Source organism: Rhinopithecus roxellana, chromosome 5 (genome assembly GCF_007565055.1).
Source record: "Rhinopithecus roxellana isolate Shanxi Qingling chromosome 5, ASM756505v1, whole genome shotgun sequence".
Lineage (NCBI taxonomy): Eukaryota > Metazoa > Chordata > Mammalia > Primates > Cercopithecidae > Rhinopithecus > Rhinopithecus roxellana.
The window spans coordinates 146,798,543-147,375,258 of NC_044553.1; the positions used below are offsets into that span (position 1 = coordinate 146,798,543).

At 39.2% G+C, this 576,716-nt stretch overlaps 6 protein-coding genes, 1 non-coding gene and 1 pseudogene across 26 annotated transcripts; 6 read left to right on the forward strand and 2 right to left on the reverse strand.

Annotated features, from left to right (window-relative positions):
- Positions 1–527: 527 nt before the first annotated feature.
- Positions 528–66,797, forward strand: SPATA7 (spermatogenesis associated 7). 4 transcript variants are annotated; one of them, XM_030931303.1, is made up of 12 exons: positions 532–719; positions 6,223–6,297; positions 8,187–8,282; positions 10,918–10,965; positions 38,248–38,381; positions 48,169–48,641; positions 49,578–49,644; positions 51,301–51,416; positions 53,106–53,159; positions 55,072–55,149; positions 65,882–65,936; positions 66,175–66,797. In XM_030931303.1, exons 1-12 carry the CDS (start codon positions 701–703, stop codon positions 66,757–66,759), a joined length of 1,800 nt encoding a protein of 599 aa, XP_030787163.1. In that variant the 5' UTR covers positions 532–700; the 3' UTR covers positions 66,760–66,797. The 4 variants fall into 4 exon arrangements, with proteins under 4 accessions (XP_030787165.1, XP_030787163.1, XP_030787164.1 ...); XM_030931305.1 differs by lacking the exon at positions 8,187–8,282 and having other exon boundaries at positions 528–719; XM_030931304.1 differs by lacking the exon at positions 53,106–53,159.
- A 26,035-nt stretch (positions 66,798–92,832) lies between these two features.
- On the reverse strand, positions 92,833–181,419 carry PTPN21 (protein tyrosine phosphatase non-receptor type 21). Of its 2 annotated transcripts, XM_030931307.1 has the most exons (19): positions 181,288–181,419; positions 176,868–177,249; positions 144,486–144,655; positions 135,343–135,440; positions 132,499–132,566; positions 131,596–131,666; positions 128,456–128,543; positions 127,956–128,044; positions 124,356–124,443; positions 123,568–123,647; positions 112,968–113,028; positions 112,258–112,342; positions 106,093–107,525; positions 100,702–100,839; positions 99,288–99,509; positions 96,973–97,101; positions 96,550–96,784; positions 95,965–96,125; positions 95,007–95,318 (listed from the first exon to the last, which is right to left on the reverse strand). In XM_030931307.1, exons 2-19 carry the CDS (start codon positions 177,045–177,047, stop codon positions 95,190–95,192), a joined length of 3,525 nt encoding a protein of 1,174 aa, XP_030787167.1. In that variant the 5' UTR covers positions 177,048–177,249; positions 181,288–181,419; the 3' UTR covers positions 95,007–95,189. The 2 variants fall into 2 exon arrangements, with proteins under 2 accessions (XP_010382415.2, XP_030787167.1); XM_010384113.2 differs by lacking the exon at positions 181,288–181,419 and having other exon boundaries at positions 92,833–95,318; positions 176,868–177,047.
- A 7,873-nt stretch (positions 181,420–189,292) lies between these two features.
- On the forward strand, positions 189,293–239,707 carry ZC3H14 (zinc finger CCCH-type containing 14). 14 transcript variants are annotated; one of them, XM_030930329.1, is made up of 17 exons: positions 189,293–189,500; positions 189,978–190,020; positions 194,553–194,667; positions 198,285–198,325; positions 199,204–199,399; positions 199,752–200,181; positions 201,351–201,511; positions 202,494–202,594; positions 204,630–204,785; positions 223,825–223,899; positions 229,049–229,208; positions 229,950–230,167; positions 234,418–234,538; positions 235,466–235,602; positions 235,915–236,006; positions 237,052–237,158; positions 237,989–239,707. In XM_030930329.1, the coding sequence occupies exons 1-17, from the start codon at positions 189,465–189,467 to the stop codon at positions 237,993–237,995; spliced, it is 2,196 nt and encodes a 731-aa protein (XP_030786189.1). In that variant the 5' UTR covers positions 189,293–189,464; the 3' UTR covers positions 237,996–239,707. The 14 variants fall into 14 exon arrangements, with proteins under 14 accessions (XP_030786189.1, XP_010382421.1, XP_010382422.1 ...); XM_010384119.2 differs by having other exon boundaries at positions 229,950–230,182; positions 237,989–239,224; XM_010384120.2 differs by having other exon boundaries at positions 229,950–230,182; positions 235,918–236,006; positions 237,989–239,224.
- Positions 239,129–444,677, reverse strand: EML5 (EMAP like 5). The gene is made up of 42 exons (XM_010384118.2): positions 444,146–444,677; positions 398,596–398,755; positions 389,642–389,740; positions 387,468–387,536; positions 383,762–383,947; positions 382,223–382,358; positions 379,608–379,809; positions 370,937–371,074; positions 357,315–357,571; positions 354,732–354,944; positions 347,526–347,693; positions 346,749–346,855; positions 346,129–346,247; positions 343,780–343,966; positions 338,709–338,814; positions 336,921–337,014; positions 335,871–335,971; positions 329,854–330,056; positions 328,812–328,923; positions 326,705–326,832; positions 318,471–318,612; positions 297,989–298,141; positions 297,143–297,274; positions 295,709–295,797; positions 294,339–294,515; positions 290,756–290,957; positions 289,945–290,071; positions 277,420–277,498; positions 275,866–275,995; positions 264,947–265,045; positions 260,689–260,709; positions 253,826–253,999; positions 253,011–253,219; positions 251,126–251,283; positions 248,770–248,884; positions 247,286–247,474; positions 246,938–247,110; positions 244,826–244,988; positions 244,410–244,513; positions 242,928–243,081; positions 242,340–242,440; positions 239,129–242,041 (listed from the first exon to the last, which is right to left on the reverse strand). The coding sequence occupies exons 1-42, from the start codon at positions 444,340–444,342 to the stop codon at positions 242,005–242,007; spliced, it is 5,910 nt and encodes a 1,969-aa protein (XP_010382420.2). The 5' UTR covers positions 444,343–444,677; the 3' UTR covers positions 239,129–242,004.
- Positions 363,608–364,792, forward strand: LOC104678767 (L-lactate dehydrogenase B chain-like). Of its 2 annotated transcripts, XM_030930337.1 has the most exons (2): positions 363,608–364,297; positions 364,567–364,792. In XM_030930337.1, exons 1-2 carry the CDS (start codon positions 363,608–363,610, stop codon positions 364,639–364,641), a joined length of 765 nt encoding a protein of 254 aa, XP_030786197.1. In that variant the 3' UTR covers positions 364,642–364,792. The 2 variants fall into 2 exon arrangements, with proteins under 2 accessions (XP_030786197.1, XP_010382416.1); XM_010384114.2 differs by having other exon boundaries at positions 363,608–364,792.
- Positions 444,678–471,299: 26,622 nt separating the features above from the next.
- Positions 471,300–471,435, forward strand: LOC115897753. The gene has a single exon (XR_004057549.1). It is a non-coding gene; the product is annotated as a U4 spliceosomal RNA (small nuclear RNA).
- Positions 471,436–475,584: 4,149 nt separating this feature from the next.
- Positions 475,585–529,608, forward strand: TTC8 (tetratricopeptide repeat domain 8). Its single transcript, XM_010384126.2, has 14 exons — positions 475,585–475,833; positions 490,598–490,718; positions 492,016–492,079; positions 492,192–492,351; positions 492,581–492,670; positions 494,981–495,025; positions 504,125–504,210; positions 508,263–508,350; positions 512,359–512,469; positions 521,711–521,850; positions 523,213–523,387; positions 523,983–524,105; positions 526,633–526,716; positions 528,911–529,608. The coding sequence occupies exons 1-14, from the start codon at positions 475,720–475,722 to the stop codon at positions 529,025–529,027; spliced, it is 1,518 nt and encodes a 505-aa protein (XP_010382428.1). The 5' UTR covers positions 475,585–475,719; the 3' UTR covers positions 529,028–529,608.
- Positions 529,609–571,426: 41,818 nt separating this feature from the next.
- Positions 571,427–571,948, forward strand: LOC104678774 (annotated as a pseudogene). Its single transcript, XR_750239.2, has one exon. The product of XR_750239.2 is annotated as a 40S ribosomal protein S13 pseudogene (transcript).
- Positions 571,949–576,716: the final 4,768 nt, after the last annotated feature.

The window sequence follows — 576,716 nt, forward strand, 5'->3', positions numbered from 1 at the left end:
TTCCATTATAAAGAAAAATGGATTGAAACTTACGATAAAAGGGAGGCAGGGTCAGGAGGAGGGAAGCTTGGTGAGCAGAAAGGAAATTCAAACTTATTATTAAGGTTAAGAATTAAGATGTAAATATGTAGATTTTTTCACTCCTAGGATTTTCACTAATCCAAAGGTTCACGGACTGCTTTGAAATTTAATTATTTGGAACTGGTTAAATGTTACCCTGACCTCAACTAACATTTGTGTTTGACTTTTCTCCAGGACCCAGGGGACGTGGATGCCAGATGAGTCCACCTCCTCTCCCTGCTCTTCCCGCAGGAACAGAGCCTGCCAGGTGCTGGTGACTTGGATCCTGACAGGAGGTCGCTCTGCGGAAGACTGGCAGGATCCCAGAGCAACAGACTGGGGCTCGATGCACCTTCCCCGCCAGGTCTCTCCGTCCGCAACTGTCCTCCTAATACCGGGCACCCTCGGAGCGGGGCTGCAGAACGCGCGGGGCTGCAGAACGCACGTCTCCTGCGCCGTGACGTCATAATCGCGACTCACTGGACTCGGCCCTTAGCAACGGCCTGGGAACGATTTCCCTGCCGCTGCCGCCCCTGCAGACTCTTACTTTCCAGTCCTCCACTGCCGGGGCTGGGCCCGGCCAGGGGAAGGACCGAAGGGGATCTCCCGTGCCCCTACGGCGGCTGCAAGAGGACTAAGCATGGATGGCAGCCGGAGAGGTAAAGGGCAGTTGTCACGGGCTACCGCCGCCTCGCCCCTTGCTCCAGCCGGCGCTCCCAGCCTCGGGTCCGGGCAGCCGAGTGCAAGGCCGCTCTTGAGCGCTTCCTACCCCTGGCTGAATCGCCAGTGTTGCCCGGAGCAGCCCGGGCCCGCGCAAAGGAAAAGGGAGAGACTGCTTGCTAGCCTCGCAGGTCCGCTTCTTTGCCCTGAATTTGTCGCCCTGACACCAGGGGCCCCTGTCTCCTGAACTCAGGGTTGTGCAGCCGTTAAAACCTCGGTAGCTCCCAGGCAGAGGAACCAGGTTTGGTCTTTGGAGTCAGACCTCCCCGGGCCCCAAATCAAACCCCTCTGCTCTCCATGGAGACGACCCTCAGTTTTCTCATCTCTTGAACATGAGGGTCAAATACTCAAGCCATGAAGTTCTTGGAGATTAAATGCAGATAATGTAGAGAAGATCCTGGCACATTTTAAGTGGTCAGTAAATACGAAATCTCCCATTCAGTAACTACCTCCCCCAAAGCTATTGAGTAACCCAGGGCTTCTGTAACTTTATGTAAATAGGAATCCCCTCAGAATCATGTTAAAATGCAGATTATGATTCAGTAGGTCCCTTCGGGGTGGCTGAGATTTTGCATTTATAATAAATTTCCAGGTAATGCAGTGTTATTGGTCAGCGGACTGCAGTTTTAGCAGCAATCCATAATCACTATATACACCTGCTCTCTACTGATTTCTTAAGTCAGGTGGACATCATGGGGTGAGGTTAGGGGGTGGGGAAATATAACCTTAAATCTCTACAAATCGGCCCAAACGAAATAATTTGCATTTTCACACTTTCTGAACCAGTAGCATTCCTTCCTCGAGTCAAATGAGGCAATCTTTAGACTCCCCGCCCCTCCTAATACAGTGTTTTTATCTATTTAAAAGACTGCCTTTAAACCAAGCTGCTAAATGATTCCTGGATGTCTTTTTTTGAATGAGTCTGCCTTTATTATGTAGTCATTGATCAAAATAAGTGCTACTCTGATTGTAGGAGATAACTATTCATTGATCGGCAAACAGTATATTCTGACACTTTACCAACCTAGGTTTCAGAAAAAAAAAAATCAAAACGCTTTATGATCTTAAGAATTTTGCACATCAACTAAAATTAAACCCTTACTATGTACTAGGAACTATTTCCAAATTATCTCATTTAATGTACAAAAATATCTTGTTAGATAGGCATTAGCCTTATTTCATAGTGAAGAAACTAAAGCAAAAGATCACAAATGACTTGCCAAGGTCACAGTGGCAGAACAGGATTTGAATCTAGGTGAAAAATATAAAATCTGAAGCCAATGCATTTACTTACTATTCCATGGTAGGGATGAGCAGGGGGAAAGGATATATGTAAAATTTAGAGTATAGTAGATTTAGTAAGTTGTCAGTATTTGTTTTTTGAATTATTTTAAAAATTGGGTTCATGCCAAATGTAAAAGTTAATATTTTTACAACTTGCACAATTTAGTTAGCTTCATTTTTAGGATATAATATATGATAATATCAAATATTGTTATTAATTTTGAATTTTTAAAATAAATGTAATCAGCAAATGACTGGGGCAGTCAGCTTTCATATACTGTAAATTATTATTAATAGGAAACCATAAATAATTTTAGACAAAGCTAAAATACTTAATTGAAAATAAATTTCTTAGATTTCATTAGGAGGTGCTTTTAGTTATTTCAGAGCATAAAATATTAAAATATCTAAAGAAAAATTATCTTTTGTCATGCTCTTACTGTAATCACGTTTTAGACATTCTTTTGCAAGACAAACCTTCTAAATAGTGGTATAATAGAGCAACAGACTGAAAAACTGGTTAGTCTTGTTTGTAATCTTTGTTTCCTATTAACTAGGTCATCTTCACCTCACTCTACATCCCTGGGCCTCAGTTATTTATAAAATGGGGGCTTGGACTAGGTAACATATAAGGCGTTGCTTCCAGCTTCCTATGGGGGAAGATGAAGAAAAGATTGGTAATAACAAACTGCCTTTCACTCTAATATCAATAACCTTTGGGGAGGAGAGGAGGCAACCTATTAGTATAGGTAACTGAAAGTAACTTGAAAAAAATTTTTTTCCCAGCACTCTGGGAGTTTCAGGTCTGGAGTTCGAGACCAGCCTGGGCAACATAATTAAACCCCGTCTCTACCAAAAAATACAAAAATTAGCCAGGCATGGTGGCATGTGCCTGTAGTCCCAGCTACTGGGGAGGCTAGGCAGGAGAATCACTTGAACCTGGGAGGAGGAGGTTGCGGTGAGCCAAGATCATGCCACTGCACTCCAGCCTGGGCAACAGAGCAAGACTCCATCTCAAAAAAATATATATATATATTTTGATCTATTGGTCTCATAGAGACACTTATCAATGGTAGATTCCGAAACCTTTGGTTTTCCGGAGAAACCCTGCCACAAGAAACACTTTCATCATTCTTCACTGGACTTTCTTCTGGCTATTTTAATCAAATTGTGTAGGAAAATGGGCTGCTCTCATATACCCATGAATTTCCACACTAAGATCTTCGATCTCATTGACAGGATTTTAGTCCTAATAGTTAGAGAATGATGTTCTTTTCCTTGGCATTTGGTTTTTAGGCTACTTCTTCATGCCCCTTTGGCTCATTCTGGGTCCAATCTGGAGATAGAAACCATACATTGGTTTATACAAGGAAAAGTTAAAGAATTGTTATACTTTCATAAAAGAGTATAAGATGTAACAGGCTGGGTATGTCAGCTCATGCCTGTAATCTCAGCATTTTAGGAGGCTGAGGCAGGAGCATCACTTGAGGCCAGGAGTTTGTAAACAGCCTGGGTAACATAGCAACACCCTGTCTCTAGTATTTAAAAAATTTAATGAATTAATTAAAAAGATATAAGAAAACTGTATTTGGTACCTAGAATTAAGGGAAAGTACTCAAGGAAGGACAATTTGAAAGAGACTTTCTCCCGAAGACTGGGGTTCAGACCTCATTAGAGAAGGCGTGATTGTGCACGTGCACAAAGCTTCATCGCTGAGGAGTGATATCAGAGGCTTCACATTCCATGGGAAATAGACTGATGAATTGCTTAGCCAAGTCACTAAACAAACAAGTGAACAACAATGGAAACAAGCTTAGGAGAGGATTCTGTATCTAGAGTTGCTACAATATATTACCTAAAATGTTAACTTTTCAACAAAAAGAAATTACAAGTCATGCAAAAAAACAAAAACAGGACAATGTGACCTATACACAGGACACAAAGCAGGACCCAGAAACTGTGAGAGGGTAGATGAATTAAGTTGTCTATGTCTCCCTTCAATTCTGTTAGGTTTTATTTATTTTTTTCTTTTTTTGAGACAGGGTCTTATTCTGTTACCCAGATTGGAGTGCAGTGCAGCCTCCTGGGCTCAATCATCCTCCCACCTCAGCCTCCTGTGTAGCTGGGACTACAGGCGCACACCACCACACCCAGCTAATTTTGTATTTTTTTTGTACAGTTAGAGTTTCACCATGTTGTCCAAGCTGGTCTTGAACTCCTGAGCTTAGGTAATCTGCCTGCCTTGGTCTCCCAAAGTGCTGGGATTACAAGCATGAGCCATTGTGCCCAGCCCTAATTCTGTCACTTTTAATATGACATTTATCTGTAGGAATAGCAGAAACCAATGAGTATATGCCTTGGTGTACATCTGATGGTAAATAGACAAGGGAACATAGACATCAAGGAACATCTAAATTCCATGTTTGTTCTTATCACCATCTTACGCTAAAGAGAAGCTGGTTTGATTCCTGGGGCCAAATATTAACCACCCTGTTCACAGCTGTCACCTACAGATGGGTGGGGAAGCATTTCTATCCAAGGCAGTATCACTAGGTTCCAACCATTTTTCATTCTCTTCATCCTTTCACACTTCTCTGGGTATACCTGTTTTTCCTTTTTCTGTGATCTATAGTGAAACATACATATAATAGAATGGAATTTGAAGGGAATAAACTACATACAGTTGAGATATCTTCTTGATCTGTTTCACATGATCTTTTTACATGATGTAGTAGCTTAGAGCATGGTTCAAGTACTGAGCAGTTTATATTGGTCAAGATAGTGTAATAGATCCAGGAACCAGACTGCTTGGGCTCAGATCCCAAATCTGTCACAATCTTGTGTAATCTTTGGCAAATTATGAGTTTAACCTCTGTGCTTCAATTACCCTCATCTATCAAGTAGGGAGAATTGTAGTATTGTAAGGATTAAATGAATTTATACCAGTAAAGTGCTTGGAGCACTGCCTGGCAGGGTTACTACTAAATAGCATTTTGACTACAAATGAAGAAATCAACTCATACTAGTTTAAGCTAAAATGTGATTTTTTTTTTTTTTTTTTTTTTTGGCTAATATAAAGAAAACTCTAGGTAAGGTAGACCTTCAAACATGGTTGGCCTCAGGTACTCAAATGATGTCACCAAGGAAAGGAATCTCTTTCTATCTTGGTTCCACTTGACTGTGTAGGCTTCTTTCTCAGACAGGTTCCTTTATATGGTTCAGGATGGCCACCAGCAATACAGGGCTTGCTTAGACCCTTCACTGGATTTAGCAAGCCCAGTGAAATGAAAGTACCTTTCCTAATAGTTCCAGTCAAAGGCCCAGGATTGTGTATCTCATGGCGGGACTTGGATCACATAGCATTGCTGACGCTGTCAATGCAGCTGTCCAGACAGTGGGGTCAGCTCTCTTTGAAGCACCTGGGCTAAGAGTAAAGGAATAGCAGTCACCCAAAAGAAAGTTGAGTTGTCATTTCCAGGTGAAGAGGCATTAAATTCTGGACAAGAAAAAAGTCACAGTTCTATCTGGAGAAATGAGGTTTTTCTGAGAGTTTGTTGGTATTTTTTCTTATGTTTAGGTCTTACCCTCCTTCTTTCTTGGTAGAAGCTATGCTCATTTCATGACTATCTTTTTTCCCAGTTCAGATGGCATTGCCTTGGCTTGTATTGTCCTAAGTATTTTTTTTTCCATCCTGCACTCTGACCCGTGACATAGAAAGAGCTTCATAGGTATTCTGACCTCAGTTTGTTTTTCTGTTTTAATCTATTCTGACAAGCTTTGTTCTCTGGTCCTAGATTTTAGTTCTTCTATCTTGATACTTCTTTTTTCTACATTTAGTCATCCATATATCTTCTAGACTTTGTATGTGTCCTCCTTGTTATAGCTTTTAACAGCCCACCTGATAGTGAACTAGTCATCTTACCCTCTTAAAATGTCTCTGTTTGGGGGATATAGCATTTATATTTTACATATTAAGTTACGTTTAATGCCATAACTCAGACTTCCTGTTTTGGAGATTACCACTAAAAACACAATCACCTTTTGGGAAAGAAATTATTTTGTGATAAATTTATAATTTAAAAAATACTGAATATTGTTGTTTTTGTAAAAGTTGTGTTTCATTTATCCTAATTTATTATTTTTTTTTCTTGTTAAAAGTCAGAGCAGCCTCTGTCCTTCCCAGATATGGTCCACCATGCCTATTTAAAGGACACTTGAGCACCAAAAGTAATGGTAAGTGAGGTGCCTAAAATGGTAACTTTGTTCAAAGATTGTCTGAGTGTTTCCTTTACTGGCAAATTATATGACGTGATGGAAAAATTATTTCATTTGACGAATATTTGAACTTCATGTTATTAATTTTAATGAAATATAGGCGTTCTTGAGATTAGAGAATTTTGGAGTCTATGATTTCAAACTATTATTGTGCCCTGGATATGGACTTGGCTGTCTCCTGCTCCCAGCTGCTACAGCAGCCCAGCTCTACTTTTGCCAGGAAACTACCCTGATTTAAGGCATACCTGCCTTGTTAAAATGGTAAGTAGCAGGTATTAAAGACATAAGCACTGAAAAGGAAAAGCTATGCCAAGAAAAAGTGCACTTGAATAATACATTTCATATTAGGAGCAAAAGCCTATGGGCCTCTTTATCCAACTGGATTTCTAGGTGCTGTGATATTTTTATATTTTAAAGCTTTCAAGGTAAATTTTTAAGATAGGTTTTAAAATAAATTTTTGTAATTATAGCTTAGAAGTATAAGTGTATGTCCTTAGGCAAAATAATTGAAAGCCTTATTTTCCCTATTTACATGAAAAATCTTGGATACTGTTACCTCCAAATGTGTTGGGAGGATCTTATTTTCAGTTGCCTCACTTATTTGTCTTACAGTGTGATACATACATACATATACAGCCATAATCATAAACTTTAAAAAAATAAATTTTAAATAAAAAGTTGAAACTAGATTTAAAATATACGTACATAGAAATCAGGATAAAGAACAATATGTAAAGTTTGCTAACTTTCTTTTAAAGGATATATGTATAGAGCTGGAATAGGTATGGTGGTTGTAAGTATGAGGCTGCCTTGGGTCACATGGAAGCTGCATCCCTTATCAACAGTGTAACCTTGAAGATGTAACTCATATCTCTGTGCCTCAGTTTTCACTTCGAATAAATGATAATAATAATGATGAGATAAGTTTATACTTATGAAGAGTTTAGAACAATGCATGGTAAATGGCGTTTATTCAGTAAATATTTTTAGTAGTAGCATCAAGCTCGTAATTATTGCACAGGCTTATATTATGCACAGAGCCTCTGGAAGGATGCATTTAAACAGTAACATAGTGTATTTCTGGGAAGGGAGACTAAAGGTCAGGGTAGAGAAGTCACTTATTTTTCAATCTCCATATGCCGTTTTATCTGCTGAATTTTTTTAACCATATTGCATGTATTCTCAAAAACTTTTTAATGTTTAAAAAAGTTTTGCCTACATTTACATTTTATACTTGTATGTAAGTGCTTAACTCTTTCTAAGATTTCTTTTAAATGGTTTGAATGAGGACCAAGGAGTTTCATGTCATGGAATTTCTTTGCGATTACACTTGTTATAAGATAGTTTTAGTACTTCAAAAAGAATGTAGTAAACTGATACGTAGATCTTGTTTTCAGGTTTAAGTTAGAAATTTGCTTCTCGGAATATAATTTTTGTATGTAGAGATTTGGGATTGGATATTCATTGAATTTCTGAAACTCCGTTGATTGTTTAAGTATTAACAGTCGTAACTAATTAAGCAAGCAGCTAAACATTCTTAGTTAAAAGATTGAGAGCTGCCAAAAAGAAAGAGTTTTCTAAATGCAATAATAGGTCATATCCTAGAATCTCTTCCTCAGATTCTCAGGCTTGTAAAATTTTATTCTCAGGAAGGTTTGAACCCAAATGGTCAATAGCTCATTGGCATTATCAGTGCAAGATTAAAGATTCACATCACAATGTCATATCAATATCTCTGATTGAATTTCAGAACATTTTATAAGAATAAGTTAAATAATCAGTACCTTGTTTATCTCATGATTTTTATATTAGTTTTAAATATATAATGATTATGTTTTAATTTTTAGCTTTTTGCACTGACTCCTCTTCTCTCAGACTAAGCACTCTCCAGCTGGTCAAGAATCACATGGCTGTTCACTATAATAAAATCCATTCAGCCAAAGGTAAAAATGTGCAAATGTGAACTCTCTGTACTCAATTTAAACCTCCAGCTTCACTTCTCATTAAAATACATCTATAGCAAAAATGAAAACGTTATATATATATAAGAGGATTTGTGTTTGTTTGGTTTAGTGTGATACAAATTATTGACTCTAGGTACTTAGCAAATTCACACCCATTTTTGTTAACTATATTTGAAATCTATATAATGCCTGTTTTATTTCATTTTATCTCTATTGCTAATAATATTTTGTTAGATATTGCTTTTAATATAAAAATTTGTAATCTGCTTTTTTGTTTACACATCTATGGAAGTTGCACAAAGAAGATGCTAGCTATTTTTCTGTTTAATTTTTTTTCTTTTATCAGCTGTATTGAGATAAAACTTACATTATAAAATGCATTGATTATAATGTGTACAGATAAATATTTTGAAAAATGAACACATTTGTATAAATACTACTACAACCATGCTGTAAAACAGGAATCAGCTAACTACACCGTTCAGGCCAAACCCTCTACCACCTGTTTCTGTACAGCCCATGAACTAAGAATGGTGTTCATATTTTTAAATGGTAGCAATACATAAAAACAATATTTTGTGACATGAAATTCAAATTTAGTTATCCGTAGACAAACAGTCATTTTCAATCTTTTACATATTGTCTGTGGCAGGTTTTAAACTAAAAAGCAGAGTTGACCAGTTGCGACAGACTGTATCACCCTGCAGAGCCCGAAGCATTTACTACCTGGCCCATTGTAGAAAAAATTTGCCAACCCTTGATATAGAAAAAAATCCATTACCTCAAAGAGTACCCCGTAGTCCTTTGCAGTCAGTCCCCTCCTGACAAATCCCTGGCAACCACTGATCTGGTCTCTCTCCTGTAGTTTTACCTTTTCTGTAAGTTCATAGAAATGGAATCGTGTATTGTTTTGGGTCTGCCTTTTTTCAGGTAGCTTAATGATCTTGAGACTAATCATGCTGTTCTGTGTACCACCATTTATTCTTTTGTATTGTTAAGGAGTATTTCATTTAATGAATAGACCACAATTTGTTTATGATTCACGATTTGTTAAACATTTGGATTGTATTGACTCACTTTTGGCCATTAGGAGTAAAGCTGCTATAAACATTCACATACAATTTTGGAAGATGTGTTTACATTTCACTCGGGTAAAGTTATGTGTCAGGAGTAGAACTGTGAGGTAATATATTAAGTATAAGTTTACTTTTATAAGAAACTACAGTTTTCCAGAGGGAATATACCATTTCCATTTCCATTACTTCTGCACCCTTACCAACCCTTGGTGTTGACGGTCCTTTTTTAACCATTCTAGGGAATATGAAATAGTATAACTTCACAGTTTTAGTTTGCATTTCCCTGATTTCTAGTGATGCTACGTTATTATTTCCCACCTGTATATCTTCTTTGGTGAAATGGCTATTCAAATCTTTTACCCATTATTAAAAATGAGTTGTCTCTTTAGTATTAAGTTGTGAAAGTTTCTTTATATACAGATTCTGTATTAGATATATGTTTTGCAGATTTTTTTTTCGCAATCTGTAGCTGGTGTTTTCATTTTCTTGTTTAAATCTGTATTCTGAAAAAATTTTTAGACTGACAGAAACATTTAAAAATGGTATAGAGAGTTACCATATACCCTTTACCCTGCTCTTCTGCTAATGTTAAAAATCTTAAAAACCGTAGTATAGTTATCAAAACCAGGAAATCAATATTGATGCAATCCCATTAACTACAGACCTTATTTGAATTTCACCAATTTTTGACTGTCTTTTAAATTTTTATTATCTTTTCATTTAAATAGCTAAAGTTTTTAAATTTTAGTTTGTATTTTATGATGCTTATGTTTTTAAATGGCTAAAAAAAATCAAAAGAAAAATATTTTGTGATGTGAAAATTATGAAATCTTTAGTTTTTTATACTTGTTTTCATAATCTGTTCAAGAAATATTTACCTAACCTTAGGTCACTCAGATTTTCTTAATATGTTTTCTTCTAGAAGTTTTAAAGTTTTAGCCCTTACATTTAAATTTGTGATCCATTTTGAGTTAGTTTTTGTATATGGTATAAGGATTTTGATGTTTTTTGTTTGTTTTGTTTTTTTACCTCTTCATATCCAAATTTCCCAGTACCATTTGTTGAAGAGGTTATCTTTTCTCTATTTAATTGTCCTAGTACTTTTTGAAAGTCAGTTGACCATATATGTGGACTTAACCCCTTGGTTCTGTTGATCTATATGTCTGTCTTTAAGCCCCATACCACACTGCCTTAATTATTGTAGCATTACAGTAAGTCTTGAAATCAGGCCGTGTAAGTCTTCCATTTTGCTTTTTTTCCCCCAAGCTTGTTTTGGGACTACATTATAAGTATGTTAAGTCTGTTTCATTCTGAATAGTTTATATTGCTGTGTTTTCAAGTTCACTAGTATTTTCTTCTGCAGTATTGAATGATTTATTAATCCCAACAGTGTATTTTTAATCAAGGGTATTGTGTTTTCCATCTCTAGAAGTACAATAAACAACTGCAAGGTCTGGAACAATTTGTGATTTCCACATTTGGTATTTGTCATTTATAAATACTGAGAATATTATTGAACTATTAGCTTTCTCTTTCAGCTGCAGTAGACTGCTCAGTTCCAGTAAGCATGAATACCAGTGTAAAGTGTAAGTAATTTTTTAACATTATTTTAATTTAAAAAAAAATTAAGATAAAATATACATAACATAAAATTTACTGTCTTAACCATTTTTAAGTGTCCAGTTCAATATTAAGTACATGAATATTGTGGTACAATGATAACCACTACCTCCAGAACTCTATACTGCAAAACTGAAATTCCTGTGCCACATAAACATTAATTTCCTCCCATAGGCCCTGAAAACCAACATTCTTTTTATCTCTGTGAATTTGACTACTGTCACCATTGTACTTACAATCTCTATGAATCTATTTTAGGTACCTTATATAAGTGGAATCATATAATGTTTGTTCTGTTGTGACTGGCTTATTTCACCTAGCATGATGTCCTCAAGGTTCACCCACATCGTAATGAGTCAGAATCTCCTTTTAAAGGCTGAATAAAATTCCATTCTATATATATACCACATTTTATTTATGCATTCGTCAGTTGATGGACACTTGGGTTACATTCACCTTTTGGCTGTGGTGAATAAACTATACTGCTATGGACATGAGTATACAAATACCTCTTCAAGACCCTCCTTTTAAAGATTTTGGGAGTATATTCAGAAGTGGAATTGCTAAATCATATATTCTATTTTTAATTTTTTGAGAAAGCATACTATTTCCTTTTTTCTTTTCTTTTTTTTTTCTTTTTTTGACACAGGGTCTCATTCTATTGTCCTGGGGCTAAAATGCAGTGGAGTGATCTCACCTCACTGCAAGTAATCCTCCTGGGCTCAAGCAATCCTCCCACCTCAGCCTTCCAAGTAAGTGGGATTACAGGTGCAAGCCACCACGCCCAGCTAATTTTGTCACAGCCTGTAATTGTCTTTTTATGTAGAGACAGGGTTTTACCATGTTGCCCAGGCTTGTCTCAAACTCCTGAGCTTAAGTGATCCATCTGCCTCAGTCCCCCAAAGTGCTGGGATTATAGGCGTGAGCCACTGCACCCAGCGACCACATTGTTTTCTGTAGCAGCTGCACCATTTTACATTACAACTAATGATGCTCAAGTATTCAGATTTCCCCATGTCTTCCCCAACACTTGCTTTTTTCTATTTGTTTAATAGTAGCCATACTAAAAGGTGTTGACACATTACCTTTTGAGAAAGCATTTCTAACTTAAAAATTATCCAGAAATACCCAGGCACAGTGGCTCACACCTATAATCAACACTTTGGGAGACAGAGGCACGTGGATCACTTGAGTTCAGGCATTTTAGAGTAGCCTAGAAAATACAAAAATTAGCTGGATGTGGTGGCATGCAACTCTGGTCCCAGCTACTCAGGAGGCTAAGGTGGGAGGATTACTTGAGCCAGGGAGGTCAAGGCTGCAGTAAGCCATGATCATGCCACCGCACTCCAGCCTAGGTGACAGAATGAGACCCTGTCTCAAGAAAAAAATAAAAAGGAAAAAGAAAACCCATAATATTGACACAGTATATGTAGAATCCTTATATATCTACCCTTTGACCAAGTATCTTCATTTTTAGAAATATTTACTAAGCAAATCATCCGACTGAAAATTTGAAAACCCTGTTTAAAAACTTCTGAAGAATACCATTTGAAGGCTTTGTTTGATTTCAGTTAAGAAATGTATACTTTAAAAATAGGATACTTTAAAAGTGTATACTTTAAAAACATGGCTGTCACAGCCTATGATTGTCTTATTAATCATATAAAAATCAGTGTTATAAATTTTAAGTTCAGTGTTTTCTAAGTTTCTAAGTTTTCTAAGTTAATATTTGAATTTATATAGAGTTTGAGAACATTTCTACATTAAAAAGTAAATATTCACCTAAGGTTAGTTCATGGTAAATGATAAATGAATAAAAGCATAGATAGGGAAATGCCTTTTGGGTGCAATCTAGGAAAGATCACAAACAGTAGGAATGGTTAACTCATCTCTTCTTGTATATCTTCTTAGTTGAAGAGATAGAAGGTAGGGGAGACAGTAGCTACCAGCTATAGTTCATAGGTACAAACACAGTGTCTTTCTCAGGCCTTGTGCTTGACACTTTGTATTCTCCCTTTTCTATTCTTTTTATGTTTGCAACAAACCTTCATGTAGGCTGTCATTTTTTATGGAAAATTAGATTCAAATAATTTTAAAGGAGGAAAAAAGGCATGTTAGGCAAGAGTAGAGACTTCTTGGTACATATTTTTAAAGACCAGTTTGGTCACTACATACAAGTTATATGGGCAAGTCATTTTACCTCTGACCTTCTTTTTTTGTAAAATGAAAGGTAATTAGATGATTTCTAAGGACCCTTCCAGATTTTTAATTTTTGTGCTTTATATTTTTTTCTTCTGTATCATATTAGTAACTTTTTTCTAGCACAAAACTGGTTCAGTGTTTACATGCTTTAAATATCTGGATCATTTGAATTAAGTTGGTTTTACCTAATTTTCATGAGACCAAATAATTCTCCTTAACTGTGTGTCAACTTTAATTAGGAAAGCTTTGCAAAATTTTCATACTGGTATTAATTTTCTTAAAAAAATAGATATGTAAAATAAAATTATCCCCTTTTTAAAAAAAACCTTGAAGATATATATTAATCCTCTTATTCAGCCACACTTTTGGGTTTAAAATTCAAATTTACCCTTCACATTCCCAGCTTAGACTGGCACCACCACACACACCTACTCGGACCCAGCACCCCTACGTATCTTCAGACCTGACACTGATGCACACCCCACTAAGCTGGTGGGCTCACACCCACCACAGGTAATATGATGGATAATTTCCCTATTGAAGCCAGTACGTAAAGTCTGGAAGAGGTGAGTACTTCTTCAAATGCAGAGACAGAAATGCAGGTCTACATGGAACACAGAAAAATATAGGAAACATGACACTACCAAAGGAACACAATAAATTTCTAGTAACAAATCCCAAGAAATAGAGATCTATGAATTGCCTGACAAAAATTCAAAATAATTGTTTTGAAGAAGCTTGGCAAGAGAACACTGATAGACAACTCAAAGAGATCAAGGAAACAATACATGAACAAACTGATAAGTTCAACAAAGAAAATTTTTAAAGAAGCAAATAGAAATTCTAAAGCTGAAGGAAATGAAAAATACAATAGAGGGTTTTAACTGCAGACATGTTAAGGTAGAATAATCGGAAAACTTGAAGACAGGTAATTGGAAATTATTCAGTCAGAGAAGAAAAACAATTGAAAAAGAGTGAAAAATACCTAGGGATATAGGGTATATCATTAAGCAAACCATGCATACTCTGGGAGTTTCCAAAGGAGAGACTGGCAGAAAGTTTATTTAAAGAAATAACGACTGGAGAACTTCCCAACTCTAGGGAAGGAAATGGATTAGATTCAGAAAGCCCAAAGGATCCCAAATAGATTGAACATGAAGAGGTCTATTCCAAGACACATTGTAATTAAATTGTCAGAAATCAAAGACAAAGGGAGAATTTTGAATGTAGCATGAGAAAGGCAACTTATCACATACAGAATCCTATGTAGCTGCCTGCTATAGTTCATAGCTACAAACACAGTGTCTTTCTCAGGCCTTGTGCTTGACACTTTGTATTCTCCCTTTTCTATTCTTTTTATGTTTGCAACAAACCTTCGTGTAGGCTGTCATTTTTTATGGAAAATTAGATTCAAATAATTTTAAAGGAGGAAAAAAGGCATGTTAGGCAAGAGTAGAGACTTCTTGGTACATATTTTTAAAGACCAGTTTGGTCACTACATACAAGTTATATGGGCAAGTCATTTTACCTGTGACCTTCCTTTTTTATCACATACAGAATCCTATGCAAGATCATCAGCTAATTTCTCACAGCAACCTTGCAAACCAAGAGAAATTTGGTTATAAAAAAAGTTTCTGATATCTAGGTAAATCCCTAGAAACATACAACCTACAAAAACTGAATCAAGAAGAAATATCCTGAATAGACCAATAGAAAAAAGGAGATTGAATCAGTAACCAAAAACCTCCCAACAGAGGCCAGATGTGGTGGCTTATGCCTGTAATCCCAGCACTTTGGGAGGCCAAGGCAGGCAGATCACTTTAGGTCAGGAGTTCGAGACCTTCTGGCCAACATGGTGAATCCCCGACTCTATGAAAAAATACAAAAAAATTAGCCAGGCATGGTGTTGTGCACCTATAATCCCAGCTATTCAGGAGGCTGAGGCAGAAGAATCACTTGAATCCAGGAGGTGGAGGTTGCAGTGAGCCAAGATCATGCCACTGCACTCCAGCCTGGGCGACAGAATGAGATAAAATCTCAAGAAAATAAAATTAAAAATTAAAAAAAAAAAAACTTCCCAACAAAGAATAACCCAGGACCAGGTATCTTCATAGGTAAATCTACCAAACATTCAAAGAAAGGTTAGTACCAGTCCTTCTTAAACTCTTATAAAAATAGAAGTGGGAATACTTCCAAACTTATGAGGCTAACACCACTCTGAAGCCAAAACCAGACAAAGACACCACAAGAAAAGAAAGCTACAGGCCAATATATCTGATTAATTTAAGTGCAGAAATCTTCAGTAAAATACCAGCAAACTGAATTCAACTGCATGTTAAAAGAATCAAACACCATGACCAAGTCAGATTTATCCCTGGGATACAAAGGTGGTTCAACATATGCAAATCAACCCGTATGATATAGCACAGTAACATAGTGAAAGATTAAAAACTACACAATCATCTCAATACATGCAGAAAAACCATTTGACAAAAATCAGCATCCATTCGTGATAAACTCTCCCAACAAAATAGGAATAGAAGGAACTTACCTCAACAGCATGAAACCGATATATGAAAATCCCACAGGTAACATGATGCTTAATGAAGAAAAAGCTTTTCCTCTAAGATCTGGTATAAGGCAAAGAGTCCCCATTTTTGCCACTTCTATATAACATAGTACTGGAAGTCCTAGCCAGAGCAATTAGACAAGAAAAATAAAAGGCATACCACTTAGAAAGAAAGAAGTAAAACTGAGTGTGGTGGCTCACACCTGTAATCACACTTTGGGGGACCAAGGTGGGGAGATCACTTGAGGCCAGGAGTGGCCAGCCTGGGCAACATAGTGAGACCATGTATCTACAAAATAAAAAAACTAAAAATTAACCAGGCATGGTGACACATACCTGTAGTCCTAGCTACATTGGAAGCTGAGACAGGAGGATCACTTGAGCCCAGGAAGTCAAGGTCACAGTGAACTTTGTGCCACTGAACCCCAGCATGGGCAACAGAGAAAGACCCTGTCTCAAAAAAAAAAAAAAAAAAGTAATTTCTGTTTGTGATGACATGGTAATATATGTAGAATACCCTAATGCCCAATAAAAAAGAACTGTTGCAATAAAGAAATTCAATATAGTTTCAGGATACAAAATTAAAGTACAAAAACCAGTGGCATTTCTGTACACAAACAACTGTCTGAAAAGGAAATTAATGAAACAATGCCATTTGCAACAGCAACAGAAAGGATAAAATGCTTAGGAATAACCTTAAACAAAAAGGTTGAAAACTTGTACACTGAAAACTATTAAACATCAATAAAGGAAATTTTAAAAGACACAGATAAATGGAAGACATCCATGTTTATGAATTGGAATAATTAATATTGTTATAATTTTTGTACTACCCAAAGTGTTCTATAAATTTACTGCAGTCCCTATAGAAATCTTAAAGACATTCTTTACAGAAATAGAACAAACAATCCTAAAATTCATGTGGGACCACAGGAGACCACAAACAATCAAAACCATCTTGAGCAAGAAAAATAAAGTTGGAGAAATCACACTCTCCAAATTTCAAAATATATTTCAAAGCTATAGTAATAAAAACATCATGGAACTGGCATAAAAACACTTATCAGACCAATGGAAAAGAATGGAGAACCCAGAAATAAATCCATGTATTTATAGTAAACTGATCTTCAAAAGGGTACCAAACACACACAATGGGGAAAGGATAGTGTCATCAATAAGTGACTCTGGGAAAACTGGATAGGCCCACGGAGAAGGATGAAAATGGACTCTTAAGCCATAACCAAAAATCAACTCATACAAAAATCAACTCATACAAAAATCAGCTCAAAATGGATTAAAAAACTTAAATATAAGGCCCTAATCCATAAAACTACTAGAAGGGAACATAGAAAAAAAGCTTCTTGGCATTAGTCTGGGCAATAATGTTTTTGGATAAGACTCCAAAAGCCAGGCAACAAGAGTGAAAATAGACAAATGGAATTCACCAAACTCAAAAGCTTTTGTACAGCAAAGGAAACAATTGACAGAGTAGAATGCATAGGCAACTTACAGAATGGGAGGAAATATTTGCAAACCATGTATCTGATAAGAGGTTAATATCCCAACTATGTAAGTAATAAGTACAACTCAATAGCAAAAAAACAAAAACAAAAACCTTGCTATAAAAATGCATGAAGGACCTGAGTAGGCATTCTCAAAGGAAGACATACAAGTGGCCAACAAGTATATGAAAAGATGCTTAACATGACTAATTATCAGGGAAAATGCAAATCAAAACCCTAATGAGATATCACTCACACCTGTGAGAATGGCTATCAAAAAGACGACGTATAAAAAGTGTTGGCAGGGATGTGGAGAGAAGGGAACCCTTGTGCGCTGTTGCTAGGAATGTAAGTTGGTACAGCCATTAGGCAAATCAATATAGAGCCTCCTCAAAAAGTTGAAAATAGAACTACCATATGATTAAGCAATCCCACTTCTGAATATATATCCAAAGGAAATGAAGTCAGTATGTCAAGAAGATATCTGTTCTCCCACGTTTGTTGCAGCATTATATTAAGTAGTCAAGATATAGAAACAAACTGTCTGTTGACAGATGAATGGATAAAGAAAATGTGGTATGTGTGTAAAGAAATATTACATGCACATATACACAACCCACACCACATTTATAACATAGACACAAAACCCACACCACATAGTCAGCTTTTAAAAAGAAGGAAATCCTGTTTTTTCTGTCATTTGTGACAACACAGATGAACCTGAAGGTTCATTTTAGATTCCAGATGTAAGTAAGGTAATGTGGTACTTGCCTGTATCTGGATTATTAAACATGTATATGTGCAATCTAAAGTGGGCAACCTCAAAGAGGCAGAGAGTAAAATGGAAATTTCCAGGGGCTACAGGAAGGAGGAAAGGGGGAGATGTTGGTCAAAGAGTATAAAGTTTTAGTTATGCAAGTTGAGTAAGTTCTGGAGATCTAGTGTACAGTATTAATTAGAGTTAACAGTACTGTATAATATACTTGAAATTTGCTAAGACGGTACATCTGTGTTTTCACAAAAAAAGAAAAAGTGGTGACTATATTAGGTGATATATTAATTATCTTGATTATGATGATTATTCACAATATATATCAGAATATCAGATTAAATGCCTGAAACATATATAATTTGTCCGCTATACCTTAACAAAGCTGAAAAAATTATTACCTAAGCAATCTAATATATACAAACTTAAACAGAATGACTACCGGTCATGACTGGAAATAATATATTAACCAGATAAATTTGGTTAATGTATTGACTGGACCAAAAGAAAGGGCATATCTTGTTATAAGATAAAAAGATTCTATATAATGCAAATATATTATATTGATACATACTTTTTAAAGTATTGATCCTTTTTAAAGTAATTTCTAAATTCAATGTGAGCTCAATTAAGATGCCAAAAATGAATATTGTTCATATACTACTTGACAAAATGTTCCAAAAGTAACCTACATATATATGAGAAAATAGCCATAAATAATCTGAACATGAATAGAAAAGAGTAGTAGAGTAGCCCTACTAAGTATTTAAAAGTATTTTAGGTCAGGCATAGTGGCTCACGCCTGTAATTCCAGCACTTTGGGAGGCTGAGGCGGGAGAATCACCTGAGGTCAGGAGTTCGAGACCAGCCTGTAGAGAAACATGGTGAAACCCCCTTCTCTACTAAAAATACAGAAATTAGCCAGGTGTGGTGGCATGCACCTGTAGTCCCAGCTACTTGGGAGGCTGAGGCACGAGAATCACTTGAACCTGGGAGGCGGAGGTTGCAGTGAGCCAAGATCACGCCATTGCACTCCAGCCTGGGCAGCAAGAGTGAAACTCTATCTCAAAAAAAAAAAAAAAAAAAAAAGTAAAATCGAAATCACAAATTTAATCATTCTGAATAACATTTAATTTAGTTTGCTAGAGTTTGTTCATTGATTTATTCAGCATATGTTTAATTGGGCCCCTGCTATGTGCTAGACACTATTCTAAGGGCTGGGACTAAAGAGGTGAACAAGACAAATTTCCTGCTTTTGTAGAGTTTACATTGTAGTTGGAGGAGACAAACAATAAGCGAATATAAATAAATAGATAAAGAATATGTCATATGGTAATAAATGCAATGGAAACAAAATGACTAAGAGTCCCTTGGAGGGGAAGGCCTTGCCGATAAGGTGACAGTTGAGCAGAGACCTGAAAGAATTAAGGAAGAGGCATGTAGCTGTCTGGTGAAAAAGCAGTCCAGACAGGAAACAGCAAGTATAAAAGCCTTGAAATGGTGTCATGATTGGTGTTTTCAAAAAACAGCAAGGAGGGCTGTATAGCTAGTATGAAATAAGCCAACTGAAGAGTAATAGATGAAGTCACTGAGATGGGACAGAGGGATGCAGATGATAAAAGGCAGTGGCCATTGCACAGACTTTGGCCTTCACTCTGAATGACATTGCAAGCCATTGGAGGGTCTTGAAGAGAGGAGTAGCAGGGCCACTTTTACTTTTAAAAGCATCCCTTTGGCTTCATAGTTGAGAATAGTCTATAAGAGGCAATTACAGAAGCAGAATGACTAGTTAGAAGACAAAAAATAATCCAGATGAGAAATAATAGTGACTGGGACCAGAGTGGTTGCAGGGGAGAGAGATTGAAATAATTGGATTCTGGAAACATTTCAAATGTATGTCAATAGTATTTACTGATGGGTTGGATGTAGATGTACTATGAGGGAAAAAAGAGGAATGAGTCAGAAATGACTTCCAAGACTTAGAACCTGTCAGCCAAAAGGATGGAGTTATGATTTACTGAAGTGAGCAATATCATAGGAAAAGATTGAGAGGAGAAAGCAAATCAGTAGTTCAGTGTTGGTCATTACATTTGAAATAAGTGCCTATTACGTAGCCAGTTAGCAACCCTGAGGAGGGAGTTGGAGTGCAAGTCTGGAATTCAAGAGACAATTTCAGGATAGAGCTAAAAATTTGGGATTCGACAGCATATAAGGGGTATTTAAAGAATTGCTTACATTTTTTGTTTTTAAAATTTAGATATAGGTAGTCTTATTTATCCATGCTATTTTCTGCTTTTAGTCAGTTAAGGAAGGAGTTTCTCCTTTTTGCTATTTAAACCAAATTGTGATGGCTTAGAGTAATTGCAAATATTATAATCACCAAATTAAGTGTAATTAATAATCATTCTTCATTATATATGATTTTTCATTATAATGAATTTGGCTTAGAAACAGGCTTTCTAGACACATAAAAGAGAACTCTGGATTTGAGCCATCTCTGTTTTTATAAGCTACTCTGTACTTTTCTGCCATAGCAGACTACCAACTTGATCAGTACCTAACCTGGAATGTAGTTTGTTGAATTATTTAAATATTTTCATTTTTATAGAAGTTTTATTGAAAAATAATTTACATACTATAAGATTCACTGATTTTTACTAAATTTATAGAATTGTGTAACCACAAAGTAATCTTAGAACATTTTCATCAGTTTATGAAGATCCCTTGCACCCATTTGCAGCCACGCTGCAAATTCCTACCCCTAGCCTCAGTTAACCACTAATTTACTTTTTTTTTTTTTTTTTTAGTATTCTATCTTTTGTTATCGGAAAAAGAAGAAATTCTATTAAATAAATATATTTACAAATCAAAATGATCTTTAATCTATTTGTAAGTAGTTTCCACAATTGCATTCGTATATATAGAGAAGAAAAATATTGACTAAAAAATATCCAGGTGTTATTTCTTTTTCCTTTTTCTTTTTTATTATTATACTTTAATGTCTGGGATACGTGTGCAGAAGATGCAGGTTTGTTACACGGGTATACATGTGCCATGGTGGTTTGCTGCACCCATCAACCTGTCATCTAAATTAGGTATTTCTCCTAATGCTGTCCCTCCTCGAGTCCCCCAACAGGCTCCAGTGTGTGATGTTCCCCTCCCTGTGTCCATGTGTTCTCATTGTTCAACTCCCACTTATGAGTGAAAACATGCAGTGTTTGGTTTTCTGTTCCTGTGTTAGTTTGCTGAGAATGATAGTTTCCAGCTTCATCCATGTCCCTACAAAGGACATGAACTCATCCTTTTTTATGGTTGCATAGTATTCTATGGTGTATATGTGCCACATTTTCTTTATCCAGTCTGTCATTGATGGGCATTTGGGTTGGTTCCAAGTCTTTGCTATTGTGAATAGTGCTCCAATAAACAAACATGTGCATGTGTCTTTATAGTAGAATGATTTGTCATCCTTTGGGTATATACCCAGTAATGGGATTGCTGGGTCAAATGGTATTTCTGGTTCTAGATCCTTGAGGAATTGCCACAGTGTCTTCCATAATGGTTGAACTAATTTACATTCCCACTAACAGTGTAAAAGCATGCCTATTTCTCCACATCATCTCTAGCATCTGTGGTTTCCTGGCTTTTTAATGATTGCCATTCTAACAGGCATGAGATGGTATCTCACTGTGGTTTTGATTTGTATTTCTCTAATGGCCAGTGATGAAGAGCTTTTTTTCATGTTTGTTGGCTGCATAAATGTCTTCTTTTGAAAAGTGTCTGTTCATATCCTTTGCCCACTTTTTGATGGGGTTGTTTTTTTCTTGTAAATTTGTTTAAGTTCCTTGTGGATTCTGGATATTAGCTCTTTGTCAGATGGATAGATTGCAAAATTTTTCTCCCAATCTGTAGGTTGCCTGTTGACTCTGATGATGGTTTATTTTGCTGTACAGATGCTCTTTAGTAGATCCTCTTTGTTAGTTTTGGCTTTTGTTGCCATTGCTTTTGGTGTTTTAGCCATGAAATCTTTGCCCATGCCTATGTCCTGAACGGTATTGCCTAGGTTTTCTTCTAGGGTTTTTACGGTTTTAGGTCTTACATTTAAGTCTTTAATCCATCTTGAGTTAATTTTTGCGTAAGATGTAAGGAAGGGGCCCAGTTTCAGTTTCCTGCATATGGCTAGCCAGTTTTTCCAACACCATTTATTAAATAGGAAATTTTTTCCCCATTGCTTATTTTTCTCAGGTTTGTCAAAGATCAGATGGTTGTATATGTGTGGTGTTATTTCTGAGGCCTCTGTTCTGTTCCATTGGTCTATATATCTGTTTTGGTACCAGTACCATGCTGTTTTGGTTACTGTAGCCTTGTAGTATAGTTTGAAGTCAGGTAGCGTGATGCCTCCAGCTTTGTTCTTTTTGCTTGGGATTGTCTTGGCTATACCAGCTCTTTTTTTGGTTCCATATGAAATTTAAAATACTTTTTTCTAATTCTGTGAAGAAAGTCAATGGTAGTTTGATGGGGATAGCACTGAATCTATAAATTACTTTGGGCAGTATGTCCATTTTCACAATATTGATTCTTCCTATCCATGAGCATGGAATGTTTTTCCGTTTGTTTGTGTCCTCTCCTATTTCCTTGAGCAGTGGTTTGTAGTTCTCTTTGAAGAGGTCCTTCACATCCCTTGTGAGTTGTATTCCTAGGTATTTTATTACTCTTTGTAGCAATTGTGAATGGGCGTTCACTCATGATTTGGCTCTCTGTTTGTCTGTTTTTGGTATATAGGAATGCTTGTGATTTTTTGCACATTGATTTTGTATCCTGAGACTTTACTTAAGTTACTTATCAGCTTAAGGAGATTTTGGGCTGAGATGATGGGGGTTTCTAAATATACAATCATGTCATCTGCAAACAGAGACAATTTGACTTCCTCTCCTCCTATGTGAATACCCTTTATTTATTTCTCTTGCCTGATTGCCCTGGCCTGAAATTCCATTACTATGTTGAATAGGAGTGATGAGAGAGGGCATCCTTGTGCCAGTTTTCAAAGGGAATGCTTCCAGCTTTTGCCCATTCGGTATGATATTGGCTGTTGTTTTGTCATAAATAGCTCTTATTATTTTGAGATACATTCCATCAACATGTAGTTTATTGAGAGTTTTTAGCATGAAGCGCTGTTGAATTTTGTCAGAGGCCTTTTCTGCATCTATTGAGATAATCCTGTGGTTTTTGTCATTGGGTCTGTTTATGTGATGGATTACATTTATTGGTTTGTGTATGTTGAAGCAGCCTTGCATCCCAGGGATGAAGCCGACTTGATCGTGGTGGATAAGCTTTTTGATGTGCTGCTGGATTCGATTTGCCAGTATTTTATTGAGGATTTTCACATCAATGTTAGTCAGGAATATTGGCCTGAAATTTTCTTTTTTTCTTGTATCTGTGCCAGGGTTTGGTATCAGGATGATGCAAAATGAGTTAGAGAGGAGTCTGTCTTTGTTGTTTGGAATAGCTTCAAAAGGAATGGTACCAGCTCCTCTTTGTACCTCTGGTAGAATTCGACTGTGAATCTGTCTGGTTTTGAGCTTTTTTTGGTTGGTAGGCTATTAATTACTGCCTCAATTTTAGAACTTGTTATGGGTATACTCAAGGATTGAACTTCTTGTTTAGTCTTGGGAGGGTGTATGTGTCCAGGAAATTATCCATTTCTTCTAGATTTTCTAGTTTATTTGCGTAGAGGTGTTTATGGTATTCTCGGATGGTAGTTTGTATTTCTGTGGGATCGGTGGTGATGTCCCCTGTATCATTTTTTATTGTGCCTTTTTGATTCTTCTCTATTTTCTTCTTTATTAGTCTGGCTAGTGGTCTATTTTGTTTATCTTTTCAAAAAACCAGCTCCTGGATTTATTGATTTTTTGAAGGATTTTTCACATCTCTATCTCCTTCATTTCTGCTCTGATCTTAGTTATTTCTTGTCTTCTGCCAGCTTTTGAATTTGTTCTCGCTCCTCTAGTTCTTTTCATTGTGAGGTTAGGGTGTCGATTTTAGATCTTTTCTGCTTTCTCCTGTGGGCATTTAGTGTTATAAATACCCCCTCTAAACACTGCTTTAGTTGTGTCCCAGAGATTCTGGTACATTGTATCTTTGTTCTCATTGGTTTCAAATAACTTATTTATTTCTACTTTAATTTCGTTATTTACCCAGTAGTTATTCAGGAGCAGGTCGTTCAGTTTCCATGTAGTTGTATGGCTTTGAGTGAGTTTCTTAATCCTGAGTTCTAATTTGATTGCACTGTGGTCTTAGAGACTGTTTGTTATGATTTCCATTCTTTTGCAATTGCTGAGGAGTGTTTTACTTCCAATTATGTGGTCAGTTTTGGAATAAATGTGATATGGTGCTGAGAAGAATGTATATTCTGTTGATTTGGGGTGGAGAGTTCTGTAGATGTCTAGTAGGTCCGCTTGGTCCAGAGCTGAGTTCAAGTCTTGAATATCCTTGTTAATTTTCTGTCTTGTTGATCTCTTTAATATTGACAGTGGGGTGATAAAGTCTCCCACTATTATTGTGTGGGAATCTAAGTCTCTTTGTAGGTCTCTAAGAACTTGGTTTATGAACCTGGGTGCTCCTGTATTGGGTGCATATGTATTTAGGATAGTTAGGTCTTCTTGTTGCATTGATCCCTTTGCCATTATGTAATGCCCTTCTTTGTCTTTTTTTAATCTTTGTTGGTTTAAAGTCTGTTTTATCAGAGACTAGGATTGCAACCCCTGCTTTTTTTTTTTTTTTTTTTTTTTTTTTTTTTTGGCTTTCCCTTTTCTTGGTAAATATTCCTCCATCCTTTTATTTTGAGGCTGTGTGTGTCTTTGCCCTGACATGGGTCTCCTGAATACAGCACACCAAAAGGGCCTTGAGTCTTTATCCAATCTGCCAGTCTGTGTTTTTTAATTGGGGCATTTAGCCCGTTTACATTTAAGGTTACTATTGTTATGTGTGAATTTGATCCTGTCATCATGATGCTAGCTGGTTATTTTGCCCGTTAGTTGACGCAGTTTCTTCATAGTGTCAATGGTCTTTACAGTTTGGTATGTTTTTGCAGTGGCTGGTACCAGTTTTTTCTTTCCATATTTAGTGCTTCCTTCAGGAGCTCCTGTAAGGCAGGCCTAGTGGTGACAAAATCTCTCAGCATTTGCTTGTCTGTAAAGGATTTTATTTTCCCTTCGCATATGAAGCTTAGTTTGGCTGGATGTGAAATTCTGGGTTGAAAATTCTGTTCTTGAAGAATGTTGAATATTGGCCCCCACTCTCTTCTGGCTTGTACGGTTTCTGCAGAGAGATCTGCTGTTAATCTGATGGGCTTCCCTTTGTGAGTAACCCGACCTTTCTCTCTGGCTGCCCTTAATATTCTTTCCTTCATTTCAACCTTGGTGAATCTGAAGATTATGTGTCTTGGGGTTGCTCTTCTAAAGGAGTATCTTCGTGGTGTTCTCTGCATTTCTTGAATTTGAATATTGGCCTGTCTTGCTAGGTTGGGGAAATTCTTCTGGTTAATATCCTGAATTGTGTTTTCCAGCTTTATTCTATTCTTCTGGTCACTTTAAGGTACATCAATCAAACGTAGGCTTGCTCTTTTCACATAGTCCCATATTTCTTAGAGGCTTTGTTCATTCCTTTTCATTCTTTTTTCTCTAATCTTGTCTTCATGCTTTATTTCATTAAGTTGATATTCAATCTCTGATATCCTTTCTTCCACTTGATTGCTTCAGCTATTGATGCTTGTGTATGCTTCACAAAGTTCTCGAGCTGTGTCTTTCCGCTCCTTCAGGTCATTTATGTTTTTCTCTAAACTGGTAATTCTAGTTAGCAATTCCTCCAATTTTTAAATCAAGGTTCTTAGCTTCATTGCATTGGGTTAGAATATGCTCCTTTATCTCAGAAGAGTTTGTTATTACCCACCTTCTGGAGCTTACTTCCATCAATTCATCAAACTCATTCTCTGTCCAATTTTGTTCCCTTGCTGGCGAGAAGTTGTGATCCTTTGGAGGAGAAGAGGCATTCTGGTTTTTGGAATTTTCAGCCTTGTTGCACTGGTTTTTCCTCATCTTTGTGGATTTATCTACCTTTGGTCTTTGCTATTGGTGATCTTTGGATGGGGTCTTTGTGTGTACGTCCTTTTTGTTGATGTTGATGCTATTTCTTTCTGTTTGTTAGTTTTCCTTCTAACAGTCAGGCTTCTCTGCTGTAGGTCTGCTGGAGTTTGCTGGAGGTCCACTCCAGATCCTGTTTGCCTAGGTATCACCAGTGGAGGCTGCAGAACAGCAAAGATTGCTGCCTGTTTTTCCCTCTGGAAACTTCATCCCAGAGGAGTACCCACCAGATGCCAGCCGGAGCTCTCCTGTATGAGATATCTGTCGACTTCTGCTGGGAGGTGTCTCTCCATCAGGAGGCATGGGGGTCAGGGACCCACTTGAGGAGGCAGTCTGTCTCTTAGAGCTCAAGCGCTGTGCTGGGAGAGCTGCTGTTCTCTTCAGAGCTGGCAGGCAGGAATATTTAAGTTGGCTAAAGCTGCACCCACAGCCGCCCCTTCCCCCAGGTGCTCTGTCCCAGGGAGATGAGAGTTTTATCTATAAGCCCCTGACTGAGGCTGCTTCCTTTCTTTCAGATATGCCCTGCCAAGAAAGGAGGATTCTAGAGAGGCAGTCTGGCTACAGCAGCCTTGCAGAGCTGCGGTGGGCTCCGCCCAGTCTGAACTTCCTGGCGGCTTTGTTTACACCATGAGGGAAAAACCGCCTACTCCAGCCTCAGTAAGGGTGGACGCCCCTCCATCCACCAAGCTCTAGCATCCCAGGTCGTCTTCAGACTGCTGTGCTGGCAGGGAGAATTTCAAGCCAGTGGAGCTTAGCTAGCTGGGTTCCATGGGGTGGGATCCGCTGAGCTAGACCATTTGCCTCCCTGGCCTCAGCCCCTTTTCCTAGGGAGTGAATGGTTCTATCTCACTGGCATTCCAGTCGCCACTAGGGTATGAAAGAAAACTGCAGCTAGCTCAGTGTCTGCCCAAATGGCCACCCAGTTTTGTGCTTGAAACCCAGGGCCTTGGTGGCATAGGCATCTGAGGGAATCTCCTGGTCCACGGGTTGCGAAGACCATGGGTAAAGGATAGTATCTGGGCCGGAGTGCGCCCTTCCTCACAGGAAAGTCCCTCATGGCTTCCCTTGGCTAGGGGAGGGAGTTTCCCGACCCCTTGCGCTTCCTAGCTGAGGCAGTGCCACACCCTGCTTCAGCTCGCCCTCTGTGGGCTGCACCCACTGTCTAACCAGTCCCAATGAGATGAGCTGCGTACCTCAGTTGGAAATGCAGAAATCACCTGCCTTCTGCATTGATCTCGCTGGGAGCTGCATACCAGAGCTCTTCCTATTTGGCCATCTTGCCAGCCATCCTATATTTCTTCCAGGTATTCTTTATCCTACCATACTTGCAGAGAAATTCATATATAACAGTGGTGTACTCCAAATAATTGTTAACATTTTTTCCAGCAGTAAAGTCATTAAACAATTCTTATAATATTCCATTAACTCCCATTTCCCTTCACTTCATCCTGAACAGGTGCTTTGATCAAGGAGAAAGCATTCTGGCAGAAGAATTATGACAAACGGTGCTGACACTTTAGACAACAGCCTTCTGTTTTTCTTCTCTTTCTGCTACTATCCCTATTCTCTTCGTCTTTTCTTACTTTTAACTTTAGATTAAGGGGCTACAGGTTTGTTACAAAGATACGTTATGTGATGCTGAGGTTTGAGATACAAATGAACCCATCACCCAAGTAGTGAGTATAGTACCCAATACTTTTTCAGCCCACACCTCCTCTCCCTCCCCCTTCTTCTAGTCTCTAATGTCTGTTGTTCCCACCTTTATATTCATGCGTACCCAATGTTTAGCTCCCACTTATAAGTGAGAACATACAGTATTTGGTTTTCTGTTTCTGTGTTAATTCACTTAGAATAATGGCCTCCAGCAACATCCATGTTGCTGCAAAGGACATGATTTGTTCTTTTTCATGGGTATGTAGTATTTCATCCTGTATATGTACCACATTTTCTTTATCCAGTTCACCATTAATGGGCACCCAGGTTGATTCCATATCTTTGCTAATGTGGATAGTGCTATGGTGGATATGAGGGCATGTGTCTTTTTGGTGGAATTATTTATTTTTCTTTGGGTTTATACACAGTAGTGGGATTGCTGGGTTGAATGGTAGGTCTATTTTTAGTTCTTTGAGAAGTCTTCAAACTGCTTTCTGCAGTCACTGAACTCACATTCCCAACAACAGTGTGTAATTCCTTTTTCCCCGCAGCCTTGCCAACATCTATTATTTTTTGACTTCTTAATAGTAGCCATTCTGGCTGGTAGGAAATAGTATCTCATTGTGATTTTGATTTGCATTTCTCTGATGATTAGTGATATTGAGTACTTTTTTATGTGTTGGCTGCTTGTATGTCTTCTTTTGATAAGTATCTATGTCCTTTTCTCACTTTTTAATGGGGTTATTTGTGTTTCTTCTTGATTTTTTTTTTTTTTTTTTTTTTTTTTAGTTCTTCATAGATTCTTGTATTAGGGTTCTCTAGAGGGACAGAACTAATGGAATACATATATATATATATATAAAGGGGAGTTTATTAAGTATTAACTTACATGATCACAAGGTCCCATAATAGGCGTTCTGCAGGCTGAGGAGCAAGGAGAGCTAGTCCAAGTTCCAAAACTGAAGAATTTGGAGTCCGATGTTCGAGGGCAGGAAGACTCCAGGATAGGAGGAAGATGTAGGCTGGGAGGCTAGGTCAGCCTCAGTCCGTTACATTTTTCTGCCTGCTTTATATTCAATGTCAGCTGATTAGATGGTGCCCACCCAGATTAAGGGTGGGTCTACCTTCCCCAGCCCACTGACTCAAATGTTAATATCCTTTGGCAACACCCTCACAGATACACCCAGTATCAATGCTTTGCATCCTTCAATCCAATCAAGTTGACATTCAGTATTAGCCATCACAATTCTTGATATTAGTTTTTTGTCAGATGCATAGTTTACAAATATATTCCCCCATTCTGTTGGTTGTCTGTTTACTATGTTGATAGTTTCTTTTGCCTTGCACAAGCTCTTTAATTTAATTAGGTCTCACTTGTCAATTTTTGTTTTTGTTGCAATTGCTTTTGAGGACTTGGTCACAGATTCTTTCCTAAGGCCAATGTCCAGCAGAGTATATCCTAGGTTTTCTTATAGGACTTTTATAGTTTTAGGTCTTACATTTAAATCTTTAATCCATCTTGAGTTAATTTTAATATATGGTGATAGGTAGGGGTCTAGTTTCAGTCTTCAGAATATGATTTAGCAACCTATCCTGGCACCATTTATTGAATAAGGAGTCTTTTCTCCATTGCTTATTTTTGTAGACTTTGTTGAAGATCAGTTATGTGTGCAGCTTTATTTCTGAGTTCTCTGTCTGTTCCATTGGTCTATGTATCTGTTTTTATACCAGTACCATGCTGTTTTGGTTACTGTAGCCTTCTAGTATAGTTTGAAGTCGGATAATGTGATGCCTCCAGTTTTGTTCTTTTTGCTTAGGACTGCTCTTTTTTGGTTCCATATAAATTTTAGAATAGTATTTTCGGCCGGGTGTGGTGGCTCAAGCCTGTAATCCCAGCACTTTGGGAGGCCGAGACGGGCGGATCACGAGGTCAGGAGATCTAGACCATCCTGGCTAACATGGTGAAACCCCGTCTCTACTAAAAAATACAAAAACACTAGCCGGGCGAGGTGGCGGGCGCCTGTAGTCCCAGCTACGCGGGAGGCTGAGGCAGGAGAATGGCGTAAACCTGGGAGGCGGAGCTTGCAGTGAGCTGAGATCGGGCCACTGCACTCCAGCCTGGGTGACAGAGCGCCAGACTCCGTCTCAAAAAAAAAAAAAAAGAATAGTATTTTCAATTTCTGTGAAAAATGATGTTAGTAGTTTGATAGGAATAGTATTGAATCTCTAGATTGCTTTAGGCAGTATGGACATTTTAATGATATTGACTCTTCCAATCCATGAACATGGAATGTTTTTCCATTTGTGTGTGTCACCTCTGATTTCTTTCAGCAGTATTTTGTAGTTCTTTTAGATATCTTTCACCTCCTTAGATATTTTCCTAGGTATTTTATTTTGTGTGTGTGTGTAGCTATTGTAAATGAGATTGTGTTCTTCATTTGGCTCTCAGCTTGAATGTCATTGGTGTATAGAAATGCTACTGATTTTTGCACATTGATTTGGTATCCTAAAACTTTACTGGAGTTGTTTATTAGTTCAAGAAGCCTTTTGGCAGCATCTTTAGGGTTTTCTATTTATAGATTCATATCAGGAAAGAGATAATTTGACTACTACTTTTCCAATTTGGATGCATTTTATTTCTTTCTCTTGCCTAATTGCTCTGGCTAGGACTCCAGTAGTATGTTGAATAAGAGTGGTGATAGTGGACATCCTTATGCTGTTCCAGTTCAAAAGAGGAATGCTTCCAGCTTTTGCCCATTCAGTATGATGTTGGCTGTGGGCTTGTCATAGATGGCTCTTATTATTTTGAGGTATGTTCTTTCGATGTCTAATTTGTTGGGTTTTTTTTTTTTTTTTTAAATCATGAAGGATTGCTAGATTTTTTTTTTTAAAGGTTTTTGCTACATCTGTTGAGATGATCATAAGGTTTTTGTTTTTAATTCTGTTTATATGGTGAATCACATTTATTGATTTGCATATGTTGAACCAGCCTTTCATTCCGGGAATGAAGCCTACTTGATTGTGGTTTATTAACTTTTTGATGTGCTATTGGATTTGGTTTGCTACTATTTGTTGAGCATTTTTGTGTCTATGTTCATCAGGGATATTGGTCTATAGCTTTTGGTTTTGATGTGTCTTTGCCAGATTTTGGTGTTATCATTATGCCGGTTTCATAGATTGGGTTTCATAGAATGAGTTAGGGAAGAGTCCTTCCTCAATTTTTTGGAATAGTTTCAGTAGGACTAATACCAGCTATTGGTATATCTGGTAGAATTTGGCTGTGAATCTATCTGGTCCAAGGCTTTTTATGGTTGGTAGGTTTTTTTTAATTACTGGTTCGATTTTGGAACTCAGTATTGGTCTCTTCAGGGTTTCAATTTCTTCCTGATTCAATATTGGGAAATTGTATGTTTCCAGAAATTTATCCATTTCCTCTAAATTTCCTAGTTTCCATGCGTAGAAGTGTTCTTAATAGTCTCTAAGGATCTTTTTTATTTCTGTAGGATCTGTTGTAACATTGCCTTTGTCATATCTGGTTGTGCTTATTTGGATTTTCTATTTTTTCTTTGTTAATCTCACTAACAGTCTATTGATCTTGTTTATCCTTTCAAAAAACCAACTTTTCGTTTCATTGAACATTTATATGGATTTTGGAATCTCAATTTCAAGTATTTCTGCTTTTAGATAATTCTTTTCTACTACTAGCTTTGGGATTAGTTCTTGTTATTCTGCTTCCTCTAGTTGCAATGTTAGATTGTTAACTTGAGATCTTTCTATCTTCTTGATGTAGGCATTTAGCACTGTAAACTTGCCTCTTAACACTGCTTTTGCTGCATCTCAGGAATTTTGGTATGTTGTGTTTCTGTTTTTATTTATTTCGAGGAGTTTTTTATTTTGTTTTGTTTTGCTTTAAATTTCACCTTGTGTTGTTTACCCAAAAGTCATTCAGGAGCAAGTTGGTTTAATTTCCATGTAAAATTATGTGATTTTGAGGAATCCTCTTGGTATTGATTTCTACCTTTTTTTCCACTGGGATCCAAAAATATGCTTGGCGTTGTTTCAGTTTTTAAAAATTTATTGAAACTTGCTTTATCGTCAAGCATGTGGTTGATCTTAGAGTATGTTCCACATGCAGATGAGAAGAATGTTTATTCTGTGGTTGTTGGGTGGAGTATTCTTCTGTAGATATCTATTAGGTCCAATTGGTCAAGTGTCAAATTTAAATCCAGAATTTCTTTGTCAGTTTTCTGCCTTGAGGGTCTATCTAACACTGCTAGTGGGATGTTGAAGTCCCCCACTATTAATGTGTGGCTGTCTAAATCTTTTCATAGGTCTAGAAGTACTTGTTGTATGAATCTGGGTGCTCCAGTGTTGGGTGCAAATATATCTAGCATAGGTAAGTCTTGTTGAATTGAACTCTTCATCATTGTGTAATGCCCATATTTGTCCTTATTGCTGTTGGTTTAAAGTCTGTTTTATCTGATACAAGAATAGCAACCCCTGCTCTTCTATTTACTGTTTGCATGATAGGTTTTCTTCATCACTTTACTTCAAGCCTGTAGGTGTCATTACATGTGTGATGGGCCTCTTGAAGATAATAGAAGGTTGGGTCTTGTTTTTTTCTTTTTTAAATAAAAAATTATTTTATTTTTTAAATAAATAAAAATAAATAGAAAGTGGTTCTTGCCACCTTGTGCCTTTTAAATGGGTACATTTAGACCACTTACATTCAAGGTTACTATTGATGTGTGAGGTTTGAACCTGTCATGGTGGTGTTTGCTGGTTGCTTTGTAGTCTTGATTGTGTAATTGCTTTATAGGATCTGTGAACCTCTGTATTTATGTGTTCTTTTATGGTAGTAAGTATCATTCTTATGTGTGCATGTTTAGAACTTCCTTGAGCATTTCTTGTAGGCTCGGTGATGTAGTTTGGGTATTTGTCCCCACCCAAATGTCACATTGAAATGTAACTCCTAGTGTTGGGATTGGCCCCTATTGGGAGGTAATTGGATCATGTCTGTGGATTTCTCATGAATGGTTTAGCACCACCCCCTTGATGCTGTCCTTATGATAGTGAGTGGGTTCTTGCAAGATCTGGTTGTTTAAAAGTGTATGCCCCTACTGCCTTCCCCTCTCATTCTTGCCATATGAAATGCACATTCCCTTTTTGCCTTCCGCCACGAGCAGAAGCTTCATGTGGCCTCCTCTGAAGCAGATGCTGGCATTATGCTGCCTGTACAGCCTGCAGAATAATGAGCCAATTAAACCTCTTTCCTTATAAATTACCCAGTCTTGGGTATTTCTAATAGCAATTCAAGAACAGCCTAACACGCTAGGTCTAGGTATACCAGATTCCTTTAGCTTTTGCTTGTCAGGAAAGACTTTCTTCTTTGTTTTGGAAGCTTAGTTTGTCAGAATATAAAATTTGGGGCTGGCATTTTTTTTTCTTTAAGAAGGTTAGAAATAGGTCACCAAATTATTCTGGCTTGTAACATTTCTGCTGAGTCCATTGTTAGCCTGTTATTGGTGTTCCTTTTTCTCTAGCTGTCTTTAAGATTTTTTTTTCACGTTAACCTTAGAAAGTCTGGTGACTCTGTGTCTTGGGGATGGTCATTTAGTATTTCACAAGGGTTCTCTGAATTTCTTGAATTTGTATGTTGACATCTCTAACAAGATTGGGGAAATTTTCATGGATTATATCCTCTACTATGTTTTCCAAGTTGCTTATTCTCTCCTCTCTCAGGCATGTCAGTGAGTCATAGGTTTGGTCTGTATTTTTCAGAGCCTTTCTTCATTTTTTAAATTCTTTTTTTTTTAAATTTCTGAGTGAGTTGATTCAAAGGACTGGTCTTCACACTCTGAAATTCCTTCATCAGCTTGGTCTAGTCTGTTAATAAGGCTTTCAATTGTAGTGTGAAATTTCTGTAGTGAATTTTTCAATTCCAGAAATTCATTTTGGTTCTTTCTTAATATGGCTATGTTGTCTTTCATTTCTTGGATCATTTTTCTTGCTTCCTTGGATTGGATTTCAATTTTCTTTTGGATCTTGTTGAGCTTCCTTACCATCTAGATTCTGAAATTATGTCTGTTATTTCAGACATTTCAATCTGGCTAGGATTCACTGCTGGAGAACCAGTGTGATCTTTTGGAGGTAAGAAAACACTCTTGACTTTTGACTTTTTGAATTGCTGGAGTTCTTGGGCTAATACCTTCTCATCTGAGGGGGCTGGTATTTCTTTCTTTTCTTTCTTTTTATTGAATTCACTGTCATTTGGTTAGGGCTTTTTGTTTCTATATTCTTTTTTTTCCCTTGAGAGTTTGACTGTGATGTATGTAGTGTGTAGTTGATTGGCTTCATTTCTGGGTGATTTCAGAAAGCTAAGGCTCTGTATGGGTTCCTTAGTTTCCTGCATTGGGTTTCACAGGCATTATGTGTTGAAGAAATTTATTTTTGTTTGGTGTTGTAATTCAGGCTGTGATCCAGTAGATGGTACTTAAAAGTAAGGACCAACACATAGTCTCTCAGCCATGTACCTGTTTGCATTTCAGTGTGTAAGCAGCAGTGTTCTGGAGAGGGAAGATGGGCAGTGAAAGATGACTCCCTCACCAGGTCTGTTCTCAGGCCTTGGTGGAGCCCCCTACAATTACTGGAGCCATACCTGCATTTCATTAGCCCCAGCAGGGGCTTTGGTGAGCTGCACTCCCCCCTCACTTAGGGGCAGTTCAAGCTGAAGGTTAGGTCACCAGGGGACCCACAACTTTCTGCACACTCATTGGTCCTCTGAGTTCGGCAGAGTCAGAGTGTGTTTGGGGATTTGTCTGTTGTGGTTTTGTGATGGAGTGGGTCAAAGGTGGGGGATCCCCAGGCATAGCAGTGGTACCACAGATATGCAGCTTGTGTGGCACACACAGCTTGAGCTTTTTAGCCCAGCAGTTGGCTGTGGGGCCTGCCTAGCTCATGGTCCCTTGACCTGGTGGGTCTCTTTCCAGCATTCCAGCATCTGCCCTAGGAGGAGCAAGCCTGACCAGCTAGGCTTGTCCCAAGACTTCTGCACCCAGATCATTGGGCTGTTCCAGTTGTTCTCTACCATAGGACTCCCTGAGGAAGAGGCTGTAGCTGGCTAACAGACCACACCCTTGCCAGATCCATCTTCTGGAGTGGGGGATGCCCAACTCCCATGCCATCACATGATGAACCTGCGCCATGTTTTTCTCAGTGTTCTAAGCATGAGGGCTCCGGCTCTGCTCAAGCTCAGGTCACAGATCTCAGCTTTATACCCCTGGGTGGTGTAGTTGAATCCTGGGGAATTGGGACTGGGCCAGCCCATGATTTTGTTCTCTAGCCCCTCAGGGTGAAGCAACAGCTGTGCAGGGGAGCTAACCTGTTCCCAGACCACCAGTAAAACAATCACGTAGGGCAGTGAAGGCTGTGCTATGGGCACCCTGTTGTGGCAGCAACCAGGCAGTGGTCGTGGGAAGGGCTAGTAAGCAATGGGGGCATGTAGTTCAGATGGACCCAGTCTCCCAGGAAAGGCAACCTTTGCTTTCTCTTGGTCTGGCAGACAGCAGGAGCTATAGTCACTCAGAGCAAAATAGAGGGCATTGGTGGATGGGTGCCTATGGTCGCCTTTTGCCACAACTGCACTGTGCGTCAGGAATCCTGGGCTCCGTTCGGGTTCGAGCACTGCCTCTGCTGATCTCCAGACAGTTCCCCCTCCAATTCAGATGACTATGGGGGTCGTGGGATCTCTTGTAGCTAGGATCCCAGAGTTCCTTTACTTACCCCTTCCTTAGAACCAGGAGCTAGTTCTGGCTCTCAGCGACTGTGTGCAGGTTTCCCAGCTTCCTCCCTCTTCACTGTGATCTCTGTGTCAACTCTCTATCAATTTGCAGCATTTCCTTTCAAAAGTTCTGTTCAGTGGGATGGTTTACTCAATATTTTAGTTCATCTTGGTGGGAGAGGCATTTCCCAGCTGCATCTATACAACCATATTAGTTGTATCCTACTTTGTTTCTCTACAGATCTGCCTTTTCTGAACCTTTCACATAAATGGAATTATTTATATGGCCTTTTGCATTAGTCTTTTCATTTTGCATAATGGTTTTCAGAGATTTGTCCATGTTGTAGCCTGTATCAGTACTTCATTTCTTTTCATTGCAAAATAGAATTGTTACATGAATAATGCCATATTTTGTCTGTCAATCAATTGATGAACATTTGTATTGCTTGTATTTTTCTGGCGATTATGAATAGTGCTGTTACACACATCCATATACAAGTCTTTTGTGTGGACATGTTTTCATTTCTCTTGGGCATATACCTGGGAGTGGAATTGCTGGGTCATATTGTAATATTATGTTTAACTTTTTAAGAAACTGTCAAACTTTTCTAAAGTGGCTGTACCAATTTGCATTCTACCTCCAATATATTAGGGTTTCAGTTTCTGTATATCCTTGCTAACACTTATTATTGACCCTCTTTAACTATAGCTATTATAGTGAGATTGAAGTGGTATCTCATTGTGGTTTTAATTTGTATTTCTTTCATAACTAATGATGTAGAGCATTTTCTTTTGTGTGCATATGGGCCATTTATATATCTTTGGTGAAATACCTATTTAAATCTTTTGCCTATTTTTAAATTGGGTTTTCTTATTATTATTGGTTTGTAAGTTATTTTTGTATTCTAAATACAAGTTCTTTATTAGATACATGATTTGAAAATATATTTTCCCCATATGTGACTTGCTTTTTTCTCACGTGTGGCTTTTGAAAAAGTGTAAATGTTTTTAATTTTTTTTCTTTTGAGACAGAATCTCACTCTTCTCACCCAGGCTGGAGTGTAGTGGCTCGATCTCAGCTCACTGAAACCTCCACCTCCTGGATTCAAGCAATTCTCCTGCCTCAGCCTCCTAAGTAGCTGGGACTGGAGGTGCACACTATCATGTCCGGCTAATTTTGGTATTTTTTTTCTTTTTTCAGTAGAGAGGAGGTTTTACCGTGTTGGCCAGGTTGGTTTTGAACTCCTGACCTCAAGTGATCTGCCCGCCTCAGCCTCCCAAAGTGCTGGGATTACAGGCATGAGCCACTGGGCCCAGCCAGCATTTTTAATTTTGATTGTCTAATTTAAGAATTTTATAGTTTCAGCTCTTAAATTAGGAATGTGATTCATTTGGAGTTGATTTTTATAGATGGTGTGAGAAAGTTTTACTTATAAATGAATAGGTAGACTTGACAATACAAAAGAACATTTTTCTAATGTTAGTGTCTGAGGACTCTTTTCTTTTTTTACTCACCTATTTTACCTATGAGTAAGATAACAGATCCAACTGAGAAGGTATTTAATTCACTCCACAAGCATTATCATTTGCTGTAATTTAGCTAATACATTCATTAAGCAAGTATTCGAGGATAGAATAGCCTTAAAGTAATATTTCAGTCATTTTAAATGACAAATAGACCTATTTACTTTAACATGCTTATAATCTTGTTTAACAATTATAACTAAAGCTATATGTACATATAAATTACCTTAGTTTTTTAAGCTTGTAGACATTTTTATAAATTCTGATTCAAATAAAAGTGATTTTAGACTTGATACTATCTTGTCCACTAAATTGGAATCAATTCCAATAGATTTTTAATTGTGTATGAAAAGACAAGTCGTTTTACTGATAGTCAACCTTCTACTTAATTCTGAAATTTGGCTAGCTTTCATTTCATTATTTTTAATCTTTGTATAATGATTAGTCTTTGATAACTAGTCAGTGCCTGACATAAAGCACACTAAAGTGTGAAAGCACTTTTTTGTTTGTATTTCCAAATGAATAGCAGTTAAGAGAAATAGAAGTCAGTTGCCCTGATCACACTAATGTTTTTAAAATGTAACGCCACCTTTTGAAGTCATATAAATTTAATACTTTAATGGAATATGATGGTATTAATAATATTTCATTTGGAGAATAAGTCTGTAGACTCGTACAAACTTATGTCTTTGGTGATTACATAGTCACAAATAACATGGTTAAGCATTTGTAACGTTCATATCTTTGTGAATAACTGCTAAGAATTGCTTTCTTATGCCCTTAGGCTTGGCCAGTTTGTCATATCTTGTTGGCATTCTTTTTTTTTTTTTTCTCTTTTGGTAACTACACAAATCTCACTACGTTGTTTGTGTTATTTAAATAGTTAATCCATTTAGAATTTCTATAAATTAAATGTGTTAGTTAATATCTAGAGGCACATGTGAAATAAATAATTTTTAAAATGTGTAACTCTTTATATAGGAAAGTATATGGATTTTTATTTGCATATCATAACATTTTAACAAGAAAAATGTTCCATTTATTACTCGAACAAGACCAAAAAAACAATTTTCTATTTTGTTCCATATTTTGAAAGATTTGTTTTCCCTTTTAGATGCAGACCAACAACGAAGAGAGAAACTCAAAAAGGAATTAGCACGATGTGAAAAAGAGTTCAAATTAACTAAAACTGCCATGCGAGCCAATTCTAAAAATAATTCCAAGTCACTTTTTAACACCTTACAAAAGGTAAGATAGTATTTTTATTTTTTCAAAGCAAATGTTTCTATGGTACTTCATTAGTGGTACAATCTGACTTTGTTTACTATAGTTTAGGGTCAGCAAATTTTTCCTGTGACGATCCAGATAGTTAATATTTTAAAAGGCTTTTCAGGCCATACAGTTTCTGTCACAACTACTCTGCCATTGGAAGGCGGACATAGACAGTACATAAATAAATGGGCATAACTGTGTTCTGCTGAAACTTTATTAACTGAAGACACTGGGTCAGATTTGGCCTGAAGGTTATAGTTTGCAGACTCCAGTTACAGGTTTTTTGTGATACCTTCAAACATCTGGTTAAGTAAGTTCTATTCCTAGTTTGTGAAGTTTTTTTTCCCCCTTTCTGCTGAATGGATATTAATTTTGTGAGATGCTTTTTTGCATCTCTTGGAATGATGATATTATGATATAATTTTTCTCTTTTTAATCTGTGTTTTTTTTGTTTTGTTTTGTTTGTTTGTTTGTTTTCTGATACAGTCTCATTCTGTTACCCAGGCTGGAGTGCAGTGGCATAATCTTGGCTCACTACAACCTCCACTTCCTGGGTTGAAACAATTCTTCTGCTTCAGCCTCCTGAGTAGCTGGAATTACAGGCACCCACCACGACTTCCAGCTAATGTTTTTATTTTTAGTAGAGATGGGGTCTCACCATGTTGGCCAGGTTGGTCTCAAACTCCTGACCTCCAGTGATTCACCCACCTTGGCCTCCCAAAAAGTGCTGGGATTACAAGCATGAGGCACTGTGCTGAGCCTCTTTTAATCTGTTAGTGTAATGAATTACAACAATTGACTTCAATGTTAAACCAACTTTGCATTCCTGTTGTCCTGGTACATTACCTTTTTTATTCATTGCTAGATTTAGTTACTAACATTTTGTTTAGAAATTTGGCATCTATCCATTATTGATACTGGCCTGTCATTTTCATTTTTTCTACTCCTTGTGTCTGGTTATGCTAACCTCATAAAATATACTGGGCACTGTTTCTTCTTTCTGTACTCTAGACTAGCTTGTGTACATTTGGGTTTATTTGTTCCTTAAATTCGATGGAACTCAACATTAAAATTGTCTGGGCCTAAAGTGTTTTTTTAATGAGAAAATTTTTGACTACTGATTCATTTTTTAGGTCATTATAGAATAAATTCAGTGTTAGATTTATGTAGGAAGTTGTTCATTTTATGTAAATTTTTGGCAGAGAATTGTTCATACTAGTCTCTTAATCTCTCCTGAATATGTATTATTTCCTCTTGTTATTCCTAAGGTAGTTTATTTGTACCTTCATTCTTCTTCGTCATTCTCATCAGAGATTGAGTCAATTTTTTTAAAGGACAATTTTTTATTGTGTTAATCTTTTCTATTGTATTTGTTTTCTGTTTTGTTAATATCTGCCTTTTTCTTTATTTCCCTCTTTGACTTTCTCTGGGTTTACTTTGCTGTACTATCTCTAATTTTATTTAAGTTACTAATTCTCAGCCTTACTTCTTTGCTAGTGTAAGCATTTTTTTTTTTTATTATTATACTTTAAGTTCTAGGGTACATGTGCATAACGTGCAGGTTTGTTACATATGTATACTTGTGCCATGTTGGTGTGCTGCACCCATCAACTCGTCAGCACCCATCAACTCGTCATTTACATCAGTTTTAACTCCCAATGCAATCCCTCCCCCCACCTGCCCATAATAGGCCCCGGTGTGTGATGTTCCCGTTCCCAAGTCCAAGTGATCTCACTGTTCGGTTCCCACCTATGAGTGAGAACATGTGGTGTTTGGTTCTCTGTTCTTGTGATAGTTTGCTAAGAATGATGGTTTCCAGCTGCATCCATGTCCCTACAAAGGACACAAACTCATCCTTTTTTATGGCTGCATAGTATTCCATGGTGTATATGTGCCACATTTTCTTAATCCAGTCTGTCACAGATGGACATTTGGGTTGATTCCAAGTCTTTGCTATTGTGAATAGTGCCGCAATAAACATACGTGTGCATGTGTCTTTATAGCAGCATGATTTATAATCCTTTGGGTATATACCCAGTAATGGGATGGCTGGGTCATATGGTACTTCTAGTTCTAGATCCTTGAGGAATTGCCATACTGTTTTCCATAATGGTTGAACTAGTTTACAATCCCACCAACAGTGTAAAAGTGTTCCTATTTCTCCACATCCTCTCCAGCACCTGTTGTTTCCTGACGTTTTAATGATTGCCATTCTAACTGGTATGAGATGGTATCTCATTGTGGTTTTGATTTGCATTTCTCTGATGGTAAGTGATGATGAGCATTTTTTCATGTGTCTGTTGGCTGTATGCATGTCTTCTTTTGAGAAATGTCTGTTCATATCCTTTGCCCACTTTTTGATGGGGTTGTTTGTTTTTTTTCTTGTAAATTTGTTTGAGTTCTTTGTAGGTTCTGGGTATTAGCCCTTTGTCAGATGAGTAGATTGCAAAAATTTTCTCCCATTCTGTAGGTTGCCTGTTGACTTTGATGGTAGTTTCTTTTGCTGTGCAGAAGCTCTTTAGTTTAATTAGATCCCATTTGTCAATTTTGGCTTTTGTTGCCATCGCTTTTGGTGTTTTAGACATGAAGTCCTTGCCCATGCCTATGTCCTGAATGGTATTACCTAGGTTTTCTTCTAGGGTTTTTATGGTATTAGGTCTAACATTTAAGTCTCTAATCCATCTTGAATTAATTTTCGTATAAGGAGTAAGGAAAGGATCCAGTTTTAGCTTTCTACTTATGGCTAGCCAATTTTCCCAGCACCATTTATTAAATAGGGAATCCTTTCCCTATTTCTTATTTTTCTCAGGTTTGTCAAAGATCAGATGGCTGTAGATGTGTGGTATTATTTCTGAGGACTCTGTTCTGTTCCATTGGTCTATATCTCTGTTTTGGTACCAGTACCATGCTGTTTTGGTTACTGTAGCCTTGTAGTATAGTTTGAAGTCAGGTAGTGTGACGCCTCCAGCTTTGTTCTTTTGACTTAGGATTGTCTTGGCAATACGGGCTCTTTTTTGGTTCCATATGAACTTTAAAGCAGTTTTTTCCAATTCTGTGAAGAAACTCATTGGTAGCTTGATGGGGATGGCATTGAATCTATAAATAACCTTGGGCAATATGGCCATTTTCATGATATTGATTCTTCCTATCCATGAGCATGGTATGTTCTTCCATTTGTTTGTGTCCTCTTTTATCTCACTGAGCAGTGGTTTGTAGTTCTCCTTGAAGAGGTCCTTTACATCCCTTGTAAGTTGGATTCCTAGGTATTTTATTCTCTTTGAAGCAATTGTGAATGGAAGTTCATTCATGATTTGGCTCTTTCTTTGTCTGTTACTGGTGTATAAGAATGCTTGTGATTTTTGCACATTAATTTTGTATCCTGAGACTTTGCTGAAGTTGCTTATCAGCTTAAAGAGATTTTGGGGTGAGATGACTGTCTCTCAGACCACAGTGCAATCAAACTAGAACTCAGGACTAAGAAGCTCAATCAAAACCGCTCAACTACATGGAAACTGAACAACCTGCTCCCGAATGACTACTGGGTACATAAGGAAATGAAGGCAGAAATAAAGATGTTCTTTGAAACCAATGAGAACAAAGATACAACATACCAGAATCTCTGGGACCCATTTAAAGCAGTGTGTAGAGGGAAATTTCTAGCACTAAATGCCCACAAGAGAAAGCTGGAAAGATCTAAAATTGACACTCTAACATCACAATTAAAAGAACTAGAGAAGCAAGAGCAAACACATTCAAAAGCTAGCAGAAGGCAAGAAATAACTAAGATCAGAGCAGAACTGAAGGAGATAGAGACACAAAAAACCCTCCAAAAAATCAGGGAATCTGCCTTCTTATTTCATACTTTCTATTTGACTCAATGTGGTAGACAAAATTCGAAGACGACACCCCCACAGTGACCCACACCCTTAAGCAATCCCCTCCTCTTCAGTGCAGGTAGGACCCGTAACTCAGTAGAATATGGCAAAGATGATAAGATGTCACTTCTGTGATTCTGTTTTGTGGCAAAAGTGAAGGGATTTTCCCCCTGCAGATTAAGGTTTTTGTTCCTTAAAAGAGAATGGGAAAATAAGTCTAGGAAGATTTTCTGCAGTGACTGCTGTTTCTCTCCCCAAGCCACACCAAGGTAGGAAAGGGATTCTCTCTGCTCTTCCCTATATGTTGTGGTAGATGAGGAAAAGCCTGCGAGAAGTACCAACTCCCCAGGCCCTCAGGTCCAGCACAGACCTGAGCACATCACTAGTCCACACTCAGTCTTTAGGAAATTAACAAATATTTATAGCATAATCTTATCAATTTATATGGCATTCCATGGCATCTTTCCCAAGTAAGCAAGTGCTCAGATACTTATCTCTCTCCAGATTTCAGGTTAGTTGTTTGCTCTGTGTCCTCAGTTTTCTCATTAGTTCAAGAAAAATCATTAATGTGCAGATTGTTCAGCTTTTTTCTTCTTGTAATGGTGAGAGCTGTGTTCTTTCCATCTCTGTCTCTCAGCTGAAACAGTAAGTTTGTTTTCTTTTTATGTGTGGTTTCATTTTTTGAACTTTCAAATTTTGAAAACCTTAGCATCTACAAAAATATACTATAATAAGCCCATATGTTCCCATCACCTACGCTGTAGCGATCATCAGCTCAGAACCCGTGTTATTTCACCTATATATCCACTCACTCTCCTAGGTTGTTTTGATGCAAACCCCAGACACCATATAATTTTATCCATAAATATTTGAGTATGTATCTAAAAGATAGACTTTTAACACCACAACAATACTATTATGCTTTAAAACATAATAACAGGCTGGGCGCTGTGGCTGACGCCTGTAATCCCAGCACTTTGAGAGTCCGAGGTGGACGGATCACGAGGTCAGGAGATCAAGACCATCCTGGCCAACATGGTGAAACCCCATCTCTACTAAAATACAAAACAAAAAAAATTAGCCAGGAGTGGGGGTGTGCACTTATAGTCCCAGCTACTTGGAAGACTGAGGCAAGGGAATCGAACCTAGGAGGCGGAGGTTACTGTGAGCCGAATTTATACCACTGCACTCCAGCCTGGTGACAGAGTGAGACTCCGTCTCAAAAAAAAAAAAAAAAAAAAAATTAATTAATAACAGTTCTTTAGTAACAAATATCTAACGTTTAGATTTCCCCACTGTTTCCTTTTGAGTTTGTTAGAATTGGTATTAGAAGGCCAGCAGTCTCCTTCAACTCAGTGCCAGGGTTCAGGAGGTCCCGGAAGTTTCCTTGCAAGTCGTCTAGTTGAGGAGTAGCCATTGAGAGAATCCCAGATTCTCAAGCATGATCTCTTAGAGCTTTGTTTTCTGCCCCAGCACCCATGATGTGGTTTAAAACAAAACTATGGACTATTGGGCAAAAGCCAGACTGACTGCTCTGCTTACCAAATACCAATGCCATAATAATGAGTCTGGATTTCTTTCCTTGAGAAATGCTGGGAGCCATAGACCAGTTTTTAGTTGGGAAGTTTTGTCATCATACTGACACTATACAGACTACACTGACAACAGGGAGGACACTTATAAGACAGTTGCAGTAATCGGGGAAGCAGTAATTAAGACATGATTCTAAGACAGCAGAGAGAGCATATGGAATACATTTAAGAGATCATTAGAAAGTAGAATCTCAGCCGGGCACGGTAGTTCACCCCTGTAATCCCAGCACTTTGGGAGGCCGAGGCAGGCGGATCCCGAGGTCAGGAGTTTGAGACCAGCCTGGCCAATATGGTGAAACCCTGTCTCTACTAAAAATACAAAAAGTAACTAGGCGTGGTGGCGTGCACCGTACTCCTAGCTATTCTGGAGGCTGAGGCAGAAGAATCGCTTGAACCCAGGAGGCGGGGTCGCAGTGAGCCAAAATCGTGCCACTACACTCCAGCCTGGGTGACAGAGCGAGACTCCGTCTCAAAAAAAAAAAAAAAAAAAAAAAAGAAAGTAGAATCTCCAGGACTTGGTGACTGAGTGGATGATGTGAAGAGCACATCATTCACAGAAATATAATGGGATGAAGTGCAGGTTTTCTTTAGGGCTGGAGGTAATAAAAGACAGGAGTTTATTGTTTGGCTGTGTTTGATTTGAGGTGCTTTTAGAACATCTAGTATATTTAATAGACACTTGGAAATAAGTATCTGTGTCAGCAAAGAGGTCTGGGCTGAAAATAGATTTGGGAGTCATCGGGGAAGCAGTGAATATGACTGAGAGACACAGGACTATTATGTAGATAAAAGGACTAGGAATAGAGCTGCTTCCTTTAGAATAAATCTGTTATCTGCTCTGTATTATACTTTGCTATCTGGGAATCTGTTCCTCAATGTTTGACTCACAGGTGTATTTTCATTTTTAGCGATTGTACTTTTTAACTGAAAATTTAAAATTTGTTTCTATTATTCAGCATGAGTATAAATTACTAATTATATTTTGAGATAAGAATGGGGTTTCTTGAAAGTACAAATCATATATTTTAATATATCTTTTTAATGTATTTTATATATTATATTTATAATAAAGTAAAATATAAATACATATTATTTACGTATTATATATTTTAATATATTTCCTAAATGTTAGATGTTTTCATTTTTCCAATAGCAACTATAACCCTATAACTTTTTGCCTCCATAAAGTTAATTTATTATTTTATCTATATGTTTATTGACTCCATTTAGAATTCATAGTAACTTGCAGTTTGCCTACATTTTTTATAAGCCCTGTTAATAAATATTTTAGATACACTCAGATTGTCTTACAAGCCTTATTTTGGGCAGTATATTTGGATAATTGAATGGGTGTTATGGTTAACAGACACCTGTTATGGTTATAATTTGTATTCACTGTAAAGGCTGCTATAGTTAAAATACTGGCTTTAACCTCTGAATGTATTAGCCCTTTATATATATTATAAAGGTCATATATCAAAAACCTTTTATGATAATTGCCCATATTCTCTTGCCACTTTTCTTCTCTCATACTCTGACTCACATGCTGTCACCCACAACTACTGCGAAACTCCGTCTCTACAAAAAAATACTTCCCCCCACTGCCGCCAAAAAAAAAAAAAAAAAAGCCAAGCATGATGGTGCAAATCTGTGGACCCAGCTACTCAGGAGGCTGAGGCAGGCAGATTAATTGAACTCAGGAGTTCGTGGCTGCAGTGAGCCATGATCAGACCACTGCACTCCAGCCTGGGCAACAAAGTGAGATTTAAAAAAAAAAAAAATCTGGGAAACTTTTTAAAAACAATATAAAATAGTGAAAATCAAGAGTTATGTTTCTTTTATATATAATTTGAAACTTTTTTGCAAACAAATGTTAGATTTTAAAATAATTTATACCCATCCAGTTCTACAATTGAATTGACTCTTCAACTGTTTAAAAATCTGACAATTGGAAAATTATTGTACATTATGTCTTCTGACATCCTTAAAAAAGATTGATTTAGACTGAGTTCTGTATTGTAAAATTCTTGTCATGAAAGTATGATGAGTATATAAACTATGTTATGGCTGTTACTTTACATAAATCCTGAAATCACAGAAACAGTGCACAACAAACCTCATAAACTAAGAATGACGTAAGAAAGTGAGTGTTCAGGGTACCACCAGACTCTGCTCCATTTGCGCATAATTGAAGAACCCTTTTCTGATTTCAGAACTTCTTTACAGTGATCTGCTATTCATGTTTTGGGAGTCTGCCAGTGTGTTAACATATATTCTGCACAAATATCTTTATCCCAGTTTTCTGATATTCATAACTAAGGAAACAAGATGCAGATTGGTGCAGTGGATTTTATACTGTAGTCTACTGGTTTCCAAGGAAAGAAAAAATAGGATACAAGGTAGAAATTATAAGAGACAAAAATGAGAAAAATTTCATGCTTCCAATAAGTTCAGAAGCAATTTTTCCATCCCATTTCAGAGAGATAGCTTAACATATGCTTCTACCCTTTAGAAAGACTTTCTTTGGTGTTTCATTTTGTTTATTAAATAACCATTACTGATAAAATTTCTTTACAGGCAATCATAATGCCTTATGCATTTCTTTCTCCTTCCTCTGATCTCAGTTTGTGCTGTTCTTCTAAGTGTAAATAATTCCCGTGCTTATTAATTAATTGCACTATAGGATATTTTTAGACTGTATTTAGAAATTTCTTCTTTGGGAGCTAAACTCTTCTGGTACATAAGCTGTAGTGTGAGTATCATTTAGGACTATTTATAAAAACTAACATCTTGAAGTCATTTACCAAATAGTACCCTAGTGACTCAACATTTAATGTCGGCATACTTACTTGCTTTGAGTATTTTTGTCTTGTATTTGGAATAAGGTTGTAAAGCAGTTGGAAAGGAAAGGTGATTTGACATATTTTAGGTAGTAGTCACAATGTCCAGTTATCTGCAGGTTTTGCTTTGATAAATCAGAACTTTAGGTTAGCTGACTTATTTGTTCCCAGAAAAAGAGTTAAAATCAGTTTAAGATTTTTTATGCTGAAAAAAAAATCTAAAATCATATAATTTTCAAATAAGTTTTAAAATAGACAATATGATAAAGTGGCAAAGAACATGGGCTCTGCCTCTGTTCAAATCTGTGAGACTCGGCACCTCAGAGCAGTGTTTTTATCTGTAAAATAGAGTAATAATTGTATTACCACCCAGAAGTTGATGTTAGGATTAAATGAGCTATACAAGAAAATTAACTAATACAGTACCTTGCACATAGTAAGCACACCATATGTATTAGTAGCAGTGATAAAAGTTCTTATTATTCCTCTTCTATTCAATGTCAAGAGCAGTACCTTGCATACAGGAAGCACTTGGCTTTTTCCTTACTCAACTTGTCCATCTTCTCCTTGTTGTTCCTCCCAATGAGGTTATAAGACAGATATAACTGGCTAAATCCTAGCGATTTTTACCTCAATTTCTGTAACCTCCTTGTAATTTCCCCTCTACCTAATGAAAGTGCCTCAGAGTTTTGCAAAGGATATACAGATGTGTCCATAAGGGTTGAAGTATAGGCAAAGCTTCTTAGACATTTTCAGTTTATAAAAGAATAAAATATTATCTGTGTTTTTAAACTTTACAGATAACCTGTAGAAATGGTTTTCCTGAAGTTAAGCCAAAAAGAAATGGAGCAAGTCAAAATGCTTCCCTTTTCAAAGTATTACCCCCACCCCAATGAAAAGAAGTTGAGAAATACATATGAAATTTTTATGGAATAAATATTTATTAATTATATTTAAATTATCAATTACCTAAGCCAGGGCTCCATACATTATGAGGAGAAGTTCCTTTTCGTTTCTTTAAATGCTTGACATCACAGAGGGATGGCTTACACTGTACTCTCCAATAGTGACAAGACAGGACGGTGAGGATGATGCCATTAATAGTGGTGGAGAAGGGCATTGGTGCTCACAATTTGTGTGGAAACTTTCAGATAAAACTGAGATCTCCCAATAGATCTTAATATGCAAGTTTAAGATCCCAAAAATAGGTATGTTATTCATCTTTTTTTAATTTCAGAAAGAAAATTGATTGCTCTACTACTTATATTTGGAATTAAATTTTAATCTTAGTTTAAATACTTGACTGGAACTTCAAATAAAATATTAACATCTTCAGGAACATATCAGTTAATTTTGTAAATCCTTGAGGCTGTCATTTTTTTAATGTATAATCTCAAAATCCCCAGTTACATGAATTTGTAATGCAGTTGATGACTGTCACGTCAAATGTTCTTAGCCCTCAGGCGAACCACAAATTGAGGATGACATGTTAAAAGAAGAAATGAATGGATTTTCATCCTTTGCAAGGGCACTAGTACCCTCTTCTGAGAGACTACACCTAAGCCTACATAAATCCGATAAAGTCATCACAAATGGTCCTGAGAAGAACTCCAGTTCCTCCCTGTCCAGCGTGGATTATGCAGCCTCCGGGCCCCGGAAACCGGGCTCTGGAACCCTGTATGGCAGAAGGCCAAGAAGCACATTCCCGAATTCCCACCGGTTTCAGTTAGTCATTTCGAAAGCACCCAGTGGGGATCTTTTGGATAAACATGCTGAACTCTTTTCTAACAAACAATTGCCATTCACTCCCCGCACTTTAAAAACAGAAGCAAAATCTTTCCTGTCACAGTATCGCTATTATACACCTGCCAAAAGAAAAAAGGATTTTACAGATCAACGGATAGAAGCTGAAACCCAGACTGAATTAAGGTATGACACATCAACAACCAATAGTAAATCCTTTAGGAAATTAAATGAAAATTAATGAATTAATATTCCTTGTTTGCTGCTGCCAGCCTTAAGATCTGATAGTGCCCTTTGGATTGGAATGAGATGAATGTGACTTTTCCTTTTCTGTGTATCACTAGAACTATCAGTAATTGCTGAAAAATAGCAAAAAAATATTAAACTGGTCAAGTGCCTTATAAGTATGAATTACATATTTTATTGTTTCAAGCATGGTTCAAGAATTGTGTATGTTTTTAAATATTATACTTTCAGAGAATTCTTAAAATATGTCATCAGACAGCATTTGTGTAAATATGCATATTGATTCATGTTAAAAGTGACGAAAATATGGGCTATAGAGGGAAAGAAACTAACCCTTTATCCATCTACCCCTCTGCTCCGTTCCCTACAGATATTCAGGCCAGTCTTCATAGCAACAACTGCCAAGAATAATTTTAAATTGGGATAATTTCTGGAAATTAAGTATAATTTGCCTCAATAATGTTTTCAAATGCAATAGTGCCTGGCACAAGGTGAATGTTCAATAAAAGTTTGCCAAATGACTGAAGAAAAAACAAATCTTGTCAAGTTTTGAGATTTAGCAGATTTGTATTATGATTGTTTTTCTAGTATTACATAAACAATGTAACCGGCACTAGGTTTTAGTTGTTTTAGAAAGTGAAAACAATTTAAGATTAGTATTTTTTTCTTTGGATATAGGTAAGAGGTACAGTAATATCAGATGAGTCTGCAGATATTTTATCAAATAAAATCAAATAATTCAAAATTATGTATTTTATAAGAACAGATGGATCTCATTCTTTTATGTTTGAGTTTATTTTTTCTAGCCAGTAAACCTTGTTACCACAGTGCTTATATTTTGAAGGATTAACAATTATTTATTTTAAATTATTACAGCTTTAAATCTGAGTTGGGGACAGCTGAGACTAAAAATGTGACAGAATCAGAAATGAACATAAAGCAGGTAATAAGTATGAAATCTTTTAGTATTGCTGCATTTGAATTACAGAGATTTTTCTGTAAATAGAATATGTACAGCTATTTAGACTGTGAAGAATAATCTGTTGGTGGCACTTATCATACATGATATAGCCAGTATACAGAAGGTCTGCCTGTTTACAAATAGTTATAGCTCTCTCTGAATGGCCAGGTGGATCCTGCCAAATCTGGGAAGTCATTTGTTACTAACATCTTTCCTAGATGATTGGTTGGCTGGCTGGACAGATGGAAGGATCAATAAAATACCTTAAGTATTGTTTTCAAAGATGCAGACCTGGATTACTAGAGGAGCCAGCAGAGTAGTGCAGAAGTTGAGTTTTTATACCTTTTTTTTTTTTTGTAAAGAATTGCCACATATTATATGATTGGAAAGTATACATTTTATAAGAATAAGTAGCTATTATTATGTTTGCCTCTACTTTTTCTAGACCATAAAGCTGTTTATTACAGGGTTTATATTTTGAATTCTTAGCATCATTTCTTTTAAAATATTGCAACTTTGAGTCTGATTTTGAGACAAATTGTTTTATTTTTGGAGTGTCAGTCTTGCACTTGTGTCCTGACTTAAATCTGTTGTTTATAAAAATGGTTTGTCTATTAAAATGTCAAACACAGATCCAGAGATAGAAGAATAAAATATAATCATACTCAACTTACTCCTTCCCTTCTGAAAATGGGTAGAAGGTGGTCGTTTTCCATCTCAGCCATTAATGCTGTTTGACACAGGGCCCTGCCACTTAAGGCCCAAGGACAAATCACTTATCCTCTGAGATGAATTTCCTCATCTGAATTTCTGCATCTAGAAAGCTGAATTTCCTCATCTAGAAAAACTGTACTTAACTTGCAGGATTATTAGGAGGAGTAAATGATGTAGGCAAAGTACCTAGCCTGGGCTAGGACTTAATAGAATACCTTGAAATTTTGGGAAAGAGTTAACTCTGCAGATAACTACTATGAAACAATATTTATTTACAATCCTGCAAGAAAATGTGTGTCCCCATATTCCATAGTCAGTGCCATCAGTACTTGACTTGAAGAAGCCAGTGGAGTATTAACTGCAGTAGATCCACATTTTAACAGCACCTTTAAAACTGTAAAGCACTGTACATAAATTGTCATGGTAAAGATTAACTCTAACGATGTGAGTAAATGCTTGGCACAGTTTGTGGTGCATAGTAAGGAGTCTATAAAAGTAAGCTGCCATTATTTTTGTTTGTTAATATTATTGTTCATGCTGCCAGCGCTACCACTGCTTCTACATATTTGACATGTTGGCATGTAAAGCAGATGAGCTTTTGGAATTTCTGAATAATGAGACTTTGTTCCCTCAAATTTACTTAAAAGTTGAAAATTTGCTTCATTTTTCCCTTTATATGTTTATTTATGACAATTTCTTAATGTTATTTAAATGCCACTCATTAAAATACAAAAAATAAGTCATTTTATCTTTAAGAAAAACATGCTGAATGGATAGAAAAATTATTCTAAAATATTCTTTGTCATACTGTATAATTTTTATCTGTTGGATATCTCTGTTCACTTAAAATTTCTTATGTTATATTTCTGCTTTCATACTGTATTTTTAAGCAAAAATGAAGATTTTTTTTTATTGCATCCCCAGGCATCTAACTGTGTGACATATGATGCCAAAGAAAAAATAGCCCCTTTACCTTTACAAGGGCATGACTTAACATGGGATGAGATTAAGGATGATGCTCTTCAGCATTCCTCGCCAAGGTACACAGTTCACAGGAGAAATAATTTCAACTGTCTTTAATTGCCTTCTTGTATAACAGACATATAGTGTTTGCCGCATAAGTACTATTTAATTGCATGCTGTAATCTATTTTGGTGTGATGTAATTCAATAACAGTTTTAGTTTTACCAAGGAAATTTTACAAATTTTAGTGCTTAGTAAAAGTTTAAATGAGTTAATTTTCTAATTCATTAGTAAAGGAAAAAGCCACACCAACTTGTATTATTTGTCGTCACTATTCATTAAAAAAATAATTTTCCCCAAGACAAATCCTCTGGCAGTGATGCTAACCAGTTTACATGCCACAAATAATGCTGAAGAGCTTTACCATTTGAGAAGTCATAATTTGTGATTTTGAATATTCATATATGCTAGTGCTTGACCTATCTGTGCTATATGAAGACACTATTTATTTATTTATTTATTTATGAGACAGAGTCTCTCTCTGTTGTCCAGGCTGGAGTGCAGTGGTGCGGTCTGAGCTCACTGCAATGGAGGCACTCTTTAAAAATTACTCATCATGTTGAGTAATTAAGGAATATTATACATTAATTAGCAGGTAGTAGAAAACCTAAAAGATGCCTTGATAGTTTCAGTTGTCAAGTGTATTTCCAGTGTCAGAGAATGGATATGAAATGCAGGGCGGGGAAGGGGGTAGAAGAAAGGAAGGAGTAGAGATTAAAAAGAGGGCAAGAATGAGGTGTTAATGTAGCAGATCACTAGGAAAGTACACACAATGCCCTCAGGCTCCGGCTTCTCCCTCAGGCCTTTGCTAGGGAGATCTCACCTGCTAAGGCCATGGAGAGTTCATTGATAACTTCTCTGTCTTTGAAATTTCTGGTGTTTCAACACATATAACTTATTATTTATTAATATAAACTGCTCTTGAGCCAGTCTTCATTGAATATTAAGAATGACTTAAGGAAAGGAATATTTATCTTTTCTAATACTTTCTAAAAGAAGTAAAGTAAAATAGTATAATTGAGTATACCTGAATAAAATTTAGCTTCAAATTAATTATTGGTAACATAATTAACAAAATTTATCATGATGACCAGCTTTAAAAATACTTTCATAGTAATGTATCTATATCTAGCATTATCTATACATTAACCTTAGTCAAATTGTCATTGTTTATACTAGAGAAATGCCACAGTGTAGTTTTGAAAAGAATTGTGAATTTATAAGTAGAAGAGTAGTTAAAAAACCTGTCTTTGCTGCTTACTAACATTAACCTTGGAAAGTTATACTTAGCCTTTCTGACACTTGGTGAACTCATCAGTAAATAGTAAAAATAATACACAGCCAACATACCTGACTGGGTTGTTTAGAATATTAAATTAGATATGGATATGAGAGTGCTTTAAAAATTGCTGAAACGTGTAATTACAGGTTGAACATCCCACATTTGAAAATCCGTTAAGTCACAATACTCCAAAATCTGACATGACACCCAAAGGAAATGCTCATTTGCACATTTTGGATTTCAGAGTTTTGGATTGAGATGCTCAACTACTAAGTATATAATGGAAATATTCCAAAATCCAAAATCTGAAACACTTAGGTTCCAAGAGGGATATTCAGTCTGTACTAATAATATACAGTGGTACTGAATACTTATTGTATGCCAACCATTGTTCTGCTCAACTACTTTAACTTCCTCTTTCTAGGGCAGTGTGTCAGTATTCCCTGAAGCCCCCTGCAACTAGTAAAATCTACTCTGAGTAAGAGCTTTTTTACCTCTTCGTTTTGCATAGTGGAATTAAGAATTAAGAATCATAGAAACCATTATTAAATAAGTCAGGATTGACCAATAATCTCTTTTTTTAAAACTGGCAAGTAATAAATGTACATATTCGTGGAGTACCTAGTGATGTTTTGATACTTATACTGTACAGTGATTAAAACAGTTTAATTAGTATATCCATCATCTCAAAGGTTTTATCATTTCTTTGTGTTGGAAACATTAAGTATCCTTCTTCTAGCTATTTGAAACTATGTATTATTGTTAACCATAGTAGTCATCCTATAGTGGTATATAACACTAGAACTTACTCCGCCTATCTAGCTATAATTTTGTATCTATCTTGTAACAAATCTCACCTTGTCCCTCACTCCCCTCTACCCTTCCCAGCCTCCAGTATCCTCTGTCCTACTCTCTACTTCTATGAAATCAACTGTTTTTAGCTTCCACATATGAGTAAGAACATGCGGTGTTTAACTTTCTATTGCTGGCTTATTTCACCAGCATCCATCCGTGTTCCATCCATGTTGCCACAAATAACATGATTTTATTTGTTTTTATGGCTGAATAGTATTTCATGGTGTATATATACATTTTCTTTATCCATTCATCTGTGAACACTAATCTGTCTTACAACCAGCTTTGGGATATCAACCATATAATACATGCTAAATTTGAGAAAATGACCTGAATAATTTTCTCAAATTTATTTGAGAAATAATAACTTAACTTTCTGGAGCCATTGTCAATCACGTCATTTTTATCTCCAGTAGAAGTTTGTCCCTAAGCTAATAATACCTGATACTTTTTAATAATTAGTATCCATAATTCTTATTTATAAGTAAAAATAATAAAATAATAAGAGTTTTAGAGAAATACAGACTTTTGGTAGTTCAGGATACTCTTTCCAGAGGTTTCTAATCTCAGCAGTTCTTTGCAGATATTTTACTCGTAGATTTTAATGTTGTTTTAATTAAGTTACTTTTTTAGGGAAAATAATTTATAAAATTTTACTTATTTTCAAATATGCTGTTTTTAAACAAGCAAGACCCTGTGAATCAGTTTGAAAGTGTAACTTTTTATTAAACATTTAGATCTATTATTTGATTTGCTTATTAACTCTTCCCTTATATTTTCTTATTCAGTAATTTAGTTACTTGCTACTTACATTTGGTACTAATTCACTAATTTCAGCTAATTAAAATCAAACATACAATAATATCCTAACTTTCTTATAATAGCTACTAAAATATAGTTATAATAGGGAAGTGTGTTCAAGTAGTTAAAAATTACCACAATATTTATGTTCACAAATTTTCCTTTGAGATTTTTGTCTCCAAATGTTTTGAGAGAAAAAATAAATTTTTCTGCTTAGTGAATTTCTCAACCTTAAGATGAGAAGATGCTGGCCTAGGGCTAGGAGAGGACTTCTTAGTTGAAGCTCCTGCTTCTCTGGACAACTTTCCTTTTCCTTCTTGCATAATGCTTTGCGGAGGGGCTTGCACCTCTGCTGCTGGACCTGGTCAGGAGCCAGAGGAAATTTAAAACATTCCTCGAGAATGCTTGTTCCCAGTGGATTGCATTTGATTGCCCCTTGTCATTCGTTGGTCTCTTTTTGTGTTGTTTAATTCTGCTTATTTTTTACTGCTATGGATGTTGCAGATATCTTTGAAATTTTACTCTATTAGGTCATTATCTTTAATAAATATTTATCCTTGCATAATTTGAGAAGGTAGACGTGTTTGTTTTGTAATATTCCCCTTAGTAATATGAGATAGAAGTACACTGGTAATGGTAGAGATAGATATTTCTAATTAGGTACTAATGTTTCTTCTAGTTTTCAGAATAAGTAAGCAATAATTTTTATGCTGTATATTGCCTTCCCTTTACAGCAAAGAAGAACTGTTGTATCTGAGTTTCATTGAAGATGTAACAGATGAAATTTTGAAACTTGGTTTATTTTCAAACAGGTTAGTTTTTTTAAATTGTGTTATGGCAATTCAGGAGTACATTAAATATTCTTCATATTTCTTCATATGATGTTAAAATTTTAAAGTTATTTTCCCATATTAGGAAATGAAAAAATATATTGCTTTTTTGGAAACTTATTATTGTAATTGATAGCAAGTTGTAAAGAATGTTTAATTCATACTCTAGGGGAAGTTCACCACTTGGGAGAATTAAAGAATAGAGCTTTTGGCCGGGCGCGGTGGCTCAAGCCTGTAATCCCAGCACTTTGGGAGGCCGAGACGGGCGGATCACGAGGTCAGGAGATCGAGACCATCCTGGCTAACATGGTGAAACCCCGTCTCTACTAAAAAAATACAAAAAAACTAGCCGGGCGAGGTGGCGGGCGCCTGTAGTCCCAGCTACTCGGGAGGCTGAGGCAGGAGAATGGCATAAACCCAGGAGGCAGAGCTTGCAGTGAGCTGAGATCCGGCCACTGCACTCCAGCCTGGGCGACAGAGCGAGACTCCGTCTCAAAAAAAAAAAAAAAAGAATAGAGCTTTTATTCACTTTAATATTATATCCCTTGTATTATAAGTGACTCGTGAAGGAAGATCTTTACCACTTATTTGCAAAGCGCCATATTTCCATTTTACTATCTAAAACTCATGAGAATCAAAGGCAAGCATTTTTGGTACAACCATTATTAGTATTAGATCTAGTAAAATGAGAACAAATTAAGAGCTAGGTTTGTGTGCCGCAAGTTAAATGAAAAGTTTGCAAAACCAGATTAGTTATTGCATAGCTTAAGGAAACTGTGTGTCCTGAATTTAGCTTGAACATTTATGTATCTAAGATTCTTTGAGCACTGGGCTCTACTTTATGTTATGTAACCTAGGACCCTATTATGTATACTACTTGCTTTCTCTGTCGTAATAATATGCCAAACATAGACATTTCTAATAAATTATTTCTATCCTTTACATCAAGTTTTTTAAAAAATTAAAGCAAACATTTTCATTATTGGCATAAAAAGGCATATCAAAAAGACCTAAGATTTTTGACATTAATTTTGTTGACCGCTTTCGTTTTAAAAAGTTGGTAAATAATATTCACATAATATGGGTAAAGAGTTTCAGGATACATAATGAAAAGTTTTGGCAATCTGTATCACAGTATGAATATACTTAACACTACTCAATCGTGCACTTAATGGTTAAGATGATAAGTTTTGTTGGTTTTTGCCACCACAAGAAAAAAATACATATACAAAATCGTATTTATGCTTAAAATTTTGTTTTTATCAAGTATAAGACTATTACAGCATTTTTATAAAAGTACCAAAAACCAGAATCAACCTAAATGTTTAATGGTAAATGTTTGGTTGAATAAACTGTGGGCTATATATGAAATGTAAGGTCTGTTTAGGGATTAAAAATGATGTTGAAGTGAATTTACAGATACAGAAAGATGTTAAAGATATGTGTCGTTGATTAGAAAAAACAAAATAGGGCTGGGCGCAGTGGCTAATGCCTGTAATCCCAGCACTTTGGGAGTCCGAGGCGGGTGGATCATGAGGTCAGGAGATCGAGGCTATCCTGACTAACACGGTGAAACCCCGTCTCTATTAAAAACACACAAAAACTTAGCCAGGCCTGGTGGCAGGTGCCTGTAGTCCTAGCTATAGGCTGAGGTAGGAGAATGGCGTGAACCCGAGAGGCGGAGCTTGCAGTGAGCCGAGATCGCGCCTCGACATTACAGCCTGGGCGACAGAGCAAGACTCCGTCTCAGAAAAAATAAAGAAAAAGATAAAAGAAAAAAACAAGACAGATACTCAAATAGTATGTATTGTTTAATTACAATTTGGTAAAGAAATACAAATGAATAGAAAAAATGCCTAGTAGTGAATATTCTAAAATGTTAACAATAGTTGTAAAAAGTAGAATACAGATTTCTTGGGTTTTAAAAAAATTGTGAAATAATTCAGAACTACTAACTCTGAGGTTGGCTCATAACTTCACTGATGCTAGCAAATGATAACAAAGGAAATTAGTTGTTTTTTAAGAAACTGTTGCTACATTCCTGTGATACAGAGGTGAGCATGGTGTTTTAGAATGAAGAAATTCTGTGGAGCCAGACACATGTGCTTTAAATTCCCCTAATGGCTTTTGACCTCAGGGGAGAGGAAATTACCATCTTAGAGATGTGGCTTTCTCATCTTTAAAATGGTTTTTACACTATCTTTCCCTCCCTACATTGGTCAGAATTAGAGGTAAAATGATTATTATGGCTAGCACAGTAGCACTTAATGGAACTTAATAAGTGATAACATTTATTTTATTTTATTTTTTTTATTTTATTTTTATTTTTTTTTATTATACTTTAAGTTCTAGGGTACATGTGCATAACGTGCAGGTTTGTTACATATGTATACTTATGCCATGTTGGTGTGCTGCACCCATCAACTCGTCAGCACCCATCAATTCATCATTTATATCATGTATAACTCTCCAATGCAATCCCTCCCTCCTCCCCCCTCCCCATAATAGGCCCCAGTGCGTGATGTTCCCCTTCCCGAGTCCAAGTGATCTCATTGTTCAGTTCCCACCTATGAGTGAGAACATGCGGTGTTTGGTTTTCTGTTCTTGTGATAGTTTGCTAAGAATGATGGTTTCCAGCTGCATCCATGTCCCTACAAAGGACGCAAACTCATCCTTTTTTATGGCTGCATAGTATTCCATGGTGTATATGTGCCACATTTTCTTAATCCAGTCTGTCACTGATGGACATTTGGGTTGATTCCAAGTCTTTGCTATTGTGAATAGTGCTGCAATAAACATACGTGTGCATGTGTCTTTGTAGTAGAATAATTTATAATCCTTTGGGTATATACCCAGTAGTGGGATGGCTGGGTCATATGGTACATCTAGCTCTAGATCCTTGAGGAACTGCCATACTGTTTTCCATAATGGTTGAACTAGTTTACAATCCCACCAACAGTGTAAAAGTGTTCCTATTTCTCCACATCCTCTCCAACACCTGTTGTTTCCTGACTTCTTAATGATTGCCATTCTAACTGGTGTGAGATGGTATCTGATTGTGGTTTTGATTTGCATTTCTCTAATGGCGAGTGATGATGAGCATTTTTTCATGTGTCTGTTGGCTGTATGAATATCTTCTTTTGAGAAATGTCTGTTCATATCCTTTCCCCACTTTTTGATGGGGTTGTTTGTTTTTTTCTCGTATATTTGTTTGAGTTCTTTGTAGATTCTGGATATTAGCCCTTTGTCAGATGAGTAGGTTGCAAAAATGTTCTCCCATTCTGTAGGTTGCCTGTTCACTCTGATGGTAGTTTCTTTTGCTGTGCAAAAGCTCTTTAGTTTAATTAGATCCCATTTGTCAATTTTTGCTTTTGCTGCCGTTGCTTTTGGTGTTTTAGACATGAAGTCCTTGCCCATGCCTATGTCCTGAATGGTACTACCTAGATTTTCTTCTAGGGTTTTTATGGTATTAGGTCTAACATTTAAGTCTCTAATCCATCTTGAATTAATCTTCGTATAAGGGGTAAGGAAAGGATCCAGTTTCAGCTTTCTACTTATGGCTAGCCAATTTTCCCAGCACCATTTATTAAATAGGGAATCCTTTCCCCATTTCTTGTTTCTCTCAGGTTTGTCAAAGATCAGATGGCTGTAGATGTGCGGTATTATTTCTGAGGACTCTGTTCTGTTCCATTGGTCTATATCTCTGTTTTGGTACCAGTACCATGCTGTTTTGGTTACTGTAGCCTTGTAGTATAGTTTGAAGTCAGGTAGCGTGACGCCTCCAGCTTTGTCCTTTTGACTTAGGATTGTCTTGGCAATGCGGGCTCTTTTTTGGTTCCATATGAACTTTAAAGCAGTTTTTTCCAATTCTGTGAAGAAACTCATTGGTAGTTTGATGGGGATGGCATTGAATCTATAAATAACCTTGGGGAGTATGGCCATTTTCACGATATTGATTCTTCCTATCCATGAGCATGGTATGTTCTTCCATTTGTTTGTGTCCTCTTTGATTTCACTGAGCAGTGGTTTGTAGTTCTCCTTGAAGAGGTCCTTTACATCCCTTGTAAGCTGGATTCCTAGGTATTTTATTCTCTTTGAAGCAATTGTGAATGGAAGTTCATTCCTGATTTGGCTCTCTGCTTGTCTGTTACTGGTGTATAAGAATGCTTGTGATTTTTGCACATTAATTTTGTATCCTGAGACTTTGCTGAAGTTGCTTATCAGCTTAAGGAGATTTTGGGCTGAGATGATGGGGTTTTCTAAATATACAATCATGTCATCTGCAAACAGGGACAATTTGACTTCTTCTTTTCCTAACTGGATACCCTTGATTTCTTTCTCTTGCCTGATTGCCCTAGCCAGAACTTCCAACACTATGTTGAATAGGAGTGGTGAGAGAGGGCATCCCTGTCTTGTACCAGTTTTCAAAGGGAATTTTTCCGGTTTTTGCCCATTCAGTATGATATTAGCTGTGGGTTTGTCATAAATAGCTCTTATTATTTTGAGGTACGTTCCATCAATACAGAATTTATTCAGCGTTTTTAGCATGAAGGGCTGTTGAATTTTGTCAAAAGCCTTTTCTGTATCTATTGAGACAATCATGTGGTTCTTGTCTTTGGTTCTGTTTATATGCTGGATTATGTTTATTGATTTGCGAATGTTGAACCAGCCTTGCATCCCAGGGATGAAGCCCACTTGATCATGGTGGATAAGCTTTTTGATGTGCTGCTGAATCCGGTTTGCCAGTATTTTATTGAGAATTTTTGCATCGATGTTCATCAGGGATATTGGTCTAAAATTCTCTTTTTTTGTTGTGTCTCTGCCAGGCTTTGGTATCAGGATGATGTTGGCCTCATAAAATGAGTTAGGGAGGATTCCCTCTTTTTCTATTGATTGGAATAGTTTCAGAAGGAATGGTACCAGCTCCTCCTTGTACCTCTGGTCGAATTCAGCTGTGAATCCATCTGGTCCTGGACTTTTTTTGGTGGGTAGGCTATTAATTGTTGCCTCAATTTCAGAGCCTGCTATTGGTCTATTCAGGGATTCAACTTCTTCCTGGTTTAGCCTTGGGAGAGTGTAAGTGTCCAGGAAATTATCCATTTCTTCTAGATTTTCTAGTTGATTTGCATAGAGGCGTTTATAGTATTCTCTGATGGTAGTTTGTATTTCTGTGGGGTCAGTGGTGATATCCCCTTTATCATTTTTTATTGCATCTATTTGATTCCTCTCTCTTTTCTTCTTTATTAGCCTTGCTAGCGGTCTGTCAATTTTGTTGATCTTTTCAAAAAACCAACTCCTGGATTCATTGATTTTTTGGAGGGTTTTTTGTGTCTCTATCTCCTTCAGTTCTGCTCTGATCTTAGTTATTTCTTGCCTTCTGCTAGCTTTTGAATGTGTTTGCTCTTGCCTCTCTAGTTCTTTTAATTGTGATGTTAGAGTGTCCATTTTAGATCTTTCCTGCTTTCTCTTGTGGGCATTTAGTGCTATAAATTTCCCTCTACACACTGCTTTAAATGTGTCCCAGAGATTCTGGTATGTTGTATCTTTGTTCTCATTGGTTTCAAAGAACATCTTTATTTCCGCTTTCATTTCGTTATGTACCCAGTAGTCATTCAGGAGCAGGTTGTTCAGTTTCCATGTAGCTGAGCGGTTTTGATTGAGTTTCTTAGTCCTGAGTTCTAGTTTGATTGCACTGTGGTCTGAGAGACAGTTTGTTATAATTTCTGTTCTTGTACATTTGCTGAGGAGTGCTTTACTTCCAATTATGTGGTCAATTTTGGAATAAGTGCGATGTGGTGCTGAGAAGAATGTATATTCTGTTGATTTGGGGTGGAGAGTTCTATAGATGTGTATTAGGTCTGCTTGGTGCAGAGATGAGTTCAATTCCTGGATATCCTTGTTAACTTTCTGTCTCGTTGATCTGTCTAATGTTGACAGCGGAGTGTTGAAGTCTCCCATTATTATTGTATGGGAGTCTAAGTCTCTTTGTAAGTCTCTAAGGACTTGCTTTATGAATCTGGGTGCTCCTGTATTGGGTGCATATATATTTAGGAGAGTTAGCTCTTCCTGTTGAATTGATCCCTTTACCATTATGTAATGGCCTTCTTTGTCTCTTTTGATCTTTGATGGTTTAAAGTCTGTTTTATCAGAGACAAGGATTGCAACGCCTGCTTTTTTTTGTTCTCCATTTGCTTGGTAGATCTTCCTCCATCCCTTTATTTTGAGCCTATGTATGTCTCTGCATGTGAGATGGGTCTCCTGAATACAGCAGACTGATGGGTCTTGACTCTTTATCCAGTTTGCCAGTCTGTGTCTTTTAATTGGAGCATTTAGTCCATTTACATTTAAGGTTAATATTGTTATGTGTGAACTTGATCCTGCCATTATGATATTAACTGGTTATTTTGCTCGTTAGTTGATGCAGTTTCTTCCTAGCCTCGATGGTCTTTACATTTTGGCATGTTTTTGCAATGGCTGGTACCGGTTGTTCCTTTCCATGTTTAGGGCTTCCTTCAGGGTCTCTTGTAAGGCAGGCCTGGTGGTGACAAAATCTCTAAGCATTTGCTTATCTGTAAAGGATTTTATTTCTCCTTCACTTATGAAACTTAGTTTGGCTGGATATGAAATTCTGGGTTTAAAATTCTTTTCTTTAAGAACATTGAATATTGGCTCCCACTCTCTTCTGGCTTGTAGAGTTTCTGCCGAGAGATCTGCTGTTAGTCTGATGGGCTTCCCTTTGTGGGTAACCCGACCTTTCTCTCTGGCTCCCCTTAAGATTTTTTCCTTCATTTCAACTTTGGTGAATCTGGCAATTATGTGTCTTGGAGTTGCTCTTCTGGAGGAGTATCTTTGTGGCGTTCTCTGTATTTCCTGAATTTGAATGTTGGCCTGCCCTACTAGGTTGGGGAAGTTCTCCTGGATGATATCCTGAAGAGTGTTTTCCAACTTGGTTCCATTTTCCCCCTCACTTTCAGGCACCCCAATCAGACGTAGATTTGGTCTTTTTACATAATCCCATACTTCTTGCAGGCTTTGTTCATTTCTTTTTCTTCTTTTTTCTTTTGGTTTCTCTTCTCGCTTCATTTCATTCATTTGATCTTCAATCACTGATACTCTTTCTTCCAGTTGATCAAGTCGGTTACTGAAGCTTGTGCATTTGTCACGTATTTCTCGTGTCATGGTTTTCATCTGTGTCATTTCGTTTATGATCTTCTCTGCATTAATTAGTCTAGCTGTCAATTCTTCCACTCTTTTTTCAAGATTTTTAGTTTCTTTGCGCTGGGTACGTAATTCCTCCTTTAGCTCTGAGAAGTTTGATGGACTGAAGCCTTCTTCTCTCCTCTTGTCAAAGTCATTCTCTGATCAGCTTTGATCCGTTGCTGGCGATGGGCTGCGCTCCTTTGCAGGGGGAGATGCGCTCTTATTTTTTGAATTTCCAGCTTTTCTGCCCTGCTTCTTCCCCATCTTTGTGGTTTTATCTGTCTCTGGTCTTTGATGATGGTGATGTACTGATGGGGTTTTGGTATAGGTGTCCTTCCTGTTTGATAGTTTTCCTTCTGACAGTCAAAAGGACTGTCTGTTGGTCTGTTGGAGATTGCTTGAGGTCCACTCCAGACCCTGTTTGCCTGGGTATCAGCAGCAGAGGTTGCCGAAGATCGAATATTGCTGAACAGCGAGTGTACCTGTCTGATTCTTCCTTTGGAAGTTTCCTCTCAGGGGTGTACTCCACCCTGCGAGGTGTGGGGTGTCAGACTGCCCCTCGTGGGGGATTTCTCCCAGCTAGGCTACTCAGGGGTCAGGGACCCACCTGAGCAGGCAGTCTGTCCGTTCTCAGATCTGAACCTCCGAGTTGGGAGATCCACAGCTCTCCCCAAAGCTGTCAGACAGAGTCGTTCGCGTCTGCACCGGCCCCCGCTGCTTCCCCTGTTGGTCTTCAGCTGTGCGCTGTCCCCAGAGGTGGAGTCTACAGAGACAGGCAGGCTTCCTTGAGCTGCTGTGAGCTCCACCCAATTCGAGCTTCCCAGCGGCTTTGTTTACCTACTTAAGCCTCAGCAATGGCGGGCGCCCCTCCCCCAGCCTCGCTGCTGCCTTGCGGATAGATCGCCGCAGACTGCTGTGTTAGCAGTGAGGGAGGCTCCGTGGGCATGGGACCCTCCAGGCCAGGTGTGGGATATATTCTCCTGGTGTGCCTGTTTGCTTAAAGGGCCGTATTGGGGTGGGAGTTACCCGATTTTCCAGGTGTTGTGTGTCTCAGTTCCCCTGGCTAGGAAAACGGATTCCCTTCCCCCTTGCACTTCCAGCTTCAGCTCTCGCTGGTCAGGCTGCAGCAGTTGACCAGCACAGATTGTCCGGCACTCCCTAGTGAGATGACCCCAGTACCTCAGTTGAAAATGCAGAAATCACCGGTCTTCTGTGTGATAACATTTAAGTTATTATGTGGATTTACCATCAGTGGGAATTTTTAAATTTTTTCATTACTTTTTAAAATTTTGTGACGTACACAGTAGGTGTATATAAGGGTCCATGAGATGTTTTGATACAGGCAAGCATTGTGAAATAAGGACGTCACGGAAAATGGGGTATCCATCCTCTCAAGCATTTATCCTTTGAGTTACAAACAATCTGACTACATTCTTTAAGTTATTTTAAATGTACAATTAAGTTATTATTGACTGTAGTTACCCTGTGGTGCTATCAAATGGTCTTATTGATTCTTTCTATGTTTTGTACCCATTAACTACTCCTCTTCCCCTGCAGCCCTCCACTACCCTTCCCAGCCTCTGTTAACCATCCTTCTACTCTCTATGTCCATGAGTTCAATTGTTTTGATTTTTAGATCCCACAAATAAGTGGGAGCATGCAATGTTTGTCTTTCTGTGCCAGACTTATTTCACTTAACATAATGATCTCCATTTCCATCCATATTGTTGCAGATGACAGGATCCTACTTTTTTTATGACTGAATAGTACTCCATGGTGTATATGTCCTACATTTTTTTATCCATTCATTTGTTAATGGACACTTAGGCTGCTTCCAAATCTTAGCTATTGTGAACAGTGCTACAACAAACATAAAAGTGCAGATATCTCTTCGATATCCTTACTTCCTTCCTTTTGGGATTGCTGGAGCATGTGGTAGCTCAATTTCTAGTTTTTTGAGGAACCTCCAAACTGTTCTCCATAGGGGTTGAACTAATAGTTTACATTCTGCTAATAGTGTGCAAGGATTCCCTTTTCTCCACATCGTCACCAGCATTTATTATTGCTTGTTTTTGCATATAAGCCATTTTAACTGGAGTGAGATGATATCTCATTGTAGTTTTGATTTGCATTTCTCTGATGATCAATGATGTGGAACACCTTTTTATATTCCTGTTTACAATTCATATGTCTTTTGAGAATCTTTTGTCCATTTTTTTGATTGGATTATTAGATTTTTCCCTATAAACCTAATAGTAAATAGTTGTTTGAGCTCCTTATATATTCTGGTTATTAATTCCTTGTCAGAGGGGTAGTTTGCAAATATTTTCTCCCATTCTGTGGATTGTTTCTTCACTTTGTTGGTTATATCCTTTGCTGTGCAGAAGCTTTTTAACTTATGATCCCATTTGTCCATGTTTGCTTTTTTGCCTGTGCTTGTGGGATATTACTCAAGAAGTCTTTGCCAGACTAGTCCCTAGAGATTTTCTCCCAATGTTTTCATTTAGTAGTTCCATAGTTTCAGAGCTTATATTTAAGCCTTTAATCTATTTTGATTTGATTTTTGTATGTGGTGAGAGATAGGGGTCTAGTTTCATTCTTTTGCATATGGGTATCCAGTTTTCCCATCACCATTTATTGAAGAGACTGCCTTTTCCCCAGTGTATGTTCTTGGCAACTTTGTCAAAAATGAGTTTGCTGTGGGTGTGTGGATTTGTTTCTGAGTTCTCTATTCTGTTCCATTGGTCTGTGTGTCTGTTTTTATGCCTGACCATGCTGTTTTGGTTACTATAGCTCCGTAGTATAATTTGAAGTCAGGTAATATGATCCCACCAGTTTTGTTCTTTTTACTTAGGATAGCTTTGGCTATTCTGGGTCTTTTGTGGTTTCATATATATTTTAGGATTTTTTTTCTATTTCTGTGAATAATGTCACTGGTATTTTGATAGGGATTGCATTGACTCTGTAGATTGCTTTGGATGGTGTGGATGTTTTAACAATATTGATTCTTCCAATCCATGAATTTGGAATATTTTTCCTTTTTTTTTTTTTTTTTTTTTTTTTTGGTGTCCTTTTCCATTTTGTTCATTGGTGTTTTATACTTTAATATAGGAATTTTTTAAAAGTATAATTTAGGAAGGATTATAAAATATCTCTGTAAAAGGCTTTTCTTTAGGGTTTGGCTGTGTGTGTGTGCGTAAAGATGGGGGTAGAGAGGCTTTGGGTGTTTGCATATGTCTGTGAGATAAACAGCTTTTTGGAGGTGGGGTGAGAAAAAGGAGAATTTTATTCAAAGAAATGAAAGTAGCATACAGTCTTTCAGAAATATGTAACGTGAAGCAAATGCACAATGGAAGAACATAGAACAGGAAAGCATTAGTCTTCAGCTTTACAGAGAAAAAGAATAATCTAAAACACATTTTTCAACCTTTATAGTTTCAGTGTTACATGGCTAGTTTATATTTAGATGATTTTCTGATTTTGAGACATTAACATTTTTGTTTATCATTTGTAGGTTTTTAGAACGACTGTTCGAGCGACATATAAAACAAAATAAACATTTGGAGGAGGTTTGTCTTTCCCTATAACTTCATTAGAAAAATTCTAATGTAAAAATAATTTTACGGTTTTTTCATACCTTCAAACAATACATTAAAAGCAAGTGCTTTTTTTTCCATTGAACTTTTTTGAGGGTGGTGGTGGGAGAAGTGAAAGGAAAAGTATTAATCCTGTGAGATTTGCAGCACTGCAGTCAAAATTTAATTTGACTCAGTTAATGTAATGATTCCCATCTTTTCTTAATCCTAGGAAAAAATGCGCCACCTGCTGCATGTCCTGAAGGTAGACTTAGGCTGCACATCGGAGGAAAACTCGGTAAAACAAAATGATGTTGATATGTTGAATTTATTTGATTTTGAAAAGGCTGGGAATTCAGAACCAAATGAATTAAAACATGAAAGTGAAGTAACTATTCAGCAGGAACGTCAAGAATATCAAAAGGCTTTGGATATGTTATCGTCTGCACCAAAAGATGAGAACGAGATATTCTCTTCACCAACTGAATTTTTCATGCCTATTTATAAATCAAAGCATTCAGAAGGGGTTATAATTCAACAGGTGAATGATGAAACGAATCTTGAACCTTCAACTTTGGATGAAAATAATCCAAGTATTTCAGACAGTTTAACAGATCAGGAAACTTCTGTGAATGTCATTGAAGGTGACAGTGACCCTGAAAAGGTTGAGATTTCAAATGGATTATGCAGTCTTAACACATCACTCTCCCATTCTGTTCAGTTCTCCAGTGTCGAAGGTGATAATAATCATGACATGGAATTATCAACTCTTAAAATCATGGAAATGAGCATTGAGGACTGCCCTTTGGATGTTTAATCTTCATTAATAAATACCTCAAATGGCCAGTAACTCAATATTACTTTTCTTCCTTTTTTAAAGTGTGTGTATAAGATTTCTGTGTTAGTTTTCTGTGCTGCAATAATAAGTTACCAGAAACCTAGTGGCCTAACATGCCACACGTTTATTTATCCCACAGTTTCTGCGGATCAGGAGTGTAGGCACAGCTTAGTTGGGTCCTCTGCCCTGGGTCTCACAAGGCTTCCCCACAATCAAGGCAGTGACTGGGGCTGTGTTCTCATTTAGAGGCTTGTTGGCAGAATTATCTTCCTTGCAGCTGTAGATTTGAGGGCTTCGTTGTCTTGCTGACCAGTGGCTAGAGGCTGCCTGTAGTTCTCTGCCACTTGGCCCTTTCCTTAGGGAAGCTATAACATGGCTGCTTGCTTTTTTAAGGATATCAGGAAAACCAGAGAGATTCTGCTAACAAGATGGAGTCTTATATAATGTAACATAATCACAGGAGTGACTTTCTATCACCTTTGCCGTGTTCTTTTGGGTAGAAGCAAGTCACAGGTCTTGCCCACACTTAAGGGTTGGGAATATATTACAAGGGTGTGAATGCCAGAACACAGCAATCACTGGGGTCATTTGAGGACCTGCTGGCCACAATTTCTAAAATCACTTTTCAGAGGAAACATATTTTACCCATGTTCTCAGAGGAACATTTTTACCCAGACATAAGCGGTTTTGTACACTATGGGAAATGGTTTGTGATCTGGTGTGGGTCTTGAAGCATTGGACCGTGTCTGCAATATCTTTAATTTCGTTTTTCTTGCTTTCCTGCAATATCTACAGCCTCGAGGACCTTTCAGTTGTCAGTGACCCAGGGAATTCTGTCAGCTAGCTGAGATGTTGTCTCTTCTTGTGAGTGCAAACATTTAGTCAGACCTGTCTGAAGCCCTCCCCTCCCCTTGTAGCTCATGAATGAGACCCTTACTATTAGAACATGGCCCAGAAGATCCATGTCTAATTATACCTTTTCAACTATTTACAATAATATAATTGAATATTCGTGTGCCCGTTATGTACAAAGTTTCATGCCTAGATACTGTGGAGGATAAAAACAATAGCCCGTTTTGTTTTTATAAGCTATATTTTAATTTTATGTTTAAAAAAATGCAACCCAAGTATTCTTCTAAAAACTTAGCAGTGACTTCCAAGTATCCTGTTCTTTAACTCAGGCTTTTATCATCCTTTGTCCGTAGCAGTGTTTCCCAAAGGGTGGTACATACCCCTGGAGAGCAGAGAGTTGATTTTTAGTGGTATGTGGATGACAAGTCCATCTCATTCATGGGATGCTGACCATCACCACTGTCTTCAGGATTCAGATGCAGGCACAACCTGCAAAGCACAATATGGTGGGACTGAGCACCCAACCCACTTCTCACCCCCCCGGTCAGAATCCCCAACTCACCCTGCTGCAACCCCTCCTTGGCACACCTGCCCCTCAGCCCTCACCTCTGGACTTCTTCCCTTTAACCCTCTAAGCAACACCGTCTCTCCCCTCTTGCAGTCCTCCTAAACCTCCTGAAATAACCTCAGCTCTATTCTTGGTTCCCAGCCTGGGTCTCCCAATCTGTTAGATCTTTACCCCTGTATTTGCTTCTTGGGCTCTATTGTTCCTCAACCCCAGGGTTCCTTTGTTCAGTCCCAAACTCACTCTTTCACAAACCCCCTCTTCCCATTCCCCATGAAACTACCCCAGACCTACTGGCCTGGCCCAAATTTTCCTTTCTTGGCTGTAGCTACCATCTGTCTTTCTGGAGGCATTCTCAGAAATTTTCTCCTGGCTGTTGTTCTCCAACACTTTGATCCGGGCCCCAGTCCTGCCCTATTTTACGTGTCCAGTCTTCTTCATGCTCTAACTCTGGGTACAGCTTCTTGTCTCTGGGGCCATGACCCATCCTAACTTGGATACCTATTAGGACGATTTGTTGTTATCCTTTAGTTTCTCTTTAAGTTTTAAAAGGTGAGTTAATTTAAATATTAAAAATGATTCTTGAAAAAAGCCAACAACCCCATCACAAAGTGGGCAAAGGATATGAACAAACACTTCTCAAAACACATTCATACAGCCAACAGACACATGAAAAAATGCTCATCATCACTCGCCATCAGAGTAATGCAAATCAAAACCACAATGAGATACTATCTCACACCAGTTACAATGGCAATCATTAAAAAATCAGGAAACAACAGGTGCTGGAGAGGATGTGGAGAAATAGGAACACTTTTACACTGTTGGTGGGACTGTAAACTAGTTCAACCATTATGGAAAACAGTGTGGCGATTCCTCAAGGATCTACAACTAGAAATACCATTTGACCCAGCCATCGCATTACTGGGTATATACCCAAAGGATTATAAATCATGCTGCTATAAAGATACATGCACACATGTTTATTGCAGCACTATTCACAATAGCAAAGACTTGGAATCAACCCAAATGTCCATCAGTGACAGACTGGATTAAGAAAATGTGGCACATATACACCATGGAACACTATGCAGCCATAAAAAAGGATGAGTTTGTGTCCTTTGTAGGGACATGGATGCAGCTGGAAACCATCATTCTCAGCAAACTATCGCAAGAACAGAAAACCAAACACTGCATGTTCTCACTCATAGGAGGGAATTGAACAATGAGAACACTTGGACACAGGAAGGGGAACATCACACACCGGGGCCTATTGTTGGGAGGGGACTGGGGGGAGGGATAGCATTAGGAGATATACCTAATGTAAATGATGAGTTAATGGGTACAGCACACCAACATGGCACAAGTATACATATGTAACAAACCTGCACGTTGTGCACATGTACCCTAGAACTTAAAGTATAATAATTAAAAAAAAATGATTCTTGAATGTGGCAAAAGTATTATAGTATGAAGGTAGGATGTGAGTGGTAAGTTTGGGAAACAGCACTTAAACTTTCTAGCAGCATCTTTTTTTTTTTTTTCTCCCTAAGACATCTTGTTAACATCAAGCAACATCTTTATATCTTCCCCTCTTCCTTCTCACACAGCCCATCAACTGAAGCTGAGAGGCACGATGAATGCTAGTGTGCCTGCTGAGCCAGGTTGCCTGGGTTTGATTGCTTTTAAGCTGGGTTTGATTCCTTTTAAGCTGGGTTTGATTCCTTTTAAGCTGACTTTGAACTGGGTTACTGAGCTTGTGTGTATTTTCTCGTATCTTGGATGGGGGTAATTATAGAACTTTTATCATAGAGTGCAATAATTAAATGAGCTTGCATGAGAATTAAATACAGGCTGCTGCTACTTTTTTTTTTTTTTTTTCAGTAGGATTTTGGGAACAGGTGATGTTTGGTTACATGAATTAAGTTCTTCAGAGGTGACTTCTGAGATTTTGGTGCACCCAGCACCTAAGCAGTGTGTACACTGTACCCAGTGTGTAGTCTTTTATCCCTCACTCCCCTCCTACCCTTTACCCCCAGCCCCCAAAGTCCATTGTATTACTCTTATGCCTTTGCATCCTCGTAGCTTAGCTCCCACTTATGAGTGAGAACATACAATGTTTGGTTTTCCAGCCCTGAGTTACTTCACTTACAGTAATGGTCTCCAATTCCATCTAGGTTGCTGCAAATGCCATTATTTCATTCCTTTTTATGGCTGAGTAGTATTCAATTGTGTGTGTGTGTATGTATATATATACACATCACATTTTATTTATCGATTCGTTGATCAGTGGGCATTTGGGCTGGTTCCATATTTTTGCAGTTGTGAATTGTACTGCTATAAACATGCATGTACAAGTTACATTTTTTGTATAATGACTTCTTTTCCTCTGGGTAGATACCCAGGAGTGGGATTGCTGGATCAAATGGTAGATCTACATTTAGTTCTTTTTTTTTTTAACCTTGTTTTCTCATGCTTTGTTTTATTGTACTTTGCAGATACTGCAGTTTTACAAATTGAAGGTTTGTGGCAACCCTGCATCCTTGGAGCAAATCTGTCAGCACCATTTTTCCAACAGTACATGCTCACTTTGTGTCTCTGTATCACATTTTGGTAATGCTTGCAATATTTCAAACTTTTTAAAATTATTTTTATTTTTTATTATACCTAAGTTCTAGGGTACATGTGCACAACGTGCAGGTTTGTTACGTATGTATACGTGTGCCATGTTGGTGTGCTGTACCCATTAACTCGTCATTTACACTAGGTATATCTCCTAATGCTATCCCTTCCCCCTCCCCCCACCCCACAAGAGGCCCCAGTGTGTGATGTTCCCCTTCCTGTGTCCAGGTGTTCTCATTGTTCAGTTCCCACCTATGAGTGAGAACATGCGGTGTTTGGTTTTCTGTTCTTGTGATAGTTTGCTGAGAATGATGGTTTCCAGCTGCATCCATGTCCTTAGAAAGGACACAAACTCATCCTTTTTTATAGCTGCATAGTATTCCATGGTGTATATGTGCCACAATTCTTAATCCAGTCTGTCATTGATGGACATTTGGGTTGGTTCCAAGTCTTTACTATTGTGAATAGTGCCACAATAAACATACGTGTGCAAGTGTCTTTATAGCAACATGATTTATAATCCTTTGGGTATATACCCAGTAATGGGATGGCTGGGTCATATGGTACTTCTAGTTCTAGATCCTTGAGGAAACGCCATACTGTTTTCCATAATGGTTGAACTAGTTTACAATCCCACCAACAGTGTAAAAGTGTTCCTATTTCTCCACATCCTCTCCAGCACCTGTTGTTTCCTGACTTTGTAATGATCTCCGTTCTAACTGGTATGAGATGGTATCTCATTGTGGTTTTGATTTGCATTTCTCTGATGGCTCGTAATGATGAGCGTTCTTTCATGTGTCTGTTGGCTGTATGAATGTCTTCTTTTGAGAAGTGTCTGCTCATATACTTTGTCCACTTTTTGATGGTTTTTTTTTTTTTCTTGTAAATTTGTTTGAGTTCTTTGTAGGTTCTGGATATTTAGCCCTTTGTCAGATGAGTAGATTGCAAAAATTTTCTCCCATTCTGTAGGTTGCCTGTTCACTGTGATGGTAGTTTCTTTTGCTGTGCAGAAGCTCTTTAGTTTAATTAGATACCATTTATCAATTTTGGCTTTTGTTGCCATTGCTTTTGGTGTTTTAGACATGAAGTCCTTGCCCATGCCTTGCCCTGAATGGTAGCCTAGGTTTTCTTCTAGGGTTTTTATGGTTTTAGGTCTAACATTTAAGTCTCTAATCCATCTTGAATTAATTTTCGTATAAGGAGTAAGGAAAGGATCCAGTTTCAGCTTTCTACTTATGGCTAGCCAGTTTTCCCAGCACCATTTATTAAATAGGGAATCCTTTCCCCATTTCTTGTTTTTGTCAGGTTTGTCAAAGATCATATGGTTGTAGATGTGTTGTATTATTTCTGAGGACTCTGTTCTGTTCCATTGGTCTATATCTCTGTTTTGGTACCAGTGCCATGCTGTTTTGGTTACTGTAGCCTTGTAGTATAGTTTGAAGTCAGGTAGCGTGACGCCTCCAGCTTTGTTCTTTTGACTTAGGATTGTCTTGGCAATGCGGGCTCTTTTTTGGTTCCATATGAACTTTAAAGTAGTTTTTTCCAATTCTGTGAAGAAAGCCATTGGTAGCTTAATGGGGATGGCATTGAATCTATAAATTACCTTGGGCAGTATGGCCATTATCACGATATTGATTCTTCCTATCCGTGAACATGGAATGTTCTTCCATTTGTTTGTCCTCTTTTATTTCATTGAGCAGTGGTTTGTAGTTCTCCTTGAAGAGGTCCTTCATATCCCTTGTATGTTGGATTCCTAGGTATTTTATTCTCTTTGAAGCAATTGTGAATGGGAGTTCACTCACCATTTGGCTGTCTGTTATTGGTGTATAAGAATGCTAGTGATTTTTGCACATTGATTTTGTATTCTGCGACTTTGCTGAAGTTGCTTATCATCTTAAGGAGATTTTGGGCAGAGACGATGGGGTTTTCTAAACATACAATTGTGTCATCTGCAAACAGAGACAATTTGACTTCCTCTTTTCCTAATTGAATACCCTTTATTTCTTTCTCTTGCCTGATTGCCCTGGCCAGAACTTCCAACACTATGTTGAATAGGAGTGATGAGGGCATCCCTGTCTTCTGCTAGTTTTCAAGGGGAATGCTTCCAGTTTTTGCCCATTCAGTATGATATTGGCTGTGGGTTTGTCATAAATAACTCTTATTGTTTTGAGATATGTTCCATCAATACCGAATTTATTGAGCGTTTATCATGAAGGGCTGTTGAATTTTGTCAAAAGCCTTTTCTGCATCTGTTGAGATAATCATGTGGTTTTTGTCTTTGGTTCTCTTTATATGCTGGATTACATGTATTGATTTGCATATGTTGAACCAGCCTTACATCCCAAGGATGAAGCCCACTTGATCATGGTGGATAAGCTTTTTCATGTGCTGCTGGATTCAGTTTACCAGTATTTTGTTGAGGATTTTGGCATTGATGTTCATCGGGGATATTGGTCTAAAATTCTCTTTTTTTTTGTTGTATCTTTGCCAGGCTTTGGTATCAGGATGAAATTGGCCTCATAAAATGAGTTAGGGAGGATTCCCTCTTTTTCTGTTGTTTGGAATAGTTTCAGAAGGAATGGTACCAGCTCCTCCTTGTACCTCTGGTAGAATTCGGCTGTGAATCCATCTGGTCCTGGACTTTTTTTGGTTGGTAGGCTATTAATTATTGCCTCAATTTCGAGCCTGTTATTGGTCTATTCAGGGATTCAACTTCTTCCTGGTTTAGTCTTGGGAGAGTGTATGTGTCCAGGAATGTATCCATTTCTTCTAGGTTTTCTAGTTTATTTTCATAGAGTTGTTTATAGTATTCTCTGATGGTAGTTTGTATTTCTGTGGGGTCAGTGGTGATATACCCTTTATCATTTTTTAATCATGTCTATTTGATTCTTCTCTCTTTTCTTCTTTATTAGTCTTGCTAGCAGTCTATCAATTTTGTTGATCTTTTCAAAAAACCATCTGCTGGATTCATTGATTTTTTTGAAGGGTTTTTTGTGTCTCTGTCTCCTTCAGTTCTTCTCTGATCTTAGTTATTTCTTGCCTTCTGCTAGCTTTTGGGTTTTTTTTTTTGTTTTTTTTTTTGTTTTTTTTTTCGTTTTTTATTATACTTTAAGTTCTAGGGTACATGTGCATAACGTGCAGGTTTGTTACATATGTATATTTGTGCCATGTTGGTGTGCTGCACCCATCAACTCGTCAGCACCCATCAATTCATCATTTATATCATGTATAACTCCCCATTGCAATCCCTCCCCCCTCCCCCCTCCCCATGATAGGCCCCAGTGTGTGATGTTCCCCTTCCCGAGTCCAAGTGATCTCACTGTTCAGTTCCCACCTATGAGTGAGAACATGCGGTGTTTGGTTTTCTCTTCTTCTGATAGTTTGCTGAGAATGATGGTTTCCAGCTACATCCATGTCCCTACAAAGGACGCAAACTCATCCTTTTTTATGGCTGCATAGTATTCCATGGTGTATATGTGCCACATTTTCTTAATCCAGTCTGTCACAGATGGACATTTGGGTTGATTCCAAGTCTTTGCTATTGTGAATAGTGCTGCAATAAACATACGTGTGCATGTGTCTTTGTAGTAGAATAATTTGTAATCCTTTGGGTATATACCCAGTAGTGGGATGGCTGGGTCATATGGTACATCTAGTTCTAGATCCTTGAGGAACTGCCATACTGTTTTCCATAATGGTTGAACTAGTTTACAATCCCACCAACAGTGTAAAAGTGTTCCTATTTCTCCACATCCTCTCCAACAACTGTTATTTCCTGATTTTTTAATGATTGCCATTCTAGCTGGTGTGAGATGGTATCTCATTGTGGTTTTGATTTGCATTTCTCTGATGGCGAGTGATGATGAGCATTTTTTCATGTGTCTGTTGGCTGTATGAATGTCTTCTTTTGAGAAGTGTTTGTTCATATCCTTTGCCCACTTTTTGATGGGGTTGTTTGTTTTTTTCTTGTATATTTGTTTGAGTTCTTTGTAGATTCTGGATATTAGCCCTTTGTCAGATGAGTAGATTGCAAAAATTTTCTCCCATTCTGTAGGTTGCCTGTTCATTGTGATGGTAGTTTCTTTTGCTGTGCAGAAGCTCTTTAGTTTAATTAGATCCCATTTGTCAATTTTTGCTTTTGCTGCCGTTGCTTTTGGTGTTTTAGACAAGAAGTCCTTGCCCATGCCTATGTCCTGAATGGTACTACCTAGGTTTTCTTCTAGGATTTTAATGGTATTAGGTCTAACATTTAAGTCTCTAATCCATCTTGAATTAATCTTCGTATAAGGAATAAGGAAAGGATCCAGTTTCAGCTTTCTACTTATGGCTAGCCAATTTTCTCAGCACCATTTATTAGATAGGGAATCCTTTCCCCATTTCTTGTTTCTCTCAGGTTTGTCAAAGATCAGATGGCTGTAGATGTGTGGTATTATTTCTGAGGACTCTGTTCTGTTCCATTGGTCTATATCTCTGTTTTGGTACCAGTACCATGCTGTTTTGGTTACTGTAGCCTTGTAGTGTAGTTTGAAGTCAGGTAGCATGACGCCTCCAGCTTTGTCCTTTTGACTTAGGATTGTCTTGGCAATGCGGGCTCTTTTTTGGTTCCATATGAACTTTAAAGCAGTTTTTTCCAATTCTGTGAAGAAACTCATTGGTAGCTTAATGGGGATGGCATTGAATCTATAAATAACCTTGGGCAGTATGGCCATTTTCATGATATTGATTCTTCCTATCCATGAGCATGGTATGTTCTTCCATTTGTTTGTGTCCTCTTTGATTTCACTGAGCAGTGGTTTGTAGTTCTCCTTGAAGAGGTCCTTTACATCCCTTGTAAGTTGGATTCCTAGGTATTTTATTCTCTTTGAAGCAATTGTGAATGGAAGTTCATTCCTGATTTGGCTCTCTGCTTGTCTGTTACTGGTGTATAAGAATGCTTGTGATTTTTGCACATTAATTTTGTATCCTGAGACTTTGCTGAAGTTGCTTATCAGCTTAAGGAGATTTTGGGCTGAGACGATGGGGTTTTCTAAATATACAATCATGTCGTCTGCAAACAGGGACAATTTGACTTCTTCTTTTCCTAACTGAATACCCTTGATTTCTTTCTCTTGCCTGATTGCCCTAGCCAGAACTTCCAACACTATGTTGAATAGGAGTGGTGAGAGAGGGCATCCCTGTCTTGTACCAGTTTTCAAAGGGAATTTTTCCAGTTTTTGCCCATTCAGTATGATATTAGCTGTGGGTTTGTCATAAATAGCTCTTATTATTTTGAGGTACGTTCCATCAATACCGAATTTATTGAGCGTTTTTAGCATGAAGGGCTGTTAAATTTTGTCAAAAGCCTTTTCTGCATCTATTGAGATAATCATGTGGTTCTTGACTTTGGTTCTGTTTATATGCTGGATTATGTTTATTGATTTGCGAATGTTGAACCAGCCTTGCATCCCAGGGATGAAGCCCACTTGATCATGGTGGATAAGCTTTTTGATGTGCTGCTGAATCCGGTTTGCCAGTATTTTATTGAGGATTTTTGCATCGATGTTCATCAGGGATATTGGTCTAAAATTCTCTTTTTTTGTTGTGTTTCTGCCAGGCTTTGGTATCAGGATGATGTTGGCCTCATAAAATGAGTTAGGGAGGATTCCCTCTTTTTCTATTGATTGGAATAGTTTCAGAAGGAATGGTACCAGCTCCTCCTTGTACCTCTAGTAGAATTCAGCTGTGAATCCATCTGGTCCTGGACTTTTTTTGGTGGGTAGGCTATTAATTGTTGCCTCAATTTCAGAGCCTGCTATTGGTCTATTCAGGGATTCAACTTCTTCCTGGTTTAGTCTTGGGAGAGTGTAAGTGTCCAGGAAATTATCCATTAATTCTAGATTTTCTAGTTGATTTGCGTAGAGGTGTTTATAGTATTCTCTGATGGTAGTTTGTATTTCTGTGGGGTCGGTGGTGATATCCCCTTTATCATTTTTTATTGCATCTATTTGATTCCTCTCTCTTTTCTTCTTTATTAGTCTTGCTAGCAGTCTGTCAATTTTGTTGATCTTTTCAAAAAACCAACTCCTGGATTCATTGATTTTTTGGAGGGTTTTTTGTGTCTCTATCTCCTTCAGTTCTGCTCTGATCTTAGTTATTTCTTACCTTCTGCTAGCTTTTGAATGTGTTTGCTCTTGCCTCTCTAGTTCTTTTAATTGTGATGTTAGAGTGTCCATTTTAGATCTTTCCTGCTTTCTCTTGTGGGCATTTAGTGCTATAAATTTCCCTCTACACACTGCTTTAAATGTGTCCCAGAGATTCTGGTATGTTGTATCTCTGTTCTCACTGGTTTCAATGAACATCTTTATTTCTGCCTTCATTTCATTATGTGCCCAGTAGTCATTCAGGAGCAGGTTGTTCAGTTTCCATGTAGTTGAGCGGTTTTGATTGAGTTTCTTAGTCCTGAGTTCTAGTTTGATTGCACTGTGGTCTGAGAGACAGTTTGTTATCATTTCTGTTCTTGTACATTTGCTGAGGAGTGCTTTACTTCCAATTATGTGGTCAATTTTGGAATAAGTGCGATGTGGTGCTGAGAAGAATGTATATTCTGTTGATTTGGGGTGGAGAGTTCTATAGATGTCTATTAGGTCCGCTTGGTGCAGAGATGAGTTCAATTCCTGGATATCCTTGTTAACTTTCTGTCTCGTTGATCTGTCTAATGTTGACAGTGGAGTGTTGAAGTCTCCCATTATTATTGTATGGGAGTCTAAGTCTCTTTGTAAGTCTCTAAGGACTTGCTTTATGAATCTGGGTGCTCCTGTATTGGGTGCATATATATTTAGGAGAGTTAGCTCTTCCTGTTGAATTGATCCCTTTACCATTATGTAATGGCCTTCTTTGTCTCTTTTGATCTTTGATGGTTTAAATTCTGTTTTATCAGAGACTAGGATTGCAACCCCTGCTATTTTTTTTGTTCTCCATTTGCTTGGTAGATCTTCCTCCATCCCTTTATTTTGAGCCTATGTATGTCTCTGCATGTGAGATGGGTCTCCTGAATACAGCAGACTGATGGGTCTTGACTCTTTATCCAGTTTGCCAGTCTGTGTCTTTTAATTGGAGCATTTAGTCCATTTACATTTAAGGTTAATATTGTTATGTGTGAACTTGATCCTGCCATTATGATATTAACTGGTTATTTTGCTCGTTAGTTGATGCAATTTCTTCCTAGCCTCGATGGTCTTTACATTTTGGCATGTTTTTGCAATGGCTGGTACGGGTTGTTCCTTTCCATGTTTAGTGGTTCCTTCAGGGTCTCTTGTAAGGCAGGCCTGGTGGTGACAAAATCTCTAAGCATTTGCTTATCTGTAAAGGATTTTATTTCTCCTTCACTTATGAAACTTAGTTTGGCTGGATATGAAATTCTGGGTTTAAAATTCTTTTCTTTAAGAACGTTGAATATTGGCCCCCACTCTCTTCTGGCTTGTAGAGTTTCTGCCGAGAGATCTGCTGTTAGTCTGATGGGCTTCCCTTTGTGAGTAACCCAACCTTTCTCTCTGGCTGCCCTTAAGATTTTTTCCTTCATTTCAACTTTGGTGAATCTGGCAATTATGTGTCTTGGAGTTGCTCTTCTGGAGGAGTATCTTTGTGACGTTCTCCGTATTTCCTGAATTTGAATGTTGGCCTGCCCTACTAGGTTGGCGAAGTTCTCCTGGATGATATCCTGAAGAGTGTTTTCCAACTTGGTTCCATTTTCCCCCTCACTTTCAGGCACCCCAATCAGACGTAGATTTGGTCTTTTTACATAATCCCATACTTCTTGTAGGCTTTGTTCATTTCTTTTTCTTCTTTTTTCTTTTGGTTTCTCTTCTCGCTTCATTTCATTCATTTGATCCTCAATCGCTGATACTCTTTCTTCCAGTTGATCAAGTCGGTTACTGAAGCTTGTGCATTTGTCACGTATTTCTCGTGTCATGGTTTTCATCTCTGTCATTTTGTTTATGACCTTCTCTGCATTAATTAGTCTAGCTGTCAATTCTTCCACTCTTTTTTCAAGATTTTTAGTTTCTTTGCGCTGGGTACGTAATTCCTCCTTTAGCTCTGAGAAGTTTGATGGACTGAAGCCTTCTTCTCTCATCTTGTCAAAGTCATTCTCTGACCAGCTTCAATCCGTTGCTGGCGATGGGCTGCGCTCCTTTGCAGGGGGAGATGCGCTCTTATTTTTTGAATTTCCAGCTTTTCTGCCCTGCTTTTTCCACCATCTTTGTGGTTTTATCTGTCTCTGGTCTTTGATGATGGTGACGTACTGATGGGGTTTTGGTATAGGTGTCCTTCCTGTTTGATAGTTTTCCTTCTGACAGTCAGGACCCTCAGCTATAGGTCTGTTGGAGATTGCTTGAGGTCCACTCCAGACCTGGGTATCAGCAGCAGAGGTTGCAGAACATAGAATATTGCTGAACAGCGAGTGTACCTGTCTGATTCTTACTTTGGAAGCTTCCTCTCAGGGGTGTACTCCACCCTGTGAGGTGTGGGGTGTCAGACTGCCCCAAGTGGGGGATGTCTCCCAGTTAGGCTACTCAGGGGTCAGTGACCCACTTGAGCAGGCAGTCTGTCCGTTCTCAGATCTCAACCTCCGTGTTGGGAGATCCACTGCTCTCTTCAAAGCTGTCAGACAGAGTCGTTCACGTCTGCTCAGGCCTCTGCTGCTTCCCCTGTTGTTTTTTTAGCTGAGCCCTGTCCCCAGAGGTGGAGTCTATAGAGACAGGCAGGTTTCCTTGAGCTGCTGTGAGCTCCACCCAGTTCGAGCTTCCCAGCGGCTTTGTTTACCTACTTAAGCCTCAGCAATGGCGGGCGCCCCTCCCCCAGCCTCGCTGCTGCCTCCCGGTTAGATCACCGCAGACTGCTGTGTTAACTATGAGGGAGGCTCCGTGGGCGTGGGACCCTCCAGGCCAGGTGAGGGATATATTCTTCTGGTGTGCCCGTTTGCTTAAAGTGTGGTATTGGGGTGGGAGTTACCTGATTTTCCAGGTGTTGTGTGTCTTAGTTCCCCTGGCTAGGAAAAGGGATTCCCTTCCCCCTTGCGCTTTCCAGGTGAGGCGATGCCTCGCCCTGCTTCAGCTCTCACTGGTCAGGCTGCAGCAGCTGACCAGCACCGATTGTCCGGCATTCCCTAGTGAGATGACCCCAGTACCTCAGTTGAAAATGCAGAAATCACCGGTCTTCTGTGTCGCTCGCGCTGGGAGCTGGAGACTGGAGCTGTTCCTATTCGGCCATCTTGCTCCGCCCCCCGCCTTCTGCTAGCTTTTGAATGTGTTTGCTCTTGCTTCTCTAGTTCTTTTAATTATGATGTTAGGGTGTCCATTTTAGATCTTTCCTGCTTTCGCTTGTGGGCATTTAGTACTATAAATTTCCATCTACACACTGCTTTAAATGTGTCCCAGAGATTCTGGTATGTTGTATCTCTGTTCTCACTGGTTTCAATGAACATCTTTATTTCTGCCTTCATTTCATTATGTACCCAGTAGTCATTCAGGAGCAGGTTGTTCAGTTTCCATGTAATTGAGTGGTTTTGATTGAGTTTCTTAGTCCTGAGTTCTAGTTTGATTGCACTGTGGTCTGAGAGACAGTTTGTTATAATTTCTGTTCTTGTACATTTGCTGAGGAGTGCTTTACTTCCAACTATGTGGTCAATTTTGGAATAAGTGCGATGTAGTGCTGAGAAGAATGTATATGCTGTTGATTTGGGGTGGAGAGTTCTGTAGATGTCTATTAGGTCTACTTGGTGCAGAGTTGAGTTCAATTCCTAGATATCCTTGTTGACTTTCTGTTTCATTGATCTGTCTAATGTTGACGGTGGGGTGTTAAAGTCTCGCATTATTATTGTGTGCGAGTCTAAGTCTCTTTGTAAGTCTCTAAGGACTTGCTTTATGAATCTAGGTGCTCCTGTATTGGGTGCATATATATTTAGGGTAGTTAGCTCTTCTTGTTGAATTGATCCCTTTACCATTATGTAATGGCCTTCTTTGTCTCTTTTGATCTTTGATGGTTTAAAGTCTGTTTTATCAGAGACTAGGATTGCAACCCCTGCCTTTTTTTGTTTTCCATTTGCTTGGTAGATCTTCCTCTGTCCCTTTATTTTGAGCCTATATGTTTCTCTGCACGTGAGATGGATCTTCTAGATACAGCAAACTGATGGGTCTTGACTCTTTTCCAATTTGCCAGCCTGTTTCTTTTAATTGGAGCATTTAGCCCATTTACATTTAAGGTTAATATTGTCATGTGTGAACTTGGTCCTGTCATTATGATGTTAGCTGGTTATTTTGCTCATTAGTTGATGCCATTAGTTGATGCAGTTTCTTCCTAGCATTGATGGTCTTTAGATTTTGGCATGTTTTTGCAGTGGCTGGTACCAGTTGTTCCTTTCCATGTTTAGTGCTTCCTTCAGGAGCTGTTGTAGGGCAGGCCTGGTGGTGACACAATCTCTCAGCATTTGCTTGTCTGTAAAGGATTTTATTTCTCCTTCATTTATGAAACTTAGTTTGGCTGGATATGAAATTCTGGGTTTAAAATTCTTTTCTTTAAGAATGTTAAATATTGGCCCCCACTCTCTTCTGGCTTGTAGAGTTTCTGCCGAGAGATCTGCTGTTAGTCTGATGGGCTTCCCTTTGTGAGTAACCCGACCTTTCTCTCTGGCTGCCCTTAAGATTTTTTCCTTCATTTCAACTTTGATGAATCTGACAATTATGTGTTTTGGAGTTGCTCTTCTCGAGGAGTATCTTTGTGGCATTCTCTGTATTTCCTGAATTTGAATGTTGGCCTGCCTTGCTAGGTTGGGGAAGTTCTCCTGGATAATGTCCGCAGAGTGTTTTCCAACTTGGTTCCATTCTCCCCGTCACTTTCAGGTACACTAATCAGGCATAGATTTGATTTTTTCACATAGTCCCATATTTCTTGGAGGCTTTGTTCATTTCTTGTTATTCTTTTTTCTCTAAACTTCTCTTCTCGCTTCATTTCGTTCATTTGACCTTCAATCACTGATACCCTTTCTTCCAGTTGATCGAGTTGGTTACTGAAGCTTGTGCATTTGTTATGTAGTTCTCGTGTCATGGTTTTCATCTCTATCAATTTGTTTAAGGACTTCTCTGCATTGGTTATCTAGTTAGCCATTCATCAAATCTTTTTTCAAGGTTTTTAGTTTCTTTGCGCTGGTTTCGTAATTCCTCCTTTAGCTTGGAGAAGTTTGATTGTCTGAAGTCTTCTCTCACCTCGTCAAAGCCATTCTCCATCCAGCTTTGTTCCCTTGCTGGCGAGGAGCTGCATTCCTTTGGAGGGGGAGAGGTGCTCTGATTTTTAGAATTTCCAACTTTTATGTACTGCTTTTTCCCCATATTTGTGGTTTTATCTACATTTGGTCTTTGATGATGGTGACGTACAGATGGGGTTTTGGTGTGGATGTCCTTTCTGTTTGTTATGTTTCCTTCTAACAGTCAGGACCCTCAGCTGCAGGTGTGCTGGAGTTTACTAGAGGTCCACTCCAGACCCTGTTTGCCTTGGTATCAGTAGCAGAGGCTGCAGAAGAGTGAATATTACTTAACAGTAAATGTTGCTGTCTGATCGTTCCTCTGGAAGCTTCGTCTCAGAGGCGTACCAGCTGTGTGAGGTGTGAGGTGTCAGTCTGCCCCTAGTGGGGGATGTCTGCCAGTTAGGTTACTCGGGGGTCAGGGACCCACTTTAGCAAACAATCTGTCTGTTGTTAGATCTCAGACTCCGTGCTGGGAAAACCACTACTCTCTTCAAAACTGTCAGAGAGGGATATTTACATCTGGAGAGGTTTCTGCTGCCTTTTGTTTGGCTATGCCCTGTCCCCAGAGATGGAGTCTACAGAGGCAGGCAGGCCTCCTTGAGCTGTGGTGAGCTCCACCCAGTTCGAGCTTCCAGGCCGCTTTGTTTACCTACTTAAGCCTCAGCAATGGCGGGCGCCCCTCCCCCAGCCTCGCTGCCGCCTTGCAGTTAGATCTTATACTGCTGTGCTAGCAGTGATGGAGGCTCCGTGGGCATGGGACCCTCCGAGCCAGGTGCAGGATATAAGCTCCTGGTGTGCTGTTTGCTAAAGTCCTTGGTAAAGCACAGTATTACGGTGGGAGTGACCCAATTTTCCAGGTGTTGTGTGTCACAGTTGCCCTTGGCTAGGAAAGGGAATTCCCTTCCCAGGTAAGGCGATGCCTCACCCTGCTTCGGCTCTTGCTCACTGGGCTGCACCCACTGTCCTGCACCCACTGTCCAACACGCCCCAGTGAGATGAACCCGGTACCTCAGTTGGAAATGCAGAAATCACCAGTCTTCTGTGTCACTCACACTGGGAGCTGGAGGCTGGAGCTCTTCCTATTCGGCCATCTTGGTGCTGATCCTACCTTTAGTTCTTGAAGGAATCTCCACATTGTTTTCCATAGTGGTTGCACTAGTTTACATTCCCACTAACAGTGTAAAAGTGTTCCTTTTTCACCACATCCACACCAATATCCACTATTTTTTTTATTTTCTGATTATGGCCATTCTTGGAGGAGTAAGGTGGTATCACATTGTGGTTTTGATTTGCATTTCCTTGATAATAAGTGATGTTGAACATTTTTTCATATGTTTTTTTGGCCATTTGTATATCTGCTTTTGAGAATTATCTATTCATGTCCTTAGCCCACTGTTGATGGGACTGAGAGGTGACAACGTGCTAGCTAGCAGCCCTTGCTCTCGGTGCCTCCTTGGCCTCAGCGTCCACTCTGGCAGCACTTGAGGAGCCCTTCAGCCTGCCACGGCACTGTGGGAGCCCCTCTCTGGGCTGGCTGAGGCCAGAGCTGCCTCCCTCTGCTTGCGGGAAGGTGTGGAGGGAGAGGCATGGGTGGGAACCAGGGCTGTGCAGCAGTGTTCCCCGGCCAGTGCGAGTCCCGGGGGGCGCAGGCTCCGCCCGGCACACGGAGTGGCCAGCTGGCATCTTAGGCCCAGAGCAGTGAGGGGCTTAGCACCCTGGCCAGCAGGTGCGGAGGTTGCCCCAGGTCTCCCAGCAGTGCTGGCCGCCGGCGCCACACTCAAATTCTCGCTGGGCTTTAGCTTCCGCCCTGCGGGGCAGGGCTCGGAACCTGCAGCCCGCCATGTCTGAGCTCCTCCCCCTGCCGTGGGCTCCCGCGCAGCCTGAGCCTCCCCCACGGGCGCCGCCCCCTGCTTCATGGCACCCCATCCCTTGGACAGCCCAAGGGCTGAGGAGCGCAGGTGGCACTGGGGACTGGCGGGCAGCTCAGCCTGCAGCCCTGGTACAGGATCCACTGGGTGAAGCCAGCTGGGCTCCTGAACTGGATGGGGACTTGGAGAACTTTTATATCTAGCTGGAGGATTGTATGTGCACCAGTCAGCACTCTGTATCTAGCTCAGGGTTTGTGAATACACCAGTTGGTACTCTGTATCTAGCTAACTCTGTATCTAGGTAACTAGCATTCTGTGACTCTCTGTCTAGCTCAAGGATTGTAAGTGTATGCTGTCAAAACAGACCAATCAGCTCTCTGTAAAATAGACCAATCAGCCGTCTGTGAAATGGACCAATCAGGAGGGTGTGGGTGGGGCCAGATAAGGGAATAAAAGCCTGCTGCCAGCAGTGGCAACCGGCTTGGGTGCCCTTCGGCAGGGTGGAAGCTTTATTCTTTCACTCTTTGCAATAAATCTTGCTGCTGCTCACTCTTTGGGTCCATGCTGCCTTTATGAGCTGTAACACTCACAGCGAAGGTCTGCAGCTTCACTCCTGAAGCCAGCGAGACCACGAACCCACCAGGAAGAACAAACAACTCCAGACATGCCGCCTTTAAGAGCTGTAATACTCACCATGAAGGTCTGCAGCTTCACTCCTGATAGCGAGATGTAATACTCACCATGAAGGTCTGCAGCTTCACTCCTGACAGCAAAACCACGAACCCACCAGAAGGAAGAAGCTCCAGACACATCTGAATGTCTGAAGGAACAAACTCTGGACACACCATCTTTAAGAACTGTAACACTCATTGCAAGGGTCGGCGGCTTCATTCTTGAAGTTGGTGAGACCAAGAACTCACCAATTCCAGACACAGGATTGTTTTTTCTTGCTGATTTGTTTGAGTTCCTTGTAGATTCTGGATATTAGTCCTTTGTCAGATGTATAGATTGCAAAGATTTTCTCCCACTCTGTGGGTTGTCTGTTTACTGGTGATTTGCTGTGCAGAAGCATTTTAGTTTACCTAAGTCCCATATGTTTATCTGTTTTTGTTGCATTTGCTTTTGGGTTCTTGGTCATAAACACTTTGCCTAAGCCAGTGTCTACAAGGGTTTTTCCAATGTTATCTTCTAGAATTTTTATAGTTTCAGGTCTTAGATTTAAGTCTCTGATCCATCTTGAGTTGATTTTTCTATAAGGTGAGAGATGAGGATCGAGTTTCGTTCTTCTACATGTGACTTGCCAATTGTCCCAGCACCATTTGTTGAATAGCTTTGTTGACTGCAAGTATTTGGCTTCATTTCTGGGTTCTCTATTCCATTCCTTTGGTCTATATGCTTTTTTTTTTTTTTTTTTTTTTTGGCAGAGTCTCACTCTGTCACCCAGGCTGGAGTGCAGTGGCACGATCTGGGCTCACTGCAAATTCTGCCTCCTGGGATCAAGCGATTCTCCTACCTCACAGCCTCCCAGTAGCTGGGATTACAGGTGCCTGCCATCATGCCCAGTTAATTTTTGTAGTTTTAGTTTTGTAGTTTCTAGTTTTAGTAGAGACGGGTTTCACCATGTTGGCCAGGCTGGTCTCAAACTCCAGCATAGAAGGTATGTCCCTTTCATGCTGATTTTGCTGAGGGTTTTAATCATAAAAGGATGCTGGATTTTGTCAAATGCTTTTTCTGGTCTATTTAGATGATCATGTGATGTTTGTTTTTAATTCTGTTTATGTAGTATATCACATTTATTGATTTTCAGATGTTAAACCATCCCCGCAGCCCTGGTATGAAACCCACTTGATCTGATGGATTATCTTTTTGATATGCTGTTGCATTTGGTTAGCTAGGATTTTGTTGAGGATTTTTGCATCTGTGTTCATCAGGGATATTGGTCCATAGTTTTGTTTTTTTGATATGTCCTTTCCTGGTTTTGGTATTAGGGTGATACTGGCCTCATAGAATGATTTAGGGAGGATTCCCTCTTTATCTTTCGGAATAGTGTCAATAGGATTTGTACCAATTCTTCTTTGAATGTCTGACAGAATTCAGCTGTGAATTCACCTGGTCCTGGACTTTTTTTTTTTTTTTTGTCGGGTTTTTTTTGTTTTTTTTTGTTTTGAGACAGAGTCTTGCTCTGTCACCTAGGCTGGAGTGCAGTGGCATGATCTCGGCTCACTGCTGCAACCTCCACTTCTTGGGTTCAAGCGACTCTTCTGCCTCAGCCTCCCAAGTAGCTGGGATTACAGGTGCCCACCACTGCGCAAGGCTAATTTTTGTATTTTTAGTAGAGACAGTGTTTCACCATGTTGACCAGGCTGGTCTCTTGAACTCCTGACCTTGTAATCCACCCGCCTCAACTTTCCAAAGTGCTGGGATTACAGGTATGAGCCACTGCGCCAAGCCTATTTTTGTTGGTAATTTTTAAATTACCATTTCAATCTTACTGCTTGTTATTGGTCCATTCAGAGTTTCTATTTCTTCCTATTTAATCTAGGAGGGTTGTATATTTCCAGGAATGTATCCATCTCCTCTAGGTTTTTTAGTTTATGCATGTAAAGCTGTTCATAGTAGCCTTGAATCATCTTTTCTGTTTCTGTGGTATCGGTTGTAATATGTCCTGCTTGTTTCTAATTGAGTTTCTTTGGATCTTCTCTCTCATTTTCTTGGTTAATCTCACTAATGGTCTATCAATTTCATTTATCTTTTCAAAGAACCAGCTTTTTGTTTCATTTATCTTTTATATTGTGTTTTTTTTTGGGGGGGGGTCAATTTCATTTAATTCTGCTCTGGTCTTGGTTATTTCTTTACTTCTACTGGGTTTGGGTTTGTTTGATTGTTTCTCTAACTCCTTGAGGTGTGACCTTAGATTGTCTGTCTGTGCTCTTTCAGACTTTTTGATGTAGGCATTTAATGCTATGAACTTTACTCTTAGTTCTGCCTTTGCTGTATTCCAGAGGTTTTGATAGTTGTTGTCACTATTATCATTCAGTTCAAATAATTTTTAAAATTTTCATCTTGATTTCATTGTTGACTCAATGATCATTCAGGAGCAGGTTACTGAATTTCCATCTATTGATTGGCATGGTTTTGAGGGTTCCTTTTGGAGTTGATTTTTAATTTTATTCTACTGTGGTCTGTGAGAGTACTTGATATGATTTTTATTTTTAAAAATGTATTGAGACTTGTTTTGTGGCCTATCATATATGGTCTATCTTGGAGAATGTTTCATGTGCTGATTAATAGAATGTATACTCTGCAGTTTTTGGGTAGAATGTTCTGTAAGTATCTGTTAAGTCCATTTGTTCTAGGGTATAGTTTAAGTCCATTGTTTCTTTGTTGACTTTCTGTCTTGATGACCTGTCTAGTGCTATCAGTGGAGTAATGAAGTCCCCCACTATTATTGTGTTGCCATTTATCTTATTTCTTATGTCTAGTAGTAATTGTTTTATAAATTTGGGAGCTCCAGTATGAGGTGCATATATACATTTAGGATTGTGATATTTTCCTGCTAGACTAGTCCTTTTATCATCATATAGTGCCCCTCTTTGTCATTTTTAACTGCTGTTGATTAAAAGTTTGTGTGATATAAGAATAGCTACTCCTGCTTGCTCTTGTTGTCCATTTGCATGGAAAGATATTCCATGGGTAACAAATATCCCATTGGTATTTTGTAACTTTTTAATTACCATTTCAATCTTGCTGCTTATTATTGGCCTGTTCAAAGTTTCTGTTTCTTCCTGGCTTAATCTAGGAGGGTTGGATATTTCTAGGAATTTATCCATCTCCTCTAGGTTTTCTAGCTATTCCGTTCAAGATATTCCATCCAAATGGACACCAAAAGCAAGCAGGAGTTAGCTATTCCACCCCTTTACCTCAGTTTATGTGAGTCTTTATGTGTCAGGTGGGTCTCTTGAAGATAGAATATACTTGGTTGATGAAGTCGTATCCATTCTACCATTTCGTATCTTTTAGGTGGAGCATTTAGGCCATTTACATTCAATGTTAGTATTGAGATGTGAGGTACTTTTCTATTCATCATACTGTTTGTTGCCTGAGTACCTTAGTGTTTTTTTTTTTTCATTGTATTACAGTGAAAAATTATAGGTCATGTGAGATTTATGCTTTAAGGATATTCTATTTTGATGATTTTGAGGATTTACGATTTAGATCTCCCCTTTTAGCAGTTCTTTTTTTTTTTTTTTTTTTTTTTCTGAGATGGAGTCTTGCTCAGTCGCCCAGGCTGGAGTGAGTGGCACGATCTCGGCTCACTGCAAGCTCCACCTCCTGGGTTCACGCGATTCTCCTGCCTCAGCCTCCCGAGTAGCTGGGACTACAGGTGTCTGCCACCACACCCGGCTAATTTTTTTTTTTGTATTTTTAGTAGAGACCGGGTTTCACCATGTTAGCCAGGATGGTCTCAATCTCCTGACCTTGTGATCCACCTGCCTCAGCCTCCCAAAGTGCTGGGATTACAGGTGTGAGCCACTGCACCCGGCCTTTAGTAGTTCTTTTAGTGCTGGCTTGGTAGTGGCAAATTCTCCCAGCATTTGTTTGTCTGAAAAAGACTGTATCTTTCCTTCATTTATGAAGCTTAATTTCGCTGGATACAAAATTCTTGGCTGATAATTGCTTTGTTTAAGGAAGTTAAATATAGAACCCCAGTCCCTTTTAGCTTGTAGGGTTTCTGCTGAGAAATCTGCTATTAATCTGATAGGTTTTCTTTTATAGGTTACGTGATGCTTTTGCCTCATAGCTCCTAAGAGTCTTCTCTTTTTCTTGACTTTAGATAACCTGATGACTATGTGCCCAGGCAATGATCTTTTTGTGATGAATTTCCCAGGTGTTCTTTGAATTTATTGTATTTGGATGTCTAGATCTCTAGCAGAGCTGAGAAAGTTTTCTTCAATTATTCCCTCAGATATGTTTTACAAACTTTTAGGTTTCTCTTCTTCCTCGGAACACCAATTATTCTTAGGTTTGGTGATTTAACATAATCCCAAACTTCTTGGAGGTTTTGATCATTTTTTTAAAATTCCTTTTTGTCTTTGTCAGATTGGGTTAATTTGAAAGCCTTGTCTTTGAGCTGTGAAGTTCCTTTCTTCCACTTGTTCAGTTCTGTTGCTGAGATCTTCCAATGCATTTTGCATTTCTCTAAGTGTGTTCTTCATTTCTAGAAATTGTGCTTTTTGTTTTGTTTTGAGATGGAGATTCACTCTTGTCACCCAGGCTGGAGTGCAATCGCAAAATCTTGGCTACCTGCAACCTCTGCCTCCCAGGTTCAAGCAATTCTCCTATCTCAGCCTCCCGAGTAGCTGGTATTACAGGTATCTGCCACTACACCTGACTAATTTTTGTATTTTTAGTAGAGACAGGGTTCACCACGTTGGCCAGGCTGGTTTTGAACTCCATCTGCCTCAACCTCCCAAACTGCTGGGATTGCAGGCGTGAGCCATCACGCCCAGCCATGATTGCTTTTTACATCACGCCCAGCCATGATTGCTATTTCACTGGAGATTTTTCCATTCTTATCCTGTATCTTTTTTTTTTTCCTTTGAGGAGGAGTCTTGCTCTGTCACCCAGGCTGGAGTGCAGTGGCACAATCTCGGCTCACTGCAACCTCTGCCTCCCCAGATTTAAGCAATTCTCCTGCCTCAGCCTCCCCAGTAGCTGGGACTATAGGTGCCCACCACCATGCCCAGCTAATTTTTGTATTTTTAGTAGAGACAGGGTTTTGCCATGTTGGCCAGGCTGGTCTTGATCTCCTGACCTCAAGTGATCCACCTGCCTTGGCCTCCTAAAGTGTTGGGATTACAGGTGTGAGCCACCACACCCGGCCCTATATCATTTTTTAAATATCTTTAAGTTAGACTTAACCTTTCTCTGGTGCCTCCTTGATTGACTTAATAGTTGATCTTCTGAATTCTTTTTTTCTGGCAATTCAGAGATTTTGTCTTGGTTTGGATCCACTGTTGGTGAGCTAGTGTGATCTTTTGGGGTGTTAAAAAACCTTGTTTTGTCATATTATCAGAATTATTTTTCTGGTTCCTTCTCATTTGGGTAGAGTATGTGAGGGAAGATCTAGGACTCAAGGGCTGCTGTTCAGATTCTTTTGTACCACGGGTTGCTCCTTTGGTGTGGTGCTCTCCCCTTTTCCCTAAGGATGGTGCGTCCTGAGAGCCAAACTGCAGTGATTGTTATTTCTCTTCTAGATCTAGTCACCCAGCAGAGCTACTGGGCTCTAGGCTGATGCTGGGGAGTGTCTGCAAAAAGTCCTGAGATGTGATTCATCTTCAGGTCTTTGAGCCATGGATACCAGCACCTGCTCAAGTGGAGGTAGCAGGAGAGTGAAGTGGACCCTGTGAGGGTCCTTGGTTGTATTTTTGTTAAGTGCACTGGTTTTGTGTTGGTTGGCCTTTACTTTCTGTAAAGTTTCCCCATAAAACACTGACCAGTTTAACTTCAGTTGCTTTCTGGAGTGTGAGCCACTGCCCGACAGGAGTGAGAATTTATTCTCCAATCTCACCAGCAGGGTGCAGTAGGGAGAAAAGTTGCCCTATAATTTCTTGGAGTACAGAACACATACAGATATGGTTTGGTTCTGTACCACTGCTTACCTTTCAGGGCCCCTGTGGTTTGAGTAAGCTTTGGGGGCACAAACTAAAAGTTAACACCAAGAGTATTGCTTGCATGGGTAAATATTACTAAAAGTCAACATACAAGTGAACTTGTAGAGCGTATTTTTTATTTGGGAACTACCTGAAATACACAGAAAACGATGCCACCACTTGAACAATCCAAGGACTTCAAATGTTTTCTAAAATCCTCCCTACCCAAGTATCCCCAAAACATGCAAACTTTGATCTGAATTTCCTAACATTTCCTCATTTTTCGTTTGTTTTTGTTTTGTTTTTTTTGAGACAGAGTCTTACTCTGGAGTGCAGAGGCGAGATCTCGGCTGACTGCAACCTTTGCCTCCCAGGTTCAAGCAATTCTGCCTCCGCCTCCCTGAGTAGCTGGGGTTACAGACACGTGCCACCATGCCCAGCTAAGTTTTGTATTTTTAGTAGAGATGGGGTTTCACCATGTTGGCCAGGCTGGTCTCTAACTCCCGACATCATGATCCACCCGCCTCGGCCTCGGCCTCCCAAAGTGCTGGGATTATAGGGGTGAGCCACCACGACCGGCCGTCCTCATTTTTCTATAAATAATTTTAGATAGTAGGGTAAATGGAGCTCTTATCTACAGGAATTTGAAAAGCTCATATTGAGAAATGTTTTCCCAGGCAAATTTCTAACGCAGCTATTCCTCTACTTTTGAAATGTCCATCCTTCAGCTCAAAAGAAAGCCCCCTGCAATTTAGATTCTTTAAAAAAAAAAAAAATTAAACCGGAAAGGGATAGTTTTAGCTTGTTCCACATGAAATCTTGCTGATAAGCAAGTTCAACTACATTTCTATCCAAAAGAGTTCCTTTAAAAAGTCTGACTTACAGCCAGGCACAGTGGCTCATGCCTGTAATCCCAACACTTTGGGAGGCCGAGGCGGGCGGATCCCCTGAGGTCAGGAGTTTGAGATGAGCCTGGCCAACATGGTGAAACCCCATCTCTACTAAAAATAAAAAATTAGCCGAGCGTAATGGTGCACATCTGTAATCCCAGCTACTTGGGAGGCCAAGGCAGGAGAATCGCTTGAACCCAGAAGGCAGAGGTTGCAGTGAGCCAAGATCATGCCATTGCACTCGTGTCTGGGCCACAGAGCAAAACTACGTCTCCAAAAAAACAAACAAAAAAAGTCTTACTTACAATAGTAATTCCTGTTTCCATTTGTTCATGCAAATCTCAAACAATAAACCTGCTCTTGTCAAGTTGCAGCTAATCTCCAGTTTATTTTACGGTACATAGTTGTATATTTAAATTTTCTTAATATTGTGAACATCTCAACCCATCTGAAATGACTATTGTCTTCTGATGGTGAAAGCTTCACAGAAAAGCTTGCCACGTCATGCTGTCATCACTCATTCCCACAACACCACACTCTCCTCCCTCTTGTGTTTCTGACTAGACATTGCTTTCTGGACGTTTCTAAGGAAGCACAGGCCCAGCTTCTAATTTGGCCAAAGGGTTTTAAAGACTAAATTCTAGCATTTTCTGAATGCTTCACAGTAGATGTTCCAGAAGACATTAATAATAAATGAATACAATAAGCATTCCAAATGATATTCTAAAATGAGTACTTTCTGGCCGGACACAGTGACTCATGCCTATAATCCCAGCAGTTTGGGAGGCCAAGGCAGACAGATCACTTGAGGTCAGGTGTTGGAGACCAGCCTGGCCAACATGGTGAAACCCTGTCTCCACTAAAAATACAAAAATTAGCCGGGCATAGTGGTGCGTGCCTGTAATCCCAGCTACTCAGGAGCTGAGGCAGGAGAATGGCTAGAACCCAGGAGGCGGAGGTTGCAGTGAGCTGAGATCGTGCCACTGCACTGTAGCCTGGGCAACAGAGCAAGGCTCTGTCTCAAAAATAAAAAATAAAATGAGTACTTTCTGTGCTTAAAACTATCAGCTAAACTGTTTCATCAAAAGACCCCACTAATCAGGAAAACTGATGCCACAGATACCAAAATTGATCAGTGGAAAACATTGGTTTATACCTCTACTTTTTGTAGAAGTGCACATTTTGATAATTTGTATGAAAGACACTAAGATACATGAAGCACTGTGTAAGTTTGGCAGACATTAATATACTAATTTCAGAGGCGGTAAACCTATGAACCCTCAATGTTCTAGTTTGCTCTTGAAAATCACACTATTTCAAAGCTCAGTAATGTGGATAGATTTTTATTCAGAAATCCTTTCATATTCACTAACTGCAATTAAAAGTTTAAAATTACATGGCTCTTAGGAACGATGTCAAACATGCAACATTTTAAGAGTGATAGATTAAACAGTAATTTTGCCCTCAGAAGTTTACTTATCAAATTATTACAACAGGAACACAAATAGACCATATATTACTCTTTAATTAGATTTGTTTTACAATATGTTCTTGTCAATGAGCTACGTTAAACTGTTTAAACCTGATAGAAAAGCATTTTCACAAAAACGTACCATGGGGAGGGAGGGGGAAGGGAAGAAGCACTTTTTCTAGAGATGGGAAATAGTCCCAGCAAAAAATTCTTACTCCTTTCTTCTAAGGAGCTCGTTCTGAATATTTTCACTTAGTTCTATTGTTCTTTAAACAGGACTTTAAAAAGAATTTTGTATTTACAAAATTTACATTTTGTTGCTACAAAATGTAATTTACGTTGTAAAATAAAAATGTAAAATTTTAATTTTGTTCCTACATGAGAAGTATGCATACTTTCGATTAGTTTTCATTAATATCTTCTGAGTTTCCTCTTAGGTGGCTGGTTTCTGAGTAAGGCAGAGTTAGGCTGGTGCACACGCTATTTAGGAAGTCCTGTCTTGTGGCTGACAACATACTTGTGCTCAAAGAAGTGAGTTAAGGAGTGACATGGGAAATGATGCCTAGAATAGTGTAATTTAGGAAACAGCCCTAGATTTGATATTTTGGAAGCTTTTCATTTTAAGAAGAGACCCCAAAAAGAAGGAAAAAGGAAAGGGTTCCTCCACTAAATATTCCATTCATCCTACTCAACGGTCATTCTGACGAGGCCATCTTAATCTGGGCCAGAGATGACACTCTCCCCCTGTAACTCAGCCTGGTTCTGTCTATCGGGATGTGCCTCAACGGGATGGGTGAGGGGGCACTAAACAGCTAACACCTACCAGGGAATTAAGGAGCTAAAATGCAAGTACCTCTTGAATACCATAGCAATCTCTGTGCACAAATTTGGACTGTACTTTGTGGGAGAAGAGGTGAAAACTATTATTAACTATTCCCTTCCTTCAACCAAAAGGAAAAATACGCCTCTTCAAGGCTTCTTTTAATGATACTATAATGCTGAATTTATTTATGAAAAAGAAACAATACAGGTTTAGATGGGAAAAACCCCAAGGAAACAGAGTAAGTCACTGGCTGTGAGAGGACTTGAATTCCCTGGGGACAGTGCTGTGGGGTCAGCCCCCATACTCCAAGCCCCTGCTCTCCATCCCAGCACCTCAGTCTGAGTATAGATAATACTGCATTTTTGTAAAGACGAAGCCTTCCTGCATTTACCATCACACTCCCCCTACTCTTGTCCTAGTCATCTTACATACTCTTAGTCCTTAATCTCTCCCAAAACACTTCTCAGGGCCCATTGTTACTGTGCCATCTACAAAACAACACATACATTAAAACTCAGATACGTTTTTCACAAAAAAAAGTGCTTAAAACCACCCTAGGCAATTGTTTTTCACTTCATTTTCAACCAGTAAAATCAAATTCATTTAGATTTATGAGTAATACTGAAAAAATAATGTTTATTCTCTTACATTTTAAATAATGTGCCTTCATCCCCAACTTTACATTAACTGACTCATTTCAGTATCTAAATGAGTTGAGCTCTCATTTGAAAAATGGAGAAGGTACAACTATATAGAATTTTTAGGATAAAAAATGCTCTGGATAGAAAAATCCTTTTGATGTTTCAAAATAACACTTATAGATTCTCAGTATAGTTTTCAGTTTGGTAACTAAACCATTAAGTAACCAAGGTTTTCAAAAAATTACAAAAGATAATAACATGATTTTTAAATACAAAGTTATATAGGAGCCACTCATATCTGTGGATCATCCCTACACAAAGTTGCTTCTCACTAGAAAATCCCTAAATATCATAAAATAAAACTCCATTATCAAAAATTAGTTTAAGATAGAAATCTATGTGCTTTAATGATTGCCAGAATTGCCCAGCATAGCTTCAGTAAAATAGAGCATTGTCTAGAAAATACAATCTCCAAAATGTGTGCAAGTACTGCAAACTGGACAGACCAGGGCAGGGCAAGGCCCTTGAAACCAAGTCCTCCTCGAGCACCTTTCCCAGGTTAGAAACCCGTCTTCAGCCTGTGCTTCGCACATTTCCTTCAGTGCGCCGCCATTCAGACTGCACCATTTACGTCCCAGTGCCACGCTGCGTGGATCAAGTGTCAAGGGGGGAAAGTATGAGTTAGGCAAGCGCTTTTTTTTAAAGCTGTAAACGCTTCACATGACTGGCCCCGTAAGAAATCTGGGAGCTTAGATGAGCCTGGAGCTTTTCAGGAACTGGATGAGGACTCTGTACACAAACGTGTACTGGCAGAGAGTCTGCACCAGCATCATTCTCTGTTGCCTCAGCATGTCCAGTACTCTCGGGATGTCCAGTACCTAGGTTGAGAGAAATGGTAATGAAGATAATGCGTTCCCCTTGGGAGAGAGAAAGGATGGGAGGACACTAGTGTCCTGGCAGAAACCTGGTTAGGAGATGCACACAGTCTCTTTTCCACCTTAGCATCTTCTAGAAATAAGCCATGATTGCCTACTTCTGATTTTCGGATTAGTTTTAACTATAAATAGAATGTCCATGCAGACTATTTCTTCAACATTCCCTGGGTATAGCTCACTGACTCTGTATGGTTGGACATAATTACCATATCTCACTAAATACCAAGATTCTACAAAAACATAGTGTGCTATCAATATCTAGCTATTTCCCTCAAGGGCTCTGGGCAGCATGAATCATCCTTGAAATGTAAACAGAAAAAAGAGTTCTGAGCTCAAACTTGAAAAACCTTGGGCAAGTAAAACAAAATTAAACAGCTTTATTTATCGTATGACTTCTCAGTCTTTAATATGCTAATTAGTACTGAGACTCTCCAAGAAGACACAGCCTTTTGCAGGAAACATTAGTAACATCTTGAGGCCACCAGAGTCCAAGGAAATGTGCGCAAAAAGAGCTATTAGGTCACTACGTCCCTCTCTTCCCCAGCCTTATTTCCACCCAAAAAGGCCAGGCGATCATAAGTGCCATCACCTCATTGTGTTCCAGGCAGGCGATCATGATCTCCGACAAAATAACCACGCCAGTCCTTCCTACCCCAGCACTGCAGTGGACCAACAACGGAGGGTTTGGGCTTTGGGGATCACTTGTGCTATTTGTATGGCGTCGAACAGACTGGATCTCTTCAAGATACGCTGTGGAAAATCAAAGAAATAGAAAAATACTCAAGGATCAAGGCGTATCACATTGACGACTCAATCTTCATATTCTCTCCACTGATTAACAGGACTGCAGATAAAGAGCACTGGGTACCAGTGAACCAAACCCAACCACCAAGGGACAGTGTGACCCTGAGCAAGTCACTACCTCTGCCCACTTTCTGGTCTACAAAATGAAATGGGGGAGATACTCAGTCAGTTGTGGCATTCTACTCACTACCAAATCATAATTTATAAACCTCTTATTAACCCTCCCCAAAACACTTGTAGTCTTTATGTTAAAACAAGTCCAAAGCTTGTATGAGAGAACATAAAGGAAATATTTCAGAAACATAAATGTTCCTCTCTGTTTAACAGCTCCAGAGGCAGCTGTCCTGGGAATAAACTTAAAGTCACTCACATAAAAATCCCTTGAGGTCTTCTGGACAGCCATGCTCAGGCCAGTCTGTGTATTGGAGGTGCCAGACGGTCCTCTCTTGCCCGGTGAGGAGGTGCTTCATCTTCAGGCCTGTGGTGGCATAGCAGCCAGAGTCTGTGCGGAAGCGGGTCGTGATCTTAAACCTTCCATAGGTGACCGTGTTGTGCCTGGAACCAAGTCGTGGCCAATACCTAAAGCTCTTCTCCCTTCCACCCTCCTGTTAAAGACGAGCACGGTTAAATGACTCGAGGTCCGGCAATGGATGCCCTTCTCACACAGATGGCACATCTGAAACAGAACCACAACCCTACCCTGCCTTTTTCTCCACAGGTCAGGATTCTAGATGATTAACATTAACTGTTCTTCAGAGGCTGAGAAAATCACTTAAGAGAAAGGAATACCTACCTCTTCTGCTGTCACCATTGCTATAATTGCAATTCCCTGTTCCCATACCATCTGCCAAAAATCTTGACAGGTATTCTGTAATGGTCCCTGTGTGGCAATATAATCCCATTCAATTCCACTGACAGAGACCTGGGATTAGAAAAGGTTAAAAAAAATTGACACGTGTGTATAATATACATAGGTATGTATGCATACATTCATGGTAGTACTAAAAAAGTTGTTTTAAAAAGTAAAAAAGTAGTAAACTGGATTATTCAGCAGAATACGGAAAGACTTTTCATCTTTTCCCTTGTGAATACAATTTGCATTACTGACATTTTTATAAACTTAGGTACTGTGAATATACATAGTATCTATGCAACCTGCTTAACCTTGCTGAATCTCAGTTCTCATTTATAAAATAAAAATGCTGCTTACCCTCATAGGGTCGTTGTGAGGACTGAGTCAGTATCTATGGTACCTGGTATATAACTCAATAAGTAGCTATTATTACAGCCACGGTTCCTCTTCTTTAAAAAAAAAAAAAAAAAAACTTCCTACTTAAGATAGTCTCACCTCTGAACTTCTGAGTCAAGGTCACTCTCCACAATAATATTAAGTTTCCACTTAAGATTTAACTTCCTTGAGAGCAGTCTAATACAACAGTAATTACTAGATTTATAGTTAAGAGACCTGGGTTAAATCTTGGCTTCACCAATGTTGAGTGATGACAATAACTGTCTCCAAACGCTCACTAAATGTGAAACCCAATGCCAAGCCTTGTGCCACATGCACTCTCACTCAGGGCTGCCAGTCCCCTAGTCACTCCTCCACATCGTCTCACTGAGCACCCAGTGGCTGCCACTGTGGATGAGCAGCAGATTATAACAGTGAATAAGTGCTAGGGAAGAGGAGGGGGCTAGTGAGAAGCCGGCAGGGTAGGTGTCATCATTTATTTATTTCCATATAACTGAGATGAGGTCCCACAACACAGCTTATAAAGTGAGGTCCCACCTCATTTTAGATCTAGGAGTCAGACCCAGGTCTATCAAATTCTTTCCTCTATTCTGCAAGTGGCTGCTGAAGATTTTGAAGTATCACTACAGAACTACAGTGTCATTCACTCTTACCCATCTAGTCATAAGAGACTGGATGAGTTATTTCGAAGAAATGCTCGGTTTTTAAGTAAAGTATGCTGGTATTATATTTAAAAATAAAATAGTATGTGCATAGATTCCCAAAAGCCATCAAGGGGTACTGGCATTCACAGGCAGACTTTCAGGCTCCAGAAAGCCTTGGTGTCAGCTTGTTCCCTTCTCAAAAATAATACTTGCAAACTAAAGAAAAAAAAATACCACCTGTCCACACTTACTCCTTCACTCACCATGAGATTTCTCCTTCCCAAAATAAAGAATTGAATGTGGCCAGCATGAACAAAGGGTACAATGAGGAAGAGGGAACATCTGGCTTTATTCCAGCATGTGTTGTGAATCATCATTTTGTCCATTTTCATGGCAGTGATATTACCCCAGATAAGGTGCCAAAAACATACACTGGGGAAGGACAGTCTCTTAAATACATGGGGTGGGAAAACTTGATATCCATAAGCAGAAAAATAAAACTAGACCCCCTATCTCTCACCATAAACATTACCCCAGTTTAATGACATTATACTGGTTCCAGGAAAAAAGCACTTCTTCAAAGAACAAAATGATACTTAAAAATTATTACAAAGAGTATGCAAAGAGAACAGATGGCACCTTTTGAAAGCTTTTGTGAACACCATCAAAAAGCCGAGACACTTCTGTTACATAAAAATGTATGTCGGTATGTGATGAGGAAAAACTAGCAATTCAGTGGCTCCTAGAAGAATTTATGAGCTAAAAAGAGGTCTTCAGATTTAGAAGGACAAAGTTCTAAAGCCAGGCAACAGAAGGTCAAGGCTGTAGGGAGCCATGATCACACCACTGCACTCCACCAGTCTGGGTGACAGAGCAAGACTCCATCTCAAAAAAGGCAAATGAAAAAAAGCCAGGCAAATAAGTGTGCCCTGAGTCCTGGTAACAGTGTTGGGGGCAGAGTGGTTTCGTACATGGAGAGACATGACTTTGGCTCTGTCTGATAGACACTTTTTACCTAGCACTGGTGTGTGGATTTCCCAGCTTGTAGTACAGTTTGTCACAAATGTTCAAAACTAGAGTGTTTATCTAAAACAATAAAATGAAAATAAATTTTAAAATATCTGCATTCTAAACAGACATGAATACAATTCTTACCATTCTTGTAATTTAACTGAAACTGCATGTGCTGTTTATTACTTGAGGCGTTCCTCTCACCTTAATATGTGATGCATTGATGTAACCAGTGTTGTTTTCTTTAGTTGGGACCAACTCCACTCTCGCATCGTCATAAGGAAGAACATCTTGGAATCGATTTCTTTCTGCATTTTCAGGGAGTCGTGCTGTTGAGCACTCCCCATCAACCAGCCGTTTCTTAAGAATTCTTTCATATTCTGTGAATACCATTCCTTGTTCTAATCGTTGTTCCAGAATTTTACACTATAAAACAGAATATGTGGAATAACATGAATACAGCCACATGTCGTGGCTACCTTTTGACTGTATATTTGGAATTTTGTTTTCTGCTTCACATCTAGCACTGTCTAATATTGAAAATTCTAGGTTGGGCACGGTGGCTCATGCCTGTAATCCCAGCACTTTGGGAGGCCAAGGAGGGAGGATCACTTGCGCCTAAGAGTTCAGGACCAGCCTGAGCAACACAGTGAGACCCCATCCCTGCAAAAAATTAAAAAATGAGCTAGGTGTGGTGGTGCATGCCTGTGGTCCCAGCTACTTGGGAGGATGAGGCAAGAGGACTGCTTGAGCCCAGGAGGTTGAGGCTGCAGTGCACCATGAGGTTCTCACTATCTCAAAAAAACCAAAACAAATAAAAACAAAAACAAAATTCTAGGTGAAAACAAAGTTAAAATTTTAACAAGCCACAACAACAAGAGTTAAAAGAACAAAAGACAATCATTTTGGTGAGAAATATAATGCAAAGTTTTGTTTAAAGTTGAAAATTGGCCTAAAGAAATTTGTTGAATTCATTTTCTCTAGATCTGTGGTCAATTTTGTGACCCCCTAATAGATGGAATTCTCCTGGGGAACAGTAAATCTAGGGGACGGATAATGAGTTCCAACATCTATGAACACGTTTTCATTTTATATCATACGATATATAAAAGACTAAAGCAGTAGGAAATATTGGAAACTACCTCCAGGATCCCGTTGTAAAGCAAATATATGCCTATTTGATTTAGATGTAATAAAACCTCTTAGAAAATACACCTCAGGCACAATAGGAAGTTTTGAAAAATTGAGAAACTACTCTCGAGATAAGCTTTCAATATAATAAAGTCAATGTCTGCTGTCTTTCCTATGTATGCTCCTGTATTTTTGTAGATTTCTTCTCACTTTAAGGCCATCAAAATCAAGACTGCCCCAAAAGGCCAGGAGAAGGTAAAAAAGAACACTGAGAAACAAACAAAAAATCAGCATTCAAACCTGAAATTATCTATAGACATTAGCTATACATTAGCCCCAATTTTGAGGCCCATATTACAAAATTCCTTAACAATCATTTATTATTAAATTGCGTTAGAAAATTCACCAAAAGCTCATGAAGGCATTTGCGTAGTATTTACCGGTTGTTCCAGAGAAGGAACAAAGTCCCGTGTGCCCCCATACGTACCCTTTCATCATTTGTTGCTCTGGTAGCCACTTCCTTTCCTTCATCAGGCAGAGGCACTCGAGATAGGGAGAGTCCATTTAGGGCAGCCAGTTTAAGAGGACCAATTTTTTTTGCATCTACTCGAGTCTTTTTCATTCCCTGTAAAAGAATTTATATGTATATATGAAATATACACAAATACAACCCCTGTGAAAAGAAATTTCAATGCACTGAAGACCAGGAACACACAAAGGGAGTGTTCTCCTTTCACAATAAACCCAGAAAGATTACACTCCTTCACACACCACTTGTTTACCAAACATTAGTAGGAAGACATTCCTTTCAAGGCCAAAGCCCTGATAAGTCTTCCAGATAGAAGGTTTTGAAACACGATTGGTTACAAAGTTCTGTTGTAATGAAAGGTGAGGCTCCAGGCAGACCACATTCCTTTTAAAACAAGACAGATGTAAAAAATCAGCTGAAGTCCAAAAAAAAAAAAAAAAAAAAAAAGCTTTAAATGCAATCACTTCACTATAATAAGCTTTTATCGTTTTTTGTTTTTGTTTTGTTTTTTTGAGACAGGGTCTCACTCTGTCACCCAGGCTGGATGGAATGCAGTGGCACCATCCTAGCTCACTGCAGCCTCAACCTCCAGTCTCAAGCAATCCCACCTGAACCTCTCGAGTACCTGGGAATACCAGCACATGCCACCATGCCCAACTAATCTCTGTGTTTTTTGCAGAGATGGGGTCTCACTATGTTGCCCAGGCTGGTCTCGAACTCCCAAACTTAAGCAATCCTCCTGTGGTGGCCTCCCAAAGTGCTCGAGATTACAGGCATGTGCCACCATGCCTGGCCAGCTTTTATAATTTTTAAAATATATAAATTCTTTAAGTCATTCTGAAAAAGTTAAATGCTTTCTGCAGCAGCCCCCTTTGTGTGTTGAAGCCCCCTCCTCATATGCTACTCTATGTTCTAGCGCGGACTTGGATGACCCGGGTTACATCACACTACCTCTCAGAACGGCTACATTTTTAAACAAGGAAAATAAAACAGAGCTAAAATCTCCATCATGACACCAGGAGGATAAGACAGAAGAGAAGGCATCAACAAAATCTTATCTCCTGAAATCAGGTGCTTCCTAAAGTTATTATTAGAGCATGATTTTCCTCTCTGAGAATAATAAGCATAAGAACGCTAAGTTGACAAGGCGCGGGGGCTCACACCTGTAATCCTAGCATTTTGGGAGGCCGAGGCGAGTGGATCATGAGGTCAGGAGATTGAGACCATCTTGGCCAACATGGTGAAACCCCATCTCTACTAAAAATACAAAAATTAGCTGGGTGTGGTGGCGCATGCCTGTAATCCCAGCTACTAGGGAGGCTGAGGCAGGAGAATGGCTTGAACCCGGGAGGCAGAGATTACAGTGAGCTGAGATCGTGCCACTGCACTCCAGCCTGGGGGCAGAGTGAGACTCAATCTCAAAAAAAAAATGCTAAGTTTCGTTGGATATACTGCACTTCCTTGGAAGACATCAATATAATGAGTAGCCCCAACTGGAAAAAAATGGTTCTGCCCTGTAAACAAAATCAGTGTTATTCCAGCTCTCTCAACCTGTAACAGGCCAGGAAGCCCCATGATAATGGCGCAAGAACAGAGGGAAAAGGCATCTTGGTAAGAGGGGAAAAAATCCTAAAAGATTGCTGCTGTAATTGGAGACTATGATTGGTACCTAACTCAAAAAGCTAAGTGGATTAATTTTTAATTTTATAATTCATATTTGATAATGAGCTCCCCACATAATGCAGTCTAGACTAGAAACAGCAGAGGCCTGGGTTCACATCTGGCCTCTAACTGACCAACTTCTTTCAGGCAAGTCACTTTTCCTCTGTAAGCCTCACCTAGACAGAAAGAGACAGATACACTCAGACACAGGCATACATACTAAAAAGTTCCTGCTTAGGCTGAAATTTAATGGTTCTAACGTGCAGAAAACAGTGATGTGCTGGTAATATTTAACAACTGGCTCTTAGAAGGAAGTTTTGATTGGTGTTTGCCCATATCCATGGTGTAAATACTCCCATCATAGCCAATTTCAAACTGTTAATGTCACATCAATTGGCTCACAAGATTCCTGAAAATTTAAGTCGGCTCTTGCCAGCCAATATGAGCTAGCTCCCGCACTTCTCTGCCTGAAAATGACTCAAAATATCCCACACTGGGACACGCTGGATAAAGTTGATTGGCTGTGAGGTCAGTTCAAAGCCAGTAATGGAAGAATGTTGTATGTAGTCAAAACTAGCCTTGAATATGCCTTAATTAGCCCTTAGAATATAAGCATAGGATTTTAATGCATACCCTGCACAGTGATTTCTTATGTGAGAACCACTGCACTAAAGGGTACAACAAAAAGAAAACCTTTATGTAGATGTATGAGCACCCAAACCAGTCTGCCTTTAAGATAACAATCAGGTCACTGGAGGTGGAGATGGGTGGAGAATTCTAAAATCATTCCTACTTGTCTGCAGTTTATTTCACTGTTTTTAATACTAAACCTCCATAACCTTAATTCACATTAGAAAATTTGTTGTAACCATTAAGATAACGGCAACCCCATGTTACTATGAAAGGTCAGAAGAGACAACAGGGGATTGGCCTCTTCCACTCTTGAAAACCATTAAGTTAAATGTATGATGCCACCTCACAGTAATGTTAATATTGACTAAGCTCTTTCAATGTGCCAGAACCTCATTTTATTCCCCCAACAATTCTCTGGGGTCCTCTCATTTACAAATGTAAAAACTGAGTCACAGAGAGATTAAATAGCTTGTCTGAGGCCACATGTCTGCCTCTTTTACAAGGTCATCAGTGTCAAAATAAATAAATGCAAATCTTTGGTTAAAATCAATTATGCTGAATCATATAATTCAGGAGGCATTTTTTCATGCCTAACTGCATGTGGGACATAATGCCATGAAGCAGGCAGAGCAGGGATGACCGTCCTCGTGATCTGAGGTTATCTGATGTGGTAGCTGAGGTTCTGACACATGAAGGGTCCTGACCGTGTCACCACGAACTAACAAATGGCAGGCTCTAGACTTGGCCCCAAGGTTCTTAACTCGTAGGACCTTTGCTCTTTCCTGTGACCACAGTTGCCATACCCATTCTTTAAGTAGAATCCTTTAAGCAAAAAGGACCAAAACCATAACTCACATAATTTTACTAATATTGTGGTCTTAAAAGTCAATGGGAGAGAAAAGTTCTTTTAAGAGAACCAAACTGATCAACATCCTCAGATTTAACTGAACGTACCAGACCCCATTCAAAACATACAGGGATAAAATAGGCCTGAGTACTTAGCTGTACTCAAATAGCATTTGGGGAAAGTACTTGAGTCACCATAAAAACAGACAGTTCTTAATGCAATGGGAAGGGTGTGAAGTATAAAAGGACTCTGTCCACCTGGCTCCGGGATTCAGGTAGAGTTACTTTGGAAAATCTACCCACATCTTATCCCTGAATCACTGCTCCCTACACTCTTAAATCTGTGTCCGCTGAAGGCATTGGCCTTTACTGTTCAGGTACGTGAGTTATGTTATACACTTGTGAAAAACTTAAAAATCAACTTAAAATTCAAACCCAAAACTTATTAAAAGAAAGCAAATTTAGGCCAGGTGTGGTGGCTCACACCTGTAATCCCAGCACTTTGGGAGGCTGAGGCAGGCAGATCACGAGGTCAGGAGATGGAGACCATCCTGGCTAACACGGTGAAACCCCGTCTCTACTAAAAATAAAAAAAATTAGCCATGTGTGGTGGCAGGGGCCTGTAGTCCCAGCTACTCGTGAGGCTGAGGCAAGGGAAGTGCTTGAACCCGGGAGGCAGAGGAGGCAGTGAGGCGAGATGGCACCACTGCACTCCAGCCTGGGCAACAGAGCAAGACTCTTCTCAAAAGAAAAAAAAAAGCAAATTTAAATCCATGGTACTTTTTTTGTTAAGTAGGTTTTTGTACATTAATCTCTTTCATAAGCACTATAATAGTGTGGGTTTTTTCCTGTTTAGCAAGATGTTTGCAGCATCTTAAAGGATCTCATACACTAGGCCAGAACCACACTTGAAATGAGCCCTCCTGTCTGAGTTTGCAATTTAGCAGCGATGGGGGTAGGAGAACCCTAGTTGCCAGGACACTGGAAGCCAATGGGAGATAGGATGGAGGCCCTAATTAAGTTAGCCTGACTCAAGTGCAGGGCATGAGGAGTGGAGATGTGGGCCAGAAAAAGCTGGAAGCCTGAGCACTGCAACAAAATAACTTCGGGTGGACACACTTCATCACAAGGCCACAAATGCTTAGTCCCAGGTTGAGGACTGAGTTTAAAAGTTTCAGTGAAAGACAGACTAGCAAGGCTTCAACAAATAATTATGACTTAACAGAATATATACAGTATACTTCAATGCAGAACATACATTGACAATGTAGATGATAACAGAACGGGCTGCTAAGTATGGGTTTAAACTTCCAGTTCAGTCCTCACTAGTCATGTGACCTTGAAAAGTTAGTTAATATCTAAGTCTGTTTCTTCAACTGTAAAACAGGCATAACAAAAGGCTTACTGTAAATAGACCAGAAAAGTAGAGGAAACGCTTGGCCCATGGTAAATGCTCCAAGGATGGCAGCTAGAGATGATGCTATTATGCTTTTTTATATTTTGCTTCAAAGTAGGTAAAAAGTGTTTAATTCATATTTATTTATTAGGCTGAATATTAAAGAACTGCATCTTCTACAAGGGACTTTCCTTAGATTCTCAGTTGAATTCATCTTTCTCTTAAATTTAAGAAACCTGGACGTCTCAGGATTTGCCTTGACAAAGTGCCACCTTCCCAACTCCAGGATCACTCTGCAGAATCACAGCCAAGATATGTAAGCTATATCCACACACACTCCAACCTGGAGAATTTTATTAGGATTGGGAACACTTTCCTGGATGCTTTTCTCAGATTATCTCTTCAACAAACTAAACAAATGCACTCCTGGGGTGCCGCATCACCCACAGTATTTTTAATGGGTGGCTAAAGCAATCCTGGCTAAAGTCATGAAATCTTAACTGTCTTTCCCTTAACACTGCGTTACTAAAACCTTTTATCTTTTCCATTCCTTTCGACAAAGCCCTGTGAATTTACCTTTTCACTTCATCTATAATAATTATCTCCAGTAAAAACACTAAAGTTCAAGTGGATCCCCATGATTTCCATATGTAAATTTAAATATGCTCAAAATTAGACAAAAAGACAGTGACGTGGGGGAATGAAGAACGTTAGAACAAGAGGAGCTGAAAAACACGGGACGCGATGAGTGAAAGAACCGCCAGGGCGAAGGCGCGGTCCCCTGGCCGGGCACTGCTCGCTGCGGGGCTTACCCCCAGGGGCGGGAGCCCTTCCACGATGTTCTTCTTTCCAGAGAGGAGGTCCGACACCGGCCTCTTCTTCAGGGAGTCCCTCCGGGCTCGGTAGCGGCCAGACGTGGTGAGGTCGGACTCTGACATGGAGGGCGTCAGCAGCCCATCTCTCCAGGGCCGCTGGGCCTCTGCGGTCGTGCGGACGGGACTACTGTCTATCATCCTCTTCTCCGAGTCCGGGACGTGGGCCTTGGGCTCGAGGATGTGCAGAGGCCCGGCGAGCAGGGCGCGAGGGCAGCCAGGTGGGTCCTGGGTCAGGCCAGGCCGGGGCTCGCGCGCACGTCCAGGGGGCGCCCGGGCCCCACTCTCCTCCTCGAAGTCCTCGTCCTCTTCCTCCTCGCTGCTGTGGATCAGCATGGTGGCGTCTGATAGGGATTTCTCATGGCCGTATCTCAAACCCTCCGCCTCCTCCGGCCCTTCCCGCTTCGTTCTCTCCGTGAAAACGCTGGGCTGGGAGCCCGCCGAGAGGGCTCGCGGCACCACCTCCGCAGCCGACGCGGACAGGGTCCGCTCCTTGAGCCGCAGGCCCTCCAGGCAGTGGCTGAGCCCGGCCACCTCGATGCTGTTCCGCTTGTGCAGCTGCGCGTGGCGCGCGGCTGTGAGGGGCTCGCTGACTTCCTGCAGCGAGTGCGCCACGGGCAAGCTGTCCTCCTGGAACGTCTGCACCGAGTGGTGCACGCGCCGCGTGATGAGGTCGGGGTTGCTGCTGCTGATGTACAAGTGGCGGGACAGGTCGGGCGTGCTGTTGGCTGGCCTGGGGGGCGGATAGGGTGGGGGTGGCCGGTACACCTGCGTCCGCATGATGTTGGGGGCCGGGTAGTCCTGCGCCTGCAGCTGCGCGTTCGTCAGCTCGGGCACGCTGACCGCGCCCACCACGGGCCGCCGCTCCACGGGGTAGGGGTAGGGAGACGGGCTGTGGAAGCTGTAGCTCAGGCTGAACGGGCAGTGCGCGGTCGGCGGCGAGGGGAGCTGCGCGTGCTCGCGGATCTCGGGCTGGCTGTAGACCAGCGCCGCGGGCCTGCTGTAGGCGTACGAGCTGCCGATGTTGAGGTTTCGCAGCGAGTGGCTCTGCCGTTCCGCATGCACCAGGCCCCTGTTGAGCTGCTTCATCACAGTCTCATAGTCTGGGGTGGGGCGGTAGGACGGGGGTATCAGGGCGCTGTGCCGATGGGATGGGACGTAGTCAGGCCTCATGACGTCACTCCCGGTGATGCTTGGGTTGGACGACATGGGCGAGGGCTGCAAGTAGGGCTGAGGATTATTTAAGGAGTTGGTGCTGTGTGCGCTGTAGACACTGCCGTTACGAATCCGACCACTGAGGTCAATCTGGCCTCTATCCAAGCTTGTCTGAGAGTGACAATAGTATCCGTTCTGGTTGGGCACAAAGAGGTTATCTAGAAAAAGAATGAGTTCAAAATGAGATTTTTTTTAATTGGACTAATTACTCCAACCAAATATTGAGATCGGGCCTTACCTCTGAGGACATTTTGAACAGAGCTTGTAAAAATCCATGCTAAAATGACCTAGCTTTAGCCACACTATCTGAGTGACCCTGGGAGTTCGGCTTCCTCATCTATAGGATGGGGATGGCTCTGCCTACTTAAGGGGTGGCATTCATTGGGTGACAAAGAAAGACCCTGCCTTAAACCACACACACAGCAGACTAGCAGACTTTTTGGAACTCTGGGGAAGTTGAGGCAGAGATACCATTCAAGGCACTGGGCTGGGGACTCTTTCTTCCCTGGGTAGGGATGTGGCCTTGCTGCTGCTGACCCAGTTCAAGCACCGACTGTCTGTAAGCATTTCCTTAATGGAATTTTTGATTGATTGTTCTTCCCAAATGAATACGCGAGCTTCGACTGTAAAAGGGTAATGGTATAGCAGGATCTGAGCTTCTCTGGTCCAACAGTGTCACCAGCAGCCACACAGCCCATAAAGTGTCCAGAGCCAAGAGGAGTCACATTAAAACAGCTGCAGCTGCCCCCTGCCCTGGCCCCCATGTTTCAGGAAGATCCAGACCTGCGGCTAACAGAATCAGTTTAACCTAATCTTACAATAGCTATGCATGTGTCCCTGCCCAGGGATGACAGGGGCCATGTTTCTTCTAGTCAATTTGTAGCTCACCTGCCTTCTGTTACTGAGGATGATTTCTAACCCTAGATGATTTCTAACACTCAGCAGCCAACTCCTTCAAATAACAATTTCCTCTGAAAGGCATTATTTTTGTGCTTCAAAAGTTCCATCGTGATTTAAGTGATACTTAATAGGCCACAATGGGGTGGGTACAATTTATTCTGGTGGCACATAAGGCTGTGAGGAAATAGCATTCAAACCTCCATGGTATTCTTCTGCTGACACATAGCACTTCCTTGTCACTGTGCTTTCCTTGTCTATGCAAAGCTTGGTCATGGCTCCATCTCTGCAATCCTCCTTTTCTCACTGCTGTCACAGCTCGGGCCCCTACCCCCGGCCTGTCTGAACTAGCTCTATATCCACCTAGTCTCCCTGCTTCTGCACCCCACAAACCATCTAGCCATTTATGGGACTGTTATGTGGAAAAGGCAATACTGAGAATAGAAGGGGAAAAAGACGGCTGGAATACAGGCAAGAAAAGGGGAAAGGTATGCATGAAATCACCATAATTCAAGGAAGGGAGAAGAGATAAAAGGTTACAGGAGTCCAGAGGAAGGAATGGTCATTTCCAGCCTGGGTTGGGTTGATGGGAACAAGGAAGAGAGAACCAAGAACCACCTCGCAGAAGATATGGCAGTTAAGGGGACTTGAGGGGTAAGTGGGTGAGGTGGGCATGTCCAGCTTCCATCAGAAGTGAGGTCTCTCAACCTCTCAGAGCAGGCAGGATTACGCCTCCTCACCCCTTGATACCAAGCATAGCAATGCGACTAGTAATGGTCAAGGGTAAGAGCACAGAGGGTTAAAAGCCAGCTTCCAGGCTCTCTTCCAGCTGCAACACTGACCAACAACATTCCAGAGAGAAGAGGCTCTCCAGCTCAAGCTCCTACTGCAGACTCACAGGGGCAGAGCCCTCCTGCTAGTGCAGTGTGCAATGGACAGGTGACCCTTACTATTACTTCCCTGAGAGTTTGGAATGGAATATTTTCTCAGCACAGCACAGCCCTGCCTATCCAGTCTGGATGTCATGTGAACATAAGGGTGCATGGGGTAAGGGTACCTGGGGGTGCAGAGCAGCACTGGCAAAGCCAGGGAGCACCCCCGGGCAAGATGGCGTGGCTGGAGTGTCAGATAGCTACAGAGGAGTAAAATAACTTGGGAAGTAAGGGTAGAAGAGCAGGCTCAGTGAATATTGTGTGAAGTCTCGAACACTAGGCAAAAGAATGATCCTGTAGCCGGGCACAGTGGCTCATGCCTGTAACACCAGCACTTTGGGAGGTAAGGCGGGCAGATCACCTGAGGTTGGGCGTTCAAGACCAGCCTGACCAACATGGAGAAACCCCATCTCTACTAAACATACAAAATTAGCTGGGTGTGGTGGCATATGCCTGTAATCCCAGCTACTTGGGAGGCTGGGGCAGGAAAATCACTTGAACCCAGGAGGTGGAGGTTGCAGTGAGCTAAAATCACACCACTGCACTCTAGCCTGGGCAACAAGGGCGAAACTCTGTCTCAGAAAAGAAAAGAAAAGAAAAGTTAAATGTGGATGAGACCCCTGGGAAGCTCACAGAGGGAGGGAAGAGGCCACAGGACAGACCTGCAGGGCACACCAAACAATACTGATGGGAAGGAGGAGGGAAAAACCCAGCATGCCAGAAGGAGAGTTTCCAGAAGGTACAAAGGCTTGAACGTGATGGTGAGGGGATGTGGGGGTGCTAGGAGCCTTGGAAAGGGCTGCTTTAACAGAGTGGCAAAGGCAGAGGAGTGGGTGGTAACCAGCAAGCAGAAGCAGCACACAGAGAGTACTCTTAGAAGTCAGTGAGAAAGGATGGGCATGGTGGCTCACGCCTGTAATCCCAGGACTTTGGGAGGCTGAGGTGGGTGGATCACAAGGTCAGGAGATCGCGACCACCCTGGCTAACACGGTGAAACCCTGTCTCTACTAAAAATAAAAAAAATTAGCCATGTGTGGTGGCAGGGGCCTGTAGTCCCAGCTACTTGGGAGGCTGAGGCAGGAAAACAGCATGAACCTGGGAGGCGGAGCTTGCAGTGAGTCGAGACCCCACCACTGCACTCCAGCCTGGGTGACAGAGCGAGACTCTGTCTCAAAAACAAAAAAGAAGTCAGTGAGAAAGGAAAGCACATCACTCAAACCATCACTTAAAGCGAGGAGAACAAACAATATTAGGATGCTTATAGACAGAGGAAAGAGAATGAAGGGCGAAATGAGACACAATGCAGAGGACAGCCAGGTCCCGGAAGTAGGAGGGGCCAGGATTGCAAGTACCAGACAAGGGCAGGGCGCGAGAGGGAGGAAATAGAAGAACATGGCGAGGGGGGCACTCTCGGGCTCTACATCCAAAGCCCTCCTCTCTACTACCCACCTCACTGCATGAAAACGCTCATCTTTACACCAGGGCCGACACAAGCAATAGTCACATCCCACCTTCTGGTCCCTTCATGCATCACTCCCTACCAGTTCCTTACCCGAGAGGGAACCTGGACCACTCTACTCTCCAAACACGCACTGCTTCATTCTGTGCATGGCGTTCACTATCCCCAAAACTAGGAACAGCAACGCCAGTCAAGTCCCTGCCTTTCTACCTGCTGAAATCCACCCATCTTTTCAGATACAGAAAGTTCTTCTCAATCTCCCCAATGTGATGGGTCTCTCTTCCATTGAGGAGCATGGTAATTGCACATGCTGTCTCAGAAAAACTATCATATTCAAGTTATTTGTGCCAGGAGTGGTGGCTCAGGCCTATAATCCCAGCACTTGGAAAGGCAGAGGCAGGAGGACAGCCTGGGCCCAGGAGATTGAGACCAGCCTGAACATATAGCAAGACCCCATTCTCCACAAAAAAGGGTTCAGGGGGAGAAAGACAAAGTTATTTGTACACCTGTCTTCAACTATCAGATTCTAAGTTGTTTTTTTTTTTTTTTTTTTTTTTTTTATTTTATTTTATTTGAGATAGTCTCCCTCTATTATCCAGGCTGGAGTGCAGTAGCGCAATCTTGGCTCACTGCAACCTCCACCCCCACCTTGGGCTTAAGCAATTCTCCCACCTCAGCCTCCTGAGTAGCCAGGACCACAGGCGCATACCACCATGCCCAGTGTTTTTTTTTTGTTTGTTTGTTTTTTTGGATAGAGACTGGGTCTGGCCCTGTGGCCCAGGTTGAAGATAAGCTTCTTAAGATGTGGAAATACTCATCTGCATAAACCTCCTTAGCATTTGGTATAGCCCCACTGCTTAAACTTCAGCTTGGGAGTTTGTTACAAATACAATTGCTTATACTTCTCAAGTGAAAACTGCAGTAGTCACATGTTTAACTTTTACAATAGGAAAGCCTCTGGCAGGGGAAAAAAAGTAAACCTGGGAATTCTTTGTCAGATAGCAAAGAAGCACTTAAAGGCTAATAGAGTGGTGGTAAAAGGACACAGGAACCAGCTTGATAGTTTCCCATTGGCCAAATTTGAGATCAGTGGCGCATCAAAATTTGATACTGCATTTTTTTTACATATATTCAAGAACCCAAGTATATGTAGTGGCTCACACCTGTAATCCCAGCAATCCGGGAGGCTGAGGGGGGGCAGATCACCTGAGGTCAGAAGTTTGAGACCAGTCTGGCCAACATGGCGAAATCCCATCTCTACTAAAAATTACAAAAATTAGCCAGGCATGGTGGCGCACCTGTAGTCCCAGCTACTTGGGAAGCTGAGGCACCAGAATCGTTTGAATCTGGTAGGTGGATGTTGCAGTGAGCTGAGACACGCCACTGCACTCTAGCCTGGGTGACAGATTGAGACTTTGTCTCAAAAAAAAAAAAAAAAACTGAATATATTGGCTTCTTTTATGAATCCAGGATAGCTATTATCATGATGCAATTTGGGGTGCAACTTCAGCCAAAAACTGTCCAGGTTTCACAATCTCCAAGCATTCACAGATTTATCCATAGTAATAACTATATAAGGCATGGTGAAACAGTGTACTTTACCTTGGGAAGAAGCATATGGTTCTGTATAATGTCCATTATAGTGCAGCTGTGGTGGGGGAGGCATCACGTAGGGCTGGGGTTTAGGCTAAGAAATGGAGAGTTGGACACAGGGTTAAAACACATTGCTTATATAATACAGGTAAAGTTATTATCCACTGGATTCTTTCTGTTAAAAATAAACTTCTGAAGGAATTAAATATATTATATATAGAAAATAAACATGAAGACAGTAGTTCTTATCATATCTAGCATTTTCTATGTTTCCCCAAATGGCAATGCCAAACCCCTATGACTGATACCAAGGGCATTAGGCTCCACAAGAAAATCTGCATCTAAAAAGCTAAGAGCAAGAAGGAATAGATACAGATTTCCTTGTATAAACATTTGAACATAAGAAGCTTATATGTATTATAATCAATCTTATTAAAGTCATCTAATATTTTAAATATATACCAACTTAGGATTACTCTTGGCCAACAGTCTAAGTTCTTAATATTAAGGTCAGACCTAATATTCAAATATGTATAATATAATAATATAAATACTAGATTGGACCTATGGGAAAAAATCACCATTTCTTTGGTTAAAAATGATGAAATATCAATACACTTTTATGGTTCAAACTCAAAATTAACAGTATTGAAAGCATATTTTATTAAGGAAAAACATCACTAAAATATAAAAGCAATCATATTTTCCTTGTTTCTTACCAGAGACATCCTTGAAGAAGACCTCCTCCTGATTGGGTTCACTGTGACAGTCTGAGTTTGCCTATAAAATAGGATGTCTCTGAGAAGAGCACATACACACTTCTCTTAAATTCTACCAAAACAAGATTAGGAACGTAAAATAATAAATCTTCTAAGGCAAAAAAAAAAGACAAGCTATCTAAGTCATGAAGTCAGAGAAAAGAAGGGAGTTTTTTTTTTAACCAAAAAAAAAAAAAAAATAGCTGGGTGTGGTGGTATGCGCCTGTTTCTCTCTCAGTCCTTTCCTGCTACCCCAACCCCTCAACCTGCCCTGTGGTTTCAGGCTCCCCACACAGTATCATCACCTGGACCCACAAAGGGATCAAAGCATCTTTGCCAGGCCCATCCAAGTAAACCTTTGGATTAGCCATAAGCAGTGGGGAAAGAGACAAGGCTGTATCACCCACACACTTGCCACAGGAGAAGTGGGATTCAGTGCAAATGCAAATGTGTTTTCTCCTGTGCACTGGGGGAGCCCTGGATCTCTCCACTAACCTTCTTCCCGGGGAACCATCCACTGTCAACCCAGAAGCCTCAAGCAGTAAGAACTGCCTTTAATTAAAAGTCTGTTAACCACAGACTACAAACATAATAAAGAAATGAATTTATAATTTTAGTGACAAGAAACTACATTTCCAAGTGCAGTAAGCATGCTCCTGTAGTCCCAGCCTCTTGGGAGCATCTTGGGCCCAGGAGTTCAAGACCAGCCCAGACAACATAGCAAGACCCCATCTTTTAAAAAACTCAAATATAAAAAAAAATTCAAACATATATATTTTTAAAATCTACATTTCCTCTAAGGAACCAAAGGAAAGCAAGGTACAAGATTTGGTTCAGTGAGCCGATGGTAAACCCATTTACCTTTCTTTGCAGGAAATTTTTGATTTGTTTTGAATATACTTTTTAAAAAACACCTAAGGCCAGGCACAGTGGCTCACACCTGTAATCCCAAACTTTCAGAGGACAAGGCAGGTGGATCACCTGAAGTCAGGAGTTTGAGACCAGCCTGGCCAATATGGTGAACCCTCGTCTCTACTGAAAATACAAAAACTAGCTGGGAGTGGTGGTGGGTGCCTATACCGAGCTACTCGGGAGTCTGAGGCAGGGGAGTCACTTGAACCCAGGAGGCAGAGGCTGCAGTGAGCTGAGATTGCGCCATTGCACTCCAGCCTGGGCAACAAGAGCGAGATTCCAGTCAAAAAAAAAAAAAAAGCACCTAAATGTATTAGGGAGTGCTGACGAATACTTATCTGATAATGTGAGATTTTAAACTATTCACATGGTAAGTTCTATCTTTAAATAAACAATAAAATAAAAAAAGGAACAAGAAACAGAAAAGCCCATTTGTAACTACTGATTTTAAATAAAGTCAAGATTTTTTTTTTTCTTCTGTGTGGTCAGTTTTACTGCAAGATCTGGGAACCTACACACTTGAATTCTTGGCTTTGTGGATAACATGTAGTTTGTCAAAGCACTTTTTCTTAGACCTTTTACCACCTGTTCCTGGTTCATGTACTTATGTAACACATAATTACTGATTAAAAAAGTATTTTGTGACCTTTGGTTACAGTGTTCTAAGGACTAATTACTAGAAAATCCATCATGACAAAGTGAATATTCAATCCATTTAAGCAAATTTACCATAATATCAAGCCTCACGTCTCATAAATTAACATTACTCTTAACACTCTGAAAACTAGTATATTCAAAAACCCTGAATATTAGCTTATTTTTATAAGACTCTTGAGATAAAAAGAAAACTAGTACATACTAGTTTTAACATCAGGTGATTACAACTGCTTTTACTAGCTTTTATAAATAATTTCATATTCTGTTATTGGAAAGTATTCAGGCTGTTAATGAAAAATAAATGTCTCTTTTCCAAAAGATGTTCCATTCTTCCAGTATTTATTTTGGTGAGACAAGTCTGCGTGGTGTGTCTGGGTTTAAAACAAAAAAACAAAAAAACAAATACTCTTTAACTGCACATTAATATATTCCTTAAAATTAGTGCCCACAAATTAGCTGGACATGGTGGCAGGCGTCTGTAATCCCAGCTACTCAGGAGGCTGGGGCAGGAGAATCGCTTGAACCAAGGGGGCGGAGGTTGCAGTGAACCGAAATCACGCCACTGCACTCCAGCCTGGGACACAGAGTGAGACTCCGTCTCAAAAAAAAAAAAAAAAAAAAGATAGTAAGTACCCAGAATTTGAAGACACTGCATTTTTGCAGCCTTGAAATTTACTTTGTCTCTGGTTATTCTTCATTGTCAGGACTAGGTTTAGGCAAACTGGGTCCTCTGAATATTGTGTTCAGTCTAGCAGAGACTCACTGTCCAGATGGACTGAACTCAAACTTTTAAAGTACTATAAATTCACAAGGGTTGCCGACAGAATTCTCTGTCAACAAACTCCAACAACATGTCTATAATTGCCCAGCCTGGGGCAAAAATAAAACACAAAACCCAAGGATGCAGAGCTTCAGCACATGGGCGGCCCTCCCACACTGATAGCTTTCTTGGCGCTCTTGCCGGCAGCACCCAGTGTGGAGGCGAACACTGCCCACTGTAGTAGCCGGCTCTACTAACAAAACAAACTACAAAAGCATGTACCTGCCAAAGTGCTTGACCCAGGCAGCCACACCATCAGTTCTAATAGTCTAACCTTCTCTTTCTTCTTGGCGTTGTTCTAATAAATGCAGTTTACTCCGAGACCAACTATCCTCAACTTGGCAGACAAGAGAAAACCATGTAACTATTGGTTGTGGTTTCCAAACGTTTTGGGCAGTTACTATGTTGCTGGGTGCTGCTAAATAACTGAGAAGAAATCACTAGAATCTGTGCACCAAAGAAGACAAAATAAAAATTTAAAAGGCTGAGCCTGGCATGGTGGTGTATGCCTGTGTAGTCCCAGCGACTTGGGAGGCTGAGGCAGGAGGATCCCTTGAATCCAGGAGTTCATGGCTGTAGTGCACTATGATCACATCTGTGAATTCCCACCATATTCCACCTGGGAAACTGGGATACTAGGACCTTGTGTCTTTAAAAAAAAAAAGAAAAAAGGCTGCCAGCCCAAGTAAAATCAATATTATGTATTGAAACTGTGCTAAGGACTGTACATGATTATCTCGTGGAATGTGAACACCAACCCCACAAGGGAGGTCCAGTTATCCTGATTTTGCAGATAAGGAAAGTGATACATAGGTTCAGTAAGTTGCTCCTGGTCACATGGCAAACAAGTAGTAGAACCGGCATTTGAACCAGCAGGTCTGTTGGATTCCTGAGTGTATGTGGCTAACAATCATGTGTTCAACCTGCTCCCCAGCCCCAACTAATCTGTAAGCTCCATGGAGGCAAGATGTGGTATCCCTGGTGCCTTTGCTGAGCAAGTGAATGACTAACAAGTGAGGACTAAAGTGATGCTTATTACTAAGCATTTACAGCTGAGCTTATATTTCTAAGCCTCGTCTGAATTTTGCTTTTTAAGTTTCCTTTCTTATATGATGAAAGGGAGTTAAGATTTTGACAAACAAAAAAATGCCATTGATAGCTCATAAACTAATAGACAGTTCAAGGAATAGATTCCTTCCTGTAATCCCAGGTACTTAGGAGGCTGAGATGTAAGGATCGCTTGAGGCCAGGGGTTTATGACCAGCCTGGGCAACATAGCAAGACCCCATCTCTAAAAAACTAAAAAAAAAAATTAGCCAGGCATGGTGGCACACGCTTATAATCCTGGCTACTCCAGAAGCTGAGGGCTGAGGCCACTGGATCCCTTGAGCCCAGGAGTCTGAGGTTACAGTGAGCTATGATCACACCACTGCACTCCAACCTGGAAGACAGAGTAAGACCCCATCTCTTAAAAAAAAAAAAAAAAAATGTGTTAGATGGTGGAAATACCTAGCAAATGTTTGTCTCAATGACTGACCTTTTGAGCTCACTATAGTAAGGGTAAGGAAGAATAAATGCTCTCCTCCCAGCCTACACTTGGGTAGACCAGGGCTACATCCAAGCTGCTTACAGGTCACTGACTTGGCTCTGAGATGCCTGTTCCTACTGTTCACCCCCCTACCAAACCCCGCCTTAGGTGTAGCTTCCTGGCATTGTGGGCAAGAGGAACAAAGCCAGCAGAGACCATCTCAGGTAACTGGGAAGGAATACTGATGGAGGGAGAGGCCCTGGCATCACTCCATCCCCATGACATGTGTGATTTTCTTGTTTTTGGAGACGGGGTCTTGCTCGGTCGCCCAGGCTGGAGTGCAGTGGTGTGATCCTGGCTCACTGCAACCTTCACCTCCCAGGCTCAAGCGATTCTCCTACCTCAGGCTTCTAAGCAGCTGGGATTATAGGCGCCCGCCACCATGTCTGGCTAAGTTTTGCATTTTTAGTAGAGATGGGGTTTCACCATGTTGGCCAGGCTAGTCTTGAACTCCTGGCCTCAGATAATCCACCTGCCTCAGCCTCCCAAGTGCTGGGATTACAGGCATGAATCACCGCGCCCGGCCAACATGTGTGGTTTTCTAGGGTGACACTGACCTTTATCCATATAAGAACCCACTCAGAAAAAGCCGCTGCCTCTCCTCAGCTCCACCAGGGGTCCATGTCCCCATACCCAGAGGTCCCACTGTTTGGCCTTGTGGCTGCTCCTCATCTCCCCTCCCACCTCTTCCTGCCCTGCTCCTTCACATGGATCCATGGGAACTACTGGGTCCTCTCCACACTTCTGGGACTCAGGGGACTGGAATGGGATAGGGGCTGTTCCATCTTCTTCCAGACTTCCTATAGTCTCTTCAAGCCCTGCAGTAGGCCAAGAAGAAGACAGGGTAAATCCTTTCCCTTTCCAGGCAGGGCCTACTCCAGTCAGTCTCCTGATTACAAAAGTCTCCAGAACCAAGGTGGACACTGGCTGCTATGTTCACCGACACCCCTGAGTTGCAGGGAGCACTCACCAGCCATCTCACTGCGCTCAGCGAGTGGCCTGCTGCGGTCTGAAATACAAGTTTCCCTTCTGGAGAAAGTCTCTTGAACCCTCTATCACTTGGCTTTGCAGGTTCAAGGATACCATCCTCACTTTCCCTCACAGAAAAGGGCAAGGGAGCCCCCTACACCAAGGGGCCTCTCAAGACTCCCCCACTCTCCCAGCCTTTTTCTTATATAAATCAGGGAGGGTGATTACAGCATGACCAGTTCTGGGGCTTGGAGTGAGAGATAGTGGGTTTGAAGCAGATTTCTGACCTAACAGGTTGACATTATTATCTCATTTAATTGCCAATTCGACCCTAAAGGAATATTAAGGATAAAAGTCTCATTATCCTCACTTTATAATTTTTAAAAGACAGATTGTTATCCATCTAACATTTTTAAGGTTTGGATAACGATCATTCTGTTATCTAAGGTACTTTGTTAGGGGGTGGAGGGGGAAGGCTGTTGGATCGTGCCATTGTATAAATACTAAAATATAGTTATCTGGGTCCAGGTTAGATGAGTCACATAAGGCCATCCCAAACACCAATAAACTATACATCAGGACTGCAGGTGAAGGGGACATCCTGGGATTACAGTTCCCCTTTCTGTGCAAGTCGAGTCTATCTCCTGGGCCACCAGTCACCCCAGCCCAAACCAGATGTCCAGAAGCCACTGTCCAGTTCCAGGCCAGCTGCAGTTTTGTTAAATGCCTATCACGCTTTAGTTTACCCATCTGGCCCATGATAACAAGTCTACCAATATTTCAGAATCATAATATTGGAACATGACTAAACAGTCTATATTGAGAGCCTTTAAAACACGGTCGTAACAATTAAAGTTCTTTTCATTTTATTATCAAGCAAAATTTTAAAAGCTAATATTAAAAGCTTCATTTACCTTACGTGGGAAACAAACGCTCACAATGAAATATATTAGTTCCCTACAGAATGAATCATAAGTAATTACATAGGAATAGCTCATGGAAATTGACTGCCACAATCTATCGGATATATACAGATTGACAACAAACTTTGGAAAACAGCCCTTTAAACATAATTATTCCATTTTGAAAAGAATCAGGTGTTTCTTATTTAGGTATAATATATGCAACTGATGACATTAATGTAGTTTTATTCACACTTGCCAATAAATAGCAATATTCCAAAAACTAGAGCTGAATTTCTAAGACTGAATCATTCACCATAATCAATCATTTGTTGCTTTTCCCTCTTCCCTCTTTTACTTATTACAAGTTGTTAATTTGCAAAAAAAAAAAAAAAAAAAAAAAAAAAAAAAAGGCACTAACCACCAGCCAATATGGATGCCTCATGGCAAGGGATTATGTTTTATGGTTTATTCAGATTGTAGATTCTCCACTATTTTCCAGAGAAGAAATGAACTGAGGTAATAATGGCTCAATATTATGACATTCTTAACTTATTAAAGTCTTTAAAATGAAAATTCTGTGGTCCAACAGACTGCATTATCTACTGCTTGAATCTTAGAACTTACTTGTGCATAGAAATCATGCCACATATGGCTGGATAACCAGGCCAGCCCTGGGGAACCCCAAAGGCAACAAGCACTGCTGAACATCACCACCAGGGGGAACACTTTCATATGCAAATACACCCAGGCAGCTAGCGGAAACCGGTTCCCATATTTACAAAGAAAGCAGTTCCTCCTCCCTGTCAGTGCTTACGAAAATCCCATCACCAGAACAGCGGTGGGGACTCGGATGCAAACATGGTGCAGGGGAAGGCAGAGAAGAGACAGGGACTGGGCCATATGTGCAAACCACTGGGCAGCTCCCTGTCCGGGTGGGCATCTCTGCATGTTATCTTTACACTGCTGCTCCTGCCCAGAGTTTCTCTCACACCCTGCAAGACAGAAGGCACTTCCATAGCCTTTCTCCTTCCTTCCTGGTGCTAAGGGGCAAAACGCCCTTGTTAGACTTTCCCTCCACCTCATGCCTCATTTACAATCTGTAATAAAAGGAAGAGACAAAGGAGCAAAAGGGCTCTTCTCCCCTGTGACGCCCATCACTGCCACACTCCAGCTCCCGTCGTTCACTAACCCTTACACACCGGGCACCTTGCCAGATAGGGGACACGAAGATGAGGAAGAGGGGACCCTGCCCTCATGGAGCTCCATCAAACAAGAGAGACAGATCAAATCCACATGAAAAGAGCAGGCAGGAACTACTCTAAGAGGCTAGCACAGCAGCTAAGAGCACAGGCTCGAGTCTTGCTGCTCCACTTAGTAGTTGTGTGGCAGGGCAAGACATTTCACTTCTCTAAGTCTCCATACCTTCATCAATAATGGGATAGTAATAATTGTGCCCAACAGGGTTACTGTAAGGATTAAAGAAAATAAAAGCGCTCAGTATAATGCTTGACATAGAGCAAGCATTTACTAAATTATTGTTACGAATTATTCAGATCATTGTTACAAAAGACAGAAAAAAACAACTTTTAGAGTGGTATTGAGGACTAAACAAACCGTATGCTTGGTGGTGTCTACAGGGGCTGTATTTTAAACTCAATCTTGAAGAATGACTAAGAGTCTGTCAGAGAAGGGAAGGAAGGACATTTTAGGAAAGGCCTGGGTTGGGAGCATTCACATGATAAGGAAAGACTTCTTCCTGGAGTCAGACTCCAAGGCCACTGGGCTTGGGCAGCTAAGTCCAGAGAAGGACCTGAGAAGTCTGCCCTTAATCCTGTAGCCAGGACGGGGCGGGTGAGAGGCACATACTCAGATTTGTTCCTGACATGTAACTTCAACAGCAGTGCTACATATTTTGCTTATCTATCCAGAAGACTGCATACAGGTGAGATAGGGCATGGGGGGCCAAATGGGAGGCAGCTCCAGGAGGCGCCTCCAGAAATGGTGCGAGGACAAAAGGACAGCTCAAAGAAAGGTTGTGGGAATTGAATGAAACATTTCAGGTCTCAGCTTAGATGTCACTTGGCTGGGTAGCCTTTCCTATCTTGGCAGTTCTGGGTGAGGTACCGTTTTCCCAAGGGATCTTACAGCACCAGCATCAAGACATCTCGAATCAGAGCTCTTAACACTTGTATCTACAGATTAGTTGAACAAATTAATTAAGGCCGATAGTGAGCTAGGCCCTTGCTTGGCATGGGGAATATAGCACTGAAGGCAGGGAAGAATGTCTGTCCTTATGCACTGCTGTAGAGCTTACCTGCTGGCAGGGGATATAGGCAAACAAGCAAACAAACAAATACAGAAATTCACATGGTGCTAAGTGTTATAAAGAACAAAACAAAGTTAGAGGGCAAAGAGACAGATCGTAGTGGAAGGGGAGTACCATAGGACAATCAGGGACAGCCTCTGAAGAGGTTCATATCTGACCAGACAGCAGATAGCAGGCTGTAATGAGGGAGCAAGGCAGGTGGAGACCTGGGAAAACAGCAAGGACAGTGTCCCCTAGGGTGAGGCACATCTGTAGCCTAGCCAGGATACCACTGTGGCTGGAACAGAGCAAGCAAGGAGGAGGATAAAAGACACAAGGTTGGAACCAGGCAAGCACCACACTGTGTATGGTTTAGTACTTTTATTAGAAGTAAAATGGGGCCAGGCATGGTGGCTCACACTTGTCTAGCACTTTGGGAGGCCGGGGCAGGAGGATCCCTCAAGTCCAGAAGTTTGAGACCAGTCTGGACAACATAAGGAGATCCCGCCTCTATAAAAAATATCAAAAAATTAACCAGGTGTGGTGGTACACAACCATCTACTCAGGAGGCTGAGGTGGGAGGATCACCTGAGCCCAAGGAGGTTGAGAGGCTGCTGTGAGCCATGATCATGTCACTGTACTTAGCCTGGGTGACAGAGCTGTCTCAAAAACAAACTAAAAAAATTACTTAAAAAAAGAAGTGGAATGCCAAAGGAGGGTTAAGAAGAGTGACAGGATCTGGGCCGGGTGCTGTGGCTCATGCCTGTAATCCCGGCACTTTGGGAGGCCGAGGTGGGTAGATCACAAGGTCGGGAGATTGAGACCATCCTGGCCAACATGGTGAAACCCCATCTCTACTAAAAATACAAAAAATTAGCTGGGCATGGTGGCGTGCACCTGTAGTCCCAGCTACTCAGGAGGCTGAGGCAGGAGAATCACTTGAACCCGGGAGGCAGAGGTTGCAGTGAGCCAAGATCATGCCATTGCACTCTAGCCTGGGCAACAGAGCAAGACTCTATCTCAAAAAAAAAAAAAAAAAAAAAAAAAGAGTGACAGGATCTGATTCAGGTTAAAATGAGATCATTCTGGCTGACATATGGAAAATAAGCTACAGATAGTGAAGGCACAGAAACAAAGTCAGAAGGCTACCATAATATTCTGACGAGAAGCAGTGGCAGCTAGCACCAAGCTGCTAGCACGAGTGGTAAAAATGGTCAGGTTTCATACCACATCCAATTCATCAGCAAGTTCTGCCAGCTGTACCTTCAGAATACACAGGCAGTAGTATATATTCACCACAACTTTCAGAGTGGTGTTGAGGACTAACTAAATGCTTGCGGTAGGATGCAGAAGTCAAGAGCTCAGGGAGGGCCGGGCACGGCGGCTCACATCTGTAATCCCAGCACTTTGGGAGGCCGAGGCAGGCAGATCACCTGAGGTCGGGAGTTCAAGACCAGCCTGGCCAACATGGAGAAACCCTGTCTCTACTGAAAATACAAAATTAGCGGTGTGTGGTGGCACATGCCTATAATCCCAGCTACTCGGGAGGCTGAGGCAGGAGAATCGCTTGAACCGGGAGCTCAGCGGGAGGACAGGCTAGGAGAAGCCCCCTAGAGGAGCGGATTTGGAGAAAAGGCCTCAGGACCAAACCAGCGAACGTGACTGAGAAGAAACAGTCTAGAAAGAGGAAGCCTAGCAGCAGGTGGTGTCCTGGCAGCCAAAGAAGAGCAGGATTCAGGAAGGATGGAATGAGCTGTCGGAGGATCAGTACTGCAGAGCGGTCAAGTGAAAGAACTTATAAAATGATTACTGGACGAAAGTCACCTGACCACAACAAGCAGTGTCAGTAATGTGGAAGCTTAGGGGAAACAGGATGGAAGGAAGGAAATAAACAAGCATACACAACTCTCTTGAGGAAACCTGCTATTAAGGAAAGCACAGATAACGGTGCAGAGGCTGGAGGGGAATAGAGATGAAGGATAATATTTTACATGTGCAATATCACCGTGTGCTTTATTGATCCGGCAGACAGTGAAAAACCCATGTAGGCTAAGAAAAATGCACACCAGGAAGGAGGGGCACAAATTCTTCAGGTGGCTGGAAAAGCTAAATAATCTTTAATGATTCAAAATGCTGACCAGAGGATTGATTTAAACAAATAAAGGATATTATTCCCTTTTTACCTTTCAAGAATTAGAACCGTTCTCGTAACTAGTTGAAATAAATCTTAGAGGCATACAATGTAGTTATTAGAAGTTGGTCCAAAGCTAAAATGAGGGAAATAGCTACAGGATCAAAAAAAGATATCAATTGATAAAATGTCTTTCTTGATGATACAGTATACTCAAGATTACAATTTCTAAATTCATTATTTTTGATAATTTCCACGAGCAGGACATACTTACAGGTTACACTGGTTTAGTCTGTAAAACTTGTGTCGCGCAACACAGAGTCTCCAAATGTATTTTGCAGTTTCCATGTCTTCCTAGCAAACAAAATAGGCATAAAGCAGTATGAAAGCACACACACAACTTGATACGTTTAATGCAGAGTTTGTCTAAATACATAATGGGTGACATCATATGATAAAGTCACTTTCAGGACACTACAAGCCTTTCATTTTCCAACACTATGCCCATGGTATGAATACCACAAGTAGGATTTAACTTATGAAGACAAAACAATCTGTTCTAACAGTGTGATTCTCATATTAAACAGTTTCAAAATGACATGGGAATCTAAAAACTATAAAAATACCAACTTTTATTCTTGCCAAATATACTCAGACATTTTTAAACAAAAATATGACTCAGTAACTCAATATTGCCTTTGTCAAGAGAGCAAAAGCAAATAACTGTTAAATAACATTTCTTCAGAGCTATTCATTTATCCATGAAATTTAAGATATCAATGCTTACTTTCTCCCCCACTTAACCCCTGAGGTTTAATTTAAAGGTTATCTTGATCAGACAGTAGTTATCCGAAGACTCATTCATTCAGCATTTACTGAGCAGCCATTTTTTGCCAACTGCCATTTTGCAAAATGCTATATGATAAAACTGCATGTTTTATACAATTATGAAATATTGTAATTTTAATGCTGCCCTGCCTCCAAACACATACAAGCATGCAGAAGTAGAACTTGCTAACTTTTAGGAAAAACATTCCATGCAGACCCCTAATGTTTACTCACAGTTTGGAATTGGATGGTCTCCTCTTTATTTGCCAGTTCTAATGCAAAAAAGGACTTGTTGTGGGACATGTTGGCAATGTCATGCCACCTAAAGAACAGCAAATAGAGAATGGCAATGTGAGTGCCTGTGGGCGAAACAAGGAGATAGAATATACAAGTTTTCCCTAAGCCTGACGTGTAAGTTAGCATTTGGTGACATTTTTGAGAAAAACAAAAAACAAAAAACATGAGACCAGCCTGGCCAACATGGTGAAACTCTGTCTCTATTAAAAATACAAAAACTAGGCCAGGCATGGTGGCTCACACCTGCAATCCCAGCATTTTGGGAGGCCGAGGCAGTTGGATCACCTGAGGTCAGGAGTTTCAGACTCCTGGCCAACATGGTGAAACCCTGTCTCTACTAATACAAAAAAGTTAGCTGGGCGTGGTGGTGGGCACCTGCAATCCTGGCTACTTGGGAGGCTGAGGCAGGAGAATTGCTTGAACCCAGGAGGTGGAGGTTGTAGTGAGCTGAGACAGCACCATTGCACTCCAGTCTAGGCAACAAAAACAAAACTCCGTCTTAAAAAAAAAAAAATTACAAAAACTAGGCCAGGTGAGGTGGCAAGCACCTGTAATCTCAGCTACTCGGGAGGCTGAGGCAGAAGAATCATTTGTCTGAACCCAGGAGGCAGAGGTTGCAGTGAGCTGAGACAGCACCATTGCACTCCAGCCTAGGCAACAAAAACAAAACTCTGTCTTTAAAAAAAAAAAAGAAATTACAAAAACTAGGCCAGGCGAGGTGGCAGGCACCTGTAATCCCAGCTACTCAGGAGGCTGAGGCAGAAGAATCGTCTGAACCCAGGAGGCAGAGGTTGCAGTGAGCCAAGATTGTGCCATTGCATGCCAGCCTGGGCAACAGAGCGAGACTCCATCTCAAAAAAAAAAAAAAAAAAAAAAAAAACAGTGGTTTTAATCAGCTAGCATGAATGTTCTAATTGAAGTGACAGCAGCTAGTTGTAAAAAGTAAACTCAAGTATACTAAATGAGGGAAAAGAGAATTTAAAAGATGTAAAATGTATCATTCTCATGTGTCAGATTTGCTTCATGGAAGATCCCTGTCTTAGCTGATTGCCAATGCCTCATTTACTCATTCAACAAAATAAAAGACACCTATTATAACAATGCCAGAAATTGCAGTCGGTCCTAGGGACACTAAGATTAGTGAAGTACAGTGCTTCCCTCAAAAGAGCACAGGTGTAGGGGAAAGGTGGGAGAAAGAACACAGAAGCCAACAAGAACCTTTAAGTGCTGCAGGTATTAAAATAAGGCACAAAAGTTGGGAAGGTGTGCTCTGAAAAGCTTCAGGGTGAAGATAAATTTGAAATGCCAGGAACTCAAAGAGTGAACTATTCTGGAAGTGATCACTACGATTCAAAATCTCATATTTTCTAATTTTATCATATTAGCTTTTATATGTTAATATTTGATTTTATTACATAATCTCAGAATGTCATAAAAAGAAAAAATTATGGAAGAAAAAATTTTATCCTTCTCCATTAGATTTATTTTAAATGCATTAAAATAAAATCAACTTAGTAGTGATTCAGTGTTTGTTAAATCTAAAGATTATTAGCATCACAGTAAGGCAACTGTGAAAATTCCCATCCAGTGATAAAGGAAGCCAGGCAGATGCCTCAAGTTTCCATGTGACACTTTGGGCACCATCAGAGCCCTGCCCTTCAGGTGAAGCCACAGATCAGTTTTCCTCTCCTCTCCCTGACCCCCAACTCAGCATGTTGGGAAGGGTTAATATAAGTGGCTTGGGGATGAGAGAGTAACTGCCAAAGGGGAGCCACCCAGCTCAGGGCAATGCATTCTAGAAGTGGGGTTCTGCTCCCCAAGTGATGGGTACTCTCTGAAGTCATAATCACCATGGAGAATTCATGGCTCAAGAGGCAGTAAAGCAAAGGAAGTGAGGGAGGAGATGTCAGTTTAGAGAAAAAGCTCTTCAAAGGCAAAACTAGTTCTCAAGAAGAAATGGTAGGAATGGTTTAGAAAGCTTGAGTAATGTGTGTGTTGCGATGCTGGCAGTGAGTAGGGGGTGGAGAGAATAAAAGCGTTTAATACAGTAATTAAGAGCCCACGCATAAAGTGGAGGACCCAAGTTATAGTCCTAGTTATGCCAGTTAATAACTGAGGGACCATGGACAAATCACAACTTTTCTAAGCCTCAATTATCACATGTGCAAAGGGGTGGTGATACCTACTGCTGAGAGTGTTATGAAGATTACACTAAAAAAATTCACATAAAATGCTCAGCATAGTTTATCTGACTCATGATAAGCACTCAACAAATGGTAGACATGAAGGAAAAAACAAAAAACAAAAGTTATAGAATATGTTTTCCTGCCTTATAAAAACAACATAAGCTTTTGGTTGGACACCATGGCTCACGCCTGTAATCCCATCACCTTTGGAGGCCAAAGAGGGAGAATTGCTTGAGACCAGGAGTTAGAGACCAGCCTGGGCAACACAGCAAGACCTCATCTCTATAAAATAAAATAAATAATAAATATAAATTTAAAAACAATATAAACTTTTAATTTTCACTACTCTGTACCCAATTTACTCAACTGGGTAAATAGAATCTCAGAGTAAAACTGCAAGTATTTCTATGAAATGAACTTTGAATTTTCCAGATTACAGATTTTAAGGAATTAAAGGCAGGGATTGTACAATATGGACCAACTTACTATCTCTAAGATACAAATTAGAACACAGAATACTATAAAGGAAATTAAAATCACCTCTACATATGCTTTCCATCTTTCTTCACATTCCAAGATTTCCACAAATGAATAGTATCTTTTTTTATATCAGCAAAAAAACCAACATTATAAAAAATTATTGAAATTTGCTTAGATACTGGTATTTTAGGAATTTTGGTACAAAACTAGAGTCAAAACGAAGATCTTTATTTTTCATAGGCCGGGCACAGTGGGCTCACCCCTGGAATCCCAGCACTCTGGGAGGCAGGCAGATAGCTTGAGCCCAAGAGTTTGAGACTAGCCTGGGCAACATGGCGAAACTGTCTCTACAAAAAACACAAAAATGAGCCAGGCATGGTGGCATTCGCCTGTAGTCCTAGCTACTCAGGAAGCTGGGATAGGAGGATCACTTCAGCCTGGGAGGTCAAGGCTGCAGTGAGTGGTGACTATACCACTGTACTCTAGCCTGGGCAACAGAGTGAGACCTTGTCTCACAGTAAATAAATTAACCAATAAATGGCGCTGGAAACCACAGCTCAAATTAAAAATTCACATCAAAACAAAGAATGGCCTCCATATGGCACAAAAAGGGTCACACATTTTTAAGCATTTTATAATAGGACGTCATTATAGGCATTATATTCTGGAAATTTCGTTTTGAAGAAAGTGGCTTACTGAAAAGGACTGTTGCATTCCAATGGTATTTTTTTTTTTCTAGGAAAGGAATTATTTCCATTTTTTAATGAGACCTTGGTATAGACTTGTGAACAATTTAACTGCTGTAAGTACTAAAAAAATATATCACCAACAGGAGTCATAGAAAACATACAAAAAGAGGTAAGAAAAATACCTAAATACCACAGGATGCCTTCCATTCTTGTGTTTCACAAAGATACCTTCAAGACACGCTCCAATGGATATGTCACTTCCTTGGCTATCCTAAAAGGAGAAAGCAAAAGAAGAAACACCCAGAAAGCAGATGCAGAAGAACTGCTGCTACAGAGTTCCCTGGACTGGCTTCCCAGATGCAGAAAGTTCAGGAGACCTACAGAGTAACTATGCAGGAAGACAAAAGTCTGAATGAGATCTATGATCTTATAGATATGTATAAAAATTGAAAAAGTTTGGCCCTCCTTAGGAACTCTATTTCAAGACCATTTCAAAGTATGAACCACAAAATGGGAATGCATTTTACCACATAATTTTGGTCACCAGGACCTCGGCTTTTAAGTTTCCAGAGTTTTGCATGTCCTCAGCCTTTGCACATAAGGACATCCTTGGATTTCCCCACGATTTTCTCAAATTTGTGAGCCTAACTTTAAAGAACCTCAGCCACCGAGCCATAATTACCTTAGCAGGGTAGCTCTCTTCTCCATAGCCATCCATTCTCTCTACCTCCTGCATGTACAGCATTTCAGCATCAGGAGCTGCGAGCCCTCTGCAACCCAAAAGAAGCAAGATTGTTCACAAAGCAAGCTTAAAATGGTTTAAAATAAAGCTTTTCTTAAAACCTATGTATCAATTTAGCATAGGACATTACAAACATTTCAAGTTTCTAAGCATCTATAATTGGTTATATCAATATATTGATATTTACTGAAAACCAGTCTGTGTAAAGCACTGGACTACTGAATGCTGAGGGTATCACATGAGATCCTGCTCTCTATACTTAAGGCAGATGAGTGGGAAGGTAGGGGATAAAAAAACTTCCTAAAAAAATCTTCAGGTGAAATCTTGAACTTTTCTTAAATCACCAAGTAATTGCTTATTATCCCAAATATCGGCTGGGCACGGTGACTCGTGCCTGTAACCTCAGCACCTTGGGAAGCCAAGGAGAAAGGACCACCTGAGGCCAGCAGTTTGAGACCAGCCTGGGCAACATAGTGAGACCTTGTCACTACAAAAAAAAAAAAAAAAAATGTTTAAATTAGCCAGGCATGGTGGTGCAACACCTATAGTCCCAGCTGCTTGGAAGGTTGAGGTGGGAAGACTGCTTGAACCCAGGAGTTCAAGGATACAGTGAGCTATGATTGCTCCACTGCACGCCAGTCTGGGCAACAAAAAAAAAACCAAAAAAACAAAAACAACAAAATATCAGGCATTACTGAGAATTATGTGCTAAATGTCGAATACAGGGAATAAGGGTATGAGGAGGCTACATGAAAACCCCTTTTCGCTCAGGTGAGTGGAGTGCAGCACTACTAGGATGGGTAGGAAGGCAGCGTGGGTACAGGAGGAGTGCCCAAGTGCATGCAGACTTGCATCTCCAGCCTCATCTTTCGATGCTCCCCTTTGTGCTCAAGGCACCCACACTGCAGCCATCCCAAACTCTGCATCTCTTCAGATAGAGTATGTTCCCTAGCCCCTCTGGGCTTTTGCACATGAGAATCCCTCTTCTTGGTATGCCTGTGACTCACTTGTGGATCTGGCCAATTCCTAATATCCTTCAAGACTCTGTCTATGTATCATTTCCTCTGGGTCGCCTTCTGGGATTCCCCAGTGCCCCAATTCTGTGCAGTCCCAACACATTCCACCCGTACCCCTCTCACTGCACTCATTATCTTCTTATATATGTATTATCATTACTATAGTGGTTGTCCTGCCAGCCCTCATATTGCAGGGCTGGGAATGCACACTTAGAAGACAAGAAATTATTCTATTTACCTTTGTGCCATAGCATCCAGCACTCTTACTCTGCCTAACACAGAGTAAGAACACTACGCTATCTTTTAAAGAAATGAACAAATGAATAAATGGAAGTGACAAAAGGCAGGGCAATGTGTGCCTGAGGGATCAATTAAGCTAGAAAAGAAATTGTTCATGTGGACAGCAGAAGGTAAAGCTGGGAAGGCAGGATTTAACCAATTTATGGGAGGCCTTTAATTCCAGAGTAATGAACTCGGGCTAGCAGGAAGCATGAAAATACCCACAAGCACGTGTAAGGAGAAGGAGAGGTAAGAGAAAAGTGATATGCTAGGGAGATTAATCTTTTGTGAGCCACTGTGTGGATTTGAGTGGAGAGAGACTAGAGGCAAAAGGTTATTTTATTTGGAAGGGGATAAGCAATAGGTTCTAACAAAACTGACCTGCTTTCAATTCCCACCTTTACCACATGTAGAGGTAACTAAATCTTTCTCTTTTTTTGGCTCTGTCACCAGGTTGGAGTGCAGTGGCACGATCTCAGCTCATTGCAACCTCTGCCTCCCGGGTTCAAGCAAATCCCCTGCCTCAGCCTTCTGAGTAGCTGACACTACCAGTGTATGCCACAACATCTGGCTAATATTTTGTATTTTAGTGGAGACAGGGTTTCATCATGTTTGCCAGGATGTTCTCGATCTCCTGACTTCGTGATCTGCCCGCCTCAGCCTCCCAAAGTGCTGGGATTATAGGCATGAGCCACCGCTCCCGGCCAGAGATAACTAAATCTTTTTGAGTTTGGTTTCCCCATCTGTAAGATGGAGATAATAATGTTTATCTTAATGAGTAGTTATAAGAATTTAATGGTAGAGTACAGACAGTCCTCAACTTATGATGGTTCAACTGAGTGACTTTTCAACTTTACAATGGTACAAAGGTGATACAAATTCAGTAGGAATTGTACTTCGAGGACCCATACAACTACTCTGTTTTTTACTTTCAGTACTGTATTCAACAAATTATATGAGATATTCAACATTATAAAATATATTACAGGCTTTGTGTTAGATGATTTTGCCCAACCGTATGCTGATGTAAGTGTTCTGAGAACAGGTAGGGTAGGCTAGGCTAAGCTATGATGTTCAGCAGGACTGGTTTATTAAATACATCTTGACTTACAGTATTTTCAACTTACTATGGGTTTATCAGGACTTAACCCCATCCTAAGTCAAGGAGCATCTGTATGTGGAACTGTGTGGTAGTTGGTTTAGAACGAAACCTAGCATTCTCTAGAAGAGTATTTTTTCTTACAGGCAACACAGAGATTCACCATGAAAGAATGTCAATATGTACAAGTATACAAAGGTATGTAGAAGCATAGTTCAGAGTAATAAGCACCACAGCTCTTAGCGTAGCTCCCCAGATGACAGACACAGCTTCCGTAGGTATACAGAGGGAAGTAACCCTGGACTTGCTAAGCTATATCATAAAAGAAAACAAATCATCCTAATTTTACATTAACCTATACAGGATGAGGTTATCAAATAAACCTTTACTATACACAGTGAAAAATGGGCACCCATCAATGACTGGCTGCTTTCAACTTCCTCAGTGTCCTCACTGCTAAAAAAGGACAATAAATGAGTAATGGGTAAGTGCTTACTTAGAACAGCACATGGCACATAGTGAGTACTATGTAAATGTTGGCTACTTGTAATAGCAGTGGCAGTAATGTTCCAAATTTAGTTGGGCAAATACGTATTAATCATGTAAATTAAATATTTAATTGAATATTTCAAATTCAAGCAGACATTGGTTCTATGCTATTTCGATGTCTTATTTCTTAGAGTTACCTGTATTTCTGATGTAGTAAGGCCACTTTTTGGGTTGCTTCTTCCAATACTTTTTCATCTTGTAACCATCCCTGAAGAAAACACACAGTGGTAAGTACGTGACAATTCACCCAAATTTCTTAGAAGGAATCATGGCTGTTGACTGTTAATGACTCTTGTCACTATCTGGCAAAATTATGACTATTGTTAATATATGGGAGCTTTGCTTACATAGGTAATCACCTTTCTAAGGAATTAAGTGGCTTCCTCACAGGAGCCAAAAAACAAAAAAACAAAAAACTTGCCCCACCTTCTCAATTCATCCCTGGGAAAGTTTCAGCTGAGTTATTTCAAGTTGGTGACAGTAGTCAGCCAGTCCTGAGCCCAGCAAGATAAAAACATCTTATGTGTTCTCTGGCTGGCTGTGTAGACACTCAGAAGAGCATACCACACCTTCCTTAGTTGTTGCAATGCAGTTTCCATGTCCTTTCCATCAGTAATGACTTTATAAAAGTAGAAGGCAGTGTCTTTGTCATCTACTTTTTAAATTGCTGATGAGAAGTGACATTCATTCCTCAATATAATTTTGTAAGGTTTCAAACCTTCAGTTAAAAGCAAAACCTGTGCATGCTTCCTGAGAAGCTGAAAATGAATCCTTCTTTTTAAACTCACATTCAAATAGAAAACAAATATCTCCAGGCACAGTGCAGTCACTATAGACCCTTCAGATTCTGTGGGTTCACAAGGACCAAGATGACGACAACAGAGAAAGCAGTCACACTTGAGATGTTTATAAGAGGGAATTTTTTTTTATAATCCTATTCCTGACAGTAAATCTATCATACGGATTTCATTTCAGGGATTATTAAGGGTATAGGAATGAACTGTTTGTTTTAAAAAGCCCAGCGTCAAAAGAAGTCTTACCACAGGAAACAAGGCAAATTTCTGAAGAAAGTCCTGGGATTCATACTGATCAAAGTCACCAAAATCAGCTATATAGAATGACAAAAATTCATGTTAATTATATTTAAATTTCATTGCAAAATATGCACAACAAAATTAAACATGCCGTATATATAGATGGTATGCTAATATTTCAGAAGTCAAATTTTTTATAACTATAAAAAGTATATTTTAAAAGTATCTTTTTAAAAATGTTAATTAGGCAGACATGAGTCTTGGCTTGGAAAAATGCCTATGAATTAAATAAAAAAACAAGTTGCAAGCTATATGTAATATGATCTCATTTTTATAGTTTAAATGCAAACAAAACCTACCCTGTAATCATATATGCTTGCTTATGTACAGAAAAATATCAAGGAGAAACCAAATTGTCAACAGTAGTGATGAAATGGACTTAGACCACTTGAATATATTACAGCAAGATATATTTGTTTTGAAATTTTTAATTTTTTTAAAAAATTGACAATTCAGCAAAATGCTTATGAAAAAGTAAGTCTTAAAGCCAAAAAGGATACTTAAGAAAATCCAAAGTACCTTGAAAAGGAATGTGGCTCTATGTGCATCAGGCATTTGTTTAAAAAAGATGCATGTCTCCATGCCTGCTAATAGCCGAAGGAGTTTTATTAATAATTATTCTGATTAAATTTCACTCCCAAGGCGAAATGCCAGTTATTGTTTGAAATAATGCCCTGTCAGAAACCTTCCCGGCCAGGCACAGTGGCTCACACCTATAATCCCAGCACTTCAGTAAGCCAAGGAGGGAGGATAGCTTGAGCCCAAGAGATAGCAAGACCCTATCTCTACAGAAAAGTTTAAAAATTAGCCAGGATGGCCGGGCGCGGTGGCTCAAGCCTGTAATCCCAGCGCTTTGGGAGGCCGAGACGGGCGGATCACGAGGTCAGGAGATCGAGACCACCCTGGCTAACACGGTGAAAACCCCGTCTCTACTAAAAATACAAAAAACTAGCTGGGCGAGGTGGCGGCGCCTGTAGTCCCAGCTACTCGGGAGGCTGAGGCAGGAGAATGGCGTGAACCTGGGAGGCGGAGCTTGCAGTGAGCTGAGATCTGGCCACTGCACTCCAGCCTGGGTGACAGAGCGAGACTCCGTCTCAAAAAAAAAATAAAAATTAGCCAGGATGGTAGCGCACACCTGTAGTCACAGCTACTTGGGAGGCTCAGGTGGGAGGTTCACTTGAGCCCAGTAGGTTGTGGCTGCAGTGTGCCACGATCACATCACTGCACTCGAGCCTAGGCAACAGAGTAAGACTGTCTCCAGAAAAAAGAAAATACACACATACATGTAAATACATGTATATTAGACATGTAAAAATGAAAAAAATAAACAATTCAAAAATGCTGGTGAAATGAAGAATCTTTATTTATATATGTACATTTTAAAGATATGGTCTTGCTATGTTGCCCAGGCTGGTCTCGAACTCCTGGACTCAAGCAATCCTCTCATGTTGGCCTCCCAAAGTGCTGGGATTAGAGGCATGAGACACCACACCCAGCCATCTTTATCTATTATGATTGATGATATTACTGCATAATCCAGGACAACCATTTAAGAAACCAAACAAGTGGGAGTGTGGTGAGGGATAAAAGACTATACATGGGGTACAGGGTACACTGTTCAGGTGATGGGTACACCCAAATTTCAGAAATCAACACTAAAGAATTTATTCATGTAACCATGGCCAGGCACAGTGGCTCACACCTGTAATCCCAGCACTTTGGAAGGCTGAGACAGGTGGATCACCTGAGGTCAGGAGTTTGAGACCAGCCTGGCCAACATGTTGAAACCCCATCTCTACTAAAAATACAAAAATTAGTTGGGTGTGTGGGGTGGCAGGTATCTGCAATCCCATGTACTCAGGAAGCTGAGGCAGGAGAATTGCTTGAACCCAGGAGGCGGAGGCTGCAGTGAGCTGAGATCGTGCCACTGCACTCCAGCCTGGTCCATAGAGCGAGACTCCATCTCAAAAAAAAAAGTAACTAAATAAATAAGAACTTATCCATGTAACCAAACATCACCTGTTCCCCAAAAACCTATTGAAATAAGTAAATAGGAAGAAACCACACAAATGAAGTGTACTTAAACTATTAAGTGAATATAACCTCATCAAACTCACTGACTGGCATGTCTTTCTTCTTAAAATATGACCTATTAGCAGATAAAGTCTTTGAACTAGATGAATACATAGCATAGTATTAATAAATGTATATGTATATAGTCATATGTCACTTAATGATGGAAATATGTTAAGAAAGGCATCATTAGGAGATGTGCAAACATCAGAGTATACTTACACGTGGTGTAGCCTACTACACACCTAGGCTATACTGTATAGACTATTGCTCATAGAAGCCTATACAGCATGTTACTGTACTGAATACTGTAGGCAGTTGTAACACAATGATATTTGTGTATCTAAACACAGAAAAAGTACACTAAAAATACAGTGTTATAATTTTATGGGACCACTGTCCTATATGAGGTCTTTCGTTGACCGAAACGTCATTTGGCATGTGATTGAATATGTGTGTGTATACTTCTATTTATTGTATTGTTTGCTCTGTTGACATATAACATGATTAACTTCCAGAAGTCTCACATTTCATTGAGGTATTCCAAGTTCATTTTTTCCCAAAAGGAAGCCCCTTAGATAACAGAATATTTCGCTAATATATAAATACTACTAAAGATGTATATAGACAGTCAGTTAACTTAAAAATCCCTTGCTATTTTGTTGCAACACATTTTAATCTGATAGAACTATTTCATTATGAATTGATCTTATTTACCTTGAACAGCTAAGCCTGCTAGCTGAATTGCTCGTTCTAAGGTACAAGGAATACTTCCTTCCAAGATATCTTTCTTCAGTTGCAGATAATACTGATACCTATAAAAAAAAAAAAATGTCAGTTTTAGAAGGTCAATGTCAATATTATCTCATTGAGACACAATGCATTTAACCATAATTTGGTAGAGAAGCATAAACCAGCAAAACAAAACCTTAATCCCACTTTTTTTTTTTTTTTTTTTTTTTTAAGATAGGGTCTCCCTCTGTTGCCCAGGCTCAAGTGCAGTGGCATGATCACTACTCACTGTAGCCTCGACCTCCCTAAGCTTAGGTGATCCTCGCATCTCAGCTTCCTGAGTAGCTGGGACTACAGGTGCACACCACTATGCCTGGCAAATTTTTCTATTTTTTGTAGAGATGGAGTTTCACCATGTTGCCCAGGCTAGTCTCAAACTCCTGGGCTCAAGTAATCCTAGTGCTTGGATTCAAAATGCTGGGACTATAGACATGAACCACCATGCAGAGCCCCTAGATGGTTTCAAACAAGGATGACAAAGTCCTCAACCATATGACACTTACACATACACTTTAATCAATCTAATGAGTTACTTATCCCAGATTATAGTTATTTCAAAACTAAAACGATCCTATAAGACAATTAGTCATCTGCTCCATGCCCTGTAAAAGAGTCCCTACAATTTCTTTTTAGTTGGAGAAATGGAAAGCCAGTGGCCAATCTTTACTTTAAAAACTGACTAGTAACTTGGTAATATAAGACTTTGCTTACCTTGTTTGGTGGAAGTTCCCTAGCACTGGAAAGTAAAGCCAGAGAAAAATGGTTTCTGATATTTCAGACCAGGCTGATATTAAAATATTTCTGATGAAATCCCTCAAAACAGCTGTTAAGATGCTTTCTTAATATCTGGTAATGTGGGTTTACTTCTGTTTACCACCCTGTTTGTACTTTCAATATATAGGGCATCAGTTACCAGAACAAGGTTTAGAGTCAAGCAGACCTGAACTCTCCAAATTAGTATTCTGCATGAACTTGGGCAAGTCATAATCTGTGAATTCAAATTCTATCACCAGTAAAATGAGGGTACCATCACCCTTCACAGGACTGAACATATTCCAATAATAATATACATAAACAACTAAGAGCATAGCCGGCAAACAGCAGCTGTATCAATCACATACTTGAAGCCACTCACTTCTCCATTTTGATAAAACTCGAGGGTGAAGATTTACTACTTCCTTTTATGTATTTGCTCAACAGGTAATTACTGGGGTCTACTATATGTTAAGCATTATTCTAGATGCTGGGGATACAGTGCTAAATGGAGATCACAGACACTGCCAGAGCAGTCTATGGAGCCATCTGGAATCCAAAATGTCCTCCATATTTGGTGCCTGTGAAGTGCAACCCAGTTACAGTTCATGTTTGAATTCCTCTGAGAGCCCACTCCTTTAATCATTTCATATGAGTCTTTATCATCTTATTTCAGCCACAGACATGTAAACTTCTGTTCTTTATTACTGAAGAACCTGACCAAAACACCATCCATTCAAGTAAGAAGAATTTGGATCCACCTTTTCCCCTTCCACCTGCTAACAGCCAAACCCATGGATTTCCCTCCATTAGCTAATGGGATGCTGGCAGTTGTGGGATCCATCAGACAGAAAAACTTGAGATTTTCTATAAAGCAGCTCTTTTCAAAAGCTTATCTGAGGAAGATTGTGTTTAGGGAAGTCTGTCTATTGAACATGCTATTCACAGATTCCATTCTAAATATTCTAGGCCTTTTCCTTAAATCAAAAACACTAGAAAGGGCCAGCCACGGCGGCTCACACCTATAATCCCAGCACTTTGGGAGGCCAAGGCGGGCGGATCACTTGAGGTCAGGAGTTGGAGACCAGGCTGGCCAACATGGTGAAACCCCATCTCTAGTAAAAATACAAAAATTAAGGCCGGGCGCGGTGGCTCAAGCCTGTAATCCCAGCACTTTGGGAGGCCGAGACGGGCGGATCACAAGGTTAGGAGATCGAGATCATCCTGGCTAATACGGTGAAACCCCGTCTCTACTAAAGAATACAAAAAACTAGCCAGGCGACGAGGTGGGCGCCTGTAGTCCCAGCTACTTGGGAGGCGGAGGCAGGAGAATGGCGTGAACCTGGGAGGCGGAGCTTGCAGTGAGCTGAGATCCGGCCACCGCACTCCAGCCTGGGCGACAGAGCCAGACTCCGTCTCAAAAAAAAAAAATACAAAAATTAGCCAGGCGTGGTGGCACACACCTGTAGTCCCAGCTACTTGGGAGGCTGAGGCAGGAAAATCGCTTGAATCCAGGAAGCGGAGGTTGCAGTGAGCTGAGATGGTGCCATTGCACTCCAGCCTGGGCATCACAGAGAGACTCCGTCTCAAAACAAAAAACAAAAAACATGAAAAGCAATATACTTGAACCCAATTAATGTAGCTTTCCACAGCCTTACATTGTACTGTTGTGAGAATTGATTCTTCCATATTTGCTTTAACTTATTAATTTCTGATTCAATGTCTTACATAAAATCACACCTGAAAGTTTCTGTTTAAATGATATACCAGGAAAATGTGTCATGCTTGCAAAGAGGTATGCTTCTCTGTGTTACATAATGAATGATGGAACTCAGATTTCTTCTTTTGCTTTGGCAGCCATTAAGCTCACAGCTAAAATCCAGGCATAGTCACAATCATTATTATCCCTCTTAATTGCTTTCTCCACTATTTAATAATAGCTACCTTTAAGTGATGAAGAGCTGGAGCTCAGAGATTAAGCAACATGCTCAAATGCATAGAGCTAGACTGAGATGGAGTTTGAATCCCCAGGTCTGAATGACCCAAAGGTCTTGTTCTTAACCACGACAAATCTATAGTTATAGATGTTTCTAGTATTTTTATTCATTTAGTATTTTACACGACAGTTCACAAAACACAATGGTTGAGAGCAAGGACTCAGGAGCCAGCCTGCTTCAGTCCCAATTCCAGTACATACTAGCAGTGTGACCTTGGGCAAGGTGTTCAACCCTTCTGTGTCTTGGTTTCCTCATCTACAAAATAGAGATAATAGCACCTACGTCATAGGATTTGTTATGAGAATTAAATTAATAAAGTACTTGGGACAGTGTTTAATATACAGTAAAAAACATAAGCGGTTATTATATGTTATTGTATTATCCCTCAAATCCTTTAATGGAAGCAACTAGGGATGGATGAACGGATGGATGGATGGATGGATACACAGACAGACAGTTTGTTTTTTTTTTTTGAGACAGGGTCTTGCTCTATAGTCCAGGCTGGAGTGCAGTGGCATAATCATGGCTCACTACAGCCTCAACCTCCTGGACTCAAGTGATCCTCAAGCCTCAGCCTCCTGAGTAGCTGGGACCACAGGTGTACACCACCACACCTGGCTAAATTGTTTTTAATTTTTTAAAGAAACAGGGTCTCTCTATGTCGCCCGGGCTGGTCTCAAACTCCTGAGCTCAAGCGATCCTCCCACCTCGGCCATCCAAAGTGCCTGGATTACAGGCATGAGCCACTACACCCAGCCATAAATATGTTTTTCTTAAAGAAGTATTTACTGTAGGAGCAGATGGCCAAGAAATTTCACTTCAGTGGCATTATCACTCTTTGCTAAAATTTCTATATATTGGTGGGGCTGAAGATGGCTTATAAATATGTTATTTCAATATTTTTGCAGGCCGGGTACGGTGGCTCATGCCTGTAATCCTAGCACTTTGGGAGACCGAGGTGGGTGGATCATGAGGTCAGGAGATTGAGACCATCGTAGCCAACATGGTGAAACCCCATCTCTACTAAAAATACAAAAATTAGTCGGGCATGGTGGTGAGCACCTGCAGTCCCAGCTATTTCAGAGGCTGAGGCAGGAGAATCACTTGAACCCAGGAGTCGGACGTTGCAGTGAGCCAAGATCGCGCCACTGCACTCCAGCCTGGCAACTGAGCAACAAGAAGAATGAAATAATAGGAAAAAAACAAAGCAGTAATAAAATGTAACACGCAGACCTGAATTCAAAACTGTCAGCCAAGGAACAAAAGAAATTGCACATTTTAATTCAAAAGCAAGTATTCTATAAACTTGCCCGAAAGTAAAAATATGCTGATCAAATATTTTATCTAAATCTTTATCAAGTTACTGATCAACTTTCCAATATAAAATATTTCATACAATATATGACAAGAATTATATAATAAATTAGGTGACCCCATTTTGCACAACAGAAATTCCAAATAATGTATGAAGAGGCAGCTTTTTCTCTTCATCTGTTTTTCTTAGACTAGTAATAGAAGGCAATGTGTAGGCAGTGGCATTTTTATTTTTTAAGTTTTATTTTGGAAATTCTGAAATGTATGTATAGATATTAAGTATAGTGACCCCATCTCCTTATCATGGTGCCTCACCCATCAACCTTATGCTTACCACGTTTTCTCCATCCATCCTCTCCTGTGCCCCCTCCACCACCAGTGTTTTACAGCAAATCCCAGACGTCATGCCACCTGTAAGTACTTCAGTACACATCCCTAAAAGGTAAGCTTTATTTTTTAAAAACGTAACTACATTTTTATCACACCCAACAAAACGAATATCTTCATACTGAGTACTCAATACCTGATTCGTATGCAATTTTCATCATGGCCTCAAAAATGCATTTTTACAATTTTCTTAAATTAGAATCCAAAAAAGGTCTACAGATTACATTTAATGGATATTTCTAAATCTCTCTTGCTATAAAAAAGAAAGTTTTTATTCCCTTTTATTTTCATGTTATTAACAGAAATGGAGCCATTTGTCATGTAGAATTTCCTACCTTCTGGACTTTTGTGGTCGTAGTCTCATGGGGTCATTTGGCAAGTTTACACGCTCTCACATTTTTCCTGAAAACTGATCATTAGATTTAGAGCAGCACTGTCTAAAAGAACATTCTACAGTGATAGAAATTATCTGTATCTGCGCTGCCCAATATAGTAGCCATTAGCCGCATGTGGCTATTCAGTACCTGAACTGTAGCTAGTGCAAGAAAAATTTTAATTGTATTAATTTTAATTAACTATAAATAGCCACATATAGCTAACAACTACCTTACTGAACAGTGCAGACTAGAGGCTTGCTTTGATACAAGTTCATTTTAGTCATTTAACCTGGTGGTGCCTGGTACTTCCTGATGCATCACATCAGAAGAAATGGTATTTGGTTGTCCCACTTACAGTGATGCTGACATTGCCCACTGAGTTCAGATGATGCCAGCCTGTTTCTTTTACCCCAAGGTTTTAGCCAATACTCATGATTGTTACCTCTTTATACAATCTATAAAGATAGGATAAACTTACTGCCATTCAGAATAATGATTGTATTCTAGTAAGCTTCAAAGGTGACCAATGAGGTTTTTTTTTAAGTATTATGAATTCGTGAATTTTAAAAGATATATTTGATGTGTTTTAATTCATGCAGTTGTATTCTTTTTTTTTGTTTATTTTGTTTGAGATGGGGTCTCATCGTCGTCCAGGCTGGAGTATAGTGGCACAATCTCAGCTCACTGCAACCTCTGCCTCCCAGGTTCAAGCGATTCTCCTGCCTCAGCCTCCTGAGTAGCTGGGATTACAGGCATGCACCACCACGCTTGGCTAATTTTTGTATTTTTAGTTGAGACGGTGTTTCACCATGTTGGCTAGGCTGGTCTCAAACTCCTGACCTCAAGTGATCCACCCACCTCGGCCTCCCAAAGTACTAGGATTACAGGCGTGAGTCACCGTGCCCAGCCTAGTTGTTTTCTTTATGATGGTCAAAATTTCCAGGCTTTGTGCAGTAGCAGTATCGTAGCCAGTGAGGTTCAAATGAGGCACAATTATTGATGACTGAAACAAAATTTCCTCTTTTGCAAGTAAAAACTCAAGGCACCAGAGTGTTTGTTCACTCTGCCATGTGAGGACCCAGCCGGAAGTTCTGCAAGCCAGGAAGGGAGCCCTCATGAGACCTCAACTATGCTCAGATCTCCAAACTGAGAAAATACATCAGCTACTCAGTCTATAATATTTTGTTATGGCAGCTCACGCTAAGATATGTTCACAGGTCGTTTTTGCTAGATATATAATCATTGCCTCCTATTTCCTTTCCTTGAGGATGTTAAATGTTACTTTTTTGTCTGTTGGCATGAAGTGTTTTTCCAGAAGTCTGACACCAATCTTATTTTCTTAATTTTATAACAGCTTTAGTCTGGATGCCCAATGCCCAATTTCTGGTGACTCTGCAGAATGTGTTGGCACTGATTGCTCTGGACTGACCATGCCAGGTACACAGTATGTCTTTTTAATACAGAGCTTCAAGTCATTTTCCTTTCAAGGAAGTTTTTAAAATGTGTTATAGCTAGAATATAGAATTTGTTATATAGTTTTTGGAATTTGTTCTTTGCCAATGTTTTGACTTAGATCATACTGTTAGAAGAATGTTTTGGCTTTTTCCTTTAGGGAATCCTATTACATCTATTTTTTTTTTTTTTTTTTTTTTTGAGACGGAGTCTCGCTCTGTCGCCCAGGCTGGAGTGCAGTGGCCGGATCTCAGCTCACTGCAAGCTCCACCTCCGGGGTTTACGCCATTCTCCTGCCTCAGCCTCCCGAGTAGCTGGGATTACAAGCGTGTGCCACCACACCTGGCTAATTTTGTATTTTTAGTAGAGACAGGGTTTCTCCATGTTGATCAGGCTGATCTCAAACTCCTGACCTCAGGTGATCTGCCCCCCTCGGCCTCCCAAAGTGCTGGGATTACAGGTGTAAGCCACCATGCCCGGCCCTCCCCCTTTGTTTTCTTACAATATCTTTGAGTGGGTTTTTTTAAAACACCATTTTTGAGGTATAATTGGCATACAAATAAGCTGTTCAAATTTCAAGTGTACAATTTGGACACATGCATATATCCATGAAACCATCACTACAAGATGAGGAACATACCACCTGTAAAAGTTTCCTTGCACCCCTCATAATCTGTCTCTCCCATTCCTACCCCGTTCCTAGGAAACCACTCATCTGCTTTCTGACTATGGATGTGATAGACAGAACTCTGGATATCTTGGACCAAAAGGTAACCTAGTACATGGGAAGGACACACTGAGGATACTGGAGCACTAAGAGAAAGAGCGAGCGTCCGTGAAGACTCTGTGGAGCTGTCAGACAAGCTCTGCAAGGCTGACTTCTGAACTTCTCTCACAGAAGTCAATGATATTTAGGGTTTTTGTTATATATAGCTATACTTAATCCTTACTGATACAACTTCTCTATCAGGCGCTCCTATACCTAATCAACGAGCAATCCTACTGATTGACTCTAATAGGCCCATTCTCTCTCAATACAGCTAATGCTTTTCTGTTCAGTTCTATATTGTAAACCTACACCTAGATTATGGCACAGGTATTCCTAAACTGGTCTCCTGCCTATAGTCTTGCCATCTTTGATCTACCTTCTATGATGGGTGATCTTTGTAAAATATAAATTTAATGATTCCATTAAATTTGAAAATTTCTTCCTCATTGTACCATGACTTTATTGCTAATGCCTATTTTTTAAATCTCCTTTCTAAGTAATACCTGAAACTTCCTGAAGACATGTAATCATTTTGATTACTCCCCCTGCTTTGCAAAAACTATTCCCTCTAGAACATTTCTAAAGTCAATTTAAATGTCAGTCTCTCTACCTTTCCTGTTCAAGTTCCCCTTGCCCCACCCCTAGGAATCCACAGCTTTAATTAAAGCATTTATTATCATAGGATACTGTAACTATTTATATGAACTGTCAATTCCACCAGACTGTGAGCAGCTCCTCCAGGGTGGGATTAAAGCATATTCACCTCCCACTCTATTCAACACAGTTCTTAAGAGTGTATCTTCAGTAAATGTTTAAATGAGTTAAAGTGATCAGTTCAGACTTTTTCCTTCTGGTTTCCATTTTCTCTTCATTATTTCTATCTCAGACTTTTACAGCCAGTTTGTGTTTATCCCTACCACTGCTACCCTTACTGCTTTGACTTTCCATTCTCTCCTAATCATTAACTGGCAGACTCAAACAGCACTCCACAAACACGGGACAGTACCAGGTTCTCACTGTCTGCAAGGTACTGTGTAAGATATCATTAAGTAAAGCTAAAGAAAACATGGGCTTAAAACCTAGGAAAAAGATACTTGCAAAATCCTAATAATAGGGTATGACAATTACCATCTTAACACAAGTAGAATCAAATTCTAGGTCGTAAGCCAAAACTCATTCTGTCCTGGGGTCATAGATGCTTCTTGGAGGAGGTACCTTCTGAACCACAACTCAGGAGGCAAACAGGATTCCAGTAAATACATGTGAGAGAAAGATCTGGGACACAAAGACGAAAGGGCATGTGGTATGTTTCGGGCCCTTGAAGTAGCTCAGCTTGGCTCAAAAGTAACATTAAATAGGCTTAAAAAGATAAGGCAGTGATGGGATTCAGAGAACTTTGAAAAGTAGGCTCAAGAACTCAAATTTTATTCCTTTTTTCGTTGTCTTCAGGGGGAAAAAGAATAAGAACACTTAGTTCCTCTATTCTGCTTCTTAATATCATCTTCCCTTTCTGCTTTTGTACCTATTAAGTGCACTTATCGGCCAAAATTTCCTGATCTTAAACACTTCCCTCCCTCTCCTCTGTACTCCCTCCCCAATCTGTCTACAGAATATAGCTAGAGGAAGAGAATTCTAGGAGCCTTTCAGCACATTTCCTTGAGGAATGAACACAGATTTTGTGACTAATTTTCTAAAATATCTTCTCTCCTTTCCTAATTACAAAGGATCAGAAACAACACAAACATTAAAGGTAACATCACTACAGGAAGAGTGCACAGCTAGGGTAAATCCATCATTCTTCCCTTTAATTATTCCTTTGTGCCTAGCGAACCCATAAGTTACCCAACATGTAGTAAAACACTCTGACATGCCACATATGAGAACCTCTTTGTAATATCGTAGCTAAAAATGTGGGGCGAGAGGCAAAGTTTCAAACTTATCTTCTGACTTCAACCTTAGTTTCACTTTTTACATCTCACTAGACTATTTCCTAAAAACAAACGGCATGTAATTTCTCACCTGGTAATCTCCTGCTGCAGCTGAGAAACTGAAGGCACATAAAACACCACTCCAAAATAGACGGTCGGTTCCAATGCATATTTATCCAGCTGCTTCTTCAAAGGTTTTTCCAAATCTACCCACCGGCGCTGATTTTGCTTGTTGTAGTACCAGAGGCTGAAGTAAGTGACCTGGAAAGACAGAAGGTCACTGAAGGAGGCAATAACATACAAAAGGATTTCAATGACTTCAGCCGCACTAATCCCTGACCCATGACCAAATGACAGCAGTCTCTTATTGCCTTTCCTCTCAGAGAGGAACAACAGCAAAAACTGAAGGAAAAAAAGGAGGTAAGACCTATCTGTAACTAGCTACTCATATTCAGGAAACAGGCAAAAATCCAATTGCACTTGCATATATCATTTACTGAATTCTGCCCCAAAAAAATGCATTCATGACCTAGACACTAGAATGTAGTGGGTTTTATATGCAGGTTTTAAAAACAACAAAAATACAGAAGAATTTATTCTTGGTTTTTCTATTACTAAAACACTAAATATGTCATATATATATATATATACATATATACGTGTATTTGTCATATATATGTGTATATATATACATACATGTATTTGTCATATATGTATATATACGTATATACATACATGTATTTATCATATATGTATATATGTATATTTATCATACATATATATTATATATACACATATATGTATATACATATATTTGAGATAGAGTCTCACTCTGTTGCCCAGGCTACAGTGCAGTGGCGCAATCTCAGCTCACTGCAACCTCCGCCTCCCAGGTTCAAGGCATTCTCCTGCCTCAGCCTCCAGAGTAGCCAAGATTATAGCATGCACCAGCACACCCAGCTAATTTTTTGTATTTTTAGTAGAGACAGGGTTTACCATGTTGGTCAGGCTGATCTCAAACTCCTGACATCAGCTGATCCACCCACCTCGGCCTCCCAAAGTGCTAGGTATATAGGCATGAGCCACTGCACTCAGCCTCATAATTTATATTTTTAAATAATCACAACTGGGGTTCTACCCAGTGGAATGCTGAGTAAACAGTGTTAAAACAACTTTTCACTACTCTTAGTTTTGGTTTCTATAAAAGAAATTGTTTTTTGTAAGTACCATGAATTCCAGTATTCAGTATTCAGATGCAATTGCAACTCTTCTTTACCCCTTTGTCCTCAAAATTTCATTAGATATACATTTAAAACAATTATAATGCTGTGAAGGTGAATTAACTCTCTCTACACACACACACACACACACACACACACACACACAGTGCATGAGAAAAGCTATGACTAAACCCTTAGTGTATTACTCAGAAGTTCAAAGAAAATGCCCAGATGTCTTAGCATTTATATCTCACTGGCTGTGTAATGAAACTGTTAAGGTAAATCAATACTAGCCCTGGGCCTGGTCAACCTGAAAGGGTATTATTAATGCACTTATGTGACAGCCTCAAGCCACTGCTAATACTTGCCTCAAAATCAATCTACAGATCAAGACAATTGGAAAATCACCGCTTTGTAGTTGTAAACTCCAGAATAACACTGTCCCAACAGAACTCAGTGTGATGATAGAAATGATCTACATCTCACTGTCCAATAAAGCAGCCACTAGCCACATGTGGCTACTGAGCAATTAAAATGTGGTAGTGCCACCGAGGAGCTGTATTTTTAATATTATACAAGTTTAATTGACTTAAATAGCTGCAAGTATCTAGTGGCTACTGTATTGGACAGTATAGATTTAAAGCAACAAGAAAACTGAGAAATAATAGGTCATTTCTTTGAACTGCAATCCTCATTCAAGTAAAAAATAAAACTTTAATCTGCAAGGGAAAAGATTATGCAAACATGCCCTCAATAGTCATTTTATTATTTTTTAACAAGGTAAGAACTATACCTTTAAAATGACTTGATCAAATAAATTCAACAAGAATGAGGAATGTGCCCATTTTCCCCTATAGCCACAAGTCCCTAGAATACTGCTGGAATTCAATAAATTTTGTTGAATGAAAAGAGGGAATATTCTCTTGCTTCTTAGTTGCCACCCAAGTCATCACACAAGAATAGAGTATTTTGAACATTTCCTATGTACCTGGTTCTATTCCAAGAACTGTAGAGATACTATAGATTAAATCACCATCACTAATTTATGACGTAGTTATTTTTTATCTGTGTAAAACCTCAAAGCCAGTGTTTCCCCCAAGTATTGTCCCTGGACTACCTCTACCAGAAGTACCTAGAGGGTTTCCTGGGCCCTAAAAAGCTACTAAACTCCTAGGTAATTCTTGTGTCCTTTAAAGTTGGATAACTTTGCACTACACTACACCGCTCCTTCAAAGTTATGCAAGAGAAAGTTATATAAAACCTTATCTTTGGCTGGGCATGGTGGCTCACACCTGGAATGCCAGCACTTTAGGAGGTTGAAGTGGGAAGATTTCTTGAGCCCAGGAGTTTGAGACCAATCTGGGCAACATGGCGAAACACTGCCTCTGCAAAAAATACAAAAAATTAGCCAGAAGTGGTAGCATGCGCCTGTAGTCTCATCTACTTGGCAGGTTGATCACTTGAACCCAGGAGGTAGACAGAGGCTGCAGTAAGCTAAGATTGCACCACTGCACTCCAGCCTGGGTAACAAAGTGAGACCCTGCCTTAAAAAAAAATAAAAATAAAAATAATAATAATAATAAATCCTTGACAAGCTGCATGGAAATAAAATTTTTGAAAATCCAAGCACACTGTAATATTTCTGAAAGGCCAAGTCCTATTGTTAATTATATTCTGAAGTTATGACATTTTAAAATGAATTGCTTATTATCTGTAAGCACAGAATATGTATCACACATTTATAGAAAACAAGAACTGTTCTTTTCTTCTTTTAAACTGAAACGTATAGAAAACAGAAATCTGGTTTAATAGAGCTTGATGCTTAAGTCCAAAGTTCTGAGTTTGATTTCCAGCAGTTACTTACTAGGAGTGAAATGGTAAAGTCAATCAGTCCAATTTGGTTTTCTCAAGTGTCAAATAAAGTAATACCTCCCTCACAATGCTATCATGAGGACTGGATAAGGGAAAACTATGTAAGTACATTTTCGTACTAGAAAACCATTATATTTTATTTTTTGAGAGAGAGTCTCACTCTATCACTTAGGCGGGAGTGTACTGGCATGATCACAGTTCACTGCAACTTCGAACTCTCAGGCTCAAGTGATCCTTCTGCCCCAAACTCCTAAGTAGTTAGACAGCAGATGCATGCCAACACACTACTAATTTTTTTTTTTTTTTTTTTTTTTTTGGTCAAGACAGGGTCTCACTATGTTGCCCAGGCTGGTCTTAAACTCCCAGCTTCAAGTGATCCTCCTGTCTCAGCTTCTCAAAGTGCTGGGATTATAGGAGTATGCCACCATGCCAGCCTGAAAACCACTATATATTTTTAAATATTATTTAGTTCACTCATTCTCTCTACTACCAACAAAATCAATTATTGACTCCTCCCCTCAGAAGACTTTTAAAATTACCTACATGTATTTGGTTACAGCAAAAAACATTTCTGTTACTATGTTTGTTTTCTGCTCCATCTTAGAACACAAGTTTTGGACTGAATGTACCACATTTGGTCTATAATGCCAGATTAGGAATCCTTTAGGATCTAAAACAGTTTGGTATGTCTTTTTTTTTTTTTTTTTTTTTGATATGGAGTTTCACTCTTGTTGCCCAGGCTAGAGTGCAATGGTGCAATCTCAGCTCACTGCAACCTCCGCCTTCTGGTTTCAAGCAATTCTCCTGCCTCAGCCTCCTGAGTAGCTAGGATTATAGACACCTGCCACCACACCCAGTTAATTTTTTTTTTTTTTTTTGTATTTTTTAGTAGAGGCGGGGTTTCACCATGTTGGCCAGGCTGGTCTTGAACTCCTGATTTTGTGATCTGCCTGCCTCAGGCTCCCAAAGTGCTGGGATTATAGGCATGAGCCACTGCACCCAACTGTATGTCACCATTTTTAACCAAAATGAAAAGGTCTTAAAAATACCCTTTGAATAAATTAACTTTCCCTTTAAATACAGTTGGACTAGACTGTTCCAAATACAAAAACAGAATTATATAATTTTAGGTTTATTGTATAATTTGTGGTTGTACCGTTTGTGAATGGACTGTAATATAATTAAAATAACAGCCAAACAATCTGCTAGCATTCTGTTAAAAAGTACATTCTGAAAGGAAAACTGTTAAAATGTGCTAACTTCATCAGTGCATCTATTACTCATGCAACATGAATTAGAAAATCAAATAGAACTGAACAAATACATTTGTTGAAATTGCATCATCATTAGTTTTTCACAAATTATAGACCACAGAAGAGAGTAGCAAGAACTTTATCTGAAGGTACAAACAGCTGAAAAGAATGGTAGGCTTAGGCCGGGCATGGTGAATTGCACCTGTAATCCCAGCACTTTGAGAAGCTGAGGCCAGTGGATCACTTGAGGTCAGGAGTTCGAGACTGGCCTGGCCAACATGGTGAAACTCCACCTCTACTAAAAATACAAAAAATGAGCCAAGTATGGTGGAGGGTGCCTGTAATCCCAGCTACTCAGGAGGCTGAGACAAGAGAATCGCTTGAACCCAGGAGGCGGAAGTGAGCCGAGATCGTGCCACTGCACCACTGCACTCCAGCCTGGGCAACAGAGCAAGACGGTCTCAAAAAGAAAAGAAAAGAAAAGAAAAAAGAATGGTGGACCCAGTAAATTCTTTGTTGGTTAGCTCTTTTAAATAAAGGAGTCTAAGGGACATTTGAATATTGACTTTGTAGCTTGTCACGGATAGATTATTTACAAGACTTTCTTGTGCGTAACTATTGTAGTTAAAGTATTTGCTTTGGGATCTGCCCCAATGTTCAAATTCTATCTTAAGAAGTAGTGAAAGCTAACCAAAAATCAAATTTATATCTTGTTAAATACCTCTAAGGAGGTATTCTATTTCTAAAATTGCTGCTAGAAATGTTTATATACATATGGGTAACTAAATTATTGTAACATTATAATCCTGGGATTGAAAGCTCTCTTAGAATGTCTACACATATATAATCAAGTTACAACATCTGACTCCATGAGATTTTATGACTATAATATCATCTGTTTCTAAAATAGGTAGGTGGAACTTGAACAACGAAATATTGTGATTAAATTCTCATCAGGCAAGGATTTTTCCTGGATAAGACCATTTTTTTTTTTTTGGCTCGTCTTGAATAACAACCTTAAGAATCTGAATAATTAACTTTCCAAAATAATTTAAAATCCATTCAAAAAACAAACAAGATGGGGGATGAGCACAAAAATCAAAGAAAAGGAGAGAATACTTTCTAACTCAATCAATAGGCCAGCATTACACCAATACCAAAGCCAGACAAAAGATAACCACAAGAAAACTATAGCCCGACATCCCTTATAAATATAGATGCAAAACTTCTAAGCAAATATTAAAAAACTGAGTCTAACAGCACACTAAAAGGATTATACATCACGACTAAGTGGGATTCATCCCAGGACTACAAGGGTGGTAAAACATACCCCCCAAAATCATTATACCACATTGCTAAGACAAAAGAAATAAAACACACATGACCATCTCAATTGATTCAGAAAAAGCATTTGACAAAATCTGACATCCTTAATGATAAAATAAAACACCTAGAAAACTAGGAATAGAAGAATAGAGAAGAGCTTCTCAACACATCAATGAGCATTTAGGAAAAACCCACAGCTAATACCATACTCCATGGTGAAAGACTGAAAGCTTTCCCCCTAAGATCAGTAACAAGACAAGGATGCCCATGTTCACCACTGCCATTTGACGTTGTACTGAAGATTCTAACCAGAGCAATTATGCAAGAAAAATAAAAGTCATTTAAACTGGAAAGTAGTAGTAAAACTATCTCTATGCATATGTGACAAAATCCTATACATAGAAAATCCTTGAAATCCATCCCCCAACCCTGACAGACACACACACACCCCTACTCGAGATAATAAATTCAGTGAAGTTTGCAGGGTACAAAATCAACATGCAAAAATCAGCTGCTATATACCAGCAATGTACATGTCAAAAAAAGAAAACAATTCCCTTTATAGTAATATCCGAAAGAACAAAATATGTAGGAATAAATTTGACCAAGAAGGTGAAAAGGCATATACTGAACACAACTAAACAGTGCTAAAAGAAATTAAGGAAAATCTAAATAAATAGAAAAATATCCCATGTTCATATATTGAAATACTTAATATTGCTAAGGTACAGTAGTGCTACCCAAAGTAATCTTCAAATTCAAATGCAATACCTATCACAATTCCAATATGCTTTTTCCTAGAGATGAAAAGCCAAACCTCAAATTCACATGGGCCTGCAAGGGGCTCCATATAGCCAAAACAATACTGAAAAGGAATAACAAAATTGGAAGACTCACAGTTCCTTGTTTCAAAACTTATTACAAGGCTATAGTAATCAAAACAGTGTGGTACTGGCATAAGGAGAGACATATAGACAAATAGAATAGAGAGTCTAGAAATGAACCTATGCATCTACAGTCAACTGATTTTAAATAAGGGTGCCAAGACCAGCTGGTGGGAAAAAGAATACTCTCTTTAACAAATAGTGCTGGGACAACTGAAGATCCACATACAAAAGAATGAAGTTGGATCCCTACTCCACACCATATATATAAATTAAGTAAATATAAGAAGTGACCCGTAAAATAGTTTAGAAGAAAACATTAGGGTAAATCTCTGTGATCTTGAATTTGGGAATAAATGTTTGAATATAACACCAAAAACATGAGCAACAAAGAAAAAAATAGATCAACTTATTTCAAAATTACAAAACTTGCCAGGCACAGTGGCTCATGCCTGTAATCCTAGCACTCTGGGAGGCTAAAGTGGGAGAAACTTGAGGTCAAGAGTTCGAGACCAGCCTGGGCAACAAAGCAAGACCCTGTCTCTACAAAAAATTTTAAAGTTAGCTGGGTGTGGTGGCACACACCTGTAGTCCCAGCTACTCAAGAGGCTAAAGTGGGAGGATCACTTGGGCCCAGGAGACCGAGGCTTCAGTGAGCTATAATTATACCACTGCATTCCAGCCTGGGCGACAGAGCAAGACCCTCTTAAACACACACACATACACACACGCACAAAATTTAGAACTTTCATGCAAAAAACCATATCAGGCTAGGCATGGTCACTCACAGCTATAAACCTAACATTTTGGGAGGCTGAGGCAGAAGGATTGCTTGAGCTCAGAAGTTTGACACAATCCTGGACAACACAGTGAGACCTTGCCTCTACAAAAACTAAAATTAGCTGAGTATGGTGGCACACACCTGTAGTCCCAGCTATTTAAGTGGCTGAGGTGGAAGGATCACTTTAAGCCCAACAGATCAAGACTGCAGTGAGCCATGATTGTGCCACTGCACTTCAACCAGGGCAACAGAGCAAGACCCTCTCTCAAAAAAATAATAATAAATGAAGTAAAAAAAAAATCTACAGAACAAAGGAGAAAATATTTGCAAATTATCTATCTGATAAAGGTCTACTATTTGAAATGTATAAAATAACTCTTACGTTCAAAAAGAAACAACCCAACTTTAAAATGGGCAAAGAACTTAGACCCTTTTTGAAAAAAGATATGAATGGCCAACAAGCACATGAAAAGATGCTCAACATTATTGGTCATTAGGGAAATGCAACTCAGAACCATAATGAGATACCACTTCATACCAACTAGGATGGCTGTAATTTTTAAAAAAAGGAAGTAAACATTGATGAGGAGCAAATGGAACCCTTATACATTGCCAGTAGGAACAGAAAATGGTTCAGCTGCTGTGGAAAAGTTTGGTGGATCCTCAAAATACTAAATATAGAATCACCAGATGATCCAGCAATTCCTTTCCTAGGTACATACCCAAAAGAACTGAAAAACAGGTGCTGAAGCAAACACATGTATATGCATATGCACAGCAGGACTATCTGCAGGTGGAAACAAGCCAAATGTCCATCAATAGATGAATGGATAAACAAGCTTGTGGTGTATAAATATAATGAATATTCAGCCATAAAACACAATGATGTATTGGTTCATGCTACAATGTGGATGACATTCAAAAATATTATGCTAAGCAAAAGCAGCCAGAAGACAAATATTGTATAATTAATTCTGTTTATATGAAATATCCAAATAAATCCCACAGGTGTGGTGGCTCACACCTGTATACCCAAGGTGTTTGGAGGCCAAGGCAGGAGAATTGCTTGAGGCCAGGAGTTCAAGACTAGAATATATAAATTCACAGAGACAGACAAAGTAAATTGGTGGTTGCCAGGGGCAGGGAAGAATAGAGAATGACTGCCTATGGGATACAGAATTTCCTTTGGGGGTGATGAAAATTTTTTACAACTAGATAGTATTATAAATGTACTAAATGCCAATGAGCTGTTTACTTTAAAATGGTTAGTTGTGGCCAGGCACAGTGGCTCACATCTATAATCCCAGCACTTTGGGAGGCTGAGGCAGATCATGAGGTCAGGAGTTCAAGACCAGCCTGACCAACATGGTGAAACCCTGTTTCTACTAAATATACAAAAAAAAAATAGCTGGGCATGGTGGCATGCGCCTGTAATCCCAGCTACTTGGGAGGCTAAGACAGGGGAACTGCTTGAACCCGGGAGGCAGAGGTTGCAGTGAGCCAAGATCACACCACTGCACTTCAGCTTGGGCAACAGAGTGAGACTATCTCAAAAAAAAAAAAAAATGGTTAGTTGTACATTATGTGAATTTTGTCTCAGTTTTTAAAGTTTTTAAAAAGTTTTTAAAGATCAGAAATATTCATAATAAAAATCAAGTAAATAATTTTATTTTTATTACAATAATTTTTGGGGAACAGGTGGTGTTTGGTTACATGAATAAATTCTTTAGTGGTGATTTCTAAGATTTTGGTGCACCCATCACCTGAGTAGTATACACTGTACCCAATCTGTAGTGTTTTTATCACTCACCCCTTTTATTCCCACCCTTCCCCTGGAAATCCCGAAGTCCATAATATCATTCTCATGCCTTTGCAACCCCACAGCTTAGCTCCCACTTATAAATGAGAACATATGATGTTTGATTTTCCATTCCTGAGTTATTCACTTAGTATAATGGTCTCCAACTCCATCTAGGTTGCTGCAAATGCCGTTATTTCGTTCCTGAGTAGTATTCCATGGTGTGTGTGTGTGTGTGTGTGTGTGTGTGTGTGTGTGTGTGTCACATTTTCCTTATCCACTAATTGGATGATGGACATTTAGGCTGGTTCCATATTTCTGCAATTGCGAATCGTGCTACTATAAACATGGGTGTGCAAATGTCTTTTTCATACAGTGACTTATTTTCCTCCTAGTAGATACCCAGTAGTGGGATTGCTGGATTAAATGGTAGTTCTACTTTTAGTTCTTTAAGGAAGCTCCACATTATTTTCCATAGTGGTTGTACTAGTTTACATTACCACCAGCAGTGTAAAAGTGTTCCCTTCTGACCACATTTATACCAACATCTATTATTCTTTGATTTTTTTTTTTATTATGGCCATTATTGCAGGAGTAAGGTGGTATAGCACTGTGGTTTTATTTGCATTTTCCTCATAATTAGTGATGTTGACCAGTTTTCCGTAAGTTTGTTGGCCATTTGTATATCTTCTTTTGAGAATTGTCTATTCGTGTCTTTAGCCCATGTTTTGATAGGATTATTTGGTTTTTTTTCACTGCTTTGTCTGAGTTTCTTGTGGATTCTGGGTATTCGTCCTTTGTCAGATGCATAGTTTGCAAATACTTTCTCCCACTCTGTGGACTGTCTGTTTACTGATTACTTCTTTTGCTGTGCAGAAGCCTTTTAGTTTAACTAAATCTCATCTATTTATCTTTGTTTTTGTTGCATTTGTTTTCGGGTTATTGGTCACGAACTCTTTGCCTAGGCCAATGTCTAGAAGAATTTTTCTGATGTTATCATTCAGAATTTTAATAGTTTCAGGTCTTAGATGTAAGTCTTTGAACCTGCTTGAGTTGATTTTTATATAAGGTGAGAGATGAGGATCCAGTTTCATTCTTCTATATATGGCTTGTCAATTATCCCAGCACCATTTGCTGAATAGGGTATCCTTTCCCCACTTTATGTTTTTGTTTCCTTTGCTAAAGATCAGTTTGCTGTGAGTATTTGGCTTTATTTATGGGTTCTCTATTCTGTTCCATTGACCTATGTTTTTATACCAGTACCATGCTGTTTTGGTAATTATAGGCTTGCAGTCCAGCTGAAAGTCAGGTAATGTGATGCCTCCATATTTGTTCTTTCTACTTAGTCTTGCTTTGGCTATGGGGGCTCTTTTTTGGTTCCATGTAAATTTTAGGATTGTTTTTTCTAGTTCTGTGAAGAAAGATGATGGTATTTTGATGGGAACTGCATTGAATTTATATATTGCTTTTGGCAATATGGTCATTTTCACAATATTGATTCTATCCATCCATGAGCATGGGATGTGTTTCTATTCGTTTGTGTCATCTATGATTTCTTTCAGCAGTGTTTTGTAGTCTTCCTTGTAGAGATCTTTCACCTCCTTGGCTAGGTATATTCCTGAGTATTTCATTTATTTTTCCAGCTGTTATAAAAGAAGTTGAGTTCTTGATTTCATTCTCAGTTTCCTCACTGTTGGTGTATAGCAGTGCTACTGATTTGTGTACATGAATTTTGTATCCTAAAACTTTACTGATATGGTTTGGCTGTGTCCTCACCTAAATCTCATCTTGAATTCCCACGCTGTGGGAGGGACCTGGTGGGAGGTAACTCAATCATTGGGGCAGCTCTTTCTGGTGATAGTGAATAAGTCTCATGAGATCTGATGGTTTTAAAAATAGGAGTTTCCCTACACAAACTCTCTTCTCTTGTCTGCCACCATGTGAGACACGCCTTTCATCTTCCACCATGATTGTGAGGCCTTTCCAACCATGTGGAACTGTAAGTCCATTAAACCTTTCTTTTGTAAATTGCCCAGTCTTGGCTATGACTATCAGCAGCATGAAAACAAACTAAAACATTTACTGAATTCATTTATCAATATAGGACCTTTTTGGATGAGTCTTTGGGGTTTTCTAGGTATACGTTCATGTCATCAGTGAATAGTGACAGTCTGACTTCCTCTTTACCAATTTGGATGCCCTTTCTTTCTCTTGTCTGATTGCTCTGGATAGGACTTCCAGTACTACGCTGAATACAAGTGGTGAAAGTTGACATCCATGTCTTGTTCCAGTTTTCAGGTGGAATGCTTTCAACTTTTCCCCATTCAGTATGTTAGCTGTGGGTTTGTCATAGATGGCTTTTACTACCTTCAGGTATGTCCCTTCTATGCCAATTTTACTGAGGGTTTTAATCATAAAGGAATGCTGGATTTTTTCAAATGCTTTTTCCGCATCTACTGAGATGATCATATTGTTTGTAATCCTGTTTATGTGGTCTATCACATTTACTGACTTGTGGATACTAAACCAACCCTACATCCCTGGTATGAAACCCACTTGATCATGGTGTGTTTTTTTTTTAATATGATGTTAGATTCAGATAGCTAGTATTTTGTTGAGAATTTTTGCATCTATGTTCATCAGGGATACTGGTCTCTAGTCTTTTTTGGAACAAAGCCTCCAAGAAATTTTAGATTATGTTAAATGACCAAACATAATAATAGTTGGTATTCCTGAGGAAGAAGAGAAATCTAAAAGTTGGGGAAACTTATTTGAGGGAATAATCAAGAAAAACTTCCCTGGTCTTGCTAGAGATTTAGACATCCAAATACAAGAAGCTCAAAGAACACCCAGGAAATACATCACAAAAAGATCATCACCTAGGCACACAGTCATCAGATTATCTAAAGTCAAGACAGAATAAAGAATCTTAAAGGTCAGGTGCAGTGGCTCAAACTTGTAATCTCAGCACTTTAGGAGGCCAAGGTAGGCAGATCACTTGAGGTAAGGAGTTTGAGACCAGCCTGGCCAACATGGTGAAGCCCCAACTCTACTAAAAATATAAAAATCAGCTGGGCATGGTGGCAGGAACCTGTAATCCCAGCTACTCGGAAGGCTGAGGCCAGAGAATCGCTTGAATCCAGGAGGCGGAGGTTGCAGTGAGCGGAAATCACATCATGCACTTCAGTCTGGGTGACAGAATGAGACACCATTTCAAGGGGGAAAAAAAAAAAAGAAAGAAAGAAAAAGAAGAATCTTAAGAGTTGTGAGGCAAAAGCACCAAGTAGCCTATAAAGGAAACTCTATTAGATTAACAGCAGATTTCTCAGCAGAAACTCTACAAGCCAGAAGGGATTGGGGTCCTATCTTAGCCTCCTTAAACAAAACAATTACCAGCCAAGAATTTTGTATCCAGCAAAACCAAGCTTCATAAATGAAGGAGAGATAAAGTCTTTTTCAGACAAACAAATGCTGAAATAATTTGCCACTACCAAGCCAGCACTACAAGAAATGCTGAAAGGAGCTCTTAATCTTGAAACAAAACCTCAAATACACCAAAATAGAACCTCCTTAAAGCATAAATCTCACAGGGCCTATAAAATAGTAACACAATGGGAAAAAATCAAATTATTCAGGCAATAACTAGCACAATGAATAGAGCAGTACCTCACATCTCAGTACTAACCTTGGATGTAAATGGTCCTAAATGCTCCCCTTAAAAGATATAGAATGGCAGAATGGATAAAAATCCACCAACCAACTATCTGCTGTGTTCAAGAGATTCATTTAACACATAGGAACACACATAAACTTAGGTAAAGGAATAGAAAAAGATATTCCATGTTAATGGAAACCAAAAGCAAGCTAGTCTTATATCAGGCAAATCAGGCTTTAAAGCAACGACAGTTAAAAAAGACAAAGAGGGACATTACAGAATGATAAACGGTCTAGTCCAACGGGAAAATATCACTATCCTAGATATATATGCACCTAACACTGGAGCTCCCAAATTTACAAAACAATTACTACTAGACCAAAAAAATGAGATAGATGGCAACATAATAATAGTGGGGGACTTCAATACTCCACTGACAGCACTAGACAGGTCATCAAGACAGAAAGTCAACAAAGAAACAATGGACTTAAACTATACCCTAGAACAAATAAACTTAACAGATATTTACAGAACATTCTACCCAACAACTGCAGAGTATACATTATTTTCATCAAAACATGGAACATTCTCCAAGATAGACCATATGATAGGCCACAAAACAAGGCTCAACAAATTTTAAAAATTCAAAATTACATCAAGTACTCTCTCAGACCACAACGGAATAAAACTGGAAATTAACTCCAAAAGTAATCCTCAAAACTATACAAATAAATGGAAATTAAATAATATGCTCCTGAATAATTTTGGATCAACAACAAAATAAAGATGGAAATTAAAAAATTCTTTGAACTGAACGATAATAGTGACACAACGTATAAAACCTCTGGGATACAGCTGGGCACAGTGGCTCATGCCTGTAATCCCAACACTTTGGGAGGCTGAGGTGAGCAGATCACGAGATCAGGAGTTCAAGACCAGCCTGGCCAACACAGTGAAACCCCATCTCAACTAAAATTACAAAAATTAGCCAGGCATGGCAGTGCGTGCCTGTAGTCCCAGCAGGAGGCTGAGGCAGGAGAATTGCTTGAACCCAGGAGGCAGGGGTTGTGGTGAGCCGAGGTTGCACCACTGTACTCCAGCCTGGGCAACAGAGTGAGACTCCATCTCAAACAAACAAAAAACCTCTGTGATACAGCAAAAGCAGTTCTAAGAGCATTAAATATATATTAAATACATATTAAATCATAGCATTAAATGCCTACCTCAAAAAGTCTGAAAGAGCACACAAATAATCTATGCTCACACCTCAAGGAACTAGAGAAACAAGACCAACCAAACCCCAAACCAGCAGAAGAAAAGAAATAACAAAGATCAGAGCAGAACCAAAAGAAATTGAAACAAAACAAAAAACAAAAAGTTGGTTATTTGAAAAGATAAACAAAATTGATTGACCATTAGCGAGATTAACCAAGAAAAGAGAGTATCTAAATAAACTCAATTAGAAATGAACTGGGAGATATTACAACCAATACCACAGAAATGCAAAAGATCATTCAAGCCTACTATGAACACCTTTGTGCGCATAAACTAGAACACCTAAGGGAGATGGATAAAATCCTGGCAATAGACAACTCTCCTAGATTAAACCAGGAAGAAATAGAAACTCTGGACAGACCAATAACAAGTATTGAGGCTGAAACGGTAACAAAACTGCCAACAAAAAACAAGTCCAGGACCAAATGGAGTCACAGCTGAATTCTATCACAATTCAAAGAAGAATTGGTACCAATCCTACTGAAACTATTCCAAAAGACAGAGAAAGAGGGAATCCTCCCTAAATCATTCTATGAAGCCAGCATTACCCTGATACCAAAACCAGGAAAGGACATAACAAGTACAGATTTTTTTCAGCTTTATTTTAAAATGTTTAAACACAACAAATTCAGTTCATTAAGTCTAAGGAAAAAAATGAGCCAGAAATAGACAAGCCTAACTATGAGTTCATTACAATTTCTATTTTCTAATATCTATACTTAGGTCAAGATTTTGTGCAGTTTGACAGTTAACTGGCAACCTCATGTGAACATAATTGAAGAACAGAGAATAGAGAAAAATGTGTTTGAGCAATCAAAAATACATGTTAAAGTCAATGTTATAAACCATATGCCCTTCACAAAGCAGAAATTTCTCCTATCTCTTTTATGGATTTTTTTTTCTTATTTTATACAAACGTTTAATGAGTTTAGTGATTTGGTTATCCAATCCAAAGCAGATTAAAAGATGACAAATTAAAGGAAAAGCGTTTATTAAATAATAGCAAGTTGGCAGTAGAGGGAAGTGATGGGCAATATTCTTTTTAGCAAAGGAGAATACCTACTTACAAACAAAAACCCCTTAAATAGAATTTACAAAGAATTACAAATGTACGGGAGTCTGGAGTTATTTACTAAAGAAACAAATAACTCCAAACATTAATTAGTCATGTATTCAACAACAATCACTGTTCCTAAAAGCAGAGTTAGTATCTTTTATTGAAGACAGATAGATGTTTATAAATTGTTTCCAAAACTTAGCACTCCAAATAGTTTGGAAGAAGGAGTCAGCCTTGTTTATCAGGCAAAGTAAGTTATGAAGCGCTTCATTTCCCAAAGATAATTGGAAAATAACTTATTTTATATATAGCTTTACAGTACTCTAGCCAATTTAATTGTGGTTTCATTACTTCACTTACAAGTGCAAGCATATTTTCCAAAGCCAACCATGATAGCTGTTTCCATTTCTGCTGTTTTGGTACCTGCTATTATTTGTTTTTTGAAAGGTTTAACTAGTAGCATAGAAGCTAATTACAGTCATGTGCTGCATAACAATGTTTTAGTCAACAACAGACCACATATGTGATGGTGGTCCCCTAAGACTGTAACAGAGCTGAAAAATTCCTATCACACAGTGATGTTGTAGTTGTTAAGTTGCAGTGCAATGCATTACTCACATGTTTTTAGTGATGCTGGTATAAACAAACCTATTGTGCTACCAATTGTACAAAAGCATAGCACATACAACTATGTACAGTACATAACACTGGATGACAATAAATGACATTACTGATTTATGCATTTATTATACTTTTTATTTAGAGTGTACTCCTATTTATAAAAAAAAGTTAATTGTAGGCCAGGTGCGGTAGCTCCCACCCGTAATCTCAGCACTCTGGGAGACTGAGGCTGGAGGATCACTTGAGCCAAGGAGTTCAAGAACAGCCTGGGCAACATAGTGAGACCCCATCACAACAAAAAATACAAAAATCAGCCAGGTGTAGTGGTGTAGACCCAACTAGGAGGCTGAGGCAGGAGGACTGCTTGAGCTCAGGAGTTTGAGGCTGCAGTGAGATGTGACTGAGCCACTGCACTCCAGCCTGGGTGACACAATGAGACCCTGTTTCAAAAAAAAAAAGTGAACTGGAAATCAGCCTCAGGAGGTTTCCAGAAGGCAGCATTGTTATCATAGGGGATGACAGAGCCATGCATGTTACCACCCCTGAAAACTGTCCAGGAGGACAAGATGTGGAGGTGAAAGAAAGTGATATTGATGATCCTGACCCCGTTTAGGGCTAGGCTAATACGTGTGTCTTAGTTTTTAACACAGAAGTTTAAAAAGTGGCCGGGTATGGTGGCTCACGCCTGTAATCCCAGCATTTTGGGAAGCCAAGATGAGTGGATCACTTGTGGCCAGGAATTCAAGATCAGCCCCGCCAACATGGCAAAATCCCACCTCTGCTAAAAATTAAAAAAAAAAAAAAAAAAAGGGCTTGGTGGCACACACCTGTAATCCCAGCTACTTGGGAGGCTGAGGCACAAAAATGGCTTGAACCCAAGAGGCAGAGGTTGCAGTAAGCCAAGATCACGTAACTGTACCCCAGCCTGGGCAACAAAGTAAGACTGTGTCTCAAGAAAAAAAAAGTTTAAAAAGTAAAAAACAAAAAAACACTTTAAAATAGAAAAAAGTTTATAGGGTAAGGATACAAATATTTTTGTATAGCTGTAAAATGTGTCTGTGTTTTAAACTATGTTATTACAAAAGTCAAAAGTTGAAAAAATTTTTGTTTGTAAAGCAAAAACATTATAGTCAGCTAAGGTTAATTCATTATCAAAGGCCAGGTGCAGTGGCTCATGCCTGTAATCCCAGCACTTTAGGACGCTGAGGTGGGAGGATCACCTAAGGTCAGGAGTTCAAGACAAGCTTTGGCCAACATGCTGAAACCCCGTCTCTACTAAAAACACAAAAATTAGCCAGGCATGGTGGTGCAAGCCTGTAATTCCAGCCACTCAGGAGGCTGAGGCTACTTGGGAGAATGCTCGAGCCCGGAAGTTGAAGCTGCAGAGAGCCATGATTGTGTCACTGCACTTCAATGTGGGCAACAGAGTGAGACTCTGCCTTAAAAAAAAAAAAAATTATTAAAGAAAAAACTGTGAAACATTTAATGTAGCCTAGCTGTACAGTGTTTCTAGAGGCTACAATAGTGTCCTACTACTATAGTGCAACTTCCTAGGCCTTCATATTCACTCACTGACTCACCCAGAGCAACTTTTAGTTCTGTAAGCTCCATTCATGGTAAGTACCCTATACAGGTATATCTTTTTAATCTTTTACATCACATTTTTACTGCACCTTTTCTATGCTTAGATATGTTTTTAAGTACACAAATACCGTTGTTATAATTACCTACAGTATTCAGTACAGTAACATGTTGGACAGGTTTATGGCCTACCAGGACTAGACTACAGCATATAGCAGGTGTGTAGCAGGCTATATACCACATAGGTTTAAGTATTCCCTGTGATGTTCGCACAACAATGAAATTGCCTAACGAATTTCTTAGAACATTTCCCTGTCCTTAAGTGACATATGGCTGTAATTCCTCTGGGCGACTATGCCTGAGATTCCAATAGCTGCCACTAGCATGGTGTGGTACAAAGAGCACTAGATTTGCAGGCAAAAGGCTTGGCCTTTGAGTCCTGGCTTTACCACTTGCCAACTCTGGAGTATCTCACTTCCTCATTGAGTCTGTTTCTTAATAGGGAAAATAACATGTACCCTCCCTTCCTCAAAATTGTGGTGAAGAACTTTGTAAGTTCTAATTGTATTGATAATGCTGAAAAGCACTCTTATCTTTGTTTGGTACATATATTTGGCAGATAGAATCTCTTCAGGTATGATAGAAAATAGAACAAAACTTGAATCAAGCATGCTTCTTCCTTGAAAATATCACTATTTAAATAATAGTCAAACTAATTTCTTCCTTTAAAGTCTGAATATACCAGGACCTTTATTAAAAGAAATGCAAAAAATTTGGTATAGACAGGCCTCATGTGCCTGAAATTTCAACTAGTGCCTTGGTCTAGGATATCTTCCCAGAAGCACGCATCCTCTCTTCCTTGAGTCCAAATCTTCTAGACTATGTATGTACTGTTAACGGAGTTCGTTTAACTGTAACAGAAGTTTTCCAGCAGACTAGCCTTTAGTTACTGGCATTCAATTCATGTCTCCTGCCATGCTTTGTTATATAACTTCCCAGTGCTTTTCCTGATAAGAAACTTTACCTCCATGTGGCTTCTCTTTCTCCACAGCTGCATCCACTCTCACTGGTGGTCAAAGCAAGTTGACTTGACCTGTGGACTCATTCCAGCAGAAGTTGTTAAATCACTGAATCTTCTAGCATCCCCTAGATCAATTCTCATTTGTCACTGTAGAGATTTTTATGAAACTTTCATTGTCAGGTGTGTTTACATTCTCCCTTCCTTTCCTATTTTGTTATGAACAAATATATCAGGATAGTTTTCAAAAAGTTATTCAATGATTTCTTCATAGTTGTTTAAATTTTTTTCATAGCTACTCCTCTAAAATTGTACAGAAAACTGTGCCTGCTTTGTAAACTATAGTAAAAATAAAAGTTAAAACAAACCTGGCTTCTTTTCAGCACAGTATGGTTGACTTACTTTACATGAACTGATGTTGACTAAGAACAAAGTGATTTGATAACCAAGTTTTTTGTTCCAAGCAAAGGAGAGTTTACAAATTTGAGCTGGGGAAAAAAATGTGCAGCACCCCAAATCACAGTCCTCTAAGGAGACATTAGCTATTATAAGCAGGTCCAAATCCTGTCAGAATGTAAACCCTTTCCTAATCCCTAAGTCATTTCTCATCTAATTATTTTAAGAGTCTTTTTGGTTGTACTATTTTTAAAGTAGAGCAGAGGGACACACAAATTAGCTGAAGGGTTTTTAAAGCCACTGATGCATTGGGTTGATAAAAGTTAATCCCATCTAAAATTGCAAATATAATTTTATCCTGATGCCTTTCTTAGACTAGGCAAAAGTCAGAAGACTTTTCATCAGGAAAGAGATGAGAGAAGATAGCACTAGATACAGTCTATCCCAGGAAGAGATCATCTAACCACGGTAGTTAACAAGTATTAACCTAATTCAAGCCTGGAGCTTACCTTTACAGAGTCTGCCATAAATAATGAAGTATCGTACTTCTTCCTTGTGACAGATAATGGCGGTCATGTTGCCTCAAAGCAGGCAGCATTTTTTCCTTTTCTGTTTAATTTTAATCAGTTTTCTTCTATACTTGATCAAATAATATATATTTCACAGCCAAAGTGGTAATATGTAATATCATTATACTCTATTACAACTAAATGAAGACTCAAGAAAATAATCAAGAGTACATCTTGGCCTTCTAAATTATTCTGAAATTATACTGAAGTCCAAGTAACTGAACTCCTTGTGTGGCTAGATTTTTGTTGTTGCTGTAGCATTTAACTTTCAGGAAGAGTCAAATGATAAGCCAATTTCAGGGACTGAAAGACAGTAGGAGGCACAAATTGAGATCCTGTCCATATGGATGAACTACTTATCTCTTTTCTATTTACTATCCTGGACAATCAGAAACTATGAATATGATGCCTCCAAAACACAAATAAATATACTCTATTTCTAACTGGAAGAATGTTTAGAAAGACTGATCTATTCATTCAGTGAATATTGACTGAATACCTACTACATGTCGATCACTGTTTTGGGAACTAGGAATACAGCATTGAACAAGAGAACAAAATTCCTGACCTCACATAACTTAATTCCAGTAGGGAAAGACAGACAAATAAGCAAAATATATAGTATGCCAGATACTGATAAGTGCTATGGAGAAAGATCTTGAATTATAAGATTAAGACAATATCAACATGTTTTTAAAGAGTAAACTAGGATTAAAGGGGAAATTTTAGTACAGTCACATGTCCCTTAACGATGTGGGAATGCATCACTAGGCTATTTCATTGTGTGAACATCATGGAGTGTACTTACACAAACCTAGACGGTATAGCCTCGTACACATTTAGGGCATGTGATATAGCCTATTGCTGCTAGGCTACAAACCTGTATAGCACGTTATTGTAGTGAATATTGTAGGCAACTGAAACACAGTGGTATTTGTGTATGTACACTTATGTAAACATAGGAAAGGTATAGTAAAACTGCAGTATTAAAATCTTATGGGACCACCATCTTATAAGCAGTCTGTCATTGACCAAAATGTCATATGCAACACATGACTGTATATACATATTACCAACAAGAATGACAGGGATAATTGAGATGTTACTGCACAAAGTTTCAATACAGGCAAAAGCTAATGTGCTCTATGTGCTACCACATAAAAGGTTGTTTAGTTTATGACCCACATAACCAAAGACAAACCAGAACTTCTTATTCTTCAATCACAGCCTGGGCTCATCAGGAAAGGCAGCTAGCACTTCAATGGACTCACTGCCTCTACCTTCCTTCTTGCTTGGATGAAGAATCTGAATCTAGAAGCCCACCAAATTCATCCAACAGCGCAAGCAGATGTTGCTTTGGAAAACATCTCAGCAGAGAACTGTCCTGGGATGTATTTCATCAGTCTGATACTTCCAACTCTGCCAGGGAATAAGCTCACCAAAGGCTTCTCATCAAACAGCTCTGCCCTAAACACCTCGGGGATTCCCCAACAGTGTCTTGCTGGCCTAATGACACTCATGTTCCTTCTCATGCTTACCTTTCTTTGCCTGACGTGAGTGCAAAAACCTATCTTAAGCAAGATAATTGTAAAAATAAAAAAACTAAATAACAAATATCTCCAGAGTACTTACAACAACTACTGTCACATTTAGGAGGCCACTCTGTGCCAGGCTGTAATTAAGGGCATGAGCTCCAGAGCAAGCCACCTGTCACTTGTCAAAGATTATAATCTAGGAAGAAAGATACTGTTCAAGGAGCCAGAACTACTCTAGCTGTGGTTTCTGCCATGTAACCATGAGCAAGTTACTTAATACCTTTGTGTCTCAGTTTTCCCATCAGTAAAATGGAGATTGGCATAAGAGTGCCTCATATAGAGGATTTTTGTGAAGATCAAAATAAGCAAAAACATTTAAAGCACATGCAAACAAGTGCTCAAGTAATATGAGATCTTCTTATCATGGTTTTCTAGTCCCTTTAAACAGTATCAAATTTCATATTACATTTATTTAGTAGAGAAGATCCTATACTTAAATACTTCCTTCACTAATAGGATTCTGTCTTTGGGAACTTCTCCTTTTCTTTACCTTTTTCTTTCTTTCTTTTTTTTTTTTCTTGAGACGCAGTCTCGCTCTGTTGCCCAGGCTGGAGTGCAATGGTACAATCTCAACTCACTGCAACCTCCGCCTCCTGGTTTCAAGCAATTCTCCTGCCTCAGCTTCCCGAGTAGCTAGCTCGGATTACAAGGAACTGCCACCACGCCTGGTATGTGTGTGTGTGTGTGTGTGTGTGTGTGTGTGTGTATATATATATATATATATATCTTTTTTTTTGAGATGGAGTTTCACTCTTGTTGCCCAGGCTGGAGTGCAATGGCACGATCTTGACTCACTGCAACCTCTGCCTCCCAGGTTCAAGCGATTCTCCTGCCTCCGCCTCCTGAGTAGCTGGGATTACAGGCATGCACCACTACGCCCAGCAATTTTGTATTTTTAGTAGAGACAGGGTTTCTCCATGTTGGTCAGGCTCGTCTTGAATTCCCGACCTCAGGTGATCCAGCCACCTCGGCCTCTCAAAGTGCTGGGATTACAGGCATGAGCCACCACGCCTGGCCTTCTTTCCCTTTATTTCCTTCTAAAGTAAATAGACAATACCAACATTTGGATTGCTTTTCTTTTAGGAAAATGGCAATGGCTCCATGGAAAAGTAGTATATTGAGAGAAAAGTGCTAAACCAAGAGCTGGAATACCTGAATTCTAGCAGGGGGCTGTCACCAACTAGCTGCCCTAACCAGGCATTAGTTGTATAGCATCATACAGAGAAATCTGCATTCTACTGAAGGGTAGCAGACATTTTACAAATAATAATACAATTTCAGACATATTCACTATCAAATATGCTTCATTTTTCTGTTATCATACTGTGTAGTTTAAGTATTCTTTCCTTAAGTCACTAAACATAAATTTGACTTCAAAATAAGCATCAATCATAAAAACACAGGTGAGTCAAGTATGCATGTGTCTACATATTTGTAAGTGCAAAATACAAGGGAATGAGAAGGTTATTTTCTAGATATTTCACACCAAACTTGCAGGAAGAGAAAGGATGTTATGGTGAGTATCTTAATTCTCAGCAGTGTAGCTCTACCTCTTTACCTGACTTAACAATAATACCTCTCCAGTGATTTTCCTCCAACCCATTATTATCCCTCAATATATTATTCCAACTAACAAATTTACATGATGAAACAGAAAGTGGAAATGGCTAAAGAATACTAAAAAAGAGCTGCCAGGTAATGAGTGTCCTATAGATGTTATTGGTCTTTGGTCTACTCCATCAATGAGATGGTGGAAGGAAACAAAGTTGATTATACACAGGGTTAAACATACGTAAAGCAACTAGCACAGGGCATGGCATATGGTCAGTACCCAATATATAGCTATCATTCTTACTATTACATGCAGCCATATCACATACAAAAGAAACAAATCCCAGGGAAGTTGGTTTCCTTACTTCACACAGGTAGTCTGTAGGGATTTGAACCCAAGTCCATTGAGCACCAAAACTTTACCTCTTTGCTTCCAAAACCCACCTTGCCAATTGTTGTTGAATTGAATGGTATAAAGTTCAGTGCACTGAAAATTCACTTGACATTGAGATTCATTTGACAAGTCAATGAAGTCTGAGCCATTTAAGTAACTGCAACATAACAAGTTGTTTTTATTTTCATTTTTTTCTGGAGACAGGGTCTTACTCTGCCATCCAGGTTAGAGTACAGTGGCATGATCATGGCTCACCGCAGCCTTGCCTTCCTGGGCTCAAGTGATCCTCCCACCTCAGCCTCTAGACTAGCTGAAACTACAGGCATATGCTACCATGTCCAGCTAATTTTTTAATTCTTTGTATAGATAGGGTCTCACTATGTTCCCCAGGCTGCTGTTGAACTCCTGGACTCAAGCAATCTTACTGCCTCGGCCTGTCAAAGTGCTGTGATTACAGGCATGAGTCACCTTACCCAGCCAACAAGTTGTTTTTAGATTCACATGAGCTTGCCACTCAGCATGAGATTACCCGTATATTTTGTTAGCCTACTCAGTCAAAACTTATTTAAAATAACAAAACTACTCTGCCCCATTTATAAATCTCAACACTATACACCTTTTAATGATTACATTTGGGTAATCTACTATAGAAAGTGGTACAAACCCTCGATAGGAAGTTATTTCTACTACATGCTGCCAATTCTCATGAAGGATTTGTGACATACATAGTTTCTTCTAGTAATATTAGCATCTTAGGCAAAAATTTAAATTGCCTCTGGATGTTCTGTCAATTCATTAAAAGATAAAGGAAATCTAAGTGACATTTGTTTACGAACAAATTGCTCAGAGAACTGAATAGGAAAATATTTGCTAAATAAGAGAATGATGAATCCTTGTTAATAGAAAAGAAAATGCCATGTTCACATAAGGTGTGTATCTGACAAGAAGAATGACATAGAGGGCTCAACAATTGGCCTGGGAACTTGATTAATGTATAAAGGAAGAATGAATCATCCATTCAATTCCTGAAGATTCGTCACATACCTGCTGCCTAGAAGGAAAGACAGACATGGATCTACCATCAGCAGTACAGTGGGGGAATTCCCTCTCATGACCTCCCCTCTGTCCCCCTGAACGGGGCTTTTCCCTTAATAGTAAGTTGTCCCACTGAGGAATGAATGGCCCTTCCTGAGACCTAAAGATGAAGGCCAAAGAAAAAAGGGCATTTGTAGTAGAAGGGTCGGCGAGGGGAGGAACTATATTCAGAGGCAAATGATTATTTTTTAATTATGAAGGTCTTGAATTGTTCACAAATATTCCATCCTTCCAGCATCTTCACCCTGGGAAGTAGAAGACCAGGGAAGAAAGATCCTGCTCTGTGACAAGGGGAGAGAAAGGGAGAGACTGCCTTAACCAGGAAGCCTCCACGCCCACAGCCTAGGCCCACGGATGGACTCGGGGGAGAGAGTGGCTATGAACCACCTGAAATTGTATACAAAATTCTGTGTTTACATCAGATCTCAAAGGGGGCCATGACCGCCATCAATTTAAAGGTCAAAGTTCGTGCACAAGTCTGACATAAAATCTCAAATCCTGGGTCTTTTGCTTATCAGCTATGTAATCACTCAAACTTTTCATAACTTCAGTTTCCTAATTTGAAAATGGAAAAAAGATAATGCAACGCCTAACTCATTGAGAAGATTAAATGAGGCAAATTAAGCTTCCAGCACAATAATGCTCACTTACCCAAAAGGAAAGTCAAAGCTTCTAGAGATACTAGAAGGAATGGAATCTGAATCTATACACCAATGACAGTGACAGCACTTAGAGTCCCCCAAAACACCACCAGTTCCTTCATGTCCACCATTTTGTAACTCACCTTACAAATCTCAAATGAGTAAATTCATGCTTAATTCCACATGGTCCTGAGACTATACTACTGTGACAGACTGTTGGTAAGAAAATAAGGACATCTGGTATCTCAAGGGAAAAATCCAATACTGGAAGTAAAACATCTTAGGCTTTTAGCCTTTAAGTTTATTAGGCACTAAGCCTAGGTTGAATAATACGCCATTCTTCAAATAAACAGGTTTCCAAATTCTGCAATAACTTGTGATTATACAATAGACTTTAAAATGCACATCCTCCATGTTTGTATGTGTAATTTCCATACTTATTTATATGGCTAATTCTTAATTACCTAGACCAAAGAAGAAAAGTAACAGAAAACCCAAACATCAAGAAAAATCCCTGATCATTTGTAATTGGTGTTAGACTTGGGAAAGCTTTCTCTATCTAGGTGAGAGGCCAACCTAACATATTTGCTTCAGGTGGTCCAATAGCTCTAACTGAAAATATTCACAGATTCTTGTCTCTACCTCAGTCTTATTTGTTTTATAACATACACACCTAAATGAATAACTACTCGGCCCAAAAGGTAAAAAAGTTTCTGGGTACTAGACTTTTACTTTACACATATTTCAGCTATTTTTAGAGTCCAAATGAAAACAGCTAGTACATAAGGAAATAAGCATGAAATTCTTGATGTCTACTCAGATAACAGTCAAGATAAGGTCAGTGGATATTTGGAATACCTAAGATACTAATTTAAAATAAAACACTTTGATGGCCAAGAACACTTTCTAAAGTTGTGCTTGAGGGTTATGGTTTGCGTTATATGCTTGATTCCTCTCTAACAAATCCCCTAGCCAAAAAATATCCCCATCTGCCATAAGGTGCTATGAGAAGTATCTGTTCAAAGTCCAGTGAGGAAGCTGACACTCCCTTGACACAGCAATCTTACCTCAGAGAGTCACTACAACTAGATCACTTTCTAAGTGTTTCAGAAGAAGCCCCAAAGTAAAAAAGAAGAGTCTAAAGAAAATAGTGCTTTTCTATTTGAATACAAAACTTTGGAAATGTTTAACTCTCTCCAGGAAATAAAATCAGAGCAAATAAAGGCAGACTTAATTGTACTGCTGTCCATATTTATCAATCTAAATTCAAAACTCTTAATTTTTAAACTAAGTAAACATTCATTCAGTAACAACATACTGTAAGCTGAAAGGCACTATCCCAGACCCTGGCAATGCTCCAGTCAACAAGATTCCTACTTTGATGGAGCTTATATTCTATGGAACAAAAACTTGACATTGTGCGTAACGCACTGAACACACAATTTAAAAAACATTTCGTAAAGATCTATGATAAACCGAAGCCTATAATTAAGAAATAAGAGGCTACCATATACATTTTGCTAGACTTTCATCTTCAACAAAATACCTTGCAGGTAATTTTTAGCAGTGGCATAGTCTTTAACTCAACTTCAAAACAACAGTTATGTATGAAGGCCATATATGGGAACAACAATAAAGAGGCCCCAATACACACACACACCCCTCAGAAACAGGTGAAAGAAAACTGTCCTCTAAGTTATAAAACTAACACAATACACCATAGCAAAAACATCAAAAAAAAAAAAAAAAATCTTGAAGAGACTTCCATGGTTTCAGAACTTCCCCATATCCTGAGGATTAAAAACCTTTTTAGGCTGGGTGTGGTGGCTCAAGCCTGCAATCCCAGCACTTTGGGAGGCCGAGGTGGGTGGATCACCGGAGGTCAGGAGTTCAAGACCAGCTTGGCCAACATAGTAAAATCCCATCTCTACTAAAAATACAAAAATTAGCCAGGAGTGGTGGCAGGCGCCTGTAATCCCAGCTACTTGGGAGGCTGAGGTGAGAGAATTACTTGAACCCAGGAGGCAGAAGTTGCAGTGAGCTGAGATCGCGCCATTTGCACTCCAGCCTGGGCGACAGAGCAAGACTCCATCTCACCAAAAAATAAAAGAAAAAAAGAAAAGAAAAGAATTCCTATGAAGAGAATAAAGATGAACACTTATTAAGAGTTTCCCAAATACCAGGTCCTTTGCTAAATGTTTTACATTTAACACTGAATCCTTACAGCCACTATCAAGTAGGTACTATTATTATCCCCAACTTACAGATGAAAAATCAATGACCTTGGGAAATTAAGTGATTTAATAATTACTTAAATTACAGCACTTGGATGCAACCTAGGTGTTTCTGACTACTGCAGACTGTCTTAACCACTTTGCTAAGCATCCATCTCAAGAGGCAGACAGGGACTAAAGCACCACTGAAGCACTGCCCAGAGGAAAGGGTGTCCTGACTTAAAGAAATTTGTCTGGTCCTAGAGGCAGCAATTCTCTGCTTATAAAAATATGTACTTTTTCTTTTCAGAGTCTCACTCTGTCGCCCAGGCTGGAGGCTGGAGTGCAGTGGCGCAATCTCAGCTCGTTGCAATGTCTGCCTCTCGGGTTCAAGTGATTCTCCTGTCTCAGCCTTCCAAGTAGCTGGGACTACAGGCATACACCAACACGCCCAGGTAATTTTTCTGTATTTTTAGTAGAGATGGGGTTTCACGATGTTGGCCAGGACAAGCTGGTCTTGAACTCCTGACCTCAGGTGATCCGCCCACCCCAGCCTCCCAAAGTGCTGGGATTACAGGCATGAGCCACCACGCCTGGCCTACTTATGAAAATATCTACTTTTTCAAGGCAACACCTCTTCTGATTCCATGTTCACCATGAAACTTCTGGTTTGTTCTGGCTCCCATGTGCCCTAACTATAGGAAAATCTTAGCCTGGGAAGAGGGCACACATACCTGGGACCCTTGGCAGTTCTTTACTGCTTATAAATTACTAAACTTTGGTCCTAGTTTTACACATCATTCTCAGTGAGCTAGATTAAATCAGGTCTTCCCATGACATGAGATTTCTGAGCTTGGCTCTTGCACTCTGGACTGTGCTGATTCCATCAAGGTGATGCCCCAGGCAGTGGCCATGCCCAGGTGGGCACCCTCTTGTCTCACCACCTCCTTCAAGCCTCTACAGCATATACTTTTAAAATTTGAGAGAATTTTCTAGCTCCCCTTAAACTCCTTAAGGACTCAAAGCCTCTCTTGAAAAAATCTTTTGAAACTCAGACGAATGATAGGCAGGGAATTCCAAGAGCTTTGAGAAACTATTGCTATAACGAACAGCAACATTTTCCTAATGGAATAATTCATTTTCTCATTTTTAAAAGTTACTTTCTGTAGTTCAAATATGGTGAATTGAGAAGAAAGTTAGCAACCTAAGTTAACTATATTGGATATATGTATATTAACCATGTTGCTTTTAATTTAATATATCTTAGACACTTGTAAAAATATAAAGGCTAAAAATACAAACAAAAAAAAAATACCCATACACCCAGTGTAAGAAACACTACTGATATAGCTGAAACCCCTGGGTATAGCGTTATAGTAATATTATTGTGCGGCCCTTGTAACTGTCATTATAGGGCCATGCACGGTGGCTCACTCCTGTAATCCCAGCACTTTGGGAGGCCAAGATGAACAGATCATGTGAGGTCAGGAGTTCGAGACCAGCCTGGCCAACATGATAAAACCCTGTCTCTACTTAAAAAAAAAAAAAAAAAAAAATTAGCTGGGCGTGGTGGTAGGTACCTGTAATCCCAGCTACTGGGGAGGCTGAGGCAGGAGGACCACTTGGACCTGGGAGGCAGAGGTTGCAGTGAACCAAGATCGCACCATTGCACTCTAGCCTAGGCAGTAAGAGTGAAACTCCATCTCAAAAAAAAAAAAAAAAAAATTGTCATTATAGAAGTAAAATGGTATTCAATTAAGCAAGAGGAAAGACTTTTCCCTCTATTTATATTTGGACAGTAACAAAGTTTTTCACCCAAATCTATAAGATACGATAATTCCAGATTTGCTTGGTGAGAGAACAGTGCAAGAAACCAACATACTGATATTTCTTGGTTGAATCAGAGACTATATGTACAAACGAGAAACAGGTGTGACCCCACTCAGATTATTTCTGAACAGTCATTTGGTAAGATTAGGCCTGATGCTTGAGCCATCTGTTTATATGCTACAGAGCCGAGCTACTGGGGCTTTCAAAGGAAAAGTTTGCCATACAAACTTTCTACCCATGACTGTTACTAAATGTCGGAAATCGTGCAACAGACTCTCCAAGGGCAAAACATTTTCTAGGGACCATGCCTGTTTCCTCTTCTGGTAAAAATCAGGCTCAAAATATACCCACAGCTATATAAAGTTACTAGTTCCCTGAGACTGATAACTTCTAACAATGGATGGCAATTTCTCTGGACTTATTAACAGAAGGAAGGCAATGCCTGTGGGTTCAGTTCTGCCTGTATTTACTGAACACATTCCACACCTGGTATAAAAATAAACCAGGGCCGGGCGCGGTGGCTCATGCCTGCAATCCCAGCACTCTGGGAGGCTGAGACGGGTGGATCACGAGGTCAGGAGATCGAGACCATCCTGGCTAACACAGTGAAACCCCGTCTCTACTAAAAATACAAAAAAATTAGCCAGGCGTGGTGGCAGGCACCTGTAGTCCCAGCTACTCAGGAGGCTGAGGCAGAAGAATGGCATGAACCCAGGAGGTGGAGCTTACAGTGAGTCGAGATTGCGCCACTGCACTCCAGCCTGGGCGACAGAGCGAGACTCTGTCTCAAAATAAATAAATAAATAAACAAACCATAGTTCTTCAAGAAGCTGACTCTAGACGTTATAGACAGACCTGGTGTATGAGGAAGAAAATCACAGGAAGAAGAAACCATAATAGAAAAAAAAAAAGTCGAGGCAAGCAAAATAAATAAATAAATAGAATAAGCCACTAAGCCAAGCAAGGAGGTACACGCCTATAATCCCACCTACTCAGGAGGTTGAGGCAGGAAGATAACTAGAGGAAAGAACTCCCAGACCAGCCTGGGCAACACAGCAAGACTCCATCTCAAAAACACAAGTTTTAAAAAAAAATTAGCTGGGTGTGGTTGTGTACCTACAGTCCCAGCTCTTGGCAAACTAAGTCAAAAGGATCACTTGAGCCTAGGAGTTTGAGGATGTATTGAGCTATGATGGTGCCAATGTACTCCAGCCTGGGTGATGGAGTGAGACCCCATCCCTATGAAAGAATAAATGCAAGTAAACAGGGACTGGTTACTGAGGCCTGCTGTTCTGGTTTTCTTTCTTCTTCTTGGGCAGTTTCATCTCAGTTTCCTTCCAACACTTTCCCCTCCTCTAATGTACCATAAGGGGTCGGCAATGTCCTCTTTTTCTTCCCTGGAGAGCCTCATACCATCTTCTGGCTTTAATGAACTCACTTAGGCTGATACTTCCCAATCTCTTCCCTCGAACCTGGATCTCGTGCCTGAACTCCAGATCAGCAGATCCATCTGTCTATTCAACACCTCCAATTGGCACCTCAAACACCTCAAACTCAGTATTTCCAAAACCGAGCTCACGACACGCTCCTCCTTGCCCCTAACAGATCTGCACTTCCTTTCACGTTTCCTCTCTGTTATAGCCCCACCATCTATGAAAACCTGAATATCAACCTGGACCCATGCTAACCCCTGCCTATTACTCGGTAGGTCCTGAATATCTCCAGATTCCAACCACCTCTCTCCAACCCTATCCAACTCCAGGTGGCTACCATCTGTACCTGAACCACGCCCTTCGAATCATTCTCCAAAGGGCTCACTCTTCACAGAAACAAATGTACCACACCTGTTTACACCCTTCATTAAACTTCCCCACTACGCTCAGGATAAATCCAAATCCCTTAACAAAAAATCCTCATTTGCTGCCTTTACAGTCAGCCTTTCCTCCACGCACTTCAGGCTTCAGGCAGACTAGCTCCCTCTGCGTCTTTGGCCCTGTGCAGTTCTCTTTGCTGAAACTCTTCCAGCCCGATAGGACTCCCTTGCCCCATCCTCAGGTCACAGCTCGGAATCAACTTCCCTGGGCAGCCTTCCCTTTGCTGCACCTCCCTCTGGCCTATGACACAACCTCTACTTCCCTTATCACAGCATGCATCATGCCTGTTTTCTTATTGGCAACAACACCAGGGTGAGCTTCCAAGTATGTATGTGCTTGGCACTTACGCATCTTCAGTACTGAGTTATCATATAAGTGACTGGATGGTCACCAGGAGCAAAGTTCATCTATTCCTGACTTTTTAGGTGGAATAACCAGTTTCTCTAACTTTCCTTTACCCCAGAACCAGGCAGCCAAAGGTAGGGAGTGTCCTAGGTTTAATTAGAGACCCTTCTTCACAGGCCTTGCATAACATTTTAAATTTAAGACATTATATGCATACATAAGTACTCCATAACTTCCTACCAACTAGATTAGGGGTTTCCTGGGCAAACCTCCCAATCAGTACTCTAACAGTTAGTAGAGCTTATGGCCTTATGCTACTCTGAGAATTAGGTGTCACAGTCATTCCCATGCTTCAGATGGAGAACCGGGGCTCAGAGATATCACATAACTTGCCCAAGGTAATAGAAGCAGATTGTAAGGAAACTAGAACTCAAACGGAGTTCAGGTAATATGTCTCTAGAACCTTGATCTGACCTATAAGAATATAGTCAATGAATTTTCTGTTTACTCAATGAATGTTGAAAGAATGAAGTCAGGAGCCGGACATGGTGGCACATGCCTATTGCGGGAGGATCACTTGAGCCTAGGAATTTGAAACCAACCTGGGCAACATAGCTAGACCTTGCCTCTAAAAAAATAAAAATGAACAAAAAAGAAAGAATGAAGTCAGTAAACTGTACTAGAGATAGGGATGACCTATTATATCACAGGGGGTATATTAGAAAATAGAAATTTGAACAACCCAGAGTGTATTCACATTTGATTCTGGATTACGTTTAGGGAGGAATATAAACATATTCAAAATAAGAACCATTAGCTATTATAGGGAACCCCAAGGGAAGACTTCTTGCTCTAATCTATTCCTGCTTCATGAGGAGGGAACCTACAGGCTCAACTCAGACATCCCAGCCAGGGACACACAGTGAGTGGCCAGTGGGCTAGAACACACAGCCAGCATGCCGAACAGAGAAGCCTGCAGTGTCTTCTTTTTTTTTTTTTTTTTTTTTTTTTTTTTTTTTTTTTTTTTTTTGAGACAGTTTCGCTCTTGTCGCCCAGGTTGGAGTGCAGTGCTGTGTGCTCTCAGCTCACTGCAACCTCCACCTCCTGGGTACAAGCGATTCTCCTGCCTCAGCCTCCCCAGTAGCTGGGATTACAGGGGCCCATCACCAGGCCCAGCTAATTTTTTTTTTTTTTTTTTGAGCTGGTGTCTTGCTCTGTAGCCCAGGCTGGAGTGCAGTGGCACAATCTCGGCTCACTGTAGCCTCTGCCTCCCAGGTTCAAGTGATTCTCCTGCCTTAGCCTCCCGAGTAGCTGGGACTACAGGTGCCCACCACCACATCCGCTAATTTTTGTATTTTTAGTAGAGATGGGGTTTCACCATATTAGCCAGGCTGGTCTCGAACTCCTGACCTTGTGATTCGCCAGCCTCGTCCTCCCAAAGTGCTGGGATAACAGGCGTGAGCCACCGCGCCCGGCCTTGTATTTTTAGTAGAGACGAGGTTTCACCATGTTGGCCAGGCTGGTCTCGAACTCCTGACCTCAGGTGATAGACCCACCTCGGTCTCTCAGTGCTGGGATTACAGGCATGAGCCACCCTCGCCCGGCCTGCAGAGTCTTTAGGTGGCTTACCTCCCGCAGCTCCAGCCTCTGGGCCACGGCCTCGAGGCTCTCCTGGCCAGTGCTCTCCACGGACAGGGTGAACTCCACAAACTCGTTATTAAGCAGCTGGATCCGGGCAACCAGGCAGCTTTTGCTAGACACCGTGTAGCGCCGGGTGCGTTTCAGTTTCAACCCAAATGGCAGTGGCATCTTCTTCTTTCTTCAAGCGTGGGGGAGCAAAGAGGGAAAAGCTACCCCCACCAACCCGGCTGTGGTGATGCCAGGAGAAAACAATCCTCTCCGAATGGGACGAACACTGTTCGGCCTCCAGCTGCTCACCCAGCAGCCGCTGCCGCCATTAAAAAGCAACGGAGTCTCCAATGGCCCGAGGAAGGGAGCATCGACGCCAGCGCTGGGGAAAGAGGAACGCCGTTACTTAAGCAAAGGTAACGATGGGCTTTCCTTAATATAAAGAAAAGTCAGTCAAGCTGTGTCCAAATAATAAGCCGTCCCCACCCGCTGGAAAAAGGAGGCACTAACAGGACCCGGGAGGCAGGGTGGAATTTTATCTCAGAGTTGTGTTGGGCTCAGTCAGACTCCACCCTTCACTGTATCCTACAAATAGGGATAGCAAGCTGGGCCATCGTCAGGATTAAATGAGATAATGGCCAGCACTACTATAATCCCAAATGTTAGTATTCGTGGTCCTCTTCCTATTTTGGATAAGGTGGTGTTTCTTCATAGGTAACTCTTTCAGGTTGTAGTACTCCAAATGTCAGAGTTCTTTAGTCCTTAAGTGAGAAAAGTGCAAAATACCCCCAAAAGAGCTAGGTTCCAGTCCCAATCCCTTTAGAAAATTAACCCTGAAGGCAAATGGGAGGAATAATCCCCACTAGGAATGGCAGGTGTGTGGTTCAAACGCGGTGAGGTGCCTAACAAGCGCTTGTGGAAGTATTCACGTCATCAAATTGATTTACTGATAAACATCATAAAATACCCTACAAATGCTCGTTATCCATTCATTTACCACTAGAAGAGTGGCAGTTCTGAAAATCCAGACCCCGGCCCCTCTCCAGGGTGGGGACGCCCAAACAGGCCTTCACCTAAGCGGAGCCGCGGCCCAGAAGGGGAGGCGGGCGAGGCCTTCCACGCCATCCTGAGTTAATGAGCGGCCGGTGGGGGCAACAAACCCAGGAAGCCCACGGGGCCTTGGAGCACTCGGCCCCGGCTTCTTCCGCGTCTTCCCCTTGGGAAGAGCAAGCGGCGTTGCCAGGCCAACCAGTAGACTCGGAGGCCCCGGAACCCTCTTTCTGTAGCCGCGTTTCTGGACGGACGCGCTCTAAAAGGACCGGTCCCTCTGCTCCCGAAGGAAACATTTAAAGGGACCAGCGCGAGCCCTACTGGCGGTGGAGAGGTTGGGCGGACCCTGGGTGATACCCGCTTTGGAGCCACAGGACCTCGAAATACGCTCCTTGCAACGTGTTTTATAGAGCGAGGTCTTGCTTTGCCACCCATACTGGACTGCAGTGGCGCCATCGTAGCTCACCGCAGCCTCGAACACCTGGGCTCAAGCGATCCTCCCGCCTCAGCCTCCCGAGTAGCTGGGACCACAGGTGCGCGCCACCACGCCGGGCTCTAACAGAGTTTTTAACCAGACCTGTTGATGGTAACTTCTGGGCCGAGGCAAATGGGAGCGAGCACCAGCTGGGAATTTTTGTATCAGCTGGATTAGTTTTTTCCCCCTAGACGAGTCTACAAAATCCCGGATATTTCCAGGGTCCTGAGACGGTTCCCCAACTTCTTCTGCGCAGAGGTTGCCTGTTGGGGATGAATCGCTTAGCGAGACCCAGCTATAGCTGGCTACGCTGAGCTCCGGCCCCGGACCGCGCGGAGAGGCAGGATCTGCTCCCGACCCTCTCATCTGGCAGGCAGAACCAAGGCTTCAGGAAGAGAAGCGGCTTTCGCAGTTTCACGCTAGGACGGGCTAAGCTAGGAATCGATCCCAAATTCCACACTCCCAGTCCTCTGCTGGGTCCTGCTCTCCTGACTGCGTCTCAGGCCCAGAGTGCTGGGGCACACTGCGTTAGGGAATGGCAGAGCTGGAGAAAAGGGTTCGGCTACTACCCTCGGCTTTGCCAAACTTTACATTTTGAAATTCCATTCCACAAATGTGTATTGCGTCTCTGGGTACAAGACAGCGTAATGAGCATCGTGAGAAATCTAAGACGAATCCCTAAGCCGTCGCTGTCTTTAAGGAGATTACGACCATGCTATAATTACATACAGAGCTGTATCTCTAATAAGGACCCAACCACGGTTTTATCTGGCTAGTTTTTTGTTTGTTTTGAGCTCTGGTTATTCCCCATAGCCAGGAAAATCAAAATATTAAAAACAAGGGATGGGGCAGGCCAGAAGAAAAAAACAAAGCTGGAACTACCTAAGGCACTGTGTTAATTAACAGCATTTGCTGCGTGCCTTCTGTAGGTGAAAACACCATACTATAGAGGGAAACAGAAAATAAATATTAAAAAGATATGGTTTCCACTTCCAGTAGTTTTCAATGCTCTTTGATGTTTCGGGGTATAAACTAAATAAGTAAGTAAAAGCAAGATGGAAAAAAAATTAGCAAATGACAACTTTAAATAATAAGCTTTTAACTAGAAAATTGATAAACCAAGAGTGTAAATATTTAAGGATTATAAATATGCATACAAAACACCCTTTCATGAGATCAGATGGCGGCTTTCAATTTTATATAAAAATTATGGTAACTGGAAACCGGGCGGATTAAGTAGTGTAGACGAACAGACAAGATATTGCATATGTGTAGAGGAAAGATAAATATTTGTATTAGGTGCCATTCAAATATGGTAGTCTTTTCACTGCGTAGAACTACGCCTTGAAAGCAATAGATACTACACTGTATAACTTAATTATTAACTTAAGCTCTGATTAAGCAAACTCAGTAAAACGTTCAATTGTCCCTGAGACTTGAAATGTATTACTGCATCAGGGATAAAGGAAAAGTCAAATTATTTTGGTACATGAAATTGAAAAAGTTACAGTCTGTGTGTATATGGTGCATCCCCCCAAGATCTATCCATAAGAATGGCTTGCTTTTTGCTTATTTATATAAAACCCACTATGTTAAAACAATGATTTTGTTTAATAATTTACAAATTTATCAATGATTTACACATCTTAATTTTCAGTAATATGCAGTATTTGTTGCCAAATGATGTAATACAATCATCAATGTCTGAAGATAATAAAACCAAGATGAGTACAAATTTAAGAGTTCTTTGGGGAGGGCTGTTTCAGGTATAAAATAATATGCAACAATATGAAAGTGACTGGGTCTGGAATTATAATTTACTAAAGTAAACATAATTTATTAATAGCTATTAAAGGAAAACTAGATGATTTTGTTTCTCTACAAAATCTTTCCGTTTTGTGGTAAGTAAACGCATACTAGATTCTGCTTCAGTACAAGTTTACAAAAGGCAGTCTGAACTATTTGTGAGTTCATTTTAAATTTTCCCTCTCTACATCCCTTTCCAAAAGTTTCTCAAATACACTTTACCTCTCAATCTTATAGCAATTCCCCTTCCTATTAAGGTCGTCACCACATGTAATTTTGCCAACGTTGCTTTAAAATAAAATAAGCACTAAAAGGAGAGAGTATGTGACATTTTTAGAGTAATATCTATAGCTATAGCATTAAACCCATGTTTCTCACGGAGAAAACATCTCTGCGTAGATGCTCCAGAATAAAATGCCCTAGAAACAAAACGGACTATACTGAGAGTAAAATTACTGTCGTATCCCAAACTTAAAAAAATAAATAAACTGTCAGCAACTATTAGGCATACAGCAGTTGTCACTTGGAGCACACGAATGTTTTGAATGTGTTTGTGAGCATACGCTATTATTATAAGGCTTTCTCAGCAAAAAATAGGACGAGCATGCCAACAGCGGCCAATCTAATCAGGATTTGCAGAAATCACAAGTCGGAATTTGCAGATCCAAGAATTCTTTTTTCCAGAGTAAACATTCTACTCCAAAAACAAACCCAGGCGTTAGCAAACAGCCCTTCCCTGCGCCCCTTCTCGCCAAAGTTATCTGGCGAATTTCACGTTTAAATATTCTGAGAGGCACAAATATGCCTAACACATTTAAAACCCTGATCCAGAATTCATCCGCTACAGTCGGCCAGGGCGTTCAGAATAGAAGTTCAAGACCCCTTTTAGAAATTACTCAAGTACATGAGAGCGAACCTGGAAAAGCAAGACTTTTCTCTTTGTTACGCTCCCGCTACGGATCTGGCCGCCGCGCCCCATTCTCCGGGACTCCGGGGCCGCCGGCGCGCTCCGGGGTCCCGGCGAGCGGACACACCCCACCGCTCGTGCCGGGGCCCGCCCCTCCCGCCGGCCAGGGCCCGCGCCCTCACCTGCTCCCTCTCCCGCATCCTCGGGGCCGCGCGCCCCGCTCAGCGACCCGCCTCCCGGGTCCCCGCCGCGCGGTCGCCGCAGCCACACCCGCACGCCAGCCCGCGCCGCGGCGCGCTCATGGGGCTCGCACGCCTCACTTCCTGTCTCCAAAAACCCGGCCCGCAGACCATTCCCCTGGGCAGAGTCCGGCGGTGGCGACGGCGAGGGGCGAGGCCTGGAGGTGGGACCGGCCGGCGAGGAGCGCCCCACAAAGAAGCCTTGCGGGGGCGAGGGGTGGCAGCAGGACGGACAGAATGTCGGACCGACGCCGGACGCGCGGCCGGAGCAGCGGGGCGGCCAGGCCCGGGCGTCCCTCCCCCTGGGCCGGGCGGGCGGATCTGGGGAGGCGGCGGCGGCCCGTGACCTCAGAGAGTTGGAATGCGGGCAGCCGCGCGGGGGAGGCGCGGACAGCTGCGCTCGGCCGCCGGGGAGGGGGCGCGCCGCTGCTTTTTTTAATCGTATGATCACTTATTTTAAGAGTTTCCAAATAAAGCTAGGCTTTTAATAAAATGAGAGGAGGGGGTATTACTTAGATTCTAGATAAAAAGTTTTATTCTTGTGTTATTAGGTAGGCTGTAAAATGCTGTTATTGATGGTTATTCGTTTACTCTGGTATATATCTTAATAGTATTGGAATACAGTTCTTTTCCTGCTTGCTCCTAAGGTTATGCCCCATATCACTAGACACTTCCAGTACTGGGTGGGAAAGCCCCCCCACCAGAAATGGTTCATATGCCTCAAATAACCTGTCAGTCCCCAAAAGGGAGCTGTCTGCTTATGCAATACAGAGCAGAACTGTTAAGGATGGAGATTTGACCAAGTTGTCTGGGTTCAAATCCCAGCTCCAACATTTACTAGCTGGATGACTTCGTGCAAATTTCTTAATTTCTCTTTACCTGTTTCCTCTCCTATAAAACAAGGATATTAATATCTTTGCACCGCAGGGGTGGGGAAAATAAATACTAAGCAATATCCAATAACTTTTGTAAAGCATATATGAAGTGTTTCGTTTGTTTGTTACACAGTATTCTGGTACTGCATTATTGTTATTACTGTATTGCAGCACTTAAGCTGAGGAATAAAACTGTGACTCTAACACTATTACAATAGTATAAGATCTTTTCTTGGCATGTGGAACAGAGAACCTTTTAATTTATGTAAATTTTAATTTCAATTATTTTGTTTTAATGCTGTTGTTTCTGGAAAGCTTTTTAAAGTATTGTTTCATGTAAATATCATTTTCTTAAACAACCAAAACTTTTTAATACTTAACTATGCATGAGCCGTGGTCCCTGCACAACATGGACTTTTGGTTTAGTGGGTAATAAACGCACCTACACACCACATACGCAGTACAAGGCCAAAGGGGGGAGCACTGTCATAAAGGTATGAATGCTATCCAAGAGCAAAGCCCAGCAAGGTGCATCTTGGGTCATTTAGCTAAAGGCAAATAAGATTACCTGTGTTTCTAAGGGAAAAAAATAGATCAATTCTGTTTGTAATTGATATTTCAACTGAACTCTACGAGGGGGTCCATTTGTGTGCGAGGAAAGAAAAGAGATCTGAAAATAAGTCCCTTTGCTGGCTTCCCAAGGTAGAAAAATTGGAATCATGTGATTTCTCCCATTCTCATCTCCATCATCAAGACCTGGTATTTCCTCCTTTGAAATGTCTCATGAATTCTTTGTTTCCTTTCTGTTTCCCCTGGAACATTCCAAATCCAAACCCTCATCATTTTACATCCGGATTATTGCAACAAGGGTGGTCTCCTGGCATGTGGTTTCTTGGTTCTCTCTTATTTCCTTGCTAATACCAGGCTTCCTTCTCTTATCACTCCTGATGGACTCCCAAGGTTAAGTTCTTCTGCCTGACCTATCGGGACTTTCCAAACGGGCCTCTCTGACCACCCATATCGCTTTCTGCCCCTGTCAAGCTTTGCCCCTGGCCAGCAGCCCCTTCTGCCCTCCTTCCATTTGTCTAAGCCTTCTGCATCTCTGCAAGTAAGACTGCTTCCAGGACGACTTTCTAGCCACACCATTCCACAGTGATCTCCACACTTGGCAAGAACTGTAAAAGTTGTTTCATGAAGGCTTCTTTTATATCTCCCAGGATTCCCAGGACAGTACTGGGCAAAGAGTAGGCACTAAATAAAAACTTGTTAATTGAATCAGGAAGAAAATAAAAGAATTTTAAAAATAGAAAATGACCGTAAAACCCAAGAGATGTTAGACAACTGAGTTGAACTTCCTCCCTCACAGTCCACAGATGTCATTTACTGACCAAGTACCTAAGCCCTATTTTCCCTCAGCTATGTTAATTTGGCAGTAACATTCATGGGAAGGCACTTGAATAATGCCTTCAAAGTATTAGACGTAAAATTATTAGCTTGTGTTTCATATATAAGGAAGTGAGATAATTTATATGGTGCCACTCCCAAAGATACAAAAGGGTGTACGTAAAAAGTCCGCTTCTCACCCTGCCTGCTAGACACCTAGCTCTTCTCCTGGGAGGTAACCAGTGTTCCCTAGTTCCTCTGTATCCTTATAGAGATGTTCTGCAGAGTTACAAACAACTACATATAACTATCTTTACCCCCTCTTGTTATCCAGAAGGTGGCATACTTATACATACTCTTAAACTGGAAGCTATTTCTTACTAAAATAAATAAATTAAAATGTAAAAAGAAAGCCCAGCACATAAAATGATGAAAGACAAAAAGATGAGAGGAGGCTGGGCACGGTGGCTTACATCTGTAATCCCAGAACTTTGGGAAGCCTGGGAGGGCAGATCACCTGAGGTCAGGATTTCGAGACCAACCTGGCCAACATGGAGAAACCCTGTCTCTACTAAAAATACAAAAATTAGCTGGACATGGTAGAGCACACCTGTAGTCCCAGCTACTGGGGAGGCTGAGGCATGAGAATCGCTTGAGCCCAGGAGGCACAGGTTGTGGCGAGCCAAGATCACACCACTGCACTCCAGCCTGGGTGACAGAGCAAGACTCTGTTTCAAAAAAAAAAAAAAGGAAAGGAAATTGTGGTTTGGTGGGTGCACTGACTAGTGTTTTCTTAAAAGTTCAAAAGTTAATCTGTTTTGATAGCATGGTGAATACCCACTGTATAAATTATCATCATCTGCAAAAATCCAAATTGAATGAATGCCCTGCCACACAAAGATAATGATTCCTGGCTGGATGCAGTGGCTTACGCCTGTAATCCTAGCACTTTGGGAGGCCGAAGCGGGTGGATCATGAGGTCAGGAGTTCAGGACCAGCTACACCAATATGGTGAAACCCCGTCTCTACTAAAAAAAAAAAAAATACAAAAATTATGCCAGGTGCGGCGGCTCACGCCTGTAATCCCAGCACTTTGGGAGGCCGAGGCGGGTGGATCGCAAGGTCAGGAGATCGAGACCATCCTGGCTAACACAGTGAAACCCCATCTCTACTAAAAATATAAAAAATTAGCTGGGCGTGGTGATGGGCACCTGTAGTCCCAGCTACTTGGGAGGCTGAGGCAAGAGAATGGTGTGAACCCGGGAGGCGGAGCTTGCAGTGAGCCAAGATCGCGCCACTGCACTCCAGCCTGGGCGACAGAATGAGACTCTGTCTCAAAACAAAAACAAAAACAAAAACAAAAAAACAAAAATTAGCCGGGTGGGTGGCACATGCCTGTAGTCCCAGCGACTCAGGAGGTTGAGGCAGGAGAATCGCTTGAACCCGGGAGGCGGAGGTCGCAGTGAGCCGAGATGGTGCCACTGCACTCCAGCCTGGGTGACAGAGTGAGACTCTATCTCAAAAAAAAAGAAAAAAAAAAAAAAGATAATGATCCCTGAGGAAGGGGACAGTGAGGGCTAGAACTAGAAATGTGAAGTCTTTGGTCTCTGAATCTGCCCCTTAAGTTCTGTCACCACACTCAACACTGTGTCACATACAACACCTTTCCAGTTGCGAAAGAGTAATCATTTTATAGATAGATTCCCCTGGACATCAGAGAAATGATGATCTTGGCAGTGAGTTTGTTCAAATGGAGAAGCATGTCTACCTCAGTAGCAAGTGACTGCTGTGACTGTAATTCCCAACACTTAGGGCCTTTGATCCAAGCCTGTCTATACCATGTGATAATAATCACTATTGGAAAACACTTGTCCATTCAGCCCACATATATTTAGAAGCCAGGTGCTGCAAGGAGAAAGGTAAATAGATGTATACCCCTGTCCTCAAAGACTCACCATGTGAACAACAGGTGAATATGTAATTGTAGTAGGTGAGGAAATTTATACATGGTTATACTTTATAGTCTGAATGGACTAGTAATGTCTGGTTAACCACTGTGATCAGCTTCTGCTTGAGTCTGGAAGGACAAAAAAAAAGGTTGACTACTCAAAGAAAAGCAAAGCTTTGGGCTGAGCACGGTGGCTCACACCTAGCACTTTGGGAGGTCAAGGCAGTCGGATCATGAGGTCAAGAGAGCGAGACCATACTGGCCAACATGGTGAAACCCTGTCTCTACTAAAAATACAAAAATTAGCTGGGTGTGGTGGCACGCACCTGTAGTCCCAGCTACTCAGGAGGCTGAGGCAGGAGAATCCTTTGAACCCAGGAGGTGGAGGTTGCAGTGAGCTGACATCATGCCACTGCACTCCGGCCTGGCGACAGAGGAAGACTCCGTCTCAAGAAAAAAAAAAGAAAGAAAGAAAATAAAAGCTTTTCAGGCAGGAGGACACCCCCACCCCACCTTCCCCCACCCCCTACTGCTTCTACACACTCACACACATGCGTGCACGTGCAAAGAATGTGCAACATCCAGCTGAAATACAACCTGAGAAGAGATTGCAGATGTGGTTGGGGGGCAATGTTAGAAGACTCATGGCTCCATGGAGATGGGGTTGGTACTCAGTCAGCCCTTCTGACTTCAAAGCCAATCCTCTTTTCAGTCATCTTCTCTTTTTGGAAGACAGCCCAGAGCCCTCTTAGCTGGCACTTTGGGTTTGTTGAAATCTGGTCTTGATAGGAAAACGTGTTGTTTCCCCTGAATCAGAGAACATTTCCAAGCTGGGGGGAAAAAAAAAACTGTCCAGTTTTGTCTTTTTCAAGCCTAGCACTCCTACTCCCTCTAATGGCTTCTCTTAGGGCATCATCATGAACATCTTCTTCGAGATGTGATGTGGTTTGTGAAGCTGCAGTTTACAGGGAAGTGCCTGGAACTGCCCTGGACCACCAAATAAACCATTGGTTTAGTGGGTTTGCCCCTCCTGTGATCTAGACATTGCAACATCTTAGATCTAAAGGTGGGAGGTCTCAAGCAGTCTTTCAGTCTCTTTTCCATAGCTGTCCTAAAAGTTAGGTCCTTGTCCTAAAAGTTAACGCTCTCTTGAATATGTTTTAATAAGTTTCCCTACTCTGAATATGTTTTAATTAAAACATTACTTTTTATTAAATGTTATTTTCAATATTATGTAAATATTGACCGAGAATTGGGTACCTAGTAATGGTAAAAAGTGTTTTTGTTCTTAGTTCTGTAATGGGTGGTAAAGGAATAAAAGTAATTCATCTGTCTTTTGGATTGTGAGTGTCATGAAAGCAGGGAGTTGGTCTTGCCCCTCTTTGCGCTCTGGCTCCTGGCACTGTATCCCAGTGTAGGTACTTAATTTTTAATTAGCAAGCATAGTACTGCTATGAGCCAGGCACAGTTCAATACGCTTCACAAATATTAATTTATTTCATCCTTATAGTAACCCTTTGCAGCTGAAACTAGTATCATACCTATATCACAGATAAGGAAACTGAGGCAGAGATGAGCGGCAATCTGCCTAAGGTCTCAGAGGGAGTGGCAGAGCCAGGATTCAGACCCAGACGGTCTGGCTGCAGTGCCCTCATTCTCTGTCATTCTGCTCTGCTGCCTGTCATCAATGTTGAATGAGTGTATGATCACTGGATTTATCCTTGAGGAATGCTTTTGTAAATTAGGTCTTTAATTTCTTTTACCCTATAAATATGTAATGAGTGCTTACTCTGTGTCCAGCATCCTGAAAGGTGGGAGAAATATAAAGCCCTACAGAGAGTTTATAATTTTGTTAGGGAAGACACACACACACACATGAAATAACATTGCACAGAATATATTATTATACTAATAGCTTCCATATAGATGCCATAGGAATTCACAAGGATTATATGAGATTATTAAAGGACTGTATGACAGACCCTCGGTAGCCCTACACCTCCTGCTCCTGCTGTCCACACACTGTACAACCCGCTCCTGACCCTTACTGTGGATTGCTTAGGTAATAAATTTGGCAAAAATAAGAGGTTTGGCAGATGTAATTGAGGTCGTGAATCAGTTGATTTTGGGGTCAGGTCCCGGGTGGGCCTACTTAATTAAATGAAGGCCCTTGGCTGGTCTCAAACTTCTGGTCTCAAGTGATCCTCCCACCTCTACTTCACTGAGTTCAAATCACATGCTTGAACCACTATGCCTGGCCTTTACTGGCTTCAGTGAACAGACACGTTAGTGAACCCTTTGGCAAAGAACTGTGGGCAGCCTCTAGAACTTGAGGGTGGCTTCCAGATGATAACCAGAAAAAAATCTGGGTTCTTACTCATAAAGCCATAAGGAAATTTTTTTTTTTTTGAGACAGGGTCTCACTGTCACCAAGGCTGGAGTACAGTGGCATGATCTTGGCTCACAGTAACCTCTGCCTCCCAGGCTAAAGCAATCCTCCCCTCTCAGCTTCCCAAGTAGCTGGGACTAGAAATGCATGCCACCATGCCCAGCTAATTTTTTGTACTTTTGAAGAGACACGTTTTTGCCATGTTGCCCAGGCTGGTCGCGAACTCCTGATCTCAAGTGATCCGCCAGCCTCGGCCTCCCAAACTGCTGGGATTACAGGCATGAGCCACCTCACTCAGCCGGAAATGAATTCTTGCTAACAACCTGAATGAGCCTGAACATAGGTTCTTCCTCAGTCAAGCCTCCAGATGAAACTACAGCCTGCCTGACACCTCAATTGTAGCCTTGTGAGACCCCAAGCAGAGGACACAGTGAGGTTGACCCACAGAAACCATGAGATGATAAACGTTTGTGTTTTAAGCTGCTAAACTTGTGGTCATCTGTTATGCAGCAATGGACAACAGAGACTACTCTTAGGAATTAGTGGATATGAGGTAGAAAGGAGACCTCTCTGTGCCTCCTCTGTTTTCCAGGTTTTGTGATCAGGGATAGGGAGAATTCAGCTATTGATTCAAATAGCGGAATCAAGGGTAGAAATCTATTGAGTGGAGGAAGAGGAGATGAAGGCGACTTCTGTCTAAGTGCTGAGTTTGGAGAAAATAAGAGTAGTCACTTATTAGAATTTGGGAGTGGAGTTTGTGTGAGAATTCAAGGCTGATGGAAAATTCGGTCATTATCAGCACAGAGTTGACAACTTAAATCCTCAGAACAAAAGTGTTGTCCCACGAAGGGTGTTCAGAGAAGCAGGAGGATGGGGATTCGTCTCGGGGAGAGGCCACGGGTGGGCCCGGGAGAAGGAAGGCAGAACCAAACCCAGAAGGGCCAAGGTAGGGCAGAGTCAGAGACTTGACGGATTGGCTCTGTTGCTCCGGATAGTCCATTTTCCCTTCAAGGGTAATTGCAGTGCAACCTCTGAGAGGCAGACTCCATTTTACACGTAAGAAAAGTTTAAATACCTGGACCGATACCATACAAAGAGTAAGTGAAGGCTGGATTTGAACTCGCGTCTCATATCACAGCCCAAGATCTTTCTGGTACACATCTAATTCATTCTTACCGTCCAAGAGAGAATAAAATGAATAAGCGGAGGGCCAGCAGAGAGACTAAGGAAGTGTCCCCGAGGTGCCCGGGAGGCGGAGCATCAAGGCCACCCGCACGCGCACGCCGCAGCCTTCCTTGCCTGAACACAGGTTTCGCGGGTAGAAGGTGTGCGCAGGCGCGGACAGGGGCGCATGCGCGCTCACTCCGGCGCGCCGTGCCGGCGGGGGCGGGGATACGCGGTGTGCGCGGACGGGGGCGGAACGGAGGAGGAGGCGGTGGTGGCTCGGCTGCGGGGTAGGAGTCCGCGGCAGCCTCAGGGTAAGCCAAGCGTCGCGCAGTGCTGAGTTCCCGCACGTCGCGGAGCCATGGAGATCGGCACCGAGATCAGCCGCAAGATCCGGGTGAGGCCCGTGCCGGGCGGGGGTGGGAAGCCAGGTCTCGGCAAGCGGGCGGTTGTCAGGAGTAACGGGGACCTTGGGCCCGGGTGGACGCCGCGGCCTGGCCGCCGCTGGACGCTCCTGGCGGGCTGCAGCTCCTCGTCCAGGCCGTCTCGGGCCTGGGGACATTTGCGGCCTCAGAGCAGGGCTGCGGCTGAAGTAGCCGCCGGGAAACGGAAGGACAGGCTCAGGCCTGGCGGGAGCCACCACTGCGGCGCAACACGCCGCTTTGGATCCGCTGCGGGAGGTGGGCGCCGCGGGGCCGGAGCGGGAGTGGGGTGCGGGGTGGGTGGGGGGGTGGTGCAGGCGAGGCTCCTCCCCGCCTCCCCCCGGGGGACCTGGAGGTGCGCGCACCAGCAAAGTGGCCTCAGCGCTGCAGAATCCGATTTTGTTTTCCTAGAGCCGCCTTTCTCACATGCTCGTTTGCTCTTTTTCTCTCAGAGTGCCATTAAGGGGAAATTGCAAGAATTAGGAGCTTATGTTGGTAAGTGTATTTTGGGTTGTTAAGTTTCATAGAATTTAGAGTTTGCAGCTAATTGATTTTTAGTGAATGCGTATTTCTCACCGTACTTTGGACATTGGGAGAGACTCCCTTCTACCGTCTTCAAATCTTATACTCCCTGGTTACTTCTTTATAATCTTTTTGCAACCTTGTTTTTTTTCTCCCAAACCTCCTTCTGTTATGGTGTTTTGAAATTTAGTTTCCTCCATTAAGGCTCTGTCACATTTTACATAATGTTTGAGCGAATTTTATTTTATGTTTTTCCTATTCTCTCTCTCATTTTAAATTCTGGGGACGGGTCTCACTACGTTGCCCAGGCCTTGACTCCTGGTCTCAAGCAATTATCTGACCTCAGCCTCCCTAGGTGCTGGGAGTGCGGGGATTACTGGTGTAAGCCACCATGCCAGTTTAAAGTTTACTATTCTTGTTACTTTCCTCTTGACATTTGTTTTTAGAACTCTGATTTTGGATATGCTTTTTGATGCTTTCTGGCATTTGCTTCTGTAATGGTTCAGTGAATTTTATTTTCCGATCTCTTTATGTTTTCCCTCTTTCTCTCTTTGAAACAGTAAGGTGGCGTTTTCCTTCTCCTTATTCTTTTATAATTTGAGTGTTTACTCTGGGTCAGGTACTGTGCTTAACTGTTGTATGTGTATTAACTCAGGATAATCCCTATGAGAACACTGGAAGGTAAGTGGCAGTATCCTAGACTGTGTAAACAAGGAAACTGAGGCTTTGCCTACTTGAGCAAGGTTTTATGGTTTGCCCCCAAAGCTGGTGCCTCCTATAAAAATAATAGCTATCACTTAAGACAGTGGTTCTCAAAGTGTGGGAGACTCCAAGGGTCTCTGAAGTCAAAACTGTTTTCATATTAATACTGAGATGGTATGTGCTATTTTTCACTGCGTTGATGTTTGGATTGTGTAAAACTAATGATTGATAAAGTTTTATCAACCATTTTATCAACTGGTCAACATAGTAACACCATAATGAAATCATATTCAAATCACTCCCCCCTTATAGTTTTTGTTTTTTTTTTTTTAAGCTAATTACACTTAAAATGTCATTGATGAAGATGTGAAGTCCAGGGTTTACAAAATATTTTTTATCTTCTTAGTATTCAGTGTGAGAAAATAGAAATGCTCATAAAACATTTTTATTGTATACTGAAATATGGGTAAGGAAAATCATTTGAGTTGAGAACTAAGCTAGCCACCTCTTTCAGGGAACGTCATTTTTAACTTTAAAGTACTGACAAACTGGTTACGTATACACTAGGATATTTGGCAGATGTTTACTTGAAAGTGAGCAAAGAACCCATAGTCTTTGTTGCCAATCACGTGTGAGCTTTCAAATGCAAATTAGAATTTTGGAAAATCTGAGCCTGCCTCCATGAACTTGACAGCTTCCCAGTACTTAAAAAATTTCTGATTAAATGGGGATTTTAAAAAATTTTATTCTTATTATTTTTTGAGACGAAATTTCCCTCGTTACCCAGGCTGGAGTGCAGTGGCATGATCTTGGCCACTGCAACCTCTTCCTCCCAGGTTCAAGCAATTCTTTTGCCTCAGCCTCCCCAGTAGCTGGGATTACAGGCACCCACCACTACACTCAGCTAATTTTTTGTATTTTTAGTAGAGACAGGGTTTCACCATGTTGGCCAGGCTCGTCTGAAACTCCTGACCTTGTGATTCGCCCTCCTCAGCCTCCCAAAGTTCTGGGATTACAGGTGTGAGCCACCGCGCCTGGCCAACTCAATGATGATATTAAAAAATAATTATTTTATATTACATAATGAAATATATCAACATGCCAGTGGTTTTTATAGCTAAGTGAACCAGTATTTTCTAAATAACGAATGCATAATGTTACAAAACTATGCATGGATTAAAGATTTATTTAAACTGTAGGGTGGGTCAGTGGATTTCTGCGCAACAGTTCAAAAAGGTCATTGATGTATTTGACATTCCACATTTCTTTAACGTTTAATAAGCTACCACTTGTTTAGTTTTGGTGTAGTGTCACAGAAAAATATCCACCTTATCTGAAAAAACTATCAGAATACTCCTTTTTCAACGCATATCTGTGAGACCAGATTTTTTCACATTCTTCAGTCGTAAGGACATAGAACAAGATACATAAAAATGCAAAACAAGGCCAGTCTTTGCAGTAAATTTTTTTTCTTTTTTTCTTTCTTTTTTTTTTTTGAAACGGGGTCTTACTCTGTGGTTCGGGCTGGAGTGCGGTGGTACAATCTTGGTTCACAGCAACCTCCACCTCCCAGGTTCAAGCGATTCTCCTGCCTCAGCCTCCTGAGTAGCTGGGATTACAGGCACCCACCACCACCCCCAGCTAATTTTTGTGTTTTTAGTAGAGACAGTGTTTCACCATGTTGACCAGGCTGATCTCCATCTCCTGACCTCAGGTGATCCACCTGCCTCGGCCTCCCAGAGTGCTGGAATTACAGGCATGAGCCACCGTGCCTCGTCTATATTTTTTTTGGAAAATTTAATAAAAATAATGTTACTTATGTTAATATTATTGGGTTTGTGATTAACCTGTGATGGATGTATTATTTTTTTTTTTTTTTTTTTTTTTTTTAGAAAAGAAATGAATTTATTGCTAGTAGATGTATCTCACAAGGAGTACTAAAGGCAGTTCTTTTTTTTTTTTTTTTTACCCATCAATTCATCATTTATATCATGTATAACTCCCCAATGCAATCCCTCCCTCCTCCCCCCTCCCCCCGATGGATGTATTATTTAATGAATAAATACTTTTTAATTAAAAATTAAAATGATCAGTTCTAATTTTGAACACAGTAAGTAATAGATAGAACCTGCATAAACCAGAGAAGGGGCCCAAAAACCAGTTTGAGAATTGGTAATTTATGGAGTACTTATCACCATTTGCTGGGCACTTTCATAAATGATTTGTTGTCAGGATTGTTGTAAGACTAACACGAGAGAATTGAGGCTCAGAGAAAATGAAGCTGAACCAAGATTTATTTATTATTTTATTTTCTCAACACTTGAACTGCATTTTTTATATTTTTCTTTGAAACAAAAAAGTACTTCTGAAATGAACCTTTCTGCCTGCATAGAAATACTACAAGTATTTAAGGTATTAAAGAAATTTGGCACAGCACGGTGGTTCACGCCTGTAATCTTAGCACTTTGGGAGGCCTAGGTGGGGGGATCACTTGAGTTCAGGAGTTCGAGACCACCCTAGCCAACATGGTGAAACCCTGTCTCTACTAAAAATACAAACATTAGCTGGGCATGGTGGCACATGCCTGTAATCGCAGCTACTCAGAGGCTAAGGCAGGAGAATCGCTTGAACCCATGAGGCAGAGGTTGCAGTGAGCCAAGATTGTGCCACTGCACTCTAGCTTGGGAGACAGAGTGAGACTGTCTCAAAAGAAAAAAGAAAAGAAATCTAATGGAGTTTTGGGGGGCAGAGATTAGAGTTCCTAATAACAGCTTTTGCTTCCTTATTTTCTTACTGAGGTTTTTTGTTTTATTTTGTTGTTGTTTTAAATCCTAGACCTCAGTCTCATAATCACTGTAGGATTACCAAGGGAAGGGTGTTTTATGGTTTGTTTTTTTTTTTCCCCGACACAGAGTCTTGCTCTGTTGCCCGGGCTGGAGTGCAGTGGCGCTATCTCGGCTCACTACAAGCTCCACCTCCCGGGTTCACACCATTCTCCTGCCTCAGCCTCCTGAGTAGATGGGACTACAGGCCCCCGCCACTACACCGGTTAATTTTTTGTATTTTTAGTAGAGACGGGGTTTCACTGTGTTAGCTATGATGGTCTCGATCTCCTGCCCTCGTGATCCGCCTGCCTCGGCCTCCCAAAGTGCTGAGATTACAGGCATGAGCCACTGTGCCCGGCCTTTTTTTTTTTTTTTAAATCCTAGACCTCACCCTTATAATCACTGTAGGATTACCACCGTGAGGGTAAAACAGTGCATTGAGTTGACATTATGTAATGTTAAAATTGAGTTTTTTAAATGATGTGGAGCTTTTGGGTCTATTTGTTTATTTGATACTGCTACAAGTTTGTTACCCTGAGTAATTGAAACCTGCCTTTAGCAAGGGTAAATATGTTCACTTGAGAAATGAGTGTTGTCTTGAAACAATGTAAATTAAAACTAAACAAAATTAAATTCGTTTTCTTGGGAAATGTTCATATATTTCCTGGAAGCTTCTTTGAAATTAGTAAACATTATTAAAAAGATTCAAGGAAGTGAATGCACACTCAAGTTTGACCCTATAATTCAGAATGTCTAGTTTTTTAAGTATCAGTTATTCTTAATTTCCATCCTTCTAGTAATTGAAATACCTGTGGAATGAAGAGAAAAAAATTAAAGCTAAGCCATCTTGTCCAATGTAATTCCACTAGAGCTCTAAGACTCTAAAGCTTAGAGCTACATCTATATTTTCAAGCACGTCTACTTTAAGAAGAAAGTTTTGAGGAAACAAAGTTTTGATATACCTTTCCTTTTAAATAGATGAAGAACTTCCTGATTACATTATGGTGATGGTGGCCAACAAGAAAAGTCAGGACCAAATGACAGAGGATCTGTCCCTGTTTCTAGGGAACAACACAATTCGATTCACCGTATGGTATGTTTCTGAATTTTTGAGCCTCAGACCAAAGTTTGGCACAAGCTTGAGTTGATATTCTGTCCAAAGAGAGGTTCTTGACAGTTGAGTTAAGTTCACTTTGGAGAGGCAGTTTGTGAGTGATGAGGGCACAGCCTCTGTATTAGTCCGTTTTCACTCTGCTATGAAGAAATACCCAAGACTGGGTAATTTCTAAAAGAAAGAGATTTAATTGACTCAAAGTTCCACATGGCTGGGGAGGCCCCAGGAAACTTACAATCATGGTGGAAGGGGAAGCAAGCGCCTTCTTCACAAGTTGGCAGGAAAGAGAAGAGTGAAGGAGGAACTTCCAGAGACTTACATAAAATCATCAGATCTCGTGAAAACTCACTGTCTCTTGAGAACTTGGGAACTCACTGTCTCATGAGAACTCACTGTCATGAGAACATCATGGGGGAAACCACCCCCATGATCCAGTCACCTCCCTCCCTTGACAGGTGGGGATTATAATTCAATATAAGATTTGGGTGGGGACACAGAGCCAAACATTATCAGCCTCTGAAGCCAGACAGCCAAATTTGAATCCTGGCCCTGTGTCTTGCCTTGATTTTTCTAGCTATAAAATGGGAATAGTACAATCACTTGCTTTATAAAATTATTTTGAGGATCAGATGGGCTAATATGTGTAAAGTACTTATAGGTGTCCCTAGCTCATTTCCCTAAGGAATTTTTAGTGTATGTTGGCTGTACTTACTATGTTTCTTTTGTAAAGTTCTATATCTTTTTTTTGAGACAAGGTATTGTTCTGTCACCCAGGCTAGAGCACAGTAGTACAATCACAGCTCCCTGCAGCCTCGATCTCCTGATCTCAAATGATCGTCCCATTGCAGTACCCTCCCTCCTGCACTCCCATGCCTGGCTAGTTTGTAAATTTTTTGTTGAGGCAGGGTCTTAGTATGTTGACCTGGATAATCTTGAACTCCTGGGCTCAAGCAGTCCTCCCGCCTTGGTCTTCAGAAGTCTTGGGGTTATAGGTGTGAGCCACCGCCACCTGGCCAGCTTCTGTATCTTATAGTTCCTTTTCCCGCACTAAAATCAGTTACAGATGTTTTTTTGAACTGGGTTGGCTTCTTATATTGCCTTTTACAATGAGTTACCTTTTATAGGGCAAGGTTTTCTGTTTCTCACTTTTCCGTTTCTAACTTTTTTAGCTTTTTATTAAACTCACACCTTCATTTTGAGTAATAATTATAGTGTAATGTTATAGCATATTTTGAGATTATAAGTTTTTTTAAGTTTGGAATTTTAAAATAGGCAACTTTGCTTTTATACATAAATTACTGTTATATGCCTTTAGTTGAGAATACTGACTAGAAGAGTAAGATTCAACTTAAGATGCTAGGTCCTGGTACCAGGTTTGAGGTAAAGTGAAGATGAGGGCTGCAGGATAATGCTGTAGCTGAGAATAGACATAAGAAATACTTTATGAGGCCCCTCAGACTAGGAACTACCAGTTACCGTGAAAGGTGATGATGTAGCAAAAGTTAAGTAAGCAAGTGGCCTGCTAAATTTGAATGGCAAGAGGAGACACTAAGTGGGGAGATGAGCCTGGTTAAGTTCTTGCCTTTATACCAAAGGTTGTCTTCAAGGTGTTTTTGCCCCAGTGGGCAACTGTATGCTTATCAATCTTGAAATTCTGCACAGAATTCTCTGGGTTTACACATTGCACAAATTTGAAGAACGTTGTATAGTGGTCATCAGTTGTTATGATACACACACTGCTGCCGCACTGTGGGTGACCCAACCCATTTGTTACAATTTGTCCCCAGAGGTTATTCCCTCCCAGTCCCCTGCAAAAAAAGATTTTGGGGCTTTTGACTGGGGAAATTACCATTATTGTGAGTACTATTTTTTTTTCTAAAGTCCAGCCAATCTAAGATGGAAGATTGACCGAGTAGATCCTTTTCTCCAATAACTTGATGGAATACTTTAGACAGATTTTTAAAACAGACTACTAAGTGAATTTAAAACCAAATTAATTCAACATTCTCATCTGGCCATAAATTCAGTTCTTTAACATGTACTGATGCAAAGGGTGATGTCCCCACTTTGGCACTTTGCTTTTTTGTTTGTTTGTTTTGTTTTTTGTTGAGACAGAGTCTCGCTCTGTCACCCAGGCTGGAGTGCAGTGGCCGAATCTCAGCTCACTGCAAGCTCTGCCTCCCGGGTTTACGCCATTCTCCTGCCTCAGCCTCCTAAGTAGCTGGGACTACAGGCGCCCGCCACCTCGCCCAGCTAGTTTTTTTGTATTTTTTTAGTAGAGACGGGGTTTCACTGTGTTAGCCAGGATGGTCTCAATCTCCTGACCTCTTGATCCACCTGTCTTGGCCTCCCAAAGTGCTGGGATTACATGCTTGAGCCACCGCGCCCGGCCGGCACTTTGCTTTCTTTAGTGTTAACACCAGCCCCAAACAGATTATTGTGATTGTTTGGAGGCTTGAAGTAATTGTGTCCATGGGGACAGTAGCATGTGACTAGGGTTCTCATTGAAACATTATGAGATTTCTGGAATTTTGGGGGAGGTACTGGGAAGGGATGTAAGGCAAATTACCTCATTTATAACTACCAAAACAGGTTATGTTACAAGCAAGATTACAGCCTTACAGCATCAGTTTTGAAAGTAATAGAGTGAAATGATATAGCATATTTTGAGATAACTTTTTTTAAGCTCTCAGAATTAAGTTGTCCAAGAAGCCATCTAATTTAAGCAGTTAATATAAGCTGCTTAAATGTTTGTAATAATAAGCAATATTACATGTTTATGATACTTGTTTTACTGAAAGCTACAGTAAATCTTTAGTACTTAGAAAACAGGGTGATAGCCGGGCGCGGTGGCTCAAGCCTGTAATCCCAGCACTTTGGGAGGCTGAGACGGGCGGATCACGAGGTCAGGAGATCGAGACCATCCTGGCTAACGCGATGAAACCCCGTCTCTACTGAAAAATACAAAAAAAAAACTATCTGGGCGAGGTGGCGGGCGCCTGTAGTCCCAGCTACTCGGGAGGCTGAGGCAGGAGAATGGCGTAAACCCGGGCAGCGGAGCTTGTAGTGAGCTGAGATCCAGCTACTGCACTCCGGCCTGGGCGACAGAGCGAGACTCCGTCTCAAAAAAAAAAAAGAAAACGGTGACATCCTTTGTAGACTAAGACTCTGGTCAGATGATATTCTTTCCCATATTTTTGCAGAGGCTAGATGTTGAAAACAGTGAAGAAAAAATATATAATTTTTTATTGCTTTCTGTAGGATTTATACAAATCCTTTTTTTAAAAATGTGAAATTTGAAAGTTAATTTTAATACAATTTATTCACTAAATACAGCTTATCAGTATTTATCTCGGCTGGGTGCGGTGGCTTATGCCTGTAATCTCAACACTTTGGGAGGCCGAGGCAGGTGGTTCTCTCGAGTCCAGGACTTCAAGACCAGCCTGGACAACATGGTGAAACCCCGTCTCTATTTAAAAATAATAAAAATATTTTTAAAATTAAAAAAAAATCTCTGAATATAATGTCATAAATTTAGAGTGACGATTGAATTGAAATCTTAATGGAGGCTTTATTGTTTTTTGTTTTTTTCTCAGGCTTCATGGTGTATTAGATAAACTTCGCTCTGTTACAACTGGTAAGATTCATAACTTTTTTAAATTTCTGCTTGCTATGGCATATGATTTGTTTCTTTCTAAAGTCATTTATAGTCATTTACAGTGGTTCATTTGAACTTTTTTAGAAAGCACATATTTTTATGAACTTAAGACCAGTTAATATAATTCAAAGATATTTAAGTGTAGGAGGGGGAGTAGTGCACTTTATCAGAAGGAAATAATTACATATGTGTGCAGAGATTTAGCCTCAAGGATATTTCAGTATTTTATAATTGAAAACAATTTAAAAGTTCAGTAATAATAAACGAAATTGTTATATTACCATGTATGGAATAATATTCAACTGTTGAAAATAATGTTGTGGAAGAATAACATGAGAGTATATACACATAAGATACATGTTTTCAAAAATGTGTATATATGCTCTTCCCCCCAAAAATCACCTTTGAGATAATTGGTGATTTTTATTTATATTTTTAAATTGTTCTGCAATAAACACGTATTGCTTTTGAATTGGTGATGAGGAAGGAAAAGACTTAAAGTAATAAAAATAGATGACTGGGCAGGGTGGCTCGCACCTGTAATCCCAGCATTTTGGGAGGCCAAGATGGGCGGATCATGAGCTCAGGAGATCGAGACCATCCTGGCCAACCAACATGGTGAAACTCCGTCTCTACTAAAAATACAAAAATTAGCTGGGCGTCATGGTGCGTGCCTGTAATCCCAGCTACCCAGGAGGCTGAGGCAGGAGAATCGCTTGAACCAGGGATTTGGAGGTGGCAATGAGCCGAGAACACACCACTGCACTCCAGCCTGGCGACAGAGCGAGAGTCTATCTCCAAAATAAATAAATAAAAATAAAAAAAATAGATTAAAAGGACTGTATTTTTCTTTTCAGAACCCTCTAGTCTAAAGTCTTCTGATACCAACATCTTTGATAGTAACGTGCCTTCAAACAAGAGCAGTTTCAGTCGGGGAGATGAGAGGAGGCATGAAGCTGCAGTGCCACCACTTGCCATTCCTAGCACGAGACCTGAAAAAAGAGATTCCAGAGTTTCTACGAGTTCACAGGAGTCAAAAACCACTAATGTCAGGTAAGAGTCCGGTGTAGACCTGCTATGGGCAGGTGGCTTTGTGTATGTGACATTTTTATTAGTTTTTGTATCTTTCAGTTTGCTGTTCTCAGCAATTTTTAGGAACAGTGAAGTGATCATGAGCAGTTTTTTGAATAAAATAATGGATAAGATCTAAGTATGATTATCTTTGATCACAAGTTTAGTAAATCAAAGTTTAAAGAAAGTACAATTTCAAAGTAGTTTTGAATGGAATACCTAAAGGGAGTATCCTCAGTTTTTTCCTTGAAATTTTTCAAGTAAGCATTCTTTAAAGATTTGGAGATAATTGCCCTAATTTGGTTGTAATACATTTTGTTGTTCTTTTAAATAGGCAGACTTATGATGATGGAGCTGCAACCCGACTAATGTCAACAGTGAAGCCTTTGAGGGAGCCAGCACCCTCTGAAGATGTGATTGATATTAAGCCAGAACCAGATGATCTCATTGATGAAGACCTCAACTTTGTGCAGGAGAATCCCTTATCTCAGAAAAAACCTACAGTGACACTTACATATGGTTCTTCTCGCCCTTCTATTGAAATTTATCGACCACCTGCAAGTAGAAATGCAGATAGTGGTGTTCATTTAAACAGGTTGCAATTTCAGCAGCAGCAAAATAGTATTCATGCTGCCAAGCAGCTTGATATGCAGAATAGTTGGGTATATGAAACAGGACGTTTGTGTGAACCAGAAGTGCTTAACAGCTTAGAAGAAACGTATAGTCCGTTCTTTAGAAACAACTCGGAGAAAATGAGTATGGAGGTTTGTATGTACTTTTAAATTCTGGCTTATTAGGCTAAAATTCAGCAGTTCTTGATACTAAATAATATATGAAGTAACTAAACACATATTCCAAGTTTATTTTATTTTAGTTTAGTTTTTGAGAAGGAGTTTCGCTCTTGTGGCCCAGGCTGGCGTGTGATGGCGCAATCTCAGCTCACTGCAACCTCCGCCTCCTGGGCTAAAGCGATTCTCCTACCTCAGCCTCCCGAGTAGCTGGGATTACTCGCCACCACGCCTGGCTAATTTTTTATATTTTTAATAGAAATGGGTTTCACCATGTTGACCAGGCTGGTCTTGAAATCCTGACCTTGTGATCCACCTGCCTGGGCCTCCCAAAGTGTTGGGATTACAGACATGAGCCACGGCGCCCAGCCCCAAGTTTATTTTTAAATTGTTTTATCTGCTGTTTCTCATGATATACCAGATTTTCCTCTCCATGGCTTGCTCCTAGAGTTCTTTTATATCACATCTGTATACCTTTTTGGGATTTCCAGCATTTGAGATAGCTTTAATCTTAAATTAATTTGGGGGGGGTTTCAGATCAATTTTAGATTGTTCATGGTGATTGCTAGTAAGCAACCAATTAACCCTGTTTTATTAGTTTCCTCAGTAGCACTGTATGCAGCTGTTAATAAAATAAAGTTCTAATTTTTGTTTTAGCTAAAGGTTGACTGGTAGGGATAATGTTTTTATATATATTATTTATTTATTTGTTTATTTTGATATGGTGTCTCACTCTGTTGGCCAGGCTGCAGTGCAGTGGCGTGATCTTGGCTCACTGCATCCTGCACTCCTGGGTTCAAGTGATTCTTCTGCCTCAGCCTCCTGAGTAGCTGGGATTACAGGCACATGCTACCATGCTCAGCTAATTTTTGTGTTTTTAGTAGAGACGGGGTTTCACCATATTGGCCAGGTTGGTCTCGAAATCCTAACCTTGTGATCCGCCCATGATGGCCTTCCAAAGTACTAGGATTACAAATGTGAGCCCCCACGCCTGTCCTCATATTTATATTGTTATACAAAACCAAGAAATACTCTGAATTTCTCATATTACTGTGTACTATTTTTTTCTTAAAATGGAAACATTTTGTAGTAGAACTTTTGTTATTTTCTGAAGTTAGGTAAGCATAAATTTTATCTGATTGCAGGATGAAAACTTTCGGAAGAGAAAGTTGCCTGTGGTAAGTTCAGTTGTTAAAGTGAAAAAGTTCAATCATGATGGAGAAGAGGAGGAAGAAGATGATGATTATGGGTCTCGAACAGGAAGCATCTCCAGCAGTGTGTCTGTGCCAGCAAAGCCTGAAAGGAGGTACCTTGAACGTGGCTATAAATTCAGCTTTAACTGCCTTGGTGGAGTCTTCTGATTTCTTGAAGAGAATGATCTCGAAAATAATTTTTGTTTGTTTTTTGAGACGGAGCCTCGCTCTGTCAACCAGGCTGGAGTGCAGTGGCACGATCTTGGCTCACTGCAACCTCTGCTTCCCAGGTTCAAATGATTCTCCAGATTCAGCTGCTGAATGGCTGGGATCATGGGTGCGCACCACCACGACCAGCTAATTTTTGTATTTTTAGTAGAGATGGTGTTTCACCACGTTGGACCAGGCAGGTCTCGAACTCCTGACCTCAGGTGATCTGCCCTCCTTGGCCTCCCAAAGTGTTGGAATTACAGGCGTGAGCCACCGCACCTGGCATACATATTTAATGTAATACCACGTAAGACTTTTTCATTGGATTTTGAGAAACACATTAATGAGAGAAATTGCTTAACATTGGAGAGGATTGCAAAGAATATTGACTAATATGATGGTGGAGTGAGGGGGAACAATGTCAATTAAGATTCAAATTTATTATTTAAAAAAACTAAAAGGGGCCTAGGCATGGCAGCTCATACCTGTACCTAGCACTTTGCAAGGCTGAGGCAGGAGGATTGCTTGAGACCAGGAGTTTGAGACTAGCCTAAGCAATGCAATGAGTCTTTGTCTGTACAAAAATAAAATAAATTACCTGGTCATTTTGGCAGGCACCTGTAGTCCTAGACTGGATAGGCTGATGTGGAAGGATTGCTTGAGCCTAGAAGTTTAAGGCTGCAGTGGCACTACCCTCCAGCCTGCGTGAGAGAGTAAAACTCTGTCTCGAAAAAAATAGCAGGTTCCAATGTAGTTGACGTTTTCTAAAAACTGCAGCTAGTCTATGAAACCTAGAGAAGGTTGTGGTAAAGGCATAATAGATGGGTGACCTGTGGAGAACTGAAATTTAAAGTTTAATAAAAATACCTTTCTTAACTCTTTTAGACCTTCTCTTCCACCTTCTAAACAAGCTAACAAGAATCTGATTTTGAAGGCTATCTCTGAAGCTCAAGAATCCGTAACAAAAACAACTAACTACTCTACAGGTAATTTAAATGTATTATGTTTACACTTGATAAGACATTTCTGTAATTCTTGAGTAAGCTGAAAACGATTGCTTCTTAAATTGTGGTGAAATAAAGGTGCCTGTCAGATGTCAAGACCAAGATGAGGTTCCCCTATAGAAGAATGGCTTTAAAAGGAGATTGACAGGTTTGAGAAACTTTGCAAACTGTTAATGGACTATAGTTTTTCAAGCACCGTATAATGCCTTTTATGCTCTTTTCAGTGTTTGTGAAATATATAGTACGTAAACATTTTGAAGAGAATTTTGATGAAATGGGACTTTCATGTTAGTAGCATTAGATTCAACGTTAGATATGAATTTATGATGTATAAATGGGAGTACAATTGGATAATAATAGGCGGCTGAAGTTATAATTTGTGAAACAGTAGTTTATAAACAAGGTTGGTTTCTTCCCTTTTGGTGGAACTCATTAATAGAATATAAGGCAGAGAACTGACTCTTTTGTGATGTTCCTGCTCCAATTGTAGTGAAAGTACTAAATCATTTTATGAGAGAATATAAAAGTATTACATGTTTTCAAAACAGGAGATGAATCAGCTGTAAGCTGGTCTTACGGGAAGCTGATTCTGAAATGTAGACAATTGATGAGTGTCATTTTGTGTTGTCATTAAATTCTGTACTCTGTGGCAGACCTGTTGTAGCCAATGTGTAAATTTGTGTTAACAAGCTGATGGTGATGAGCTACCCTAAAAAGATGTAAGTTTTGCTGTGGATTTAATGGATGTACTTACAGCATTGCCCTGCTTGTCCACTCTCTCTTGCTTCTCTTTTTGTGACCCCATTCCTAAAGTGAGGTAAACTGTAGCCATCAGTTTTTTTGTTTGTTTTCTTTTTTTGAGGCGGAGTCTTGCTCCGTTGCCCAGGCTGGGGTGCAGTGGTGTGATCTTGGCTCACTGCATCCTCTGCCTCCTGGGTCCAAGTGATCCTCCTGCCTCAGCCTCTCAAGTAGCTGGGACTACAGGCGCCCACCAACTTGCCAGGCTAGTTTTTTTGTATTTTTAGTAGAGATGGGGTTCCTCCATGTTGGCCAGGCTGGTCTCGTACCCCTGACCTCAGGTGATCACCTGACTTGGCCTCCCAAAATGCTGGGATTACAGGCGTGAGCCGCCGTGCCTGGCACCATCAGTTTTTGATCCTGATACTTGCCTGTCCTCTTGGTTCTCCTCATCCCTAATTTAACCCTGAACACTAAATTCAACAGGTTTTTGCATATAGAATAAGGATTATCAGGCAGATGCCCACTCTTGACCTAATGGTATATCTACATTTCATTTCCTGATCTGTCAGCAATATTAATTGTCTAGAATGATGAGAAGTTTAGAGAATTTCCATGGCTTTGAAAATTTCTTTCTTTACCTAGGTTATCTAAATTACAATTTGAAACTGATATAAGATCATGAAGCTAAGCTTAAACCGCGTTTTGTTGAAAATGAATACATATGTACTGTATTGTGTTCATGGCATGTGGTTGTATGGACATTGTTTACATATGTTTGGATAAATAGGTCAGGTATCTATCTCAGTAATGTAAGAAAAAATGAATGGTATCTATGCATTGAACTCCTCATATATATGTTCTTTTCTTTTTTTTGGAGACAGAGTCTCACTCTGTTGCCCAGGCTGGAGTGCACAGTGGCGCAGTCTTGGCTCACTGCAACCTCCGCCTTCTGGGTTTAAGCAATTCTTCTCCGTCAGTCTCCTGAGTAGTTGGGATTACAGGTGTGTGCCACCACGCCTGGCTAATGTTTGTATTTTTAGTAGAAATGAGGTTTTACCATGTTGGCCAGGCTGGTCTCAAACTCCTGACCTCAAGTGATCCACCCGCCTTGCCTCCCAAAGTGCTGAGATTACAGGCATGAGCCACTGCACCCAGCCCAAACTCCTTGTATGTTCTAAACCAAAGGAGGCGTTTATGTTTAATATGACATAGTCACTGTCGAGTTTTGATGTATTACTGCATTTGTATTTCTATCTTTTTTGCTTTTATGTGAAAGTCCCACAGAAACAGACCCTTCCAGTTGCTCCCAGAACTCGAACTTCTCAAGAAGAATTGCTAGCAGAAGTGGTCCAGGGACAAAGTAGGACCCCCAGAATAAGTCCCCCCATTAAAGAAGAGGAAACAAAAGGAGAATCTGTAGAAAAAAATCAAGGTAATAACTTAAATGATGTTTCACTCTTTACTACAGTTTTTTCATGAGGCATTGAATATTTTCCAGTGGATTTTTATGAAATGTTACACTTTGAAAAAAGTGATGATTAAGCCCAGAAATAGAATGAGAAGGATACCATGAGGAATGTTCATACCAACACTTTCCAGAAACTTTTTTTTTTTTTAAAGAGGTAGAGTGTTGCTGTGTTGCCCAGGCAGGCTTCAAACTCCTGGGCTCAAGCAGTCCTTCTCCCTCAGCATCCTTAGTAGCTGGAAGTGTGTACAAGTATGTGCCACTGCACCCAGCCTTTTCTAGAAATTTTTGGAAGTCTTTTTGTTGTGGAAATTTTTAATTTTCTCAAAACATTAAGCCTTAGTTATTATCAGAATTTTGCAGGTCTTTAGATAGCTCCTTCTTAAAGGTATATTTATTTCTGTATTCTTTCTTTTCCTCTTTTTGTTGATCCTACCCGTTTACCTGAACTTGAAATGTTAGTTATCTTTAAATCTCCCCTCTCTTAAGCATCCTGTTTCTGACCTCCCATATGTGTCCCAGCAACCCTAATTTATCCCCTCATGCCTAACATACTTCAATTTGCTTCCAGCTCTTTTTTTTTTTTTTTTTGCTTTTTTCTCAGCTTTCTCCCCCAATTCCTGTACAATCTTTTGAATTTGAAAGTGTGTCTCTCATCTTCTAAAATGAAAGTGTCTCCCACCGCCGCCTCATTGCCCAGAACTAACACTGTTAGTTTGAACTTCTGGTGTCTCTGTTATCTGACCCCTGGGCCTGCACAGCCCTTCTCCACGACTCTTCAAACCTTTTGTTTCGTCTGTCATCAAGAAGGATTCTTGTTTCTTCTGTTTCTTTTTCTACAAAGATTTGAATTTTAAAACCCCACCAAAAAAACCTATGTGCTTATTATGTTACTTCTCACATACTTCTCAAGAACCTTCGAATATATTTTTTCATTTCTCCAAAACTGTTCTTTAAATTGTTCCAGGTTTCATGAAACCTTATGATTTCAACATTGTCAGTTCTGTATTTGTCTCCTCATTATGCCTCTTTAAAATTTTTTTACTGTATTGTATAGTTTGCTGTGACAGCGTTATGTGCTGTTCTGATAAATGATAGGCCTGAGGAGAAGACCTGTTTGGCACCCAAATGGCAAATAGGTACCAGTTGGAAAATGTGAATGGGCCAAATTGAGAAGAGTAGCTGAAACTGAGGAGGGATTTTGCACAGTGCAGTGACAGATGAGGCTGACCTAAAAGGGCTGCAGTGGTCTACTCCCTATGGAGTCTGTAATGTGTTGCACTAATGTTTTTTTCAAAGACAGTACTCTACATGAGAGTCTTGGAGTGGAATCAAATGGAGCAGGGAAACAGACAGTAGAGAAAAGGAAAGAATGTCAGATAAAAATAGAGGAAAACAATAGGAAATCTCAAAGCAAGGTGCCATATTTTTTAACATCACAAAATCAGCAGAAGGAGGTTGTGGATTCTGAAGTTAGAATAGCTATCCAAAGCAAACTTTCCCCTAAAATGAACAACAGAAAAGTATCAATGTCCTGTGCCAAATTAAAAGATAAAAGGGAATAAAAGACAAAATAGCACTGTTTCAGTGAAAGCATGCTGAAAGGTATACCAAAAAGAAATACAATTTCAAAGTGAGCTAGAAGACATTATTTAAATAATACAAGACAAAACCAAGAAAAACATAAAACAGAAAAACTTTGAGGCTGGGTGCAGTGGCTCGTGCCTGTAATCTCAACACTTTGGCAGGCTGAGGCAGGAGGATCACTTGAGACTAGCCTGGGCAGCATAGCAAAACCGTGTCTCTACAAAAAAATAAAAATATCAGCTGGGTGAGGTATACACCTGTAGTCCTCTCTCCTTGGGAGGCTGAGGTGGGAGGATTGCTGAAGCCCAGGAGGCTGAGGTTGCAGTGAGCCACGATCATACCATTGCCCTCCAGGGAGACTGAGGTGGGAGGATTACTGAAGCCCAGGAGGCTGAGGTTGCAGTGAGCCACCATCATACCGTTGCCCTCCAGGGAGGCTGAAGTGGGAGGATTGGTGGAACAGGAGGCTGAGGTTGCAGTGAGCCATGATCATGCCATTGCCATCCAGTTTGGGTGATAGAGTGAAACCCTGTCTCAAAATAAATGAAGACTAAATTAGAAAGAACTCAAGAATTGGTGTGTCTTAATAAGATGAAACATCATGCATGTAATCCCAGCAATTTGGGAGGCCAACGCAGGGGATCACTTGAGGCCAGTTCAATATCAACCAGGGCAACATAGCAAGACCTTATGGCTCCAGAAAATAGTAATTTAAAAATAAGTAAAGTAAAACATCTTCAGAGAAATTGAAGATAAAAGACAAGAACATTTTAAAAGTCTAAAAGAAAGGGCTCATGAGAAAGTGGCAAATATTGAATATAGGCAATAGAAATACAGTGTATTTATAATAGGAATCTCCAAAGAAGCAATATTCAGAGGAACAGAACAAGCGTTAACTGTCTTTCAAGAAAACTTTCCTGAAGTGAAAACATATTTGAAATTGTTGTCTGAAAAATTGCACAGTATACCTGAGAATATTTACCCAGAACCATAACACTAAGATGTATTATATAATTAATGAAATTTTAAAAAGAAAAAAAATCATTTGGACATTTAAGCAAAAGGGGCACATGACTTAGAAGAAAAAGAAAGATTATCATCAGACTTTTCAGCAGCATCACTTTTGTGCCGGAAGAAAATGGACTAGATATTTAAGATACTCCAGAAAAGAAAATGTGAGCCAAGAATTTAATGTCCAGCAAAAGTGACCTTTAGAAGTGATCCGGCACCAACTGTTATCTATATGCAGAAATTCAGAGATTGCTATTCCCATGAACTTTTCTTTTTTTTTTTTGAGACGGAGTCTCGCCCTGTCACCCAGGCTGGAGTGCTGTGGCCGGATCTCAGCTCACTGCAAGCTCTGCCTCCCGGGTTCACGCCATTCTCCTGCCTCAGCCTCCCGGGTAGCTGGGACTACAGGTGCCGCCTCCTCGCCCGGCTAGTTTTTTTTTTTTTGTAGTTTTTAGTAGAGACGGGGTTTCACCGTGTTAGCCAGGATGGTCTCGATCTCCTGACCTCGTGATCCGCCCGTCTCGGCCTCCCAAAGTGCTGGGATTACAGGCTTGAGCCACTGCGCCCGGCCTCCCATGAACTTTTCTTAGGGGATCTAATGGAGGATGAGCGTCAGACAAGTAAAAGCCTGTTGTCCTGAATTTACATTGGAAATTTTTTGGAATGCACATTGTATTTTATATATAAATATATTTTTTTCTAGTTCTGTCTACTGGAAGGGCATAGAAACATCCGTCAACCCTTAGCATCATCCGTAGTTCCCAGATTGTGGTCTTGGAATACTTCCTATTTAAAAAACTAGGCTTCTTGGGCCAGGTGCGGTGGCTCACGCTTGTAATCCCAGCATTTTGGGAAGCCAAGGTGGGCGGATCACCTGAGGTCAGGAGTTCAAAACCAGCTTGGCCAGCATGGTGAAACCCCATCTCTACTAAAAATACAAAAAAATTAGCTAGGTGTTGTGGTGTGCACCTGTAATCCCAGCTACTCAGGAGGCTGAGGCAGGAGAATCGCTTGGACCCGGGAGGTGGAGGTTGCAGTGAGCAGAGATTGTGCCACTGTACTCCAGCCTGGGCAACAGAGTGAGATTCCATCTCAGTCAATCAATCAGTCAATCAATCGGCTTCTTGAGAAATGTCTTTTTCCAGGTCTGGAGCAGGAAATGTTAACATGATCCTGGAATGGCTCAACATCCCACATAGCAAAGAAGCTGTCAATGAATGGTACATCATGTCCAAATGATGCAGGAGCCAACTTAGATTTCCCTTGGCCAAAAATGGAATTATTTGAGATTCAGTAGGTGTAAAAATCGCAGTGGATTAGCCGGGCGCGGTGGCTCAAGCCTGTAATCCCAGCACTTTGGGAGGCCGAGACGGACGGATCACGAGGTCAGGAGATCGAGACCATCCTGGCTAATACGGTGAAACCCTGTCTCTACTAAAAAATACAAAAAACTAGCCGGGCAAGGTGGCGGGCGCCTGTAGTCCCAGCTACTCGGGAGGCTGAGGCAGGAGAATGGCGTAAACCCGGGAGGCGGAGCTTGCAGTGAGCTGAGATCCAGTCACTGCACTCCAGCCCGGGGGACGACAGAGCGAGACTCCGTCTCAAAAAAAAAAAAAAAAAATCGCAGTAGATTAAAGCCCATTTAAATCCACAATTTCATAATGACATTTTTAAAAAGTAAGCCCTAACTAGTCACCTTTTGGAAGATAGTAGATACTCATTCATTGTCTTGAAAACTGGGTAAATAATTGAACATTTATGCTGTCCTTTCTGTAAGAATGATACCACTGGGTAACCCCATAGGACGGGAGTTGGCATCTGTTGGAACCAAACCATGTCTATTCATGTATGTATTGTCCATGGCTACTTTCATACTACAACCTTAGTTGAATAGTTGCAATGGACCATATAGCTTACATAGCCTAAAATAGCCTAAAAGATTTGCCAACCTCTGATACAGTAGATGAGAGAAACATTTTCTTTTAAAATGATTTCAGCTAATAAGAGAACAAGATGGTAGAATTAGAGTTTTGCTTTTAAGAGTGAAAACCAGTTGTTTTGTGCCTCTTGATACAAAAGAACAGAACTTTAATCTTGCCAAAAATGTAAACCTAAGTCATCGAGCTTCCAGTCCAGCAGTCAGTTTGCAAGAAGTTACAGAGGCCAGAGGAGTATGTTGGTTGAGCTTCACCATGAGTGTGCAGCTGGAAAAATAGTCTGGGACACTATGGGTCGTATAGCCCGAGAATTTGAGATTAAAAGGCAAATCAAAGGAAAATAAAAGGAGCAGGATTAAACCAGTGGCTAGGGATACCCAGTATGTGTGAAATTGTAAAGAATCTCTAGGCGTTAATATAAAAGGCGCATAGTGGTTGCTTTTGAAGAGGACTGATAAAGATGGAGCACACAGAGGCTTCTGGGGTGGCAGGTGACATTCTCTCTTTTGACCTGGATGGTAGTCAGAAGGGTGTTTTGCCTTATAAAAATTCATTAAGCTATATGTTTGTGTGGTTTTTTATATTGTGTTTTAAAAAGGGATAATTGAAATGGTGTCAGGTACCTTTGCTCATGAGGACTTTGGTATTACTAGATGTATTCACAAGTGTGAAGTGATACTGCAAGCAACTGTTATCTGTTAACGTGGTTACTCACTGTTGTATAGTAAAATCTGGGGCAGGTTTTTAAAATATAAACTTGCACATATATTGGCATAAGTTATTGATAGCTTTTTTTTTCTTCTTTTGTTTGAGCAGATAGCATTCTCTCTTTTCTCCGGTGTCTTTATTTTTACTAGCGTATCCACCTCATAATATGTGTACTTTTTCCTTTTTGTCTTGCCATCAGTCTGACTTGAAGTATATTTTGCCCGTCTTCTCAAAGACTTAACAGCAATTATTCTGGCTGGCTTTATTGATTTTTTTTTTTTTTTTTTTTTTTGCTGTTTTTGTTTTCTATTGCATTGACCTCTGCTTTTTTTTTTTTTTTTTTTTTTTTTTTTTTTTTTTTTTTTTTTTTTTAAGAGGCGAGGTCTCATTGTTGCCTAGGCTAGAGTACAGTGGCACAATTGTAGCTCACTACAACCTCAAACACCTGGGCTCAAGTGATCCTCCCGCCTCAGGGACCATACGCACACGCCACCATGCCCAGCTAATGTTTAAGTTTTTTTGTAAAGATGGAGTCTCACTCTGTTGCCCAGGCTGGTCCTGAACCCCTGAGCTCAAGCAGTCCTCTTGCCTCAGCCTCCCAAAGTGCTTGGTTTACGGGTGTGAGCCACTGCACCTGGCCCGACTTCTCTTTTAATTTATCCTTCCATATTTTAAAAATTATTTACCTCAGCCTGTCTTCTTCTCAAATGTAGGCACTTAAGCTGTAAATTTTTCTTGATGTGCCATGTTTACTACGTATGACAGGTTTTAATTCATCATGTTTTCATTATCAGAGTGTCTTTAATTTCCATTTTAATTTTCATCATTGGCCCATGCATTATTTGAAAGTGTGTCTTCTATACAGTATTTGGAAGTGGTGTGTGTTTTTGTCTTTTAATCCTTTTTATTATATATACCTGACTTAATTACATTGTGGCTAGATAATGTAATTTTTACAATGCATAGTTTTTGAAACTTGTTAACACTTGCTTAGTGCATAATCAAGTTTATGCATCTTCCACATGCATTTTGGAAGAAAGTAGACTAATTGTTGGATTGGGAATTTTACGTTTATTCAGTAGATAAAGCTCTACTGTTAACATTATTCAAATCTTGACCTTGCTGAGTTTTTGTGCTGCTTGACTTTCCACTTGAGAAAGGGTGTTGAAATTGACCAATATGATGACAGATTTATCTTAATTTCTCTTGTACTTACATATTTTTGCTTTATTTTTAGGCTGTTATATACTAATAGTAGGTACATACATATTTAAATTTGTTTTATCTTCTCTGCAAATTGAATCCCTTATCTTGATTTATGACCCTCTGCAGCAAAAGATGTTTTTATCTTAAAGTCAGTTTTGCCTGATATTAATAAAGCCATTTAATTGTATTTGCTTTATATATCTGGTTTCCCTGCGTTTGTTTTCAGTCTTCTCTCTCATGCTTTAGGAATATACAGTTGATCCTTGAACTGCACAAGTTTGAACTCTGTGTATCCACTCATACACTTATATGTGGATTTTTGAAAATAAATATATTGGAAATATTTTTTGAGATATGTGGCAATTTGAAAAAACTTGCAGATAAACTGTACAGCCTAGAAATATTGACAAAATTAAGAAAAATTTAGGTATGTCATGAACACAAAATACGTGTAACTACTAGACTATTTTAACATTTACTGTCATAAAACATACACAAATATATTATGAAAAGTTTAATTTATCAAAATATATGCACACAAACACAGACTTTACATGATACCACTTGTAGTTGAGAGAAGTGTAAGCAAACATAAAGATGCAGTAATAGCTACGTAAGATTTACTGTAGTGCATACTGTGCTACTGTAATAATTTTATCATTATCTCCTGTTGCTTTATGGTGAGCTAAGGTGTTTTGAGTGTCCACTTAAAATGCTGCGTGATGCTAACCATCTCGGCACGAGCAGTTCAGCTCTCCAGTAAATTGTGAATTGCAGTAAAAGGTGATCTTGCGGTTCTTGCATATTTTTCATCATGTTTAGTGCAATACTGTAAACCTTCAATAACACCAGGGGACCCATAGTGAAGTGCTACTAGTGATGCTGGACGTGCTCCCAAGAAGTAGAGAAAAGTCATGACATTACAAGAAAAAGTTTAATTCTCAATGTACCAAAGATACATATTACAACTGTGACTGCAGTTATTCACCGTTTCAAAATAAATGAATTTAACATAAGGACCATGGTAAAAAAAAAAAAAAAAAAAAAAGAAGAAGAGGAAGAAAAAGAAAAAAATTTATGAAGCTGTAATTGCAGCTATGTTGGCAACAGTAGTAGTTAAATGTTCGGAAAGTCAAAAACGTTGTATGTGGATTTTCAACTGTTGCGGGGGTTGGTTCCCTTAGCCCTCATGTTAAGAGTCAACTATATATTATATCTTAAATATCATGAAGCTAGATTTTGTTTTCTAGTCTAATCTGAGTTTGCCTTTTATTGGAGAGTTTAGACCAGTCACATTTATTATAGTTACTGGTATAGTTGGATTACTTTCTGTCATCATTTCTGATTTGTATTTGCCTGCTTTTCTATTTTTTCTCATCTTTTTTAAGATTCATTAATTACTGTTATTGTTGACAACCCTAACACTGGTTTTATAATTTTAAACTAGTTCACTATTTAAACCTTCCATTTCTGTTCTTTTTTTTTTTTTTTTTTGAGACAGAGTCTCACTCTGTCGCCAGGCTGGAGTGCAGTGGCACGATCTCGGCTCACTGCAATCTCCGACTCCCTGGTTCAAGTGATTCTCCTGCCTCAGCCTCCCAAGTAGCTGGGATTACAAGCGCCCACCACCATGCCCAGCTAATTTTTGTATTTTAATAGAGATGAGGTTTCACCGTGTTGGCCAGGTTGGTCTTGATCTCCTGACCTTTTGATCCCCTGACCTCGTGATCTGCCCACTTCAGCCTCCCGAAGTGTTGGGATTACAGGTGTGAGCCACCACGCTGGGCTTCATTTCTCTTCTTTTAGTGATTACCAGTGAAATTTTACCATGCAGATTTAGTATTCTAAAAGTTAATGTCCTGACCCCATTCTCAAAACAGTAAAAGGACTTTTGAATACCTTTGAAGAGCTTCAGTCTTTACCCTCCTAATTTGTTTTCAGTGTTTCAATTTGATCTTTTTTAAAATGCACAAGTTGTACAGCATTCTTGTAATTTTTTCCAGGCAATGTTTTTTCAGGTTTACCTCCTGTTTATCATTTTCCTTATTCTTAACATCTCTGAATATTATTTAGGTATCATTATTTTCCAATATTTTGAAGTATTTTTGAAGTATTTTTTTGGAAGTTTCACTGGAATGTGTCTCTTAGCAATATATTTTCCAAGAGTCTATTCACTTGTGAGTGTTTTATTTCTTTGCATTCTTGTGCAGTAGTTTTGCTGGATACCCAAATCTAGGTTAACAGTTATTTGCTCTCCACACCTTATATGTATTATTATCCCATTGTCTTCTGCTTTCCATTGTTGAGTGGACTTCCGTCATTCTAATTGTCTGTCGTTCCTTTGTAGGTGATCTGTCCTTTCTCTCTGGCTGCTTTCAAGATCTTCTCTTTGTCTTTGATGTTCTGCAGTTTCACTACGATGTGTCTAGGCGTGGATTTCCTTTTATTTTTCCTGTTTGGTATAATGTATGGAAAAATCCGATATATTTGAAATAAAATACTTTACATTATGAAATACATTCTCATAGAAAATCTGGAAAAAGAAAGCATATCAATGTAATATCTCCTGATAGATGAGAAAATAATCAAATAGTATAAAAAGATTAAAAATAAAAAGCAACATTCCTTGCTTCATTCTTCTCTATACTAGTCCGACTCTGCAGAATCCCCCACTTTTAAATGCTTCTGTTTCTTTCTCCATGTTGTGATAAGATGCTTTATACTGTTTCCTCATTGACCAACTATAGATAGTATCTGTTGATTTCTTGCTATATGTCAGGATCTAGCCCAGTTATACTTTTCCCTTGCTTCCAAGCGCATACAGCAAAATTAGTTTTAAAATTCATTTATTGGTTACTTTGGTAATTTTAAGTAGTACACCTAAATATTTCTTGTATGGTTATATTTCAGTATATTTAGTATATTTTGACTTCTGAAAGATATAGACATTTATGTTATCCTTCAATTCCTTTTTTGTTTGTTTGTTTTATTTGGAGGTAGTCTCACTTTGTCGCCCAGGCTGGAATGCAGTGGCGCAATCCTGGCTCACTGCTACCTCTGCCTCCCGGGTTTAAGTGATTCTCCTGCCTCAGCCTCCTGAGTAGCTTGGGACTACAGGCACACCCTACCAGGCCTGGATTTTTTAAATACAATTTTTAGTAGAGATGGGGTCTCACCATCTTGCCCAGGCTGGTCTCGAACTCCTGAGCTCAGGCAGTCCTCCCATCTCGGCCTCCCAAAGTGCTGGGATTACAGGCCACCGTGCCAGGCCCCTCTTTCAAATCTTATATTTTTTTTCTTGCCACCACCTACATTCTGTCCTGCCTCCACCTTCTGAATTGTCACCTGTACTTTTATATTGTCAAAGCTGATCAAATTTACATTTTGTTCCCTACTTTAGTTAAGACTTAGTAGATTGACTCTAAGAGTTGAGAAACAGTAAGCATTTACACTATTAAGACTATTTGGGCATGGTTGGTGGCTCACACCTGTAATCCCAGCACTTTAGGAGGCTGGGGTGGGAGGTTTGCTTGAGCCTAGGAATTTGAGTCCAGCGTGGGCAACATAGCGAGACCCTCATCTATATATATATATATTTTTTTTTTTTAATTAGCTGGGTGTGACGATGTGCACCTGTAGTCGTGGCTACTCCGGAGGATTGCTTGAGCCCAGGAGTTCGAGGTTACAGTGCGCTGTGATTGTGCCAGCCTGGGTGACAGACCAAGACCCTGTCTCTAAAAATAAAGTTTTAAAGACTATATAAATATTACAAGGCCAAATTTACGTTCTGTTTCTTGTACAGTTTTGTGTAGGGACTCTCTAGAGTTTCTTTTTTTAATTTTTGCCCTCTCATACAGTTTTTTGTTTCACGTAGGTTCTTCTTTTTTCCCTTCTTGCATTGCCTACCTGTACTGTAGCCTAAAAGTCTATCACTCTGTGCTTTGAAATCTTTGGCTTTCCCACTTGTTCTTAGGTACCTTCCTCCTGGAACCTCTCTCCTCCTTTTCTCACCTGACTGCTTGTTCTAGGCCTGCTCTAGGCCTGCTCAAGGCCATCATCCCAGGACGCCCTCCTCCCCTGAATCAGCTCTGCAATTCCTGAATTCCATTTTGTTTTCTCAGTACATTTCTGCATTTCGTAATCATGTCACAAAGAAACTCATTAAGAAAGTATGGAAGGTAGATTTTCTGAGTGCTTGGAAATCTGAAGCTATCCTTGTACTTGTTTGATACTTTGACTAGGTACAGAATTCTAAGTTGAAGTCATTTTTTGCAAAACTTTGGAGGCACAATTACATTATCTTGAGGCTTCAGTGTTTATGCTGAGAACTTGGTTGCCCATCTTATTCCATTGTGTAATACCTGGGAATTTTTTCTCTGGGAATTTTTTTTTTTCTATGTTCCTGGTATGGTTGTCTGAAATTTCACTGTGGTGTGTCTAGATGCTAGTTAGGTACATTAGGTACCCTTTTAATTTGAAAATTCTCTTCAGTGTGAGAAATTCTCTTGCATTTGTTTGTTTTAAAATTTACTGTCCTTGTCTTCATTGTTCTCTTGTGGAAATTCTGTTAGTTGGATGATAAGCCCCTTCTTTGATCTGTCAGTTGTGTAACTTTTCTGTCTTCATTTTTGACTTGATCTTGTTGGTCTACTCTTGAATGCTTCCTTGACTTTAGTCTCCTGACTGAACATTTTTAAAATGTAGGCAAGCATATTTTTTAATTTCCACAAACTTTTTCTTGTTCTGTTTTTCATGGTATCTTATTTTGTGGAAACAGTATCATCTCAACTGTCTGAAGATCCTAATTAGAGGGATTTTTTTTTCTTTTCAAGGAATTCACTCTTGTCTCCAAATTAATGGAGTCAGAGTCAGATTTTATGCTTTTTTTCTTACTCTTTCATATATGGGAGTTTTTCAAAAACGTCTGCAGATAGTGATTCCTAGTTTGAGGAAAGGCTTACCTAGAATTGTGCTGTGGGCTGAGCTTTTCTGCAGGCAGGTTTCGCTTTAAGTGAAGCAGACAAGGAGCTGCAATTGGCCTTGCAGTTGTAGAGGAATTTTTTGGGGGGAGCAGGTTGGTATGCTTACACTCCCACTAGTTGTCTATTAAAAATATTAAAATTTTGTCTTTTAAATGTCTGTCTCTGGCAATACCATTCACAAGCCTTCTTCTCTGCCTTACATCCTCCTCGGTTTTTACTCATTGCTGCAATCTCTCACAGTTGGATGGCCCTTTGTTTCATCCAGATTCATCTCTGCACTGTGACTTTGACATTTTTATGTCTCCAGCCTGGACCTTGCCCTGAATTCCTAATTTCTGTCCAACCACTTTATATTTCTTCTTGGATGTATAATCATTTCAAACTTGTCCAAAACTCAACTACGAATTTTCCTCTCCAGTCTTGTTCTTCCTGCAGTCTTCCTCATTTCAGTTTAGTGCTGCCTTCATCTTTCCAATTTCTGAGACAGTCCTGTTGCCATTCTTTCTTTTCCTCTCCTTCTTTCTTTCCTTTCCTCTCTACCTCTGTCTCCCTCCTTCTCTTGTTGCACCTGTCAGCCTCTACCTCCAGATTTATGGAATTCACCACTGTTTATCACTTCTGCCTCTACCACCCGTCAAAGTCACTGTCTGGCTGGGCGTGTTGGCTCATGCCTATAATCCCAGCACTGTGGGAGGCCGAGGCGGGTGGATCATATGAGGTTAGGTGTTTGAGACCAGCCTGGCGGGCATAGTGAAACCCCGTCTCTACTAAAAATACAAATATAAGCTGGGCATGATGGCACGTGCCTGTAGTCCCAACTACTCAGGAGGCTGGGGTACAAGAATCGCTTGAACCCAGGAGGTAGAGGTTACATTACAGTGAGCTGAGATCACGCCACTGCATTCCAGCCTTGGTGACACAGTGACACTCTGTCTCAAAAAAAAAAAAAAAAGCAAAAAAAAAAAAAAAAAAAACCAAGTCACTGTCTGTGATTTGCCTTGGTTACTTGATTATTGGAATAGTGTGTTCTTACAAGGTGTGTCAGCTTTCAAACTTGCCTTCCTTCAGTCCGTCCCACATAGCAGCAGCACTGATCCTTTAAACTGTAAATTAGATCATGCTACTCTGCAGCGTAGAGCCCCCCAGGGGCTCCCTGTCGCACTGCAAGTCAAAGTCTTTTGCCTTCTCATCACCCACCTCCCTCCCTCTACTCTGGCTCCCTGTCCTTGCTGCTCCTCCTGCGTACTGGCCTGCTTGTCCTTCAGGACATTTGAAGAGCTGCACATCTCAGATGTTTTTGCCCTGTCCTGAGAATGTTTACTTTGGATGTTCTCATATCTCATCCATGTGTCATCTTCGAGGCCTCCTCCGGCCCCGTCCCCATTCTCCCTCTTTTCTAAAGCTTTATTTTTCCCCGTAACGTTTGTCACCATCAAATATATATTTTATGTTTTCGTGGTTTAGGTATTTTTATCTGGACTTAGGTCTTTATGTTTTAACATGAAATGTTTTCTCTTAACATGTATCTATTTGGGGGTCTTGAGAGCTATCTCCTTCCCTATCTCAACAGAATCCGTGCTTTTTGAGCAGGGATTTATGTGTTTGTTCTGTATGGCTGTTACTGAGTGCCCAGAGCAGTGTCTGGCATATAGTAGTAGGAGCTCAGTCAGTGTTTGTTGTCTGAGTAAATGTCACTCCTGCCTTGCATCTAACCTGCAGTTTTCACAGGGGCTCATTTGTGGTTTTGCCTGCTGTGCTTTACAGCCAGTATTTGTCCCTATATTTTCTATTACCCGGATATTGTTGATATCTCATCTGCTGTGATCACCTTGTAACCCCCATCTCTAAATTAGTGATCTCCATCACATTTTTGACCTGAAATGTTTGTACAGTAGTCATTTTTAAGTATGTATACCAATATATGTATTTTACTTGTGTACACATGCTATATTGGTATGAATATTAGAAAACATAAGAATAGAAATCTGCCGGGCACGGTGGCTCAAGCCTGTAATCCCTGCAAGTTGAGAGGCTGAGGCGGGCAGATCACCAGGTCAGGAGTTCAAGACCAGCCTGGCCAACATGGTGAAACCCCGTCTCTACTAAAAATACAAAAATTAGCCGGGTGTGGTGGTGGTGGGTGCCTGTAATCCCAGCTACTTGGGAGGCTGAGGCAGGAGAATTGCTTGAACCCAGGAGGCGGAGGTTGCAGTCAGTGATCCGAGATTGTGTCACTCCACTGTAGCCTGAGCGACAGGGCAAGACTCCATATCAGAAAAAAATAAAATAAAATAAAATAAAAATAAAAAGAATAGAAACCCAAAGATCATAGGGTAGAGATGTAGATATTAAGTTCTTTGATTCACTTTTATGGACTCTTCAGAAGGAGAGATGATAATTGTATATGCCTGATACATTGTGTTGGACTGGAAGCACTGTGAAAGATTCTGAGTCAAGGGGAGATTTTATATTCAGAGAAAATGGAAAATCCCCCTGCTTTCCTCGGAGGGAGGCACTGCACTTAGAAGTTTGATGTGTATTGGTGTCATCTTCTAGGCATTTCTTATATCTGTGAACATGTGCATCCTTTATATATAAAGTGGAATTATATGTTTACTTATGCACACATACAAATGTACATATAAAGTAGGAATTACACCACACACAGTTCTCTGTTACGTGCTTTTGTTCCAGTTAATGTATCACATGGTAGAGTCCTTGATTGTGTACCCAGGAGCCAGACTACTGAAGGTGCAGACCCTGCAGTTTACTAGTTGACTTTAACTTTTCTGTATCCCAGTTTCCTAATCTATAAATGAAGGATAACAGTAGCATTTACTTCGGAGTTATTGGTAGGAGTAAATGTTAAAATACATAAACTTTCTCTGCTGATGAGTATTTACACTGGAGTCTTAGGAAGGGTCCTTGCTTATTTTCTATTCTAAAGTTGGGCTGGACATAGTGGGCCATACGGGTGCCATCAGATGGGCCCTTGTTTCTCTGTGACCTGTTCTGTTAGACCTCTTTCCTACTTTTTTCCTTGAGGTTGTTTGTCCTCTAGTGAACCAGCTGGTTTGCAGGTGGTGCTTGGCTGAGAGTGTCTTGCTGTTAACAGTTACTATGGATGTCATATGCCAACTGGTTCTGTTCAAAAAAAGTCTGAATCCAAAGCCTTGTGAATTTTGAAATTATTTTCTGTCTGGAATTTTGAAGAACTGATTCATACAGTGGAGAAATGAATAAAGATTTTTATTTTACAAATTCCAGCACAGAGCATTTTCTTTATACTGTTACTGTGACATCTATTTGGGAAACCAAAGTCTACAATTCTTTATAAGGATTCCTTTTTTTTTTTTTGAGACAGAGTCTTACTCTGTCACCCAGGCTGCAATGCAGTAGCGCGATCTCACTCACTGCAACTTCCGCCTCACAGGTTCAAGTGATTCTCCTGCGTCAGCCTCCCAAGTAACTGGAATTACAGGCGCGTGCCACCACAACTGGCTAATTTTTGTATTTTTTGTAGGGACAGGGTTTCAGCACGTTGGCCAGGCTGGTCTCGAACTCCTGACCTCAAGTGATCCACCTGCCTTGGCCTCCCAAAGTGCTGGATTGACAGTTGTGAGCCACCGTGCCGAGCCAGGATTATTCTTTTAAGAGGCTGTAGTGAGCAGCATCTACCAACTTGCATCCTTGTATGTTGCATATCTTATTTGTTTGCTTGGGGGAGTAAACCAAAGTAAAAATGTCCTTTCTCAAATTAAGGACGTTCAAAGATTTTCTGTGTTAATGGATTGGAAGTCTTTACTATTCTTGTTTTTTTTTTTTTTTTTAAATGGAGTTGCCCTCTGTCTCCTAGGCTGGAGTGCAGTGGCGTGATCTCTGCTCATGCAGCCTCTGCCTCCCGGGTTCAAGTGATTCCCCTGTTTCAGCCTCCTGAGTAGCTGAGATAACAGGCGTGCACCACCACACCCGGCTAATTTTTGTATTTTTAGTAGAGACGGGGTTTCGCCATGTTGGTCGGGCTGGTCTCGAACTCCTGACCTCATGATCTGCCCACCTTGGCCTCCCAAAATGCTGGGATTACAGGTATGAGCCACTGCACACAGCCTAGAAGTCTTTACTATTGTTAAGATGGCAGTAGCCCCCAAGTTGATCTATGGATTCAACTCAATCCCTGTTTAAATCCCAAACTGCTTTTTTTGTAGAAATCAGCAGGCTGATCTTAAAATTCATATGGAAATAAAAAGGGACTGAGAATAGCCAAAACTATTGAAAAAGAGTAACATTGTCAAGGTTATGTTACTTGATTTCAAAACTCATTACAAAGCTAAAGTAATCAAGACTGTGTGATACTGGCATAAGGATGACCATATAGACCCGTGGACCAGAATTGAGAGTCCAGAAGCAACTGCATACTTCCACAACGCATCGATTTTTGGCAGCGGTGCTAAGACTATTTATTGGCAAAAGAATAGGTTTTTCCACGGGTGATGCTGGGACAACTGAATATCCACATGAAAAGAATGAAGTTGGAACCTTACCTTATGTCATAAACAAAAATTAACTCAAAATGGATCAAAAACCTAAACTTCAAAACTCTTAGGGAAAAAAATAGTTATGTCTTGGATTCCAGAATGGTTTCTTAAATATGACACCAAAAGCACAAGCAACCAAAGGAAAAAAAGATAAATCGGACTTCATCAAAATTTAGTATTTTTGTGTTTCAAAAGATGCTATCAAAAAAAAAAAAGACAACAAAATGGGAGAGAATATTTAAGAAACACCTATCTAATAATGGTCTAGTTTTAAGCCAAGGCTGAGTTCTTATTTCCCCATCCTTGAGTTTACATGATACTATATTAGTGAAGTTGAATTTCCGTTATTACCACATGTATCTTGAAAGAAGTTTGTTTGGATCATGGGTCCAGGTACTTTCTCTGCCCTCTCCCTCCAAAGGATTTGTCAATCTCAATAATGTTACATACTAATTTCAAGGGGAAATACAACTTAAAATAAAACAATTCAGAAATCTGAAGCTTAAAAATGTTATGGTTTAGATGAAAAGGGAAAAGTACATTTAATTCATCTTATATTTAGATGTAAAGCACTTAATGTTGTATTGCTTAACTTAGAGTGTAGCGCTTCAGTGGTCTCATGTGAAGTAAATAATAGAAAATTCTTTGTGTGACACATGTCTGTTTTCAGCCAATCAGAAACTAGTATTATTTTGTATGTAATAATAGGGTTTATTGGAAGAGGAGCTATATAGATGGTAGGACTTAGAGGATGTTAGGGCTTCTTAGTTGTAGCGAAGAGCAATTGGTCTTGTACGTTTAGCTTTTTCACATTTACTTTTGAGTTCTGGCTCTAGAAATGTACAACCCCATTTTTTGAATTATAGATTGTAAGATGTTATTTGCTCTTAATACTTCTTAAGGTGACAGCCTTGATCACTGCTTTTACTTTCGATGAAATAACTTAATGAGCTGTGAAGAAAAAGTTATCAGATTTTAAGGGGGAGAGAGAATTTTATGAAAATGTCCTTGAGATTTCTATCTCCTTTATGAGAATGTCTTCGAAGTTTCCATCACCACGTCTACCAATTTTTCTTCCACCGGAACCAGTGGACTTAGGTTCCATAACAAGCTCCTCTTGTTCACTGAATGAGCTAGACAATATTTCCCACCTTTTAAGGAAAATATCAACTGATATCAATGAAATTAAAGGAATGAAAGCAGCTATTTTGACAGTGGAAGCAAATCTTTTTGATCTAAATGTTAGAGTGTCCCAGAATGAAGCAAAAATTTCATCTTTGGAGGTTAAAATGAATGAATATTCAACAGCATCTGAATGCAACAGACAATTTGAAGATCAAGAAGAAGATACTGAATCGCAGTCAAGAACTACTGATGTAAAAATAATCGGCTTCCCTAGAAACGTTGAGAAAGGTAAACTTAATATACAGTATGTTCTAGGTACCCATCCTTTGATGTGTATCTTTCCACGTATGTTGACTGTAACTCTGATGTGGAGGGAGCAAGTTACAGAGAACTTGAATTTTTCATAGACCTTTAATGACAAATTTGGATTCTGCGTGATTTATCTTAGAAATCTAGAATTGATCAGAATTCCATCCTCTTTGATGGAGCTCTCTAAAACAATGTTTTGAAAAGATAGATGAACCTAGAGCGATGAAGCAAAACTTGAAATGTGGAAGTGTGGTCTTTTTTGTATCTGTGTGAAATTATTTTAAAATGTCTCATTCTTTTATCATGTACTGTTGATGTGAAGGAGACCTGTTGAGTATTTGGATGGAAAGAGCATTCTTCCTGTAACTTTTCACCTCAGTTTTCCAAGCTTCCCACAGGAATACAACTTGACCTAAGTGTCATCTTGGTTACAGTTCCTCAGGATGTGTGTGTTTTTGCGGTAATAATTCTGGAAGGAATTCACTTTTTTGGGATGCACCAATAAAATGTCATGTAACTTACGTTTTAAAGGAAACCAACTGATAAAATTTCAAATCGAGCATAGGTTTTAAAACTTAAAAACACCTTTTAATGAAATGTGGTGCCTGGTGGGAGACTGCCCACTTACATCTTTGCACTGAGTAAGCGAAGCCTGTCCTTGTGAAGCCACCTGTAATGGATGTACCCCAAATTAGCATGTGGGCATCTTAGTAAGATTTCAGTATTTGCAACCCTATCAGTTACATCCCTTCGTACACTGTAGTGCAGTACCTTATACATGAGCAAGTGAGTGCCTGCTGTCTGCTAAGCACTGTGGGGGCTACAGAAAAGTATGACATTGTCCCATCCTCAAGGAGCTTCACATCAGATCGAAGATAGAAAAAATCAGTTATTTGTCCCTATTTTGTGCAGTCAGACTGCTGAGCATATTATTTTTAGGAATTGTGAACCTAATAGGAATTAATGTTATGAGCCTATTTTAGAAGAAATAAGTAGTTGAACATCTTTTCTTGTGGGAGAGCCAAAGAATTATTATCATGCTTTGCTGACATAGGGTGTGGATTGTAGAGCTGAGTGTCTTGTTTTCTTTGCATGCATCGAAGCCCATAGTTTGTCTTTTGGGAACTCCTATGTTTAGATAATTCTGGAGTGTTTTGTTTTGCTATTTTGATTATTATCTTCAAAGGTCATGGGTGAGTGAGTCGTGATGGTAAGAGCTCAGGTGATGGAGGGAGGGGCTTGCCATGCCGATTGTGCAGTTGGCTGTGATGCGAGCGGCCGTGCCACAAGGTGCCTTTGCCTGGGTTTTCCGCCCTTTTGCCACCTTTACTTTCCCCACAGAATTCAAATTCAGGAAAACTGATGTCCTCACAGAGGGAGAACCAGGAGTGTCTTACATTGGCATTTTTGGTTTAACCCTGAGTACAGCCTTTTTTGTCTTATAGGATATGCCTTTGGTCTATAAATACTGTTAAATTGAATTGCTGAAGCTTTAAGTTACTTTTAAGACTTTAAGTTAAGAACTCAGAAGGATTGATTTTTGGGAACCACATGCTGGTATTGTCTGTGTTGTAAGCTTAGTGAAGTTTTAAAATTTATATTCTAGGAACTCAACAGAGGCAATTATTATCCCGACTGCAAATCGACCCAGTAATGGCAGAAACTCTGCAGATGAGTCAAGGTTGGTAATGTTCCGAGTTGTACTGTAATCTAGCCGTTTCAGTTGCCATTTCCATTTCTTACAGCCCATTTAACATATCTCGTATCTCTTAGATCCTGCCCTAAGATGTCATGTTTAGATCTGTGAAAATATTTTAGGGCCAGGAGATAAGATCTGCATTTTTTTCATGTTATATAGTGTTATAATTTTTTGCCTCATTGGAAAACTTTGTTCCTTTCACACCATTCCACGTGTGTCCATAGCACTGTTGGCTGTCACTCTCCTGCTGTCAGGAATGACCTGCATTTCTGACTTACCCTCCCACTCTACCCAGCTTTTGTCATTGCAATGAGTGGCTTTTGTGTCCTGTTTTTCACATGTTTAGCCTTATCCTCTTGTACTTCATTTTGGAGTCTTATCAGCAGGGCCGCGCCTGGAACTTGTTGTTCTAGTGTTCTTAGAGCCACTCTAGTTTGCCTGTCTCCTTTCCTCTCCCCACAGACACACATGCCAAGGGCTACTTCAGGACTGGAGCTGACGCCTTCGTTTTTATTATCTCTGTCCTCAGTGCCCAGCCCCTGCCAGATGCATGTTCAGTGTCTTAAAAATGACTGCAGGATAAACACAGGCAACCATGAGAGACCCGGAATCATCTCAGTCCTTCTGTTTCCCCTAAGTCTGTTTTTTGTGGGAAGCTCTGGTCCCTTGACCCCTCTCAGTTAGCCCCTTCCTGGAATTTCTTTCCCCTCAGTCAGGACTCCACAGTCAGTCACTCTGTTCCCTGACCCTCCCCCAGCTTTCCAGCTCAGAAAGTGTGCTTTTCCTCCCTAAGGGTCAGCCTCCACCAGAGGCCAGATCCCACCAGGCTGGTGAGCACTGGCATGTCACCCACTCCTCCAGCTTCATTCTCTGCCTCCTGTCTTCTCTCTGTAGAGGTGTTCAGACATTCTCTACCCATGATTTAGCTCTCCCAGCAGTCCATCCTGCTTCCTCCACAGGAGTATTTGAAAAGGTTGGCAGCCGAGGTCTGTGTGTGGGATCCACTTCATAGCTCTTGTGCATGTTTTCTCTGCTTCCTTCAGCTTTCCATTGTACACATGGTGCACGTGGTTTGAAACAGCAAGTAGTTCTGCGAGGCTTATGAATGGCTGCAGTGCTTAGCTCCTATCACATGTTTTATTCTAAGAGCCCTTTGTTTCTGCACATTCTATTAATTTTTTTTAAAAACATACTGGTTTTGTTTTGTGTACGCAATACTTTTTGTTATTTCTCTGCGGATCTGAAAGTTGGTTTTGACATTTTCCCCCTCCCTGCTGGGCCTTGTTTTCTCTAAGTGGTCTGTTTTGGCTGTCTTTTATGCTGGAAGTTTCCATCTGATGTCTGGGGATCCTAGGTGGTCTTACATTTCAGAGTGGAGCACTCAGAAGCTCACTGGTATTCTGGGTTCATGAGCGGGGGCATGGGGCGCCTCGACTTTATATTTGAAACTGGACCATGTGGTGGAAAGTGGTTTGTCCTGCCTGTCTAGTTCATGGGCACCCTGATGTCACTGCCTTTAAGACTTTCCTCTCAGCCTGGTCAGCTTCTCCAAAACAAGGTTTTTCAAGTAATAGCCTGGTAGAGTTCTGCGAGCTTAAGGGGGGAAAGAAGGCTGGGAGAGGCACTTCGCCATTAATTATTATGTAATGTTTAATTATCCCCACATCATTGTCAGTCCAGTACTTCTTTCATCGTGGCTGATATCTCTTGGTCCAGGGACTCCGTTCTTACCCTCTGAAGAGTCTAAAGCTCCACTTTCTCCAAGGGAGAATGCATGCAATGGGTAAAGGTTTATCAGGAAATCTAATTGCCTTTAACAATTTTTAACAGTGTACATTCAGGGGATTTTGTCATAGCATCTTTCTGGCAGAGACCCTGATGCTTCATCCGTGGGCCTCTCCGAAGATTATCTACAGGAAAGCACATCGCCAGTCGTCCCAGGTGTCTTCAGTGTAGAGGTCAGGATTGGTGTGGCAAGGATCAAAACCAAGAAAAGAGTGGCCAGGTGCAGTGGCTCATGCCCATAATCCCAGCACTTTGGGAAGCCAGGGCGGCTGGATCACTTCAGGTCAGGAGTTCCAGACCAGCCTGGCCAACATGGCGAAACCTGATCTCTACTAAAAAATACAAAAATTAGCCAGGGATGGTGGTGTACATCTGTAATCCCAGCTGCTGGGGAGGCTGAGGCAGGAGCCTCGCTGGAACCCAGGAGGTGGAGGTTGCAGTGAGCTGAGTTGGCACCACTGCCCTCCAGCCTGGGCGAGAGAGCAAGACTGTCTCAAACAAAGAAAACAGACACATGGAATTAGAGTTGAAGAAGAACTAACTGCTTCTGAGAGGGACACATCTAACACACCTCTTTTTTGCCTGTCATTTCTCCCATTTCTTCCCAGGGTCCCTTTTACTGCCAGTTCCTGAGCTTTTGGAGAATCTTGTGGTCTGAATTGGATTGTTTCATTATTGCCTTAGAATTCAGCTTTTACAGATCCCCTGAGTTCTTAATCATCTGTTTTCCACTTTGAAAATTTCTTTTTACACTTATTTTCTTTGTGAGTTTATGCTTTAAAAACAAAAACAAAACCCTTTATTGACATTTTTGTGAGCTTTCAGGAGGGAACAAAAAGTAAATACATGGGGTCAGCCTGTGGTCTCTACTCAGAAGATATTACTTACTCCCCCGTCTGTCTGGTCTCCACGTGACCCAGGCTGCTAACATGCAGCTTGCAGAGAGGTATGCGGGAAGGACTGGTGCACGCTTTCCTCAACCCTGGAGCGTGTTACACTTGGGTTCCTGTACTTTCTCCAAGCTTTGACCTTTTGGCTGCCAGGACTTCACTTATTCTTTTCATTCCCTTTCATTCTTCTGTACAGCTCCTCTCCTCCATTCCTCCTTAAAAGGTTAGCTTTGCTCTCTCCAGCCTTCAGCATTATTTTCATCTCTTCTGTGTTCACCCAGACTATGAACTAGTAGAACTCCTTGGTCTCAGAAAGTGCAGGGTGGTGGGAAGGAGTGAAGCAGCCACTGGACCACTGTTGGGACCCACCTTTGATAGTTGGGAGACCTCGGTGAATCATTTAATAACTTGGAGCTGGAAACGGTCATCTGTAACACGGGAGGAGAACGACTTTGTAAGCTTTGAGTGAGGATTCAATGAGAGGCGGCCACCCTGAGTATGTTAAACACTTCTGTCACCTTCGGTTTTGACTCAGTGTCTTCTGTCCCCCCACCTACAGGTCAAATCTGAATTTTCTACTTCCTCTTAAACATGAGAGAGTCCCAGAAAGACTTTAAATAAATCTAACATTGAAATGTATCTTTGCCCCTTTTAACTTTGCTCTTTTTCTTTTCCTAAGTTTCTCATCCCAGCTTTGTCTTCTACCTGTTTCACTTTACCATCTGTACTGCCCTTGCTGGGGAAGGCGGGTGTGCCCCTTCCCAGGACGGAGCTTGTCTTCTCTTCCTGTCAGGTGTGTGATTCCAGGACAGACAGCGGAGAATCTTTGCATTCAGCGCCTCACCCTCTCTCCCAGGCAGCAACAGGCCAAGCACTCTGGTTCTTTCTTAACACTGTTTTTCTAAAAACCAATTTGATCAGGTCACTTCCTTCCTTAGGAACCTCCCTTGATTTCTTTTCTCTTTTTTAATTTTTTTTGGTTTGAGATGGGGTCTCCCTCTGTCACTCATGCTGGAGTGCAGTGGCACAATCCTGCTACTCATTGCAGCCTTGACCTGGGCCCAAGTGCTTCTCCCACCTCAGCCTCCCAAGTAGCTGGGACTACGGGCATGTGCTGTCACGTTTGGCTAATTTTATTTATTTATTTATTTTTTCTGGTTGATGGGAGGTCTCACTATGTTGTCTAGGCCGATCTCAAACTCCTGGGCTTATGGAATCCTTGTGACTTGGCCTCCCAGAATGCTGGGATTACAGACGTGAACCGCCACACCAAGCCTCTTGATTTCTTGCTACTTCTAGACCAGAATCCAGAGTCACTGAGACGTAGAAAAACCTTTATTATATGTGTCAGCTTTCCTTGCTATGCACTGCTGAGCCCACCACACACACCCTTCCAGCCATTCCACATTCTAACCTTGATCAGATGCCTTTGACCTTGCGAAAGCCCCTTTCCTTCTACGTGCATTTTCCTCTGCCTGAAGTGCTGTGTTTGTTTCTCCGAATCTCTCTCCTCGTTTATTCCTGCTGGTTCCTTTACTGCTGACTTCAGATGTTCCTCCTTGCTAAGCTTTTCCTTGGTTCTTGGCTGGAGTGGGCTGCTCTATATTCTCAGCACCTTGTTCACATCCCTTTTGGGTCATGCTATTCTGAAATTGTATATGTGTCTGTTTTTCTTTTTTTCTTTGTGTACCTAGCTCAGTTCTCTTAGTTGTTCAGTAAATACTCAATGAATGAACATAAATGAATGTCCTGTGAATTTTGGTCTCTAGCTTTGAAAGAAGTGTATTAACTGTAGTCCGTTGATGGCGTATTGATAGGTCAGCCATATCCATTCTGGGTTGTAGGTCTTGACATATTGTATAAAATAGTAGATGATGTGAGCTTATGGTTATTTGCATTTTTAAAGGCCAGTGTTTTTCTTGATACATATGTTTAAGTGCCCATTCACCTTTCAGTTGCCTTTTAAAGTAGTCCTCGGTCTATCACCAATTGGAAATTGTACCACTTGAATTCTTTTTATCGGGACATGATTCTAAGTGGTATTGTGCGAAGTGAACAAACCAGATTTTCGAAAAGTGGTTCAGCAGTCTGTGTATTCTAATTATAGGGAGCATTAGGACTCAAATTCTCTAGGTTTTTAGAAAAGACTTTTGTACTTTAAAGGTATATTGTTAATATCTCATGAGATGCCTCACCTGAGCACCTTTCTCTGCTGTGGGTAGGGAGTGTCAATCAGAATCACTGGTACTGTGCCCCAGGCGGAAAGGACTCCTGGAGTTCTTTGAAAACATGTTTGGAATAGAATTCTAGCCCTATTTTCCTGAGTGGAACCAGTTGTGATTTTCCTTTGAAATAATTTGAATATATAAAAGATTGACATTCTTCTCACATGTTTGATGTTGGGAATGTAAGGTATATTCAAAAGTAAACATTTGTGGCCAATTTTTTTGGCTCAGATTACTATGACATGGAATCCATGGTCCATGCAGACACAAGATCATTTATTCTGAAGAAGCCAAAGCTGTCTGAGGAAATAGTAGTGGCACCAAACCAAGAGTCGGGGATGAAGACTGCAGATTCCCTTCGGGTACTTTCAGGACACCTTATGCAGACACGGTAGATGGTTTCTTTTTCTTGTGTAGTTAACTTGTGTGATTAGATAGTAAAGGTTAACCATTCGTTTGCAGCTTCCCTCCTCCCCTCCCCAACCCCTAGTGTAGAGTGCTTTCATTGATTCAGTAGCTAGCCAATTCAGTTTTCAAGAATTCCAGTTCATCTTTCTTGTTCAGAAATCCATTAACCTACAAATTACAACTCCAGTGTATGATTTAACTCTATTAAGATTCTTTTCTTTATGCAAATTTAGGAAATGCAAGTTTAAAAGCCAGCTGACCATAAGCAGGTCAACTCTAAAGAGAGTTGGCAGATCAGGTTTGGGTGATTTTTTTTGCCTTAGAAAACTGACTGTTTCTGTAAAAGAACCAACATACAGATAATCAATTAGCATAAATGCTGCTGGCCCTGTGTTCTAAGCATTGATGCTAATTTTTTGGTTTATTTCCATATTGACCCTGTGAAGATCGAATGGGTGATGGGGTCAGGCTTGAGGGGAGATTGTCCTTAGTAAAGTTAGTATAGGCTGGAGGGTCACTGGTGATGATGCCGCTGTGACTGTTCATGGCCATCGTGTGTTAGCAGGGAACCCACCAGTGCTGCACCTGGAAGCCCTACCTAGTCTTTTTTATTGAAGCAAACGCAAAGCCACGGGAGTGATAGTTCTGCTGAAGAGCACTTTAGGGGGCTCAGCGTTTTGTGTGTGTTTCCCTAATTCTATGGTATTTTTTATCTGTCTGGCAGAGATCTTGTACAACCAGATAAACCTGCAAGTCCCAAGTTTATAGTGACGCTGGATGGTGTCCCCAGCCCCCCAGGATACATGTCAGATCAAGAGGAGGACATGTGCTTTGAAGGAATGAAACCCGTAAACCAAACTGCAGCCTCAAACAAGGGACTCAGAGGTCTCCTCCACCCACAGCAGTTGCACTTGCTGAGCAGGCAGCTTGAGGACCCAAATGGTAGCTTTTCCAACGGTGTGTTGAGAGCTCAGATTATCAGGGTGCTGTCATTGTGAAGGGAATCTTTGACTTGTTTCTCTGCCTTGAATGAATATTGGTTAAAGGCCTTGCTTTTATTTATATTCAGTAATGGCCTTTTTTCTTCTTTCAGACAAAACCACCAAGTACATTTCATACTCTTTTTCCTGTGTCTGTTTCATAGGTGGGCTGTTACTCCAGTGTGAAAACGGGGTTCAGCCATGGAACCTAAGAGACCTCTTCCTTATGCTGGCTAAAGGATGAACCACCATTCTTGATGCCTTCTTTACCTTTGTATTTTCTTCAGAAACTGTACTGCCACTTTGCCCTTTTATCGGCAATAGTCTCTTGTAATTAACTTGAGAGAAAATTTTAGATTTGATTCTATTTCTACCTCAGTGAAACTTCTTTGAAAGGAGTTTCTCGCCTAATCTGTCAAGATACTTCTTGGAACTGTTTAAATTAATGTTGAAGACTAATATTTAGCAGAACTCAGATGAACTCCCTTCAGATAGTGCCATGGTTTTCGGCAGGTGACGGTTTCTTATCACTGTTTCTTTCACTGGGTATCAGTGGCAGCTGCAGCGCCACTCATCATTTCCATTCATGGTAGAGAATGGTAATTATGTTCCTCATATCTTCTAAAATTTTTAGAAGCACCTCTTCGTTAGCAGGAGGGATAATTACTGAATCGTAAAAGTGTACAGATTCAAAGGAAAAACAATAATGGATTTTGAAACATTTCCTCGAGCAATCGTCTTGGAAGAGATATGAAAATGTGTTGAATACCTTTTTGATCATTAAAAATAGAATAGAGGGAAATCATATGGTAGTGGAACGATAACACTGAGCTTTATTTTAACTGGTTGTGTTTCCTGCTGTGAATCAATGACGTAGTGTTGTGGTTTTGATTAGTGGAAGGAGTTGAAAATCTGACCGTATCAACAGGAAGAAGAAGTTAAAAATAGTAAAAGCTGCAGTAGGCAATACAGATTTCTTGACTCTGTATGTTTTGTCTAAAGAGAAGACTCCAGTGTTTTCACTACTCTTGATTTTCAATTTGGTAGCTTAATTGTTTGGTCTGTTAGGATCTGGTTTCATTTAAATGTTGATGTCCATATGAGGCTTTATGGGGTAGACACGTAGCAGCAGTGACACCATAAATACTATATTAGTAAAAATTCTTGCCAGTGCTGTGGCCATTGTGCTGACAGCCATGCTGAGTGGTGAGCCTCCTTTCCCATTGCTTTGACTGGGGACTCAGTGTTCCACTGCCACTCAAGGATGAAGCTTGGTAAGATTCGCACAGAGGTGTGGCTGGAGAGGCTGCTGCAGAGCAGTTATCAGCAGCCTCTGGCCTCTGCCCACTTCCCCTGTGAGCAGGGAGTGTGAAACTGCAGTTGCTTCTGGTTGGTTTTATGTTGGTTTGTTTCAAGGATACAACCAAGAGCAACATCTGTTTTAACCTGTTGCCTTTTCACTCACTGTCATATGGCAGCACAGATTTTATAGCTAGCTTGCTTGCTTGCTTGTTTTTGTTTGTTTGCTTGGTTGGTTTGTTTTGTTTTTTTGAGATGGAGTCTCTCTCTGTCCTCCAGGCTGGAGTGCAATGGAGCAATCTCAGCTCACTGCAACCTCTGCCTTCCAGGTCGAAGCCATTCTCCTGCCTCAGTCGCCCAAGTAGCTGGGGTTACAGGCATGCACCATCACGCCTGGCTAATTTTGTAGTTTAAGTAGAGACGGGGTTTTACCATGTTAGTCAGGCTAATCTCCAACTCCTGACCTCAAGTGATCCACCAACCTCGGCCTCCCAAAGTTCTGGGATTACAGGCGTGAGCCACTGCGCCCGGCCTATAGGTTTTAATAAAAGGTGAATTTGCCTCTTAAAATTTGAACAGAAGAAGTTTTAATAGTTTACAAAGTCAGTGTCAGCCAGTGAAAGCTAGGGGCATGACCTTCATGTGACTTAATGCTTCTATCAGAAAGATATAGTTTCTTTGTAAGGTATTATTGTAATAATCACGTTTCTTTGTAACGTATTATATTGTTCCTGAGTATCTAGCTACTTTACTTTCCAGCTAGGCTTCTCTTAAGTATTCCCTTAATCTTTTATTTGGACTGGGTTCTTGTGTATATGTTATAGTCTGCTGTGTGTAGTTCATTATAGGAAAAGGGCAAGACACATTTACTCTGCAGGGCTGACACAAAAAACATATAAAAGAGAAACTTCCAGTCATCTCAGATTTTCTTTGGAATGAAGATTATTCTGGTATCTTAGAACTAAAATGACTTTTACTGTTTTGGTTTGTTTTGTTTTGAGACAGGGTCTCACTCCCATTGCCCAGGCTGAGTGCACTGGCACAGTCACGGCTCACTGCAGCCTCCACCTCCCAGGCTCAAGTGATTCTCCCACCTCAGCTTCCTGAATAGTTGGTTACTGCAGGTGCACACCACTGTGCTTGGCTAAGTTTTTGTATTTTTAATAGAGACAGGGTTTCACCATGTTGCCCAGGCTGGTCTGAAACGCCTGAGCTCAAGTGATCTGCCCGCCTTGGCCTTCCAAAGTGCTGGGGTTGCAGGCATGAGCCACCACATCCTATTTAAAGCTTAAATAGGACGTTTACTATTTTTAAAGTAGCATAGAAAATTGTTTATATCAGGCATAGTCATAATTGCTCTTTGATGCTGCTCCTATCTGTGCTGCATGACTGCATTTGTGTGCCTTGTTCTCCTGTAGTGAAGACAGAACATGGGTCAGTGGAACAGTAAGTACTTATAGAACTAGCTGCTGCTGCTATTGTGACTGGTTGTCTGTTTTGCATTTTTTCCGTTTAATCATCAGACTCTAAGGAGGACATTATTTTCTCTTTGTATAGATGAGGAAACAATTCAGAGAAGTTAGCTAACATTTGCACAGTGTCTAGCTGAGCAACTAAGTGGCAGAGTCAGATTTTAACTGACCTCTGGCAAGAGAACTAGAGGAATATAGTTGAAGTGGTACTTGCTTTCATGAACATGAATGTGAACCGTAATACATAATATCCATGATGCTCTTTTGTGGGGGGTTTGAGGTGTCTCAGGCCAGAAATTAGCAGCTGATTATTGCCTGTAGCTGTAATTTTACTTATTCAGTGTTATTTGAATAAATTGCCAGCATTACAATTTCAATGAAGGCAGATTTTTGGCTTACTGAAACAGGATAAAAATCTGGCAACAGGGGTCCCACTTTGCCCTGTCATAGTAATGGAAGCTGTGATTGGACGTGGCACAGGGAGTGGAGTGGATGGGTGTGTACTTGCTTTCTAGGTTGCTGCTCCTCGTCTATCCCTTACTGTTTTTATCGTCTTCAGCCCAGTCTTGCTATGTTAGGGGAACTGCCCAGTCCCTGTAAGTGATGGCATTTGTGACCCCATTGCAGGCAAAAATGTCTTCCCCTTTTTAGACATTGCTGGCTGAGTGTGGTGACTCATGCTTATAATCCCAGCACTTTGGGAGGCCAAGGCGGGTGGATCGCTTGAGTCCCGGAGTTCAAGACCAGCTTGGGCAACATGGAGAAACCCCATCTCTACAAAAAATACATAAAAATTAGCCAGGCCTAGTGGCACGTGCTACTTGGTAGGGGCTGAAGTGGGAGGATCACTTGAGCCTGGGAGGCAGAGGTTGCAGTGAGCCGAGATTACACCACTGGCACACCACTGCACTCCATCCTGGGTGACAGAGCAGGACCCTGTCTTTAAAAAAAAAAAAAAAAAAAGTAAACATAGACATTGCTGAGTTTAGCACCTGGACTTCATAGCTCAGCAAGTGGGAATCCTTTTGTATTTGGGCCACTCATCATCTTGCTAGCATGTGAGAATTCACATCTCCTTATCACCTTATGTGTTTTCAGTTTTTATTTAATTTTATTGGTTCCCCAGTTGACGTCCTCCTCTATGTTTAATTCAGCTGTGAATTAGTATTGAGAATTAGAATTTTTGGTGAAAACTTTGGCTTTAGTTGCAGAGTCACTGTCCTCTTTCCTTTTCACAGTGAGAACTGTTGTCTGCTTCCTGGCAATCTTTTATAGGTTTCTATGGCCAGTGTTAATCACATAATTTGGGCTCACTTATTTCATATGACTGTACATTTAACAGAAGATTCTAAGACTGGGGTTTGAGGGAAATATGTTAAAGGTGCTATGTACTGAATTGATCATAACGAATTAAATACTTGTATTTCCTTTCCCTTTGTAGCTGAGATGAGTGAACTGAGTATGGCACAGAAACCAGAAAAACTTTTGGAGCGCTGCAAGTACTGGCCTGCTTGTAAAAACGGGGATGAGTGTGCCTACCATCACCCCATCTCACCCTGCAAGTGAGTGCCATCCCCCCCATCTCACCCTGCAAGTCACAGCCAGCTGATTTTGGCTTTCAGTTTAGTGTCTATATCTTGCACCTTATTTTGTTTTTCTTTTCTGTGGACAAGTCTTTAGTTTTATAACTAAATTGAGTGATAATTACCATGGCCCTCTCCGGAGCAGCGTATTTCTTGTTTATGGGTGTTTGTTGAGAGGCAGGGGTGGGGGGGTGCTTTGTTTGTGCCTCAGACCTATGAGATACTGAAATACCTGGGGTTCCTTAAGAATTCTGTATGTTTAAGGAGACGGGTAAATGGTAACTGCCCCAGTTTGTATGCATTTTGGCCACACACACTATACACAGATTTTGAGGAGTTTAGGGAAAAGTTCGTTATGGGTAATGAAAGTATTTTGGACTTGGGTTATATTTTTCCTTACAAGCCGGCTGGCTCATGTAATGAGCTTTGTGAGATGACTTCTAGAGGCTTTTTTTTTTTTTCCTGCGCTAGGGGTGGGTCCTATGGATGGAATCTTCATTTTTAACTCTTTTAAGGAAATGATGTGGGAATAATACGGCTGTACATATAAGTAGACTATGGGATGAGTCTTTTTGTAGCACAAAGCCTTGCATAGAGTGTTTATTGTATTAATGAATTCACTGCATAAAATATATACCTTATTAAGTGGTGTGATTTTTATCACAAAAGCCTTTGTCTTTCCTGGTGGCTTGGCTTGAGTTAAAAGCCTGTTTGTGTTATCCCAGGCTTTGGAATAAATGATTTTGTACTATTCTGACATATGGTCTTATTTTAAAATATTCTTTTTTTTGCTGCTGTTTTTGCATTTCTCAAAACAAGTAGTGACGGGGAGTGTAAAGAGCCGTTATACAAAAAATAATGTATTGAGAAGATTAAATATGAAATATGCTTTTTTTTGTTTTGTAGAGCCTTCCCTAATTGTAAATTTGCTGAAAAATGTTTGTTTGTTCACCCAAATTGTAAATATGATGCAAAGTGCACTAAACCAGATTGTCCTTTCACTCATGTGAGTAGAAGAATTCCAGTACTGTCTCCAAAACCAGGTGAGTGACTTACTGTGCTACTACATTTGGGTAAAAAATATAAAATGGCATTTTGTGACTGTAAATGGAATTGAACTAACAAAAAGATGGTTTTAGAAATAATTCTGGCAGCATCAGTTAATCCAACCAGTCTTTAAAGAGCAAGTGTGCCTATCTGTAGTATTCTGAAGTATTTTGACTAGTAAATATATAAACCTTACCATTCTAATTTAAAAATGGTTTTCACTCTCAAAAAAAAAAACATCAGTAGACTGCATTAAAAATGGACTTTCCAAACAGATTGGAGACCAGTCCTGGTTTTTGTTTTGTTAGCAGTTGCACCGGCAGCACCACCTTCCAGCAGTCAGCTCTGCCGTTACTTCCCTGCTTGTAAGAAGATGGAATGTCCCTTCTATCATCCAAAAGTAAGAACTTTTATTTTCCCAAAAATCAATTTAGTGATAATGTCTCAGTTTCGTCATTTACCTTCTGTTTTGTCAGAGTTACTACGTTGGTACAAAAGCAATTGCAATTTTTGCCAGTAAAATTATTAAGTTGTTCCTTCATTGTCATTGAACTTCCGTCTGGCCCCTTAGGCCAAGTGGTCTGAAACTAATGTTAGTATCGTAAGCACTCAGTGGGAAGAAGCATATCTTTGCTAGTCACATTTTCCATTATTCCCTGCATTTAAATATATGGGTGGGTTTTGGTGGGGGTGGGGGAGCGGTGTGAACCTAATGCCAGAACTGAGATGATGAAATCCAGTAGGTACTGCTTAAAACTATCCAAACTTCTACTGATGGTTTTATCTGTGTGCTAAAGATTAATGATGGTTGATGAATCTCCAGATGTTTACTTGGTCAGAAGGAATTATCTCCTTCTTGCCTTGGTAGCCTGAGGACCATATGAAAAGCCTTCACTTGCCCCAAGTGAAGTAACTGGGCATAGCTGAGGGTACTCAGTGAAGAGTGTAAGGGATAATTAGAAGTTTTTACGGTATGCTAAACTACGTTTGAAATTTTACTCGCTGTGATTCTTTGACTAGAATTTTTTGTCTCAAGGGTAAGTACATTTTTCAAGGCTTCACTAGTATTAAAATGGTCCTTATAGATGGAATCTCTTTCTCTGTTAATGGTTAGGGTGGGCTGGTTATTGTCTCTTAAGTTGTATGTTGACCAGGTGGGGTGGGTCAGGCCTGTTATCCTAGTACTTTGGGAGGTAGAGGCAGAAGTGGAAGGATCATTTGATCCCGGGAGTTTGAAACCAGCCTAGGCAACATAGTGAGACCCCATCTTTTAAAAAAAATAAATAACCAGGCATGGTAGTACACAGCTACTTGGGAGGCTGAGGCAAGAGGTCATGCCACTGCACTCCAGCCTGGGTGACAGCATAAGACCCTGTCTCAAATAATAAAATGTGTTTACTTATATTAGCCTTGTGGATGTTGTTGAAGCTGTTATTTCTATTCAGCACTGTAGGTTTAACACTCAGTGTACAAGACCAGACTGCACATTCTACCATCCCACCATTAATGTTCCACCACGACATGCCTTGAAATGGATTCGACCTCAAACCAGGTAAACATTCAAATTAGTTTTTCTAATGTCATTTCAAATTCTTTTTTCTAATTTGCAGTTTCTTAATTTATAAGCACACAAAATTGGAAACTAGACTGTTACTTTGAATTTTTTTCTTTGCTGTTTAATTATACAAGGGTCCTTTGGCAAAATAATTTACTACATGGGCTACTATTTTAACCTAGATTATCTTGCTCTGTGGCCCAGGCTGGAGCGCAGTCACACTGTCATAGCTCACTGCAGCCTCAAACCCCTGGGTTCAATCGATCCTCCCACCTGTAGCTGAGACTACAAGCATGTGCCACAACACCTGGCTAATGTTTTAAATGTTAAGTAGAGAAGGGGTCTTGAACTCCTGAGCTGAAGCGATACCCTTCCACCGTGGCCTCCCAAAGTACCAGGATTACAGGCATGAGCCAGCCAGATTTTAACTTCTCATTACATACTACGCAAGCATATATAATGGCCAGCGAGAGTATATATACATGTACTGTACTTGAATTTCACATCCATTTTCTTTGACATTAGCAACTGGGAAATACTGAAAGGAAGTTTCAGCAACTGGGAAGTACTGAAAGGAAGTTTTAGAATATTTTAGTGTGGCCTAAAAATCTAATTATGTATGGTATTATCTTTTATCTACCTGACATAATTGAATTCTTGTAAAAAATCTGCCATTTGTATTGTAATCCTATGACCACATATTTATTGCCTGAAACTAGTCAGCTTTTTAAACTGAGATATACGGTATATATGGATACAAAGCAGATATATGGTATATATGGATACAAAGCAGATAATTAAAACAATTTTTGGTTCTGTTCACTCAGCGAATAGCACCCAGTCCTGCCTGGCAGAAGATGATGCAGTTTGGAAGTTTCCATGTACTGATGAAAGACACTCTGCAGAACTTGTCAGATCTTTGAAACTTGGAATATATTGCTTTCATAATATGAAGTTTTATTGCCTATCTATCTGAAGTGTCTAATTTTTCAAGTTTGTAAGTTTATTAAGTGGTTTTAACATTGGGTGTTTTTGTTTTGTTTTTACTATGAAAAGACAGCTTAAGAGCTAAATTCTGTTAAAATATTTGGGGCATGTTTGTGCACTGCTGTTGTGAGGATCGGCATAGGAAATTGACATCATGGTTAGTAATGGTACTGCAGCTTAGGGGGCTACACGGTTGCTGTGAGTGGAGAGATGCAGTGAGGCAGTTGTCATTATTCTAAAAATTGAACTGCTTTCACTTTTCCCAAAGATTATATAATTTTCATAACCCACCACGAAAACAGCATTGGCCAAAGGTACTGAGGCTGCTTAAAATATTCAGTTATGCTTTTTAATTTTTAAATGAATTTAGTTTGAAACGGATTATACAGGCCTCTCAGGCTGAGTGCTACTTTGGTAAAGTTCCCAGTTTTCTTGCATTCTGTGACAGGATGAATGAGGTGGGTGTGGACGGTGGAGACAGCTGGAATGGCAGGTGCAGAAAATAGGAACAGTTCTATACAGTGCTGTCATTTACTGATGACATAATGCCTTCTAAATAAATTTTTTGGGAAACTACATTATCACAAAATTATACAAATTTTTTTACAAGTATTTACATACGGTATCTGAAAACAGACTTTAAAGTCACAAGATTATAAATGTACATATGTATTCTCACATTCTGAAAAATAACATTCTCAGAAATGGCTCCACAGAAAATATACTTAGTTACTACTGAAGATAATTTTTGAAATGTAAAAATTAGATTTAAATAGTATATTTTAAATGACAGAACTATGATTACAGAGATCAGATAGGTAAACTGCAAGATAAGATGAAACTTTTGGCCTACTGTATTACTTACAGAGCTTTTTGTGTGTGTGGTTTTTAAAACTGTTAAGGCAAGAAGTGTCAAATGCTTTAGAGTTAAATAACAGATCACTGATTTCAAAGACTTGGTGTATAGTGTTAAAAATTAAAGCTTAAAAGGTGATTAGAAAAGTGGATGAATGCAAAAGGGGTAATAAAGACTGCAACATTCTCAGGACCAAATTAACTGCTAAAAAAAAAAAAAAGTTCATTGACTTGCTTAGTCATATACCCAAATGATAAACCTACATGCGCAAAGGCTCATGTTTAAGATTGTCAAGCCAGCAGTCTACTGTTGTGTTGCCATTGCTTTTCCATTGGGAGAAGAAAGAATTAACCAGTCATTAAACCATTTGGTAAGTTGCACTTTGCTGCACTGATCCCACAAGAAAGGCTTGAAACACCAGAAGCAGCAAGGACAGAGCACACAAGCGCATAAGGCTGTTGTCTTCGGCTTGGGTGAAATGACAGTTTAATCCATTGAATTTAAGGCATTTGTTTATTCCAGCATTGAGATGCTTTGCATCTCTGCAGAAGAAATTTAAATTGTTTAAATTTCTGGAAATACTTTTAGCTATCATTTATAAATGGTAAATAGTTTTGTTCTCAGTTTCACTATAAAGAACAAATGGGAAACAAGGGCTTAATTTAGTTCAGCCATTTTACAAGGAAATAAAATACTAAAATCTCATTGTTTTTTGCTACTTAATAGACACTGCCCAGACACACATTTAAGAGTGTAATCTTTCAGTTGCTATGGCTTACAAACAAGCTAAGATTGACCATAAAACATTTGTTGGATGACTTGGTCTAAAATGATCACCACAAAAAGGGACCACAAAAAGACGGAAATGAGCATGGTTGGCGACTGGAAGCGAGGGGTACCAGAGTGCACAGTGTGCTTTGGCATGCATTTTATACATAAAACGGAACAAAAGGTGCCAGAAGTCCCAGGTTACACAATCAGGAGCTTAGATACTGCACACAAAAATAATTTGCTGGGTTAAAAAAGGTAAACATAGGGCAGATTCTATATGGCCTAACATGTTTCTTCACCTTCCCCTCGTTGCTGGCTGATAACAGCGAGGTGGTCAGGGGATGACTACTTAGTCAATATGACCTTTAGTTGTGAAACTGACAGCAGCAGTGACTGACTTAATCAGGTTGGCCACTTTGAAGGACAGAAATGCAGTGGAAACAGTTTTATTCTATGTAGTTTACATGCTTAAGGTTACAGAGTTTCTACCTGCACTGTAATGGAAATATAATTTCTCTGTAGCCAAAAAGCTGGCAAACTTGACCCAGAGGGAAAATTTAAAACTGCAACAGGCTCAAATGTAGAGTATTTTTCTTTTTATGGGCAGGTTATTCAGGGATTTTTTTTTTTCCCCTTTAATTTACTGACTGACTGTAAATACATGAGTAGAAACTTAATGGTCATGTATTTCAAATTTTGGCTTAATTTAGGAGAATCCATTGATGGACGAGTACCAACTTATGTTTCAAGCTTCTTAGCCCCATTATCAGTCCTTCAGCCACAGCTGTTTAGAGCTTTAAAACTACCAGGTTCAATCACTGGTTATGCTTTCTGTGATGTAATTTAGTCATTTCTATTTTTAGTATTAACCAAGTAGTAGACACAGAAAATAGGTATTAATAATCTTCATATATCCTGTCAGACCAAATGGGATTCCAGGAACCTAAAGCAATCTATTATGCTATAAAGATAATTAACACATTAAAAACTCATAGGGTCAATACAGCATCTTAAACCTCACACTTAGAAAAATATATTTTTAAATAGCAGTCTACATAATTTTCCATCTTCAGGAAACTACAGATAGGCTAGACAGCAAATTCCTGAACTCTGAGTACTGATCTTTGGCAGCATTTAAAGTGAAAAGAAATAAGGATCTAAGAATTCAGCCCTAATCCTCTAAAAAAGGAATTCTAACTGACAAGTTTTTACAAATGGAGTTGGGTTCATTCATTTTGGAAATAAAGCCTATGGAGTGGCACACATCTAGCCAAACAAATTTTCCCAATAGAAAAAAAGCTATAAAAATTTTATTCCAAGAGTGATTAACTGTATAATGTTGTGTATGTGAATTTAACACTATTTACACGTTAAACAAATGTGTGTGTATTAGACTACATTAAATATGCAATACTCTCTTCCAGTTAAATACTGTTGCTCCCTAAAACCCTTAAACTGTACACCATTGGGAATGATTGTTCATCGTCCTGCTTTTCCATTAGTGAGGCTACAGTTACGTTTTAAATGTTCGATTACAGAGATGGCGTCTGAACATAAACTGATGGCTTGAAAATGAAAATGGAAATGTAGCAGCCATATACTGCTAACTTGAGATCTGTTCCTGAATTCAAAACTACTAGGAGAAAAGTGCCCTTTATAAAAAAGGACTTTATTAATGCCTAAAAACATCATATTCTCCAGGAAAGCTTGTGTCTGTGTCCTTAGGGAAAATGTTTGCCTTTTAAAAACTGTGATCCTTTAGGGTGATCATTACTTTCCCTTTCCTTATGGAAATGCAAGAATAAAATTTTTCATTAAACAATGAACCTTGAAAATAAAAACACTAAGAAACCATTTTGCTAAAAATATGATGAAAATTATCCTAATTGGGTTTTTGAGTTTTTCTGTAAAGAGTGCTCCCTCTAAATTTTCCCAGCAGGTCTGCCGAAATCGCACACTTCCCAGTACAGGGGGACTTGGCCTTTACCATCAAGTATTCGATTCTTCCTTGAAATGGCATTATCTGGCAGTGTATGGATTATGGATTATACCCAGTGCATATAGCAAATATTTTGAACAGATCAGTCTTTCACTATTTTGATGATTCTGGGCATATCTCCCTGTTACAGTCTTAGGTTAGCACCACTTGACCATGCAGGGTTGGGTTTTGGTTTTTCTTCTCTGTAATTCTGGTCTCAGGGTTAATTTGTGTAGTCATCTCAGCATCTCTCAGTGAGGCATATGTACACATTTCCAGACAAATAAGCTGCAATCAGGGAAGAAAATTGCAGGGAGTTAATTACGTTTTTAGATTTTCATAACAGTTTAATATTTTACAGTTGAGCTTTCAAGTTACACGTGTAATATTCTTCCTCATTAACTCCTTTTATTCTGTATTTGCATTTAAGGATGAGTTTCTGAAGAGCCATCTGGTTATCTGGTTATACTACCTCCTGCAAATGTTGACTAGCTGGTTTCATAAACCAAAGCTGTAGGAGTTGTTGTATTGTCTCTTAACTAGTAACATAGTCTGCTCTTCTTCATGGGCTGAGAAAGTTACTAACCTGCAGTCATCACCTCCAGCACTAACAACATGTCGATCACCACTGGTAAATCGAATATTTGTCACGTGGGGCGAATGACCCAAGAACCTTTTGTGTTTTGCCTAAAAAACAATGACAGACAGAGCTTAGGGCATTTGGTGCACACTCACATCAAAGGATCTTATTAAGAACTGTAATCTCTATCACAAGAGCTGTGGAGAGAGGAGGGAGTTACCACTGCAGCCAGTGATTAGAATGCGTTTTCAGCGTGAGTAATGGATCTGCAAAACCCGGCTGTGTGGGCAGTCAGAAGTCTCCAGGTACTCTTGACAATTTTTCTCTAAGGAGAAGCATTTGAAATTTGGTAACTGATGATAGGTTTTGTGAAAAGCTAATTACCGCTTTTGTAGGATAGTTCCAAAGACGGTATTACTTGAGGGAGAAGATTTGTTTCTAATAGCTTTTATTTCAGAGTAAACAGATTTAGAAAGTTTGGGGGAAAATGGAGCAACTAGGACAAAACATTTTAAATATATGGGAAAAAGTGCTGATGATAAGACATCAAAATTAGGAGTAAACTGATAAATAGTAAACAAAATACAGACTTACAAACTTTTCTGGACATGGGAAGTCAAATAACTTAACCATGCCAAAGTCATCTCCTGTTACAAGACTGATTCCTGAATGAGATACACAGGCACAGTTGACATCAGCTTTCTCAGCATGTCTGGACCAGATTCCCAAAACCTCGTCTCCTAGAATACTATAGGGAAGGAACAAAAGAAAACTCATAGCAAGTGCGGGCAGGTTGACTATATTCAAAAAGTTTCTTGGCAATTAACATACAGGAAGTAAATTATGGTAAGGCAAGTTGTTTGGAGACCTGAATTTCATCAGGATATCAACTCCTGCCTTTTAAAAATGTAATTTTATAATTTGAAGGGTTTCTACATTAATCCTTTTAAGATTAAAGTAGTACTTTATGAAAACTGATAGAACTATTTTTTTTTCTTCTTTTTTTTTTTTGAGACGGAATTTCGCTCGTTACCCAGGCTGGAGTGCAATGGCACGATCTCGGCTCACCACAACCTCTGCCTCCTGGGTTCAAGCTGTTCTCCTGCCTCAGCTTCCCGAGTAGCTGGGATTACAGGCATGCACCACCATGCCTGGCTTATTTTGTATTTTTAGTAGAGACAGGGTTTCTCCATGTTGGTCAGGCTAGTCTCGAACTCCTGACCTCAGGTGATCAGCCCCCTCAGCCTCCCAAAGTGCTGGGATTACAGGCGTAAGCCACTGCACCTGGCCAAAAACTTACAGAACTCTTTTTCAAATTAAAAGTGCTACTTGGCTGGGTCTGGCAGCACATACCTGTAATCCTAACATTTTGGGAAGCTGAGGCAGGAGGACTGCTTGAGGCCAAGAGTTTGAGACCAGCCTGGGCAATATTGTGAGATCCCTATCTCTACAAAAATAAAAGTGACTTATGACATAGGAATTTTAAAAAAAATTTCAGAGATGGGGTCACGCTGTGTTGCCCAGGCTGGTCTCAAACTCCTAGGCTCAAGTGATCCACCTCGGCCTGCTGCATCAGAGATTACAGGCATGAGCCACTATATGCCTGGCTGATACAGGAATTTGATGGCCTTTTTCATTGACCAAAAAAATGGATAGTCATGGTTACCTGTCATACAGCCAGAAAATTTGAACAAATTTGGAAGCTTTGACTTCTAATAGATTCAAGATAGCATTCCTTTAGATAGAGAACTAATAACAGTTGCTTAAGAGCACCCAATACCTTTTTGCCAGTCATTAAATTTAATGTTAAGAAAAATATCAGGGTATCTTTGAAGTTAAAACTTTGATTTCCTTAAAAAAAATTGATAAATCATGGAAATTGATAAAACACGGAAATATATTCAATAAAAAGGGGTGCCAACATGAACATACCATTTCAAAATATGGTAACAAAAACTTGAAACTCAATTACTATTCCTTAGTGGAATTGCTCTAACAGCTCAGAAATAGGATTTTCCGATTTTTCTAACCGGCCTTCAAAGTCAGTTCTTGCCTTGTGAATATGTAAGTATTTACCTAGTCCATGTAGCCCAAGTAATTCTGTCAATAGCGGCATGATCCATAAGATGTTTTCCTGAAGGCACTTCATAGATATGCCGTTTATAGCAGCCACTAGAGACCTTTCACCAGATTCAAATGGGACAAGAATTCCATTAGGTGAGAGACAAAATCCACGGGGGGTTTACAGAATACTAGCATATTGCTACTTGATTTACATGTCTAACATTATTAAGTATGCAAAAGATCACTACATAAACTTAGAGGAGAAAAGCACTGATAAGTGGGGAAGGAAAGAGGAGCTGTAGGTCGGAAGATACAAAGGCAGGAGTTGAGAAGCTGGAGCTCCAGAGCTGAGGAGCTTCAAATGCATTCACTAACATGAAATGTAGAAGCAGAACTTGCCACCTGGGTATATAGTACTGGTACTGTACCTGGAGATATCTGCTATCTGCAGAGAAGTCCATCTGAATGACAAAGCTTGGAATGTCTTTGCAGTAGCTGATTCTGTTAAGAGTGGGGCCCAATGTTAGGTCATAAAAATCCACTGAGTTCTCACTAGAACCCACTGCCAGATACCGGGAATCTGGACTAAATCTGAATCAAAACAAAACATGTAAAAAGTATTAGACCACATGAAGTATTATAAATATTTAAGATCAGTGACTTTTCCTTTCTAGTTCTTAAAAGTAATGTGTGATATAGCCTCAAATAGATTTACCTGACAGATACAACTGATTATGTATACTGACATTGTCTGGGTTACATAAAATAAGAAAGCTTTATATTTTACTTCAATTTAAAATATTTCTGCAATTGTCATCTCCCAATTCCTTTAAAAACAGCTCATGGTTTAAAAAACCTTGTAATCTCAGAACTTTAGGAGGCAGAGGCAGGCAGATAACCTGTGGTCGGGCGTTTGAGACCAGCCTGACCAACATGGAGAAACCCTGTCTCTACTAAAAATACAAAATTAGCCAGGTGTGGTGGTGCATGCCTGTAATCCCAGCTACTCGGGAGGCTGAGGCAGGAGAATCGCTTGAACCGGGGAGGCAGAGGTTGTGGTGAGCCGAGATTGCGCCATTGCACTCCAGCATGGGCAACAAGAGCGAAACTCCGCCTCAAAAAAAAAAAAAAAAAAAAAAAAAAATTTAAGTTTTTAAAATAGCGGCGGGGTCTAAGTTGCCCAGCTGGTCCCAAACTCTTGGCCTCAAGCAATCCTTCCCCCTTGGCCTCCCAAAGTACTGGGATTACAGGTGTGAGCCACCACACCCAGCCAAAACATCAGCTTTTAAAAGCCATTGGCATTACATAATAAGCTAACAATCAATTAAGATAGTTTTCTTCCATCTGGAAAAAAAGTCTTACTATTAAGCAAAGAACACAGCTCAGCTTAACCTCCACTTACTAAGGTGAAGTGATACAACTTGAAGCTTGGAGAATTTTTTTTCTTTTTTTTCCTTTCTTTTTTTTTTTTTTTTTTTTTTTGAGATGGAGTCTCACTCTTCTCCCCCAGGCTGGAGTGTGATAGCGCAATCTCTGCCTCCCAGGTTCAAGCGATTCTCCTGTCTCGGCGCCCCAGTAGCTGGGATTATAGGCGCCTGCCACCACGCCTGACTAATTTTTGTATTTTTAGTTGAGACAGGGTTTCACCATGTCGGCCAGGCTGGTCTCAAGCTCCTGACCTCAGGCAATCTGCCTGCCTCGGCCTCCCAAAGTGCTGGGATTACAGGCGTGAGCCATCACGCCCGACCTGAAGAACTTATTTAAAAGACAAAGTGATGTGCTATTTGCCTAGCAATCCCTGGAGTCATATGAGGCAATTCAGTCTCTTGAAATGGCCCATGAGTCTTATTGAGGTACCACAGGGACATGTAAAAGCTAAGGGAAGCCACTGTTACTGTTTTATATATTGAAGTTCTGAGGAAGGTTTCATTTGTAAAAGGATTTTACTGATGAAAAGTGTACAAGCTTTTGACAGACCTAGATTCAATAATCTTATCTACTGATCACATAGAAGTACTCAGTAAATGGTAGCCACTGTTGAAAAATGCTTAAGCACTGAAAAAGGTTTAAGAAACATTTAAATTAATCTGGATTCTGGAACATTTAATCAATAGGTATTAAATTAATGAACGACATATTCCCAAACTGAGGTTATTAAGAGAAGATACATTTGGAATCACAACTTTAGTTTTCCAGGGTGACAACTTTTGAAGGGCAGATGGCTCTCTTGTGTTACAGTGGGAGATACCTCTTGGCAGAATGAACTTAATGGACATGGCTAAGTGTTAACATGAATTCATCAAACATTACCTACTAGTACTTGCTATTATAAGGCACCGTGGTTGGTGCCCAGTAGGTTTATAATTTAGCAAGAAGAATTAAGTAAGTATACAAACAGCCATATTTTAGCATATAATTTATAATGTGGGAAATGCTACAGGCCCTGGGGACCTCTTTTTGAAGGCATGGCTAAGGAAAATTTTTCAAATGGAAGTTGAATCAAGTACATATTAGCAACTCTATTCCATTTGTTCACTAACCTGATATCATGGATTGCACATCTCCTGTCTCTCTTCTTTCCCCATATTTTTAGAGAACTCACTAGTAAAATGATAAATTCTCCATTTTTCATTCCAATAGCCACCATGTCCCCTTCAGGGCTATAACACACAGTACGAGCAGCATGCCCCAAATTCACTTTGTTTAACATCTTCTGCATAAAAAAAAAAAAAAGTCACAGGAAACAACATTAAGTACTTCTAAATTAAACCCGTTTCCCTCAAAAATTCTCAACTTAATTCTGAGATAGTTCTTTAAGCACTAGCAATTTAGAACTTCCAACTTTTCTTTTCAGAAGCTGTAACCTCTTTTAAAAAATCCATACTTACTTTATCAGCAATATCCCAAAGTCTCACCGTCCCATCTTCTGCAGCAGAAAGGAAAATATCCCTGGAAGGATGGGTTGCTAGTCCCCAAATTGGCCCATCCACATGACCGTTAACTAAAATATTACAAGCTGCATTTTTCTCTCCAACTTCGATTATTTCAGCATTCCTTGTCCCAACAAGGATCTTGCCCTGAAACACAAGTAGGACCAATACATTGAATGTAATACAACAGCTGCTCTTCTTCATAATATAAAAACGACTCTATTGACCTGCTTTCCGACAGCTTTTTGCTTTGAGCTAATCTAGTAGCAAGGCAGTCATTATCTCATGCAAATTTTTCTATGACTACAGGCACACATCTATCTAAGCACACTGGGCTGGATTACATATTAGAGTCCATGCTACAGAACAGAACTTTTCTGTGGCAGTACACCTGGATTCTTCAATAATCAAAAGTTTTTATTTGATAATCTTAGGATCTCCAAACAGGGTAAGTGCAGTTGGATATAGGAAAAAAGTACTAGAATTTATTTTTTAGTTAAAAAGTGAAAGCTTAACTACTATTTAATATGCAGACTGAAGATAATATCCATATGATTTATAAATACATAGTAAGTACAAACACGCTCAAAAATTTCCATAGGAATTGTAGTGTTGAAGTTTTATTTTGAAATGGACACAGAATTGTACATATTTATGGGGCGTACGGTAATGCACGTAACCATCACCTCAGACATTTATCATTTCTTTGTGATGGACACTTTCAAAATCCTCTCTTGTAAGTATCTGAAAATATATAAATACGTGATTCTTAACTACAGTCATCCTACAGTACTACAGAATACTAAAACGTACTGCTCCTATCTGGCTGTGTAAAATCCTTTAACCAGTCCTTCCCTATTCCCCTCCTCCTCCCCCTTCTCCACCTCCAGTAACCACTATTCTACTGTCCACCTCTGTGGGATCAATGTTTTTAGTTTCTGCATAGGAGTGAGAACATGTATTTATCTTTCTGTGCCTGGCTTGTTTCACTTCACATCATGTCCTCCAGTCCCATTCATGTTGCCACTAAGAATGACAGAATTTCATTATTTTTTATGGCTGAATAGTATTCCATTGTTTGTTTATTACATATTTTATCTAGGGAATGTGTGTGTTTTAAGAAAATGGAGACAGCTGTCCTAATATAAATGAATCAACTGGCAAGGGTTTTCAATTCTGTTTACTAGAGTTGTTGAATTGGCGGATTCTAGAAAATATTGGAGGTTTACATACAGTATTTAGACAGAATAGCTTCCTAGCTTATGCACCACACTGGTCCTAACTTTGGGAAAGAAAGCAGCAAAGACAGAGTAATGCCGGCAAGCAAATCCATCTTGATGCATTATTAAGTATTGTTCATTAAGCTGCAAAGGGTGAGAGAATCACAGTAATAACCACTTTCTATTTTCTGCTGCACTGCATCAGCTCATGGAACATCTTACTTTGCCTCTGCACACAGAACGAACACAATCTGTGGCTTGTCCTGTCTCAAGCCTGAAGGCACGGCACCGCCTCAGTTCCTGATCCCACAGTTTAACCGCTCCTCCTTCTTTTGACCTAAGTAAATAACCAAGCCAGAGTAAGTGTTTATTATTGGCTACTGTAATTTTTATTATAAACAAATACTAAGTTATAAGCAGAATCCTTAAAAAAAAAAAAAAAAGCCCTGGTATTTATAATTTACTTCCAATATTCTTCTAAACTTTCTATGGCAATTTGAGGATCTACTATATCTCAGTCAAAATAAACATTCAGTTTCAGTGAATTTTGAGAAATACTTTTTTTCTGACATGAGCATAATTTTATTTAGCCTCTACCATACATTATCCTCTCTCATAATACTTTTTCTTTCCTTTTTTTTTTTAAGATGGACTCTTGCTCTATCTCCTAGGCTGGAGTGCAGTGGCACGATCTCAGCTCATTGCAACCTCCGCCTCCTGGGTTCAAGCGATTCTCCTATCTCAGCCTCCCAAGTAGCTGGGATTATAGGCGTGCACCACCCCACTCAGCTAATTTCTGTATTTTTAGTAGAGCTGGGGTTTCACCATGTTGGCCAGGCTGGTCTTGAACTCCTTGACCTCAGGTGATCCACCCGCCTCGGCCTCCCACAGTGCTGGGATTCCAGGCGTGAGCCACTGTGCCTGGCCTCATAATACTTCCTGATTAGGAAGATGTAAAAAACAATTTTATTAAAAGGAAACAATTAAAAAAATTAAAAAACAGTTTTATTAATGGAAATGTAAGGCAAAAATAATAGAATTACAAATGCTGTGCTACAGAGTTGATTTATTATTTTTTTTGAGACAGAGTCTTGCTCTGTCACCCAGCCTGGAGTGCAGTGGTGTGATCTCGGCTCACTGCAACCTGTGCCTCGAAGGTTCAAGTGATTCTTCTCCCTCAGCCTCCCGAGTAGCACCACCACTCCCGGCTAATTTTTGCATTTTTAGTAGAGACAGGGTTTCACCATATTGGCCAGGCTGGTCCCAAACTGGACCTCGTGATCCGCCCGCCTCGGCCTCCCAAACTGTTGGGATTACAGGCGTGAGCCACTGCACCCGGCCCAGACTTTATTTTTGAAGGCCAAAACAGAAGCATATTTATTCCCTATAAGGTATTAAAATATCTCACTGGAACAGTTTAGCAGGCTTCTAGTGAGCGGGGGTGTGCAGGAGTAAGTGACGTGGAAAATACAAGTGTTAAGGGACGAAATAGAGCCCATTTATGGATTTTCTCCTGGAAGGACTGAAAAAATGTATTCATTTTCTGCTAGATGAATTGCTTGTTTTAAAGCATGCCTATGTACATTCTTTCTTTATGTGAAAGGCACAAATTCTGCACTTGTGTTTAACATATGTGGGTTCTTTCAATCCTGTATTGAAATGTAGTTCTTAGTCACCTATATGTCATGTTTATTTTTTGTTTTTGTTTTTCAAACGGGGTCTCACTCTGTCACCCAAGCTGGTGTGCAGTGGCACTATCACAGCTCACTAAAGTCTCAACCTCCCCAGGCTCACTGATCCTCCCACTTCAGCCTCCTGAGTAGCTGGGACTACAGGCGTGCACCGCCACACCCAGCTAATTGTGTTTTTTATAGAGATGGGGTTTCACCATGTTGCCCAGACTGGTCTCAAACTCCTGGGCTCAAGCGATCCGCCTGCCTCAGCCTCCCAAAGTGCTAAGATTACAGGTGTGAGCCACTGTGCCTGGCCTACATGTCATCGTTCAACATGCATATGACTATGTTGGTGACAAATCAAATCATAAGTATCTGCTTACTGTTGGGAGATTTGAATATCACTCAGAAAAGACCTCTTCTCAAATTTTGAGGTCTTGTATACAGTTTAAGTTTGCCTCAAGCAAAAGGAAACAAGGCAGTTCTCTCTAGTTCCCTCATCCTTTTCTAAAGCAACAATGTGCATTCTACTCCTTAGAATCCATTCTGAACAAAAAAGAGAGCAGGCAAAATACAACCCTGGCTCCAGATTCCCCCATGGGCCTCCTACTCAGCAAATATGTACACAGGCATACAGACATTAAGAAAAGTAACTCAACTTGTAGGACAGCTACCTATCCACACCTCAGGAAAAGTATCATCCCAACGTGAAAAAAATTGGAAGTGAATTAATATCAGAAATGAGAATCAATAGAAGGCACATAAAAGGTAATAAAGGAGAAGCATATGAGGAGAAAGGTCAGAGAGGACACACTGTGTAGCCTAGAAACAACTAGAATAATTAACTGCAAACCTCAGGTAGGTCACAAATGCATAAATATTCTGTGAAAAGAAAGAGGACTCACGGCCTTTCCTTTCCCCCAGTCACGATAAGTCCATCTCGCAGGGTGGTGTACATGGCAAACACAGGCCCGTTGTGAGCTCTCGCCACGATTCTACACAATATGTGATCTTTCCACACACAGACATCACCACTGATGGTACCTGTAAACGTCAAGTTATTCTGAAAAGGAGTGGGGGAGGGGGAGACAAACTCATCAAAAGTTCAAATAGAGTTCAAATAGATAATTTTCTATGTATGTGCAATGCTGTCTCGCCCTTGATACAAAAGAGCATGCATCGTGTAGTGGCAGCAGCAGCGCTGAATTCAAGAGTCAGGAAACCTGAACTGGAGGCTTAGCTTTGTCAGGACCTTTTCCTTTCCAAGTCTGTTGCTTATTAGCTAGAATAACCCTGGACAATTCTTCCCTTCCAATTCTAACATACTGTAATTCTAGAGTTTATTTTTTATTTTTTTGAGACAGAGTTTCGCTCTTTGTTGCCCAGGCTGTAGTGCAATGGCGCGATCTCAGCTCACCACAACCTCTGCCTCCCAGGTTCAAGCAATTCTCTTGTCTCAGCATCCCGAGTAGCTGGGATTACAGGCACCTGCCACCACGCCTGGCTAATTTTTTATTTTTAGTAGAGACGGGGTTTCACCCTGTTGGCCAGGCCAGTCTTGAACTACTGAACTCAGGTGATCTGCCCGCCTCGGCCTCCCTAAATGCTAAGATTACAGGCGTGAGCCACTGTGCCCGGCCTGAGCCACGGCGCCTGGCCTGGTCTTATATTAAGAATACCCAAAATGTTCAGCTGAAATTTGACATGGCACAAACATTTCAATGGTCTTTTTCTCAAAAACGTTTAAGTGTACTTAAATATTCTATAATTATAACTTTTCCTATAAGTATTGCATACCCACATAAACATTTTAATTATAAAATCCACTTAGTTTTTAGATGCACCAAATACAGCCTAGCCAATGCAGGATATTAAAGGAAAGAGACGTGGATTGGAAGCCACAGGTCCAGATGAGATGGAGTAAAGTGAGGGGAGAGCAGGGCTCCTGAACACACTTCTGTCAGGGCCAGGAACTGTGCTATTTCCTGCTGTCTCACTACCTCCTTCTTCCCTCGAAGTAGAGACACTGGCCCAGAGCACTTCCAGCTGTATGATAAGCAGTGTGTTAAATGATAAAAAGCAAAGGAAATCCTAAACGCTAGTACCACCTTCAGTCATTTGAAAATCATGTTTCTTGATTTCCCTTTCTTTTACTCTGACACATTTTTGGGACTATGAAGAACTACTAGGAAGACAGAAATTTTAGGATGTTTAGGGTGACAATTACAAGATTAAGGAAGGCTTTTGAGTATAACAGTAGTCCAAGGAATCAAATGTTCATCGTAATCCTTATTATGGTGGCTCACACCTGTAAACCCAGCACTTTGGGAGGTCAAGGTGGGAGGATCACTTGAGCTTAGGAGTTTGAGACCAACCTAGGCAACATAGTGAAACCCTGTCTCTACTAAAAATGAAAAAAAAAAAATTAGCCAAGCATGGTGGTTCCTGCCCTGTAGTCCCAGCTACTAAGGAGACGGATTACTTGAATCTGGGAGATGGAGTCTACAGTGAGCTATAAACGTACCACTGCACCACAGCCCAGGCGACAGAGTGAGATATTGTGTCAAAAAAAAAAAAAAAAAAATCCTTTCCCCCTCTCATTAACGTTCTTTTTTACTCCCTAATTTCTGAAAGAACTAGATTTTTGAAAGATGAAATACATGCTTGACCAGGGCATGTAATGATTAGCAGATCACAGTATCATATCAACCACATTAATGTGGCTGAAGATCTAAGGCAAGAAAACGTAAAGTAGTCAAAGTCACACTACGTGCATTTTAAGAGACATACTGCACCAAATGCAATAGCGAGCATGGTCTGCATCCGGGCATCTTCCAGTGTGCTCAGTAGCCCTTTTTTGCTAAGAAGAGCCCTTCCTGCCAGGGTCCAGAACTTCACGTGTTTTACTCCCACTGAGACAAACTGGGTATCTGAATCTGGTCGGAATTCTGCCACAAAAATACGTTGATTGTGACCAGCTCTGCTGGCAATTTTGGCACCTGACAAGATACAACAAAATTATCTAGGTTATTACAAGAACCAAGCTAATCAACAGCATCAAACAAATACGTAAAATACATGGTTCAAATAACAGAGGCTTAGAAGAGAGGCCAATGGCCCCTGCTCTACTACCTAGCAATACATGATTTACAATTATTTGTGTATCGAGTCCTTTTCACTTATCTTCATTCCATTAACTTTTCTTTATACAACTTAAACGTTTTGTCTAAAGTGTGGTAGGTAATACTATCCTGCTGATCTTCCATTATCATTAGAAATATACATAATTTTCATTGATAAGAATCTCTAAAACTAATCAAATCATTAATAATAAACATAGTTTCTTGCTGAAGAAAATAGCAGCGAAATCATTTGTAATACTAATAATGGTTTCATTAATGTATCTGGTTTTGTGAGGTTACAGTTCCACCGGGCTTTTAAAGTGAAATATACCTGCAGTACCACTAACCCTGTACAGTATATTGTGTAGGCCTACACTGAGTAATCATTTCAACCACCAACTTTAAGTCAAATATTAAATACAGAATTCCTACTACCCTTGTATTCTTGTTTTTTAAAAAATCAAACACACAAAAGAATCCTACCTTCCTGCCACCTCCAAATGGTAATAGTATGTTCTGGGTCTAGTCCCACAGAAAGCAATAGTTTGCCCGTAGCACTGAAGCTGACTGAACATACTCCCTTTGAATGGTAGCATCTTAGGATAGACAAAGTCTGCTTGTTCATTGCATCCCAAATGTGAATAGAAGGAGCTGCAGCTAAATAAAGATAATATCAAAAGTTGTAGTCTACCTGTTTAAATGTTTCTGTTTCTAAAGCTGATGCATATTCATCTCTGAAACATGGACAAATATGTACCAAATAAAAACTGTACTAAACAAAGAACAGCTCAAAACTAAGACTGAACTTAAAAAAGGAAAAGGAGTTTTGGGGGTGGGGAGGAAAGAAAAGGAAAAAATATAGAACACTTCTTCTGGCTATATTCCAAATTGCATTTTTGGAAAAACAGCATTTAGACAAGCAAATCAGGCAATCTCAACTTTAAACAATTCAAAACAAATGCATGTTTTATGTATACTTTTAATCTTTATACAATTACATGGAGAACTATACAAATATTACACAATAAATATTAAACACCAAGTATACATTCAGTTCTGATGTTACCTGAAAGAGAAATGAAAAGCAGACACAAATTGAGAAAGGCAGTAGATAGGAAACCACCTGAATAGATCTCAAATTTTCAACCATAAACAGACAGACATCTGGTAAAAAGCTAAGTTCATATCACTTTATAAGACATGTACTTAAAAAACAGGATTTCATGAGAAAGATAAAACTGCTCATCTTTAAAAAATGTGGTTATTATTATTAATCTTATGTAGCTTATATCTGCTGCTTAAAAAAATTATCTCAGTTCTCCATATTTTCTAAAGTTAAAAAATTATAGTTTTATTATTTTCTTTTTTATGAACTGCACCCTATAAAAATGAATAGGGATAGGTCAATTCAGCAGTTAATTCAATCTCAGAACATAAGTACTTTTAATGAAGCAATAAAAATACTAAAGTGCATTTACTTCAAATTATAAATGTTATGTTTTAAAAACAGAGAAACATTAAATAAGACAAGCTGCCTGAAATCATTCAATGCAGAAATAAATGTCAGTCTCTAAAGAAAATATTCTGATAAATTTAGATTATATTTTATACCATCTGCTACTTGTAGTACACAATGATAAATTAAATCTGACAGTTCTTCAAAGCAGGTAAAATATATTAAACCAGAGACTTAGAGTATCATTAAGTAGAAATTGTTCAAAGATTTATGCAACTGTAAAATATCAAAACTACATGGAAATATACATAAAAGTTTATCATATAATAAAATAGGTTATGTTTGTAAAATGTATGACAATAATGCAAGTATTGAACTAAAATTAAAATATTCTTCATTCATTAAAAGTCAAAGTACCCCAAGGCACAGGTAAATTTAACCTCCATAAAGAATGTTAGGTGGCTTAAATTTAAAATGTAACTATATACCAGATCACTCTATAATTTTGCCAGTGATAAACATTATATAAATATTGTTGTATGTTTACAAAATGCACCTCTAGGCAATTCACGTTATATTTGCCAAATTGTGATGAGGTAGACAGTAGATTTTCAAGAAATATCACTAATTTTTGCCTCCAAATTTAATATGCCACAAGTTTAAATGTTTTATTTATCTAAATTTAAACAGCAAGTAATCTTAAATTATATTACCGAGTTTCTCATTTTTATAAAAAATTAAAGGAGATGGCAAGAAGGTGAAACCAGAATTTATGTTTTAAAACCTATAGGTATGTAAGGTAATGGAATTGCCACACACTTAGACTGCTCTAAACTTACATCAGTAACAGTATTTAGAACTAAAATTACTGCACATTTTCAGGACCTCTCGAAGTTACTAAAGATGAAACTATGTTCACTAAGTATATTGTATTTTCTCCTATCATTTGGAAATGATCGTTCCTGATGCTTGGGGAACACATATACAATTCTTACTCCTCCTGTTCCAGGAGGCCATGAGGTATTAAGTACCTATCATGGCAGGAATATCACTGGGGACATCTCATATTTTCTAACGCTTACCTTCTAGGTAGGTACGTTTTTTCCTGAACTCAGCCTCAGAGAGGATAACTGACTTGCCCTAATACAACTCCGAGCTGGGAGAGGCAGCACAGGTATGCTGTTCTCAGGATCCAGGTTCCATTCTCGCTCTTTTCCCCATATCTAGCTCCCTCCAGAAAATCAATCCCAGTAACTTTTCACTACCGTTTTTGACTCTTAGTTTCCTGTATAGAGATGCCGTAAGTGTCTCTATAAATTGTTATTTGGGTCTTACAAGAATCAAAGTTTTAAAGGATATTCTTTATCCCCGAGTTTGCCTTGGATGCAGTATAATAAAAACTGTATTTTTTTTTTTTTTTTTTTTTTTTTGAGATGGATTTTCACTCTTGTTGCCCAGGCTGGAGTGCAATGGCATGATCTTGGCTCACTGCAACCTCTGTCTCCCAGTTCAAGCGATTCTCCTGCCTCAGCCTCCTGCGTACCTGGGATTACAGGCACCCCCCACCACACCTGGCTAATTTTGTATTTTTAGAAGAGACGGGTATCTCCATGTTGGTCAGGCTGGTCTCGAACTCCCGACCTCAGGTGATCTAACTGCCTCGGCCTCTCAAAGTGCTAGGATTACAGGCATGATCCACCATGCCTGGCCTAATAAAAACTGTATTTTAAAAGAAAATTTTAACATGGGCCATTCGATATGCCAATTGTATTTTGCTCTTTAGTCTCTGTAGTGAGTAACTCCTTACTGCATACTCAGCATCCATTACATCCTTTCTTCCTACCAAGGCTCCAATTTTATTCAGCAATCTACTCTCTCCTAGAGTGCAACTGATTCAGGGGAAACAAACTGCATGCTCAACTAATAAAGTCTGAGCCCACTGTGATAATACTACCTCCACTCCCAACCCAGACCTCAGTGATTAGTTTAATAACCCAGATTTAAACCAATCAACACATGGTATTCCCCTAGTATCTTCTTAGTTCGAGGTTTGCTTTGTGTCCTCACACAGTCAGGCTAAAATGACTCAGTCAGGCTAAAAGCAAGGATTTTTAGGTCATAGTTCTGAAAAGGATTTTCTTCCTTCTTTCCCACTGGATAACAGCAAGGAAGCACGTAACTCCAATTGCTACTACAGTCATTTTCACGACCACAAATGCAACCAGCCTTGTAGGTGAAGCCAACACTGTGGATAGCAGAGCAGAAGAGATGGAGAGTCCCTGGGTTCTGGATGACATTGTGAAGCTCCTGAAGCAGCACACTCTGGAGGCTACCCTCCCTCCTCATTCTTGTGTGCGAAGGAATTTCCTTATCCTCTGCTGTAAAATGCAGACACCCACTGAAGTTATTTGATGGGCAACTGCCTGTCACTACAAATACTAACCAAGACCAGAGAGTGAGTTTTCTCTACTTAATTGCCTTAAGGATCAAAATTATCAAATTCTAAGGTGCAGTCTTAGGAGGGCTGAAATTACTTTGTCAAAGACAAAAGATATTCCCATAGCGTCCACTGAAAACACATCTAATATGTTCAATGGTAACTTTTCTTTTTTCTTTTTGAGACAAGGTCTCACTCTGTCACCCAGGCTGGAGTGCCATGATGCGATCATGACACACTGCAGCCTCGAATTCCTGGGCTCAATTGTTCTACCTACCTCAGCCTCCCGAGTAGCTGGATCTACAGTCACATGCCACCACACCCGTCTAAGTTTTGTATATTTTTGTAGAGATGGGGTTTCTTATGTTGCCCAGGCTGGTCTTGAACTCCTGAGTTCAAGCAATCCGCCCACTTCAGCCTCCCAAAGTGCTAGGACTGCTGGGCATGGTGGCTCGTGCCTGTAATCCCACCACTTTGGGAGGCTGAGGCGGGTGGATAACTTGAAGTCAGGAGTTTGAGACCAGCCTAGCCAACATGGTGAAACTCCATCTCTACTAAAAATACAAAAAATTAGCTAGGCATGATGGCAGTTGCCTGTAATCCCAGGTACTTGGGAGGCTGAGGCAGGAGAAATGCTTGAACCCGGGAAATGGAAGTTGCAGTGAGCCAAGATTGCGCCACTGCATTACAGCCTGGGAAGTAAGAGTGAAACTCCATCTCAAAAAAAGAAAACACAAAACAGAAAAACCCAAAGTGCTATGATTACAGGTGTGAGCTACTGTGCCCAGCTCATATCTCTTCTAATGTATTTATTCTCCCATATTCCAAAGTGACAATTTAAAAACTTTATCCTTGTTCCAACCCAATACCCATTCCCCACCTCCTCACTCTCAGTTGACGATACAGGGAAAATGGAAGTCATTAGATAGTACTTCCTTATTTTCTCATCCCCAAATCTACCAGCCTTCCCATATTTGTACAAGAAAGAATGTCAAATAAATTTTACTCCTTATATCTGTGGATAATTTCTTCCTGCCAAACTGATTTCTCTCAAAGTATTCCCCATCCCATTTAGCTCACTGTTCAAGCAAAAAGTTAACAACTGGCCTTGATTCCTCACTTTGTTATACCCCTATATCCAATTAATCAGAAAATATTACTGGCTTCACTCCAGAATACACCCCATATTTGTCTTGTTCTCTCCACATTCATTCCTGCCACCCCGCTTAACTGTTTTTCGCTTGGACTACTGTAACGGACCCCTAATTTTCCAGTTTTCTCTCTTCCCCCTCTACATTCTCAATAGTGTAGTGAGAGTGGTTTTCTCAAAGTATAAATTAGGTCACATCACTCCCTTGTTTAAAATTCTCCAGTGACAGACTCTGCACTTAGCATGAATCCAAACTCTTCTCCCTGAGCTACAACATCCTGCATGAGATTACCACTCTACCTCCCTACATTCATCTCAGAGGCCTTCCTCCAGTCACCCTGACCTTCCAGTTTCTTGATCCAGCTTTAGGGCTTACGCAGGAAAGATTTAATATAAGCAGGCCCAAGGTTACTGTCATCAGAAGGGCCTGCTTGCTGGGCTAGCTCTTGGCCAGTGTGTAAGAATGTTTGAAGTGTTCTCCATGATGACAAAGCTCTTTTGTCCACCTGGGGCGCTGAACACTTGCTTTCTTCAGGGCGTCTGGTATTTTGGTAGTTGAGGCTGGTCTTTATCCCTATGTGACCAGCCCCCAATAAAAAGTCTGGACTCTGAGACTTCAGTAGGCTTGCCTAGGCAGAAACACCTCATGTGTGGTGCTGGATTTGACTGCTGGAGGAAGAAGCAGGTTCTGTGGCACCCTGGCACAAGGGTGGTGGAGAGACATAGAAACCCTGTAACTAGATGCTCCAGATTCTACCTCATGTGTCTTTTCCCTTTTCTGTTCACTGTAATAAACTAAAGGCTTAAGTACCTCTGAGTCCTGTGATTTCTCCTAGTGAACTGCTGAATGTGTGGGAAGTCTTGGGACCCCTGAAACTGGTCTAAGCCTGCAGTCCCCAGATCACGCCTCAGCTATCCACTCCTGGCATAGCTGAATGTTACCACCTCTGAGAAAACAAATACTTTGTTTTATTGCCATCATCTCATTTATTGTTTTTATCATATTTATTGCCATCTCAACTCAAATCATCAAGGTTTTTTAATTTTTCTTTTTTTGTTTGTTTTTTGTAGAGACAGCATCTTGCTGTCTCGGCAACAGCCCAGGCTGGACTTGAACTGCTGGCCTCAAGTGGTCATCCTCTCTCAGCCTCCCAAAGTGCTGGGATTACAGGTGTAAGTCACCATACTCAGCCTGTCATCTCATTTGATTGCAATTCAATCCATGCTTCACTGTGCCTTAAAAGTGTGATATTCAAAAACTATTTTTGTTTTTACCCTTGTTTTGACATGATGGAGATTTACTGGTTAAAAACCAAAATAAAATAACAAGAGATAACAGATAGTGCTCAAAATCTGTGAATTATAATTGTGTTACTGGAACCTGCAGGGTACCAAACAGCAGTGCAAACAGATGAGTGTCATCTATAGCCTCTGTAGCTACTATACACCTCTGCCATTGTAGCACAAAAGCTGCCACAGAACATATGTAACTTGATAAGCATGGTCATGTCAAATAAAACTTTTATTTAAAGTGCTTAAAACAGTGCTGAGCACATAAAATAGGTTAAAATATATTAGCTCTTTTTAACCATTATTATTATTTTTTTAATTTCTTAAAAATTTTTTGTAGAGACAGGGTCTCACTATGTTGCCCAGGCTGGTCTTGAATTCCTGCGCTCAAGGGATCCTCAGACCTTGGCCTCCCAAAGTGCTGGGATTACAGGTGTGAGCTACCATGCTTGTTAAAAAAAACTATTACTATTACCACAGGCTGAGTTCAGAATCATGACATTAAAATAATATATTCTTAATGAAAAAAATAATCTGCAAGTTCTTTATAGAGTAACAAGATACTTGATATGGTTTGAATTTATGTCCTTGCCCAAATCGCACGTTGAATAGTAACCCCCAGTGTTGGAGGAGGGGACTGGTGGGAGGTGATTGGATCATGGGGGTGGATTTCCCCCTTGCTGTTCTGTGATTGTGAGTTCTCATGAGATCTGCTTGTTTAAATGTGTAGTACTTCCCCTTTCTCTTCCTCCTGCTTCAGCCATGTAGGACCTACCTGCTTCCCCTTTGCCTTCCACCATGATTGTAAATTTCCTGAGGCTTCCCCAGCCATGTTTCCTGTACAGCCTGTGGAGCTGTGAGCCAATTAAACATATTTTCTTTGTAAATTACCCAGTTTCAGGTAGTTCTTTATGGCAATGCAAGAATGGACTAATATACTTGAACTTAAGCTTAATATGCACTATCATCACCAAACAATATAAATATAGCAGAAAATGTTTAGATTTCCTTACCTGACATGTCTGCTGAATCACCTATAATGGAAAATAATTATCTATAAATAACATAAATCTGTAAAATCTGTAAAAACTCAAATATCATATTAATTATAAACTATTAGATACAAAATTGGTTTTATTACATTCGATTGAGTAAACTGTGAGAGAAGGTACTCATTTCAATTATACAAACTTATTAACATTCTATGTATGATCTTTCAATCTTCCTTTGGATGAAAATTTTTTGTTTTCTTTGCATTTAATGAGTTACATAAACTTTTAATTATAACAACTTTTAAAATGATACTGATATGATTTAAGATGATATTACCCTCATTTTGGTTTATAAAAATGTACTGCTAATAATACTCTGGAGTTTTAATTACAGCAAAGGTTACTATATAACTCAAGAAAGGAAAAAAGTTATTTCTTTCAACTAAAGATTTTCCATATGCATCTTTTAATGCATCTTTAAATGCATCTCTGTCTCCAGGGAAGGATTAGATCTAAACCCTCTGAGCTGAGAGATATGATGGCAAAGGTTACTGTATAACTCAAGAAAGCAAAAAAGTTCTTTCTCTCAACTAAAGGTTTTCCATATGAGTACAAGTTTGCCAAGAAAGAAAATGTGAAAGCCCATGCTCATTATATTTGTGGCAGAAATACCTAACAACCAAACTTTTCAACGTAGCAGACTTTAGAGCAAGAAAGAAAGTAAAAATATAGGAATCCACTGAAGACGGGTGATTGTTTTTTGCTTTGGTAAAGCTTTATATCCACATGAAATAATGATTTAAAAAACATATTGATAACATAGGTCCATAGTGCCTTGACCTGGAACATGAAGAAAAACAATAAAGTACTTAACTCTGCTGAGCAGACCACACAGGAAATACCATTTTTAGTTAATATGTTCTATTAACAACCAAATGGTGAGAGGGTTTGGAACTCTGCCACCTGAAGCCTGGTTGAAAGACTGGGAGTGTTTGGTTTGGAGAGACCAGGTTAACAGGGTCTGGGACAGAAGTACAAATGAAGACTTAAATGTCATCGACCTAAATATTGTACAGCTATCCATCAAGATAAAACTTGTCAAATAAAATATATTCTAGCCTCTTACCTTGATGAGTACACTCCTATAATGATCTGGAAGGCAGATACCAATTTAGAACTACTTGGAGTTTGGGCAGCATGAGACAACCTGACCCATTCTCTTCCATCCCACACCACAAACAGCCATGGAAGCTCATGTGTGGTGCTATGAACTGGATGTCTGTCTTCCCCCAAAATTCGTATACTGAAACCCTAATCCCCAGTGTGATGGTATTAGAGGTGGGAAGGTTATGAGGACACAGTGAGATTAGTGTTCTTATAAGAAGAGACAGCCATCTGCAAACCACAGAGAAGGCCCTCACCACAACCTGACCATGCTGGCACCCTGATTTTGGACTTCCAACCTCCAGAGCTGTGAAAAATAATATTTCTGTTGTTTAAGCTACAAACTCTGTGATATCTGTCATGGCAGCTCAAATTTCTTAAGATATGTGGTTATCCCAGCTACTACATTAAAACTCCATCCACCCCTACACAATGAACAGCTTGGCCACCCCTCAAGAGTACACACATTGGTTGTACAGTCTGTCACTGGGAGGACAGATGCAAAGAAAAGGCTCATGCAGGGCCATTAGTAGGTTCAGGACCATCTGGTAGAGAATTCTGGGATTTCATATACCCAAAGCATGGTCCAGTGGAGAAGTAGGCTCCCCCACGGAAAGCAATCCCCTTGCTCTCATGTACACCTTGTTCCGTGGAATATAGTTGCAGGGTGCCCAAAGGAGACATTCTAGAAGAGAAGAACTCGGCTGGGCACAGTGGCTCATGCCTGTAATGCCAGCACTTTGGGAAGCCAAGGCAGGTGGATAACAAGGTCAAGAGATCAAGATCATCCTGGCCAACATGGTGAAACCCCATCTCTACTAAAAATACAAAAATTAGCCGGGCATGGTGGCGGGCACCTGTAGTCCCAGTTACTCAGGAGGCTGAGGCAGGAGAATGCGTGAACCCAGGAGGCGGAGGCTGCAAGTGAGCCGAGATCCCGCCACTGTACTCCAGCCTGGGCAAAAGAATGAGACTGTCACAAACAAACAAACAAATAAAAGAGAAGAACTAGATAAGAATCAGGGAAAATATGCTAGCTGTCTCCAAAACTGGAAGATAATGTCATATGAATGTGATTAGATGTTCTAGATACCCCAAGAATGAGGGCCAAAGAGTAGCAATCACAGACAGATTTCTGTTCTATATGAAGAACCATTTTATAACAGCTTCCCAGGGAAACGTTTACTTCATTAGGTATTAAGTGGCAGCGGGATTCAAGCACACTGTAACAGAGAGGATAAAATGATATACTTGGCCCTAAAATTCCAAGATTCTAGCCAAGAAAAAAGTTTGAATGTAACTGGCTAAAATAGTACAAAACCAAACATTTCAATTCCTCTATGATCTATATGATTTTTAACAGAAGGAACAATAAACATTGTAAATGCTGTTTTGTGCTTTGTGGGAATTAAACAAGTCTGACAGCAAAGTAACAAAACAATTCTCTTAATGTGTGAAGAGAAAAATAAAATCCTTCCCATTCTTTAGTCTTTCCTTGAGTCTATCTTAATTAGTCACCAGTAATTTTTGTTATCTATTTTCTGGAAGGGTACAAATGGTGTAAGGAATGGAGCTACATATATAATCTAAAATTTACTTCTGTACTCCCCAGAGTTTGACTGGGAAAGAAACAGGAGGGATATAATTAGTCACCTCGTATTTCCTATAGTGTTGTCTTTCAAAATAAAGGGGAAAAAAGGGCCAAATTCCTAAAAGATTAATTTGTGACCATGACATTTCTTAACTGAGAGAGAAAACCATAGCACTAAAATGATAAATAAGTTGCCTAACAGAGGGAGAGCAAAGGAAAGAAAAGGAGAAGTCAAGGTGGGAAATGAAAGAACCATACTTTCTAGAATTCTATTTGCAGAATATGAATTCCATTAATACAGGGATTTTGCCTTTTTGTAAGTTGCCTGTATCCCCAGCACCTAAAATAATACCTGGCACATAGCAGGTGTTCAGTAAATTTGCTGAGTAACTGAATTTATTCAATAAACATTAACTAAACCATAACTATGTACTAAGAGGCATTGAGCTAGATACTTAGGTAACATAGTCTCTTCGTTCCTCAAGGAGATGGGCCTTGTTCCTCGTGCACAGTGAAAATAAGAATTCACTTTCCAAAAACTTAGCACAAACAGAAACTAGACCTATGTATTTATATGCAAAGATTAGAATATTTTCTGTATAATGGGTAATGTTCCATTTACTTTTAAAAGTAGAAAACTGTACAGAAAGGAAAAACACAAAGGTCTATGTGGCGTAGCTTCAGAACCAGGCAACCCAGACAACAAATTCCTATCAACTTAGAACTTGCACGAAAAATGAAGATATTAAAAGTATAAATTATCTTAGTCAAGAAGAAAAGGGACCTGGAAAGCTAGTTTAGCCATCAAGGTCCAATAAATTCCAACAAACACACTGATTTCAATAAATTTTACAAACTTATTGAAGTTTATGAGATTTCTGCCATATTCGTATTTAGTAATCACAGGTTGGCAGATAGGTCCTAAATAGACCTGCCATCCTCTCATCACTTTGACTGTGGAGTTATGGCCTTTAAGTTTTTCACAGAGGTAAAAGAACACAGATATATTTCAAAACAGCTCAAAACAGTTGGTGAATTAGGTCAATGACAAAGAAAAGAAAAAGATAGAAGGGACTTGCCAACAAAAAATAGACTTGGGTTCTCTCTTCTTTCTAGCCTAAACCCCTGCTGAAGCAGGGCTCTACCCTGCCCAGTCTAGTTATTTCTTAGCTTCCCTTGTTTACTACTTCCTCTTCAAACTCCTCTTTTCTGCTTTATATACTATTGAATTAAACCTTTTTGCTGACCAGAAATTCCTGCTAAAGGACTAAATTCAACAATTTCAACTACCATACAATAGTTTACTTTAAATTCTGGATTGTCAAGACCAACTCAGATAACCAGAGTGAGTGAGAGAAAGGTACCTGGAAGCTAATAATATGGTATAATTGGGTAGTGCTTTACATATACATAGATTTTGAACAATCAATAAATAATAAATAAAATTATATTTTGATTTTTCCTTGAATTTATTTGAACAAAGCAAATGCTTTAAATTGCTTCTTTTAAAATATAGAAACATACCTACTTGGCCAGTTGCCACTATGTTGATAAATTTGGGGTGCTGGTTTACTGTGAGGCACAGAATATCATCATTATGTTCCTGATAAAAACTCTGAGAACCTACAAAAAAGAATTTGAGAATTAAGTTTGAAAATTTTAAGATATAACAGTCAAAAGCCCTTACCCAGAACAATGAACTACTCTTTAACTTATTTGCTTATTCAAAACATATTTTGAGCACTTACTATATACACAGCATCATAAGGATAGAAAAATGATTCAGAAAATCATTTAATGGGACACAGCCATAAAAGGGATAAACAACACACTACAAGGCTGAAGATTCCAAGTACCACAAGAGAGTTGGGATCAAAATGCTATGGGAATTCAGAGCAGAAAAGATTAATCTCATCATGGGAATATGGTAATCCTGGACTGACCCAGACAGATTTTACAAATGTAAAAGTCAACAGGGAAGGGCCTTGTAGGCAGAGGAACACTTTAAGCAGAGGCCTAAAAGCAGGAAAGTGTTACATATCCATATAACAGGCTCATTTGGCGGAAGTGTAGGGTCATGAAGAAGAAAGATGAGTCACATGGTTGGAAAGGCAGTTTGGGACTAGAGTTAGGGAGGATTTTGAGTGTCAGCCCATGAACCTTAAAGAAAAGGATTTGCCAGAGTCACATAGAAACCAGTAGTAATTTTCCATTGAATAATTTGGACCATATTGAGTCATATTTTATATTTGTTCTGAAGTCAGTGGGGGAGGAACTGAGATCTTTATTTGTTTTTCTTTTTTGAGACAGTCTTACTCTGTTGCCCAGGGTGGAGTGCAATGGCGTGATCTTGGCTCTCTGCAACCTCCACTTTCCTGGTTCAAGCAATTCTCATGCCTCAGCCTCCCACGTAGCTGGGATTATAGGTGTGTGCCATCATGCCCAGCTATATATTTTTTTGTATTTTTAGTAGATATGGGGTTTTGCTGTGTTGGCCAGGCTGGTATCAAACTCCTGGCCTCAAGTGATCTGCCCATCTCAGCCTCCCAAAATGCTGGGATTACGGGCATGAGCCACCCTGCCGAGCAGGAACTGAAGTGTTTTGATCAAATGAGTATAATGTGGCTGGGCGTGGTGGCTCAAGCCTGTAATCCCAGCACTTTGGGAGGCCGAGACAGGCGGATCACGAGGTCAGGAGATCGAGACCATCCTGGTTAACACGGTGAAACCCCGTCTCTACTAAAAAACACAAAAAAACTAGCCAGGCGTGGTGGCGGGCGCCTGTAGTCCCAGCTACTCGGAGGCTGAGGCAGGAGAATGGCGGAAACCCGGGAGGCGGAGCTTGCAGTGAGCTGAGATCCGGCCACTGCACTCCAGCCTGGGCGACAGAGCGAGACTCTGTCTCAAAAAAAAAAAAAAAAAAAAAAAAGAGTATAATGTGATTCATCTGGTAGTAGTGACAGTGAAGAGACCTTGTAAGACTATGACAGTAGTCCGTGCAGAAGGGAATAAAGATAGACGTGTGCAAATAAAATGAAGAGGTAGAAAATGAGTTCAGAGCAGTAGGTTGGATCCAGAGGATAGAGAACCATAAATAATACTAGGCCCACAAAAAAGCAAAACAAAAATCAAAGTGGGGCACTTCAACAACCCACTGATAGTGTTAGACAGATCATCAAGGTAGAAAACTAACAAAGAAATTCTGGACTTGAATTAAATACTTGACCAACTGGACATAAAAGACAGAACACTCTGCCCATCAACCATAGAATATACATTCTTCTCATCTGCACATAAAACATACTCCAAGATTGACCACATCTTCAGCCATAAAGCAAGTCTCAAGACATTTAAGAAAATTGAAATAATATCTGCCATACTCTCTTAACCACAGTGGAAAATAGAAATCAACACCAAGAAGATCTCCCAAAACCACAATTACATAAAAATTAAACAACTTGCTCCTGAATGACTTTTGGGTAAACAATGAAATTAAGGTAAAATGTTTTTAAAAATCTTCAACGTAAATTAAAACAGAGACACAACATGCCAAAATCTTTGGTATGCAGCAAAAGCATGTTAAGTGTTAAGAGGAAAGCTTACAGTGCTAAATGTCTATCTCAAAACGTTAGAAAGATCTCAAATTAACAATCTAACATCGCACCTGGAGGAAACAGAAATATCAGAACAAAGCAACCCCAAAGCTAGCAGAAGAAAATAAATAACGAAATCAGAGCAGAAATGAACAATACTGGGGGGCGGAGCAAGATGGCCGAATAGGAACAGCTCCAGTCTCCAACTCCCAGCGCCAGCGACACAGAAGACCGGTGATTTCTGCATCTTCAACTGAGGTACTGGGGTCATCTCACTAGGGAGTGCCGGACAATCAGTGCTGGTCAGGTGCTGCAGCCTGACCAGCGAGAGCTGAAGCAGGGCGAGGCATCGCCTCACCTGGGAAGCGCAAGGGGGAAGGGTATCCCTTTTCCTAGCCAGGGGAACTGAGACACACAACACCTGGAAAATCAGGTAACTCCCACCCCAATACCGCGCTCTAAGCAAACGGGCACACCAGAAGAATATATCCCTCACCTGGCCGGGAGGGTCCCACGCCACAGAGCCTCCCTCATTGTTAACATCAGCAGTCTGCGGGGATCTAACCGCGAGGCAGCAGCGAGGCTGGGGGAGGGGCGCCCGCCATTGCTGAGGCTTAAGTGGTTAAACAAAGCCACTGGGAAGCTCGAACTGGGTGGAGCTCACAGCAGCTCAAGGAAACCTGCCTGTCTCTATAGACTCCACCTCTGGGGGCAGGGCTCAGCTAAAAAAAACAACAGGGGAAGCAACAGAGGCCTGAGCAGACGCAAGGACTCTGTCTGACAGCTTTGAAGAGAGCAGTGGATCTCCCAACACGGAGGTTGAGATCTGAGAATGGACAGACTGCCTGCTCAAGTGGGTCACTGACCCCTGAGTAGCCTCACTGGGAGACATCCCCCACTAGGGGCAGTCTGACACCCCACACCTCACAGGGTGGAGTACACCCCTGAGAGGACACTTCCAAAGGAAGAATCAGACAGGTACACTTGCTGTTCAGCAATATTCTATCTTCTGCAACCTCTGCTGCTGATACCCAGGCAAACAGTCTGGAGTGGACCTCAAGCAATCTCCAACAGACCTATAGCTGAGGGTCCTGACTGTCAGAAGGAAAACTATCACACAGGAAGGACACCTATACCAAAACCCCATCAGTACGTCACCATCATCAAAGACCAGAGACAGATAAAACCACAAAGATGGTGGAAAAAGCAGGGCAGAAAAGCTGGAAATTCAAAAAATAAGAGCGCATCTCCCCCTGCAAAGGAGCGCAGCCCATCGCCAGCAACGGATCAAAGCTGGTCAGAGAATGACTTTGACGAGATGAGAGAAGAAGGCTTCAGTCCATCAAACTTCTCAGAGCTAAAGGAGGAATTACGTACCCAGTGCAAAGAAACTAAAAATCTTGAAAAAAGAGTGGAAGAATTGACAGCTAGACTAATTAATGCAGAGAAGGTCATAAACGAAATGACAGAGATGAAAACCATGACACGAGAAATACGTGACAAATGCACAAGCTTCAGTAACCAACTCGATCAACTGGAAGAAAGAGTATCAGCAATTGAGGATCAAATGAATGAAATGAAGCGAGAAGAGAAACCAAAAGAAAAAAGAAGAAAAAGAAATGAACAAAGCCTACAAGAAGTATGGGGTTATGTAAAAAGACCAAATCTACGTCTGATTGGGGTGCCTGAAAGTGAGGGGGAAAATGGAACCAAGTTGGAAAACACTCTTCAGGATATCACCCAGGAGAACTTCCCCAACCTAGTAGGGCAGGCCAACATTCAAATTCAGGAAATACAGAGAACGCCACAAAGATACTCCTCGAGAAGAGCAACTCCAAGACATACAATTGCCAGATTCACCAAAGTTGAAATGAAGGAAAAAATCTTAAGGGCAGCCAGAGAGAAAGGTGACAATTGAGGATCAAACCACTCGATCAAACCACTCTTACCCACAAAGGGAAGCCCATCAGACTAACAGCAGATCTCTCGGCAGAAACTCTACAAGTCAGAAGAGAGTGGGGGCCAATATTCAACGTTCTTAAAGAAAAGAATTTTAAACCCAGAATTTCATATCCAGCCAAACTAAGTTTCATAAGTGAAGGAGAAATAAAATCCTTTACAGATAAGCAAATGCTTAGAGATTCTGTCACCACCAGGCCTGTCTTACAAGAGACCCTGAAGGAAGCCCTAAACATGGAAAGGAACAACTGGTACCAGCCATTGCAAAAACATGCCAAAATGTAAAGACCATCGAGGCTAGGAAGAAACTGCGTCAGCTAACGAGCAAAATAACCAGTTAATATCATAATGGCAGGATCAAGTTCACACATAACAATATTAACCTTAAATGTAAATGGACTAAATGCTCCAATGAAAAGACACAGACTGGCTAACTGGATAAAGAGTCAAGACCCATCAGTCTGCTGTATTCAGGAGACCCATCTCACATGCAGAGACATACATAGGCTCAAAATAAAGGGATGGAGGAAGATCTACCAAGCAAATGGAGAACAAAAAAAAGCAGGGGTTGCAATCCTAGTCTCTGATAAAACAGACGTTAAACCATCAAAGATCAAAAGAGACAAAGAAGGCCATTACATAATGGTAAAGGGATCAATTCAACAGAAAGAGCTAACCTAAATATATATGCACCCAATACAGGAGCACCCAGATTCATAAAGCAAGTCCTTAGAGACTTACAAAGAGACTTAGACTCCCATACAATAATAATGGGAGACTTCAACACTCCACTGTCAACATTAGACAGATCAACGAGACAGAAAGTTAACAAGGATATCCCGGAATTGAACTCATCTCTGCACCAAGCGGACCTAATAGACATCTATAGAACTCTCCACCCCAAATCAACAGAATATATATTCTTCTCAGCACCACATCGCACTTATTCCAAAATTGACCACATAATTGGAAGTAAAGCACTCCTCAGCAAATGTACAAGAACAGAAATTATAACAAACTGTCTCTCAGACCACAGTGCAATCAAACTAGAACTCAGGACTAAGAAACTCAATCAAAACCGCTCAACTACATGGAAACTGAACAACCTGCTCCTGAATGACTACTGGGTACATAATGAAATGAAGGCAGAAATAAAGATGTTCTTTGAAACCAATGAGAACAAAGATACAACATACCAGAATCTCTGGGACACATTGAAAGCAGTGTGTAGAGGGAAATTTATAGCACTAAATGCCCACAAGAGAAAGCAGGAAAGATCTAAAATTGACACTCTAACATCACAATTAAAAGAACTAGAGAGGCAAGAGCAAACACATTCAAAAGCTAGCAGAAGGCAAGAAATAACTAAGATCAGAGCAGAACTGAAGGAGATAGAGACACAAAAAACCCTCCAAAAAATCAATGAATCCAGGAGTTGGTTTTTTTAAAAGATCAACAAAATTGACAGACCGCTAGCAAGACTAATAAAGAAGAAAAGAGAGAGGAATCAAATAGATGCAATAAAAAATGATAAAGGGGATATCACCACCGACCCCACAGAAATACAAACTACCATCAGAGAATACTATAAACATCTCTACGCAAATCAACTAGAAAATCTAGAAGAAATGGATAATTTCCTGGACACTTACACTCTCCCAAGACTAAACCAGGAAGAAGTTGAATCCCTGAATAGACCAATAGCAGGCTCTGAAATTGAGGCAACAATTAATAGCCTACCCACCAAAAAAAGTCCAGGACCAGATGGATTCACAGCTGAATTCTACCAGAGGTACAAGGAGGAGCTGGTACCATTCCTTCTGAAACTATTCCAATCAATAGAAAAAGAGGGAATCCTCCCTAACTCATTTTATGAGGCCAACATCATCCTGATACCAAAGCCTGGCAGAGACACAACAAAAAAAGAGAATTTGAGACCAATATCCCTGATGAACATCACTGCAAAAATCCTCAATAAAATACTGGCAAACCGGATTCAGCAGCACATCAAAAAGCTTATCCACCATGATCAAGTGGGCTTCATCCCTGGGATGCAAGGCTGGTTCAACATTCGCAAATCAATAAACATAATCCAGCATATAAACAGAACCAAAGTCAAGAACCACATGATTATCTCAATAGATGCAGAAAAGGCTTTTGACAAAATTTAACAGCCCTTCATGCTAAAAACGCTCAATAAATTCGGTATTGATGGAACGTACCTCAAAATAATAAGAGCTATTTATGACAAACCCACAGCTAATATCATACTGAATGGGCAAAAACTGGAAAAATTCCCTTTGAAAACTGGTACAAGACAGGGATGCCCTCTCTCACCACTCCTATTCAACATAGTGTTGGAAGTTCTGGCTAGGGCAATCAGGCAAGAGAAAGAAATCAAGGGTATTCAGTTAGGAAAAGAAGAAGTCAAATTGTCCCTGTTTGCAGATGACATGATTGTATATTTAGAAAACCCCATCGTCTCAGCCCAAAATCTCCTTAAGCTGATAAGCAACTTCAGCAAAGTCTCAGGATACAAAATTAATGTGCAAAAATCACAAGCATTCTTATACGCCAGTAACAGACAAGCAGAGAGCCAAGTCAGGAATGAACTTCCATTCACAATTGCTTCAAAGAGAATAAAATACCTCAGGAATCCAACTTACAAGGGATGTAAAGGACCTCTTCAAGGAGAACTACAAACCACTGCTCAGTGAAATCAAAGAGGACACAAACAAATAGAAGAACATACCATGCTCATGGATAGGAAGAATCAATATCGTGAAAATGGCCATACTGCCCAAGGTTATTTATAGATTCAATGCCATCCCCATCAAGCTACCAATGAGTTTCTTCACAGAATTGGAAAAAACTGCTTTAAAGTTCATATGGAACCAAAAAAGAGCCCGCATTGCCAAGACAATCCTAAGTCAAAAGAACAAAGCTGGAGGCGTCACGCTACCTGACTTCAAACTATACTACAAGGCTACAGTAACCAAAACAGCATGGTACTGGTACCAAAACAGAGATATAGACCAATGGAACAGAACAGAGTCCTCAGAAATAATACCACACATCTACAGCCATCTGATCTTTGACAAACCTGAGAGAAACAAGAAATGGGGAAAGGATTCCCTATTTAATAAATGGTGCTGGGAAAATTGGCTAGCCATAAGTAGAAAGCTGAAACTGGATCCTTTCCTTACTCCTTATACGAAGATTAATTCAAGATGGATTAGAGACTTAAATGTTAGACCGAATACCATAAAAACCCTAGAAGAAAATCTAGGTAGTACCATTCAGGACATAGGCATGGGCAAGGACTTCATGTCTAAAACAGCCAAAAGCAACGGCAGCAAAAGCAAAATTGACAAATGGGATCTAATTAAACTAAAGAGCTTCTGCACAGCAAAAGAAACTACCATCAGAGTGAACAGGCAACCTACAGAATCGGAGAAAATGTTTGCAATCTACTCATCTGACAAAGGGCTAATATCCAGAATCTACAAAGAACTCAAACAAATATACAAGAAAAAAACAAACAACCCCATCAAAAAGTGGGGAAAGGATATGAACAGACATTTCTCAAAAGAAGACATTCATACAGCCAACAGACACATGAAAAAATGCTCATCATCACTCGCCATCAGAGAAATGCAAATCAAAACCACAATGAGATACCATCTCACACCAGCTAGAATGGCAATCACTAAAAAATCAGGAAACAACAGGTGTTGGAGAGGATGTGGAGACATAGGAACACTTTTACACTGTTGGTGGGATTGTAAACTAGTTCAACCATTATGGAAAACAGTATGGCAGTTCCTCAAGGATCTAGAACTAGATGTACCATATGACCCAGCCATCCCACTACTGGGTATATACCCAAAGGATTATAAATTATTCTACTACAAAGACACATGCACACGTATGTTTATTGCGGCACTATTCACAATAGCAAAGACTTGGAATCAACCCAAATGTCCATCTGTGACAGACTGGATTAAGAAAATGTGGCACATATACACCATGGAATACTATGCAGCCATAAGAAAGGATGAATTTGCATCCTTTGTAGGGACATGGATGCAGCTGGAAACCATCATTCTTAGCAAACTATCACAAGAAGAGAAAACCAAACACCGCATGTTCTCACTCATAGGTGGGAACTGAACAATGAGATCACTTGGACTCGGGAAGGGGAACATCACACACCGGGGCCTATCATGGGGAGTGGGGAGGGGGGAGGGATTGCACTGGGGAGTTATACATGATATAAATGATGAATTGATGGGTGCTGACGAGTTGATGGGTGCAGCACATCAACATGGCACAAATATACATATGTAACAAACCTGCACGTTATGCACATGTACCCTAGAACTTAAAGTATAATAAAAAATAAAAAATAAAAATAAAAATAAATAAAAAATAAAAAAATTTAAAAAAAAGAAATGAACAATACTGAGACCCAAACATCCATACAATGAATCAACAAAATAAAAAAATCGGTTTTTTGAAAATATAAACAAGATCAATAGACCACTAGTTAGATTAACAAAACAAAGAAGATCCCAATAAACACAATCAAAAATGACAAAGATCACATTACAATCAATCCCACAAAAATACAAAAGACCCTCAGAGACGATTATGAACACCTATAAATACACAATCTAGAAGATCTAGAGGCTATGATATTAGTTGTGGGCTCCTGAAAAAAAGAAGAAGAAAAATCTAGAGGAGATAGATAAATTCCTAGAAATACACAACCTCCCAAGATTGAATCAGGAAGAAATTGAAAACCTACACAGACCAATAGTGAGTTCCAAAATTGAATCAGTAATAAAAATCCTGTCAACCTATCAAAAAGCCCTGGACGAGGCCGGATGCGGTGGCTCACGCCTGCAACCCCAGCACTTTGGGAAGCCGAGGCAGGTGGATCACGAGGTCAGGAGATTGAGACCATCCTGGCTAACACGGTGAAACCCCATCTCTACTAAAAACTAAAAATACAAAAAATTAGCTGAGCGTAGTGGCGGGCGCCTGTAGTCCCAGCTACTCGGGAGGCTGAGGCAGGAGAATGGCGTGAACCTGGGAGGCGGAGCTTGCAGTGAGCCGAGATTGTGCCACTGCACTCCAGCCTGGGTGACACAGCAAGACTCCATCTCAAAAAAAAAAAAAAAAAAAAAAAAGCCTTGGACCAGATGGATTCAGAGCTGAATTTTCCCAGGCATACAAAGAAAAGCTGCTGCCAATCCTACTGAAACTATTCCAAAAAATAGAGTAGGCATTCCTCTCTAACTCATTCTGTGAAGCCAGTATCACCCTCATACCAAAACCTGGCAAAGACACAATGAAAAAAGAAAACTACAGGCCAATATGCTTGTAGAAAACTACAGACCATCATCCCTATGATGAACATAGATGCGAAAAGTCTCAGCAAAATACTAGCAAACAAAATCCAGCAGGACATCAAAAAATTAATTCACCATGATCAAGCAGGCTTCATCATTCCTAGCATGCAAGGTTGGTTCAACATATGCAAATTAATGAATGTGATTTACCATATAAACAGAATTAAAAACAAAAACCATATGATTATCTCAACAGATACGGAAAATGCTTTCCATAAAATCCAGCATCCCTTTCATGTTAAAAACCTTCAACAAACTAGGAATTGAAGGAACACACCTCAAAATAATGAATCATTTATGGCAAATCCACTTCCTAGACTATGAACAATGTATCCTCAAACTGGTGAGAAACCAAATATAGTAAAAACTAAAGCAGGTGGCCTAGTCTCCATCTGCCCTCTCTCTAGACACCCCACCACTAGAAAGGTGATTAATTACAAATCAGAAAAGTAAATATAAAATTATAAGTATAAACATGAGAGTTTACATATACAGTCCTTTCTTGTTTGTCTTACTCTTCCTCATTCTCTCTGAAGGACAGATATGTGATACCTCGATTAAGAAGGATTTTTCTCTTTAACCAGTATGTTTTAAATGGCCCAAATTATTAAATAGAAAATTGCCACTGATTTCTGTGTGATCCTGGTGAATCCTGTTCTTTATGAAACCAAAATAGAAAGATCATATTAATGGTTAATACCAACAAGGGGTGGTGGATTATAATTTACATCATCAATCTACTCTTTACCCATTTGGAATGAAGCTATCAGAGGAAAACAAGAATGAACTAGATAACCTTTATTTTACTTCTAACTTTCAGACTTTTATGAAGTTTGCCATTAAATTGTAATAAAACAATTCAAAATTAAATACTTAATGTCACTATGATGCTAAGAGAATGTTATTTGCTCTTGAATAATCCAACTGAATAATCCAATCAGTTAAATGAACATCAAGAAATAATTTTCTTACCTTCTTGGGTCAAACAAGGTATCATCATAGAGCCACAGATAAACAGCTTTCTTAAGTCTTTCTTCCTTGGCTTTCCAAGGCCTCAGTAAGAACACTCCTAGCCCCAGCAATCACTCACCCAACATGCTACATTCAATCACTATCAGAAACAACCATCCAAACCATTTATTCTCATCATGAGGTTATGGGGAAACAGAATTAAAGTTACCAGTGGTTTCAGTATAAAACATGGTTTTAACATACAGTAAACCTTTACTTCTAATAGACTTATGAGCACTCTGCATTATGAATTCCTTTTCTGCTGTATTATACTCTATTAAAACCGAAATTTGTTTACTTGAAATATTACTAGAAAGTTCTGAAATATGAAATATTTTTATTCTGGAGGGTTTCTCCTACATTTAAATTACTATTTATAGCTTTAACAAAGATTTTAAGCAGCTAGATCAAAATTTCTAAGTTAAAAAAAGTGATAGAGGGATGGAGAATCAGGGTTTCCTACCTGTAGCAACATTGTGCAGAATTCCAATGGATGCAGTGTGATAAATTATATCATCACCATCATTTAAATAGTGAACATTATTCCTACAGTCTCTGCCTCGATAACCAAAAACGAGCTCCAACACAAGGTCCTATAATGATAATAATAAAACCATTATATTCTTCCTCATGTCTAAATGTTCACCATTGTTTTGTTGTATACATAATACTAGTGTTTGCAGTCAAAATGGAGTATACATTTTTGATATTTTACAAATTTCATATGAAAATTACAAAATTAAGCTAGTCATACTTCTTTATATAACCTGTTTTGGGCAGCTTAAACATACATTCTATACTTTTCTATATAAAGTTATGAAAAAGGAAAATGGAATCATAAGGTAGTCTGATACCAAGAACTTTAGTTCTTAAGATTTCACATGTTAAACACTGAGGTACAGTTGGCCTTACATATTCAAGAATTCAACCAATTCCGGATAGAAAATATTGGGGAAAAAAACAATAAAAAATAACATTTAAAACACAATATAGTATAACAAATATTTATACAGCATTTACATTGTATTAGGTATTATAAGTAATCTACAGATGGTTTAAAGTATGCAGGAGGATGTGCATAGGTTATATGCAAATTACTATGCCTTTTTATATAAGGCACTTGAGCACCTGTGGATTTTGGCATCCCCAAGGGGAATCTATCCCCCATGGACGTAGAGGGACTGTATTTTTTGTGTCCAAAAGAAAACAATTTTATGTTCATTGTTAATCAAAATGTCTGACCTACATACACGAGTCAGGATAAATTATGTACAAGTCACATACTTTGAAGAATCCAAACAGTACCTTCATTGTCGGTAGACAAAAACTAAGTATACTGTCTTGGACAATTCATGCTAAAGGTCTGGCAGATAATTCTGCAACTGAAAATGTACATTTCATTGACTTTGTAGGACTGGGTTGGGGAGGGAGCTACAGCAATACAGCAATCACCATCACACAGCTTTACACTTTGTTTATGTTTGATTTAGCAGAGTTTGGTTGTTTGCTGCTGATACTGGGATTATGAAATGCCTGGAGAGCCTTCCTTCTTCCTCAATTATTATGGAAGGCTACTTTGGTTGGGAGCAGAGACAGAAGGAGAAACAGCCTTCATGAACCCTGTACAGTGAATATACCGCCCAGGGTCAAAATTCCTATTTGGTATAAGTATTTAACTCTTTAATTTACAAACTCAAGCCACTAAGTTTTAGGTATTGCCAAGGTGTCTGTGCTTCTGTAAGCAAAAGATCATTCGCATATATTGAGGTTTAGGAGTTCTCTGAGATTCAGTTCAATTACGGTATTATTCACAGCAAAGCAAAAGGAAGACTAATTTAAAAAATTAGGATAACCAGAGAATATCAATCCAAAACTCAGACTTACATAAGAATTAAGTCAAACAAAAAAGAGCACCTAATACACTTACTTTCACGAAAACTAATGATAAGACTTGGATGTTTTATAAAAAGGAACTCTGGATACATTTCAGTAACACTGGAGAGTGAATTTTCCTTACCTCTATAGGCCTCTTTTTCTTGCCTACATTGTTTGTCTGGAGTTTCTCTGGCTGTGGTGGGGCTCTGCTCACCGGAGGCCTGCAACAGAGAAGTGGGAAGGTGGAAAGGCATGCAGCACTCAGTGCCTTCACTGAGTCTCTCACACCATCCCTCCCAGAGAGGTGTCTTGTCACACCTTCCCAAAGATGACTCATTCTGTTTGTGGTCCTCTAGACTGCCCTCTTCATCTTGAGAGCTTCTAAAGCAGGAAGGTAGAAAGAAAATATTACAACTTTCATTCATTTCATATATATTTTTTGAGATGGAGTCTCACTCTGTCACCCACGCTGGAGTATAGTGGCGCATTCTTGGCTCACTGCAACCTCTACTTCCTGGATTCAAGTGATTCTCCTGCCTCAGCCTCCTGAGAGGCTGGGATTACAGGTGTATGTCACCACATCCAGCTAATTTTTGTATTTTTTTTTTAGTAGAGATGGGGTTTCACCATGTTGGTCAGGCTGGTCTCGAACCCCTGACCTCAGGTGATCGGCCCACCTCAGCCTCCCAAAGTTCTGGGATTACAGGATAAGGAGTGAGCCACCACACCCAGCCTCTTCTCTTCTTTCTTTCTTTTTTCTTTTTTTTTTTTTTGTTAAGACCAAGTTTCACTTTGTCACTCAGGCTGGAGTGCAGTGGCACAATCTCACCTCACTGCAAACTCTGCCTCCCGGGTTCAAGCAATTTTTGTGCCTCAGCCTCCCCAGTAACTGAAACAACAGGCGTGCACCACCACAACCCAGCTAATTTTTGTATTTTTACTAGAGATGGGGTTTCACCATGTTGGCCATGCTGGTGTTGAATTCCTGGCCTCAAGTGATCCGCCTGCCTTGGCCTCCCAAAGTGATGGGATTACAGGCGTGAGCCACTGTGCACAGCCTTACTTTTAATTTCTTTGGTGTACGTATCATAATGTAAATAACATAATAGCACAAAAGTAGATTGTTTATAAACAATGGGAAAATGTTAATTTAACATACTCAAATATTTCTTGATGGGTGCGTTAACAACAAAGCCTGGATTACTGCTCTAAAGTATCTAACAAGAGTATCTTCACATGGCAGGTATTCAATACATCCTTCTTGAAAGTGAATTTTCATAATATTTTTATGAACGTTCCACACTGTTAGCAACATAAATCACATGTGAGTTCAAATTTGTGCTCATCTGTTTCTCCATGCCCTTCACCTTCTCTACTTGCTGAAGTCCCTAGTATTGGTTAATGGCATTGCCATCAGATGGTTACTCAAGGAAGACATTTTATAGTCACAAAGCACTGTAAACCATACAACACACTATAAAAGGAAATTACTATTATTATTGCTTCCAACTCTCTCTTCCGTTATTCCATTTACTAAAATTTATCAACTTTGCCTACACAGTAGCTCTCAAATCTAGCCCCGCTTCTCTGTTCAGGATCTATTTATAATGTGCCCTGTCCCAACAGGTGTATTGAGTTCACAGTCTGAATTATTTACATGTAGAAGCTCTTCTCTAGAACCTTTAATTTTTTAAAAAATGCAATTTAGTTTATTATTTTTTATCTCAACCATTATTCACATATTGAATAACCGGAACACTGAATTTAAATCAATCATGCACCAATCCCTTTCCAAATTTTAAGTTAATATTCAATTTGTAACACCTAAATCAGGAAATGATACAAATTAACTTTCCCATGTAAAAGACTCCAACATTTATGAACAAGTCTCATAAAATTAAAGGCATAAAATATACTTGCATTTTCAAAACGGTTGTCAAGTCATACATCAATAAAAGTAAATGTGTTATATCTTAAACATCCAATAAGAAATGAACGGGATGTTGATAGCAATATGAGGCAGCATATAAAATATATAAGCATGACTGGTGTTATAAAAAGTAAACATCCTTTTCAAGAATAAACAATTTTTTCAAGTTATTATAGAAATTTTGGTTTCAAACCTTCTTCATACACATTTTTGGATGTCCACAAGTAAAAATAAAACTGAATTTACCATATTTAACATTTAAAAATATTTCTGATAGGACCATTTCAAAGAATGATAGAAGCCTTGCTTTTTTCCCCAAGTCAACTTTGTTGGTGAACATTATTCTATGTTACTATCTGACAGCTTTAAATGTAACCCAAACAATAAACAGGTAATTTTTATCTAGATCCTATGTAACAATTAACCATATTTTAATTTTTATAAAGATCAGTTAAGCATATTTTAATTTTTATAAAGATCACTTATATAAAGTATATCATTGCGTAAAATAAAGTTATATAACTTATAAAATTATACAAGTTGAATTGATAAGTTTTAGTAGTACAGTTACTTATACAGAGTAAGTCTAATAATTAAGATGCTATTCATTTCAGTGGTACCAATTGCAAAGCAAAAAAATGTGCAAAATTGTGGAGAGGTAAAGAACACCAAGTAACATAGTATCCCATTAATGCTAATATGAGAGATGACAAAAATACAAAGTTAGGCTTTGTAAACACAGCAAAGAGAGGATTACCTGGAACCTCTTTTCAGCAGCAGATAAAGAGGGAAAAAGATTACAACATAAATTTGAATTGAAAACACTAGTGAAATACCTCCTGTAATAAAATATTTTAACAAGTTTAATGCAGACAACTATATTGCATAATATTAAAGGCCTGTTGTTTTCAGTTTATAATCCCAGCACTTTGGGAGGCCGAGGCAGGAGGATCACGAGGTCAGGAGTTCGAGACCAGCCTGGCCAACATGGTGAAATCCCACCTCTACTAAAAATACAAAAAACATTAGCCAGGCACGGTGGCAGGCGCCTGTAATCCCATCTACTCAGGAGGCTGAGGTAGGAGTATTGCTTGAACCCAGGAAACAGAGGTTGCAGCAAGCTAAGACCACGCCACTGCACTGCAGCCTGGGCAACAGAGTGCGACTCCGCCTAAAAAATAAAAAAACAGAAAAAAAGAGAAAAGAAAAGGCATAAGACTGGGCACAGTGGCTCACACCTGTAATCCTAGCACTTTGAGAGGCCGAAGCAAGAGGACTGCTTGAGCCCGGGAGTTTGAGACCAGCCTGGGCAACACCGTGAGACCTCATTCTTTATAAAAAACACAATTAGCCAGGCCTAGTGGCATGCACCTATAGTCCCAGCTACATGGGAGGCTGATGTGGGAGAATCACTTGACCTGGAAGGTAAAGGCTGCAGTGAGCTGTGATCACATCACTGCACTCAGCCTAGGCAACAGAGTGAGACTGTCTCAAAAAAAAAAAAAAAAAAAAAAAAAAAAAACTTCAATAATAACAGGGAATCACAAGAAAGGTGAAAAAAGAAAAAAACAAATAAATGAGAATTCAATATATTTTATGTTGTGAACTTTAAAGCTTGCCATTCTTATTTTTCTGCAATGTAATCTGAATTTTAAACAAAACATTTAAGCTTATTTTTAAGAATGGGCACTGGCACTAAACTGTTAATTTAAAAAGCTGGTAGCACTGGAGATACTTCAAAGGAAATTGTCTAAAGAGCCTAAGTTCCACCTGTTCTGACCTAAGAGGGTTCCCCAGTCAGTGAATCCAAGCAGGCAGAATTAGTCACTCGGGACTATACTGAATTTAGAATTTTGCTAGTAAAAGAAGTAATCTTTAAAAAGTTTTTTTTTTTCTCTCTCTTAATAGCATAATGATCAAAACAAAATTGGAAGGAATCACAAAAGTCATTTCATCCATTCTCCCACTGACACCAGGAACCTTCTTTACATGTCTAGAACAATCATTGTATAGCATTGATGACAACTGGTCATCTAAACTCTGTATAAATACTGCTTGTGACAGGGAGGTCACTTCTACATAGAAAGTCATTCATATCCAAGATAACAATGATATCTCCATTTAGTTTTCTTGTTTTGAAACAAGATTCCCAGAATAACAATAATTACTTTTTTGAGACAGGGTCTTGCTCTGCCACCCAGGCTAGAGTGCAGTGGTGTGATCATGGCTTTGTTAAGCTTTGACCTCCCATGCTCAAGAGATCCTCCCTGCCGCAGCGTCCCATGTAGCTGGGACCACAGGTGCACACCACCACACCCAGGTAATTTTTTTAAGTTTTTTTTTGTAGAGATGGTGTCTCATCAGGTTGGCCAGGCTGATCTTTAACTTCTGGCCTCAACCGATCCTCCAAACTTAACATCCCAAAGTGCTGGGATTACAGGTATAAACCACTGCACCTGGTCAACTAATTTTTCTTTATATGAAGTGGCCTCCCAACCTTCCTTCCTTCTGTGCTTTCTTCCAGCCCATTATAAACTATCCAAGTCTCCTTTAAAATGCAGAGATCAGTACTGAGCAAGCTATTCTAGATGTGAGGCTAGATCCGGGTGCATTAGTTATGGTAAAAGAGTATAAGATTTTATGGCCCACTTCAGAGGTTGCTTCATACTCTGAACTCATATCTTTGTACACACTACTCTGCTTAAAACAGACGACAGATTCCTGCTGTAGATCTAATATTAACAGGTGCCTATTATTTGAGTTTCTGCACAATCTGATCTCAAATTTACAGTTTTCATCCTTATTTCCCAGCATTTTCCTAGTGATACCTTACCCCCAACCCCCGGCCCCCAAAACAGGGTCTTGCTGTGTTGCCCAAGCTGGAGTGCAGTGGTGCAATCACAGCTCACTGCAGCCTCAAACTCCCAGGCTCAAGAGACCCTCTCACCTCAGCCTCTTGAGTAGCTGGGACCACAGGGCTGCCACCACACCCAGCTAATTTATTTTTACTTTTATTTTTTGTGGAAACAGGGTCTCATTATGTTGTCCAGGCTGGTCTTGAACTCCCAGGCTCTAGCAATCCTCCCATTTCGGCCTTCCAAAGTGCTGAGATTACAGGCCTGAGCCACAATTACAGGCCTGAGCCACCATTACAGGCCTGAGCCACCATGCCCAGCCATAATACCTTTTTTAACTTATAAAACAGACTAGGCATTTCCACACTGTCTTGTTTCAGAAATTCTTTCAAGACATTTTCATATCACCAAAGGTACATATAAAAGTACCCCCAAAGAGTCTTTTCCTACATGTCATTTTATTAAACATACAAATATCATAGTTACCCTCTTTTCATCTTTTAAAATGAATGAATAGATTAAACATGCACTAAATTGTGCTAACAGGTTTAAAATTGAATAGTCTTTCACTTAAATATATGTGTGGTTAGGTCTGTTTTTACGAGCTTCTGAAACTTAAGGAAAACCAAAACTATTTATTGGCATTGTAGTAGTTTGTACAGTCATATGTAAAACAATTTATCATAATGAAGACCCTTATAATAGCAACCATATATACTATCTAAAAATGCAACTCTTTCATAGAATTTGTCCTACTTCATTTTATAATGCTTTGTTGACAAATGTAGTTAAATGTTTTATAGGGAAAAATAAATACCTTAAAATACTATAAAGAATAAAATAAAGGGTAAATTTTGAATAAAATATTTTCTTTTATAAAACACTTACCTTACTACTCCCTGCCTTCAAAAGGAGCAAGGGGGAAAAAAGTAGGAAAACATAAAATTTGATGATGAATAGAATAGAGCATTTTAGCAAACAGAAGAAAGGCAACATGTCAACAGAATTTTAAGGAAATACAAAAATGTCTAACTTATGTCACATTGATTTAAACATTGATTTAAATATTTTTATTCACAAATATTGAAAATTTGACAAAAAATAACTACTTTAAATACATAATATTTGTTATAAAAACATTTATTGGCCAGGCAAGGTGGCTCATGCCTGTAATGCCAGCACTTTGGAAGACTGAGGTGGGTGAATCACTTGAGGTCAGGAGTTCAAGAACAGCCTAGCCAACATGGTAAAACACCGTCTCTACTAAAAATAACAAAAATTAGCTGGGTGTGTGGTGCGTGCCGGTAATCCCAGTTACTCAGGAGGCTGAGGCAGGAGAAATGTTTGAACCCAGTACGTGGAGGTTGTAGTGAGCCAAGATCGTGCCACTGCACTCCAGCCTGGGTGACACAGCAAGACTCTGTCTCAAAAGAACAAAACAAAACAAAAAACAAAAACGTTTATTAAAAAATATTAAATTATCACTTAGGAAAAAAATCCACAAAAGTATCAACCAAATAGGAGGGTTATTGTCATCAGAAGCCATTTTTCCTTTTAAGTGAATATTTGATAAGTATTTAATTGCTTTTAATTTTTTTTCATTTATTTATTTTCCCAGAGACAGGATCCCACTCTGCTGCCATAGGTGGAGTGCAAGGGTGCGATCATAGCTCACTGGAGCCTCCAACTCCTGAGCTGAAGCAATCCTCCTGCTCAGCCTCCTGAGTAGGAACCTCCTGGTACAGGCATGTACTACCATTCTTGGCTAATTTTTCTATTTTTTGAAGAAATGGGGTCTTGCTGTGTTACCCAGGCTGGTGCTAAATGCCTGGTCTCAAGCAGTCCTCCCATTTCAGCCTCCTAAAGCACTGAGATTGCAGGAATGAGGCACAGCATTTGGCTTGTTTTGCATATAAAGTGTTTTATTTCATATTTATGACAGTAATACATGTTACTTAAAAAAGCAATTATTTAAATAAACCATGAACCATATTATCTCCTCACAAATATTCTAAGTTGGTTAAAAGAGATACAAATCTCTTCATTTTTAATCTCCTTTGATTTTTTTTCATTTTGTGAAAATGAAGTCACATCAATGACTTCTGCCTTGTCATTTTTTCTTTTTTTTTTTTTTAAGGCAAAGAGCAGTGCTTGGACCCTGCCACGGGGCCCAACAGATCCCCTGTCTCCCTCCCCACACCTTGTCATTTTCAAAATATTCAGCAGGGTTGAAATTGTAAAGTAAATTGAGAACAAAATGCAAAGCAATTTGAAAAATTAGGAAACAGCTGCAGAATAAACTAACATCAAAGTTTACAGTTATGACAGTGTTAATCATTCTTCATGAGTAGTAAAATATTTCCATCTATTAGAACATGCCTCACTTCAGCAATGGGTGGAAATTTACATTTAAGTGTTTTACCGTGAACGAAGCAGTCTACAGATTACAATTAGGTCACATTTTCTGACATACCAAATTTATCCGATAAATAATTTTTTTAAAAAATCAATATAACAAATGAAAGAAATCTATGGGAATGTCTAGAGCTCCTTCTCCCCACAGAACACTTTTCACTTTTCATTACTTAGGAGACATAATTTTCCTTAAGTCATATTAAGCACTCTACTTCAAATATTCTAATTAGAATATTTAAATAATATTCCATTTTCATATTTATCTGTATTTCTCTAATAAATACATATGTAGTGCTTATTGCTTTGTGAATATTTAATTTCAGAAATAATGTTTAAGTATTTACCAGGTACCTCCTCAGTTAACTTTTATTTCATTCCAAGGGATAAGGTGTCATTGGTGAAGACCCACTATCTAAATTCTTGATTTACATTATTTCATTTAAAACTTGAAATACACCATAAGTTAGGGATTATAATGTTCATTTTGCCACTTAGGAAACTGAGGTTCAGAAAGAATGAATAATATTTCAAACTCACACAACCGATAATGATAAAAATGAGTATTCTACCCATTTGTCTGACTCCAGAATTCATGTCCTTTGCACTATACGATGCTGTATTCTAGCAAGTTACTTGAAACATGGAATATGGAATTCTGTACAAGTACTTAGATTATGGTATACTGTGCTTTCTTAAAAATACCCCTAATTTAATACTTTGCCTCTTTATACATAATGAAAAACTGGATGATCACTCTCCATCCCCCTTCCTTAAGTGACCTCCCATTGCTATGACCTGAGGTACATGAGGTATACCATCAGTAAACAACACCTGGAAGAGGAGCTGAGGAGGCACTGTGTCCTTAACATTCCATCTACAGCTTCCCTGGTAACGCTGGGGTCAGTCAATTCACAAAATCTCTCAGTTCTCCCCTTCCCCATTACTAATGTGTTTTTCACCTTAACTTCATCACTTTCCCCGAATATAAAACCCATAGGTGCAAACTCAAATCCCTCTGACAAAGCTTTCCTGTAATGTCACTTCTATCTCTCTGAGTTCCAAAACTCTTCAGCACTATCCGAAATGGCCACAAATTCGCTTGAATTTTCTACAAATCCTGTTCAACTGTGAATGAATTCCCTTTTATTTTTAATTTCTCCCTCAAATTGTTCTACTAACTTCTCATAATAAAGTTTTCCTCACCACAGCCTTGTTCTCACCTCCCAGGGCTGTTCCCACCTCCCACTCCCTCTGTTCCTTCTTACTGTTTCTGGTTACCTTTTCCTTTTTTGTTCTTTAAACCTCTTTGCTTCGGAAGTCCATGCCATTCACTGCTCCATATCCCTTTTTATTGTTTACCACCTTTGATTTTGAAAAGATCAGGTTCACAATTTATTTCTTAATCTGTCATCTAGCTCAGAGACTTTATTAAAAAGTGATCTCTGAATTACTTTGGGCAGCATGGCCATTTTCACAATATTGATTCTTCCTATCTATGAGCATGGAATGTTTTTTCATTTGTTTGTGTCCTCTTTTATTTCCTTGAGCAGTGGTTTGTAGCTCTCTTTGAAGAGGTCCTTCACATCCCTTGTAAGTTGCATTCCTAGGTATTTTATTTTCTGTGTAGTGATCGTGAATGGGAGTTCACTCATGATTTGGCTGTTTGTCTATTATTGGTGTATAGGAATGCTTGTGATTTTTGCACATTGATTTTTGTATCCTGACACTTTGCTGAAGTTGCTTATCAGCTTAAGGAGATTTTGGGCTGAGATAAAGGAGGTTTACCTCTGGCAGAATTCAGATGTGAATCTGTCTGGGATTTTTTTGGTTGGTAGGCTACTAATTACTGCCTCAATTCCAGACTTTGTTATTGGTCTATTCAGGGATTCCACTTCTTCTGGTTTAGTTTTGGGAGGGTGTATGTGTTCAGGAATTTATCCACTTCTAGAGTTTCTGGTTTATTTGTGTACAGGTATTTATAGTATTCTCGGATGGTAGTTTGTATTTCTGTGGGATCAGTGGTGATATCCTCTTTATCATTTTTTATTGTGTCTTTTTGATTCTTCTCTCTTTTCTTATTTATTAGTCTGGCTAGTGGTCTATCTATTTTGTTAATCTTTTCAAAAAACCAGCTCCTGGATTCACTGATTTTTTTGAAGGGTTTTTTGTGTCTCTCTCTCTCTCCTTCAAATGTGCTCTGGTCTTAGTTATTTCTTGTCTTCTGCTAGCTTTTGAATTTGTCTGCTCTTGCTTTTCTAGTTCTTTTAACTGTGAGGTTAGGGTGTTGATTTTAGATCTTTCCCACTTTCTCCTGTGGGCATTTAGGGCTATAAATTTCCCTCTAAAGACTGCTTTAGCTGTATCCCAGAGATTCTGGTATGCTGTGTCTTTGTTCTCATTGGTTTCAAAGAACTTATTTATTTCTGCCTTAATTTCGTTATTTACCAAGTAGTCATTCTGGAGCAGGTTGTTCAGTTTCCATGTAGTTGTGTGGTTTAGAGTGAGTTTCTTAATCCTAAGTTCCAATTTGATTGCACTGTGGTTTGAGAGACTGTTTGTTATGATTTCCATACTTTTGCATTTGCTGAGGAGTGTTTTACTTCCAATTATGTGGTCAATTTTAGAATAAATGTGATGTGGTGCTGAGAAGAATGTATATTCTGTTGATTTGGGGTGGAGAGTTCTGTAGATGTCTATTAGGTCCGCTTGTCCAGAGCTGAGTTCAACTCCTGATAATCCTTGTTAATTTTCCATCTCATTGATCTAATATTGACAGTGTGGTGTTAAAGTCTCCCATTATTATTTTGTGGGAGTCTAAGTCTCTTTGTAGGTCTCTAAGAACTTGGTTTATGAATCTGGGTGCTCCTGTATTGGGTGCATATATATTTAGGAAAGTTAGCTCTTCTTGTTGCATTGATCCCTTTACCATTATTTAATGCCCTTCTTTGTCTTTTTTGATCTCTGTTGGTTTAAAGTAGATTCAATGCTACCCCCATCAAGCTACCAATGACTTTCTTCACAGAATTAGAACAAACTACTGTAAATTTCACATGGAACCAAAAAAAGAGCCCATATAGCCAAGACAATCCTAAGTAAAAAGAACAAAGCTGGAGGCATCACACTATCTGACTTCAAACTATACTACAGTAACCCAAACAGCATGGTTCTGTTACCAAAACAGATATATAGACCAATGGAACAGAACAGAGGCCTCGGAAATAACACCACACATCTACAACCATCTGATCTTTGACAAACCCGGCAAAAACAAGCAATGGGAAAGGATTTTCTCTTTAATAAATGGTGTTGGGAAAACTGGTTAGCCATATGTAGAAAAGTGAAACTGGACCCCTTCCTTACACCTTATACAAAAATTAACTCAAGGTGAATTAAAGACTTAAACCTAAGACCTAAAACCATAAAAACCCTAGAAGAAAACCTAGGCAATACCATTCAGGACATAGACATGGGCAAAGACTTCATGACTAAAACACTGAAAGCAATAACAACAAAAGCCAAAATAGACAAATGGGTCTAATTAAACTAAAGAGCTTCTGCACAGCAAAATAAACCATCATCAGAGTGAATAGGCAACCTACAGAACGGGAGAAAATTTTTGCAATCTATCCATCTGACAAAGGGCTAATATGCAGAATCTACAAAGAACTTAAACAAATTTACAAGAAAGAAACAACCCCATCAAAAAGTGGGCGAAGGATATTAACAGACACTTCTCAAAAGAAGACATTTATGCGGCCAACAAACATGAAAAAAACCTCATCATCACTGGTCATTAAAGAAATGCAAAGAAAAACCACAATGAGATACCATCTCACACCAGTTAGAACGGTGATCATTAAAAAGTCATGAAACAACAGATGCTGGAGAGGATGTGGAGAAACAGCAATACTTTTACACTGTTGGTGGGAGTGCAAATTAGTTCAACCATTGTGGAAAACAGTGTGGCAATTCCTCAAGGAATACTATTTGACCCAGGAATCCCATTACTAGGTATATACCCAAATGATTACAAATCATTCTACTATAAAGACACATGCACACATATGTTTATTACAGCCCTGTTTACAATAGCAAAGACTTGGAACCAACACAAATGCCCATCAATAATAGACTGGATAAAGAAAATGTGGCACATAAACACCATGGAATACCATGCAGCCATAAAAAAGGATGAGTTCATGTCCTTTGCAGGGACATGGATGAAGCTGGAAACCACCATTCTCAGCAAACTAACACAGGAACAGAAGACCAAACACCACATGTTCTCACTCATAAGTGGGAGGTGAACAACAAGAACACATGGACACAGGGAGGGGAACATCACACACAGGGGCCTGTCAGGGAGTGGGGAACTAGGGGAGGGATAGCATTAGAAGAAATACCTAATGTAGATGATGGGCTGATGGGTGCAGCAAACCACCATGTCACATGTATACTTATGTAACAAATCTGCACGTTCAGCACATGTATCCCAGAACTTAAAGTATTAAAAAAAAAAAAAAAAAAAGTGATCTCTCCCCATAAAATGGCCTTGCATATGTCCTTATTTTTTTATTTGCTGATTCTAGACTAAGACCAATAACTCCCATTAAAGACAACCTGACTTTTTAGAAAATTTTTGAAATGAGGATTGTCTATGCTTGAATAAAGGCACATGGATAGGCAGGCCTTTTCAAAACTGAATCACAATACCGCTCACATGCTTCTTAAAAAGTACTTGGTATTGCATTCCGTTTTTATTATCTCCTCCAACCTCATCACATACATTTATAAAAGTTAGCAAATAAGATGAATCGTATCAACCTTATATATATGTATAATTTCCTAAACCACTAGTGTTAATACATAGTGTTACCACCAATAGGGTTTTGTTTTTGTTTTTTTTTTTGCAGGTTTTTTTTTGAGACAGGGCCTCATTCTAACACCCAGGTAGGAGCACAGTGGTGCCAATCATAACTCACTGCAATCTCAACTTCCTGGGCTCAAGCAATGTTCCTGCCTCAGCCTTTGAAGTAGCTGGGACTATAAACACACACCATTACACCTGGATTATTTTTATATTTCCATAGAGACAAGGATCTCACTACATCACCCAGGCTGATACCAAAAGGTATTTAAAGACATACTTGCAATGGCGCAATCTTGGCTCACTGCAAGTTCCGCCTCCTGGGTTCATGCCATTCTCCTGCCTCAGCCTCCCAAGTAGCTGGGACTACAGGCGCCCACCACCATGCCCAGCTAATTTGCTAATTTTTTTTTGTATTTTTGTAGAGACGGGGTTTCACCAAGTTAGCCAGGACAGTCTCGATCTCCTGACCTTGTGATCCGCCTGCCTCGGCCTCCCAAAGTGCTGGGATTACAGGCGTGAGCCACTGCGCCCGGCCGATAAATTCCATTTTTAATGACAATATCTTTTTCTTCATCCAATATTAAACTAAATTATTACCTTTCATCAGTTGAGGGTTCCTTTTGTTGTAAATGAGGCTTGATTCCAAACATTGGGCGAACATTTGTTGATAAGGCTCTGATGGTGTAACTGATTTCATTCTCTCTTGTAACATCACTGTCATAGCCTACAGTCAAAATACACGAGTTATTCTTTAAGCAATAACCAAGATCAATTATGATCTTATAAACTGGATACAAAGATGTTCAACAATATGAAATAAATTAAGTTGTTATAAGCAAATTATGAAGTAATATGCAACCAGAAAAAGTGATGTAGAAGAATATTTAATTATATGTAATGATGTTTTCAAAGTATTATTAAGTAATAATAGCAGGTTAAAAAATAAGTTCAATACAACCACACTTTTCTTAAAAAAATATTAGCTACATACATCTTAGGATATACCCCAAATGTTAAAAGAGGTGTTACCTCTGTGTGGTCAAATTATGGAGGCTGTGTTTAATTTTTATGGCAAAATACATTTTCTATAATGAGCTGATACTACTGGTATATTAGAAGAAAATCAAAATTATTTTAAAATATGAGGTTTAATAATATAAAATTTACCTTAACAATACTTATTTAAAATTTAGATATTCTTCATTTGTAGATAAATAACATCTAAGTCATAAATTCATGGCAACCTGTTGTTCTTGAGTCACAAAATGGATTTTGATGTTAAACAGACTAAGAACAGTAATACTACAATTATTCAAATATTATTATTACTTGTTATAACTTCTACAGCTTAAATAAGTTGTGCTAAATTTTCCCGATATTTTTGTTCAAGTATTATAAAATGACATACCCCCATCTTCTTCAGAATCAATGTCGGATTCTTCACTATCACAAGGCCTTTTTTCTCGATAGCCTTCCATCTCATTTGTCCACACCATTAAAGACATATCTGTACCTCCTAGGGTAACCAACATGCTGTCATCATAAGTCCAGCGAACATTTGTGACATGTGTACTATGGGCCACATACCTCTTAAACTTTCCAAATTTCCCCTAAAGAGGAAGAAAATTCAAAAAATCTTTCTGAGAAATTTCATTAAATATTTCCATTATGATTTTTAGTTTATTTTATTAATAAATAATTAGAAATTAATCATTTCAAGTGCAATGTGTTAAAAAAAATTGGAGAAAATACTGACACTCAGCAGAATAAAAGATACCAAAATCCCAAACCTGTTAAGGACAAGATATAAAACCAGTAGTTTCACAAAATGCTAGTACCCCAGGCAAAATTCTTTAAAAAACCAAGTTGGTATTCTGCATTAAAAGCATAAAAATGTTCTTGTATTTGACTCACCCATCTCCCTTTTAGGGATCTATGCTGAGAAAAATGCTATATGTGTAAAAAAATACTTACCATGGTATTTACTTATAGTAGTGAAAAAAATTAAATACCTTAAATGTTCAAAGTAATAGTTAATTACAATGTATATGGAATAGTGTATATATATTAAAGACAGTGGTTAAGCAGATGTATTACTGTTGGAAACAGATACAATAATTGAGAAAGGATACACACGCCTATGTGCAGCATGAGTATGTTAACAAAGAGTAACTATCAATTGCTTTGGTACACATCTATGTATATACCCATGTAAATATCTTTCATCTTAATTCATCAGGTGCTTTTGTTTGTAAGCAATACACATAGAAATGTATTTTCCTTTTAAATAACAATAAAAGTTTAAGTTATAAATACTGGCAACTTTAAAATCTAGCATTACCAAGTTATATACATTTCAAATCAAAGCATCATAAAGCAGGTTTTCCATTAAAATCTTTTCAAAGGTGTTAAAATGAGAGATGTCTTATACAAAACACAGTGATAGCAAAATTTGTGAATTCCCTAGGAATGACGACTCTTTTTTTTTTTTTTTTTTTTTTTTTTTGATACTGGAGTGCAGTGGTGTGATCTCGGCCCACCGTAACCTCCGCCTCCTGGTTCAAGTGATTCTCCTGCCTCAGCCTCCCAAGTAGCTGGGATTACAGGTATCCGCCACTGTGCCCAGCTAATTTTTTCTGTTTTTAATAGAGACGGGGGTTTCACCATGTTGACTAGGCTGGTCTCGAACTCCTGACCTCAGGTGATCCACCTGCCTCAGCCTCCCAAAGTGCTGGGATTATAGGCGTGAGCCACTGCACCTGGCAGGAATAATGACTTTTAATAAAAGTTGTGAGGGATCTGTCATCAAAGCATGGCAAGAAGGTAGTTTCTCTAAGACTGCGTGGTTCTTGCTACACTAAGGTGAAAAAATAATCTGTAGACCAATATCCCAGAACCTATTCTTTAGGGATCTACACCATCTGGAATGCTGGAAGTGAAGTTTCTGACAAATATTTTAGTGGAACACATTGTTAACAACTAAGACCCTACCATTTATACGTATCTAAAACAGGAATCTGTGGAATATTTTCTTGGGTGTCTGAGTTTTCAATGAGAATTTTTAAACCTGTGTTTTCATCTCAATGCTGATCTAAAAATATTAATATGAGCACCAGAAAAAATGATGTAGAAGAATATTTAATTATACGTAATGATGTTTTCAAAGTATTACTAAGCAATAATAGCAGGTTAAAAAATAAGTTCAATACGACCACACTTAAGATCACCAGGAACTGAATACCACAATATGATTTCATGCCCTATTTCAAATTTATCTTTATGCTCATGGTGGTGCCAGAGTGTAATATATAACTTAATTTGTGAATTAAGAAATAAATGCTGCCAGATACAGTGACTTGTGCCTGTAATCCCACCACTTTAGGATGCCGAGGCAGGAGGATCACTTAAGTTCAGGAGTTTGAGACCAGCATAGGCAACATCTGGAAACCCCACCTCTACCAAAAAAAAAAAAAAAAATTAATTAATTAACTAGCCAGGCATGGTGGCATGTGCCTGTGGTCCCAGTTACTCAAGAGGCTGAGGTGGGAGGATAACTTGGGTCTGGGAGGTCGAGGCTGCAGTGAGCCATGATTGTGCCTGGGTGACAGAGAGAGAGAGACGTTGTCTAAAAAAAAAGAGAAAGAAATGCATTGTATCTGGACTTGATATATAAATTTTATTTCTGTGTTAAGCAAAAGCCTAATATTTTACAGTAGTTTGAACAGAGGGAAGTGATAAAAGAATTAAGCACTTGCACAGCACACAGTAGCATAGGTACATAGAATGTCAAAGAACCTGTTGGCCGGGCCCAGTGGCTCACGCCTGTAATCCCGGCACTTTGGGAGGTCGAAGTGGGGGATTCACAAGGTCAGGAGCTCGAGACCAGCCTGACCAACACGGAGAAAACCCATCTCTACTAAAAATACAAAAAAATTAGCCGGGCATGGTGGTGCAAGCCTGTAATCCCAGCTACTCAGGGGGCTGAGGCAGGTGAATAGCTTGAATCCGGGAGGCAGAGGTTGCAGTGAGCTGAGAGCGCGACACTGCACTCCAGTCTGGCGACAAAGTGAGACTCCATCTCAAAAACAACAACAACAAAAATCTTAATATACATAAGCAGCAAGTAAATACCAATTTTAAGCAGAAAATCATTAACAAATGATGCTGATGATTTAAAATGCACATAAATTCTGCTATGAAAGCAGAAAAAAAAAGAATCTGTATTATTTGGTTTCAACAAAAAAGTCATTCATTACATTCAATCAATGGTGTTTAATTTTACAAGCGTAAGTATTTTCTATTTAATTGGTTAAAACAACTTAAAGTTTGAAGTTGTAACTATAAAGAGTTTATATTTACTGTTAATAGTATATATTTAATTAAAAATAGAAAAATTATTGAAGTTAATATTGGGGATAAAACGAATGTCTCTCTCTCTCTCTTTTGACATAGGATTTTGCTTTGTCACCCAGGCTGGTGTGCAACAACGTGACCACAGCTCACTGTAGCCTCCAACTCCTGGGCTCAAGCAATTTTCCCACCTTAGCCTCCTGAGTAGCTAGGACTACCGGCATTACCACAATGCCTGGCTAATTTTTTTCTCTGTTTTGTAGAGAGGACGTCTTTCTATGCTGCCCAGGCTGGCCTGAAATGTCTGGCCTCAAGTGAGCTTCCCACCTCAGGCTCCCAAAGTATTATGCTGGGATTACAGGCATGAGCCCCTGTCCCCAGCCAAGATGTTTCTTGTAAAAGGGATATTCATATTAGTCAATACTGAAAAACACTATAGGATATGATATATAACTTAAGGCATGGGATCATAAATTATAATACTTAAAAGCTATAGATATGAAACATAATTCTGAACCTTTGATATTACAACATTACATATTACATGTGTACAATTAATAACAATGAAATGCTATGACAGGACATTACCTTAACCATTTCATAATTTATGATCATTAGGAAAGTTAAAGAAAAACACATACTTTAGTAGGATATCTAAATAACTTCACAAATCCCAAATCATCCCCAGTAGCTAGAACCATTTTGTCACTCGTGAGGCAAGAAGCAGTTACATCTGTAACTTCTCCAATTACTGGCCAAATTCCTTCACAGCATAAACCAAGTACACTTGTCCATGATGCCCAAGCAATTTTTTCTACCTAAGAAGGAAAAACAATGCTGTAAGTTTGGATTATCCAAACCTAAAATATTAACAACCAAAACGTAAACATTTTTCTTTGTAATTATGTGTGTCACAAGTAAAATGAAAGTTTTAATGAAAAAATAGTTAAATTATTAGTTGTCTTGGTTTTATAGCTTCCCAGAGCCTAATAGTTGCTGCAGAAAATTTTAACATAGCATTATTCAGAATATAATCATATATCCACTGTGTGTTCTAGATGCTAAGCATACAGTGTTAATAATAAAACTGTTTCTGACTTCAGGATAATCAAGTAAGATTCTTACAGTTCATGTTTAAATTTCTAATAATGCATTATAAGTATGTTTTCCAACTAACCCTTAGAAGAAATTTAGAACTTTTACTTATGGTCCCTCCCTTCATTAAGCCACTTTCATGTTAAATTTGTTAAGCCTCTCTTCCTAGGTCAAGTTAAAAAAAAAAGGGGGGGGCTAATATTGTCAGGCACAAAATGCAACACGATTTTTCTTGTTTTGTTTTCTTTTTTTCAAAAAAAACAAAACAAAAACAGTAATCTGCCAACAAACATCTTAGACATATGGATTCCTAAGGACGTGACAGATATGCAGTACTCCAATCTTAGATGACACGTCTTCTATTTGCTATTTCGTGCTTCTTGTCTTAGAGGAAAGTAACGGAGCATAGCTAGCCATACAAGTGATTTATTCCTTTTTTTTTTTTTAATACAGGGTCTCACTGTGTTACCCATGCTGGAGTGTAGTGGCATGAACACGGCTCACTGCAGCCTCCACCTCCTAGGCTCAAGCAATCCTCCCACCTCAGCCTCCCAAGTAATTGGGACTATAGGCACATGCCACCACACCCAACTAATTTTTTGTATTTTTCTGTAGAGATAGGGTTTCCACATGTTCTCCAGTCTGGTCTTGAACTCCTGAGCACAAGCAATCTGCCTGCCTCGACTTCCAAACTGCTGGGATTACAGGCATGAGCCACCATGCCTGCTGACTCCTTTTATTAATATAGTGTTTCTTCCTTCACCCATGTATTCTGACTCAATAAACTCAAGAATATCCATTATTTTAATAATTTGAGAACAGATTTCATGTGTAACTAAACGATAAAAAGTAGGTATCAGTTTTTTAGCCACTCTTATTCACATAAGCAACACTACAAGTACCACTGTTGTCCTACCTCCACACTGGGGATGGTTTGTTTTTTCCCTCTGGGAGCTTCAAAGAATAATTGTTCCTTAGCACCAGTGTTGACCTGTAAAAGCTTTCCTTAAAAAAAATTTTTAAAAATATTTACACATATAAAATACATATAAATACATATACCATCAGTATGATGTTTAAGTTTTATGGGAAAAAAATCAGCTTAAATATAAAACCTATTTTCTGCTGCAGTCAACATACAGTAAGAGCATTTTATTTTTATAATTCCATATTATTAAGTAACTAAATTCATAAGTGGTTTGATTTTTGTATATGTATATACATAAAAATGATTTCTTTGGTTATGCATATGTAAAAAATTCCTGGAAACAAATGTTAAAATATTTTTTAAAGTGTAAGTATCTGTTTAACTATATTTAGAAAAACTTTATGATGCTCAATTTATACAGCTGAATACATGAAACAATACCATCCTTAAAAAGAGAGCATTTAAAATACTTAACGTTTACCAAACATATTAAACTCAGTAACATGCCATGTATTCTGTTAAAATACAAAGATACTTATTAAGTTCTTTATGTTATATGATTATGACTCTTTTTAAAGAATATATTGCATATCAATGAGAAAAATGACTTTAAAATCTTAATTAACATTTCTTTTTAAAAATGTATTACATTTTTTTTAGGAATGGGGTCTCACTCTGTTGCCCAGGCTGGTCTCAAACCCCTGGGCCAAGCAGTCCTCCAGCCTTGGCCTCCCAAAGTACTGGGATTACAGGCGTGAGCCACCACACCTGGCCAACATTTCTATAGTCTGTTTATATCAAATTTATATAACAGAGATTAATACATCATCACAACAAATTTTTTGCATAATATTTAAATTACTTTACAAATTAAACAACTAATCACTTACTGTACTATTATTTGAATGATATTAGGTGAAGTATTGAAAAGTGTAGGCTGGGTGCAGTGGCTCATGTCTATAATCCCAGAACTTTGGGATGCCAAGGTGGGAGGATTGCTTGAGTCCAGGAGTTCGGGACCAGCCTGGGCAATATAGTGAGACCCTGTCTCTATAAAAAATTTAAAAATTAGCCAGGCATGGTGGTGCATGCCTGCAGTCCCAGCTACTCAGGAGGCTGAGTTGGGAGGATCACTTAAGCCCAGGAGGTCGAGGTTGTAGTAAACTGTGATTGTACCACAGCACTGCAGCCTGGGTGTGACAGAGTGAGACCTATCTCAAAAAAAGAAAAGAAAAAAGAAAAAGTCTCAACTCTATAGTGTTCATCTTCAGATGTAAAATAGTAAAAAATAATTTTGAGAATAATGGTTGTTTTCCCCAATTCTTTTAAACTCATCTGTTGAATCACTTTTCTGTTTCTCTAATATAGCTATACTAAATCAAATGAAACTTTTATCAAATATTAAGTTATTTAAAGTCTTACCTCTAATATCCCAATCAATATGGGTTATGTAACTGGTAGCTCCTTTGCATATTCCTACTCGTTTACTACTCATCACATTGTATATATCTATAAAGCTGTCATGGGATGCTACAGCAAGATATTTCCCAGAACCTATAATAGAAACATATTTGCTTGACATTTTCTATCTTTGGAAATACTTTTTTACACTCTGCAACTAGAGTTAATTTTCCTTTTCTTTACGGAGGAATCTTAGTTGTTTCATAATAAGAAGACAGACGTGTCAAATGACAAATGATAACATTTTTCAAGTATATTAAACTTAACAAAATAATTTTTTAGTGTAACAAATTAGTTCAGTGGGAAGCAAATGTCAAAAACTATGTATGATGTAGTTTTGATACTTTGTATTTAAAAAAACTCCCTCTAAATTTAGAAAAAAATTGAACTAACCAACATAAGTAAATTTTGCCTTAACATTAGTAATTGCTGCATTACAGTAAGTTTGTAGTAGATAATGAATACATGGAAGTTAATGGAGTAAAATGAGTGCAATTTCAAAAGCATTAAGAATATAATGAAAACAGTTATCCAGCCCCTTTTATGTCACAGATGAGGAAACAAAAGCTCAGAGAAGCATCCTGGCTGAAGTCACACAGAAAATTCAGTAACAGAATTGGCACTAAGACAGATATTTGCACCAATCTAACAACAGGGCTTTTACCTCTTGCTACACTGCCTTCTCTAGTAAAAGAGTTAAGTTCTCAGATAATATAACAGTTAATAAAAATTATACATGATACATTTAATCCCAAGTATCATGCCAGACCCAAGTTAATACGCAAATACAATTTCAATGGATCTTACCAGGTGAAAATCGAATATCTGAAATCATATCTTTTCTGTGATGAAAAGACACAAGATCCTCTAAAGTATCTGCATTTGCCATTAAGAAGCTTCCATCGTTGAGACCTACGGCTAAAGCTTTACCATCAGGAGAAAAACAGCAACACCTCCCACCTGAAAGAGAAAGAGTATATTAGGCAATTCCCGCCCCCCCCCCCTTTTTTTTTTTTTTTTTTTTTTTTTTTTTTTTTTTTTTTTTGAGAAGGAGTCTCGCTCTGTCACCCAGGCTGGAGTGCAGTGGTCAGATCTCAGCTCTCAGCTCACTGCAAACTCCGCCTCCCGGGTTTACGCCATTCTCCTGCCTCCGCCTCCCGAGTAGCTGGGACTACAGGCGCCCGCCACCTCGCCCGGCTAGTTTTTTGTATTTTTTTAGTAGAGACGGGGTTTCACCGTGTTAGCCAGGATGGTCTCGATCTCCTGACCTCGTGATCCGCCCGCCTCGGCCTCCCAAAGTGCTGGGATTACAGGCTTGAGCCACCGCGCCCGGCCCCCCCCCCCCCTTTTTTAAAGTATGGGCCAGGTGTGGTGGCTCATGCCTATAATCCAAGCACTCTGAGGAGCTGAGGCAGGAGGACTGCCTGAGGCCAGGAGGTTAAGACCAGCCTGGGCAACATAGCAAGACCCCATCTCTACCAGTAGACAGAGTAGGGGAAGGGGCAAGGGGTAAAGGACAAGGGGCAAGGGGGAAGAAAGAAGAGGGAAGGGAAGACAGGTATGTAAGTAAATAAATAAATAGACAGGCATGGTGGCACACACCTGTAGTCCCATTTACTCAGGAGGCTGAGGTGGGAGGACTGTTTGAGCCCAGGAGGTTGAGGGTGCAGTGAGCTATGATTGCACCACTGCACTCCAGCCTGCATTACAGAGTGAGACCTTGCCTCAAAAAAAAAAAAAAAAAAAAAAGTATTTGCTAAAAGAATCTATTATTTCAAAAAGGTTGCCTCTTTATTATGGCCTCAAATCAATATTAAAAAAGAATCAAGAGATACAGATGAAAGTTTTCTATAGAAGTCAATGGTATGGAATTCTAAGCAGAAATGAAACTCACTTCTGAATACAACAAAAGCAAGTACTGATATTTACCTTAAAAGAAATTAAGTTGATGAAAACTAATGAGATTTTAATTAACATAAAAAGCCAATGATATACGTGGAAGTTTTTTGCAGAGTAGGTTTTACCTTTGTAGCTCCTTTCCAAAAAAACAGAAATCTAAGAAATAAGTCATCTTTATAAAAATGATTTTTTTTTTTTGAGATGGAATTTCCCTCTTGTTGCCTAGGCTGGAGTGCAATGGCGTGATCTCAGCTCACTGCAACCTCCGAATCCTGGATTCAAGTGATTCTCCTGCCTCAACCTCCCAAGTAGCTGGGATTACAGGCATGTGCCACCAGGCCTGGCTACTTTTGTATTTTTAGTAGAAATGGGGTTTCACCATGTTGGTAAGGCTGGTCCCAAACTTCTGACCTCAGGTGAACCGCCTGCCTCCGACTCCCAAAGTGCTGGGATTACAGGCGTGAGCCACACTGCCTGGCCTATGAAACTATTTTTAAAAATCTGATAATAGGCCATTATTAACAGTAGCAAGATATATCTATATAAGTTTCAGAACCATATATGAAATGGTAATTTTATTAATGATAAAATTAATATCATTCATTAATGTCAATGATGTTAACATTAATTAGTAAAACTAAAGGTTAGTGCTGCACTGATAAACACAAAAAAGACTTACCCTAACAGCAAGGGTTGCAGCAAACATATTCAAAAACCCTAAGGATTTTGGTATCTTGTATGAAATCTGATGAGGAAAGGATGAGGTATATATAGAATGAAAAGTTATAGAGTAAATTGAGAACAAGTAGTCATTTAATTATCAAGCACACATTGGAAATGAAGAAATCTAACGTATGATTTCTCAGATTTGAGAGTCAAGAGATGATGGTGACCTGGAGCAGGGTGGCAGCAGTGGAGGTGATAAGATTTGGATATATTTCAAAGACAGAGCTGGTAGAACTTTGACCAACTGGCTGTGGGGTAAAAGGCATCAAGGGCATGGTTTTGCTTGAGTGGTGATGCCATTTACTGAGATGGGATAAACTAGAGGAGCAACCAATGCTTAGTTCTGTACAAATTAAGTTAAAGATGCCTATGAGAAGTTCAAGTGAAGACATGAAGGAGACAATTTAATATATGAATCCTTTTCAGGAGCTCAAGGGAGAAGAACAGACGAGATATAATATGGGACACAGTCGCACACGGATAGTAGTTACAACCATAAACTGGTTAAGAGTTTGTTATTAATTGGTTGCCTCTCAGTTCCAAATCCAGCCTTCTTTTTTCTGCTACGTGATCCTGAAACTGGATGCTGTAGTATGTTTTCTCTTGCTAGTTGACTTGAATTTTGCCAGTAGATACACTGGAGGGACACTGCAAGACCAAAGCACAAGGAAAAGACTTCTTCCCTCTTACCATGTGCTGGAGCTAGAGGGTCAACGGAGGGTCCATCCTTCCCCTCCATGAGGTTAATTCCTCATTAGTCCTATGGGTTGCAGCTGCTTGGAGTTGCTACTTCTGAGTTGCATATGAAAAATCTATTCAAACATTCTTACCTCCCTAAGCTTTTAGATTCATTCCTCTCCATCGGGTGTCAGCCCATGGGTGACACCCCTTAGAATCCTCTTTTATGCCTTTTAGTAGTTAACCACCTTTAATTAGTTAACAAGTCGTATTAAATTTTCTGTTCAAATTACTGGGGGTAATTTCTGTCTCTTGACAGATAGAGAATTGGTACTGAAGTGGTCTCCGGAGAGAGACCATCAAAGATGGATTGGCTTAGTTATGCCTTTGGGCTTGAGCACAGTGCTGGGCCCTTACCAATGGGAAATGGAATGCTAACAACACAAGGTATACATTGGTATCACAATTAATCAAGTTATCTCCTGTTGTTGATTATGATAAAGTGTCTACTGAGGTAAGTGTCTACTGAGCTAAGCACCTTAGGAGCCCATAAGGCTGCTGCCCTTAGCATTACCATAGTGATGATGATAAGGACTGTGGTGTGCAATAGATTTTACTGACAGTGTGGAACATTTACAGAAAGAAGTAAAACTCGGGTCCTTAAACTATGAGCATGAGTTGTGGTCTCAGTAGAGAATGCTTCCATGGCAAGTCTAAAACAATGTTTGGCATCTTAAATCCACAGGACTGATATTACTAAACATTAAACACAAATTTAATTGTGTGAGTTGCAAATTTACAATGTCAATTGAATTGACAGCCTCACCAAGTTCTTTATGCGAAAGTTAAGGCATTAATTGGGCACTCTGAAACTTGGAATGGGGATATCTGGTTGGACTTAAATTAAGCTGAGAAACTCAAACTTCTGTTATTCTGAGTCTCACTTTCCAGTGCAAATAGCTTGCTTTCCCTGTGTCTGAGAAGGCTGACCTTCTGGGGCAGTTGCCCTGCAGGGAAATGCTCATCTTTCTGAAGAATTACCACAACCCCTCCTTTGCTGTCACTACTCATAACGTGGGTCAAACTGCAGCATACTCTAGGACAGAGATCAGCAAACATTTTCTTAAATAACAAAATAGTAAATATTTTCAACTTTGTGTGCCATACGGTCTCTGTCACAAATACTAAGCTCTGCTATCATAGTGTGAAAGCAGCCCTAGATGATACATAAATGAATGAGCATGGCTGTGATCCAATAAAACTTTATTTACAAAATCAGGAAGTGGGCTGGCTTTGACCCATGGGCTGACACCTCATGGAGAGGAATGAACCTAAAAGCTCAGGGAGGTAAGAATGTTTGAATAGATTTTTCATATGCAACCTGCACATCCATCCCCCAACTACATCCCCCAAGAAAGTCTAGAAAATAGTCCCTTCACTAATGCATTGAAAAATATATTAAGGGCAGCATCTGCATCTCAAAAAGCTCTATGACTGTTCTCATACATAAGTCAGCAATGACCATAGTACAAATTTGTCCAACCTGCGGCCCATGGGTGGCATGCAGACCAGGATGGCTTTGAGTATGACTCAACACAAATCCATAAGCTTTCTTAAAACATCATGAGCTTTTTTTGTGATTTTTAAAAACTCATCAGCTATCATTAGTGTTAGTGTATTTTATGTGTGGCCCAAGACAATTCTTCTTCCAATGCGGCCCAGGGAAGCCAAAAGATTGGATACCCCTGCCACAGGAGATGTTGCCATTGGCCCAGCTTTCCTGATTTAACAGAGATAATCATGGAGAATCGGAGGCCAAGTAGCAGCATTTAACCAACCCACTTCTGGATTGTAAAGGTAGATGCTTTTACAGAAAAAGACAGCAGGAATGTACTGATAATCACAATGTTTTAGCCTGTAGAGATTTCTGTTGGTGGCTAATGAATCACATTTATTTAGGAATGAAGTAGATGCGTAGGCTACTAGATGAATGTTTGATTTGTATAATAGAGAAACCTCCATACCTGGTGACTAGAAACCTGACTCAAATTAAATCACCATAATGAGAATCATAGATTCTCAGTTTTCACACCTAAGCCAATTCATATACTCAGAGCCCCTTGATTGAAGAAAAGGCCAGCCAATGAGGAAGGACCCTGTAGCACTACCACAAGTATATAATATCTTTCTTTGAGGACTCTGTAGCCACTTACTATTATAGAATGACTGTGAACTGGGGAAATTGAAATACTCAAATTTTCAAGGATTACCAGACACTAGACATAGGCTCTAAATTATAATTCTTGGGAACACAAAATGTTGCTGCTGTATACCAGTCAAAATGGGAGCTTATGGTGATCCTGTGACAGATGGAGTCTTAAGCCAAGTTTGAATCACAGTAGGCCAAGATGGTTTGTGGAACGCATCCAATTCCTGAATTAAAATAGGTATATGTGGCAACTGGTAGACTCCTCCACATTGGCTCTACAATCCATGTGGTAAGAGTCATTACAATAAGAACTAAGTGAAAACCCCTGGAAATTCTCCTCCCTTCCAAGGCAATAAACCAGAAACAAAACCTCAAGCCTGAGAATCACAAAAATCAGCAATACCACCACAGACTTGAAATGTGCAGGAGTCTGAATACCTACCACATTACCATGTAAACTTGCCTGTTGGGTCTATGCTGAAATCAGACGAATTTTAGTTAATAACTGTGGATAATAATCAGATGGTGACTCCAATTGAAAGCTGTTCTTCTAAATGTAGTATCTGTCCTGGAACAAATCAATACAGCCCCTAGCATTTGTTGTGCAGCTACTGCCCTGGTTGTTTTTTTCTCCGTGTCAATTTGTAAGGATCAGTAGATGCTATTTGTCTTTACCTGGCTTATACCTGAGTACACCTTCAAAGCCTTGCCTCAGGACTATTTTCAACTCTCTGTTCTCTGCCATAATACCATCCACAGATATCCTTGACATTCCACAAACCATTTATATGGCCCACTACATTGATGACATTATGCTGAGTGGATTGCCGAACAGACAGCAACAAGTACTTTAGAAACCTTAGTAAGATATGTGAATCAAGAGAGTGGCAGATAATCCCCTACAAAAATTCAGGGATCTGCCACCTCAGTGAAGTTTCTAGGTGTCCAATGATCTGATGTATGTCAAGATATTCCATCCCATGTGAAAGATAAGTCACTGTACCTGCCATTGCCTACTGTGAACAAAATGAGCAAAATGCTTGGTAGGTCTTTTGAAAGCAACATATACCACATTGAGTGGTTGCTTCTACCCATCTATCAAGTCACTTAAAAGGCTTCCAGCTTCCAGTGAAGACTAGAGCAAAATAAGGCAAGCTAATCTTCCACTTGGACCTATGATCCAGCAGATCCAATAATACTCAAAGTGTGTATGGTAAATAGCAATGCTCTATGTATCCTCTGGAAACTACCAAAGGAGAATCACACTGCAGAACTGTAGGACTTAAGAGCAAATCTATGTCCTCTTTATAGATAATTATTTTCCTTTTGAGAATCAGCTTCTTGCTTGCTACCAGCCCTTATTAGAGAGGAAATGCCTAACTACAGGGTATCAGGTAACTGTGTGTCCTGAGCTTCCTATCATGAACTGAAAGTTACATGACTAACCAAGCCAGAGACTGGGTGTGCACAACAGCAATGTATCAAATGGAAAAGACCAAACTTGAAAGATCTGGAAGTTACAAGTAATTTACATGAATAGGTGCCTCAAAATTCTTTTAAAAATTCTTGCTGCAATGCCTCTTTCCTGTCTCGGTCTATATCTGTGGCCTCATGGGTGTTCCTTATTATCAGTTCACTGAGGAAGAAAAAATTGTGAGTCAGACTTAAGTTTCTATTGATATGTTGGTACCTACTTGAAAGTATTACAGCCCCATTCAGGAGTGACCCCCCAAAAAACAGCATTGTAGGTAAAATCTCCCAGTGGGCAGCGCTTCAAGCAGTCTATTTGGTTTTCCACTTTGAAGTGAGAGATGATCGCATGTACAGATTTACACTGGTTCATTAGTAATGGCTAACTGAATGATAGGGACTTCGTAGAAACAGGAATAAAATATTGGAGGCTAGAAAATAGATGTGTGGATGCAATTCTCAGGGGACAGGCTATGAAGATTTTGTGTCCTAGAAAATACTCATCGAAGTATCCAATACAGAGGAGGCTCTCAATAATCAGATGAACATGATACTCTCTGAGGATATCAGTCAGCCTCTTTTCCTAGCTACCTAGCACTTGCCCAGTGGGCTCTCAGTGGTGGCAAGGGCAGAGTCTATGACTGGGCTCAAAAATGTGGACTTCATGGCAAGGCTGATCTTGCTGTCACTACTGCTGAGTGTCTAATCTATTAATAGAAAAGACCAATGGAATCTCTGATATGACACCATTCCCCCAGGGAGACCAGCCAGCTAACTGATGGGATGCTAGTTACACTGGATCTCTTCCATTATGGAGGAGACAAAGATTTACACTCAGCAGAATAGACATGAATTCTGGATTACTTTCCCTGCTCATAATGTTTCTACTAGCATCATCATCCATGGACACACAGGATGCCTTAACTATCATCATAGAATTCACACTTCTGACAAAGAAATTCACTTCATAGCAAAGAATGTATAGCATTAGGCTTGTGCCCATGGAATTAACTGGTTTTATCACATACCCCCATTTCCCAAAGAAAGCTGCTGACAGAATGGCTAACTGAAGACTTATATATGGCACCATTTGGGAAACAACACCTCAAAAGACTAGGTATCTGTTTTACAGGGTGCAGTATAAGCTCTGAATCATAAACCATTATACAGTGCTGTCTACCTCACAGCCAGAATTCAGGGGTGTGGAAATCAAAAGGTGAAACTGAGAGTGGCCCTTCTCACTATTATATCTAATAATCAATTTGCACAATTTTGTTTTGCATCCTGGTAACTCTGAACCCTATTGATTGAGAGCATTAGCTCCCAAGAGCAGGAGGAATGCTTCTACTAGGGGACAGAACAATAGTTCCATTGTATTGGAAGGTGAGACTGCCACCTAGCCATGGTGGGCTCCTTATGTCACTAAACCAACAGGAAAAGAATGAAGTTATTTCTCTTCTGGCTGGTGTGACTGATCCTGATCACAAAGTGGAATTGAGTTGCTGCTACATAATGAAAGCAAAGAGGGCTACGTCTGGAACCAAGAGGATTTGCTGTGACACCTCTTAGTCCCTCCATGACCAATGGTAAAGCTTAATGGAAAATGACAGCAAACAGGGGAAAAGGGGCATTTCTTCAGATGCTTCAGTAATGAAGGTTTGGGTTACCCCACCGGTTACATCATCACAACCACCTGGGGTTGTGGCTAAGGACAAGAACAATATGGAATGGTTAGCGCAAGAAAAAAGTCATAGATATTAACTACAGCCTTATGACCAGTTGTAGAAATAAAGACTATACTAACTTTGCATAAGTGTTACATGTATATCTTTATTTGTATATATTAACTATTTTACTTTTCTCTCCTTTTTCTCCTTAATACTTTACACAAGTTTGTTGGAGGTTAACTTTAAATTTTGTGTAAAAGAATATAAGACCGTGACTAAATCTGAGAATAACTGATATAGTCAGCAATGTATACAATGACTGTTGGAACTGTATGTCTTCTCTCTTTAGGGGTAAGAACTACTTCACTTGTACCAAGGGTAGCTGCATCTCTTTGGGTAGAAACATAAGGTTAGTTCTGTGATTGTACTGAAGTTCAAATGTATGTATAAAGGTTCTTGTGGATGCTGACTAGCCAGAGGGGAAGACCGTGCTGGTTATTAATTTACTGCATCTCACTTCCAAATCCACCACTTTGGGCCTCACAGACTTTTTTACTAGCTTGCCAGTAGAGGGAGCTGGAAAGACACTACAAGGCCAAAACAGAAGTGACTCTCCTCTTTCAGTGTGCTGTTTTACCAACAGAGCCAGGGCACTGGCATGAAGGGGACCTGATAGCATTCACCACAGTGGCAGCCCCAACTGCCTCTTCCAACAAGTTTCTCCACCATCACTGTAATGCTCTAATGATTGAGCAGCAGTTTGTAGACTTCAGTAAGATTCTCTGGCAGTAGTCCTCACAGTTCAATGACTTTTGCCCTAGTTTAAGCTCTTCACCAAGCAGTGGTTCTGACCATTCAGCTCTGGCCTGCTGCCTCTGGCAAGCTTCTCCTTCACCAAGTGACTGCTCTCACTGTTCCACTGAGGGCTGCACCCTCTGGCAAGCTTTTTTGCCACAAGCTCACTGAATGTTCCGGTGGCAGTTGAGTTTAAGCAAAGATTAACATAGTAAGTATCCTTTTAAATTCATAGTTGAGATCACTGAAAAGTATGAAAAATATTCTAGTTACCAACAATAAAAGGGGAGCAGAAAACCAGAGTAAAAAAGCCACATTTGGAAGGGGAGGGGCCAAGAAGGCCAACTAGAAACAGTTGTGATCAGAGGCTCCCACCGAGAAGACTGAAAACGGCAAGTGAATCCTACACCGGCAACTGAGGTATCCAGGTCCTCTCACTAAGACTGACGAGGTGGTCGGCATGACCCATGCAGAGTGAGGAAAAGCAGGGTGGAGCCACAGCCCACCCGGGAGCCATGACAGCCCACCTGGGAGCTGCATGGGACAAGGGGAGCTCCCACTCCCAGCCAAGAGAGGCAGTGAGTGATTGTGTTATCCCGCATGGGAAACCACACTTTTTCCACGGATCTGTGCAACCTGTGAATCAGGAGATCCCCCTCGTGAGCCCACGCCACCAGTTCCTTGAATCCCAAGCACAGAGCTGCACAGATTCTCAGTGGCCACTTAGCTAGAGACTGTCTAAGACTACCAAGTTCCTGGGGCAGGGGGCGGCTGTCATGACTTTGGCTGCCTGCTGCCTCAGAAGACTGAGCTCCCTGGGGGAGGGCAGCAGACATCACTGCAGCTCCAGTCTGCCATTTCTCCTCTGCGGGTGCCTGGGAAAATGGTCAGTTTAGACCCAGGAGGAATTCACCACAGTGCAGCACAGAGGCTGTGGCAGATGGTGGCCAGATTGCCTCTTTAGGTCGGACCCTGACCATACTCCCTTACTGGGTGGGGCCTCCCTGCAGGAATTTCAGCAACTCCAGGCAGAAGTTTGCAGACAGAACTCTAGTCTCCCAGGGACTGAGCTGAGCACCGTGGTCTCCATGGATCAGCAGACTTAGTCTTTCCCTCTGCCAACTGTGAGGAATCTGGGCAGTCAGGATGAGTGGGATTCCCCTCAGTGTAATGCACCCCCTCTGCCAAGGGGTAGTCAGAGTGCCTTCATTAAGTGGGTCCTGGATCTTGTGCCTCCTGACTGGGGGAGACCACCCCAACAGGGGTTGCTAGACACCTTATACAGGGGCGTTCCCACTGGTATCAGTTCAGTGACCCTCTGAGTCAAAGATCCCAGGGCAAGGAGCAGGCAGCTACCTTTACTGTTTTGCAACCTCCACTGATGACACCTCCAGGTGTGGAGGGACCTAGGCAAAGAAGGTCTGGAGTGGACCTCCAGCAAATCTCAACTGGAAGAGCAAGAGGAGCCTGACTGTTAAAAGAAAAACACGCCAGGCATAGTGGCTCATGCCTGTAATTCCAGCACTTTCGGGAGGCCGAGGCAGGTGGATCATGAGGTCAGGAGTTCAAGACCAGCCTGGCCAAGATGGTGAAACCCTGTCTCTACTAAAAAATACCAAAAAATTAGCTGGGTGTGGTGGCAGGTGCCTGTAATCTCAGCTACTCGGGAGGCTGAGGCAGAGAATTGCTTGAACCCAGGAGGCAGAGGTTGCAGTGTGCCAAGATCATCTCACTGCACTCCAGCCTGGGTGACAGAGCAAGACTCTGTCTCAAAAAAAAAAGAAAAAAAGAAAAAAAAGAAAAAGAAAAAAACAGCAACAACAAGAGCATCGACAAAAAAGCCCCCACAAAAACCCCATCCAGAGGTCAGCAGCCTCAAAGATTGAAGCTAGATAAACTAACAAAGGTGAGACAGAATCAAAGAACAAAATGCTGAAAACTCAAAAACCCAGAGTGCCTCTTCTCCTCCAAATTGACACAACACCTCTCCAGCAAGGGCACAGAACTGGGCAAAGGCTGAGATGGATGCACTGACAGAAGTAGGCTTTAGAAGGTGGGTAATAATGAATTTTGCTGAGCTAAAGGAACATGTTCTAACCCAATGCAAAGAAGCTAAGAACCATGATAAAACATTACAGGAGCTCTTAACCAGAATAACCAGTTTAGAGAGGCACATAAATGACCTGATGGAGCTGAAAAACACAACCAAGAATGTTACAATGCAACCACAAGTATCAATAACTGAACAGACCAAGCAGAGGAAAGAATTTCAGAGCTTGAAGACTATCTTGCTGAAATAAGACATACATACAAGATTAGAGAAAAAAAAAAAAAAAAGAAGAAGGAAAAAGAATGAGCAAAACCTCTGAGAACTATGGGATTAAGTAGAAAGACTGAACCTATGACTGACTGGGGCACCCAAATAGAACAAAGTTGTAAAACAAACTTCAGGATATCATCCAGGAGAACTTCTCCAACCTAACAAGACAGGCCAAAACTCAAATTCAGGAAACCCAGAGAACCCCAGTAAGATACTCCATAAGAAGATCAACCCCAAGATACATAATCATCAGATTCTCCAAGGTCAAAATGAAGGAAAAAAATGTTAAGGGCAGCCAGAGATAAAAGTCAGGTCACCTACAAAGGGGAGCCCATCAGACTAACAGCGGACCTCTCAGCAGAAGCCCTAAAAGCCAGGAGAGACTGGGGGCCAATATTCAACATTCTTAAAGAATTTCCAACTTGGAATTTCATATCCAGCCAAACCAAGCCTCATAAGTGAAGGAGAAATAAAATCCTTTTCAGACAAGCAAATGTTGAGGGAATTGGTCACCACCAGGCGTGCCTTGCAAGAACTCCTGAAGGAAGCACTAAATATGGAAAGGAAAAAGTGTTACCAGCCACTGCAAAAACACACTGAAGTACAAAAATCAATGACACTATGAAGCAACTACACTATGTGTGCAAAATAACCAGCTAGCATCACGATGACAGGATCAAATTCACACATAACAATATTAATCTTAAATGGAAATCAGCTAAATGCCCCTAATTAAAAGACAAGGAATGGCATGCTGGATAAAGAGTCACGACCCATTGGTGTGCTATATTCAAGAGACTTATCTCATGTGTAAAGACACATACAGGCTCAAAATAAAGGGATGGAGGAAAATTTACCAAGCAAATGGAAAGCAGGAAAAAGCAGGGAGTGCAATCCTAGTTTCTAACAAAACAGATTTTAAACCAACAAAGATCAAAAAAGACAAAGATGGGCATTATATAATGGAAATGAGATCAATTCAACAAGTAAAGCTAACTATCCTAAATATACATGCACCCAGTACAGGAGCACCCAGATTCATAAAACAAGTTCTTGGAGACCTACGAAGAGACAACTTAGACTCCTACATAACAGTGTGAGACTTTAACACCCCACTGTCAACATTAGATCATCAAGACAGAAAATTAACAAAGATATTCAGGACTTGAACTCAGCTCTGGATCAAGTGGACCCATGAAACTACCATTGACATTCTTCACAGAATTAGAAAAAAACTACTTTAGAATTCATATGGAACCAAAAAAGAGCCTGTAAAGCCAAGACAATGCTAAGCCATAAGAACAAAGCTGGAGGCATCATGATAACCCAATTTCAAACCATACTACAAGGCTACAGTAACCAAAACAGCAGGGTACTAGTACAAAAACAGACACATAGACCAAGGGAATAGAATAGAGATCTCAGAAATAAGACCACATATCTATGACCGTTTGATCTTTGACAAACCTGACAAAAACAAGCAATGGGGAAAGGATTTTCTATTTATTTATTTGTTTGTTCGTATTTTTTCTGAGACAGAATCTTGCTCTGTCTCTCAGGATGGAGTGCAGTGGCATGATCTCGGCTCACTGCAACCTTCACCTCCTGGGTTCAAGCAATTCTCTTACCTAAGCCTCCCAAGTAGCTAGGACTACAGGCACACACCACCACACCTGGCTAATTTTTGTATTTTTAGTAGATACAGGGTCTCACCATATTGGTCAGACTGGTCTCAGACTCCTGGGCTCACGCAATCTGCCCACCTTGGCCTCCCAAAGTGCTAGGATTACAGGCATGAGTCACCACACCGGCCAGATTTCCTATTTAATAAATGGTGCTGGGAAAACTGGCTAGCCAAATGCATAAAACTGAAACTGGATCCCTTCCTTACACCTTATACAAAAATTGACTCAAGATGGATTAAAGACTTAAATGTAAAACCCAAAACTATAAAAACCCTAGAAGAAAACCTAGGCAATACCATTCAGGACACAGGTACAGGCAAAGATTTAATGATGAAAATGTCAAAAGCAATTGCAACAAAAGCAAAAATTGACAAATGGGATCTAATTATAATAAAGAGCTTCATCACAGCAAAAGAAACTATCATCAGAATGATGAAGTAACCTACAGAATGGGAGAAAATTTTTTGCAATCTGTCCATCTGACAAAGGTCTAATATCTAGAATTTACAAGGAACTTAAAACAAATTCACAAGAAATAATCCCATTAAAAGGTGGGCAAAGGACATGAGCAGATAGTTCTCAAAAGAAGACATTTATGCAGCCAAGAAATATTTTAAAAAAAAGCTCAACATCACTGATCACTAGAGAAATGCAAATCAAAACCACACTGAGATACCATCTCACACCAGTCAGAATGGCGATGATTAAATAGTCAAGAAACAACAGATGCTGCTAAGGCTGTGGAGAAATAGAACACTTTTACTCTGTTGGTGGGAATGTAAATTAGCTCAAACATTGTGGAAGACAGTGTGGTGATTCCTCAAAGACCTAGAACCAGAAACACCATTTGACCCAGCAATGTCATCACTGAGTATATACACAAAGGAATAGAAATAATTCTATTACAAAGATACTTGCACACATACGTTCACTGCAGCACTATTCACAATAACAAAGACATGGAATCAACTCAAATGCCCACCAATGATAGACTGGAAAAAGAAAACGTGGTATATATACACCATGGAATACTACGCAGCCATAAAAAGTAACAAGATCATGTCCTTTGTGGGGACATGGATGGAGCTGGAAGCTATTATCCTCAGCAAACTAACACAGGAACAGAAAACCAAATACTGCATGTTCTCCTTTATAAGTGGGAGCTGAACAACAAGAACATAAGGATACAGGGAGAGGAACACACACTGGGGCCTGCTGGGGGGCAGGGGGGTGGGAGAGCATTGGGATAAACAGCTAATGCACATGGAGCTTAGTATCTAGGTGATGGGTTGACAGGTGCAACAAGCCATCATGGCACATGTTTTCCTATGTGACAAACCTGCACATCCTGCACATGTATCCCAGAACTTAAAATAACATAAAATAAAAAAAATTTTTTAAAGCCACGTCTGCCCTAACAGTATAGGAGACTAGTCTTGCACCTGAACCTCCTAGACAAAACTGGAATTCATGAAGGGACGTACATTAATTGTACTCATTACAGTACTAGCTTTCAAATTTTTATGTTAATTTTAGGTTCCAAAATACTCAGAGTGATAATCTAATACCATTATTTCCAAATTTTAAAAAAATGTTATCTCCGAATCATTAGCATCCAGAGTAAACATGGGTTATATAGTTTTTTGAAAAATTTTCTTCCCTCAAGTTTCACAGCGATAATAATGGTCAACTAAGCAAAATTGATACTGTGAGAAGAATTCTTACTCTAGTTTGAAGACTTTTTGAACAATGGAATATGAACACAGTATTGGTTTCCTAGAGGCTGTAACAAGTCACCACAAACTGTGTGTCCTAAAACAACAGAAATTCATTCTCTCACAGTTCTGGAGACTAGAAATCTGAAATCAAGATGTTGGCAGAGCTATGCTCTGTTGTGAAAGTTCTTGGGAATAATCCTTCCTTGTTCTCTCTAGCCTCTGATGGTTGTAGCAATCCTTGGTGCTCCTTGGTTTATAGGTACATCACTCCAATCCTCTGCTTCCATCATCATGCTGCATTCTCCCAGTGTGTCTGTGTCCCTGTATCTTCACATGGCCTTCTTATAAGGACATCAGTCATTGGATTTAGAGCCCAACCAAATCTGGTATGCCTTTGCCTTAAGCTGATTATATCTGCTAAGACTCTATTTCTAAATGAGGACACATTCACAAGTACTGGGGGGTTAGAACTTCAACATATTTTTTCAGGGGGACACAACTCAACTCACAACAAATACAATAGTAATGAATTATAATTTCCTTCTATAAATCATAAATCTAAAGACAATGTAACCTGGAAATGTTTTCTTTAAAATAAATATTATATGGGTGCAGCACACCAACATGGCACAAGTATACATATGTAACAAACCTGCACATTATGCAAATGTACCTTAGAACTTAAAGTATAATAAAAAAGTAAAATAAAATAAATATTATAGCTTGCTATCAAAAAAGGGGTTATAGCCAGGCATGGTGGCTCATACTTGTAATCTCAGCATTTTGGGAGGCCGAGGTGGGCGAATCACTTAGGGTCAGGAGTTCAAGACCAGCCTGGCCAACATGGTGAAACCCCGTGTCACTAAACATACAAAAATAAGCCGGCTGTGGTGGTGCACGCCTGTAGTCCCTGTTACTCGGGAGACTGAGGCAGGAGAATCGCTTGAACTCGGGAGGTGGAGGATGCATTGAACCAAAATCACGCCACTGCACTCCAGCCTGGGTGATAGAGCAAGACTCCATCTCAAAGAACAAAAATAAAAAATAAAAAAATAAAGGTGCTACAGTACCTACAAAAAAAACTTTTTCAAAAAAATGTCCTCGAAGCCATCAAACAAGAGATAGTATTATCTGATGATAAAAGAGTCACAGGAAATTTAGAACTGGATTATATTTATTTTTTCACCATTACTCTGATTAGTGTATAGAGTAGTGTAGAGTATAGTGTAGCATATAGTAAGGGCCTTTTAGGTCATTGGAAAAATTTGCTTAAAATTAATTACTTTTCAACTCAATAATAATATCATTAATAAACTTTGCCCTTCAAGGTTGCTTTAAAAGAAACATCAATTATTTTATTTCAGTGTTTTATGAGGAAACTTTCTTCATTTTTTACCTTGAGCCAGCCTGGGCAACATGGTAAAATCTCATGTTTACATAAAATACAAAAATTAGCTAGTAAAAAATTATTGGTAATAATTTATCAATAATTAAAATACTGCACAGCTATACTTACATTGTTATGATTTTGTCTTTTTATATTTCAATATACTAAACTAATATATTTAGTTTCACTAATTTTTACTTTAAATTTTTTTGACTCATGAATATCTTAAGAAATAAAATACAGATATTTAATTACATGCAATTTTTTTTGGCAAAAACTCTCCAAACAGCATATTGTCATTTTCTTCTAGTATTACAACCATATCTCAAGAGAAAAAAAGAGAAACGTTTTTTTAAAAATGTGTCTGGCAATAAAGACTTTACAAAAGAAGCTTATCTATCCTGGCCTGGGTTCTCCATAGAGGAGGAAAAATCATACTTGAGAATTCACAAACACGGTGGCTTTCACAAACCTTAGATTCAAATTTATACTGATTACATGATTTAAGTAATCCCAGTTAAATAAATTTTCAGTGGTTCTCGATGGTAGCACACAAGACACCTGAAGAGAGAAACACATAATCTCTACAGAAGCACACACCCTCGATCCAGACATCATGGGATTCCCATAGGTAAAGTCCAATCAAACATGAACTTACAATACAAATTTAAAATGCACAAGAAGGTGGACCACTAGGAGGGAGTCAGCAGAAAAAACAAACAAGCAAACAAGAAAACATCCAAAAGAATGGGAAGAAAAACACAGCATAATGAGATCCTTGGAGATAATTAGATTTTATATTCTTTATCTGAAATGAGTAGTTAAGATTAAAGATAGAAAAGAGTAAATCTAAAATATAAACAAGAAGTATGATATTAAAATATCTCAGGCAAACTTCTTGAAAACAAATAGAAGTTATAAAAGTGAAAATTATCAAAATTAACTAATGGGTAGGTTAAAAACAGATGGGAATGAACTGCTATAAAAAGAATTAAAAACTAGAATAAAGATCTAAAAAATTACACAGATGCTACAGAGACAGACAGAAAACATGAGATGAGCAAGACGAGGACTAATAGTGTAGAATTAAAAAATAGAAAGTCCATTATAAACTCAGAATTGGCTGGGTGCCATGGCTCACACCTGTAATCCCAGCACTTTGGGATGCCAAGGTGGGCAGATCATGAGGTCAGGAGATCAAGACCAGTCTGGCCAAGATGGTGAAACCCCTTCTCTACTAAAGATACAAAAATTAGCCAGGCATGGTGGTGGGTGCCTGTAATCCCAGCTACTCGGGAGGCTGAGGCAGAATCACTTGAACCCAGGAGGTGGAGGCTGCAGTGAGTTGAGATAGCGCCACTGCACTCCAGCCTGGGTGACAGAGCGAGACTCTGTCTCGAAAAAATAAACAAACTCAGATTTGATTATAATTAAAACTTAAATCTGGAGGATATAAGTTTTGAACAGAAACTTTCCAATATGTATGGCCAGAAGCAGTGGCTCACACCTGTAATCCCAACACTTTGGAAGGCTGAGGCAGGTGGATCACCTGAAGTCAGGAGTTCAAGACCAGTTTGGCCAACATGGTAAAACCGCGTCTTTACTAAAAATACAAAAAATTAGCTAGACGTGGTGGCAGCTGCCTATAATACCAGCTACTTGGGAGGCTGAGCCAGGAGAATAGCTTGAACCTAGGAGGTGGAGGTGGCAGTGAGCCAAGATTACGCCATTGCACTCCAGCCTGGGCAACAAGAGTGAAACTCCATCTCAAAAAAAAAAGAAGCTTTCCAATATGTCATTATATAGAAAAGTGCAAAAGGCTGGCAAAAATTTAGAAAGCATTTACTTCATGAACATTAAGAATATAAACATTAGGTTGGGCACAGTGGTTCACACCTGTCATCCTAGCACCTTGGGAGGCCAAGGCAGGCTTGAGCCAGGAGTTAGAGACCAGCCTGGGCAACATGGTAAAATCTCATGTCTACACAAAATACAAAAATTAGCTAGGTGTGGTGGTGCATGCCTGCAGCCCCAGCTATTCAGGAGGCTGAGGTGGGAGGATCACTCAGCTTGGCAGGTGGAAGTGGCAGAGATTGTGCCACTGTACTCCAGCCTGGGTGACAAGAGTAAAACACTGTCTCAAAAAAAAAAAAAAAAAAAAAGATCATAATCACTACGCCATGTTGCATTTTTATACTTCTTTAACTGATTGCCATAAAATTGAGTTGTTTGCTAGAAATTTTCCTATGACAAGCTACTTTAACTATAGTGAATTATTTTTTATAAAGTGTTAAGTCTCAGGATCATAAGAGATGTACATTCATTCGTTGAGGAAAACAGTATTTGCTTATTGAATGATTCAAAGAGATACTATGTTTTATAATATTTAATCCAATATGACTTTAGTGATCTTGTTATAATTAACCAGTATAAAACCACACATATCCCTTTTAAGTTAAAATCTACCTGTTTTCCTCTTGAATCAATGATAAAAATTAAAATAAAGGTGAATATAGAAGAATATATATAAGTTTTTGACACAGGGTCTCGCTTTGTCACCTAGGCTGGAGTGCAGTGGCATGTTCATGGCTCACTGCAGCCTTGGCCTGCTGGGCTCAAGCAGTCCTCCTGCTTCAGCTCCCCAAGTAGCTGGGACTACAGATGCATGCCACCACGCCCAGCTAATTTTTGTATTTTTTTGTAGAGACAGGATTTTTCCACTCCTGAGCTCGAGCAATCTGTCCACCTTGGCCTCTCAAAATGCTGAGATTACAGGCATGAGCCACCATGTCTGGCCCTTACGAAAAATATTTAAAAACAAAAGTATAGAATCATGAATTTTCTATACAACCTAACGTAAAGATCTTGTCCTAGAAGGAGCCACTAACACTAGCAGACAATTTTTTAGTACTAATGTAAGACATACATCCACAGATTCGGAAAGCACAACAAATCCTAAGCAGCATACATGAATTCAGAGACATGGATGATGTTATTAAACTACAGAACTGCAGAATAAAGTAAAAGAGAGAAGTGGAAACAAGAAGACTCATATATTTCAACCAAGAACTCCAGAAGCAGTTGTATTAGCATTTAAGAATGAGAGTAAAAAATCAAAATATGCTCAGACTAGTGGTATACTAAGGTCAGGGTGGTTGTAACAGTTTATTCTAAGTGGTAATATGCTGCCTATAGAGAACTTTTAAATAATAATAATAAAACTGAACAAAAATTAATCTGTTTTTTAGGAACAGTGATAAAATACTTTTGCTGCCGGGATAGACCACTTCCACCATTCTGCCCTTGATAAACCACTGATTCAGACAAAAGGAACTAAGTAAATTTCTAACAAATCTTTCATTAAAGAAATTCTAAGGTAGGAAAAAGAAAATGATAAAAGCAAAAAGTATGATATCCAAGAAGAACAGGTAAACAAAGAAATGTATAAGCACAAAAAACCCTGAATAAACAATGACTGAATAAAACAATAATAATGACAATTGAAGGGTGTTGCTGAGGGTAAAAAAAATTCAAAGCTGGACATCAATAACTAAAAAAGGGGAGGACAGTGACCAGAGTTCAAGTGTTCTAGAGACTGTGATAAACTTTAGATTATTAGTTGTTTATACATTAAATACTTAACAGTAACTCTAAAAGAGAATAGACCATGACTTTTAAGTCAACAGAAGAATTACAATTCATGCTACCTATCTTCAAACTGGCCTTTACTGTGGTTGGATAATCCTTTCCTTCATCTGTTGATGATATCTATCTATCTATCTATATATATTTGCTTTTTCTTTTTTGAGACAGGGTCTCATTCTGTCCCCCAGGCTGGAGTGTAGGAACATGATCTCTGCTCACTGTAACCTCTGCCTCACAGGTTCAAGAGACCCTCCCGCCTCTACCTCCCAAGGACCTGGGACTATGGGCATGTGCCATCATGCCTGGCTAATTTTTGTACTTTGTGTAGAGACAGAGTTTCGCCATGTTGCCCAGGCTGGTCTTGAACTCTTGAGCTCAAGTGATCCTCCTGCCTCGGCCTCCCAACGTGTGCTGGGATTACAGACGTGAGCCACCATGCCCAGCCTTGCTATCTTATTTTTTACAGTAACTATTCCCAACTTTTGCAACTAGCACTCTTCCTATAGTATCCTCTCCTATAACATTCCCTGCCACTTTGCTAAGAAACTCAAAGCTGCCCATATATCTTCAACTACCCTAGGTTAATAGTAACAGCTTTGCTCCTATAATTGAGCCTTGCCCGTCTCTCTACCCTGACAGCTTCATCTGCCTCCTACAAATGGACTAAGTTCTATTTACAATATCCTTCCCTCAACTGTCTACCCTCAACTGTCTACCCTCTTAGTTTCCAGTTCTTTTTTGATTTTATTTTTAGTCCCCACTATGCCTTAGAAAAGTTTCCAGTTCTAAATTATGTATAATCCATAGTCACAAAGGAGAGAAACACTTAGCTTCTGTTTACTTCCTATATTCTTTATTCAACAAGTTATTGGAAATTTGCTCACTTTAGACATGATGATAGGAGGTCCCATAAAGCAAAGACTGAGTACAATTACGTTTCTCTACGTGGCACCATGAGCAAGTAGACGTTGAATAAATATTTCAACATATTTAAAGTCTTTTTAAAATGTGCCTAGTTTTGCTTTCTTATATTTGTAAAGCTTAGAAAACGTGACAGCTTAATCTATGTTCAAGTCTGAGAGCCTCTTACCCTTTTTCAGCTTCCGGACAGCCAACATACAATGACTAGGAGAGAGATCCCATATTCTTAAGGTTTTATCATCACTTACAGTAGCACAGATGGGCAGATAAGGGTGTGTAGCTAAACCCCACACCTCTCCTTCCATGTGTCCCTATAAAGAAAACATAGGATCAATTTAGTGTATGTCTGTGTGTATTTATACACAGTTTTATTTAGAATAAAGCTAAAGATAACATTCAATAATATATGAAAATAGATAGGATACTGAATAGTGAGTAAGTCTAATAAAACTTTTCTGTTTATCTTTGGGAAACACAATAAAATATCTCTGTAACAACTTTAGCTCAGCAATTACAATATAATCAAGTGACAATTAAAGTTAGCTTGTAATCCTAAAACATTCTCTGGGTGGAGAGAATAGGAATCGGCTGCTCTGGAATGTTAGTAATTGCCACACAGGAGGCACTTTCCTGCATGAGAGAGTGAGGAGCTCCACAGACCTGCTCACCAGTGAAACTAGTAAAAATCAATTTAAAAAAAACACAACCATTTAAAGTCTCTGAAAATAGTTCCAAGGAGATGCAACAAAGGAAGGAACATTTATTCAAGAAAATCTGCTAAAATTTATTAAGAGCAGTGAGAGTCTATGGTATTTAAACTGAGATCCACTTCCTTCCTCTCTCCTCATCTAGATGGAAACTCCGAGACTGATGCAACCAAGAACACTAGGCTCTCTCTCCTTGCAGCTCCCGCTCAGAGTGCTATCTGCCCAGGCAGGGCAGGATGTCAGCATTTCTCATCCTGCCCTCAGTCTCCTGTTGCTGAGGCTAAATTCTTATTGAGTTCAGCTGACAGATGGGAGATAGCTTCTGCCCAGCCCCTCCTCCAGATGGAGGCTCTACTTTGGATATGGTGCCTCTGAGAATAATGGGGTCCTGGTGGTAACTCAGGAACAGGTGAGACTACTGTCCACTGTCCCCTCTCCCCTTACCAAGTACTCAGGGTCTAAAGCCTGAAATACTCAAAGATAAGGATTCCATTGACCTCACTCTCAACTCCAGAGCCCTAGTTCAGAGATTTTTGCCTGGAGGGAGAGGCAATCCAGAAAACCAGATAGCTCCTAATCTCTTCTCAAAGGAACTGACTTCATTTACAGAGGAGTGTGAAAAAGCTCATGCATAAGTATGCTCTCAAAAATGGTGAAAATTGTTTTGAAAATTTCTTAACTATTCTTGAATATTTTTTCTTCTATATGGTTTTTAATATGTTTCCAGAATTTGTAAAAAAAAAAAAAATCTAATAAAAAGTAATTGGAAGGAGACTGGTAGGCTCATTGGAAATATAGGCTAAACCATAGGCCAGCTAGCTTGTCCAAGAGAACCAGCTGGGAGGAGCCTGCTTGGAGTCAGAAACAAACCTCAAACACTAACCTTGGGAAGTATCCCTTTAAAGGAACCTGAATTTGATTGGTTTAGCCTGTGGTACAATTTATACCTGAGAAAAATGTTGAAAACTGAAAACAATAGAGCAATAAGCTAGCAATTAAAGGAGTTTAACAGTTGGGTGTGGTCTGGGAAAGAGACAAAGATGAGGGAACCCTTCCTGAATTGTATTATAAAGTCATTATTACCCTGATATTAAAGCCTGATTTCTTGTGATATCAAAGATATCACAAGAAAACTAAAGATCAATATCCCTTATAAATATTGATGCTAAAATCCTCAGCAAAATACTGGCAAACCAAATCCAATACATATAATAAATTAGATACCACAACCAAGTGGGATAATTGACAAATCCCTCCCCATCTATGATGAAAATGCTCCACAAACTTGGAATAAAAGGGTAGTAACTCCTCAACTTAAACTTAGTAAGGAGCATCTATGAAAAACCCAAGTTAACATTATACTCAATGGTGGAGGACTAGATGCTCTCACTCTAAGACCAGGAACAAGACAAGGATGTTCTGTTCTCACCACTTACATTTAACAGTGTACTGGAGGTTCTAGTCAGGACAATGGGACAAAAAAAAGAAACAGCAAGCATCCAGATTGGACAAGAAGAAGCAAAACTATGTGTATTTACAGATGACATAATCTTGTATACAGAAAATCCTAAATAATCCACTGTAAAACTATCAGAACTAATAAATGAGGTCAGCAAGTTTACAGGTTATAAGGTTAATGTGAAAATCTACTGCATTTTGATACAGGAGAAATGAATAATATTCAATCAAAACTAAGAAAACAATTGTATTTATAACAGCATTAAAAATAATGAAAGTTAAAATAAATTTAACAAAATGAGTGCAAGATCTATACACTGAAAACTACAATACACTCAGAAAAAGTTAAAAGAAGATCTAATTAAATAGGGAGCTTATCCCATGTCCATGGACTGAAAGACTTAATGTTATGATGGCACTACTCCCTAAACTGATCCATGGAATAATGCTGTTACAACCACTGTACAGTTTGTTGTTGTTATTGTTAAATATATGTAAACACTTCTGTAGGGTATACATATTCCTATATTGTAATTACTATCATTTTATAATATTTTTATTTCTAGCATGGAGAGTTTCTCAAAGCTTTCTTAACTATTCTTGAATATTTTTTCTTCTATATGGTTTTTAATGTCTTTCCAGAATTTGTAACAAATTAATTAAAATTTTGATTGTGATTAAATTTACAAAACTTATTTCTTTTATTCTTTAGTAAAATCTTACAGTTTTCTTAACACAGGTCGAGTATATTTTTAGCTATATTTATTCCCCGTTACTGTATTTTTTGTGTGTGTGAGTACCATTCTTTTAAAGAAATGAGGTCTCCCTCTGTCACTCAGGCTGCCATGCAGTGGTGGAATCATAGCTCACTGCACCCTTGAACTCCTGGGCTCAAGTGATCCTCCTACATTAGCCTCCTGAGTAGCTGGGACTACACATGTGTGCAAGAAAACCCAGGTAATTTTATTTTATTTAGAGGTGGGGGGGGGGTCTCACTATGTTGCCCAGGCTGATCTTGAACCCTTGGCTTCAAGTGATTCTCCCACCTCAGCCTCCTAAGTAGCTGGGATTATTGGCATGAGCAACTGCACCTGGTGCAAGTAACATTTTATTTATTTATTTATTTATTTATTTATTTATTGAGAGGGAATCTTGCTCTGTTGCCCAGGCTGGAGTGCAGTGGCACGATCTTGGCTCACTGGAACCTCCACCTCCCAGGTTCAACCAATTCTCCTGCCTCAGCCTCCTGAGCAGCTGTGATTACAGGTGCCTGCCACCATGCCTGGCTAATTTTTGTATTTTTAGTAGAGACGGAGTTTCACCACATTGGCCAGGCTGGTCTCGAACTCTGACCTGTGATCCACCTGCCTGAGCCTCCCAAAGTGCTGGGATTACAGGTGTGAGCCATGGTGCCCAGCCAGCAAGTAGCATTTTTATTTTTTTTTTTTTTTTTTTTTTTTTTTTTTTTTTTTTTTTTTTTATTATACTCTAAGTTCTAGGGTACATGTGCATAACGTGCAGGTTTGTTACATATGTATACTTATGCCATGCTGGTGTGCTGCACCCATCAACTCGTCAGCACCCATCAATTCATCATTTATATCATGTATAACTCCCCAATGCAATCCCTCCCTCCTCCCCCCTCCCCCCTCCCCATGATAGACCCCAGTGTGTGATGTTCCCCTTCCCGAGTCCAAGTGATCTCATTGTTCAGTTCCCACCTATGAGTGAGAACATGCGGTGTTTGGTTTTCTCTTCTTGTGATAGTTTGCTAAGAATGATGGTTTCCAGCTGCATCCATGTCCCTACAAAGGACGCAAACTCATCCTTTTTTATGGCTGCATAGTATTCCATGGTGTATATGTGCCACATTTTCTTAATCCAGTCTGTCACAGATGGACATTTGGGTTGATTCCAAGTCTTTGCTATTGTGAATAGTGCCGCAATAAACATACGTGTACATGTGTCTTTGTAGTAGACTAATTTATAATCCTTTGGGTATATACCCAGTAGTGGGATGGCTGGGTCATATGGTACATCTAGTTCTAGATCCTTGAGGAATTGCCATACTGTTTTCCATAATGGTTGAACTAGTTTACAATCCCACCAACAGTGTGAAAGTGTTCCTATTTCTCCACATCCTCTCCAACACCTGTTGTTTCCTGACTTCTTAATGATTGCCATTCTAACTGGTGTGAGATGGTATCTCATTGTGGTTTTGATTTGCATTTCTCTGATGGCCAGTGATGATGAGCATTTTTTCATGTGTCTGTTGGCTGTATGAATATCTTCTTTTGAGAAATGTCTGTTCATATCCTTTCCCCACTTTTTGATGGGGTTGTTTGTTTTTTTCTCGTATATTTGTTTGAGTTCTTTGTAGATTCTGGATATTAGCCCTTTGTCAGATGAGTAGGTTGCAAAAATTTTCTCCCATTCTGTAGGTTGCCTGTTCACTCTGATGGTAGTTTCTTTTGCTGTGCAAAAGCTCTTAAGTTTAATTAGATCCCATTTGTCAATTTTGGCTTTTGCTGCCGTTGCTTTTGGTGTTTTAGACATGAAGTCCTTGCCCATGCCTATGTCCTGAATGGTACTACCTAGATTTTCTTCTAGGGTTTTTATGGTATTAGGTCTAACATTTAAGTCTCTAATCCATCTTGAATTAATCTTCGTATAAGGGGTAAGGAAAGGATCCAGTTTCAGCTTTCTACTTATGGCTAGCCAATTTTCCCAGCACCATTTATTAAATAGGGAATCCTTTCCCCAATTCTTGTTTCTCTCAAGTTTGTCAAAGATCAGATGGCTGTAGATGTGCGGTATTATTTCTGAGGACTCTGTTCTGTTCCATTGGTCTATATCTCTGTTTTGGTACCAGTACCATGCTGTTTTGGTTACTGTAGCCTTGTAGTATAGTTTGAAGTCAGGTAGCGTGACGCCTCCAGCTTTGTCCTTTTGACTTAGGATTGTCTTGGCAATGCGGGCTCTTTTTTGGTTCCATATGAACTTTAAAGCAGTTTTTTCCAATTCTGTGAAGAAACTCATTGGTAGCTTGATGGGGATGGCATTGAATCTATAAATAACCTTGGGGAGTATAGCCATTTTCACGATATTGATTCTTCCTATCCATGAGCATGGTATGTTCTTCCATTTGTTTGTGTCCTCTTTGATTTCACTGAGCAGTGGTTTGTAGTTCTCCTTGAAGAGGTCCTTTACATCCCTTGTAAGCTGGATTCCTAGGTATTTTATTCTCTTTGAAGCAATTGTGAATGGAAGTTCATTCCTGATTTGGCTCTCTGCTTGTCTGTTGCTGGTGTATAAGAATGCTTGTGATTTTTGCACATTAATTTTGTATCCTGAGACTTTGCTGAAGTTGCTTATCAGCTTAAGGAGATTTTGGGCTGAGACGATGGGGTTTTCTAAATATACAATCATGTCATCTGCAAACAGGGACAATTTGACTTCTTCTTTTCCTAACTGGATACCCTTGATTTCTTTCTCTTGCCTGATTGCCCTAGCCAGAACTTCCAACACTATGTTGAATAGGAGTGGTGAGAGAGGGCATCCCTGTCTTGTGCCAGTTTTCAAAGGGAATTTTTCCAGTTTTTGCCCATTCAGTATGATATTAGCTGTGGGTTTGTCATAAATAGCTCTTATTATTTTGAGGTACGTTCCATCAATACCGAATTTATTGAGCGTTTTTAGCATGAAGGGCTGTTGAATTTTGTCAAAAGCCTTTTCTGCATCTATTGAGATGATCATGTGGTTCTTGTCTTTGGTTCTGTTTATATGCTGGATTACGTTTATTGATTTGCGAATGTTGAACCAGCCTTGCATCCCAGGGATGAAGCCCACTTGATCATGGTGGATAAGCTTTTTGATGTGCTGCTGAATCCGGTTTGCCAGTATTTTATTGAGGATTTTTGCATCAATGTTCATCAGGGATATTGGTCTAAAATTCTCTTTTTTTGTTGTGTCTCTGCCAGGCTTTGGTATCAGGATGATGTTGGTCTCATAAAATGAGTTAGGGAGGATTCCCTCTTTTTCTATTGATTGGAATAGTTTCAGAAGGAATGGTACCAGCTCCTCCTTGTACCTCTGGTAGAATTCAGCTGTGAATCCATCTGGTCCTGGACTTTTTTTGGTGGGTAGGCTATTAATTGTTGCCTCAATTTCAGAGCCTGCTATTGGTCTATTCAGGGATTCAACTTCTTCCTGGTTTAGCCTTGGGAGAGTGTAAGTGTCCAGGAAATTATCCATTTCTTCTAGATTTTCTAGTTGATTTGATATCATATCTTCTAACTAGTTATTGCTAGTATATAGAAACACTTGATTTTTATAAGTGGATTTTGCATCAAATCACTTTACAGAACTCTTTAATTAGTTCTAATATTTTTTTCAGTTTATTCCCTTGATATTCAAGGTATAGGGTTATAATACCCAAAAATACCAATACTGTTGTCCACTCCTTTCCAACACATACATCTTAATTAGTGTTTTGTTTTACTGGATTGGCTAAGATCTCACACAAAATGCTGGACAATAATGGTGTGATCTGGTATCCTTATCTTGTTTCCAATATCAAGAAGATAATAAGACAATTGAAATCCTGAACTCTACAATAAATACTAAAAACAACAGGACATTTTTAAAAATGTTAACTGGGAGGCCAAAGGTTCAGCGTTTTAGGTTCCTATGTAAGCAAACCAAAGCCCAATGTAAACAGTGAAATGAAACTAGAGACTATGCCAGTCAGAATCTGCCAACCAATCTCTAAGTAAAGTCTTTCCATTCTAACCAATCAAATACATTTTTTTGTTTTACTTCTGGACTCAGCCTATAAAATCTCACTGCCCACATTGCTACAGCAGATCTCTCTGAGCCTTTTCCAGTGCTGAGTGCTGCCTAATTCATGATTTTTTTTTTTTTTTTTTTTTTTTTCTGAGACAGGGTCTCACTATGTTGCTCATGCTGGGCTCAAGCAATCTGCCCACCTCATCTTCCCAAACTCCTGGGCTCAAGTGATCTGCCTGCCTCAGCCTCCCAAAATGCTGAGATTACAGGCATGAGCCACCAAGCCAGCCCTCTTTTAATGTGCAGATTAACTCTGTTAAATTTATTTTGTCTAAAGTTTTTCTCTTAACAGACATTGTGACTTCTAAATCTTTTTTCACAGTTAAGAAACTGTGTTTTTAATAATTTCATATTTGGATTCATCTGTAAAAGCATACTTGTGTTAATATTTTCCAAGACATCACAAACATGTTAAACACCATGACCTCACCATCTTTTTACTTCAAAGGCATATTATGTAAGTGAAATTAAACAGTAAGACACCAGTTAATTTAACATACAACATTTCGTCATCTGTTTACAAGTTTTCCTTGACCCATCAAAATGTTACATTAACATTAAAGCCTGCCCAGTGTTCTCATCTAGGTGTGCTCATTGGTGTCGTAACAGTGAAGTGGGGGTTGCAGGAGAAATAAGTCTGTATTAAGAAAGAAAATTGTTTTTCAGGGTAAAAAGGCAAGCCAAAGTTTGGTGTTGCTATGTAGAGTTGCATAAGGACAATTTTTCATCAGGATGTATCCTATTTCATTTACTGTTTTATGGTATTAATTTATTTCCCTAGTTTCCAGAAAAGTATAATACATAGAAGAAATATAAATCTACAAATCAAATCCAGCACTCCTGATGGAAATGTTAAGGATCATATAACCAGCACCTAATCTTGCTTTTTAATTTTACATCTCTATCACATAATTTTTATATTTCTGGATTGTTTTATTATTTACATCTTTTCACTGATATTTAATTTTCAACAATAAAATTTTAGCATACATTCACACATTCATTTTTATTTTTTCTTAGAAACTTAAGAATGACCTAATAAAGAGTTTCAGAGAAAAATAATTGCCTTGGGCTCAACAAATATACCTTACATAAATAAAATTAAAAACAGACTGGGTTAAATTAATTACAACTGGTTTTTCTTTTCATTGGTCCCTTATTTTGTGATAAGAAATTACTTAAAATATTGGCAATTATTCCATATAAGAATATGTATATTTACTGATACCCAATCATTTAGCTATAATCAAATTTAATTTTTTTCTGTATACATTAACAAATATGTCCCTAATTTAACATTATTTTTCATCACTGTCAACTTTTGGCTCTTATATTTTGAAATAATCAATTGTATGTAAAGAAAGAAAAGCAAATTAGCATTTAAAATTACCTGAACCAGAAGTGTTATTGGGCCACTTTTATCCACTTCTAGTATTTCACCATTCTTTGTGCCAACTAAAATATGACCATGTCCTAATGATATGGCACGTATAGATGGATTATCTTCCAAGAGAAGACCTGAAATGTTAAATGAAGACGTTCTTCTAGATATACAGTTACTATAATACAAGCGTGTATATATTGCCAATTAAGCTACTTTGACAATGAAAACCGTATTACAAAGTTTTCTCCGGTATTTTTTCTAATAAATGTACTACATTAACCCCAATCATTCAGTTTAGTAATCTCAAAATAAGTACCACCTATGTATTATAATTCTATGATTCTATTCTCAGATTTCCTCCTACCATTCCGACAACTATTTGTTTACCTCTTCTTATATTAGCCCTTCCTTATCCATCTCCTGCCCCTCTTAGAGTTTTTACAATATTCTTATTAGTAATTTTAATTCAACTCAAGATACATAGTCAGCCCTCAGTATCCTTCAGGGATTGATTCCACGACCACCACAGACACCAAAATCTATGGATGGTCCAGTCCCTCATATAAAATGGTGCAGTATTTGCATAAAACCCACATACATCATTCCTTTTTTTTTTTTTTTTTTTTTTTTTTTTTTTTTTTTTTTTTTTTTTAGGATGGGGTTTTGCCATTTTGCCCAGACTGGTCTTGAACTCCTGGGCTCAGGAGATCCACCCACCTGGGACTCAAAGTGCTGGGATTATAGACGCAAGCTACCACGCCTGGCCCCCATATGCTTTAAATCACCTTTAGATTGCTTATATCTAGTACAATGTAAATGCTATGTAAATAGCTGTTATACTGTATTTTTAATTTATATTATTTTTATTGTTCTATTGTTACTTTTTATTTTTTTCTCGCATATTTTCTATTTGCAGTTGGTTGAATCTGAGGATATGGAACCCCCAGATACAGAGGGCCGACGATATTTATGTCTACTTGTCCTAAGGAGGCTTCAGCAACACATTAGTAAAGATGATAGACCCAACTCCTCCCCTTACAGAGCATACAATGAGGAAAACAGACCCTGTGTTAGGGGCATATTGAAATAGGAGCACATAGCAGTGGAATCGAACTTTTTCAAGAGGAGGTAAGTGGAGGTGGGGGAAATCATCCTAGAAAAAAAATCAGGTTTGACATTTGAAAAATATGTATGTTGTCAAGTAACTGGAGGGGACAGGAGGGAAGAGGAAGGACATATTTTAGGAAAAAGTAAAAACATGTAGAAAGGCCCAGAGGTCAGGGAGAGTGTGATGCCATGCCTTAAAGGAAGAAATGTGCTCAAAAGAAAATGCACCTCTGGGCCCACAGCCCGGAGGATGGTCAGCGGACAGGGAGTTGGGCCTGATACTGCCCTTGCACGCTTCCTCCTCTTAAAAAAAAAAAAAAAAAGGCCAAGCACAGTGGCTCACGCCTGTAATTTCAGTGCTTCAGGAGGCCAAGTTTAGAGGGTCACTTGAGTTTGAGACCAGCCTGGGCAACATAGAGACACCCTGGCTGTACAAAAATTTGAAAATTTGCTGAGTATGGTGGCAGGTGCCTTTAGTCCCAGCTACTCAGGAGGCTGAGGCAGGAGGACCACTTGAGTCTAGGGGTTCAAGGTTTCAGTGAGCTATGACTGCACCACTGCACTCCAGCCTGGGCAGCACAGCAGGACCTTGTCTCTTAAATAAATAAATAAACAAACAAACAAATGGCAAACGGAAAAAGGGCCTGTGAGGCTACAGAGGCAGGGTCAACAAAATGCCAAGGTGAAACAAAATGTCAAAGTTGCAAACAAGTTCCTGACTGTGATAAATGTGATGTTCACATGGAACTCTTCTTTGGAAAATTAATGTTAAAAATTAGGATTCATAATCTTGTACTTCACAAATATTTTACCATGTGCATCACAGAAAATAGATTTTTGAAAAGACGGCAATGATTCTGGTATCATTAAGTGATTTCTTCCACTTAATGCTGATGCCCAACAAGAAGGAAAAATATATGCCATGTGTTCCACCTCAGTGATCAAGCATATTAATAAGCAGTTAACCTTTTTTCCTATAAAAAACTCCCACTAAGTCTCAAATCACCTTTAGATCCCGGGGCCAATGCAGCTCTTTTTATAGCATAGGTCTTGAGACATCTTTCAAAAGAGTCATCCCAAAGAGCTACTATACCATCTTTTCCTCCAGTTACAAACCCCTATGGAAAGAAAAAGGTCCAAGTTAATAAAAATCTAAATTTTTTTTAAATAGTAGCCTTTTTCCTTGTATTGAAAACTTCTAGAAAAAAGAATATAGCCAAAAGTTACAGCTTGTAAAGAATAGGAATAAGCATAAGAATCCATTGTTTTTTAAACCATCTACATGGAATCTGCAATAATATTTACAGTGACACTACATATTTTACTTTTAGGATGAGGCTTTAGAAACATAAGTTTCTAAAATCTGTAACTATACCTTAGATTACCACTCTCAGAAAGTTACATATATCCTCCTGGAGTCTACATAATAACCTCATCCTTAAAAAGAGAAAACAATAATAGTAACTACCTGATAGGATATGGTGATTATATATAAACAGCTGATTTTTGACACATAGCATGAGCTTAAGAACATGAAGTTAAACTTTAAAAAAAGAAAAAAGAAAAAAAACAGCAGACCTGGCTGGCACAGTGGCTTATACCTGTAATCCAACACTTTGAAGGCTGAGGTGGGAGAAGAGCTTAAGCCCAGGAGTTGGAGACTACACTGGGCAACATAATCTCTACCAAAAAATTTTTTTAAATTAGATGGGTGCAGGTGGCACTTGCCTGTAGTCACAGCTACTCAAGAGGCTGAGGCAGGAGGATTTCTTGAGCCCAGGAGTTGGAGGCTGCAGTGAGCTATGATCACACCACTGCACTCCAACTTGGGTGAGAGTGACCTGTCTCAAAACAAAACACTGCAGACCTATTTCATTCTGTGTTCAGGAGTTTGAAAAGAGAAACAAAGAAAAGTCAAGATGAGCCTAGCCCACAGACTACTGCTGGATAGTCCAGCCAAGTAGAAAGGCAGTGTTCCTTTACTTCTGAAAACGCTTTACACTCCATGACCAATTATGTTTAACTTGAAATCTCTTTAGGTTACTTACTTTTTCCAAAGCATGCATACTGAACACTGGCCCATCATGTGCTTTCACTGTTTTTACAAGAAAGATGTCTCTCCAGATACACACATCTCCTGTGGATGTTCCAGAAAAAGCCATCTCTTCAGTCCATCCATACACTGCACACATCATTGTGTCATTTTTCCCCAGTGTGCCTATGTAGCCTTTTCTTCCAATCAATCCTCCCCCTAGTTCACAAAAAATATTATGAAAGTACCACTTTCAAAATGTATGCAATTATAAAGAAGCAAAATTCCTTTTCTACTGTTGTTGCTGTTTGAATAGAAAGGCATGCAACAGTAAGGAGAACTGAAAAATACAGGTGTCTCAATCAGTGATGTGGGTAACACCTTGCATAGCTGCATTTAGACCGTAACTTTTTAGATAAACAAAGACCTAGACTAAGTCTGTTTTAATCAGTCCTTAGCAATTTTGATGACGTTTTTTAAAGTTTTTATTATGACATATTTAAGAATACAAAAAGGCATTTAAAAACCCCAATACAATGAATGCCTGTACATCCACTGACCTACAAAAAGATCCCAGAATAACTGAAATGTCATGCCAATCTCATCTCCCTTCTTCACCCTCTGCTACTGTGAATGTGATACTGATTCTTCTCATGCATTCCTTTATATATAACATATTCGTGAATTTTTAAGCAATGTCATATTTTTTCATGTTTTAAATTTTTCTATAAATATCATCCTGTATGTATTCTTTTGCAACTTGCTTTATTCACCAATGATTTGTTATAGAGTTGTTTACATGTTAGAAAACTCACTTTCATAACCATATAGCATTCCATTATATAAACATACCATGGTTTATCCATTTTCCTATTAATGGGCATTTAAGTTACCTCCAAGTTTTTGCTATTAAAAGCAATGCTGCTTTAAACATTCTTGTAAAGGCCTCTTCTACACAAGTGCAAGAATTTCTCTAGGAATGCCTGGGAGTAGTAATAGGGTAATGTGCAAAAGGCATAGCATATAGATCAGAGAGGGATAAGCTCTTGCCAAACTGTTTTCCAAAGTTTATATACCAATGCACATTCCTACTAACAGTGAAAAGAATTCCTTGTTTCCCACCTTTGGGAACAGTTTGTGTTGTCACACTGGGGAATATGAAACACCAACTGAATTTTATTGCGGTTTAAATTTGCATTTCTGTGAATATTATGCTTGATCATATTTTCATATTTTTATTGGTCATCATTACCTATTGATATCTTTTGCCCATTTTTCCCAATTGAACTCACAAATTCCTTCCCTCCTTCATTCATTCAAGAAATATATTAGCTGGGCATGGTGGTGGGCGCCTGTGGTCCCAGCCACTGGAGAGGCTGAGGCCGGAGGACAGCTTGAGCCTGAGAGGCAGAGGTTGCAGTGAGCCATGATTGTGCCACTACGCTCCAGCCTGGGTGACAGAGCAAAACCCTGTCTCAAAAAAAAAAAAAAAAAAAAAGAGAGAGAGAAAGAAAGAAAAAAGAAATATACATGCTAGGCACTATTCAATGTACCAGGGATAGACTTATGAACAGAAGAGGCAAGACAACAAAATTCCTTGGAGCTTCATGGTGAGAGACAGTCAATAAATGTAACTACTAAAATATACAGTGTGTTAGATGATGATGGGTGCTTTGGAGAAAATGTAAGCATAAAAAGGAGACAGGAAGTGGGAGGAGTCCATTTTATGTAGGGTGGTTAAGGTAAGCCTCATCAAGATGTAGCTAAATGAAAAGTTGAAGGAGGTAGCAAGAGCAAGCCATGCTAGAAGAGTGTTCCAGGCAGAGGGAGCAGCAAGGGAAAAGGCCCCAGTACAACAAGACTGAAATCGCTAATTAACATCCAGGGACACCAGTATGGAGTAGCAAAGAAGGGAAGGCAGTAATGGGAAATGGGGTTGGAGAGGTCAAAGGCAGTATTGCAGGCCACTGTAAACATGGCCTACTTTTGCTTTACATGAGATGCAAAACATTTGAGTAGTGAAATGACAAGATCTGGCAACTGATTTATTAAGAGGTTCATTCTGACTTCTGGATTGAGAATAGATACAAGGGAGGTCAAGGATGAAAGGAGTTAGAAGGCTATTTCAATCATCTGGGCAAATGGTAAAGGTGGCAGACCAAAGTGATATCATAGAAGATGATGGAAAGAGGTCAGATTCCAAATGTATTCAGAAGACTGTCTTTTCTCAACATAGAAGGCAGAGTCATTAGTGAACTTGTAAGAGCAGCTGGGTGGAGTGGTGAGGTGAAAAAAACTAGATTAGACTTCTCTAAAGAAAAAGAAAGAGAGCATAAATTGCAAATTGAAAGTAGTAACAACTGTTTAGAGGTGGTTTAGCATAGAAGTAAGATGACAAATTGATCAGCAACTGGAAAACAGAGTTGAAAGAGAGTTTTGTGTCACTTATTTAAGATGGAGAAATCACATCATACTTGTATGCTAAAGGGAAAGTCAGTAGAGAGGAAAATTGATGATACAGTAGGGAAAGGGTAGAAGAGTTAGAGTGACGTCCTTCAGTAGATGACATAAAGTATCAAGTGCACAAGTGGGAGAACTGGCCTTTACTAGAGGGCAAAGTATCTTCTAGAGCAGGGTGGGCAAACTACGGACTGAATGCCAAATCCTGCCACTACCTGTTTTTGTACAATGTCCACTAGAGCAGGTTAGCACTCTGAGCTGCAGAGACCAAGTCTGTTTACTTCTTTGCACCCAGGGTCTGCCTCCCTGGTTTGTGGCTATAAGTAGCATCTTCCCCGACTCTGGGCTGGTCCCCACCTACAAGCTAGAGACTCTGCTAATGGCAACTGCTTGTTATCTGGCAGCGGAATCTCAGTCTAGTAGTTGCCACACTTCTGGTCAGCTCCAAATTCAGAAGGTTGGGCTCTCCAGGAACAGAAGGACACACTAGGATCTATGTGTCACTGGGTCTGAGTGAAGCTCACTATAGTTTCACTCCCCACCACAACCTGCCAGGCCCATTCCCTGGCAGACAGAAAGTCTAATGGCAACTGGGTGCAAACAGCGTAAGCAGGGCAGGACAGTTTTCTCTCTTGTTCTATAATGACCTACATAATACTCTTGATTTTGTCCTTTGGCCTAGAAAGCCTAAAATATTTACTATCCGGCCATTTACAGAAAAAGTTTGCCACCTTTGGTTTAGAGCATTGACAGCTGGGTTTTCTCGATGATACACACAGGATAACACGTTCCTGTTACATGAGGTCATGTAATCAGGTCATGTTATTATGCATCAAATACTTTCAGTGGCTCCCCATCCCTCTGTCCCTACCATGAATAGAGTTCAAATTCCTTAGGGGAGAGACTAAGAATTCAAAACTTGAAATTCTCAAAGCCTAGATCTGGAATGGGAGGCAAGAAGCCCCATGTTAACCTCAAGTCTAAGTCATCTCCTTCAACCTAGTTTACCTAAAATTATGCATTTAGAGGGTTAACAATACTTAGTCAGGTTAAGTAAGTGGATACTCACTTCCCAATTGGTTAATGAACTCTGTGGATCAGAACCCCAAAAGTAAGGAAGGTTGAAATGTTCACCAAAGCCTTAACATTCATCCTTTTATGCTTCACTTTCAAGCCTCTATATGTCTAACCAAACTTAAGAGAGAAAGTTATTCATTTGGAAGTATTTTCATTGCAAGACTATTTACCTTCTTGAAATCTTATTTCAAACAAATTCATAGTTCTTTTTGAGGACAGAAATGCTAATAAGTACAATCGGCCTTCCATATTCTCAGGTTTTGCATCTGTGGATTTAATCAAATGTGGATTGAAAATATTCCTTTTAAAAAGGATGGGACAGGCATGGTGCCTCATGCCTGTAATCCCAGCACTTTGGGAGGCCAACGCAGGTTGATCACCTGGGTCAGGAGTTTGAGACCAGCCTGGCCAACATGGTGAAACCCCATCTCTACTAAAAAACACAAAAATCAGCTGGGTTGTGTGGCAGGCACCTGTAATCCCAGTTACTCAGGAGGCTGAGGCAGGAGAATCACTTGAACCCATGAGGCAGAGGTTTCAGTGAGCCGAGATCGCACCACTGCACTCCAGCCTGGGCGACAGAGCAAGACTCTGTTTCAAGAAGAAAAAAAGGATGGTTACATCTATACTGAATACATACAGACATTTTTTTCCTTGTCATTATTCCCTAAACAACAGTATAACAAACTATTTACATAGCATTTACATTATATTAGATATTATCAGTAATCTAGAAATGACTGAAAATATACAGGAGGATGTGCATAAATTATATGCAAATACCATACCATTTTATACAAGGGACTTGAGCAGCATGGATTTGGGTATCCTTGGGGAATCCTGGAACCAATCCATGACACTTTCTGATGCTGTGAGGTGTAACCGTATTATTTGCTGCGAATTTGCAATTACTAGTGACTAAGGTGCCCAAACGAAAGTTTGTTTAAGCATGTGGAAACGAAATTACAAATGTAAAAATACTTTTTACTTTGTAAATGCATATGCTGTCATCTGATGAGTTTCTGATAAAGTGTTAAATCCAAGACTGAAAATTAATCCATGTCCCATGTAATTTACAACTTGAAAGTTACTTGAACTTGGGAAATGTCTTAACTAAGTTTATTCTTTTCTAATAATGTTTTACTTCTTCCTATATTCACTTATTTTCTCTGAACAGTTTCAATTTATTGAGATTTTGATGTCACATTGCTGGAATTTATAAGTATACTATTTAGAAAACAGACATTTTTTATTTTATAGTTACAAATGACTAAAGTAATATAGCATTCCACTTTTATATCATTTTATAGCATATGAGTACTTTTTTAAAAAATTTTCTTTTTCAGTTTAGACTACAGAACATCTCTTTAACAGAAGAAAAAGTCTGGACATAATTTGATTAATCTCATATATTGAATTTTTTTGCAAGTATGAATATTACTGTATTAGTCTGTTCTCACACTGTTCATAAAGACATACCCAAGACTGGGTAATTTATAAGGAACGAGGTTTAATTGATTCACAGTTCCACATGGCTGGGGAAGCCTCACAATCGTGGCTGAAGGTGAATAAGGAGCAAAGTCACGTCTTACATGGTGGCAGGCAAAATTGCTTATGCAGGGGGAACTCCCATTTATAAAACCATCAGATCTCATGAGACTTGCTCACTACCACAAGAACAGTATGGGGAACCACCCCCATGATTCAATTATCTCTACCTGGCCCTGCCCTTGATACGTGGGGATTATTACAATTCAAGGTGAGATTTGGGTGGGGACACAGCCAAACCATATCAACTACATAAATGCAGCCAATAAATGGCAATAAATCTTCTATTTGTTTAAAATGTATCAATACAACAGTAAATTACTTTAAAAAAAACTTATTTTAGATAATTTTAGATTTCCAGAAAAGATTCAAAGGAATTACAGAGTATTCTCTCATACACTTTGGTTTCTACTAATGTTAACATCTTTTTTTTTTTTTTTAGACAAGGTCTTGTTCTGTTCCCTAGGCTGGAGTGCAGTGGGAGATCACAGCTCCCTGCAGCCTTAAACCTCAAGTGATCCCCCCACCTTATCCTCCCAAGAAGCTGGGACCACAGGTACACACCCACCACCCCCAGCTAATTTTTTATTTTTTTGTAGAGACAGGGTCTCACTATGTTGCCCAGGCTGCTCTTGAACATCTAGGCTCAAGTGATCCTCCCACCTCGGCCTCCCAAAATGCTGGGATTACAGGCATGAGTCACTGTACCCAGCCAATGTTAACATCTTATATTACCATAGACCATTTGCTGAAACTAAGAAACCAACATATTTGATACATTATTATTAAATGAACTCAAGACTTCATTCAGATTTCATCAGTTTTTCTCCTAATGTTCCTGTTCCATTCCAGGATGCAGTCTAGGGTACACACGGCACTTAGCTAAATTACTTTCAAAAGCAGTAATTTCTTAAAATTCTACAGAGTAAAAAAGAAGCACTTTCTTACCTGCTTTACGCCAAAATTTCATGTGTTTAATTCCAGCTGTAATTAGTTTATCAGGCACATACGGGTTCATCTTTACAACAAAAATCTTATCTTTACTTCCCCTGAAATAAACATCAAAATGTTTTAGCTCTGAAGATTCATCATTTCTGTACTAATCTCTTGCCTAATCCATACCCTATCTTGATTACTCTATTTACTGAATATTTTTCTCCCACTTATCTCTCAGATGTGGACTGTGTATTTGTGTATTTGTTCTTTTGTCATCATTTTAATATGGTAATTCTGCTCAAGAGAATCTCAAAAGACAGAAATGGTCAAAACTGAACTTCTTTCAGACAGTATCTATAATACTGACTACAGTACTGTGCATAGGCAATGCTATTTGTGGCATGAATGGGTTAAAGGCAATTTTAAAACAATACTTTGTTATAGCTTAAGAGAGCCTTTCCAACTACAAAGTTCCTCTTAAACTATTGTTAATTTGGGCATTATCTATATATTCCATAAAAAGCATTTATCTATATATTTAAAGTGCTTTAACACTGCTTTAATAAATAGGAGGTTAAAATCTCTGACACTGTTGACTAGTTCCTCCTTTAAAGCATTGTTAATATTACTATAAAAAAACATGCTCACTATAGAAAACTCAGAAAATGAAGGAAAATATAAGAAAATAAAAACCTATAACTTCTTTGCGACATATATGCATGTGTATCTTTTTGCAGTTTAATATATAATGTGAGCATTTGATCATGCTCTCCAACAGCTCTATCATACAGTACAACACACTCTACCTGTACATGGAGATTTCAGATAGTTATATCCAATGCCATATTATAGTTATATTTAAAAGTGGGTTCACAAAGGATAAATCTACAAAGAAATTCTGAAATCATTTACTATGATTATATTATTTATTCAATGGTAACAAACACAGAAGCAATAAAAAGTTACATATTTGCTTGATTTCAAAATTGTTTTAATTTAAAATTTTTTAAGTCCAAAGTAATTCTAGTATTTTGCAAATGTGATATCAAGTTTTTTTCCTACCTTGCTATTGAAAGTTTCTCTCCTTTCTTCCAGTCCCACAGCACAACAGTATGGCTATCATCTATGCCAACTGACGCCAAACGTTTCCCATCCGCTGTGGAAAATTAATGATTAATGAGAGAGATAAACTGAATATTAACACTCAGAAGAGAGAAAACATTCAGTATATATTCTTTTTTTTTTTTTTTTTTTTTTTTTGAGACGGAGTCTCGCTCTGTCCCCCTGGCTGGAGGGCAGTGGCGCGATCTCGGCTCACTGCAAGCTCCGCCCCCCGGGTTCACGTCATTCTCCTGCCTCAGCCTCCCGAGTAGCTGGGACTACAGGAGCCCGCCACCGCGCCCGGCTAATTTTTTGTATTTTTTTTAGTAGAGACGGGGTTTCACCGTGGTCTCGATCTCCTGACCTTGTGATCCGCCCGCCTCGGCCTCCCAAAGTGCTGGGATTACAGGCGTGAGCCACCGCGCCCAGCCACATTCAGTATATATTCTAAACCCACATCCTATATTTAAAATTTGATAAAATAATGGTAAATGCTAGGCATGCATACAGCTATAAAAAGAACCAGAATTTATAAGGGAGGGAGAATGAAAGTTTCTCAAATCCTCTAAATGTATCTGCTCTCACTGCACCTGACCTCCTTTTCCTTATCTATCCATCAGGTTGGGATGGGAGGAGGGAGATAAGAAAAATGAAAAAAAGAGATTTAAAAAATACAAGGAAAGGGAAAACTAACAAAGGGATGAAGAAAATATTTATTGTAATTAAATTCACCATAAGAAATCTACTGTAATATAAGAACTTAGAGTAAGTATGAAAAGTTAATCAAATGAAAAACATGTAAGTTACAACATACTACCACTAATATGACTCCTTTTAGTAAAGGTCAATCGTATCAAGCAATACATAATGAACATAATAGACAAATCATTGAGACAAATGATCAGTGAATATCCTACGGGTGTGCATGTTTACAGGCTGTAAAGGCTCAGACCACAAGAAAATATTTTCCACTTTACCACACTTTGCAAGGCTCAATTAGTTCCTCATTGCTCTAGTGGTATTTTTCTTGGTGACTCACTTAGTTCGCAATTCATTTTCTAGTTTCTGTTAGCAAATCTTTGAATATGTATATATATTTCCCTCTGAACTCTACTATGGATAATTTATCGCTTCAGTCAGAGCAGCAAAAGCATTAATTCACTGTTTCTTAATGTAGAATTCTCTATTAATAGTATTTCCTCCCTCTTCCCAATTCACACCCTAACTTTCGCTGTAGACCTATCTGCAGTTGTCAAACTTTTAAATAAACCGAAAAGCACTAATATGATTTGAAATTATTTTTACAAGACGGCTTAAAATTGTCACTGTATAAATATGTCTAAAATAAGTATTTCAGTTCTCAACCCTTTCTTTGCTAGCCTTTTACCCTAAACATTTTCAAAGTTTAACTATAAAACAGCGAGATCAGTGCTTGCCCAATGTGGGAGATACAAACTACTTGTGGCAACTGAGATGAATTTAAGTTGTTATGTAGATAAACATTTTTATGTTACTAGAAACATGCAAATTTTAATAGGTATTAAAACTATACTTATTAAGTTATAATTATAAACTAGCTAGCAAATCCACACTTTCATAGTGTTTGATAAGGACAACAGTATACACATTTGATAAAAACTGTGAATGTCACAGCTAAAGGACAAGCTTAGGTAACACTGAGTTAGATTAAAATGCTATGTGTTGCCTCTGCATTTTGTTCATTCTTACTGAGATAGCAAACAGCTTTACCTGAGAAATCAACAGCACTAATACCACATTGGTGGTGGCCCTTTAATATGGACAATGGTTTAATGGTCTCTGTATCCCATATATGAATTGAGGGATCTCTACCAACCTAAAATAGAAAGAATTATAGACGTTATTATATACAATTAATTTCCATATCTATTAAAAGGAAATAAAATGGGAGATTTTTACAGCTTATTTACCACAGAAATTTATTAAATAAAAATTTAAAGCAGACTATACATGTGACTGATATTTTTTTCTTATACTTGTTCAAAAACTAATGAGGCTAAGTTCAGTGTTTCTAGGAATGATGTAACTAGAACTATGCGATTTTTATCATCTATTTCATCAATAAAGATAATAAATGCTTACTGAACATCTATTGTTTCTATGCAAGATACAATGAGCAATAAGACATTCAGGTAACTTTTGCAAACTCCTGCGAAAACAGGACATTATCAATCAAAGACAAACACCCCTTAATAGATGCTTAATGAACATGAAAAAGCTGTGGAGAAACAGTCCATGGAAGAGAAGGTACTGGAGGTGGGCCTTCAGAAAGTACAGAATTTGAATATAAAGAATTCTAGACTAAAATAATGGGGTAAACAAATATTCAGAGGGGGTTAAAGTACCAAGCATGTCAGCAGACCTGAAAAGGTAATTTTACTGCAGCACTCTCACTTATTTTTTAACTTGGTTTATGATGTTCACTAATGCACAGGTAAACTATCAATTCTTAATTACTCCTCTAGACTCAAGTAGTCCCTTTCTTTAACCCCAAGTATAAAGAGATATCTTTGTATACAGAGACAACTCCTGAAATAATTAATAGAACTATCAATTATAGTTAATTTAGAGATTGATTTTATTCATTTATTTATTTTTATTTTTTTGAGACAGAGTTTCACTCTTGTTGCCCAGGCTGGAGTGCAGTGGCGCGATCTCGGCTCACCGCAACCTCCGCCTCCTGTGTTCAGGCGATTCTCTTACCTCAGCCCCCCGAGTAGCTGGGATTACAGGCATGCGCCACCACACCCGGCTAATTTTTTGTATTTTTCGTAGAGACAGGGTTTCTCCATGTTGGTCAGGCTGGTCTCGAACTCCCAACCTCAGGTGATCTGCCCACCTCAGCCTCCCAAAGTGCTGGGACTACAGGTGTGAGTACCGGCACCCAGCCGAGATTGATTTTATAGAAAGATACAACAAATAACACTGCAATCAGCCAATATTTCACTAAGTTATTCAGCCAAACATTACCAGTAACTTTTTAGAAAACTTTTAAGATTTTTTATGGGAACAGAGTAGTAAAAGTAACTTTTAAGTTTTCTTTTTATATAAAACTTCTACAGAATTTGATGCTTTTGATGGTTTTACTGTACTACTCTCTTCTGGTTCCCTGGTTTCCTTGATCCCCACCCCCACCCTTGTATTTTATTTATTTATTTTTTTTGAGACAGTGTTTCACTCCTGTTGCCCTGCTGGAGTGAAATGGCATGATGTTGGCTCATTGCAACCTCTGCCTCCCAGGCTCAAGTGATCCTCCTGTCTCAACCTCCCAAGTAGCAGGGACTACAGGCATGTGCCACCATGCCAGGCTAATTTTTGTATTTTTTGTAAAGATGGGGTTTCACTATGTGCCCAGGCTGGCCTTGAACTCCTGGGCTCAAGGGATCTGCTGCCTCGATTTTCGAAACTGCTAGGACTGCAGGCATGAGCCACAGCGCCCAGCTTCCTTGACTCCTACTAGTGAGTTTCCTTCTCAATTTCTTCACCTAGTTACTTAAATACAAACCTCTCCCAAGGTGGTCTTTAATTCTCCAGTCTTCTCATTCTTCATTTTTGCCCTGAGGTATCTCATTTCTACAGTTTCAGTGGTTAAACAATAAATACCTCCCCAAGTCCTTCTCTCGAACAGTTACTTTTCCTCTGAATTCAAGACTTACATTTTCAACTGTCTAGTGGACATCTCACCTGGAAATTATGATGATGACTAACATTCACTGAGAAGTGATTTATGTGCCAGAAACTGTTCCATAAGCACCTTACAAAGATTGACTCATGTACCGATCACAACAACTCTACGAGATAGGAACAGATAATATCCTTATTTTAAAGGATGAAGAAACGAAGGCAAAGAGGGGTTAGGTAATTTGCCAGTAGCTAATAAGTGGAAAAGCTTGGATTTCAATATCATATTCCATGAGGTATAGACAGTATTTAGTATAATATTGAGTATTATTAAAGTACACTTAGCGCATCTCACTCGGATGAAGGGGAGAATGGAGAGGTTGGGAGAGTTCTCAGATAGGCTTAGCCTAAGTCTTAAAAGGAGCAGAAATTAAAGTTGGAAGGTTGAATACAAGTGAAGAGAAAGAGTTTTCTAAGATGAAGGAACTAAGTAAAAGATGTGAAATAGCATTATACGTGTTGGACAAATTCTAAGGCAAGAAAATAGTTTACAAAGAGGCAAATGGTCAGGAGTTGGAGAGTCAGACTTGGTTAAAAGCCTTTAATTGCATTGGGAGTCAACTTTCAACTCTGCATTGATGTTATGCCTTGAATTGCATTTAACCGAGTCTCACTCTCCAACCTCCCCTTTTCATCCCTTACCATTTAGAGCTTGTGGCTATTTAGACAGCTGTTTAGACAGCCTACAAGCTATTAATACTAATAAACATGGAAGAATTTTAAGACTTTTAGAAAGATTACTAGTGAATGGGGAAAATGGATAGAGGAAAAAACTTAAGCAGGAGACCAATGGCTATAGTAATGTTTCAGAAATTGTGAAGCACTGATTGTCAGTAGAGGTATGGAAAAATTAAAGATAAAAAGAATATTGAAGATAAAGAATAAATATATATTCAGGTGAAAGAATGGGTGCAACTTGAGGACTGACTAGCTTTAGGGGTGAAGAACAAGATTAACTTCCAGGCTTAGGCAACCAAGTTAATACAGTACTATGTTCCAAGAAGGAAGCGTAAAAGGATGAACAGGTTTGGAAGGGAAGACTAATCCTATTTACCTCCGTTTTAGACATATTGAACCTGAGTTGCCCACAGGACATCTAAATCAGTGTATTTTTAGTGAATTATATATATACACACACACACATATACACACATACACATATACAAACAGAGTAACTTGTCCAATTCTTGTACTACATTCTGATGAGCTCCCGATAGTGGCAGCCAGTCCGAGTTATCTTTGTGTTTCCCCAACAACATTTAATGCTTTTGAACAGGAAGCACTCAACAAGTATTTGCTGAATTAAACAAAATTTCTAAATTACAGTACAATTAGTCATGTTACTCGACTTTGCAGGTAAGTTTCTTTCACATTCTTTCATTTCCACTTAAGATTACAGTTCCTGACAAGGGGTTATTCTTTGTATTTAATTCTCCAAAAGGCAAACATTAAATACAACTGTGCATCCAAGACCCAGTTTGTGTTAATATAGGGGATAACCAGGTAGTTTTAACCTCTACCTACCCTCCTGATTAGTTCCTCCACTAATGTCCATAATGCATTCTAAGATTTGAACACTGTGAGTTATGTATAGTTCTTTAAATAATCTGGGCTTTTTTTTTTTTTGCCCTACTTTTACCTTTTACACATGCTATAATACAGTTAAAATGCTTTTTCCCAACTTCCCCTCTGCCAAGTAAACAATTCAGCTCAAATGTCATCATCTCTACGAGGGTTTCTTCGATTCTACTGGACACAATTAATCATTAGTTCTTCTTCATTACATTGCTACAAGACTTTGTACATATTTCTACATTTAAAAACAGGGTGATTTTGCCTTCCAAGGGACATCTGGGCACTGTCAGGAGATATTTTGGGTTGCCACAACTCAGAGAAGTGGGTGTTACTGACACTAATGGGTTGAGACCAGGGATGCTGCTAAATATCGTACAATGCATAGGTTAGCCTCCCACAACAAATAATTACCTGCCCCAAAACACCAATAGTGCTAAAGTATTGTCATAAATATAGATCAGTCTGATCTATACTTAGGACACTGTATAACAACTCAGAATATGAGTTTCCACCATGGCAAGAAGTTGTCTTATTTATCTTTATATTCCTAGCACATTTCTTGCAACACAGAATGTGCTTGATGAATGTTTCTGAGTGAATGAAAGAAAGGAATAAGGAAAGGGAAAGGAAGGAGAGAAAGAGCAAGTAAAGAGAGGCACAAAGAAAGGAAGAAGAATGGGAGAAAGAAAAAAGGGAGGAGTTTTCTCTCCTTTCAGGAAAGCTATATAGGAGGATGCAAGTTGAACCCCTTTTCCACATATCCTAGCTAAAAGGTATCTTTACACAGTCTTTAAAGCCAGACAGACTGAAGGCTTTAGGCTTTATTACCTATTAGCTGATTGATCTTAAGCAAATTATTTAATTTCTCCAAACCTGAACCTCGTCATTTGTAGACTGAAGGAAATAATTTTACTCTCACAAGGTTGAGGTGAGAATAAAATAAATATACATCAATAAACTAGTAAAATACTTACATATAGTAAGAATCTATAAACTTCATTTCTTCCCTTCCTTCTCTAAGAATATCCATATAGAGAGGTATCAGTTAAGATTTTCTCAGGGTTTTTTATTTCAATATTTGTGCTTTCTACTTTGGTAAACCTGAATAGATTACTATCCTGGTTGTAAAATAAAGAGACATAGTCCTTTGGTTTGTCACAGGACATTTGTTAAATTATTTACTGTTTTAGGTAACTCAACCTAAAGAAACCAGATTTCTAGTCTTTACGTTTTCTTTAATTTTACTCACTAATTTAAAAAATTAATATCATGACAGAAAAAAGAAGCCAGAGCTATGAGTTCCAAATTTACATTAAAATAATTCAAATTAAAACAATAAAAACTTTAAGTAAAACTGTAGGAAAAAAGTTTGGGGTAAATTTTATTTATAATCTGAAAATAAAACCCATTCTAAAGAATTCTTTACTCTTCATTTCCTAGAACACAAAAGAGATATATGATTAATTTATTTAAACTCAAACAGAGGTGTAGCTTATCTGGCTCACTGTCAGTCTTTCAAACCTACCTGGCCTGTTGCCACGTAGTCTTTCAAAGGATGAATAGTTAGGCAGAGAATATCATCATCATGACCCAGATAAAAACGCTGTGTGTTCTGCTGTCGATTATAAATGACACCCACTGCTGCCACATGGTACACAATTTCACCAATTTGAGTATAAAACAGATTACTTCGACAGTCATAACCTCTGTAACTAACATAGAAAACAAATCATATGTAATTAATTTTGGTCTTTTATCTGATCAATACAGAACATACAGGAGAGAAGTAGGTATTCTTTGAGTGAATCATTCAATTTCCAGTTTTACAGGACACTAAACAATTTTTTTTTTAAAGAGATGGGGTCTTGCTCTGTCACTCAGGCTGAAGTGCAGTGGTGTGATCACAGTTCCCTGCAACCTTGACCACCCAGGCTCAAAGGATCCTCCCACCTCAGCCCTCCAAGTAGCTGGGACTACTGCTGCATGCCACTGTGCCTGGCTAATTTTTGTATTTTTCATAGAGATGAGGTTTTGCCATGTTGTCCAGGCTGGTCTTGAACTCCTCAGCTCCACCCACCTTGGCCTCCCAAAGTGCTGGGATTACAGGTGTACGCCACCATGCCCAGCCTGAACAATTAAAAAATACCACCACCTCTGATCCAATAAGCTTTTATGAACTGCTCGGACTGCAAATAGCTAAATCTAAGGTATAATATTGAGTGAAAAAAACAAGGTAGAGAATAGTATGTATAGTATACTACTATTTACGTAAGTATAATACTAAAATTGTATACTATAAAATAAAACAATTGCTTTTTATAAGTAAAAGGTATAGAAAAGAATATATATTTGTAATTGTTGTACAAGTATTTCTGAAACTAATAGTGACTATCTGCAGAGAGGGGAAATGATGGCTGGGAGGGCAGAGGTGGGAGAAAGATTTTCAAACTGTACCCTTTTATACACCTTAATATAACATATATTCCAAAAATAAGTTTAAACAACAATTTCAAAATATCATATTCATCCGAGACAAAGTAGCCAAATCTTAAATGATCAAAATAAGTCCATTTATAGCAACCTTGCTTTGCACTTCAAAGAAACCCAATTCATAAAATACAACTGCATAAAAACTACTGACCATTTTAACACTGGAGAAAAAATACTTTTACTTAATAAATCCTTTTTAAAATTTTTGATAAGTATTATCAGTAAGGTAAGAAAATGAATGCTGGCTGAAAGGTAGAAAAGAGTCAGATTGGAAAATCTATTTCTGCCAAGCTGAAATGTGAGACCTGTCTTGACGGATGTTCTAAGAGAATTCAGAACCTGTATTTTGGTGAAATTAAAATATTTAGGCAAAAATGCTCATGCAAGAAGTTACAATATCATTCCAAATTAGACATATTAAGGGGAGATGATTACCTCTTACATTTTACTTGTTTAAAGAGGTCCATTTCCATAAATATGAAACTTTCATAAGATTTATTTTTTTATTTAATAAACACTTACATAGTGCTTATTATGTGCCACACAATGTTGTAAATCACCACTAGCATTGCCTTATTCACTCCTCATCAGAACCTTGTAAGGTAGGTACTTGATATGATTCAGATATTTGTCCTGTCCAAATCTCATGTTGAAATGTGATCCCCAGTGTGGGATACTGGGAAGTGCCCTGGTGGGAAGTGTTTGGGTCATAGGGGCAGATCCCTCATGAATGGCTTTATGCCATCCCCTTGGTGATGAGTGAGTTATCATCTCCTGATTTGTTCAAACAAGATCTGATTGCTTAAAGAGTCCAGCAACCCCCTTCCCTTTCGATCCCTTTTTTCTTGCTCTCTCTCTCTCACTACGTAACACACCTGCTCCCCCTTTGCCTTCTACCATGAGTAAAAGCTTCTTGACGCTTCACCAGAAACTGAGCAGAAGCTGCTACCCTGCTTGTACAGCCTGCAAAACACTGAGCCAAATAAACCTCTTTTCTTTATAAATTATCCAGCTTCAGGTATTCCTTTATAGCAATGTGAAATGGACTAACACAGTACTATTATCTCCATTTCACAGACACAAAAAAAGAAGCAGAGAGGTTAAGTGACTTGTTTAAAGTTACAAAGCACAGACATGCCCAGTTGTCCCAACAGTATCCTTTATAATCATTTTAAAAATCCAGATATTTAAAAAAATATCTTTCAATTTGGTTTTGTCTAATGTCTCCTTATGATTAGATTCAGGTGATGTGTTTTCCCCATGGGCAATGTTGTATACTTTCAGATACGTCATTTCAGGGGATACAGTCAGTTCTATCATTAGAGATGTTAAGCTAGTAAGAACCAAAATTCAAACATATAAATGAAAGATAGTTGTTTTATACCCGTGAACAAAGTGTAATCGAATACTATTTCCCGGAGCCCGCTCTCTTCTTTTAGAAGTAGCACTTTTTTGTTTCTCTTTGCATTGTTCTTTAAGCTGAGGTAGATCTTCTTTGTAAACCTTTAAAAAATGTACATAAGTAGAAATATTCTTAGAATATATATTAATAAAGGTTTTCATATACTCTCAATATAACTTTCAGACACCGTCTGAAAACAACCTTTAATAATAGTCTTAAATGAAAAGGTAATTCATGAAATTTACTCCCTTGGAAAGAATAAGCAAATTCACATTTTCTACATACCACACTGACAAACAGATATTTAGTGTTCCAGGAAATTTTTATACTTCACAAAAGAATACTGTTAAGGGAATAAATGTGAGTATACTATGACAAAATCCTATAGGCAAATAGAAGGCAAGCATACTTAATATACCAACCATTTAATGTAAAAAAATTTTACACAAGTGTACTCTAACACTGACAGTGGGAAAACTAATATAATCATACATTGCTTGGGAAATTAAAGACACAAAAGATAACAACAGATGATTAACGGGGAGCAAGATAAAGAAGAAATTGGACTTTTCAGAGAAAAACTGTGTGATATGGAAAATTACCTGTCGATGGTAGGTGAGCTGTGTCTCTTGTTCAATTTCAGAATCCAGCTCTGGAACATCAGACAGATCTGAATCTGATTCATCACTATGAGAGTCAGCCAGACTTTCTGTAATTTTTAAAAATGAAATGTTACTTGTTTAAAGAAGATTCATTTTCAAAACAGCACTGGAAAATTAATGATTAAGAGCTACGTCAGTTGACATGGAGACAAGCCATAAAACAATCAAATGAAATTACCTATTCAAGTGACACAGATGTCAGTAAACTGTACTACAGATTATCTTCCTCTCCACTCACTGCAAACTCAATAGCTCCTTTAAATCCCTTCACTGGCTCCCCAATGACCGCTACATCAAATTTAAATGTCTGTGCAAATATAAGTGAATATAACCTATAATTAACATGAAAAATAGCTAAAAATACTATATGCAACAGATGAATTGACATTAGATAATTTTGGTCAATAAAAGCATTTCCCAAATCTAGATACCCATCTCCCAGAGGATATATTCAATGTTTGTTTTGCTATTAATATAACTGTTTCTTCACTCATTATTAGACAGATTAAAATGCAATCAAAATGACTTTGTATTCCACACTCTATGACATCTAACTTTAAACATATAGAACTAATATTTTAACTTGAAATTTCTACTAATAACAAACTATACTGTTAGCTTATGAGGCTAGATTATACTTTAACATAAAATTGTTATTTGGGGGTTACTGAAGAATTATTTGACAGGGAAATTGCTTAGGTAATGTATACTACTCACCTTGGGGTGCTATGTGAAGAGCATCTTTCAGTTTTCTTTCAGGAATAAATTTCCACTGAAAGACAGAGTGATCTGCTCCACCAATAGAAATAACCCACTGATAATCATGTGACCATCTGACATTAGTTACGTGAGCTGAATGGCCAATATATTTTCTAAACTTGGCTCCTATAATAAAAATATATCTTTAAATTGATAAATGAATGCTAAACAAAACACCATTTCAAACAATTTTTATACATGAACCACTGTATCATCCTTCTATTAACTGAATTATGAACAAATGGGAAATAAGCTGACTCAAAAATTGAACAAATGAATGAATCTGTATCAAGGAATAAAAATATCTCCTCTGCTGATTCACAAGGAACCACAAAGGCTATGAGGCATTATCTTACCACTTTGAGAAAAACCTGGGAATCAACTGTTTTTATACTGAAACATTTGAATGTTTTGGCCTGAGGCCTTTGGGCTTAAGTGAAATTCAAAGAACTAATCAACTCAACCTTACCCCCATTATTGTCAACCCAAGCAGCCAGAGGATCCTTTTAAGACTTAAGTCATCAACAAAATAATAGCAAACTGAATTCAGCAACGCAAACTGAATTCAGCAACATATAAAAAGGATTAAACAACATAATCAGATGAGATTTATGCCAGGAATGCAAGTTAGGTTCAACATTAAAAAGCCAATCAATGTAATACATCATATTAATCGAAGTCAAATATGCCCAGTTGTTCCAACAATGTCCTTTAAAATCATTTTAAAAATCCAGATATTTTAAAAAATATCTTTCAATTTGGGTTTTGTCTAACACCTCCTCGTGATTAGATTCAGGTGATGTGTTTTGGGTATGGGCAATGTTACATCCTTTTGGATATGTCATTTCAGGGGATACGGTCAGTTCTATCATTAGAGATGTTAAGCTGTATCATTTGGCTAAGGTGGTATACACCCAATTTCTCCAATAATAAAGGAATCATTTAACTTTGTGGTTTTCTTAAAAATCTCTGTGGCAACAGGGATAGATTTTATTTATTTATTTATGACAGAGACAGAGTTTCGCTATGTTGCCCAGGCTCGTCTCCAGTTCCTGGGCTCAAGCAATCCTCCCGCCTTAGCCTCCCAATGTGTCGGGATTACAGGCATGAGCCACTACATCCTACAGGAATATATTTTTAGAATATATTCTCTATCTCCTCCTCCTGGTATGTGGCATTATATACATATTCTTGTTAAAGTACACAGGATACAATGATGGTTAGCTTCATTTTGATATTGTTTTGAACATTTTATATTAAGTTATAGAAGACTTGTATATCAGGATGCCAAAGCCCCATCAACAAAATTCTGGAGAAAAATTTTCATCTTGGTCATTAAGATAGCTATCAAAATTAACACATAAAATAGAATCAAAACTCATCTAAAGTTATAATTTACTGCTGCTTAATAGTAATACTGTTATTTTAGGAATAAATTTTTTATGTAGCTTAATATAAGTCACTAATTTAACTTCCCATATTTCAACCCAGCAAATACTATAAGGTAAGGGCTCTTATATAGGAATGCATTACTTGCCTATCGAGAGAGCTTTGCCTACTACTACTACCTTTGATGCAACCCTCAAGCACTCTTAGACATCAGAGAGTCTTAAAAGTTAAAGCCAGAAATTCAAACAAATAAAATTCCAAGTTCTAAGATCTACTAATTTGTTATGTCAGGGCAAATTAAAGAGTTAAAGCATCTACTCTGACTACACTGAGTGATAGAGAGAGGTACAAATAATCCTGTAAGTCCCTTCCCAACTTTTCTTTGAGACTTTTCAAAGACCCTCTTGGATAAACCAAGGCAATTAAACAAGAAAGTTGTAAAATAAGTCTAAGAGAAACCAGTTAATTGTAGTCAATGGGACTGTATTAATAATTTTTAATAACCAAATTTTTAATAATTTGTTCTGATAAATGGGTGTCTTAAAAGTGAACCTAGATATCACATCTTTCATGAAGTGACCTTGACTCACCAAGACCAAGTTACATCCTTCCAGAATTCTCTGTGATTACTCCTTGTAATTATACTTACATAACACTGAAATGTAATAGACTATTTACTTGTTCACTCCTCCATTAAAACTATAAGCTCTTTGAAGAGAGCGGTGGTGTCTTGTTTAATATATATCCCTGGTGCCTGGTATATAGCAAACACTCATTAGATATTTGAAGAAAGAGAAAAAGAAAAGAAAAGGAAAGATTACATTTCCTTTTGCTCTGCTTGGACATTTGGGTTGGAATGCTAGATTGTAATGGAGGAAAGAGTAGTGAAGGAAACTGAGGGCATGAAGATGATTCCAACCCCTATAATGCACAGAAGAGGGCAAAAGTTTGATGTAGCTTAAAGAATATCAGAATTGAAATCAAAAGACTAGTGCTTGAGCATCAGTTTGACCATTTAATAGCACAGAAGTGTGAGCATTCCACCAAACCTCTTTTGGACTCCATTTCCTCATTTTGAAATGTAAATTGGATTATATGCTCACAAGGTGCCTTTTGATTATGAAAACTATGATAAAAAATGATTCAATAATAAGAATAGTTAAGGCCTAAACAGTATATCATCAATTAGGACGAATATCTCAGAGAAAAAACTTATCAAGACAAGCTATAATGATCATAGAAGCTTCCTATTTAAAAGAAGATGAAAATTCTTGGTAAGGATAAAGAAATATACTAAAATACTTGTGTTTCAATGACTCCATTTCTTTCCTAATGTGTTTTAATGTGCATTTTCACACAAGGGTAATATGAACTAAATATTTTCAATATATTGTAGCAATATGACAAAAGACTTTTTCCATTTAACTATGTTTTAATGACATTAAACTTCTAGATATGGGAATATATAAATATATGAAAATATCTTTCTGACCCTAGTAAAAGCAACAATTTCTTAATATACAAATCTACACTACCTATAAGAAAAGAAAGAGAAATAGACTTAACTACACTGAAATTAAGAACTGGCCAAGAAAATACATCATTAAGAAAACAAAAAGGCAAGTCACAAACTGGGAAAAGATATTTGCAAACTATAAAAATTACAAAGCATTTGTATTATAAGAGTATATAAAGTAATTCTTACAGATCAATAAAAGAAATAACTCAATAGAAACACAGGAAAGAGATATGAACCCATGTTTCACAGAGAAGAAAACACAGGAGACCAAAACATATTTTAAAAGATGGTTAACCTCATTTGTGGTCAGACAAATGGAAATTAAGACCTCAGTGTGACATCATTTACACGAACTGGATTTGCAAAAGTTAGAAAGTATAGCAATATCAAGTGCTGAATCAACAGGCTTTGTAAAATTGTATAACCAATTTGGAAAATAATTTGGTATTTTCTTATAACGTCCACATTCTCCATGACCCAGAAATTTCACTCCTAGTTATTTCACTACTTTAAGAAACCTGATTTAATATCAAAAGATGGGAAATGACCCAAATGTACAATGACAGGCAAATAAATGCATAAATTGCAGCATAAACTTACAACACAATATTTTGCAGCATTAAAGCTACATGCAACAAATGGAAAACAGCACTGAATAAGTCCCTGTTATAAATTTGTTGTTGTTGTTGTTTTTGTTGTTGTTGTTGTTGTTGTTAGATATTTGGTTTTTCCTATGAATTTCCTGGAATCTAAATGATATTTTCTCCAAATATAAATTTTCATTTGCCAACAAGAAGTACAGAGAGGATCTTGGCCATTATTAACAGTGATGGAGGTGATGCCCTCACCCTGCCCTCACCTTTCCATTCTCCCTGACCCTGATCTGCTCACCATCCACCAGAGCCCCTATGCTGCTGCCTAGAAAGAGTCCTGGATTCTTTCAGAGATTATGGTCAGGAGCAGGTGAAACTAGAGAAAAAGAGGATGATAATGAAGAAAAAAATATGAAGGGGGTGGAATGCTTTGGGCTGAAATTAGATTGCAGTAAATGTAGGGTATATGTGGTTCATGCAATCATTCTCTCTTTTCGCTAACTTCATATATTTTTTGTTTCAATTACAATGATTCTATAACATAAACTAATTCTATTATTTAAAATCCACATTTTGTAAATGCTGCACTTCTAAGAAGTCACCTAATGAATATCACCTGAGTGGATATGTAAAATACATGAATACATCAGCTCCATTTTTCTAACCTTAACTTGGACTAGCGATGCAACTTAATAATTACTCTAAAAGAAAGAGAATACCTCTTTCCAGTAATACTGCTAACTTCAAGGTATGTAATTATGTGAATTCAATACATACATAATCTTTTTTGGCCCAAGTGGTCTGCAAAACACAAAATCTTAAAATACTTATATTAATATTTTAATATTAAAATATTAAAATTAAAATGCAGTAGTCGTATTCGGTCTTTCCCACTTACCTAGCTACAATCTCAAGCTGATTCACAAGTGCCTAGAAATAAAAATCATCCTTACTAGAAAATAAATTACCAGCAAAAAATCTAACAAAAGGGAAACAAAAAAGAGGAGCAATTTATACTTATATCTTTGAAGGAGTGAATAATCTCTTAAAACAAGACTAATTTTCTTAGGCTTTGGTAAAATATTCACACAGCAATTCAAAGAACTACTACACATTTTATAAATGAAATAAAATTACTGTGCAATAATACCAACTTCTCTCTTGCAAATGATAAAAACAATCAATAAATCCTATTCACTTAAGAAAACTCAGAAGATTAAAGCATTTTTGTTTTTGCATAGAGGGCAGTATGTGAAACAATTAAGTAGGAGCAACGTCTAAGAGTAAGATCATCATGACTCTTACTGAATCTCACACTTTATAACCAAGCAAGTGCCATCTTAAAATTTGTTGTGCCTGGTGACTCTCATGTCCTGGCTATGTGGTGGGACTCAGAAATAGGGTACTTTAATTGTTAGAGATTTAACCAGCCTTTTGATATGGTTTGCCTCTGTGTCCCACCCAAATCTCATCTCGAATTGTAATCTCCATATGTTGAAGGAGGAACCTGGTGGGAGGTGAATGAATTATGGCGGCAGTTCCCCCATGCTGTTCTCGTGACAGTGAGTGAGTTTTCATGAGATCTGATGGTTTAAAAGTGTTCAGCAGTTCCCCTATTGTTCCTACTATCTCTCCTACTGCCATGTAAGACGTGCCTTGCTTCCCTTTTACCTTCTGCCATGACTGTAAGTTTTCTGAGGCCTCCCAAGCCATGGGGAACTGTGAGTCAATTAAACCTCATTTTTTAAAAAACAAATTACCCAGTCTCAGGAAGTTCTTCATAGCAGTGTGAAAACAGACTAACACACCTTTATTAACACACTTAGTGAAATATCTTCACACGCACCTAGGAAGCTGACATCTCACAGGCAGGAACCAACAACATGGCAAGCTGGCCAAGATCTTAAACTCATCACTTTACCTTAGAGGCACAATGGAAACACTAGCCTGGGCTTCTGGAAAAATTAAGCCCTTAAGTTTGACATCAGCAGATTATATATTTGAATCAAACTACTTTAGCTGTTTCCAAAAATCACCTTTACTAAGCTACATTTTTAATGTTTGCCCAACGGCTTGTATCAACAAGCCAGGTGAAAAATCACTACTGCATCTGCTATAGGTGTTGATGCTCTAGGAATACACATTCACTACATCGAATATAAAGTTCCATACCTCAGGAAAGCTCCTCAAAAATTTTCCAAAGAAACTTTGATTTGCTAGAGAAGTAAGTATGCTTTTTTTTTAATGTAGAATGAAAACTATTTGTGCCCTGTTTTATTTTTGGTTTCCACGAAGCTCAGAATTAAATTTGATGTTTGACTACTGTCATTTTCTTTATCTAGTTTGAATATGGTACTTCTATTTACATTTCCCTGATACTGATTCTCTATTTGTATAGTTACTTTAGTACTTATGGACTTGTTATGAACTGACTCAAATACTTTATGAAATAGGCATGGAATAAATCAATGATACCTAATAGAGCATTTTATTTAATTATCCCAGGTCTATGAACAGAATGATTTGTATCATTTTAGAAGAGATCCAAGAAAAAGAGGTGATAATATAAAACATGTAGAAAATAATCAAATGATAAGACCCTGTATTAGTCCATTTTCAAACTGCTATAAAGAATTGCCCAAGACTGAGTAATTTATAAAGGAAAGAGATTTAATTGACTCGCAGTTCAGCATGGCTGGGGAGGCCTCAGGAAACTTACAACAATCATGGGAGAAGGCGAAGCGGAAGCAAGGAAACTTCTTTACAGGGTGGCATGAAGGAGAAGTGGGTGAGATCACAGGAAAAACTACCATTTATAAAACCATCAGATCTCGTGAGAATTCATTCACTATCACAATAGCAGCATAGGGGAAACTGCCCCCATAATCCAATCACTTCCCACCAGGTTCCTCCCTTAACACCTGGAGATTATAATTCAAAATGAGATTTGGCTGGGGACATAAAGCTAAACCACATCAGACCCTGCTCACGCCTGTAATCGTAGTACCTTGGGAGACTGACGCAGGGAGATCGCCTGAGGTGAGGACTTTAAGACACAGCCTGGCCAACATGGTGAAACCCTGTCTCTACTTAAAATACGAAAATTAGCTGGGCGTGGTGGCGCATGCCTGTCATCCCAGTTACCTGGGAGGCTGAGGCAGCAGGGTTGATGGAACACAGGAGGTGGAGGCTGAAGTGAGCAGAGATTGCCACTGCACTCCAGCCTGGGTAACAGACAGGGCGAGACCCTGTCTCAAAATATATATATATATATATATATATATATATATACACACACACAACCATCATTGTATAGTCTGACTCTATGAAGGAATTCAGGAAGTGAAAAGAAAAATGTTTCTTTGAAAAGAAAGAGATATTCATAACAACATATGAATTCATAAAGAATATATGCATTCATAAAGAACATATGCATTCATAACATATGCATTCAAAAAGAATTTTCTAATAAAACTTCATGACCAAAATAAATGTAGCATATGACAATAATTTTTTAATTAGCAAAATGAAACCCTTTACCAATCTGTGTAAATTTTAAAAATGTGAAATCCTTTAATTTATCTCAAGACGAATTTTCTGCAAGAACATAAAAGTCTTCTGTGAGAGAGAGGTTACTTAACAATATTTTGAAAGTAAAGGTACCTTTTCTTAAACATGGATATCGGAATAATTTTATAATTCCATAGTCATCAGCTGTAACTAAAACTTGGCCAATATAATTTCCATCTACTGAATTTATATCGTTGATATCTGAATACTTGGGCCAAATTCCATTTACTTCAAGGCCTGAAACACATGTCCATGAAGCCCAATGAACACCTTTTATTTCTTCTGCACTTGTCACTTCTTTTCCCCCTAAAAATAAATCAGAGTCTTAATTTAAGAAGTTATTTCATTTGATTTTCTCAAGCCTAAACTGTACTGAGAACATATTAAATTCCAAAATTTAATGAATCGTCTCACCCCACTTAGAGGAAAATACATAAATAGGTAAGTTTGGGTTAAGAGAAAAGAAAACTAAATGCAAGAAATTTATAAAAAGCTACTACAAAAATTATACTGATTCAGAGACACACATTGCCTTGGATGTTTAGCTTAGCAGGTTCCCTTATGTGGAGAAGAAAACTGAATCCTATTTAAAAAATGATACAGATTAGTCATAACAGGGTAAGTGATTTTAAAAAAGGTAAAAGCTATGAGAAAGTGGCAAATCAGGTATTAAAAAAAGAAGCCTAAGATACATAGTTGAGAAAAAAAGAGAGAACTGGAAAAGACCAAGAAGAAAGGATGAGTGTAGGATAATATATTTACATTAGGTAGACTGTTAATGAAAAACTTTTGGGGAGATGCATTCATTGAATTATGCAGCTTATTTTATGTAATAGGTTCTTGGAAGATAGTGACTAATTCCCTAAGCATCACAACAAATGAAGTACTATGTGGTGGCTGGGTGCAGTGGCTCACACCTGTAATCTCAGCACTTTGGGAGGCCGAGACAGGCAGATCACTGAAGGTCAGGAGTTCAAGACCAGCCTGGCCAATATGGTGAAACCCTATCTCTACTAAAAATACAAAAACTAGATAGGCATGGTGACGGGCACCTGTAATATCAGCTACTCAGGTGGCTGAGGCAGGAGAATCACTTGAACCCTGGAGGCAGACGCTGTAGTGAGCTGAGAACTTGCCACTACACTCCAACCTGGGCAACAGAGCGAAACTCTGTCTCAAAGAAAAAAAAAATAACTAAGAGGTAATATTTCAATGATTCTGCTTTTATCCCATTCATTCACGCACTCACTCATTTGCTAATTTATTTACTCATTTGTTTAGTTAGAGCCATGGTCTTGCTCTTTCACCCAGGCTGGAGTTCACTGGCATGATCTTGGCTCCCTGCAGCCTTGAACTCCCAGCTGAAAGGATCCTCCCACTGCAGGTGCATGCCACCACACCCTGCTCCTTTTTTTTTTTCTTTTTGGTAGAGATGTGGTCTCACCATGTTCCCTGACTGTTCTCAAACTCCTGGGCTCAAGAGATCCTCCCACCTCGGCCTCCCAAAGTGCTAGGATTACAAGCATGAGTCACTGCACATAGCCTATTCCTCTCTTTTAAAATTTTTGGTTGAAATTCTGTTTTTCAAAGTTAGTTATTAATATTTGCAAGGTTTATTTGTTTATTTTTTTGAGACAGCCTCTTGATCTGTTGCCTAGCTGGAGTGCAATGGCAACATAACGGCTCACTACAGCCTCATCCTCCCAAGCTCAAATGACCCTCCCGTCCCGACCTCCCAAAATAGCTGGGACCACAGGTGCATACCACCACACCCGGCTAGTTTTTGTATTTTTAGTAAAGGTGGGGTTTTGCCATGTTGCCCAGGCTGGTCTCAAACTCCTGGGCTCAAGCTATCGGTCCACTGTGGTCTCCCAAAGTGTTGGGATTACAGGCGTGAGCCACCATGCCCAGCCTGCAAAATTTATTTGAGATAAACACAAAAAACAAATAATTTATGGGTCACACATTTCCAGTAATTATATTCACTTAATTAGTTCCAGCCACAAAAATGGCATTTTGACTCTCTAAGATACAGTGGTACTTTACCATACACTATGATCATGCTACGGAATTCAATAAAAAGAGAATCTGTTTTAGATCCTCCAGCCAAAGGAGTTTTAATTAAGAACCAAAGGATTTAGAGTAGTAGCTGCCAAGGACTGGGAGAGGTAGAGGTCAATGGGGGCCAGGTGGGGGTGGATATAAGGAGAAGTAAGTTTCAGTTATATAGGATGAATAAATTCAAAAGATCTAATACACAGTTTGTTTACTATGGTTAATAATGCTGTTACTGTATGATGTATCTGAAATTTGCTAAGAGACTGGAACTTAAATGTTCTCAACACACACACACACAGATGGTAACTATGTGAAGTGACTGATACATCATTTAGCTTGATCGAGGAAATTGTTTCACAATGTATATATCAAAACTTTACACTGTACATTTTCAATATATACAATTTTTAATGTCAATTATACCTCAATAAAGTTGGAAAAAACCCAAAAGGATTTCAATATAATAAGGCAGACTTACAGAAAAGTCTACAATGCCTGAAATATCAGCTCAGATCTTCTTTGATTTCCTATGTCAAATGTAACTTAAAATCTGCTTCTAGTAAAACTCTAAAATATTGTATAGGCACTACAAATCTATAATTTGCTAGAAATTGTTACCTGGCATTCTATAAAAAAGTCTTTTCCCATTTCCATCATTTGTCTGCAAATATCTACTGTCTGAAGACCAGTCCAGATGAGTGATGAAACTAAGGGATCCCAAACACTCGCCAACTTTTTTATAACGCTGAGCAACTCCATAAATATCAACTGAGCTGTCATTGCATCCAACAGCAAGGTAAGTTCCATCTGGTGAATATTTTAATTCATGAATTGCTTCCTTCCTATCTTTAATATGTACAACTTCCGTCATATCTCTGTTAAAAAGAAAAAATGAGACTACATGAACAGAAGTCACAACAGAATTCATTCCGTTTCAAACATGTCTAAAATGACTATGAAGCCGTATCCAGTGTTTATACAAATAAACATAAATAACACAAGTAGTATTAATTCAGGAACAATACATTGCTGAACAGAAATACATGGAAACAATATATGCCAAATGTTCAGGAAAATGCTGAATTTCAGTTTCTAAATTACTTTAAGTACTTTAGAGATCCATACTAAATTTCTGGAGTTAACAAAGAATAAAGGAAATAAAGTAACAAATTTTTACGGTAAAAGAAGTTCTTTGTAAATATGGAGTTTATGAAAAATGTTTAATTTAAACACTATAATTTTCAAACAATTTTTTTTGTAAGGAGCTAAATGTGCAAAATTACATTCAAGAAATAATAAAGGATGAATTCATCTGTATTACTTCAGTAATACTATTTTATTTTATTTTATTTTATTTTATTTTATTTATTTTATTTTATTGAGGCAGAGTCTGGGTCTGTTGCTCAGGCTGGAGTCCAGTGGCACGATCTTGGCTCACTGCAACCTCAACCTCCCAGGTTAAAGCGATTCTCACCTCGTGCCTCAGCCTCCCGAATAGCTGGGATTACAGGTGTACACCACCGTACCTGGCTAATTTTTTTGACCTTTTTAAATAGAACACACATTCCTCCCTTAGGGACCATGTTGAGCAGTGAAGTGTAACTTTCTTTCAATGATGACTTCTTATGGAGTATCCAAAATAATACAGATATTAGTAACAGCCAAAAAATAGAAAAATATGTAGTAAAACACCACTGAGTTTCCAAAGTTGTGGAGTTTGTGGGCAGGAGGAGGAGAAGCAGAGGCAGGGAAAAAAGGTAGGAGGAAGTAAAAATTCTTATTTCCAATCAGTGTCAGAGACTTTTCTCCAGATAAATTTTGCCTTCATCAACTTCTGACTGTTACATGTGCAAGAATTAATCTTCAGTTGTATTTGAGTCACTATACAGCTGTGGGCCTGTTAATTACAGTACTTAGTGATTACCCTAATCAAAGTAGTGTTAGAAACAGAAATAGAAAAATGAGCCCCAAGATAAATCCAAGATTGCATTCTTTGAACCTTCTGTACTTTTTTTAAAAGTTTCCCTGGTTAACATCACTTTTGCCTCTGCAGCTTGCAGGGTACTCTTCCTATGCATAGACTCATACAGCTGCCTATGCATTTCCCAGGGACTCCTTCAATCCATATACCTTATTGCCCTTTGCTCCATATCCATCCATCCATCCATCCATTCCTTCCTCCTATATGGAATAATATTTTTAAGAAAAGTCTAAGGCACTATTTGGCAGCTTTTACTTTTTATGCCTCCTTTATTTAAAATTTTATAATTATAATCATCTTCATGACCTTCATTAAAATGCTTCTGGAAAATTCTTCAGAAGTATTTTGGTATTTTTTATAGCATTTTTGTTCTAGAGACTTAATTGCTCCCAATTAATGAGAAGAATGGTTTATGTCCAAGGTTTTCTGTTAACATGCCCCCTGCTCACCAACACACGCGTGCGCGTGCACACACACACACGGTAGAAGATAACAGAGAGAGATTCTGGTTGACTGATTGGTTTTTTAGTATGAATAATATTGCCATGCCAATATTATGAATTATATGACTACTCTCTCACATGAAGAGATTCTCTGACAAATTTAAAGGAAAGATGACAACTATTAGATGAAAATTTGTTAATTTTTTAAAAACATTCTGAATTAAGTCTTCTGGGAGACTAATATATGATCACTATGGTTTCTTTTAAGAAGCAGAGGGAGGCAAAAGTCTGGGAATACTCATACATGAACAGTTCATAATACATCACAAAGTAAAGGTACAGAGTTGATCAGAGCATATAACAGAAGAATCTATTTCTAGCTGAGTGATTCTGGGGAGACATATCAAAGGAAGTGGAGTAGATAGCTATGATGTCTACATTTTATTCCGATTAATGAATGAGATTTAGCTCAGTAGAAGACAGGAACTGGAGGTAAAGGACCCATGTTTCAGCAGAGACAATAGTATGTGAAAGAGCTGATGGCAAGAGAAAGTATTCAAGTTCAGCTTGTGACGGCCACTGTAGTTGAATGGATACAAGCAAGGGGACTCTGGTGTGAACTCAGTCTACTGAGGGAGGCCGAGGGAAAATCATGAAGGGGGCCTCATATGTCTTGTTAAGATTTTTGGCCTTAATTTGTGAGGTTAAGCTAGGATAAGATGTACCAGTCAGATCACTGATTTGGTTCCAAGGTAAAAAACAAATTAGGCTGGGTGTGGTGGCTCATGCCTGTAATCCCAGCACTTTGGGAGGCTGAGGTGGGCAGATCACGAGGTCAGATGGAGACCATCCTGGCCAAGATGGTGAAACCCTATCTCTACTAAAAGCACAAAAAATTAGCCCGGCGTGGTGGCATGCACCTGTAATCCCAGCTACTTGGGAGGCTGAGGCAGGAGAATCCCTTGAACCTGGGAGGCAGAGGTTGCAGTGAGCCGAGATCACGTCACTGCACTCCAGCCTGGGCAACAGGGCGCGACTCCATATCAAAAAAAAAAAAAAAAAAAAAAGTTAAAGGAGCATAGTAATAGGATCAAGACCAATTAGAAGGCTACTGCAGATGATGGTTCCTCAGACTTCAGAAAAAAGTGAGCTTCTTTAAAATACAATGTAGTATAATATTCCATACTATTATAGGATATAATACGTACTATAGGTTAAAGATATAATTCTAATCTTATTCACAAACCTTAATTAAAATGTTCCTAGAAAATTAATTAGGAAAGCAAAATCAACAGGATGTGGTGGTGATGGATTACAGATGTTGGGTTCAGGAGAAAGAGGTATCAAGGAAAATGCCCAGGTTTTTGCTTAGGTACATGGATAATGGTACCATTCACTAGGATAGGGTCCATGGACAGATGATTGGTTTGGGAGGGATATCATGAGTTCAGTTTTGGAAAGGCTGAGTTGGAGATGCCTTTGAGACATCCAAGCGATGTTAAATAAGTAACTGGATATGCACAGCTCGAGTTTTGAGATAACGGCTGGAGCTGTGCATCCAGGGTCATCAGGCTATGCATGGTAACTGATGGCAGAGGCAGAATGAGACTAGCAGAAAGAGACTACCTAGGGAGAAAATATAGAGCAAAAAGAAGAGAAACTCTAGGCCTGAGCCTTAAGGAACTCTAACATTTACTTGCTGGGCAAAAGTTAATTAGCCTATGAAGAAAATGGGGCTAGAGAAGTAAGCTGAAAACATAAAGAGAACAAACACCTAAAAGCCAAGGGAGAAAGCATTTTGAGAAGCAGCAAGTGGTTAAGAGAATCAAATACTGTTGGGAATTCAAGCTAAATGAGAAGTGAAAAATGTCTCCTAGTTTTAGGGACACAGGGTACAATTTTTCAACATAAAGCTGAAAGCAAAAGCCATATAGGAAAGAGGATAGAGGTTGATAAGTTAATTACAGGAAAAGAGAGATTGAAGTTAGACAGTTTTATGAGAAATATTCCTGTGAAAGGGAAGAAAGTAGAAATGTGATGTAAGAGAGAGAAACTTTGGTTTGAGGCATGAAACTTAATATGGGACACACTGAGCATGTTCTAACAGGGCTCTTTGGTGGGGGTGCAACCAAACATTTGATGTGAAAAAATAATGGATGTACAAGAAGAGTTACTTTTTTAAAGCCAGGAGACAACTTTTGGAACTCACTACTCCCAAGAAGCAGAGCAGAAAAACTATAAATAATTTGAAAAAAAAATTAAAATGAATGTGTGATTTCTTCAGCAAAAACTATCACAATCCCTTTTAAAGTTGATAAAATGTGGTAGTAACACTGTCAGAGACAGACAAGTGGCTAGCCATTGGTAGAATTTAAAATGACAATTTGACTGGGCATGGTGGCTCACGCCTGTAATCCCAGCACTTTCAGAGGCCAAGGTAGGAGGATTGCTTGAGCCCAGGAGTTTGAGATCAAGTGGGCAAAATGACAAGACCACATCTCTACAAAAAATTAAAACATTAGCTAGGCATGGTGGCTACTTCCAAGTAGTCACAGCTACTTGGAAGTCTGAGATGGGAAGATCACTTGACCCCAGGAGTTGGAGGCTGCAGTGAACTGTGATTGTTACTGCACTCCAGCCTGGGCAACAGAGCAAGACCTTGTCTCAATCAATCAATAAATAAAATGACAATTTTATATATTTACAAATGTTAATAGTCTATCCCATACCCTGTAGGAAACCTTACTCCATCTTCAGCATAATTTATTAGCCTTGCTAATCAAGCTCTTCCACTATTATGAAGTCTCCCTAACTATTCACGAGAAGGAATGGGTGCCTCTGAGGAGTTTGCTGTTGATAACACAATGTAGCTTACTATAAGCAAAGTTCCATATGTGTATATATAATTTTCTATTTTAAAATATTTGTAAGTTTTCATTTGACTCGATGATATGAGTGTTTTTTTTTGTTGTTGTTTTGTTTTTTGTTTTTTTTTTGTTTTTTTTTTTGACATGGAGTCTCGCTCTGCCGCCCGGGCTGGAGTGCAGTGGCCGGATCTCAGCTCACTTCAGCTCACTGCAAGCTCCGCCTCCCGGGTTCACGCCATTCTCCTGCCTCAGCCTCCCAAGTAGCTGGGACTACAGGCGCCCGCCACAACGCCCGGCTAGTTTTTTGTATTTTTTAGTAGAGACGGGGTTTCACCATGTTAGCCAGAATAGTCTCAATCTCCTGACCTCGTGATCCACCCGTCTCGGCCTCCCAAAGTGTTGGGATTACAGGCTTGAGCCACCACGCCCGGCCAATATGAGCATTTTTTAACAGAAAATGGTAGGAAGTGAGGACAGCAAAATGGTAGAAAAGGACATTCCAATGCTACTTCTCTTGCAGAAATACCAATTTGAATCATCCATGCATAAAAATACCTTCACAAATGAGACAGATACATGACAATCCCTTCAAAAAATTAATTAATCCAGGAGCTGGTTTTTTGAAAAAATTAATAAAATAAATAGACTGCTAGCTAGACTAATGAAGGAGAAAAGAGAGAAGAATCAAATAGACATAATAACAAATGATAAAGGGGATGTCACCACTGACCCCACAGAAATACAAACATCAGAGAATACTATAAATACCTCTGTGCATATAAACCAGGAAACCTAAAAGAAATGGATAAATTCCTGGACACATACACCCTCTAAAGACTGAACCAGGAAGAAGGTGAATCCCTGAATAGACCATTAACAAGTTCTAAAATTCAGGCAGTAATAAATAGCCTACCAACCAAAAAAAGCTTAGGACCAGATGAATTTATAGCTGAATTCCACCAGAAATACAAAGAGGAGCAGATACCCTTTCTTCTGAAATAGCCCAACAACTGACAAGGAGGGACTCCTCTCTAACTCATTTTATGAGGCCAGCAACATCTTGATACCTAAACCTGCCAGAGATCCAACAAAAAACTTCAGGCCAGTATCCCTGATGAACATCAGTGCAAAAATCCTCAATAAAATACTGGCAAACTGAATCCAGCAGCACATCAAAAAGCTTATCCACCACAATCAAGTAGGCTTCATCCCCGAGATGCAAGGCTGGTTCAACAAACGCAAATCAATAAATGTAATTCATCACATAAACAGATCTGAAAACAAAGACCATATGATTATCTTAATAGATGCAGAAAACACCTTTGATGAAATTCAGCATCCCTTCATGTTAAAACTTCTCAATAAACTAGGTATTGAAGGAACATCCCCCAAAATAATAAGCTGTTTATGACAAACCCACAGCCAATATCATACTGAATATGCAAAAGCTAGAAACATTCCCCTTGAAAACTGGCAAAGACAAGGATGTCCTCTCTTCACCACTCCTATTCAACACAGTATTGAAGTTCTGGCCAGGGAAATGAGACAAGAAAAAGAAATAAAGGTCTTCTCTGCACTGCTGTTACAGAGGTCTGCAGCGCCTTCCCTCTCCTGTGCAAAATGGCAACTCTTAAGGAAAATCTCATTGCACCAGTTGCAGAAGAAGAGGCAACAGTCCCAAATAGTAAGATCACTGTCGTGGGTGTTGGACAAGTTGGTATGGCGTGTGCTATCAGCATTCTGGGAAAGTCTCTGGCTGATGAACTTGCTCTTGTGGATGTTTTGGAAGATAAGCTTAAAGGAGAAATGATGGATCTGCAGCATGGGAGCTTATTTCTTCAGACGCCTAAAATTGTGGCAGATAAAGATTATTCTGTGACTGCCAATTCTAAGATTGTAGTGGTAATTGCAGGAGTCCATCAGCAAGAAGGGGAAAGTCGGCTCAATCTGGTGCAGAGAAATGTTAATGTCTTCAAATTCATTATTCCTCAGATCGTCAAGTACAGTCCTGATTGCATCATAATTGTGGTTTCCAACCCAGTGGACATTCTTACATATGTTACGTGGAAACTAACTGGATTACCCAAACACCGCGTGATTGGAAGTGGATGTAATCTGGATTCTGCTAGATTTCGCTACCTTATGGCTGAAAAACTTGGCATTCATCCCAGCAGCTGCCATGGATGGATTTTGGGGGAACATGGCGACTCAAGTGTGGCTGTGTGGAGTGGCGTGAATGTGGCAGGTGTTTCTCTCCAGGAATTGAATCCAGAAATGGGAACTGACAATGATAGTGAAAATTGGAAGGAAGTGCATAAGATGGTGGTTGAAAGTGCCTATGAAGTCATCAAGCTAAAAGGATACACCAACTGGGCTATTGGATTAAGTGTGGCTGACCTTATTGAATCCATGTTGAAAAATCTATCCAGGATTCATCCTGTGTCAACAATGGTAAAGGGGATATATGGCATCGAGAATGAAGTCTTCCTAAGCCTTCCGTGTATCCTCAATGCCCGAGGATTAACCAGCGTTATCAACCAGAAGCTAAAGGATGATGAAGTTGCTCAGCTCAAGAAAAGTGCAGATACCCTGTGGGACATCCAGAAGGACTTAAAAGACCTGTGACTACTGGGCTCTACGCTATAGAAATTTAAAAACTACAATGTTATTAACTCTGAGCCTTTAGTTTTCATCCGTGTACATGGATCGCAGTTTGCTTTGATCTTCTTCAATATGTGAATTTGGGCTCACAGAATCAAAGCCTATGCTTGGTTTAATGCTTGCAATATGAGCTCTTGAACAAATTAACTATTGTAGTGTGCTTCTAAAAAAAAAAAAAAAAAGAAATAAAGTGTATTCAAATAGGAAGAGAGGAATTCAGATTGTCTCTGTTTGCAGATGACATGATCCTGTATCTAGAAAACTCCACCGTCTCAGCCCAAAAGCTTGTAAAGCTGATAAGCAATTCCAGCAAAGTCTCAGGATATAAAATCAAATCAATGTGTAAAAGTCACAAGCATTCCTATAGCAAGCCATTGTGAATAAGATGGTTCTTTTTTTTTTTTTTTTTTTTTTTTTGAGACAGAGTCTCGCTCTGTCACCCAGGCTGGAGTGCAGTACCCGGATCTCAGCTCACTGCAAGCTCCGCCTCCCGGGTTTACGCCATTCTCCTGCCTCAGCCTCCCGAGTAGCTGGGACTACAGGCGCCTGCCACCTCGCCCGGCTAGTTTTTTGTATTTTTTTTAGTAAAGACGGGGTTTCACCGTGTTAGCCAGGATGGTCTCGATCTCCTGACCTCGTGATCCGCCCGTCTCGGCCTCCCAAAGTGCTGGGATTACAGGCTTGAGCCACCGCGCCCGGCCGTACAAGCATTCCTATACACCAACAACAGGCAAGCAGAGAGCCAAATTATGAATGAACTCCCATTCACAATTGCTACAAAGAGAATAAAATACCTAGGAATACAGCTAAGAAGGGAAGTAAAAGGCGTCTTTAGGAGAACTACAAACCACTGCACAAGGAAATAAAAAAGAACACAAATGAAAATATTCCATGCTCCTGGATAAGAATGAGTATCATGAAAACTGCCATACTGCCCAAAGTAATTTATAGATTCAATGCTATTCCCATTAAACTACCACTGATATTCTTCAAAGAATTAGAAAAAAACTACTTAAGAAATCATATGGAACCAAAATAGAGCCCATACAGCCAAGTCAATCCTAAGCAAAAAGAACAAGGCAGGAAGCATCATGCTACTGGACCTCAAACTGTATTACAAGGTTACAGTAACCAAAGCAGCATGATACTGGTATAAAAACAGATGCGTAAACCAATGGAACAGAATAGAGAATTCAGAAATAAGACCACACATCTACAACCATCTGATCTTCAACAAACCTGACAAAAACAAGCAATGGAGAAAGGATTTCCTATTCAATAAATGGTGCTGGGAAAACTGGTTAGCCATATGCAGAAAACTGAAACTGGACCCCTTCCTTACACCTTATACAAAAATTAACTCAAGGATTAAAGACTTAAATGTAAAACACAAAATTATAAAAACCCTAGAAGAAAATTTAGGCAATACCACTCAGTTCATAGGCATTGGCAAAGATTTCATGATGAAATCGTTAAAAACAACTGCAACAAAAGCAAAAATTGACAAATGGGATCTAATTAAACTAAAGAGCTTCTGCGCAATAAAAGAAACTATCATCAGGGCAAAGAAGCAACCTACAGAGTGGGAAAAAATTTTTGCAATCTATCCATCTGACAAAAGTCTAATATCCAGAGTCAACAAGGAACTTAAGCAAATTTACAAGAAAAAAACAAACAATCCCATTAAAAAGTGGGGAAAGGACATGAGCAGACACTTCTCAAAAGAAGACATTTATGTGGCCAAGAAACATATGTAAAAAAGCTCAACATCACTGATCATTAGAAAAACGCAAATCAAAACCACATTGAGATACCATCTCATGTCAGTCAGAATGACAATTATTAAAAAGTCAAGAAACGACAGATGCTGGTGAGGATGAAGAGAAACAGGAATGCTTTTACACTGTTGGCGGGAATGTGAATTAGTTCAACCATTGTGGAAGATGGTGTGGCAATTCCTCAAAGATCTAGAACCAGAAATACCATTTGTCCTAGCAATCCCATTACTGGGTATATACACAAAGAAATATAAATCATTCTATTACAAAGATGCATGCATGTGTATGTTCACTGCAGCACTATTCACAATAACAAAGACATGGAATCAACCCAAATGCCCATCAATGATAGACCGGATAAAAAAAAAGTGGTACATGTATACCTTGGAATACTATGCAGCCATTAAAAGGAAAGAGATCATGTCCTTTGCAGGGACATGGATGGAGCAAGAAGCCATTATCCTTAGCAAACTAATGCAGGAACAGAAAAGCAAACACTGCATATTCTCACTTATAAGTGGGAGCTGAACAATGAGAACATATGGACACAGGGAGAGGAACAACACACACTGAGGCCTTTCAGGGGGTGGGGTGGGGGAGGGGGAGCATTAGGAAAAATAGGTAATGCATATTGAGCTCAAACCATTTATGCCTGGTGCTCCATTACTGGAACGCCAAGCTTGTGGGAATTATTTATATCTTACAGCTCAAGGTCATTGCCAAAGTCTGATTTTTCAAAAAAAAAAAAAATTTGCAACCTCTGGTATAAATGGGTTAACACCTAGGTGATGCAGCAAACCACCATGGCATATGTTTACCTATGTAACAAACCTGCACATCCTACACATGTACCTTGTAACTTAAAATAAAAATTAAAATAAAAAATATGTTCATAAGAGCTAAGAAAACATGGTGAGAGATTATAGAATCTGTGTGTAACATAGCAATAAGGAAAGACATATTTGAAGAAGGGGGGAAGACAGTTTTACATTACTCATGTCACCCCTTCCCTCAAGCCAACCTAAGTGTCCATCAATGTATGAATGAATAAAGAAATAGATATACTATTCATTCTTAAAAAGGAAGAAAATCAGCTGGGCACAGTGGCTCATGCCTATAATTCCAGCACTTTCAGAAGCTGAGGCGGGAGGACTGCTTAAGGCCAGCAGTTTGAGACAAGCCTGGGCAACATAGTGAAGCCCAGGCTCTACAAAAATTTTTTAAAATAATTTTAGAAAAGGAAGAAAATCCTGTCATTTGCTACAACATGGATGAACCTGGTGTACATTATGCTTAGTGAAATAAACCAGGCAGAGAAAGAGAGATACTGAATGATCTCGCTTACATGTGGAATCTAAAAAAGTCAAACATAGCAGAGAGTAGATTGGTGGTTAACAGGGATTAGGAGTACAGGTGGGAAATGGGGAGATGTTGGTTAAAAAGTAGAAAGTTTCAGTTAGAACGAGTGAATAAGTTCTGAATATATACTGTATGGCATGGTGATCAGAGTTAATAATAATGTAGAATATACTTGAAAATTGCTAAGACACATCTTAAATGTTCGCACCCTTTAAGTGGTTAAGTATGTGAGGTGATGGATATATTAACTAGCTTGATGTAATCATTTCACAAAGTATAACCAAAATCTCATGTTGTATTTTGTAAATATATACAGTTTTTGTTAATTATGCCTTAATGAAGCTGGGGGTACACAAAAATAAATTTTTAAAAAGGCAGAATGGTTACAAAATAATTTTAAAACTGTTAAGTTTTTATTATGAAGAAAAGATAAGTTTTAAGAAGATATTGTGGCTTTACCCTGGCACACCATCTTATCTACTAATTTAAGAATCATGATGTGAGATTCTAATTCATTCTATTTTCTTCCAACTCTAACATAAACCCCACTCCTGGTGCAGGTACTTTAATATGTTATGAGCCGAGCACAGTAGCTCACGCCATGTAATCCCAGCACTCTGGGAGGCTGAGGCGGGCGGATCACAAGGTCAGGAGATCAAGACCATCCTGGACAACATGGTGAAACCCCATCTCTACTAAAAATACAAAAAAAAAAAAAAAAAAAATAGCTGGGCGTGGTGGCGCGCACCTATAGTCCCATCTACTCGGTAGCCTGAGGCAGGAGAATCTCTTGAACCTGGGAGGCAGAGGTTGCAGTGAGCCGAGATTGCACCACTGTACTCCAGTCTTGTGATAGAGCAAGACTCTACCTCAAAAAAAAAAAAAAAAAGAGTTATGTTTAGTAATGAATCCTGCTTTACCATATGAAGAATACAAAGCAAATCAAGAAGAAATAGTAACCAGGTAAATTCAGATGGATTAAGAAGACCATTTTGTGAGTTAGAATTTTGTGGTTCACCTTTAAAGGGATTTAATAATCAGAATAATCCTTTCAATACTATTAGCAAGTTGGATTCAGGTGCTAAAATACAGCCTTATTAGGAATAAATACTTTTTCAGCCAGTCTACTGCATTCAATAACTGAAAGAGCAAGTAAATGTATAACTAAAAAAAATCATTACTTTTGAATGCATACCAGCTATACGATAGGAATTCTTAAGTGTTTTACATGCATCTTAAATTCTTGTAAAACCTCTATAAGTGAGCACTCCAATTCCAGCACTTCCAATACTTTCAGTTCTTACAGACAAGAAAAAATGAAGCTGATCATGAATATTATTATTCATAAGTAATGACCAGGTGTTTCTAATATTTCTAACCTGCAAAACTAAAAAGCAGCCTCCAAAGAAATTAAACAACCAATGAGAAAAAGAACAGATGTTTAATCTTAGATGAGGATAGTCACAGAGATTCTAGAATCAATGATCAAATCAGTGCCCAAATTATAATAGTATGGATAGCCCAACAGGGAGGTTTCACAGTCTTTCATCTCTGTTTAAGAAGCTGTTTCAGCATGACAAAATAAAGTAATATGACATATTTATAGAGCTCTGGGGAAAAAGCTTTAATTTATATTCAAATGTTATATTCATATTTTTTTTAAATATGAGGTACCTAGAGTAGTCAAATTATGTCTTTCATAGAGACCCAGAAAGTAGAACAATGGTTGTCAGGGGCTTAGGAGACGGAAGAATGGGAATTATTTTTTACTGGGTACAGAGTTTCCATTTGGGAAGATGAAAAAGTTCTGAAGCTAGAGGGTGGTGATGGTTGCACAACCATGTGAATGTACTTAATGGCACTGGATTTTACATTTAAAAATGTTTGAAAAGTGAAGTTCATATATTTTACCACAATAAACAATGTTAATTTAAGAGAAAAGTCTCAGCATATCTCATTATAAAAACCGGTCTCAGAAAGGGGAATCAGCATGTGTAGAAGCTCAGAAGTACAAGAAAACATAATGTATCTGTCCTAATGGGGAGATGTTGGTTAAAGAGTACAAAGTTTCAGTTAGGATGAGTGAGTAAGTTTTGAAGATATACTATATGGCACAGTAATATAGGAAAGGAGTTTCCTATAGATGAAAGAAACTGGGGTACTGAGAAATAGGCTGGAAAGATGGGCACTATATACCACGTGAAGGATTATGAGCTTCATCCTAAGGACAGTACAAAGCCTTTATCATACTTTAGAAATAAGAGGAGAGCACAGAAACATGTTTTAAAAGGAATCACCATCACTGTGAAGAAAGGTCTTGAGGGAAGCACAACAGGAGGTAAGAAGATCAGCTACGAGGCTGTTCCACCAATCCAGTTAGTAGATGACAGAAGCCTACACAAGAGTACAATGGTGAGAACAGAAGGAAGGAGATTAATTTGAGAGCTACTTCGGAAGTAGACACTCCAGAACTCTTGAATTAACTACATAGGGGAAGCAAAAGAGAGAACTGTGTTAATAGTTCTTGAACTGAACAACTGAGCGAAGGATCTTACCATTCACTGAGTAGAGAAGAAAGACTTCATAAGTACTTATCCTGTGAACATGTGTGGATCTACAGCAAATTTCTTACTGGCTGCATAGAATTCAATTGAATTTATCTATCTATAATTCAACACAAAATGTTAACTGCTTTACCAAATTCTTTAAATTTTTCTAATTACTCAAACAAAAGAAGAGATGGAAGCATTTTTTAAAGCATAAAGCTGTAAATAATAATAACAACAGTAACAACAACAACAAAATTAACCCATTTTAACAGCCTCAGCTTGTTAAATGGCAAGGGATCATTACTAAAAATCTATACTAACAGGAAAAAGTAGTTGGGACCCAAATTTTATAGCTCAAAATTTTAGCCATTAATCTATTAAGCATTCTTAACCCCCCAAATCAAGGTTTCTGAGTTTATTTTTCGGGCAAAGCTATTTTTATAAATATATTTTTATACTTCATGAAATTAATATCTGAAATAGATACATTAATCAGAAGGGGAAGAGAAAAGGATAAATGGATAAAAACAAAAAGCATTATATATTCTGTATCACTGAAGAGAAAATTACTATGTGTTTCTATTTCTACCCTAATACCATACCTTACTCTAAGTACAGTGAATGAGCCATCCTTCATTCCAAGGGCAAGATGGATTCCATCTGCATTGACAGCTGCACAACGAATTGCTTCTTCCATATTACACCTTGCTATTAATGCATGATCTACTAGGCTCCATATCCTGTAAAATTTAATTTTAAAAATAAAAAAGAATAGTTAGCTAATGCATACTTTAATAAAAATATTTTGGTTAAAATAATAATCTCATCTTAATTAAGATAAATCTAGATATCTTAACTATCTGTTTTGCAGCAAGAAATTCTTAACTATGAAAATGGGAACTGTTCATGCTTAAATGACAGAAGTTGATAGAATCTTTTGCTTTTAATTTTTTTGGCGACATCATGTCACTCTGTCACTCAGGCTGGAGTGCAGTGGCGTGATCATAGCTTACTATAACCTTGACCCTGTGGGCTCAAGCGATCCTCTAGCCTCAGCCTCATGAGAAGCTGGAACTACAGGAATGTGCCACCCAACCTGGCTACATTTTGTTGTTGTTGTTTTGGTATCCTTTTAGCACAGCTATAGTGTCACTGCATAATAAACACAATGTTTTGCCATCTAATTGAAAACCAGTAAAGTCCATACTCCATTGTGCCTTAAAAATGTAACATTCTAAGTCCAATTTTATCTTTTTCCTCTTATTTCAACATGATGAGTATGCACTGGTGATAAATAATAATGTCACCATATGGTAATGCACATAGCACTCAAAATTCTGCCAAGTTGTAACTGTGTCATTGAAATTTGTAATGAGCTGAGGAGCAGTGCAAAATGATATGAGTATACCATCTCTTTCCCAACATCTCAACTCTGCATCTGTAGTGTGATACACTGCATTTTTTTTTTTTTTTTTTTTTTGAGACGGAGTTTTGTTCCTGCTGTCCAGGCTGGAGTGCATGGTGTGATCTTGGCTCACTGCAACCTCTGCCTCCCGGGTTCAAGCGATTCTCCTGCCTCAGCCTCCCAAGTAGCTGGGATTACAGGCATGCATCTCACCACACCTGGCTAATTTTGTATTTGTAGTAGAGACGGGGTTTCTCCATGTTGGTCAGGCTAGTCTCGAACTCCCAACCTCAGGTGATCCACCCGCCTTGGCCTCCCAAAGTGCTGGGATTACAGGTGTGAGCCACCGCACCCAGCCAATACAATGCATTTTTAAACAATGCAGTAACATTGATTCTTTCACTTTTAGGTAGGTTGTTTCTATCCTGACCAAAGGGAGAGAGTGTGTGTGTGTAGACACACATGTATATATCCTTATGTACATACAGTCTAGTGTACTATCTAGTGTAAAACTATCCAAATTCAGAATCCACAATGCTAGAAATCAACAACAAAAAAGATAACTAGAAGATACCCATTGTTTGAAAATTAAGAATTATACTTCCATATAATCTAAAAGACAAAGACAAAGATGAACTCTTTATGATTTGTTACTATTTTGAAGTAAGTTATAAAACTGCTTAAAATCAAAACTTGTGAAATACAGCTGAAACAGTACTTAGGAGGAACTTTTGGGAGCTTTAAATGCATATACAGTTGGCCCTCTGTATCCATGGGTTCTGTAACTACAAATTCAACCAACCATGGATGGAAAATGTAGTTAGGCCTATGATGGCTGCATTTGTACTGAACATGTACAGACTTTTTTTTCTTGTCATTATTCCCTAAACAATATGGTATAACAACTATTTACACAGCACTTACACTATATTAGGTATTATAAGTAATCTAGAGATTTAAAGTACAGTTGACCCTTGAATAATGCAACAGTTAGAGGCACCAATCTCCATGCCATCAAAAAGCCATGTCTAACGTTTGACTCTCCAAACACTTAACTACTAATAGCCTACTGTTGACTGGAAGTCTTATCAATAACACAAACAGTTGTTTAACATATACTTTTGTGTATTATATGTACTAATACTGCATACTTACAATAAAGTAAGCTAGAGAAAACATAATTAAGAAAATCATGAGGAAGAGAAAATAAAATTGTTATTCATTAAGTAGAAGTGGATCATCATAAAAGTCTACATCCTCATCATCTTCACATTGTGTAGGCTGAGAGGGAAGGGGAGGAGAGGCTTGTCTTACAATCTCAGGGTGGCAGAGGTGGAAGAAAATTCACCTGTAAGTGGACCCATGCAGTTCAAACCTGTGTTGTTCAAGGAGTAACTGTATTTTGGAGGATGTTCAAATTATATATCATTTTATACAATGGACTTGAACATCCACAGATTATGATATCTGCAGGGGGTCCTGGAACTAATCTACCCAAAAATAGCAAGGAATAACTACATTATAAATAAACAAAGGCTACAATTTAATGAATAGGCATCTACCCCAAGACATTAGAAAAAGATCACCAAAACTAAGTAGATTTTCTAAATGCTTTGATTATATTTTTAAACTTGTTACTAGTTTATAGGAAAAATTATTTTTGTATATTGTTTTCATATCCAGAAAATTTGCTAAACTCTCTTTTCAATTCCAGTAATTCATCTTATTTTCCTTTGAATTTTCCTATATATATAAATACATCATATATATATACATCATATATATATACATCATATATATACATCATATATATATACATCATATATATACATCATATATATATACATCATATATATATATACATCATATATATATACATCATATATATATATATATATAACCAACTGAGAATGGCAGTTGTTTTTTCCTTTCCAATCTGTGTGTGTATGCGCACATATATATACACATACATATACATGCTATACATACACACATTTGGCCTTACTATATTGACCAAGATTTCTAGTCTATAGCTGAACAGAACGGTGAAAATGAGCATAACTGTCTTTTTCCTGATTTCAAAGTAAAATCTTCAATACTTTAACATTAAATATGATATTTGCTGGTGACATTCTACGCTCTTACCGCAAGGGACAGCAAACCATGTCCTGTGGGCCAAACCAGGCCTGCTACCTATTTTTGTACAATCTGAAAGCTAAGAATAATTTTTACATTTTTAAATGGTTGAAAACAATGTTTTAATAAAATTTTGAAACACAAGAAAATTATTTGAAATTCTACTTTCTGTGTCTGTAAATAAAGTTTCATGGAAGTATAGGTGTATACTTACTTGGTTTTTTGTTTTGTTTTGTTTTTTTGAGACAGAGTCTCACTTTGTCGCCCAGGCTGGAGTGCTGGTGCAATCTTAGTTCACTGCAACCTCCGCCTCCCAGGTTCAAGTGATTCTCGTGCCTCACCCTCCTGAGTAGCTGGGATTACAAGCGTGTGCCACCATGCCTGGCTTATTTTTGTATTTTTAGCAGAGACGGGGTTTTGCCATGTTGGCCAAGCTGGTCTTGAACTCCTGGCCTCATGTGATCCACATGCCTCAGTCTCCCAAAGGGCTGGGATTACAGGCATGAGCCACCACACTGTTTCTTTTGTTGTTTTGTTTTTGTTTTTTTAATGTATTGTCTATGGCTTACATACTGTCTTTGTATCACACTACAGAGGCAGAGTTGAGATATTGGGAAAGAGATGATACACTCTCACTACTTTGGACTGCTCCTCAGTACATTACAATTTTCAGTGACACAGTTATAACTTGACAAAATTTTGAGGGCTATCTGTATTACCATATAGTGACATTTTGTTATTATTTTTGTTTACCAATGTATATTCATATGGTACTTAGAATGTTACATTTTTAAGGCACAATTGAGCATGGGCTATACTGTTATTGAATTAGATGGCAAAGCATTAGGTTTATTATGCAATGACACTGTAGCTGTGCTAAAAGGATACAAATATAAATTATCAGACTAAGCACTCATCACAATTTTTCCAACTCACAGGTAAGCCCAGAAAAATTAGAAAATTTAAAACAGAGTATCTCATGACATAATTTATTTACAAATTTAAAAATACAATGAGGTTGCAAGAGAAGTAAGTTTCTGAGTGGTTGATCTGTTAGCCAAGCAAGGAAAGCTACTAATTGGTAATGAAAATGGTAAATCATTTTGAATTGCAGCAGCTTCAGAAATATGTCCAGAGAAAACAGACTTAAGACTGTTATAGCCTTTCCATGAGAACAGTTGCTCCAAAAGTTGAGAATATTGGGAACACTACCAATAATTAATTTAAAAACAAGATAAATAATTTTGAGTGGTTTTCCTTGATTCTTGATGGGTTAACAGATGTTACAGATACTACTCAATTGTTTATTTGAGGAATCAATGCCAAGTGTGAAGTGACAAGAATTTGCTTTTACGAATAGTCTACACGAAACAACTACAGACAAGAATATTTTCAAAATCATTGAGAAAAAACTAATTCAATACAACCTAAATTGGAATCTGTTAAGATGAATTATAACTAACTGATGGTGGGAAAAAATATGTATAGAAAAAAATGGCTTAAAGAAATTTACAGATTATAAAAATGTAAGGGGTTTAAAGCCTGTGCGTATTCATTGTATTATTCTTTAGCACATACTTAGTGAAGAAAAAAATAAGACTGTCTCTTGTTTTTTTAACTAATAGCGTTAATGGTGAACTTCATTTGCTCCTGTGGATTTAACTAACCACTGTCAGTTCTGTGAATTTTTGCCAGATACAGAAGTAGAAAATCCTGACTTGCGCTAACACAGCAGTTAAATGGCTTAGCAGTGGTAAAGTTTTATTGATTTTCTGATCTCAGAACCAAGATTGAAATTTTTCTGAATTATGAAGAATTGCCTCTCTCTCTCTCTCTTTCTCTCTCTCTTTCTTTCTTTTGAGACGGAGTCTGGCTCTGTTTCCCAGGCTGGAGTGCAGTGGCGCGATCTCAGCTCATTGCAACCTCTGTCTCCCAGGTTCTAGCGATATTATTAAACACTGAATGGATTTGGAAATTAGCTTCTACTGAAGACTCAATACTGTTACCTAATGAATTCAACCTAAAATTATAAGGCAAAAGCAGCATAATGTCATGTGAAACTTACATTGTGGTAAAGTCATTTGGACAATTAATGCTATTTGAATAACAATATCAAGCTGCTTTATATACTCCTGTGCTATCAAAACTTAAAACCAGAAGTGAGGTCTCCATTCCCACAGAAATCCGCAGCAGATATTTTTTGGAGCTTAATTTATAGCTTTAGCAGCATATGTTGGACTATCCTCCTTTGGCAAACGCTGGGTCTTGTCTGTCCCTTGTGCTCCAAGAGAAAGCCATAAACAAAGGTCAAGTTTACCCAAAGGAAAAATGCCTTCAGCGCAAAAAGCAGCTTTGGCACAATGCCCCCTAGATGCCCATTTTCTTTCACAAATTGGCTGGATAGCTCCTCATTATCTTGTCAGTTCTTTGAAGGTTTTAAGGTGATTTACATTTTAACTAACATCTTTAGTTGTTTTCATTGGAAGTTGTTTTATTCCAAATAAATTGGCCACCAATAACAGAAACAGTAGTCTGAACAATTCCCTTTTAAAGAAACAGTTGTCCTATTGGCAGCAGCTAGGCAGAACTTGGTAATAGCAATTCTACAATAAAAGGATTATGAATAGTTCTTAGCAAAGCACAGAGTGAGGTGTAGTCCCCACAGTAAGTTTACAGACATATGACCTATGCCATCTCCCAAACCCCAAAAATAGACTGGCACAATGACAGTAAATGGCATGACTGATTAGCATACCATAAAAAACATCAATAATTATCTGGAAACAATTAGGTCGAGTCCCCATCTTACTCCTTACACTAAAGGAAGCTTTACATAAATTAGGAGTTAAACATAAAAATATAACCACTAATGTACTGGAAGAATATATTGAAAATTTTTTAAAAATAATTTTTGGGAAGATTTCTCTACGATAGAATCCCAGAAGTCATGAAAGAAAATACTGATAAATGCAGCTATATAAAACAACAACACAACAAGAATTTTTGCTTACCTAAAACAACCTACATGAAGTAAAAAAAAGAAAAAGCAAGTAACAAACTATTGAAATTACTTGCAATTTACATTATAGGCAAAGAGTTAACATCCATAATATATAAAGAGCTGCTAAAAAGTAAAGGAGAAAAAGATCAACAACCCTACAGAAAAAAATGGCAAGAAATGTGGAAAGTTTATAGAAAAGATTCTAGGGAACCAACCTAACTTTTTAAAATTGGTAAATATACAGAAAGAATTAAGCACTTTTCTGCTTGTATTATACCCAGGATAAATAAATAATTGATGAGAAGAAATTCTCTTTATAGAAATACTACAGCTAACAAATGAATAGAGTGGTAAATATAAGTATTAGAATGCCACCATTTGAAACACTTATTAAAATGACAGACTTAGGCCCACATGCATTCTCAACGGGGGTAATATTTTCCTGAAAGGGGGTAAAAATGAATTCTTAGGGGTAAAATATCTAAATATTACAATGGTTTGTGTTCTCTTAAGGGGCCACAATACAAAAAGAGATACACAGTTGTCTGTGGTCTTAAAATTTCAAAGTGAGGGTGTGATCAATAAAAAAAAAAAAAGTAAGAAAGTGACAATGAAAAAAGGTTGGGAAACACTGATCTAGACAATCATCATCAATGGTCGCTACTAGAAAAAAAGGAGACTACACATTACATACCAACAAGCAGGAGTACATCACCACCTAGGAAATATCCTTGGTGAAAATTCATAATTGTATCTCTTCAAACCTCTAAATCTAACTACCAATTTACAGGATACAAGGAGCACAGACTATGTTAAAATACACTATGGGTAGGCAATTAGCCAAATCCAGAATGTGGGAAACCCTGAATAAACTGTAAGAAGAACAAAAAGGGAAGAAGAAAGCTGTAGAATAAAAGAGACTGAAAAGACATACCAACAAACGCAATACATGAAGCTCATTTGGATCCTGATTTTAAGAAATCATAAAAATATTTTATGAGACAATCAGGAATTTCTATACCAGCTAGATACAGAACACTGTGTGATAAGAGTATTGTGGTGATGTTTGAGATATCTTTTAAAGATACAAACTGAAATATTTACAGATGAAATCAGGGAGGAAAAAAAGACAAATTGGGGGAAACAAATTTCAACTCCTAAAATTGATCAGTGGTTCTCAAATTTTTGAGTATATCGTAGTCACTTGGAAGGCTTCTGAAATCACAAATTGCTCAATTTCTGGTATTAGGTCCTGTAAAAGGCCTAAGAATATGCATTTCTTACAAGTTCTTAGGTAATGTTGATGTTGCTCGTCAAGGAACCACACTTTGAGAACCACTATCCCAGACACGGTTTCTAATTTCTTTAATATATAGACAGATATCATTAGATCTTACTTAAAATCAAGTAGAGAAAAAGATCTATGAACTAATAGAAAATAGGCAAAGGATTTGAACAGGTTAAGGAAAAAAATGTCCTCTAAACATATAAAAACATACTCAACAACCCTCAATATAAGAGAAATACACATTTTCAAAATATAACAAGGTATCATTTTTCACCTTTTGGGATTATAATTAGTTCTGGTAAGGGTGGGAGAAAACAGGCACTGGCAATATATTCACGATAGGTGTATAAATTGTTGCTGCCTCTATGTAAGGCCTTATCTATCAAAATTTAAAATACGCACATCCTTTGTTTTCTTGTTTTTTTTTTTGAAACGGAGTCTTGCTCTGTCACCCAAGCTGGAGTGCAGTGGCCGGAGCTCAGCTCACTGCAAGCTCCGCCTCCCGGGTTCACGCCATACTCCTGCCTCAGCCTCCCGAGTAGCTGGGACTACAGGCGCCTGCCACCTCGCCCGGCTAGTTTTTTTGTATTTTTAGTAGAGACGGGGTTTCACCGTGTTAGCCAGGATGGTCTCGATCTCCTGACCTTGTGATCCGCTAGCCTCGGCCTCCCAAAGTGCTGGGATTACAGGCTTGAGCCACCGCGCCCGGCCAAAATACGCACATCCTTTGATTACTGCTAAACATTTATCAGAGATATTCACACATGTACAAAATGACAAATGTATAATGATGTTCATTGCAAGCCTTGTATTTATAAAATACACAAAACTGGAGGAAACTAATCTTCCATGAGTAATGGATTAGTTGAATAAATTACAGTATATCCATGCAGTGAAATATTATATTCCTGTTAAAAATAAGGAAGTAGTTCTGTACATTCTGATATGGAACAAACTCCATATCATATATTCATAAGAGAAAAAATATTACTAATAATTCTATTAATTTTCAGTACTTACTACTTATGTTCATTTGTTATACCATGAGCTAATAAAATTTTAATTGGAGTATTTTAAGCTTTTTTTTTTTTTTTTTTTTGAGACAGAGTCTCACTCTGTTGCCAGGCTGGAATGCAGCGGCACGATCTTGGTGCACTGCAACCTCCATCTCCTGGGTTCAAGTGATTCTCCTGCCTCAGCCTCCCGAGTAGCTGGGATTACAGGCGCCCGCCACCATGCCCAGCTAATTTTTGTATTTTTAGTAGAAATGGGGTTTCACCATGTTGGCCAGGATAGTCTCAATCTCTTGACCTTGTGATCCACCTGCCTTGGCCTCCCAAAGTGCTGGGATTACAGGCATGAGCCACTGCGACTGGCCATGTTTTCTTTACGTTTATCTAAGGATACATCCCAGCCTATGGAATTACTTTATAATTTGCTTACCTGACTGAACGATCATCACTTCCAGTCACAGCCAAAGGTTTAGTAGGATGGACAGCAAGTGCCCAAAGTTCACCTTCACAATGCCCTTGCATAATTAGAAAAGGTTTATTTCTTTCTTGCACCACAATTTCAAAAATTTCACTGTCCTGTGTTCCAACTAGAATGTGGTCACCTCGCCAACACACACTCCTTACAGACAAACCTAGTAAAAAGTAAATTGTATTTAATATATAATGCTGTAATAATGATAGCAGCAGGAGGCAGACAAATCCCTACGAGATAGGGGCAAGTCCTGGTGAAATTCAACCTTCAAACCGAAGACAGTTTAAAGCCTGAAAGCCAAGCTACAGGTCTTGGATAAATCCACAGACCAACTGAGAACGTCTCTTTCCATTTGGCACACTTTCCTCTGATTGATCCCCACCTTTCACCTACTTTACACATATTTACCCTTCCCTAATTGGTTTTTTATAGTGTTGTGCCCATCTTTGAGTGGTGCCTTTTTAAAGCCTTTTTTGCATACTCACAAACCCATCAGCATGCAATTGCTCATTCTGAGCCCAAAAAAGCTCCAGACTCAGCTATATTTGGGGACTGCCCACCTTTGGGTGGGGTGTTGGGGGTGGGGGAGACTACCTGACTTCAGCCCATCTCGGGTACCCTCTCCACTGAGAGCTGTTTTGTCACTCAGTAAAACTCTTTGCCTTGTTCACTTGCCAGCTGTCAGTATAACCTCTTTCTTCTTGGATGTGGGACAAGAACTTGGAACTCACCCAACAGTGAGTACAGAGCTGTAGACCTGTAGCATTCCCCTCCTACTCACCAAGCAACAGGAGAGGCAGCCACTGGGCACCACATGCCCCGTTTATTGGGCAGGACCGAAAGAACTATTAACATGCTGTAACACCTGCTTTGGGGCTTCAGGGTTGTTGGAGTCCCCAAGTTTTTTAGGTGCCACCACATTCCCTTCATCCAGACACCAACGCCCAAGGCAGAAGCAGGTCACAGCACACCCACTTTGGGGCTTCAGGGTTGCTGGAGTCCCCAAGTTTTTTAGGTGCCACTACATTCCCTTCATCCAGACACCAACGCCCAAGGCAGAAGCAGGTACAGCACACCCGGCCCAGCCACGGGCTGAGCACAGATCCTGCAGCAAGTGTGGGATCCAGCCAGAGTGCAAGCCAAGCGCAGCCTGCCAGGCCAAGTGGGCAGGGTACCTCCTGGCGAGCCTGGAGCCCAGTGCAGCCCTGGACAGGGGCGTTGCCAGCCATGAAGGTCTCCAGCTGGCAAGGTGGCACCCAAAATATCCTGTGTCAATAATTCCAATCTTCCTAAATTGAAGTTAGTTTTGTACCTTTTATATCTTAGATGTGAGACAGAAGAAAATATGTAAGTCCTTGATCTATAATCACATTTTCTTCAACTGTCCATGTTGTTTTCTACATGAAATATTTGTCTTTTTATGTACCTAGTTCCTACCCAGCCTTCAGACATGTACTCTTCTTCCTTCTCCCTTGTAGACAACTCTAGCCATGTCTACTTGCTCAGCCAGTCTTACAACACTTCAGTCTGCATTGTTCAATAAGTACTCAATTAGTAAACTACCTTTATAGAATTGTATTCTTTTTCTTTCAATAATCTGACTTTTTACTTGTCTATATTTCATTTCTTTGATATACTCATAAAATCATTAAAAAGAGAGAATTTCGCTTTTTCTGCATACTCCTCAATGTCTGTTGTAATCTTAGGAAAGCTACTGTGTTTTTCATTTTTCTCATGTGTGTTACATGGCCAATATGAAGACACCATGTACCTCACAATGTCCTTATGAGGATCAGATAAGAAAAAGTCTCAAATTATTTTGTAAGCTTTAAAGCACAATAATGTTTAGCAAAACTAATGAAAATAAAATAACAGTTAACGTTTACATGCTTATTATGTGTTATCCTTATAAACATTTTAGAAATATCAATTCATTCGATCCTATATCCTAAATAATGTATTTATTCTTATTCTCATTTACAGTGAGGGTAAATTACCAGCCCAAGGTCACACAACTTGTAGGTGACTGGAATATGGTTTAAACACAAACCTGTGGGTAGTTTTTATAGTAAAAGGTCCTGTTTTATTACATCAATTTTTTTTAAGCCCCAAGAGAAAAAAACTCCAATTGCTGACAAATTTGGATGAAGGAAAAATACATCTATCCACATTTAAATCATCCTGAACAAAAGTTTCCCAACCCTCAACATTTACCCCCAACTGTTTATTTAGAATAGTTTATTTGTTAAATAGTTATAGTTAGCATTCTAATAGTAAAATACTTTCAAAATCCAAAGATACCTAAGTGAGTACCTCTCACATCTCTCTATAGGTCTCATTATAATAGACATTAGACTTATGAAAGAATCTTTCTCCTAACAATGAACCTAAACTCTTTACAGGCAAAATTTCTCCTTAATAGAAGAATTTCAATGAAATGCATACAGGGTAAAGAGGCAAATATGAGTCTTATTTATATTTACAAAACTTACATTGATACTTACTGAAAGAAAGAGATAATCTTTGGGAAGTTTAGAGTTTGCCTAGTAATAAGACATTTGTTTTGTTATTACCTTTGTATCCCTGGTCTGTTTCCCTGAGATCAATCACAGTAATTGGTTTAAAAGTTAAATCCCAAAGACGAATACAACCATCTCTGCCACCAGTAGCAAAGCCTTCTTCACAAGCATTCATGCTAAAAATTCCTGCCTAGAAGGGGAAATAAAATAAATTAACAAAAAATGTTTTTTAAGAACATCTATTATATGAAAGTAGAAACCCTTTTAAACCAATCTAACAATATTTTGGTAGGATATAAGAATAAACAAATACATCAGAAAACACAAAAGAAAATCTAGAAGTAAGTCCACAGGAACTTAATACAGTTGCCCCTTGTGGATTTGAACTTCACGGGCTCACTTATATGGATTTTTTTCAATAAATACAGTCAGCTCTGAATCCACAGTTCCACATCAGCAATGAAACCCAGATCAAAATACAACCTTTGTGGGATGCAAAACCTATAAATAGGGAGGGCTTTACGTAAATATGCAGGTTTCCCAGGGCAAGACTTGAGTATGTGCAGATTTTGGTATCTGTGGTCCTGGAGCCAATCCCCGCAAAATATCAAGGCATGACTATATATAACCAAGGTATTATTTAATTATATGGATATAATGTAAAAGAAAATAAATTTAAACCCTATACCACATGTAAAAATGAATTATAGATGCACATAAAATATAACCATTTATAACTAAATATAAAAAATAAAAATATTAGAAAAAGTCAGAATAACATTTAGGTAACTTTGGGCTGTGACTTTTCTATGCATGGCAGATCACCCACGAGTTTTAAATTTGTTCATATGAGAAAAGATATAATAAGCAAAGACAAACAGATTGGAGAAATATTTGCAACACGTGTGACTGTCAAAAGATTAATAACCCTAATATTCAAATGAATAAAGGAAATAAAAACAATTCAACAACAACAAAAAATTTAAAAAGTAAAAAAGCAAAGGGTAGGAAAACCCAATTAATAGAAATGTAATGCACTGAGGACTTTTCTACATGAAGATCTTGCTGTTAACAACGTGGCGGCTTTGTGCTATCCAGCTCCCTTTACTTTGTAAGGTGGACCCAACTGCTAAAAAGCTCAAACCAAAAAACACTAAACAGTTTAAACAGCAGATTTCTTTTTCAGTTTAGTAAGTTATTTACACAAAAATTTAATCGCCTCTGGTAAATTAGCCCGAAGAGCACTAGCTTTATTCCAGTGTGGTTAATCTAGAATACTTTTAGATTGAAGTTAACAAGCTTTTTTTCAACACTACTCTTCAGAAAGACACCATACTAAAGCAATAGCTTTAACAAGATACTAACTATACTAATGTAATAAATGTCAATGAGTCTAACTGATTTCTTCATTGAAATCTTGAAAACAAATAGATAATTCAGTTAGAAAAGCATTTTTCAAGCAACCAAACTGACTAGAAACAATATACTATATTATGCAGTCTGTCATTCTAAGACAAGGTTAAGTAATATGTCATTCTAAGACAAGGTTAAGCAATACACATTAAAGTATTTAAAATACTTAAATATACTTACAGCATGGGCGCCTTGTATCGTTCGTATAAGATTGATTCCTTTCCAGACATATATATCCCCATTGAGTGCACCAGAATATGTTAATTCATCCCTTGCACAGGCTAGGCACAGTATTGTCTGAAGGTCACCCGTCTTACCAAAGACACCTCGTTTTGGGGTCAGAGCATTTCCACATAAACTCCAGAACTAAAAGGTATACAGTATAATCAAATTACCAAAGAATTCTTACAAAATAAAGTAAAACATTCCCAATACTTTGATGCTATATTAGAGCAGTGAGCTACAAATTAACTAAGAAATTGCCTTATGATAAAATAGCATTCAACGTTCAGATTCTTATCCTAGTGTTGTCAAAAGCTATGTTATAGCATAGCTATAGTCACTGGTTTCAATTCTTATCTGTAAGAATAAGGGGTTTGAATCAGATTATTTTTAAAATATGCTATGCTTTCCTTGGGTTTCTGAAAAGAAATCTACATAAAACTTAGATTAAGCCAGGCACAGTGGCTCATGCCTATAATCCCAGCACTTTGGGAGGCAAGGTAGGCAGATCACCTGAGGTCAGGAGTTCAAGACCAGCCTGGCCAACATGACTAAGTCCCATCTCTACTAAAAATACAAAAATTAGCCAGGTATGGTGGCGCATGCCTATAATCCCAGCTACTCGGGAGGTTGAGGCACGAGAATCACTTGAACTCAGGGGGCAGAGTGGTTGCAGTGAGCCAAGAGTGCACGACTGCGCTCCAGCCGGGGCGCAGAGCGAGACTCTGTCTCAAGAAAAAAAAAAAAAGTTTAAGTTAAAAAGTTGGGAACGGGTTAGCAATGAAAATGAAGATAAGTCATCATAGACTAAGAAGAAAAAGGACCAAATCTAATGTTCTCTCTCTCACATCACAAAACATCACTATATACCCATGAATTTCTATCTCTCTGATAGAAACATTAAAGATAGGAAAAAGGAGTATGCTACAGCTTATTGTAGCTGTAATATTTGATATTTTCAAAGTTGAGCAATTGCTTTGCTTGTAAAGCTTAAAAAAATAAGATAGATGTCCATGGGGAATGATTTGTTCATTCTTGGGAGAAAATAAGAAGTTAAACATGAATCTTCATTACCAGGGGTTTTGGTCTATTAGGTGGATTTAGGTAAATTTTATAGTTCAAGGAGAGAAATTTAAAGAAAAAGGAGTTGGGGGGAAGTGGGCACAGTGGCAAATGCCTGTAGTCTTAGCAATCTGGGAGGCTGAGGTGGGAGGATGATTTGAGGCCAGGAGTTTGAGGCTACAGTGAGCTATAAATCACGCCTGTGAATAGCTACTGCACTCCAGCATGGGCCACATGGTAGGATCCCATCTCTAAAAAATAAACCAAAAAAATGAGACAGGACAGAGATATATACATTAAATAGTTCTGCATGAAGAAATTAGGCCCAAAGAATAAATTCAACTTTATAATAAGTAATTAACATTTAAAATAACATAATTTATTATCATACATTCTTATTTTAAAATTTGAAGCCTCAAAGAACTAAAAATTATGATCATTATCTATTCAAAGATCTAATAAGTACTTTAATTAATGAAACTTTATAATTTTTAAACTTAAAATCTCCATAATTTCTGTGTATATAAGTGGCTTGTTCTCTTTCTTTCAGCGTGTCCTAATTTGAATCCATTATTTTCTTCTAGATCAATGATTCCCAATGTTAGCTTCACATTAGAATCACCTAGGGAAATTATAAAATGGGATGCCTGGACACCCACTTGAGATGAACTGGGACAGAATCTCTGAAGCATGAAGCCCAGGTACCAAATGATTTTGATGCTCAGCAAGGGTTAAGAACTATTGTTCTAGAATCCAAATCAATATTGTCCAATAGAACTTTCAGTGATGATGAAAATATTACTTACACACACACACACACACACACACACACACACACACACTTTCCAATACAGTAACCACTAGATACATAAGCATATGAAATGTACTGCTAGGGTGACTGAGGAAATGAATTTTAAATTTCATTTAACTAATTTATGTTTAAATAGCTACGTATGGTTGGACAGTGAAGTTCTAGATCATCTCTGGGAATTAATTTCCTCACACGTATTGCCTGCAAAGAGAACTATGTTACTATTCATTTCTTCTAGCAAAGGAAAAGAAATGTAACTCAGTATAAAGATATAGTTTATTTAGTTTGAGAAGATGAACTTTTTATAAAAACCTGAAAATGGAGCCTTTAGCTTTACTTATAATATAAAATAGTAAGATCTCTTTATTCATAATTTGTCAATCACTTATTAAGCACTTAATATATATCAAGTACCATATCAAACATACTGTCCATCAAAGATGAACAAGACAAAAATCTCTACTTTCACAGTGCTTATATCATGTGCCTTAAAGCCCAGCATACAGCCTTTTTGGTATTCAATATTTGTCAAAAAATAAATATTTACTACTATCCATCAATCAAATCAATACCAGAATAACAAATCCAGAATTGCAGCAGCAGTGAAAGATGCACTGGAGAAAACGTGGATGGAGTTAAGCATATTGAAATAAAGAATGTGAACACAGAACCTTAATTCACTAGGAATTAACTGTTATCAGGAACTGTTACATCAGACAGTGGAAGTAAAGCAAGTTATTTCCAATTTGTTCCAATGATTTAAAAGTAAGTATAAACATAATAAAGAATATCACCACTGACTTTACAGGCTTCAAAATCTGAGCTGTAATTATAAAACAAAACCCAGAGCTTTCACAAGCAAAGTAAATAGTGGCTATCAAGGCTAAGAGAGGGACAAGGAGAGATTTGCTAAAGGATACAAAATTATAACTAGATAGGAGGAATAAGTTCTACTACTCTATACCACTGTAGAATGACTATAGGTAATATGAATATACAGTTTCAAATAGCTAGAAGGAGGCTATCGAATAGTCCTAAAACAAAGAAATAGCAAATGTTTGAGATGATAGCTAATTACCCTAATCTGATCACCATACATTTTTATGTATCAAAACATCACTATATACCCATGAATGTGTACTATTATTTGTCAAATAAAAAAAAAATATTTTAAAGGCTGAGGTCAAATCAGGGAGCGAACATAGAAAAAGGAAAAGCAACACGTTCAGAAAGCAGACCATGTGTTAGGCACTATGACAAGCACTTGAGTATATACTGCCGCCTTATTTAATCATCAATTCTTTGAGGATGGTAACAGCAGTCACAGTTTTAAAACGTGAAGAAAAAAAAAAGCTCGAAGAGGTTAAATAACTCACACAAGGTTAAACAGCTAATAAATGGCAAAGCCAGGTCTACTCATGTTGCCTCTCCCACACCATTCTATCTATGTAAATGAAAAACTCTTCATTTGTTTCCTATTCTCAACATTGTACTTTGTAAGTGAAACATGAAGAAACAGGATGGACACAGTAAATCCTGCCTCACTAGATAACAAATTTCTTTATGGAATGTGGCTTATTAATATCCTATTCATATCTATATTGCTTACAATAATTCAAAGCAAATAATATATATATTTGTTTGATTGAACATAAGAACAATAAAAACATTGCCACTTTAAAAGTAAGTATTGTCAAAATTCTGAAAGTAGTCTAAATTGTTAACAGTGAGATATATAGTTAGCAGCAGAGAACTAAACGTGACTATTATAAAACAAGACCCTTCTAGTACCTTGATATGTTTTACACCACAGCTGACAAGTTTATTTGGCTGGTACAAATCCCAAGAAATATCAAATATCTGTAAACAAATCAGATTCATGATTAAAATACTTATTTCCAGAATCATTTAAAAATCCTGTCCAAAAGACCAAATGGCCCAAACTCCTAACCATAAAATAAAATTACTCAATAAGTAATAATCAGAATCCCACACTTTAAAATCTTATGAGAAATAAAGCAAATTTGAAACTGATAAGAAATAAAAAGTATTTCTTAGTTTCTATGAACTTCAAACACTACTGGAGTAAAACTGAACACCTCCGTTTATTTTTAATTTTTTAAAAAGATTGCTCCATAAATAACAAGAATGGTTCAACAGAATTAGGGCATGAAGGGAGGTGCTTGCATAATTTCTACAGAAAAGAGTGGAACATGACACTCATACAGCCTAGAAGTAAGAAACATCTTGATAGCTTTCTATCACTCAGAACTATTTACATAAAGAATCCAAACACTGATTTTATAGTAATTTTTTTTCAGTGTTTCAAGGTCAAAGTTAACTTATACTTAAATTTTGGGGAGTCTCCAGACTTCATTATTTTCTAAAATTCCATAAATTCTAAACACATGCAAAACATTTTGATACAAAAGCAAACAAGCAAAAACCCAGGTGAAATAAAATACGAATTAGAAATGTAATTAAACAAATGACGAAAGAAAAACTAACATTTAAAAAATAATTCATTTATTATGCTTTCTGGTAGTCTTCATGTTTGACACCTTATCAACCTACCTCTAAAAGGTTTACATTTTTGGTATACTAAAATGTACACTTTACATTTTGGTATACTCTAAAAATTTACAAAAGTGATGCTCTTTAGTGATAATGAAGAAATAATACATATTTAAGTTAATATTTAACAACTCACCATAATACAGATTATATGAAAAACATATCAATGCAACTTTGAAATATTCAACCACAATAATACTTTCAAAAACTCCACTGACAATGTCATATTTTATAATAATGAGTCTATTTATTAAATTCCCAATAGTCATGTTCAAAATGCTTTGATCTAAGCAGGTAAGAACATGCCAGCTGTCTAATAAAATATATACAACATCTTACTAATGGCTTAAATTGTGTGTTTGTGTGTGTGTGTATGTGTGTGTGTGTGTGTGTGTGTGTGTGTGTGTAACAGGCCTCTCTGAGCAGCTACTAAAAACCAAATGTATTCTCCAAAATGCGAATATACACAAAATTTTCTACCCAACTTTTAGAGTCATAAATTCCCACCAAACAGAATCATTGGCCATACCTCTGTGCTGGTTCAGGTTAGGATTTTACTACACATACATATACACAAATTAGATACTTTTAGGAGTTTACAACTTTTTTGATCTACATCCATAAAAATAGTATAACATTTCATTAAAAGCTAGCTATGATGTATTGTTTATATACAACTTGGAATGAGGAATATATATTCTAACAAGTTGTCAGTTAAAAATGTTAGGTCTCTAAAAAATGTAATAGTAATACGCAATTTTAAATCCATACAAGCAACATCATTTTTCACCTTAACTATAATACATATGTAACAAATTAGTGGTAAACCAAACTAAACAGACCCTAGGCTCAAAACATTCAATTTTTAAATTGAGATTTGAATAATGGGTGCCTCCATATGTCAAACCCATCAAACTTCACACATTAAATATGTGCATCCCTATGTATATCAACTATATTTCAATAAAACTGTTTTAAAAAACGGAAAGAAATACATCGTTTTTACTGAAGCAAACACTGGGTTAAAAGTCTTATGCCTAAAGTAGATGATGGGTTGATGAATACAGCAAACCTCCATGGCACGTGCATACCTATGTAACAAACCTGCACATTCTGCACATGTACCCCAGAACTTAAAAGTATAATAAAAAAAAGAAAAAAGTGTTATGCCAATGCTATACATATCGAATGATGTCTCCAAGTCCTACAATACATATGTATTCTAAGACTTTAAGAGTTTTTACATCTGTACAATTATTTACCAACTGCAAAATTTTAATTACATATGACCAATCTGGCAATAACAAAATAAAGAAGGATAAAATCCCCTGAAGTCTCCTCTGGTCTTTCCCTTCCAGTACTCATTAGAAATCTCAAAAGAGAATACTTACTCTATCTGTATGACCAGGAGCCATAGACAACATTTTTCCCCTTTTCCAGTCCCAAACACAAACTGCATTCTTTGAATCCAGTCCAACTGAAACCAAGCGCTGAATTATGTCCACGAAGTCCAGGAAGGAATAAAAAGGCAAACAAATCAAAGAGAAACCAAATTATAAATAGCAAATAAATTATACTCATGGGTTTTTATAAGCACAAAACATACACATCTATATTTACCTCATAAAGGCTGAATGTATTTCACCCTGTTAGTGTTTCACATATGTATAGATCTTCACATTATGAAACAGAACAGAGACTTCCATTTCTAACAGTAGGATTGACAAAATATCCTAAATATACCTCCTATCAAAAACTAAAAATACTAGATAAAATGTAAAATCATCTTTTTAAATGGACTGCTGAGCTGTCGAAGAATTAAGAAATCTCAGAACAAAACCAAAGTGATTTCCAGTGGGAAACCTGGAGGGTGAGAAAACACCTATACCTACTGGACTCTAAAGGCACCAGGTGAATACTTGTACCCCTGATTTCTGTGCTGTGGCCTGAGAAAGAATAGGAGACAAAGTCTAGGGCCTACCTAAGGTGGGGATCTGAATTGCAGATCGCCTCTGATTAAACCAGTAAACCTCTCAGAAACAACAAATAACCCCTTCCTAAAGAAGGGGAGGCAACTCATGAAGAGGGAGAAACAGCTCCCTGAACATTTGTAACCACAAGCAGCCTTCACATGGTTGCTGGCCTAAATTCACATTAAACATGAATCCTTCAACTAGGAAATTTAATTCAAACTAGTTTTCAGGGTTGGTTGTGTCTTCAAGCAACTTCAACAACGTGGCCCAAGCAAATATAAATCCTAAATGAAGTACCGCAACTTCGATCCATCCCCCAAAGAATTCCTGCAGGTAGCAATTCAATAAAAATAAGCTACAAAAAAAAAAAAAGGCGGCCGGGCGCGGTGGCTCAAGCCTGTAATCCCAGCACTTTGGGAGGCCGAGACGGGCGGATCACGAGGTCAGGAGATCGAGATCATCCTGGCTAACATGGTGAAACCCCGTCTCTACTAAAAAAAAAAAAAATACAAAAAATTAGCCGGGCGAGATGGCGGGCGCCTGTAGTCCCAGCTACTCGGGAGGCTGAGGCGAGAGAATGGCGTAAACCCGGGAGGCGGAGCTTGCAGTGAGCTGAGATCCGGCCACTGCACTCCAGCCTGGGCGACAGAGCGAGACTCCGTCTCAAAAAAAAAAAAAAAAAAAAAAAAAGGCCAGGTACAGTGGCTCACACTATAATCCCAGCACTTTGGAAGGCCGAGGCAGGCGGACTGCTTGAGGCCAGGAGATTGAGACCAGCCTGGGCAACATGTTGAAACTCCGTCTCTACTAAAATTACAAAGATTAGCCAGGTGTGGTGACACCCGCCTATAATTCCATCTACTCAGGAGGCTGAGGCAGAGGAATCACTCCAACCCAGGAGGTCGTTCTATTGCACTCTAGCCTGGGAGACAGAGCGAGACTCCGTCTCAAAAAATAAGAAGCAGTAGCAGCTAAAAAAATAAACAAACCACCCCACCCACACACACAGACACAACAAAATAAGAAACCATGAGTGAGAATGGGCAAGTCACAACAGACAGCAAAGTCAATCTTGCAAAAAAATCAGATATGGAATTATTAGATAAATAACATAAAATAAGCTTAATGTGAGTAAATAAAATTAAGGATTCAAAATATCTGTATATGAGCAAAGAATATGAGACTATAAAAAGTATCCAAGGAGACTTGAAGAAGCACACGGAACTTCCGGAAACAAAAAATAAAGTAAGTTAAAAATTCAATGGAAGAGTTAAATACAAGATTAGCAGGAGATGAAAAGACAAAGTTGAAAAGAGAAGTGGATAGTGAGATGGAAAGTATGAGAGAGGTTTAAAAACATAAAAGATGGACTTCTAGCCATGAAGGTGTATCAAAGTCTGAACTTACCCTCCCCCACCCACCCCTGCCATAAACAGCTAGAAACTGTACAGAATATATGAAACAAATGTTTTGAGACATTTGCAACAGGAAGTAAAGCACCATGAACCCTGAAAGAGGGAAAAACAAATAAGTTAAGTCCTATAATCACCCCAGCTTCCATCTAGGAGGCAATTTCCAGACTATGGCACAGAAAGGTAGAATCCAAATAGAGCCCAGTAGACTTACTAATTTGGACAAACAGAGCCTGGAGTTCAGAGAGGACAAGATGGCTAGAATTTGCAGAGCAGGAAAACAGCTCTAGTAAAACTATCTATAGTAAGATTTGGGAATATTAATCTCTGCATGCATAGGATGAACTCTATGAGGTCATGCAAAGAAGAAATTCTAGAAAAAGAACAATTACTAGAGAGCTAAAAGCAAAAAATTCTCAGAGATCACAAACGGTCCAGAATCACTCAAATCCTCAATAACCAGAATGAAGATATCTCTTTGAACTCGCTGGGCAGTCATCAGGAATCCTGAGGTCAGGAGGGGAGTGTCATACCTTAATAGTGAAATTATACCAGTAATTCTAGAGCAAAAGCTATTCTAGTGCTGCCTCATAAAAGTTTGAAAGCAAGCTTTTCACAAAGATGAAACTGATTCATGAGGAACTTGACTATTTGCCAGAACAGTGTCCATATACTTTAAAAGGATATAATAAAATTACTGATATGTGAAGAAACAGAAAAATGTGACTCATAACCTGGGGAAAATCAATAGAAATAGGCTCAGGAAACCCAGAGATAATTAGGGTTAGGAGACATTTGCTGTTAAAATTAACATTTTCAAGACACCCAAGAATTATCTTAAACATACCAAGAATAAAAAAAGAAAAGATATAAAAGAACAACATAGAAAACTGTTACATTATCTAAAATGAAAAATTTACTCCAAAGGATTAACAGCAGCTTAGACAATGATGAAAAGATAAATAAACTTGAAGACATAGCAATAGAACCCATCCAAAATAAAGTACAGAAAGAAAAACAAAAAAAGAATTGACAGAGCTTCAATGACCTGCAGGAAAATATCAAGTGGTATAACATACAGGCAATTATGGCTCCAGAAGGAGAGAAATGACAGAGGAAAAGAAAAAAAAAAACTGAAGAAATAATAGTAGAAAGTTTCCTAAATCTGATGAAACCATAAATCCACAAATATAAGATGTTCAACAAATCCCAAGCAGGATAATCATTCACACAGAAAAAACACACAAGACACATGGCAAACAAATTGCTGAAGCCATCACTAAAGGGCAAATTCTAAACAGCAGCCAGACAAAAAAGGACAACTGCTGTACGGATGAACAAAGATTTAAAAATTATCCTAGACTGCTCATCCAAAGTGATGCAAGTTAGAAGACAATGGACAAACAGTTTAAAGTGCTGAGGCAGAAAAAAAATCAGCATAGAATTGTATACTAAGCAAAAATATCCTTTGAAAATTGAATCAAAACCAAGTCTTTTCCAAGCAAACAAAAGCTGAGAAAATGAATCATCAGTAAACCTGCACTATAAGATATGATAATGAAAGTTTTCTCCCACAGAAGTAAAATGATACCAAATAGAAATGATTTACACATATGAGAGTGTCCAAGTGGTAAATACGTAAGATTTTTCTCATTAAAAATTTTTTAACAACTAAGGCAAAATAACAGTTATTATGGGGTTTTCAAAATAGGTAGAAGTATTAATAAAATAAATGACAATAGCACCATAAACAGAAGAAAGGAAACAGCAGAATATACTTTTTCATATTCTTTCCAAATATACATGAAACATCATGAAGATCACAAAAATGTGGATTACAAAGTGTCAATAAATTTTTAAAAATTAAAATACAGAGTATGTTCTCTGACAAAAACAGAATTAGAGTAACAGAATGTTATCCAGAAAATCTCCCAAATATTTGGAAATTAACAACATACTTCTAAGTAACTGAAAGGTCAAAGAAGAAATAACAAGAAAAATGTGAGGAAAAACCCACAACACATACTGTGAAAAGTACTGGTTTAGAGCAGGGGTCAGCAAAGTACAACTCTCAAGCCAAATCTTGTCTGTGCCTATGTTTTTGTAAATAAAGTTTTACTGGAATATAGCCACACTCATTCTTTCATGCATTGTCTATAACTGCTTTCACACTACAGGGCAGAGCTGAATAGTTATAGCAAAGACCAAATGGCCCACAAAGCTTAAAATATTTACTATTTCACTTATTATAGAAAGTTTATCAAACAGTGGTTTGGAGCACAGATTCTGGTAGCAGATTGCCTAGGTTTGAACATCGTCTCTTACTAGCAGGGGTGACTTTGGACAATTATTTAGCCTCCCTGTACCTTACTTTCCTCACCTATTAAATGGGGATATAAAAGTACTTCACAGGGGTCACTATGAGAATTAACATATACACTACTTAAAGGAATTAGAGTGCCTCATATATGGTTAATGTTATGTAAATGTTTGCTTCATATCATTATTATTATTGCTATTAGTTTACTATAACCATAGTTAAATGGGGACAAATAAAAATACCTCACAGGGGTTACTATGAAAATTAACATATATACTACTTAAAGGAGTTATAGTGCCTGGTATATGACTGATGTTATATAAATGTTTGTGTAATATTATTATTATTACTATTAGTTTACCATAATTAGCTTTAAGAACCTACGCCCTCTAACTGTCCAAATGAGAAAGGTCATCTAATATCCAGTTACAGTTTCTGAAAAGAAAGTTTCTACTATTTAAACTTCAAAATTGGTAGGATGAATAATTTATATAAAAAGACACAGAATACAGTTTGTTATGACTCTCCATCAAATCAAGCTAGCAGAAAGCCCAGAGAACGAGAGGAGATGATTTGTACCTCCTGAGAGTATTTACTATTTGGGAACCAAAGGACATCAGCAAAAAATCTAGCTAGAACAAAGATATCTACCTCTTGCTATCAGAATACTGTGTAGAGGTTAAAATTTCATAAGACAAGTATATCAAGTGAGGAATAGCCGGAGGGGCACTGCTGTTCTTTCTACTGATGTTTCCTCTGTCTGGCATAGCTCATCAAATACACACAGCAAAGCACAATTGGCCAAAAACTTTAAAATTCCATGTATCCAAATACAGTCTCAATACATCTAGTTCTGTACAGGCAATAACAAACTAGACTTGAGAGCACTTTCTCTGTAGCCTTGATAAACATATCATGGCTCAAACCAATATCCCTATGCATAGGTTACGCAACAACAGACAGGACGAGGTAGAAATGACAAAGCAAATATTACCTCCTCTTCCAGCTTTCTAACATTTTTTACTTTATCATTTCTTTTCTTTTAACCCCAACTTGGTAGATAAGAAAGAGAATAAAGAAAGTTTTCAAGCAAAAGTAATGCTTAATCCATATCTTGGAAGAGAGAGTCAGAGACAGTCTGTAGAAAAGTAATAAAGTATATTTCAGAACAAAGGACCTCAAGATTAAAGAGATCATGGTGCTTTCAAGAGAGTGCCAGTAATTCAATCCAGGGGAGGGAAGGAGTGCCAACTGGAAAGCGGCAAGGGACAAGGCTGGAGAAGTAGAGCAGAAGCCAAGATGAAGAGTTTTTTTGTTTGTTTTTTGTTTTTTTTGATAGAGTTCGAATAAAGAGAGAATTCAGTTTTAAATGTATAAAATGGAATATCTACAGAACATTCAAGAGTGATATTTAGAGTTGAGAAGCTACAGCCACCTGTTAGCTGATATGGAAGTTAAAGTCATGGGCCTATATACTCACCCAGAGAATCTAAGAAAAGTGAAAAGAAAAGGCTACAGACTCCTGAAGAACACGGATATTTAAGAAGCAGACAAGGAAAGACTCCTTTAAAGATAAGAAGTAACAGTGAGGGAGAAAGAAAACCAGATAAAGAAGCCTCTATCCATCTTCCCAAATTCCTCCCTGATCCTATTTCCAGACAAAATCTTATTTGTGTCCATTAAGTGAATTGGAAGTATCCATAAAAAATTCTAGGCCGGGCGCGGTGGCTCAAGCCTGTAATCCCAGCACTTTGGGAGGCCGAGACGGGCGGATCATGAGGTCAGGAGATCGAGACCATCCTGGCTAACATGGTGAAACCCCGTCTCTACTAAAAAATACAAAAAACTAGCCGGGCCAGGTGGCAGGCGCCTGTAGTCCCAGCTACTTGGGAGGCTGAGGCAGGAGAATGGTGTAAACCCAGGAGGCGGAGCTTGCAGTGAGCTGAGATCCGGCCACTGCACTCCAGCCCGGGCGACTGAGCGAGACTCCGTCTCAAAAAAAAAAAAAAAAAAAAAATTCTAGCACACCAAATATTTCAATAAGAAAGAAATAATAATAGCATCTATTCCATAGGGTTGTTGGAAGGATAAAATGAGATAATGCAGGCTTAGCATAATGCCTGGTCCTTAGTATATGCTCAACACCTTTAGCTATTATGCTTTCATGAACTTAAAATTTTAAGTAGTATGTTCTCATTAAGATCTGTGATAATGAAATACATGTACCCAAGACTTTTCTTATAAGCTGCTCAAAATAAGTGAAATTAAACACTTTCAACTAGTAAAAGCTATGGGCATGATTTCCCCTTGGATATATAAAATAAATTCCTCAGCAATGCAATATACTACATTTAGAAAGGGTAAATTTAAAGCTAAGAAGAAAATACATATATTTAATGTTATAGACACTTATAATTAAAATGGCTTGAATTTCATAACACTTTAAGTGATTTTTAAAAATAACTTTGTAGGTTTGTTTTATAACATTTCATGTTCCTATGAAATAGATAAGTATTATTATTTCCTCTAAAAAAGAAAATGAAATTCCAACAGTATATTAAGACTTGAAAAATTACAGCAAAAATGGGACATGAATTTAGTTTGTGCAATTGCCAAACACTGCTATATGGTGATATAAACCTAGAAGCACATTTTTTTTTCCAAATAAGAGATTCCAATTAAGTCTTTATAGATCCATTACCAGAAAGTCATCTCTTACTAATATGAACAGGAGGCAGGGAAATACTGGGTAGAAGAGGGTGGGGTCCCTGGCAAGGGTTCCACCCTCAAGCCTGGACCCCTGGCCCTAAATAAGAACATGCATTCCTGTTTTCCTGCCCGAATGTTGCCTTTGCCAAAATCACTCTGGCCCACCACAACCCCAACCCTGTACCCATAAAAACCCCAAACTCCACTGGCAGAGGAGCAAAACAGCACTGCAGAGAAGGAGAGAAGTGAAGTGTCTGCACATCAAGAGGAGTTTGGCCGGGGATGGTCAGGAGAAGATTATCTTCCCACTCCATCCCCTTTCCAGCTCCCCATCCCGCTGAGAGCCACTTCCATTGCTCAACAAAATCCTCCATATACACCACCCTTCAATCTGTTCTTGTGACTCGGTTCTTCCTGGACGCTGGACAAGAATTCAGGATGCACTGGGTGCAGGAACCCAAAAAGGCTGTCACACTGACTCTTCACTGAGCTGTTTAACACTTAAGATGCCAGTGTTAAAGAGTATTGTTTGTAACACACACCCTCTGGGGCTCCAGAGGTTGTGGGTAACCACTAGATGCTGCCACAGGCAAGCCAGCACCCAAAGGCACTCACCCCAGCTCTCCTGCAACCTCTCACCTGTGTGCCCCACTCCTGCAAGGGGTTTGAGCTGGGCAGCCAAGTAAATGAGCCACACCCGTTACAAGTCCTACGAAGGCGTCAAGGGAACTCTCTCATCTCATTACCAGAAAATCATATTAACCTATGCTACTCAAAGAAGCTATTCCTCAGAGAAATATAGAAAAACATCTACTGGTTATCATATTCAAGGGGATAGAACACACTGTAATTTGTTTCTATAAAATTGAGATCTATAAAATTAATGAATTAAAAAGCAGATAACTAAAATTGTTCTAAAATTTAAAATGATTTTAAAGTCTAATTATAACATAAAACTTTTAAAGATTATAAATGAACAATCTGCAAGATCCAACTTTTTACTGGTAACTTTAAAAGTATTTTTAGGTATAATGATTTCCATAAAAGCACCACAAAAAAAGCCCTTGGCTTGTTTAACTTTTTTAAATCATTGGCTAGAAGTAGATGATAATTTAGAAACTGATTAGTCAGTTGAGTGATAATTATATCCTTTGTTGTGAACTTTGATTTTGTATAAAAAATAACTCATAGGAATTGTTCCATTATATTCAATAAAAACATAATTTTAATAGACAACCTTTAAGGTAACTGAAAATCGAAATGTAGGCTGGGTGCAGTGCCTCAAGCCTATAATTCCAGCACTTTGGGAGGTCAACAACACTGGAGGATAGCTTGAGGCCAGAAGTTTGAGACCAGCCTGGGCAGCACAATGAGATCCCATCTCAACCAAAAAAAAATTAGCCAGGCATGATGGTATGTGCCTGTAGTCCTAGCTGCTCAGGAGGGTGAGGCAAGAGGATTGCTTGAGCCCAAGAGCACGAGGCTGCAGTGAGCTATGATCATGTCACTGCACTCCAGCCTGGGCAGCAGAGTGTGACCCCGTCTCTAAAAATAAAAATAAAAAAATTAAAATATATATAGCTTTCTAAGAAACTTAATTTTCCTAAGATAACATCCATCTGTCCTATCAAAATACCCTATCTGGAAAAGAGTTATATAGAAAAATCTCTACAATAACCAGGTAATATTCCACTGACTCAAAATTACTTTGGCTTTCAAGGTAGTAATTAATTCAGTTGAGAAAGTTCTTGACATGATGAAATAAAAACCACATTGTTATATATCAACCACCCACCCCACCTACCCACCTCTACCTCTGAACAAATACTTTTCATCAAATGTCCAAATAAATATTTATAGATGTATAATCATTTTCTATAATATACTATGTAACATACAATTCAGAAAAAAAATGAAAAACTGTCACATACCTGTCCATCTAAGTCAAACGCCAAGCAAGCTATACCATGTGTATGAACATCCTTTAAAACTGATATGGTCTGCACAGTGTATGAATCCCAAATACAAATATAAGGCTCTTTCCCAACTTGTCCTGTTGCTACCAACACTCGTTCAGGGTGCAATGCAAGGCTGTAAAATAAGGAAATAAACAAATAAGTAGTATTATTAAAAATTGCTTATACAGATTTTATGTATTTGGTAGATGTAAAACATATATACCAGTGTGAACATTAGACTTTATCCATTTTAGACAATTTGGATTTTTTTGTTATTAATATTTTTGTTGAGACAGCGTCTTGTTCTGTCAGCTAGGCTGGAGTGCAGCGGTGTGATCTCAGCTCACTGCAACCTCCATCCCGCCAAGTTCAAGCAATTCTCATCTCAGCCTCCTGAGTAGCTGGGATTACAGGCAACCGCCACCATGCCCAGCTAATTTTTGTATTTTTGGTAGAGATGGGGTTTCGCCACACTGGCCAGGCTAGTCTTGAACTCCTGACCTCAAGTGATCTGCCCACCTCAGCCTCCCAAAGTGCTGGGATAATAGGTGTGAGCCACTATGCCCAGCCAGTAATTTGAATTTAAAATAAATAGCTTCTATAAAAATCCATGCTAACAGTTACTACTTCATAGAATATGTGATAAACAGTTAATGATAAGCTAATTATACCCTTCATCATCCCTGTAATATACTGTGTGTAAACTTCTCAAGAAAAGAACTCTCACAAGCGAGTGACTGGATCACAAGCGAGTGACTGGATCACAGCAACAAATTGGTAGCCTTTTCCTCATTTAGTATTGACCTGTTTTCAAGCCTTCTTTCCCATTTTACTATTCCTTTCATTGGATAAAGTTAGACCAAATCTTAATATCTAAATACAGCATTTAGTAGCACCGCTACTATAACACTAAATCTTAAATTATAAATTCCATTTTAAGAAACAGAAAGGTCACCCATAATTCACAGAAAATAATCTATGAGTCTCTAGAAACAAGACAAAGACCTAGCAGGTGGTAATAGCTTATGTACATCAGCAGAAGGTGGGGAAAATATAAATTCTATTTGATAATTTTTTTCTATATGTCAATTTAGAATATCAGATTTGCCCTTGAGATGAAAAAGAAAATCACTCCTGGCATCAGGGTGGAGAATCAACTAAAAGGGGAAAATTAGGAGGATATTAAAACAGAATCAAGGCTGGGTGTAATGGCTCATGCCTATAATACCAGTGCTTTGAGAGGTCCAGGCTGGAGAATCACTTGAGGCCAGGAGTTCAAGACCACCCTGGGAAACACAGCAAGCCATTGTCTCTACAAAAAAAAAATTTTTTTTTAATGAGCCAGACATAGCAGCACACACCTCTATTCCCAGCTACTTGGGAGGCTGAGGTGAGAAGATCGCTTGAACCCAGAAGTTTAAGGCTGCAATGAGCTATGACTGCACCACTGCATTCCAGCCTGGGCTTCTGGGCCAGATTCTGTCTCTAAAGTAAATAAAGAAGACAAAATTAACTGGATGCAGGGGACGAGGGGAAGAGAGGGGGCTAAGATGACTCTTGGGTTTCTGGCTTGGGTATTTGAATGGTTTGGGGTGATATTCAACAAGTCAGGGAATACTAAAGGGGTAATTAATGGGAGAGAAGATAAGTGGGAATACCAGGTTGGTTCAACATATGAAATCAACAAATATGGCATATTAACAGAATAAAGGTCAAAAAAACTCCCATATATGTTTATCTCAATAGACACAGAAAAATTATTTGACAAAACCCAATCCCTTCATAAAAACACATAACTAGAAACCGAAGGAAACTTCCTCAAACTGACAAAGGACATCTACATAAACCCGAAGCTAATAACATATTTAATGATGAAAGCTTGAAAGCTATCCCACTAAGTAAAGGGAGAAAACAACGATGTCAGTTCTTGCCACTCATTTAACTTGGTATTAGATATTCTAGCCAAGAAAAATAGGCCAGGAAAAGGAACAAAAAGTAAAAGTAAAGATCTCTACTGGCAAATGACATGATCATATATACAGAAAATCCTAAGGAATCCACAAAGAAACAACAAAAAAGAAGAGCTAATATGAATTCAGTAAGGTTGCAGGATATATGATCAACATAAAAAATCTATTGTATTTCTATACACTAGCAAAGAACAATAAAAAAAATTAAAGAAAATAATCCCACTTACAGTAGCATCAAGAGGAATAAAACATTTAGGAATAAATTAAACAAAGTACAAGCTTTGTACACTGATAACTACAAAAACCCACTGAAGGACATTTTAAAAGATCTAAATAAAGGGAAAGATATCTCATTTCTGGGCTTAGAGGAATGTAATATTTATAAGATGGCAATACTTCTCAAATTGATCTATAGAGTCAACACAATCCTTGTCAAAATACTAGTTGTCTTTCTTGAAGAAACTGACAAGCTGATTCTAAAATTCAGAAAGACTCAGAATAACCAAAACTATCCTGAAAAACAAGAACAAAGTTGGAATCATCATACTTTCCAATTTTGAAACTTACAAACTTACTACAAAACTACAGTAATCAAGACAGTGTGGTACTGGCATGAGGATATGCAGATCAATGAAACAGACTTGAGAGTCCAGAAGTAAACCCATACATTTGTGGTCAATTGATTTCAACAAGGGTGGTGCCAAGACAACTCAATGAGGGAGAAAATGGTCATTTCAACAAAGAGTACTGGGACACCTGAATATATATCCATATACAAAAAAATAAATTTGGACCCATACCTCAAACCATATACAAATGTCAACTCAAAATGGATCAGAGACTAAAATAATTGTTAAAACTCTTGGAAGAAAATATAGGCATAAATCTTACTGATCGTGAATGAAGCAGTGGTTTCTCAGATATAACACAAAGCATTAGTGACAAAAGAAAAAGCAGATAAAATGGACTGAATCAAAATTAAAAACTTTTATGCTTCAAAGGACAACTATCAAGAACATAGTAACACAACCGAGAGAATGGGAGAAAACCTTTGCAGAGCACATATCTGATAAGGGACTTGTATTAGGAATATATAAAGAATTCCTACAAATCAACAATAAAACTACAAATAATCAAATTTTTCAAATAAATAAAGGATTTTAACAGACATTCCCCCAAGGAAGATATACAAAAGGCACATAAAAAGATGCTCAACATCAATAGTCAGTAAGGAAAAACAAATCAAAATGACAATAATACACCATTTCTTTTTTCTTTCTCTTTCTTTCCCTCTTTCCTTCCTTCCTTTTCTTGCTTTCTTCCTTTCTTTCTCTTTCTCCCCTTTCTATTTATTCATTTGAGACAGGGTCTCACTTTGTCACCCAGGCTGGAGTACAGTGACACGATCACCACTCACTGCAGCCTCGACCTCCCGGACTCAAGACTCATCCTCCTGCTTTGGTCTCTCAACTGGCTGAGACTACAGGTGGGTGCAACCACACCTGGGTAATTTTTTTTTTTTTTTTTTTTTTTTTATAGAGATGGGGTCTCCCTATGTTGCCCAGACTGGTCTCAAACTATTGGACTTCAGAGATCCTCCCACCTCAGGCTCTCAAAATGTTGGGATTACAGGTATGAGCCACTGCTCCCAGTCCACTTCTATAAATACACACATATATACACACATATACGCATATATATGTGTATATATATACACACACATATACGCATATGTGTGTGTGTATATATACACATTTTCAGACAGAGTTTCACTCTCATTGCCCAGGCTGAAGTGCAACGACGCAATCTTGGCTTACTGCAACTTCTGCCTGCCAGGTTCAAGCAATTCTCCTGCCTCAGCCTCTCAAGTAGCTGGGATTACAGGCATGCTCCACCACACCCAGCTAACTTTTTTGTATTTTCAGTAAAGACGAGGTTTCACAATGTTGACCAGGATGGTCTCGAACTCCTGACCTCAAGTGATCCACCTGCCTTGGCCTCCCAAAATGCTAGAATTACAGGTATGAGCCACTGCACCTGGCCCACTTCTACTTGTTAAAAGACAGAAAATATGAAGTATTGGCAAGGATGTGGAAAAAGTGTAACCCTTAAACATTGATTATGGGATTGTAAAATGATGCAGCCTATTTGGAAAACCACTTGGTAGCTATTCAAAAGGTCAAACAAAGTTACCATATGATCCAGCAATTCTACTCCTAGATGTATTCCCAAAAGGAATGAAAACATATGTCCACACAAAACTTGTACACAAATGTTCACAGCAGCATTATTCACAAATGGCCAAAAAGTAGAAACAATCCAAATGTTTGACTGAATCATGAATAAATAAAATGTGGTATCCATACAATAAAAATGACAACAGGAATAAAGTACTGATACATGCTACAACATGGATGAACCTTGAAAACACTATGCTTAGTGAAGGAAAACAGATATATAAGGGCCACATGTCACATTAATCCATTATGAAATGTCCAGAATATGCAAATCCTTAAAGAAAGTAGATTAGTGATTGCCAGGTGCTGGAAGGAGAGGAGAATGGATAAGGACTGCTAATGAGCTTGGGAATTTTTAGGGGTGATAAATATTCTGAAATTAGATAGAAGTGATGGTTGCAGAACTTTGTGACTATACTAAAAATCACTAATTGTGCACTTAAAGTGTAAATTTTATATTTTGTGAATCATCTCAGTTTTTAAAAAGTGAAAAAAATACTGACATTACCGTCTGTATACATATTTTAAGCACTTATGCAAAGAAAATCTTTGAGGTTAGACAGACATGGGTTCAAAATTCTGTCTCTGCTCTTCACAGGCTTCTCAGCAAATTCTTTATCTTCATCTTGTTTTCTCACCTTCAAAAAGGGCATATATTTACTATAAGTAAAGTGAGGGAAATTTCCCCAAGCTTGAAAACTGGGGAGGAAGGCTGAGTGTGGTGGCTCGTGCCTGTAAACTCAGTGCTTTGGGAAGCTGACGCAGGAGGATCGCTTGAGACTAGGAGTTTGAGATCAGCCTGGGCAATGCAGCAAGACCCCACATCTACAAAAAAATAAAACAACTAGCCAGGTGTGATGGTACATGCCTGTAGTCCCAGTTACTCAGAAGGCTGAGGCATGAAGATCACCTGAGCCCAGAAGTTCAAGGCTGCAGTGAGCTGTGATCATGCCACTGTATTCCAGTCTGAGTGACAGGGCAAGTCATCATCTCTTTTAAAAAAAAAAAAAAAAAAAAAAGGTCTGGGGAGAAAAACTACGCAGGTCCTCACAGTTTAACTACAAAATCTACATGCAATAGAACAGAGGTAGTCAAAGTCAAGTTAGAGAAAAAGGATAGGGTGGGTCCATGTTTAGATTTATAAGAAGCTGTCAGTTTTCCACAGTAGTTGTACCATGTTACACTCCCACCAGCAATGTAAGAAAGTTCCAGTTGCTCTACATTCCCACTAATATTTGGTGTTGCCAATGTTTTTAATTTGAATTTCTGATGACCATTCACATGGACAATTGGTCTTATAATGATCTGTTCAAGTCATTAGGTTGTCTTTAAATTTTTGAGTTTTCAAAGTACTTCATATATTCTCAATACAAGTCCCTTTGTCCAACATGGGACTTGCAAATATTTTCTCCCAGACTGTAGCTTTTCTTTGCATTCTCTGTTTCTCTCACAGAGCAAACATTTTTTAATTTTTATGAAGTCTAGTTCACTGATTTTTGTTTTATGGACCACGCTTTTGCTTAACCAAATGTAATAAAGATTTCCTCTGATATTTTCTAAAACTTTTATGGTTTGTCTTACATTTAAAGTTACAATCTATTTTTGTATAAAATGCAATGTACATTATAGGCTTTTTGTTTGTTTGGGTTTTTTTTTTTTTTTTCTGTCTTTATGTAAGATTCCTAACTTTTCAGCACCATGTATTGAAAAGACTATCTTTTCTCCTTTGAATTCCCCAGGCACTTTTGTCAAAACTCAATTGACCATATCCATATTACTTTTCCACAAATTGTACCCTATATTTTACACCATTAACCTATGTATCTATCCTTTCACCAATACCACACTGCCTTCATGAGTATAGCTTTATTAGTTTAAATAACAAGGCTTAAAATTGGATATTGTGGATCCTCTACCTTTGTTCTTTTTCCAAATTGCTTTGGCTATTCTAATTACTTCAACTTTCCTACAAAGTTTAGAATCAGCTGTATATCCTATATATCTTGTTGGGATTATGATTAGAATTGCATTAAATCTGTAAAGAACGTTGAAGAGAAGTGACATCTTAACTATATTGAGTCTTCCAATCCATAAACATAGTATGCCCTCCCTCCATTTTTCAGGTATTCTTTGTTTTCTGTCTCATTTTATAGTTTTTAGTATATAACATAGACCTTGCATAGATTTTGTAAAACTTATACAGATATTTTTGAGCTTTTGTAGACAGTATTGCTGTAAAATTTCAGTTTCCAATTGTTCATTGCTAGTCAGTAGAAACATAACTGATTTATGTATATTGACCTGGTATCCTGCGAACTTGATAAATTCACTGAGTTTTAGGAGTAGTATTTTTTGTGTGAGTTTTTTAAAAATAAATTATTTGGAATTTTATATGTAGGCAATTACGTTGTCTAAGAATAGAGACAATTTATTTCTTCCTTTTCTTTCTATAAGCCTTTTCTTTTTACTTCTTGTCTGATTGCACTGGCTTGAACTTCTAGCAGGATGTTGTTTTATTATTATTATTATACTTTAATTTCTGAGATACATGCACAGAACATGCAGGTTTGTTGCATAGGTATACATGTGCCTTGGTGGTTTGCTGCACTCATCAACCTGTCATCTACATTAGGTATATCTCCTAATGCTATCCTTCCCCTTACCCCCACCCCCCAACAGGCCCCAGTGTATGATATCCTTCTCCCTGTGCCTATATGTTCTCATTGTTCAACTGCCACTTACAAGCGAGAACATGCAGTGTTTGCTTTTCTGTTCCTATGTTAGTTTGCTGAGAAGGATGGTTTCCAGCTTCATCCACGTCCCTGCAGAGGACATGAACTCATCCTTTTTTATGGATGCATAGTATTCCATGGTTCATATGTGCCACATTTTCCTTAATCCGTCTATCACTGATGGGCATTTGGGTTGGTTCTAAGTCTTTGCTATTGTGAACACTGCTGTAATAAACATACGTGTGCATGTGTCCTTATAGTAGACTGATTTATAATCCTTTGGGTATATACCCAGTAATGGGATCGTTGGATCAAATGGTATTTCCGGTCCTAGATCCTTGAGGAATCACCACACTAGCTTCCATAATGGTTGAATGAACTTACACTCCTATCAGTGTAAAAGTGTCCCTATGTCTCCACATCCTCCTCCAGCATCCAGTGTTTCCTGACTTTTTTTTTTTCTGAGTGACTGTATTTATCTCCTTCTCTATTATTTATTATTATTATTATTATTATTATTATTATTATTATACTTTAAGTTCTAGGGTACATGTGCATAACGTGTAGGTTTGTTACAGGTGTATACTTGTGCCATGTTGGTGTGCTGCACCCATCAACTCATCAGCACCCATCAACTCGTCATTTACATCAGGTATAACTCCCAATGCAATCCCTCCACCCTCCCCCCGCCATGATAGGCCCCGGTGTGTGATGTTTCCCTTCCCGAGTCCAAGTGATCTCATTGTTCAGTTCCCACCTATGAGTGAGAACATGCGGTGTTTGGTTTTCTCTTCTTGTGATAGTTTGCTAAGAATGATGGTTTCCAGCTGCATCCATGTCCCTACAAAGGACACAAACTCATCCTTTTTTATGGCTGCATAGTATTCCATGGTGTATATGTGCCACATTTTCTTAATCCAGTCTCTCACTGATGGACATTTGGGTTGATTCCAAGTCTTTGCTATTGTGAACAGGGCTGCAATAAACATACGTGTGCATGTGTCTTTATAGCAGCATGATTTATAATCCTTTGGGTATATACCCAGTAATGGGATGGCTGGGTCATATGGTACATCTAGTTCTAGATCCTTGAGGAATCGCCATACTGTTTTCCATAATGGTTGAACTAGTTTACAATCCCACCAACAGTGTAAAAGTGTTTCTATTTCTCCACATCCTCTCCAGTACCTATTGTTTCCTGACTTTTGAATGATTGCCATTGTAACTGGTGTGAGATGGTATCTCATTGTGGTTTTGATTTGCATTTCTCTGATGGCCAGTGATGATGAGCATTTTTTTCATCTGTCTGTTGGCTGTATGAATGTCCTCTTTTCAGAAATGTCTGTTCATATCCTTTGCCCACTTTTTGATGGGATTGTTTGTTTTTTTCTTGTAAATTTGTTTGAGTTCTTTGTAGGTTCTGGATATTAGCCCTTTGTCAGATGAGTAGATTGCAAAAATTTTCTCCCATTCTGTAGGTTGCCTGTTCACTCTGATGGTAGTTTCTTTCCTGTGCAGAAGCTCTTTAGTTTAATTAGATCCCATTTGTCAATTTTTGCTTTTGCTGCCGTTGCTTTCAGTGTTTTAGACATGAAGTCCTTGCCCATGCCTATGTCCTGAATGGTACTACCTAGGTTTTCTTCTAGGGTTTTTATGGTATTAGGTCTAACATTTAAGTCTCTAATCCATCTTGAATTAATCTTCGTATAAGGAGTAAGGAAAGGATCCAGTTTCAGCTTTCTACTTATGGCTAGCCAATTTTCCCAGCATCATTTATTAGATAGGGAATCCTTTCCCCATTTCTTGTTTCTCTCAGGTTTGTCAAAGATCAGATGGCTGTAGATGTGTGGTATTATTTCTGAGGACTCTGTTCTGTTCCATTGGTCTATATCTCTGTTTTGGTACCAGTACCATGCTGTTTTGGTTACTGTAGCCTTGTAGTATAGTTTGAAGTCAGGTAGCGTGACGCCTCCAGTTTTGTTCTTTTGACTTAGGATTGTCTTGGCAATGCGGGCTCTTTTTTGGTTCCATATGAACTTTAAAGCAGTTTTTTCCAATTCTGTGAAGAAACTCATTGGTAGCTTGATGGGGATGGCACTGAATCTATAAATAACCTTGGGCAGTATGGCCATTTTCACGATATTGTTCTTCCTATCCATGAGCATGGTATGTTCTTCCATTTGTTTGTGTCCTCTTTGATTTCACTGAGCAGTGGTTTGTAGTTCTCCTTGAAGAGGTCTTTTACATCCCTTGTAAGTTGGATTTCTAGGTATTTTATTCTCTTTGAAGCAATTGTGAATGGAAGTTCATTCATGATTTGGCTCTCTGTTTGTCTGTTACTGGTGTATAAGAATGCTTGTGATTTCTGCACATTAATTTTGTGTCCTGAGACTTTGCTGAAGTTGCTTATCAGCTTAAGGAGATTATGGGCTGAGACAATGGGGTTTTCTAAATATACAGTCATGTCATCTGCAAACAGGGACAAATTGACTTCTTCTTTTCCTAACTGAATACCCTTGATTTCTTTCTCTTGCCTGATTGCCCTAGCCAGAACTTCCAACACTATGTTGAATAGGAGTGGTGAGAGAGGGCATCCCTGTCTTGTGCCAGTTTTCAAAGGGAATTTTTCCAGTTTTTGCCCATTCAGTATGATATTGGCTGTGGGCTTGTCATAAATAGCTCTTATTATTTTGAGGTACGTTCCATCAATACCGAATTTATTGAGCGTTTTTAGCATGAAGGGCTGTTGAATTTTGTCAAAGGCCTTTTCTGCATCTATTGAGATAATCATGTGGTTCTTGTCTTTGGTTCTGTTTATATGCTGGATTACGTTTATTGATTTGCGAATGTTGAACCAGCCTTACATCCCAGGGATGAAGCCCACTTGATCATGGTGGATAAGCTTTTTGATGTGCTGCTGAATCTGGTTTGCCAGTATTTTATTGAAGATTTTTGCATCGATATTCATCAGGGATATTGGTCTAAAATTCTCTTTTTTTGTTGTGTTTCTGCCAGGCTTTGGTATCAGGATGATGTTGGCCTCATAAAATGAGTTAGGGAGGATTCCCTCTTTTTCTATTGATTGGAATAGTTTCAGAAGGAATGGTACCAGCTCCTCCTTGTACCTCTGGTAGAATTCAGCTGTGAATCCATCTGGTCCTGGACTTTTTTTGGTGGGTAGGCTATTAATTATTGCCTCAATTTCAGAGCCTGCTATTGGTCTATTCAGGGATTCAACTTCTTCCTGGTTTAGTCTTGGAAGAGTGTAAGTGTCCAGGAAATTATCCATTTCTTCTAGATTTTCTAGTTGATTTGCACAGAGATGTTTATAGTATTCTCTGATGGTAGTTTGTATTTCTGTGGGGTCCGTGGTGATATCCCCTTTATCATTTTTTATTGCGTCTATTTGATTCTTCTCTCTTTTCTTCTTTATTAGTCTTGCTAGCGGTCTGTCAATTTTGTTGATCTTTTCAAAAAACCAACTCCTGGATTCATTGATTTTTTGGAGGGTTTTTTGTGTCTCTATCTCCTTCAGTTCTGCTCTGATCTTAGTTATTTCTTGCCTTCTGCTAGCTTTTGAATGTGTTTGCTCTTGCTTCTCTAGTTCTTTTAATTGTGATGTTAGAGTGCCAATTTTAGATCTTTCCAGCTTTCTCTTGTGGGCATTTAGTGCTATAAATTTCCCTCTACACACTGCTTTCAATGTGTCCCAGAGATTCTGGTATGTTGTATCTTTGTTGTCATTGGTTTCAAAGAACATCTTTATTTCTGCCTTCATTTCATTATGTACCCAGTAGTCATTCAGGAGCAGGTTGTTCAGTTTCCATGTAGTTGAGCGGTTTTGATTGAGTTTCTTAGTCCTGAGTTCTAGTTTGATTGCACTGTGGTCTGAGAGACAGTTTGTTATCATTTCTGTTCTTGTACATTTGCTGAGGAGTGCTTTACTTCCAATTATGTGGTCAATTTTGGAATAAGTGTGATGTGGTGCTGAGAAGAATGTATATTCTGTTGATTTGGGGTAGAGAGTTCTATAGATGTCTATTAGGTCTGCTTGCTGCAGAGATGAGTTCAATTCCTGGATATCCTTGTTAACTTTCTGTCTCGTTGATCTGTCTGATGTTGACAGTGGGGTGTTGAAGTCTCCCATTATTATTGTATGGGAGTCTAAGTCTCTTTGTAAGTCTCTAAGGACTTGCTTTATGAATCTGGGTGCTCCTGTATTGGGTGCATATATATTTAGGAGAGTTAGCTCTTCCTGTTGAATTGATCCCTTTACCATTATGTAACGGCCTTCTTTGTCTCTTTTGATCTTTGATGGTTTAAAGTCTGTTTTATCAGAGACTGGGATTGCAACCCCTGCTTTTTTTTGTTCTCCATTTGCTTGGTAGATCTTCCTCCATCCCTTCATTTTGAGCCTATGTATGTCTCTGCATGTGAGATGGGTCTCCTGAATACAGCAGACTGATGGGTCTTGACTCTTTATCCAATTTGCCAGTCTGTGTCTTTTAATTGGAGCATTTAGTCCATTTACATTTAAGGTTAATATTGTTATGTGTGAACTTGATCCTGCCATTATGATATTAACTGGTTATTTTGCTCGTTAGTTGATGTAGTTTCTTCCTAGCCTCGATGGTCTTTACATTTTGGCATGTTTTTGCAATGGCTGGTACGGGTTGTTCCTTTCCATGTTTAGGGCTTCCTTCAGGGTCTCTTGTAAGGCAGGCCTGGTGGTGACAAAATCTCTAAGCATTTGCTTATCTGTAAAGGATTTTATTTCTCCTTCACTTATGAAACTTAGTTTGGCTGGATATGAAATTCTGGGTTTAAAATTCTTTCTTTAAGAATGTTGAATATTGGCCCCCACTCTCTTCTGGCTTGTAGAGTTTCTGCCGAGAGATCTGCTGTTAGTCTGATGGGCTTCCCTTTGTGGGTAACCCGACCTTTCTCTCTGGCTGCCCTTAAGATTTTTTCCTTCATTTCAACTTTGGTGAATCTGGCAATTATGTGTCTTGGAGTTGCTCTTCTCGAGGAGTATCTTTGTGGCGTTCTCTGTATTTCCTGAATTTGAATGTTGGCCTGCACTACTAGGTTGGGGAAGTTCTCCTGGATGATATCCTGAAGAGTGTTTTCCAACTTGGTTCCATTTTCCCCCTCACTTTCAGGCACCCCAATCAGACGTAGATTTGGTCTTTTTACATAATCCCATGCTTCTTGTAGGCTTTGTTCATTTCTTTTTCTTCTTTTCTCTTTTGGTTTCTCTTCTCGCTTCATTTCATTCATTTGATCCTCAGTCGCTGATACTCTTTCTTCCAGTTGATCGAGTCGGTTACTGAAGCTTGTGCATTTGTCACGTATTTCTCGTGTCATGGTTTTCATCTCTGTCATTTCGTTTATGACCTTCTCTGCATTAATTATTCTAGCTATCAATTCTTCCACTCTTTTTTCAAGATGTTTAGTTTCTTTGCGCTGGGTACGTAATTCCTCCTTTAGCTCTGAGAAGTTTGATGGACTGAAGCCTTCTTCTCTCATCTCGTCAAAGTTATTCTCCATCCAGCTTTGATCCGTTGCTGGCGATGAGCTGCATTCCTTTGCAGGGGGAGATGCGCTCTTATTTTTTGAATTTCCAGCTTTTCTGCCCTGCTTTTTCCCCATCTTTGTGGTTTTATCTGCCTCTGGTCTTTGATGATGGTGACGTACTGATGGGGTTTTGGTGTAGGTGTCCTTCCTGTTTGATAGTTTTCCTTCTAACAGTCAGGACCCTCAGCTGTAGGTCTGTTGGAGATTGCTTGAGGTCCACTCCAGACCCTGTTTGCCTGGGTATCAGCAGCAGAGGCTGCAGAAGATAGAATATTGCTGAACAGCGAGTGTACCTGTCTGATTCTTGCTTTGGAAGCTTCCTCTCAGGGGTGTACTCCACCATGTGAGGTGTGGGGTGTCAGTCTGCCCCTAGTGGGGAATGTCTCCCAGTTAGGCTACTCAGGGGTCAGGGACCCACTTGAGCAGGCAGTCTGTCCCTTCTCAGATCTCAACCTCCATTTTGGGAGATCCACTGCTCTCTTCAAAGCTGTCAGACAGAGTCGTTTGTGTCTGCAGAGGTTTCTGCTGCTTTTTTTGTTGTTGTTGTTGTTTAGCTGTGCCCTGTCCCCAGAGGTGGAGTCTACAGAGACAGGCAGGTTTCCTTGAGCTGCTGTGAGCTCCACCCAGTTTGAGCTTCCCAGCGGCTTTGTTTACCTACTTAAGCCTCAGCAATGGCGGGCGCCCCTCCCCCAGCCTCGCTGCTGCCTTGCGGTTAGATCGCAGACTGCTGTGCTAGCAATGAGGGAGGCTCCATGGGCGTGGGAGCCTCCCGGCCAGGTGTGGGATATAATCTCCTGGTGTGCCCGTTTGCTTAAAGCGCAGCATTGGGGTGGGAGTTACCTGATTTTCCAGGTGTTGTGTGTCTCAGTTTCCTTGGCTAGGAAAAGGGATTCCCTTCCCCCTTGCGCTTCCCAGGTAAGGTGATGCCTCACCCTGCTTCTGCTCTCGCTGTTCGGGCTGCAGCAGCTGACCAGCACCGATTGTCCGGCACTCCCTAGTGAGATGAACCCAGTACCTCAGTTGAAAATTCAGAAATCACCGGTCTTCTGTGTCGCTCGTGCTGGGAGTTGGAGACTGGAGCTGTTCCTATTCGGCCATCTTGCTCCGCCCCCCGGTATGTTGTTTCCTGACTTCTTAATGATCGCCATTCTAACTGGTGTGAGATAGTATCTCACTGTGGTTTTGATTTGCATTTCTCTAATGACCAGTGATGAGCTTTTTTTCATATGTTTGCTCTGATGATAGTTTCTAAATGTATATGCACCCAATACAGGAGCACCCAGATTCATAAAGCAAGTTCTAAGAAACTTACAAAGAGACAGGTCGTGTGTAGTAGCTCACGCCTATAATCCCAGCACTTTGGGAGGCCAAGGTGGGTAGGTCACCTGAGGTCGGGAATTTGAGACCAGCCTGAACAACATGGAGAAATCTCATCTCTACTAAAAATATAAAATTAGTCGGACATGGTGGCACATGTCTATAATCCCAGCTACTTGGGAGGCTGAGGCAGGAGAATCGCTTGAACCTGGGAGGCAGAGGTTGCGGTGAGCCGAGATCATGCCATTGCACTCCAGGCTAGGCAACAAGAGCAAAACGACATCTTGGGGGAGAAAAAAAAGAAAAGAAAGAAAATTACAAAGAGATTTAGACTCCCAGACAATAATAGTGGGAGACTTTAACACCCCACTGTCAATATTAGATCAATAAGACAGAAAATTAACAAGGATATTCAGGATTTGAACTCAGTTCTGGACCAAGCTGACCTAATAGACATCGACAGAACTCTCCACCCTAAATCAAGAGAATATACATTCTTCTCAGCACCACATAGCACTTATTCTAAAAATCGACTACATAATTGTAAGTAAAACACTCCTTGGCAAATGTAAAATAACAGAAATCATAACAAACAGTCTCTCAGACCACAGTGCAATCAAGTTAGAACTCAGAATTAAGAAACTCACTCACGGGCCGGGCGCGGTGGCTCAAGCCTGTAATCCCAGCACTTTGGGAGGCCAAGACGGGTGGATCATGAGGTCAGGAGATAGAGACCATCCTGGCTAACACGGTGAAACCCCGTCTCTACTAAAAAATACAAAAAACTAGCTGGGCGAGGTGGCAGGCGCCTGTAGTCCCAGCTACTCGGGAGGCTGAGGCAGGAGAATGGCGTAAACCCGGGAGGCGGAGCTTGCAGTGAGCTGAGATCCGGCCACTGCACTCCAGCCCGGGCGACAGAGCGAGACTCCGTCTCAGGAAAAAAAAAAAGAAACTCACTCAGATCCACACAACTATACGGAAACTGAACAACCTGCTCCTGAGTGACTACTGGGTAAATAATGAAATTAAGGCAAAAATAAGTAAGTTCTTTGAAACCAATGAGAACAAATATACAACATACCAGACTCTCCGGGACACAGCTAAAACAGTGTTTGGAGAGAAATTTATAGCACTAAATGCCCACAGGTGAAACTGGGAAAGATCTAAAATCGACATCCTAACATCACAATTAAAAGAACCAGAGAAACAAGAGCAAACAAATTCAAAAGCTAGTAGAAGACAAGAAATAACTAAGATCAGAGCAGAACTGAAGGAGAGAGAGAGAGACTAAAACCCTTTCAAAAAAAATCAATGAATCCAAGAGCTTTTTTGAAAAGATAACAAAATAGATAGACTGCTAGCCAGACTAATAAAGAAGAAAAGAGAGAAGAATCAAATAGACACAATAAAAAATGATACAGAGGATATCACCACTGATCCCACAGAAACACGAACTACCGTCAAAGAATACTGTAAACATCTCTACACAGATAAACTAGAAAATCTAGAAGAACTGGATAAATTCCTGGACACACACACCCTCCCAAGACTAAACCAGGAAGAAGTCGAAACCCTGAATAGACCAATAACAAGTTCTGAAATTGAGGCTGTAATTAATAGCCTACCAAACAAACAAACAAACAAAGTCCAGGACCAGATGGATTCACAGTGGAATTCTACCAAAGATACAAAGAAGTGCTGGTACCATTCCTTCTAAAACTCTTCCAAACAATAGAAAAAGAGGAAATCCTCCCTAACTCATTTTATGAGGCCAGCATCATCCTTATACCAAAACATGGCAGAGACAAAACAAAAAAAGAAAACTTCAGGCCAATATCCCTGATGAACATTGATGCCAAAATCCTCAATAGCAGGATGTTTACTTAGAAGGGACAAGAATAGACACTCTGGTCTTTTTCCTGATTTTACAAGGAAAACATTCAGTCTCTCACTATTAGGCACAAACTTAGCTGTAGGTTTTTTACAGATGCTTTTACAGTCGGGTTAAAGAAGTGGCCTTCTAGTCCTAGTTTGCTAAGCATTTTAAAAAATATGAATAAGTATTAAATTCTGTCAAATACTTTTTCTGTATCTACTGAGATAGTCGCCTGGTTTTTCTTTAGCGATTTATACAGTGAATTATACTGATTAATTTTCAAATGTTGAACCAGCCTTGTATTCCTGGAATGAACCCTACCTGGTCATGATATATTTATCCTACCGATGGATTTTACTTGCTTATTACCTTATTTTGTTGAGAATTTTTACATCTATATTAATGAGGGACAGTTGTCTGTAGTTTCCTTTTCTTCAAATGTTTGTCTGGATTTTGTATTAGAGCAATGCCAGCCTCATAAACACAGTTGAGAAGTAGTCCCTCCTCTTCTATTTTCTATAAGCAATTGTGTGGAATTGGAATTATTTCTTCTTGTGAGTTTGACAGCTTATATCTTTCAAGGGAATAGTTCATTTCATCTCAGTTGTCAAATTCAGTTGTTTATAGTAAACCCTTATTCTCCTTTTAACATCTATAGGTCAGTAGTGATATCCTGATGAATACTGGTAATTTTTGTCTTGCCTTTTTATTCTTGGTCAGCCTAGCTAGAAATTTATTAATTCGATCCTTTTCAAAGAACCAGCTTTAGGTTTGATTTTTCTCTATTGTTTTGCTGTTTGCACTAATTTGTCTTCATTATTTCCTACTCTGTTTGCTTTTGAGTTTGCTCTTCCATTTCTATTTTCTTAAGTCAGACTCTTACATTATTGACCTGAGATTATTCTTCTTTTCAAATATACGCATTTAATGCTACAAATTTCCCTTGAAACACTGCTTTGGCTGAATTTCACAAATTTTGATATGTTGTATTTTCATTTTCTTCCAGGTCAAAATATTTTCTACTTTCCCTTCTGTTCTGTGTTATTGATTTTTATTTTGATTCCATTACAGTCAGAGAACATACTCTATATGATTTCAATTCTTTCAAATTTGTTAAGGTTTGTTTTATAATATATAGCCTATTTTGGTAAATGTTTTAGAACTTGAAAAGGATGTGCATTCTGCCATGACTAGCTCATGCTGTTTGCTATGCCATGAATAATAAAGTCCTCTGTCTCTAACCTAGGAATTTCATGTCTTTGCTGACATTCAGAAAAACTGTAACATACTAGTTTGTAACAAGGGTACTATATTAGCTTTCTATGCTAATGTGACAAATTACCATATATTTAGCATCTTAAAGCAATACAAGCTTATTATCTCCCAGTTCTGCAGGGCAGAAATCTGGTTACAGTGTGACTCAGCTGAGTCCTGTGCATACAGTCTCACAAGGCCAAAAGTCAAAGTGTTAACACAACTAAATTACTTTTTTTTTTTTTTTTTTTTTTTTTTTTGAGACAGAGTCTCGCTCTGTCGCCCAGGCTGGAGTGCAGTGGTCGGATCTCAGCTCACTGCAAGCTCCGCCTCCCGGGTTTACGCTATTCTCCTGCCTCAGCCTCCGGAGTAGCTGGGACTACAGGCGCCCGCCACCTCGCCCGGCTAATTTTTTGTATTTTTTTTAGTAGAGACGGGGTTTCACCGTGTTAGCCAGGATGGTCTCGATCTCCTGACCTCGTGATCCGCCCGTCTCGGCCTCCCAAAGTGCTGGGATTACAGGCTTGAGCCACCGCGCCCGGCCTAAATTACTTTCTAGAGTCTCTGGGGATGAGTCGGCTTCCAAGTTCATTCAGAACATTAGCTGAATTCAATTCCTTGTGGTAAAGGGACTGAGGCTTTCACTCCCCTGCTGGCTGTCAAGCAGGAACTGCTCACCTCCTCAAGGCCAACTGCATGCCTCATCATGTTACCACCTCCATCTTCCAATCAGCAATGGCACATTGAGTTCTTCTCAAGCTTTGAATCTTTCTGACTTCGGCTGCATGTCTTCTCATTCCAGCTAAAGAAAATTATTTGCTTTTAAGCGTTCACATAATTAGACTGGGACCATCTAGATAATTCAAGAAACTCTCAATGTCTTAAGGTCCATCCCTACCTTAACTATATCTGCAAAGTCATGTGTGCTATGTTTAACATAAAAAATTCACAGGTTCCAGGAATTAGAGTATGGATATCTTTGGGGCCAGTCTGGCTACCATGCAGACTCAGAAATTGAGTCCACTGGAGAATTATTTATATTTTTATATTTTCAGTTCTAAGTATTCCATTTTTCTACAACTTCTATTTCTTTGCTAAGAACTTCCAATATTCTATTTGTTTTAAGAATAGTTACTTCATGGCATGCAGTTATAACAAATGCTTTACATTCTGTCATAAATTCAACACCTAGGTCATCCTGGGGCTGACAACTGTTCCCTTTTCTTGTATAAACTGTTGAGATTTTAGTAATTTTTATGTGCTAAGTTTGAGTTATATCCTGAGCATTTTGAATACTATGTTATAAATTCTGGATCCTCTTAAAATCTTCCAGAGAATGCTGATATTTTTGTTTATTTCAGCAGGCAAGCAATCCAATTAGGTTCAAGGCACATATCCCAGCCCTTTTTCTGGGGTTCTAGTGTTAGTTCAGTTTTAAAGTCTTTGCAGCGCTACCACATGTACACAAACTGCAGGGGCAAATCTGAAACCTGGATGATTGTTGGTCAGTTCTCAAAGCCTCTGATACGCAGGCCGTTCCTGCATGTGCAACACAGAAGTGAGTCAACTATAGCTTTATAAAGATGCCCTTCTTGAGCTCCATACCCCCTACAATTTCCCCCATAATCTCCAGCTCCCAGGTGTCCCTTTTCATTATACTGGAGCTAAAAGTCTAGGATGTTAGCCTCTGCATACTATCATGTACTTCCCACAACTGGGCCTGTCTCTGAACAAAAAGCATTTTTCCTATTTTTAAATTGGTTGTCATAATATTGTTACATTGTAAGAGTTCTTAATATATTCTTGGTACAATTCTTTTCTCAAGTGTATTTTTTTTGCATATGTGTGTCTGCTTGTGGCCTGCCTTTTAATTTTCTTAATGGTATATTTAAAAGAGCAAAATATTTAAATTTTTTAAGAAGTGTTTTATTTTGGACTAATTTGAGACTTATAAAAATGTTACAGAATAGTAGTTTTCTTATATCCTTCATCACACTTCATTATAATACGAACATTTTACATAACCATATTATAGTAATCGGGAAGAAGAAGGAAATTAACATGAGTACAATATCATTAGCTAAACTAAAAACTTTATTCAAAATTCACCATTTTTTCCACTAATGTCTTTTTTCTGTTCCAAGATCCTTTCCAGGATCCCATGCTGCATTTTAACTGCTATTCCTCCTTAGCAACTTCCAGTCTCTATAACACTTTCTTAGACTTTCCTTTCCTTTCATAACCTGGAAACTTTTGAAGAGTACTAAACAGTTATTTTAGAGAATGTCTCCAAATTTGGATTTGTCATGGTTTCTCACGATTAAAGTGGGGTTATGCATTTTGGGCAAAAATACCACAAAAATTACATTCGTTCTTCTTTGTATATCGTATCAGAAGGTTTAGGGTGTCAACATGTATTATTACTGATGATGTTTACCTCGATCTCTTGGTTAAACAGTACATGCCACTGTAAAGATACTACGAAGTTTTTCTTTGTAGTCACTAAGTATGCTAGGGGAGATAGTGTGAGACTATGCAAATGCTATTTCTCTCCTCAAACTTTCATCCACTAATTTTAGCATCTATTGGCGGATTCTGTCAGTAATGTTTACTACTACAATATTTCCGTAATGTGACTTTTTTTTTTTCTTTTTTGAGACAGAGTTTTGCTCTGTCACCCAGGCTGGAGTGCAATGGCATGATCTACAGCTCACTGCAACCTCCACTTGCTGGGTTCAAGTGATTCTCCTGCCTCAGCCTCCCAAGTAGCTGAAATTACAGGTGCCCACCTCCACGCCTGGCTAATTTTTTGCATTTTTAGTAGAGACTGGGTTTCACCATGTTGGTCAGGCTAGTCTCGAACTCCTGATCTCAGGTGACCCACCCGCCTGGGCCTCCCAAAGTGCTGGGATTACAGGTGTGAGACATCACGTCTGGCCCATAATGTGATTCTCTTTTTTCCCTCTTTTCTCCAACATTTATTAATTAGAATTCTACTGCAAGGAAGTTATCTTTTCTCTCCTATTTATTTATTTAACCCATCTATTTATATCAGCTTGAACTCATGAATATTTTATTTCAAAAGTTAGCAAACTTTTTCTGGAAAGGGCTAGAAAGTAAACATTTTAAGCTCTGTGGGCCATACAGTTTCTGTTACAGGTACTCAACTGAGCTATTATAACACTAAATCAGCCATAGATAATACGTAAACCATGCATTCCCATTGGGAGCAATATCATCTCCAAAGGGGCAAAAATTAGTTCTTAAATGCATAGAGGTCTGATTGCATAAAGCACAGAAATACATTCAATACAGGAACTGACATACAGCATATCTGTGCTATTAAAATTTTGTAGTGGGTGAGGGCATTGATATAGTTGAATCTGTGTCCCCACCCAAATCTCATGTTGAAATGCAATCCCCAACGCTGGAGGTGGAGCCTGATAGGAGGTGACTGGATCATGGCGTAGTTTCTCGTGAATGGTTTACACCATCCTCTCAGTGCTATTCTCATGATACTGAGTTCTCATGAGATCTCCCCACCCTGCTTCCTTCTACTCTAGCCATGTGAAGTGCCTTGCTTCCCCTTTGCCTTCTGCCATGACTGGAAGCTTCCTGAGACCTCCCCAGAAGCAGAAACTGCTATGCTTCCTATACAGCCTACAGAACTGTGAGCCAGTTAAACCTCTTTTCTTTATAAATGTCCCAGTCTCAGGTATTTCTTTATAGCAGTATGAGAATGGACTAATACAGGTGTTTAGGGAAAAGACAATATCTAAAAGGGCTCCTTAGGGGGCAGTAATAAAAATGCAGTTGTAAAATATTGAGGTAACAAATAGTCATATCTGCATTCCAATAAAACCTTATTTACAAAAAATAGGTGGCAGGCCAGATTAGCCTATAGTCTGTCGTTTGATGACCCCTGTTTTATCCTACGAGTTAAAATTCAATACTATCATTATTTATTTTGTAACTCAAATTGTTCCATCTTTGGCCTTCAGAAGATCTTGAAGTCAGCTTCCATATTCTTTGAATAAGCCATCATCTCTTTTTGAGCACTTACTTTCTTGCACCACAAAATATTCTAATATTTTTTCTGCCCTAGCTCTATAATCAACTACTTCTCTAGGAAGCCCTAGTTCCTTTTATTGAACACTGGTGTTTAGAGAACAAGATCTGGATGCTAGAAGTAATCATTGTCATTGGAAGATTAGTGCTTTTGGGCTGTCTCAGCAGACAGAACTAGTAAATATATTTATGTATACTAACCCATGCATACATTCTATAGTCTGTATACATAGATAAATTCTGTATCTAAGTATTTAAAAATCATGAATTTGTATCAACACTTCAGATTCTAATCCAAAACCACAGGGTTCATTTAAGACTTCTCCCTTTATTTATAACTTCTTACTCCAAGAGTGAGAAAGTAGGCTCTCACAATCTAAGGTCTGTTTACTTTGGTAGACACAAAGACAGTTCAGAATTGGTAGCCCTGTGGAGAACAATTTTACTAATAGCATTATGTGCAGCTTTTTTTTTTTTTTTTTTTTTGTCTTTATCCTTACAGTTAAGATACTGTTAAGATGCTGTTTTTCAGTCATTTAGGTTCATTGTTTGTGACAAAGCTCAGCAGCAGAGGAGAGGAAAGAGCGCTTGTGAAACAGCGGCTGAAATTTGATTCTTTTTCTCTTTTTACTTACAGTCATTTTGCAGTTTTGGTATTCTCTGTTTAAGTAATCCTGGGGCTATGGTTTGCACAGAAAGTCTGGGGAAGAGATTTTGCTACCTACCTGCCATTGTCTTCAGTTATCCAGAGGTCTGATGTTATTTTAATGAGGTTCAATTTATAATTTTACTTTTTATAATTCATGCTTTTTGTGTTCCATTTCCTATGCTTTTTCTAAAAATTTTATAGTTTTACCTCTCACATTTTAAATTTTATATATGGTGAGGTATATGCTGGGGTTCATTTTTTCCTCGTAATAGATATTCAGTTGTTTTTCACATCATTTGTTGACAAAAGATCATTCAGTACAGAGAAAAAATGCTGATGTAGGTTAAGGTGAGAACGTTTCTGAAACAGGGAAAAAAGACTGGGATCTAGTACACAAGCAGCAAGATTAATATTGGATAGGAGCTGAATGTATTGCTTTTGGACAGTTGGAATCTGAAGATTCTCTTGTGATTGGTCCAATTTTCTTAATGAGAATGAAAGCATGAGTGTTGTCCAGGTCAACTTAATATCTTATAGTTAAGTTTTATCCACATAATGCCTAGTATATTGCTGAACGTATAGTGAAACTCAACATTTATGGATTAATTTGGGAGACAAATGACAGATGTAATCATCTGAAGGTATATTCCCATTCTAAAACATTTAACAAGATCATTACCCATCCATATTGTGACACTATCATCTGAAATATATGGAAAGAACAGATTTGTAAAAGTTCTTCTTCCTATTAATATTGCTGAGTAATGGAAATTAATTAGGTATAAGCACTGTCATCAAATCCCACAACTACATATTAAGTTGCTTTAAGTATTTAATCTTTAAATTTATCATAACTATAAGGAAATAATATGTTAAAGTGAGCTATCATCTTCTTCATAAATCTCCCTTCTTACATGCAAATATATCAATGTTCCTTTACATTTATCTCACACATCTCAAATGAGCACTGTACACTAGTAGACAACTCTATTAAACACTTAGCTGATAAATGTGCATCCCTCTCTCAACCTCCAAACTTCCACATGAGCACAGTTCCCCACTATCAACTTCTGCCTTGCAGCAGATAAGCCTGTCTTGTACTTAATGATTAATACAGATGGAATTAAAAGAGATATTTCATTCCCATGAAATTCACTAATCTAACTGTACTGGCAGACTCTGACTTCCCTTTATGTCTATACTCCTTGAACTCTCTGCTTGTGTTCTAGGTCCCATTCTCCTTAGTTTCAAGTACTTTACTCCTAGAACTATGCTTTCTGGAATTATTGCTTCCTCACTACCGAGTCATTCCTATAACCATTCAAATATACCCATTAAAAAACAATTCCCTTGACCAATTACCCATCATCCCATTTCTGTGCTCCTCATGCAAAGCAAAACTTCTCAAAAGAGGTGTCTCATCTTTTTCACTCCCTTTATTGTGTCAACATACTTCAAGTAGGCTTTCATCTCTTCTCCTTCACTGAAATGAAGGAGAAATTTTTTCCAGGTCATGTATGACATTGCCAAATCTAATGATAAACTGTATGTCCTTATTCCCCTCTACTTTTCAGTAGTATTTAACATAACTGACCACTCATGTTTTTGAAAGATTTTCCTCTCCAGGCTTCCCTGACTTCACAGTTTATCAGCCCTTCCTTTTCTGTGTCCACTGGTAGGCATTATCTCCTGCACCCCACCTCTGAATGTTAAAGTGTAGGAGGGATTTGTCTTGGCTATCTTCCCTTTCTTTCCCAGGTGATTTCATCCAATCCCACAACTTCAAATGCATACAGATGGTGACAACTCCCAACCCTGTACCTCTAGGTCAGCACAATGGCTACATTCCTATACATCCTAAAGAGAATCTGATTTCCTCCTTGCCTTAGTAAATGGTATCACCATCCATTCAATTGCTCAGACCAAGAAGCTAAATTTCATCCTCACTACTTATCTTTTCCTCACTCATCTCATGCATTCTATTAGCCTGTCCTACTGGCTCTATCATCACCGTCATTTCTGCTACAATCTTAATCCTGAACCAGCATTCATCATACATCACAACTACTTCAGTAGCCTTCTGGCTACCTACCATTATTCCTCTATTGTTTCCCTTTAGAGCTTTCTCAACATAGCCATAGTGATCTTTTTAAAATTACATAAATCTGATCTCATCATTTACCTCAGTAAAACCCAATAGCTTCCTACTGAATTAGAATGAACCTGAACTATCTAAGATGGCACTTTCAAACCTTTGTAAGATATGCCCTTGGCCAGACGTGGTGGCTCACGCCTGTAACAGCACTTTGGGAGGCCGAGGCTGGCAGATCACGAGGTCAGGAGTTCAAGACCAGAATAGCCAACGTGGTGAAACCCGTCTCTACTAAAGACACAAAAAATTAGCCAGGTGTGGTGGTGCGTGCCTGTAATCCCAGCCACTGGGGAGGCTGAGGCAAGAGAATCACTTGAACTTGGGAGGCAGAGGTGGCAGTGAGCCGAGATCGTGCCACTGCACTCCAGCCTGGGTGATAGGGCGAGACTCCATCTCAAAAAAAAAAAAAAAAAAAAAAAAAGATATGCACTCACTGACTTCTCAAACCTTTGCTCCTACCATTTTTCCTCTTATTTACTATACTCCAGCCACACTGGCCTTTCTGTCCCTTAAAATGGCCCAGTTCATTATGCTATCAAAGTCTCTGTCGGGACCTCCCAAATCTTTGCCGCATTCATATTATTCATGCTTTGGGGCAAATGTAACTTGCTCAGAGAAGCTTTCCCTAACTACCCCTAGTCATCTCAACATACTCTGTCCATTCCTCTAAGTATTTCATGTTTCCCCTCATGCTTACTCCTTCAGAGGTATCTGCATTCCAGTGTTACAAGGCAGGCACTATGTTTCACTTGATCTTTTAACAATCCAATCTGCCTTTAAATTCAGCCAAACCCACTGCAGCTACTCCACGAGTCTGCTGAAATCATCACCTGAGGCACTGGGTCCCAGTATACCTCACTTGATATCATCCAGAATGCACATAATTATGACCTTCCAGGTCCCCTGCGAGTGAGCATTTTTCTGGACTGATGATGCAGGATATCTGTCTTTCGGTGTTTTCAGCTCATGATGTTACTGAGCAGATCCACCAATAGAAAACAAAAACTTTGCTTGGTAATAAATCTCCAAACAAGGAATATCCAGCGTGGGAGGGTCTTAGGCAAGAAGCACAAAGTATTTAAGGGGGTCCCAGTACTTACCCACATTGTTATATAACGCATAATAGTAAATGAATGGATTTGGCTAGGTCCTGAGGTTTTTTTCAGGTTGACTCCCAGCCTAGCAGCTGAACGTGGATTACTATTAAATCCAGAGCAGTGGTTTTCAACCCTGCTTGCATATCACAATCACTTGGGAGGCTTAAAAATTAAAAATGGAAGCAAACAACAAACAATACCCGGACCCCAACCTAAACGAATTAAATCACAATTTCTTTGGGTAAGGCTTGGCCATTGGTGGTTTTATTTTGTTTGTTTTCTTTTAACTTTCTATTAAGCAGCCAGGGTTGACAATCAGGAATCTGGAGCAGTGTTCTCAAACTTTAGACTATATTAATATCACCTGGAAGTGATAAAAACTTACTACTGGGGCCAGGCATGGTGGCTCATGCCTGTAATCCTAGCATTTTGGGAGGCCGAGACAGGCAGATCACCAGAGGTCAGGAGTTCAAGACCAGCCTGGCCAACATGGTAAAACCCCATCTCTACTAAAAGTACAAAAATTAGCTAGGCGTGGTGGTGGGTGCTGTAGTCCCAGCTACTTGAGAGGTTGAGGCAAAATAATTGCTTGAACCCAGGAGGTGAAGGTTGCAAAGAGCCGAGATCGTGCCACTGCACTCCAGCCTGGGCGACAAAAGCGAGACTCTGTCTCAAAAAAACAAAAAACAGAAAACAAAACAAACAAACAAAAAAACACACAACTGATTACTCTAGGGCTCCACACCTAGAGTTATTAATTTGGTAGATCTGGAGTGAGCCCAGATAATTTGTAATTTTTAATAACTTTCCAGATGATGCTAATGTTGCTAGTCTAAAGACCACACTTTTCAGAAGCAAGAATCTAGGGCTGCCAGCTATGTGTCATTTTTTAATAACCAAGTAAAGTAGAAACTGCTGGAACAAATCTGTTTTTAAGAAATGTTATGAATACATAATAGTTATACATTGGAACAGATCTTGAAAGAGGCTAGTTTTGTGTACCAAGAATGACATGACTCATTTTCTCATCTTCTTCCGGCTCTGCCTTCCCTGGGCATACACAGTCTTTCAGGGAGTCTTATGATTACAACATAATTATGGCAAAACTTCGCTAAGGTGAAGCAGTCCTCATCTTATTTGACACAGCTGATTACTCCTTTCTCCCTGAAATACTCTCTTCACTTGACTTCCATGATCCTACACTCTTGGTTTTCCTCGTGTTTCTCTGGCCACATTTTTGTCAGTTGTTCATTTCCTCTACATTAAAATGTTGGAGTGCCACAGGAATCCATTTTTTAGGTCCTTTATCTAAACTCACTCCTTCAATGGTCTCATCTAGGTTCATGGCTTTAAATACTGTCTATATGCTGATAACATTAAAATCTATACCAGCTCAGATAGTTTCCCCGAATTATAGACATGTATGTTCAACTGCCTAATTTAAAACCCCACTTGATTGTTTATTAGATAATCTCAAACAGAACACTTCTAAAACAGAGTTGCTTGGTCAAAGTCATGAGGCCCCTGTTTCAGGCCCTAGCTACCAGATGACATTTTTATTCCCTGGGACAGAAGGGAACCTGCTGCCTTGAAGGGAAGGACCTACTCCTGGCAGCATTCACCATCTGCTAACTGAAGAGCCCTTGGGCCCTGAAAAACCAGTAGCAATACCCAGGTACTATGTCAAGGGCCTTGAGTGAGCCTCTGAGGCTTGCTGGCTTCAGGTAGGATACAGTACATTACCAGCTGTGGTGGCCATGGGGCGAAACTCCTTTTACTTGAGAAAAGCAGAGAGAAAAGTAAAGACGACTTTGTCTCGTACCTTAGGTACCAGCATGGCCATAGGGGTAGGTAGATCACCAAGTGGGCTCTTGGGGTCCCCCATTCCAGAACCTGACTCTTGGATGGCATTTCTGGACCTGCCCTGGGGCAGAAGGGAGCCCACTGCCCTGAACAGTGAGTCCCGGACTAGGCAACATTCACCACAAGCTGACTTATGAGTCCTTGAGCCTTAAGGGAACACTGGCAGTAGTCTGGTAGTACTCTCCATGGCCTGTGGTGGCAGGCAGTGGCTGTAGGGTGAGGCTCCTCTGTCTTTAGAGAGAAGAGTGGGAAGGACTGTGTCTTGTGGTTTGAATGCCGGCTCATCCACAGTACAATAGAACACCAGGTAGACTTCTAAGGTTTTTGACTCTAGTCCCTGACTCCACGGATGGTACCTCTGGGACCCACCCAAGCCTGGGGGAACTCACAGCGCTGAAAGGAAGCACACTGGCCTGGATGGCTTTACCACCTAATTGTAGAACCCCAGGGCCTTGAGCAAACATAGGCAGTAACCAGGGACTGATTACAGCAAGCCTTGGGCAAGACACAGCGCTGTGCTGTCTTCAGGTCTGATCCAGCACCATCATAGTGGTGGCGGCCACAAGGGTGATTATGTCATTCCACCCCCAGCTTTAAGTGGCTCAGAATATATATATATAAAGAATATATATATATAAAGAATATATCTATATATAAAGAATATATATATATAAAGAATTATATATAAAGAATATTATATATGTAACAGAATATATATATCTAAAGCCTATATTATGTAAAAATCGTATCTCATATCTCTGTCCCGATCTATCTATCTCCCGATTATATCTCCACCCTATCTTTAGAGTCCGTCCTACTATATCTCTAAAGCTTATCTAGCATCTCTATCTTCCTCTATCTTATATATTATCTACAGGGAGAGAGAGAGGCGCGAGAGAGGAGGCTCCCTTTGGAGCCAGTAAGAGAGAGAGAGAGACTCCATTTGTTTGGGAGAAAGTAAGAGAGACAGAGACTCCATTTGTCTGGGAGAAAGTAAGAGAAATGAGTAAGAGCGTGCCTGCCTGGTAATCCAGAAAATTCTCTTGGATCTTGTCCAAGACCATCAAGGTGGCACCTCTATGAGTCTGCAAGAACTACAGCATTACTGGGCTTGGGGTGCCCCCTAAAGCAGATACAACTTAGATCACAACACCCAATTTCTTTCAGATATCTTGGAAAGACTTTCCCAAGAAGGACAGGTACAAACAAGCTCAGTGAAGACAACAATAAATACCTAACTCTTCAATGCCCAGACACCAAAGAACATCTACTAAGCATCAACACCATCCAAGAAAACATGACCTCACCAAAGAACTAAATAAGCTACCAGGGACCAATCCTGGAGAAACAGAGAGATGTGACCTTTCAGAAAGAGACTTCAAAATATAGCTGTGTTGAAGAAACTCAAAGAAATTGAAGATAACACAGCGAAGGATATCAGAATTCTGTCAGATACATTTAACAAAGAGACTGAAATAATTTACAAGAACCAAACAGAAATCCTGGAGCTGAAAAAATACAATTGGCATACTGAAGAATGCATCCAAGTCCTTTAATAGCAGAATTGATCAAGCAGAAGAATTAGTGAGCTTGAAGACAGGTTATTTTAGTTCGAGAAGACAAAAGAAAAAACAAAAAACAATGAAATGGGTTGGGCATGGTGGCTCACACCTGTAATCCCAGCACTTTGGGAGGTCGAGGCAGGTGAATTGCTTGAGCCCAGTAGTTCAAGACCAATATGTGCAACATGGCAAAACCCTGTCTCTACCAAAAAAAAAAAAAATTAACTGGGCATAGTGGCACATGACTGTAGTCCCAGCTACTCAGAAGGCTGAGGTGAGAGGCTCACTTGAGTCTGGGAGGCAGAGGTTGCAGTGAGCTGAGATTACACTACTGCACTCCAGCCTGGGTGACAGAGCAAGACCCTGTCTCAAAAACGAACAAACAGAAACAACAACCAAAACAATGAAGCACCCCTACAGGATCTAGAAAATAGTCTCAAATGGGCAAATAAAAGAGTTACCAGCTTTAAAAAGGAGCTAGAGAAAGAGACAGGAGTAGAAAGTTTATTCAAAGTGGTAACAACAGAAAAAGATATCCCCAAACCTAGAGAAAGATATCAGTATCCAAGTACAAGAAGGATATAGAACACCAAGCAGATTTAACCCAAAGAAGACTACTTCAAGGCATTTAATAGTCAAACTCCCAAAGATCAAGGATAAAGAAAGGGTCCTAAAAGAAGCAAGAGAAAAGAAACAACACACAACAGAGCTCCAGTACATCTGGCAGCAGACTTTACAGTGGAAACCTTACAGGCCCGGAGAGAGTGGCATAACATATTTAAAGTTCTGAAGTAAAAAAAAGTTTACCCTAGAATAGTATATCCAGTGAAATTACCCCTCAACACGAAGGAGAAACAAAGACTTTCCCAGACAAACAAAAGCTGAGGGATTTCAACACCAGACCTGTCCTACAAGAAATGCTAAAAGGAGTACTTCAATCAGAAAGAGAAGGACATTAATAAGCAATAAGTAATCACAAGTGAGTTTTGAAGGTACAAAACTCACTGGTAATAGTAAGCACACAGAAAAACACAGAATATTATAACACTGCAACTATAGTGTGTAAACTACTCTTATACTAACTAGAAAGACTAAATGAACCAATAAAAATAATAACTACAACAACTTTTTAAGACATAGGCAGTACAACAAGATATAAATAGAAATAACAAAAAGTTAAAAAGCAGGAGGATAGGCCAGGCACAGTGGCCCATGCCTGTAATCCCGGCACTTTGGGAGCTGAGGCAGGCAGATTGCTTGAGGCCAGTTCAAGGCCAGCCTGGGCAACATGGCAAAATTCGTCTCTACAAAAAATACAAAAATTAGCTGGACATGGTGGCACACACCTGTAGACCCAGCTATTCAGGAGGCTGAGATGGGAGGGTCACCTGAGCCTGGGAAGTCAAGGCTGCAGTGAGCCAAGACTGTGCCACTGTACTCCTTCCTGGGAAAAAGGGTGAGATCCTGTCTCAAAAAATAAAACAAATCCCACTACTGGGTATATACCCAAAGGATTATAAATTAGTCTACTACAAAGACACATGCACACGTATGTTTATTGCGGCACTATTCACAATAGCAAAGACTTGGAATCAACCCAAATGTCCATCTGTGACAGACTGGATTAAGAAAATGTGGCACATATACACCATGGAATACTATGCAGCCATAAAAAAGGATGAGTTTGCGTCCTTTGTAGGGACATGGATGCAGCTGGAAACCATCATTCTTAGCAAACTATCACAAGAAGAGAAAACCAAACACCGCATGTTCTCACTCATAGGTGGGAACTGAACAATGAGATCACTTGGACTCGGGAAGGGGAACATCACACACTGGGGTCTATCATGGGGAGGGGGGAGGAGGGAGGGATTGCATTGGGGAGTTATACCTGATATAAATGATGAATTGATGGGTGCTGACGAGTTGATGGGTGCAGCACACCAACATGGCATAAGTATACATATGTAACAAACCTGCACGTTATGCACATGTACCCTAGAACTTAAAGTATAATAAAAAAAAAAAAAAAAAAAAAAAAAAAAAAATCATTAAACTTTCAAAGAACCTTAAAAAAAAAAAAAAAAAAAAATTAGGGGACCAAGTTAGGGCACAGAGTTTTAGTTTTCCCTTTGTTTATTTGAACAGTGTTAAGTTGTTATCAGCTTAAAATAATGGATTATAAGATAGTATTTCCAAGTCTCATGGTAACCTCAAACCAAAAGACATAAAAGGGATACACAAAAAATAAAAAGCAGAAAACTAAATCATATCACCAGAGAACATCACCTTGTCTAAAATAAGACCTGAAGGAAATAAGGAATAAAAGACAATGAAACAACAAGAAAACAAGTAACAAAAGAGCAAGAGTAAGTTCTTACTTAACAATAACAATAAAGATTTGTTTAATATTGTATGGATTCCTGCATATTTGGGGCTCTCTTCAGGTATACAAGAGTTGAAAACTTCAATTTGAGTGTACAACTTTTCTCAGAAGCCATTGTGGTTTGCGCTTTAGGTATATATTATATTGACAATTCTGTTATTTTCTGTTTCTGGACACAGAACTATGGAAGGATAAGAAGTGGTAAGTGGCCCGGTAAGGTGGCTCACGCCCGTAATCCCAGCAATTTGGAAGGCCGAGGTGGGCAGATCACGAGGTCAGGATATCCAGGCCATCCTGGCAAACATGGTGAAACCCTGTCTCTACTAAAATACAAAAAATTAGCCAGGCAATGTGGCGCATGCCTGTAGTCCCAGCTACTCAGGAGGCTGAGACAGGGGAAATGCTTGAACCAGGGAAGCAGAGGTTGCAGTTAAGCCGAGAACATGCCACTGCACTCCAGCCTGGCGACACAGCAAGACTCCGTCTCAAAAAAAAAAAAAAAAAAAAAAAAAGTGGTAAGCTAAATATTTCAGGGATCAATAATGCAGTTTATCAAAGATATTTAGGTTTTCTCCATTTTAAGCATATAACATGATTTCATTTTTGGGCTTCTTTGTGGTTGGCTGAAACAATGTTATCAGTTTTTGGGGTTTCTTTCAAATGAGTTAGAAGCCTATGTGATGAATGTTACTTCCATGCTAAAGTATTTAGATTGTAGATTGGATATGTGAGAATGCTTAGAGCTCTCTTTTCTTCTGGCACAAGCAACCATCAATGCTCAAGGTAATCACTGCTCCATTAGTCTGTGTTCAAGAGTAACCACAAAGAACGGAACCCTTAGGGAAACTAATTAATTATGGGTATGAAAAATATACCTTCATTATTAAGAGATCCAGGTTTTGGGGATATTTGTTACCATACCAAAATTTAGTCTATCTTGACTGATTAAAGCCTTCTCCTAAGATCTTTTTTCCTGAAACCACAAAGTAAAAAACTATGAGTATCATATCAGAAGTTTAAGTACAGTACAGAAATATAGATTTACTCAACAGAAGGGGAACTGAACCAGATCCTGCCTTCTGCCACTGATAAGTTATGTGACGTATGGCTAATTACTTAATGTCCAATAGTATCATCAGTTTATATAATAAAGGCTAACAAGGGATAATGGCACGTCTTTCCTTTTATTTACGTCACTCCCAAGAAAATGAGTTGGTTCTCTGTCATCTTTAGAAGGTGATCAATTACCTTGAACTTGAATTGACTGCAATTCTTACCCTAATTAAAAAACTCAAATTGTCCCATGTAGAAGTCACTTCGTATTGGCTCCTTGGAACTTTGCGTGTCACCCTACTAGCCTTTTATATTCCTGCACTCTCTGATGTCAAGATATTCTAGACGCAAACCAGGAATCAGCTACTTCTCCATGAATCCTTGTTTTTATCTTGAGGAATGAATTTTAAGACCAGAGTCTGGGATTTGCTCTCTATACTGGCTTTGCCACATTTTTGTAAACTTTCAGTGGATAAAACTAGGTAAAAAAATATATTCATATATGATACATTGTAAGTTCATATGGACATTTCCAATTCAAATTCAGAACTACAAAATTTTTACTTCTATGTTACTGTGAGGAAATAATTCTCCATGGATCTCTCATGTTTCTGGAAAAAAAAATTCTTTTTTTTGAGATGGAGTTTTGCTCTGTTGTCCAGGATGGAGTGCAATGGTGCAATCTTGGCTCACTCTGCAACTTCCACCTCCCAGGTTCAAGAGATTCTCCTGCCTCAGCATCACAAGTAACTGTGATTACAAAAGCACACCACCACACCAGCTAATTTTTGTATTTTTAGTAGAGAGAGGGTTTCACCATGTTGGTCAGTCTGGTCTTGAACTCCTGACCTCTAGTGATCCACCCGCCTCAGCCTCCCAAAGTGCTGGGATTACAGGCATAAGTCACCGCACCCAGCCCATGTTTCTGAAAATGTTGAATGCAAAGGTACTAACTTTGTTCTACACTATTTTTTGAAGGGTATTTGTACAGCAGACTTGAAAAATAAAGATAATATCTCCCTCTGGACAAAGGGTAGATTTGTTTACTGTTCAGTATAAAAAAAACATCTCTCTCTCCAGCGCAAAGGACACTGTATCTCTCAGGGTTCTGCAGAGAAACAGAATTAACAGAATATATACAAAGGGATTTATTTCAAGGAATTGGCTCACGATTGTGGGGACTGACAGGTCTAAAATCCACAGGGCAGGGTGGTAGTTGATGTTGCAATCTTTTCTTTTTTTTTCTTTTGAGATGGAGTCTCTGTCACCCAGGCTGGAATGCAGAGGCATGATCTCGGCTCACTGCAACCTCCGCCTTCCAGGTTCAGGCGAGTCTCCTGCCTCAACCTCCCAAGTAGCTGGGATTACAGGCGCACGCCACCATGCCCAGCTAATTTTGTATTTTTAGTAGAGACGGGGTTTCACCATTTTGGCCAGGATGGTCTCCATCTCCTGACCTCGTGATCCATCCACCTTGTCCTCACAAAGTGCTGGGATTACAGGCGTTAGCCACCGTGCCCGGCTGAGTGGGGCCCCTTATAAAGAATAATCTCCTTTCCTGAAAGCCAACTGATAAGATGTTAATCATATCTATAAAATACCTTCACAGCTCACTTAATGTTTGATTAAATCATCTGGTACTATATAACCTAGTCAAGATGACACAGAAAACTAACCATCACAAGCAGGTTTGTTTGCAGCCTATTATAAAAGATTCAGTTTCCATAAACCCCAGGTTACTTAGGTGTGATGCAAACTCACAATTTAGGCTCCTGTATATCACCCTGTGGGTTTAGGTGGGCACAGATTACTGACACAAACACAATGCTCATGCTGTTTGCTGTGCATATATGAAGTGATAAATCCTTTTGTTTCTGACCCAGAAGCTGATGTGCTCTGTCAGCATCCAAGAAATCGTGGTAGGTTCCTAGTAACTTTCCAGTAGGGTAAAACTGCAGTATGTTCACAGTTCTTGACAGTTACATCTGATTTTTTTTCTTCCATCCTGAGAATTTTGGTTCTCAAATATAATAGATTAATAAATTAGAATGTCCCAAAATTACTGATTTGTTTTATCCCACTTTGCACACACCACAGACTCAGAATAACAATGCCAATGACACTACTATGTCCAGAATTGGATCCTTCCGGTGGGTTCTTAGTCTCACTGACCTCAAGAATGAAGCCGTGGACCCTTGCAGTGAGTGTTAAAAGTTCTTAAAGATGGTGTGTTCGGAGTTTCTTCCTTCTGGTGGGTTCGTGTTCTCGTTGACTTCAGGGAGCGAAGCCACAGACCTTTGCAGTGAGTGTTACAGCTCTAAAAACCAGCGCGTCTGGAGTTGTTCGTTCCTCCGGTGGGTTCATGGTCTCGCTGGCTTCAGGAGTGAAGCTGCAGACCTTCACAGTGAGTGTTACAGCTCATAAAGGCAGTGCGGACCCAAAGAGTGAACATCAGCAAGATTTATTGCGAAGAGCCAAAGAACAAACCTTCCACAGCGTGGAAGGGGACCCGAGGGGGTTGTGGCTGCTGGCTTGGGTGGCCAGCTTTTATTCCCTTATTTGGCCCCGCCCACGTCCTGCTGATTGTTCCATTTTACAGAGCACTGCTTGGTCCACTTTACAGAGTGCTGATTGGTCCATTTTTACGATGCTGATTGGTGTGTTTACAAACCTTTAGCCAGACACAGAGCGCTAATTGGTGTGTTTACAATCCTTTAGCTAGACAGAAAATTTCTCCAAGTCCTCAGCCAGCCCAGAAGCCCAGCTGGCTTCACCTCTCACTACCACTAATTATAATTACTAAAAATCTTCACTTATTTTGTATATCCTTATCCCCTTTTTGCATTTCTCATTGATATGGTTTGGCTGTGTCCCCACCCAAATCTCATCTTGAATTGTAGTTCTCATAATCTCCAGTCATGGGAGGGACCTGGTCGAGGTAACTGAATCATGGTGATGAGTACTCTCATGCCATTCTCATGATAGTGAGTTCCCATGAGATCTGATGATTTTATAAGGGGCTTTTCCCCATCTTCACTCTGCACTTGTCCTTGCTGCTACCACGTGAAGAAGGACATGTTTCCTTCCCCTTCTGCCATGACTGTAAGTTTCCTGAGGCTTCTCCAGCCCTGCAGAACTGTGAGTCAATTAAACCTCTTTCCTATATAAATTACCCAGTCTTGCTTATGTTTTTATTAGCAGTGTGAGAACAAACTAATTCAGTTGTTTTAGTTTGTTAGATTGGTAAAGATACCCAAAAATGTGGAAGCAACTTTGCAACTGGGTAACAGGCAGAGGCTAGAACAGTTTGGAGGGCTCAGACGAAGATAGGAAAATGTGGGAAAGTTTGGAACTTCCTAAAGACTTGGAAGGCTCAGAAGACAGGAAGATGTGGGAAAGTCTGGAAGTTCCTAGAGACCTGTTGAATGGCTTTGCCTAAAATGCTGATAGTGATATGGACAATAAGGTCCACCCTGAGGTGGTCTCAGATGGAGAAGAGGAACTTGTTGGGAACTGGAGTAAAGATCAATCTTACTATGCAAAGAGACTGGCAGCATTTTGCTCAGCCCTAGAGATCTGTGGAACACTGAATTTAGGAGAAATGATTTAGGGTACCTGGTGGGATAAATTTTTAAGCAACAAAGCATTCAAGAGGAAGCAGAGCATAAAAGTTTGGAAAATTTTCAGCCTGATGATGCAGTAGAAAAGAAAAACCCATTTTCTGGGGAGAAATTCAAGCCTGCTGCAGAAATCTGCATAAGAATGAGGAGTCACAGGCTGCTCGCCAAGACAAAGAGGAAAATGTCTCCAGGGCATGTCAAAGACCTTCGCGGCAGCCCCTCCCATTACAGGCTCAGAGCCTCGGAGGAAAAACTGGTTTCCGGGGCCAGGTCCAAGACACCCCTGCTATGTACAGCCTAGAGACTTGGTGCCCTATGTCCTCACCACTCCAGCTGTGACTAAAAGAGGCCAAGATACAGCTCAGGCCATGACTTTGGAGGGTGCAAGCCCCAAGCTTTGGCAGCTTCCACATGATGTTGGTCCTGCAAGTGTGCAGAAGACAAGAACTGAGGTTTGGGAACCTCTGCCTAGATTTCAGAGAATGTATGAAAATGCCTGGATAGGGCACAATGGCTCACACCTATAATCCCAGCACTTTGGGAGGCCAAGGTGGATGGATCACATGAGGTCAGGAGTTCAAGACCAGCCTGGCCAACATGATGAAACCCTGTCTCTACTAGAAATACAGAATTAGGTGTGGTGGCACACACCTGTAGTCCCAGCTACTCAGGAGGCTGAGACAGAAGAATCCCTTGAACCCAAGAGCTGGAGGTTGCAGTGAGCCAAGATTGCACCACTGCACTCCAGCCTGGGCAAGACAGAATGAAACTCTGTGGGAAAAAAAAAAGAAAGAAAGAAAGAGAAAGAAAGAAAAACAGAAAGACATCTGGATGTCCAGGCAGAGGTATGTTGCAGGGACGGAGCCCTCATGGAGAAGCTCTGCTAGGGAAGTGCATAAAGAAAATGTGGGGTTGGACCCTCGACACAGCTCTACTAGGACACTGCGTAGTAGAGCTGTGAGAAGACGGCCACAGTCTGGAGGACAGTGTAAATGTAAAGGACTAAAATCTCCAATCAAAAGAGATAGAGTGGCTGAATGGATGAACAGATCAATGGAAGATCCATTGGAAAAGTTCAATGGAACAATCAATGGATCTTCCATTGATCCAGGAAACACATTTCACCTATAAATACACACATGGACTGAAAATAAAAGGATGGAAAAAGATATTCCATGCCAATAGAAACCAAAAAGAGCAAGAGTAGCTATACTTAAGTATACCAGAAAAAATAGATTTCAAGACAAAAAACTGTAAGAAGAGACAAAGTCACCATATAATGACAAAGGGGTCAATTCAGCAAGAAGATATAACAATTTTAAATATATACACGCCCAACATTAGAGTACTCAGATATATAAAGCTAGTATTATCAAAGCTAGAGAAAGAGACAGGCCCAAGTATAATAGCTGGAGATTTCAACAACCCATTTTCAGCACTGGACACATCTTCCAGACCGAAAATCAACAAAGAAACATCTGACTTACTGTGCACTATAGCCCAAATGGATCTAATAGATTATTTGCAGAATATTTCATCCAATGGCTACAGAATGCACATTCTTTTCCTCAGCATATGGATTATTCTCAAGGATAGACTGTCTGTTGGGTCATAAAACAAGTCTTAAAATGTTGAAAAAAACTGAAATAATATCAAGCACCTTCTCTAACCACAATGGAATAAAACTAGAAATTAATAATAAGAGGAATTTTTGAAACTATACAAATACGTATGTGGAAATTAAACAATATGCTCCTGAATGACCAGTGGGTCGATGAAGAAATTAAAAAGGAAACTGAAAAATTTCTTGAAACAAATGCAAGTGAAAACACAACATATCAAAACCTATGGGATACTGCAAAAGCAGTACTCAAAGGGAAGTTTAAAGTTATAAGTGCCTACATCAAAAAAGAGGAAAATCTTCAAATAAGCAATCTAATGATGTATCTTAACGAACTAGAAAAGCAAGAGCAAACCAAACCCAAAATTAGTAGAAAGAAATAAGATCAGGGCAGAAATAAATGAAATTGAAATTTTAAAAAACTAATACAAAATTTCAATGAAACAAAAAGCTGTTTTTTTTAAAAAAAAAAAAAGTTAAACAAAATTGACAAACCTTTAGCCCGATTAAGAAAAAAAAGAAGATACAAATAAAATTGGAAATGAAAAAGACACTACAAGTGATACTGCAGAAATTCAAAGGATCATTACTGGCTACTATGACCAACTCTATGTCACTAAATTTGAAAATCTAGAAGGAATGAACAAATTCCTAGACACATACAACCTACCAAGATTGAAGCAGGAAGAAATCCAAAACCCAAACAGACCAATAACAAAACAAATAACAAGATCAAAGCCATAATAAAAATTCCAAATCAAAACTACAGTGAGCTAGCATCTCACCCCAGTTAAAATGACTTATATCCAAAAGACAGGCAGTAACAAATGCTGGCAAGGATGTAGAGAATGTAATTTCGTATAACCACTATGGAGAACAGTTTGGAGGTTCCTCAAAAAACTAAAAATAGTGCTACCATATGATCCAGCAATCCCACTGCAGGGCATATACCCAAAAGAAAGGAAATCAGGATATCAAGGAGATATCTGCACTCCAATGTTTGTTGCAGCACTGTTCACAATAGCTAAGATTCGGAAGCAACATAATAGTCTATCAACAGATGAAATGGATAAAGAAAATGTGGTATATATACACAATGGAGTCTAGTCAGCCATAAAAAAATGAGATTCTATGATTTGCAAAATCATGGATGGGGCTGGAGACTGTTAAGTGAAATAAGTCAGGCAAAGAAAGAGAAACATCGCATGTTCCCACCTATTTATGGGATCTAAAAATCAAAACAACTGAACTAATGAACATAGAGAGTAGAAGGACGGTTACCAGAAGCTGGAAAGGGTAGTGGAGGACTCAAGGGGAAGTGGGGATAGTTAATGGGTACAAAAAAAGAGTTAGAACGAATAACAGCATTTGATAGCACAACAGGGTGACTATAGTCAATAATTTAATTGTACATTTTAGAATAACTAAAAAGTTGCAGCTGGATTCTCTATAACACAAAAGATAAAGCCTTGAGGGGAAGGATACCCAATTCTCTATGGGATTATTCCACACTGCTTGCCTGTATCAAAACATCTCATGTACCTCATAAATAGATACACTATGTACCCACAAAAATTAAAAACAAAAATTTAGTAAAATAAAACAGAGCTGTTGATCTTTCCTTCTGTCCAAAATATAAAACTTGCTCTTCCAACATTGTTTCCCAATTCAGCAGCCAGTAACTCCATTCTTTCAATTGTTCTGACCAAAAATTCTGTGATCATCATTGACCTTTCTTTTCTCTCACGATTTATATGTGATCCATTAATAAATCATGCTACCTCTATCTTCAAAACATATACAAAATTTGACCCTTTCTCACTACTTTCACCGTTACCACCCCAGTCCACGCCACCAATACTTCCTGATTGGATTACTGCAACAGTCTCCTAAGTGGTCTCCCTGCTTCCATCCTGTCCCTCCCTCTTCAGTCTGTTGTCAACACAGGAGCCAGAGTGACTTTGTTAAACCATAAGTCAAATTATGTCACTATTTTGATTACATAGTTCCAATAACTTCCATTCTCAGATGGGAAAGTGAAAATCCTCTCATCAGCCTATAAAGTTCTACAAAATCTGCCCCCACCACCACTAGCTCATCAGACCTCATTTCTTACTACTTTCCTTCAAGTTCACTCTGCTCCAGCCATATTAACATTCTTACTGTTCCTCAAAAATACTAGCATTCTGCTTCAGGACATTTGCATTTGACAGTCCCTTTGCCTAACATGTCCTTTCCTCAGATATCCACATAGCACATTACCTCACCTCCTACTTTCTACTTAAGTGTCACCTTTACAGTGAGGTCTTCCTGGTCACCACCCTATCTAAATACCTATGTAAACTCTTCCCAATAGTTTTTTTTTTTTTTTTTTTTTTTTTTTTTTGAGACGGAGTCTCGCTGTGTCTCCCACACTGGAGTGCAGTGGCGCAATCGTGGCTCACTGCAAGCTCTACCTCCCAGGTTCATGCCATTCTCCTGCCTCAGCCTCCCGAATAGCTAGGACTACAGGCGCCCGCCACCACGCCCAGCTAATTTTTTGTATTTTTAGTAGAGATGGGGTTTCACTGTGTTAGCCAGGATGGTCTCAATCTCCTGACCTCATGATCCACCTGCCTCAGCCTCCCAAAGTGCTGGGATTACAGGCGTGAGCCACCATGCCCGGCCCCCAATAGTTTCTATCACATTTTCTCACCTTGTTTTCCTTAGCCCTTACAAACTATACATATATACATGCATATATACAATTTTATAAACATATATAAAATTTACCTTCTTTATTCTGTATCTCCCCACCAAGTAGATAAAAGCTCCATAAGGGTGGGCAATTTTATCTGTTTGGTTCACTGTCACATCTCTAATGATAAGAATAGTTTTTGGCAAATAATAGGTGTTCAGTAAATATATGTTGAAAGAACAAGTAAACCAAGAAATAGATATGTGCCAAATGCCATTTAAGAAAGGGTCTTAAGAAGGTGTGAGCAACCAACTGATATGGTTTGGCTCTGTGTCGCCACCCAAATCTCACCTTGAATTGTACTCCCATAATTCCCATGTGTTGTGGGAAGGACCCAGTGGGAGATAATTTGAATCATGGGGGCAGTTTCCCCCATACTGTTCTCATGGTAGGGAATAAGTCTCACGAGATGTGATGGTTTCATCAGAGGTTTCCGCTTTTACATCTTCCTCATTTTCTCTTGCTGCTGCCATGTAAGAACTGTCTTTTACTTCCCACCATGATTCTGAAGCCTCCCCAGCCCTGTGGAACTGTCAGTGCAATTAAACCTCTTTTTCTTCCCAGTCTCGGGTATCTCTTTATCAGCAGCGTGAAAATGGACTAATGAACCAACTATGTCAAATCATGATGAAAAATCAAATGAGATGAGAACTGATAACCACTGGATTTGGCAATGCCAGTGGTCACTGGTAACCTCAACAAGACCTGCTATGGTGAAACAGAACAAAGCCAAGAGTAAATACGAGAAAACAAACTGAAGAGAGTAGACCCAAATTTTTCAAATATTCTCTCATAACACAAAACCACTGCACACAATGTTACCTCTTCCCAGAATGCTATACCTTCTTTCATTTCTTCTGATGACGCTTTCTCCCTATTGTCCTTAAAGACTTAGCTTAGGTATTATATTCTATAAGAAACATCATTGTGAACTTTTTATAACCCCGTGTACGTACCATATCACAGGGACATTAGTGCTAGTCCTAATATACATATTCTCATCGGGTATTTGATTGTGGCTAAACTCTGAGTATCTTAAGGCAGGGATTCTTGCACAAAACAGAAGCTCAACAAATATTTCTTAGATGAGAAAACTTTGAAATAGAAGTTCTTAATAGCTTCTAATAACTCATTATTCCACGTTTTCCTTAATGTATATCCAAAACATGTTTTATTAATTGTCTGCATATTTGCACACAAGACATTATAAAATAAAGGAAAACAGTTATTAAATGTAAATCTAATAATCTGGCTTATCCCTAAAGAATATATACTTAGTACACATCTATTACAACTTTAACTATTATTCTAGTTAATTCCTACTTTTCCTGGAAAATATCTCTTAATTTTATCCCTTAAATTATGCAATATTTAAAAAACCATAAGTACTTTGATATTGCAACACATAAAATGAAAGCTTACCAAATATAATTGTTACATGGTCTATAAATAAATGCTACGTCCATCTAATTCTAGTTACTTAAGCACAGGGACATTTTATTAAATATGTTTTCTAATACTTTTTGAAGCACTACTTCTACATATTGCACAGTGCTTAAGAAAATTCTGGAATCAGGTTTGAGGAGAGAGTTTGTGCCCATTTCTCAAACTGCTTAAGAATTCTAGGCATGGTTGGGGCAATATGTTTCCCAAACAGAATAATCTGAGGCACTTTTTAGAAAATAGATTCCTGGGCTCCAACCCTAAAAAATTCTGACTTCATGCATTTGAGCAGAAGGCTAGAAACTGGTGAAAAGCTCTTCAAACTATTTTGAAGATAAGCCAGTTCGAACACGTACCTGGAAGCATTAAGTAGACCACAAGTAGGTTTCCAGTAATTCCTACCAGAGCTTAAAAAGTTGCTACTGTGAACCCATATAAACACACACACAAAAAAAATCTATCATGGAAATGTCATTTGGAATCGCTTCTCCAATTACAATTTTGACTTGTATTGAATAAATTAAGTTTCTATACCATAAATACTGAGCAGTCAAAAACCACTTTTGCTAGATTACAATAAAGCTTGGTCAGTATTTTTTCTGAAGAACATTTACCACAAATAAAGAAAATAGCTTCTACACCCTTCATTTTGTCTTTTAAAAAAGCCATACATAGAAGCAATGAACACTTATTATTTTAACCTGCAACCATATAGTATGGTATACTTTTCAAAATATTTCAGATGCATTGTCATTTGAGCTCATCACCAACTCGGGAGACACTTTGACTATGTTTAAAAAAAAACAAAAGCATTCTAAATTCTATAACTACATAATACACAAACAATAGGCCCTGATTACTCCCATAAGGAAAGCAGCATCAAATAACAAAATGCCCCAAGTTAATTATATTCCACTAATGGTCTTCACTGGTATAGATGATTTGAAAACTATTAATATCCTTAAGAACAATCTTGCAAAAATTTATTGATGGGAAGTACCTAGAATAATAAATTTGAAAAGATACTACACTCTGGCTGCACACGGTGGCTCACACCTGTAATCCCAACACTTTGGGAGGCAGAAGTAGGAGGATCACTTGAGCCAAGGAGTCCAGGACCAGCCTGGGCAACATACAGAGACCCTATCGTTACCGAAAAAAAAAAATAGCCCAGTAACATGGCCTACATCTGTGGTCTCAGCCACTTGGGAGGCTGAGGTGGGATGATCACTTGAGCCCAAGAGTTCAAAGCTACAGTGAGCACCGATTGCACCATTGCACTATAGCCTGTGTGACGCAGAGCAAGAGCCTGTCTCAGTTTAAAAAAAAAAAAAAAAAAAAAAAAAAGCTATTGCATTCTTTTAACAACTTGGCAAAAGTTTCAAAATATAGACCAAGATCTAGATGTACATCTTATGCTAAAACTGGTAGTGGTTTATTTTATAACTTAGTCTTAAATCTAGACTAGAGGTTTTCATAGATATAGATTTTATAGATTTATAGATTTTATATTGATAAAATAACTAGAGAATTTTGAGAAAAAGAACAAAAAAGTGACCCAAAAAGCCCTGTATTATTTCTGACACTGAAACTAATTGCTATATAAATCAGTTACTGAGATAAATATAACTAAAAGATAAATGACTAGAGAAGTACACCCAGGTAAATGGCAAAAAGAAGATGGAGAACTACAAGCAACACTGAGAAAATGATGAGATGTCATGTGGCACCACCACTGGCAATCCTCGGTGATAATAAAAGGGTCAGAGAACGAGTAAGCAAATGATAGACTAGTCATGATTCAGTATTTACCACCAACATTGCACTCACATTTTCAAAACCTGAGGACAATGATCTGCTCATTCTGGAAGAGTTCTATCCTCAGACTAAGTAATATTTGACCAATAAGTTTTACATAAGTTTCAGACAAAGGTGGAAACAAAACAGATAATGAAAACAGCACTGACTTTTTATTACTAAGGCTAAGGTTACAGCAACATTGTTTTTCACTATGCATCACATTTGTGAATTACAAATTACATCTTCTGCTGTGACATAATTTAAAAATTACCAGAGTTGTTTCTATATTCACAAGTCAAACACTGAACTGAAAAAATATTCAGAGGTTTTAATAGTTGCTCAATATATTTCACAAACATGATCTGTCATTACTATTTGAAATAAAATGTCCAGAGCCCTTTCACTGATTCCTAAATTATATTCTTAGTATCGTATTAAATTTGTGCCACCAATTTCAATTTCACGATGCTGTATGATTCAGATTTTACTACCTCATTGAAACTTTTCAGGAAACTTATTTTCATTGTTATACATTAAAGATGCATCATTTGGATAAAATCACAAGCATGTATTCAACTATGAGAAATTCGAGTATGTTCGTTGTTTTGTATGAGTTGTGCAACTGTACCAAAAGAAAGTCAAAGCATTACCTTCCTTAAAGTTTACTGAAACATAATTACGAAATTTAAGCGGTGTGACATATAATACAGCTTCTAATTACTGCCAGAAGAACAGGATATAATTTACCTCACCAAATAAATCATGTCTAGTTTCAGAAGACCTTAGTGCTATACTGCTCTCAAAACCCCCAAGGAGTAAAAACAATACAAGCGTACCTCAGAAGATCTCAAAATCCTTCACATTTACTCCACCAGCTGAATTCAACCTAACAGACTAAATTATCTGGAGCAGGGCTTCAGTGAAGGCTGCTGCAATTAGGTAAAGCTACTATGCCTGGTACTTTGGGAGACCTAACATACGGGAAAGAAGAGAGACTTGAAAGGATTAGGGAAAAAGACACACTGGGGTAAACTCTACTCTTGGGATAAATCCAAGAAGACAAATAATTACTATGGGTTTAGTTTAGTTTTGTTTTTCCATCAGCAATTTAGGCTATTATAATAGGTCTGCAACCCTAAACACCACCATACAGAGTCCCAGCTTGAGAAAAATGAAATGACTTATCAGTGACCTTTTCAAACATTAAGTACAATCTGAAAAAGTACTCTGGTGTCCAACAAAACAAAACAAAACAAAAAACTGAATACATAGCACCACCTCATTCCTTATTGTGCAAAGCCAATTTTGGCTCTTCTTATCTTTACTCCATCTTGCCCTACCTTTGTCCTAGGCCTCCTTTTCCCTCTTACACATTATAGATGTACAGAGTCGCAAAACAGAAGAACAACTTTATTTGTGGAATTTAAGTACCAGGGCTTCTTACCTACAAGACTTCGAACCAAGCTACTGGATTTGAAATGCCCAATTTAAATCCTGTGCAACATACATGAGGGAATAAAATTTTGTAACCAAACCCAAATCATAGAATCTTTGATAAAACCCCAAGAGCACCACACAAACACATTCTCAATTGCTCTTAATGTTTTCCTCTGTAAAGGACAAAAAGTGCTGTGCTTGAGGCAATAATCAGTGGCCTAGAATGATTTCTGAAGCTCTTTACCACAAAAGTTCTAAGATACTGATTGAAAATTACATTTCAAATATACCGCTCACTGAAGAAATGTAAACAAGTACTGGGACCAACTTTGAGATACTGTCCAAGGAAGACTAAAAATAGCACCCCAATCGCGATTTACTTTTTAAAAAAATACAAAAGTAGCTTATTTAGGAGTATTTTAATGAAGAGAATTGGAAATCAACGAGGTTATTTTTAGCAGCCTCTTCAGATAAGACCGACCTTAAATTGCCTTCAGGTGTGTATATTTTAACATCCAATGAATTGCCTGGAGGTTGCCGGGGGTTTCGGCTGATAATAGCAGGTGAAACCTGAACTAATAATTACGGCCAGGAGGTGAGAGCCCTCCAGGACGCCACCCTGGGCGCGCTCCCCGGGACCAGCCCACGGCTTGCTGGGCTTCCATCAGTCCTTTATTAGGTAAAGGATTTCCCCCACCCCGGGTGCTTTAAGAATGCATTTAATAAGAAATTTCTCACAGGATCTAAAGGAATAAAGTGCTACAAAAATAACCTTTTCGCAGTTTGCGTAATTTTGATGGAGTGTGAAAGGGCACAAAGCCGTCAAACCGGGTGCCCGGTGGATCCGCGGACCTGATCTTTCTGCACAGACCCAAGAGAGTCCCTAGACGAGGAAGAGGGGAAAGGCATTTGCAGCGTGTTAACTGGCGGACTCGGGACCAGAGAGACAGCTGCGGATTCCCTTCGGGGTGATGCTCCGTGCAGGAGCGGTCACGGCGTCCAGAGGGACCCGCGGGTGCAAACTCCGGGAGCGGCTCGCAGGGTGACGGCGGCGGCCCCCGCTCCCCGGTACCTGATGATGTCGTCGCTGTGGCCCCGGTAGAACTTCTGCCGGTGCTCCCGCGGGCTATACACCACGCCGACCCCCGCCACGAAGTATACGATCTCCTTGGCCGCAGTATAGTAGAGGTTGTTGCGGCACTGGTGGCCCCGGTAGCCGTACACCCACTCGAGCCGCAGGTGGCAGCTCGGGGCGCTCCGGGCCGCCATGTCGGGGCGCCCACCCGCCGCTCCCGCTCGGGCCCGCGGCGGCGGCGGGAGGCGGCGGCGGCCAACGAAAGCCCTCCCGCTGGCGGCCGGGACTTCCCGCCTGCCGCGTCCTCTAAGCCGAGCCCGGCAGGTGCATCTCGCTTCGGGGGCCGCCGCTGCCGCCTCAGCCCACAGGCGGGAGGAAAACCCTCGCCTCGCGGAACATGCTGAGGGCCGCGAGCGCCGCCGGCTGTCAGGTGGATGCCCCGAGCCCTTCGCCCGCCTGGGCTAGCCTGGTCTCCTCAGCCCGTAGCGCCTGGGCCGAGAGCGAGGGCCCGCCTCCAGCTTCTCAGCCACCGCCCGCGCACGCAGCTCCCCGCCCCGGTCACCTGCGGCGCTCGCGCCCAGCCGCGGCCTCGTAGCCACAGCCTGGCGGACCCGCGCCGCGCACCCCCGAACCGAACGGAGCCGAGCCCAGCCGAGCCGAGCGGCGGGCGCGCGGCCTGGCGTGGCCCCGCCCCCTCCCGCGCTCACTCCGCCCCTCCTGGAGCCGAGAAGAGGCTGGAGCTCGCCGGGCCACGGTCCAGCTGCGGAGTAGCTGGGACCGCGTCTCCACACGCGCGCGGGGCGCGGAGCCCTCCCTCTTTGAGCCGCTCGAGCCCAGGCTGACCCTCGGCGACCCCAGGCTTCCGCTGGTTTGTGTCCTCAACCGGGAAGCGCCTGCCTGTTCCTTACGGTCCCTGCACCCAGCTTAGGCCACGTTTATGCCTGGGAAAATCCACACCGGGATGCTAAATTCTCTTTTTTACGGTTGATACCTTGTGTGTCTTGCTGCCTCATAGTGCTCTCGGACCCAGACATTGGAATGACGCCGAGCTTCCTAAATGTGCTTTTAAATTACTATTTTTAGAGACGGAGCCTCGCTCTGTGGCCCAGGCTGGAATGGAGTGGCGCAATCTCGGCTCACTGCAGCCTCCAACTCCTGGACTCCAGCGATCCTCCCGCCTCAGTCTCCCGAGTAGTAAGGAGTAAAGTTGCCTACTACTATGCCCGGCAAACATTTTGTTTTGTTTTTAAGTTTATTTTGTAGAGGCGGGGTCTTGCTGTGTTGCCCAGTCTGGTCTCCAGCTCCTGACCTTCAGCAGTTCTCCTGCTTCAGGCTTCCCAAAGCGCTGGGATTACAGGCCTGAGCCACTGCTCCTGCTTCTAAGTGTATGTCTCCTTAAGTGACCGCAAAGCTGAAAGTAGACTTTAGATCGTAAATTGACATGTGAGATCTGATTTCCGAATTGCAAAAAAAAAAAAAAAAAAAAAATTGTACTTGGATTTTTTTTACAATGACTGTTTGGGACATCACCAACAGTTACTCTTAATTAAATAACTTCAATTGTGATCCTGTAGAAAACTCTTGTAACAAAAGTATTGGGAGCAATCAATTCCTGACTATGCATTTCCCCTCCTACTCAGTTTCCCAAGTGTCCTAACAGGAATATGAACAAGATTTATCAATACCTGTAAAAATAATTTGAAATCCACAATTAAAAAAGTGTTAAGTTCAGGATAGCCACAAGATTTACAACAAAAAAATACTAATTCACGATATACCAATATGAACCCTTATTGTCTAAAAATTACTGTTTGATTTCCATAGGAAATACCAAGACAGATATCTGACAAAAGCTAAAATAAACTACCATCGTTTCAAGAAATATGACTCCAAAAGGGGTGGACTCCTGTGTGGTACAGATATATTGGAATAGATGTTATCCAATGTCTACTTCCTCAAAGATGGCAATTACTAACTTGAGGCAGGATTACCGTTTTGGCTTTGATTATGACTTCTAATCTACACACAGTTTACATGCAAGAAATAAAGGCCATCTGAAAGGAATTTACATAAATGTCATGAAAAGTAAACTCTGAAAGAGTTTCCATTCTGGGCAGAATTTGAAAAAGCGGAATGCAGGATAGCTTTCTGGCAGCTGCTGGAAAGAAAGAAATCAGGCCTGAGAAGTGGCTCTGAGGCCCATGTAGGGTACCCTGGGCAAAAGCACATAGTTTCTCTTTGTCACCTGGAGAGCATTTTTTGTTTTTTAATAAGAATATGTTCTAATTCACTAGTGAGTTCCTTGAAATCCCCCAGTGAGAAAAAGAAAAATTGTTGATTATTTAAATTCAAGCAATGAACTTAGAAAAGATTAAATATTTTGTTCTATACATTTGTGATATATTAATTACTGGTTACATGTAAATTTAATGAGACAAGGAGGTGGAAGAATATACTTTTTTCTATGTTTCAGATTTTTCAGCACAATATCTTATGGATCCTATGATACAAACTTGAGTACTCAGATTAATAAGAGATTTAAATAATTTATTTTCCCATTCTCATATTTTCCATTACGATTTTAATGACCCAAGGGTAGAGTGTGAAGCAAAAACGTTCTTAATTAAACCATCCTCAACTGGCAACTCAAGACCGAAAGAGACAGCTGAGGCACAAAGGTGGCTAGAAAATGAACCATTCATGAATACTAGAGGAAGAAAAAAGCAAGCCTGATCAGTTCTTACCCGCACAACTTTATATAATCCAGTATTACCAATGTCACATCAGAAAGTTTAATGAAGCTTTTATTGCTAGGTGATATTCCCTCATCTGTATCCTGTGAAAGTAATGCAAATAAGGATGTGAGAGAAAGAAACAAAAAATTATACACATCAACAAATGGACATTTGTTAAGTATTCCAAACGAAGGCTACAATACCCCCTGTATTCTATTAGTCCGTTCTCATGCTGCTGATAAAGACATATCCGAGACTGGGTTATTTATAAAGAAAAGAGGTTTAATTGACTCACAGTTCCGCATTGCTAAGGAGGCCTCACAATCATGGTGGAAGGCAAAGAGGAGCAAAATCACACATGGCAGCAGACAAGAAGAATTTGTTCAGGGGAGCTCCATTTATAAAACCATCAGATCTCATGAGACTTATTCACTACCACTAGAACAGTATGGGGAAGCCACCCCATGATTCAATTATCTCCACCTGGCCCCACCCTTGACGTGGGGATTATTACAATTCAAGGTGATATTTGGGTGGGATACAGCCAAACCATATCACCCCCTTTGGTAATCTAGTTCCTGAAACTTGAGTTCCTAGTATGAAATTCAAGATATTTGAAATATTTCTAAAATTCAGGCAAATAAATCATGTGCTGGCTACTGATTAGGTACCCTTAGGTTTATAAAGAAATCTAAGGCAAGGTGTAGAAAACATAAAAACCAAAATTCCCCAGCCTGGACAACATGGTGAAACCCAGTCTCTACTAAAAATACAAAAAAAGTAGTCAAGTGTGGTGGCGTAGGCCACCATCTCAAAAAAAAAAGTTATACAATTACTTCTAGCTAGCATGGTGGCTCACACCTCTAATCCCAACACTTTGGGAGGCCGAGGCGGGAGTTCAGGAGTTCGAGACCAACCTGGCCAACATGGTGAAACCCTGTCTCTAGTAAAAATATAAAAATTTGCCGGACATGGTGGCAGGCGCCTGTAATCCCAGCTACTCAGGAGGCTGAGACAGGAGAATCGCTTGAACCCGAGAGGTGGAGGTTGCAGTAAGCTGAGATCGCACCACTGCACTCCAGCCTGGGCAACAAAGAGTGAAACTCCATCTCAAAAAAATATATCTATATCTATATCTATATCTATATCTATATCTATATCTATATCTATATCTATAGTCTTACCTTTGATCAGCCTATTATACATACAGAGCCTACCACAGTGCCTGGTATTACAATAGCTATTCCCTACATATTGATCAACCATTAATTAGAAAAGAGAATGTTGTGCGGTCACAATAGGATTCCTCTTAGTTGTATCTTGAATACTTGAAAACCTGAACTTACTTTCCTTCCTTCCTTCCTTCCTTCCTTCCTTCCTTCCTTCCTTCCTTCCTTCCTTCCTTCCTTCCTTCCTTCCTTCCTTCTTTCTTTCTTTCTTTCTTTCTTTCTTTCTTTCTTTCTTTCTTTCTTTCTTTCTTTGAGACAGAGCCTTGCTCTGGCTGGAGTACAGTGGTGTGATCACAGCTCACTGCAGCCTCGACCTCCCGGGCTCAACTGATCCTCCTACCTCAGTCTCCCAAGTACCTGAGGCTGCAGGCATGTGTCCACATTCAGCTGATTTTTTGTTATTTAATAGAGATGAGGTCTCACTATGTTGCTCAGTCTAGTCTCAAACTCCTGGGCTTGAGTAGTCCTACTGCCTCAACCTCCCAAAGTGCTAGGATTACAGACGTGAGCCAGCATTAGCCACCATGTCCAGGCTTGAACCTTATTTGATATTCAATACTGTATTAGTCAGGACTTCTTTGGTTGTATGTGACAGAAACCCACTCAAATGGCTTAAGATAAAAAGGGAATTTTAATGCCTCGTAAGACTGAAAAGTTCTAGAACTGGCATCAATGCACTTGAATCCTAGGGCTCAAGTGATGTTATCAGAAACGGGTCATCAGGCTGGGTGCAGTGGCTCACACTTGTAATCCCAACACCTTGGGAGGCTGAGGCGGGTGGATCATTTGAGGTCAGGAGTTCGAGACGACCCTAACCAAAATGGTAAAACCCCGCCTCTACTAAAAATGCAAAAAAATTAGCTGGGCGTGGTGGTACATGCCTGTAGTCCCAGCTACTCAGGAGACTGAGGCAGGAGAATTGCTTGAACCCGGAAGGCGGGGGTTGCAGTGAACCGAGAATGCACCATTGCACTCCAGCCTGGGCGACAGAGCAAGACTCCGTCTCAAAAAAACAAAACAAACAAAACAACAACAACAACAACAAAAACAGGTCATCAGAATTAACTCAGTTCTACTTTGAGTAGACTTCATTGCCAGACAAGCAAAATAACTGCCAGCCACTCCAGTTCTATATCCCACCCGCTTAGCAATCACTGTGGAAAGAGCTTTTCTCAGCAGTTCCCCTGGAAACTGTTAGACTTTAGCCTGGTTAACTCTGATTGGCTGACTTATATATCACCTTTGGATCCATAGAGTAGCACCAGGTGCGCCAAAACCACAGAAACGGGGAGTAGGGATGGAGTGATCCTCCCAAAGAAAACCAAAATGGTATTACCGGAATAAGAAAGAATGGGGGCCAGTAGGGCTGCACAGGGCTGACTTGGGTGCTTTAGCATTCCCCAGTCTCCATTTACCAAACCAAATACACCCTCAATCTAAATCACAAAACAGATGTTTGGTAAATAAATGCAACTGTAATACAATACTTCTAACCAGATTGCCACCCAAAGATCCTCCTCAGAAAAAAAAAAAAAAAAAAAAAAAAACCCTGAAGCTAGCACCAGATGCCAGGCAGGTAAAACCAGCAGATGTTCCCTACTATTAACTATATTTTCAAATACCTATTAGATTCCACCTAAAGCCTTTGAAAACTGGTACCGTATATAATTCAAATCAAAGAAATCTCTAATCAAATTGTCTTGTCCTACACATCTGCACACCTTGCCATTTTCACTTTCTGTTTTAATATCAGTATTACCACAGTTAGGCAGATTGGAAAGACAGGCAGTTGCCTTTGGTTCCTTACTGTTTCTCACCTCCAATATTTAGTCACCAAGTCCGGCTCTGTTTTAGAAATATTACTAAACCTCATGCCCATCTCTGCATCCACACTTTCCTAATACCCACTGCCACAGTTTAGTCCAAGCTGTAATTATCTTTTCCTTAGCTTCTGCCACCTGAGTTAGCTGTAAAAAAAATCATTTATCTGATCATGCCAATTCCCCTCTTTTAACAACATTTGCTATAAGCAATTTAGGAATTGGTATCTTGTGCCTTGAAATATTCTTATCCTTTGACCCACAAATTTCTCATCTAGATACCTGTCACAAGGAAATAAGAAAAAAATGTAAATCCGGATTCATGTTGAAATTCATGTTCAAATATTTATCAAAAGGCTGGAAACAGTAGCTCACGCTATTAATCCCTGTACTGTGGGAGGCCAAAGGGGGAGAATTGCTCCAGTTCAGGAACATAGTGAGACCTCAGTGCTACAAAAAGAAAAAAAACAATTGACCAGGCATTGTGGTATACACTTGCAGTCCTAGCTACTCAGGAGGCTGAGGGAGGAGAATCACTTGAGCCCAGGAGTTCAAGGCTGCTGTGAACCATGATCATGTCACTGCACTGCAGCCTGAGTAATAGAGTGAGACTCTGTCTTTCGAAAAAAAAATTATCGCAGCATAACTTAGGACAATAAAAAATATAGAAGCCTAAATGCCCAACTATAAACCATCAATAATTAGGGGGTTTTGCAGATAAATTTTGGCAACATTACAAATTTCCCACAATAGAATGTAAATGTTTTATAGCAGGATACAAAAACATATATATAGAATGAGCCCTGTTATATAATATATTGAGAACTAGAACAAAAGATACCAAAATGTGAACAGTTTTGTAATATGATGGGTAATTTTTTTATTATACTTTAAGTTTTGGGGTACATGTGCAGAACGTGCAGGTTTGTTACATAGGTATACATGTGTCATGGTGGTTTGCTGCACCCATCAACCCATCATCTACATTAGGTATTTCTCCTAATGCTGTCCCTCCTCTAGCTCCCCACCCCTCTACAGGCCCTGGTGTGTGATGTTCCCCTCCCTGTGTCCATGTGTTCTCATTGTTCAACTCCTGCTTATGAGTGAGAACGTGCGGTGTTTGGTTTTCTGTTCTTGTGTTAGTTTGCTGAGAATGATGGTTTCCAGCTTCATCCATGTCCCTGCAAAGGACATGAACTCATCCTTTTTCACGGCTACATAGTATTCCATGGTGTTTATGCACCACATTTTCTTTATCCAGTCTATCATTATTGATGGACATTTGGGTTGTTTCCAAGTCTTTGCTATTGTGAACAGTGCGACAATAAACATATGTGTGCATGTGTCTTTAGAGTAGAATGATTTGTAATCCTTTGGTTGTATATCCACCCAGTGATGGGATTGTTGGGTCAAATGGTATTTCTAGTTCTAGATCCTTGAGGAATCACCACAATGGTTGAACTAATTTACACTCCAACCAACAGTGTAAAAGAGTTCCCATTTCTCCACATCCTCTCCACATCTGTTGTGTTCTGACTTTTTAATGATCACCATTCTAACTGGAGTGAGATGGTATCTCATTGTGGTTTTGATTTGCATTTCTCTAATGACCAGTGATGATGAGCTTTTTTTCATATGTTTACTGACTGCATAAATGTCTTCTTTTGAGAAGTGTCTTTTCTTTTTTTTTTTTTTTTTTTTTTTTTTTTTGAGACGGAGTCTCGCTCTGTCGCCCAGGCTGGAGTGCAGTGGCCAGATCTCAGCTCACTGCAAGCTCCGCCTCCCGGGTTTACGCCATTCTCCTGCCTCAGCCTCCTGAGTAGCTGGGACTACAAGCGCCCGCCACCTCGCCCGGCTAGTTTTTTGTATTTTTTAGTAGAGACGGGGTTTCACCGTGTTAGCCAGGATGGTCTCGATCTCCTGACCTCGTGATCCGCCCGTCTCGGCCTCCCAAAGTGCTGGGATTACAGGCTTGAGCCACCGCGCCCGGCCGAGAAGTGTCTTTTCATATCCTTAGCCCACTTTTTGATGGGGTTGTTTGTTTGTTTTTCTTGTAAATTTGTTTCAGTTCTTTGTAGATTCTGGATATTAGCCCTTTGTCAGATGAATAGATTGCAAAAATTTTCTCCCATTCTGGAGGTTGCCTCCTCACTCTGATGATAGTTTCTTTTGCTGTGCAGAAGCTCTTTAGTTTAATTAGACCCATTTGTCTATTTTGGCTTTTGTTGTCATTGCTTTCGGTGTTTTAGTCACGAAGTCTTTGCCCATGCCTATGTCCTGAATGGTATTGCCTAGGTTTTCTTCTAGGGTTTTTATGGTTTTAGGTCCTATGTTTAAGTCTTTAATCATGATGGGTGATTTTTAGACTATTGCTATGTTTTCTAAGTTCTTTTTAAATATACATGTTGGGTGTGTGTGGTGGCTCATGCCTGTAATCCAAGTACTTTGGGAGGCCAAAGCAGGTGGATCACCTAAGGTTGGGAGTGCAAGACCAGTCTGAACAGCATGGAGAAACCCCATCTCTATGAAAAATGCAAAATTAGCCAGGAGTGGTGGCGCATGCCTGTAATTCCAGCTACTCGGGAGGCTAAGGCAGGAGAATTGCTTGAACCCGGGAGGCAGAGGTTGCAGTGAGCCGAGATTGCACCACTGCACTCCAGTCTGGGTAAGAAAGCGAAACTCTGTCTCAAAAAAATTATGTATGTGTTCGTGTGTGTGTGTGTGTGTGTGTGTGTGTAGCTGGGTACAGTGGCTCACGCCTGTAATCCCAATGCTTTAGGAGGCTGTGGTAGATGGGTCACTTGATCCCAAGAGTTCAAGACCAGCCTGGGCAACACAGTGAGACACTGTCTCTACAAAAACATTTAAAAAGCAGCTGGGTTTAGTGGCACAGGCCTATAATCCCAGCTAGTAGAGAGGTTGAGGCAAGAATGATCCTTTGAACCTAGGAGTTCAAGGCTGCAGTGAGCCAATTGTGCCACTGCACTCCAGCCTGGGCGACAGAATGAGACTATCTCAAAATACACATAGACAGACAGACAGACACACACACACACACACACACACACACAATCTCAAAATACACACCCGCACACACAAAATAAGATGAGATAATTTTGTTTTTCAGCATTCTGCATGGGAAAAGAATTATGTTTGTATAGAAAAAACAAAATACCTGAATGAGTGCTTGGCATAGAAAATTAGATCCTAAAGGAACCAAATGTGGACAAAACTGTTCTGCAGGGAGAATGAGGAAGAATTTGTTGCTCCAGGAAGATGAAGGAGGAATGAAAGTGAGATGGCAAAATTGCAAGTCTTGCCATGTAGCTCTCTCCAAAACCTTTCAAATCTTACATAACATTTCTAAACTCATGAAATGTTAGGTGGGTTATTTCTTAAAATGGGAACTGGAGAAATGGGCTTCTCATGTGAGTTGATGTAGCAGAAGCAATGCCACAAGAAGAGAATAATAAAGTCTGTGGGGAGCAGGCAGGGAAGTCCTGGATTCTAACTGGTAAACTTGGAGTTCAAGCCACGTTAAACTCTCCAAGCAGTGGTGAAGTCAAAACTGACATCTCAGTTACACACACCCATTGCTTTTATTGTTAGGGAAAAGTAACAAAAGTAATTTTAAACAAACATTGGGTAGCATCTAATTGCTGTATAAAGTACCAACTCCTTATGTGACACACAATGGCTCCCATCTCTTTTAACAGACTCACCTCCAGCCAGTTCCTCCCTGCTCTGAACTAGCCCTGCTGTCTAGACATCCTAGATTGCTGGTAATTCCTAAAATTAACCAGGCCTTTCAAGAACTGTGTATACATTTGCAGCCTCCATGTTGTGCCATACCCTCAACCATCCACTGTCAGCCTGTTAAACTCCTACAGAATCTTTGAGGTCCAGCCCAAATCGACCGCCTTATTATGACTTGGATTGTGTTTCTCTCAAATTCATAGGTTGAAATCCTAACACCCAATACCTTAGAACAGGGGTCCTCAATCCCCGGGCCACGGACTGGTACCCATCTGTGGTCTGTTAGGAACTAGGCTGCACGGCAGGAGGTGAGCAGCAGGCAAGCGAGTGAAGCTTCATCTGTATTTGCAGCCACTCCCCATTGCTTTCATTACCGCCTGAGCTCTGTCTCCTCTCAGATCAGCAGAGGCATTAGATTCTCATAGGAGCACAACCCCTATTGTGAATAGATTGCACACATAGGCGGGATCTAGGTTGCATGGTCCTTATGAGAATCTAAAGCCTGATGACCTATCACTGTCTCCCATCAACCCTAGATGGGACTGTCTAGTTGCAGGAAAACAAGATCAGGGCTCCCACTGATTCTACATTATGGTGAGTTGTATAATTATTTCATTAAATATTACAGTGTAATAATAAAAGAAAGTGCACAACAAATGTAATGCGCTTGAATTATCCTGACCCACCCTGTCCATGAAAAAAATTGTCTTCCACAAAACCAGTCCCTGTTGCCAAAAAGGTTGGGGACTGCTGCCTTAGAATGTGACCTGATTTGGAAAATATTTCATGGCAGATTATAATTCCTTAAATTAAGATGAAATTCATACTGGAGTAAGGGGGGCCCCAATTCAATGTGACAAAGGGGTAATTGGGATACAGACACCCACACAAGGCAAACTCTATGTAAAGATGAAGGCAGAGATTTGCAAATCAAGGACTGCCAAGGACTGGCACAACCACCAGAAGCTAGGAGAAGGGAATACAATTGATTCTGCCCCACAGCCCTCGGAAGGAACTAACGCTGCCAACACTTTCTATTGTTGAAATTTCTATTGTTGACGCCACTCGGTTTGTGGTACTTAATTACAGTAGCCCTAGAAATCAAATACACACCTCTATTCTATAGTTTGCTGTGACATCCCCATACACAACCTCCAGAATTAATCAGTGTTCATTTAAGTCCCTAGTACATTTTATTTTTTTGAGATGGTGTCTCGGTCTGTTACCCAGGCTGGAGTGCAGTAGCGCTATCTCGGCTCTCTGCAACCTTCACCTACTGGATTCAAGTGATTCTCCTCTCTCAGTCTCCCGAATAGCTGGGATTACAGGCATCCACCACCAGGGCCAGCTAATTTTTTGTATTTTTTAGTAGAGAAGGGGTTTCACCATGTTGGCCAGGCTGATCTTGAACCCCTGACCTCAGGTTATCCACCCACCTTGGCCTCCCAAAGTGCTGGGATTACAGGCATGAGCCACTGCACCCAGCCAGTCCCTAATACATTTTATACAATCATACATACCTTTATAGCAGCACTAACAGGATTTTAGGAAATTGTTTCTGCTTCCAGGATGTGTGTTCTCAAGAGCATGTGTTTGCCACTTACTCTTTTAGAATCTATAGTTCTCCTTCTTTACTTAGCCACTACCTTAGTCTGGAGTCTCAAGAAAACAGAGCCTGAGGCAATGATTAAGGCACTGATGTTTTAATTGGGAAGGGCAAGCCCAGGGCAGTGAGGTTAAGGAAAAGGAAGTGAGGGGAGGAAAACTGTGAAGCGATGCGAAGTGACATAAAGTGACGTTACTCCGTGGCTACCATCTTATCCGAAGCCAGAAAAGACAGAGCAGGTCACCAGGCAGGCACATCCACTTGGCACACAGGATGTCCCTCAATGTGCTGCAAGGACAAATCATGCCATGGAGTAATCCGTGGGAAGGAGGATGAGAATTTATTCATCCAGCTTCCTCTTGTTCCCTCTTTCCCATTGGTTAAAGTTCATCTCTCTAAGAGTTGGAATTAATACCCACACTTCCAGGTTTCATTGTTCAGCTTCTTCTGTGGTTTCTTGACCACTGGATCCCTGAACCCCAATGCTTACAGGGCAACATGCAGAGGGCCAGGTGATACCTACACACACAGTGAGTTGCATTACAGGACAGGAATTCCAACCAAGCTTAGGGAACCTAAGTGTTTTATAATGGGCAGTAAACCTGTCTGACTTTTGCCCTGAAGGAGATGTCATCATTATTATAGGGACAACAAACAAATCTGTCCCTGTTTGAGAGGGGGATCATACTATCTTTATCTTCCATCACTGTTTACTACACAAATATCCTTGAAAGACAGTCTGGAACCAAGGCAGCAAGTGCCTGTGCTTGCAAGATATGAGAATGGTGAGAGACCTACAGAACACTGTCCTAACACAGATCCAACACACTGCAACCAAGTGTTTATTTCCTGACTGGAAATCCTACTAAGTTATGATGAATACATAAAATTTATTTTTGCAGCAACTGAGAATATTGACTTAGGCAGGTAATGCAACATAGTAGATAGCCATAGTACAGCTAACTACCAGTAAGAAATCTATCTTAACGTCAGTCTAATAAAGGAAAACATGAGAAATCTTTCTCAATAAATTAACATAACACCTTCAGGGACATAAACGATTCTACTCAAACAGTTATGCAATATTTGAGGATGTAGTAACTGTAGATGCTTGCAAAGATACTAAAAGACATTATTATGTATTATAATGGTGATTATTCTGTAATTACTGCTGACTTGTTTCAAGTTCCTTCATGTTTCTAATTCCTTCAAGTACATTGCCAACAATTCTACTACTTGAAAGCATGTCACAGAAAGTAAAAGGTAAAGAATCACCACCATAATCATTTTAAAACATAAATTGAGTGCCCACGTGTGAACCATTGGGCTTGATATTATGGGGGAGTAATAAAAAAATGAATGCATAGTCTGTGTTTTGAGAAATTTATGTTCCAAAGATGAAAATGAGATAAAGACATACATATCTTTAAAAACAACTGAAAAAATATATAAACAAATGAAATATATATAACTACATATACATATTTTAATTTAAGTAAACACCATATTTTAAAAATTACAAAAGAATTATAGAGTAAACATGTTCTTATTAAAAGATACATTTCTGAATTCTACTCATCATTAAAACTTACTACTGTTTTAAAAAAATGGATGTAGGAAAGATAGCAAATAAAAGTAGATTTACCATAGGTTGTGAAAAAAGAAAGAAACTTAATTGCAAAATATGTATGGAGAGATAAAACGCTAATTTTGATGTAGGAGGAGATTTCCTGGAGAGGCAAATACAATTTAATTCTAGATAGTACCTTTCTAGAAAGAGGAGATATGATAATTGGTGATAAAAGAAGATGAAGTCAGGATGCATAAAAGACAAGGATAGTAGGCTGAGCATGGTGGCGCACACTTGTAATCTCAGCACTTTGGGAGGCTGAGGTGGGCAGGTCACACGGTCAAGAGATCTAGACCATCCTGGCCAACACGGTGAAACCCTATCTCTACTAAAAATACAAAAATTAGCTGGGCGTGGTGGCGCATGCCTGTAGTCCCAGATACTTGGGAGGCTGAGACAGGAGAATTGCTTGAACCCAGGAGGCAGAGGTTGCAGTGAGCCAATATTGCACTACTGCAACTCCAGCCTGGTGACAGAGTAAGACTCTGTCTCAAAAAAAAAAAAAAAAAAAGACAATGATAGTAGTGAAATGTCACATATATTTTAAAGTCACAGACTTTACTGGGAAATAAAACTATTGTTTTATTAGTCAATAATTGAAACATCATCTCTAAACAATATCTTTACATTTTGCAATATTTGTTTTTATTTTATTCTGTGTACCCCTATAAGCATTCAATAATACTTGATTTACATATTTTGCCACCATTTAAAAGTAAATATACTTGTAATAAATGTTTCTGAATATAGGCTTGTTCATAATTTGATCTGCAATATAATACAGTGTAATTGGATGGGACCAGATAAATTCATTTAAAATTTCTTCTAAATTATAACTTACAGTATTACAAGTATGGGTTGGTCACCTGCCAATAAAATATTGGAATATCACCGAGCAGTTCAAATGTTACTCCCTTATTTGTGATTCATTCTAGTATACCCTAGTTTATCTTCAAAAATTTTTTCTTTAAAAATATGACAAAACTTACCTCATTCAAAGGCACTCATATATAAAATACAAACACTGGGAGATCTGAATTATATGTTGCTTAAATATTATTTTTTTCAAATCTAATTGCAATTACATCCCTTTCCCCATCAACCTCAATTTGAAATTCTCCAATGCCTTCCCACTATTTAAGATGAAGACAAAAATTCTTAACAAGACCAAAATGTCCATGATGGTCTTGCTCCTGTCTCTTTACCCTCATTTTACACCCTCTTTGTACCCACTGGGCCTTCTTATCCTAGGACTTCTTACTTTCTTTCAGTTCCTAGTACTTGCCATATTACCCTGCCATAGAGACTTTATTTTTTTTTTTCCGACAGGGTCTTGCTCTGTCACCCAGACAGTGTGGCACTATAGTAACTTACTGCAGCCTGAAACTCCTGGGCTCAAGCGCTCCTCCTGCCTTGGCTTCACAAAGTGTTGCGATTACAGGCGTGAGCCATAGTGCCCAGCCCGACCGGGACTTTTTACATACTGATCCTCAGCTGCTGGAAATGCTCCCCTCATTCAGGACACTTCAACTAGTTGACTTGTACCAGCCTACATACCTGAGTCAATTATCACTGGACAGCAAAGTCTTCCCTGACCTTCCTGAAGAGGTCACATTCCCCTCTCACAATCTCATTACAACAGGTTCCTCTTGCTGAATATTGATCAAAGCTGTAGCTTTATATATGCTTGTATAATTCTTTAATGTCAGTGTTGCCCACCAGCTGTAAGCTCCTCGAGGGCTTTCATCAGAAAGATTGGGGTCAGAGCAGGAAAATGGAGAGAGCCCCGCTTAGTGGAACAAGCACACATGCCTGATTGGCAATCAGCTGTTACTGGGGGACAGATGCTAATCTCCACCTACTTTCCTGGATTCTTCTCATAAAGCCTGCCCCAGGCAAATATCCCCTGCTTGTAGGGAAGGGGTAGAATCAAAACCAGCTGGTGCCTAGAGAGGGGAAAATATCCTCTGGGACTCAGGAATCTGCACCAATACAAAGCAGAGGTCTGTTTATTGCTAGGATGGAAGCAGAAAAACTCTCCCAAACAAGATCAAACAGAGTTACAAGGTAGCATTTGACTATCATGGGGAGATGGCAGGAACACCAAGAAAGCCCTGTCCCCAGGCCCAGGTTCCCAGTTCTGCCTAAGCCTGAGAGGCTGGACCAAAAGAACCAAGAACACCCTCCTGTCCCCCACCACAATCTTAGCATGAGTAACAAGAACCAAGAGTCTGCTCTTGGGGAAGGGCAGGAATATAGAGAAAACCTCTCCCTCCCTACTGTGGCACAGTCCCTGCAGAGACTAATGAAAGTGGAGGGTAGAGCAGAAGCACTGGGAATAATCCTGCAGCACCCCAGACATGATACATGCACAAAGTAACAACAGCTCAATTTTGGAGAAATATGAAGCTTGTGGTGCACTGAAGGTAACAATAGCAATGATAAAGCCCAAAGCTAGTTCAACTCCTGACCAGATTAACTGCAGCTCCCATAATAACAGCTTGAAAGGGAAGACGCATACCCATTTCCAGGTGTAAACAGCGCTACGCTCCTCATCCTCTGCTATTCTTCTACCTACAGTGTTCTGGTATATGCTAAAAAATTATAAGACATACAGAAAGCAAGGCAGGGGTGGGGGGGATATTGTGAAGTGATAAAGCAATCAATAGAACCAGGTTCAGAGATGACTAGTTGTTGGAATCATCAAATAGGGACTGTGATGATTAATTTTATATGTCAACTTGGCTGGGCTAAGGGATGCCCAGATAACTGTAAAACACTATTTTTTGTTTTGGTAAACACTAGTGTAAAACATTTTGTAAAACACTAGTGTAAAACACTATTTTTGCTCCACAGTTATCTGGGCATCCCATAGTTTAGTCAAGTTGACATATGAAATTAATCATCACAGTCCCTATTTGATTATTCCAACAACTTCTGTCTGTAAGGGTGTTTCCAGAAGAGATAAGCATTTGAATTGGCACACTAAATAAAGAATATTGCTTTTGTTGTAGAAAACAACCAGATTCTTGTCACATAACATGAAAATTTAGGCCCACAGACACACTGTAGGTTGAGTAGGGCAGGGTTTATTGGGTGAAAAGAAAAAAGGAAAGAGGAACCCTCAGCAAAGCAAGAGAAAGTCCTGCTAGCAGATCTCCTGTCTCACAGATTGAATCCCAGGTCATTACCCAGGAACTGAAGAGGCCAGGCTCCTCCCCTCTGCAAATGGCACAAAATTCCTGAGGCTCCACCCTGCCCTCTCATTGTGCAGATGGGCATTATTCAGAGAGAATCAACTGGGAAAGGACAGGCTTCATCTGGGACCAGCAGTCTGGGTTTTTCAGCCTTCAGGCTGCTTTAGGCTTGAAGGCAGGATTTCACCAGGGACCCTTGGCTGTCTCCTGTCTCTATCACTTTCACCAATAAAGAAGGGCAGCGTCCAATCTGTTAAGGGACTGAATAGAACAAAAAGGCAAAGGAAGGGAAAATTTGCTTTCTACTTGAGCTGAAACACCTATTTTCTTCTGCACTTGGACATGGATGCTACTGGTTTGGGGCCTTTGGACTCAGACTGGGACTTATATCATCAGCTCCCCTGGATCTCAGGCCTTTAGGTCTGGGCTGGAGCTGCACTGCTTTCCTGGGCCTCCAGCTTGCAGATGGCAGATCATGGGACTTCTCGGCCTCCACAATCACATGGGTCAATCCCTCATAATAAATATCTTAATATACACCTACATACATGCTATTGGTTCGGAGTCTCTGAAGAGTTCTGACTATTACAGATACTTTAAAATTACTATGACTAGTATGTTAAAGAATCTTGGGGAAAAGGTGGACAATATGCATGAGCAATAGGAAGTTTCAGCAGAGATAGAAACTATAAAAAAGAATCAAATGGGAACTCTAAAAATATAAGATATAATATCAGAGATAAAGAATTCCTTCAACAGATTCATCAATCTACTGACTGACACTGCTGTGGAAAGAATTAGTGATTTTTAAATTAGAGCATTGGAAATTGTCCAAATCAAGAGATAAAGTGGAAAAAAGAAAACAGCACTCAAGAGCTGTGACATCAGATACTCTAACACACATGTAATTGGAGTCCTACAAGGGAAAAAGAGAGTGAACAGGCATAAAAACTTATTTGAGGATATAATAGCTGATAATTTTCTAAAATTAATTAAAGGTAACAACCACTAGATCCAAGAAGGTTAGAAAATCTCAAGAAGGATATATATAAAACATACACACAAGCAATCCTGGACATATCATAGTCAAACAACTGAAAACCAAAGATTAAAATTTTGAAGAAAAAGATTACATTCAGAGGAACCAAGATCTGAAAGATCCTTAAAGAATAATTTCAGAAAGGTCACATATCCACAGTCAATATATAAAAAGCAAATGAAATTTATTAATGGTGTTATAATTCAAAAACAGTTGCTTAAACATCTTTGATTAGCAACAGCATCAAGAGCAATATGCAAGCAAATAGTCAACTCCACAGAGGCATCATTCCTCTGAAGGTTCTGTAAAAGTTTTGGTCACTCTAATTTGGCTGATAATAACAAGTGAGTTAGGGCAGTGTTTCTCGATCTGTCCTCTAGATTATGAGAAGCCTGTGAAATAATTTTTCAAATGTAAAAAGACAACTGTATGCTCTTCAGCACAAGCTAAAAGATTGTTTTGGGCTGGATCGTACTATAGACACAGTGGTTAGTTTATTGTGACAAGAAGTTTTTTGTTCTCTTCTAACTTTTTAACTTAGAAACAATTTCAGGCTGAAATAAATGATAAAGAGAATCCCTGTATACTTTAATTTTAATCCATATTTCTTGATTCCTTGAAATTAACATTTATTGCATTTCCTTTACCATTCTTCCTCTCCCTCTCCTTCCCACCCCTTCCATATGCACACACACACACACACACACACAAATTCATTTATAAGTTGTAGACATAATGCTCCTTGTTTCTATATTTGTATTGGTAAATATTTGTATATATGTGTATATATTGTGTATATGTATATGTATATTGTGTGTGTTCTTGAAATGAAAGTTTTTTCTAGGGTTTTATGAGAAAGTATAGATATTGTGTTCAATTAAATAATCTATTACTATCAAGTGTTAACATTTATCAAAATCCTAATAGTATTTGGATCTTTAAACTGAAAGTGATTAGTAACTTGTATTGACTATAATATTATTGGAAAGAAAGCCATTTATTCAACAAATGTCTTTTGTGCACACATTATGTGCCAAGTACTATTGTAGGCACTAAAGATACAGCAAAGACCCTACTCTTGGTGCTTATGTTGTGGGGAAAAGGAAGTTGAGGGCAGAAATCGACAATAATATATACAATTGTCCCTTGGTTTCCATGGATAATTGGTTTCAGGACCCCACAAAGATACCCAAATCCATGGATGCTCAAGCTCCTTATATAAAATGGCATACTATTTGCACATAACCAACACACATCCTCCCGTATAATTTAAATCACCTCTAGATTACTTATAACAAATACAATGTAAATGTTAGGTAAATAGTTTTTATACTCTATTTAAAGAATAATGATTAGGAAAAAGTCTGTACATGTTCAGTACAGATGTAACCATCCTTTTTCCCCCAATATTTCCTTCCTTCCTTCCTTCCTTCCTCCCTCCATCCCTCCCTCCCTCTTCCTTCCTTTCTCTTTTCTTTTCTTTCTTTTTTCTTTTCTTTTTTTTTGAGATGGAGTCTCACCCTGTCACCCAGGCTGGAGAGCAATGGCGGGATCTCGGCCTCACTGCAACCTCTGCCACCGGATTCAAGTGATTCACCTGCCTCAGCCTCCTGAGGCAGAGCTGGGATTACAGGCGCCTGACATTACACCTGACTAATTTTTTGTATTTTTAGTAGAGATGGGGTTTCACCGTGTTGGCCAGGATGGTCTCGATCTCCTGACCTTGTGATCCTCCCGCCTTGGCCTCCCAAAGTGCTGGGATTACAGGCGTGAGTCACTGCATCTTTCTTTTCTTTTCTTTTCTCTTCTTTTTCTTTCTTTTCTCTTCTCTGTTTTCTTTTTCTTTCTGTTTTCTTTTCTTTCTTTTTCTCCTTCCTTCCTTCCTTCCTTCCTCCCTCCCTCCCTCCCTCCCTCCCTCCCTCTCTCTTTCCCTCTTTCTCTCTTTCTGGACAACATATTGCTCTGTATCTCTCCTAGCTTGGGACTACAGGTGCACACCACCATGCCTAGCTAATTTTTCTATTTTTTGTAGAAGATGGGGTTTCTCTATGTTGTCTAGGTTGGTCTCAAACTCCTGGGTTCAAGCAATTCACCTGCCTCAGCCTCCCAAAGTGCTAGGATTACAGGTATGAGCCACTGTGAATGCCCTTAAATATTTTCAATCCATGGTTGCTTGAAGCCACAGATGTGGAACTCACAGTATGGAGGGCCAACTATAAAATCATACTTCTAAAATATGTCTGGTGATATTAAAGAGAACCACAGCCTGACAGTAAAGGAGCAAAACTGATTTTCATTCAGGAGCTATTACAATCGGGCAAAAGAGACAGTATAGAACTGGGCTCACCTCCAAATACAGCAAGAGCAAGCAGAGATTTATAGCCAAGGAAACAGGTTGCAGGGGGTTGGGAGGTGAGTGGTCGGTGGACAGGAATCACTAAGAGGAGACATCAAGGGAGGAGGAATTCTTGCTGAACTGACTTAACAGGCTAGGGTGATCAGCCATCCCCTGGGGGACAGTGGGAGATGAGGAATTTGATCAGATATCAAGGGTGATCAGCTATTGAGGGTGAAAGATTCCTCTTGACTGACGTAGCATAATTCTCAGTAAAACTGGGCTCTGCAAGAATTGTACACAGAAGCCCAAGTTTGAGGCCAAATCTAGAAAAGGACTCAAAGGAGCCTGATTACAGTTTGGTCAAGGAGACAATCTTTGTCTGGGGTAGTAGGTGTTTTGATGAAAAAATGTGGAAGGAAAATGAGATGGAGATGGTTTGGAGGGAGGACCTCTTTAATGAAGTGACACACTTCAGTGGGGACCTTTGTGAAGTGGCAGAGTGAGGCACGTGCATACCTGGGGGAAGAGTGTAGCTGTCAGCGAAGAGCAAATGTGAATACCTGCTAATCGCAGTCAAGGGCCAGCAAGAAGGCCAGTGTCACTTAAGTGGAATGAGCAAGGCTGAGGAGATAAGATATGGTTGGTGAAGTAGCCAGTAGCTACAAATGTAGGCCCTTTAGATAGCTTGGTAGGGAGTTTGGATGGTGGTGGTAAAGCATTTGGGAACTTAATTTTTCTAAAAAAAAAAAAAAAAAAGAGCAGTACTGTAGCCAAATCAAAGAAATTTTCTGACTCATTGTCCTCCTCTTACATATGTATATAAGTGTCTTTGTGGCAGATCAGAGTAGAAGGCAGGGAGGTAAGAATATAATGTACATTGCATTTTTTTTTTCTTTTCTTTTCTTTTCTTTTTTTTTGAGACAGTGTCTCACTCTGTTGCCCAGGCTGGAGTGCAGTGGTGCAATCTTGGCTCATTGCAAACTCTGCCTCCCGGGTTCAAGCGATTCTCCTGCCTTAGCCTCCCAAATAGCTGGGATTACAGGCACACACCACCAAACCTGGCTAATTTTTGTATTTTTAGTAGATACAGGGTTTCACCATATTGGCCAGGCTGGTTTCAGACTCCTGACCTCAAGTGATCCACCTGACTCGGCCACCCAAAGTGCTAGGATTACAGATGTGAGCCACCGCACCCGGCCTCTATATTGCATCTTTTCATAAGAAGTTTTATATTTTAAAATACTTATATCAGGATTCCCAGTAAAAGTTAAAGATTGGCTGGGCGTGGTGGCTCACACCTATAATCCCAGCACATTAGGAGGCCGAGGTGGGAGAACTGCTTGAGCCCAGGAATTCAAGACCAGCCTAGGCACCAGAGTAAGACCCTATCTATAAAAAAAAAAAAATAGAAAATTAGCTGGGTGTGGTGGTGCATGCATGCATCCCCAGCTACTCAAGGCAAGGGGATTAATTGAGCCTGGGAGGTAGAGGCCACAGTGAGCCATAATCTCACCACTGTACTCTAGCCTAGGTGACAGAGTAAGACCCTGTCTAAAAAAGAAAAATAAAAAATAAAAATAAAAGTTAAAGGTCTTTAACTGTTTTACATATAAATGCTACATGGGAGGTAGATTTTATTTTGATTAAAATGTCATTGTTTCAGCTAAAAAAAAAAGTCTAGGTCTACTTTTCTTTTTAAAAAGTATTTAAAAGAATCAGCCATGGCTCTTTGCCACTGAATAAGAATAAGGCACTCTTTCATATCATGTTCAATCACATCAGGATAAAATGGCGCCCGAGGTGGCTGTCACATAAATAGAATTTATACCAACAGAGTTCTCAGCCTACTTCAATTGTTGAAAATTAATTTATTTTCAGACTTCAGAACCTGATTTTCAGAGTACAAGAAGCTTGATAGAAAAAGCGATTCAGTGTAATCAGCTCTCTTTATATGCTTAGTTTAAAACTCTTTAGCCTGTCTTATATGATATGAATCAGAGGGAATTGATAAATATTCCTAAAAACACCTGGATAGATCTCCTTAGTGAATGTGAAATTGCCTGTGAAATTCTGACTGTGAAGTTTTCTGTGAAACAAGAAAATTAGAATCAAAGGAGATGTTTAATAATTTCATTTTCACTTTCTTAAGACCTTTGCCAAAATAACAGGTAACGACGTCACTGGAAAGCTCTAGCAGAAAACAGATCTTGGCAATTGGTCAGTAATTTGAGATTAATGTAATGCAAATTATGAACAAAAATTGAGAAGCATTTTATTTATTTTCAGGGAGGTTGCTAGTTTTATAGCGCTTTTTTGATTTGGAGGTTACTATAGTAGTAGCAGAATATTATTAAGTATATATTTCTCACCAGATAAAGAAAAGTTTTTGTCCAAGTATTTGAAATGCCAGTAATATTGGATTGTGACTACCTTATGGCATAAAATAGTTTTTCTATGAATAAAGGCTCACATAGGCATAAGACTTGAAAAAAATGTGAAGATTTGAAAACAAAGCTACAGAAATTAAAAGTGTGTTGTACAGTCATAAATATTAACCTTCATATCAGTGGCCCTGAAGAGACAAGGCAGAAATAGGATTCAGTATACACTAGAATTGGTAGAGGATGAAGGTAGTATGCGAAATTACTGAATCAAAGTGTCCAACAAATTATAGAATACAAAATAAATATTTTTAAAAACAAGAGATTTCCTATATATATAACAAAATTTTCTAGAGAGAAAACTATCTGGCTGGGCACGGTGGTTCATGCTTGTAATCCCAGCACTTTAGGAGGCCACAGTGGGTAGATCACCTGAGTGAGGAGTTCCAGACCAGCTTGGGCAACATGACAAAACCTCATCTCTACAAAAATTAGCCAGGCATGATGGCCCGGTGCCTGTAGTCCCAGCTATTTCGGAGGCTGAGGTGGGAGGATCACTTGAGCCTGGGAGGCAGAGATTGCCGTGAGCAGAGACCGTGCCATTGCACTTGAGCCTGGGCAACAGAGTGAGACCCTGTTTAAAAAAAAAAAAAGAATTTTCAAAAATGTTTAGGTTAACTACACTTACAAAGACTAATCTTCAAAGGCTTTGGCATTTTAATAAAAAAAATGTTATACAGCACCATGTCTTTAAATGGTTAAAATTGGTTCCCTAAGCATTTGAATAGATGACAAAGTACACATTCAAACATTACATTATTCATTTAAAATACAACTCTCAATTCTGCACTTACTATAGAAGTATAGTATGTATTGAGCTTCATTCAACTATTCATTAAACAAATGTCTGTAAAATGATTATTGTCATGTGCCATGTGCTGGATGAATACATTAAAGTCTACTAAGGGAATCAGATATTACAATGCAGCACAATAAGTTTTATTTTTTATTTTTATTTTTATTTTTTTTTTGAGACGGAGTCTTGCTCTGTTGCCTGGGCTGGAGTGCAGCGGCGCGATCTTGGCTCACTGCAACCTCTGCCTCCAGGGTTCAAGAGATGCTCCCACCTCAGCCTCTCGAGTAGCTAGGACTACAGGCGTGTGCCACCACACCCAGCTAATTTTTATACTTTTTGTAGAGATGGAGTTTTGCCATATTGGCCAGGCTGGTCTTGAACTCCTGAGCTCAAGTGATCCGCCTGCCTCAGCCTCCCAAAGGGCTAGGATTACGCCCAAAGATGTGAGCCACCGCTCCCAGCCTAGTTGTATAATAAGAGTATTAATGACATCTTGCACACAGGTCCTTGGAGCATCTGTAAGATTCACAGTAGAGTGGGAATTTGGCCTGAATCTATCTACACCAATAAGAAAAAAAAGGCATGTGGGGAGGAGATAAGGACACTGCAGATGTTAGACAGCATGTGGAAAGACACTATATGAAGTTCAGAAGGAGTAGGGAGAAGTCAAATGTAGTTAGAAGTGTACAGTTGGTTGAGGGTGCAGGATTTTGACTAAGCATGAGTTCAAATTTTCGTTTTGCTACTCACTAGCTGGAGGAATTTTTGCCAGTAACTAAACCTAAGTTGCTGTCCTTTCATCTGTGAAATGGGGATAGTAACAATACCTAGATTGCAGAGTTAACAGGAAGATTTAAGAGCATGTCTGGAACCTAGTATTGTGTCTAACCTACCCAGACTAAGAGCTAAATAAATGGGCCGGACACAGTGGCTTCTTCCTGTAATCCCAGCACTTTGGGAGGCTGAGGCAGGTGGATCACCTGAGGTCAGGAGTTCGAAACCAGCCTGACCAACATGGTGAAACCTCATCTCTACTAAAAATACAAAAATTAACCAGGCGTGGTGGTGGGTGCCTGTAATCCTAGCTCTGGGAGGCTGAGACAGGAGAATAGTTTGAACCTGGCAGGCAGATGTTGCAGTGAGCTGAGATCACGCCATTGCACTCCAACCTGGGCAACAAAGCAAGACTCCGTCTCAAAATAAACAAATAAAAATGAAAATAAATAAATTAATGGTAGATATTTTTATATTATTTATTACTACTTTATGTAATAATATCAAAAACATTTGGCTACATATTTCTGAGAATTTTTCATTCTATGGCCTTAAAATTTTTTTAATTTTTAAATTTAATTTATTATTTATTTATTTATTTTTCTTTTGGAGACAGAGTCTTACTATGTTGCTGAGACTGATTCCCGGGCTCAAGCAATCCTCCCACCTCCGCCTTCCAAATAGCTGGGCCTACAGGCATGCACCTGGCCATTCTATGGCTTTTTAAATGACACGTGTTAATTGCCAACTTCTTTTAGATGTTCTCTAAAAGAAAATGGTATTTGTTCAGGAATAGGACATTGCAATGGGAATATGTGTGCCATAGTAAACTATATGCATGTACAGGGAGGTAAAGGAAGATAAAGGTCTTTAAAGGAAAAATAAAGAGGATTACAGAATTGTTTTGAAGTGATTCTCCTTCAAAGGATCCATAACAAGGATCTGTAACAAGGGTGGCATCAGTCAAGGTTGGCTGGCAGATGTCCTCACAGAAGCATTTTTTGTGTAAGGTTGTGATGATCTTTGTGCAATGTTGTGCTTTTTGTAGTCTTTTGTGATAGTTTTTGTTACGAAGCACTCATACATGAGAACCGTCTCTTCAGAGCCTTCCTCAGTTCTATTTGTCAGGATTTTGTTCGTTTTTAACACAAATGACACCATTTTGATTCTGGTGACTTTCTTGTAATAATGAGTTCACTTTTTCATACAGAGCCCAAGTATAAAAGTATTACTTCTTCCTGAGCAAAAATATGGTAAATGAGTTACTTCAGACCACATTCACTTTAGGGAATAATTTCTACCCCAGAATCAGTGGTTTATGTAACTGCTTGTTATAGAACCTGATAGTCTTAAAAAGCTTTACAGAGAGCATCTATTACATGGTAAAATGTCCAAAATGTAGAAAATTTCTATGAATTCAAGCACATGCATGTGGCTTTGCAAGTATTTTAAAATCATTTGCATGAGTAATTGTCCCTCAAAGGAATAAGCTGCATTCGCATGTCTCTTTCTTTAGGTCTGTTTCTGTCTCAGCCTATTGCACTCAGGTTTCTGTTCCTTTTCACGCTTGACTCCCTGAAATGACTCTGACATACATTGCAAATAGATACCTAATGGCTAAATTAGTGAATTTTTTTTTAAGCTTTTGGTTTCCATGAATTCTCAGAATTGGACATGGTTGAACTGCCTCTTCTTTTTGAAATTCTGTCTGTACTTTGGCTTCATGATGCCACACCCACCTGGTTTTCCTCTTACATCTCTGGCCACTCTTTCTCGGTATGTTTTATTTTTCCTGTTCTCATTACCTGCCACTTAATGTTGGGTATCTGCAGGGTTTCTGTCTTTGGCTCTCTTCTCATTCTACAAATTCTCCATGGGATGATTTCATCCTCTTTATTGCTTTCCATGAGCAGATGTATAATAATATGAGTTTCAAATTTAATCTCCATCCCTGACCTCGCTCCATTGTTTCTGACTGGCTTCTAACCCTAGTTACTAACAGAATATCTCCATCTGCCTGTCCCAGAGACACTTAAAATCATTATATCCCAAAATGAATTTAATCTCTTTTTTTTTTCCAACCTGTTCTGTCTCCTTCACTCTCATCTTGGTGACTGGCTTCCCTATCCATACATGCACAACCCAGAGAGCTGGGAGTTATCCTGGCTTCTTTTCTTTCCTTAGCCAAATGCCCTCCCCATATTCAATCGGTGTCCAAGTCCTGTTGATTCTATTTCGTGAACATATTTTGGCCTCTTCTGTCCATCCCCATTACTCCCAGCAACTCACATCTTGACTATTGCAATAGTATCCTAACCAGTCTCCTTGCCTTCACTTTTAGTCAATCAAGTTGTTTCGTTTCACTGGTAAAACCTCTCTGGTGGATTTTCACTGAATATGTGCTAAAACCCAAACTTCCCTGCATGGTGTTGTATATTCTTGATGATCTGACTTCAGCGAATTTTTGAGTCTTGTTTTTTTTTCCACCCCTCCTTTTCTGTCCACAGGATTGCATGCTGTTGGGAAGCTTTTCCTCAGCGGCTGACTGCAGAGCTGTGTATGAACCCTACATACAGGCAGAATCACCCAGTCCCGGGCCTACGTCCATAGCTGCATTGTCTCACAGGTTTCCATCATGGCTCCCATCATCCTTTATTAAACTTGTTTATATGCACACTTCAGCCTATTTCTCTGGTATCTCATTGTATTTACAATAATTTTTGGCATAAATATCAGTATCAATATATATATATCAAGCACTTAAGGAATTCCTCAAGAAACTTCCTCCAAGAACTTCCTCAAGGAACCTGGAAAATGAGAACAACTCCCATCTCTTTGGTAATTCCTCAAACTGTTCTATCTCTAGCATGTAATAAACATTGTCTCGCTGTGGGATAATTAAGGAATCAGAGAGACCGAAGGGTTGAGGAGGAATTATTTAATTATTTAGGTGCACTGACCCCGTCAGATTAACATCCAAAGGACTGAGCCTCGAACAGAGAGTCAAGCTACCTTTGAAGCATTTTGTGGGACAGGGGAGATCTGTGCAGGGGGAAGCATATTACAGAAGCGAGAAACAAAGACAGTTATTCAATTGAGACATGCATTACATTATTTCTTACTTTTCAAGGAACAACATGTTTTACGACTTGAGATTATCTGTCTAGTGACCTTGCAGCTGCACAGCTAGAGAAACCGTCTTCACAATGCCTGGGAAAGGGAGAGATAAGGCTCACTAGCCACAGAAAAACAGACAGTTAATTTTAAACGACTCTGGCTCTTTCTCTTCTTCAGGGGGAATTGGGTTTTCTTACATACAACTGAGTTTTTGCTTACACATTCTTTAATTTCTTTTAATTCCTATTTCAGCCTGACTGAAAATCGAGGAGCTACCTGGTTGCACACAGTACTGATTCCCACCCAATGTGTTTCTATGTTCTTTGAAAGACAATGTCATTGTGACTTAGTTGAATTAAATTGATGTGCTCTCCACCATCATCCCATAAAATATTCACCATCATTATCACTATCATTATAATCTGACTCATAGGCCAGCTTAAGATGGTCAAATAAGTTAGTTTGTTAAACCAATTTAAAACACACAGTCTTAGCTTTGTACAGTAGAAATATGGTAGCCAATGAAGTTTATCCTACATTATTGCTAATTGAAAGCTTTTTCCAATACTGGCTCATAGGCCAGATTAAGATGGCCTATCATTATACTCTGGCTCATAGGCCAGATTAAGATGATTAAGTTAGTTTGTTAAATCAATTTAAAATACACAGTCTTAGCTTTTTACAGTGGAAATATGGTAGCCAGTGAGGTTTATCCTACATTATTGCTAATTGAAAACTTTTTCCAATACCCTGCCATGACAACTTGCTAGATAGTCAGCATTGGCAATTTTTGACAGTCACTATGGAGACTGAATTTTTTTAGAAAAAAGCAGGAAGCAAGGGGAAAGAGATTGGGTAGGTGAACACATTTAGATCAGACAGGTGAAAGGACCACACTACTGTGGGTCACTCAGTGTTCATATGTTCTGCCTCTCTCTCTGCCTCAGCTGCCTTCTCCAAAGATGGCATGGTTACAAGAACCAGAGTGTAGGTAAGAACATTGGGAGATGGAAGGTTCAGGGTGCCAATCTACGCTTGCTCTATCAAAAAGACTGAGGTTGCTGGGTGCTGGGGCTCACAACTGTAATTCAAACACTTTGGAAAATTGAAGCAGGCAGAGTGCTTGAGCCCAGGAGTTCAAGAACAGCCTGGGCAACATGGCGAGATCACGTCTCTACAAAAAAATTAAAAAAAAAATTAGCCGGGCATGATGGCGCATGCCTGTAGTCCCAGCTACCTAGGAGGATGAGGTGGGGGATCACCTGAGCCCCGGAGTTTGAGGCTGCAGTGAGCAGGCAATGAGCCATGATCGTGCCACTGCACTCCAGCCTGGGTGACAGAGCAAGATCCTGTCCCCAAACAATAAAAATAATAAAAAGACAGAGGTAAGTATGTGTGGCTACACCTACAGCTCAGCGATGACCTTATGAGCAGCATTATACATTTTAAGCACAAAACAAATGGGTTAGAATGGATGATACCAATGGGTGGTCAATTTGAGGTAGACCAGACTGATTCATGCTTTATGAATATTTAAGGTTTATTTTGCTTTCCATCTCTATCTACAAGTAACACTCTTGTTTGTTTTGTCCTTTTAACATATGTTTAAGAAGTAAAGGTCTATTTATTCTATGTTTAACATGTTTCATGCGTTAAGGGTGTACTTGTTATCTGTACTTAACATATGAGTTGATGTAACATATACTTACAGGTAAGTTTCATCTATCCCATTTGTTTCTCCTATTCTTTAGGGCAGAATTGAAAATTCTTAAATAATACAGCAAATGCATGTTACATTATGAATAAAAAATCAGAGGCACAGGGCCAGTAAGTCCCTTCTACAAAGTCCCCGCCATTTTTCCAAGGGCATGAAAAAAAGTCAGGCTTCAAATATAAAACATCTGGCTCCAGAGCCCTTTTTTTTTTTTTTTTTTTTTTTTTTTTTTTTTTTAAGTGACAGGGTCTTGCTCTGCTGCCAGGCTGGAGTGCAATGGCATGATCATGGTTCACTGCAGCCTTGACTTCCCTGGGCTCAAGGTTCAAGTGATCCTCCTTGCCTTTGACCTCCCAAAGTACTGAGATTATAGGTCTGAGCCACCATGCCTGGCCTAAGAGCCCACTTCTTAATCACCATCCTAAACTGATTCCTAATTTGCCTGAGAAAACACAGCTGCTAAGTCTGACCTTAAGTCCAGTGCTCTTCATGCTAATTACTCTTTGTGAATAAGTACTCTCAGGCCAGGAGATCTGTCTTGTTCATCTCTGCATTTTTACCACCAAGCACAGAGCCTGGGCAAATACTTGTTGACCAAGAGAATATCTCATTTTATACCTTTTGTTTTTCTTTTGGGTTATGTTAGATGTGCGGAATAATTCCAATTTAACATTTAAGAAAATTTAACCTTTGGCATTTAAAGTTAAATTACCTTAGGTATTTGATTTAAAACTGATTAACCTAAAGAAATACTAGTTGCTACAGAATAAAAGATAAGGATCTATGAACTGAGATCTAGCATTGATTGTGAAACTGATCCTTTTAAAGGGCTTCTCTGCTTCACTTTCTCTAGTAGGAAAATGGTCCTAGTAACTCTTATCTATTCCCTTCACCAGCAATTGTTACATTATCCATTCTTCCTATTACTAGCATATCTTTAAAAAATGGCTTCTGCTTTATCAGTTAGATATTATTTAAAAATGTAAGTCTGTCTATAAATTCATAAAATCAATGAACCATAAACATATTTACATATTAAAAATAACATATTTTATATCCTTTTAAAAAACAGATTTTATGCTACATTTGGACATGTTGAACATCCTTTAATTTGGCAAATATCCTACAATTTTCCTCATTCATTTGACTTTTGTGAGAGAAAACAATTAGCCTTCTGAAAGAAATTAACATACATTATATGCTAGTAAAATATTTTAATGCCTCATCTGTTCCACATTTTTTTATATGTTTATTGGCATGTTTATTTCCCCACTTATGAAAATATTGTTTCTCTGTAGGAAGTTGGCAGTAATCTCAATAGATACATGACTAGAACTCAACGTAATGGGTGATTAATCCTGGCTACCCATCAGAATCACCTGGGACATGTTAAAAAACAAAACTGATGCCCCGGGCCTACCTCAAACAATTTAAGTCAGTATTTCTAGGGCTGGAATTGGGACATCTCTATTTTAAAGAACTTCTCAGATATTCTACAAAATACTTGACCAGCACTCTTCAAAACTGCCAAGGTCATCATAAACAAGGAATGTCTAAAAAACGGCCACAGATCAGAGGAGGTAAAGGAGACATGATAACTAAATGTTATGTGGTACCGTAAGTGAGATCCTGGAATAGAGAAATAATATTAGGGGAAAAGTACTGAAATCCAAATAAACTGTGGAGTTTAGTTAATAGTAATGTAACATTGATTATTGTTCCTTATTTGTAACAAATATATCATCTTACACAAAAACAAATGTCAATATCTCACACAATAGAGAAACTGGGTATATGGGAACTGTCTACTATTTTTGTGACTTTTCTGTAAATAGAAAACTATTCTTTAAAAAAGTTTATTTAGAACATCTGATTATATGATAAAGAGTAAAAGATAAGGATCTATGAACTGAGATCTAGCATCCTTTGTGAAACCGACCCTTTAAAAGGGCTTGTTTCTCTGTGCTTCACTTTCTCTAGTAGGGTTGAAAATCACTTATATAGTAATCTGCTTACAGAGTACCAGAAAACAAAAAGACCCTGTGAAATACTGAGCCCAATTGTCAATTGTTGGCATGTGCGTTCTTAAAAATTTGACACTTAGAAACCATGGGCTGCTTCATTAGGACTTTTACGGAAATTACATTTCTACCGGCAGTTCCAGGGCAACACAAATAGACCAATGACAATACACTTAACTATAACAATCACAATCCTGATAATTACTGACTTCCAAAATACAACAATTCGAGAAAGACTGCTTAGTAGAGAAGAAAAGGTAACAATAAATTTCTCAGTTTAGAAGCAGAAGGTTCATTTTAATATCTATGAAAAATATAAATATGTGGATTAAATATAATGTCTAATGTTTTCTCAGACCCCAGCAGTTTGAGAAAAGCCAGTTTGGATTTAGCCGGTCACATCTCTCTTTTCAAAACTGTTGCCATTAAGCACATTTGTCATCTGTGCAAATTTCTAGAGAAAAGTCAGAATTGTTTTTGAAGAAATCATCTGCACAAGTAAACACTTGCCAAACAGCAAGTGCCAGGAGACGGTGTTTCACAACGCTCTTTTTAAAAATTATTATTTTTTGCACACATTATCTAGTTTGGTAAAACTGTCACCAATTTACAATCCGGAATCACCATGTGAGTCGAATTAACAAATGTATTAGCAACTTGTAGTCAACCAGATTGTAGTTCCAGCTCCCTAATTCAATGCAATTTGAATAATTTCTCTTCTCTATCTCAGTTTCTCATCTGTAAAATGAGTAAAAGCAAGCCCTCTGCAGTTCAGACGTTGAGATTCGGTGGGAAGGACCTCGAGAAACAGAGTGGAGAATTTCAGGATTTAGGGCTTTAGGTCTTGATGGGTGGGATGGTAAGGTGGAAGCTGTTTACTTGTTTGTGTTTCTAGAATCAGAAGGTAAAGCGAGAGGGATAGAAACGAGCGAATGGAAGTAGGACAGACACCGGACAGAGATCAACTCGGGACTTTTCCGGACCTGCCGGGCCGGCAGAGCATTCGGTTGCTAGGCAACTGCGCCTCCTGGGAGGGCGGAGGACCCCAGGGGCAGGTGTCTAAGTCACTACCTTTTTGTTTAGCCGCGGTGGTTTCTTCTCAAAATTAATGAAACCTGTAGCCTTTAAAAGTACACAATTTTTTGCAACCAAGTTTAGTCAAGGCCTGTAGCCCAGTTCTGCTCACGGTGGTTTTTTTTTTTTTTTTTTTTTCCTGTTCTCAGGCGCGCTGCGGACACCTCTCGGGCAAGGCCCCAGCCGTCACGGGTTGCCGGGCAAAGCCTGACGCCGCCAGCTCCCGGCTCCCCCGCCCACCGCTCTCCTAGAGCGCTGGGCCTTCGCTGGCCGCACCGGCAGTTATGGGCTCGGAGATGGAGCCGCTGCTCCTGGCCTGGAGCTATTTTAGGCGCAGGAAGTTCCAGCTCTGCGCCGATCTGTGCACGCAGATGCTGGAGAAGTCCCCTTATGACCAGGTACCGGCCAGCTCCCGTCAGCCTGTGCATCCTGACGCTGAGGCTGCGGGGTCTGGGGTATATTCCGGCCCCGGGTGGGGAGGCCGGGGAGGAAGGCTCAAGGCGGGCTGACCGTTCGGCCCTCGGAGGCGCCCGGAGCGAGACCTTGTGGAGCTGTGGCTAGCGGGTCCGCTGTCCGCCACGCCCACGGGGATAGCAAGTTCTGTGCCATGACCGCCCCCTCCTCACAATCTTCAGCCTCTCCTCCCCTATACGTGTCCCAGAGTGAGAGCCCTGAATTTTACTTTGACGAGGAACTTTGATAATTCATTTATACTTGCATATTGATGGGCTTTAAACTCTCAGCGTGTGCGTTATTAATTTCTAAACAATATGCATAAACAAAGATCTGTGACTCTCCACCTCCTGTTAACGTAGCTGCCTTTTTCCTTTTGGATCGAACATGTGATCCTCCCACTTCATCTTTAGACTGTTGTCCAAGAGTGAAGGAGGCCATCAGTTTAGCTTGAGGCAAATATACAAGTTGGAGGAATGAGAATCTAGGAGGGAGAAAGATACATTCATTATTTAAAAAATTACCTGGACAAGGGAAGCTATAATTGTAGGAGGGAGAAATGGGAAAGAAAGGCTCCTTACAAGAAGGAATGATGGCATTGATAAAAAGAGAAATAAACTAAAGTAATGTGTATAGTGAGTGGAAAAGGTGGTACACAATGTACGTGAGTGGTACAATTCTGGTGGGCAGGTGGCTCCTGGAATAGGCAAAAAAGGAGAAAATGGGAGAACAGAAGTAGCGCTGTGGCAGTTTGTCAGTGCTTTTAGTAAATGCGGAATATACCTACATAATTCTAGTTCCCTAGCTTTTCCTCTAGTGGTGTTGCCTTGGAGATGTTAGAAAAAAATGGAAAATTGAAAGGAGTTACAAAAGCGGAGGACTGAGTGTGAATGCTGTTACTAGGCTCTGCCTTAGCTCCCAGCAAATGGATGATGGATGATAACCTGCTGAGATGAATATTTTGTCCTTCAGATAGTACATCTCTCTCAGAACAGCCTACGTTAGTGGTAATGCAAAGCTAGGTTCTGTTGTTAGTTCACATCAGTTAATAGGACTATGTTTCTGTAGACAAGCATTTGTCCAAGTGTTTTTTTTTTTTTGTTTTTTTTTTTTTCTGAGATGGAGTCTCGCTCTGTCACCCAGGCTGGAGTGCAGCGGCGTGATCTCGGATCTCTGCAGCCTCCGCCTCCTGGGTTCAAGGGATTCTCCTGCCTCAGACTCCCAAGTAGCTGGGACTACAGGTGCGTGCCACCACTCCCGGCTAATTTTTTTGTATTTTTAGTAGAGATGGGGTTTCACCGTGTTAGCCAGGGTGGTCTCGAACTCCTGACCTCGTGATCCGTCCACCTCGGCCTCCCAAAGGGTTGGGATTACAGGCGTGAGCCACCGCGCCCGTCCCCCAAGTGTGTTTTTTGGCATAGTAATCTCATAGATATTGCTTTCAAAAATACACAATCAAATATGTTTGGTAATCGTGACAAAATATTGATCCCTTTACGTTGGTATAACAGAAACTTGTTAAGAACCTTTGATGTGGCCAGGCGCGGTGGATCATGCCTGTAATCCCAGCACTTTGGGAGGCCGAGGTGGGCGGATCACGAGGTCAGGAATCTGATCGAGACCATCCTGGCTAACACAGTGAAACTCCGCCTCTACTGAAAATACAAAAAAAAATTAGCCAGGCCTAGTGGCGGGCACCTGTAGTCCTAGCTACAGGCTGAGGTAGAAGAATGGAGTGAACCCAAGAGGCGGAGCTTGCAGTCAGCCGAGATCGCGCCACTGCACTCCAGCCTGGGCCACAGAGCGAGACTCCGTTTCAAAAAAAAAAAAGAACCTTTGATGTGCCAGACATTTTTCTAGGCACAACGGTTTGCAGGAACTTTATGTGCTGTTTTCATTTTTCCATTGAGTTAGGGTAGTTTTCATTCTGTGTTCCACAAAACAGTAGTCCCAAGAGCTGTTCAGTGAGAAAAAGTTTCCTCATTAAATACATTTGGGAAATGTATGTTCCTTCTTGGAGATTCAGGATGTACCCTAAAGGCTCTGAGTAGTTTTGAAGAAAAGGAAGCTAGTTTTGCCTATTTTTGATTAATCCAAATAATTAAATAGTTCTGAAACTTATTTGACGACCGGATTTCTTTTTTTTTTTTTTTTGGCCCAGGGAAAGGGTCAAATATCTTCACTATCATCGTGGGAAGATGTTGGTACATTGGGAAATGTAGGCGAAGCAGCAGTATTTTTATTAATAATTAAGACCCTCTAATCCTGAGTTCATAGTGACATTCAGTATTGCACCAATGAATTGAGATATCTGGACTTTATATGTATTCATCTCAATGACCTTTCCTTGAGTGCTTACTACAGATTGTGTATCTCTTATCTGATATGTGACCAGACCTGTATAGAAGTTTCAAAAAACAAGTTATTGTTTTATTTTTGTGAGCAAGGGTTGATATGTTCAGCTCCAATAAATATCAGAGTAGGTCTAAGAGAATCAGTACCAGATCTGGAGGAAATTTGGTATTATTTTCCTTTCTAATCATTTTTATGTGTTTTATTTGTTTATTTGTTTTGTTGAGGTAGTTTGTTATGGTTGAACTGTATATATTGCCAGTATAATGAGTAGCATTTTACCAGGAATAGACGTTTAACTTGATGTTATCTTACCAAAGCTGCATTTTGATACTAAGTAGGGCTATTGAAAAGTTTACTGGGCTTACTCATGTTAGTCGTTCTTTGACCTAACTTTAAACACTGTACTGTTATTACTCTATGTTTTTCGTAGCACCAGTTTCTGTATTTTGCACCCAGTTGTTATTTCGTGTTGGAAATATTTCTCAGAATGATTTTTCCCAAGCTTGAAGAAATCCTGCCTTTTTCTTAATTAAAAAAATTAATATTTATGTTAGAGTGTTGACACGATTAATGAAAAGCTTTAGGAAGGAAGCTTAAGGAAGTTCATTTGATTACAAGCTTGAAAATTCTCTTTCCTTAGAAAATGACTCCGAGATGGCAAGTCTGTATGGTATCCCAAGCACCTGACACAGTCAGGCACACGGGGGCTCTTATTATGTATTTGCTGAATGAGTGCATCGATCATGTTCATATATGGGTTTTGATGGAGTTGTTCATATGTGCCAGCTTCCCCTCTATGAAGATCATCCTAGTTGCCTGATCATACTTTGTCTTCCCCTGCCCCATCCTTAATTCTCAGCACCATAGGTTCTTAAATGGACACTTACTTTTTCAAATAAATATAATTTCATTATGGGCATTCTTAATTCTTGTTTTGAGGGTCAGTTTTTAAAAATCAGCTTTTAAAATTCTTCCTGGGTTCCTCCAGGAAAGTGTTTCTAATAGTAATGATCATCATTGCTATTTCTTACAGTGCTTTCATTGTTTCAGTGGAGGAAGTTAAATGATGGAGAGATTCACCATCTATGAAAAGCTAACAGAAATGTGACCAGAGTTGGAGCAGATGGTCCTCTGCTCTGCAGTTAACTGGTTCACCTTCATGCCCCTTTAGCCTCCTGGGCATTTACGGAGGTTTCCACATTTGAGAGTACTTTTCCTCTGTAACTATTTGAATTACTGTTCTGTGCCACCAAATTGATTATAGTATGGAGTGACTTTGAAACCCCTGGACACATAGAGGAGCCCAGAAATTAAAATATTTCTTCTGAGTGCCAAATGGATTCGTTTTTGCTCTTACATTTTCCCCTCCCCATTACAAAAGATAGATTTTGTTTTTAATAATGTCATTTTTCACTTTTGGTTTTGTTTATTTTTCTCCCAGATGAGTAAAACCTCTCAAAAATGATTTGTTATTTGTTAATCTTTTTATAAGCTGGTCCAGGGAGCTTCAAAAAGATAACACTTTGGTCCCGATACATTAGCATATTGAGATGAAGCCCACCTCTAAGACTATTTTGTATGCATTTATTTCACCTTTAAGGGATACTGTTTTGGTGTAGAATCATCAAAAGTCTTTAATTATTGCCTCGTATTTTCTATTAGGATTTCTGGATTTTATTTTTGATAGGCTAGCCAGAGAGGTATGATGTACTATGCAATAGCTTGTTTCTTCAGAGTAACACATTTTAATTTAATTCAGTTCTACAAAAGAACAAAAGGGTAGATTAAATATAATAATATGGTGTTTGGTAATGGGGAAGGGTTCTTGAAGAACATGGGTTCTCAACTGCTTTTTCTAGATGCAGAATAGTGAGGGACAGAGGCCAGCCAGGATCTGTAAGCATGAAGAGTATTAAAGTTCAGATCTGTTAAGAATAAAGAAAGAAAGATAACTGATTAATTTATTATAATTTCCCTTTTTTGATTAAATATAGTAGGAATAACCAATTCATAGAGAAGCTTTATGTTTTTCAAAGTGTTCTTTAAATTGTGACTGAAAAAGTGGTTAAAAGTTGTAAGATATAAAAAGAGGAAATGCAAAACAGTCCTCTCCGTACAGCACTGTGACCTAGACAGAACGTTTGCTTCTGCGGCTCATGTTGATCGTCATCCTGATTAGTTGCTTAATCTGTTTACTGTTCCTTGTGTTCCATATGTCAGATTCATGGCTTTAAAACCAGTCCTGATTTTTAGCTCCATTATAATTAAACAGTTAATAAAATGTGAAGGTTTTTCAGGCCGTGGGATTTTTAAAAGACAATATGCTTTCATTAATGGGGTAAGTGTCTGGTAGATTTTCAGATTATTGAAATCGGTGATTCTAAGGGTGGGACCCATGAGCTGTGTATCAGAATGGGAGAAAGACTTTTTTCTAACTTACATTCTCGCTTTGCCCCAATCTCTGCTTATAATGAGAGATGTTACAGAGAGTAGGGGGTTATTATTGTAAATGGTTTGAAGGAGGAGAAATGGCCGAAAATGACTGGCTTAGATGAAAGATATGAAACCAGGGCTCCCCAATGAGCTATATGTGAGTAGTTGGTTGAGATGGTGATCTGGTGATCCAAGCCAAAGAACATGTCGTGTGATTATCTAATTGGTTTCCTCTTTGGGGCCATGCAGACTTAGCCAGACTTAATCCTTTAATTCTGTACACTGTGGGGCAGGTCATTTATGAATTTGTATTCCTGCTGACTTACACAGATTACACTCCCACTTGGCTGCGTGGTCACTAGATCTCTCTAACCTTCTGAAGCCCATCAATTCCTCTATTCTCTTAAACTTTTTCACCCTTCTTTTATTACTAAATTTTGAATAATGACTCGGCAATTTAAGCATGGAGCTGAGGAGACTCATTAGCCAGCATAAGTACTGGTGGTAATTAGAAAGTTGCATTCAGAATTATCTGGAGATTTAATTCCCTAAAGTAACAGAAACAAGCTAAGAAAATGCTGAACCCTAGGGTGGAAGGAAGGAAGCAAACAGATGTGACTTGAAGTTGATGCTAATGGGTATTTTCCCATTCTAGGAAGTGGCACTCTACTTTCCATGTCCTATTACCTACTTTGAGGGAGAGTCCGAGGAAGTTTTAATTTGATCTTCCATCAGTTCTGTGTTCTGAAAGGGGGAGTAATAGATGGTTTGGTGCCTCTGTTAAGCTTATACTTGAAAAAGTATGATCATATATGTGAAAGAACTCTAAAAGTTGTGAAGTTTTCTTAAAAATGCAAGGTTTTATTAGTCCTTAAGATTCTCCTGTGAGGTGGGTACTATTGCTTTAATTTGAGAAGGTAATGTAGATTATACGACTTTCTCAAGGTCATGCAGCTAAGTGGCTCCCTGAGGATCAAGCCTAGCCCACGTCTTCTGACTCTACAGCAAAGCCTGGAGCTTTCTGCTCAACTGCGTTGATACCCGTATAAATCGCTTGCTAGAATAAGTGAAGCTGCATGGGTGGATTAATTTAAATCACAAGACTATGACTGAGAGAGATCCAAAGAGGAAAAGCTCAGTGATTTTTTCAAAAGAGTTTTCCCCATCTCCAAATTAAAACATTCTGACTCTTTTCCTTCATAGTCCTGCTCCTGATGGATCTCCAGAGATCCATGCCTGTCCTTGGTCTCTCCATATCCTATGGTAGTCTGTGTTCCATCCTTGCTGTCATCCCACATACTCAGCAGAGTCCTGCTCTGGACCCAGAGTGTCTAGGTTCAAATACTGCCTCCATACCTTTGAGGTGAGAGACCAACAGGACTTGTTTTCTGGTCACAACACTGCTGACCAAAACAGGATCTGGTCTAGACAGGATAAAGTGAAGAAACCAGCAGATGGCAAGGAAAGTGACCCCTCCCTGCCCTCACTGCTCATCAGCAGAACACCCTCCCCCCAGCTGCCATGACAGTTTAAAAGTGCCATGACAATGACCCAGAAGTTACCACACCTTTCCATGGCAACAACCCATAAGTTACTGCCCCTTTCCTAGAAAGTTCTAAATAACCTGTTCCCTAATTTGCATTGGCCCACCCCTTAATTTTGCATGTAATTAAAAGTGGGTTTTCATGAGTATAAACACAGTTGCCAAAAGCCCATCGTTGCTGATTCTGGCCACACTGCCTATGAGTTAGCCGTACTCTTCAAGGAGCAGTACCAGCCAATAAAAGTGCTGTCTAATACCACTGACTCACCCTACAATTATTTCCTGGGCAAAGCCACGTACCCTCCTGGGCTAAGCCCCAATTTTGGGCCTCACAGGTCCTGCAACACCTTGCTCTCAAAGTGTTCTCATTTGTAAATGGTGATGATAGTATACCTATATCTCAGTGGGTTGTTATACGGCTCATGAACATGTGGTAAGTGATAAAAAAATGTTAGCTGCAATTGTCTGTACACTTAAAGATATTTGCATGCAGGATTCTGTCATCTATATTTTTCTCAAAGGATTGCTGGGAATCTGGAAAGCATTTGTGAGGAAGATGTCCAGTGAAATGGATGGTGAAAGGATGTTGAATATAGTTCACAAATCATTGGCACTCAATAATTTCCAGAATAATCTCCCCCTTCTCTGACTCTCTTATCTTCCATGTCTTCTGCTTTTCTTTTGTTCCCCTAAGTCACCTGTGTTTGACCATAATGTGTTTGACACATTGTACTGTAATTTAGATGCCTCCCTGACTAGAATGTTGTGAAATTAATGTGTTCTCAGCCTCATACCCACTTAGGCCTGGTCTCCATTTTCCATCAACGCAATCCCTCACCTGTCTCTGCACCTCCCTACTCATTAGGCCTCTCATTTTCTCCTCTGACCTTCATGTTGATGATTTCCCATAATTTCCCTGCACTCTTCATCCACATGATCAGTCCTAAATGTATCCCTGAAGGCCAGAAGAACAAGACAGCGAGATCGTGAAGACCTTCCTCAGTGAGCAGAAATCCTCTGAGGCTGAACTGGTGGTTTCATTTTGTGTCACTGGAGGAATCTACCTGCCCTTGGCAAATCCCAGCATCCAGTTTCAGTGGCTTCTGTCTTCTTTAGCTGTTTTTTCCTTTTCAAGCATTGTCTACAATCACCTCCAGTAAACTTTCTCCCCCAGTTTTCTATAATGTATTGGATTTATCTTGTATCTCTCCTAAACTTTACCTTTCATTCCTGCCTTATTATGTCCAACTCTTTTTTTTTTTTTTTTAATCTCCAAGAGGCACTGGCAAGAAGGAGCATTTGATTCCCTCAACCGTTTGTATGACCTGAAATTACTTAACGTCTCTGAATTTGTTTCCTTATCTGTAAAGTAGATAATAATACTTTCCTGCTTTCCTCAAATGGTTGTTATGAGACTCAAATGAGATAATGGGCTATAGAGATATGTATACAAGTAAACAGAAGAAAGAAAGAACGCCTTACTTCTTTCCTCTGGCATGTCATTCCCTGGATTGGTGTGTTTCCTTAAGTTTGGACTGTGTTTAGGAAATCTGTACTTTTTCCACATCCTTGGTAGGCGCACTGGAGTTGAAAACCTCCAATTGCTATGTGTTCTCTAGTTGCTGTTTTGTGTTCGGTTCAGCTGACTGCCACATCTTCTGTAACTCCCATCCTTTGGGGCCCTCATATTCTAGCCTAACTTAACCTTTTCCTCTCATGTTCCTACCATGTGTCATGTTAAATAAATTGCCTGTCCTTGCATGGTGACCATATGGTTTGCACATTGCTTGTAAGAGTAATATATTCTTTAAAAATATTTGAGGTGTTCTTTTTGGATTTAGAGCTGTAGAAAGCAAGGATCTTCTTTCCTTTTTCTGTTTCTTAGTACTTTCCCCAGTAAAACAGATTAAGTACTCAACAGATGCTGCTGACTAGACAGACATGTAAGTGTAGATGTTTTATAAATAAATTTGTTATAAGTCTGATTTTTTTAAGCCAATGGATTTCTATTTAATTTGTACAGAAAAACCCAGATGCTGAATTTATCAGCATCTGACACTAATGCATATTATGTAGTTTATTTATAAACATTTCTTGGAGGATATTATTGTCAGAATTAACTTATTTTTAGTCATAAATCCCATTGTATTTATGAGGAATACAAGGGTTTGTATTATGTGGATTTTCCTTCTTCTCTTTAAGTGATTAAAGTCTGAATGTTTTAACCACCATGAACTTATTTTTGAATAAAAGGAGATATTTCCTTGATATAGTTATGAAATTATTCTTAATTTCTGATATATTGTGTGTTCATTAAATAAGTAGTTAAAGTATCTTCTCTTTGCACTTTGATTGAGGTTAGATTAATTAGAATTTTCCAATCATTGAAAATTTAGCATTCTTCAATATGTATTCATTTTACACAACTCTTGAGAACACTTCTGTAGGAAGACTAAAGTTAATTTTTTGGATTTTTATTGAATGAGTTAGAGTTCACCTACAAATACTTGACTGGTCATTAAGACTTTTTATTTTAGAAACTGTATTTCTTAAAACTGTTTACTGCCTTCTTAATGCTTTCCAGGAACCAGATCCTGAATTGCCAGTGCATCAGGTAAAGAAAGGTTTAGCTGCAACCTTTAGTTTAGAGAATTCTTTAATTGCTATTGCTTAGTTGTTGCTATAGATTAGAAAATCTGCTGCGTATCTTCCTGTGGGTTTATAAAATTAGCCATATCTATCAGACATCTGTGCCTTCTTATGTAAATAAATGATTATATTTTCAATACTTTTGTGTATATTGATAGCCTTGTAGAACTAATAATGCGCTGTATTCATTGGGACTTGGAGCTTAAATGGAAATGACCAAGATGGATTAGAAGGATAAGAAAAATAAAGAAGGAGGTAAGGGGAACCAAGGGCTTAAAAAGGGAGCAGGAGAGTCAGTGGAATGACAAATGTCTGAAAGACTGTGATGGATGGGATGGCATGTCTTGAGTCAAGGGTGGACTCTGCTTGGGAAGGTCTTGGTTTTAACTGACTTGGTGACTAAGAGGGAGGAGCCTGCCACAGTGAGGGAGGAAGGAAAGGACACTGCCCAGACAGTCACATTGACCAAATCAGTTTGGGTAAGGATGGGAGGCAGCTAGAGGCTTGCTAACTGGAAAACACATAAGGGAATGAATTGGGAGGAAACCCTAGGAGAGAGGAGGGGACACCTGGCCAGTGATACTTTTAGTCCAAGAGAGTTGCCAGTGAGTCTGGGACTAAGGAGAGAAGTTGTGCAGAGTTATAAATCAGAGAGCTTAAATGTTGCCATGTGTTTGCCCTGCCAAGCGAGATGGAATGTGAACAGGGTTTCTTTAGATAAATAAAAGACTTGAACCTTATTAGGGGTTCATATGAGTAATCAGCAAACTTTTTAGAATAGAAAGCAGTTTACAAAGTACTCTCATGGAGGCTTGTGTAGTATTAAACACACACTGTAAATAGGTTAAAATGTGGCACTGTGTTCTTTAAAAGGCTGACATTTGTCTTTTGAATGTTCATAATCTTGATTTTCAAACTGATAGATGGGGCAAAACTATTTTTTTGCATAATATGGGTACAAGTCATTCAAGAAGGATCAAGTTATAAATACTATGGATTTTGTTCTCAGGAAATTTGGAAGATTTTGATTGAAATTTAAAACATCAACAATTGGCATTGCAGGAATGGTTTTAAAACTATAAATGGCATTTAAGAGCTTTAAACTAGCACAGGGACTTTATGAAAAATCTGTATTTGGCATTATTTTCCAGTTCTGTTTGTATAGACTTAATTATCCACTGTATGATGATACAAAAGGGAACAAGGCTGACTAGATTCTTTTGGCCTTACTATTTACACTTTTGGAATTTCTTATTTTTGCACATTGTTACAACTTCAAAAGGAATGAGGCTATATACAATAACAATTCAGTATCTTGTGCCTAAGTTTTCATTTTCATAGAGTAGGCAGAGTGTCAATAGTTATTGAGTCTTATGATGTTTAAATCAGGTCAGACAGACTGTTCCTTTCATAGCCTTATTCTAATAATAACCTAAAATTGTTTCTTACATGCTTTAAACTACTGGCCTTGCATTCTGTATTAAGAGTAACAGAATAATTTAAACATGCTTTGCTCAGTCAGCAGAGTTTTAAGCCCTTCATATGTTTATTTTTATAACTAAAACTGAACTAATGTCACAGTGGATGGAATGAGTGAGTCAATATTTTCCTGATGTTTGCTGGCAAGTATCTGCCTCAGGAGTAATGTCCTGTAGACTAACTCAGTTGGTGAATGAGATGGGATTGTGTTTCACAGATATTAAGGGAAAAATTGATATGATTATTCATTTGGTTTGGGAGAATCTGTGCTTTTCCCTTAAAAAACAGAGTTCCTAAACCATCAATTCTTATTTTTATTGATATTATGGTACTTCTAATACATAAATATTTAAATAAATTTACATAAACTATTTTTTTAAACTGTGTGACCCTCCCATTTATTAATAAGTAAACATATCTGATAAGGCAACTTTATATTTTTATTTAGTTTCAAGGAGTAGTTTGGAGTTACTGTGTGTGCTTTGTTATTCATTTTATTTTAATCACGATTAGTTTTAAAGTTTTTTTGGCTTTTTTTTTAAACAGGCAGAGGATTTTAGGGCTGTAAAACATACTTGGCTTGTTTCCAAAGGTAAAAAAAAAAAAAATTATTATTTTTTTAAAGCCAAAGCTCCATCTGCTGTTTTCATTAAAATCTCAAGAATTGTTCACATTGCCAGGAGCAGTTCTTTGAAAACAGTCTGATGTTTAATCAAGCAGTGATATGTGATTTTCAAGGTCATTTTTTGTTAGGACAGAAGAGAACTCAGGAAGATTAATTTTCTCAAACACTGACAAAATTTAAAATTGAATAACAGTGTGAGGAGATTTTATTCTAGAGCTGTAAATATCAAAAAGTCATACCATTGTTTCTTAAGAATTATATTTTAGAAATTAAATTAATATTTATTTATCTCTTTATAAAAGTGGATTCTTATGGAATAAAATTTTTAAAAAGATATTCCTAGCCTTGGCGCAGTGACTCACACCTGTAAACTTAGCACTTTAGGAGGCCAAGGCAGGAGGATCACTTGAGGCCAGGAGTTCAAGACCAGCCAGGGCAACAAAGTGAGATCCCATCTCTGCAAACAAACAAACAAACAAACAAAGCTGGGTGAGGTAGTACACATCTGTAGTCCTAGCTACTCTAGAACCTGAGACCTGAGGTGGGAGGTGGAAGGATTACCTGAACTGTGGAGGTTGAGGCTGCACCACTGCATTCCAGCCTGGGAGACAGGGTGAGAGCCTGTCTCAAAAAAACATTCCTATTTGACTTTGATTTCGGAAGTGTTTATTCATATTGCAGGGAAAGAAGAGTGGATTTTCTTTTCTATATTTTGCTTAGCCTAATATAAAAAATCTGTAATATTTAAGACGTCAGTTGGGGCATGGATGTCAAGAATCATGATGGATTGGACTATGAAATAGCAATATGAAATAACAATATGAACTTGAAAATAGTTAAAAGTAAAATATATTAATAACCAACTATATAAATGCTAAATGCTACTATAATGATAAAGCTTGATGTTTAAAACTTGACTTAAGGCCAGGTGTGATGGCACATGCCTGTAATCTAAGCACTTTGGGAGGCCAAAGAGGGTGGATCACCTGAGGTCAGGAGTTCGAGACAAGCCTAACCAACATGGTGAAACCCCGTCTCTACTAAAAATACAGAAAATTAGCTGGGCGTGGTGGCATGTGCTTGTAATCCCAGCTACTTGGGAGGCTGAGGCAGGAGAATCACTTGAACCCGGGAAGTGGAGGTTGCAGCGAGCCGAGATCGCACCATTATACTCCAGCTTGGGCAACAAGAGCAAAACTCTGTCTCATAAAGTAAATGAATAAATAAATAAACAAGCTTGATTTAGGTAGGACTCCAAATCATAGTTCTGAAGCCTCATTAGCTTCTCATTATCAGGATAAAAATTTACATACCTCACTGTGGCATACAGGATCCATCACCTGGCTCCTGACTTTTTCTCTGACCTCTTCCCTGATTCTTCAATTCTCCTAGAGTTTCCAAACATGCCATAGGCTCTCTAGCTAGCCTGCCTATTGTCCACTTTGCCTGTCTGCTGGTCCTAGTTCTTCACTTCTACCCTTCCTTCCACTCCCAGGTAGTCGAACACATTTCCTCTGTTCTATCACACACTTCTTTTTGTTTTTCATTTTTGTTATTACATTTTTCCCATTACATGGAAATTCTTTCCAGTTAGAGCTAGGACTCTGATTTACTCCTCTTTGTATACCCAGGATGTAGCATGCAGTAGGTGCTCCCTAGTAATATGGCAATAACAAGCAGAGCTCATGCCGTGCTTTGCTGTTCCAGCAGAAAATGCTGCAGTCCTTCTTGTCCACCAGAGAGTGCTGAGCAAAGAATGCTCTTTTGAAAAATCAAAGCTGTCAGATACTTTCAGGGCAGTATGACCTGTAGAGATTTAATATAAATCAGTATTGCCTATTTCCATCTTCGAAGTTAAATTAGAACATTAGCCCAAGCCATTGAGGACTTCTGCAACCCCTGGGAGCAGTTGTATACATATGGTATTGTTCCTGATCTTTGATGAGTGAAAACCTGAGATTTTTTTTCTATACTTTGGTGGCTCTCACAGTTCCAATTGGAGTTCCAGTAGGAATTAAAAAAAATTTTTTTTTGCAAATAAGTTAGTTTTTTGAGTCCATATTGTATTCATCCAATTGTGTTAGATTCATACATAACATTTGAAACACTTTGTTCTAAATTTTTAAATAATCCGGTAAACCTCAAGCAGAAAAGTGCAAGCCAAAAGCTAATCATCTAACCAAATGTAATTTCACTTTGGGAACCTAAATATGTTGTAGAGGCAGCCATCTTTATCCTCATTAAAATGAACGCATGACGTTATTCTTTTTTTTTTTTCTTTTTAAAAAAATGTTCATAGCATGCATTCCAATTACTTGAGCTCACAAGAGGATCTCTGCTTTCCAACTTCTATAAAATCACACACTTGCTACCTGTCATTTCATCCAATAGATGTATTCAGGGAAATTATGATCCATGTTTTAATCTTCTCATGTTTCCTTCTCAGAACCTAGCCTGATGGTATTTCATTAGGGGGTGCTCAATGAATATATATACTGAATGCATCTTGAGTTCTTTGCATGGGGACTTTCTGGACCTCCTGTAGCTCTCACCTGTTCCTTTCCAGTCCCTTGGCCTTCACTGAGCCTGCTTCACAGCCATATATTCCTAGTATACTGAGCCTAATCCCTCCCCAAATTTCCCTTGCTGCTACTTCCTTTAGGCCCTAGAGTCACTTCTATGCTGTAGCTTCAAGAGTTGCCTTCTTTTCAAATCCTCCACAGGACACCAAGCTTTATTGTTTTCTGCCTCTATTCTGTAGTAAAGGAAAGGTAGAAATTTCAGATAAAACAATTTCATATGTTTAATAAGAGATTTAATTGTGTACATGTTTACATTGACTTTTTCAAAGTAAAGCAAGGCTGATAAAATACTTTCCAGTTATATTTCTTGATTACCTTTTCCCTTTTTTTCATTATCTAGCAGGTTTTCTACTGACTAGATCACAAAGCAACCAGTGTTGTTTCATTATTGAAATTGGGTAAATTCATCTTAGTTCAGTTCAACTAACATTTCTTGAATACCTACCGTCTACAAAAAACCATAGATATTATGGAAAATTCCAAAGTGAACAAGGTATAAAAGCTTGCATTCTGGGGAAGGAAGAGCTAACATATACCCAAATAAATAGAGTGTTTTTAAAATTTAGTTAAGTGGGCAGTAACAGAGGCATAAAGAGAACTCTCTGTGAGAAAGACAAGAGTGTGTAATAGGTTTAGAACTGGAACATCAGGGAATGCTTTATAATAAAGGACATGACCTTGAAGGAGGAAGGCAGAAAGAACAATGTGGTTGTAGCTTTATTCATTTGTTTTCCAATTATTATTGTAGTAAAATTTTCTCTAAAGATCTATCTTTTTATTTCTAAAAAGGAGTGTTAGAAGACTACCAGGTGATTACCCCACTTTTATTTACTATGTAATTGATATGTTGGTTGTTTCTTCATTAATAATGATGCCTTCTTGTATTAGTTTTTGACGTGGCCCTTTAAATTAGAATAATGTGTCAAGAGGTAAACATGTTTAATACAAAATGAAATAACAACAATGAAGGATGGCTATTCTATAAGCCGTGTAGTATTTCTAATGCTATTTTAATATATGTTTTATTTATCCATGGTTTTTAGGCAGCTTGGATCTTAAAAGCAAGAGCACTAACAGAAATGGTGTACATAGATGAAATTGATGTAGATCAGGAAGGAATTGCAGAAATGATGCTGGATGAAAATGCTATTGCTCAAGTTCCACGTAAGTATTGGGTTTTCAGTTAAGTTAATGAAATACCATTAAGAGGAAGAATACTATGTATAAGAGGAATATATGTATATACCTATATATTTCTACACTTTATATATATAAACATTATGTACATGAAACAAAAATGATGAAAAAAACATTACTTCAAGTAAATGGTTTCTGTTCTGCCTTAGAGTACAAAGGCTTTTTCCCCACAATTCAGTTATCTTAAACTTAAGGTATGAGATTGATGTATAACAATTTTCTAATACAAGCTATATTATGCATTTTAGAAATAATTTATATCTATGTTCAACTGCTGATCATATGGAAAAAATTTATAAAAATACATTCTATTTGAACTACTTGTCTAATATATCAGAATATTGTTTATCTGGGAAGTATCCAAACAACAGAGGTGTTCTAAGAGGACTTTAAAAAAAGATCATTTGAAAACATCACTTTATTGTTATAATTGAGCATGATTTGCTCTAAGTCATAATGTGAGGTAATGAGGTGATATGCTGGGCTGTGAGTGTCTGTTGGCATTGTCCCAGAGGCACAGTCCCCAGCTTGCAGATGTGGTGGTACAAATGGTATTGGATAAAGGCTGGTCCTGGTGCAGTGGTGTTTACAACTACTTGATCACAACCCACTATAGATTTCTTTGTTCCTTCTCCACTCCCACTGCTTCACTTGACTAGCCTTAAAAAAAATGGTATTGAATGATAACCAGGACATGTGGTGGTCTTGCTGATAATTATAGTTCTCAGTCATTTATATCTTTTGGAAGGTAATAGTTATTTTAAACCTTCAAATAGAAATTGAGAAAGAAAATACATATGTTTATGTTAAAATGTCTTTCTTTACCATTATTTCGTTCTTTTAGAGTTAAAATATCTAAATTCTAGATATTGTGAATAAATTATGTTTTATTGGGAGAAGTTTATATGAGAAATAATTGAACTATGAGGATAGAACCATTATTTTGAACTTTGGAGCCTGTTAGTCTTGAGTTTAAATCCCAGCCCTACTAGTAGGCTGACCTGTTTATTTAATTCTGTGAACCTTTGTTAAATGGGTTAATACTACCTGCTTTACAGACTTAGTGTGAAGATTAAATGTGATGACAAAAGTAACATGATAGGTACTCATTAAATATTAGTCTAAAACACATTTCCCTAAAATATATTTCTTGCTATTAATGTCTTTTTCACCAGGCCAGCACAGTTCTGAAAATTGTATTAGCTTACAGTTTTTACAGATTAATAGATAATATATAAATTGAATTAGCCATCCTGTCTCCTAGGCCCTGGAACGTCTTTGAAACTCCCTGGAACTAATCAGACAGGAGGGCCTAGTCAGGCCGTTAGGTATGTACTTCTGCTTCGTATCCTCTGCCACTAAATATTGATCAGACTGTATGAGAGACAGTCTTTCCTCAAATGATCTTCTTTGTATTATAACAATTTATAATATTCACAGGCCAATCACACAAGCTGGAAGACCCATTACAGGTTTCCTCAGGCCCAGCACACAGAGCGGAAGGCCAGGCACTATGGAACAGGCCATCAGAACCCCCAGAACCGCCTACACAGCCCGCCCGATCACCAGCTCCTCCGGAAGATTTGTCAGGCTGGGAACGGTAATTTCTATCAGCTTTCCCATAGCCTTGTATGACTTTGGTATTACCAAAGTAGCTTTATACATTGGTACATCATTTTCTCCTGTTGTTATAGTGGAGAAGTATATGGAAGATTTTTGAAGGTAGTTGTTTTTATTTTATGTTGCTTTTACATTTTTATGCATATTAAACTTGCTTATGTTTCAAGAGAAAGTTTCAGATCTCTTGTTCTATTGTTTTTTCTCTGTAGGCTTCCATGCTTACAAGTCCTGATGGACCATTTATAAATTTATCTAGACTGAATTTAACAAAATATTCCCAGAAACCTAAGTTGGCAAAGGTATGTACTTAAAATGATTTTGAGTTATAAAGTAATATTACATGTGTGATGATAATGACAAATTAGAAAATGAATAAAAACTTGTGAAGGAAAGGCCGTGTCTTTATTGAAGTGGAAATGTTTAATATGTGAAATTACTCTTAGTCTTTGAGTTAATTGAGTTAAGAACTTAAGTCAGTCAGAAATAAAGTACATATACCATTATTATAGGAAATTCTTTTCCCTTGATAAAGAGTAGTAATTTATAACAAAGAAAGCAGTTATGCAGCATCATCTTTGTAGAATGAAGCTTAAGAAGTCATCTGTATATGTACGTATTTTTTTCTTTTTTAGCTTGGACTATTCTCAGAGAAATAATTTTCTATCCTTGTAGCTTTTTAGGACTGTCAAAAAATGATAAAAATTATGTACTTTTAATTAGTAATTTATCAGGCATCTCAATAAGAATTACTCAAACCACATAGCGGCATGCCAACTACATTAGTAATTATTACTAAAAGATTAAGTGCTCCTTCAAATTAAAGAGAAAATGAGAGGCAGAGGGAGAGGGAGAAAGGGAAAGAGAAGGAAAGGAAGAAAAAGAGAAAGAGAAAAGTAAAGGAAGGTGTCCATGACCTTTTCAGTCATATATAAACCTTCAGTCTATAAACCTTGAGGGTGAGCTTGCAATAATTCAGAGACAGGAGCACTTATCTTCCAGAAACTGGTTTAAGCCTAGCTCAGGTTTTTAGCTGAAATCTCTGAGCATACGTGCTGAGCTCACTCCTAATCTCAGTTCTAATGGTGTTTAACATATGTGTTTACTAAATACCAAACACTAGAGAAAATTAAAATGGACACTAGCTGTACAAACTTAAGTTTAAGTCTGAAAAAAAGATGCCATTTGGTAGACAGGGAATTAGCCTATAATAATGCTGCTGATTTTTTTTTCTTAAATTCTTGTTTGGCAGCAATCCAGTTGACTTCATTTAGTAAAATTGTAAAGCTATCCTTACTTCCCTTTCTTTTATGAGAGTGGAGTATTGAAAGCAACTCACATGGAATGGTTCCTGACCATTTAAGGCCACTTACTTGAAGGGACTGTCTGCCTAGTTGATACCATTGCTATATTTTGACCAGAGAGTCAGTCAATGGAAGCATTTTTCTCAATTAAATTAAGATGCATCCAGGACAGACCTGGTCTGTTACTAGATTTAGCCTGAACTAGATTTTGTGCTTTTTTAGTATGTTGTAGAAATAATGCCAGGTTTTCCTGTCTTTGGCCCCCAGCTTGCCTTGACCCACCGGGACTCATTTTTAATATAGGCATATTGCTTGGGATGTCTAGGGCGACCCTATGACACTGTCTTTGATGCTATAACATCCTTTTCATGGCAGTGGTAGCACCAACTGCATTCTTAACTTTTCTTTCTTTATAACAGAAAAAAATGGAGGGATTGTTATAGGTTTTTGTTGTTGTTGTTGTTTTTTAAAGAAAGGCCTTGTCTTCATTTTTTTAAAAAAATTGGTTGCCTCCAAGTCTTCTTTGTTAGTAACCTTGATATCTTCTAGGGATGTTAGCCTCTTTGCAAGTGTAACATGATGGTATTATGGAAAAAGGTAATGCCAATAAGAGTAAATGCTTATTTGTTTAGAGGAGTTGAGTGAAATATTGGAAATAAGTGTTCTTAGCCCTGGCTGTCCATGCAAGTTATCTGAGGGCTTTAAAAATACAAGATCAGGGCTTTGCCATCCCCCCAAGTTTGATTTAATTTAAGTGGTCTGATCTGCACCCCACCACCAGGTGTTTCCAATGTCTAGCTTGGCCAGGTAGCATCCTGCTAAAGAAACCTGAATATTCTGCATCATAGAGTTACTATAAATACCATATAAGGAGAAGTAGCTTTAAAAATTAAGCAAAAAACACCTTGCTTTACCCTTGTACTCTACTTTGTTTCAGTAGAAACTTCCAATTTTTTATGTCTAAATTGTCATTATTAATATCATAATCACTGTATAATATATGTAAAGAATGTAAAGAATTGTCTCCTTCTGTTTTACGACAATCCTGAAGTTGGTCTTTAAGAAATAAACTTTTCATTTGTCTTTCTAATAAAATATATAATATGAAAAAATGTTTAATTCTTTGAGCATTCTAGTTTGTAGTCTGTTAAAACCAGAATCAGCTGTAAATAGTAATATTTTAAAATGAGTGAGTGTAACAAAAGATGGATAGGCCCTTTTACGTATAAATCCAGGGCTTTAGAGTGCTTTTGTTAACATAAAATTTAAAAAACATCTAATGTATTTTTGACACTTTTTTCTTCACAGGCTTTGTTTGAGTATATCTTTCATCATGAAAATGATGTTAAGACTGTAAGTTTTGAATTCATGCTATTTTCTTTTGAAATTTTTCTGACTTTGTAAGTCTAGATTCTGAAATATTCTATTTCTGACCTTATAAACATGAAATTATTAAAGATTGGAGAATTATTAATACTTTAAAATCCACCCTCTGTTACAGTGGGAAAATGTGTATAAATATACAAGCGATAAGAACTATGCCTGGTTCATAGAGTATGTAGATCTCCAATAAATGGGAAGATACAGATAATTGAGAATACTGCATAACGTGCTTGTGTTAAAGTTATAGTTTTTATGCTAATGGTATTGTTGATCCATTTATTTCCTTAATCCATATAGTATATTCTAGGTTTACTAATGCATGTATTTCTGTTATTTTTGTGGTGTGTCCTTTTCCCCTGTCTTTAACATTTTGTGATCAAAGAATTCAAACATATAAAAGTGGAGGGAATCATCTTCATAGCCTCTTAACAGAGAATTTTAAAGTTATATGCGTATGACTTCTCAAATTGTTTTGATTTTTGCATGCTTATATGCAAATGAACACAAGCGGAACAACTTTGGTCAAATGTAGTTCATTCTACAGTGTCTGATTGCATGTTTTTTCATTTTCCTATTAGTTCCAGGAAAAAGGCTTTATATCCATATATTAAGCATTTAGGAAAATAAAAGTGTTTTCCTTAATTGTGTTTTCTTTTTTTCTTCTTCTTTTTATTTTGAGACAGAGTCTCACTCTGTCACCCAGGCTGGAATGCAGTGGCATTATCATGGCTCACTGCAGCCTTGACTTCCCAGGCTTAGGCGATCCTCCCATCTCAGCCTCCCAAGTAACTGGGACCACAGGCATGTGACACCATGCCCAGCTAATTAAAAAAAAAAAATTATCTGTAGAGACATACTCTCCCTATGTTGCCCAGGCTGGTCTTGAATTCCTGGCCTTAAGTGATCCTCCTGCCTCAGCCTCCCAAAGTGCTGGGATTTCAGGTATGAGCCACCATAGCCATCCCCTTAATTGTGTTTTTTATGTGTCAACCACTAGCTATACACTAGGAGACCTAATAAAAAATATGATACTTTTTCCTGCCTCTACAAGCCGTGTAATCTAGCTGAAGAAATAAAATGGACATAAATGAAATAATTAAAGAGGTAACTATCAAACTGTGAAGCTGTTACTAAGTAGGAAAAGGAAAATTTCAGAAGAGATGATATTAGTAAAGATCCATAAAATAAGTAGGATGTAGGGAAAGAAGGAAAAAGAAATGTAAAGAAAGGGCAAAAATAAGAATAAGTTATGGGATGATCAATAAATAGGCCTTATCCTAGAAAATAGGAGTTCCACAGAGACATTTTAAAGAAGGAAGTGACAGAACTTGATGATACATTTGATACGGGGAACAAAGGAAAGACAGACAGGTCAAATCTGCCTCCTAAAGATGTGTGAGAAAAGTGACAGTTTTATTAGCAGAAATGGGATAATTAGGGAAGGAAGTCAGTTTGTAAAGAAGCTGACTAAGTGACTTGAAGGCGTTTTGAGTTTGAAATGACAAAAGACTATCTAAGTGGAGATACTATTGCATGTGTTGGGAGATGTGACATTGAAATCTAGGGGACAGCCTGGGCCACATATACAGAATGTGGTGTTCATAGATGTGGTTATGTAGGGAAAAGAAAGTATGAAGGTTGGGACAACTGAGAAACCATGCACATTTCTGGAAACAAAAGTCAGCCATTTTAACTTCATAAAAAGCTGGTGAGAGGCTTTCAGCATGATGATATATAAAATTATATGGTCAAACTGTAATTAAAAAGCATTGGAATGCTATTCCATTTCATAAATTAGTAAATCTCAAATGACTAAAGTATCATAAAGTGATACTCTTATATTTGGAAGATTAATGCATATCAGGGGCATCTATTCTTTCATCTAATATATGTTTGAACCACAGTTCCAGCCCTGAGATCACACAGTGAAACAGGCAGACAAAGTCTCTGCTCTTTTGGAGATAATATTCTGGTTGGGCAAGGAATAGAAACGAATAAACTTTAAAATGTATGAAGTCTCATGGGCTAATGAGTACTGTAACAACAAAGAAGCAGGAAAGCAGGTAAGGGAATAAATAATGACATCGGGGAGGATGCTATTTTGGATGGAGTGGGAAGTGGTTATTGAAGTTACTCTGAACAGAAAACATGTGGCTCAGTGGCTGAATCCCAGCACTTTGGGAGGCCGAAGCAGGTGTATCACTTGAGCCCAGGAGTTCGAGACCAGCCTGGGCAATGTGGCGAAACCCTGTCTCTACAAAAAATACAAAAGTTAGCCAGGCATGGTGGCACGTGCTTGTAGTCCCAGCTACTCTAGAAGGGTAGAGCTGTAGTCCCGGCTACTCTGGGAGGATCACCTGAACCCAGGGAGGTCGAGGCTGCAGTGAGCCATGATCATGCCGCTGCACTGCTGCTTGGGTGGCAGAATGAGACTCTGTGTCAAAAATAAAAAGAAAGAAAAGAAAACATTTCAACAGATACCTGAATGAAGGGGGACAGGAACCACATCGTTATGTGTAGGAAGGGCATTTTCAAAGAGCTTTAACTGTAAAGGCCCTGAGTAGAAGCATGCTTGGGTTGCTTAAGGAGCAGCAAGAAGGCCAGTGTGGCTGAGTGAGGCCTGTGAGGAAGAAGAATTGTCGGTGATGAGTTCAGAAGCTAGACAGATCATAAGCCATTTGTAGGTCATGGTGACAATGTTTTTCATTAATAGATTCATCTTGAGGATATAGTTCTACATCTTGGAATTTACCCATTCTTATTGAGGAATGAAAATCACATTAAAAAAAATGTAAGGTTTATTCCCTGCACTACTACACTTACGTTCTAAAGATTCTAAGGATTAGCAGACTTTAATTTTTACATATTATGTTAGTATCCTAGTTCTTCATGCATATGGACTTAACAAAATTTGATTTTAAACAGATAGAGTAGTAACATTTAAACTTTTTATTTTAAGCAACAAAATCCTTTTCTTCAAGTGAAATCTTATCTAGACCCTAATATGTAAAACAGACAAAAGTTGAGCTACTTGAATTATAGCAGGGCTAGCAAACTTATAACATATCCATCAGCCCTCCTCCTTGCTCCTCCCACCCCATGATCTTCTGCCTCTCAAATATTAGGACCGTTGGGTAGTTCCTATATTAGGCTCTGTTTCTAAATTACCTGGGGAATTATTAAGTAAGGACTTCTGGATCTGTGCTAGACTTCCTGAGTCAGAATCCTCAAGGGTACATCTGGCGAATCTGCTGTTAATAAAAGCTCTGCAGGCAATGCTAATTTTCAGGCAGGATTGGAAAATACTACTGTAGATTATAGTAATTTAAAAACCAATGATTAATAGAAGGTTGTAATGCCAGGTGTTCCCGTGTAGTAAAATAGACCTGGGGAATACTAGCAGAACTCAAAAACCAGAGCTCCCTATAGCAAGCAAAATAAGAGGAGGTGTGTTACCTGTCTCAATGAAAGAAATCAGCAAATGAAGAGAAAAGAGACAACAAACATGACTCAAATATATCTCATTAACACAGAGGTGATAGTAAAAACTATTGAGAACTGGAGTCCCCATTTGTAAATTATATATTTTTATTCTTGGTAACAGTGACTCTCTTAAAACACCAAAATCAAGCAATATTGAACAAAATTGTTGACTCTTTTTGAAATCCATCTTTATAATTCATTAAATGGCACTCGAGAAAATTTGTCTGGGGACTTTATTTTAGATATTTAATCAATGAAGAATTTAAAAAATTTAAACTAGCAAACAATAGGGTATTTCATAAATTTGGTTGGATTTGTGAAACAATCACAGAGGAAAAAGACTTACTGATGCATATGTGTAATCCCTATCTAGTGGACAGAAACAAAATCAGAAGTAAAAGGTCAATAGAAGGGGGAATTACGTAAATGAAGCATGATTTTGAAATATTGGTATTTATAATGTATAAAAAAAGCTGATCTTGGCTGGGTGCAGTGGTTCACACCTGTAATCCCAGCACTTTGGTTGGCTGAGGTGGGTGGATCACCTGAGGTCAGGAATTTGAGACAAGCCTGGCCAGCGTGGTGAAACTCTGTCTCTACTAAAAATACAAAAATTAGCCGGGCGTGGTGGCGGGTGCCTGTAATCCCAGCTACTCAGGAGGCTGAGGCAGGAGAATCGCTTGAACCTGAGAGGCGGAGGTTGCAATGAGCCCAGATCGCGCCATTGCACTTCAGCACTTCAGCCTGGGCGACAAGAGTGAAACTCCATCTTAAAAAAAAAAAAAAAAAAAAAAAAAAAAAAAAAAAAAAAAAAAAGCTTGATCAATTTTTATGAAAATAGAAATGACCCATAACCAGACAACTTACATTAGAAAAAATGCTGGTAAATAAGCACATTAGAGGTATACTTTCTTAATAACAACAAAAATATAAAATAAAGAGGCTTTGGCCTTTGAGTTTTATATTTATGAAATCAGAAAAAAAATCATGGGGGAGAGTATATTAGATAGCCATAAAGATATTTCCTCAATTTGTTTCTGTAATTTCACTTCTCAGGAGATTGCAGGAAAAAGTAAAGTGCTGTATTTGCAATGGTGTTCGTTGCAGCTTTAGGTATAGTGACAAAACTGCTGGGAAAACAACTTAAATGTTTAACAATAGGGAATGAGTTTGGTCAATTATAATAAATAGCATAATGGAATCTTATGTAGCCATTAAAAACCATAATTATAAACACTAGGCAGAAACATGGAAAGCGTTTATTTTATAATGTTAAGCCAAAAGTATGCCATTTAGTATGTTAAATAGAAGTATAACTCTAAAAATATGTTTTTATGACAGATACTAGAAGGTATTACTTAAACATTAAAATGGTAGTATTTTGAGGTTAAGGTGCATTCATTCCACAAATATTTGTTGAACGCCTATGTTGTACCTCATGGTACTAATGGAGATTAAGTCTAATTTTACCTTTGTTTTAAAAGTTTTCAACAGTAAAGTTATAGTAACTTTACATTTATAAAATGAATTATAAATTAGGGGCAATAATATGTTAAAATGCTGCCGATTTGTACTCTGCTTGTTATTTTCATCTGCTTACCCCCCGTATACATACATTTTTGTCGAACATAAAATGGAGCAATTTGTTTTGTTATTATTTAGTGAAAAACACAAATTGTTCCTTTGTTTTCCATTTTATTTACTAATTCATATATTGATATATGCATTGATTATTCTTTAAACAATAATGATTGGGTTGTATATATCAGTACTTTGATGGGTGCTAGGGGTGCTGAGTCGGACAGATGTCTTGTTCCATTTCTCACTCTGGTATGGTCTTGCCACATTATAGTGCTGTTGTGGATCAGGTTGTTCCATTAAAATGTCATTCTTGCTTTTACCAGAAATGTTATTTTCTGAATGGAAGAAGGATTTAGGTAATGAGTATAAAGCATATATTTTTATATCTTACATATATTTTGTAACTTTAGCTGGAAAAAGAAAAAAGGAATTCTGTTTTTTAACATATTAAGAAATCAGAGGTGTTTTTATATTTAGATACCTTGGGTGGCCTCCAAATTTCTCTTTAAATAAAGTATTTCACACAAATACAGAGATTATTATAGACCAATATAAGAAATACCTTGAAATGGTATTTAAATATTAAGAAAGTATAAAACTGATTGTCCATGGAAAACGATTTTTCTGTCTTTGAGCTTTTAGTGCTTATGTTGTGGGGGTGGGCAGTATCAACAAAACTCAAGTGGCATATGGGCTGGCGATTCCGTGTTTATCTACAGACAAATAGGAAGAATACTGTAGAGGTAGAGAACGCCATAAAGTGGTATTTACATTTTAAGGAAAAGTAAAGTTATCTATGGAAAACTGTTTTTGCCTTTGAGTATTTAATAACTCTCTTTCCCCACCTTTCCCTTTTTGGACAATATCGTTGGTATTGACAAAACTAAAATGGCATGTGAGTCGGTGATTCTGCAATCTTTGTTTCCACATGCTCTTTAATTTCATCATCCTGAAGTTGTTACAGCTGTAACAATAGTGAAAGGATGACTTTCTTAAAACTTAGATCTGCCAAAATTCCTTCTACTTTTGGACGTTTATAAACTTATTGCTTTAAAAAATGACATTCTGAGCTTTTATTAATATCTAGATATTAGTTTTACTAAATAATCTAAAGATCATTAAATTTAAGTCTTATACTTATTTATTTTAAAAATTTGGGAATGGTTATAGAAATATAGATCTTCTGTCACCACTTAAAAATTTTAAGGTTAATAGCTTTTAATTATGAATCTTATTACTATGACAGTTTTGTTTGGTTCTTAAGGTATTGTCAACAGAAGTCAGAAACAAAGATTATAATTAATTCAGTCAACAGATAGTTCTTGAATACCTCCTCTGTGCACAGCAATATTCCAGAACAACAGCAGAGATGTAAAAGAGGAGTATCTGTCCTCAGGGAGCTTGCCAGCCACTTAAAATTGTCCCAAATGGGCCAGGAATGGTGGCTCACACCTGTAAGCCCAGCACTTTGGGAGGCTGAGGCGGGTGGATCAACTTGAGGCCAAGAGTTCAAGACTAGCCCGGCCGACATGGAGTGAAACCGTGTCTCTACTAAAAACATAAAACATTAGCTGGGCATGGTGGCACATACCTGTAATCCCAGCTATTCAAGAGGCTGAGGCATGAAAATTGCTTGAGCCTGGGAGCTGGAGGTGTTGAGATTGTGCCACTGCACTCCATCCAGCTTGAGCAACATAGCAAGACTGTATCAAAAAAAGAAAGGAAAGAAATTGTCACAAATGTTTTTCTTTAGTGCAGTGAGGACAGAAAAACCAAATTCTGCCAAAATATTTAGAGGTTTATTCTGAGTCAGTATGAGTGACCTCGGTCTGGGGATACATAGTCTCAAAAGGTCCTGAGAAAATGTGCCCAAGGCAATTGGGTTACAGTTTGGCTTTATACATTTCAGGAAAGTATGGGAATTGCAGGTAAAATCATAAATCAATACATGGAAGGTACATTGATTGGGCCTGAAAATTCTGTACATCTCGAAGCCATGGCTTACATGTCATTGGTGGGGTTTAGGAATTCTTTAGGTGGCAATTAGGTAATCTTTGTCTAAAGACTTGAAGTCAGTATATAGGGATGTTTAAGATCAGGGGGTGTCTGCCATCTCTCATGTGATGCTGTACTAGAGTCAGATTGGAAAGTAGGCCGCATTATACCAGGTTAGTTTAAAAAAATTGTTTAATGAGATTTTATGGTTTGTAGGGTATGACTCCCCAAGCCTCCTTGGAAAGGATTTGGAGCAAGAGAAAAAAAGGTCAGAGTTCTGTCCTTAGCAGCCTGAGTCTTCATCATTATAATTTCTTTTTGCCGTTTTTATTCTGTATCAATAATTTATATTAATATCCTTAATTGGATTAGTACAAACATGTGGGTTCTCCATAGGATGACTTGTTTTAGGACCAACTATGCAGGCAAAACCAGCAGCCTGTAAGAAGCACTAAATCTAACCTTGGGAATTTAGAATACATAAAAAATTTTTGCATGACATCTTTTTCTAAAAAATAGAAGGTCTGTTTATACTAAGCATGAGAATGACTATGATCTATTTGCTGGAAAAGGTCTTTATAAAGATCAAGTTAAAATGTTTAGATATTTACCATGTATGCCTGAATTGAGCTGGCTGAAAATATATTTTTCTAGTATCTGAAAATAATGCTAATTGAAGTTATACTTTTCTCCTCATTTTTTTGGTTTCATTTTTATTTCTGGCTGGGGGCAGGGTGGTGGGGGAGAATAATAAGCATATGAAAGTAGTGTGTGACTTGTTTTTAATTTTCATAGCTTTCAAGTAGAGATGCTGATTTTTCAAGTCCATTAGAGGCTCAGCATGGTGTCACCATTTCTTTATAAGTAGTTTGCATATTTAGAGATCTCCCCTGGAGAAAGAGAAGATGGGGAACACAAGGAAAAATAATTAATTATACAGTAAGAGATTTAAGGAACTCTTCTCGCATTCATTTCAGAAAAGAGTTGATATTAACAAGTGGACAGTAATCTGGGATGTGTTTTGAGATAATAGAACTGAAAATCTAAGAGTTACTTTAACTGAGCTCTTGGATATCATGATTATGTTAACACTGGCTAAAGAATAAAAAATTTTCAGCCTTGAGAGAAAAATAGTATTATAAAAAATCAGAATTCTCTCTTAACTAGTAGCCCCAGCTTCTATTAATCACATCTTGATCTGAGCTTCAAATTTCTGCAAAGACTGATTTGCTTTCCCTTTGTCAAAAATGGTTTCTACTTCCTCTATATAAAATTCTAATTCTTACTTAGTCACCTCTTGTCTAATCTTGAATAAACAATAGAGGGAACAAACTTGAGAGTATTAAAGATATGGGATAAACAAATGTAAAATAGGAAAGCAATTGAAGAGAAGATCTTTTTCAGTTTTCAGCAAAGGGGAGTCTGCTGCTTAGAATTTACTGGGACATAAGGTGATGTCAGAAAAGTGGAATGATAGTTGTTGAAGACAGCAGTCGTCCAAATACTTAAGTTCCTCTCACTCTTCTTCATGATCCCATTTTCCAAATCTTTTCTCTACCTGCTTTCTTAATCTTTCTTTCTTTTTCTACATCTGTCTTGAAAGTGGACACTGCCCCTGGATCTGGCTTACACACCAAAGACTTGACTGCCACAGAGTTTGGAGGCATTTTGAATCATTATACAGTAGATAAATCAGGGGGAGTGGGTAAAAACTTAGGCATTTTTTAATATCAGTTTTGTGTCTTGTATATTAAAATTATATTCAAATATATTGTACATCTGCTTCCCTTTGATGAGTGTTTTTATCTCATCTGCTATTAGCCCTCTGGTCTGGAACTGATTAGTGAAAATTGGTGGGGCCATCTGGAAACACGAGCAACTTGAGTTTCTGTCTGATTTCTAATGCACGTTTTGACTGGTGCTAATTATATGGTCTATTTCATTATTTATTTTCCTGACTGCGTATTGTTAGAAAAGAAAATACTAATCTAAAATGAATTGTTTTCAAAGGCTTTGGATCTGGCTGCCCTCTCCACAGAGCATTCTCAGTACAAGGACTGGTGGTGGAAGGTACAGATTGGAAAATGTTACTACAGGTAAATTTCATTATTTTTGAAGGGCTTAGAAGTGGCCATGTATTTTAGGGTCTCAAATCTGATACTTTTTTGGAGGGTAGATTTTCCCATGAAGAAACGAGAACTGGGTCTTTGGCTTACTTGATAAAGCATTTACTTAACAATCACAGGGTAGCAATAAGAATTGATACCTTTAGAATAATAAAACTTCTGAGCTGGGAGAGGGAAGTTTTGAGACCATCAGGCCCAACTCCCCTTTTCACATGAGGAAGCTGAGGCCGAGAGAGAGTGGTTGTAATTTGCATCAGGAGCTAGTGAGTAACAGACTAGGGACTAGAACCAAGTCTGCTGATTTCTACTTCTGTTCTCTTGGTAATCAAATCTTTTATTTACACCTATGCCTCACATCTGTAAAACACTTCACAGTTAAGAGATACTTTGTTCCTACATTGTACCATTTCACTTAAGTCTCACAGCACCTTGGAGGTAGTGGCTATTGTTAGTCCTTTCTCCAGATGAGAAAAATTGAGCCTCACAAAGATAGAGTGATTTGTCCAAATTCACATAAACAGTAAGTGGCAGAACAAGAACTTGAGCTCACTTTCTGATGCCAATTATCTTGCTGTTTCCACAATTCCATATTGTTTCTCCAGGACCTGAATATTCTTATATTCCCTTAATGTTTAAATGTATTTTAAAGCAAATTAACTGAAAGATCAGAAGAATCATAATGAATTTTATGAATATTTATATAGCAACTAGTAAATAAGATCTGAAACTTGTTGCTGATATTGAAATGGGTGTAGAACATTTGGAAAAATAGAAGCAAATGAACAATTCTATTTTATAAATATAAATATCTTTTATTATTAAAATAGGGTAGACTTCAGTTACTATGAACACACTTCAATATTTATAAGTTTCAGTTGTCATTCAAGTACTGTGAGAAAAAAGAAGACTATAAATGGGATAAAAAGCATGTTTATTGTTCTGCCATTGAAATTAAGACTGCTTTCCATTTAGAGAGTTCACATAGAACTCTAAAGTGTTTTTTCCTGCTGCTAGATGGAAAACATGTTTTCTGCTAAAAGGTAATTTTAGACCATTATATCATTAAACTCTTATGAATGGAATTCCTGGAGACAATCTTGAAATCTTGAGCTGCCAAGCAAAACCTTCAGAAATGCTTGATAATTAAAGGAAAGCAAAACTCTGATTGCTTTTGCCACCTATAAATTATGGCATTTAAATGAATATACCTTGTCATATTAAATTATCCTTCTTTTCTGTTCTTTAACACCTGCCCATCTTTATGACATATTCAGTATTCTTTCATTTACACATTCATTCACTCAGTAACATATTTAATGGGCAGCTACTCTGCCAGGAACTGGGAGTACAAAGATTAGATTGTCCCTTCTTTCAAATGGTTTGCAATAGAATGGAAGAGAGGCCAGTAAATAATTACAGGTTAAGTATTTCTTATCTGAAATGCTTGGAAACAGAGTGTTTCAGATTTTGTGTTTTTTCAGATTTTGGAATATTTGAATATATATAATGAGATATCTTGGGGATGGGACCAGATTTAAAGATGAAATTCATGTATGTTTCATGTAAACCTTATACACGTAGGCTGAAGGTAATTTTGTGTAATATTTTATTTTATTTTATTTTTTAGAGATGGGGTCTTGCTCTTTCACCCAGGCCGGAGAGTAGTTGTGTGATTACGGCTCACTGCAGCCTCAATCTCCTGGGCTTAAGCCATCTTCCTGCCTCAGTCTCCCAAGAAGCTGGGGTTACAGGCACATGCCACCATGCCCAGCTAATTTTTAAAAACTTTCTTCTTTTTATAGAGACAGATTCTTGCTATGTTGCCCAAGGTGGTCTTGAACCCCGGGCCTCACACCATCCTCTCACCTTGGCATCCTAAGGTGCTGGGATTATAGGCATGAGCCACTGCATCCAGCCATACTCCCATTATTATATCCTTTTCAATAAAACCAAATTCAGCATTCCCTAACCTGCTGTGTACTTGACTGCCTATGTACTTATGTTCATGGTTTAATTTTATTTTGGAAATGTCCCTCTTCCCTGCACATCTAGCTGTTGAAATCTTGCCTGTTTACTATCTCCCTGAACCTCCTCTGTGCTCTCAAAGTGCTTTTTTTCCTGATTGACCATAATATGATTAAATTTATTTGTGAACATGTTTTGTTTCATTCTTTGATTATCATTGCTTTAAGGACATGGTTGTTACTTTCTTCATTTTTCATCTCCTTACCATCAAGAAATAAGCATACAGTTGACACTTTACAATTTTGTTAAATTTAAGTTGGAGAGAAAAAGTTGGCAGCTGGACTCTGACTCTGTGATATTGGCTGGTGTTTATGAACTTGACTGATGTTTTTTGCCTTGACTTTCTTTAAACATGGCATGCTCCATTTTCTTTGCACAAGAATTCATGTGGTAGATTGCTTTTTGATAGTATTAGATGAAGTTATCTCTTAAGGCTGTAGTAATAAAAAACATGGTTCTTTGACTTTCATGTCGCTCTATCTCTGATTATATTTTTATTTTTTAAATTTATCTTTCTATCTCCATTGTTTTTAAAATAATCTATTTCTGTTTTCATGTTCTTGTTTTATATGTATCTTTTTATTGTAATCCCTTTTAAATGATTTTTGGAAAGAAACAAGTTAGATAAAAATACACAGACTCTCATGGATACTTTAAATTAATGGAATTTAGTGACTGTATTTCAGTCACGTGTTTAAGACTTGCATGCATGGCCAGGCACGGTGGCTCATGCCTGTAATCCCAGCACTTTGGGGGGCCAAGGTGGGAGGATAGCTTGAACCCAGGAGTTTGCAGGCAGCCTTGGCAACAAAGTGAGACCCTGTCTTTACGAAAACAAAATACAGAAGTTAGCCAGGCCTAGTGGTACATGTCAGTAATCCCAGCTACTTGGGAGGCTGAGGCAGAGGATTGCTTGAGCCCCAGAGGGCAAGGCTGCGGTGTGCTGTGATCCCACCATTGCCCTCCAGCCTGGGTGACAGAGACTCTATCTCAAAAGAAATAAAAAGATTTTCATGTTCAGTTGATGTTATGTACATACATATGTTGTTTTTCAGAACTTTAGAGTTCTTTGACCTTTAGCCTTTAACCAGTTTCATCCCAAGGCCTCCAGTAGCTATTTGGGCATCAGCCACACCAATGCTTAAGGTTTAGGTTATGAAAAATGATCAAAGCTCTTCTTTCAAACCTTTAAATGAAAATAGCACAACAGAGCATACTGTGTATCATTTTGATTTTATTTCACAAAATGAAACATTACCGTAGCTGAGTAGCTCTCAGATAGCTAAAAATGAGTGATTCATTCATGTCCTGAATAGACCTGTTGAAAGTTGTGTTTTAATGATTGAATCAGTGGCAACAAATTCTTTCCTGGGTTTAAGAGGTAGGCACTACTTACATCAGGACAGTCATATTTAGGCAAGGAGCAAATCTCAGATTCATAGACAAGGACAATTAGTATCAGATATCTAATGAGGGAAAACAAGATTTCTAGAATAATAAAATGGTATAACTAGATTACCCAAGTGTTAATTATTACTCGGTCAAAATAACTTTTAAAGATAGCTTTTAAAAATGTGCTTTTGTCTCAAAGCAGAAGATGTTTTCAAATAAATGTCATCCTTCAGCTCTTCCAGTAATATAGAGACTCTAAGCATTTATTCAGGTCACTTGCCATATGTCCAGCTGATCATAAGCTCTTTGGGTGGTGAACTGAGGTGACCTGGCTTACTAGCAGCTATTATCTTAGTCCTGCTGTGACTAGGCTTCAGACAGACTCCTTACATACCATTTGGGGGTTAGAAGCCAGTGAATATGGGAGATAGGCAACTTATTGCTAAACTGTATAAATAAACATGTTAATTTATGTGTATGTGCAACATTACCTTCCTTGGTATGTGCTTATATTCCTCTTATAATTTGTCTCTATTCACCCTCAGGGTATGATGTAGTGTTTATTTTTAAGTTGAATATCTAATTCTTAAAATTGCTATTTGTAGGTTGGGAATGTATCGTGAAGCAGAAAAACAGTTTAAATCAGCCCTGAAGCAGCAGGAAATGGTAGATACATTTCTGTACTTGGCAAAAGTAAGTAAATCTTAATTTGAGTGAAATCTGCCTTCTCAGAATAAATGTTTAAATTCTGGCCATTGCATGGGGAGAGTAAACAGCTTCCTCAGGAATATTTGGCAAGTTACTATGTTTAGATTTAACTTGTTTTTCTTTAGAGCAAGGGAAAAAATGAGAACATATGGAGGGTAACTGTCTCATAAGAAATTAATTGTCATGAAAAATAAGACCCATTTGAAAGATTGCCCATTAGGACAGGAGAAAATACCATAGGCTCACTACTCGCATAGATAACAGGCCCCAGTGAGGCCTTATTTTCTACAGTACATTTGTATCCCACTTGAGCACGCAGTAGAGAACAGGGACTGTGTTTACGTAGGTTCCTAGTTACTCGGCTGAGGCATAATAATAAAAATAATACTTCTCCTTTATTGATCACCTACTCAGTATAAAACATTTTATCATGTTCATTATATATGTAGTTTAATTTAACCCTCACAATAACCCTGCAAAGGTGAGTTTTATCATTTCCTTTGTACTCTTAAAGAAAATTAAATTTAAAGAGGGGTAAGTTTTTCAGGGTCACTTGGTGGTTAGGAGTTAGCATCAAATCCAGGTCTTTCTGACTCCAGACCTAGTCACTGCTGCAGTGCCACCTGCAGCCACAGCAGAAATGATAGGGCCACCTAGAATTTTCTTGCTTTTTTTTTTTTTTTTTTTGAGATGGAGTCTTGCTCTGTTGCCCAGGCTGGAGTACAGTGGCATGATCTCAGCTCACTATAACCTCTGCCTCCTGGATTCCACTGATTCTCCTGCCTCAGCCTCCCAAGTAGCTGGAATTACAGGTGCACGCCACCATACCCAGCTAATTTTTGTATTTTTAGTAGCAGTGGGGTTTTACCATGCTGACCAGGCTGGTCTTGAGCTGCCGGCCTCAAGTGATCTGCCTGCCTCGGCCTCTTAAAGTGCTGGGATTACAGGTGGGAGCCACCATGCCTGGCCAGAATTTTCAATAGTGGGGTAAAGTTACCTCTTGACCCTCACTGAGGCTATTTTGAAAGAAAAATACAAGTGGTGATAATGATATAATTTTGCTTTATCTGTTAGAGTTTCTTAAATTAAAAAATGTGGTAAAGGAGATTCAAAAGAAGATGAGATATAAAAGGAAGTGCTACTAGTTCCTAAATATGGGAATAAAAATTAACATATGAAAAAGAAGCAAAATGAAAGTTATATAAATTTACTGTGCTAGTCCTAAAATTAGTATGTTTTAATGACTTTCAAAAATTTTTGAAACTATCTGGTATCTAACTTTATCTTCTATATGTGATATATTCAACTTAAACAATTTTTTTTTTTTCTGAGTTAGGGTCTCACTCTATCACCCAGGCTGGAGCACAGTGGCATTATCACGGCTCACTGCAGCCTTGACTTCCCAGTCTCAGGCGATCCTCCCATCTCAGCCTCCTGAGTAGCTGGGACCACGGGTCACTGTGCCTGGATAATTTTTTTTTTTTGGTAGAGATGGAATCTTGCTGTGTTGCACAGGCTGGTCTCCAGCTCCTGGCCTCAAGCAGTCCTCTAGTCTCAGCCTCCTAAAGTGCTGGGATTACAGGTGTAAGCCATTATGCCCAGCCTACACTTAAAGTCTTAAAGAAGTTTCTAGGCATCACAGTAAACTTTTTGGAAAGAACTAGAAATTAAGGCTGAAGTCATACTATTTGACTATCATCTTAGTTGATAATCACTTACTATGTCGTTGAAAAAATATGCTTTTTATTTAACTCTTGTTAAATACATGACTTCACCTGTTTTTCTATAAATTGATTTGTTTAAATCTATTATTCCCTACACAACTATATAGAGGTAAAATATACAGTTTTTGTGTAATGTATGAATGGATGGTTATTATGTAATAGAGATCAAGCAGATTTTAGTTCTGTCACAATGACACATGCACGCGTATGTTCATTGCAGCACTATTCGCAATAGCAAAGACATAGAATTAACTTAAATGCCCATCAATGGCAGACTGGATAACGAAAATGTGGTGCATATACACTGGAATACTATGCAGGCATAAAAAAGAAGGAGAGCATGTCCTTTGAAGGAACGTGGATGGAGCTGGAGGCCATTATCCTCAGCAAGCTAATGCAGGAACAGAAAACCGAATACTGGATGTTCTCACTTATAAGTGGGAGCTAACTGATGAGAACACATGGACACATAGAGGGGAGCAACAGACACTGGGGCCTCTGAGAGGGTGTAAGGAGGGAGAGGAGCAGAAAAAATGACTAATGAGAATTAGGCTTAATTCCTGGGTGATGAAATAATCTGTACAACAAACTCCCCATGATATGAGTTTACCTATATAGCAAACCTGCACATGTACCCTGAAATTAAAAGTCAAAAAGTGAAAGAGCTCTGGCATGGTGACTTGTGCCTATAATTCCTGCACTTTGTGAGGCTGAGGCTGGAGCATTGCTTGAGTCCTGGAGTTTGAGACCAGCCTGGGCAACATAGTGAGACCCATCTCTTTAAAAAAGAAATGTATATATATGTGTGTGTGTATATTTTTATATATTAATACAATATATTTAATTTATAGAAAAATATATAAAATTGTATAGTTAGAGATATATAAAAATAATATACATATATAATCATATAGTATAAATATGTAATATATAATATAATAAATATATAATATAAATATATTTTAACTATATATAATGTTTATTATAATGTATACTATTATATAGTAATATAATATAAATATTTTTATATAATCTATATTTACATATGTTATATATATACACAAAGGAAAGAGATCAAGCAGATTTTAAGAACGTTGTTTTTTAAAGTTCTTAATTGTTAATTTAAAAATTAAACCTTTTAGATTATGTAAATACTAATTATATATTATTTGTTATATTTTTAAAGTATAGAACTTGTACAGTTCAAAAGTGTATAAGTAAAAACTGAAAAGTTATTATCCATACCTCTCTCTCTAATCTCAAACTTTAATGATAAATACTTTAGTTTTCTGTTGTATCCCTTTGGGTTTTTTCTCAAAACACACTCTTACTGTTTAGAAAGTGGATCCGAAAATCATGAAAAAAGTGTCATAATCTTATGTTGATCACACGTAAAATAGTAATACTGTTTTAGAAATTCCTATTAAGTATATAGTTTATTAATTGCTAATGAAGTGGAAGCCATTATGTGCTAACTTGCTTAACTCCCTGACCTCATGAACCTGTGTCCTCTCTTGTTTTGGAGGGGCCTGTCCACTGCCTGTCTCTCTCAGGCCTTGTTGCACGGGTCGTCTCCTCTTTATTCAGCATCTTTAACCTCAGTCTCCTAATTGGTTTCTTAATGCCAGCCTATAGACATATTCATGTCTGTTCTATCCTAAAAAGGTTTTCCCTCGATTCTTTCTTGTTTAGTTACTATTGCCAGTCTCTGGCATAGTAAGCTCACAGTAAGCATTTGTTAGAGAATAAATGAATGAATGCTTTATATATAACATGTAGAGATAAAACTATAACATCATTATTGAAAATTTATCCTGCACATTTTTGAAAATTCTTTCTTCCTCTTCTTCTTCTTTTTTTTTTTTTTTAAGACGGGATTTCACTGTTACCCAGGCTGGAGTGCAGTGGCACAATCACGGCTCACTGTAGCCTTGACCTCCCAGGCTCTAGTGATCCTCCCATCTCAGCCTCCCAAATAGCTGGGACTACAGGAACATACCAACATGCCCAGCTAATTTTTGTATTTTTTTGTAGAGATGGGGTTTCACCATGTTGCCCAGGCTGGTCTTGAACTTCTTCTGTTCTCAAGCAATCCAACCACCTCAGCCTCCTAAAATGCTGGGATTATAGGTGTGAGCCACCATGCCCGACTGAAAATTCTTTACTGTAGTATCTAGGAGATAATTTGTTACTAATCAATAATTATAAATGTCATAACAAATATTATTTTAAGAATCTATACTTTTATTGAAATGTATCTTATTTTTAGGTTTATGTCTCATTGGATCAACCTGTGACTGCTTTAAATCTTTTCAAACAAGGCTTAGATAAGTTTCCAGGAGAAGTAACCCTGCTCTGTGGAATTGCAAGAATCTATGAGGTAATTCATGTTATTATTATTTTTTTTATTGATACACCATAGTTGGACATATTTTTGTGGTACATGTATATTTTAATTCCTGTATACAATGTGTAATGATCAAATCAGGGTAATTGAGTTATCTGTCACCTCAAACATTTATCTTTTCTTTGTGTTGGGAACATTACAATTCTTCTTTTCTAGCTATTTTGAAATATACGGTAAATTATTGTTAACCATAATTTCCCTACTGTACTATCAAACAGTAGAACTTATTCTTTCTGTCTAAATATTTTTGTACCCCTTAACCAACTTCTCTTCATCCTCCAGTCTCCCCACACCCTTCCTAGCCTCTGGTAACCATAATTTTACTTTTTACCTCCATGAGATTCACTTTTTTAGCTACTGCATGAGTGAGAACATGTGGCACTTTTCTTTCTGTGCCTGGCTTATTTCACTTAACATAATGACTTCCAATTCCATTCATGTTCCTGCAAATGATGGGATTTTATCTTTTTTTATGGCTCAATATTACTTTATTGTGTCTATACACCACATTTTCTTTATCCATTCATCCACTGATGGACACTCAGGTTGATTCCACATCTTGGCTGTTGTGAATAGTGCTGCAATAAACATGGGATATCTCTTTGATATACAGACTTCCTTTCTTTTGGATATATATTCATCAGTGGGATTGCTGGATCATATGGTAGGTCTATTTTGAGTTTTTCTGTGGAAACTCCATACTGTTTTCCATAACAACTATACTACTTTGCATTCCCATCAACGGTGTACGAGCATTCATTCCCCTGCCTTCACATCCTTGCCAGCATTTGTTATTTTTTGTCTTTTTGATGATAGCCCTTCTAACTGAGGTGAGATGATATTTCATTGTGGTTTTGATGTACATTTCCCTGATGATTAGTGATGCTGAGCATGTTTTCATATACCCGTTGGCCATTTGTATGTCTTCTTTTGAGAAATGTCTATTCAAGTCTTTTGTCCATATTTAAATTGGATTGCTTGTTTTCTTGTTGAGTTATTTGAGTTCTATATTCTGGTAATTAATCCCTTCTTAGATGGTGTATTAGGTGATTCTTGCATTGCTATAACATTGGTATAAGAATGGACAAACAGTCCAATGGAACAGAATAGAAAGCCCTAAAATGTATCTACCACAAATGGACAAAAATTGATACTGACATTACATTACATACTCTCTCTTTCTCTCTCTCTCTATATATATATGTGTGTGTGTGTGTATATATATATATATATATATATATATATATATATATTTAGAGATGGGTTCTCACTGTGTTGCCCAGGCTAGATCACAGTGGCGTAATCATAACTGACTGCAGCCTCCAAATTCCTAGGCTCCAGTGATCCTCCTGGGTAGCTTGGACTATAGGCTTGTGCCCCCACATCCAGCTAATTTTTTTTTTTTTTTACTTTTTGCACAAATGAGGTCTTACTTTGTCGATCAGGCTGGTCTTGAACTCCTGGCTTCATGCTTATAAATTTTAGTCATGTCATCAAATTCCATGAAAAGTACCATTGAGATATCTTCCCTGCTGTCTAATTACTATCATTTTACAACAATTCATGATATCAGGTTGGGCAAATCCTACCACCTGTTCTTCTTGTTTACAGTTGGTTTTCCTGGCCCTTTGCTCTTCCATAGTGACTGTAGGATTGGCCTATCAAGAACCATAAAAATCCCTGGAGGTGTGTTGATTGGAATTACACTGACTGTGTGAATGATGGGGAGTAGGTGAGTGGGCTGCCTTTCTTCCCATTCTCAATCATGATATAACTCTCCATTTACTTAGGTCTTTTTTTTGTTCTTCAGTGAATATTTTGTAATTATCTCTAGAAAGATGGTGTGTTGGGGGTCCCCCAGACCACGCTGAGATTCAGTGATTTACTGGGACTGACAGGACTCAGATTTATTTCAGCAAAAGGATACAAAGTAAAATTAGTAAAAGGAAACAGCTCTTGGGGTAAAGTTCAGAGGAAACCAGGTACAAGCTTCCAAGAGCTCCCTCCCGGTGGAGTCACACAGGACACACTTAATTCTTCCAGCAGCGAGTTATGACAACTCATGAGAAGTGATGTCTACCAGGGAAGCTCATTAGAGACTGTGTATCCATGGTTACTATTGGATGCTGGTCATATAATCACACACTGTTTATCACACAGCAAACACTCCCAGAAGTAAACAGGCATTCAGCACAAACCACACTGTTTATGCAAACAGGTTAGGTGTAGCAAGCTACGCTTATGATTTGGGGAAAGTTTCATATCAATGCAGAGAACCAGTCAAATTCCCAGATACAGGCCTTTCTAAGAATAGTGGTCTCGGGCCTACTATGTTAACTTTTTTCTATGCAGGTGTATTCCTAGGTATAACTATGAATGGAATCCTTACTTTTTTTTTCTCTTGTATTTTCTATTTGATTATTTCTGGTGGATAGGAATGTATTACTTTTTAAACGTTTTTTTGATACTAGCAACTCCTTAAATTTTAAGATCTTGTTCATAGGTCCTCTTGGATATTCTAAGTAAATAAAACAATCATCATTTGCAAATACAGGTGGTTTCACCTCTTCCTTTCAATTATTTTACCACTTCTAAAAATATGTCTTATTGCTTAGGACTTCCAATATATCTTTGAACAGACACATCTCTGAAATTCCTTGAAAATGCTAGGTATGATATTTTGAAATCATGTTGTTAGAAAAGAATGGAATATATTAATAGCTGCTATACCTAGGTGATAGTGTATGAATTTTTTTTATACTTTCTGTATTTTCCAGATTTTCCATAATAAACATGCATTACTTTTTAAATAAAAGTATTTTAACGTTGTCTAGAAAAACTATGATTTCCTTTTGAAATGTAATTTTTATAAATGTATAAATAGAAGACTTTGATCAATCAATAAAAATACTCTGTACTCTAAATTGAGTATGAATAAAACTTTGACCGACAAGCTAAACCAGTGGAATTCATGCTTGTTCTGGTGGTGACTATGCCAGTGCAATTGGAGCTCTGACCTTTAGGCCCTTGCCTTCTGCTCATTTCAGCCCTTTTGCCCTTCTCTTCTTAGGCAGGAAGTGCTAGCAGAAAGAGCTAGAGAACTATCCCATCTTTATTGCATGGTTGCTGGTCAGAAGAATTCCTTCCAAGCCTCTGTTACAGTCACTGTTGCTGTGGCTGTGATATGGAGTAGCTCTGGAGCGGATTCCTTTTCTCAACCTTTCCCTGCTCTAAGTTGACTGTACACTTGAAGGAAGAAAGGAGTGGAGAGGAAAGCCTCTCAGTTGTAGGGAAAATCATGCACAAATAGAGTGATCAAAGACTAAGCACAGACTTGAAATAGTTGGTGGCAGTATTTCAGTCTTTTGCCTTGAATTTGCATAGTTAATTTCCCTTATGTCAAAGTTTACCACACCAAAGTCAGATTTCCAGTGTATTCTTTTTCTCTTTATGTGACAATAGATGTTCAGTTAATCAGTAAATTGGTTTTAGCATTGCAGCCTGCGCTGTGTATGCCTGTAGGGTTTTTGTTACATACATCATGCTTGTCCCTGGCTGGAGGAATTCCATTCCTCTATGTTCTCTTCTTTTTATGTATCTTTCATTGTTGAAGATATCTTTTTAAATATTGTCTATTTTAGGATGAATATGTTGAACTACTTATTGTTCGTTGTTTGTTTAAAATGATTTATCCTTGCCAGATTTCTTTGTTGGTTGTTTCAGTTTTTCTTGAGGTATTTTGTTTATTCATTTGAAAGACAGATCTTAATTTTAGCTGTTCTTTGTTGAAAGGCATTTGCAATTAAAATCCTTACCCTAGAAATGTTATTCTAGGGGTCTTCAAACCTTACTGTGTATGAAATTACCTTGGGAGTGGATGGGAAGCATGACCGATCCTCTTCCTCTGAATCAGAAGTCCTGGAAGCTGGGACTCAGGCATCTGGATTTTTAGCAAGCTCACTAGGTGATTGATTCTGATGCAAAACAAGATTTGAAAACTACTGCAGCATTCATTTTCTGCCGTTATTTAATTGTATTTTAATCCCAGAACTTTGGGAAGCTGAGGTGGGCGGATCACCTGAGGTCGGGAGTTTGAGACCAACCTGACCAACATGGAGAAACCTTGTCTCTGCTAAAAATACAAAATTAGCCTGGCTTGGTGGTGCATGCGTGTAATCCCAGCTACTCGGGAGACTGAGGCAGGAGAATTGCTTGAACCCAGGAGGTGGAGGTTGCGGTGAGCCAAGATCGCGCCATTGCACTCCATTCTGGGCAACAAGAGTGAAACTCCATCTCAATAATAATAATAATAATAATAATTTAAAAATCTAATTATAGATTTTGTATCGACATTTTGAGAATTGGATAAAAAATAACCACTGTAAAAATCACTTGATACCAAATTTATTATATACTTGAAGTGGCATTTATATACTTGAAAATGTTATTTTAAGTCTACATTAATAAAATCTATTCTAGAACTAGTAAAATTTAAACAAATCTGATAAAGGAATAAAGAAACAAAATAGGCCGGGCGCGGTGGCTCACACCTGTAATGCCAGCATTTTGGGAGGCCGAGGCAGGCAGATCATGAGGTCAGGAGATTGAGACCATCCTGTCTAACACGGTGAAACCGCGTCTCTACTAAAAATACAAAAAATTAGCCGGGCGCGGTGGGAGGCGCCTGTAGTCCTGCTACACAGGAGGCTGAGGCAAGAGAATGGTGTGAACCCAGGAGGCGGAGCTTGCAGTGAGCCGAGATTGTGTCTCTGCACTCCAGCCTGGGCGACAGAGCGAGACTCCGTCTCAAAAAAACAAAAAAATAAAAAAACAATAAAGAATCAATGTGTGTTCATATATATGAAAATTTAAGATGTGATAAAGATGGCCTATTAAGCCGATTGCATTACTTGGTTATTTAATAAATAGTTTAAAAATAGAGCTGGATGAGTAATGATTTATACTATTCATGACTGCCAGATTTAAAACTTTAAAGATTTAAAACTTCAAAAAATGAAACCCTGAAATTTCCAGAAGTAAACACTGATGAATTATTTGTATAAATTGGAATGAGGAAGATTTTTCTAATCATGACACAAAGTTAGAAAGCCATAATAGCAAAGATTGATAAATTTGAGAATGTCAAAGTTAAATTTTCTATATGGCAAAAACAAAAAATAGAAACCAAATCCATATACAACAAAACAAAAGGTAAAAATATCAAACAGGGAAAACAGTTGGCATACCTGGGACAGACGAAAGACTGCTTTTGATTTCCTCACACTACACATTGCTTAAAAATTGCTGAAGTTGGGAGGTTTAAACACACACACACACACACACACTCTCTCTCATCTATTTAGTCAAGAATGTAAACATGGAAACGAGGTATTTCCATGTCATGATGTGGCTTTTCCTTAGGCTGTTTCCTTTCAGCCTACACAGTGGCCACTCACCCTCTCCATGAAAGTAAGATCACCACAGAGATGAGACAACAACCAAGTTCCAGCTGCGTTGACTAAACTGCCCCCGTTTAGTACTTAGGGCTTGGTGACACCTGTTTGGAAGAACTTAATTAAGCCATCTAAACTTTTCCTCTGAAGAGAATGTTTATAAACAGTGAGCCTTCCTGTGTTTTTGAACTATGGTCAACATCAACACAGGCTCTTTTCATCTGGAATAGAACACTGTCAATGCCCAGGGATTCTTGAGCCACACCTCAGCCTCCAGCTCTCCTGTGTCCCAGAGGGCAGTGTTCCACCCAAGACTCCCACACACACAATAGTGGAAGGACAAAAGATAGAATAGGATAGAAGAACAGACAAAAGATAGGAATTGGCAGCTCACAGAAAGAGAAATAGAAATAATATCTGATGTGTTAAATGCCTAACCTTTGTCATAATTAAAGATATAAAAAACTAAAACAACAGTGATAAGCCATTTTTCACTCAATCAGATTAGCAAAGATGAAGAAGTTCTATGTTATCTAGGGTTGCCCAGGGTGTAGAGAAACAAGCTCCATGTATGAACATTTGGAAGCTTTTTGCAGTTATTGATTATATTTTAAAATGTGCATGCTCTTTGACCTGGCAGTATTACTTCTAGGAATTTTCCTTAAGGCTGTTTTCATACAAGTGCACAAAGATCTGTACAAAGGTGTTTTTATAGTATGTTTTTTGGTTGAAAAAAGGAAACATATGCTTGGTCAAAAAGGGACTGGTTTAATATTGATGGAACACTATGCAGAAGTATTATTTAAAAATATGAAGTAAAGCTTTTGGTTTTGATATGGAAAGAGTCAAGACACTGAGTGAAAAAATAAACTGTATATTGAAATGTATAGAATGATTCTGTTTATGGTTAAAATATGCACACCCATGTATATGCTTATGTATGAACAAAATTTCCTGAACAATACAAAAAAAACTATTAACAGAGCTTCTGCCTACTGGAATTTGGGGACAGGGCATTTACTTTTAATTTTGTACCCTTTTGTAAGGTTTACATTTATTTAGCATAAGCACGTATTTTATAAGTTTATAAAACTTAATTGAAAAACTGCATATGAGGTTGTCCGTACAATAGGTGTTTCAGTCTAAAATTCCTCGAGATTACATAAATCAATTTCTGTGTCCATTAATTAAGTATACAAGTATTCAAAAGTAATTTTATAGAACCCAAAGTCTTGAACCAACTGGCTTATTGAGGCTTGAGCCTTCTTTGCTTTGGGCATTGCCACCTTTGGAAGCTGTAGCACTGAAGCCTAGCACTGTGGGATGCTGTTGGCTTTGAAAAAGAATTTCAAGTGTAAAGCACATGAAGAAATATCTATAAAGCATAGATTTGGGTCAACTGGTGAATGTTTTATTAGGGTTTTATGGGACTGATAAGTTAATCCCTCTTCCTCCATGTTGAGAACCAACTGAGAGAGAGAGATACAAGATTTAGACAAATGGAGGCCAAACCGTTAGCTTGATTATAGATAAAGGCAGAAGTGGAGCTTTTGGCTTTAGATCTATGCTCAAAAGGACTTAACGACCTTCTCTCTCTGGGTTAAACAGACTAATCTACTCTGTCACAAACATGGTTGTACAACCCACAGACTTTCTCCACTCAGAAGAGCTTATTATTTTTCATAAAAATGTTATGTATGTGAACAGGTAGTAGGTTTAATGTATGTCATTTAGAATGAATTAATAAGTAAATGTTTAAAGATATCTCAGTTGCAATTTCTAGTATTAATCTATATAACTTACATAAACAAAACTACTTCTCAGCAATTTTTAACAGTTTAAAATGAATCTTAGACCAAAATGTTTGAGAACCTCTGTTCTAATGGAAACATGGGAAGCTGAGAACATTTTTTAGAGTTGTTTAATTCTTGTTTATTAATTTTTCAGTTTCCAGAATACTAAATTTTGTGCTAAGAAATGGCACGCGATATGATCTTGCTCTAAAGGAATTTACCATATTTCATGGACTCTAAAAACATTGTTTTTCACATTTTAACATCTCAGAACTTGAGGTGCATCTTAAAATGGATAGCATCTTTTTATTTTTGTGGCCAAGTAGCAGTTGCCATGTAGTTGTCATAGTCTGCTTATATGGAAACTTGGGTAATTACTCTTGGGAGCATGGTAAACCTGGTAATTATTACTGATTGTTGCCTGAAAGCTTTTGTTGACACCTGCTGGTAAGATCAAGAAAACACAGGTATCAGCATAACAGAATGACTGTCCATAGCTTGGAAGAAAATCTTGGAGACAATAGTAGAGCACTTTTAAGAAGTATTAAAAGTGGATTTTAAATGTTCTTACCACAAAGAAATAAGTATGTGAGGCTATATATATGTTAATTAGACTGATTTTCTCACTCCACAATGTATGCATGTTTCAAGATGTCACATTGTATCCTGTAAATGTATACAATTGTTGTTTGTTAATTATAAAGAAATGCTGTATCATCATTGCATAGAACAATACTGTGTGGAAACACCTGGCCATTGATGACCAAATCAAAAAGGGATTCAGAAGAATTTGATACTTCTTGTGAAAGACGAATACTATATTTAATTTGTTTTGCTTATGTATATGTACTTTATATAAAGTATGCAAAAGAGTGATCTGTGATACAATCTGTGTATGAGTATGTCTAAATATATCAGTGAGGATCAAATAAAAATTCTGTTTAAAAAAGCACTGTGTGGTGCTTCTTACAATCAGTAGAGTCTCTTATATTTGATATGATTAAACTTTAACAAAAAGTATGAGTCCTTCTCTAATGAGAACAAGTTCACATAATAAACGCCATGGAAGTTGAGAGGTAGAAGACAGCTATGTGAAGTGAAGGCATTAGGGAAATCTTTGTGAAGGATGTGGAGCCTGAACTGGGCCTTGAAGGTGGATTTGAGAAATATAACATTCATTGATAACATTAGATGCATATATTTATGATTATCAGTATTTTAGAAAGAATATATAATAACTATAGAAGGTTTATTTAGTTTTTCATTTTGTATGTATTTCTAAGCTTGGTCTCAGTTGCCATCTTTTCTTTCCTGGACTCTTGATCTTCCTGCTACCACGCTTTCCTATTTTGGTATGTCTAGTGTGCAGCAGTCAAGTTATTCTTTCAAAATGCAAATTTGATTGTTATTCCTCTCCTAATGGATTTTTCTCAACTAGAAAAAAAATCTGAAGCTCTCACCATGGCTGACAAAGGCCCTGGCTGCCTCTCATTGCCTTTTGCGCCACTTCCCTTTTTCCAGCCTCATTTACCTTCGTAACCTCTCAGGCTCATACATTTGCTCTTCCCTCTGCCCAGGGTGAGCTTCCCCCAGATATGCTCAGGACTTGATCCTTCACTTCAGTCAGGTCTCTTCAAATAGCACCTTCTCCGAAGTGGCCCCTTCCATCAACCCTTCTGAAGCACACCCTCCCTGGTCTCTCTCTCTCCTTATCCTGCTCTGTTTGTCTTCACAGCACTTAACCTTCTATTACATGTTTGTTTGCCTTTCATACCAGATGTCACCTCCTTGAGAACAGTGACTTTCTCTTTTTGTTCATAATGTATCCCCAGGGCCTAGAATGGAGTCTGGCACATGGTAGCCTCTCAATAAATACTTATTTAATGAATGGACTTAAATCAGTCAGAAAAAAATAATTTCTTGTCCAGTATTAATAAAATATTGCTCTTCTTTCTTGATGGAGAATAGGAAATGAACAATATGTCATCAGCAGCCGAATACTACAAAGAAGTTTTGAAACAAGACAATACTCATGTGGAAGCCATTGCATGCATTGGAAGCAACCACTTCTATTCTGATCAGCCAGAAATAGCTCTCCGGTTTTACAGGTGCACTTCACATCCAATTCGTAGAACTACTTTCCTATGAAATATTGATAAAATAGTAACAAAGATGAAATGAAAGTATAGAGAAAATAAGATATAGGCCATGTCTTTATGAAACTAAAATTTCAACACCCAGATGTATTATGAGCATTAAAGTGACATCCAATAATGGAAACATGCAGATGTCTGGCATGTTGCAGAAACACACTGGACAACTGACTGAGTTTTAAACCCCATTGTCATTGTATGCATTAGCCATTTTGTCATCAACCAGTAACAGTTTAATAGTTACTTAAAACTTATAATCATCACTGCCTCCGTTAATACCAGTAAACATAAAGACACTGAAATTGAAAGGTGAAAAGATTTGCAAAGAGCATTTGGCCCCATATTCTGAACCTTGATAAGGACCTGAAACAGAATCACCTGTTTTGGGCAGCATTGTCAATTCTTGTCCAAATATTTTTTCAGTCTAAATAAATTATATTCACTGATTCTTCTTTGAGTACTTATTTCATTCTACATACGACTTCTGAAATTAATTTTTAAATTTTGATTTCCTCTTTAGCCCTTGGGTAATATACAAAGAGATGACTGACAGCTGACAAGGGTTCTTTCCAAATATGTGTTGGAGGCATAAAATGTAATAATAAGAATGCTATTCTGTGCACCTGCAGCTGACTCTACTCCCCAGCCCCCAAAGTGGGTCATAGGTTTCTCACAGCAGCTGGGCTGGATTTTCGTTTGCTTATATGAACTCGCTTGTCCTTTGTCCCATGGGATTAATGATGCATAGAAGCAAATGGGGCTCTTGAGCTGCAGTGTGAAAGCTAAGTGGATAATGTGAGGATCCACTGATGGTTTTGTCTTCCTCAGTGGAAGCTCGTTGGAGTTCAGTAGACACAGCTGAAGCACAAAGTACAGAGAGCCAAAAACGGGTTCCAACTCAGCTGAAAACGTAGAGGTTAATGCTAAACACAGTCCTCAGATTGAGTTTTAGGAATTTACCCTATGGGCAGCAAAGCTTTATAAAGCTGAAGTGTGTGGGCTTTACCTTTTGTGACTATTTCTTATTTTGGTTCTCTAACAAAGCATTGGGGGAGAAAACTTAGATCAGTTGTTTTTCTTTGTCTCTAGACACATTCCCCGTGACTAGTACCATTATAAAAGATAGCTGTTTGTATTTGCTTTAAACATTTTTTCATTTACTATAACACGTTGTATTTATAATCTTAAGGAGTATCAAAAATCACAAGATGAATTCATGTTTAACCATGTAAAAAAAAAATATATATATATATATATATGTCTTAAAACTTACAAAGTTGGTCTGACACCAACATTTGTGTGTTCTTTTTTGAAAAGGCGACTGCTGCAGATGGGCGTTTATAACGGCCAGCTTTTTAACAACCTGGGGCTGTGTTGCTTCTATGCCCAGCAGTATGATATGACTCTGACCTCATTTGAACGTGCCCTTTCTTTGGCTGAAAATGAAGAAGAGGCAGCTGATGTCTGGTACAACTTGGGACATGTAGCTGTGGTATGTTGTCTTTCTGATACAATTTCTGTTCATAGAAAGTTGGTTTGAGCCAGACACAGTGGCTCATGCCTGTATTTCCAGCATTTTGGGAGGCTGAAGCAGGAGGATTGCTTGAGCCCAAGAGTTCGAGACCACCTTGGGCAACATAGTGGGACTCTGTCTCTACAAAACATTAAAAAATTAGCTGGGTGTGGTAGTGCACATCTGTAATCCCAGCTACTCTGAGGGCTGAGGCAGGAAGATCACTTGGGCCTAGAAGGTCAAGGCTGCAGTGAGCTATGATCGTAGCACTGCACTCCAGCCTGGGTGACAAAGTGTGAGACCCTGTCTCAAAACAAACAAAAAATTAGTTTGAAGAAATTATCCTAAATCCAGGTTGATTGTAGTCTTATGGGGAAATTTAGAAGTTTCTAGGAGTCCTTGTGGCTTATTTTATATTCTCGGGTTAAATCCACTTATATAGAATTCACGTTGACTTCTATAATTGTATGGCACTTGATGCTTTTTGTCTGGTAGCAGAAGAGATATCTATGAGGAAAGAAGGGAGGAGGAAGTAAATGGACCCATGGGTGTGAACAGGGACTTTCTTTTGTAGGGAATAGGAGATACCAATTTGGCCCATCAGTGCTTCAGGCTGGCTCTGGTCAACAACAACAACCACGCTGAGGCCTACAACAACCTGGCTGTGCTGGAGATGCGGAAGGGCCACATTGAACAGGTCGGTGAACTGGCAGCAGCACGCTGGGCAGTCTGCTTTCTTCAGAGAAAAGCTGTCATGTGTGGTAGCGTTACAGCGTATGTATTTTAAAATGAGCTCTAGAATCTGACAGGCGTGGATTTGAATCCCAACTCTGTTGCGTATTAGCTGTGTGACCTTGGGACAAGTTACTTAACCATTCTGAGTCCAAAATAGAATGTTTGATTTTATTAAGACAAATCTGCGCCTCCCCAGTCTTCCCTGTCTTAGTGAACTGTTCTACCAGTTGCCATCCCCTGTCTACTACATAACTGCTCAAGCCAAAATCCTTCGAGCCACCCCTGAAACCTCTCTTTTTTTATTGTTTCCCCCTGCCACACCTGCGCCCACATCATATTCAGCAAGCCCTGTCATTCTGACCTCAGAGTCCCATCACATTCTGAGCCTGGCCACCTTTCTCCATTCCCACAACCCTTCTTCAGACTGCCCTCATCTCTTGCGTGGACTACTATGAGAGCCTCCTAGCTGGTGTTTTTGTTTCCACTTACATCAGCAAGTAATTGCACTCTATGATACACTCTTCTCAGAACAGCCTGAGAGATTTTTTTTTAATGAAGACTGTTTAATACTACTTTGCTTAAAATCCTCTAGTGCCTTCTCCTTGAACTTGGAATAAAATCTGGACTTGAAACCATGCCTATGGCCTGACGCTCCAGGTGACCTGGCCTCTGGCTCCCTCTCAGACCGCATCTTTTGCCACTCCTTCTTTCCCACTGACTTGCAGACACGTCGCTACCTTGCTGCTCTGCAGACAGACAGTGCTCTGTCTTCCTTTAGGGCCTTTGGAGTGTTCTTCCTTAAGATCTTACAATGACAAATTTCTTTCTTGTCATTCAGGTCTTAGATTAAATGCCACCTCCTTAGAAAGGTCATCTCCCCCATCAGTCTAAAAGAGCCCTTAGGTGCTGTCACATCTCTTACTTTTTTTCTTCACAGTATTTACCACTTTATCAGATATTTTCATATTTATGTGTAGGATGTAGAATGTCAGTTGCATGAAAAGAGTGACCATATCTGTCATGTAACTGTTATATTCCCAGCATCAGAAACAGTACCTGCCACACGGTAGGTGCTCAGTCACTATTTGTGGAATGAATGGACGATACATAAAATAGAGTGTAACAGTAGTGACTTGAAGGGATTGTTTGTATTAGATCATGCACTTGGCATAGTAGAAGCATAGTATGGAGCACATGGTAGATGCTTAATAAATTGTATTATTATAATGATATACGTAAAACAAAAAGTTTAAAATACTAAATATGTTCATACAATATTAGTGGCAATCAAGGGCAAATATTATTACATTCTCCACTTTGGAGATAAAGAAACGGAAGCTTGAGGAGGGTAACTTTGCCCAAGGTCACAGACATGACGAACAGCATTGCCAGTACATTAGTCTGGTCTTCTAAGCACAATGATAAACTTTTAACAACAACAAGGAAAGAAAGGTCATTGGATGTTACCTTTATTGCATGAATTCTCCCAAAGTAAGGAAGATGGATTTGTAGTTTATGGGCTGTTCTAAAATGGACACTTGTTTGTCAGGAACTTTGCCTATATTCATATGATGAAACAAGTGATTTTTGTGATTTTTCTCTGTTCCCATGTTGGTGATTTTCTTTTCCTCCTACTTATTGTAGTTTCTCTAGCACACAATTGATTTGAAATGTTTTGGTGAAAGATTTCATAATATGAACTTCATTTTATTAAAAATTATATCTGTCATTCTATATGAACTGATATCACTTTGTTTTCCATTTAAAAAGATATACAAATTTGTCTTCAGGGTCATGGATAGACGTTTTAGATGTAGCTACAAGTTGAGGGGTTGTTAGCAGCTTGTAATGTTGAATTTGTGGTCTTAATGAATGTATAAGCCTCTCATGCTAATCAGTGGTCTCTGCAGTATATGATCCTATGATCGCCAAAAAAAAATGTGAATGTTATATTTTGAGTATCTTAGAGAACAGAAAGCTTGTCATATTCAATTGCTGTCTCACTAACAAAACTGATCAGCACTATGTTAAATAGTTGCTCACTGTCATCCAGCACAGAATTTTAGGCTTTGAAATTTACAATGTTTTTTTGGTTGTTAGGTAATTAGAGCCTGCTTAGTCAATCAACAGCAGTAAAAACTAGATTAAGAAGAAAGTTGTAGTATTGAGAAGATTGTATTTCAAATTGCATGTCATATTGAAATACAAACTTTATGAGAACATTGGTTCCCAAATAACTTTAAATGTACTCTGATTCTCTTATTTTCTGTGTCTTGTGAAGCATTTATTATTAACATAATTTTGGCAAGGTATCAGTGGTTAATTGTATTTCATGAGGAATGTTGTCTGTATTTATCACAGGCTCATGTTATTAAGTCCTGTCATAGGTAAAGAATTCTTTTACCAAAAAAAAAAAAAAAAATCACAAATATAGTGCTGATATATGTTCATACGCCTTTGGTTTTTCTTTTCTTTATTTTTATACACAGGCAAGGGCACTATTACAAACTGCGTCATCTCTAGCACCCCATATGTATGAACCGCATTTTAATTTTGCAACAATCTCTGATAAGGTATTCTTTCTTTATTAATTTTTCATCTGATCTCTTCTTTTTTGTTTTCTTGGTTTTAAAAAATGTACAGATAAATAAGGAAATTCTAACCTCATCTTCCTGAAAGAAATGACCTTTTAAAACTCTTAATTACTATATTTATTTATACATCTTTACTTCAAGGGACAGTTTTTAAAACTTTTAATTTATTGCTGAATATTGACTAAACTCCATTATAGATTATAGAATTATTTTATGTTTTGAAATATAGCATTTAGTCATTGAAGAAATTCTCATTTAATAACTCCTGGTTTGGGAAGTATTTAGCTATTGACTTTTACAGCAACAAAATCCTGTGTATTATTAGTAGATCATATTGCCACCAAGTTTCTGGTACAATTGCTGTAAAATTAGTGATATTCTAATGTGAAAGCTATCTTAGCTATGAAAAATATGGGGGAAATGAAACTTAATACTGTATTGCAAGTCAGTTAGTATCCAAAAGCTAAAGGGAACCACATGACATTTTTAACAATAAGAAAACAAGCAAAAGACATCTAATAACTAGCTTGTACTTGGAAGGTGAGTCTGTTTTGAGAATAAGGAAATGGCTAAAAATATTTGTGATGTAAATTAGGGTCCTGATAGACCGTAAGATATTTATAAAGATGTTATTTTTCGTAGCATAAATATGAAGACATCTACACTGTCATTTCTATATTGAAAATAAAATAAGCTGTCATTCATGAGTTGTAATTATTGAGCACCTGTAAGTACCAACCACTGTTCTGGGTGCTTTACATACTTTCTCTAATTCTCCCAACTACCCTGCCTTCCTCACTCATTTTTTTCATGACCGATGTTCTGTTTATTGAGTCTTTGCTATATACCAGGCCCTGTTTTTGGCACAGAGGATGTAATGATGAGTAAAAGACAAAAACTTGTACCTCAAGCAGCTTAATTTCCAAGGCTTAAAGAGGTTGAAAGACTTCTGCGTCCTGTGGCAGTGGTAGATTTCAGATTCACACCCAGATCCCAATGATGTCCATGTGTTTCCCACTGCACTGTGCTACTGCTTAGTTAGTTAAACCCCTAAGAGGGCTGGCTTACCTTCAGGAATAGCACCACATTTTAATAATACATAACTCAAATGAGATATCTTCTTTAAGCAAAAGGCTACACTTCCATAACAGAAAACAATATATTAAAAAGAAGTGTTATGATTTAAAAAAGGAAACTTAATTTCTGTTTTAATACATATATATTGTTACCAGAAATCTACCGGAATTTATCTAGATTTTTTGAGTATATACACCAAAAAGCCCTTCCTTTTTAGAACGTATCCATGAATAAAGATATACTCAGTATATCAATAAAGATATACTTAATAATTTATTGTATATTCCAAAATAGCTAGAAGATTTGGAATATTCCCAACACAAAGAAATTATAAATGTTTGAGGTGACGAATACCCCAGTTACCCTGATTTGATCATTATACCTTGTATGCTTGTATCAAAATATTGCATGTACCTCATAAATATAAGTTATTATGTATCAATAAAAAGGATACATTCAGACAGTATGTGTGTTTTTCTTTGGGAATTAATATCAAGTTCATTGAAAAGCAGAGACATGCTTTATAAACTTTTAAAACCAGATATTTTCCCAACATTATTGTGCCAGCACCACTTAAAACCTCTCAAAACATGTTATTATGCCTTAAATACAGGAGTTTTTGCTTAAATTTTCTGTCTAAAAGGTAACAACTCTAATCAAAATATGTTTTTGTTTGTGGTACCTTACAGATAGTTTTCTCTAAGTTTTCTGAGCTATCTAGAGCTGGCTGTTTCAGCATGCAAATGTCATTTTACATTTATAATACTATCATCAGTGACAGGAAAAGAAAACATAGGTTTCTAAATTCATTACCAGACAGCTGTAAATTATTTATATAATTGGTTATTTTATCTTTCTTACATACTTTTCAAGATTGAATTATAATCTAGAATTCTAAAATCAAAGTAGCACAATTAAGCAATTTGCCTTTAAGAATCCTTTGAATTGTGATGTCGGTTGTGGGCTTGTTAAAAAAACAAAAAAAGAACCCTTTGAATTTCTACAGCATGCAGACACTATGTCTTATATTCTTTTTTACTTCCTTGTTCATTTTTTCTGATCTCATTCTATGGTCTTATTCTTGTATTTTTTGCAGATTGGAGATCTGCAGAGAAGCTATGTTGCTGCGCAGAAGTCTGAAGCAGCATTTCCAGACCATGTGGACACACAACATTTAATTAAACAATTAAGGCAGCATTTTGCTGTGCTCTGATTGTTCCTGAGACCACATATGTTCTTATGAAGAGGCATTATGCAAGAGGAAAGAAGTACTATGTCTGTGTATGTATGTATATAGTGTAATACATATATTTTACAAGCCCGTCCTTGATATTAGTGAAGGGGATATATAAGGGTGACACAGAATGTATAATGCAAATTTCATAGTAATAGTAACTTTATAAAATAATATAAAATACAGGATTTAAACCTTTCTAAATAGATCATGAAACTTTCTCCCACATTATATAGTAGATGTTTGTTTATAATGTTTACAAAACATTTTGGTGAATTCCCTCAATGTTTCATAAATGTACATTTTTTAAGGCCTTAAGCTGACTATTAGCCATCATGTAGCTTAAGGAGTCTGAAATCTGCCATTTAAACTGCACCTTTAAGCCAGGTGTAGTAGCATGTGCCTGTAGTCCCAGCTTCTTGGGAGGTGGAGGTGGGAAGATTATAAATAGAGACTTTCCTTTAGACTTTAAAAATGTATTTAAAATTATTTTTATTAAATACTTTGTGATTTCCTATTAAGTTTTAAAATAAATCAGTGTGTATAACACCATCATTTCATTATTTTTTTATGAGTTTTTATTTTAGTCATCTCAGGTGAAACAGGTTTTACAGAAGTCCAGTAATCTTAGAAATTGTCATTATTTTAATTTTATTTCAAATGATGTGCCACCAACTCTGTTTTTTCCTAAAAAGTGATTTATGGGATGTCACATTATTAATATAAGAATATCCAGATTAGAAATAGAGTCGGAGGGCGGAGCAAGATGGCCGAATAGGAACAGCTCCAGTCTCCAACTCCCAGCGCGAGTGACACAGAACACCGGTGATTTCTGCATTTTCAACTGAGGTACTGGGGTCATCTCACTAGGGAGTGCCGGACAATCGGTGCTGGTCAGCTGCTGCAGCCTGACCAGCGAGAGCTGAAGCAGGGCGAGGCATCGCCTCACCTGGAAGCGCAAGGGGGAAGGGGATCCGTTTTCCTAGCCAGGGGAACTGAGACACACAACACCTGGAAAATCGGGTAACTCCCACCCCAATACTGCGCTGTAAGCATACAGGCACACCAGAATATATCCCACACCTGGCCGGGAGGGTCCCACGCCCACGAAGCCTCCCTCACTGCTAACACAGCAGTCTGCCGCGATCTATCCGCAAGGCAGCAGCGAGGCTGGGGGAGGGGCGCCCGCCATTCCTGAGGCTTAAGTAGGTAAACAAAGCCTCTGGGAAGCTCGAACTGGGTGGAGCTCACAGCAGCTCAAGGAAGCCTGCCTGTCTCTGTAGTCTCCACCTCTGGGGACAGCGCACAGCTGAAGACCAACAGGGGAAGTAGCGGGAGCCGGTGCAGACGCGAACGACTCTGTCTGACAGCTTTGGGGAGAGCCGTGGATCTCCCAACGCGGAGGTTGAGATCTGAGAACGGACAGACTGCCTGCTCAGGTGTGTCCCTGACCCCTGAGTAGCCTAGCTGGGAGAAATCCCCCACTAGGGGCAGTCTGACACCCCACACTCACAGGGTGGAGTACACCCCTGAGAGGAAACTTCCAAAGGAAGAATCAGACAGGTACACTCGCTGTTCAGCAATATTCTATCTTCGGCAACCTCTGCTGCTGATACCCAGGCAAACAGGGTCTGGAGTGGACCTCAAGCAATCTCCAACAGACCAACAGACAGTCCTTCTGACTGTCAGAAGGAAAACTATCAAACAGGAAGGACACCTATACCAAAACCCCATCAGTACGTCACCACCATCAAAGACCAGAGACAGATAAAACCACAAAGATGGGGAAGAAGCAGGGCAGAAAAGCTGGAAATTCAAAAAATAAGAGCGCATCTCCCCCTGCAAAGGAGCGCAGCCCATCGCCAGCAACGGATCAAAGCTGGTCAGAGAATGACTTGGACGAGAGGAGAGAAGAAGGCTTCAGTCCATCAAACTTATCAGAGCTAAAGGAGGAATTACGTACCCAGCGCAAAGAAACTAAACATCTTGAAAAAAGAGTGGAAGAATTGACAGCTAGACTAATTAATGCAGAGAAGATCATAAACGAAATGACAGAGATGAAAACCATGACACGAGAAATACGTGACAAATGCACAAGCTTCAGTAACCGACTCGATCAACTGGAAGAAAGAGTATCAGCGATTGAGGATCAGATGAATGAAATGAAGCGAGAAGAGAAACCAAAAGAAAAAAGAAGAAAAAGAAATGAGCAAAGCCTGCAAGAAGTATGCGATTACGTAAAAAGACCAAATCTACGCCTGATTGGGGTGCCTGAAAGTGAGGGGGAAAATGGAACCAAGTTGGAAAACACTCTTCAGGAAATCATCCAGGAGAACTTCCCCAACCTAGTAGGGCAGGCCAACATTCAAATTCAGGAAATACAGAGAACGCCACAAAGATACTCCTCCAGAAGAGCAACTCCAAGACACATAATTGCCAGATTCACCAAAGTTGAAATGAAGGAAAAAATCTTAAGGGCAGCCAGAGAGAAAGGTCGGGTTACCCACAAAGGGAAGCCCATCAGACTAACAGCAGATCTCTCGGCAGAAACTCTACAAGTCAGAAGAGAGTGGGGGCCAATATTCAACGTTCTTAAAGAAAAGAATTTTAAACCCAGAATTTCATATCCAGCCAAACTAAGTTTCATAAGTGAAGGAGAAATAAAATCCTTTACAGATAAGCAAATGCTTAGAGATTTTGTCACCACCAGGCCTGCCTTACAAGAGACCCTGAAGGAAGCACTAAACATGGAAAGGAACAACCAGTACCAGCCATTGCAAAAACATGCCAAAATGTAAAGACCATCGAGGCTAGGAAGAAACTGCATCAACTAACGAGAAAAATAACCAGTTAATATCATAATGGCAGGATCAAGTTCACACATAACAATATTAACCTTAAATGTTAATGGACTAAATGCTCCAATTAAAAGACACAGACTGGCAAACTGGATAAAGAGTCAAGACCCATCAGTCTGCTGTATTCAGGAGACCCATCTCACATGCAGAGACATACATAGGCTCAAAATAAAGGGATGGAGGAAGATCTACCAAGCAAATGGAGAACAAAAAAAAGCAGGGGTTGCAATCCTTGTCTCTGATAAAACAGACTTTAAACCATCAAAGATCAAAAGAGACAAAGAAGGCCATTACATAATGGTAAAGGGATCAATTCAACAGGAAGAGCTAACTCTCCTAAATATATATGCACCCAATACAGGAGCACCCAGATTCATAAAGCAAGTCCTTAGGGACTTACAAAGAGACTTAGACTCCCATACAATAATAATGGGAGACTTCAACACTCCGCTGTCAACATTAGACAGATCAACAAGACAGAAAGTTAACAAGGATATCCAGGAATTGAACTCATCTCTGCACCAAGCAGACCTAATAGACATCTATAGAACTCTCCACCCCAAATCAACAGAATATACATTCTTCTCAGCACCACATCGCACTTATTCCAAAATTGACCACATAATTGGAAGTAAAGCACTCCTCAGCAAATGTAAAAGACAGAAATTATAACAAACTGTCTCTCAGACCACAGTGCAATCAAACTAGAACTCAGGACTAAGAAAATCAATCAAAACCGCTCAACTACATGGAAACTGAACAACCTGCTCCTGAATGACTACTGGGTACATGACGAAATGAAAGCGGAAATAAAGATGTTCTTTGAAACCAATGAGAACAAAGATACAACATACCAGAATCTCTGGGACACATTTAAAGCAGTGTGTAGAGGGAAATTTATAGCACTAAATGCCCACAAGAGAAAGCAGGAAAGATCTAAAATTGACACTCTAACATCACAATTAAAAGAACTAGAGAGGCAAGAGCAAACACATTCAAAAGCTAGCAGAAGGCAAGAAATAACTAAGATCAGAGCCGAACTGAAGGAGATAGAGACACAAAAAACCCTCCAAAAAATCAATGAATCCAGGAGTTGGTTTTTTGAAAAGATCAACAAAATTGACAGACCGCTAGCAAGGCTAATAAAGAAGAAAAGAGAGAGGAATCAAATAGATGCAATAAAAAATGATAAAGGGGATATCACCACTGACCCCACAGAAATACAAACTACCATCAGAGAATACTATAAACGCCTCTACGCAAATCAACTAGAAAATCTAGAAGAAATGGATAATTTCCTGGACACTTACACTCTTCCAAGACTAAACCAGGAAGAAGTTGAATCCCTGAATAGACCAATAGCAGGCTCTGAAATTGAGGCAACAATTAATAGCCTACCCACCAAAAAAAGTCCAGGACCAGATGGATTCACAGCTGAATTCTACCAGAGGTACAAGGAGGAGCTGGTACCATTCCTTCTGAAACTATTCCAATCAATAGAAAAAGAGGGAATCCTCCCTAACTCATTTTATGAGGCCAACATCATCCTGATACCAAAGCCTGGCAGAGACACAACAAAAAAAGAGAATTTTAGACCAATATCCCTGATGAACATTGATGCAAAAATTCTCAATAAAATACTGGCAAACCGGATTCAGCAGCACATCAAAAAGCTTATCCACCATGATCAAGTGGGCTTCATCCCTGGGATGCAAGGCTGGTTCAACATTCGCAAATCAATAAACGTAATCCAGCATATAAACAGAACCAAAGACAAGAACCACATGATTGTCTCAATAGATGCAGAAAAGGCTTTTGACAAAATTCAACAGCCCTTCATGCTAAAAACGCTCAATAAATTCGGTATTGATGGAACGTATCTCAAAATAATAAGAGCCATTTATGACAAACCCACAGCTAATATCATACTGAATGGGCAAAAACTGGAAAAATTCCCTTTGAAAACTGGCACAAGACAGGGATGCCCTCTCTCACCACTCCTATTCAACATAGTGTTGGAAGTTCTGGCTAGGGCAATCAGGCAAGAGAAAGAAATCAAGGGTATCCAGTTAGGAAAAGAAGAAGTCAAATTGTCCCTGTTTGCAGATGACATGATTGTATATTTAGAAAACCCCATCGTCTCAGCCCAAAATCTCCTTAAGCTGATAAGCAACTTCAGCAAAGTCTCAGGATACAAAATTAATGTGCAAAAATCACAAGCATTCTTATACACCAGTAACAGACAAGCAGAGAGCCAAATCAGGAATGAACTTCCATTCACAATTGCTTCAAAGAGAATAAAATACCTAGGAATCCAGCTTACAAGGGATGTAAAGGACCTCTTCAAGGAGAACTACAAACCACTGCTCAGTGAAATAAAAGAGGACACAAACAAATGGAAGAACATACCATGCTCATGGATAGGAAGAATCAATATCGTGAAAATGGCCATACTCCCCAAGGTTATTTATAGATTCAATGCCATCCCCATCAAGCTACCAATGAGTTTCTTCACAGAATTGGAAAAAACTGCTTTAAAGTTCATATGGAACCAAAAAAGAGCCCGTATTGCCAAGACAATCCTAAGTCAAAAGGACAAAGCTGGAGGCGTCACGCTACCTGACTTCAAACTATACTACAAGGCTACAGTAACCAAAACAGCATGGTACTGGTACCAAAACAGAGCTATAGACCAATGGAACAGAACAGAGTCCTCAGAAATAATACCGCACATCTACAGCCATCTGATCTTTGACAAACCTGAGAGAAACAAGAAATGGGGAAAGGATTCCCTATTTAATAAATGGTGCTGGGAAAATTGGCTAGCCATAAGTAGAAAGCTGAAACTGGATCCTTTCCTTACCCCTTATACGAAGATTAATTCAAGATGGATTAGAGACTTAAATGTTAGACCTAATACCATAAAAACCCTAGAAGAAAATCTAGGTAGTACCATTCAGGACATAGGCATGGGCAAGGACTTCATGTCTAAAACACCAAAAGCAACGGCAGCAAAAGCAAAAATTGACAAATGGGATCTAATTAAACTAAAGAGCTTTTGCACAGCAAAAGAAACTACCATCAGAGTGAATAGGCAACCTACAGAATGGGAGAAAATTTTTGCAACCTACTCATCTGACAAAGGGCTAATATCCAGAATCTACAAAGAACTCAAACAAATATACGAGAAAAAAACAAACAACCCCATCAAAAAGTGGGGAAAGGATATGAACAGACATTTCTCAAAAGAAGATATTCATACAGCCAACAGACACATGAAAAAATGCTCATCGTCACTCGCCATCAGAGAAATGCAAATCAAAACCACAATGAGATACCATCTCACACCAGTTAGAATGGCAATCATTAAGAAGTCAGGAAACAACAGGTGTTGGAGAGGATGTGGAGAAATAGGAACACTTTTACACTGTTGGTGGGATTGTAAACTAGTTCAACCATTATGGAAAACAGTATGGCAATTCCTCAAGGATCTAGAACTAGATGTACCATATGACCCAGCCATCCCACTACTGGGTATATACCCAAAGGATTATAAATTATTCTACTACAAAGACACATGCACACGTATGTTTATTGCGGCACTATTCACAATAGCAAAGACTTGGAATCAACCCAAATGTCCATCTGTGACAGACTGGATTAAGAAAATGTGGCACATATACACCATGGAATACTATGCAGCCATAAAAAAGGATGAGTTTGCGTCCTTTGTGGGGATATGGATGCAGCTGGAAACCATCATTCTTAGCAAACTATCACAAGAAGAGAAAACCAAACACCGCATGTTCTCACTCATAGGTGGGAACTGAACAATGAGATCACTTGGACTCGGGAAGGGGAACATCACGCACTGGGGCCTATCATGGGGAGGGGGGAGGGGGGAGGAGGGAGGGATTGCATTGGGGAGTTATACATGATATAAATGATGAATTGATGGGTGCTGACGAGTTGATGGGTGCAGCACACCAACATGGCATAAGTATACATATGTAACAAACCTGCACGTTATGCACATGTACCCTAGAACTTAAAGTATAATAATAAAAAAAAAAAATTATATTATTAAAAAAAAAAAAAAAAAAAAAAAAAGAAATAGAGTCATAGGCCAGGAGTCCCACTTCTGGTCAGCCACAGCACGGAAGTCAGCAATATTCCAGTACCATGCATGGTATAGCAGTCCTAGAAAGGCTCTTAAACTTTTCTCTGCCTTATTTAGTGGAACTCTCATTAAAGTGTTCACACAAGGAAATATGTTAATGGGACAGGACCACTCAAACTCATACTTTGGACTTTGGGATCTCCATGTTATTTTCCATTTTTTTTTAACTTGATGAAAACTATTTGATAGATACTTATATTCTGTTCAGATTTGTATAAATTGTGTACTCAGCTGACAGAACAAAAAAATTGAATTCAAGGAATGATAGCTTGCTCAAGGCTAGAATTCATTACAGACAAGAGAGCAAGGCCCCACGTCACACAGCTAGTTGAGGGTACATCCATGGCTGCAGCCCAAGGTCTTGTTCCTGCACCATAGACTTGAACCTGTCTTGGTTCTCTGTGATGTGTTAGTGCTTATTTAGCCCTTGAGAATTTCCTCAGGTACTATCACATTTCCTAATATTGTAGTCAATATTCAGATTCAAATGGTATAATGTGAATCATTTTCTTAATTTAAAATGAGAGCTAATAAGAATGGCTAAACATTTACTGAGGATGTTGAATATGCCCACCGTTCTAAGCACTTTATGGGAATGAATTCATTTCATTCCCACCGTAGTCCTATGCAGGCTGTTATTATTCCCATTTTACTTATGAGAATACTGAGGCATAGAAAAAAGCTTATTGAACTAGTAGTAAGTACCAAAGATTCAGGTTTAGGCAGTGTGGCCCCTTGAGTATGTGCTCTTAATCACTATGCCAAATCACTTCTGTGTTTCTGCTGTAAATAAATCTACTACCATTTAAAATGAACATTGTATGTGTCAGGAAAATTGAATAATAAGGGAATATTAACACAGCAAAAAATAAATGATTCAATTTTCCTAAGGTGATAAGGAGGAATTTTGTTTTGAATTTCTGTGAATTCAGTGTGAGCACCAAGGCAAAGAATGACTCACAGTGGCTCAGGGCAGAATGATGACATAGCACCATGGCTGACTGTATCAAAGCAACGTTCAGGATGTCTTTGTAACATTTCTTATGGACTGTGTAACTTCTGGCTTCTGTGCCAGCGTTTCTGTAGAAAGAACGCTAATAATTGTTTTCCAGTTTTCCATTGTGGCTAAAGAGGCGTTCAATCCATAAATACAAATTGTTCAACCAAAATTCTCATCGTCGAGCTTACTTCTAACCGATGAAAGTGAGATCTGGCAAGAAGGCTTCTTGTGCTGAAACATTACTGAGGTTAGAAGTTCTTCCTTCTTTACAAATGTGTCATGGCTGAGCCAGTCCCTGTAGCGATAACTCTTCCATTGGATTTCTGAGTGATTTTTCCCAGGCTCAGTTTATCCATCAGAATACAATTTATGGCCTACAGATAAGAAAATTAATAAAGGTAACATGTCACTACATTATTATTATTAAGATAGAGACTTGCTCGGTCACCCAGGCTGAAGTGCAGTGGCATGATCTTGGCTCACTGCAACCTCTGCCTCCCGGGTTCAAGCAATTTTCGTGCCTCAGCCTCCCAAGTAGCTGGGATTACAGGCATGCGCCACCACACCCAACTAAGTTTTGTATTTTTAGTAGAGATGGGGTTTCACCATGTTGCTCAGGCTGGTCTCGAACTCCTGGCCTCAAGTGATCCACCGCTATGGCCTCCCAAAGTGCTACGATTACAGGTGTGAGCCACTGCACCCAGCGTCTCTGCGTTTTAAAGTAGTTTCCACCACCAACTCTTTACTACAATGAGGGATTTCTGTCAGGGCCTTTCTGCTAGGATTGAGTTTAAGCATTCAGAAAACAAATATTTTAGGAAGACTGGCAGGACTAAACCTTGGAAAATAACCCAGAAATCAAGTGTAGGAAAAAAAGCCATCACCAAATAATTTTGTATTCTAGGAAATAGAGAAATTGGAATGTTTCATGTTTATGTTCCTGCAGAGTTCCAAAATGGTCATCTAGGCTCAGATTTGAGGGGAAAAAATTTATTTAGCAATTTGAAAATAACTGCAGTTTCATCTCTCTCCATATAGATGGCATTCGTCCTATTTTTAGCTAAATAAAAACAACATTTTTGAGAGAGACTATCATTTCACTTATTTGATGTCAAAGCCAATCCTTGAAATGAAAGAGTAGACATGTTGTTATAATCCTTGGGAATTATATTTCTCACAATGTGATCCTTTATCAGAATCTAATTCTGACTAATAAGGAAAAATGGATTGTTAAATGAAAACAATGGGAACTCTTGGTGAAAGCAACCATGTTATCTTAGAGAAGAGGCTAGACCTAGACAGATTTTAGAAGAATTTTGTTTTCTCTTTAAATCAGAAAGAGAGACCCTCTTCCAATATTTGACATTCAAGTTTTTATGGACTCCAGCACCTTGCAACTGTCACTGCCCCCAAACCCCACCCTTCTTCTGATCTAATAGCTTCAATTTATTTCTCTCTAGTGGATTATCTCTTTTTTAAAAATCACATTTCCTTTAAGCCCGCCTCCCTTTTTAAAAATAAACAATATAACTATTAAAATAAAGGAAGAAAAATAAGCAAATAACCTGAAAAGGAAACTCACAAAAGAAATTAAAATGGTTGATAAACATATGTAACCAAAAAATCTTTGATAGCTGAAAATGAAATTAATTCAAGAAAAAGATACATTTTTAACCTCTTCAGAGAACAAAGATTTGAAATGTTTATTATATATGAGGTAAAGGTGCCGTCAAAATTCACCGATGGGCATATATATCGTTACAATCTTGAGAGTAGTGTGGCAAATTTTATTAAATTCTGTCCATTTCTCTTGTGTGTGTGTGTGTTTTTTTTTTTCTTCCACTTTTAAGTTCCAGGGTGTACGGGCAGGATATGCAGGTTTGTTACATAGGTAAATGTGTGCCATGGTGGTTTGCTGCACAGGTCAACCCATCACCTAGGTATTAAGCCCAGCATCCATTAGCTATTCTTCCTGATGCTCTCCCTACCTCTACCGTCCCCACAACAGGCCCCAGTGTGTGTTGTTCCCCACCCACCACGTGTCCATGCATTCTCATTGTTCAACTCCTACTTAAAAGTGAGAACATGTGGAGTTTGGTTTTCTGTCCCTGCATTAGCTTACTGAGGATAATGGCTTCTAGCTCCATCCATGTCCCTGCAAAGGACATGACCTCTTTCCATTTTATGGCTGCAGAGTATTCCATGGTTTATACATACCACATTTTCTTTATCCAGTCTATCCGTGATAAAACCTGCCCCCTTTTCTAGTACCACCCTATCTCCTTTGTCACAGGTCTTGAAAGGCTAGATGACTTTTGTTACCTACTTCCTCATCTTTCATTCATTCCTCAACACTCTTTAATCTGGAGTCTACTTCCACCACTCTAGAAACTGCTTTCACTGAGGTCACCAGTAGCTCCCAATCCAGAGGTCACTTTTTTTTTTTTTTTTTTTTTTGAGACGGAGTCTCGCTCTGTCGCCCAGACTGGAGCGCAGTGGCCGGATCTCAGCTCACTGCAAGCTCCGCCTCCCAGGTTTACGCCATTCTCCCGCCTCAGCCTCCCAAGTAGCTGGGACTACAGGCGCCCGCCACCACACCCGGCTAGTTTTTTTTTTGTATTTTTTTAGTAGAGACGGGGTTTCACCGTGTTAGCCAGGATGGTCTCGATCTCCTGACCTCGTGATCTGCCCACTTTTTTAACATAACTTTTTTTGAAATATTATTCATATACTATATGATTCCTCTTTTTTAAAAAAGTATACCTAATGGTTTTTAATATATTCACAGTTGAGCAATCATCACTACAATCAATTTTAAGACACTTTCAGGTTGGGTACAGTGTCTCATGCCTGTAATCCTAACACTTTGAGAGGCCAAGGCAGGAGAATTGCTTGAGCCCAGAAGTTTGAGACCAGTCTGGGCAATGTAGTGAGATCCATCTGATATGGTTTGGCTGTGTCCCTACCCAAATCTCAAACTGTAGCTCCCATAATTCCTCTGTGTTGTGGGAGGGACCTGGGGGAGGTAATCAAATCATGGGGGTAGTTCTTTCCCATGCTGTTCTCGTGGTAGTGAATAAGTCTCATGAGATCTGATGGTTTTACAAAGAGGAGTTCCCCTGCACATGCTCTCTCTTGCCTGCCTTCATGTAAGACATGACTTTGCTCCTCATTCACCTTCCACTATGATTGTGAGGCCTCCCCAGCCACATGAAACTGTGAGTCAGTTAAACCACTTAACTTTATAAATTATTCAGTCTCAGGTATGTCTTTGTTAGTAATGTGAGAACAGGCTAATACAAAAAATTAAAAAATTAGCCTGGCACAGTGGTGCATGCCTGTGGTCCCAGCTACTCAGGAGTCTGAGGTGGAAGGATCACTTGAGCTCAGGAGGTCAAGGCTACAATGCAATGTTCACACAACTGCACTCCAGCATGGATTACAGAGCAAGATCCTGTCTCAGAAACAACTTTTTTCCCATCATCCCCAAAAGGAATCTCATACCCATTAATAGTCACTTCCCATAGCCCCACAACCCCATCTCTATCCCTGACTGTAGCCCTGGGCAACCAGTAATCTACTTTGCTTGTCTGTAAATATACTGTATTAGTCCATTCTCACACTGCTATGAAGAAATACCCAAGACTTAGCAGTTTATAAAGAAAAGAGGTTTAATTGACTTCAGCATGGCTGGGGGGGCCTCAGGAAACTTACAATTATGATGGAAGGCACCTCTTCACAGGGTGTCAGGAGAGAGAATAAGTGCCAAGGAAAGGGGAAAGCCCCTGATAAAACCATCAGATCTCATGAGAACTCACTATCACGAGAACAGCATGAGGGAAACTGCCCCCAGAATTCAATCATTTCCACCTGGTCCTGCCCTTAACACATAGGGATTATTGCAGTTCGAGGTGAGATTTGAGTGGAGACACAGCCAAATCATATCATTCTGCCCTGGCCCCTCCCAAATCTCATGTCCTCACATTTCAAAACATAATCATGATCTTCCAAGAGTCCCCCAGAGTCTTACCTTATTCCAGCAGGAACCTAAAAATCCAAGTCCAAAGTCTTATCTGAGACAAAACAAGTCTCTTCCACCTATGGAAATCAAAACCAAGTTAGTTACTTCCTAGATACAATGGAGGTACAGGCATTGGCTAAATACACCCATTGCAAGTGAGAGAAATTGGTCAAAACAAAGGGGCTACAGTCCCGATGTAAGTCCAAAATCCAGTGAGGCAGGAATTAAACCTTAAAGATCCTAAATAATCTTTTTTGACTCCATGTTTCACATTCAGGTCATGCTGATGCAAGAGATGGGCTCCCAAGGCCTTGGGCAGCTCCACCCCTGTGGCTTTGCAGGATACAGCCCCACTCCCAGCCACTTTCATGGGCTGGCATTGAGTGTCTGTGGCTTTTCCAAGCACATGATGCAAACTGGTGGATCTACCATTCTGGGGTCTGGAGCATGGTGGCCCTCTTCTCACAGCTCCTCTAAGCAATGCCCCAGTGGGGACTCTTCGTGGGGGCTACAACCCCACATTTCCCTTCCACATTGCCCTAGCAGAGGTTCTCTATGAGGGCTCCTCATAGAGTGAGGGTCGTGATCAACTCAGTATACCACTGGAGGCTATATGAGTAAACAGCAAACTGTTCTCATGAAAGCAGGTTGTTAGCAAACTGAGAAACTGTGTCTGCCACCCAGAAGGAATCCTGAGGGCAATCACGCCCCAAGCACAGTGTTGCTTGTGATTAGGCACATCTGAAGCCTGTTAACAATAATGTGAACCTGTGATCAATCAAGCAGCTGACGAATAATTACCTCCTCCTCCCTGCTCTTCCTACCCAATAAATATGAAGGGCTGTAGAAGCTCAGGGTGGCTGCCTTTGCTCACTAAAAGCAGGGAGCTCTCTTCTTCTTCCCTTGGCCCCTTCCTTTAAAACAGTTTCTTTTGTTTTAAGTTTTCATTTCTGTGTTTGTCCCCCTTCATTCAGCCTTGTAATGACAGTCTCAAGTAGGAACAGTAATAACTGTTGTAATGACAGTCTCAAGTAGTAACAGTAGTAACTGTCATAGTGGGGGTCTCAAGTAGTAACTGTTACAAGTCTGCCACACTCTTCCATGCATCCTCTGAAATCTGGGTGGAGGTTCTGAAACCTCAATTTTTGTCTTCTGCACACCTGCAAGACCAACACCATGTGGAAGCTGCCAAGGATTGGGCCTTGCACCCTCTGAAGCAATGGCCTAAGCTGTACCTTGGCCTCTTTTAGCCATGGCTGGAGCAGCTGAGACACATGGCACCAAGTCTGGAGCTGCACACAGCAGAGGGGCCATGGACCCAGTCCATGAAATCATTTTTCCCTCCTAGGCCTCCAGGACTGTGATGGGAGGGGCTGCCTCGAAGGTCTCTGACATGCCCTGGAGACATTTTCCCCATTGTCTTGGTGATTAATATTTGGTTCCTTGTTACTTATACAAATTCCTGGAGCAGGTTTGAATTTCTCCTCAGAATATGGGTTTTTCTTTTCTATGACATTGTCAGGCTGCAAATTTTCCAAACTTTTATGCTCTGCCTCCTCTTGAACACTTTGCTGCTTAGAAATGTCTTCCACCAGATACCCTAAATCATCTCTCTCAAGTTCAAATTTCCACAGATCTCTAGGGCAGGGGTAAAATGCTGCCAGACTCTTTGCTAAAGCATAGCAAGAGTGACCGTTGCTCCAGTTCCCAACAAGTTCTTCATTTCCATCTGAGACCACTTTAGCCTGGACTTCATTGTCCATATCATTATCAGCATTTTGGTCAAAGTCATTCAACAAGTCTCTAGCAAGTTCCAAACTTTCCCATGTTTTTCTATCTTCTTCTGAGCCTTGCAAACTGTTCCAACCTCTGCCTGTTACCCAGTTGCAAAGTCCCTTCTACTTTTTTGGGTATCTTTATAGGAGCACCCTACTCTCTGTGGTACCAATTTAGTATATTAGTTCATTCTCACACTGCCATGAAGAACTACTGTGACTGGGTAATTTATAAAGAAAAGAGGTTTAATTGACTCACAGTTTCACAAGGCTGAGGAGGCCTCAGGAATCTTACAATCGTGGTAGGAGGCACTTCATCACAGGGCATCAGGAGAGAGAATAAGTGCTGAGTGAAGGGGGAAGCCCCTTATAAAACCATCAACTCTTGTGGGAACTCACTATCACAAGAACAGCATGGGGGAAACTTGCCCCCATGATTCAATTATCTCCACCTGGTCCTGCCCTTAGCATGTAGATGTTATTACAATCCAAGGTGAGATTTGGGTGGGGACACAGAGCCAAACTATATCACCTACCTATTCTGGATATTTCATATAAATTGTATGATATAATATGAGGTCTTTTGGGACTGACTTTTCTCCCTTAGCATAATGTTTTCCTATTTCATGCATAAGGTTTTCATATTTCATTCATGTTGTAGCATGTATCAGTATTTATTTCCTTTTTATTGCCAAATAACATTACATCATATGGATATACCACATATATCCATGTATATGGATATTTGGATTGTTTCTACTTTATGGATATTATCAGTATTGCTCCAGTAAACATTTATGTACAAGTTTTTCTGTAGATGTGTTTTTCTCTTGGACATATATCTAGAAGTAGACTTACTGGGTCATATGGTATCTTTATACTTAACCTTTTGAGGAACTGCCAGAGTTCCAAAGTGGCTGCACCATTTTTCATTCCCACCATCAGTGTGTGAGAGTTTCAATTTCTGCACATTCTCATGAGCGTTTGTTCTTATCTGTCATTTGTATTACAGTAAAAGTATAGGAAAAGATATATCATACTAAAACAAAAGGAAAGCTGAATTCTATATTAATATAAGACCAAGTAGAGTTCAAAGTAAAGAATATTACTAGAAATAAGCAAAGGCCATTTAACAATGATTAAGGGAGTCAGTTCCTCAAAAGGACATAAAAATCCTAAATGTTTCTGTACCTAATAGCAGAACTTCAAAATACCTGGAGCAACAATGGATAGAAATGCAAGGAGAAATACACAAATCAACAAGTCGGCCATAGAAACATAGAAAAAGAAGACCAAGTTAATCTCAAAATAAGCATAATAAAAGAAATAACAAATACTACAGTGGAAACCTATGAAATAGAAAAGAAATAGAGAACCTTAGTGAAATCACAAGCTGGTTCTTTGAAGAGAGCAATAAAGTTGATAAGCCTCTAGTCAGAATAATAAGGAAAAAAGAACACACAAATTTCCAATATCAGGCATGACAGAAATATTACTCTAGAATTTTACAAATATTAAAAGGCTAATAAAGACATTAAAAACAACTTTATGTCAATACATTCAACAGTTTAGATAAAATAGACAAATTCTTTGAAAGACACAAACTGTCAAAGCTTCTTCAAGAAGAAATGAATAACCCAAGTAGTCCTATATCTATTAAAGAAATTGAATTTGTAGTCAAAAACCTTCCCAGGCACAGATAATTTTACTGGTTGATTCTACTAAACATTCAACAAATAAGTAGTACAAATTCTACACAAACTCTTCCATAAAAATTGAAAAAGGACAAGTACTTTTCAACTCATTCTATGAAGCCAGCATTATCCTGGTACCAAAATCCAGACACAGATAATACAAAAAAATACAACTATAGACACACCAATATCCCTTAAGAACACACATTTTAAAAATTATTAACAAAAGGTCAGCAAATCAAATTTAAGAATGTATAAAAAAACAGTGATACATCCTGAGCAAGTACAGTTTATTCTAGGAATGCAAAAATATTTTAATATACAGCAATTAACATAATTCGCTATATTAACTAGAAAGAAAAAATCATATGACCATCTCAATAGACTGAGAAAAAGCGTTTGACAAAATTTCACACCCATTTTTGATGGAAAAGAAAACATTCAGCAAACTAGGAATAGAAGAGAACTTCCTCAGTTTGGTAAAGGCACCTACAAAAAGCCTGTAGCTAGCTAATGTCATACTCAAAGGCGAGATACTGGAAAAGAACACTTTCCCCTATGATTAAGAAAAATGCAAGGTTGCTGGACTGGATGTTCTGACCAGTGAAATAAAGCAATAAATAAATAAAAGACATTTAGGCTGGAAAGAAAGATATAAAATGGCCTTTATTCATAGATGACATAATTATGTAGAAAAATTTCCATGAAGTCTACAAAAATTACTAGGACTAAAAAGTGAGTTTAGCAAGGTTGCAGGATAGAGTATCAATATGCAAAAGTCTATTGTATTTCCATATGTTCACAATGAACAGTTGGAAATTGAAATTACAAAATCAATACCATTTACAGCAATATGAAGAATATGATATACACTTAGGGATAAATTTGACAAAATATATACAAGACTTCTACCAAATATTACTGAAAGAAATTTTTGAAGTCCTAAATAAATGATGAGCTATATTATGTTAATGGGTTGGAAGACTCCATAATGTTAAGATGTTATTTTCTCCCAGATTAATCTACATATTCAACACAGTCCCAATCCAAATCCTAGCTTGTTTTTGGTAGGAATTCACAGGCTAGGTCTAAAATTAAGATAAAAATGCAAAGATGCAGTACTAATCCAAACACTGTTAAAAAAGAAGAATAAATTTGGGATTAACATTATCTAATTTCAAGGCTTATGTAAAGCTACCATAATCAGTACATTGTGGGTTTCTTCTCAATATAGACAAATAGATTGATGGAACAGATCTAAAGAGTCAGAAATAGAGCCTCACATGTGTGGAAAACTGATTTTTGACAAAGGTGCAAGGACAAAGGGTAATTTTTTCAATATGATGAAACAATTAGATATCACATGCAAAAAATGAACTTTGGCTGGTAGCCTGCACCATATACAAAATTTAACTCACAATGGATGAGTTAAATTTTATACTTACCTATAAGTATAAAACTTTTAGAAGAAAACATAAGAGAAAATCTTTGTTAGTTTGGGTTACACAAAGATCTCTTAGCTACACCAAAAACACAATTAAAAATACAAAAATGGATAAATTTGACTTCATGAAAATTAAACTCTGTGCTTCTGTGGACATTGTTAAGAGAATGGAAGGAAAAGCCACAAGCTGTGAGAAAATATTTGCAAATATTATATCTGATAAAGGATTTGCATCCAGAATATATAAATAACTCTGAAAACAATATGAAAACAATGCAATTATAAAGTAGGCAAATAATTTAAATGAACATTTCAAAGAAGCTATATAAATGGCAAATTAGCACATGAAAAGATATCTAACACCATTAGTTCTTTAAAAATGTAAATTAAGATTAAACTGGGATGTCTGCAATTAAAAAGATGGCCCATATCACCAGTTGGTTAGCATGTGGAACAAATGGAACTTGGAAATCATATATTCAAGAAAAGACTTGGACGTTAGTGTTCATAGCAACTTTATCTGTAAAGTTCCTGACTGGAAACAATCCACATGTCTGTCAACAGATAAATGGATAAATAAACTGTGGTATGTACACATAATGGAATACTATTTGGGAATAAAAAGGAATGAACTATTGATAATACATAACAATGTGGATGAATCTCCAAATAATTATGGTGAGTAAAAGAAGATAAGCAAAAAGAAATGCATAATGTATTATTCCATTTATAGCAAATTTTAGAAAATGCAAACTATATTGTCAGAAAGCAGATCAGTGGTTGCCTGGGGACAGGGTAATGGCTTCACCAATGTATACATATGTCAATCATATCACATTTTACACTTTAAATATATGCATGTATATCCAGTACACCTCAATTAAACTGTTTTTTAAAAAGATAACTCATAGAACTCTGCACCTTAGTGAAAGTTTTACTCTATGTTGATTATACCTCAATAGAACTAATTTTAAAATAGAAATATTCCAGTTAACTAAAATGCCATGTTATTTTTTACAGACTGTGTAACTGCAATAAAATTTTAAGAGCTCTGTAAACGTTTTTTATTTTTATTCATATGCAATAGTTGTACCTATTTATGGGGCACATATAATATTTTCATACAAGCATGCAATTCATAATGATCAAATCTGGGCTATTGGGATATTCATTGCCTCAAACATTGCTTCCTTGTGTTGGAAGCATTCCAAATTTTCTCCTCTAACTATTTTGAAATATATAATAAATTATTGTTAACTGTTATTAAAAATTTTTTTGAGACAGGGTCTGTCACCCAGGCTGGAGTTCAGTGGCACAATCATAGCTCACTGCAGCCTCAAACTCCTGGACTCAAGTGATTCCCCCAATCTCAGCCTCCTGAGTAGCTAGGACTACCCGTGCATGCCATCATGCCCAGCTAATTTAAAGAAAACATGTTTTTAAATCTTTCATAGAGACAGGGTCTCACTATGTTGCCAGGGCTGGTCTTGAACTCCTGACTTCAAGTGATCCTCCCACCTTGGCCTTCCAAAGTGCTGGGATTATAAGCATAAGCCACCATGACCAGCCATAAATGTTTTTTAAATGAATAAGCATTGGGAGCATATGGGAGAAATCAGTGGATGAAGTGCCTTACCTTGAAGAATAAGTAGGATTTTGACAACCAGAGAGGAGGAGCAGGCCATGGAGTGGCATTCCAGGCAAAGTTAATGGGTGAACAGATTTGGGAGCCACTAGAATATGAACTTGGCTGTAAGGTAGTTGAGCAATAGCAGTGAGAGTAGGTTGGTCATGAGAGCTAAGTTTGGTGAGACAGGGAAGGATTGGAGTGTAGAAGGTTTTGAATCCCAAGCTAAGGAGTTTAAGCCTTAACTAAAGGTTGAAAAAGAAGCAGGTACTTTGTAAACACTGATCTGGAGACAATATTTGGGATCAGCTGGCGAATACAAAATTAGATAAGATTTAAATCAGGTTTCCTAGGAAGAGTATGAAAATGAATATGTTTATACTAGATAATAAATAAAATTTTCTAAACCACGTAGCATATGCATCTAGTAGGATAATTCACACCACACTTTGCTTGGTTACACCCTTTTCTCTTTCCCATCTGTGCTCAAAAGCATAAACATTTGCCTAGATGACTAGTCACAGCTCATGCAAAGAACACTGAATCTCACAGATGGTGCTTCATTAATTAGTTTGCAACTAATAGTTTTCTTAACAAGATTGCTGTCTTTTTATAAATGCAGGACTACTAGTTATATGGCAGTTTTATATTTTAGCAAACAGCAATTGTGGGGAAAGTAACAGTTACCTCAGTTTACAATTTTAAACATTGTAATATTTGTTACAACATTTGAATTAGTGTCTAGAGCTGTGGTGATGCTGACATACCTTACAGTTTGAGAACCACTTTGCTAGATGTCATCTAAGAGCACCCTCCCCACTAAATTCCTCAAAAGATGCAAATGCATGAAGCTTCCTCAAGAAGAAATAGATAACCTAAATAGCCCTATATCTATTATCTGCCTATTAATACTCCAGTGGGAGATATCCAATCCAGCGCCAATGAGAGGTGCTCCAGGATCCTTAAGACAGAGGGTTTTAAACCAAATGATCCAGGCCACCTTTTGGGGCTTCCATAAAACACTTGTGAACAGATGAAGAGAGAGAAAACATCATAACATAAATTATTATGTATTAGACGCCTGTTGCAAGTAATCACAACTCTACAAGTTATCTATCATGAACCTAATTTTTCTGGTGATAACCTCACAAAGGGTAGGTAACTTGACTAAAGTTATACAGATAGTAAAGGCATAGTGGGAATCTCAGCATCTTGGTGTGCTGTCTTCTTTCAACCTGTTGAGAAAAGATCAACCATGCTAAAAGCAGAAGATGAGGTGGCAGCTCCCCACACGTGTGATAAACATTGAGATATCACAGAAAATACATGGTTCACAAATGATCCAATGTGTCCAATCAGAATGGGTCCTGGTAGTGCCACAAGTTCTATGAGCCACAGTGTGCTTTCACAAGCTTCTCTGATCCTTGCAGCAGCCTGTGGGACTAGCAGCCCAGCAATCTGAATCCCCATCTTACTGATGAGAAAAACAAACATCAGAGAGATAAAATGATCCATTCACAGTCACACAACTGGTAAGAGACAGACTGGGGACTTAAATACAGATCTTCTGTTCCCGACCAAACCAGTACATTCACTTTCCCGACCATACACAGCCTGGTGATAATATAGAGACCAACAGAAAGGCAAAGCTGAATTAATTAAACTTGCCAGTAAAGGGAGAACTTTAATTGGAAACATAGTCACCTCCAACAGCACTGAACACCTCTTAGACATATTCAGCGTGTCCATCACTTGAAGCAGGAGAAGATCCTGACTGGCACAGATAGAAATGTGCTGCATTAATATTCTCTGTATTCTGACCTGTCTGAGCTTACAGCAGGCTTATTTTGATTTTATAGTCCCTAATAGGGTTTCAACTGGAAAAAAATTTCTCAAGGACTTTGATTGAAAATAACACATGTTGTTAGTACTGTACTCTTTTTGATACTGATTCCTCAGAACAAGGCTCCTTGCTTTTATATCCTTGAAGCTCATGCAAGCAGCTCTTCCCAGTGTACAGTGACATTCACCAGCAGATGCAGGCGAAGGGACAGAGCTGAGAAAATCTGAGACGTCTGGGACACTGTCTAAGAGGTCCACTATTAGCATGAAATTTGAAGTAATAGCCTTCTGTTTCCCCCCTCCTTTAAAATAGCCATGTAAATTGACTGCAAAGCACATCTGAATTTGTTTTAAAATAAAAATAATATGGTCATGGTACCTTCACATAAAGCAGCTGTTCCAGAACAAAGGTGTGTGTTTTAGCCGGTAGTTTCCCCAGTAGTCTCCACACGTAGTCTCTTCTCAGCTCTAGGTGGAAGAATTAATTGGGTGAACCTTGCTTTGTTTTGCACCTTCCTCTCCTTGCCTGCCCCCGTGACTTCCCCAGCCTCCTTTCCCCTGCACTGGGCTCAGGGTGCTCCGCCACCCTGCGCAGCAGCATCTCCTGTTCCAGAGCCTCGTCTCCTCTCACCAACATGTGTCAATTCTGTCTTTCCTCATGATTATGCCAAATCACCATCTAATTCTCCCTCCTAAGTAAAAGATTTGTATTTTCACATGGGGTTTCAGGCAATATGGCAGAATTATATGTGAGATATCTTGAGGCAAGACAAACCTTGCGGCATCCCTCAACTCACTTCATGACACCAACTGCCTTGACAGGGATACTGCTCTTGCAAATTCCAAAGTCAGTGGAGTATTTGGTGATGTTATCGTAGCAGAAAGCCATAATGTTTTCGATCCTATTTATTCAAATTGCTTTTCCAGGCTTTCACCACAGGGCTGCCTTTAGAGCTATACTGGATAGGGTTTAATTTCCAAATCTGATAGGGGGGATATGACAACAATGACAGGGGAATTGTAAGAAAGGTGGATCTGGTTCATATTGGTCTCCAGGTTCCTAGGAGACCAGAAAATAATGGCTATAGTACTTGATTTACCCTTTGAGAAAACCATTGCTTACTGAGTTTGAATTTGCTTCTACTACGTCCTGTTAAAACTCTCAGGACCTACTCTCCCTTGAGTAAAAGTGTTAATTACATTTTCAAAGCTGTAAACTCAACACAATGTTCTTGGAAGACAGTGGGAGGATGCGTAAGTGTTTGGAGACGCTTTCTGCTCTGGCTTTGCTCATGCATCCATTTCTGCCCACATGGTGCCACACAGATTATACCTTTGGGGTTGTGTTGGGTGCTTTCTTTGTGTATCCGTGTGCGCGCACGAGCACATGTAGGTGTATGTATGGAGAGGGAGATCATATTCTTTTTTGTTGTTGTTTGCAAGTTAATCTGAAGATTCTGAAAGTCGCTATGTAGATGACACTTGGGAAATAAAAATCTTTGATTTGCTTTTAATATAGTAATATAATCATGGGGCCTCAATCTGCCACATAGAATAGACATACTTTTGTGGTGCTAGCAGAGCCCATGCACTGTCTTGGAAATATCTGTTTCCTATCTACAGACACTGTTTCATCATGTCCCTGCTGCTCTCCTTCCAGCCACAGCTAATGGGGCCAGGAGTAGCAAATTCATTGTCCAAGAGTAGCAAATTCAAATAATTCCTTGCCTCTTCCCAGGTTGCTGGTAATCCTCGGTATCCTTCAGCTTACAGCTGCATCACTCCAGTCTCTGCGTCTGTCACAGACACACAGGTGGCCTCCTCCCCTGTATCTGTATGTGTCCTCTCTCTCTCTCTCTCTTTTTTTAAGACAAGGTCTCACTGTTGCTCAGCACTAACCTGATTCTGCTGCATGCTGGCGTACACTAGAACTGAAAGGCAGAGGTGAGTCAGGGTTGCCTGGAGAAGAGTTGAAGAACGTTGCTTTTAGCATCTCTCTACTGATTTGGAAGTTTGACAATCTATCTGTGTCTTTTTAGTAGTTTTTCTTAATATTTAAGAGGTGTACTCAATTTGAATCTACATTTAATATTTCCATCTTCTTCCTGCATAATTCAAAACCCTCCAATTGCAGGTGCTTTAATTTCCAGGGCTTTAATTTCACCTTGTTTCTGTATCCCACAAAGCAGTCACTTGTCACTGTTATTGCTAATGATGGTTTAGATTTACCTATATGATTACCAATGTCTTTGTTCACTGTCCTTCTTGAGACTAGTCACATCTTGTATCAGTCTATTCTCAGGCTGCTAATAAAGACATACCCGAGACTGGGTAATTTATAAAGGAAATAGGTTCAATTGACTCACAGATCCACAAGGCTGGGAAGGTCTCACGATCATGGTGGAAGACAAAGGAGGAGCAAAATCACGTCTTACATGGTGGCAGCAAGAGGGCATGTGCAGGGAAGCTCACCTTCATAAAACCATCAGATCTCGTGAGACTTATTCATTATCATGAGATCAACATGGGAAAAACCCACCCCCATGATTCAATTACCTCCCACCGGGTCCCTCCCACAACACGTGCAGATTATTCCAATTAGAGGTGAAATTTGAGTGGGGACACAGAACCAAACTATATCACATCTTATTATGAATTCTCAGGGAGATTTATCCTACATTTGGTATGTGATCTATGGACAAATAAAAAGGCAGGTTTTCCATATGACAGATACCAAATGTTTTCTCTTTCTGTAATACACAAGTTGCTTTATCTATTTCATCTATTTTATTATTCAATATATTTGTGTCTTTACTGCCTTTTTGTCTATGAAATTTGTCAGATTCCGAAAACATCCTTATTGATACACTATCTCACAGCATTTTGATTTGGGTAGTAAATAAAATTATGTGTGTGCACATGTAAAACCTTTAGCTCAGGGCTTTTGTGCTTAATCCTCTCTTCTCTCCCCTCATAATGGCCCAAGCCTTTGATGACCTCCCATTCTATAGTGTCATGGTTCAAAATCCAGAGAAATACTTTCTTACCTTAACCCAGTTTTACTCGGGGGATCCCACAGTCTGAAATCAAGGTATCAGCAGGGCTGTGCTCCCTCCGAAGGCTCTAGAGGGGAATCTTTTTTCACCTCTTCCCAGGTTGCTGGCAATTCTTAGTGTTCCTTATCCTATAGCTGTATCACTCCAGTCTCTGCATCTGTCATCAGATGGCTCCCTCCCCTCTGTGTCTGTATGTGTCCTCTCTTCTTCTCCTACTCTTTTTTGTTTTTGTTTTTAGAGACAGGGTCTCATCCTGTCACCCAGGCTGGAGCGCAGTGGTGTGATCACAGCTCATTGCAGCCTCGAACTCCTGGGCTCAAGCAATCCTGCCACCTCAGCCTCCCACGTAGCTGGGACTACAGGTGCATGCCACCATAAGAACACCGGTCATTGAATTTAGGGCCCACTCTACCTCAGTATGGCCTCGTCTTGATTTAAGTAATTATATCTGCAAAGACGCTATTTCCACATACGGTTATATTCAGAGGTTCCAGGTAAACATGAATATTTGGGGGACACTATTCATTCCACCACAGGGGGTGATGTGTGCAGGGGTGTGGTGGTCTCATTGTCTGAATGAAGTCCATCACTCCCCATCACTTTTAATGAGGTCAGTAATCCCCGAAAGGGGATTTTAAGGAAATTTTGGGAGCAAAAGATCTTAGTAGATGTTGTAGCATAGAATGCTGCTCTGGGCGTAGTGAGCCTTGATGGAAAAAGTATTTCAATAAAAGAGACTGAAGTTCGTTTGTGAAAATTGGAAAGGTACTGGCTGTACACCCTGCAGAGCCCGGAAAAATGAACCTCCTCCTCACCCTCTTTTTTATGTTCTTGGTAAACAGCTCTGACTCAAAGGAAGAATACGCTGCCAGCCAGGGACGATGTTTACACTGAAGTCCACATGGGAGTGACAAAAACCTGCTGGGAGGCTTTTGTGGGTTGTTTTTAAACTGTGTTAATAATAAGGGCTATTATACATATGACAGAATTATTGTAGAATCGGGGCCTATTGCCTTGGTCTGTGTTGAACATATAGGCTCAAAGTTCTGGAGCAGGGATGGCTGGCAAGCAAAGGGATGTTACCAGGCAGAGCAGAAGGGATTGTCTTGGGAAGAATATTTAAGTGACATTTATTCATTCAACAAACACTCACTGAAGGCCTACCCACTGTGTGGCAGGCACTGCATTAGACTATGTATCTCTCCTTCAATATAACTCATATATCATATATAGGCATAATAGTTTATGGTTATTTACTCAAAAAATGTGAGTAAGCTCATGTGAGGATAATGTAGCAAAGCTTCAAACACTGAGTTAACTAAAGCATGGGAAATTGATATGAAATAACGAGGCATCGTGCCTGGAGTGAAATGGAACGTGTCAGGGTTTGTGTGAGGCTCAGACTCAGACAAGATCAGGATGAAGTCTAGGAAAGATGGTATTTAAATCTACTAATCTAAGATGATTCCTTAGCCAGGGTCCCATTAGGTGTTGTGGAAAGATCAAGAGAAAAGAAACAGTACGATCTGTCAGATATTCAGGAATAGGTGTTACTTATTGGGTTTATGTAAAAAACAACTGATAAAAGGACAAAAGTTGAAACATCTTCCACTAAGACAGTTTTACACATTAATCTCAATAGTTGTGCTTCTGAACGAGTTGCTAGGTAACACGGACGTTTCTTTCATCTCAAAAATGTCTTCTTAGATAGAAAGCCAGGGAAGCTCACCAAGGCCAGGGGGTTTCTTTCCCTTCATAGGTACCTGGTAGAATCTATTCATTTGGCCATATTTTTGGGGTGACCACAGGAGCGAAGCACCAGCTGATTGGAAAGTCATGATGTTTTGGGACCAGAAGAGCTTGCACAGAAAGTTTCATCTTTCCCCTTCATTTTTCAGCTGAGGAAAATACCCAGAATGCCAAAAGGCCTGGCTCAGGACCACTGGTGGCCAGGGGAACCAGGTTTTCTAAGCCATGTCTGATACAAGGCCATTTTGCCACTTCTGTGCCCTTACCACTGGGCACATCCTGGGATGGAATCACTACAGCCTGGCCTGGGCCCCTTGTACCTTCGGAAGGGCCTTTTGCCTCCTGGTTTGGGATTGTTTTGAAGCGTGATAATGAATCAGGGAGCAAGTAGGACAATGAAAAGAGGAAGGATCCATGTAAAGTAAAAGGAGTATTTAAAAGAATTTCAAGGCAATGACATTTGTCCTAATCCCTAGGTAGTATAAACAACCAAAATAAGAATTCTAAGAGTTCACTTCTAAACACATAAAAAGTTAAACTTCAGGCCGCACAGGGCCTCAGTCCTATAATCCCGGCACTTCGAGGGGCTGAGGCAGATGGATCACTTGAGGTCAGGAGTTCAAGACTGGCCTGGCCAACATGGTAAAACTCCATCTCTACTAAAAATACAAAACGTAGCCAGGCATGGTGGCAGGTACCTGTAATCACAGCTGCTTGGGAGGCTGAGGCATGAGACTCTTGAACCCAGGAGGAGCCTGAGTTTTAGGTTGATCTAGGAGGTCCTCCATTGCTATCACTTACATTCATAGACTTTGACCATTACGCGTACGCAAAATTCTCAGAACTGTCCAAGGAGTCTGCAGAGAGCTGAGATTATGCCACTGCACTCCAGCCTGGGTGACAGAGTGAGACTCCGTCTCAAAAAAGAAAGAAAGAAAGAAAGAAAGAAAGAAAGAAAGAAAGAAAGAAAGAAAGGAAGGAAGGAAGGAAGGAAGGAAGGAAGGAAGGAAGGAAGGAAGGAAGGAAGGAAGGAAGGAAGGAAGGAAGGAAGGAAGGAAGGAAGGAAGGAAGGAAGAAAGAAAGAAAGAAAGAAAGAAAGAAAGAAAGTTAAACTTCAAGCTGGGCACAGTAGCTCACTCCCGTAATCTCAGCACTTCAGGAGACTGAGGCGGGTAGATCACCTGAGGTCAGGAGTTGGAGACCAGCCTGGGTAACATGATGAAACTCTGTCTCTACTCCCCAAAATACAAAGATTAGCCAGGCATGGTGGCACATGCCTTTAGTCCCTTCCCACTCAGATGGCTGGGGTGGGAAGATCACCTGATCCTGGGAGGTTGAGGCTGCAGTGAGCCATGGTCATGCCACTGCATTCAGCCTGGGTGACAGGGGGAGACCCTGTCTCAAAAAACAAAAAACAAAGTTAAACTTCAAGTAATAGAATTCTTAGAATAGAACAAAACAGAATTGGATTTTCTAGTTAAGGAAGGATGAACAAGAAAATTATGTCACCTGTAAAAGCTGACATTTCTAACATGTATTATTAGTTCACTCTTTCTATTAGCGAGTAGAAGAGTGAATATATAGTTAAATATTTATTTGATAAACGTGCCTCTTTTAGGACCTTGGGGTGGTCATTCTAGTAAAAAGAATAACCATACAGAACAGTCAATATAGAAATACTGGTTTTAATGTAGATTGCAATAATCACTTGTGATTATTCCTTTAAAAATGCCTTTTGGTTAAAGTCATCTTATCAGTTTGTTTTGCTGTAATTTCAAACAACTCCCTCCACCTAATCCATTTTCTGTATTTGTTTTTTCTAGCATGGCTATAAGGAAATACCTGAGACTGGGTAATTTATTTTTAAAAAAAGAGGTTTAATTGGCTCACGGTTCCACAGGCTGTACAGGAAGCATGATGCTGGCATCTGCTTGGCTCCTGGGGAGGCCTCAGGAAACTTACAATCATGGCAGAAGGGGAAGCAGTCACATCTTACATGGCTGGAGCAGAAGCAAGAGAGTGAGCTGGGTGGTGCCACACACTTTTAAAACAACCAGATCTCATGATCACTCACTCACTCACTATCATGAGAACAGCACCCAGGGAATAGTGCTAAACCATTCATGAGGGATCTGCCCCCATGATCCAGTCACCTCCCACCAGGCACCTCCCACAACACTGGGGATTACAATTTCACATGAGATTTTGTGAGAGCACAGATCCAAAACCAAAATCCCCTAAACCAAACCAAACCAAACCAAACCAAAAAACCAAATTTAGTTTGAAGCACTTATACAAGTCAAACCCAAATGCTAAAAAACAAAGAAACCAACAAACAAAACAAATCTGAATGTCAAAGATATTTGAATTCCAGTGGATCTATTTCAAGTTGTAATAAACATGATGAAACTCCAACACAACAAAATGATTTGGACAGTTCTGAGAATTTTGCGTACGCGTAATGGTCAAAGTCTATGAATGTAAGTGATAGCAATGGAGGACCTCCTAGATCAACCTAAAATTCCATGATTCAGTATTTTTGTCTTTTAAAAACCATTATTTTGTCTATAAGGTATAACTGACCCATAAGATTGCTCTTTTTCAAGGAAAAATTAGAAACAGATTTAATTCAATACCAACAGTTAATTCAATTCCATTCACTTCTTTGCAGTCCAGTATAAGCATATATGTAATATTTTAAGTCTTCTACACGAACATGTGTATGCATATACACTTAAGACAAACTGAGAAAACTTTTTATAAAACTTACATTACTTTTTATGACCACAGCTCTGGAGACTAGGAAATACAAAATCCAAATAAAATCTCAAAATCAAGGTGGGAGATTGGGCTTTTCTTTCAAAGGAGAATGAGAGTGTGCTCCTAAAATAATTACTCCAAGTGTTCTAAGAAAGTAATACATATTTGGGGCTGGGCATGGTGGCTCACACCTGTAATCCCAGCACTTTTGGAGGCCGAGGCAGGTGGATTGCTCGAGGTCAGGAGTTTGGGACGAGCCTGGTCAACATAGTAAAACCCCATCTTTACTAAAAATACAAAATATGTATGGTGGCATGCACCTGTAGTCCCAGCTACTAGGGAGGTTGAGGCAGGAGAATCGCTTGAGCCTGGGAGGCAGCGGTTGCAGTAAGCTGAGATCGTGCCACTGCACTCCAGCCTGGGTGACAAAGTTAGACTCTGTCTCAAAAAAAAAAAAAAAAAAAAAAAAATTCATGTCTATTTTAATGTGAAACAGTCTGGAATTAACTCTTTTTTGCCTACCTGTGTGTCTGTTTGATATTCAGGGGTTAGTAATTTTGTATCAGTTATTCATTTCCACACATTTTAGATATCCTCTGCATAAAATAAATACAGATGAGAAAACTGAGGTCATGTAACTAGCCCAAGGGCACATAGCTCAGGTAGAAGACCCTGCTGCAGTGAGGTCCTCCCACCCCAAAGTCAGCTGTTACTCATTGACATTTTGCCAAATCTGTGACATTATTAGTTACAAACTAGTGATATTTCACTAACTTTACTCAGGAAAGCCGTTGGGTGTGCTGTATTTCCCACAGTGTAGTGTGAAGATCACCTGAATGAGAATCTTCCTGGGGTAAGAGTGTAATATCGTTTGGATATTTATCCCTTCCAAATCTCATGTTATAATTTGAGCCCCAGTGTGAGAGGTGGGACCCGGTGGGATGTGTTTGGGTCACGGGGGTGGATCCCTCATGATCAGCTTGGTGTCCCCCTCTACAGTAATGAGCTGTTCTATGAATTCACTCGAGATCTGATTGTCAAAAAGAGCCTGGCATCTCCTTCCCGGCTCTGTCTTGTTTCTCTCTCATCATGTGACCTGCACACATCAGCTGCCCTTCCCGTTTCACCATGAGTGGAAGCTTCCTGAAGCCCTCACCAACAGCAGATGCGGGCACCATGCTTTTTACGATCTGCAGAGCCATAAGCCAAATTAACCTCTTTTCTTTTTTTCTTTTTTGAGATGGAGTCTCACTCTGCATGATCTCAGCTCACTGTAACCTCTGCCTCCTGGGTTCAAGCAATTCTTATGCCTCAGCCTCCCGAGTAGCTGGGATTACGGGTGCATGCCACCATGCCCAGCTAATTTAGTAGAAACAGGGTTTTACCATGTTGGCCAGGCTGGTCTCGAACTCCTGACCTCAAGTGATCCGCCTGCCTCGGCCTCCCAAAATGCTGGCATTACAGGTGTGAGGCCACTGCGCCTGGCCTTCTTTTCTTTATAAATTACTCAGCCTCAGGTATTCCTTTGTAGGAATGTAAAACAGACTAAGACAGGGTGTTAAAAACACAAATTCCTGAGGCCCATACCCAGCCCTACCGAATCAGATCCTGAAGAAGGGTCCCAGGAATAAATATTTTAGACACACTCTGTAGTTGATTTTTTTTTTTTTTTAAGAGACAGCGTCACCCAGGTTGGAGTACACTGGTGCAGTCATCATACTCACTGTAACTTCACACTCCTGGGCTCAAGCGATCCTCACACCTCAACCTCCCAAGTAGCTGGGACTACAGGCATGCACCACCATGCTCTACTAATTTTTTTTATTATTTTTTTATTGAGATGGGATCTCCCTTTATTGCCCAGGCTGGTCTTAAACTCCTAGCTCCAAGTGATCCTCCCACCTTAGCCTCCCAAAGTGCTGGGATTACAGGCATGAGCCACTGCACCTGGCTGTAGTTGATCTTTATGCTTATTAAGATGTTGGAACTGTTTAAAGAAGGAACATTGACTCATAGCTGAGTAATCACCATGGCAACTAAAGAACCCAACACCTGAACCACATTCCAAATCATTTTATGTGTACCATTTTCTACTTTAAATGATAGATTAGAGAGAAAAAAAAAAAACTATAAATATCTGGTCAGAAAGTCATAATTTATTCATTAACACAACCTCAGGTCCAGAAGCAGCCTGACATGACAACTTTTCTATCTCAGTTACGATCCCTTCCAGACAAGAGTGATGAGGTCATGGATCTCCTTCAACAGACCAGAGATGTGCTTGTCCCAAAGTGGCCTCATCGGGGACGCTCTGTCATTCTGCCAGCCTTGCCACTGTGAGCTATGTGGGGTGACCCCGCTAAGGAACTGCTGTGAGCTAATTTTATCCCAGTCCCTCGCCCCATCAAGCACAAGGATCTATGAATCAGACAGCAAATCCGAGAAAGAAAAAAAAGGCATTCGGAATAATTTTAGGAAGAGGGATGGTATACTTTTAGAACTCCAATATCATGAGAAAGAAGGAGAAAGAGAGAGAATGTGAATTTTCCAGCTTCTATTTTCTGAGACTGTCTGCAATTTGCTCTTGATAACTCAGTTTGGAATAAAGCTCAGGTGATGGGCCTTTTGTTGCCATGGTAATTACTCAGCTGTGTGCAGCAGCCTCACGTGTCTCTAGTTTTCCTACAGAAGCACACTCAAGGTCAGCAGAGGATACGAAATGCTCGTCCTAGGCTCCTGGGAACAAAATTGTACTCTGCCCGGCACATGACCAACATTTCTTTAAAATTTATTACATCCCTTAAAATATTAGTGATTTTTTTTTTTTAACATAAAATGAGGTAAATTTTAACTCTGGTGTGCAGAAAATATAATTTCATTTTTACATAACTTTTGATTTCTCCCTGTATTCCAGTGGGATAATGGGGAGTTAAGTCAGTCTTTAGAGATCACTCTGCTTTTTTTTTTGAGACAGGATCTCGCTTTGTCACCCAGGCTGGAGTGCAGTGGCATAATTTCAGCTCACTGCAACCTCCACCTCCCAGGCTCAAGAAATCCTCTTGCTTCAGCTTCCTGAGTAGTTGGGACTTCAGGCATGTGCCACCGTGCCTGGCTAATTTTTAAATTTTTTTGTAGAGATGGGGTCTCACTATATTGCCCAGATTGGTCTCAAACTCCTGGGCTCAAGTGATCCACCACCTCAGCCTCCCAAAGTGCTGAGATTACAGGCGTGAGCCACCGTGCTCGGCTCACTCTACTTTCTCAGAGCTGTGTGAAGGTTTGGCAGGGGAGATGGGTTACACACTGACAAGCTTTTTGGAGAGACAGCCTGGGTACACCGATGCCCACTGAGACTGCTCTCCTTTCTGTACAGGCAGCCATATTTGGTCCTGTGCCTCTCTCTGCTGCTCTGCTCCCTCTTAGGGTGTGCACTCCCTGAGATGCTGTTTCTGGTCCTCTCTGAATAGAGACATCAATGAGGCATCCCCACTCATGGGTCTTGAGGTTTCCCTGGGGTTCTGTCCATGAAGCATAAATGTCACTCTCCAGGACTCACCAAACTCTCTGCTTTTGTCACTTTCCTTCAACCCCCTCAAATATTTTTTTAGTATGTAGGTAGAAGGAAAATCCTCTCTCATGTTTCTCCCAATCATTTTTTCTACACCCTATCCTTTCTGTTGCTCAGAGGCTTACAGTTTTAGAAACTCAGAAAGACTTTATTTTCTGGTCTGCTTTATTTCTCCCCTGAGACATTCACTTATTTATTGAGCATCTACTAAATGCTAAATACTCTTATAGGTTAGGGAGATACAGCAGTGGACAAAATACACAAAAATCCTTGTGATTATAGGATTTATATTCTAGGAGGGAGACAGATAACCATCCATAAATGTGATAATAAGTAAAGCAGAGAGTGCACTAGCAGAGAAGGCATGCTAGGGTACGTGCTAAGACACATACTAGGGTACATGATAGGGAAAAACAGCTCAGGAGCATGCAGAGGGAGCTTGAGTTGCAATTTTAAATACAGAGTCTAAGGCAGGTCTCATGAGAAGACATTCTAGCACAGACTTACAGAAGGTGGAGGGAGTGAGCTAAGTGGATATCTTGGGGACGACAGTTCCAGGCAGAGGGAACAGCTGAAGCAAACGCCCTAAGATAAGAGCATGCTTTGGAGTTTGGGTTTCTTCTAGTAGCAAGCAGAACAGAATGGCTGGAGTTGAGTGAAGGGGAGAGTGGTACAAGATGATGTCAGAGATGCGTGTGAGGGGAAGTGTTTGATTGTGCATGAGTGTTTGATAGTGTGTATATGAGTGTGTGTGTGTGTGAGTGTGTGTGTGTGAGAGTGTGAGTGTGTGTGTGTGAGAGTGTGTGTGTGTGAGTGTATGAGAGTGTGTGTGGGTGTGTGAGACTGTGTGTCTGGGTGGGGGTGGGTGTTGACAGATCATTAGGGTCTTGTAAGCCACCGTAAGGACTTTATTTTCTAAGTTGAGATGGGGCAGCACTGGAGAGTTTTAATTAGGAACATAATGTGATTCAGGTTTTAAAAGGATCACTCTGGGCCAGGCACGGTGGCTTACACCTGTAAACCCAGCACTTTGGGAGGCTGAGGTGGGTGAATCACGAGGTCAGGAGTTCAAGACCAGCCTGATCAACATGGTGAAATCCTGCGTCTACTAAAAATACAAAAATTAGCCAGGCGTGGTGGCATGCGCCTGTAATCCCAGCTACTCGGGAAGCTGCGGCAGGAGAATCGCTTGAATCCAAGGGGCGGAGGTTGCTGTGAGCCAAGATCATACCACTGCCTTCCAGCTTGGGTGACAGAGCGAGACTCCGTCTCAAAAAAAAAAAAAAAAAAAAGGATCACTCTGGCTGCTGTGATGAGAATAGACCATAAGGGAGAAGAGTGGAAATAAGGAGATGTCAAAGAGAAGACCAGATCAAACTAAAACTTTTAAAAGCTTACTGTCATACAACAAGAAAAATTACAGATTGCAACGCAGGAGACTTGGAACCAGATGGCAAGAAGCTGGCCTTATGGCAGAGAGCACAGTTTGTAAAGCATAAGAAAAGAGGTATTTTGATCTTTCCTGTGATTGGCCGTTGTACATTATCATTCTTTTTAGGACAAACAAAGCTCTTTATGCCGATTTGTCTATAGTTGATTGGTTTAATTTCAATGAATCATGCTGACAAGGATGTAAAGGTGAGGTTTTGTGTTTATGACTAGAGGAAAGGTTTCAGGGTAATCAGAATGACTTGTTTCGGCTATGCGGCTGCGGGTGGTTGGCCTTGGGGTAAATAAAAGGTGGCCTCTGTTTTTATTTTTCTTAACCAGAAACAAGTCAGAAAACCATTGCAGCAACTCAGATGAGAGAGGGATCTGGAAGTGGTAAGAAGTGGCCGGATGCCAAGGTTAAGGGTGATAACTCTCCTCTGCCTGCTTTTTGTTTATGTTGGTGACGTTTCTTCTTTTCCCTACTGCTACAGTCAGTTGTCACAAACCCAGGTTTCATAACATGTGACATGTTTTCCAGGAGCTCTGCTTTATGACAAGCAGAGCACCCTTCAGGGATAATGCAGACAATAGTTTGTGCAATAGCCCTTCCTGGTAACACGAGTCCTTAAAAAATGGCTATCTAGTAACTCGATTTTGCAGATGGCCTCAATTTGATCCAGATAATCTATGCTTTATTAAATCCTGGAGTATATGTCCCATCCCATGCTGCACCAATTAAGCACTTAAAAAATTTTACTTCTAAGTTCTGTAGCCATTTGTCTCTCCTAACTGCTACATGGCAGTCCAGCTTGTATGTCTCAGAGCAACCTATGACTTTTGAATTAAAGCTCAGCTATTTCCTGGCCATATATGTACATCCATTCTATCCAATGACCTGGCTATTGTGCTCTGGTTTAAACTACAGGAATATTGGAACAAGAAAGGGGTGTGGAGGGGCTGGCATCTTACTAATATTCTACCTGCTTTTTATTAACATTCATCCTGAATATAGGCTTTTTTTTGTTTTGTTTTTGTTTTTGTTTTTGTCTGAGAGCCATTTGAAGTGTAGTTACAATTGCTATATGCTTGGAAGAAAGTTTACCTCTTTATTTCCACTACTACATCAGATTCTTCCAGCAACAAGTAAGTATCTTAAATATTTTGTTTTAGGTTTCATTTTTTAACCTCTTTAGTTTTTTAGGTGCTGAGATCATGGTTTCTGGTTGCAAACAATAGAAATCCAGTCTGGCTAACCTGAATGGAAAATGAATATATCAAAAGAATGTGAGATAGACCACAGAAATGATGAAATGTCTGGATAACCAGACTCAAAGGACAGGTGAATTGCAGGGGAGGAAAGGGATCGTCAAGGCCACACCACAGGGAGGATCTGCCCAGGATGCTGCCTCCAGCATCGCCCAACATCGCTGTGGTTCCCGCTACGCTTGGTTTCTGCTCCTAGAACTTTCTTGGCTATGTGGTTGAACTTGCGTCATCTCTGAAGCCATCACTAATAATCTCTCTAATCCTTCATCTTTGCTTCTTTACCTCCAGATTCAAAGGTTGGGCAGGAGCATCTGATTGGCCCAGCCTGGATCACAGACCCAGACGGTACCTGTCAGGGAGCTGGGAGATGATCTTTTTACTTTCTCTGGCCTCCGTAATGGTAGGTGGGCTGTGGCTTCCACCTGACCTAGGATGCCCCCCAGATAGAAGAGCTGTTTGGATGATGGGTGGCAACAGTGATAAATGTCCACTTCAGGTGCTTAAGTCATTGATCTTCACGTCATCCTGCAAGGTAGGTACTATTGCCCCTACTTTAAGCATTCAGATCTAAAAGTCCACAGAGGTAAAGCAACTTGGACCCTAGCATGTGTTGCTTCCACTTACTGGAATCTTTCTGCTTCTCCTTCCCACCAATTCCTCCTTGCTGTTCTGATGCCTGCTTTTTTTTTTTTTTTTTTTTTTTTTTTTTTAACTTTTATTGCAGGTTCAGGGGTACAGGTGCAGGTTTGTTATATAAGTAAATAAGCACAGTACCCTATAGGTAATTTTTCCACCTTCACCCTCCTCCCACCCTCCACCCTCAAGTAGGCCCCACTGTGTTGTTCTCTTCTTTGTGTCCATTTGTACTCCCACTTATAAATGGGAACATGTGGTATTTAGTTTTCTGTTCCTGTGTTGTTTGCTTAGGATAATGGCCTCCAGCTCTATCCATGTTGCTGCAAAGGATCATCCATTTTCATGGCTGCATAGTATTCCATGGTGTATATGTACCACATATTCTTTAGCCAGTCTGCTGTTGGTGGACATTTAGGTTGATTCCATGTCTTTACTATTATGAATAGTCAGAGGCCTGCTTTAATATCACTCTCATAAAAGCCTGAGCAGAACCTACTGGTAAGGTTAAATCCTGCTGTCCAAATCTCATCACGGCCCATGTTTCCCCTTTGCAGACCTACCACACAGAACCAAATAAATATTTAGTGTGTGTTTTCTCCTCAACTAGGTAGAAGCCCCAGAAATGCAGGGGCATTGTCTGGTTCCCTGCTATATCCCCATTGCCTCACAGTACAGGTAGGTGCTCAGTAAATGCATGTTGGACATTGATAAAACCAGTGTGTGTCCCAGGAATTGGAGACCACTGTTCTAGTCCATAGAAAGAAGTTTTGACTTTTTGCTTCCTCCATTGAACCTTCCCTGACCTCTTCTCATTAACCTTTTAAGCACAATTATTTGATCCTGAGGAAATTACTACTAAGCCCAGCTGACCACTCATCATTCTCATGTCAACTGGTCTTTGTGGATCTCTGGTCATTTGTTTCATGTATTCTTCAAAAATGAAACTCTGTTTCTTTGTTATAAAATGGCACCAAATTAAAGAGAAAACGTAAGTGAAAGTTGAAAAGGCGATAAGGATACATTCAGGAATCGTGTGACTTTCAATGAACACGTGATCCATGTTTACAAATTTGGGGACCCAAAAGGTCTACAGAGATCAACCTCCTAAATGTCCAAAGTCTATGCTACTGTGAATTACCAGCCCCAGTGGCTTAGCCCGTTCCTACTGCTATAACAAAATAACTGAGACTGGTTGATTTATGAAGAAAAGACTTTTTTTTTCTTTCTCTCACAATTTTGAAGGCTAGGAAGTCCAAGACTAAGGCACCAGTAGGTTTGTTGTCTGGTGAGGGCTGCTCTCTTCTTCCAAGAGGGTGTCTTGTTGTTGCATCCTCTGGAAAGGGACAACTGCTGTGTCCTCACTTGGTGGAAGAGCAGAAGAGCTAAAAGACCCTAGGCTAGTTACCTCTAGACCTTTTATAAGGCAGGAATCCATTAGTGACTTCCTCCCTTCTCCAAAGGCCCGACTTCTTAATACAGAAGCAGGAGAATAGGGTCTGGGGGCAGGGAGCCTAAGGCCAATTCACACTGATTTTCCAGGCCTGAATCAAAAGGAAAACCCCACCTCTCCACGTGCAATTAACAAAAGGATCAGAGGCTGCTCCCTTTGCAACTCCCACCCTTTTAACTGTGGGGCAGAAGAAAATGGAAAGTACCTCTGACTGGTCCCCTCCCCTCCCACAACCAATCAGACTGGTCGAGAGCCAAGTCTTTATTTACGTAGGGTATAACCAAGTAACCAATGAGAAACCTCTAGATGATATTTGAACCCCAGAAAATTCTTTTACCAGAGCTCTTGGGCTTTTTAGCTCAAGCCCACTCCCCATTCTGTGGAGTGTACTTTCATTTCAATAAATCTTTGCTTTCATTGCTTCAGTCTTTCATTGCTTTGTTTGTGCCTTTTGTCCAACTCTGTTCAAAATGCCAATACTCTGGATGACTCCACCAGTAACAATACCATTACAGCGGGGCATTTCAACATGAATTTTGGAGAGGACACATTCAAACCATACTGCATAGGTATCATCTGGTTGCCTATTTTTTCAATTAAATTATAAGCTCCTTGAAGCTGTGTATAAAAAGGCTTTTTCTGCCCATGTAAACTTCCATAAAGAACACAACACACTTCTGGTTTCATGGCAGATACTTCTTCATCTCTCATTAATTAATTCCACCTTGAAGATCTTTGCTTACACTGACAGAGGGATTGTGTAAAGATGATAATTGTTGGAGTTTATGAATTTCCCAAGATGTAAGTCCCCTACCCTACTTCCCAAGACAGAAGCTGGCTTCCTTTCCAGCCTTTCTTGCAGCTAGGGAACAGACATGTGATCTTGATTTCTCCAATCAGACTCACCCATGGGAAACTTTAATTTGGAAGAAAACAATAATAGGAAACAGCTGGATCCCAGAATCCAATTTTCAGATGGCAGGGGTTAGTGAGGCATCCAGCCTTCAAGAACAGAAGGAGAGGTCTGGCAACCAGAACCTGCGGTCAGCTTCTGGTGTGAGCTGCAGTTCTATATCCACTGATGAGAAATGTCTTTCCTGGAGCTGCCCTGCAGCATGGCTTGCATGTTGCATGGACTCTCAACCTGACTCTAGCCCTCCAGGAATTTCAGTAAAGGATCTCATGTCCTTTAATAAATTCTTTTCTGGGTACACTGCTAAAATGCCTTCTATTTTTCTCAACTAAGAATTCTGACTGGCGCAAGCTGGGTAGAGCGAGCAGGGATATTTCAGCTAAGTGTTGGAGTTGAAAAGAATCGGGAATTAGAAACAAAACCTCTGCAAGTTATAATTTAAGTCAGTAGGGGCATGACAGTAGATTTAGAAAAACTCAGTTTGCTTACAGCCTCTCGGAGAGCAACACTATTGAAATAGCATGCTTTAAAATGGAAGGCGGGTATTTGGCAACTAGAAACTTGTCAAGACATTTTGACTGTAAAGTACCCTAGTGGGATGGCACATGGGCATTTAAAATAAGGCTACTTTCTCACCCTTATACTGGCACACTGCTTGATGTTATTACATCCCCTTCCAATATGAGCTGTTTTCCATTCACCCTCAGATCCCGAAGGCATATAGAATGCCACTTGAGTGTTTCTACATTGAATTCCCGGCAACTGAAGGGGAGGTTTTGAACTATTTGGTCGAGTTGATATTCCTGTATTGTAAACAGTTCAGTTTTATTTCTCCTGGGCTATTTTCATAGTCTTTTTTTTCATTTTTAATGTAATCATAGTACTAGGTATGATCTAGTTCTGTCAGCTGGGTTCCAGGGCTAAAAGCACCAACTTTGGGCTAAATTCTGAGCTGGTATTAATCCTATTGAATTCTGTCAATAACCCTACAAGTGAGGTCTTATTGCTTCTTTTTTTGTTTTGTTTTGTTTTGTTTTTGAGATGGGGTCTCGCTCTGTTGCCCAGGCTGGAGAACAGTGGCACAATCACAGCTCACTGCAGCCTTAACTCTCTGCGCTCAAGTGATCTTCCTATCTCAGGCTCCCGAGGAGCTGGGCTACAGGAGTATACTACCATGCCCAGCTAATTTTTTAAAAAAACATTTTATAGAGAGAAATCTTTCTATGTTGCCCAGGCTCCTGGCCTCAAGTAATCCTCCTGCCTCAGCCTCCCAGAGTGTTGGGATTACAGGTGTGAGCCAGCATGCCAGGCCTGTTCCTATTTTGTAGATGAAGAAACTGAGACTCAGGAAAGTGAGGTTCCAGAATTTAGATAATTCAAAAGCTTTTTAGATATCATAAACCAAAATAAAAATGGAAAATATTTTAGGTTGGTAAAAAAGTCATGACTTTTCATCTACCTAACACCTATTTGCATTAGTTAGGGTTATCAGTGGGAAGACACAAATTGCTGTAGGTAATTAGGCAGAGGGGAATTTAATACAGGAATTAGGCCACAAGATTATTGGAAGGGCTGAAGAGAACAAAAAGCAGGGAGGGATGATGTTATCCAGAGCCCAGAAAATGCCGAAAGCTTCAAACATCCCTGCAGGGGCCCAGGTCCCTGTATTCTACCGGCAGAGGTGGAAGAAAACTAACTTCCACTTTCTTCCCACCTTCTGAGTGAGTGCTTCTCAGAAACCATAGTGAGTGCTTCTTGTGGCAGAAACTAACGGGGTTTTCAGGCTTCCTCCCCTGCTTTGCTGGAGAGAGCATGCCAAGGTGGGACCATGTTTAAGGACCACAGGTGATGCAAAGCACAGTGTTTAATCCAAGTTTTCTCAGTCCACACTAGAGTCCTATTAACAGAAACAAACAATATTTCTCCAGTCACTTTCCCCTTCCACAGTTGTGGGGGCTTCTGTTCTCTCGAAGATAGCATCCTATGATTTCTGAGGGTGCTCTGGAGTGTCCCCAAGTGCCGGTAAAAACACCACTCTTGGGTTCCATGTGTCAGCTGTTGGGGTCTTCATTTCTGGAGCCCCGTTGGATGGTGTCTGCTACCTGAGGAGTTTTGGGGCTGGTGCCTGCCATGAGTGCCAAGAGCATGCTCTCCCACGGCTTTCCTGCCAGCCCTGCTGCTAAAAGGTCTGGCACCCACTAGAAAGCTCCAGATGCTATCATGACGTGGTTGTGCCTGCCATCCAGGGCACTGCCGCTACCATCCTCTCGGTTCCTCCATGGTATGCCAGTTGAAGATGACAGCATCAACCACCAAGGCTGCCTGAGCCACAGCCTGTCCCCACGAGGTACCGCCTCCGCCCAGTGCTGAGTCTGTGTGCTATCACCGGGCCAAGTTGCCGTCTGGTGCAGCCACTGTTGTTGGTTCCATCATCACACTCTGTGGATGTTGCTGAAGGGGTGTTGTACCCATGCCGCACCCCACTGATCTATTCTGGAGAAGTCTCTTCTCATTGCCCCAAACTTATTGCTATATGTGACCTTGCTCCCAACAGGTTACAGAGCATTCGTTTGAAAAAGTGCTCTTTTACTTAAAATAGAACTACCACTTGGCCCAGCAATCCCATGACTGGGTATATATCCAAAAGAAAACAAATCATTCTAACAAAAAGACACGTGTACTCGCAGTTTCATCACAGCACTATTCACAATAACAAAGACATGGAATCAACCTATGTGTCCATCAGTGGTAAACTGGATAAAAGAGAGTGTGGTACATATATACACCAGGGAATACTATGCAACCATAAAAAAGAACGAAATCATGTTATTTGCAACATGGATGCAGCTGGAGGCCATTACTGTAAGTGAACTGATGCAGGAACAACAACAACAAAACCCATACTGCATATTCTCACTTATAAGTGAGAGCTAAACATTGGGTAATCATGGACATAAAGATGGCAACAATAGACACTGGAGACTACTAGAGGATGGAGGAAGGGAGCAGGGCAAGGGTTGAAAAACTAACCATTGGGTACTATGCTCAGTACCTGGGCGATGGGGTCGTTTGTACCCCAAATCTCAGCATCATGCAGCATACCCAGGTAACAGACCTGCACACATACCCTCTGAATCTAAAATAAAAGTGGGGAAAAAAAGAAAACGAAAAAGTGCTCTTGTGGTCTGTTTTGTTTCTTAAGTACACCACTTGCCTTTTTTTAGGGATAGGATCTTGGGAGCCTGGGCCTGGAAGAGCACACCTGTTCATTCACCACTCATTCATTTGGTCAACAAATGTTTATTGAGTCCTAGTATTGCCAGCTCCCATTCTAGACTCTAAAAATAAAGCAGACAAAGTTCTGACCCTTATTGGAGCTTATTGTCAGGCAGAAGATAGACAGTGAAGGCAGATCATAAAGAAGCTAATAATTTATAACCTATCATGGGGTAATAAATGTCGTATCAGAATAGGGAAGATAGAGAGTAACGTGTGTGTGTGTGTTTGATATTTTAGTGGGGGTTAGGGAAGACTTCCCTGATAAAGGGACATTTGAACTCTGCTTTCTATCTATTGGATGTGGCCATCTGCGCCATCTCTGTCCCCATTTAATCATTGCAGTGACGTTCCACCAGCTAATTTTCAGGGCCACAATATCCCACTGATCAAACAAAATATTAGACAACCACAACAACCATAACAACCACAACCCCAACAGCTAACATATTTTGAGCATCTGTTATGTGCCAGACACTGCTCTAAATGCTTTGTATATGTGACCTAATTTAATCCTTATACTGATTCTATGAGGAAAGTACTATCATTATGTCCATTTCATAATGGGGGAACAACAGGGAGACCATGTGCCTGGAGCAGAGTGAGGGCAATGTTATGAGTGGAATTGTGTACCCCTAAAATTTCTATGTTGATGTCCTAATCCCCAGCATCTCAGAACATAATCATATTGGAGACAAGGTCTTTTAAGAGGTAATTACATTAAAATAAGATCTTTAGGGTAGGTCCTAATCAAATGTTATTGACGCCCTTAAAAGAAGAGGAAATTTGTACACAGACACGTGCGTGCACAGAGGAAAGGCGCAGCAAGAAGGCGGTCATCTACAAGCCAAGGAGAGAGACCTCAGAAGAAACCAAACCTGCTGACGTTTTGATCTTGGACTTCCAGCCTCTAGAACTGGAATTCTATTAATAGAATTAATAATTCTATTAATTATTAAATAAATAATTGATTATTTATTAAATAAATGATTTCAAGCCAGATAGACTGGGTTTAAAAATATGGGGCAGGGGTCCCAGCTGCAGCCCATATTTAATGGTATCTCCTCCATTCTCCTTAGTCTCAGCTGATGGCCTTTTTTATTTCACTGGAACAATAGGAGCAATTAGAAGAATGTCACCTGCCCCCACAGAGACATCTTTCTAGGTAGCAGTGCTTAAATAAATGTTTATGGATTAAGCCCCCTCACCCCACCCAGTATGTGGCATTTTGTTTTGGCAGCCGGAACTGAGTTAGGCAGCAAGGAAAGGTTGCGGTGAGGTGAGGCCAGAGGCCTCAGGAGCCAGGTCATGTAGAGTTTTGCAGGCGGTGGTAAGGGTTTTAGATTCTATCTGAGAGAGACAGAAAAGGATGTGAGGGTTTTGAGAAGAGGAATGACATACCTGACTTGATTTTTAAAGCATCATTCTGGCCGTTGGGACGTCAAGGGTAGAAACACAGAGTGGACCACAGTGATACAGGTGAGAGACGATGGTGGCTTGGGTTGGGTGGTGGCGGTGGAGTCAGGAAGGGGTGAGCAGATTCTGGGTATGTCTTGGAAGTGGAGCTGCCAGGGATTTGCTGATGGATTGGATGTCGAATGTGTGAGAAAGAAAGGAGTTACAATGCCACCATGGCTTTTTGGCCTGAGCAACTGAGACAGTTGACAGAGGGAGAAATCAAAAGTTAAAATTCACTCAGTTCAGTGGCTCGTGCCTATAATCCCAGCACTTTGGGAAGCCAAGGCATGAGGATTACTTGAGGACAGGAGTTCAAGATCAGCCTAGGCAACATAGTGAGGTTCCAGATCTACAAAAATAATAAAATTCTTTCGCTGTCTGACCGCCGCCATCATGGGTCGCATGCATGCTCCCGGGAAGGGCCTGTCCCAGTCGGCTTTGCCCTATCGACGCAGCGTCCCCACTTGGTTGAAGTTGACATCTGACGACGTGAAGGAGATTTACAAACTGGCCAAGAAGGGCCTGACTCCTTCACAAATCGGTGTGATCCTGAGAGATTCACATGGTGTTGCACAAGTATGTTTTGTGACAGGCAATAAAATCTTAAGAATTCTTAAGTCTAAGGGACTTGCTCCTGATCTTCCTGAAGATCTCTACCATTTAACTAAGAAAGCAGTTGCTGTTCGAAAGCATCTTGAGAGGAACAGAAAGGATAAGGATGCTAAATTCCGTCTGATTCTGATAGAGAGCCGGATTCACCGTTTGGCTCGATATTATAAGACCAAGCGAGTCCTCCCTCCCAATTGGAAATATGAATCATCTACAGCCTCTGCCCTGGTCACATAAATTTGTCTGTGTACTCAAGCAATAAAATGATTGTTTAACTTAAAAAAAAATAATAATAATAAAATTAGCTGGATATGGTGGTGCACACCTGTAGTCCCAGCTACTTAGGAGGCTGGGGTGGGAGGATTGCTTGAGTTTGGGAGGTCAATGCTGCAGTGATTGTGCCACTGCACTCCAGCCAGTGCAACAGAGTGAGACTCCCCTGTCTCAAAAAAAAAGGGGGGTTAAAATTCAGCTTGAAATTCCTATCCCATTGGAGCTGTACAGGAGACAGCTGGATTCAAGAGCTGGGATTCAGAAGACATGTCCAGGCTGGCACATTTGGGAACTGTCAATGACAAGATGGTATTTAAAGCCATTAGACTGGATGAAATTACCTAGGAAAGAAATGTGGATAGAGAAGATAAGATGTCCAATGACTGTATCCTCCAAACTTTGGAGATGGGGAAAATCAGGAGGATGCAGCAAAAGAGGCTGAGGAGTAAGTAAAAGAGGCTGAGGAGTGGCCAGTGAGTAAGAAGGAAACCAAGAGAGGGAGTGGAGGGCTGGAGGTCCAGTGAAGTGTGTTTCAAGAAGGAAGATGCTTGACAGGGTCACATGAACCTGTTGATAGAGTCAGAGGAGAACTTAAATTTGACCATTGGATTTAGAGCTCTTTCCCTGGAGTGTTAGGCATGAAAATCTTATGTGAGAGGATCAAGAAAGACTAAAAAGAGAGAAGTTGAGCCCATAAGAGTAGATAACCAACCCTTTCGAGGTATTTTTCTGTAAAAGGGAGGGAGAGATTGGCAGTACCTGGATTGCAGACATTAGGTCAAGCGAGGTTTTTATTTCTGTGTTTTGATTTTGTTTTGTTTCTAGATAGGCAGTACACAGCATGTTTATATGCTGATGGAAATTATGGAGCAGAGAGGGTCATGGAGCAGGCTCACTAATCATCAGTCTGGAGAGAGACTCCCACTGCATGTAGAATTGCAGAGAATGTCATTATGCCAAGCACCAGAAACCAAGAGTCCATATACTTATGCCTGAGGCATCCTGGGCTACTGTTAAGTCCTCCTTATACTGGTTATCTATTTGTCTGAGTCCAGTGAGACAGAACACACACACAAGTTATGTAAAGCAGGTTTATTTTTTATAGATAACAGTAAGGGACAGAAGTCTTGGATCCATTGTGAGCTCATCACTCAAGGCTCAAGAAAGCTGCCCAAGGTGAACGGGGTCTTGACTGCCTGTGTCCCATTTCGTATCACAGCTGAGGACCCTCAAAAGGCAGCCTGCCCTGGGTTTCATGCCCTGGGAGAAACAAGACTCCCTAAGGCAAAGCTTTGAAGGACATCTTGCTTCTAGGGAGAGAGGAATAAAGCCTGAGCTTTTTCTCAGGATATTGCATTCCAGCACAATAGGATCTTATTCTTGAGAACTACATGCAAAAAAGGAGGAGGAAGAATTGGATTGGTTCAAAGTCACTGGGAGAACTGTCTTGCAAGGGAGAAATCTGGCGATGCAAGCAAGAGAGGGTCATTGCAGAAGGCAAGAGGGGAAGCCTTCCAGTGTTAGGGTTGGCTTTAAATAGAAGTGTGGACAACTCTGCCAACAGAAACAGGACGAAAGACAAGAGTATAAAGCCACAGGCACTGCTACCTAGAAAGATGTCTCTGTGGGGGCAGGTGACATTCTTCTAATTGCTCCTATTGTTCCAGTGAAATAAACAAGGCCATCAGCTGAGACTAAGGAGAATGGAGGAGATACCATTAAATATGGGCTGCAGCTGGGACCCCTGCCCCATATTTTTAAACCCAGTCTATCTGGCTTGAAATTTCTAGTCGAGATGCTGCATTTGGATCTACCGTTAAGCTGTCCACCTTGTAAAGGCATTATTTTTTCTCATATAGCCCTAAATACCTCCTTACAAGCAAGGTGATTTACCTGAGTTGGCTGTCTTACTTAATCAAGCTATTAAAACCCAAACTACAGTGTGAAAAAGGTGCAGGCTCAATTTAGGTGCCAAGTCATTACAAAATTGGCCCTTATGGACTATAATTAGGAGAGAGAGGCCACAGCTGATCCAGATGGCATTAAGGAACAGAAGAATGAGTCAAGGGCCAAGGGGACAGGTGTACCATCCACGGAGGCTTCCCTCACACAAATGCTTCTTTTCCTTCTTTTCCTATCTTCTCCGCTGGTAGCAGCAGCCTCTCTCATTGTGGTCTCTCCACTAAAGCCTTAGGGTGCAGGGGTGGAAGGGTTAGGGCAGAACCTAACATCCAGTGTTGCCGTGAGCGGGGTAAGCCTGGGGCCCTGTTGAAACCAAGGCCAAATCATAGTGGGATCCTCTCCTACCCCACCTCCCTCACCGCTCCCAGGATTTTCATCCAAAGCAAAAGAGGCTTCACTGAATGTCAAGTCAGACTTGAGAAGAAACAGAAAAGAGAAGTGCAAAAATGATAGGAGGGAGGCAGGAGTCTCTTATGAGGCAGTGTCCACAGCTATAGTGTAAAGCTGGCTCAAGCCACAGCAAACAGAAAATAGCATCTGAAGAGAAGCTTTCCCAGGGGAGCTGCCCTAGCCAGAGCTTCTTGCAAGTCCCCCAGATGATTTTCACATCATTACATTTAACTCCTCCATCTCCCCCACCCCCACTCTGAGCAGAGGTGACTGGAAACTAGTTTTTGTTCCATACTTCTAGAGTGTTACCACAGTGGTTGCAGTCCACTAAGGGCAGTTGTGAGATACTAAAGTTAAACCCAGTTTTCCCTTATCACCTCTGTATGTCACTGATTTTCAATTTAATCATTACAGAGAAAAATGAATTTGTCTGGTTTCATCATAAACCAAAGAAAGCACACCTGAAGGCAGGTGAGTATCAGGTGCTGTCTGTAGGTCTCCTATCAATGAGTGGAGTGGAGGGATGTAGTTCATTCTTATTTTCTCCCTGATGTCTCTCCCAGCCCAGAGGACCACTCTTTTTTAAGCCATGGGATGATGTTCTTTGCATTGCCAGAGTGGCTGCTTCTCTTCTGTCTTGCAAGGGAGGGTTCCCCTCAGAGGAGTGAGACAGCTTTCAGACCCCACAGTGGAAAACAAGGAGGAAGAAGCATCTGGGGCTGCAAAATGAAATGGAGTCCTCTCAATAAGCTCTAAATGACACTGGGCACCATGTCATCTCTACACATTCTCTACACCCAATGGTGTGCTGGTACATGTTTAATAGTTGGTTCTCTGGGGGGAAAAAAAGGCCTAGTTTGTAGCATATGCCAATTTCTATGGCGTAAATACTACCACTGGGATAAATTTCAAGCTTTCCAATATGAGGTCACTGAACACAAAGTTGGGAAGATAAAAGCACCACTGGCTTTTGTGAGTTGGTGATTACCACCAATGTTTCATTGTCAACACTGTGAGGGCAGGTGGACTTCATCTCAAATGAAAGCTATGGTAGAACTCAAAGAAGTAAAAGGTACAGAAGTAACAGGCATGCAAGCCTTGAGGAACTGGACAGAGATTAATTTCTCTGCAAAATAAGAATATTGGGAAGATCTCTGCAGTGACCCAAAAGAGAGAGACTTAGGAAGAAGTATCAGACAGGGCATTTTGGGGGGTTGGGAGTGGAAAGCAGGTAAAAATCCTGTTTGTATTGATTTTGTAATTTTAAAACGAAAAACAATGTTAAACAGTACTCTGGGCTATGCAGTGTAGACTTCCCTGTAGCCTCCTTTAAGAAATCTTCAGTAAAATCTTCAGACTAATTCTTCACTTACGGTTATTTGAGTGACTGTGCTTCAGGGGCTGTGATGAAGTGTTGAATTCTGCTGTGAGGCTGTTGTAGGATAAAGCTGAGTCTACTTATGAGAGAACTGCCGTATCCAAGTCCGTTTAGTAACAATCTCTTATTTATTCAAATCAGAAGGTAAGCTCCATGAGGGCAAGGACTTTGTTTTGCCTACTGCTATCTCATTAGTGTCTAGAAATATACATGGAAGATTGTGATGGCTAATGTTGAGTGTCAACTTGATTGAAGAATACAAAGTATTGTTCCTGAGTGTGTCTGTGAGGGTGTTGCCAAAGGAGATTAACATTTGAGTCAGTGAACTGGGAAAGGCAGACTGACCCTCAATCCTGGTGGGCATAATTCAATCAGCTACCAGCACGGCCAGAATAAAAGCAGGCAAGGAACAGGGAAAGACTAGATTCAGTTAGTCTTCTGGCCTCCAGCTTTCTCCCGTGCTGGATGTTTTCTGCCCTTGAACATCAGACCCCAGGTTCTTCAGCTTTGGACTCTTAGACTTACACCAGTGGTTTGCCAGGGGCCCTTGGGTCTCTGGCCACAGACTGAAGGCTGCACTGTCAGCTTCTCTACTTTTGAGGTTTTGGGACTCGGACTGGCTTTCTGGCTTCTCAGCTTGCAGACGGCCTATTGTGGGACTTCACTTGTGATGGTGTGAGTCTATTCTCCTAATAAACTCCCCTTCATATATACATCTATCCTATTAGTTCTGTCCCTCTAGAGAACCCTGACAAATACAAAGACAATCAATAAACACTGTTTGAATGTTACTGAATAGCTTTTTAAATATCACCGTGGTGCTTCACACAGCACAGTCCAGTGGAACTTTCTTTAGTGGAGAAAATGTTCTGCATCTGTGTTGTCCAATGTAGTGGTAGCCGCTAGTCACAGGTGGCTGTGAACATCTAAACATTTGGCTACTGCAATTAACAAACTGATTTCAAATTTCATTTAATTTTAATTAATTTAAACTTAAATGAACACCTGTGGCCAGCATCTACCACACTGGACAGCACAGTAAACACTTTGCT

Excerpts from the sequence above, each read along its gene's own strand:
- PTPN21 (XM_010384113.2), bottom strand. The coding sequence starts at position 177,047 with ATGCCACTGCCATTTGGGTTGAAACTGAAACGCACCCGGCGCTACACG. Across the intron at positions 96,785-96,972 it reads CAATGGTGACAGCAGAAGAG|GAGGGTGGAAGGGAGAAGAG; the intron begins GTAGGTATTCCT and ends CGTCTTTAACAG. Across the intron at positions 96,126-96,549 it reads AGACCTCAAGGGATTTTTAT|CGTATCTTGAAGAGATCCAG; the intron begins GTGAGTGACTTT and ends GATTTTCCACAG.
- LOC104678767 (XM_010384114.2), top strand. The coding sequence starts at position 363,608 with ATGGCAACTCTTAAGGAAAATCTCATTGCACCAGTTGCAGAAGAAGAG.
- ZC3H14 (XM_010384119.2), top strand. The coding sequence starts at position 189,465 with ATGGAGATCGGCACCGAGATCAGCCGCAAGATCCGG. Across the intron at positions 202,595-204,629 it reads AACAACTAACTACTCTACAG|TCCCACAGAAACAGACCCTT; the intron begins GTAATTTAAATG and ends TTTATGTGAAAG. Across the intron at positions 204,786-223,824 it reads ATCTGTAGAAAAAAATCAAG|GAACTCAACAGAGGCAATTA; the intron begins GTAATAACTTAA and ends TTTATATTCTAG.
- TTC8 (XM_010384126.2), top strand. The coding sequence starts at position 475,720 with ATGGGCTCGGAGATGGAGCCGCTGCTCCTGGCCTGGAGCTATTTTAGG. Across the intron at positions 495,026-504,124 it reads ATGAAAATGATGTTAAGACT|GCTTTGGATCTGGCTGCCCT; the intron begins GTAAGTTTTGAA and ends TTGTTTTCAAAG. Across the intron at positions 524,106-526,632 it reads GGAAGGGCCACATTGAACAG|GCAAGGGCACTATTACAAAC; the intron begins GTCGGTGAACTG and ends TTTTATACACAG.
- SPATA7 (XM_030931303.1), top strand. Across the intron at positions 10,966-38,247 it reads CATGAATACCAGTGTAAAGT|ATGCAGACCAACAACGAAGA; the intron begins GTAAGTAATTTT and ends TTTCCCTTTTAG. Across the intron at positions 53,160-55,071 it reads ACTAGTAAAATCTACTCTGA|CAAAGAAGAACTGTTGTATC; the intron begins GTAAGAGCTTTT and ends TTCCCTTTACAG.
- EML5 (XM_010384118.2), bottom strand. The coding sequence starts at position 444,342 with ATGGCGGCCCGGAGCGCCCCGAGCTGCCACCTGCGGCTCGAGTGGGTG. Across the intron at positions 346,248-346,748 it reads AGCTCACCTACCATCGACAG|GTTTACAAAGAAGATCTACC; the intron begins GTAATTTTCCAT and ends CATTTTTTAAAG. Across the intron at positions 328,924-329,853 it reads GTATGCATGCTTTGGAAAAA|GGGTTTGTAACTGGAGGAAA; the intron begins GTAAGTAACCTA and ends TTCTTTCCATAG.